The following is a 433,273-nucleotide window of genomic DNA, read 5'->3' as shown; positions in this document are numbered from 1 at the left end:
ACTAAAAAAATGTTTTTAGGTAAATGTTCCCATTGTTTGTGGGATACATCAATTAAAAATAAAAAATATGTTCTTAAAGTAATGCTTTACATACAAAATTACTGTTTGTATATCAATTATTCAGCATGTGTTAATTCATGAAGAAGACTTTCTCTCACACGCCTCCACGGTGAATAAAGGGACACAGGAACTTCTGGTTTACCACTGCCTCAATCAGTTGTTTGCTTGATTTATTGTGTGATTTTGTTTTTTAACGAGGTTTCAGCAAACTCAAGTGTAAACCCATCCACAGCAACACTTGATGCTGACAGAGAAATTGAAGTAGTATAGAGGGTGAAAAAGTCCGTGCAGGGCTCGAGAGTGGGGGGGGGGGGGGGGGGGGTTTTTTATGTGTCAAACAAAACAAGACTCTGGTTCAGGAAATCGCTGTTTGTGTCCTGGGTGAAACAAATAGTCAGGATTGTTTTAACGTGATTTGTAATTCAGTCGTTACTCACTGACTTGAAGTTACTGTTAACAGACAGATATTTATTTCAACCCCAAACATGATTGTTTTTCTACAAAACAAGTAGTTTGCCATCTTAATCTAAGTGACCATTTCACAACATTAACCACACGTCACAATGTGTTTTAGCTGTGTGTCACAAAGAGATGTTAAGGTTACCTTGTGTGTCGTTATGAGATGCTGAGGGGTGTGACAAAATGTCTGAACAAAGCACAAGTAAGTTTCACTTTTTTGTTCAGGTTTGAATAACAAGGTTTTAGTGAAAATGCCAACCCGGTCTCACTCCAAAGTCGTCGAAATCCAGCACTCGGTCAGTGACTTACGGTGTCAGATACAGATAAAAAAAAGCCTTCCTTTTACTTCAGCATACTACATAACCAGTCACCGGCATCTGGGAGAAACACGGTGGGACAACAACAAAAGTTAAGGCTGCGGGAGTCCGAGTAGGTCGAGTGGGAGGGGTGGTGGATGGCCGGTGTTTGCTTCCCGTAAGACTGTGAGGCCAAACCCTGTTCTTTTTTTCCTAAACCCAACCACCTGTTTTTGTTGTCTAAACTCAACCACGTAGGCGTGTTTGCAAAATATAAGCACATGCATTTGTTTTTGAAGGAAAAAAAACTTTTCACTGAGCTGTACCAACGTAGTGTGTTTATTTTGAAAGAGACTTCACGTAAATTTCCTGTGGAAACAGAAGTGTATTTTGAAAGAAGACAATGCATGTAACAAGCAGAACTTGACACGGTGTCCCAGAACGTCAACAACCAACGCACCCAGGGTACCTTGCAGGTTCTATCTCAACGTGGAAAGTCCATGACCAAACTGCGACATGCAATGAGATCAGAGTGAGAACATGTTGAAAATGCATGTGTTTGGGAAGTACTGTGTGTACAACTGGATAAATGAGACTTGGATTATACTGCACAAGTTGTGTGAAAGTTTGTAAAGGAATATTTTGATATAGCTTTGCTGTTGTTAAACGTGGACCCCTTTTACTTCTTTGTTCACTGTGGAGGCATGCAAAAAAAACAACGTTTTCTTCGATTCTATGCATCACAGGGTGAGTAAATGATATACAAATGGTCATTTGGGCGGTGAAGTATTCCTTTAATACTTTCCATCATTAAAGAAGCCAAAGTGTTGCCAATACATACACATTTTAAAGTTCCACTATATGGAAAGTAAAAAAAAACGAGCAGTAGAGACATGTGATACTAATGTATACCAGTATGAGGATACTTCAGAAACGCTGCACTGGCACCTCACCCGACTCTAACCACTTCTGAGAGATAATGCTGTGCAAATAGGTTGCAGGCTGCAATCTAGAGGGCACTGTATTCTGAATAAATTACACAAATGTCCAGCAATTTGTTGTCTCCCTCCCTACCACCCTGTCTTTGTAAATGTCCAGATGCTGAAGTGTTGGTTGATGCTGTCAGCTTTTTTGGTTCCACTGGCTCTCCTTTCATTATGCAGGGTGTTGTTTCACATACTGTACATCTTTTTCATTCTTTCACATGTGCACATATAAAAATAGTTTAGGTAAGAAAGCTTAAAGTCTACAAATAACGCTAAACCCAGAGTCTCTAGCCGTATACCATGTTAAGGTCTGGAAAACCGCTGAAGGGAGTTAAATGACTATTAATTCTTTAAAGATGAGATTGACTTTCATTGACAGTCAATGAGGCCAACTGTCTTCAATTTACTCACAGTACGCTGCTGGATATTTCCAAGGTCTCTGCCTCATACTAACCTCAACCTTGTTACTGAAATTTCAGTCCCCCACCATGAAACTCAAAAATGAAAGTTGATATAAAACCATAATGTATCTGGCCTGCATTTATGAGGTTTCCAACTGATTTGTTTCAATAGCAAATAGCTTATAAATCAGAAACCCTTATTGGTTTATAATAGTCTAGTCGTATGAAACACAGCGTATCTGAAGAGTAAGATTAACCACTGATTTCCATATTTTCTGTTATCCGTAATCTTAAATATCTCCCATATCTCCCATTAAAAGTCGTACTTAGAGATTTTTTTTTTGGCACTCAAGAGCACAAAGTAGACAAACTCATAGGTGTGTCCTGTGATACACCATATCTGCCTATATTTAAGTTTTAGCAAACAATTACTTGCCCTCAATTGTATAATAAGGCCCGTTTCCATTGAAGAAGTTCCTGGTTCCTATTTGGGGGGGCAGGAACTATTACAGGAACGTCCTCTCGTTCGGCCCTCTCAACCGCCATGTCTCCACTGAGTGGAGTACGAGGAAGGTTCATGTAAATTTATGGGCTGCCTCTGGATGTGACGTAATCGTTGCGCGACCATTTTGACTGGGGCGACGTATGGACACCGTTAGCTGGTAGCGGTGTCTGTAATAACTCACTAAATGGCCCGTGAAAAAAATACTTTTTCCAGCGGATGTCTTAGTTACAACATGATTGAGCTAACTGGAGTAGTTTCATGTCGTATCCGACAACGGGAGGCTTTTAACAGATGACATCCTGATGTTAGCTTTGCTGCTGCTGTTAGCTGATGCTTTCTATACATTGCGATTTCCCATAACTGAATAAATACCACACATATCAACACAACACTGCTTTGCTAGCTCAGTCTTTCGGGGCCGTTCTGAGTACCTACCCCGAGGCAGGGACTTGTTTAGCCCCCGTAAAAGTTCCGGAACTCTGTCCTTCGGGGGTGGTTCCTGCGGTGGAGACACGCACCAACGGCCCCGGCCCATAAAATTACCCCGAAGTTCCTGCGGTGGAAACGGGCCTATAGTCTTGTACTGCAGAGGTCTTCAAAGTTTTCCAGGCCAAGAACACTGAGGTGAAAGAGAGGCCGAGCAGGGACGCCCTACTACATATATTGTATAAAACTGAATTGCATTTAAGATAATTCACTGAATAATTTTTTGTGTCTACTCTTGTTTGTGCTTGCCTGTAGTTGCTAAGTCTACGCAGCTGTAACATGGCTAGCTGTGTTAGCCCCATGCACGGTATATCCGAGTCTCTTGCTCGAAAAGTTACAAAACAAGCCACTGTGGCTCAGATTCATCAGATAGGACTTGGTGTTACAATCCCTGGAGTTTCAGCACCCTTCATGCCAGAGCATAGGTGTTTTGGCCGTGACCATCCAGTAGAGCTTCCCCCCAACACATCATCAGTTGTGCACCTCAACATCATCGGGTGTTTCAGCCTTTATCGCGAGACACCCTCCATTGAGGGAGGCCCACCACTGGCTGATCAGACCTGGGTGTGTGTCAGAAGGTTGGCTCTGACTGCAACTCTCAGCTGTATTGGACAGGTCCTTCACCACTTACCTCTGGGCCTGCCCCTGATTCCCAGCGCTGCTGCTCTGTCACTTGCTGTGCTGATCTTCTGGTTCGTCGTTGTTTCCATTCCTGGATCAATTACCGTGTGGTCCATCAGTGAGTCTTGTTACGCCCCCACTCTCGCAGACTCGAGGGGTATTCTTCTTCTTGAAGTCTTTGTAGCAAAGGCTGGGTGGATCATGTGCACTAGCTGGCCTATGCTAGACCCCATGGCGTCTATTCCCTCCTGTTAGTCTCTCCATGCCATCACAAGCTCTTGCCCCCATTGTCAGCTGCCCTTTCACAGTAGTCACTGGTTTCCCCCATGTACAGGTTCATCAGTTAGAAATTGGTGTTAGAATCCCTGGAGTTTCAGCGTGCTTCATGCCAGAGAAAAGGTGTTTCGGCGTTGACCACCTGGCAGAGCCACCCCTCGACACATCATCAGTTGATGGTGTGTCCGTACACTTGAAAATAATACAGCTAATCGGCCATTATGTTTTAATAGTACATAATTGTAAGATAATTAGTTCACCTTGTCGTCAGGTGCTGCACAGTGATTTAGCATTAGCTCACACGATTGCACAAGGATTCATGGGTAGCAGTAACCTATCACTAATGTTGCTCACTGTAAATTAGTGAACCAAGACAGCCATCACTTTACTTTTTATACTATTAAGTCAGCACGTCACTCCTACTGTTGTTTACTTTCCACAAAAACAGACTTAAACTACTCAGAGCGTTTTGCTAAGTTACATTAAAAGTCACAAGTCACATTACATATTTTCAGAAGTTACCATGTGGTCCCATGGATTTGCGCACTTTTCTACAAGCCCCCTCCTTGTGTGTTGTTTCTCTGAATAGTACTGACGTTGAGTCATAGAGCTACAGATGCCCACAGAAGACAACAATACTTTGTCCTTCATTTCTGATTCTCAGTAATGTTAGTAAAATCTTAACTTCCTGTGTCTAGGGTTGCTATTATTATTATTTATTGATTTAATTTACCTCTATCCAGTTACCGTATCTTTTGCAAGATCAATCAAATAGTGTGGATTTAATGTGAGTTAATAAAAGGTATGTGTTTGTTTTACGCATGGCACAGCTGTGTTTCTACCTCTCTGGCGTAGATGATTCTCTGATGGACTGAATCATGAAATACAATGAAATGACATTTTGTTGAATAAAAACATTTCAAAAGGGAGCATCTGACATCTAAATTTGATGTGTTTTCTACATCAGTGACAGATGTGAATTGTTGTGTTCCTCACTTGCACTGATGTGCATATTTAGCTCTTTAACTGGCTGTTTATGTGTGAGCAGAGAAAAGAGACAGACAAACAGATGGTGGAGAAAAGCTCCTCAAACAGGAGTTCAGCAAAGGAAAACAGCCAAGACTCTCCCTCCTCAGAGTAAAACCACATTCTCTGGAACAATGTCGCTAGGATAAAAGTTGACTGTGATCTCCGAGCTCGACCTTTGACCCTGACAGTATTTTGATTAGAGAAGGCAGGATCCAGTGCATCCTTAGAGTTAAATCTCTGAGACTCAGTTGGAGCTGGACAGGGGGTGCTGTGGGAGGGCTGGAGCAGAAACCTCCTGTGTTTATTTTAGTGGGCAGATAGGAGTCTCGCAGCAAGGTGCTCGCTGTCATCGCTGTGACCTACGAACTCGGGCCGCCGGACATCACCAAGACTCCAGAGAAGAGGGCCACGGCAGCATGTGGGATGCTCAGTGAAGAGGTCAAAGGGCACGGCTGCTGCTGAACATGTGCACAGATGTCAAGAAATAGCCTCACTGAATTTTCTTTGACTTAGTGTAGTTTGTTCAGAGAGATTTAAGGAGCCAGCTAATTGAAAAAAGTAGCCTGCAGGGGGATGCTAACGGTAAAGGGGAATCCAGGTAATAGTCATATACTTGTGATGTGATGATTTTATGATCATAGTCTATCGTAGTGTACCACTGGGAAGTTGTTGGGTCATCACATGATTAACATACACATATCCTGATATGAGAACGTATGAACTGACAGCTTCTTGCATTATAACACAAGAGAACATTAAAACTCACAGAACCAGCGTTGCATTTAAGTGGAAATAAAACCCTCCTCATCTGTGGGATAGTCTCTAGAATGGATGAATGAGTTCTGAAAACTCCATGTAACACAACAGCTATACCCCTTTTCCACCCAAATTAGCATGTGAGTGCACATTCTTTAAACATGGGTAAACCTGCTGAAACTAGGCTACAGACTCCTTTCCCATTGCCAGTAAACTAAAGCAGTGTGCACAGCTCTGAAGCAGGCAAGTATGCCTTTCTGTGTGCCTGTGTGTTTTTTTGGTGTGTAACGTTCAACATCACGGGAAGGCTGGAAAACAGGTTGATAAACTGTAGAAATCGGCATGGAGGCATGTGAAACCTTTACGGTGGTTACTTCTTTTTATCTATCTCTTAATTATTCAGTCTCTGTTTCAAACTTGGCACAGACTTATTTGGATCAATGTTTGAGCCCTGCTTGGGTGGAGACGGACAGTATTTTGTGCTGGCACCTCACCGGATAAGGGGCTAAAATGAATGCTTTTACCTGGATGTTGTGTTTCCATCAATGCTGATGAGAGCCAATAAATACCTGTGACAACTGCAGACATTTCACCCGAGTGTGAATGCTGATTGTAACCTTTCCCATTACACTGAAAAGATGTCAGCAAGTTTTTTGTGCAGTGGAAAAGGGGCTTTGGTCTATTTCGTGACATGTCATTCTTAGGGTACATTTGGTGTTGTGCCTTCATAGTACCAAGTAATAAACAAGACTCTCACACAGGGCAATCTGCATGTACTTGAATGGAAGTTTGTTTTCCTCTCTTGCACCATGGGTTTGGCTGTAATGGCTGACTGTTGATTGGCTGCGCTTCAGGCACATCACAAAATGTTAAGGTTCAAAGTCAGTAAATGCCATCGTTCACAATCAGAAATCCTGTTTAGAGCACCATGGAGAAGAATTAGTCTTGCAAGAACATAGATCCAAAGGTTTATACTGTAGTGATAAGGAGTTTATATTTCAATATTGTTAAAGTCATGAAACTTATGCTGTCTCATAAAAATGTCGGATCAGATACTCTGCTTACAGCTACCTCAGGAAATCCTCAAGTGAGCTGCAGTATGTACGTTTTATCTTCATCTTCTATCATGTTCTTGCAAGCATTTGATAAGAGGCACTGGACTGCAGCACTAAGTTAGATTCATGTTTTTTGTGTGTCCTACCTCTGCATCTGTCCTGATACCCAACTCAGAAAGATTAAAGAGACACAAAAGGGATGTTGGCCAAGACAGAGGGATCCCCAGGGTATAAGGAAGTTTTTTTTTCAAGTTATCAACAATTACAGAAACTTTCTTATTGTTAAAGAGTAATAACTAACAATGAGTTCAAAAAGTCTGTGTGCATGTTGTTTATCCTCACAGATATTTCTTCGTTGTCCAACACAAATAAGAAGAGGGCATCATGTTGGCTCTGTCACATGAATAAACAAACAAATAATACATAAATACATCAAAATTTTACTGTTTATGTTTTCAGTGGCCCAAGTACTTCACAAAACAGGGCAAATATCAAACTGCACTGCCCACTCCATGAGCAGCAAACAGCATTGATGACCAGTGCTGAAACTCAAGTGACCCTTTTAGCAAAGGTCAGTACCAAGAGAAAACAGAGAGCTCACTCACTGGTCTAATACCCTGGAATGTCCTGGAAGCTGCGAGGAGAAAAAAAAGGTCCTTTCAAACTGGATCTTAATCAGAGTCATGTTCTTTATTTAATTTGAGAGGACACTCGCACAGACGCAGATGCCACTTTTGTCAGACGGACATTTATTCACTTAAGGAAATTTAAGGAATCACACAAGAATGAATGGTTGCTATTTCTGTGCTCATAAGTCAGTCCTAAGGCCTTTCCTCCAGTTAATTTACTCACATAAGAAAGATGCAGAAGAGCTAGGGACTGAAGAAAAAAAAAGCCTTTGCATCTTAATTGGTCTGCCCTTTCCTTTGCACCATGTTGCTGTATTTGTGGTCAACCCAGTTGCCAGAAAACATGTTGGTATTGAACACTTCTGCAAACCACAGATACATCACATTTGCATGTTATTATATAGCGGAAACACTGAAACTTTAAGTTTCAATAGCGCTGTGGTTAAAGTGTTGTTAGGTTTAGGCACAAAAACACTTGGATATGGTTAGGAAAAGATGTTTTGGCATAAAATACCCCATTTGGGGGGGCACAGTCCTGGCAGGACAAACAATCACTCTTCTGGCCTGAATTACCACAGGAAAAATACAAATGGGTCGCTGTGAAACACCCACGATTCGTGCCCAAAAAGCCAAAGACACACAGCAATCACTTCCTAAAACGCAAGTGGTTTTGTTGTTTGTTGGTCTTGAACAGTCAACCCAATTTCACTCCGAAGTCATCGAAATCAGGCGCTTGAGTGGTGACTTGCAGTGCCAGACACTGACGGAAAAAGTCGCCATTTTAGTTTAATGGTGCTCGGTGGTGTCAGGGGGAAACTTGGCAGGACAAGAGCGAAAGATAAGGCAGTGAAAGTCTGAGTGTGGCAGGTGGGAGGGGTGGTGGTTGGGCCTAAGAAACACCGACTTTTACCCGGGAGAGTGGTGTTTGTGTCCCCTAAGATTATAAAGTCAAACCCTGTTCTTTTTTCCTAAATCTAACCTTGTGTTTTTGTTGTTGTTGGAGGAAAGAAAATGTCAATTTGCGGTATTGTACTGAAGTAGTGTGTTTATTTTGAAAGAGACTGCATGTAAACGGTAAATTTCCTGTGAAAGTGGAAGTGTGTCTTGAAAGAAGACAATGCATGTAACAGGCCTAACTTGACACGGCATCCCAAAACTTCCCCAACCAACGCACCCAGGCTACCTTGCAGGTCGTATCTGGACGTGGAAAGTCCATGACCAAACATCAATATGTGACAAGGTGGGAGAGAGAAAGTGTTAGAACAGTGGACTGCAGTGGACTCCAGCTTGGCATTCATCTCACTTAGGTGCCACACCATTCACCATCCCCTCTAGCTCCAGATGACAAAGTCAGCTTATACATTATGTCATTTTACAAACATTGATAAATGTGAAACGTACAAATGTAACTCAATCATAGTTTGCAGAAACATACGATGCCAATGTTTTCCTCTGGTGACTGGCCTGTTGTGGTTGTGTTTTTGTTATTATGTAATATGAGCTGCTGACCGACAACATTTAATTTATTAATACAATTGATTATATTTTGACAATAGCACATTATTGTCTTCCACAGCATCTTAGTCTAAAGGAGATTTTAACATGTTATTTTCCATTTAATTCTAGTCACCTCCTCATGTCTATTTAATTTAACACACGCCTAACACTTTGAAACCTTTGCTGAATCTTTTAATCAATTTAATATTGATTAAAAAAATACCCTATCAATAAAAATGTTGTTTGAAAGTACTGTTGCGTGTGCTGCTTCTGTTACTATGTGTCAGTTCAGCATGGAAACGTTTCAAAGTAAAAGTCTGCTTTGTAATTAGCAACAAGTGTTGGTAAATTAAAAACATGCCGCTGTGGAGCTATGTCATGGAAATTTGTGTCATTGTGTTTTGTTTTGTTTCTTAGAAGTCTTGCATTTCTTTTCCTGGCCTTTCTCAAACTACAGCTTGTTCAAAAACATTGCTTAATTGAATTCTTATCTATTAATTTAATTTAATTTAATCTCTTGACACAGAGAACTCTTCAGTGATCACTCAACAACAACATTTGTCACTGAATGTAAACCAAAGTCCTATGAGAACTTCATGGGGCACCCTCTTAAATGCAGATTTCAAATTTCACTTTCCAGCTGATATTGTTTATCCCTTTGCTTTAGCCAGATTGCTTGCATTCACATTTAAGCAGCTGCATTAGAGAGCTGCACACAAAGAAATAACAACATAGCCTCACCATGTATTAGACAAAGACAGAGTGTTGAGGTCTTAATGTCATGCATAAAACCACTGTTTTCCTTGTAGGCTCTCTCCTAGAAAGCCCTTTCTCACATCAATCTATTAATTTAACCCCAAATGAGTTTTTTTCTAACCTTCCTCATCAAGACATCTCTTTCTTGCAGAAAGTCCTCAAAGCAAACTTTTCCCAACAACGACATGGTAGTTTAGATTCATTTAGGGGATCAATGTGCCAGTTTCTGGACAGGTGATACGTTATTGGGTTTAGTAGGGGCTATCAATTAAGAAGATATAAATCAAGTCTGATAATGTGGAATGATTTAAACCATAAATCTGAATACAGCAAATTCATCAGGTGGGACAAAGAACATTGCATTTGTGAGACCAACTTGTATATACCAATTTGTCCCGGCTACCTATCCAAGCTTCAACCCCAAGGTGCCAACTACCCATTCAAACTTCAGCCCCAGGGTCCCACCGACAATCCAAGCTTCAGCCCCAGGGTCCCAGGTACCTATCCAAGCCTCAATCCCAAGGTCCCAGCTACCCATTCAAACTTCAGCCCCAGGGTCCCAGCTACCCATCCAAGCCTCAGCCCCAGGGCTGAGCTACCCATCTAAGCTTCAGGCCCAGGTCCTTCCTACCCATCCAAGCCTCAGCCCCAGGATCCCGGCTACCCATCCAAGCCTTAGCCCAGGGTCCCAGCTACCAATTCAAGCTTCAGCCCCATGGTCCCAGCTACCTATTCAAGCTTCAGCCCCAGGGTCCTAGTGACAATCCAAGCTGCAGCCCCAGGGTCCCAGCTACCCATTCAAACTTCAGCCCCAGGGTCCCAGCTACCTATGCAAGCTTTAGCTCCAGGGTCCCAGCTACCCATCCAAGCCTCAGCCCAGGGTCGAGCCACCCATCCAAGCTTTAGCCCCAAGGTCCCAGCTACCAATTCAAGCCTCAGCCTCAGGATCCAAGCTACCCATTTGAGCTTCAGCCTCAGGGTCCCAGCTATTCATCCATGCCTCAGCCCCAGGGTCCCAGCTCCTCATTCAAGCCTCAGAGAACAAACAGAGAAGAAGAGAGAAAAGGAAAGGATTCAAGAATAAATTGAGAGGAGAGGAGAGGAGAGGAGAGGAGATGAGAGGAGAGGAGAGGAGATGGTGTACTTTGTAGTCAGAAGGGTAGATTGACTGGTTTGTTATTTTATTTACTCAGAGAACAGTGTTTTTCAATTTTGTGTGAGGATGTGTTGATTGTGATAATTATTTACTGTATAGATTACTAAAGTGCGCACAGTGTGGCATTGTTGTCTTTGTTGTTGCCTGTTATAAATAAATGATAAATGTAGAGAGTGAATGTGTAGCAGCTGCAAGGTGTATATAGTATAGATCAGACATTTCTCTGCTCATTACCGTGTACAAATGTACTGTATGCTTTACGGCTGGCAGATAGAAACCTCCCTGCAGAGTGCACGTTGGGGTTTTTTCCACCACCACTTCACGCATGCAAAAACAAATAGTGGAAGAGATGTCCTTTTATCCACTTGAGGACCTGCCCTGCAAAAAATCTGTGTATGGCACTGATTAATACTGTCGGTTTTGCTTTAATTTTTTATCACTACCATATTAGTAGTAGTAGTAGTAGTAGTAGTAAACGTAGACTAGCAGTCCTATAATGCTGCTCCAGGTTAGGATATTTTTAAGCGTGGGACATTCATTTGGTTTCTGGTGTCCATCCACCTCTGTGGAGATGTGTATGTCAGGTCCTGGGAGCTGCCATGCTGGCAACAAAGCCCTCTTCATCCTGCTTCAGGGGGACCAAGTGATTCCAATTAAAGCTGCATGTGTTGTTTACTGAGGCTGGGGTCGTGTAAGTCAAACATGAAGGAGTCTGATCTTGCAAGAAGAGAACAGAACTTTGGATCACTCTGACCTGAGTCTGTTCAGACAAACACTGAGATCCACTGTTGTATTTTTCAACCAGGTGATTTAAGTCTGTCTGCCACCTGAGACCTTTTAACATTTACATTATGTTTGCATGTATGTTTTCTACTCCTCAAAATAAACCTTCATATGCAGACAAACAGTCTAGTACTCAGAAGTATAGAAAATAACAGCTGAACTGAAATTAACTGATCAGATTAAAGCAAGACAAATCAATTTGTTTTAGTGTAAGGACATCCGTTAGCTGAAAGAGAGTGGTGACCGGTCTGAAAGGGCAGAGGAAGGAGATGATGAATGAGGGAGCCCGAAGTGCCTGAGGAAAAAATAACATACACAACACTGGGCAATTGAGCTCCTTATGGTCCAAGAGAATCTTGTATTCTAACAGTTTTATCATCGTGCTCTAAGCCTAGCTAGCACTATATCACACTTATGAAGTTGTGTCTTTTGTAGCCAAGACAATGGGCCTCATTCACTAATATGTGCGTGGAAATGTACTTACTTTGCGCACAAAATAAGTGCATACGCAAAATCACCGTGGGATTCATGACACCTGCGCACCGGCCAATTTTGTTCTCACCACCTTGCGTATGTGTGTGAATCAGAATCATTCTAAATTGACAGGCGCGTGCTTGCAATTTGTGATTTGCATACTGTCACGCCCCCATTTCTCCATATAAGGAATTACAGGAATGCCATGCCATTACAAGATTCTGGAGGACACAGCATGCTAGGATGATCTTGCACACCTTCTCAGGCGTATAGCTAAAGTAGTTTCCCACCGGCTGTATCCAAACACATCCAACGGCCCTTAAGCACGCCAAAAGTGCACTCTATTACGGCGCGTGTGTGGGCATGTATGTTATTATAGCGCATCTCTTGAGGGGTTTCAGGGTTTGCGTATGGTGTCATCAGCCATGTTTTAAGGCCATATCCCCGGTCACCTAAACAATATAACATTTTAGCATTAACGGAATAGAGACTTACTAAAAATACTAACTAAAAACAACTGAAATAAAAAACCAGAATAAAAAATGCTCACCAACAAGCCATCCACTTCTCACAGCCCCTGCCTCCAAATGCATTCCCACTGTACTGTTTTGCAAAATAAATGAGTCGTGGGTGCCTCCTGGCCAGCGGGCTACAGCGTTAAGGATATGGCAGTCGGCATTACAGATCATCTGCACGTTGATGGAGTGATAGTTTTTTCTGTTCATGTATTGCATTGAGTCAATCGATGGAGCTTTGATGCGCACATGGGTACTGTCTATTGCGCCAACTGTATTTGGCATTCCAGCTATGCCATGGAACCTTCTCTTCACATTGGTCTGATTATGTTCATCAATATGGGAATTTGATATATTCAGGCATATGCTACCAATTAACCAATTGCCTTTGGCCACAGATGCGTAATTTCATGACACAAGAAATTGTTGGGAGTGGGTGATCATTATAGGCCAAAACAATTAAATCAAAGCCAAAACTGTTACGCCTACATTTCGAAATGTACATTCTCATATATTCCTTTGTAAACTAGGACTGTTGTTATCGTTGAATATTTTAATTGTCACAATGATGAGGGTGAAAGTATATCAATTTCATGGTTATTTAATACATTTGCCAATATATTAGTAAACTAATGATTTTAAAAAATGTTAATTAAATCTCTTTTTAATGAATGTGGTTTTATAGGCTCTGCATGTACTTAAAAGGTATGTGTTTGCATTTTCTAAGTCAGTTTGGCCTTCCTCATTTGTGTGTACGCATGGTCTGAGGCAGTTCTAAATTTGTTCGCAGAGTAAGAACAAATTCGGGTAAGAAAATATTGATGAATCCCGGATTTGTGCGTCAAACGATCGTACGCACAGTTTAAGCACAGATTTGTGCTTACGCACTGTTTGTGAATGAGGCCCATTGTCGTTAAAAAAAACTTAATGACTTACAAACAGGTGGCATGTTATCATTGTACTAATGTAAAAATGACAAAGCAAGGGGCTCAGATGTTTGTGCTTTTACAACAGTGACATAAAGAACAATGGGTACAGACAGCATATGGTGATCAAAGCCCTGCATATGCCTAGTGTTGGAGTATAGAAAACAGTGCTGAATGCCTGGTGGCAGTGATGTAAACTAAAACTACACAGCAACTCAATGTTTATTCATCCCATACACAAGTAAATGCCATGTGGTGTGCTCCTAAAGACTCTACTAAGAGAGTGTGAAAAGGAAACAGTTTGGGATCAAAACAGTTAAAAAATAGTAAATATATTTTTAAAAAGGTAAAATAAATATGTGTCACCAGTGCAACTGTGTGCAGGGCAATGCAAAGTGTTCACTTAGGACAATGTGCCATTGCAATTCAGAGAGAGCAAATGTCACTAGATGAGAATGTTTGTCCTCTACTCTAAGATTTTCCCCAAAATAGTTTCTGGTTATGTTGAGACGTACATTTTAAGGATTTTCTAGACATCTAACAGCACTGACGCTCATTATGAGAAACTTTCTCAAGGGTATTTTTCTTTGGTTGGCAGTAGCTTAGTGGTTTGCACAGTTGCCTCCCAATGAAAAAGTCCAAGGGTTCAACTCCAGTGTAGCTTGGGCCTTTCTGTAGAGTTTACATTGTTCAACTGATGGTTCCTTACTAAGTTTACACATGGCTTTTATGTTTGCCCACTCTGTAGGACTGCATTTACGCCTCATTTCCACACAGCTTTTTGTATGTATGTGAGTAAATGGAAGTCCATTCATTCCATAAGAGAACCTCCATAAACTCTGTCTTTGTAAAACTCCACTTCCATTTTTTTTGGGAAAGGAATTTGCCTTGAGTACATTGACAAAATTGGACTTTTGTGGCAGATTTTGGACAGACTGTATGCTCCATGCTGTGCCGCAAGAAGTAAAAACAAATTAGCTGACATACTGATAACTGTAATACATCTCTATGTATAGATTTTTTCAGAGTAAAACATTCGATGTCTTTTTTGACCAGCTAACATTGGTAGCATGCTAGCTGTGTAACATATGGAGTGCATGCATACTGGATCATATGTGTTTTAACAAAATATCTCACAAAACTGGCTAACCTGACAGGCTGACCTCCTCACTAATAGTCTTCACTGGTTAGTTAACGTTATCCTTGGATGTTCTGCACTGTGCAACAGCCGGACTAGGTGAAAGCTAACTAGCGGCAGTGCTTAATACCGCTGTCAACACCGTCCCCGGTAGCAGGATGACATAGCTGCGGAAACATAATGGCCACCCCTAGTCTCCCCCCAGGTCTACCCAGTGAGTAAGCAGCTAATCTTGAGCCGCAAAACCCCTTTAGCTTTTTTGTTAATGTTGACACCGCTAGCTGTGCTGCACTGCTAACGGTGCTAAAAGGGATGGGTCCATGTCATTGGTTCGATAACCCATTGGTTCGACATCCCATTAGTCCGACTGTCCGCGGTGCTGAACGGCTTGCGGCAGGCGTATGGTGCACTGCGACCGGACTGAGGCGGAGCAGGCTCACGGCTTATGTGTTTGTCACTTTCTTTTTCATTTTAACCCACACCATGATCTTTTCCTGACCCTAACCAAGTGGTTTTTGTGCCTAAACCTAACCAGACCTTAACCACAGGGCATCATGATGATTTCGGAACGGACTTCGGAACAATAAGTTTAATATGGTTGGAATAATGGGATGTCGAACCAATGGGCTGTCGAACCAATGGGCAGTTCCCAAAGGGATAACAGTAATGCTATAATGCTAAAGGGGGTTTGCTGCTTAAAATGAAGCCACTTACTAAGTGGGGCTAACTGGGGGAGACCGGGGATGGCCATGATGTTTCCGCAGCAACGTTGGACAGTTTCAACATTGTCAGGACATTGCTGAATGAGTAGCTCTGTTATCTCGCTCCTTCAAGACATGGCTGGTCCGCATTGCAGAGCACATGGCTAGCTCACCATCGGAGACAGGAGGATAGGGCTTTGATTTATGTCAGCACTGGCACATAACAAAGAAGTGGAACTTGATTGGTTGTCTTGTGTGTTTTCTCAAAATGGCCCACAGATACGACCTTTTAGAACCAAGTTAGAGTTTGAATTTGGAGATAGAGCCTTTTTGTTTTCTAAATAAACCCTTTTAGGGCGAACATCATAATGATGTCAGTTTGTTAGCCGGACAAAACACAAAACGCGACTCGCCACCACAGGGCTGTAGGCTACAGTCTTAAAAGACCATCTTGTTGTGTTATTGGGAGCCAGAATGGCTCAAAACTTAAATTTGAACACATACCAGCCACCACTTCCTGTCAACAAAAACAAAGACAACTATGGTTAAGTGCGCTCAGCGCTCTGCTGCTCCGTCTCCCCAGACAGAGTGCCGAAAGAGCGCCCTGCCATTCCGAGATTGCGGTGCTCTGGATAACTGAACGGTACATTCTGACAGCGTTACAAATTTACAAACTGTCAGGTTTGTGCCACAGCTGACATAATGTTAATGTTGATAATAAGTTGTTACAGAATAAGAATATATGATTAACTCAATTTTGACAAAAATGTCAGATAGAACCTCATAATTCCAGTGTGACAATAAAGCTCAAGATAATAATGCATGCAAACGCTGGCAGAGAATGGGACAAATCTGGACTGGTTGTTTGCATGCCACAGTATCCTGGTTTTTATTGGAGTAGCTACTTCATATTCACATTTCTCAAAACTGGGACTAGACCTTATCCAGGTGTCTAAAACCATGATATGATGCCTACAATCAGAAAAAATACCAGGATACTCCAAAACATGAACATAATGGGTTGCAAGTGTCCATAGAACACACTGGTGTTCCTTTTCAACAATGTGGCTTTTATCTCCTTAGCATTTCAAATTAACATTACATTTAGATACAGCAACATGGCACCATCGCATGATACAAAACAGAGCTTTGATAAAAAATTCAGCCTAATGTCCAAAATATTTTTATGTCTAAGATGTTTGGATATTAAACAAAATGACAGATGTACTGAATGAAACAAGCTTTGCATGTGAGAATACAGAACATGAAAGGCAGACGAGGATAAGTTGATTATGTAGAATGAACAAAGGATTTCGTTTGGCTGGACTTCACTTTGGGCAGAGCAGCAAAGGGCAGACTGTTGGCCGAGTGTCGGCATCAGCTTGTGACTTACTGACTGTCAGAGTTAGGGACGGTGACTGTGTAGATGGAGGGCTCCCTGAACAAACGTCCTTTTCATTTCATGCTTTACGTCCATACACTCTGCTCCTCTGCTGCTGATTCAATTTCAGCTAATCACCTCAATTGAAATCACATGTTTTAGCAACTAAATAACCTATTCAAAGGATTGTGCACAAAAATAAGCTTTTCTTTCTTTGTATGTCTGAGAAAGTATTTCTGACTCTGATGGGTCTTACTTGTATTAAAGAGTTAGTTTGAAGTTTGTAATGTCTAATACTAGAGGTGTGGAATCCAGTCATATGACTTGGACTCAAGTCACAAATCCAATTACTTTAGACTCGACAAAATCAAAAAACACTTGCAACTTGACTTGGTCTTTGACACCAGTGACTCCTGGCTTCAAATGGACTTGAGCCTTTTGACTTATAAATACTTTAAACCCAAAGTGTGCCATGAATCAGTTCATTTCCTGAATCAGCAACGCTGTTCATTCCCAACAAGTCGACACTTAATTCCCAAGACCCACATGTTTGAACCAACCCAACAGCATTTAAGCTGCACAAGAGAAGCAAGAAGAACTAACATTACATTACTGAGTGCCAGTTGGAAAATTATTATACCAAAGAAAAGTTTTTGCACATTCGCTATGTGGTCGTCAACAAAAATCCAAATTGCAGTATAAAAAAGGTGCAGGTCGAAAATTATAAACGGAGATGCAACAACTTCGATCAACTTTGTACGACATTTAAAGTTGCACAAAGAGATTATTTTTTGGGCTTTATTTGGTAGGACAGTGAAAGGGGTAGACAGACAGAATGACATGAACCAAAGGGCCATGGGTTGGAACCGAATCCACGGCCACTGCAGCAAGGACAGTAAAGTAAATGGGGCACTTACTGTACCAGGTGAGCTACTGGGCGCCCTGAGGCTAATTTTAACATGGTTAATTAATGCTTTGCTAATGTTAGCTAATGTCAGCTAAACACACCTAAACACCAGTTTTTTTGAACAAGCTTGCTTTAACAATTACTTTTTGACAACTTTTTGAAAGTATCCATGATTTTCGTGAATTTGATATTAATACTCTGTTGTTAAAATGGTGGTACAATTGACCAAAAAATAATCACATTATGACTTGTTAAGGAATTGAAACTCAAAGTTTAAGACTTGGAAGTTGTCGATCTTTTTTCAGGACTTGACTTGTGATTTAAATCAAAGACTTGAGACTTACTTGGGTAACCCCATCTCACTCTGAAGTCATGGAAATCTGGCATTTGGGCAGTGACTTGCGGTGTCAGACACTGTCAAAAAAAGCCATCCTTTAACGTAGGCATGATACATGGCCAGGCATAACGGCATCCCAGTACGTCAACAACCACGTGTCGAATGTAGCTTTCACATCGTATCTGGACGTGGGAAGTCCATGACCAAACATCGGTATGTGACGGGGGAGAATGTGTTGACTTCGGACTTATAAAACAATGACTTGGTTCCACCTTTTTTTATTTTATCATTGTAATTTCATATACTTGTTTTTTTCTTAGACTACTACAGGACACTACATTACCTACATTGTAGTTATAAACTACATCAGTGAGAAAGACCTATGAGTCAGCTTTGCTAGGTGGGAGCTTTTGCTCACAGAGTAGAAAGTAAAGGAAGGAAATAAGGTTTGGCATGTTGACTCAAGACAGAATTTCCCAGGATCCCTAAATGGACAGCTATTAAAGTTTAATTGCTCTCTTTGCCTATTGGATGAGCTGTGAGATCACTGGTGTTTGACTCACACCTGTCGCTAAAAGGTAGGCAAAGAGAAGCACTGACATACATCCACACTGTGTCTCATTATCTCAGAGGCTGTTACATCTAAAGTACAAGGAAAAACGAACAAAATGTGATCCAGAGGAAAAGGGCGGATGACAACAATGCTTAAAATTTCCAAATGCCAGCGCAATTTCCCCTTCATCCTAGAAAAAAAGACAGAAAAAACAGAGTATCTGAGCTTTGTTACTCGATTATTTGCATAATACACTTTGATGGGTGGATACTCATCTCAATCCCTGGCTCTTTTGTATCTGCAGATTACAAAAGGCCTGTTTCCAGCAGGCTACCAAGAAGAGACTATCAAAGGGAAGGAATGGGCTTTCAAGTCAGGACCCTTCGATTGTGTTACAGATTGGTTCCAGGTGAGGCAGCTTTGGGAAGTTCAGCCGGAGGAAAATTGCCCCTCCGTGCAGTGCTTGTGAGAGGCAGGGAGGCTTCACGGTTGGCATGGTGCTCCGGAATTCCAATACTACTCACGTTTGGTGGGATTTCTGAGGGATGAACGCTGGGCCTCAAAAATCTTGTTGTGGTTGATTGCAGTTACATTAAAAGCTAAGCCCAGACAAAAAAAGTGGAATACAGAGTGTCTGGCTGTTCAAAAAAAAAGCATGTTGAATAGCTGGATAGCACCACAGTCTGCAGACAATAATTGCCAACATAATGTTCAAAACATCCCTTTGATTTGCTCATAAGATAAGTCTTGGATTTATTTTTCAAAACAGACATTTTCCAGTTCCACTCTGGTGTTAACGTGATTTTCAAAATGAGCGGCTCATGTTCTTCTTTTTCACACATGCTATTATGGCAGGAAACTATCTCAAGGACTCTTGGCAGAGATGTAACACACATTTCAGCAAACAGGGATCCTCAAGAACTGTGCATTACTTGCCATACTTAACCATTGTTCCTTTCCCCCTCCAACACTGCATTGGTTTATTGTCTTTCTCAGACCACAGGGAGGAAGGGAACTAGCTTTTGATCATGAGGAGATATATCTAGACAGATTTAACTGGCTGTCCCCTTCACTCACCTCATTTCATTGGGGATGCAACAAGCTTCAGTGGATCTCCATTTCTGGAGCGTTTTGGAGGTCGGACAGTACCAATAAAAGAATTTGACAACTTATTTGGTTCAATGCGATTCAGAAACAGCATTAAAGCCTGTCATTACATGTGACAATTGATGTTACCTTGACAACTTCACAGACTCCTCCAGTGGCGCCAATTGTCTTGTAACCGATATCCCGCCATCATCATCTTTATCTTCTTTTGATATGCCAGTACCCACCCCACCCAGCCTCAAAGCCAGGGCCATCTGTACAGTTAAACACATCTTAAACAAGTCCTCAGGGAGACTCTAAACAGACCCTAAAGTGTTTCACACGTACGCAGAAAGCAGTTCTGTGTGTCTGCTGCACACACTCTGTCAGATCTGATCTGAACCAGGCTACGTGTGGGAAGGACAATTAGGCGGAGACAGAGCTGAGCCATGCACGGGCATGCCAAGCCGTGGCATTATGCATCACTCACCTGTCTGGCCAAATAAACCGAGACAGGGAAACATCTGCTCATGTTTTCAAACCGGGCAAAAAAATGTCTGACCCATTTTGTTCTTTGGGAGTTTTGAAGCTGTGCGGCAAAAACATAATCCATTTTAGCTTTGTGTTGCAGCATCGCAACAGTAATGTCTGCAGGCATTAGTCACATGAATAAGGTCATAGTATAATTGTTGCTGTTTGTTTAGGTATTTTTTTGGAATAGATTTTACCGGTTTGTTTATTCGCAGCATCATGTGCATAACTGTGAGTGGTGCACCTGTAAAATTGCAGAAAAGGGCTGTTGGGGAAAATTACAATGACTGAAAAGATTGTTTCCACCTTCACCGAGAACTGCGCTCTCCATCCCAACTCCACTCACTCCACCTTCCACCAAGGCCACACAGAGCAAATAAGCTGTTATTCCACTGTTGTTTGGAAGGATTGTGAAGAGATTGGTCCTGTAATGAAAAGAAAATAGAAGTGATGTTCCCATGACGGATATGGTAAACTAAATTGAGAGAGGCCTCGGAGTTCACACCTCTGCCTCCCCCCTCCCCCGCTTTCCCTCTCATCCACCCTTCGTCCTTTAACCTCATTGACTCACCCTTTCCGAAGAACCTGATCTGGCCCGGAGGCCCATGCGCTCATGTCCTGCCGAGGATTTGTTGATTTCTCTAATCACTGTTCCAGCTCTGCTTGTCTTTGTTTGTTTAGTAGGACAAGCAGCAAACACAAGCGCTTAAGATGGTCCTGTGGAACAAAGAGAAGAGAGGAGAACTGCTTGAGGACACTGAACTCTTGATTGCATCTGTAAGGTCACTGCAATTACTTTGTCCTGCATGCTTTTGTCCTGAAGTACACTGTAGCAGAATTATGTCAAGTGTGATTATGGATGAGATTTCTTCCTTCTTTTGTCAAGAATGCATGCACAAACTAAAATCACTTATGTATGGTAAATTCTTGCTTGTTTAATTCTGTCAACGTGTGCTTGTCACTTTAAAGAGGCTGTCCATAAGTGGACGTGCTGTCCTGCCTAATTGGGAATGTGGGTAGCCTATATTTCTGTGTTTTTCTCACATTTGGGAGGAGATGCACTGAGTGGAAGGAGAACACTGCTGTGAATGAAAACCATGAGGAGAAGGAAGTGCTGTATTTACGCTGTTCATGGTCTCCTCTCTTCGCTGACAGGGGGAAACAAGCCCTGCTGGCGATCTGCATGGCTTGGCGTTATTTCACTGACAGGAGAGTCTGCATTCTCTGAAGCCCTCTCTGTTCTTCCCGTGGCAGCTACAGTGTGTTTAAAAGCAAAACTACAGCTCTGTTCTTATCCCAAGAGGACGTGTACCTCCTGACTTCTGAAAATGTTTATTGATATGAACTGCATGGGCATGATGCAGGTTTTGTTGTAGTTTGCAAAGAAATGAGTTATTTTTGACAAAGTCAAGCCAGGACAATCAGCAGTGAGACAGTTCATTTTTCAGATAAGACGACAAAGATAAAGCAAAAAAAAAAAAAAAATCATACTGAATAAACAACAAATAATTGTATTAAGGATGCAGGACATGAGACATCAAAGGCCTCAGCTTGAGCACAAAGCATCACTGCAGTCTCCTCTTCACCATGCAGATACAGAGCAACAGGAGGGATCAGACACAGCTTGACATAAGTCAAAGCAAGACTAGCCAAACAGATGTCACATTTGACCAGGACACATACGGTTAGCACATACGAAGGCTACTGAAGCACTTTGTGCTGATTAGTCTTGACTCATTGACACAGCCAACAGATTAGCAAAAACAGAAAGTAGCAGCATTCTCAGCAGCACATCAAAGTATTATGGGACAAGTGGACTACACAAATAAAACATGACTTTATTTAATTTAATCATTTATTTTTTAAAACCCCATCTGCTTTCATCTGACATCTGTTTATAGAGATTATCACTCATTAGACTGAGTGGAATTTTAAAGAATTTGTCATTTGTTCAATGAAATCAAGTTTTGCTTGTTACAATTTTTGGAAGTCCATTTCTAATCCAACATCCAAATTTGAGACAGTCACTGCTCACACATGTTGATACATACATTAAGGAGTATTTGCATTACATCAGAGGTAGGGTTGGAGATGGGGCTGCCCTGTTATCTTTTTTTTTTGGCCTCAGATTTAATAAACTTAATTTAATGGCTGACAATGGGAAAGCAGCCAAGCTCAATTTTCTATGGCTTGTTTTTCTGTACCTGATGTACCATAAGGCTGCCTCACAATGAATGCACAGTCACACCACCACCAATACCACTTGATCTACAGCTTTAACTACATAATGAACTGTTGCGCTTCAGATGTCAGTCACACACTGTCTCCCTCGCGCTCTCTCTGCCTGTCTGTTTCTCTGCCTGTATCTCTCTCCACAATCTCTCCTTGAACCACCATCAGCACACTTTTAAATATACCTACCAAAGTGGTATTTGTGTGTGGGTTTTTTTTTCTTTAGAGACCATTTTAACTATCCTCCTGAGACTTGAACTTTTGTTTAGTACACATTTTTTATTTTTTTCAAGCTTTTTGGAAGCAGTAGGACCCACAGTATAAAAAACTAAACATTGTCATCAATAATTAAATTCCTATGTCCTCAAACGAGACATCAATAAAGTCCCAGTGTCGTAAAATTAGATGACAATAAAGTCCCAATCTCCTGAAATGAGTACTTCCTAATAAACAGCGTCTTAGCTTGTTACTGTTGCAAAAATTGGTCAATATTTGTCGTCACATCAAACTACAAACATTGTTATTTAAAGATGAACAACTTTCAACTGTAAAATGTGATCAGGTTTTGGACCTTGTCCACGTTTGCGTCGGGATCGGCTGCAGTCTGACTTGGCAGAGATGGCTGCCATCTTGTTTTTACATGGATTAGTGTATTGTGCTCTTACTACCACTAGGTGGCACAAAAAAGTGTCCACAAATGAGGACAACAGGTCTAAGTTCAGTAGAATTAAGTACAAGGTTGAGTAAACCCGAATTGTGATGTCCTCATACAAGGACACAGGGTCTCAGGAGGTTAAGAAAAAACAATTTTCCTTTGCCCATTCATGTTTTATACATATCATTCACAATATTTCCTCACAAAGACGAGGTACAATATTTGAAGCAAAATGTTAACCACCATCTACAGGCCGGGGCCTATTAGCGAACATGCCTACTGGGCCCAGGACCAGGGGGCCACAGCCTCTGCGTGAAGTCGCTGTCATTAACTTTGCATTTCCCATCAAAGGTCTGAGTCATCATGTCAGTAACAGAGCGCCAGAAGTCTTGAAAAAAGAAAAACTCAAGAAGTAGCCTAAACATTTACTTATAGATGTTACAAGAAAGCAACCGTCACGATACATTTTAAGTGTGTGTTTATTCCCTCAGTTTATGTATAGGTCTTAAAGTGCTCTATGCAATATGGGCCCTTCAAGTCTGTGGGGAGAAACGACAGCATGTTGCATCCCTAGGGAAGATAGAGGGGGTCTTTTACATGTGCCAGCTCAGGGGCCCATTTAGTCATAATCCACCTATAACTAGAACACATAATACCATGATCCATGTTAATTTTTTTAAAACCAGGTTTTAGAATCAGTAAAATGCTTTTTTTCATTTACAGTTTTAATAGTCTTTGGAAAATTGGTTACATGGGTGAGTAGAATGCCACAGTAATCTAAAATATGCCATTAAACCCAATCAGAGCTATAAAATTTTCACATGAAGTACCCTACAGTACTAAAAATAACCCATAATTACAAAAAATACTGTTGTATCACATCACACAATAATATATTTGCACATTAAAGCTGTTTTCCACCCTGACCTTGACCGAAACCCTGCTGTAAACACTTGAACATTAAAATGACGTTCAGCGATTAAAAAAATGGAGTTGTGTGGCTTGAAATGTTTCCATGAGGTCACTGAAAGTGTGCCTTTTTTCTTGACATGCAATCTCACCAAGACACATAGCAAAACACAGACAGGAAAACATAGCATTATGTATGGTGCGTGTATATACTGTTATTCCAACATGGCAAAAACACATGACCTCCTATTCACACGCACATATAACAAAAGGAGACCTGTTGTGGGACTCTGGATGACCAAACCCGGTCCTGGTCACTGTGGTGTACTTGTTTCTGGTACTCTTCTTAAATGGACTTCACTCATGGCGTGCCAGCGTGTGTGTGTGTGTTTGTGTGGTGGAGTATAAAGGTGCTGGTTGCTCTGAAAAAATCTACACACTGTGACAGATGCCTGTTGCACAATGTCAAAAGCCTGCCTTTCCTTTAAAAGCTCTTCAGGCTCAATCCAGAGTCTGACCCCAGATCATCCGCAGAGCACCTGCCACGTCAGCCCCTCATCACCATCACAACGCCCACTCACTCACCAGCCCCAGACATGACAGACATGGCGCTGGACAGAATTGCACACAGCACTCCAGCAGCAGTGTGACAGCGAGAGATGGGTGGGAATGACAAACACACAGACTCATGTTATTCCCGTCATTTAAAATAGCAATCAAAGCTGATCTAATTAAGCCAGCCTGTATAATTGAGGTCTTTTGAGAGACGCTGACAGGGTCCAGATACTCCTTCTTTTTGTGCAAACATCTCACCAGAAGCAGAGGGAATTCTGGGATACAGGGGAGTCATGACAGAGACTTTTGTCCAGGATGTAAACCAGACGTCAGCCGCTTGTGTGTCCTGATGTTGCATGAATGCTTATAGGAAACAATCATGCATATATCAGAGCTCTGTGCACACTCATTTAAAACAGTCGTGCATTTGTCATTGTCCAGGTCTGCACTTGTTTGTTTAAGCTCATACTTGGCATAGGATGAATGTGTATTACATTTCTCATTTGGGCTCTGTGTTTCCAGGCCATGGCTTTCTCTGTAAAGGCCCTTCCAGCCTGCCTGCCCTTTCATTGATATAGACATTAGATTTAAGCTGCTGCCATTCAAGCTGTGTTCATTAAAGCTTTCACTTTTCCTGCCTTTACAGTTAAGGCTCTACTCCTAAATGTGAAAACTTCTACTTTTAAAATGCCAGCTGTTTAATTTTAGCCAATATCCAAAGAGGTCAGGCATTTTCGTGGCCCTTCACAGTTGGTCGTTGATACCATCTTCACGGTCGGGCTACACGCGAGTATGTTTCTAGTTTGACTTGCTTGGATGACACATGCTGTATCATTATCTCCACATCGCTTTTGTTTTGGTTTTTCGGCGGGGATGGATTTCACCCGAGGTAACAGTGGAAGTCCAAAAACTCTTCCATAACTTTGAAATACGCAGGCCGACAGCGGAGGTTATTTGGCACCGAGTTTAAGTTTAGGTTTTCATCCAAATTGATTCGAATCTAAACGCAGAGTAAACATGACACATTCCGTCCGCTTTATGGCAAAGTGGATTGAGTTTTAACAAAAACCACAGAGTGTTTCAAAGCAGCGCACGAGTATGTATTTCAGCTCAACTCATCTCCTGTCATCTCTGCTCAGGATCTACTAAAATCTAGCTGCCGGCTATTCTGTCTTTGACTATTTTGATGGTGTGTAGCTCCTCTGTTATTCTTACTATACATATGTGGAAGTGCTAATATACCCCTTAAATCTGATCTGCTATAATTTTACCTACTTGCATTTTTTATTTATTCCTACATCTATCAGCTTCGGTATGTTGCAGAAAGACTTTGGCTAATATGTTCTCTGTATATTTTTTAGCTGTTCCCTCCTCTTCTGTTGACATTAACATCCTTGCTCTTGTACATTCCTTGTAAATGTAATAGACAAAACTAAAGTATGGCCTACATATATACATTTTTTTTACATTTTTATTTCATGTACGGCAGTATTTACAGTTCCTACATACTATTTGATATTATGTAGCTGGAATTGGAGAGCTTCCCTAACCATGTCCATGACTGACAAGTGTCAATCCAAATCTAGTTTCAGAGGTGGTCGCAAGTCGATGAACCCCTGAGCAGGCTTTCCAAGAGTTCCCATGATGCCCTGTGGGTCGGGCTCTGCAGGACAGAAGTGCCAGGTCTGCTCTGGTTTCATGCTGTCAGATAAGATCAGTGTGTGTGTTGGATTCCTGTCACAGAGCAGACCAGGTTAGTGCTGACCCAGTACTGAGGTTTGGGCTTCAGGAGCCAACGCTAGTCACGCAATGCAGAACAGGAAGTCAAAGGTCAGAGTTTACCTTTCCTCCACCTTCTCATTTACGTCAGTCCTCACAGCGATGGCTGACCATCTAACAACAACGAAACAAGTATGCCTGAGCTTGACATGGGTAGTATTTCAATATAATATGGGAGAGCAAGAGCAGTTTGTGAGTTATTTCCGTGTTATGAAGTATGTGTTTGAGGCCTCCAAGGTCCTTTGAGTGACGATTTAGATTGAATGAGTTGAATTACCAGCTGTCACATAAATCTCAGACATATTTGACTTGTTTTTAGCTGCGATATTGTGTGGAAACTCAAATGAAGGAGAAAAAACAGTAACACAAAAAAGACTGATGAGTCAGTCTGTAATTGATGTTGTGCACACCCTCCTTTTAACCACATGTGAACAATCTTTTCAGTATGTAAATAGAGTGTGTGACACTTGACGAAGACTGATTTGTGTTAGAAATATGTTGAAAAGCTGTTTGCTCGTTCTCTCACAGAGTGTTGAATGTGGTCGAGGAGATATTTAAACATGCATCCTCAGTTACATTTATACACGTGTGGCTTTTTTTGGTATGACTAAGCTGTGGATAACATTTGTCCCACCTGCTGTAATTACTGTAAGTCTAATTCAGTGAATCACTGCTACTGATAACTTGTGTTTTTCATTAAACTCAAAATCTTTCACTCATGATTTATTTCATTTGACTCCTAATTTTATCCACACGTTAACATGTCTTTGGCCAAAATACATGTTTCATTACAGTCTGGCCTTTATACTAATACATAGCAAACACTTTGGTTACGTTCACAGCAACACAATTTAAAATATGCAAACTGTTCTTGAACTATGTAATATGTAAAGCAGATGTTCCGCACCGAAGCCCGATATCATCATTTTTTAACCAGCTGTCACATATATCAAACCACAATGTCTTTAACGGGTTGACTGAATTCAGTGACTTCTGTGTGGCGTTCTGATGCAGATTAGGAACTCCTGATGAAAGAAAAACCTAAACATGCAAACAAGTGGAAACTGGGAACACTTGCAGCTTGGAGGAGAAACCGCTGCTCTGTCTTCCAGAGAAAAGTTGGTAACTTGTAAATTATACAAGTCGCCGATTTTGTTTTGTTGCTGTGTACACAAGTTACCAACTTTTACTTTCAAATAAACATGTAATCTTTTTCACATTAAATCCCACATTGAAAATAAACTAAATAAATAAAGGGAAGAAAGTATATTTAATATTTGTTATATGTATATTTTTCTTCTTTAGCATATAAACAAATATGTTTCTCTTTTGCCCGTTAACATTCGTCTTGACATGTGACACACCAGTTGTGGACAATAAACAATGACCATCTACTGTTTGTGTACATAAATGTATAGTGTGTGTGGGGGTGTTCAGTGAGATAAATCTGTTTTACATCTAATTAGATTTGGATGACTGACAGCCGTGTGTTCCTTGGAGCTCATAAAGTTATGGAAGATACTTTAATAAAATCATATAATAGGCCCGGTTATGAGAGGCAAGCCGTTTTGTACTCATACAGGTCTACATGTTTTTATAGAGGGATAACTGTCTGCTCATTTTCTGGTCAATGTGACTCATTATGAAATGCTCTCACAGATGTGATACTGTATTTTGTTTTTTGTTCGAGATACAGACAGTGAGGCAAATATGTAAGGGCGAAGGTTTTGTTTCAACATTGAGGGGGAAATGTTTGAGGGGTTGGGGGTCCTCCAACACTTAATTTCCTGTTTTCTGGTGAATTTTCATGCACCAATTTGTGCCTTTTCTGCATCAGTTTTTAGTGTAAATGTCTTTCATTCTGCCTAAATGAAATCCTCTGCTACTTATTCGGGAGAGATAAAAGCACATGAAATCTTCACCCGTGCAAATATGTAAGGGTTGGACTGAGACAAGCTGTGAGGGACTCCAAAAATGAGAAAGAATAAATGACATAGAGTACATCTACAAAAGTTATGAGCCATCCAGACTCAGGCCCAGACCTTGACATGAAAGGATGTATATCTTGATGGATGTCTGAGGTCATTACCAGCAGGACCACAGTGTTCCTCTGCAGCTGCTATGACACCTTTTGAGTCACAACTTTTAAAGCTACCCACAAAACAAACAAAATATGGGGTTTTTATAAGTCTTTCTGCATCTGGCATCACTGGTACAGTCTTGTGAATGCACTGCAGTGAGGAAGCGCTGCATTTCATTTTACAATGCAAAGGACTGGAGATGCTAATAATCATAGTTTGTCCCAAAGCACTGCTCTGTAAACAAATCCACCCTGGAACCACAATGCAAAATCAAACCTCAATCGCATGAATCGCAAATTGCAAGTTGGTGAATAAAATTCCCCGGCTGTAATAATGATAATGATGGTACTTAAGTGGAGATGCTTGTAATCTGTCTGCAACACATGTGGGCCATGAATTATTAATGTTGCCCAACTATCTAAAGAGAGGCTGTGAGTGGAAAAAGCCCCTCATCCCCCCCCCACTCCAAAAGTCTGGAAACACCCAAGATCCTGATTCAGACTTTGCATTCCTTATCATAAAATAAAAACATGTTTGGGATAACGGCATGCTTGAGATAAATGTGAAAGAAGGCCATGGAGGAAAACATGTAAAGATACATAGTTGGAAATGGAGAGCGGTAATATTGAAAGGGGAAGCCAGAGGGGTTGCAGATGAATTCCTGTGCTTGCCTGGACTGCGCTACAAGTGGTCTGGGGCCGGAGTGTTTGTGGGGCTCTTGTGGTTTTTCAGCCAATAAATCCTCTGCACATATTTAATCCAGTCAGATGTGCTGCGGGAGAGGAGCACCGAAGGATGTACGGCCATTACTCAACTGCCCACATCAGAGAGAGGAGCTAGAGATCCATACACCCCCACCTCACTTGTTATAGACACACCCGTCATCACACAGAGAGCCAGACGCCAGGAATCATAAAGGAGGTGTGAAAATTGAGTGTGAAAGTTCATTGAAAAGGTCTGAAACTCTGAAGTTTTGATATGATGATGCTCTCATGTGCTGTTATTTTACCATGTGATGCAAAGTGTGAGAGATCTGAATTTTCAAAACACAAATACGTGTCTGAATCCTTTATTATACAGCCATAATAGAATAAACTGGAGTTGTAAATATAACAGAATGCTTATAATATGTCAAACTAGTGTCTGCAGAGAAATGTTTAAATTCAAGTTTGCACAACTTTTTTAATCTGTAAAAGTTCCCAGTGTTAAATTTTGATTTGATAAAACACTGGCGTGTGTTTTGGCTTGGTAATATTTGTTTGGTACAGCCTGGTAATTATACTATATGCTAAAAATCTGATGAAACTCCTGCTCTGTTCTTTGCTGTTCCACTCTAAAGTTATGTCATTTCAACACATGGTTGCTAATTTGTTGTACCCTCTGTACCCTCTGAATACTACAGAAAAGACCAAGTGAAACCAATTTAAAATTTCAACAACATCACAGCAAACACACATCCAAGGACAATCTGAGACAGTGGCTACAGAACTTGGCTTGAAGCTGGTTTTTCAGTACATTTTATGCACGATACCATTGCAGCATACAGAACACTTGCGCCATCTTGTGTTCATGCTTTGCTATCACTAGGCAAAATGGCTTATTTCAGTCTGACCATTCATTTCTGCTGCTAGTAGTTTTGCCTATGGAGCTTTATGCTAGAAAGGGACTTCTTTCCTTGGTTATGGTTAGGGAAAAAAGCTATATGGGTTGAAATGAAAAGATTTCTGCCAGATATCCCTCTAAGCAGACTTCTCCCACTAATCCTTCTTGAGTTCTGCTCAAGAAGGATTAGTGGGACTGGATAACTCAAGTTTACACAGCAGCTTAGTTCAGATCTTCTCAAACCCTTTGCATGATGCTACTAATACTAAAATAATTAAATAAACCTTTTGGGATGTTTTGGAAATAAATGGCCCAAGAATGACAGTCTTCCAACACAATGCAAAATGAGATGACGTGTGTGAACCTACTATCTCAGGGCTGAAAGCTGACATGCACTGAGGTCATGCCCTCTGTGTTTTTTCTGAGAATTTAGGTATTTGGGAACATGGTGGAGGGTTTACATTCTACTGTTTAAGAACAAACAATTTGCGGGCATTTTATAGGGTGATTGCAGCATTTTTAGACTCCTGTAGAACTGGACCACCAAAGGGTCTAATTCAGTCCACAAGATGACTTTGCACACTTAACACTGATGCCCTTGAGAAGGCTGAGAGGTGCCAGGTTTTTAGGAGCAAGCTAAACAGTAAGTAAATGCTGCTTCAGAAGTTTTTCCACCCTGACCAGAATACAGTTCTCTGAAAAATTGTGCAAAGTGATGTCAATCAGCAGCTTTGGCACAAAAGAATCTGTGTTAAACTTATATTTCACAATAGTATATGTGGAACCCTGTTGCTGAGGCACTGCCAAAACATTTGATTTGTAAGGCAGGAGCTTGGAGCTTAACTTGCTTCATCAGTCGCTTCCACTTTAGTTTGGTGAGGTGACGCCAGCATCACTACAAAAGAGGGGACATGGAAAAATGCGAACGTGATGACAGTGATTAGTGTGCTGAATGTGGAAAAACTGAGACATACTGTTGAAATTGCTCTTATTTTTCCGAAGACATCTCAGACTGTTTATCATCTGCTTTGTAAATAGATGGACATTTTCAGAAAATACTTGCTTACTCAAAAAGAAAGGGAAAAATTTGGAGGTGTGACTTGGAGGTTATTATGCAATGTTAGATCACTTTAGGTCACTTGAGTTCAAATTGGGCTGTAGGTGACCCGTGAACTAAAATGAGTTTGATACCTCTGATTTAAGGCCTTCATATAGGGATTTATTCATTTCACAGAAAATATAACTGAAAAGTTGACTGACTGAATTAAATTTGTAATAAATAAATATGAGAAATTAACCCCTTTATTTATTTTTCCATTTTTGTTAAGGAAGGGGTACTACCATGACCTTGATCTTTTTTAAATCCTGCTATATTACACAAAGTTGGTCTCACATCATATTTGTGTCTGTTATTTGTAAAAACAAGTATTTAAAAAAAAACTGCATAACATAATTGACATGAATTGACAATGATCAGTTGAAAGAGTTCATCTCCTCACAGCTCACACTCTGCCTTTTTATTTAGTCCTACATTTCATGAGGTTTTTTTTCTTTACAATTTATGTGTATGATTTTGTATTAATATTTTGTTAATTGTTTCTTTATTGATCTTAAGCGAAGTTACTTATAAATACAGTACACCTATGATACACATAAACACACACCCGCCACCACCAACAATACATAAAAGCAGGGGTTTGTCTCCTTACCTTACAGCCCAAAGTCTGCTTTTTATTTGTGTCTCTATATGTATATGTCTATATATATATATATATATGGATAGATAGATAGATAGATAGATAGTACCTCAGGCATTCTGTATATATATATATATATATATATATATATATTCCTATTTTGCTTACAAATTGAATTAGCCTGCTTATCTTACTGTATTGACTAATAATGTCTTCCATGTGATCAGTTGTTTCATTCACTTGTATTTGTGTTTTGGCATCACATGTGAAATGTCATGCCAATGAAGCCTGTTGAATTGAATTGAAAGGCTAACATAAAAAGGATGATACAGAGGAAAAACATTCAAGTGCTCACCATCAGGTCTAACATTAGGATGATGACTCCTCTGTCCATCTTTTAATGTTTCTTTTACTGTCAGGCATTCTGCAGGCCAGCAGAGGGGGCCTTGTAGCCTCCACCGTTAGCACAGCAGCAGCTAAGCAGCCATTGGCTAGTGAGAGCGTGAGCATCCTTCTAGAAAAATACCACTGAAAGTAAAAAAAAAAAATACGGACTACTCCTACAGCTTACGTTAAATCCGACAAAAGAAATCTCTTTGAAGACAAAGAGTATAAAGGTATGGGATTCATGTCATCACCAAAAAAAAGGCATTTCAACCTGTTTTTTGTTTCATAAGTCGTCTTTAGTTGAGACGAGTTGTCGCGGCGTATCGAGATGGTCTTTGTTCTTCACAGTTACAAACGTTATTTCGACGACATTTCTTCTGTACGAACTCGGACTAACGGTTTTTACTGGTTTGGTTTTAACTGACGTCTGGTTAGCTCGGGGCATTAGCCGCTAGCTATACCACATTAACGGTTAACGTTAGCTTCTCAGCTAACAATGGAACAGGGAGATTAAGACCTGTGTTACCTGCTTATTAAATTATTTTGACGTAATGTTAGCTAACGACACACCAATGACAAGCTAGCTTGTTAACGAAGCCAAAAAGACGTGTTTTCGACGTTAACTGACATTAGCTGAATGAGCGTTATTTATGTATTGCTAGCATCCGTAGATTCGGTTAGCCGGTGTCTCAAAGGGAGCTATGGTTTTTAACTTTGAAAAGAAGGCCGACATTTTAACTTGTGCTAACTTCCTATGTCAAATTCATAATTTAGTCAAATGACCTTATAGATACATAATCCCAACTAAGCAACTACTTCGCATCTGGCATTATGGTATGCCTCAGGCTAACCATCATTGGTTTTTATCTTCTTTTAACCCAAATCAAAGACGGGTTGAGTTGCTCGATCCCGTCGGTATCACGTCCCCTGGCCCAGTGTTGTGGGTTTGAGCATGGCTTGAGTATCCCTCAGTAAACCCTACATGAAATTTAATCACCTAGCGTTAACTTTAATCAAAGTGTATAACATCATCCTGTTTTAACTCAGTACCACATCCATTTAAATGACACCTTAGTTCGTCGTCAGGTGGCAGACGACCCAGACAGTAGAGTAAATACTGTTCAATGACAGTGTTAATGAACACTTAAAATGGAAATAGAAAAGGTAAAAGTCTGAAGTAAATAAGTCTTTATTAGTCACTGAATCCTCAGCTTCTCCCACATTAAGGCACACAAAGGAGCACACACATTCAGACATATCCAAATGGCTCCAACAGCAATTGTTCATCTGAAAATTAGATGATCCAATTGTTACCTAGTGTTGGCTCAACAAAGAGCTTATACAGTAATAACTAGTAATGTTAAAATTCTAATATAAATAACTCGGACATGTCTGTATGCATACGTCGTAAATATCCAAATGATAGACCTGTTTTAGCAAACCTATTCAAAGCTTCACACCTGCCCCATCAACAGAAGTAATTGCAGGATTAGAGATATTTTAAACTTTGATTTTCTCCATTTTTACCCAGGTTGTGAAAAAGTAACAGCTGTCTATACACACATAAGAGCATAACCCTAACTTGTGTGCCTTGTCATTGCCGGTTTAGAATAAAGCAGTCCATGCCATCTGTACTGACAAAAGATGGACTTCTAAATTGTTGTAGTCTCTGCTTATGCTCAGGACTGATGTGATAAATCTTTGAATGCCCATAATATATTTTCTCTCCATAGATGCCTTCAGCGATGGTTGGCAACAGTGCTGTCCAGTCTGCCATCACAGACCAGGGAAATGGAAGTAATTCAGAGGCCATGAAGCAGATTCTTTGTGTGATTGACAAGAAGGTTCGCAATATGGAAAAGAAAAAGGTATTTGTATTACATACGAAATTGAAATGGTTTGTCATATTATTTTCTCTAGTTTAATTCAAAGCAGTGTGTGGGATTTTTTAAGCTTTTGTGTTATAGTTAATGTCATCAGGCTTTTTTTCCCCATTATATTGGCTATTACATTGTTATTCCTTTTACTTAAGTGGGAGAACATAGATGTAGACATCTACTGCAAGTTGAAAAAGGTTAGAGTAGGTACTGTATGTCAGTAGGATTACCAAGTGGACTCTCCTAGTAAAATTTGAATGATAACCAGTGTATAGCACTGCATCACTGAACACCAACTGAGCCTGTCTCTGGTTTTATGTTGGTCAGAAAATATCTTTAAATTCACAACCAACTGTGACGCAGATCAGTTTCACAACTGTAAGAATTTGAGGCTTTTGTTTTTCATCCTTTTGTTGTGTTATATTTTATCTAAAACTAAATTTCACATTTCATGTTTCTCAATATCTTTACAGTCCAAACTGGATGACTGTCAGGCAAGGAAGAGTAAGGGGGAACAACTGAATCAGGATCAGCTGGTAAGATAAGACAATGGCAATTAGTGTGCAGCATTGTTTTATTGCAGACTGCTGTAATGTAAATGCAACACAATCTTATACACCTACACACTAATAAAGGACAAATAATGACAAGTATATTTTTTATACCTCCGTGCTGGCAGCAGCAGTGGCTGGAGGCATCATGTTTTTGGGTTGTCCATCCGTCTGTCAGTCCGTTCCATTCTTGTGAATGAAAAATCTCAGTGAACTAGCTGGAGGGAATTTTTTTAAATTTGGCACAAATATCCACTTAGATTCAAGGATGAATTTTTAGATTTTGGCGGTCAAAGGTCAAGGTCACTGTGACCTCACATCTGAAATAGGGAAATGGAGGTTGTGTGATAATTCAGATTTGGTTGGATACTGAATTGGTGACACTGATCTTTGGTGCCCACCTTTAAACAGTGCTTATTACAGAGATCTTCTGTGCCACTGGGTCGAAGACATGTGAAGCATCCACGTTTTAGAACTTTTTTTTTTAGCAACATCCATATTAGAAGAATCTTCACTGTCATTGGTGCACCTTTGTTTACTCACCTGTTCCTCTGGTAGTTCAACACAAGCTCACTGGTTTTGCTAATATAAAGCTTCACGTGACTAACTTTACACCATGTGAAAAAGCTCTCCATCAGTCATCTGTGCTCCTCTGTAAAAATAGTGTGCAATTGAAGACAGCCTGTATCTGACTGGAAATTATTCAGTTGAATCATTCATGTCAATATAGTGATAATTTCCATACATATACATACAAATGCACTTAATACCTTCTGTTAAATTCCTTCAAAGTCCTCTGCCCATATTATTAGTGTAGATAAACATGAATATAAACTCTAACTTGTCTGGTTGGCAGAGGCAGACAACAGCAAGGCAATAATTCTAGTTTTTATTAAAATCCCACCGGTCCTATCAACATTCTGGAAAACATTGTATCTTCATCTGTTACTTTATCCCGTTCTATGAGAGGAAAATGTTTTTTACATTATACACAAATCTCAATTTTTTTTCTTGATGTACTTGAAGGATGCCTTGACGAAGTACCAAGAGATCACCAACAACCTTGAGTTTGCTCGAGAATTGCAGAAGAGCTTCATGGCCTTGGGCCAAGAGGTGAGTCCTGAGTTACAGTTGTTCAAACTTACTGATTGGTTATTTAAAGCTTTTATCAATGTGATATGGCTATTTAGGACTTTGAGTGCTTTAAAAATCAGGAAACCCTGTATTCCTTCCCAGTCTTTTTTAAAGGCAAATTCTATATCAAGATCATGCTTACAAATACTGGAGTTACCAAAACCTGTTGTGGCTGATACCAAACTCCAGGGATCAGACTTTAGGCTACGAATCATAACAACCTAACATGACAAGAATTCACTGAATATGGGGGCGACCTCTGGCTCACCTGGTATAGTGTTTGCCCCATATAGGCTTAGTCCTTTGCAAACTTGACTTGTTTTGTAAACTTTGAGAACCCAAATGCACCAAGACATGTCTGACTGTGTGTGTTCAGATCCAAAAGTCAGTGAAGAAGACTGCAAGACGGGAGCAGCTGCAGCGGGAGGAGATGGAACAACGGCGGCTGAAGACAGTATTGGAGTTTCAGTTTTTGCTGGACCAATTGGGAGATGAGAGTGTCAGGCAGGACCTTAAAAGGCCTGATGCCACCGGTTCCCCCTTGCTCACTGACGCTGACCTCACATCCCTTGATGATTTTTACAAACTGGTGGGACCTGATAGGAACTATGATGTCAGGTATGAGGTACCACTAATATTTAAATGTGCATAAGGGGTTACAGTATAATTATCACTGTTTAAATATGTTGTCTAAATTATGGCTATGATGTGTGAATTGCTGCATTTGTTTTATCTACTTAGTGGGTAAGGATATTGTAACAGGAACAATAGCATATAACCAAACTGTATATTTACCATGCTGTGTAACTTGCAGGTTTACTGACCAATATGATGAGGCCTCAGTACACTTGTGGGAACTGCTTGAGGGCCGAGACAAGGCTGTGGGAGGGACCACATGTAAATATTTTCACGGCTACACATAAACACAATTATTAGGTAATTTATGTATTTGTATATCATCAAGCCTCGCCTTTTCTTATGTTTTGACTTGTCACACTTTGTTCCAGACAAGATAGTGAAGGCTACTCTTGAGAAAGTGCTGCTGAGTGGTTACTTTGACAGAGCACAAACTCATCAGAACGGGACATGTGAGGAGGAGGAGGAACAAGAGGAGCAGACTGTTGTGGCTGAGTCTAATGCTGGGTCGCAGCCATCAGAACTTGGTAACAACACATAGCAGGAATGTGTTATATATTTCTTTTACCCAGTAAGAAAACTGTGTTCACATTTGCTTTTTTTTTCCTTTATTTTTTTTCTCAGAAGGAACAGCTACTGAAAAATTTGCAGAGCAAATTCAAGTGGAAACCACAGAGGTGAGATTTACATAATACAGAACAAATCACAGCCTTGTAGTTGAGAGGGTTTTTTGTGTGTTGTATCACATATTCTTACCTTTTTCACATTTTCTTGTGTTACAGTTTGTAAACAGACAGTTCATTCCAGAAACTACGTACAGCAGTCCAGACAAAGACCAAGTGGATGAGTGGACAGTGGAGGCTCAGGTACTACTGCACAACTGCAACACCACAGTTCTTAATGTAACTGTATGTATTTCTCAGCACCTTGTATTGGCCTGAACTCTAATGTGCTTATCACGTGTGTCTGTGTATTGACTAGATGGTGAATTCCCTCCAGCACCAGCCTCCTGTCCAGCTGGCTATAGAATCAACTGTTACTGTGAACCATTGCAGCCCCCCTCCGGCCGCCGACCCAGTGGTCAGGAAGCAGGCAGTGCAAGACCTCATGGCTCAGATGCAAGGAACATATAACTTTATGCAGGTAAAAATGTCCAGCATATGCTACAGTGACCAGCTCAGCACTGTTACTGCTCAGATATGGAGACTTCATGTGTTATTTATACACTGAGACACTGAATTTATTTAGTGAAATCTTGGTCTCTTTTCACATGGAGATTACTGTCAAGCAGTTATGAACAGAAAGGACCCTGTAGAACAAGTGGTGACACAACAATAATTAATGAAAATGGAAGAAATTTAGGTCAAAGACATTAAACTAGATCAGATTAAAATATGTCAAAACAAATTCCAAATAAATAAAAGTAATAGTAGTATAAGTATATTTGAGAAAGAGATTTTAAAAGATGACACAGCCACCCCTCTTTTCTCAGCAGTTTATTTTTAAGCCTGAGTAGGGCAAATGCTAGCTGACAGAAGAGATAGAACCCAGATCTGAAAGTTATAGGGTAGTGTCCTGATTTCCATTGTCACTGCACTAGCCTTACATCTGATCCATGACTCAGCAATACATTTGCTCTTGTTTGATTTTCCTAGGATTCCATGTTGGAGTTTGACGGCCAGGCTCTGGACCCGGCCATCGTGTCTGCCCAGCCAATGAAGCCTGTGCAGAATGTTGACCTGCAGCAGATGGGCTGCCCTGCAGGTCAGTGCCAGTAAATTTACTTTGACTCTGAACAGATTTTCTCATATATTCTATGGAGTAGGGACTTGTCACTGTTATGTGATGTGGATATATTATCCTAAAATTGTAATACACCAGTTAGGGACTGTTCTTCACTTATCAGAGGAGGTAGATGGCATGGGTGTGACTTTGAGTTTTTTTTTTACCCTCCCTGAAGCTAAAAGAGTTAAAGATGAAATCCTGGAGTTGTAAAAAGCCATGTTTTTTCACTATTGACGTGTATGCTGGTTAGTTCTTGCTAATGGTTTATTTTTTGACAAATTTTAAATGTAGAATTAAAGTGATTTTGATGAAAGATCACTATTTTAAGCTTGGATTTGGTCTTTTTTTCTGACAGAAGTGTTCATCACGCATGAAAATTCAAAGATAATTTCTGTTTTTCACAGTTTCTGGCTGCGATAAATGGTGTGATTTTAGAGGTTTTTAAAGAACACATGCCTTCCACATGTTTCCTTTAAAGGTCAGCTGTAAAATAAATACAAAATACATACTTTTTTTATTTTCTTCCAAACAGCCCACTCAGAGTCCAGACTTCCCCAAACAAGTGTTGTGTCCGGACCACAGGAATCCTCACAAGTAAGTAAAGTGGAAGCAACAGGATGCATTTGTTTTGATATGCCTGAAAGAGTGGTAGTACAGGTTACATCTTGTTTTGTGTGGGCCATATTTTTCAAAGTGCTGCTTCATGGGTTAGATATGATGTCCTCTGACACGTCTTCATTTTATTTACTCTGGATTACACTGAGATATTAGAATCATAAATATTATGATTAGGTAGAAGGGTGCTTTAAGGTGATAAACATGAGATCCCATCTCTCCCACTGACTTTTCCACAATCCTTGTTTCCTTGCTTTCCATATTCCCCCCCTTCCTCCCTCCCCAGGCCTCGATGTCTCTGCCATCTGAGCAGTCCCCTGCCCCATGTTCCTTGTCCTCTGCTTTCCCACCCGTCTCCAAATCCACCCACACTGGAGGCATCAATGTCAACGCCGCACCCTTCCAGTCAGTGCAAGCGGTACGCTTTCGGTCTGGTTCTAAGTAAACAATGTAACAGTGAGCATGTTTAGAATTATTTAACACTTTCTGTTGGAAACAATCAGATTCTATACTTATCCGCGCAAGCCAAGAGTTTGCAAATTAAATCAAAATTTTAAGGCTAGTTAACACGACTCATTGGTAGCAGCAAAAACCTGGTTAATCATCAGTGCACCGGCTCAATAGGCAACAATTTGACGTGTCCCTTAATTTCCCAAACCTACAGTACATGCTGCTCTCGAGATGTTCAATGGCAATTGTAATCGTGATACAGAAACCTTCTTTTCCTCTGCAGGTATTTAATCTGAATGCACCCGTACCGCCAACCACTGACGGCCAAGCAGATCCTTTGAAGCAGCCTGGCCAATTCCCTGGTGGCTATGGACAGGGATTTAGCAGCCAGTCAGAGAGTCCTGTGAACCAGCCTGACATCCCACAGGAGACATTACAGTCAGGTGAGGGCTTTGGCTGGTTTTATATCTTTAGATCAAGAAGTTGATATACACTGGAAAAGCTGTTAACATTGTTTGGCATTAGGGCTGGGCCGGGGTGAAAACCACTCGAACAGTGTACTTTTCCCAGGTATCCCACTTGACTCAGCAGCTGCTCCTGAGTGGAACATAATGACACCATGTCCGAACAGAAAACTGGCGTCTGGCTGTTCCGTAGCATCATGTAACATCAGAGCTCTCTGTCCACATTGAATCCGTAAAATATGCACTTGTGTTACGTCATATAAACAAACCACGTAGCTGTCAGCTGTGCCAACATCAAGTAGGCTAGCTTGTTATTAGCAATGGCAGAAACTGTAAGCTCCCCTGTGATTTCCATCCAGTAAGCTGCAACTGTATTTTGGTTTTTGTGGTGAATTAAGTAGGGATGCACCGAATAATCGGTAACCGAATATATTCGGCTGAATATTGCAAAAAACACACATTTGGTATTCGGTGGAATAAGTTAAAAGCAAGGCTGAATAATAGCAGCGTGTTTTGATAACGCAATCAAACAGCGTGTCGTGATGCGCGGAGTAAAATGTCGGCAGTGTGGCGATCCGCCCGTCACGGCACTCGCATTTGCAACTAAAAATTGTTTTGAGTGAGCAAAATAGGCTTAAATCATTCAGCACGCTGTGCGAGCAGCCTACAGATTTCAACCAGCAGCAGAAGCGAAAGGCGAATCCCACCAATTGTGGGTTGAACGGGGGTCACATACACAGACAGTAATGTATTCCTGTCAAATACGGCGGCCATCGGCTTACCGGCGATTGATAAGTCGGCCCCAGTAATATCCTCTTCTTGGAGTCATGACTGCCCAAAAGTATCTGAACAGCCGAGCCAGCCGAACACAGGTATGTGACGTGTCAGAGGAGAAACGAGCCAGCCCACAAACCTCACCGCACTTTAGGGACTGTTCTTTAATTGTCAGGGGAGGAGGGTGGCTGGTTGATTCTTATTTTATTTATTTATTTTATTTTGATCCCCCCCTATGTTCATCACTGATTGATGCTGTTTGAAGTATGAATAAGTCAATAAGTAATTTATTCCATTGAAATATCATTGATGTAGCCTATAATAGAAAAGTGATTTATCTTTTCATAAATGACAAAGGCACATCTGCCTCATTTTCGCTGTGGTATCGTGATACTACTCAGAACCGTGATATTTTCATTGGTATTGTACAGTGGGATCCAATTTTGGTACCGTGACAACACTAATCTGGAGGGGGTTCATCTGCAAAAACGAATGAAAAACTAAACAACGATATTCAGTATTCGGTACTTGGTATTCAGCCAAGCGTTTAATTTTATTCGGCTTCGGCCACAGATTTTCATTTTGGTGCATCCCTAGAATTAAGCAGGTTTCATATAGTGAAATCCTCATTTTAACTTCATGAATCAGCCTTTGCTCATCCATTGCAGCACTTTCAAAGTGAGTGACAGATATGAATATGTTTTCTAACATTAAATACAAAATGTTGTATTAGCAAACAAACCTAACGTGTGCTGCTTGTCCCCATGCCCAAGTTCTACTGAAATTTGAACTCCTTCATGTTGCCGACACCGGCCAGGGCTCAGCAGTAAATTGCACACAACCTGTCAGACAATAGTGGCTCCATTAGTCTGTTTATAAACATATTATATTAATCACATTGTCATATTGCTTATTATTCTTGCAGTGCAAGTCAGCTCAGGTTGCTGATGCACGCTACTTTTTAATTTGCCAGAAGGCGTTATAATGACTTATGTCAGTTCAGCTGGTTTGCATGAAATCAAACTGGTTTAAGCTCATACACTAGACTGGACAGGCAAGACTGGAAAAGGACGCACCCCTATTTGACATAACTTTTCCATTTACAGAATAGTAGTGTTAGTATGTTTTCGTATAGAGCTTTCAAAATCCCTTAAAGATATATTTTATCTTCTATGAACAATATGTTAATAGATAATAACTTGTGTGTATGATAAAACATTTTGTGTGCATAAGGTGAGAAATTGTGTTTGGATTTCAGGGGGCTCAGTGCCTCAAGACAGAATATCCCCTTGGTGACAATAAAGTTGAAATAGAAGTCCATCAGCATGTCTTGAGGCAAAAAAGCTGCAGCTTTTTCAGCTTTTAGAAAATCATTTTAAACTGCTTAACTAACCACCCACCAGTGCATTAGAGACTTAAATCCTGTTTGTTTTGCTTTCTGTCCAGTTGTTGGTGGATTCCAGCCCCAAGACCAGGTCATGCCCTCAGCAGCAGGCCATGAAGATTCCTCTCCAGGCACAGCGTTCGGACAGTCGGGACAGTCCTTTTACAACAGCAGGGCTGTGCCCAGGGGTGGACCCAGGAACAGCCGTGGCATGATAAATGGATACCGGGGCTCCTCCAATGGATTCAGAGGTACGAGCATCAGTCTATGTTCCACAGAGATACAACTGTCAGGCAGCCTCATGATTCATTGTAATGACAGAATACATGTTGAAGCTATACTTCTTTCATCAGGTGGATATGACGGCTATCGCCCTCCTTTCTCAAATGCTCCCACCAGTGGTTATGGTCAAACCCAATTTAACACGTCTCGGGACTATTCCAGTAACACCTACCAGAGGGTAAGGGTCCCTGTTGTTACCTAAAATATACTTAATACACAAAAAGGCTCATAGTTTTTTATTACATGTTATACAGTGCATAGTCTGTGGAATTTCAAATTTGTAAGATGGTTAGTAATTGTAAATCTGTTGTTTCTTCAGGAGGGATATCAACAAAACTACAAGCGGGGAGCTGCCCAAGGACCTCGAGGTTTGTCTAGAGGAAATACTCAAGCAATGCGATCCTAAGGACCGTCAAGTCGCGCCACGTTTAACATTCAGGATTTTTGAATGTGTTCGCCCCAGCTCACTTTTATAACAATGTTTTGTTTCTCATTGGTAATCTTATTTTTTTAACTCTTGGCCTACTTATCAGAGTTAGCCTGCTTTCGGTCTGTCCAGATCCTCTTAAATGTTCTAACACAAAATGCTGAACTTCACCACATGTAGAATTATCAGCAAGTCTGTGTGATGTAAAACAACAAATAGATATTCCTGTAAACTTGAAAGATTTCATTAATTTATTTTTTGTACAAATAAATGCAAAAAATACCCTGCCACTGTCGATCTGATTCCATGAGAATGATTTTCTTCTGCCCTGTGCTGTCAGCCACTTTTTTCCTCTTGATCTTATAATTTTTTGTAAAAGCATTTTTGTTTGTCTTTTCTTTTCTTTTTTTAGCCCTTTGTCACCTCTCGCACCATCACCTCTTTGTACGCTGTCATGGTTGAGACTGTTTCAATAAAGTTGTGTTCTATTACCTTGTGTTTAATGACACTACTTTCCTGCTTTGGTGTGCATTGTGGTTTTAAGTTCTGCTATTCCAAGTCTGTATGCTTAAATATGTCAGGTGTGTGCCAGTTGAAGACTGATGGTGGTGGTTTGGCGAGCCGTGTCCTGCCTGTCACTGAGCCCTTCAGTCTTTTGTCAGTGTAATCAGGTAAATACAGACACTGTAGATGTATAGCATCTTTCAGTTTACTCTAACGGCATCATTTTTTACTTGTAGAAAAGAAAACTAAAAATGGGTGCAGTCTGTGTTGTGTTCAGCCTGTCATTCGCTTGCACTACATGTATACAGCCCGCACTTTAGCAGCATATTCTTTTAGAAGAAACACCAGGAGTACACTTGTCAAGAACAAACATCACTTAGAATTAAATCATCCTATCAAGTACATTTTGTTGCTGTCATACTGAAGCTTTTTACTCCAACAAATAAAGTGTCATTGCTGTACATATTTATGCCTCGGCTCCGAGGACAGCTGTGCCTGGAGGCAGTTTCTTCAGTTTGGCACCAATGTCCACTTGGACTCAGTGATGAACTGATTTGAATTTGGTAGCCAAAGGTCAAGGTCACTGTAACTTTATCTGTCTCATGCTTGTGAACAACATCTCAAGAACACCGTAAGGGATTTATTTCAAATTTGGCACAAGCGTCCACTTAGATTGAAGGTTGAACTAAGGTAAGATAAGAATTTGGTGGTCAAAGATCCAAGTTTACTGTGACCTCACAAAACAATGTTATCCATATCTCAAGAATTCTTGTGTCAGTTACGACAAGATTTCACACAAACGTCATATGGAATGTATATATAAAATATATAAAATGATTAAGTGATCACAATATATATCCATAGGTGAACTTCACTGACATCACCGTAGATAGATACATCTAGTGATGCACTCGGACACATCATCAGCGATAGTACCAGGGGTCAATGGGGGTTTTGGGTCTTTCATTGTCAGACCCCCTCACCCTGGCAACCAGACCAGTCTTGTTCCTCCTGGTCCACAGCCATCGTGAAGCTGTTTCTTCAGTCTCTGAAGCTCTACTAATGGCTTGTCTTCTACGTGCCCCCGTAATGCCCAGGAGGCTATAGGCCCTGCATAAGGACGTCCCTGCAAAGCCTCTCGCCTCCACTTCATTGGGCATACACCGCACATGCCAACCCCTTCTGCAGCACTACTCAACCAGTTCAGCGAATCTCCCCTTCTTATGCTCACTCAGTCCAGTCTGAGGGTGGTGTCCATGATGTCTTCTGGGAATCCGAGATGTTTCCGCAGGTCCACCCTTATCTGCCAGTCATTTGCTGTTCCCAAGAGGCCTGGTTGGGACTTTTGTTTTGGTGTTTGGCATCATAATGTTCTGCAAAACCACTGTTCTGGCTATTATGAAACAGAAGGGGAGACTTCAGATACTGAATTGAAACTGTGCTGATTGTATAGATCTTCCGTGCTGCCAGGGGCAAGATATGTATAAAGCATCCACATTTTTACAGACATGCATGTAAATTGTAAGTGTTGTATGGAGTAACTATACTAACACGGTACTCTAAAGAGTTTGATAGGTCATTCATTCAGTGATAAAAATCGTTTGCACAGACTGAAAGGTCATAACTGTTTTATTATCTTGAACTGAGGTGTACAGTTTTGTCAAATGACTATTTTATCCAGCAGCAAGCGATTGGGAAAACAATCTGTACATTTTGTGCAAATTATGATGCAGTTTTACCTCAAAGAAACATTTGGCACACAGAAAACAAATGACACTGCAATGAAAAGAAAAATATGTATGCCATATCTAGATTCTGTGTTAAGTAAAAAAACACAATATGGCAGATCTGTTACCTCACTGGATGGGAATGAAGTCTTCTTCAGTAAAAAGTGGCAATAAGTCAACACCTGTCTGCCAGCTAGAAGAAACCACAACATTACATGGAAAAAAAGCAACCTGGATAGCACAGCAGTTACACCAAACTGGTAATTTATGGGGAAATATGCCATGCCATGTTAGTCAAATTAGGAGCAAGTAATACACATCGGATGCCAAATACAATTATGTGAAATTAATGCAAATTTTTCATGATATCACATTTTGACTTTAACAGACAATATTAACCAAGACAGTAAAAAGACAGTGGTAATATTAACTCTTACCCACTCAGCACTTTGCCCTTTAACCTGATCAATTCTTAAGATAAACGAACCAAATCCAGCAGTTGCTTCAACAAAATACTTTGAAGGAAATTGCGCGAAAACATGCTTGTTGACACAGGACTAAAAGTCTACATCTTGATTTATAAAAAGGGGTTCTCTACAGCAAATGTTACACAAATTAAAACTCATGATAAATTAAGATCAACTCAAACTTTGTGTGTGTGAGCAATCGACCAAAATCAAAATGCCCATCCTACTGTTAAGTGTACCAACACAAATGTATTATTTCACAAGTCCGACATACTTACAGAGACCTAAATCTCTCATGTAAACATCTGCAGGACTTTGGGCTGTGATGACGTAGGGGAAATATTTGTTGAAGCAAGAGGTGTTTACGCCTAGCACCTTAATTTATTTTGACATCAAGGTCAGTGGAGAGCAGCTGCAGCGTGACCTAAAAATGACCAGTGTTTGTGTTCCTGTACCTGATGTCTGTTTGGGCAGAGCACACATTTTCTAAGAAAACTCTTAGACCATGCACATGAAACGATGATGTTACATGGTAGGTAAACAGCTGACCGGTTATGAAAGCAACCAGAGGAAGAAAGTAGCACAAGTATTGTTAAGTCTCGACAGAAGTATAAAGACAGAGCAGTCTGGCTTCAGGAGGGCGTTTCTGGTTAAAACATTGTAATATTTGGTGACAGTGGTGGCTGAATATGATACATGATACTTGACATGTACGTGTCTGCATCAAGAAGACTTCTACCCCTTGAAGTGAAATGGTTCTGGTTGGGGAATCAAGTGCTGTATCCTGGTTATCATTTTTACAGTGCCTCTTAATCCTTTTAGTGCCATTAATGTTGTAATTGTAATAATAGAAAATCTTAAAAATGTCTCTTGCACTCATTTTCTAAAATGTTTGATACAGTCCAGTGAAATTTCACCACAGGTCATACATGTAAATTAAAATCTTTTTTAGCTGCAGCCAGCAGCTCTACATCCCACTCATCCCTCCAAAATGTTCCCACCCTTTTCTCGGCGCAAGTTTTTGCCTGAAGAGATTAAAATTTTGCATTTTGGAGTGTGTGTTTGCATTCATGCCAATTGGCTCACAGGGAGGGTGGCAATGGGAAATGCCTATCGCAAAAAAGGTGTGACTTCCAAATAGACTGCCCAAAATTTTGTGGAAAGATCTGTCATGACTCAAAGGACAGCGGATCAGTTGTTCATGGCGATTGGCAACAAGGGACATGTGGATGCATGCGCGTACTTGGTCGCAGCTACTACGAATTTGCGGGGGTTTCTTGATAGTCAAGTCAAACTCAAAATAATAAAATTTAAATTACTTTTTACACCTTACCCCCATCAACAGCTGCACTGTACATATCCAGCAGGCTCAGGTTGTAGAGCTAGTGGCATGTCATTGATCAGAGGTCCTGTACTTTGTACAGCAGGTCAAGAAAGCTCACCAAAATTTTGTTTTTGTATAATTGTATTACCAAATATTCTTGATCATTTGTAATGTAATCCAACACTCCTTGAAAATGTAAAAGTATGCATATTGTAGGATGCACGTCCTTGGTTGGTCATGTTGCTATTGTAAATCCATTATGTAATCAGAGGATTACAGTTATTATCAAACGCCGGTTTCATTCAGCAGGGATTCCTTTTGTGCTGCTCTCCTTCATCTCGTGTCCTCCAAACCTCTAAGTCATGCTGGTTAAAGAGGCCTAATACTCAGAAGGAACCGCTCCTCTGCACGCTGGAGTGGAGGTGCTGCAAAAGTCTGGTTGTGGAGGTTTGAGTTCTGACAGCATTGTTATGGCACGTTATGCAGCTCTTGTACAGCTTCTTGGTGACCTGGTGGTAGATCCTGGTGTGCCTGGGGGAGACCATGCTGTGCCAGATCTTGCTGCTGCTGCTGTTGTTGTTGTTCATGGTGTTCCTGAGGTGAATACTGAGGAACTTGGTGTTCAGGTTGATGATGTCCTTGTGCTTGGGCCTCTTGTTCATGATGTAACTGGTCGTCGATTGCGTGCATCTCTGGAATAGCATTTCCTTCAACTGTAACAAAGAAGCAGTTTTACATTTTCAGAGGTCAGCCAGTAAACTCAGACAACTATCAACAGACAGACAAATTGTTGCAATCGACACTCACCATGAACCTCTGGAGGAGGCTCTACTTTCTGTGATTTCAGCCGTTCCATATGCTCGACTGCCTGCAATGAGTTTCATACAAGGTTTTCTTATATTTAAAGTGCACACACTGCCGTAGTTAGTCACAGTAATTTGATAGTGTCAATAAAACATTATCACATCTCAAGAAAATACATTTTCAGTTAAGTCAGAAAATATTGTAACACTATGGGCCCTGATACACCAAGCTGTCGGTCGGCCATTGGTCCATGTTGGAACATCAGTGAGCGTCCCTCAATTAATTAATTTTTGTGTTGTGTGCCACACTGTTGGCACTACCCCACCTTTGTCGGTTTTTTTGCAGCTGATTCAGCATGTTAAATCAGCTGTTAAGCCGGCTGAGCCAGTCAGTGAGTAAACTCACTCTGATCGGCGGTACAGCTCAGGGCACAGAAAAGAAATGGAAGTGAGGAAAATAAATGAAAGGGCTAAAGTCAAGAAGGTGTGAGATCGAAACAAACAAAGATTTTTTTTTTAGCCATTGAGCTCTTTCCCAGAAACTGTTCATAATTGTTTGTGTTATTGGTTGCTAGTGCACAGTAAATATAATTTGTACTTTTAACATCGGGCTGTGCTGTGAATGTGCTGACTGGCTAACTGGTGTCCTGAATCTGTCGGCAGTCTTCCAGCTTCCCTTTTTTAATACTGAATATAGACAACTGCCGCTTGTTGGCATGGAGAGTTTCCTCTCACGCAGGGTGCCAAACATTCATACTAGTTTGCTGTAATATACTTTTTAATACTGAATATAGACAACTGCCGCTTGTTGGCATGGAGAGTTTCCTCTCACGCAGGGTGCCAAACATTCATACTAGTTTGCTGTAATATAGGTGGTGTGTTCAAGTGCAACTTTTTGGCTGAGACGCAGGTGGCGTGAGGTGATGCAACAGTCAGCCTTTGTCATCACTAGTTCTTGGATGCCGGTTTGGTGAAACCGGCATCCAGCGATCAGAACCACTATTTTGTAATAAACTTAAAACATCAGGTTGAATAGTTGAATAGTAAACATATTCTGCCAGGGTAAACCTACTGTATCAAACCGTGTCTGCAGCTAAAATATTCCAAACAACAGTTTACCCCTCCGTACCTGCTGCAGCTCTATTTTCTGTGCATTAAGCTGCTCCTGCTGCCTCTCCAGCTCGTCTCTCTGTTTCTGGAGGTCAAAGGCCTTCTCGTTGAGGTCCTGCTCCTGCTGAGTTTTGTGAAACTTACTGTACCTCATTCATAACATGCTCTCTCATACGTAGCCTCTCTTCCTCCATCTCCACCATATCATCCTCTTCATTGGTGGGGTCGTAGATTTTTTCCAGCTAAAATCCCAGAGTCCAACAGTCAGTACAAAGACCATTCTCTGACACATTACAAATTTCTGTTTACCAAAAGTGGCTTTGGTGAACAATGACTCCAGCTCCTGTTCATCAAGCCATCTCCATTGGTGTCTGCATTATAAAGAAAGAAAAGGACAATACAGATGATGAAGCACTGAATAAACGGACATTACCTCCCAGTAGCCAGTTGGTAACGGTCTCCATGCAGGTTGAAAAAGGTCTTAGGTCAAAATCCTCAGGGTCCAAGCCATCACACTCTCTAGTTGATTCTGGCTACCCTGCAACACGGAAGAAAAATCACATTTGAATTACAGATGGCGATAGATAACAGATGAATGGCTCTATTTATGTGCATATGCAAAACGCATAGTTTTGTGAAACTTACTGTACCTCATTCATAACATGCTCTCTCATACGTAGCCTCTCTTCCTCCATCTCCACCATATCATCCTCTTCATTGGTGGGGTCGTAGATTTTTTCCAGCTAAAATCCCAGAGTCCAACAGTCAGTACAAAGACCATTCTCTGACACATTACAAATTTTCAGACGCCATGGCTTTACCTCTTTGGTGAACAATGACTCCAGCTCCTGTTCATCAAAAAAGCCATCTCCATTGGTGTCTGCATTATAAAGAAAGAAAAGGACAATACAGATGATGAAGCACTGAATAAACGGACATTATCTCTCCCGTCAGTAGCCAGTTGGTAACGGTCTTACCATGCAGGTTGAAAAAGGTCTTAGGGTCAAAATCCTCAGGGTCCAAGCCATCAGCTTCCTCCCACACCTCTTTTAGTTGATTCTGGCTACCCTGCAACACGGAAGAAAAATCACATTTGAATTACAGATGGATAAATAACCCACAATGTACTGTTGCATGATCTGAAACTCAACGCAACATGAAAAGGGACACAAAGAGTTTCTCTTCATTTGCTGAAACAAACCACGTCATGCCATAAGTGTTGTGCTGTCACCTGTGTGTGTGTGTGTGTGTGCACCTAAAACAGACTTACCGGGTGGTTGACTTTCGGGTGGTCAGCGTGCTTCTTCCTCATCTCCTCATAGTGCTCTTCCTCTTTCTTTCTTTCGTCCTCGTCTAGTGTTTTCAGGTGTTCCCTCCTGTCATGCTCTTTCATCATTTCATACTTCTTGAACTCCTCGTGTCGCTCTTTGTCGTAGTTCTCCAGATCTTTAGTGGCCTTTATACATGGAGGGGAAAAATGACAACGGTTGGTTATGGAGCAATTCAACGTTTTCATGTTGTTAGCCCATCTGAAGACTAAACTAAGATAATATATTAAACTGCATACAGTATATAGTATTGTTTACTGAGATTTGTGAATGCTTTTACCCCTCCCAGACTCCATTAATTTTGTCTTGTTTCATTTTGGTTAAAAAAAAAAAAAAAAAAAAAAGGCAAGACTTTTACTGCATTTTAAAATCATTTATGAGAAATGGTATCATCTCTGAACTTAAATTAAGATTCAGGAGCATGTCTAAACTTTTCCCCTGCTGTAAAAAAAAAAATCTCTTAACAATTTGTGCTATTAATGAAAAGCTGGTCACATGACACTAGCTGCAGAGAGGTCATTAGACTCCGGTAATGACACTGCTGCTCTCTGCACCTGCAACTGCCTTCCTTTCCTTTATGGGTGTTGAAAATGTGTAGCTGTCTACAACCCATGATACACATGGTCAGTCTTTAACCATAACTGGTGTCTTATAATTAAAGCAGTTGTGTGTGATCCTCATGTTTTAACCTCTCTACCTCTCAATTACTTACTCAGGGTAGAAATCCCTAAAAGAAATCAATGGCAGTTTAAATAAGTGAAATAGTGTGAATGTATCCTTGAGTTAACATTTTTAACGGTATGAAGCAGCGATGAGATTTACCGATTTGATGAGCCGATCCAGGTCATCCACTTCAAACGTGTGCGGGTTCATGTGGTTCAAGTACTCAAACTGTTTCAGCAGAGCCTGGTGATCCACTGCGATGTCTGTTCAGGGAGTAATCAATGACATAAATAAAAACATATATAGAAACATGACAGAATTTTCCTTATAACTAATGTACTATTTAAGCTAAAGCATCTTTCGCTGATTATAAATCAAAATGAATATACATTTTGTTGCACAACGTACCATTCCCTCCTTCAAGGTCTTGCTTGGCCTTAATCAGAGTTCGGAGTCGGCTCACCTCCTGTCTCTTCAGCTCATCCAGTTTTGTTCTGACATGATGGCTGACAAAGTCCAGCTCCTTGGCCAGCTTACCTTGCTGTGTTATACATGAATCAGTTTGTGTTAGTTGGGATCATTTAATATCTGGGCTTATAGCAGCACATGCAATAAACAGACAAACTAAACAATTACACTGACATTATTTTGTAAAGTTGAAATGAAAGGTGCAGTGAATCAAACTTCCAAAAAAGACGAAGAAAATCTGTTGGTATATTGGTGGTATTTTTCAACAACTCATGACTTCATGCAGGATACCTTGATGTCTTCCATGTCTGTGTTGTGGAGCTTTTCTCTGAAGTGCTGATCTTTCTCTAGAAAATCAATGACTTCCCTGAGGTAGCGGTCGTAGTGGAGTCCAGTGTCCTGTAAAATGAAGCACATCAAATGTCACTTAAAAATGTTATACATATAACAGACAACACATCCAAGTAATTCTACAAATACAATTACTCTTTCTTGTTTATTGTGATTTATTATCAGCACTTATTTAGGAAAGCTGATGATGTAGAGACGACAGGTTTTGCCATGAATGTCTATAAACTGCCTTCTGTAAATTGCCACATGCTGCAGCTGTTCTGTGGTTAAAGACCACTTACTTGGTCCCGTAAAAAGGTTACATGTGTATGCATTCTCACCTCCAGACTGAATCTATGTATTTATTTAAGCTCTGCTAAACCAGTATGTCAATGTTTAACATGGACAAACCCTTCCTGAGGGCGGAAATCAGTGATTCCAATCTGTGCACGCACACAAAGCTACATCTGGAGCTGTTGTACTGATGATGAAATGGATTTGTGGGATCATGAGTACTGAGTGGAGTGTCTGATTGAGGTAATTTAATTGTAGCACAATGAGACACCAGGCAATCTCTCATTTAAATTAGTCCGGCTGTTGTTACCAAGCGCTCTCTTGTTTACAGCTTATGAAGCAGCCAATAACAACGATGTAACTGCCGAACATCAGCTCGAGCATTAGCTGCAACTAACAAGTAATTTATGCTGATTATTTTCTGAATGTTGATTAGTCATTTACTGATTTTAAAATTAAAATGGCTGGTCCTGAGTTACCACAGCCGACATACATTCTTGAATCTGTTTACATAATAATTTAAAACAGGAAAAGAATTGTATTTGAGAAGTTGTAGATTTGGGATTTGTAGTAGGTTAATAAAGGTAAGAACTAATTGCTTATTGAAGTCAGGTTTGTATCAATATTATTCATGTGAGGGGATCAACAATCCGTGTGTAAAAGTGCAATCTGTAAATATAAAACAACTTATAAACCCCCAAAAAAGGATTCAAAAACTCACAAAAATATTTTGAAAATAACAAATCTGCAAATACACAAAAAATATATACGAATTAAACACAAAACTGTGTGTGCATAAAATAAAGTGTAGAATTGAGATTCATAAATAAAAACTGGATTCACAGGTATCTCTTCAAAAGTTACAAATGTTAGAAAGATATTCACAAACATTATTCATTTATTTACAAATTATTTTAATGTATTACCAGATTTGTTTTAATTTTTGGAATTTGTATATTTACAGATTTTTTTTTTTAATTTTTGGAATTTGCGTATCTGTAGATTTATTTTCTATTTGCCAAATATTTCTGTGTGTTTATAACTCTGTTTTTATGTTTGTGGAAAATGTTTTATATTTACAGATTAACACACTGATTGTTGATCTGCTCACAAATAATACTGACACAAATCTACCTCCATATTAGAACAAAATCTTGATGTGTAGACATGGAAATAACTTCTCTCTAATCTACTGATGAATCTGCCCAATTGCAGAATAATTATAGGACTATCTAATTACTATAATAGCAGAACAGGAAATATGCTGTGCATGATGATGTGTGTACATCATGTATCTTCTCACCACACTAGCTGGAACCTCTTCAGTTTTAATCTCTGGCTGTTGGACTTTTGTCTTATCCATACTGATGGGCACTGCCTCTGAACACAGCAGCTGGACCAGCAGCAGAGCCCAGCCGGTGACAAGGACCCGGCTCCAGCACATCTGGAAATGGGAACAATTCATGTCAGAGCAGTTTCATTTTACATTATTATTTACATTAAATGGTATGTAAAGATAAAAAGTCAACGTGTCAATGGGTGCACAAGGGTCGTTCAGTGGTCAGCTTCCTCATTTAGCGTCACCTTATTAAAACAGCTCCTCTAACCAGGATAGTTTGCCTATTATTGGCTGCCTACTACCATCGAGAGGAAGGCTGTTGGTGTTAGCATTAGCATCACCACTGACAGATATAGCTAATGAGAATCAAGCGCCTGAGCTAACTCATCTAACGTTATGCTATCAGTTTGAGCGGCGCGGCTAACGTTACATGTCCATGACGCTAAAGGTGATGTTATAAGCTTCATTTCAGAGCACAGTATATAAGCGTTATTTGTAAACTCACTTTACTGTCAATCCTGGACCTCATCTGCTCTGTTTTCCTCGCGTCGCTTCCTCTCAGCTGGAGTAGTGTCGGCAGCTAGGTCGCTAGTCAGCACGTTATGTTGTGTGCGTGGCAGCGTTGATACTATTGGTCAACTCAGCTGTCCGTCAGATGGACTAGCAAGTTGCGTTGCATTGAATCGTACGTGGCGACATGACGACAGAGCAGGTGGGCGGGTACTTTCAAAGGTGCTGTTACTGCTTGTTTCTGGTTGGTCCATGACAGTAAATTTAGAAGCAGGGGCGGAAATATAGACAGTGCGGGCAGTGCGGTTACGCAGGGGCCCATGGGATGTGGGGCCCTTAGAGAGAGCAGGCCCTGTGACAGTGTGTTGACCAGAGAAAAGGCTCTTGTAACTCTTTCACATTGCCACCACAGAAAACACCCATGTTCAAAGAATAACTCATGTTACAATAAAAAAGGGGCCAACTGCCTTATCTGCCCACATAAAGGCAAACCCATTTCCATCATGATTTCTTTTTTTTCTTTTTTTTTGGTGAACCAGACAGTAGCGATCCATTCTTCAATAAAATTATATGTTTACATTAAGTATAAAACAACAAACTATAAAAAATATTTAATTTGAATGTATATTTTCCCATTTTATTTGGTATTTTTGTCATATACATATTTGCACTGATAATTGCAGGGTATTATGTATGTTGAACCCTGGCTCGAACCCGGTGTCAGCGTAGGATTTTTCCAGGTACTACGGCTTCCTGCCACCATCCAAAGACTCTAAATTGTCCGTAGGTGTGAATGCAAGTGTGAATGGTTGTCTGTCTCTATGTGTCAGCCCTGTGATAGTCTGGCGAACTATCCAGGGTGCACCCTCTCGTCCAGTGTCAGCTGGGATAGGCTCCAGCCCCTGCGACCTCCAGCAGGATAAGCGGTTACGGAAAATTAATGAAACCAGGGACAATCATAAGAACATGCACTGGGGCCTGTCCTAATTACCATATGCCACTGTTTGGAAGAGTGAAGGTCAGGAAACATTCATAACACAGATAGCCTAAGACAAAGCCAGTGAAGCTGTATGATGAATTGAGTCTCTTTTCATTAGCACAATTTTATAGTTTTCCTCATTAAACTGATCAATTCGCAATTTATTTATCGATTCTCAACCTATGTCTAATGCAGATCTGTTTTGTTTATTGTTTCAGAAGACAATTGCTATTGAATTGACTTAACTAAGGTGGATGCAATATGTCTACTATTCTTTCACTGCACAAGTGGTGGGAAGAGGAGGCTATTCAAATAATTTGCTTAAGTGAAAATACTAATACCACAGTGTTGAAATACTCCATTATGCTGAAAATAGGCTATAGGCCTTAAATTCAAAATGTTGCTTAACTGGAACATAGAACATACAAGAGTAAAATCAGCAACATGTTCTTGAGGCCCCTGTCAGTAGGCCTATTATTGTACATTATAATAGTGGATTGTTATTACTGATGCATGAATATGTTTGCAGCACTTAGATGTTGCAGCTGGTAAAGACGGAGCCAGTTGTTACTCATTTAAATAATGTTGTTTTATCAGTAACAATGCATTAAATTTCATGATCACATATATGCCTATTTAAGATATTAATCTGCAGAGCCGCTTGCAATTATAACTGTCAGATAAATGTCATGGAGTAGAAGTAAAAACAGAGTATCAGAATCAGAAATACTTAATTGATCCCTGGAGGGAAATTGTAATACATCACAGTTGCTCTGATGTAAAACATAAAGGATTATGGAAAGTAGAATATGAAGAATGAAAGCAGGAGGTTGTAAAAATATAAAAAATAACACACTAGTATGTAAAATTTTTTAAAGAATATAACATATATAATATTGTATGTAAAGTGTGTAAAAATATGTGCCTCAAACATCACAATGTGTAGAACTAGTATGTAAAGTTTTAGATACATAAGAACATGTGTATTATGCCACAATGTACAACACTATATATACATAAATAGAAATAATAAGAAATACATACAATAGGTGCATATGTTAAATATACATTCAAGAGTTGTGTTGGTAACGCAGTATAAAAAAGAATGGAAATATACTTGAGAAAAGTAGAAGTAGGCTACCTCAAACTTGCACTTACGTAAGTACAGTACTTTAAAGTTGAATAAAACTATTTTTTTGCTCAACTCAGAAAGCAGCAGTGTATGATTAATGGGTCCAGGTGCACCTCTCACCCCAGCCTTGCTTACTGTGCTCAAGGGGAAATCTTACATGGGACCTGGTGGCTGTACTTAAAGATGGTGACACTCCTCTCGGTGCACTCTGCAGCCTGCACGCTGATAAAAACCAGCCCGTCCTTTTGTTTTCTGTAAACACTCAAAAAGAAAAAAGATTAGCACTGTAAGTCATCAGAAAGAAGCCACAAATTTTCTCTCTATAAATGCTTTGATTTGATCACATCACACTTCAACATTGGTGTCATATGCAGACATATACACATGTGAGTGATCCCCCATCTCTCCAACAGAGGGTGCTATTGTTGTTTGTTGGCTTATCTCCATTACTCCAGTCTGTTCACAGGCATGTGGAACTGGAAGTTCACCATAGCTTAACTTGTCAAATATGCTCGGAGCTACAGGAGATAATGAGAGCATGATTAAACAAACTAAAAGCTACGGTCCTCGTCAGCCCCTGCACCCACAGTGGTTGCTTTTTTTAGTTTTACTATAAACACTAATCGCTACAGATTTAAACAAAGATTTGTGTTAAAATTAGACCCCAGATTGCCTCCTTCTTTCAACAGCTACTTGGACCAGCTTGGATAGAGGGTGTAAATTAGTTGCCCAGGAGTTGTAAAAACATTGGCTTTCTCCTGGAACTATGAGTGCTAGAATGAAAACTCCAAAAAACTATTTATGAGTCTTGGCAGGTACAGCGAGACAATGAATCCATTTTTATTTTTTTTATCTGGATCGGTTGGTTTAAGACTAAATATAACATCCCTGCCCTGTAGATGTCAGTGTAATAGTTCAATGAGCTGGAAGGCAATTAATCATTGTCTTGGATCATAACTAATGTAGAAAGTGAAATAAAGCAGATGGGGAAGCTCAGCACTTCTTTTTAATCAACACCTATATAATGATTAAATGCACTGCAAAATGAACACGAGACCACTGTCTAAATATTATTCTACACAGTGTGCAGTTAATGTTTCAGGCACTCTGAGACACCTGTACACACTCATTTATATACCGTACCCTGCTGCGATTAAGGGATAATTCGAAAAGATGCTTTTCTCAAAAGGTATTATTGATTTCCTTTGTGGGCACCTGCCAGATACATTAGGACCCAAAGTATTCTGAGCTGAAAGTCAAAAAAGAACAAGAGAATCTTTATTGCATTTTCTGCTCAGCACCTTTCCTGAGCTGTGATTCAGCGGGAGGAGGCTCTCCGAGGAGAAGACAATAACATTGAGTCACCTTGCTGCATTGTGAGCCTCTGGCAGCCGAGAGGCAGGAATCAGCAGCAGCAGCAGCAGCAGCAGAGACCATGCTGCAGAGCTGCACTGGACTGCGCATCAACCATGTGTGTATTTGTGTGTGAATCAGTATGTATAAGTGAGTGTGTGTGTGTGTGTGTGTGTGTGTGTAGTGAGGATGATAATAAATCATAACAAGGTCAAATAACAGCAATTGAGCGAGGGTGATTACACTGCAGTATGTATGATGTTCCACGGCCCTGTGCTTTAATTTTAAGACTGGTGGAGGAATACACAACAAGTCAATTCTGCAGCAAACTACATCCAATTTAAGTACACCAATATCAATAACACAGCAGTATTATTTATTAATCCAGACTATTTATGCCTGTTGCAGATCTCTGCCTGTCTGTGCTTGACAATGCAGAGCACTTATTCCTCAAAATGCAGCACAGTTCCTTTCTTAGCTTTGTTGCAATTGGGTGGTGCTCTTATCATGCTGTGACACATGTGACGTAGCATTTTATGATTCACACATTTGGTTTGTTTCTTTAAGGTAAAATATAGCGAGTGCAGTACACATGAAATTAAAGGGAAAACCAACAGTCGTAACAGGTGTCTTGGAATAGTGTTGGGCCACTATGAGCTGCCAAAACAGATTTAATGCTCCTTGGCATAGACTGATGATGATGGAGGGCACCATCTAACACGTCTCCCTTAGGTTTCCAACTGGGACTAGATCTGGCGCTGCAAAGGCTAAACTCATCAAGCCACTCAGTGCCCTCCATGTGCCTCATTTGTTATTTCTACACGTATATATCCAGTTTTATTCCATTTAATTTGTCATCTGCTGTAGGTCTCATTTACTTGGTAAGTTCTTATGCGTTCTATATGAACAAAGGCCCCATATGTGAGGTTAGAAACACATTACAGCGGGGAAAATTCTTTTGTTCTTTGACTGCTCTGTCAAGAAGATAAGACTAGAAGGTTTACAGTTAATCGGTTTCTGCACAGCAGCTGCACTATAATGTTTTCTGAGAGGAAACGTTTTATCTCTCACCATCTTTGAAGAACAGTGCCTTAAACCACTGGAGAGTGTTTCAACAAAGCATCCCCAAAAGGGAATCATAGATCAGATATTTATAATGTTGACAGATGCTCTCAGCTCACTGATGTGCACCCCATACGGTCGTATTTTCCTTCCACAAAGGGTATATAAAGACCACTGTAATCTACACCTCACAGGAAACACAAAGGGAAGGTATTTGTCTTTCTATGATTGACACGTTTATCGGGATACCTTTTGCTCTTCCCCAGGTACAGCATGTGATGTTACATCATATTAACGATAATGCAGTTATATAAGAGAGCACAGCATGATGAAGTGAACTTGCCTCTTGGTCTTGCTGCTCCGTGCTCAGCAAAATAACTCCTGTGCCAACACTGCTGTGACTTTGAACATTGCTTGGCCTCACAAGTGAAATTTATGGGCAGCATTGGTAAATTGGGCAGGCCTGTTTGATGCGGTGTAAGCATTATTTTAATGTGTCATGGTCAGGAAGGCTCTCTGTCCTCAAATCATGACTGCAGTGAAGGTGATGTGAGGCTGACAAACATCAGCTAAGACTTCCATGCATAGACACTCGTTCATTCATTCTCACATGCAGGCCTGCTCCGCTCTGAGCACAGGCACACACACACACAGATAGTTTTACAGAGACCTTGCAGCTTTTAAATGCTTTTATTTCTTTCTCTCAAGGTAATAAATTGAAAAATCTATGCCAAGCCAACCAACACACATAGATTTATCTTAAAGTCTGTTTTCATACTCTGGCCCTGAACTTCGGTTGTGCATTTTTCCATTCATGCAGTACTGCAGTAACCATGTACATAACGACAAATACAGGATACATAACATGCATTGAGGCATTTCTAATGGGCTATTGCAAAGGCAGGATATCTGAATCAATAGATAGCTTTAAATACTTGGGATATTTTGTTCAATATACATTGTCTGTGCACAGCATCTTTAATATAAGCTGTGAGTAGGTTCAGTAAAATATTGCAATATCTGCTTTAAAGGTCCAGTGTGTAAGATTTAGGGGGATTAAGCGGCATCTAGTGGTGAGGATTGCTCATTGCAACCTCCTTAAGATTTCTCCAGGTTAGATTTCCTTCAGAGTTCATTGTTCAGGAGGTGTTTACCAGGAGCTGAATCATCCTCAGAGGTCTCTGACTCTCTCAAGCAAATAGATCAGAAGTCTTATTTATGAAACAGTGTGCAGGAGCCATACTAAAAATGTACATATGGATAAAAGATATTTGACAATTTCTACAATCAGGCTTCCACCTCACCATTTGCGCCTCTAATGTCCCCTCTCCAAAATGTCTGTAAGCATGGGTCAAGGTTTCTCCTATCAAGTTTGTTCTTATAGATCACAACTTTTCCGCAGGAAGTGACGTACACCTCTTCCAGGCCTCATTTTGTGCATATGCAATGTTTATAAATGAGACCTCAGGTGATTAAAACCAGTAAAAACACTGAACAAAGCAGTTTCATGTGCAAAGAAATAAGTGTTTTTCAAACGCTTTCGTCCCAGAGATGTTGCGAACTACAATGGCCGATGGAAAGACATGAATGGTCCTATCGGGAACCAGTGCTTGGTTTGTCCATTCTGGGCTACCGTAGAAACATGGCAATGCTACATGGCGATTTCTGTTGACAAGGACCCTCTCTCCACGTAGATATGAACAGCTCATTCTAAGGTAACGAAAATTAGTGATTATATGTAACCGGTGGACTGTGTTGATATAAAGAGGCCCAGACCGAATAATCTCCGTTTATTCTTGACAGCAAGTGGCAAAAACAAAATCCTCCGTCAAACACAACCATACAAACTCAAGCCCTTACACAAATTCGAAAGCGACACAAGATTAAGTTAGCATAAAATGAATTTATAAATGGCTTAACTGAGCTTAAACACAGAAATTACCACTACAGCTATGTTGCTTACCTCTCCCACAGAGCAGCAAAAGGGGAGAGGTAAGGCAAGAGACATCCCTTTAAAGGTGGGGTACCCCCAAAGGTCAACATAGAGGTACAGAAACTGAGTATCAAACGTTTCACATATTGAGTACGGAGGCCTAAGCGTGTCAGGTAAAAACAACTGAAACAAATTTTGTGGAATTATAATACTTAATGTTACAATAATATTGTAATTGACCCTGTTATATACACTAAGGGCCGTTCACACTGGTGCTATTTGGTCTGCTTTAAACGAACCCTTGTCTGCTTCCATGGATAGGTCGGTTTGTTTGGAGCAGTGTGAACACTCATTCGAACTCCAAACGGGGACCAAACAAGCGAACCCTGGTCCGCTTGAAAACTGAGGGTCTCGGCTCACTTGTAAGTGAACCCTGGTGCTTACAGTGGGAAATGCAAACTGACTATCCAGCGAACCAAAGAGAGGAAGTGATGTAGAGCGCAGTGCATTTTGGGTAGGAAAAAAAAAAACAAAGCCAACAGCACGAACCGGGAGAAGCAGAGGTAAAAAAAAAAAAATAAATAAAAAAAAAATTAAAAGGAAAATGTTTCGTGGGCAGACGTGGAGTAGTTAGGAGGTGCAGGAAGTCCAAGACTGCATAAATTTGGTGTTGCTTGTGACCAATTCGGCTGAAGGGGGATGGATTTCCGTTTTCAGTCCTGGCCAATCAATGAGCAGGGTTTTCTTCTTCCTAATGCCTTTTTTCTTCCTGGTCAGTGATCGTTTCGGGTCAGATGAGCAGCTGTTGTAACTGCGTGACGTTGTCCAGGTGGTTTGGTCCGCTTTAAAAAGTGCAGTGTGAAAGTGAACCGAAGCAAATGAGGGTTTGAAATTTTTCAGCATTCCGCGCCCAATCAAACTGAGTCCCATGGACTATCCTGGTGTGAATGCGGCCTAAAGAAAACATATTTAATGTATTCTAACTAACGTTTCTGGAATTAGTATATCCCCTTAAATCCTACAACCTGGACCTTTAATTTCCTTGTGTCCTTAGACATGTCTGCTGCCACCTGTCTCTTATGATAATGCTGGATTCTTCTCTCATCTCTCACACACACTTACATCTCCACATATTGTAGTATCTGAGAGAAAAGTGAACATAAATCTTTAGATTCCTGTAATCCTGTAATATCTCTTACAGGACATATTATTGCAGCTAGAAATAGGATTGCTGCATTTTGGTTTTATGTGTGTGCCAGACATCATTGTCCTGAGATGTCCCAGTCGTGAATTCCAGCTATAGTCCAGTGTATTTCCACACCCTGGGGGCTACACCCTACTTTTCTCCGCAGTGGGCTTTATTCATTATTCTGTTGTTGTGCATCTGAGCTTGTTTTAACCCTACTCTACCAGACTGCAACTTGTGGGAACCAGTCCTATCCGTCAGCTCCAATTACATTAGAAAAGAAAGAGTCGAGGAAGTGGTGTGTTGACGAGTTTGGTATTCTTCCCCTTTAAAAAACTATGCAGCCCTAGCGGTGGTTTTTATGTGGGCTCCCTGGAAAAGTCTGCGGAGAGGGAGAGGGGGGACAAGCCGAGCCGGAGACGAGAGATCATGGCGGCACCTCTCGGACGGGACACCCTACCTGACCACTGGTCGTATGGAGTTTGTAGAGACGGCCGGGTCTTCTTTATCAAGTGAGAAGGGTTTTTAATTTACAACCCTTGGTACTTTTACGAGGCATTATTAAGGATTTTTGTGGTTTTAATATCGCTCAGTAACAGGTGTCTTTCTTGCAGTGATAAAACTCATACCACTACTTGGCTACATCCACGCACTGGTGAACCTGTTAACTCGGGACACATGATACGTTCAGGTACGCGACAAACTATCTGATTTGTAGGATACCGAGGGGACGTTTTTCTCCGCTGCAATGGGTTTGCTGTCTCTAGCGGGTCGTTCAATGTGTTTTTGTTCGTGTTATAGATTTGCCGAGAGGATGGGAAGAGGGTTTCACGGACGAAGGAGCCAGCTACTTCATCAAGTGAGTGCTTCATGTGCATTGTTTCGCTGTTTGACCGTGGAAAATGTGATCCCATAAGCTGGTTCTTTTAAAGTGCTGTGTGTGTATGAGTGTGTGCTCTCCTTTTCATTGCCTTTCTGTCAGTGTGCAGCTCTGGCACCAACATGTTTGAGTTGAACTACATAAAAAAGGCTGTGCTGCTAAACACAATGTTGCAAAAACACAGCATGCACATGACAAATGACACAGAAACACACATCAGCATATGGATTAACACGCAGGGGTCCCATCGGATAGGTGAGAGCAATTATCTCTGCCTGCATTGTTAATGGAAAGTGGCAGTGCCTAGCAGGACAGGAAGAAGGTTATTAAAATTCTCCTCACATCCTCCATGCAGGACCTCTACTCCCTCCATTAGATACTGTAGGTGTACAGCCCTGGTGTGTGTGTGTGTGTGTGTGTGTGTGTGTGTGTGTGTGATGGAGAGACTGTAAAGGTTGCAAGAGAGGGGTGTGACCATGTGGTGACAGAGATGTATGGCATGATTTCATTATTGAAGCAGAGAGGACAGGATTTACAAAGTCACAGACCGCAGCGTGAAGTTTTTTTGTCAGACGTCCTTCACACATTTAAAATGATTCAGGTTGGAAATCAGCAAAAGGCACCGCGCTATCAGCACCACGCCGAGACATCTGTCATGTTTAACTAGATAACTAAAGGATTATTTGCATTACATTTGCACGTCTATCTACACCGTGGATATTTGTTTGGATTCTGGTCTGTGGCGGTCACAGAAACCAGGAGTGTAACCAGCAAATCATGCTGAACCCAATCAGATAAGTCAGGCTGACAAATGACAAACATAAAGCGTACTTAAAACAAAGTGGAGACATAAATTCGTCATTGGATCAGGATCATTGTGAATTACGACGACTCCTCCCATTGTTGCTTGTTTAAGGTTTTGTAGTTCCACTAGCCGTCCTGTCATGGCCCTTTTAGTTTGCCCCATTTGTTCCAGACAGAGGAGCTGTATGGAGAGGTTTATATCCCCATAGCTGCAGTCTTTCCGAGGCTGATAGTTACTAAAAAGAGGGTTTTGCTCTGGCTCTGCAGACAACAGTTTGCAGCAGTGAATTAACGATACAAACACTTTTTTTTATGTTAGCAATACCTTCTGTCATAGTTGAGCCAAACAAATGGATGTCCATGCATTCAGTAGACACTTCACAAAACATTCTGGCATCCAACGAGGTCAGCTTTGAGAAAACTCATAAAATGGTTTCAACTCACAAATTTGTTGTTGCTGACACTTACATTGTGTGTAGAAGAAAGGTGGTCTTTGTGTTTCCCTCGTTCACTCGCTTTTCCTCTGTAAGACGCGAGAACAATGCAGCAGTGAAGTTGTGTGATATATGGTGGCCTAGACGCTGAAGGTTGTTAAATCAGTCGACTACTTGTTGCCGAGTTGGCTCGGTGGAAGGATCCTGTTTTGCTCCTGTTCGCTGCTTGTTTCCGTGTTTATGAGGGCTGATTTTGTGGAGCTGAACGTTGGACAGAAACGTCTTGTCTTTCTACGTTCTTTTGGTGTGTGAAAGAAAGTCAAATTATTGTTCGTTTGCCAAAATCCATGCATTTCTACATCAAATGCAAAGTCACTTACTCATCACTGTATTCTTTCTGGTTTGGTGGGTTGGACATCCTTGACCACTCACAGACAAGGGCACTGGTTTATTTTTTCTATAAAGCAATATTGGGCAAACTTCGGGCCTACCTCTGCACCCTCCTGTGTGTCAACTCTATTAGTTATCAGCTACGCTCCTTTAAGTGCTTTTTAATGTACCCTGGGTTTTAACAGGTCTGGGGAAAGCTGCATTCTCCTACTGTGCACCTTGGACATGGAACAATCTTCAAAAAGATCTAAAATTAGAAACACTTATATCCATTGATGGATTTAAGGACATCAAGGTGATAGAAACACATGTATGTTTTTCTTCTCACTATGTTTGTATAGTTGTTGTTTTACTGTGGATGTTGTATTTGTTGCATTTTAAATGCGTTTTGATTGGCTGCTACCTTGGCCAGGTCAGTCTTGCAACAATGCACAGTTACCAGTTCTGAATAATGACAAGAGAAATCTTTCCAAAAGCGAGTTTGTATCAAGTAGTGTTGTCTTGATACTAGAATTTCTAGCTTTGAAACAATACCTTAACAGATATCAATATTCAATACCAGGCCTTTGGCTCAGGAGGTAGAGTGGGTTGTCCACTAATTGGAAGATTGGCGATTCGATCCCGACTCCTCCAGTCCGCATGTTGAAGTATCCTAAGACAAAATACTGAACCCCAAACTGCTCCAGATGGCTGTGCCGTCAGTTAGTATGGATCGTATGGATGTTTACTGTAACTAAGTAGCAGCTGGCACCTTGTAGTGTATGAAAGGGTGTGTAAATGTGATGTATAGTATTAAAGCGCTTTGAGTCGTCGGAAGACTAAAAAGGTGCTATCCAAGTGCAAGTTTATTTACCGTTTTCAATACCAAAAACATTTATGGCATAATATTTGAAATTTATAACAAAGCTTATAACCTTGTAGCTTTACAATGCTTTTATTTCTTTCTCTCAAGGTAATACACATAATTGAAAAATGTTTGCCAAGCCTGTTTTCGTACTCTGGGTCTGAACTGTGGTTGTGCATTTTTTTCATTCATGCAGCACTACAGTAACCATGTACATAACACAAATAATACAGAGTACATAACATGCTTAGAGGGATTTTTGAGGGGCTATTGCAAAGGCAAGGTATCTGAATTAATAGATAAGTTCAGTAAAATATCGCAATATTTGCTTTAAAGGTCCAGTGTGTACGATTTAGGGGGATTAAGTGACATCTAGTGGTGAGGATTGCTGATTGCAACCACCTGAAACTTCTCCGGGTTTGAATTCTGTCAGTGTTGATTGTTCAGGAGGTTTTTACTGGGAGCCAAATTATGCTGAATTAACATGACAACGACGACTTTAATTTTCTTGGTTAGTAGCAAAGAACAGCGCAATGACTGTAGTAAACATCAACAATAAAAGAGAACAAGAAAGCACAGCTGGTCAGGTGTATTACCACTGCATAAAATGGGTATGGAAACCCTTTCAGATATTCGGAATTGATATGTATTGATTTATGGATATTTTTGACAGCACTAGTGTCAGGTGACTTTGACTATGTAAATATTTGACAGTAAATTAGGACATAATGATATTGAGATGATGCTGTTTTCTTAACAGCTATATGACAAATTGATTGGTCTTTGTTCTTGAAACAGTGGGACTATGAAGTCCCATATCGCTGCTTAGCGTTCATATGGATAATTACTTTGACTAACAGCTGAGCTGGTGATAAGTGCAACCTTTTCATTACGCCTCAGTGGGGGCACTTTCTGTTGTTGTGAGCATTTACTATTCTCAGGTGATGGAGTACTGTCATTTCCTCATTGTGGAGAAGTTTATCTCAGGTGGTTTATTTGATTTATTGCAGACCTGGGTGACGCCAGGTTTCTGTATTTGTCCCATGTGTCTACAGGGTAATTATAGGAAGAGTCGCTTGTGTTAAGCTCACCTGGCCTGTAATTCCGGCTCTCAGCTAATTAGACTATAAGAGTGGATACACAGGCCTGGTTAATTTGTTGCTACTTTGTTCTTAAAACATGAGCCGGTTTGGCAGATTAAAAGTTAAAAACAGCCTACCCTCCTCCAGGAACATGTTAACAGCTTTGGTGTAAGATATGCTTTGAATATTGATGTAAGTTGGCAAAGCTGGAACACTGAAGACAGTGAAGATGGCTCCCTAGCTCAATGGGATTATTCCTTACATCACATTAAAAATTGGAAAGGGACCGGACAACTTGGACTGTGGCCCTCTTTCAGACCATTAAAATCATCACAAGTGTTTTTAACTGGCTACAACTCAGCACTTTAAAATACCCATTAATACTATGGAGACATCCCCCATTAGCACTGAGTTTAGGTGAGTTTAATTTTCTGCTCCAGGCTGCATGCTGTGGTTCTTTGTGTCCGATTAAATTTCATCATTAATTTTAAGTTAAACATCAGATTTTGTAAGCTTTCTTGACGTGGAATAAGATTTTTAGCCAGCAAGCTCTTTGGTATAATTCACTGCTTCCTCTTCTCGTCTCTTAGCTGTCCAGGAGGCATACCACAACAAACTCAAACAGGACTGAAGTCCACATGGTGCTGCCGTGACAACGGTCGGTAGATTTGGTTGTGTGTCTTTGGTGGAATTTAGCTGAGGTGGAGTACAAAGGAGGGATTGTTCAGACACTATCACCGTGACAAAACTCACACTTGTTTACACCTCACTGTAGGCCAGCCTGCAGACCTGAGCTATCTGATTAATGGTGGCTGATGTTCTGCTTGTTGTGATGTTCCAAAGGGTCCAACATATTTTCAGTGTCTCGACCCAAACTAAGAAGGATTCATTTGTGACAAAATATAGTTTAGATTATGTAGTTTACAGAGCTTTTTAAACACCAACATTGACAAATAAATAGATTGAAATTGGAGCGGAAGATTATCAAAACTAATGGCGGAGGTCTGTCACCGTCTGAAACAGATTGAAATAGAGAGGCTGTCACACTTCTGGCAACTCTCCAAGGGAGTGACCCATTTTGAAAATCATCTTCCAAAATCATCCTGTTTCAATCTCTGAAGATAATACGCCACAGATGAAACAGGTCTCTGTGTTGAGGTAAACATGTATAATGGATGCATATTAGGCAAGAAATTGGAGCGCAAAAGAAGGCTGGAATACATCATGAGGCAATGAGATGTGTATAATATACTGTATAATAGGTACAGTGCAACTTTGTGAAGCTTCCTGTTCAAGTCATAATAGAAGGCCTCAACTGTTATGAACTGTAATGCATCTCTGACGTGGTTGAAGCCGGGGAAACTGAGTTCAGTTAGATCTGTGCTCCACCACATCACTGGCACTCACTGAGCATAGGAAATGTGCAATTCTATAGCTCCCTGAGGAAAAAAATGACCCCACTGAGGTACAATGGTGTCCTGTTGAGGACACAGTTCACATTGTTGCTTACAATGCTGTGGAAGGGAAGTCCAGGAAGAAGCGGTTGATGCAAAACTAACATAGATTTCACACGAAAAAAGGGCTTCTTCTGTCTCAGCTTCATTTGCCCGTCAGGTATGATAACCCCATTAATATTTTATAGTGTTTATCTTCCCATTCTCCTGCTGCTTGTTATGTTTTTTTAGGTTGTGCTTGCATTTTGTAACTAGCTGACTATTTTTTGATCAGGACAGTATGAGTTAATTAGCCGTGGGATGTTTTGGAAGTTTTGAAGCAGGGCTTTTTAATAGGGGATAAAAAAGAAGTTTCATATCCCTACTGGGCCTTATCTCAAGGCTGTTTAATGAAGCTTTCTTTTTCTGCGAACACAGCAGATCCATACCTCACTGCTGGGTTCAAAACATCATTGCCAAAAAAGATAGAAGCAGAAACAGCCTCAAGGTCCTTGAAGTAACCTTTGCCCTTGCAGATTTCAGATTCTTTCAAAGGTCTAATGTGTATGATTTGGTGGCATCTAGCAGTAAAGTTGCAGAACTGAAACTTCTCCTGTGTGCCAAGCGTGTAGGAGAACTGCAGTGGCTGACACGAAAACTCGAATGGCCTTCTCTAGAGCCCATGTTTGGTTTGTTTGTTCTGGGCTACTGTAGAACAGCAATGTGGACTCCGAGATAGATAGAGAGGTATATAATATCCTTAACATAGTTAAGGATATTATATACCATTTCTGCCAATAGATGCCCATGAATACGACTAAAATTTTCGCTAGCAACCATCAAATTGTATCTTTAAGACTGTACATGACTTTTAAACTTTTACAGTGAGGAAAACTTATGGTATTTTCCATTGTGCAGGAGCATACTGTGTGAGACAGCTTTACTACAGTGGATTTAGGATATGAGTTTTAAAGAGTTTTCCCAATTGGTCCTCTGCTGGGCTCAGGCAGGAAGACAATCCAGTTAGGCTCCTTTTTTTTTTCTTTCAAAGAAGCAGCAGTAACTCTCCAGTAATCCCCTCAGAAATGGTCAATACTCAGATTAAAACTCAGAATGGGACCTCAAATTCCATCCTTAGGTAATGTTTTGAAGCTTAACAACATATTTCACTGACATTAGTCTAAGATTTTATTAAGTATGACAGATGAGACCAACTACTGTTGAGATTTGCTAAGTAACCTCGTGTTTGCACAAAGGACTGCGCATGTAAAGGGATGCTGTTTGGAAATCTTTGTCGGGTGCCTTGGGAAGTAATGAAGAAAGATTGAAAACACATCACTGAATACCAATCAGATAGACTACTCCCACCCCCAGGCAACAAGCAGAGGGGGGGATCAGTGCAAATGCTTTTGTTTCAGCAAAGCTGAGGTGAGGGTGACAGGAACAGTGAGGCGGCTGTTCATCTTCACAGATAGTTCACTTACAGGAATACTTTGCTGATTTTCAACCAGCTTTGTGCCATAAGAATGTGGGGAGAATGTATAAATGAACTGTGGTAAAATTCCCACCATCTTACCAACTCTGAGATCTCCTTGCTCATCTCTGAGCTCAAAAATGCTTGGATGACGTAATTCTCCATGGCTCTAGGGCTGTTGCTCGAACTACAGATTGTACTTACTTATTTTTGTATGCCCCCCCACTGCGGACACAAACAGTATAGAAGCAGATAGAGAGAGACACCTGCCTACTATGCAGTGTTGTTGCGTGATCCAGTGCATGATTGTGTGGCTGTATTGCCTATTTCTTGCTTAAAATGTTTTCAGAACCATATTTTAGTGCACTGTCTGGCTGTAATAAGAGATCAGTCCTCTCCTCTACCAACATAGAAACTGATATCTATAAATCTATTGTGCTATCTGAGAGTGCCCATGTTTAAACTGTGCTTGGATGTTACAGACAAGAAGGTATGGATGGAACTGCATATGTCATTGGGTTCATTCAGTTTGATCTGTTTGTCACAGATGTTTCACATAATAAGATCCCGTAACACCAACAGCTTTCCTACTGTATATGCGCTCCAGCGAGTAAATATTAATTACATATTTATATAGTGCAGGTGTGCAGGTCTGCCCTTACTTGCTCATGCTTTGGCACACCTTGCACACCGGGTTGTGTTTGCCCTACAATTTCATGTCCAACAAGACCATCTGTGCTTGTTGAACTGCCGCCGTAGAGATCCATGGAGTACTGAAGGAACCATATTTCTTGAAGCAGTGTCTTCAGACTTGTATGAAATCATTTTCAGCACCACAAAGCAAAGATATTGAAACCGGGCCATCAAAGGAACTAAAGCTATTTATAATATTTATCTTTCTTGATACATTCTGTCGTGGCTTTACTGAATCTGTCGTTTAGCTGTGTAATTTTCATTATGCCTCTTTGTAGACTCTGAGGAGCTTTTTTTGTCTCACCAGTTTCTGATGACAGCAGAGATTCCTGGTGAGCACAGGATCAGCATCAGCAAGTTAAAGTATAAATGAGCAACCAAGCTGCATTATGATTTTTTTTTTTTTTCATTTATTTGTTAATATGAGCACAGTAGGGTTGGGTGATATGGAGAAAATCAAATATCACTATATGTCATATACATTCACCGACCACTTTCTTAGGTGCACTTTGCTCGTACTAGGTTGGACCCCTTTTGCCTTCAGAACTGCCTTAATTCTTCGTGGCTTAATTTAACAAGGTGCTGGAGACCTTTCTCAGAGATTTTGGTCCATATTGACATGATAGCATGATGCAGTTGCTGCAGATTTGTCGGCTGTACATCCATGATGCAAATCTCCTGTTCAACTACATCCCAAAGGTGCTCTATTGGATTGAGATCTGGTGACTGTGGAGGCCACTTGAGTACAGTGAACTCGTTGTCATGTTCAAGAAACCAGTTTGAGATGATTTGAGTTTTGAGACATGGCGCAACGTGTTGTTTGTCAAGAATGGTCTTCTGCGTACCTTGGTTGTAACGAGTGGTTATTTGAGTTACTGTCACCTTAAACCATACCATTCTTCACTGACCTTCTGGATGTTTCCTCTTTTTGGACCATCCTCTGTAAACCCTAGAGATGGTTATTCATGAAAATCCAAGTAGATCACAGTTTCTGAAATACTCAGACCAGCCTGTCTGGCACCGACAACCATGCCACATTCACACCACTTAAATCACCTTTCTTTCTCCATTCTGATGCTTGGTTTGAATTTCAGCAGGTCGTCTTGACCACATCTACATGCCTAAATGCACTGAGTTGCTGCCACATGATTGAGTGATAAACTATTTGCGTTAAGGAGCTGTCAACAATATTGATATAATATCAATATCTTGCCCTGCCCTAAGTTGAAAGGACAACTTATGCACTTTAATCCAATTAACTACATATCAGGAATCTTACACATTTATTTGTACATGCTTGATTTTTTTTATCAAAGGCTTAACTGCAAGCAGACAACCAATTACCCCCCAAAAAAAGGAAATACAGTATATATATACTTGCAGATACAAAGAGTATCGTGGGTTTACAGCAGTTCAACAGCATGATTTAAGACCTTCTTTTCTCATTATAATTTTTTTAAACAGTGTGTACCCTATTAAGTTTTCATTAACTATTTTACATTGTGATTAGGGCTGTGTAACAAAGGTATACCATGATCAAATTGGGAGACATTCCAGTACGTTATTTTTAAGTTGGTCAGGAGACCAGGCATTCTTTAAGGTCACGTTTGATACGTAAAACATCTTTTATTTTTGCCCTCAAAGAAGTCACAAGGTCATGAGGCAGATATGTTACTGTATAGCAAAGACCGTCTCAGATATACATCACCTCTGCAGACTCCTGGGTGTGAGCTTGCGTTTAAACACAGTTCAGTCTCTCTCTTTCTTTTCCTTGCCTCAAGCTGTTTGTTGAGACAGTGACCTTCAGCTGAAAATAGATACTCCGAAATGGTGGTGTCATTCTTGACAGGCAAAATCCTGACGGATCAGATTACTCCTGCCTTATCTGGGCAAAATAAAGAAATTTGATTTTTGGGGACAGTATTGCTATGACAGGGACTGAAAATTACTGCACTACTGTATGTTGCAGGACTCCTCCCTTTGTGCGGAAAATGCCTGCTGATTGGAGAATGTATTCAAATGGTTGATTCTTATTTTCATTATTCTATGAATGAGGCTTTATCATTAATTTTAGTTGTACTTGCTGATGAAATTAGAAAATTATCAAATGATTGATCAGCTGGAAACATATAGGGTCGTAGGTCGTTCTTATCGCAGCATCAGTATCCTATGTTATGACAAAGTAGCAGCACCTTAGCTTGTGCTGGCTCATTTTGATTTAACTGTCTGCTTGTTGCGCTTCTCTACCCACCATTGCACCATGTGTGTTGTGCAGGGAATGAAAATACCGAATGAGCGGGCTAAATTTATTTCAAGGTCAAGAGAATAGCAAAACATGATGTAGTGCTCATTTGCTTGTCTTTGCACCGTAATATAAATAGTGCCCAAAATATTTTTCTTTTACAGAGGAAAGTGATAGAGTGGAGCAGGGAGAGAACTTGATATCTTTCTCTCTGTCTTTCACACACCCACTCACACCAACTACATGGAACATCACAAAGACTTAATTTCCTGATAACAAACGTGCATGGAGTATACAGTGAACCCTGCCTTGAAGCACGAATCATTAATCCTGCGAAGATGGCAACAGAGCACATTTGAAACCCATCTTAAGCAGCAGACAGAGGAATACTGAAATTGGAAATTAGCATTCATGGCCAAGGAATTGCAAATGGGCTGAGTCCTCTCAGTCTTGTTGTGGGATGATTAATTTTGACCATTTTGTCATTATCAGTACATCCTCGTATCATGTTTGAGTCGTGTCCAACTATTGTGTGCATCTATCTTCTCTCTGTGCTTGTGAGGTGGTCTGAACCTTCATTTGAGGCCAGAGCGTTTTATAAACAGCTGTGTGTGTGGTCAATATCATGTCATTTGGTGACTTATTACAGGGGCTTGTGACAGCTAAACAATACATACTGTACAGTACTGTCAAGGCCTACAAATAGAGTCGGAGGTTAAAGCAGTGGAGTGAATAAAGACGATGAAAACAAAGTGTAGATTGAGAGTCTGGTACAGTGGACGTTTGTGCTGCAGAATACAAAGGAAGCTTTCCATCAGGCCTTGTTTGGACTTGCAATATTTAACCCAGGAGTCTGCAATGAATGAATACATTAAGAGCTGTGGGCCTGAGGTGTGCTCTGTGGGATGATATACATTATCTAGAATGAGTCATTCACCGTCCAGACGGCTTGAGCAGTTTGACCAGTCAGAGCTGGAGCAGGACTCAGAGCAGAAACAGGGCAGGGGAGATGCCCGAGACGGGATGGGGACCTGCTGTTGCAGTTGCCTTCCCCTCGGCCAGGGGACTGACTCAGCTGATCATGAAACAGGGGTGGTTGCTGAGCTGGAGGAGGAGGAGAGGCCGATTAAGACAAGGTAACACTGGTTTAATGATATTATTACAGTTACATTTTGTCTTTTACTTTGTGTAAAAGAAATGATTTTAGACATAAATGCTAATGCATATGGATATCTGTGATGCTATGATAATGTATAGCACATGTAAATGTCCCTGGCTTGCAACAGAAATCTAATAATGTAGAAAAACAGAACTTTTCCCCCTTTTTTTGTATCACTCTTTTCATGTTGTCAAAGAAGGAAGCTCTGCACCTGAGTAAATTCAGCTGCCTCTCTGGAGGAAAGAAAGAGTTTGTATACCCTCCCTCTGATTGAATTCAGATGACAGTTCTTTCTGCCGCATTCTGTCAGAGCCTGAGTGTGACTGGAGCCACTGCAGAGAGAAACCGGTCCCACACTGTTCTCATCTCACCAGACGGGTTAGAAGAGAAGTGATTAGTTAGCAGCCAGAAAGCTGGAAGATGGATGTCGTGGAAAAAGAGAAAGTCTTTCTAGAGAGCATATCTGAGATATGGGCTAACCCTTTTTTCATGAAGTACTCCTTTTTTCATTTCTACCAAAAGATTCCAGTGTTTGATGTGAAAGTGATGAACAATAAAATAGGTAATTTAAATGTGAGAAGCTCACTTCACCAGTAGAAAATCTAATACGCCATAAAATAATGGCATTGATTTTCTGAAAGCATAGAAAATTTGCATTTAGATAAAAAGAGCTTAGATGCAGTGACAGTATCCATCTGGCAAAAGTTGAGATACTGCATTTCACTTAGCTCTACAATGAAACTACTAAGGAGCGCTTGTTAAAACTATTACGTACATGCTACGTGTAGCGCAGAATCTACAAAACGTCCTCCATATGAATAACTGTTTTATAGTATAAACAGCAGTGTTGCAGCTGCACTAATCAATATTTTTACATTAATAATGGATCAAATGAATAGGTGTAAGTAAAAACTGTTCAACAGTCTGCTGGTGCGTGTTTTAACTGCCTGATAACGTCTGCCTGAGGGCAGAAGGTCAAACTAATGGTGGGCAAGGTGAGATGAGTCCTTAATGTTTGTTGTCATCATCAACTCCATGATGTTCTCAGCTCTAAAGGCAGACAGACAAAGTAGTGACTAGGTGGAAAACATAGTGGTGCATGGAGCTACTAAAGAGAAGATTATCTCCCTGGTGAGGACCAAAAAGGGCAACAAGGGAGAGTGAATATTGGACTTAAATTTGACTCTAAAGGACTGCTAATGTTTTTTCTGTATCTGCTGGAATTTCTTGATTGGCAAGTTTTCGCTGACAAGTTCAGCATAACAACTTTAGAAGGTGATGTTACGTGAATGTTGATTTTTCAGCTTGTTACGCTGATCTGCATATTATTAATATGGCTTAAAGCAAATGCTCAATTAGACTACGACATACACTACCAGCCACTTTATTAGGTACACCTGTTCAACTGGTTGTTAATGCAAATAACTAATCAGCCATCACATGGCAGCAACTTAATGCATTTAGGCATGTAGACATGGTCAAGATGACCTGCTGAAGTTCAAACTGGGCATCAGAATGAGAAAGAAAGGTGATTTAAATGACTGTAATGTGGCATGGTTATTGGTGACAGACGGGCTGGTCTGAGTATTTCAGAAACTTTCACTCACAACCATCTCTAGGGTTTACAGAGGATGGTTTGAAAAATATCCAGTGAGCGGCAGTTCTCTCGGCTAAAATGCCTCGTTGATAACAGAGGTGAGAGGAGAATGGCCAGACTGGTTCAGTATGATAGAAAGGCAACAGTAACTCAGATAACCACTGGTTACAACCAAGGTCTGCAGAAGACCATCTCTGAATGAATAACATGTCGAACCTTGAAGCAGATGGGCTACAGCAGCAGAAGACCACACTAGGTCCCACTCCTGTCAGCCAAGAACAGGAAACTGAGGCTACAGTTCTCACAGGCTCCCCAACACTGGACAATAGAAGATTGGAAAAACATTGCCTGATCTGAGGAGTCTCAATTTCTGCTGCGACATTCAGATGGCAGGGTCAGAATTTGACGTAAACAACATGAAAGCATGGATCCATCCTGCCTTGTATCAAATCTGCAGCAACTGCGTGATGCTATCATGTCAATATGGACCAGAATCTCTGAGGAATGTTCCCAGCACCTTGTTGAATCTATGCCACCAAGAATTAAGGCAGTTCTGAAAGGCCAAGTCCAACCTAGTACCCAGGAAATCAGAGACCAATCAAAGACGAGATGACCTTGAACCTGACTGATTCTCCTGTGTGCCATCTGGTCTGATTAGAACAGGAAGTGGTGCCATGTCCTTATTGAAAGTTAATCATATCTCTTGGAACAAAAAGACACTGTGCAAGTTCTCTCACTTTTTACTTCTCTCACTTCCTTTTTTTAAACACAGCATCTTGAAGAGTTGTACTGATTTGTCTGCTTAATCTGACATTTATTGAGCGACGATAGGATATGAAGCAATAAAGGTGCTTTGCATTGTTTCACTCCATACATATTCCTTAAGGTATATTATCTGAAGTCTGAATAACTTAACACTTCAATAAGCTTATATTCGGCAGCAGATTGTGTGCATGAGCTCTGAAAAATGTTTCTCATTGTGGATTACTTGATTGAATATTGCTGTTCCCATTAATGGAATATTGAGTGTGAAAAGGATAAATGAAAAGGCCCGTCTGGCCAATGCTAGCAAGAGCAGATCTGGTGGTTAGGGCAATTTCACTCACTGCGGCATTTATTGAACACATTGACCGCACAGCTGTGTGAGTTCTCACAAAGCAGTCCAGTTTGATTTGCTTTAGCGCACAGATGCGGGGCTAATTCCCCATTCATGATGTGATTGATTATGCTTTTTACTATTCTTAATTTTTGTGATCTGATAATTTAAGATGGCTTTGATCATTGTTCTTATCCGCTGTCTGTAATCTGCTCTGTGAGATTAAGATTGGGTTGTGCCGCAAAGATGTGGTGCTAATTTTGACAGCACATTTGAAAGTTTTTGAATCACTGCAAGAACAATTTGAGGATGTGTCCTTATCTCAGTGAGCCACTGAGACCTGGGGAAATGTGCTTGTTTGTCGTGAGGTGCTGTTCTGTAGGACGCCACTAGATATCGCTGTTGAGTCTCAGTCAGATTGACAGTTTAATGCAGTTTCACATTTGTTTCTGTTTTATTTGATCTGTTATTGAGACAGGCAATGCTTAAAGTGTTTTGCTACTCAGTCTTTCTTATTGTGCAGGCGTGTGTCTACTGCTTGCCATATTAAAAAGAAAATATGTTTATTAAATTTTAAATTCTTGAGTTATGTGATGACAGTGTAATTTATTTTATTGACATCTCAGTCTTAAAGCCCTTATCCTGGATTTGACTTACATGTTATTGATTCTGTTCTGTATTGCATATTTACTTGACAATATCGTCCTGCATTCCTAATTTTTGTCTAACACATGTATATTTGCAAAGCCATTTTCCTAGTTTGATAAGTTTTTTATTAACAGACTGGGATTAATATCATATCTTAATAATTTTGTTATACAGCAGCCAGGAGGACAGCAGTGGAGGCAGGTGATAGAGTGATGTATGAAAGTTGACCTGGCAGTCCATTGTACGTATCGACCTAAACCACCCTCATCCCGCCCTCTGCTCTTATCTATATGTCTGTCTGTGGATTATTGAACCGACACTGCAGCGGCCTGAGCCAGCCACTCAGCTATAGTCTGCCCTCCATCCTCCATCCCTCTCTCTCCCTGACTGACAGGGGTGTGATCTGATAAAGAGGACTCAGGGTTAGACTGAAGGCTCTGGTTGCAGTCACAGACCAAGGTCAGCACTTTATGTTGACCGGACAACACATTGAGGTGAATACTTCTCATCTGTGGTCACCAGAGTGGTGGTGGCGTCTGAGTTTCTCAACAAGCCGGGCCCTTCCCCTTTCTGCCTTCTTTTTCTTCCATATAGGGTCAGAACAATGGAGCGTTATCATTTTATACTTCCCCGGAGAGGCTAAGTAGAGAGTAAGTGCAGGTGGTGTTACTGAGTGATCCAGAGTAGAGAGAGAGGGCTGAAACAGCAGTCTTGCTTCTATCTGACACCGCTCTGTGCGCCGCTCCAGCACACCCACCTAGCATTGTGCACACAGTTAAAACAGGCTCACTTACCATACGTTAAGAGAACAGTAAGGCACACACCTTATCGTTCGTCTTCGGGATCAGGACATAGTTGGACATTTGAGATTTTTGAATTGGACTTGCTACTTCCAAGATCTGAGCACTAACTGGTGAGTAGCAATGTAGCAACATGTACGATTAAGAGGATTCTGAGGCTATCAGAGACTTACTGGGAGTATGCTGGATAGAGTGAGATGAGGAGGATGAATCTGTTGTATCTTTATATTGAGATGTCAGACATTGTTTTACTTGAAAAATATTTAGAACAGTTTATAAATGAAGGCTAGCCAGTTCATTTTCATCTTTTTAAAACTTTAAAATATACAGTATATGTATATTTTAAGGTTTTATTCATTATGTGTATATGGCTTTTCATCATATGCAATCACATGTTTTTATTGCTTTGTGATCATAGACAGATAACAAGAACATTTCCATAATTCAGTCACTTTTCATTCAAAATATTTGCTCAGTTCAATTGTGGTTTTACAGTTTATTAAGAGTCACGCTATTGCTTGGGGACAGTAGTGAAAAAGATATTCAGATCTTTCACTAAAGTAAAATAAATATAGAAAATATAGAAATATAGAATAGAAATACCACAATTTCCTGGATTTAAAATTTTATGTAAGTAAAATTAGCTTTTACCAGCTAAATGTACCAGAAGGAGCTGTATGCAGCATTCAGAGCATATCCATGAGTCAGAGTCTGAGTCAGGATTGCCTGCACATGGCTCTCAACATGGAGGTGGCTGAGCCGGTGCTAGCATCTATTGACGTAAACAGTGCTATCAACAGCAGCGGTGCTGACAGAGCTAACAGTGTTAACGTGGACGGTAACAGGAGGGTGGGCACTATGGGTGCTACGCTTCTCTGTTATCAGCAGTAACTGCTTTATAAAGGCAGTGCACAGGGGTGGCGATCAACTTGCCAGTGGGATACACGTTTCATTCTCGTGAACCTGATATCTTTGAGAGTTTTTTCAAATTTAGCACAAATGTCCACTTGGACAACGATAAACGAGTAGATTTTAGTGGTCAAAGGTCAAGGTCACTGTGACCTTGAGTCCATTTCATTCTTGTAAATGTGATATCTCAAGAACACCTTGAGGGAGTTTGCTCAAATTTGGCACAAACATCCACTTGGACTCAACAATAGACTGATTTAAATGATGGTCAAATGTCAAGGTCACTGTGACCTTGCATCTGTTTCATTCACCTCAACGAGATAGTTGAATAGGGCCTTGAGAGAATTTCCTCAAATTGGGCACAAACGTCCACTTGGACCACTCAACAATGATCTGAATAGATTTTAGTGGTCAAAATTCAAGGTCACAGTGACCTTACAAAACATGTTTTTAGTCATAGCTCAAAAATTCATATGCTAATTATGGCAGAATTTCACATAAATGTCTAATAGGTTAAAATGATAAAGCGATGACATTTTATATACAAAAGTTCAAAGGTCAACTTCACTGTGACATCATAATGTTCCACAAACATTGAATAACAGCCATTATTCAATATCATAAGTCAGGAACAGAAGGGCAGACATTTGGTCAGATACTGAATTGATGACATCAATCTTGGGTGTCCACCTTAAAACTATGCTGACTGTATAGATCTTCTGTGCTGACTAGATAAAGATGTGTGTGAAGCTTTGATATTTTAGAACATGTAGCTTCTTTTCTTTGAAGCACTGTCAACTTTCATGGCTATATATGAGTCCGGACAGACATGTTTGTAAACTGTAACTGCAAATTGACTGATTTGCAGAGGCACACAACTGCAAAGTGGTAAATCTAGTTTTATTGTAATTACAAGCATTTGTTTTTTTTAATCCCTTATTATAATAGAACATTAGTTATTTTGTGCATCCTGTTTTTTGCTGCAGACACTGTGGAACCATTCTGCTTTCTGCCAGTTCACGTGTTTGCCATGTGTTTGGCTGTTTTACATTTGAATAGTGCACGTTGCAGTTTTTCCATGCAGTGAGACAGATTACTGTAAAAGAGGCCTGTGCACAATTCAAACAGCCATTGGTGGTCGTTGGACCCGGTGATCTGTCATACTACAGTAGTACCATCTCCACGGTGTTGCAGAGGTCTTTACTTGCAGTGTGAGTGCCTTCGACTCCTGGGGTATGCTAACGAGATGTGAAGGAGAGTGTAGATGGATGAGAAAGAGCAGCAGAGGATGAAACACAGGGGATGAGGGCAACAGCAGCTGGATGCATTACCTGCGTGTTTGTGTGTGTATGTGGGCAGGTACTGTCAGTATAATCTGTGAGTTGACTTCCTGAGTCCTTAGCTGGTGCAGAAAACATTTTTCAGCTGCCCCCCCCACTGTCTCTATTAGCTGATAGAAGGCATTTGTAGCATGGCATAGTCATCAGTCTTTCAGCTGTTGGGTCAAAGCCCTGTCTTCACTTTCATTTCTCAAGTCATGAACTATATCTCCCCAACTCATACTCTCTCTCCTTCATCAGATGTTGACACAGTATTTCCTGTTTACCGTCAAGCTGCTGACGGTCATCCTGCATAGTCAAAATACAACATTTTTGAGAGTTATGATGTTGCAATAATGGACATTGTTGTCCCACATTGCATTATGTAGTGGAAATGTCCAAACGGACATTTGGTACAAAATGCTAACATACAAACAAACATTACTTGCATACTAACTGCCAAAATAGTAGCGTACAGAGATCAGCACATAGTATATACTTTATACCAGGGGTGTCAAACATAAGGCCCGGGGGCCAGAACCAGCCCACCAAAGGGTCCAATCAGGCCCACTGGATGACTTTGCACTCTAATAGCGATGCATTCGTGATAGGGCTGGGTTGAAATAATCGATTCATCTGATTCATATCATCGTCATTTGAATGACCCGATATCGATTCATAAAATCCAAGATCGATCTTTTAATATGCACTTTTTCCCACAGATGTGTCAAACTTTAACCCGTTTAATTTCACCGGTACTAAACGGGCCACGGTGCTAAATTATTAATGACTGTAGTATTGAGAAGCTCCGATGTTACCAGCTCTTTTATCTGTAACTGTTGGCTTACTTTTTTATGTTTTGGTGTGATTTAGTATCATGCTGCAGCAGTCTCTCCTCCTGCTGTCTGTGCCACATTTACGCACACAGACACACAAACACGGAGCAGAGATAATGCGGTGGAGACAGTGAAGTGAAGATAACTCGAGCTGATGACAGCTACGCTCATTACCGTGAGTGCAATAAAACCTCCATGAGGAATAAGTCAATACTTTATCAATACACATGTTTAGCAACATGTAAATATGTAGGAAAGTGATATTTCACTCCATTCTGTTTGCAGTCTCTCATCCACCGCCACTAATATTATGTTATAAACAAGCAGAGAGCACCTTCCAGCTAATAGCAAATTGTTACTAACAAGCTAGACAACAACAGCAAATGTTAGAGGTTTAGCTTAGTTCGTCTTGTATCTTCAAAGGTGCTAACGGTAATGTGACCTGCAGGCAGTGAGTCTCCTCAGCAGCAGAGGGAGGAGCAGAGATGACAGCAGGACTGATACCGACTGATGGCTGTGTTCTTTATTCTTTACAAACTTCACTCAGTATTGTGATGTCAGGAATATGACTTATTTAATGACATTTTGGATTTGTTTCCAGCGAGATATTGAGTTTATATTGTGACCTTGCTGTTTTGATATTACTGCTGCTGCTCTAGAAACAACATTTAGTCATAAAATATTCAGTTTTATTCCCTTTTGTGAATATATTATTTTTAAAGAATAGTTCCCTGTAAAATTTACAGTAGTAGTTTTCTGAGAATCTCTTTCACATACCAGCAAAAATTGGTATTGCAACTGAAATATCCCCAATTGAATCAATATCGGATCGAATAGAATCAAATCGGAAATTGAATTGAATTGGGACCTGGTGAATCAAAATCAAATTGATTCAGGAAATCAGCGGCAATACCGAGCCCTAATTTGTAAAGGCTATGAGCAAGTTAAACAGTGAGTAGCTTTCTTCATGTAAAATGCTCCCTCAGATGTTTTTCCACCATGACCAGAATACAATACTCTGAAAATACTATTTATTCATACTTATTGTGATCAACAGATTTTGAACATTGTGCAAAACATTGTCAAACAGCACAGACTCACTGAATGTGGAAAATCTGTTGAGACATATTGTTGAAATTACGTTTTTTCTTTTGAAGATATCACAGGCTGTTTGTCATCTCTTTTGTAAACGGATAAATGTTTTTAAAATGTACTTTATTAAACTAAAAAAGGGGAACATCTTGGAGGTGTTTGTTACAAATAGGATATTATGCAATGGTTTTACTGGTCCGACCCACCTGCGAACAAATCAGACTGTATGTGGCCCATTAACGAAAATGAGTTTGACCCCCCTGCTTTATACAATTATCTATCATTGTCTATAATTTGTGGTGTTAAAGTTGCGGCGCACTTTCTCCCACTTTCACTCCATCAATTCCTCATCTCCTTTTCTTTTTTCCCCCCCTACGTGCTACTGTAATTCCTTCTTCTAACTCCATTTCTCCCCTCTGTCTCACTGTGCACGCTGTGTATTGCCTGCATGACTGCAGAGGGAATGGAGCAGAGAGGGCGTCCAGTTTAGGCAAGTGCTCTGACGGCAGAGCTCCGCTGAGGAACGCATATATTAGAAGAGAGCAAATGAGAGGTGAGGAGAGAGAGAGAGAGGGAGTACCACTACAGGGAGGGAATGTGAGAGACGAGAATATGATTACATGGGTTATGGCTAATGCTTTGTACCTGTGGTTTTACTTGGTGCTCTGGGGCCTCATACATGATGTATTGGTGAGGTTGGCTGGCTTTAATAATACCCATCACAAGCCTAATGCTCTCGGAGACAGGGGACAGTTCAGTGATTACGTGTATTTTTAGCTCCACCTCAGCAGCCCCACACAGGAGAGAAGCGGGAAAGCGGATGTTTTGAATGAGTCGACGCCACGGTGCACAGCAGACGACGTCAGCAACAGCAGCACTACCAGCTGAGAGGAGTACACACACACACACAGGCACCACTGAGAAGAGCAGAGCAAGCAGCACAGCAAATCACAGACCTGCAGCTAACATGTTGGGCCAACCAGGACAGTCAACCTTACACGTCCCTTACAAGAGGCAGCCAGTGTATCGTGCGACTCACAGGTGTGTATCCCGGCCCCTCTCCCAACACATATGTGGGATTGTATCGCTACATAGCTACTCAGGAGGTGTGTCTGCTAAAGCCTTCCAGCAGCTGCAGGAGATAAAGTGCTTCGGATTGCATGCCGTTAAGTGTGTCTACAAAGTGTATGTGCGGGGAGAGGAGAATTTACACACATGCTGAACAGAGTCTATCGCCCGTTTTTGTGGCAGTGAAAGCAGCCGGCTGTTTTGCCTTTACAAACCTTTGGATTGCCTTCGGGGAGTGTGTATATCAATGTGTACTAATGGTGCAGTGTCTCCAGGAATGAAAGGACAGAGAGGGAGAAAGAGAGAGGGAGAGATGCTCACTGCAGTAATCACAGGTCACTGACCGCTGTGTTGATGTCAGCAGAACTGTGATCTCTCAGGCTGATTATGATGCTCTTCTGCATACACGGTTAATATGGGATGTCTCAAAGGGTTAGTCTGTAGTGGAGGTTTGATGCAGTCCTCCCTAACATTCAGCGAGCCAGAGATACACTTCTCAAAGGAATGTGCTTGTTTACATGGCTTCTCAGTCCTTAGCACAGCTGTTATATTAGGGCCCAGCCCACAGATAAATACTGTATATATACAGACTCACTCATGCATTGTCACATCTGCTGCATATTACACTTCTTCATGCACCGGTGGACTGTTTAGCTGTCTTTTTGCTGAAGTTGTATGTTGTTTGCGTCATTGGCTTGAGCTCTAGCCAAAGTGTCAGCATCAAAGTGAACTGAACATGTTTGCTGCTGTGTTTTGCCTGCTATACATTAACGTGGTTTGAAATTTAGGGGTTTCCCAGTTCAACTATGATCAGGTTTCAATGTATATGAAGTGGCAACCTATAGTTTTTTGCTGTCGTTCGGTTAATTCTGTCATTTGTAATCAGGTTGTGATATGGAAATGATGCCATAGATCCATGCACAAGATTATGAGCTTATTATCATTCTGTCAGGGTCTCGATGTCAGTCGCAGCGATAAGGTTACTTTGCCTATTTATCATTCCTGCATGTGCTCCCTCATCGGTCAGCCCCCCTGTTGTGCTCTCAGGCACAGAGGCAGCGAGCTGTAAACACCAGACCGCAAAATTTCACCTACAGTATGAACCGCAAATAAAGTAGCTTGACAGTTTGGCTCAGCTGTAAATCAGTATTATTTTCCTTGCAGGATACACAGCTACATTTATAATGTAGGTCAGTTTAAACTAATAAGAATGAGCCTCTCATAGGTTTGTCCAGTCTTGTTTGGTGGTCTGTTTTTAATGAATTATGTAATGGGTCTGGTTCTACTCAGGCCGCTGGATAACATCTGATTTGATGTTTAGTTCACCCAGTCAGTTCCAGTAATGTTCTGTACAGGCTAGTCACACCCAGTGCAGCTCATCCTTCCCCTTTCATCCCTCGGCCTCAGGGTGAAATGTGGCCAAAAGACACAGCGCTTCATTTGTATGCTTAGCCGAAACAGAGGTCATATTTTTGCAAAGTGCGGCTTTGAATGACTGGACCACTTCAAACTGAGAAATGACACACCTAAAATTGGTGCAGGGGACAGAGTGGATAGAGGAGGAGGGACTGTATCAGAGGAAGGAGGTGACCTCTCCTTAACCACAGACATTGTGCACATTTCCAGGGAGACTTAATGCTTCTAAGAATAGACATAATGATGATACTGAGCAGGAGGTTGAGGTATTTGAAAAGGGAGTACATTCTCTATGTATTAAGACTGTGACCTTTTAAATTCCCCAGATTGTGATTTAGATCAGCCTCTGTGAGTGGGATAGAAATTCTCAGGGAAGGGGACTGCTCTGGTAAAGATCCTGCCGGCCAGTCACAGTGCTGGAGCTGCACACCAGATGTGGCCTACCTTCCTCCACTGATGCCTGACTTAATAAGCCTCGTAAGTCTCTTCAAACTCTCTCCCCACACTCTCAGGATACAGAGATCTAAAAATAGCCACTAAATTCAGTTACCCTCTGCCAGCCAAGTGGAACCTCACCTAATTCATTTAATCCATCTGTTTAATTTCCTCGATAAAATGATAATGTGATAGCCTGCGAGCAACCAAGAGGGACAGATGGGAGTGGGCCAAAACTAAATTATTAAATCATTTTTTTTTAATAATTTTTGTAACACTGTGTACTATGTTGAGATAACCATTATTTGATGTCTTATCATGCAATGCAGTGATCGGGTGCTTTACGCTGCTTCTGTCCTGAAAAATGACGCTCTTGTGCTCTGAGAAGGGGAATACCAGAGAATAAAAAGCCAGTTCAGAGGGAACAGATTGTGAGAGAAACCTGCAGTGCTTTGATAGCTTTGTGTACAGCATGTTTATGCAGAACAGCTGTGAACACACTGTTATTGTACAGCATGATGTAAAAAGACAATGACGCCAAAAAAAATCTGTTTGCATCCTAGTAGATGTTGTGTGTTGTTTTTGGAAACTGGGGCCTCTGTGTGTGTGTGTGTGTGGTACCTGCGTGATGTTCATTGCCTCTGAGCATTGCAGTCATGGAGTAGCTGTGTTGTCTTAACCCTGTGTATCAGTGTAATGCAATTCCCCAGTGGGAGCGTGTTCAGTGGCTCTGCGGTGTGTGTCTGCTCAGATTCTGTAATGAGAACTGCAGGAGAGAGGTCCCTATAAGCCTGGAGCCAGTCTGGACACAGTTAGCTCCCAGCAGAGAACAGATATCACACACACACGCGCACACACACGCACACACACACACACACACACATAGAGAGCTGACTCAGTCTGCATGTCCTGCAGAGAGGGGATTGTGAGCAGAGGACAAGGTGTTTGCCGATCTTGATGAGAAGTCAGAACTGTCTTTGTTTTCCTCCACTGATAACATGTTATGGATATACAGTACACACTGAAGCAAGCACTGTTGTAAAGGCAGGTCTGCTGCAGTAAAGTGCTGCACTATACGAGCTCGGACACCCCCAGGGCCAAGATTCTCTGCAGCAAAATTCACCAGACTAATCAAATTTCTCACGTACAGTACCCTCTGTATTTTTGCTTAAATGTGATGACTTTATCATTTACCACTGTACCAAATCCCAAAGAGTATTGTAATGTAATCAAGGGGTCTGAACAATAGATTTGTCTAGCATTGTCTCCTAGTATGCTTCACAGAGCATTTTTCAACAGTTGGATAATTTGATACATTCCTCTGCTTTCATCTTGCTGACAAAAGCTCCCCATTTGTTAAAACAAATCTTTATTTTTTTCTCTTGTGCGTGTGTGTGTGTGCCTGCTTGTGTGTGTGTGGCAGACAAGAGGTGGGGGGTACAAGGAAGGTATTTAGTGTTGGGATGACATAATAATGCCTCTGACATGATTGTGTAAGGGATTTAGACGTGTCTCACAGCATGAGGGTTAGCTGAATCCGATTGTTGGAGGATCCAGTGGCTGTTTATCTGCCCCTCTGCTTTTGGACAAAGGCACTGGCGAGTGACATGGCTTTCATGAAATGGTATTAGAAAACAGGGATTACCCTGGTTCAGATAATGTAATCCGTAAGGACACAATGAAATTCAACTACACCTGTCCTGTTTTGTTTCTCTACATTAGAAAGAGCATATGGTTAAAGGGGAGACTGTATGAGGACGCTGTATCTGAACATACTTACAGGCCTTGTGGATGGACATCTCCTACTGTATTTAATATTACATTAATTATATTTAAGAAGAAATAGATGAGAACAGTTGTGCTTGAGTTTATTGATCTTAATTACAGAGCTGTTTTCCCATAAGCATGTTAATGGTGTGCAAAAATACCAAATATTGATCCACGCAGAGCAACAGAATAAACTGCTCTGCCATGGTCACATATGTGCTGGCCCTTATTAGACGACTTACCTGCAGCTTTTACACCCCCATGTGCCATTACACCGTAATGGGATGTCATCGAAGCTATTTGTGGAGCAAAAGGTGAACGGGTCTCTTGCTCACACATTTTCAGAGTGGCCATCTCTGCCTATTTTTTGCCATGCTCGTCTGTTACAGTTTGAGCTTTGATTTATTTTCGATGTTGCAGGATTATGGGGTTTAGAGATCACACAGATAATCTGACCATGAACATATGCAATTTGTGTCCGTGTGTGTGTATGTCTCTGTGTGTGCTCAGGGGAGTGTCTGTGCGGTGTGACAGATTGCCTAAGTTTGGCTGAATCAGACAGAGTCATGCTGCGGATCATTCATTTGGTACTGTAAAACCTCAGGGAGCAGACAGCTCTTTTGAGCTTGAAGGCGAAGAAAAATGCTTGGCGTTAGTCTAGCAAATGATGACTGCTGCTGCATGGGGCTTGTATTGAGAACCTGCAGGTAGGCTATCTTCATGGGGATACATTTTCTCTATGGGTTATGTCTGTTTGTGATTGAAACGACTGCATCTGGAAAGTGCACGTGGCTACTTAGGTATAGATGCTGACAGTTTGGTTTGGTAAACAATACTGCAGCTGTTCTGCTGCACAATGCTTAGACCATAGATGGGGTGAGGGCCCCTGTCTTAGTGTGCTCTTTTCCAAAAGGTCTTCTGACTTGTGACGAGGGAGATTATTGTTTTATCAGAATGAAAAGCTGACTTTACATTTCTTCACTTTTGTTTTGCAACTCTGCATACTTTGTACTTTTTAATGACTGCCGACTGGGAGTGATTCATCATGTTGTTGTAAAGACAAAGCTGTCATCTCTGACTGACATCTGTGCTGCAGAATTGCTGCAGAATTCCAGGCAAGCTGCCTCCCTATACATTATCTTGAGAGCTCCAAACAGCAGCACAGTAAGTAGGTGATTCACATGGATGTACACATGTACCTTATAGGAGGATGGCTGAGAGGCTGTGCGGTGATGCACCACCTCCACGCAGAATCCATTTTTATCACGGGAAGGATGCTGTGACAGTTCTGACAGTGTTCTTTTTATGAATATCAAATGATAAATGCAGTTATGTGGAGGTATGATACAGACCCTGTTTTCCTCTCCTCTCCTCTCCTCTCCTCTCCTGTCCTCTCCTGATTTTGCTTTGGCACTCGTCAGAGAAATAGTTGAGAAACATATTTAATCGGATAGAATAAGTAGAAAAGTGTGCGCTATAAACACGTGTGCACGTGTTATATGTGTTTGAATACTGAATAATCTTCCTCCATTGCAGTGTAAACATACATAGTAATGGCTGCACATGATTGGTCAGAGTAGGCAGGGACATGCTGTACTTCACCACTACCTTTATAAGAACAGAGCAAATCAATAAATACATCAGGTTTAATCGTAAATGCTACCTTTTCAGCTAGTTGATGCAACTTTAAATCCATCCATCCATTTTCATCTGATTATCCGGGGCTGAGTTGCGGGGGCAAAGCAACCCTCTCCCTAGCAACGCTTTCCAACTCCCCCTTAGGGACTCCAAGGCGTTCCCAGGTCAGGTGAGATATGTAATCCCTCCAGCGTGTTATGGATCTACCCCGTGGTCTCATACCAGTGGGACGTGCCTGTGATTAGATGCCTGAACCACCTCAACTGACACCTTTTGATACGAAGGAGCAGCTGCTCTACTCCGAGCTCCCTCTGGATGTCCAAGCTCCTCACCCTATCTCTAAGGCTGAGCCCAGCCACACCACAGAGGAGACTCATTTTTGCCGCTTGTATCCGCAGTCTCATTCTTTCGGTCACTACCTAGAGCTCATGACCATAGGTGAGGGTTGGGACATAGATGGACCAGTAAATCAAAAGCTTGCTCAGCTCCATCTTCACTATGACATTCTGGCACAGCGCCCACCAAAGCCGCACCAAACCACCAATCCATCTTATGCTCCATTCTACCCTCACTTATGAACAAGACCCTGAGGTACTTGAACTCTCTTGCTTGAGGCAGTAACTCTCCCCCAACCTGGAGAGGGCAATCCACCAGTTTCCAGCAGAGAACTATGGCCTAAGATTTGGAGGTGCTGACTCTCATCCTGACCACTTCACACTCAGCTGCAGACCGCCACCAGTGTGTGTTGGAGGTCACGGTATGATGAACAGAACCACATCATCTGCATAAAGCAGAGATGCAATTATGAGGTCGCCAAACCGAAACCCTTCCTACCCCCGGCTGCGCCTCGAGATCCACAACTTTTAATGACTAAATTAAGTAATAATGAGGTGCAGATGTTTGCATTCTCATAACAAACAATATTTTGTCAGACTGTTTTGAATTATTTCAATTTACATGTTTGCTTCTACATTTTAGATACATTGACTGCAATCTGGGCTGCTCATTTTTGACGTTTCGCTGCTTTTAATGTAATTTTGGCTAGATTTTTCAACTTTTACTCTGCCCTCCAGGAGGATACTTCACACTACGTACACACTTAACACTATGTTTTAATGTCTCTATGTCTCCTCTTATTGAAGACATTCAGACACAATGACAAAACTGAAAAGTATTCCTGAAAAATATCTGTATTTGCTCTCTACAACAGTTAGAGCAAATGTAAAGAGTTCATCCAAAAGCCCTTTTCCAATTTAAAACATTACTTAATAACATGGAAGTTATTATGTTTATGTTAAATTGCTTTTTGGGGGCTTTTTTGCCTCTTGATCTTAATGCCAGTCTCGATGTGTTACAGTGCTCTGCTGCTCTTAAATGCTTTGGTGTGTGAGATGTTTTGTGGTTGGGATTGATGGAAATATGGGGTGTGTACAGGATGTTTCTGATCTGGGAGGAATCATATCTTTCCACACTGCCTTGTTTTGGTTCATAAGTAACCCAGATGGAGCTTTTGGATAAGTACAATGAGGTCGAGTAGAAGGAGGGGGAGACCCAACATCTCTTTATCTTGCCTGATTCTTTCTTTGTTGAACCTCAAGCTCTCTAATACTCTCCGTTTTTATTCTGCTGACAGTGCAATGATCGTTTTGCTAGTTAAGCTTCCTACACGTGGGTGGAGCTCCCTGAAGGGATTCAAGGGTGAGTCGGTCAAATTCAAATGAATTACTACTTAAGTCTCTTTCTTAGGGATGTTAATAAAAGTTTAATCAGTTAGCACCATTTCACACTACGAGAATGGTCTTCATTGGCACATTTTATTTGAAATGAAACTGACTCTTTTTAGATATTTGGTGATATTGCTGTGTCACTATTTGACATCCTACATATGGTTTTGTTGTGCTAATGTACAGTAAGGTCATGTGGCGGTTTTGTTTTGTTTAGCTACATATGACAGCACTATCACCAGGGCTTTCCGTACACCATTCCCTCTGGTCCTTCCTGCCTGAAGCTTGCAGTTTTCAAGCCGTCCGTCTGCCTCCTGCCTGAGATTTTCAGCTTTAACATTCCCCCGTACTTCACATCCCCTTCTGTCCTACATTGCACAGCTAAGTGATTAGCTGTGTTTGGCTTTGCAGTGTGGGTTGGACTTTGCATTTAGCCGCTGATATACTGAATGTTCAACACTTAAGCAGATGTTCTTGCTCTTTAGCCGAAGGCAGTGTGCAGTCTCAGGTTGTAAAAGAAACAAATTTGATCTACTTTGCCAGTTTAGATGGGATACTTGATGTTTGATTTAATTATTCGGGGTAGATTTGAAAGGGCCATTTTGTTTGATGGTTGTGATTCCTATGTGTATGGCAATCTCAGACGTCATTAGACTCGCAAATGAAGACTGTGCTTCAGTGCATCTGAATGGCTGATCATATCAGACATATCCCAATTACATTTTTGGAAATCTTCCACAATGGAGATGCAGTGGAATGAGCCAGGATGTCTTCTTGTCTGCCTGCCCATCATTTCATCATGTCAGTGAGAGAAGGAAGAGCTGCGTCAGTGTAGGAAAGGCAAAGCAGAAAATAATTTTGTGGTTGAAATGAAGCATAATTACATGGATTTGATTACAGTCATTCTAATTAGGGACCATTGCGGATCATCCGGCCTGCTGCTGCTATCTGTGCTTCATTCTTGTCAGATTCCCTCAGTTTGTTTTTCCATCTGCAAGACTGTGTCAGTCAAGAGCTCCTTTATCAGGACTCGCTGCCTTCTACCTGACCTGGAATTATATGTTTGGACTCACACCTCAATCTGCTCTCTCTGGACTGACTCCCAAGCCGACTAGTTTGCTTATTGTATAGCAACAGCTTTCTTGCCCGTGCTTGTCTGCTGCAAAGGTCAGATAGTAAAAACAGGTTAGAGCACACAATGATAGCCATTAAATCTACTTGCGAAATTTGACATTCCATGCACTACACAGTCAGGATAATCTATAACAGGGGTCAGCAACCGAGGGCAAGCATGCTTAAAGGGATACTCTGCCAATTTTTAACCAGCTTTGTTTCAAAACAGACTGGGTAGTGTGTGTAAATGAACTATGGTAAACTTCGCTCAATCTAACCAGCGCCCAGCCATCCCTTCTCGTCCCCTGGCGAAACTCATTAACTCTCGGCCTGTTGCTCAAACTACAGGCTGTACTTCCGCATTTTCGTATTGCCCGCCACCCATGCTGCTACTGTAACAGATAGACCTACCCCTCTCTCTTAAACTCGTACTGAAATCCAATCAAATGCTAAAACTAGGCTAGGCATATATCAAGATTATGTGACTATATTGCCTATTTCTCGCCTACAATGTTTTAAGAAACATATTTTAGTGCTCTGTTTAGCTGTAGTAGCTAGAATTTGTGAACACAAAGTGGGTGCCATACTGTTTCCTGCACGGTGAAAACAGAGATTCTGCCACTGAGTTGCCTATTTGTTGCCTCGGAAACATGTTTAAGCTTATTAATTAACTCGAATTACGAGACTGTCGGCCACCATTGTTTCAAACGGACATGTTCGTCCTGTCACCCACAGGCGATTGCGTTTACAGGTTTTGTGTGCTGCAATGCATTCTGGTAGCTGTAAGTTTTCTCCCTCTCGAGCATAAGTGTCCTTTATTTGGATTTCTCTCATTCTGTAGCACCAATTTGAAAATTCAATTTGAAAAAGTCTTTCTACTGCATAGACATCCTAGTTTTATCAAAAAGCCATTCATCCAGTGGTAAAGTACTTCTTTAACTAAAGGCACACTTGCAGTAAGTGTGCAAGAGAGTTTTCTGAAATGTTTAAGTGCAGGGTTTCCCACACATTCATCCATGGCGGCCTGTCACGATAACAACATCTGCCACCATGTATTGATTTTCAATTTTTGGAGCTGGACCGATCATTAAAAGTGGAATACATAAACCTACTGTTCGGTTATTCATTGTACTTGTACTCAGGGCACAGACAAGGCAGCAGAACGGCAGGCCAGTGAAAATGAAACTTAACTGTTCACTGCGCAAAGTACATGCTACAACAGCTGCTCCTCTCATCCATCGATCTGATCAGCTCTGATTGGATCAACTGATCAGTTACCCAACCTGCAAATTAAACTCCATAAACTGCTGGCAAGGAAAAAAAAAAAAAAAAGAAGAACTCATCGAGACATACCACGTTTGGTGGTGATCTAAATGTAAGAGATGAGCTCTGCTGCTTAAAACCAATGCCTCAAACAACTAAAGGTGAGGACGTAGCCAAAGTTTTTGTGGAGCATTTTGAGCAGCAAGGGATTGACATTATATTGTATATCATATCAAAAAAGTTGCTGACCCTTTGATCTATAAAATGAACAGCACCAACAATTTTTAAAAAAGAATGATCAGCAAAGGCATTGGTCAAATGAAAACTACGGTACCAGTCAGTAGGACATTATTAATTTTTAACAGGAGGACAAAACTATGACCCCCAACCTCCTTGCTCAGAGAAGATTATAGATCAAAGATGAAACTGACTCATATTACAAATCCATCCACTACTTCAGCACCACAGGAAAGCTTTAAGCTCTGTTTTCACTATCAACTTTTCTCTCTAGAGAACATGGCAAGTAAAATTATTTTTTTCTGACTCACTTATTCTCACACTCTTTTCTCTCATTTCATCTCTCTTCTGTGAGTGTATCTCACTCACTGACTCATGTCTCAGTGCTGATTGTCATGCACATATCTGATTGGCTGAGTAGCACCATGTGAGATGATTTACAATGCATGTATTGGTCTGTGAGTTTCCTGGACTGCTAAACCAGCGCTACAAATGCTGCACCAAATAAAATAGAAATGCTCCATCACAATTAGATACTGGTCTAGATAGGATGGCATCTGGGTCTGGACATGGAATGTACTCCATCTGTGGAGATGGAGAGTGATGGCAGGTTAGGTATTTTGGTCATTTTTCGACAAAGGGGGATGGGCGGGTATAATCAGAAAAGTTACAATTCCAGTACCAATACCAGTATCCTTAAAATGATAAACATACCAGTAGAGTACTTAATTTGATCCCATAATGTGTATGGAGAGGCGTGTAGTACAGCCATACTTTCAAACACTTTGGTGGCATATTAGCACGCTGAACTGCCAACTCTGTGAACTCTGTTGTAGCTGGGTTATTATCAGGTTTAACAAAAGAGTCAAGCCATTTTGGTGTTGTTGTGAGTTTGTTGGGACTGTTTAACAGCTGGGTGTTTGTTGGATATTAGCAGCTGCTGCTCTGCTAGCTTGTGCTAACTAGGCAGACGTTGAACTGACCTTTCACAGGAAGTAGCGGCTCCCTGCGGCTCTGGAGATGGTAGCAACAGAAAGTTTGCTGGGGAGTTTGGACGGTCTGCAATCAGACCCCTGACACAAAAAAGACTGAATGCAGGTATCATTTGACAGGAGAAGTTTCAATACTACTTGGTACTGGGTTATTTCGGTAGTGATACCCTGCCCTAGAATCACCCCTCATTCCCCCTCAAGTCACCTACTGGTACCAGTAGAATTCAACAATTTGGGACAAGCTCCTTCTTTAAATGCAGAATGGCAGGATTTGATCAAATTTTTTATGCCATAATTGCCTCAGGTGTATATGCCACTTATCCTCGTTCCTCCTCTCTTATTTTTCTGTATCATCTCCTGTCTACCACAGCATAGTCTTAGCTGTCAAATCCAATTTGCAACCTCATATTTTCAGTAAGTCGAGCCCGTTAGGTATCACTGCTCGTGAAAGTGAGTTGGTGTAATGACATTAATAACACAAATATGCTTAGTTCAGCTAAGCATATTTGTTGGGGGAAGTGCTACCACAGTAAATAAGCTTTTAAACAGATGAAAAATACATGCTTTAGGCAGGATTTTGGTGACTTGATGGTTTCGCCTTCAGTGTGACTTGACATGTAGGTGTCAGACAAACAAGAAAAACCCTGAAACATCCTAATAGGTGAGACATTTATGCAAGTGTTTTCATTTTTGTTTGGATTGCAGAATAAAATGTTACCATTTTATTTTATGGCTGCATGGCAACATTGTAACAACTGCAGAAGAAAAAGGATTTCAAACTAAAAAAAAAACTCTTCTTCAAAGTGTAAAGCAGCATTGCAGTCTAACAGATCCAGTGTGGACAATAACAGAGGACAGGCAGCTGTTGCTGTTGTCCTGCTGAGTGCTGACGTGTTGTTTTCACTTTGTGCCCATGTACGCTGTGATGACCCGCCCATACTTGATCTTTCATGGTCAGATTCCTTGGTGTCAGTCACTAAAGTACTCCTCCTCCTCCTTCTGAACTACAAGAGTTGAAAGCTACGCCTAGCACCCATAGAGCCTCTGGAGAATGTGAACAAAGGTCATCATGTTACTTCTCATTAACCTGTGATTTCCCAAAGCAAGTGGCTCATGTTGTCATGTCATCTGAGATTGGCTCAGACCTCTGATGATAAAGATCGAGTCAGTGCCGTGGAGGTGTGTCTGTATGATTGTGTATGTGTGTCAGAAGTGTGTGTGTGTTTGTCAGTGAAAGGAAGCAAAGTGCGTTTGAGCCTCCGCTATTGATGTGCTGATCACAGAGGGGGGAAACTGTGGCGTGAGAGAAAAGACTATTCTCATTTCATTTGTTTCAGAGTTGGCTAGAGAAAGATTTGAACAGTTTTCGGTCATCTTGTCTGATTCATTAGACATTTAAAGACCTGTGTATTAGAAAATTATTGCTACTAGTTGATGAGCTCCACTGATAACATCCATGTGCAGGAAAGGGCTACATTTGAGATTAACAGCATCCCCTGATGTGCTTTGCAGACAGTCTCTCGTCTCTTTTGCACTGTCAGGTATGTGATGCTTATGCTGATTGTGGGGTTTTGTCTTGGTAAGAGATAATTTGCTGCGCAAAACTTTCTCTCCTGTGGCTTTTAGGTGCCCTGAGAACAGATTTGCAAAGCTGGATGTCAGACCTTTCAGACTAACTATGCTGCCGCAATTTTTAGAATTACACACGGCAGGATTTTTATACATAAAGTTTTATCAGACTTAGCTCAGATGCAGCAGTGCAATAGATTAGGGTACCTCACTCCTGCTTACTCAGAACTTTTAGATTTGTCGCTTTACTTAATGTGTCAGCTGTCAGATCCACTATGGATTAAAACAGAGTCACAATCAATGCTTTCTGTTTTATGATTTTTATTTCTCTTGGTCTCTTCTCTTCTCTTTGCTCTCTAGCTTTAACATGCGCTTCCTGTTTTCTAAATTTAGATTCATCACAATGTTTAAAGGCATTATTGACTGCCACAATTGACTGCGTTTAAGCCCATTGAGAAGCTGCTGCAGATGGTCGGTTTCTTAGAATCAAACCTATTGATAGGTTGGGTATGTAAACTTATAAATAAAGGGGAAATTCAGTAATGCCTGTGGGAAAAGCCAGTGAAGCTATCATTGAGGAATACATCATTTCAATTTCGATTAAGTGTGCAACTGTAACATCTTTTTTCCCCCTTGCAATCCCCATAACACACACACACACACCCACACACACACACACATTCATGCACTTCAGATTATGACAATTCTTGTTAGCACAAATGAAGAGATGAAATAAAGATGACTCCTGGTTGCTCTGGGTCATCATTATTCAGTAAGGTGCAGGATAAATCTGTGGTATTAAATATTGACCCGAAGCTGCAGGGGCCCTTCATTGATTCATTCCCCAGAGTAATGCTCGCCCCAGAAAACTTCCCAACTTTTTTTTCTCCTTTGTCGCAGCATATCCCTGTCGCTATTGATCCCTAAGATAAGTGCTTTTGAAAGTAATTTTATTGTCATGGTTGGAGGCATTATAAAACCACAATTTCTTTGATGAATTACTTCAAATCAGCCTTTATAAATATTTATCAGTCAGCTAAACTTGTGCCAATGAAGCAAAAGAAGTGCTGATGCGCCCACAGTCCTGTTGGGATCCATCTCTCGCTCACGGCATTTTCTCTACTGCTGCAGGCAGTTGCTGGAACAATATCAGGTTGTAACAAGTTTATAACAGTGCAAGAAAGAGCAAACACTTCCTGTGAGGAAGTTATTAATATGGGTTTTAGACTCTCTGTTTGTACAGTGGAGCTAAGCCTCCAATGGTCCTTGTTACTGTCCACTTAGAGTTTGAAAAATAGAATTTCCAATTGAGCAGGCGTGAAATGAGTTGTAACTGATGAGCAACACCTATTTTTGGCAAAACATTTTAGTTCCTGGACCAGGATCGTAGATAACAACATTTTCACTTAGAGCAGTGGTTCTTTTCAGAGATAGTCTCTGTGCATGGAGACTAGTATTTCCTTGCATCCTAATTTTGTATTATTGGCCCAACACAGGGCCTGTTTTGGATTCACTGCAATGCAATTAGCTGTTGCCTTGCTTATGTTTTGGACCGGCATGGCCTAAAGGACCATTGTGACTGCAATGAAATGTGCTGTGTCAGAACTATGTGTGTGTTGAATGTTAATAGGGTGAGAGCTCTTTCAATTTCTGCCAAACCCTCTGTCTGACAGGGTACAGACACTGGCAAGTCCTCGCACCTGTCTCTGCTCTCCATTTGGGCCTGTTTGAACCTGACTTTGCCACTGTGTGCCCAGCGCTGCTTGAGTGGTTTGCTGGATGGCCACATACTCGATAAAAGCACAGCTTTTGCCATGGTTCTCCTATTTCATTGATGCTATTTTTAAAATACTGTGCATAGAACTGTTCTCCAGTAGGACTGTGATCACTGTGTTGTGCTGTCAACCCAGCTTGGGGTGTCTGCAGTTGTAAACAATGAAGATGATGATGATGATAGTAGTCAATGAGTGCAATGACAGGGAAAAGCCAGTCATTGTGAAATGTGTTTGGTCGGTTTCCCTCAGTCGGTTCCACTCTGAGTGACAGCGGAATCTCCCAATAAGTCTTTGTTGAGTGACTGCATAGATAATTCCTCCACAAATCTGAGGGAAATGAAGCTGAGCGAGGCTGCTGCAGTGCTCTGCTATGAAACTGATAAAGGTCAGTCAACATGTGCAAATCCTGCTGCAGAATGCTTATCTCCTTAATGGCTCCCTGCGTCTGGATACTGAGCGCAAACCGCTGTTATTAAGGCTTAATTAATTTTGCCTGCCAAGCCTGGTTTGCTACAGGGTGTTTCTGGAGGTCCATGATATCGCTCTCTTTCACGATGTAATGTCCTGTCGCACATTCATGCTGCCTGGGTGGGGTGTCGTACACACAGAATTGACTGTCATTACAGACTTCAGAACTGGATCAAGGCATCTCATTTAACCTCTCATGTGTTGCAGACCTCTTTTGACTTGCTTTTGTCTTATTCTCTGGATTCTGCAGAAACATATCGGGGTATTAAGAGCATGCTGATATTAATGAAACATTTGTTACAGCTAATTGAATTGGTCTGGAAATGAATGCAGCAGCCCAACTAAAGTAAATGATTTCCGTTGTGTGTTTAGATTAGATTAGAAGAATTGCACCTCATTGATTTGTGTTTTACTTCACTCATGAGTACAATGGAAGGCCAAATGTGGGCTTCTATATGATATTTATTACACCACACTGATTCAGGAGATGAGTTTGTGTTCAGCTGCACAGGCTCATCTTAATCAGTCAGTTTACACTGGAATTATCAGCTCAACATGGACCTTAGTGTTTCTCTTAAAGCTACAGTAGGTAACCTTTTAGTAAATAGGACAAAGTTTTGTTTTTTTTCCAAATAAATGTCTATATCTTGACAGCAGTACACAAAGCAGATAATCTGTGACGACGTCACGCTCCTTTGCATCCTCACAGTGCTTCTAATGGCATTTTCAAGAATCATGAAAACAGCCATCAGTCAATCAGCTATAAATCACTGCTTGTGAACTATGGTCAAACTGTCAAACTAGGCAGCACCGATTAGATATGAATCAAGATTGCTGCATTGCCTATTCCTCACCTCAAATGTTTTCATAAATATATTTTAGTGCACTGCTTAGCTGTAAAATGAAAAAGTTTGCTCCAGCCAGTGTGTGGTGCTTGCTTGCCGTGCTAGCTTGACTATTTCCAACATGGCAGCCGGGTCACGACCTTTCTCATTTTACAGCTAAACAGTACACTGAAAATATTTATTAAAACATTTGAGGTGAGGAATAGGCAGTGCAGTAACAGAACCTTGAGTCACATTTGATCAACGCTGTCTATTTTGATAGTTTGACCGCAGCTGACAAGCAGTGACTGACATGACTGGGAGCTGCTCTAACGGCCCAGGAGCAGTGTTGGGCAGTAATGCATCACGGTAATAATATTACTTTTTCCAGTAAGGGGTAGTGTAACTAATTAGTTATAAAATTTCAATAATAATATTGTAGTTACCACAAAACCAAACAACTCATTACAATGTTACTTTTGTTATCACGTCACTACTGACTTGAAATATGACAATCACATCAGCTGACTCATTTTCCTAATCGTTAAGCTGCATCACATCACAAAGTGTCAAGCTAGAAGAGAGAAACGCTTACCTTAGCAACTGGAAATATCCCCATGATTTTGTCGGGAGGAAAGATGACATGAACACTGTTGCTGCAGATAGTTGAACTAAAACTCTTTCCACTGCAAAAAACACGTTCTCAAACTTCCGGCCTGAAACACCTCGGATACTACGACCGACAACACAACAACTCCAGGAAATACATCCCACCAAAGCTGAGCCACTCTTGGCCGCAAAGGTCGGCTTTGGCTAAACAGCCACTTCTGGATTTGAAATGTGGACAGCTGCAGCTACAAACAAGTAATGAAGCTTGTGGCTGGATACGTGGTGGATGAAATGTTGCTCCATGAGTGACTCTCCGTCTTTCAGGCAGAGCCTCAGGAAAATACCGGTCACAGGCAAAAGAAAATTCCCAGGTAAAAAAGAGCTGTCCAGCCTTAGCTACACTTACCAGCAATTACCCAGACATTCACACAGAGGCACACATCTGAATTTTGGGAGATATGCAATAATCAAATGGAAAAGTAATATACCGAGTAGTGTTAAGAAAAGAAAGAAGGGAGTAATAAGTAAAGTAATGTAATTACTTTTGAAAAGAGTAACGAGTAATCAGTAATATATTGCACTTTTAGAGTAATGAGCCCAACACTGCTTATGATTGTCTAAAGTCTCCTGTCACAGGCTGGAAAGCCTGAAAACAGAGCCAAGCAAAGGTGCCGAGGTCTAGTTTTCACTCAGACCACTTGAATAACAATATGCTCTCATGCATTTCAAGTGTATTATGGGAGTTTTGCCCAGTGACGCTAAAATAAAACCATCTACCTGTGTTTTAAATGAGGTTTTGTAGGATAAGAGTTGTCTTGATGTCACATTAACTTGTACATAAAAAATCTGACATATTAAATGTTCTCCATGTGGAGGTATGAAATGTTCTGCTTTTCCTAATATCTATTTTTCCACCTAAGTTTGTTGCATGTGTGTATCTTTGAGTGTGGAGAAGTTTTCAGTGGTTCATTAAAATCAATTTCTCAATTTCTACTTTAAAAAAAAACCATCTTCACTAATTATCTGATTTGCCACTTTTTATTCCATCACTCTTGTGAATGGAATATTAATTTCATGTTGTGCCCACAGAAGAGGAACAGGTGCTCTCACTGGCTGGTTCTTGGCCCTGCATTAATTCTCCTGCTGCTCGAGTGTTCAGACACCACATTGATGCAGTGAGGCTTATTACAAAGGCTTCACGGAGGGAGACAAGAGGCTCCTCTTGCCCACGTTCAAAGCACTTTGAGTGTATCACATTGTCTGAATGTAGTTAGAGAGGTGTCATTGAATTAAACTGCTCCTAAATTAAAAATGTGTGGGAAAGAAATGACTCACGAGCTGCAGGCAAAACTGCAAACTGCTGCTTTTTTAGGTCCCTGAGCCCTGGTTGTCTATCAAGATTCAATATTTACCGCAAGCTCATAGTATGTTGGTACCACCTGCTCCTATGGGCCGCATTCCTCAGGATTAGTTTCAATTCCCTCTAAGCAGAGTTTACAGGTCAATGTCACTGTGCAACTAGTGCTTCAAAAAGTAGACGCCAACGACCTTGAGGTGCCCTTGAAGGAGCCTAACAAGTTAAACAAGTTGCCATGTATTTCTGGATCCTGGTTTAAATACTCAACACTTGAGTACACTGTCTTGTGTTTGATGTGAATGTTCTGATCTTTATATGAATAGTTCCAGCAGAATTAATTACCAAGAGCTGCTGTAAATGCTGCAGCTGTGTTTTTAAGGCTCACTGTTTTGACTGTGAATGTTAAAAGTGGACATGGAGCAACTCATTAGTGTGCAGATGACTTGGCCAACCAAAGGAGGTTATCATACTGATTGAGACAAATCTAAAATACCAACTGCCTGCTTGTCTTCATTACTTTAGTTGCAATGCTGCCCCTCAGAGGATACCAGAGGTACTCTTGTGTGACCAGCAATAACCAAAATATATCCAAACATATGACACCTTCATTAGTCAAGGAAGTCTGACAGTAGTAGCAAGTCTTGACTTGAACCGACTAAAAGAAAAATTAGCTCAAGACTACATTATTGACCAAGGTACAGTATGTTCTCTACGGCAGCAGCTACATAACTTACTGATTCCTTGAAAGAGATGTTTTGCACATCCAGTACTAGGAAAGAGGGAGTGACAGGTGGAGAGAGGGAAGGAGAAAATGGAAAGGGTGGCGGATCTGATAAGCAGCTGAGGTATTCCCCTGATGGGAGGGAGTTAGATCGCTACCATCCACCCAGCAAGCGTGGGGTGAAACTCTCAGACAGCACGCTTGAACAGGAGGAAGCAGAGATAAAGTGCTCCCCCTCCTGCTCCCATCCCGCCGGCTCCACTTTACTCTTACTCTCTTTGCGGATGCCAGCCTGCTACGAGAGACCATCTCTGCGTCTTCCTCCTGCCCTGATAATGCCGAGAGGATTTCCAGAACCTGCGGCACCACAGCGGGTCTAGCAGCTGATTTGCGCTGATTCACAGTCACAGCAGGTGAGACTGTCTTCACTGTGTGCATGATACAGCAGGGAACAGGAAGTAGCAAGCAGAAGCAGAGTGATCTGCGCTAGTGGGTACAGTGTGGGGAGTTTTCCTTTCCCTGCTGGGATTTTTTTCTACAGGAAAGTGGTGTGAACACAAACAGGAGTTGAGGCTGTTAGTGGGTGGTGTGTTGTGGAGCAGTTTGGCGCCTTAGTTTGTTTCTGTTGGTGTGAGAAAGAGAGAGAGCTGCTCAAACCACAGAGCCTTGCCCCTGGTGCCCCGCTGCCAAGACTTTGCCCCTGTGTTGGACAGGGATTACTCTGAGCCTTTTGTTTTGCTGGAGAAAAAAATGGTATGGCATGCCAGCGCTGGAGCGTGGACTCCATTTGTTACAGCACTGAGAGAGAGCATATTTTTATGATGTTAGCTGCAGTGTTGTTTATACACATTTCTTACAGTAGGAGAAGCTTCAGCTAAAAACAGGCTGCTGTGTATTCCCAGGTTACTCACTATTCACAGCTACTTTACATCAAACTCCACTCAGTTCATAGAGAAACCTTAATTTGCTGCATGCACGAGGATAAAAGTTAGGTCAGAAAACTGGTATTTTCACTTTAAACATTGCACTTTTCACCTGACAGCCACTTTCTTTTATCAGCTAGGGTTGAGCTCAGTCTTGTTTACATTGTGGTTACACTTGTACTGTACATGTAAACTCTGCCACATTGTGAAAAGCCCTCTCAAGGCTCTCCGTGAGATGAGATGCCAGTCATTCTTTCTCTTCTTTATCTGGCCCGATGGTGAATGTTGTGGGGCCCTGGAACATGCAAGTGATGTCAGGCAGCACCTGTTTTTGGAACGAACATTCTCCTGAACCTTGAGCTGATTTTAACACAGGACCTCTCCCAGGATGAGTGCTGCACTGTTACACATAATATTTTGTTGACTTTTCCTTTGTTCTGCTGAATTATTAATAATTGTCAGTGTACTACAAATGAACAAATATTTACAATTACACTTGTGCCTCACTGCTGTGTTGCTATATTAGGCTTATAGGTGCCATATTATTTTACAGTATGTGTGGCTGTAGAATTAAAAATGGACCAAAGTTAGGTTTTTGTAATAAACTATGTGGCTTTTTGTGTGGCGACTAGCTTCAATATGTTCATGCTTCTTTTAAATTTGAAGTTAAATCACTCGTATAACTCAAAAAACTACATGTATGTTGATTTCATTATATTTTTTTCATGCATTGACACATAAATGTCTGTTTTACAGGTTGAGATGTAAGTAGTAGCTCGGTAGTACTGTGTATATGTCAACACTATATCCTTGTTTTGATGTTTTTGACTCAAGAAACCCAAGTTATTGATTAGTACGGCTGTGATTGTGAATGATTCAGTTGAAGACTGCACACAAATACATGTGCAAACTGAAGCTGAAGATAAATATCTAGATAGAGAGAGGACTGCAAAGTGGTTTTGTTTCTTACCTTGAATAATTTAATGATTTATGTCGAGTCCCTACACAGAATCACATTTGTGACATTAGATGTCAGCAACCACGTGTGACTGGCACCGACAACAGAGCCGTTTCTTCAATACATAATCCAAGAGGCGGTGTGCTACAGCTCCTCTGCAGCAGGAGTTCATTTCCCCCTTTGGGACAATATTGTCACAAGCGTTGATGGAAGCTGGTTTCCTGCAAACAAATAGACCCACTGTGCTGCAGTGTTTCTACACGAACTGGGGATGCTGCAAATTCCGTGACAAATAGTTCAGAAGTAATGCGGCTAAAACAAAAGCCTCAAAGAATGCAGATTCCTAATTAACAGGGGATGCTGGTGCAGTGCTGTATGTGCCCAGTGCAGCTCAGCAAATTATGAGTTGTTACCAGGAACGAGCTTGGCCAAGCCTCTGTGTGTGTGTTTGTGGGTGTGTGTGTGTTTGTGCATGTTTATGTGATCAAGAGGTGCTTTACATGAATGTATGGTTGTTAAAACGTGTTGTCTTGTTGTCTATGTGTGCAGTATCACTCAGCGTCATTCCTGTTCGATACACCCTCTGAACTTTTCTGAAATGTCAACTCATAAATCTTTCCACCCTGCTCAGTTTGCCTCCCCTCCCTTTGCTGCATGGTGATGCAGTGAGGCACTACTTTCTGTATTATTCTGCATCTTTACAGTACTGAACTTTTGCAGCCGTCCTTCAGAGGATTCACCACTTACTGCTGGATATATAGTCATTTATTTACCCTGGGAACACTTTAAATCAGGATAGTGTAAACATGTTTATCTTAGCTATTTTCTTATCTGGACCCGTGTGTATGTTTACTGTGTAAAAAAAAAAAAAAAAAAGGCAGCAAATGGATTTAGCCTCTGCACCGCAGCAGTGTTTACTCTATGGTTTTATTGCACGCTTGCGCACAGTATTTTACAGCATCTTCTGAAGAATAGTGTTGTGATTATTTCAGCTGTAATAGATTGTGTATGATGGTGATGGGGGAAGATAAAAAAAAGGGTCAGGGGACATACAATACAACACTAACAAAGAGCCAGGCTTGAAAGCATAATATTGCAGCTCAGTATATTATCACACACGGTTGCTCTCCCAAGTCTTTCAGCCATGAGGCGTGGAACAAAGACGGCATTATATACATTTTTATCTGTTGTCATCATACTAGGACAAATAGCTGTCTCCATAGTAGCTACACTACACCTGAGTAGCAAAGAACATGCAGGCCTTTGCTGCAAGGTATAAGTAATAGTTAGGGCTGTTCTTGACTCAGAATTTGTCATTTGAATTGAATCAGTCAGTTTTTTCCTATCAAGCAACACTTTATTGAACTGCCAGATTTTTGAACAGGGTTTTGCGGGATGTTTAAGGTGCCGGCGAACGGCCAGAGACTGTATCGTATTCATTCATTCATTCATCTTCTAACCGCTTCATCCTCTTGAGGGTCGCGGGGGGGCTGGAGCCTATCCCAGCTGACATTGGGCGAGAGGCAGGGTACACCCTGGACAGGTCGCCAGACTATCGCAGGGCTGACACATAGAGACAAACAACCATTCACGCTCACATTCACACCTACGGACAATTTAGAGTCACCAATTAACCTAGTCCCCAATCTGCATGTCTTTGGACTGTGGGAGGAAGCCGGAGTGCCCGGAGAGAACCCACGCTGACACGGGGAGAACATGCAAACTCCGCACAGAAGGGCTCCCACGCCCGGGATCGAACCGGCAACCCTCTTGCTGTGAGGCGAGAGTGCTAACCACCACTCCACCGTGCCACCCCTGTATCGTATTGTGAGCTGTAAATTTACAACTTAAGCATAAGGCAAAAGATAACGTTATCTCAGAGCCTAACCTGGTAACTGAGACTCATCCTGCCTGTACCCACAGACATCGCAGACACAGAGTGAACAGAATGACTTGATGTGGTACAATAATTTTACCTTGGAGAGCCACGTGAAAGCAAAAAGAGAATTCTTGGGGACCAAAAAAAAGTCTTAGTCTTAGCCGACTGAGGGGTCTTCGATTTAACTTTAACGATGCAGCCGCAGTAGTAGTGCTGCTAAATTCTTCCATAATATTACTTTGTATAATGTCACCACTGAACACAGGTTTCTAAAGCTCCACATTTTTATATGTGCATTCAAAATGAAACTGAAAAAGTCTAAGAGGCACTAAGGATAAAAAAGCCAGCAGCATTTCAAGCGATGTGTCACAATTTGACAGGATAATGGCAAGGCTAAGTACCAGTGGCAGCTAACTAATCCTGGAGAGCCATACACCTAAAGGCTCTCTGCAGTAGTGTGGGTTTGTGTAATTGAGAGAAACAGACATCAAACACAATGAATGATTGAAGCTTAACCTGCCATGATGGTTGAATAATACAGTTGGGCATCAAATAAATGCATCAGTGATTAGACATGTATTAAATCCTTGTGTTTATAAAGCATAAGAAACATCATCCAAGTACAGCATGAAAAAGAAGTGTGTGCATACTAGATATTTTCTGGGATTTTCTTTTATTTTGCTGTAAATGAAATAACCCAAATCATTTCCTTGCCTAGTCATGAACAAATATACAATATAGACAATAGAAAGAGTCTCGCCGTAATATTTCAATCCTCTCAACACCAGCCCCTCTTGTCCGTTTCTTATTCTATCCTGTGACAGTAACATGCGTTTATGCTCTAGTTAAAACAATGAATGGCCCCATCTAACTGAAATCAATAAAGCCTGGTGAGCTGGCTAAAGGGAGAGTGCTGAGCCCTACACTTTGTGTAAGAGAATATGTGGTTCCTGACCTGGCTGCAGAGCTACCATAGATTTTTTTTTTTACAGTTGACTGAGGTTGACTTTATGTGGTTTTGTTTAGAAGTATAGAAACACGGCTGTTCAGGGACGGGATCGGGTAGGTGTATAAATACTGACTTGATACTAATTTTGTTTACTCCCTCTTTTCATTCTCCCTCTGTCCTGCAGCCACACCTTGAGGGCCACATCCTTTCGGCACCCTGTGACCGGACAGATATCCCCTGAAAACACAGAATACACACTACAAGACAGGTGAGTCCGCTTTTGTTTCCTGGGAAAAATGCATATACTGCATGCTTAAATGTACAGAGAGGTTAGTTCAAGGTCACACGGTGGGAGTCCAGAAATAGCCTGGCAAATAGCCTGTCACCCTCCCTGATGGAGCCTGTCATGAGAGGGGGGAAAGCTGTCTATTCTGCAGTAACAAGCAAAGCAAGAACTGTTTCAGTTAATCGGGAAAATGAGATGTCACAGTCCGAACACTAAAGGATGGGCATCTTTTTTTTTTTTCTTCCTCAAATTGAATGCATTCATTAGTATCGTAACTGACTGCAGTCGCTTGTCAGTGGCTTTGGATCCCAGAGACTCTTAAGTATGATTCTTCACATGATTACATTAATAGGATTTATGGTAATGGCGTGGCTGACACTCACATATGCTTTTGTGTTAAAATCACATCTGGTGTCATGAATCTGTCTCATCCATCAGCCAGGTTAGTTATTTATTTTTTCTGGTCCGTTCAGGGCGTTTTACTCAGTGTAGTTGGAGTCATAAAAATGGAAACCTGACTGTCTTCTTCTGACTGTTACACTGGCATTGACAGAATCTCACTAAGATTTTACTGTGCCAAGTAGATTTACATGTTACTGAAATTTTGAGAGTCTGAATTGTATATTGTTTTCATCCACAGCAGTATATATCGCCTTGGCAGGTGGATTTATTGTTATTATTTAATGTCTTTGTGCCCTGCAAAGCCATTAAAGGGCACGGCAGGTTTAGAGCACAATATAAGGCAGCAGGTGTCGGATCGTATTTAAGCTAGCCGCTGTAAGATGATCACGCATGGTGCAGATTCCACTTCACACAAAGCAGGTTGAGAGACAAGCGTGTGACCTCCACATTCCCGCTGATAAAAAGACGATCTGTTAAAGTAATGCAAATTTAATTATGAGTCATCTGCATCCTCCGCTGTTAATTTCCTGAAAATCTCCAATATCCCCAGTTCAGTTCTGTTAAGCCATGGATTTGTATACCATCAGGGGGCTTTAAAGTTACTGTCTTAGTTGCTGCAACAGAGATAGAATGATTCTTTTACTTTGAAATGCGAGTCATAATCTCTTTAAGATGTGGTAAGAATAGCATCATGTTTATGCCCCTCTCACAACAACATGACAAGCATGTCAAGAAGCAGGCAGGACAACTTTAAGAAACTTAGGGTCCTGTTTAAATGATCTATAGCACATGGTATTTAGCCCCTAACTAATCATAGGTGTGTTTTGGGCATAACATGAGTTCAACCAATCAGAGCATCATCGCTTAATCCCTTTAAAAGCCATGTTTGCCCCTATTGCTATTGCTATTGCTACTGCTATTTACATGGCGGATTCGGCAAAGGGAGAAGTGAGCAGTTTTCTAATGAGAGTAATGCAGTAAGAGCAGTCATGCCATTGCAGCAAATATTGTTGGACATTTATCTGTGTTTTTTTTTGTTTTGTTTTATTGCTGTACAGTGTCCTTGAGTGTTCTGAAAGGCGCTTATAAATAAAATGTATTATTATTATTATTATTATTATTATTAAAGCAGTGAAACTAAAAACTTGACAGGGGAAATAGAACTAAACTTTTAGCTTTTGAAATAATCAATGAAGTTACCCTGCTCCTCCTTATGCTTGAATGCGCACAGCGTCTCTTTTGATAAGGAGGCGGACAGCAGCTTTGCAGGCAGCTCTGCTCTGCTCTCTGCCATGTTCGCATTCTAGAGAAGGTATTATTTTCTGCATTATTGATGTAATATTTCACCCACCTCCAGCCCTTCCGCATGTCCCTGTGTGTGTGACAAGCAGAGTGTAAGGATGTTGTGAGCCTGCCTATACAGGCACATGTTACCATCTGAATAATGTGCCCTTTAAATAGCAGGAAAATACTCTGCCATTCAATGGCACAATCGATCTTTGCTGTCTCAGAATGGCAAAGCGCCAACAACGGGCCTGATCAGACCTCATTTCAAGACCTATACACACCCATGGGCGCACAGATGGGCGCAAATACATTTGCTACATACACAATGTGGGTGCCAGCTATGAAAATGACACTGCGTTGGTCTGAAACTAGCAATGACAGTTGCACTGCATTCAGTATATGTAATTTTTTTTATTATTAAAGAAACACTCCAGCATATTTGTTACATGCTGTTAAACTCCTTCAGTCTGTTCTCTGAAAGCACAAATATTTTCTTATCAAAGTTGCCAACACAGAGGTGATTGATGTGGTTTCAACAGTTTGTACAGGCAGTAGGTTAGATATGAAATATGTTTGAGTATTCCTGCTGTTTATCACTGTAAAAAACTGTGTGTGGTTATTTGATGTGGTGGATGAGACAGCGTTAAGTTTTGGGCTGTGCTTACGTCTACCTTACTCGTTTACTCTTCCTTCCACTCTGTGTGCTAAGATAGGCCACAGTAAACACATCCCGTAAATATAAAATAATTAAGGTGTGACATGTGAACCATAACAGAATTGACGACTGTTAAGCTGCTATGCTAAACCTAGCTCGTGAAACCTCATCAACTAAGGCTAGCAAGCCCGTGACTTAGTGCCTCTCCCTGCGTGTTGCATTAGCGTGAAAAACACGATCAGCTCGCTCGGACTGGACAACTCCGCTGGGTGCCGTTCCGTCAGACCAGTCATGCAGCTCACTCTTCTTCGTGGTCGTTCTCCTTTGTCTTCAGAATGTCTTGCCTCCAGCGTCTCCCTCACGGCGTGCCCAATCAGCTCAAAGGTCTTCCCAGCTCTCCCTCCAGGTGGGGCTTACATGTATAGCGGCTAATGAGTGATTACCACCAACCTTCAAGTTCTACGTCAGTGTTGACCCTGCCTCCTAACCACCTGCCGAAACCACACCCGCAAGACATTCATTACACTGCCAATAAAGCTATCATAGCAATGACAGAGAAAGTTCAACTTCAGTGCTTGTGAAAATTTGAAGCAGTCTGTCACACTCCAGCTTTAAACACTGTATAGTTACAGTAAGCATTTTACCATGCAACTTCAAGCAGCTTTAAGTAATAGTATTATTGTTCTAGTTTTAGCTCAGTCTTAAACTAAGACTATGTTAAGTTATCTAGAAGAGCAGAGATGTGAAAAGGCAGCTTTAGTGCAATTGTAGGTCAGTTCAGTATCACTGTAAGTTACACCAAATGCGACTTTGAATTTTAATTCCAGCATCTACTCCGTACACACACACTACTTACTGCTGTGTGATACTTTTCCCACTAAACCAACTTCTATTAACTTTATTGTCGTATTTTTGTGCCTCTCCCTTGCACCCTTCTTTTCATAATGCTATTAGAGTTTAGTGGAGAGCGTGACAGCAGGGGAGCAGTCGCGGTATCGAATGTGTGCGACACGGGCGTGACCTCACTGTGGCTTCAAATTGTTGCTTCTGTTCACTGTCACGGTGATGTTATAGGCTTCACTCTGCGTATAATGATATCTGAAAAGGAAGTTGGTTTCTTCCATGAATCATTGACTCCCGTCCAAGTACAGAGAACCTCAGTGAGACCCGTATCGGATCGAGGACAGAGCAGGAAAAAGAGCTTCAGGAGGCCCTTCCCCGTGGAGGGGTCGATCATCCTATGCTTCGCCGGCCTGGAGGCTTTGACTTTGTTATAGATTATCACACTATGATCAATTCGTCAGCTCTCCCCATGTGCACCCACTGCCTTAAAGGATTAAGAAAAAAACGTCAAATATGCCCTCATTTCCATCATACAGTAGCAAGAGCAGCAGGGAGAGACGGAGCTTACTGTCTTTCCCCCCCTTCTCCACTACATGATGTGAAATATCGCTCCTCTCCAACACATGCCACAACAAATCTCCCGGGGAACTATTCCAATGACAGTGGTGGTAAACAGAATGAAAGCTTCACATAAAACAGCAGAGTCCTCTTGATAGGACAGAAACATCCTGTAAAAATACTGGCTGCTGTCCAGCCTGTGAGTGCAGATACTGTAAGTTTTGTTCTGCCGTGCTGTGTCTCTTTTTCCACTTGTTCTCCCAGAGTTTTTTTTTTTCTGCTTTAGTTGCCGACACATCTCGAGCTTATCTTGTTTTCTTTAGCTACGGTGTAGTGAGCAACACAAAGCAGGAAAAAACAAAAGGGTCGGTGCTACTTTTAACAGCTTTGTGGAACAATGCAGAGGGCTTGTGGCAGAGACAGGTCAGACATTGTTTCTCTTTCAGTTCACTCCTGCAGTCAGGGAGAGGCTCTGCCAAGTTCTGGACAGCTGCGTGTCAATTATACTGGTGTGGTGGCTGCAGATGAATTTAAAACTTCGCTTAAGTTTATATACACCATCTCATGAAGTGATGTATATTACTTTCTAGGCCTGTGAGAGGGAATATGAACTGTTGGTGCCTAGCCTGGTGGTTCCAGCATCACAGAAATAGCCTCCCTCATTGTATTTTCACTAAGAATGATGCACTTGAACAGTTATCATATCAGGATTATTCCAGGGGCACGACAGTGACATCATTTAAATCCAGTGGTCTGCACAGTCGACCAATGTAAACCCAACAGAGCACCTTTAAAATGCAGTGTAACAGGAGGTGTGCAGGATTTATGGATGAAAAAATCTGCTGGAGCTGCATGTTCTTACTTAATCAGCACGGACCAAAATTCCTAAGAAACATTTCTGGGACCTTGTTAAATCAAATTGATCCTTGCTGTCTCTGGTGTTTCCATTATCTGTGATGAATTTCATTTTGAGCATACGGGATGAGGCAGAGGCTGCCGCAGCCTGGGAAAAAAAAAAAATCCTTGAAAAATGTGGGAGTGAATGGATTTGCTGTTGCAGTGAAAGACTTTGTGTTGTTGCACAGGAAAAGAAATGTACTGTACGTACTACGGTTGGTTGAGGCTGAAAAGACCCTGTTTAAATGTTCCTAATAACATGATCTGCAATACAAAACTGTGTTATCTGATACTGACCTGTCAGTACCACTTCTTCAGTGTTGATTTTTCTGCAACAATAGTAATATAATGATGTCATGAAGAAAAGCGAGGTGGGATGTGGATAGAGCTGCTCAAGCATAGTGTGTGTGTGTGTGTGTGTGTGTGTGCTGTTCTTTTAAGTGTTTGTTTTGTTTTGTTATCTGGGCGTATGTACGCTCTGTGCCCCAGGGTGTGTGTCAGACCAAGTGTCACTGGAGTGTTTGGCACACACAGCTTCCACTGTTAACACATCCACCGCAAAGCCATTGGCTGCGACAGGTCGTGTGGCGGTGTCAGGAAACAGTCATATCCTTTATATGTGAAAGATCAGCACGGGGCTGCGCTCGGTTTTCCTGTGCGTCTGTAGTTTGTCAAAGGAATTTAAGAGTGAATATGACCATCCAGTGCTTCTCATCCCGTCTGTGTTACTGATCTTCCTCTGCGCTGCCTTTTTTAATTGTAGGTTAGAAGCCCGTATGTCCAAGTCAGCGGCCAATCAGAGATCCCCGAGCATGGTCACAGATTCCTCTAAGACTGTGACCCCAGCAGCAGTGGATGCCACCTCAGGGTCAAAGGTGAGTGGCAGTGTTTGTCAAATCGAGTTCACTTGTGTTACTTAGTTTTATTGTAATCAAAATGTTTTTCAGCTTTTCCCATTTGACATTTATCATAACTGACCAAATATTCCTTTTTTGGGGTGGAGAATCGTTTGGGAGCTCTGTTGCTGACTGTTAATGCTCATGTTGATAAACTGGTTTAATCAACTCTAGAACACGTTATCTCGTTCTGATTTACGGCCACAGAGAGCAATAATTTAGTTATATTTAAGCCTAATATAACTTGAATACACATCCCCTAGGACTGGACAGGGGTGTGGTGTACAGCGTGCAGATTTGCCATTGTTTCCACAGTGATAATGGAAATTTTCACTGCAAAAATGTTTTTTCTCTGAATGTGGGAAACACCACAGAAGAACAGGATTTAAATCAAATCAGAGAGAAATCTGGTATTATTATTGCCACTCCTTAAAGACAGTTGAACTTTTCACAAAGTTTTGATGCAACTGAACCTTAGAGACAATTATTGCTCGGAGGGATGTAAATGCGTGAATACTTGCTGATATTTTGGAAAAGAAGTGTGATTTTTTTGTAATAATTTCTTTGTTGTAGAGCTGAAATGATGAATTAGTATATCTACATGAAGTTAATGAGCATTATTTTTTTGTTGATACTGTTTCTTAAGCAAACATTTGTCAGTCCCTCAAATATGAACCAGGCTGCTTTTATTTGTCAAATATGAAAGTACACTAAATATCTTTTGTGAACTGTTGATCTGACAAATCCAGGGTATTGTTATCGTGGGCTCTTGTAGCTTGTGCAGGATATTCTGAACTAATTTCTGACATTTTATAGACCACATGATTGAGATAATAACTAGCAGATTATCCCTCTGGTCTTTCTCATTTTGTCACATGTCACATTTATAATTCTGTATGACGAATTGGATATGCATATTTGTCATTTGTCACCTCAACATTCATTGTTTTATCCAGTTGGTAAACAGGACAACCAGACCAACAGATATTTCTGTAGAAACACAACTAAGAAAAAGTACAACTTAATTTATAACAGAGAAAACGTAGTCTGAAATGGCCGTGTCTGAAAATAATCCTGATTATAATAATCCTGGAAAGGCTGTTTATGTTTCTTTGAAAGTAACAAAAGTTTGTAGTTGAATTGTCTGCACTTTGGAGGGCAACACCACGGTAAGCACCAGTATATTTGAATTTGAATTTAGTGAAAGGATAGCCCCTTGAGACGTAGCATCTCATTTTCAAGGGGGTCCTCAAACACAAATACAGAACAAAAACACAAACAAAACTTCATTACATAACAAACATACACTACAGATACACAGATAAAGAAGTCTTGCTCACCATCGTCCATCCACACCCCCTGCCCCCAGCTGTTGTACAAATTAAAATTGCATACCATCACCTCAAATAGTTACATAGCAGTTTACAGTTTAACATTTTAAAAACATGAACAAGTTGTTTTGAGATGTGAATATCTTACTATATAATGAGGAAAACTCTGTCTGTGGGTGTGTCTGTTCCACGTTTTTCTCCTCACTGACTTGGTCAATCCATGTGTAATTTGGCACAGTGGTAGAGGATCATGGGAGGATGCGAATGAAGCAATATTACATCAACTGGCCAAAGGAGGGTGCTATAGCAACTGATTGAAATTGCAAACTTTCGTAGAGACATGAAACTTTGCACAGAGATGCCTCTCCTCATGAGGAACAAATTTGCCTCAAGAACCCATAACTTCCGCTTATATAGATTTTCCGCCATTTTGAATTTTTTGAAAAACACTTCAAATCGATCTCTTCCTAGGAAGTTTGACCGACCTGCATGAAACTCAGTGAACATAATCTAGGGACCAATATATAAATTTCCCTCTTGGCAAAAGTTGGAAAACTTACTAAAACTGAGCTTCTATAAGGCAATGAATATTCCAGAGGGTGTGGCTCATCACATAAAGGTGTATAACATCTCAAGGGTTTCACCCATCACCACGCAGCTTTGTAGGCATATGACCACACATAATCTGAGGGGACCCCTCCATTATTGACCCCATCAAACAAAATGGGGGTGCCACAGAGCTAATTTCTTATCTAGGCCTAACCGCCATATCGATTTTTACTAAACTTGGTAGATATGTAGAACAGGACGCCTCAAGGTGACTGGAGAACTTTAACTCTAATTGGCAACTGAGTGGCGCTATAACAACAGAAAAATGCTTAAAATTGGCTAAAATGCGACCGATCGCTGTGGCTCCCCCTGTGGCCCAATGTTGTTGTTTTTGGTATGACTAAGTCATGGTATGGTATGCTATACATAATCACGGAAACTGTCAGTGTGTCATTCTGTCAGTCAGTCATTCTGTCTGTCCCACGTTTTTCTACTCACTGACGTGGTCAGTCTATGTGAAACCGCACATAGGCATTGAGGACTGGCGTAGGTAGAAGGTGACAAAGCTACCAGCGGGTATGGACTAGTATAGAAGTATTGTAGCAGCAGAAACAGGTAACAGATCTCAAGAAAAGAGGAAGATTATTCCAGTCAGATGGAGCTTTGTACTGAAATGACCTTTGTCCAACGTCTTTGAAAATTCTGGGGACAAAGAAAAAGGGATATGGCATATTTCTAAGTGGATATGAGGAATTACATGGAGTCAAAAACTGTTTCAAATATGAGGAACAACTGAAATGAACACATTTGAAAATGAATTGAATCCAGTAGTTCTCAGACTTTTTCTGTCATGGCCCCCTTTACGAGCCAAAACAAATCAACAACCCCCCTTTCTTGTGTAGACTTTAACAATACTGGGGAAACTAAAGGTAAAACAAACCAAGCTGGATTAAAATCACATTCATTCAACTCTGATTTTGCTCATTTTTGGTCATACACCCCTCCCCATGTTGGACCCACACCCTTCCAGGGCAGCCTGATGCTCAGTTTGAGAACCACTGTTACACACACTACTCCTCTCTGTTAATTACTGTACATTACCTCAGGTAAGCAGCAGAGTAATTTGGCAAACAGTTCTCAGCAAAGCCACCACATAATCAAGCCTTTTGGGTTTTCTTTGCTTTCCGCAGGGCTCCAGAGGTACAGGAAAAGTACACAGTTTTGGCAAAAGGGATCATGCTATTAAAAGAAACCTCAACATCCCAGTGGTGGTGAGAGGCTGGCTGTATAAACAGGTGAGCTGTGTTGAAGAGTTTTGTGTAGAATCTGATGTTGTATGATGATGAATGTTCAGACTGCCCTTACGAAACCCTCTAATCTGGACTCCAGAGTTTTGTGAGAGCCCATAATCCCTAAAAAGTATGAGACAAAAAGACCTAGAGCTTTGTGCTGAATGCTGCAAGAAAAAATAAACTAAAATTATTGTAATAATGATATGCATAAAGCCGTCTTCCTCCCCCTGCTCACTGCTAACGAGCACTATATTCCCAAACTACTCTTTTTAATTAAAAAGTGAATTGAAATGCGTTTCTGCAAGGAGGATTTCTAAATACACTGTGTGTCTGCATTTCCCCCTTCACCTCCAGGACAGCTCTGGAATGCGGCTGTGGAAAAGGAAGTGGTTTGTTTTGTCAGACTACTGCTTGTTTTACTACAAAGGTGAGTCTATGAAAAGTGCACTTGGTCAGAGTTTAACACACCAACATGAAAACCTTTGATGAGGTCTTCTGAGGGAAGAAATGTATTTCTTGATTAATGACAGCCAATAATTGGATGTATGACATGTCTCGCTATCTCTCGCTCTCCCCAGCTTTCTCTTCCTCCCACTTCTCCCTCCTTATTAACTTGAGTGTTTTATTATGGGATGTAATCTTTGCTTGTGTTGCCAGAGCATCCACCTCCTCTCCTCCATTAATCATACTGAATAATAGATAAGCCACATGCCACCTCGTGCCACATGCAGCCACATGGCCCCGGCCAGACAGGGAGTCACCCATGAATTATGCCTCGCTAATTTTCCTGCTGTTCATAAATCTGCAGTCACTCGTAAACATCGTAAAAGAGCTTGGCAGAATTAGAGATCGTTGTTTTGGATGTTACAATACTCTGGGTGTGTGTTGTGTGTTCTCGCTTCACAGACAGCCGAGAGGAGACAGTGCTCGGTAGCATCCCTCTGCCCAGTTATGTCATCGCACCAGTTGAGCCTGATGACCACATTAACCGCAAATATGCCTTCAAGGTAACACTGAAGTGGCATTTCGTCAGATTTACGAGTGATGGTGTCATGTCCATGTCTAGCTAGCAAAACTTGTTTACACTTTTTCTTTCCCAAGAATATTTATTGCTATGTCACTATTAGATAACAGTCCTCACATACTGGTTGCCCCTGCTGTGGTCTCTGTAACACAGGAAGTATGGTTGGGTACTCCCTGCTGCCTAGATAGTCTTTTTTTAAACCTCAGTATTTGAGTACCAACCAAAATGTGTCTGTAGCACAGAGCTATCACATCAAAAACAGTCAAGTATCAAAAGTTGGAATATGGTCCTAGGTTTGTTATCTTAATTGTTTGATCAGATCTTTCCTGATTTAAAGGTCCAGCGTGTAGGATTTAGGGGCATTTATTGGCAGAAATGGTGTATAATATTCATAACTATGTTTTCATTAGTTTAGAATCACCCGAAAATAAGAATGGTTGTGTTTTCATTACCTTAAAACAAGCTGTTTTTATTTATGCAGAGAGAGGGTTCTCTTTCACTGTCATCATCGAGAGAAGTTTCAGTTCTGCAACCTCACTGCTAGATGCCTCTTAATGCTACACACTAGACCAGGGGTAGGCAACCTGCAGCTACAGAGCCACATGCAGTTCTTTAGCCCCTCTCCAGTTGACAGAAAATTATATGGAAATAAATAACTTTTTATTTTTCTTAACTAAAATTCAGCAACTTGTACGATCATTTGCAGAATTTCCATGCTGGTTTTTTTCTATTTTTTACGGCTGTGTCTTTGTATCTTACAGGCAAACAACGAGTTAAAATAAACCAAGCACATCCCAGCTCAAAGTATTAATTTTGAAAACGAACAAAAGGTATAAGTTGGGAAAAGGAAATGTTGGACAAAAAAAGACTAAAGAAAGAAGAAAATTTTAAAAAAGTGATAAGGTTAGATAGTGGAGTTGTGCGTGTGTTTATACAGTGGCATGAGTGTACGTAAATACATCAGGAGGTGAGTCAGGTGGGGGAGGCAGAGATACATATATGCTGTAAAATATGTAGGTGGATTTCAGTCACTTCTCTATGTTAGTATGGCGATAGCAGGGGCCCATCTTTGGATAAATGTTTCTTTTTGGAGTCTCAAGGAGTATGCTATCTGTTCCATGCGGTAAATTTCCCATACCTTCTCAATCCACCATTTTAACTTCTAATGTGTTGTTGTAAACCTAAAGTGATTCTTACATTCTTCAACTGTAAAAATGCGCAGCCTCTACACTGACTTAAAAAAATGTTTTAACATTTCGTCAACTAAAATGTGCGTCATACAGTACGTCTGTGGCCTGGCGCCTTTTCCGCTAAAAACATCACTAGCGAGAGCTGCAGTAGTCTGGAGTCTTCCTAGCTGGGATAGGTGTGGATTCCAAATCCAAAAATGGAAAAGTCTCAGGGGAAAATAGAGAATTTAATAGGTAGACAATTAGCCCACTGCAGAATCGCCACCTTGTGTTGAAACATACGTTATTAATGAATCCTCATGTTGATCTATTTTTAATGTAGATACCTTTATTATGAGGCTCAAATATGTTTTGCGGCTCCAGACAGATTTTTTTTTTCTTTTTGGGCAAAAATGGCTCTTGATAGTAACTGGTATTTCCAGGCCTTTTTTTTTCACCACAGTTGCTGACCCCTGCACTAGATGTTTAAATTATAACATTTCTATTCATTGATCATTTTAGTAATGCAAATTTATACTGCTGCTTGTATGATGAAACACGAAACACTGATTTGTTTGAGAAGTTTGGCGTATTTTGTTAAATTAACAGAAAAAAAAAGGTTTTGTAAAAAAAATCCATGAAGACTTCTTTAAGAAGTTCGGTTTTGAGAAGTCCGATGAAACTTCTGACCTTCTGGTAGCTGATCTTTTTTTAACACAAACCCAATGATGGGTGTTGGATAGCTGCAGCACAACCCTTTATGTATTCTGTGCAAGGATTTTGTTAACCTACTGTGAGAAGGGGCAGAAATACATTTTCCACTGTCTTGCGGTAGCCCCTGCCAGAGTGCCAGAGAGGCTGCAGCAGTGCAGTGTTCAATATGGTTTACACAGTGCAAGAGCTTTGTTCTTTCATTGAAATCTGAATGACACATAGCTCCCTGGTTGTACAGTCCCCAGCAGAGCCGGCCCACATTTGATAATAGCGTCATTTTTATTTAAAAATGTGCGACTGAACTTTTCTTTGCATGCGGCAAAGTCTTTTTCTCTTTTTCCCGTCTGTGAATTGTGCCAGAGGACAGCAAAGGGATTTATGTCTTTTGGTTACAGCAAGAGTGTTAACATTATCCAGCTCCTCCTTTGTGGAAACACAGAGCGTGTTGCAAAGAACAATAGTGCCTGAATGTTTGATGCACCGCTGCAGCTTCAGGGCATTCTGTTGCAATCCTTTCAGCTCCTTTGTACTTGGGGCTTTTGTTCTTGGATTCTGTGTGTGCACGTGTGCGTGTGTCTGAGTGTGAGTGCATGTGTGGTACACACCTCGTGCATTTGACAGATCATATTACATACAATGGAATTTGTACTGTAATTGTGCTGCTGGAAATATTAATTATACATTCAGCCTTTTCTCCGTCTCCTCCCACCACTTGCTGTGTGCTGTGTAAGGTTAGGTGAAATGAGCCTGAGCTCTGCTGTACCACCCTGTATTTAAGAGATCCCTATTCCCCTCAGCTCTCTCAGAGCCATCATGCATTTAAGAGGAGGAGATTTCATTAAGTGTATCTGAGGTGCTTTGGAAATTTTCAGTTACTGCTAAGTAAGCATGACAGCAGCTCAGTAGATGGTGGTGTTGTTCAACAACGGGATGTTTCAAACTATTAAAGCTACTGAAAGACCAAAGTTTTTGTTGTCCAGAAATAATAGGAGAAGGTGACACTAATTTTTTTCTCAAAATCAATCGTATTTGAGGTTGAACGGACAGGATATAAGAAAACAGGTTGTGTAAGTCAGCACAGTACTTCTGAAGTATTTTTGCTTGTATTTTTTTACCCTCCCCATAGCGCTGGAGCTGTTACGCCACAGTGATGTATCTGATTGTAAAGTGTCAAAACACTTTTGATGGTGCCACTGTTACTCGCTCCTGCTTCTGTGATGACTGTCATCAGACCACAACTGGAGCCATTTCTGTTCTCTCTTATTGAGTCAGCAACTTCCTGTTGTTCTCTTATTTTTGCTCATCTCACTGTGTTTCTCTCATTCCCTGTTGGTCAATTGCCTCCCATTGTGACCTGGTGTGTGTGCGCGGGCGGAGTGAGTACTGTTCTCTGCGGGCGGTCGTCCTCAATCACACTGGCTTCCTGTCTTGCATGACTAGGTATTTGATTTCACTTGAGCCTCGTCAGTGGACCGTCACCCTCAGCCCATTTTTGTTTCATGTCATGCTAGCAGCTGCTGAATGCACATTTTGAAATGTGCATCAAAGTCTCATCATGTACAGACATGATCACAGTCATCTATGGACAATGCCAGAGCACACAGAGTTGCACTTAGTTTCACTCCTCCACTTTTGGGTGGGAGACTGATCATTTCAAATCCAATGGACCACAGAGCGACAAAAAGGCAACATGTGTGTAATGTCCACATCTTTAATAAGTCAGCCAGCTGATAATTATTATAAATGTGGTCAACAAGTAGACACTCGCACTGCCAAGGCTACTCACTGGTTCAATCAAATACATATGTACTCTCAGTGGCTCTGGTATTTGTCTTGTCGAGCTGCATATCATTTATCACATCCTCATCGTCATTGGAGTGGTGGACGACCGGGGTCGCAGCCATTTTTCCCACACTCCTCTCTGATTTCATTTCTTTGGATGTTTGTTGCCATCAGCAATTTACCTCTGCTGTACTGACATTAGTTTTATATTGTTTAACTAAAGAAATACAATATAAACAATTAACTTGTTTCTCTACATGTGTTTTGAAGCAGGTCCTTTTGTTTGGTTTGCAGTTTTTGGCTTCTCACATGTTTCATAAAGGTTAAAGATTTGTGTAGTAGAATAAATGCATTCACTTTACAGTCTTTAGAGCTGAAGAATTATGGTAATGACCAGCTGGTAAAGGTCTGTTGTTTTGACTCTTAAAGGGGACTTATTATGCTTTTCCTTATTGTCTGTCAAATCTACTATATTACAGTGGTGGACCTTTAGATTAAACATGGCCAGAGTTTAAAATAATGAGGTAAACTTATGTAAAAGTAATCCATGTGAGCAGCAACCTCAGGCTTCAGACTGCTTCCAAGATATATGGTTATCTGATCTAGGCAAGAGTTCACCTTACGTAGCCTACAGTACACTGCTACATGTAGCTACATGCTAACATCAGGGAAACATATAAACTTAGCAGCCAGTGTTCATTTCTCCCCAGTTTGGGATCATATTTCTGCTGGAACATGTCTGGTTGTGAGGATTTTGGTTTAGAAGCTCTTTCTCTCCACGGCAGTAAATGATGGCTATACTCCGATAGTTATTCCCCGGCTGCAATGACAGTGCAGAGACACTGAGTTATGGAAGACCTGGACACACTGACCAATTAAATCAGATTGGGTTTCTTTGGGTGCTAAAACAGAGCATCTCAAACAGAGGGTGAATACAAGTGTTCCAGCACAGACAGTATGAGAAAAATAAATTGTTTTTTAAATATTAAAGCATGTAAAAGTATTCTAGTGGAGACCCAGAATACAAGTATGAACCTGAAAATGAGAATCATAGGTCCCCTTTAAGAACCTAAAGAGTCAGCTTAGAGGTTGAAACAACACACTGACAGTGATGTGTTGTTTATGAACAGAATAACATACAGAAAGAGCTCCTTCTATACAGCGAAGACAATGATGCACTAATTACACATGTCTCTACAGTACTTTAGTATAGTTTTTTCCATTTGTGAGGATACATATGATAAATCAGGATTGTATTTCCATAATTACTAATGGACCTTTTTTGGTCACTGGATATATTTTCACTGATTTTACCTCTGTTTATTGAGCACGCTGTGGCACTGGACTCAGTAAAGATAACGCTCTTCCCACAGTGTATATACTACAGTTAAAGCTTGTTGTCAGATGCTCTTGTGGTATTGTAGGCAGCTGTTAATAGTGAAGTTACAATTAATGTAAAATAACTAGCATCTTGCACAAAAACTTTGATTATGGAAATATACAGTATGTTTAAAGGAGCAATAAGCGAAATTCATCATTTCTAGATTGAAGGAATTAAAAAATTGCTATGTGAAGAACTAGAGGTGTAATTTCATCTGGAGTATAGCATGACCTCACACACCCTCTCTCTGTGTTGATCTCCAGCCCCTTGTTTACAAGCCGGTCCGGCTGTACGTTCATGTGAATCCCCAGGAAGCACAGCCAGTTAGCCTCCGCTAGCTTCCCAGCTAGCCCCAGCTCTCTGTTTGGTTCCAACCAGAGCACCGAGCCCTGGTTTGTTATTCGGGTTAATGTGGGCAGAAGCAGCGGGTTTATCGGGCACCTGAGTGAAGCTGGGTGAAGTGGAGGCTGCGGAGGAAACACCGGGATGGGTTAATGTCTGGAGCTTGAGTTATTAGCAGCTCGGTCCCAGCAATGGGTCAGGCGTTACGGTTGTGTTAAGTGAGTAAGTTAGCCCGGCAGCCCAGCTAACATTTTCAATTAGCATTGTAAATTATAGCCTCCCTGCAAGGCTACATTTTTGTAATATATTTGCTGAGATGGAGGCGAGGCTCAGTGACTAGAAGAGCTGATAGAACTCGGCTAGTGCTAACACCAGGAGCTAACGCTAACGTTCCTCCTCTTCTCCGTGAGTGAGAGCGATGTTTTAGTGTAGCAGGCAGCCTGCGAGCCTGGCAGACAGCCTGGCGGGCTGCTCAAGCTCCGGACATTAACCCATGCTGGTGTTTCCTCCGCAGCCTCCACTTCACCCAGCTTCACTCAGCTGCTCGATAAACCCGCTGCTTCTTCCCACTTTAACCTGAAGCGATGTTTTAGCCTAGCGGACTGCCCGCGAGCCAGCTGCAAGCAAGGCTAAAACATCGCTCTCACTCACGGAGAAGAGTACGAACGTTAGCGTTAGCTCCCGGTGTTAGTACTAGCCGAGTCGGCTGGCACCGGCTACTGGAGTAACTTAACAGCTATGGAGCGCTTCTACCACCTCGCCTCCATCTCAGGAAATATATTACATTTATTACAGGTACCATCATCATTGAAATAGGCAGGGGAATAGCTAAACACAGCAGAGACCGAGACATCGCTAACTGCTAGACGAGGCGAGTGGGGTGGGGGGGTGGAGAGCAGAGGTAGAGGGAGGAGTGGCTAATGACACACTTTGTTTTGGTCTACAGGCAGTGCACAAAAGCAAACCTAGTGGTCAAACGATTTCGCTTTTTGCCCCTTTAAACATCACTACTATCATTTTGCACTCTTTATCTGTATATTGAGTAGATCGGTACAACATGTTTTGCAGATTTAAAAAAAGAATGTAATCTGTACAATGAGAAGTGAGAGGAAATTAGCATTTGGGGCGGAAACTAAAGGAGATAAAACACTCAGTAGCTATGAAACTGTGCAAAAAGGTGCTGCATGCCTTTCTGTGGTCTAGCTGGTTGTCTGCACCAGAATCAGGTTCGGTTAAGTGTGAGGAATTAGGTGCCACACTGTACCACCAAGCTATTAGGACAGATTTATACCACCACATATAAACATATAAATAACCTAAGTGAATGTTTATGTAGTGTGGTTATGTGTATTCTGAAGTGAAGTGATGACAGATGACCACAGTTGCCGTTTTGTTGCCACTGAACAGTCGTTTGCCGCAGTTGCTGTCTAACTTCTGTGTGCCAAAGATATTGTATATTTTTTGCTGAAGCTTTTTTAAAAAGCAGCTGGAAACTATAACCTGTGTTATGCTTTTTTTATTCCTTGACAGAAACAGCACAATGTTCACATTGTTTCTGCTGCAGCACTTTGCTCCCTCCCTTTTTTTCCTCAGTAAAATGTTGCTGTAAACTTTGTCCTCACTGAGTTGACAGCTGTCAGTCTCAGTAAACAAGAAAGCAAAGTTTTCCACTCATCAGAACAAACTGGCAGCTTTTTCCTGTCCTTAGTGAGAAGTTCTTACATCTATCCTCTCTGTCTCTCTCCCCATCTTTCTCTCTTTCTTTGATAGGCGAGCCATACAGGAATGCGCTCCTACATTTACAATAAGAACTCTGTGATTGGCTCACAGGCAGAACACTGCGGGATGCGGACATATTTCTTCAGTGCGGACACACAGGAGGACATGAATGGCTGGATCCGGGCCATGAACCAGGCTGCGCTGATGCAGCAGAGTCACACTATAAAGAGGTTGGTCTCACTCTACAGAGTAGGATTCATTTCTCTTATTGGCCGGGCTTCTACTCGTACCAACATCTCGCCATCCCTAAAGCACAGCCTCTCTGAGATGATATGATAAAGGGAACCTGGGTGTCACAGTCATTTCAGCCAGACAGTAATCATCTGCTTTCCTAGAGAGTTATGTGTTCAGGTTTTTATGCATCAACTACAGCATCTGCTGCTTTAATAGGGCTTTCATAACTGAATTATGCTCCTTTTTCCTGCCTCCATGTGTTTTATTTAACAGCATGAGCCATCTAACACAGCAGGTCCAGCCCTGTCCTCCTGTTCTGGGGCACTTAGATGTCTGCAGTGTGTATGTGTGTGTGTGTGTGTGTGTGTGTGTGTGTACTGCATCTGGTCTGGTATAGATGAAGCTTATTGTAGCCCAATGCCAGCAAAGCACTTCCACTATAGAATCCATTTCCACAGCAGTAATCACAACATACAGGGCTGATTCGTGTGCATTTATTGTTGTTGAAAATATTTACAATCAAATTAGACATACTCTGGAATACAGTCTGATACTCTGTGACTACTGCATGTGTGGTTAACTGCATTTAGACATCTTAGATTAGCTGGCTGCATGGTTCGAATGGTCTGTGCAATAATGCCACCTAGAGGCCGATGCGAGTCCGTACTCCTAAAATTTTTATTTGGGAAGCACTCAGCGTTCCACATGACAGTCTTAGTTTGGTCCCTTGAAATCAAACATTAATTCAGTGAAATGCTTTGAACTAATGAAGTAATAATAAACGCTAACACTACATTTTCCACTGACTTCTGTGAGAGGTGATCACTTAACTGCAACATGTACCAAAGTCACTTTTAATTTACCTTTTATTGGTGTTCCTGCATTCAAATTTAACCTTTTAGGAATAATTTCCGCAGAAATGAGCCACCCTGAAGTGTAAGCAGTTTGTAAATCATCATCAAACAGTTTGAAAATGAGACATTTTAAGTCATGTCTTATTCCCTTAGGTGGGCAAGGGATTAATGAATTTAAATGCAAAACCTAATGAATTGCATCGCTTATCATTCGAGCACATTAAAAAGAGTGGCAGAGTGGGGATTCACTCTGCATGCATTGTCGACAAAGGGCTCTACTCTCCTTTCCTCTATTGAGAAATATTTAAAAGGCACATATGGAAAGTTATTGAATCACTCCCCATCGTCTCTAATCCTTTTTAAGAGAAACTCAGTAATAAATCGGACCGTGTGTTCAAGTGTCCCTACAAATGGATTAGGAAATTACCCTCAGAGTCACACAAGGTTAATTTGAGTGTCCATTGTGTTTTTTATCCACTGCTTAATGTCCTGTAATCCCTTGTTTCAAGAGTAGCTCTGCACTTCATCACAATATACAGTGAAGAAGGGAAATTAGATTATGGTTAAATAACTGAATGAGTGTAGCCACGTGTAGGAGTTGAAAAATTAGGTGCTTTAACACTTCACTGCATACTGTCTGCAATTTAATAGGATTTAGGGGATACAGTATATATTGGCAGAAATGGAATATTATATAATAAGTATGTTTACTTTAGAGTGTATTCACCTAGAAATAAGAATTGACGTGATTTAGTTACCTTAGAATGAGCCGTTTATGTCTACAAAGGGAGCAGGTCCTCGTCCATGGAGTCTGCCATGTTGCAACACCATGTTTCTACAGTAGCCAGAATGGACAAACCAAACAAGTTTGCATATTTGCGTTGGCCACCATCGTTAGCAGCCCTTCTGCAACAAGCCAAACAGGATCAGAAAAACACAGGAACTGCTTTATTCAATGTTTTACCGGTTTAAATCACCGGGTCTGATTGTTTTTGAGAGGAAGAGACCTCTGTGGATAATTGGGCTGCCGGTAAAAACCTTCTGAACATTTTGATCTTAAATTATCAGATAAAAAAAGGTGATCATCCGTTAGCAGGTTCTGGGCTAGGGGCCCTTCTAGGAAACACTGATTTGTAACTGAAAACTGCTTTATTCAGTGTTTTTACTGGTTTTAACCACCTGGTCCGTTGTTTTGGAGAGGAGGAGACCTCTGTTGATAATTTTGGCTCCTGGTAAAAACCCTCTGAACAATGAACATTGTAGGAACCCTAACTGGAAGTTCCAGCTTAGCACATTGGAGATGTTTCAGCTGGTTGCAAAAACCTACACGCTGCCCCTTTAAGATTTAAGATAAAAATACATTTATTTCAGTTGTTTACAGGCAGGACTAACTTGTGTTGACACATTTAATCACCTTGTCTCACTCTTTTCTAGAGAGGTGGAGAATCCAAAGAAGGCTGTGCAGCAGGCTGTTCCACAGACTAACCACGTCCACTTCAACCAGAACTCATCTCAGTCAGAAAGCCTTCGCAGGACAGACAGAGAGGAACCTCCGGATAATGGTATCCAACTGGCTCACGGAGACGAGGTGAGGTATGGATTAGAGATCCAAGGGAGGCCAAGTCAGTCAGCCACAGAGGAGAGAGCAGAGAGACTCTCTCCAGACTCTGTCGATGGTGCCGCCCACAAGAACGGACAGCAGACTGTAATCCAAGTGGCTCTGCCACCGGAACAGAACGGAAACCTGGTCTATCAGAGGGGCTTTGTTACGCGGCCAGACCCTGAGAAACATGTGCAGAGGAAGAATACGCTGGCTCAGGTGGAGCAGTGGGTCAAAGTTCAAAAAGGAGACCCACCAAAGAGGTCAGTCTGACTTAACACAGTTTGAATGTATAACAGCAACTGATTGAAAAACTTGAATAAATGCCTCCCTCTAGTGGCTAATATGAGCACTGTTTGAATTGCTTACAATACTCTATGTACAGAGAATATTTTGGTCATGGTCACAGATAAAATGAAATTGTTTATATATAAGTTAAAAACTCGCATGTGTTTTTTGTCTCAGTGCTCCCTCTGCTGAGTACAACCTCCCTCGGCGGACTCCTCCATTAAAGCCCAAAGCCAGCACAGTTGACGCCACCTATCAGTCATTGCCAAAGTCTCCTCGTCTCCCGTCTGGCAGCAACTCTCCTCCAGCAACATGTAACCTGCCCAGTGACTACAAGTACGCCCACGACCGGCTTAGCCACTTCCGCATGTCCACTGATGAGCGCATGGCCACCAAGGAGGGGATGGTGTGGCAGCTGTACGAGTGGCAGCAGCGGCAGCAGTTCCGTCATGGCAGCCCCACGGCTCCTATCTACACCGGGCCTAACTTCACAGACTCTTCGTCTTTTAGAGTTACTGTGGAGATGCCACGTTCCATCTCTGTCCCTCCGTCCCCGTGTGAAGTCCCACCGTCAGTCCCCTCCTCCTTCAAACCCCTGTCCCCTCGCAGGCCACACACTCCCTCAGACAGACGCACAGTCAGGCCCCTGGATGATGTGGCACAGGGAGACAGCACAAGATCCAGCTCCCCCGGCCATATTTGTGCCCATCTTTCTCAGGTAGGATGCCTGTTGTACTGTAGGAGAGGCAGTTTCTGAGATATGCCTCTCAAGAATCTTCCCCACACATTGCAACAAATGCAGTCCCAAATATTCTGATTCAAAGTGCTCAAATAAATACACAGAACAATGTATTCAAATAATAATATTAATGAATCATTTTATATCAGTCCCCTTGATATTCCATTTCAGTTTCAGATGTTAATTAAATTTAAGCAGTATGTACTTAAGCCTAGGTTTGTGAACATACAGCTAGTGAGTCATCCATCGAGTGCAGTCAGCATCATTACTCAAACTAAAAAATGCAAATATTAGCGTACTGATTAATTTAGTCTTAAGCCATTTTTAAGAACAAGTTAGAGGGTAATTCTGGTCTTTTTTCCTGCAGTTATTAATTTTAAAAAATACCATGAAGAGAGCAAAACCATCCTACTAACTAGTATTGTCCATGTGTAGCCACAGGATAATATAGCTCATGCCTCCGAGCCAAAGGACACAGGCCAGAAATCATTGCCAGAGATAATTAAAACACATAAAAGAGCGATACCATTTGCACTGCCTGACATATTCTTTAATTATGATGAACATAGTTAGTGTCGTTAATTACTTTTAGCAGTGCAAACACATAATCGTGTCCTGGTTGCTCAGTAACATCTGGCTGACACAAAACTGCTCTGATCAACTGAGTTTTTATTTCAACAACATGTACTGGACATTGGCCGATTAAATCACAGTCTGAAGGCTTTGGTTTTCGGTGGGATGTCCTGGTTAAATGATTTGTCAGTTAATCAGTTAGTCAATCAACAACTGATAAGCAACTATTTTGAAAATTGATTAATCGTCAGTTTTCAAGCAAAAACATCAACAATTCTCTGATTTCAGATTTTCCAATGTGAGAATATACTGCTTTTTTATATCTATAAATTAAATATTTTTGAGTTTTGCTCTGTTGGTCCAACAAAACAATGTGAATTTGTCACCAGGTATAAACTGTATATAAAGACTGATGGTATGACAGCTTCCCAAATGAATCCAAGACATGTGGATCGCCCCCCCAGTGGCTGGCAGCAGTGCAGGTCAAAAACCCCGCCCCCTCCATGACGCCTCAAAAAAAAAAAAAAAAAAAAAAAAAAGAGATGGTTTCTGTCATTTTAGCTGGCTCCTATTACATTATTTGTGTAAGTAAGTTTTCTTATTACATTTGGCTTTAATTACTAATATCATGCTATATAGAGAGCGTATGACGTCATGTGTTGCAGCTGTGTGTGCCACTTGGTGTGCTTGTGATCAATGGCGCTACTCATGATTGGGTAGCCATAGATTGGGTAAGTGTATGGGTGGGAGCATGATATTGCAGCTCCACTCTCTGATCACTAACGCTGGCTCCAAATGAAGTAACCAGCACAAGATGGCAGCAGGGGTATCAGGGATATTTTGGCTCCTCCACTACACATTGCACCACACACACTTCTCCCCCAGTAGCACCTTCTTTGCAACCGGAAACACAGGACATTCACACCATATAAACTATCATTACACTTAGAAAGCTGAAACCCAGTTTTTAGACCTAACCGTGTTTTTAACATCCATTTGAAAAGTCACGAAGAGCGCACGTTCAGCACAAACATTAAAATGGCAGTGCTGAATGTGCGCTCCCCTTTAAACAAATCTTTTATCATAAATGATTTAATTTTAGACAATAACCTAGACAGTATTCTCCATACAGAGACATGGCTTGGCACCGATGCACCTGTTGTTCTCACCGAGGCTTCCCCATCAAATTTTAACTTTTTATATTCTATTAGGGGAGGTAAAAGAGGAGGCGGAACTGCATCAGTAACAAAAACCACAATGTCCTCAAATGAAGTTTCTTTTAGCAGTTACACGTCATTTGAGCATCATGCCTTTGTTTTTAGCAGCCCTCCCATCCTTTGCATAACGGTTTACAGACCACCCCAGTACTCCACTTCTTTTATCAGTGATTTCTCTGAATTATTAACAATCATTCACTCCACCTACAACAGGATTTTAATAACTGGTGATTTTAATCTACACATTGACAACACCTCGGACCCAGTATCCAGAGAATTTTTAAACCTCTTAAACTGTTTAGATTTTAAACAACATATCACGCAGCCGACCCACAGCAGAGGGCACACCCTGGACCTGGTCATAACCTATGGCCTGTCCGTGGGTGTGTCCTATGTTGTGTTTTTTAACATCACCAGTTTTAACCAACAGGAGGCCCCGGTGAGAACATTGAGGAAACGCTACCTAACTTCTGAAGTGGCTGCAAATTTTATCCAGATTTTACAAGAGCACTCCTGCAGAGATTTTACCAGCACCCTATGATTTTATTGTGGACAACTTTAACAGCAAACTCAAGTCAACGCTGGACTCAGTGGCTCCACTTTTAATCAAAACAGTTAGAACAAAACCTACTCCCCCATGGAGAAATCAGGAAATCAAACAACTGAAAAGATACTGCAGGAGTGCTGAGAGAAGGTGGAGAAAATCAAACCTAACAGTCCACTACGAAATATTACGTCAACATCTCAAAACCTACAATAACGCAGTCAAACAGGCAAGAATTTCCCACTTCAAAAAACTAATCTCTGACAATAAAAACAATCCCAAATTCCTCTTCTCCACAATTGATATTTTAACAAACAGTAATTTTAACAGATCACCTAAGACAACAACCAATGCCCTTTGTGAGGACTTTGCAGACCACTTCAGAAGTAAAATCAATGACAGCAGATCCAGTCTCTTATCGCAACAGATTTTAACTGTCGACACACCTGGATCATTGCTTTTACCTGAGGAAACAGTGGAGAGTTTTGCCCTGGTTGATGCGAGGACACTTGGTCGAGTTTTCTCCCAAGTAAAGTCCACAACCTGCCTTTTAGACCCAATTCCCACACCATTTTTTAAAACATTTTATAGATTCTTTGAGAAACAGCTACTGTACATGGTGAATTGCTCTCTTCAGACAGGTGTCTTCCCGGCCTCCTTGAAAATGGCGGTGGTGAGGCCCCTTCTGAAGAAGAGCAATTTAGACCCCAACATTCTTAATAATTATCGACCTGTATCCAACTCACCATTTTTAAGCAAAATTTCAGAAAAACTGTTTTTTAACCAAGTAAATGATTTTTTAAATACAAATAACACTTTAGAGAAGTATCAGTCTGGTTTTAGGATGAACCACAGTACCGAGACAGCCCTTTAAAAGATTTTAAACGACATCAGGTGCAACTTAGATAACCATAAACTCACAGTCTTGGTACTACTGGATCTAACCGCTTGATACAGTAGACCATCACATTTTATTAAATAGACTGAGGCACCTGGTCGGCCTCTCTGGTACTGTTTTTAACTGGTTCGTCTCTTACCTTACTGATCGACACTTCTTTGTAAGTATGGATACATGTTCCTCAGGAACCCATGAGATAAAATTTGGGGTCCCCCAGGGGTCAATTTTAGGTCCAACTCTTTTTAATCTCTACATGCTTCCTCTGGGGGACGTCATCAGGAGGCACGGCATCAGCTTTCATAGTTATGCTGATGATACGCAACTGTACATCGCCGTGTCTCCTGATGACACAGGGCCAATTGATGCCCTTTTTAACTGCATTTTAGATATAAAGTCATGGATGGCAGCGAATTTCCTGCAGCTCAACCAGGACAAAACAGAGGTTTTAGTCATTGGTCCTGAAGGCCAGAGAGAGAAACTTTTACCAAAACTACAGGATTTTAAACCAACACAATCTGTAAAAAATCTGGGTGTGATTTTTGACTCTGAGCTCTGTTTTATTCCACATATTAAAAACATAACAAAGGCAGGTTTCTGCCACCTTAAGAATATAGCCAGAGTCCGCCCGTTTCTCTCTCAGGCCAGCACGGAGGTGCTGATGCATGCTTTTATTTCCTGTAGGTTAGATTATTGTAATGCCCTGCTCTCTGGTCTTCCCAAAAAGAGTATCCCAAATCTACAATTATTACAGAATTCAGCTGCATGAGTGCTGACGAGGACCAGAGGGCGGGAGCACATTACACCAGTTTTAAAATTGCTGCATTGGCTCCCCGTGCGCTTCAGGATCGATTTTAAGGTTCTTTTATTAGTTTTTAAATGTCTTAACGGTCTTGGGCCTTCTTATTTATCTGATCTGCTTTTACCATATCAATAACATATCCGGCACCGGCCTTTTAACCATACCACAAGTTAGGACTAAAACACACGGGGAGGCGGCATTTAATTATTATGGCCCCCGATTGTGGAACAGCCTGCCGGAGAACCTCAGAGCTGCAGAGACTGTTGATGTTTTTAAAAAGAGGCTCAAGACTCATCTTTTTAATCAGGCTTTTAACTGATCTCTTTATTTATCTTATAACCGATTTATCCATCTATTTTCTATTTTTTATTTATTTTTTATATTCTTACCCTTCCTCTATTTACGTTCTTATCTCATTTAACCTTTATCTTTTGTTATTTTAGTTAGCCTATAGGTTTTAGTTTTGATGCACTTTATGTCTCTGTTTTAGATCATTCTTACCTAGCTATTAACTCAATTTTATGAGCTAAATAGCTTTTTGTTGGGTGGGAGGGTTGGGTTTTCTTTTTTCTTTTTGTTTTCTGTTTGGATCTTTGTTGTTTTTAACCTCTGTGAGGCACTTTGTGTTACTGTTGTATGAAAAGTGCCATATAAATAAAGTTGATTTGATTTGATTTGATTCAAACTGGCATAGAGTGGTGATACACAGAGGGCACCAGCAGGTTTGTTCCCAATCTGGTACCACACTGGCACAGACCAGCTGGAGTGAATTACCTCATATGTTTCAAACACTTGCAAAAAATATTTTACTAAAATCTCACCCCCTTACAGTGGCAAATAGTCCAGACTGTATTAGAGCTTTGATCAGGGCAAAACATTCTGTCCCAACCCCCCATGAGCCCGCAGAGTTTCTGACCCAAGCCTGAACTGTGGAGGCAGTTTTGGACCAGAGCCTGAATAAAAACCCAGATTTCCACTATGAAAAATTACTTATCTAATATCAAAACATTTATTACAAGCTGAAGTCAACTAAAGTCTTTTCAGTGCAGTAACAGACATCTGTGACACGATCTCTGACCTGTGCCTTCTCCTCATGAATGTTTGGCACAATGACAACACCATACATTATTCATGACATTACACTGATGATAAGATTTGCTTAAAAGAAATTGTTACCATCGCAACTGGTTTCAGACAAAGAATCAAAGCTCCAGAGCCTGTGTCTTCCACAGGGGGTTCCAGGATCCCCAGAGGGTCCTCAGAGTCACTGCAGGGGGGGCAATTAATTATTGTTTGATCATTTTTTGGAAGTTAAAATGTCTAAAAATACACATTAACATAAATCCAACATATTTTCTTTTTGCAACAGCCTGTCTTTGTGAAGGTGAAGTTTGCTTACTCACCTACCTGAAAAGCAAATACAGGTCCAGATTGTAGCCTGAGGCTGATGTGGCTCTCTGCCTGACAACCTCCATCTGCCCAGTGTAATATGTAATTCAATTTGTAACTGTATATGTAGAAGGGGGTCCCTGCTCTGTCTCTGTTTCAGCTAAGGGGTCCTTATGTTGAAGACCCCTGCTCTAGGGTGTACCCTGCATTTTGCCCAACGTGTCCTGTGATAGGTTTAATTCCCCACAACCCTGTGCAGGATTAAATTGTATAGATAATGGACAGATAGAAGTCCCACCCTTGTTGAATTTATGTGCTGAATCTCAGTCATCGGTGCGTAAACACTGTCATACTGGCACCCAGTAAATGGCTGTACCCTGTCATTGGCATGGGACTGAAGAAAAATGTGATGATTCACATGTAGTGCGCCAAATGACAAAGGTCTCATTCTCACGGTAGCTTTGGGTAGTGGATGTGAGGTATCTATTGATGTCAACTTTAAGGATGTTGTGAGCTCACAAGGACACCATGGGAAGATTAGCAGGAGGAGCCTGAGAAGGCTCCGATTTCTCAGCGCGCACACTTTGATGCTCATGTGAATCATTTGCAGATTCACACAGTCCACACCCAGGCCTCACTCCACAGGTGGTGTGAGCGTGTGTGAGTAAAAGCTCGCTACTCCGTCGTTCCCCAAACCCGCCGTTGTGCTCAGACAGCACCGCCACCGCCGCAAGAGACGGAGCGAGGGGCCGTCCTGTCATCCACACCCTGCGCTGTCTTCCCACCACACCCTCCACATGTGAAAAGATCTCCCTCCAAACCATCGCCACATTTGCCAACACACACAAGCCTCACAACCAACCCGTTGGCCTTACACAAGTAAACAAAGTGTCACAGATGCGCTGTTTCCTCCATCATTCACCCAAGTGTCAAGACACTAATTACAATCATAAAACACGGTGACGCACAATTATGGAAACCCCTTTAGAAGAAGATGCATTTTCAACAAAGGCAGCCACACTGACTGTGCAACACGATCCAAGGGAGCGATGTTTATGGGAACTAAATTTAGTCTGCAGTGAACTTAGTTTTGGTGCACCCAGCATCTTTGAGGCTGATGGTGCTCTCTGGCTGGAGCACGCTTAAGTAATAGCAATCTGTATACCTCTGTGGAATATCATTAAGAAGTATGTTTTATTAGCAGCTAATCCAATTTGCCCAGGGCTCCTCAGCACCCTATAAACATCTCCACTGTATCTCAAACATCAGCAGCGGTCTCTTTCTTCTGATCTCGCATTTAAATAAAAAACCTATTATACAGCAAAAAAATAGTGGCATGGGAATCTCAAAGGGAATGGCTTACAGTGCTTCTCTTGCTGGTAGCAAACAAATGTTATTTTAAGAAAGCAGGTTTAGTATAATTTATGTGTAGTTAATTAAATCTCTTGTTGTTTGTGTCCTTTTAAGGTTCTGTAGTGGGCCTGGTTTTCGCTAATTCTGTGTGTTAAGCAAAAACGTCAAATTTCCCAAGCCCTGTAGCGCCTAAAACTTGGGGCACACCTTGTTTCGAATAAGAGTAGGAGTGATGAAAGGGAGAAAGGGATGGATGAAAAAATAAATCTGCTGTGTAGTCAAATTTGTTTGCAGACTTGGAGGCAATGGTTTAACTTTGATTCAGTGTGATCTTGGCAATCTATTGAAGATTTCACTTTTTATATATATGTAAGTAAATATATATTTAAATGTCCAGTGTGGAGGATGTGGGGGGATATATTGGCAGAAATAGAATGTAATGTAATAAGTATGTTTTCTTTAGTGTATAATCACCTGCACACAAGAGTCGTCGTGTTTTTGGTACCTTAAGCCCCGTTTCCACTGAGCAGTACGGTACGGTTGAGTTCGGTTAGCTTTTTTTACATTTCCAGTGTGAACAGTTGTGGATGGTACCAATGCAATCGTTACATACCGTTCCCATATTTGGTCACCCCTCTGTTGGGTTACCTAGCACACAGATCTGGTACTAAAAGGTGGAGCTGTGAACACTGCAGTCCAATGACTAGTCAATAGCGGACTGGCTGAGTTGCTCAGGGCTGACTTGTGGCTCATTTTGTAACCACTGTTCATACCGTGTTTTATTAGTAGACTGTAGCTATACATTGAGAGGATGTTTTGCTGCCTCTTGCAGCAGCTGTAGACTGAGAAAAAAAAGAATTAAATTCACCAGGCGGAGTGCTTGCGACTTTTAAGGTGGTGGTGGTTGACGACATGAATCATTCAACACACCTTAAATTTCACTGTGACAGCTTTGACCATTGCTTTAGTTTTTGTACGACGCACACTTTTAGTAATGAGTGGATCTTCAAGCATTTATATTAATTTCGACTGGATTATGTGAACTGCATAAAAAAAAGCATCACAGAGTGTTGTTCCTGTCTGTGGGCTGCGGCAATGCTAAACCCCTGAGCTTGCCTTAGAAGGACTAAATTCACAAACCCGTCATTTTTAGATATCCCATCAAGAGACTCTCCCTCTGCAGCCTGTTTTATTTTGTGCATAAAATTTTGGCGTACAACCCCGTTCTGCTGACAATAAACGAGGTGCAGACTTCCACCTGTGTCACCGGTAATGAAGAAATACAGCAGTGAGTGAGTGACAACAACCCCGCCCACATTTAAGAGTACGGTTTGCAGTGGAAACACTAGGGTCTAGGTACCATGTCTGAAGGGTTACTTTTGGTTCCAAAGGTACCATACTGAAAGCGTTTGGTGGAAACGGGGCTCTAGAATGAGCCATTGATATCTACAATGGGAGCAGGTTTTGTCCACACACTCTGTCATGTTGCACTGCCATGTTTCTACAGTAGCCCAGAACGGACAAACCAAACACGGGCTCTAGGTAGGGCCATTCATGTTTATGCGTCAACCAACGTAGTTAACAGGGCCTCTATGAGGATCTGAACAGAGTCAGAGGAACACTTATTTTTAATGTAAAACTGCTTTATTCAGTGTTTTTATGGGTTTAAACCACAGGCTCTATTTGTTTTGGAGAGGAAGAGACCTCTGTGGATAGTTTGGCTCCTGGTAAAAAAAAAAAAAAAACTTAATATGAATCATAACCCTGAGTTCAGCTTGGTACATAGGCAAAGTTTCAGCCGGTTGCAGTCTGCAATTCTCACCACTAGATGCCACTAAATCCTACACACTGCTCCTTTAAATACTTTCTGCTCAGTGTCTCCAGCTTCAGACAGCTTATCAGAGTATCTCATTTCACATATCTCCGTTATGTTTTATGATTGTCATTGTAACTACTTGTAACTACCTGTTTTTTAATTAATTGAAACTGAACTGAAGCTGTTTGATATGACTCTACAAGATCTGTAATAAGGTGATTAATTTTGTTTCCCCACAGACTTCCCAAATAGAGAGAAGGTCGATGCCAGCCATGGGATACATCACACACACTGTCAGTGCACCCAGCCTGCATGGCAAAACGGTACGATCCTCCTTATTACATTCACAACATAACTTGGTTTCATAAATAAAGATATGTATCATGTAGTGTATAGTGTTAATATAGTTTTCCAGTCTTGCACAGCCAGACAGATATGAATAGGACTCCAAATTGCAGGGCTCATCTCAGTGACAGTATCAAGATGTAGAATCTGGAGCTGACTGATTTTATGAACCCCTGTAAAGCTGGTGTAAATGTTATACCATATGATATTTGTTTTAGCGTTATCAGTTCTGATAACCCTTATCGTCACAGAGTCCCTGATAGAACAATAAATCATCCTCCCAGTCTCAGACGCTGTACTGCCCAGATGGTTCTTAAGTATTTTCTCTCATCCCTCTGCCCTCTCACTGGCCTCTGGCCCCTAACCCTGGGGTCGGCTACAGCCAGAGGAGCTGACTCTGCTTCTCATTCAGCTTCGGAGGCACCAGGCCAAGCTGGCTGGTGTGCATAGCCCCAGCGATGCGTTCGCTCACCTGCAGCAGCACCAGCACAACGGCCTTCTAGGCCCCAGCATGCAGGTCAGGGGTCCTCGTACTTCCCTAACCTCCTGTGCAGCACACCGCAACCCCTGCCAGTGCATTGTGGTCCCACTCTCCCCAGCCAGTCCCATACATTACTTCCCTTTCATGCATAAGACTGTGCGGTCTGTCGCTGTTGGTTGTCTTGTTTCTTCAACCATTTTGGCATGGGCTGTATTGCACTTCAGACTGTCCAGAAAACTGTCTTTATAGTTGTTGTCACTCATCCACCTTGTTCAAAACATGAATAAGCTTTCAGAAGCTTGTGTTATTCTATTAGTAAAAAGTAATATGCCATATTTGAAGCATGTTGCTTGTCGAACATACCTGCATTTTATACTTTCCTTTGTTTTATAGACGTGTCACCTTGCACAGCCGCAAAAAGCACATGTGATGAATGCATTTGTATCCACATTTCTGTGTGCTCTGATAAATCTTTTGCTCTTGGTGTTCTCATTCTGAAGCAGCCATCAGGCCACAGTCTCTCCTGTGAGCCTGTTCACAAACAGGGTATTGCTGTGAGACCAGCAGACGGTGCTCAGTAATGACAACTCCACCCTGTTTCTAACATCCAACCATTCTCTGGCCATCCTCCATGCTAATGAAGAAGTGCAGTTTGACCACATGTCATGCACAAGACCTGAGCTGCTCAGTTGTGTATGAGGTCAAACACGAGGCATTAAACCAGTTAGAAACCTACACGATTACCTAATTACAGTTTGGCTTTACTAACTGTATTTAAAAATACAGAGGTAGAAACGTAAGCTGTAATTGAGACCGAGCTAATTAAAGTTCAGTTAGCAAAGCCTGAACAGCAAATAAAGGCTTTAGGAGTCATCTGGTCACCCATTCTCCTCTACAGCTTCATTTCAAATGATTTATCTCTCCACTGCTCATTTAAAGGCTGATGATACTTACATACAACTGAAGAAGGACCTGGAGTATCTAGATCTGAAGGTGGGCCCCAACAAAGTAAATGCCACTTTATCCTTTTCATCCTCTTCTCCACCTCTGGACTGCAATCTTGTTCTCCTGCTGCTGCCTCAAACATCTGCCTCCCTGTTTCCCCCCCTCTTTCCTGTCTGTCCTCTGTTCTGCGCTGTGCTTTCTACTGTCTCCTTATGATTGAAGTAACATGTCTTTTAACTTCTTATTATGTTAATTCTAATCATTTATAATCTGGTGAATCCAACAAAGACAAAGTGATGCAATGTTTGGCTTCTTCAGTAAAAGTTCTGATGTTCAGTTTGTCAAAATGTTTTCCATTAGATGATTATAGTGCTTTCAAATGCAGTTGGGTGATGCACTTATGTCATCCTAACACATGTCGATGTTGAGCTTGTCATGATGGGAATTGAAGTTTTTACAAGCATATGGCTGAATTTCTAAGTCATGTGAACTCCAATTCCTGTTTGAGTCTACTTGCAAAAGCCTATTACTGCTGTGTTTAAGCAATTCGCTCATTTAGCTAGCTGTTGGCATATATTCCATTCACACCCGTGCAAAGCATTTGATCCGTAATGATTTGTATGTTTAAACACCACAATGCATTAATTAGAAACCTGGGTTGTGTTTTGGAATAGAGGGAGGTCAGCGAACGATGTGCAGTACATCCTGTAACGCCTCTCCGTTTCCTGTTTCAAAACAGATCCAAAGTATTGACCCGATGATCGTTTCAGTACACAATGTGTTTGAAAACTCCACTCCACAGAGTTTTGGGTACTGTTGGAATGTAAGGACGGTGTGCATACAAAGTGAAACAGACCATTTCACTGCTTTACAAAAAGGAATGTGATGCATCCCTTGGAAATTATGCAGGATTTTGCACATGGATACCCTAATCCAATCACTCACTGCGTGATACCCCCACACTGCCATGAGATTTGAGATGATAGGAAGGAAGCTGCGATGTCAAAGGGCTTCCTTGCATGCTGTTAAGCATTTCTGAATGTATTGAATGTCTGTTTGATATCTTCAGTTTGCTTTTGTTTTGCCTGTTAGAGCATAAGAGACGACCCAATGGTGCTCTTTAAGAAACACAACTGGCAGTGTGACAGCTTACATTTTAGGGCCTCTAGTTTCATCATAGTAAGTGGTGGAAACAGATGATAATGTAAAGTGGTGTGTGATCACTGCGGTACACAGTGTAACGTTGGTAAAAGTGGTCAAAATTTGTTAGTGTTTTTCAGCGACCCTCTCTGAGTGGTAAACACCCTCGCCTTTCAAACTGAATGAGAATATAACGCGGGCTTTCTTTTAAAAACATGTAGTCTAGTCGAGCCCAAGCTAAGATATCCTGGCGATCACTTTCGTGGTTTTCCCAGACTTGACAAAGCTCCCTCCAGAACCACAGAGTACATTATAAAACTGTTCTCACAGCCTGTGTAGTACCCAACATGACTAGTAATTGACATGTAAAATAGGTGGAATGCCTCTTTAACTGAGTCTCTCTCATTCGCACTGGTCCGTACCGCCGAGCTGGGTGTGGGTGTGGTGATCCTGATGTGGGTGTTATGAATATTCTACCCACACTTTTCAGCTTCATGCATTACTAACTGTGACAAACAAATCTCTGCCCCGTTATCTGGAGGATCTCTGGACAGGGCGCACAGTTCCTCCCTGTGTTATTGTACTGATAGCAAAAGAGAAATATCATAGAGTCACTTCTGACTACAATACAAGTGATTTTTAACCTTTATTAGCCCAGGGAGTTTACAAGAGAGACCTGGCCAATGTAGCAGCCAATCAAAACACATTTAAAATGCATAAATCCACAATAAACTATTTAAATGTAGTGGCCTCTCAAGGAAGACAAGCACACGTCTCTGTCACCACATTCTTTACGATGCCTTTAATTCATGGGCTGGGCAGAATTGTCATTGTGAGCATGATAGCATGAAGATGTTAGCATTTAACTCAAAGCACTGCTGTGCCTCAGTAAAGCCTCACACAGCCTCTAGCGCGGCTGTAGACTCTTGTTAAGATGATGGTGTTTCTCCTTAGATCTCTCTCAGAGCTGCAGGCAGTTGTGATTTGTTTGTCTGGAGGCAGATGGATCTCATTGGCGAAATGAAATTTTACAGATCTTAAACAAAGTTGTGTTGAGCTGTGATGACGTCTGTGATATCCATAATGCCGAGGCTGGTTCAGGAACACACACAGAGCTCGTTATTTTTAATTATTCCCACCTTTTTAGTCTCTTAGCGCTGACTTGTATGCCCACCCTGTCATTGCTGTCTGCGCCAGCATTTACATACTGTCTTACCACAGCGTCATGAAACTAGAGGCCCTTTAGTTTAACATATACCCAGGTGACTCATTGTGGCTTTTTGAAGTAAAAATAATAAGTTTACTTAAACCTTAAAGGAACAGTGGGTAGAATTTAGGGGGGATGTAGTGGCATCTAGCTGTGAGGATTGCACATTGCAACCAGTTGAAACTTCTCCTCATTAGGATTTCTTAAGTGTTTATTGTTCAGGGGGTTTTTACTGGATGCTGAATTATCCACAGAGCCCCCCAATAGTGTGTGCATTAAAAGCCCTTTGAAGCCTGTAATCGCAGTCTTCAACAACCACGTCAGATTTTAAATGCCTTGCGCCGTGTGGTATCAGTGCGTACATGACGGCAACTCCGGCACGGTGTATTTAGGCTCAACATATTCCATTAACTTCCTGTAGCCTTTACCGTCAACAAAGTTAAGTGGAAACATATCTTGCAATCAATGTCGTGATGACCTGCGTTATCTTCTCAGACCGGGCGGGACCACAGCATCTCCGGGTGAATGATGTCAAATTGGTCTGAGTGTGGCTAGCAGTGACAGCAGCAGCAGTCGTAGTACTGTGCAGGTTAACATCCAAATGCTTGAGCTGAATGTGATTGTGCATTCCTCGAGTTAAGTGATTATATGCCGTTTTTTTCTGACGTAGCCTTCATGCTACCTTGTTTTGATTTTCTAGATCAAAGTACTGCCAAACCGCGCTGGTTTTGCGAGAGGGCACCTCTACTCGAGCATTACCGCGCGCAGGGGGACTGCTGTCAGTTGGCCCTGTAGCCCCCACTAGTGGTGGGCGGCTATATGACAGTTAAGTGGCCTTATACATGAATAAAACACTAACTGGTTTAACCGACTAATATTTCTGGTGCCGACTAGCGAGGGGGCGGACGTTTAATCGTTTAGACCACTAATCGCACGCATCCCTAATAAAACACAGGATAAAGCAGTTTCATGTAAAAAAAAAATGTGTTTTTCTGATCTTGGAGGGGCTGCTAACTACAGTGGCCTATGCAACACGCACATGGCCCTATCTAGAGCCAGTGTTTAGTTTGTCCATTCTGGGCTACTGTAGAAAGATGGTGGTGTAATATGGTGGAGTCCGTGGACAAGGGCTAGCTCTATATGTAAATATAAAAGGCTATTTCTATAACCATAACGAAAATTATTCTTATTTTAGGTGACTGATCATACGTTAGAGAAGCATGATTATTATATCATACTCCATTTCTGCCAATATGTCCCCCTAAATCCTGCACACTGGACCTTTAAATCTAACCTAAACCAAAATGTTTGTCAATCATAAAAATCAGCTTTCAAGAATATTTTCTTCTCGCTCGTGGTTCATATGAAGGACCGAGTTTGTAATTAAAATAATAAGCAGCCAGAAAAGAGCAGCTTTGGGGTTTTTAGAGTTTATCCAGACATAATGATGCAGACTTTCTCTGCATCAATATTTTTGCACTTCTTTTGGTTGTGTTTTTTTTTTTAATCATTTTTATTCTAGATCCATACAGCTTGATTTTGTCTACCAGTCTCACTGTATGTTTAAAATCCACACTGCTGTTGTTATCTGTTTACTGGAAGTATGAAAGTGCAGTCAAGGTATTTAAAATATGTCATTCGATCATACTGATATTAAACAGTTTATTTTATTTGTGGCCATTGGGAATTTCAGGTAACGGGACGTGAGAGTTTAAAATCAGAAAGATCGTCAAGGCCTGTGAAAATAGCAGAAAGTGATGCCGATGTAAGTGAATCATTATGTTCTCAGGATTTAAAGAAACAGTCTGATAAGCACCCTGTTTATCCATCTCTGCCTTTTCTTTAAGATCTCCGTTTCCGACTTCTTACAATCCACTACAGAGAAGCAGCTGACTTTAGTCTGACTTTACTGTGTGTTTTAGTGTGGTTTGTGTATGTGTGTGTGTCTGTGTGTGTGTGCGTGCGTGCGTTCTTAAGTTGTGGTAAACAGAGGCTGCAGAGGGAACGTATGCATTGCAACACTGTGGGGACACCCATCCACACTGCACAGTGAGGGCCTGAGAGTATCGACCACAGCTTTTATTTTCCTCCCTGCAATTTAAAGGGAAAAATACATGTAATGGGAGTTTTAGATGTTGAGCTGTTAAATTTTTCAGTTTGATTTGCCTGACCCTGCTTTTCTCGTTCTTTGTTTTCTGCTGAATAGAGGTAAATAAGATGGATGTCCTGGCTTTTCATCATTAGCATTGTTCCACTTTAACAATTTATAAGAAATTGCCAGCAAATTGTCTGAACAATGAATATTTCATGCAATTAAAAACAACAATATACGGCAGCAAAAATAAAAACAGCTTAATTATTAATTGAACAGAATGATAAATAGATCTGAGGAAAAAATACACTGTGTGAGAAAGACTGTGAACTAGGCAGTCTTATGTTGTTTTCATAAACACATAACCCATTTCTGGGAAAACAAATCTGTCACTCTCAATAAACACGGTTCTCTCCAAAAGTGAATTTGAAAATATGGATTTTTGATTATGATTACTCATAATGGGTATTACCAGATCTCACCCCCAAACTAGACAGTATAGAGCCTTTTGATATTTCTCACTGCGCTGATGAGAGGAATTCCTCGGGGCTTTTCACAAAGATGAGCCTTATTGACATATTTACAGACAGCGAAGACGGCAGCAGACGATCAATTCGTCTTATCTGGCTGCGTTGTTAGAATATAGTCCGACCAAGACTAGAATGGAACAGCCGACCTCTGTTGTAAACAGATACTGTATCTCATCAGTTATTTTTTAATCTCTGCTGTTTTTCTGTTGTGTTATGTCTACAGTCTGTGGTGCTGTTGGAGGTAAACACTGAATATTAAGAAGGAGAAGTAGATTACATCCTTTGTTTTTCTGCATTTTTATTACTTCGCTGTTTTTCCTTTAGGTGAAATTAAGTCGACTGTGTGAACAAGACAAGATTCTACAGGAGCTCGAGGCCAGGATACGCAATTTAAAGGAGGACAAGGTATATAGGATTCGCTTTTCTTCTTCTGTATGTACAGTGTGTGTGTGTCACAGCCTGTATTTGTTTATTGGTGTGATCTATAAATGCTTCTTGTGTATGAATGATGTCTCTCACGTCCCCTATCTAGGACAAGCTGGAGTCTGTGCTGGATGTTTCCCACCAGCAGATGGAGCAGTACAGAGATCAGCCAGCACATGCTGAGAAGATTGCCTATCAGCAGAAATTACTACAAGAGGATGTGGTGCACATCAGAGCTGAGATATCTCAAGTCTCCACAGTAAGACACACGCTGCACTCAAACACTGATAATGCTTATAGTGAGAAATGCAGCTTCTTTGACTCTGTTGAAATTGTTAAATATGTTCTTTTAGGTTTGGCAGGTAAGGTGCTTCGAATTAAACTACTCAGACTGTCTCCTCTAGCAGAGATGGATGATTTTAAAATGTGTATTTAAGTACTTTGGGGTATTTTGTAATTTGTATTTGCAGGACAGAAAAAATAAGGTTGTTTTCACCCTTACTATGTATCTTTTTTTAAAAACAATGAACTCAGTCCTCTTAAAGAAGTGGACCAACAGAAAAGGGACTCAGTTCTTCTTGTCTTCACATTGTCAGTTCATTTGAAACAGGACTCAGTTCTCTTTCTGGTCAACCTCAGCTTTGATGGGGCCGCAGTCCTCTTTCTGTTCACAGTATAGCCTATGTATAATATATATTGTTTTGCTTTTACTTTGACATGGCACTGCAGTGTGGTTATGAAGCCCCTCACTTTCAGATGAACTTAAAATTGGAAGGAAACATTAGTGCTTTAGTGTTTCTGTGCTGTAGACTGTTGCAATATGATATAGTCTACATTCCAGATCTGGAGACGTGGACCAAACTACTTCCTGTCCTGCGTTCTTGCAAGCGTTAAAGGCCGATTTGGCTTCATCTGTATTTTCAAACGTCCCAGTGCAATAGCAGGTGATCTGAAGGGCTAAATACAATGGCGAAGAGCAAAGCAAACCTGGAGCGCTTTGTGTTAACAAGGCAAAGTTTAAGTGAACTGCACTGCGGACCTGAAGCGAACCGTACTCACACTCATGAATATCTCAGGAGGTGGTCTGAGTACAGTTCACTTCAGAGGGGTCTGAGTTGTTTCAGAGTGTTCACATGTGCGCAGAAATTGCTGTTATGTTTTGTTTTATTGCACAAAAAATTGCCACTCTGTGTCTGTTTAGAGTGCTGAAAAGTGTGAAAACACTATAAGATGCAATTTGGAACAAAATACTTTAAGAGCTTGTATTTTATGTATTTTGAATACTTAAAATACGTATTTAATGTGTCATTTTGTTCTCAAAAAAGACACATTTTTATCCCCAGCTTTCAACTGTAGGAAAAAACCTGTGAAACAATAGCCCAATCACAGTGAAAGTGAAACACATGACATGTCCTGACAGGTCCAACAACATGCTCACTGTGAACTACCGGATGTCACACTCCCCTGTAATGGAGCTGTTTGTCTTTTGCACTCATTCAGTTGGCTGCTCGTAAAATTGGAGATCTTACAAATGTATTTACTCTGGTGCACTTATATTTATCTTGACAAAGCTAAAATCTAAAAGAATGAGGGCACCCACTGTAACTGTTCACCGATCCCTGCTGCATTTCAGCTGGCTGTTTACCCAGTCAATCAATGGCTGCTTTGACTAGCAGAAACCTCCCAGCATGCTGCATGCAATAAATTTGACCTTGACCTTGACCCCTGAATACGTAGCCTCCCACCTCCAAGATAAATATGTGATGACATCAGTCGCTAGAGAATTATATACAAATGACTTGTTTTTAATTAAATACATTTCTCATGTATTCAGTATTTTTTATTTCATTTTGATTCATTTAATGAGCAAGTATTTGTAATTTTGCCACTTTTTGGTGTTTTCTTACCCATCTCTGTCCTCTAGTACATACAAGCACATAATACCATGTGCAGTATGTTTTTATTGGTTCGAAACAAGATGTTCACTTCTATTTTTAGTTGTTCCCTTTTGATGGTTTCTGCAACTGGCACATTGTTTCAGGTTGACTGTGACTATCAGAATGAGTGGTCGGGGACAAACCTGAGGCTACAAATAAACTCATGAGTTCATTTCTTTGTCACTCTGAAAAATTCTTTAGTCAGAATGTTCAGCGATATTCAAAATGTCCAGCGTTAAAACTACAAAAAGACAAGTTTCATGAGAACATTTACGAAAAATAAAGTGCGAGATCGCACAAGAGTAAAGGAGTATTTTTGGCTCTCAGACATTTTTCCCGCCATATTGGTCGTGTTCAAACATTTGTGACGCTCTCATTGGATACAGTAAATACAGATTAAATCCAAGTGAGTCAATTTAAAAAAATCAAGTGAGTGTATCATTAAAGTCACCCGTTTTCTCCTACTCCCAAACAGCATCTCGCCACACATGGGCTCACTGCATGTACGAAGTGTCATCGTAAATCTTTTGAAGTTTTTTGAAGTGGGGTTGTATGAGATACTTATCTATAGTGAGCATATTACCCACAGTAGATGTGAGTCGGCACACCTCCAGTTTGGAGAAGCGGCAGCAGTCCAAGACAGAAGCTAAGTGATGTACTGCTGTGGATGGGGGCAGCAGCAAAATGTATTTTAGCCTCCTAAAAAATCAAAATCAGTTTAGAGTATTTTCACCACTTAACCTCGTTGTCAGACAGTTGTCAAGCTGTTTCATCTGTCTCTTCAAAGCCAGACTCCATGTAAAAAAACAGTGATTTAAAACCGCTGAACAGAGGAGCTGCTGGTCTTCTGCTGCCTCAGTTAGTTTGGCATTTAAAAGGGTTAGTGCGGATTCACTAAAGAGACATAGTGACACAAACTAATTATCTGATTGAGGCAGCTGTAAACCAGCAGCTCCCACATTCAGCAAGCCAAAATCTGTGTTTTTGTTAATGGAGTCTGGTGGCTGTGATGAGAGCGTAGAGAACAGGCTGTCTGATGGAAAGGAAAAGCAGTGAAAATACCTGTTGTAGACCTTTTTTAAGGTGGTAAGAATACGTTTGCTGCTGTCCCCGTCCACAGCAGTACATTGTTTAGCTTCCATGTCGACTGCTGCTTCTCTAAATGGGTCATGACATTTGCCATCTGCTATGTAATACACTGACTATAGATAAGTACCCCATACAACCCCACTTCCCTTTAAAACTATTATTAAAACATTGGCTCATGGGATGAGTGCAGTATCTGAGAGCTGTGTCTTGTCTCATTAGAACATGGAGTGTGTTGTGTTTTGCAGGAGATGGAGAATGCGTGGAATGAGTACAGCCGGCTGGAGAGAGATGTGGACTGGCTGAAGTCAGCCCTGCAGGGACAGATGAACCGCAGCGATCTCACTCAGGTCTGTGGCTCAGTGATCTCTGTTAACACACACAAGTTTGGTGTGTGTGGGAATGAGTTATAGACTACTGATTTCATATTCACAGACAAAGCAAAGAATTCTCAGTGGTCTTCTGTGTTTCTCTGTGAGCAGCAAGAGAAAGTTCAGATCAGAAAAGAGCTGTGGAGGATTGAGGATGTCATCGCAGGCCTCAGCACCAGTAAAGCCAACTACAAAGTCACTATCTCCTCTGTTACCAACCCAGGTGAGACACCTGCAGGTTTCATGTCTGCAAAGTAAATGGTGTTTACTGTCTGTACAGCGCAGCATAAGCCACGTGGTCACAGTACAGCAACTGTATCTCGCCATTAAAGCTCTTAATCATACACTTGATACTAATGCCTTGCACATCTCCCATGGGGAAAGAAAGCACTGTCTTTACAGCATGCGTGTACATGTTACATGTTCATATACGTTGAACTCCCCAGAGAGGAAATTTGTGCCTTCAGTGTCGGCGTCATCAGTGCCTTCTGGGAGCCCGTCTACTATGGAGATGAGATTGTCCCAGCAGCAGCAGCAGCAGCAGCAACAGCAGCAGCAGCACAGCCCCCACCTCAGCCCCAGTAGCCACACCCCCACCCTTTCCTCCAGCCCCAGCCAGCAGCCCTTACACCACTCTGTAACCATCTCCAGTGGGCTTAGATGGGTGAGTCTCCTGCAACAGCACTCAGCTGGTTCTTATAAGATAAAGGACATACTTGTATGAAAAATGGAAATGGAATAGATACATAAAATCTTTGTACTATGCAGTTTGTGTAGCTTTGCTGACGCCATACGCCATCTCCAATTGTGTGACCAACTGAGCAACTGCAGAAAAGCTTTGCCTTTTCTCTTTTGGGTCGGTGTTTCCATCTACACTTTTCTCAACACTAGTTAAAGGGTTGCAGCTGTCAATTATAATCTCCCCAGGAGCGAGCCTGGAGGGGATCATGCATTTGGTTGTGTGTGTGCATGAGTGCTTGCGTGTGTGTATCTGTTTCTCTGCAGCTAATCTCACACACTACTGGACCAAGCAGCCTATTATTTTTTGTGCACATTTATGACTATATACTAAAGGTCCTTTTATAGTTGCACTGTTTCCTGATTTTTTAAAAAATCTATTTCACTGACTGTTTTATACCATCATTGACGGCTGACTCCTCACATCCTGTCTCCTCTACTGGCCCGATAGGGGCCCCAACTGATCAACAAGTGCTAATCATATTGCAAAAGGCATTTCTGGCAATAAAAACAAGCCTTACCTAGTCTGTTGCCGGCCACATTTTGGCATCCGTCATGCTCAAAAACTGACATTCATTTTAAAGCGAAGCATCTGCAGATTAATTCCATACCTGATATGTTATGATCGACTAAAGTTAGGCACAAAATAAGAAGAATAAATTCTCGGTTTTATTATTTTTACTGCCATCTTGACTGTAAGGGAACTGAACTCTTTTTGTTCCACTGCTGTCATGCATACGTGCTGGACTCACAGCCTGCCGTTGACTCCCTGTTCCTCACCTACATGTCCCCAGACACATCTGGCAAAGGTCTGCTCTCTTTTTCATTATGAATTAGTCCAACAATTATTTTTTCCCCATTAATAAATTAATTATTCAGTTGATAAATTGACACAAAATATAGAGAGAAATCGCAGTTTCTCTGGGAAATGTCTTCAGATTGCTTAATTAGAAGTCCAACAGTCCAAGGCCCCAAAGAGGATTCAGTTTAAGAGAAAAATAGCAAACCACCACACGGCATGGTGGTGAAGTATTTAGCATTGTGGCCTCACAGCAAGGTCCTGGTGTGAACCCAGGGTGGGAGGAGTTTGCATGTTCTCCCCATGTCAGTGTGGGTTTTCTCTGGGTACTCCAGCTTCCTCCCACAGTCCAAAGACATGCAGGTTAATTGGTGACTCTAAATTGCCCATACGTGTGAATTTGAGTGTGAATGGTTGCCTGTCTCTATGTGTCAGCCTTACGATAGTCTGGTGACCTGTCCAGGGTGTTGTCACTGATGTCACGTATCTACACGTGTTGTTCTGTGTGCAGGCTGAGGAAGATGTGCCTCCCAGACCTCCTCTACCTCAGCTCTACAGTCCTGATGAGCATCCCCCTGCTGTGCCCCCGTTGCCCCGGGAGACAACGGTCATCAGACACACTTCTGTACGTGGCCTCAAACGACAGTCGGATGAACGTAAAAGGGACAGAGAGATTGGCCAGTACACTAATGGAGACAGTAAGGTACATATAGTATGTGTGTATCTTTGTATTTGTGCTGCTTAAATATATAAACTTAAGGTCCTCGTCTATTTCTGATCTCTGTCTGTGGATCTCAGGTGGAACTGAGGCCTTTCCTGAGTGATCCAGAGCTCATGGGAGCCGGAGATGGCTCCACCCACATCAGTGTCGTAGCATCTAGACATGATGGTTACCAGACGTTACCCAGCAGAGGTACGTGGATGATAGAGCCAGTAGAGCAGATTTATTTTGCTGGAGCATATCTGTTATGGTAAAACTTTTACACCAGCGTTGGCTATATTTATTGCCAACTCAAGAACAGAGTTTTAATGTTTGTTGGCTCTCTCTCAGGAGTGACTGGCTCCTCACTTAGGCTAAATCAGTCTTCAAGCATCTCCTCGTATGTGACCATCCGAAGAGCAGCCTCAGCTGCTGGCGGGAAGGTGAGGCTCCAAATTACGGATTTGTGGGACTGGACACTTTTTACACTGTTTGCTTTGTACACTGCATCTTATTCTCTCTTTATGCTCCAATTATAACCTCAGAAATGTCTAAGTTATGACACTGAATTGTCTACCATGTTCCATTTTCATTCCTTATCAACATTAGCTTTTTGCTGTAATGTTTCAGTTTTCACGTTAGGTGTGTTTTTATTTTCTTCCACCTCTTTGCCTCCTGCTGTACCTTTTGCTCATGGTATCAACCCTCTTTCCTCCCACTCCTCTCAGGAGAGACCAAAAAGTGCCTTGGAGCGTCTGTACTCCGGGGACCCGGCGCAGCAGCAGCAGCAGAGGGGGAAGATGAGCGCCGATGAGCAGCTGGAGAGGATGAAGAGGCACCAGAAGGCCCTCGTGCGGCAGCGCAAACGCACCCTGAGCCACGGAGACCGCCACGCCTCTTCGTCGTCGCGCTCCTCATCCTCATCTTCCCGCCCACTCTCAGCAGACTTGGGATCAGTATGTTACTAGAACAGTACCACACGTCACACTCTCACGCATGACGACAGCTAAACCGAGAGTGGCGATCTACAGTAGTAACGCGTGCCTTTATTCAGAACAGTCTCAGCTCCTGACATGAAGAAATGATAGAACATAATTAGTGTGGTGATTTACTGTGTGGCTCTAACTGTACTGATTTCATGCATGTTGTTTTCAGACGTTAAAAGGCCTTTTTCACAGTAGACATTTTGTCAAAGAAGGAAAAGCACAATTATTAGTAACATCAGTGCTGCTACTGTTAATCAAGTATCCCAGTAAGCCATGACAGTACAACATGCAGAATACCAGGACCCTGAAACTGAAACAGCTAAGTGGAATTCAGCCGCCATTATTATGCCTTCGCGCCAGTGACAGAGGCATTATGTTTTTGGGTTGTCTATACCTACGTACATCAGTCTGTCTCATTCTCATGGATGCGATATCTCAAGAAGGCCTTGAGTGAATGTCTTAGAATTTTGCACAAACGTCCACCTGGACTCAACGATGAACTGATTAGACTTTGGTCGTCACTGTGACCTCACAAAAGATGTTGCTGGCTGTAATACAAGAATTCATATGCTAATTATGACAAATTCATTCATTCATTTTCCATAACGGCTTATCCTGTTAGGGGGGCTGAAGCCTATGCCAGCTGACATTGGGCGAGAGGCGGGGTACACCCTGGACAGGTCACCAGACTAGACAAATAGAGAAAGACAACCATTCATGTTCACATTCACACCTACGGGCAATTTAGAGTCACCAGTTAACCTAACCTGTGTGTCTTTGGACTGTGGGAGGAAGCCGGAGTACCTGGGGAGAACCCATGCTGACACTGTGAGAACAAGCTCCACAAGGAGGGGCTCCCCCACACCAGGAACCCCCTTGCTGTGAGGCAACAATGCGAACCACTGCACCACCGTGCTGCCCCTAATTATGAAAAAATTTCATATAAATGTCTCTTAGGATAAAAAGATCATTTGATGACATTTTATATCCAAAAGGTCAAAAGTCAACTTCATAATGTTCTGCAAAAATACTTTTCTGACCATTATTCAACCCCGGACTCAGAAAGAAAAGAGGAGACATTTGTCAGGCACTGAATGATGACACTCATCTTGGCTGTGCTGATTGTATAGATCTTCTCTGCTGGCAGGGTAAAGATATGTGTGAAGCATTCATGTTTTAAAGCACTGTCAAGTGTCATGATTACGCAAACGACATGGATGTAAACTATACCTGCAACCTGACTTGTTCGCGGAGGCATACAACCGTGAGGCGGTAATTCTAGTGCTTTTCCTACTGTGACATGTCTTTATGCCTGCTGTGAAAATACACAGATAAGTAGATAACAGTTTCTGCTTTGCACTTAGTACTTTACTGTGTACAATACAAATATATCTGTCAAACAGTGTTTATTATGAAGTGGAAATAATGAAATAGGGATGTTACTCTTGTTCAAAATCTTGCCTATCACACACATAACACACTAATTACCTCAGACAAAGGCCTTCAATGACATCTGCCCCTCACATTCATCAGTCTCTAGGTATCTTTCTCATTATGCTCTGTTGTAGACTCTAACATTGCTTTAGCATCCATGTTCATCTCTCCTTACTGATTTCCTGGCTGTGGTCGCTTCCATCATGACTGTATTTTTTTTTTAACCATACTGTTCCCCCGGTGTGTGCTTTCAGAACAGCACCAACATCTTGTCTTTCCTCATTTAGATATCAATGCCTGCTGTTCTTCAATTAAATGCTGTTGCTGTCTCTGATCAGTCCATTTATGTGAGAGTGTGTGAGAGAGAGTGAAAGTGCCTACTTACTTTCTACTGACCAAAACACTGACATACACTGAGCAATTCCTATTTAAGCCAACTCATCTCAACCTAATCATGGCATTTTTCTTGCTCTTATTTTTTTTTTTTTTACTTAAATGTTCTGAGTGTTTATGGATTGGGCCCTACTGTCGTCCCATTTACCACTTCCCAGACTTTGTGAGAGGAAGCTCTTTATTTAGATAACACTAATATGTATGACGTCCATTTCATATCAAAACATAGCTGAAGTGATTTCAGTGTTTGCTCAGTGTTTTTATCTGCTAACTATTCATTAGTTAACTGGTAATTGTTAGTTATAATAAGAACACTTCCTTTTTCAAATGTGAATGTTTGCAAATAAATAAACCTTATTTTCTAATGGACTCATATTGCCATGTTTTATTATTTATCATATATTTTTTGATTGAATACACACAATATGGTTGTGTTTGGTGAAACTGTCATCAGTGTGAGTGAGGTGATCTGTCCTGTTTGTTTCAGTGGTGTTGTGCTGTCGTCTTTATCACTGTTGTAGAGAATTTACAGCATGCTGTGATTTGAGAGCATAAGCATGCATACTCAACCAATGCATGCCTCCCTCCTTTTTTTCCACACCTGTTCTCACACACACACACACACACATACACACACCCTCTCTCTCTACAGCCTTTGAAGTCATGTTAGTATCCAAGTGTTAACTAGTGTGTTGTACAGTACTTGTTACATGAAATTATGTGTGAAGGCAAGTGAAACCAGTCATTTTCAGATTTACTTGATGGTAGCGTCCTGTTATTTGTTTCACAGATTATGTTTTATTTCCTTTGTGCACTGTCCAGTGGAAGAGGGAGCAGGAGTTTGACCTGCAGTTGCTCGAGAGGGCTGTCCAGGGGGAGGAGGCGCAGGGAGTTAGGAGCGTTCAGGGGGAGGAAAGACCTCCCGAGCACAAAGAGAGACCCCGCTCCCACTCTGACGAATGGCTGACCCTGCGTTCCACAGCCACAACCCCTCCCACCCACGAGGTCGACCTGGAACCGCTAGACTATGACCTGGACCTTAACAAAGAGGTGAGTTATCTTTGTCTCAGTGAAGAAATACAGCCGAGAGAGTTTAATATCAATACAGAAATGTGATGAAGGTCACAAAGAAAACATCATGCTGAGTAGAAAAAAGAGCTGGAGTGTAACCACAGTCCAGAAAGTACAAGAAAACGATTTTCTGCACCCAAATTACAAAGATTGCTCCTTTTATTCAGCTTCCTGAACTTTGACACTGAGAGCTGAATAAAAAGAACAATCTGACTGATTTTGGTGTTTGAGGCCGTTTTTGTATTTTCTGAAACGCAGAAATACAAGAAGAGACCTTGAATTCATCAAAAGCTCGGAGCTGATCGCCTTGGCCTCCACCAAGCTGGAGAGTAAACTTAAATGAAAAAAAAAAATCTTATAAAAACTATTAAACTACAGTTCAGTCCACAAACTCTCATATAAGAGTTTTGTCATGAATACAGAGTAAGTGCAGAGTTTGGCTTAACAGGCGACGAACGACAAAAGCGGCATAAAGTCGATTATTTCCTCCACAATGTCATCCTGCAAGATACACGCCACAATGGGTAGTCAAGTGCTGCTGAACTAAACTAGCAGCTGTCAGCCTCAACTTTATTACACATTTTATTCCAAGGCATGTTGTGGAGGGCAAAAGATGTTCGCTGACCACGCAGTGAAACATTTCTGACACATTTTCGGTTGGAAATTATAGGATTGCTTGTTTGTTTCCGCAAAAATTGCAATGTCATAAAATGAGCAGTCCCCTTTTATTAGACAGTGTAAAAAAAACAACCCTAAGAGCATTGACTGGTAGAAGAAAACAGATACACTCACAAATAATGATCTTATATATCTTATATCTCATCTCTTATAATGATCAGATAGTCTCTCTTACAGTGTAATTATCAGCCTATCTTCCAGCTGTGTAAGTGGATAGATTTTTTGGGGGGTGACCTGATATCGAAGATGATGATAAAGCAACTCAGACCTTAACACACACTATATCTGGTTTTTTTGTAGCTCTCCAAGCCTCAGAAAGTTTTGATCCCGGAGCGCTATGTGGATTCAGAGCCCGAGGAGCCGCTCAGTCCGCAGGAGGTGGAGGATCGCCATCGTAAGGTGGAGCGCATCAAGAGCATCTTGGCAAAGTCCAGGTAAATAAAATGAAACGGCTTATTCTGGGTTTTTAGGAAAGCTTTTAGGGATGTAAGAAAATGTCAATACTTTTAAGTATTACAATATTATGTTTTGTGATACAGTTTTGATTCCCAAAAACTGTTTCTGTTTTTTTTTTAATGTGTTTTGATTAAAAATCCTGCAAGCATTTATATTTTTTACCTATGTAGGCAAGTGTCAATTCCTTTGCTCAGGTTGCACAAAAAGTGGTATTATGATGTTGGTTGTTACAGGGTCTGTGACAAACCCAAATGCAGATCCCACTGCTCTGATTGCATTAAACAAGAGCGTACTTTTTAATACAATTTATGTAAGGACAGTTTTCCTAGAATTAGATTTTGCAGAACAACCACCGCTCTACCCACCTTGGTCTTGGCAAGGTGCTGGAAACATCATCTAATCTAATCTAGGTCCAAACTGGTAGAAAAAGATTTCTGCACACTTACATCTAGTAAGAGTGCGGAAATCTTTTTCCACCAGTTTGGACCTAAAATTAGATTTTAAAATAATTGGAATATGTATCACCTTGAATCTTAGTTAATCTCGTGTGTAATTCACAAGCTTTAACATGATATTGATTCCATGGACAATCATGAGATATTCGCTGATATCAAAATGCCAAGATACGATTTTGATTTGATTTAATTCAGGGGGCTGCGATCAATATGAGACAATATCAGTAAATATCCTCATTGTATTTTTCTTGGGTGCTCACCATTAGGAGGTGTGCTTGGACAGAGATGGTAAAACAGATGCGCCACGGGAATTTCACAATAAAGGCATATCTTACAGATGATATGTTGATGTTTTCACTCTGCGTCGATGATATTGGATCGTTGATCATTGAATCGATTTATAATCTAGATTGATGTATCATTACACACCTATTGCTAACAGTATCGTAATATATTGCAATTTATTCAAACCAGTTTGAGCGCTTTGAATTAAGCCAACATGGAAGTGCCAAAACTGCAGTTCCTTGAATATCCACTGGGGCAAGCTGCAGAAGCGAGTCAATGTCCACTGACCCCCATATTTTAAAATGCCCAACTTTACAGCTGAAATACACATGTTTACAGCCTGGTACAAATAACAGTTTTGGTCGCTATAGCTAATTTCAACATTCATCCCAACTGTACCGGGGATGAATTTTTACATAAATGTGTATATTTAATTAAGGCTTAAAGTTCGCATATCTAAGGACGGGGTCCCTTTGAGAGACAGGCTTTCCCTGAGGTGTCGCTACAGTCTATGAGTCAGATCCACCCCTAGCTCCTCCCCAGCTCCACCCACTCTTCCAAATATGGCTCCCAAAAACAAATGGCTTCAAAACTGGAGTCCACAAACTGATGGGTGATGTCACGGTAGCTACGGACATTATTTTACACAGTCTATGATTGTAACCCCTATATTGTGATATGTATTGTATTGCCAGATTCTTGCCAATGCATAGCCCTACTTGTAGTGTGCCATTTAAACCAAAATACTCAGGTTTCAGCCCTTTGTCGGCAAACATTCACCCACCAGATGTGTCTTTGAGCAAGGTGCTAAATTTCCAGCGCCTGCAAAGGCACTGCGCTGTAGCTCAGGCTTCTCTTTGACATCACTGCAGGTGGTCATGCCCTCACAGCGATCAGTGCATTTCCACATTTGTATCAATGCATCATGTTTGTTAATTTGGTGTTCTATTTCTTTGTGCATGGGACAGTGTGCAAAACCTAACACCCACAGTGACTGTGGACAAGCCAGAGGTGGGGCTGGTGGCACTGGACTCTGCTCTACAGGAGCAGGAGAGGATCATCACCATGTCCTACGCTCTCGCCTCGGAGGCTTCACTCAAGAGCAAACTAGTCACAGGTTGGTCATTTCTACAGTTTAAAATGATTCTCTGTTTCTTTGAGCCTGTAGGTTGTTGAAGGTTATACATCTTTGCTTTATAGAGAATGTAAAAATCGTTATTCCACAGAAACACTTACAGAAATAATTACTGTAAGAAAAGAAAAAAAAAAGCTGACAGTTTTAATAAAGTTTCTCCTGGCATCAAATTGACATCTTTTGGTTTGAGAAGGGATAAAGAGAGGGAAGCAGCCTTCAAGAATGCTGGATTGATGGAGTGGAGATGAGAAGGGCGTGAGGTGCAGAGTCAAGCAATGGGGCTGTTCATTTCCTAATAACTGAACATTATTCCTTTTTAGGAGCTCAGATAGTCTCTAATTGCAATCCGTGTACAATCTTTCAGACAGGGGAGGAATAGCTTGATGAGGCCATTTTGTGTGCTGATCAATGACCCAGTCAAACTCTACTCTCCTTCTGCATACCGTTGCGGCTGCTTTGAACGTAGCTCTGAACCTGCATAAAAGACACTGCGCTCACTTTTCATCTCTTTCATACTCTACAGCAGACAGGCAAGTTCATTTTCACTGTAGCTGCAGCAGATTGTCAGCCTGTCTGCCTCACTCTCACACACACACACACACACACACACACACACACACACACACACACACACACGTATGCACACACATATCTGTCACACACAGTAACATTCAAGCTGTCAGCGTGTGTGGAAGCTTAATATGCACAGTGAGGCAAAGTCAACAATTATAACATTATTTCCAGCATAGAGAAATGTCAGAGAATATAACTGGTGGCATCTTGTCAGCGGAGACTGAATCAATGACTTTCTCTCCCTTTGGTGTTAAAGTAAGGTATGCTGGTGCACTTTCAAATCCCTGAATTAAAAGAAGAGTCTTTTCACGATATTATGCATGAGAGACTTCAATAATGCCGGCATAAAAGCAGGAATATGCAGCGCCGCACTTACGCACAGTATATATTAAAAGGGTGTTTTTTTGATTGTTGAATTTGTTATTCTGTTAAATAATTTGGTATTTTATAATTACTTGTCAGGGATATTGAAAAGAATCTTCAATTTTGTGCTGGAAAAAATTAACTACAAAATATTGATGATCAACTAAATAAACGTCCTCATGTAGTGGCTCTTCAGCTATTCATTACCTTTTTTTCTTTAAGCTGATTAAGTGTTCAAATGATTGAAAACTGAAGTAAACATCACACCGCTGCGTACAGATCACAATAAGCCTCAGTGCTGAAGATATTAACTACAGACATTTGCCCTCCTAATGGCTTTCTGCTCATCACATACTTTCAAATCATTCACTGTTTGAGATTATTAAGGAATAACATGTTCCCTAAAATAACGTCGATGTCACTTTTTTATTTGCACATGTGAAATCTGGTAAAAGCAAAAGCCTATAAGATTGACAACACATGTAAATGTGCTGTTGATGAGGCCATCTGAGATGTTCTTGTACGTACACTGGATCTTTTTACATTCACCTTTATTAACCAAAAATTAATCTGCAACTGCTTTGGTAATTGATGAATCAATTAAGTAATTTGATCAAGCTGAAGTGGCAAATTTAAGGATTAAGGATTTAATGCTTTTCTTTGTTATATATGATCACAAACTTAATATTTTGGGGTTTTGGACTAATGGTTGGACAAAACAAGACATTTAAAGACACTGCCATTTTATAGCCAAAATAATTAGTGGATAAGAGACAATTATTGCCATATTAATCTAAGAAAATAATTGTTATTTGCGGCCCTGACCTCCACACATCCTGGTGTTTATGGTGCATTACATTTATGCAATTTAGTGACATTTTTTGAAATCTGAATTTTCTTTTTTTGGTATCCGTCAGCATTAAATATTTTTCGGTTAATATGACAACAAACACAGAAATGTGTTAGCCGTCAGAGATTTGTCTTTATACTGGGACTGTCAAGGACTAGGATCCTTATTTTGGGTATGAAGTAGTTTGTTAATTAGTTTTTGGATTCACTGATTAAAGCTTTTACATGCTAAGTGTCAGAAAATAGTGGAAAAAAAAAGCTATTTTAATTCCCCAGTGTCCAAGGTGACATCTTTAAATTGCTTATTATTAATTATCTGTAAATCGACTAATAAATTAATCCAAGCTCTGGAGTTAATGCCGTGATTGTTAATCTTTTAATACATCCAATTGTATCTTGCCACTGTGGGCAATGCTGTGTAAGGGCACAGGTTTTGTTTCAACACTGGTGGGGAAGGACACATGAAACGGCAAGTTCTCCGACAGAATAGTTTTGAACATTAAACACTACATTTCCTGAATTCCGGTGAATTTTTATGCACCGATTTGTGTCTTTTCTGCATCAATGTATTGTGTAAATGACTTTAATTTTGTGAAAGTGAAAATCCTCTAGTATTTTAATGTTTTTTTCTGGAGTGAGGGCAAGTCCACATGTAAATATTGAGAGGGACCCCCTCCCCCCCAAAAGCTACCCCTAGGATTGAGCAGGACTGTTTCATGGCAATATTGGATTTGCAGCATCAATGTAATGGAGTACCGTGATTTGTCAGGTGCTTATTTAAATTGACTTTCCAGAAAAATGGCACACATAGTGACACTAGATTTTATCCACGTCGCCCACCCCCAGTGTCATGAGTACGTAGAACACAGGAAGTAAAAGTGTAGTTGTGTCCTCTCAGAAAAAACATTACGTGGTTCTCAGCCTTCCAATGTCCCAGAACTGCCCATTTGACTAACAAACCAATGTCCTTTTCTCCCTCTCTGTTTTCCTCCTGTCCTCTCCTCCATAGTTTCACCACAGGCTAACACCCCCACCTCTCCTTCCCCACCTCCACCTCCACCTCCCCTTCCTCCTCCTCCTCCTCCTCCTCCTCTTCCTCCTGTTTCTCCCGTTCCTCCTGTATCTCTGGCACCACCCTCTCCTCTAAGCAACGGGATTCACTACACGTTTGTCTAATCCTGAGAAATAAAGTAAGGCCTAACTGCATGTTTTACGCTGCTAATGTTTTCGAGGCCTCGCTAATTCTCTGTAACACGGGGCTCCTGTGTGCTTTGCACCTCACTGCATGCTCGCTGCTCTGTTGTGATTGTAGGAAACACATCTTGTCTGGGTTTGGGAAGCCCTGCCTCTGCTCCCATTATAATCAAAACAAACATCTGCAGGCAGCCGGCTCATCCCACTGTGATAATTGTGTGTAAATTGTTTTTCTTTCTTTTTTTTTTTTTTCTTTTTGTACCACTGCCAAAATATTTATGGATGGTTGAGGAAAGAAAGGAGTCAGACTCAAACGAACATGACTGTTTGTAGCATTGTGTATAATTAACAAAAGAGACACCTTTTGATTTAGCACCTTGACAGTTCAGCAGTCAGCACAGCTGCATTCACAGCACCAATTAGCTCCCCATCTGTAGCCGCGCCGCGATATGTCAGGAAGGAACAGCACATATCACTGTTGATACTGTAAACACAGAAAGAGGGTTTATGTCATTTTACTATCTTATTAAATAAATTGTATCCATCAGCAAATAATGACAAATATTCAGTTACTAAATTTTAGTTTCCGAATTTGTAGTGATTTATTCACATGGCTATTAGCCCTCCATGGACAGATATGTATGAAATAAACTGCTGGATGGAGATTAGATAAGGTACTGCACAACACACACACACACACACACACACACACACACAGAGTAACAAAGTGTCCATCCAGCTGCAGCTGACCTTTGACCTTTTAGTATCATGTCATGTCAGAAGAGCATGAAATGACTCCCTGTCAGCCTGGCATGGCTTGATATGTTATTACCTGCTGTATGGGGAATCTATATTCCTTGAGAACTTGTGTGTGACTGCATGCTTTGCTGTGTGTCGTTAAACTGTGTTGCATATTTCCCACACTTCTTTCCCAGAGCTGTCTCATCACACGTTCAGGTCTGCTGTTAGAGACGGACTGTGATGTGTAGTTGGTTTGTAGAAGTTGCTCTGCCACTTTACAGTTGTGTGTCTGTTCTAATGATCAGAACGACAGACAGTTGGATTCAGAACCTACACCTAGCTGGCCACCAACGTCACTAGACACTGATAGTTGGCTGAATTTAGGTTTTAACGTCGGGTGACCAAAATTCAGTGTCAAGATAATGCCAATGTTAATTTGATGTAGAATACTGACAACAGATGACGTTGATATTTTGCTGGTTTTAAGTTGTGTTGTAAAGTATCCAAAATCCAATGTCTTCCTAATGTCTCATGCCAATCTTACATAGAATCGGCAAAACGTCATAACATTAACATCAGCACAACATCAAATTCTAACTTCGTAAGACATTTAAAATATCCTCAACTTGATTTTCATTCCAACATCAGATTGCAACATTTTTCTGACATCACAGTGACATACAGTGCCAGCTGGGACAACACAAAGATATGTTTATCAGTGCTGTATAGTGGTCAGCACTGTTGCCTCGTAGCAAGAGGGTTCCTGGTTTGGTGGGGCGGTGGAGTTTGCATGTTCTCCCTGTGTCACTGTGGGTTTTCTCAGGGTACTCCAGCTTCCTCCCACAGTCCAAAGACATGCAGGTTAATTGGTGACTCTAAATTGTCCGTACATGTGAATGGTTGTCTGTCTCTATGTGTCAGCCCTGTGATAGTCTGGCGACCTGTCCAGAGTGTACCCTGCCTCTCGCCCAATGTCAGCTGGGATAGGCTCCAGCACCCCTGCGACCCTCAAGAGGATAAGCGGTTACGGAAAATGAATGAATGAATGTTTTGTTAACAGTTGTAGTGTGTCTGCAGAACTGTTCACCAGCCAGTAGTGTGGCTAGTGTAGCCAGTGCTTTAACACTATACTATATAGATAGACTGTAAAACTGTATTTTAACTGAGAATTTTAATTGAGAAAGAGTATGAGAGGATTTGTGTTTGTACATAATGAATGTATCAGTGCAAAATACAGAAACTTTTTTTTGCATTTTGTACTGATAATATCTACAATTAACTGTTCTTCACTGTCTTAGTACTGTCTCAGTAATGTAGCTTTAGTTTGATGTGGTTGGCAGGAGGATATAGGGTTTAGGGTAGGTGTTGACCTGACTATTACATTCTCTATGTCAAGGAGCAAATATTTGCTTAATGTTGCATGTGTTTTCAGTCATTGTGCATGGAAAGGATCGACCTCTTAAGGCAGTAAGAGCCCGCTTTTTTGGATTCATTCATTTGTGGCTCCAAAACATGAAAGAAAGACAAAGTATTAAGTCATTTTGATGGATTCTGCTGTCATGGTTTTCTTGTTTTCTGATATTTTCTGTTCCTGTACTCACTTTGCCTTTCTCTCTCGTCACTTCTCAGCTCAAGCAATTTCTGGACACTGAGGTGCTACTTCACAACGACAACAAACATTCTGTAAGAAAAGGATTTTATGGACATTTACACCTTTCCATACAGCAGTACAAGAACTGTACTAAACATTTAACCTGCTCTCTGAGGCCCACGCAGCACTGACTCATTGCTCGAAGTGACAGAAGAATGGATGACGTCGCAGTGGGAGCTGCCGTGCTTATTAACTATGGAAGAGTCTAATAAGATGTTAATCTCATAATAATATTTTCTACATGTTACTGCACTTTGAATCGTACACTGTATCATGTTTTCAAGGTATGACTGAGTTGCTTTTACTTGCAGTGTGATCTCAACTGGGAACTTGTCTGTGTCTTTTGTGTTTCACGTCAGGTACAGAATGTTAAGAACAAGAGGTACTAAAAGCATCATGATGGTAGTATTTTTGTCGAAACTCAGATAATATTCTTACACCAAACCACTTGAAATATCATATGTACGTACCTGTAGCACTGCCAGTCTCCTTTTAGCTTGCCAAAATGAATTTTATTTTTGCTTACATCAGGACGGAAAATAACCTTTAACATATTTTCTGTGTGACTGGGGAAGGTTGCACAATGGAAATTTATAAAAATGTGAATATTAAAGATATTAACACAATATCTAAATCATTGCACGAGTATTTATTTCATTTTTATCTCACGTTTATTTGAATGAGTTGAAACCCATACAGGCTCAGCTGTCTGATGACAATATCATATCAGCCAGAAGTATTAAATTTGTGTTATTTAAAGGACATTCAATGATCTATGACCTGTTTATAAAACACTTTACACTGCATTATAACTGACTTCATTTAGAAATCAGACTAAGAAAGGCAACGTTTACATAAATGACTAACATTTAACCTGAAATAGCCTTTGTTCTTTATTAAATTTCACTGATGCGTTCATTGAGCGCATCTTTATTCTAATCATGTACAAAGGAAAAGTACAAAATGTGCACTCATCATAGCTCTGAGATTCTCTTTGAACCTCCACATTGATTGCCTTGACCTATTAAACTTCATTCTATTATTTGAAAAGGGAACCAAACTATGGCATGCTCAAAGGAGGTGAAGTTTCAATACAAAAAAAGAGAGGCTTCTTGAAATGTTTCTTAAGTTCAAAGCTTTTTCCAGCTCAAAAGGGCATTTTTAATTCCGTGTATTTTCCACCAAGAAGGTGGATACTAATAACTCTGAACTACAGAATTCATATCTTTAAATCATGAACTATGTCTCCGTTGCAATTGTAAAAGAAACCTCTGAGAAGTACATGTATTGACCTTCTGATTCAAAAAGAATATAGAGAAAATGTTTTCTCAATAGAAAGTGCAACTGTGCTGTTATTCCGCAGTTTTCAACACAAATATTACATTTATTATGAATCACCCTACATGCGCTGATCGGCTGTGATGCACACGCTTTTAGTGGATACAGCGCCTGCGTCTTCCTTCCTTCGCTTGTCTGATAGTGAGCCGTTGTGTTGCGGCTCCCTCCCCAAGTGACATCTTCATCTTTAATTGGGGAGTAATTACTTTCACTCGTCTGCATCGTGGTGCGCTTTGAGAAAAAAAAAAAAAAAAAAAAACACCTGAGAGAGGAGGCTGCACCTCCCTCAGCAGACACATCCTCTCTGCCTCCATCTCCATCTCTCCTCCAGGATTGGGGGCCCCACAGCGCCTGTTGGCCCTGGTGGCTAGAAGACCCATCACATCCTCTGTTCTGCTTATTTTGCAATAAAATGGGATGTTTTTCCCTCCTCCTGCAAAAATTCACCCAAGACCCTCCACTGAGGATTGTGGCATTTCCATGTATTGACGTTTGGCTGGTGGTTCATATACATTTGTTATTCTATGCTCTGGACTTCAAAGAGAATGAAAGAGGGCCTATTATGCTAATTGGGTCCTGTTCTGTTAAACGCAATCAAGGCCTCCCGCATTAATCCTTAACTAAATACTTACTGGATTCAGAAATGCTTTTTTCAGAAGCAGAGACGGAGACACATACTGCTCAGTTTCCTGACAGGGATGTTTGTTAGAGTAGTTTCTACAGAGGAGAGTAAAATATAATAAGTAGCAGTAAATGAAATGTCTCATTTTAAACTGCAAAAGTAAAAGTGCTTTGTATCAATGTTTGAAGTCTACTTCAGATGAGTCTGGATGAGTTAAAGCTTTGAGCTGTGCTGCTTTTCTTGTCAGGGTTCCTTTTTGCCAGGTCTGTGTTGAAAGGAAGAGCCCATTGAGACCATGCTGAGGAGTCCGACCTTGTTCTCAGGTCTATATTGTTCCCTGCACTGCACACTGCATTTGTAACGTATTCACAGTTTTCCTCTGACAGGGGAAGAGAAAAGAGAAACCCTACCCTAATTCCCAGTGATACCTATTTCCATCACATAAATATTATTGTTACTCGCTGTGAACGTCTGAGGATTAGATTACAGTGGAAACACAGCCGGCGCCTCCTTTGCACGCTGTGGGGATCCAGATTGTAGTCCAATTGTACAAATACAAAACCAAGGAAGCCGATGCAATAGGTGCTTTGATTTCAAAATAGTATTTTATGCTGTTTTATCATTTCCAAGCTCCACATACGGTACATTTTTTAATATGTAAGAAATGGAATGGTGATTTGTTGAATAATTGAAGAGTTAGGAATCACTGAATATTCTTCCCAATGTGCATGCTATAAAAAGAATAGAGAGAAGGCTGGATAACAGTCACACTGCAGCACATTGACCTGACTGTTTGCACTCACTAAAACAATGCATTTATTTCAAAGGTTTTACTGTTGTGATGTCACTTGGGAGACAACGCCAATGTAAAAAATATTAAATATTGTATAAAACGTTTACAGGCTTAATATATTAAACAGCAGGAGAACACAATTCCTTCAACATAAATGATTAAGTGTGTGTTGAGAAAGTGCTGTGTTACATTAAACAATGAATTAATCTCGTGTCCCTTAAACGGAAGGCTTTTACAATACCTACAGTGAATTGGGCTTTTTGTACATAAAAGCAATTGCTTTGTAAATGAACCAAATGCCCCTGGGCCTCCTCTTTAATCTAGCTGCTCTGTGTGCACATACTCACTGATCTAAGTGAAATTTACTACGTACAGCGACTACGGATCTACACTGCACTATCATGGTCTCTTTCTTCCATCAGTCTTTGTTTAAGAGACAGAAAAATCATGTTCTGAGATGCATTTGATGAAACTTAAAAACACAAAGGTTGTAGAAGAATAAGATTTCCCCTAACCTGACTCTTAACCAAGCCTCAGATAACAACACTGCAAGTAATGAAATCAGAAATACATACAGCATCATAAACAATTGCCTTAAAGTGTATCCATGAGTACTACACGGTTGATATTTGTAGTAATGTTGGCATGGGCTGTATGATGGTGTCCCTGATAAGTATATAATTAGAATTGGCATGTTGCACTCCTTATTTCAACATGATTAATCAGTGGTTCTCTGTTAACTTGAAAGGAAATATTAGATCCTGACTAAACTTTGATGAAATCCAGAGTTACAAGTAAGAGATTTGGGTCAACTAATGAGAACAGAGCGTCCCACTTTGCAAGTCCAATTGGGAGAGAGGCGATTTGCATGTATGCAAATAGTGTTTGAGTTAATTGCATAACTTGGCATTCAGTAATGACTAAAAAGTGTTGGTGTTGTGGATGTTGGTCCGTTACAACTGGACCATGTCGGCGGTTGTGACCGTTGGCAGGAGTCGCCTCGCTGATGGCAGGTCAGGGTGTTCACGGAAGTTTGTGTGGGGTTGTACGTTTCTTACGGTGTGTTATCAAGTTACACTTTTTACAGATCATGCAACAAAAACTCAGGACAATGCTTTAACATGAGCTGGGTGACGGTTTACAAGGCAAGATCAACATAGTCATAGGCGTAGATTTTAGGGGGTATACACTGGGGACTTTAATATTTAGAACATGTGTATTTGTCCCATGAAGAACATGAAAGTAGCAGAAGACATTAACACCATAACGTGATGCAGAAAAGTCACAAATCAGTGCATAAACATTCACCAGAATGCAAGAAATGAAGTGTTTGATGCTCAAAATTTTCTGGCAGAGGACCCTCAAACACCACATTGTCATATGGTACTCAAGTCACTTGTTTTGCTCACTGTCATGAGGGTAAATGTTGAGCAGAGCGGCCAGAAAGATATCCTCTATACAGAGACCTCTACGACCTCATGAGCTTAGTTTTGCTTCTAGATGAAAATTCCATCACTTGTCCATAGTGGAAAAGGTGAGTCTGCTCATCAGCATGTTTTCTGAAGTCAGGATAAGAATATATGAAGTAAAAATGTCCCTCAGTTTGAATACTAAAATTTTTTTTTATGGTTATGCACATGTACCAATCTTTTGAATGTTAGAGTTTAAATTATATAATGAATAACAAGTATTTATACACTGGTAATAGTTTTACAGTGTGTTTTACAGTAACATACTTTTAACCTGTTCACATGCAGGCAGCTTTAGAAGTATTTATTAATGTGTTTAAAACCAGCGTGATTCAATATGACTACTACTAACTGTGTTACAGGGCCGTAATCACCTATTTAACATTGGGGGGGACCATTTTCAATCAACACCCTGTAATCCAGCCCACCAGGGGAATTCCCCTCAGAAGTTTTTAGAAACTTAAACATTTTGAAACAAAAATATCAGAGGTCCCAATGACTGAGGCAGCCAGCATATACACATAAGTGCACACGCTGACTTATTAACTGACATTTTATACCATGACATGTTTAATTACTTTTTATGGTTAACTATGGTATGATTTTTTTAATGATCTTTTTCATACTGACACATTACAAAACTATGAATTGAAAGTGAAATAGCCGACATAATGCTCATATGACATTCTTGTCTCCCACTTTTAACACATTGAATAGTGATGATACAGAGAGACAATACAGTGTTTGACATTGATTGAAGCTACCTACAGCTGTCACCTAAAAGCTTCCGCTGGGGTACGACAACTTGGACAAACCACACGTAGAGCTGCAGCACACCGTACTACTAGAGCCAGTAGTGATAATAATATAAAGGCAACTTATTGAGTTTATTTATGGTTATAATTACGGCTGCTAACTGATTATTCTGGACAGCAGTGCATGGTTGCCTTTCCTGGCATGGCTAAGTTTTCAAATATCTTGTGCAATATTTTTCACTACATTATGTGCAATATTATTCTTCAATATCATGTTCACTTGTCAATGTAGTGCAGTGTTGTTTCCTCAGTCATGTGCAGTACTACTTCTCAGTGTTATATCATATTCAATATAACACTGATTATCAGGAGCAGTCTGTTTTTCTCCACCATTTTAGTTCATTTTTAGTAACTGTTGTACTTATCATACTCCTATTGTGACTCGATTAGGCACCGGTTTTTGCTTTCGCCCCTTGAAAACACTTCTTATCTTGTATATTTTGCCAGATATTTCGTACACTATTGTTCTAAAACGTGGCCCAGTGAGTGACCCTGACCCGGGGAATCTACTGGTTGGTACTGGCTGAATTGTGGTTACTGTCATTTGAAGCATTCTCTGACACAAAAATTTCCTTCAGGGTAAATGAAGTTCAGTTGAATTGAATGATCTGATTTTACAGCAGTTCTGAATGCCTCATAAGAGGAGATACAGTTGTTAAGACATTCATAAACACTTGAAGAATGCCCTTATATCTGCACCACAGTGTGTTATGGGGCGTAATAAACATTTAGTAATTGTTTCTATGCTTTTTATACATGTTAAATGGCGGGGTTAAAATAAAGTGTTACTGTTAAAGAGGCTGGCCCGTGTCCTGACACACGTTAGCCTCATGTTGGTTTAATGTCACGCTCAAAGCTTTAAAGCAGAACTTTTTTTTCTGTCATAATGGAGATAATTGTGACTCCTCATCGAGAATACAAATCACTGTATTCCTGAGCATGAATCACTCGCACACCTTTGAAACCTGCTCTGGTTGCACTGTAATCAAAGCCGCCCCCCCTCCCTCCCCAACCTCCACCCCCACCCCCCCACCCCTCTCATCCTCACTCACTGACTGAATGGTGTTCTCTAATTAACCATGCAGAACAGGAGAAGAACACATGTTAATTTAATGTAACAAAAATGTTGATTTTCATGCACTCTCCTTTTCAAATATTTATGGGCTAGACTTGAATTTCAAGATGCATCAAAGACTCACAGGGTATGCAAATGTGTCTGCCTTACCCCCCAACAAGTTGGACTGTCTTTTGCTCCTCATGCGGGCTTTACGCACTCCACCATCTGAGCTGTAAAGAGGAAGCCATCGCAGTTGCCTCTATAGAAATAGTACTGTAGTCTATATTTGTGCACGCTGGCACCTGCTCAGCTGCAACCATAAGTCACCATGCTTTACTGTACGTGTTACAACCTGCTGGTAAATACCATGATAAGCAAATACAATGACTCATTTTTTGATCTGATGCAGATAAGATTGCCATTTTAAGCAGCAACAATCCAAAAGAAGAAAGCTCAAGTGTTTCACTGCTTTCATCTTTACAACCACATTTAAACATAAGAAAATTACCTTTAAAAAGGCTCCATGTTGTGGCCTAAATCCTCTTATTTTATCTCTAATAGTCATCTGATGTTTAAGGGTTGAGTGTTTCCCTCAGTGGCCAAAAGGTGGCGCATGAGACACGTCAAACACACATCTGCGTCCCGGTAAGTCCGCTCCTGAAGAGACTCCACACAGAGCAGATAGCACATATGAATCATCATGCATGGATCTGAAAAATACGGTGTTAGATAGTTGCAGGATTATTTTTAAATTCACCACAGTGAGGTGAGTCACAGTGTTTGAGTTTTTAGTTGATAAAACAGGTGACAGGTGTTACAGTGCTGTAGTTTTACAGTGTTTCAATCTCAGGAGGCGCTCACAGAGTCCGCACAACTGCAGGGAAAGTTTCGCAAAGGTAAGTCCTCCTCTCTTATTTTTCCCTTTACCCAAATTTACGCAGTAAAATTCCCTCTTACATATATGCAGGGAAAACTGAAGAGGTAAAACTTGCACCAAAAAAACCCCAAAATTATTGAGGAATATGTGGTGCGCACTCCTGGATGGAGATGTGCGTTTTTATTTCACCTTGAACCAAAAAAAGGAGGCAAAGTGAGGCGCACAGGAAATACGATGTTGTGGATGAGTTGTGTGGCCACTTTCCCCCCTTCTCTCCCTCCTTCCTCTCTGTCACCCTCTCTCCTCCTCTGCCTCTCCTCCCCTCCTGTATCTCTATGTGACTCTGCAGTTAACAATCACAATTTCCTCCTGCTGTCTCCTCTCTTTGTAAGTAACTTTCTGATTTCTATTATGTGATCCGTGATAGTCTCTTGTTGTGACACTTAAGGCGTGCTGAACACTGGAGTCTCAGTGGCTGAGAGCTGTAATGTGTATTTTTGTTTCCAAAAAAAGCTTCTGCTGATTTTTAGATTACAACTTTTTTTTCCATGTCGCTCTTGTCTGTCTATTCTCTGATTTGTGCAGCTTCCTGTTGTCATTTATTTGGTGTGTTTGACATCTGTGGGCCTCCACCGAGCTCAGCTGATAATTTCTAACATATGTTCATTCAATGCAGAGAAGTGTCTCATTGTGAACAGCTCCTGTTTTGGCGAGTGGTCCCAACCTGTGGGGTTGCCTGGGTCAGCCGACTGAGCTTTGCTTTAATTTCACATGTCTCACGGCTGATCCCCGATCTGTTTTAAAAAACAATACCGGATTTATTTAAATAAATGTAATGGCTCTAACATAATATTACCTGACTGTGCATGAACTCGTTATTTTTTTTTTAGTTAGCCTATATCTAGTATGTTAAAACCTCTTGTGGAATTTTACGCAAAAATTAAGATATAAAATATATCAATTTGTGAAAGTTAAAAGTTAAATATGATGCTGCAAAATAACATTTTTCTGTCATACCTTTGCACACATTACATATTTGTTTTAAACAATTGCACTCTAATTATTTTTATTTCTAAAATCGGTCTATTAATCTAAATTCTGTGTCTCTCCAAACTGACTATGTCGTGAGGTTAAGTCTTTTTTATTTCTGGCATTTTCCTTGAATGCAGTAATTTATTTATCTAATGATAAATAGGCGGCCTGGAAATAAATCTGAAACGCTCTGCATGACGAGAGGAATGTGTATGTTGGACGTCCTTTTTATAGGATAATCTGTCAAAATAATTATTTTTAAAATATAGAAAAGGCAGGGGTGCATGATGTGACTTCCAGTCCATGAAATTTGCAAATATCCAAAGAGAGGCTGGAGATGTTTGAGAAGTGTGTAAATCAAAAAATGTTTTTGTTTCTTACTTGGGAATTTAAAAAAAATAAAGTCATAAGAAAAGGACAAGCATATGTAGCCTATATATTGGGTGCTGATTTAATTTATGTTAATAAGTGCTGCTGTATCACACAGATCTAAGTCTTACAGGGTTCCTCTCACTTGCTCTTATCTCATATGAGCTGCAACTATTTTACTGTAAAGATTTTGATGCGCTTTGATTGGAGATGGAGAGGTCAGTGTGTTTTTTTGTGCTCCGAGAACATACAAATACAAAAAAGGTGTCACAAAAAGGGGAGAGTGTGGCATGTGCAGAAGGGGAAAAGTCATCCTTAACTTTTCAGTCGCTGCGCCTGTAAGTGATGTTCATTTAAGTAAGCTTATTAAACTGACTAAACTGCGGGCAGTTACAACCATCCTCCCTGTCTCCACTTTTATTTCGCCACAAATCTCTCTCTCTCCCTCCCTCCCTCCTTCTCTCTATCCCTCCCTCTCCCTCCCTCTCTCTCTCTCTCTCTCTCTCTCTCTCTCTCTCTCTCTCTCTCCCTCCCTCTCTCGCATCTCTTGTCTGGGAGGAGGAGGGGGGAGTCCTGCCTCTTTGCCTTCCTCAGATCAATGCCCTGGCCACTCACTTTCTGATGTTGCACGACGGGAAATGCTTTGAATACTTGCGACATGGCTGCGCGCATTGATTGCCAAGATTGACAGCAGCTCTACCCATCGTCTTCTCTTGTCTGAGTGTGAGCGAGAGGGAGATAAAGAACAGAACAGGCGAACAACAAAAGGTACTTGTAGTTTCGGACAGCTGAACTTCACAGAGAGTAGACGGGATCCCCTCATATGGCCCCGTGTGAGCAGACTTAAGTTTTCGCTCAACAGATAGCTCAGTGATCATTTTTTTCCTACAAAGTGTGTAGTCTGCTAGTGTTTACGCACGGGAAAGGACGCATTAATACCATCTCCACGGCTCAGATCATCAAGGTAAACCACACGTTTTGCTTTACTTTTCTCCTCCAACATGTTGTCCTGATATTTTCACCTTGTGTTTTAATGCTTGATTCCTAAAAGTCGAGCGCGCTGTCAGTGAGCTGCTCCGGCACAGTGCGCGCATTTCGCCTCAAAACAATTTCAAGAAAGTTATCTGTGTGTTATGCTTAAACTGGTTTGCACATTTTGTGACGGGGAGGATGACTGTCAAACTTTCAGTATAGCGATTATTTGATGCGTCGCTTTCACCAAAACAAGCGGAGCACACGCGAGACGAGAGTGGCGCTGGGCTGTCTCGGAGGCGCTCGGGTTCACCTCACAATCGGTAAATCAGCGTTAAATTCAGCATCTAACTCCATCTGAACTAAACTCCGAGACATCCTGAAGCAGCTTTGAAGGTTTGAAATCACATTATTTGTCTTTGTTTATTTCAGCAGCAGCGTGAAGCCGAGCGAGCGGACACAGGCTGTTCGGTGTAAACTGCAGCGTAAAGACCGAGCCGGACCGCTGTCACCGATTATATGTTGACTAAACGTCCTAAACAAGTACTTAACTGTGGATTTTTAAAGCCTGACAGCAGTTTGGTGTTTGTGTTTACATGTCCCGTAACTTTCCTCTGCTGGTGGCAGTTTCACTTCTGTCCACAAAGCGGTACTATTCATTGACAATACCGTGCGCCCTGGTAGGTTTCCTCTCGCTGCATGTGAGGTGGACAAGTTTATCTGAAGCCTTCGCTCATGTCTCATTATACCTTTACACACGCCGAGACTCTTTGCCCCCTTAAACTGCCTCTCACACGTATATTTTTGTCTGATTTTTTTGAAGTGTCAGAAACCCAGATTCTGGGCCCCGTGCAGTCTGGGAATTTGCTCTTCCTTAACTTTCTCGGGAGGTCAGGGGAATTGACCTCTCAAGAATGCATAAGCCATAAATTAAATTCAACAATCGCAGGGCTTGTCCATTTAGAGAAGATGCACTTGAACAGACAGTTTTCCATTTAAGCCGAAGGCTGTGAAGCTCGGCGCTCCCGGAGTAAAGACACAAAAGTTCACACGTGGAAAGTGCGTAAATGTGCGTAATAAGGATGCATTGTTTTCTTATAATTGGGCGTGTTTTAGACTTTAAGACAATACAGAAAATTAATCATCTGGGTTTGAAATAGAATAATTATTGCACAGATATTTTCAGACCATAATAAAACTTTTTGAGTGTTGGGAAATCATTTTTAAATATTGTGTATTAGGAAATAATTATGCTGCACACACCTAATAAATAAATTTCCAGGTTGGTCATAATTGTGACAAGTGGAATATAAGTGGTTTATAATAGCAGCACGGAGATGGCCCCCAATTGTAAGACAAATTCCAAATTTAGTCAACCTCGCTGTGCACAAAACGAGCTCTCCAAAGCGGCTGCGTGAGTTTTAATAATAATTTAAAAAGGAGAAAATCAACTGTGACAACTGCACAAACTTTCTCACTGTAACCTGAATGGCACAGCTGCGTCTTTCTTTTTATTAACCGCCGAGCACGTGCGTTTTTGTGACACACCTGTGTCTAATTAATGAAACTGATCTTTTCTTTTAAAAACTCCTCAAACAAAAACACATTGTTGGTGAATTCCTCGCGGTGTCGGGGAGGAAAACTTTTTCTCTCCCTCCTCCTCCTCCTCCTCCTCCTTCGTGCTGTTGTGTTCCGAACAGTTGCTCTTTCTGTAGCTGTGAGCGCAGGTTTCCTCATAAGGTAAGGCGGTTCTGGAGACCAAATGCAAGTCTAAATGGCACATTTATAATTAGACTGCCCATTCAGCACATTGTCCTGATTGCTATACAGGGACACTCGGCTCTGTCTCTATAAGAGTTTCTGTGACGGCTTGTGCAGCTCAGCGTGTCGCTCAGTGAAAGAGCGAGAAGGGGGAAAGAGTGAAAAGCGGCATTAGAGCCCTTTGATGCCACACACCCGCACTTGGCTCTTATTTAACATATCTCACTTATTTTTGCGCACAGAAATACACCGGCATCTTAATTAACCACCTTCTCCCTTTCCACACTTGTTTGCAAGTCCTTACACACAACTTAAACGTGCTTTTTAATAAGTGGAAATTTAAGTTTTGCTTTATTTTTTTTAAAGCAGTGTGATCCCTTCAAATAATTTCTGTTTTATCAGTGCTGCCTGAGACAGAATTGTAATTTAAGCATTAATCAAAAACTTGTATTTTCTTGGGACGTGATACTAAACAGAAGTGCAGAGGCAATAATATCACATTCATCATATTTCATACTGACTGGCCTTGCACGTTTTTCTATATTTTCAAGGACTAATCTGCGGGTGGATCTTGAGCTTTTTTTTTTTTTGCTTTTGCAAGACTGAGAAAAAAGGCAGCATTTCCAACCCGGACTCTGCACAAGATATAGACTCGCTGACGCTGATGTGCCAGTAAGTTCAAAGATTTTTTAGGACTTTCATTTTGGCATGAAGGGAGAAGCCACCTGGCTCACTTGTCTAAACACATCCTGCACTCTGTCCAAGTCCAATGTCTCCCGTGTTGCAAGAGCAACTTTGCTGCTGAGAATCCTTTTTTTTTTATCCTCCTCCTCCTCATCATCATCATACACTGCGATTAGAGGCTTTTTTTATGATTTGTTTTATTGGGTGGAAGAGAGATGTTGTGGATGAGCCCTCCTTAAAAACTGTTTAGACTGAGTGCCACAAATTGAACTGACTTTAGCTGTAGTTTTAACTCTTCATCATGTAAAGGTAGGGTTTGTTTAAAGCAAGCTCTTGTGCCAGCAATTAGTGGGATCAAAGAGAAGACAGGAGGGTAATAGGAGAGAAGGAAAGGAAAGGAGGGGCAGGAAGAAGTGTGCTTAATGTGATATAGTTTAAATATTTTTTCCTTTATCCTATAACTGCACATTGGTTATTGATTTTGCTTTTGGTTGAGGGTTTTTACACAGATGGTGAATCTGAAAATTTGGAGTTAACAGCAGATGTTGTCTTCAGGGAATTTTATTACACCTGTGACTCTTCTCAAAAAGATAAAAGCCCCTTCACCAGTGCTGAGACCGTACACCCGTGTTAGTAATTGTAAAGTGTAACTTAATTTCACTGCTTTTAAAAAAAAAAGAAGAAAGATCAAATATTATTTCTCTTAACGCCACGCGGTGATGTGAAGTGAAAGTGCTGGTTACTGTAGGTTTCATTTTATGGCCTTGCTCTTCTGCTAACAGTTTTCACGCTGCCAAACAGAATTCTTTGATGAAATTACGAGCAGCTTCGAGTCATGATAAGCTGATTTCACAGTTGGAGAAGGAAAAAAACATTCCTGTATCGACATAACTGTGCAGTGGGGTTATGAATAATGGGGATGTGTTGTCAGTTGCAGATGTTAGAAACAATATTTTTAATATGTGTGATAGTGTGTGTAGATTATTCTGTAGAAAGTTCTGAAGAGGCTGAATCAGTCTGTGCAGAACGAGATATTTTAAATCTTTGTAAATCTGTCATTGTTTTATTATTTGAGTGTGTGTGTGTGTGTGTGTGTGTGTGTGTGTGTGAGCCCCTGTGCATCTTGGCATGTGTGCATCTATGAGTGATACTTTCCCCCTCTCAGATATTTTGCAAGAGAATGTCATTGCTCCTTTCACGGATAAACACTACTGTTGATTTTGATTTGAAACGTCAAAATCCAAAAAGCCACTCTGTCTCTGCAGACCAGATGTCATTTACACCGCATAACTGAGGCCTTACACATCCCGTTATCTCTCTATATATACTGTGTTCTGCAGAAAGACAGCTATTTTGTTCCAAGTGACAGGATGCTGCTGGGATGCGGGCAGGGAGAGTGAAGCTATAGAAGAGGGGGTGAGGGGGTCGGCTGAGGGATGCACAGGTACTAGTCTTCCTCTCTTCGTGCTAGTGGAGGGAGCGGCTGATGATAAACAAGATGAGAGGAGGTAAACAACAGCAGGCCTGGTAAAGGTAGAGGGAGGGGGGGCAGCAGAAGGGTGGAGGACCGCAGGAGATAATAAATGTGGCAGCACATGTTGTGACATCTGTCTTTCTAAGTGTTATCTAATGTGCTGTAGAATATTTCAACAATGATCAAAACTGATGGGAATATGCCACAGCATTTTTTTTTGTAATTTGTCCCTTTCAACATGAAGTTTCTGACAAGTTAGTAACATGTCACTTCTGTCATGATGCTTAATTTCCTGTCACACGACACTGTGATTAGGCGTTGCACAGTATTATGTATAATGAATGCATGCATGCCTCCTCTGTGCTCCAAAGTGCAGTTGGTAGATCGCGTTTTCGATGCTCTGTGGCTCAAAGAAAACCAGTACAGATGTGTTCAGTTTATAATAAGTGGATTTGTGCTTGTACCGGCTGAAATTGTGGCTTTTTCTCTCTGTTTGCACCGTTGTCACCTCACATAGAGGAGAAATGGTGATGAAATCAGTGGTCACCTGAGTCTTCAAGAGCAGACAGTGGGGCATCACCTCCACGAAGTCGCCGTCTTACATGAAAAGCTGCGAGGAAGTGGAGCCAGACAGATTAATAAGACACACTGTAACACACCAATGTAACACACGAGCCGCTTGAAAAAGAATCTCAAGCATCTATATTTTGAATTTCATCCATCTTCGGCTTTTAACTTGCAACAATCTGATTAAGAGACCTGTTTTTTTTAAGATCATGCTTTTCCTTGAACACAGGTTCCTCTAGTGTCAAAAATTAAACTTGAGTACACGCTATTTTTTAGTCAGAAACAAATAGCACCTACAGTATGTGCGCCAGCACTTACTGAACATCGACAAGGGCAGGGGCAGTTTTTTTTCTTCTTCTGCTCTATTAGATCTCTGTGTCCCTCTGGCTGCTGTAAGTGAACAGTATTGCTGACATTAAAGGATTACAGATGAAAAAAAAAATCTAAATATGTGAATCTTCACAGGAACTGCATAATTGCACAAGTAACCTAAGTGGCCCATTTTGATCTGTATCATTCACTCTCCCACCGAAAATGTTTTTCTCAAAATAATTGGACATTTTCTTTTAGTCCATAGCATAGTTGTGCATAATTAACTTTGACTTCAAAATGCAACAGTCGCGGCTATGCTAAGTAGCGTCTGTTGATTTTTTTAAATCACACATTAATATGTAGAATTAATTGGCGGGGCCTCGGTGGCCGCGTGTTTCTGACACAGGTCTGGGACTGCAATCAGGTGGAGGAATTAGTCGGGCTCATTGTTTTTTATGAATCAGATGAAGATTTGTACAGTGGCTGTGTGAAGATGGTTGCCTTTATTTCCATATCAAAGAGGCACACAGTGCGGCCGGGCAGTAATTAAAATGTGGTGGATTTTAGAGTCCCTACACATGTACACACACACACACACACACACACACAGACATAGACACACACACACATTTTCTCTCCCTCTCACACAGGCATTGGGACGCAAGCATGAGTACACATGCACACACACTCTCATACACACACCACACACACACACACACACACACACACGCAGCAGCATATGGACCAAGGCTGAGAACTGTCAGGTTGTGTGAAAAGAGTGCAGGTGGTTGAAACTGAATTTTAAACAAACACTCATGTCGGTCCATGTTCCCTTTGCAGACATTTGGGTACAGAATCCAAAGCCAGTTTTTTTTTCTTTTCTGTTTTTTTTTTGTGGCAACCATTTTGTTAGCTACAGTTTGAGAGAGCCGTGCATTAATTATTGTTTTTTTTTTTTTTTTTTTTTCACTTTGACTCAGTAGCAGCCTTTACTGACTGCACTCGCACTCAGCTTTAATTTAGGTCGCAGAGGAGTTATGATTATTTATCAATCTATTAACTTTTCATAGATAGATGGATACACAGTCTACATGTGCATGTTTGTGTGACCTTGCTGCTGAATGCTGGGATTATTTAAAAAAAAAAAAAAAAAAAGAAAGAAAGAAAAGAGGAAGAGGCTGTGATCTTTTGCCCCGAGTGATTTCTGCCCCTGCTAGAATCGAAGAAGCTCTGAAGACCAGAGATTGTGTCTTGTGAGTGAACAAGGGAAAAGAGATTAGTGTAATGTGGGCTTTTGCGCTGCTCTGACACAAAAGCGTCACAACAAGCCTTTTCCTTGTGATCCCCCCCATTGTGCTTGGATCAGGTCCTCCCATGGGCGAGCCACTGCCTTGGAGGAAGCGTTAAAGGACTCTATGAAAATATCACTTGAGCCAACACAGGCGGCTGTGACACTGAGGATTTTCATGTAAAATAATGTGAGCGAGGGCCTTAAAAACCTCGTCGTCTCATAAGGAAGAGGCAGCGCAATTATGGCCTGGAGCACATACCATATTTGAATTCATTATTTGTTATGAATAATCCCGTTGAAGGCAGTAGTTGTTTTTGTATTCCAGTTACACAGGTCTCCTCTGTCTGTAAAAAGCTGAACGATTAGATATTATCCAGTTGGTGGAGATTGACAGCCGGCTTGGTATCTGCCAGCTTGATCTGACATGAGATGTAAAATATGCTCCATAGTTGTGATGAAGCCAACGGGGCTTCTGGCTTCTTTACTCTGCGGTCCAGCCTTTAGGAGGCTGGGAGCCGTTTTGTTGGCACACAACTGATCTCAGATCAGATTGGCAACTTCTGTGTACATATTTGTATGTGTGCTCGTACATGGTGTGTATCTGAAGACATGATACCGAGCAGTGTTTTCTTCAGCATGCACTGAAGTGACGTGGCCATGATAGCACCTCGATCCATGATGCAGAAGGCTGGTCCACATGTTTGGCTTCTCCAGTCTGATTGACAAGTGTGAGTTTAAATATAATACCAAAGGTTTGACGTGATCAAGAAAACCTTCACCATGTAATTGGATGAATGCAAGAACGGCCCGAGACACCATATTTTGCATATTAACACTAATTTTAAATCTTAGTTCAGCTTGAACTTGTTGATTTCATTACATTGTTGAAGACAAGCCTCAAAACAAAAACACACTTTGTCTTCGCTACTGCCGAATTCCAAGCTCCCCAGATAGTGTGTGTCAGCCCTCTTGGATGGAAACAAATACTGATCAACCACTTGCATCATGGAGCAGCTACTGTGACATCTAAAACAGGCGAGGAAGTTATGGAAAAGAAAAGACGTATTGGGCCAGAAATCAGATTCCCAACAGTTTTTCCTGTGGAAAATGCTAATACACGATGCCAAAAATAAATCAAAGTGACAAAGACGGAGGGTGGGGGAATAGATGGAAAGGGTCTTGTGGCTAAAGTTTTGATGAAGTTAACCATAGCATCTCTTCTTGCCTAGGTCTTTTGTTTCCTCTCTGAATAATTTCTTTTTACACTGACTTGGACGTGTTACAGGGTTTTGCCCTTAATGTGCATTATGAGAAAATGGCTTCAGCAGACCCAACCACAGGCTTTCTCTCGCTCTCTGTCTGTCTTTGTTATCCCCTCTCCCTCTCTCTGAGTAAAGCGAGGGCAGTGTTCAGGCCCTGTTGGTGAAAAGATGGGTTAAGAGCAGATTTTCGGAGACTTTCTGAGACTAAAGACTCTGCACAAATAATGATGTTAGTGTTCATGTTGCCTCGGACCCCTCTGATGATGTGTAAGTAGATCAAACTCCGTCTCCTTTAGTCTCAGAAATTGATTTTCCTCCTGACCCACACAGAGTGAATTTTTCACGGGGGAAATCTTGTATTTTCAAGGTGGTCGAGAAGACTTGTTGCACTGTATTGGTTGGAAATATACGCAGTGGTAGCTTCGAAACTTTCCTCTTTCATTTGTTTCCAAATGGCACATTTTCCTACTTTTGCCAGCGCTGGTGCAGGGTGAGCTCTGGAGCAACTTTATCCATCACTCGGCCTACTTGCACCATAATATAACCATAACCTCAAAAGAGAGACTACTGTTGGAAAATCTGAACTTTCAGCTCAAACCAAATTTGAATTAACAGTCATCCGCTCGTTCTTTGAGAGTCCGTGAATTAGCGCACATGCTTTAGAAACAACTGTTGAAGGCAGTGGAAACATTTTTTGCTCCAGTTTGAAACTGCACTTAAGAAACCCCTGGTTGGCTCAGCTGCACATTTATAAGCAAAGTGCAACTACAGTGAGGAAAGCCCAGAAAGCCCGAGTCGGAGCTCAAAGAATAAAGCCAAAGAAAGTACCGTCTGTGATAATCACTTTCTTGAATGGGACTAAAAAGGAGAAATCTGCTGAAATGATAGAGAAAGCCTGTGGTTTGGCCCATGCAGTAAATTTCCCATGAGCCTCTTTGACAATCTGAGGGGATAGCCACTCTGGCACACGCCACCCGCCCACATACAATACACACACACACACACACACACACACACACGCACACGCACACACACAGAGCTGTTTCTGCCAGGCAGTATGGGTGTAGAAACCTCTGGGAGGAGACTTGTCTGAGGGAGGATGATTGACAGGAGGTGGGTGAGGACGAGATTGAGGGGGGACCAGAGGAAGATAGGAGGGGTCATCCCATCTGAGCAACAGCAACACTCATTCCTTTTTTTTTCCACTAGACAACACAGTCTGTAAGATCTACAAAAACTTTGCCGAGGAGAGTGGGATGACATTGTGGAACAAGTATTAAGGAGCGAAAATGTTTAGATTTCGAAAAAGATGGATCTTTTGCTTTTGCTGGAATATTATACGACCACAATTAATGACCCTGCAGACTGCATACAAATATATACAAATGACCTCAAAACCCTCCCTCCTACAATTATGTTCATATGCAGCTAATTTGCAATGGCGATTTACGTTCACTGTCAAAGCTTGTTCGCAGAGTTACGTTCTTCTACCGCAGTGTAAAGTCACAGGGAGGAGGAGGCGGCCAGGCGCATGACTTCTACGCCGGAGACTGGGGTTTCTGCATCACATCACAGTTGACTTCTTGAATATTTACCGTGCTCATGGTGTTTCTGCCAACCTTAACGAAGTGCTTTAGTTTCCCGACCTTAACCATAATGTGCTTACCATGACCACAGTGTTTCCTTAACTCTAACCAAGTGCTTTGAGTTGCCTAAACATAACCATGCAAAATGTAATTACGCTGTTAGTTGCGTGGACTGGATATTGTAGCGAAAACAAATTAAAAGTAAATGCTTTGCAGTAACGTTAAAGGTTTTATGTTAATAGGAAACAGAAAAATCTCCCAAAAGAGGTGGAATACAGAAATTGATGACTGAAAATGGGATCTGACGACCTACAGTTTCTGAAGCGTATCGTGGATTGCAAATTAGTTGCACTTGAACATAAGCCATAGAAGACACTTTTGGACTAAACCATCACAGTCAGATGCTTGCTCGCACATACGCACATGCATGGATATGGGTTTTTTGTGTTAGCGAGGAGAAAGGCTTTATGTCGTTGGTTAGGGGTGGGGTTGAGGGTAAACCGGGGAGGTACAATGTTCCTCCTCATCCTCAGCAAAGCTAAATTTATTGGTTTCCATCTGCAGGGTGGAGGAGTTTGGGTTGTGGCCAGGCCAAAGAAAGGCTTCTAATTAAACAGTCATCATTATCAACTTGTGGTCAGTGATCATCATCCCCAACACTGGTTCTCCAAGATGAACATGGAATCATTGAGGCTTTCCCTCAACCCCACGGACTGAATTAGAATAGAAGAAACAGAGGAGAAAAGTGCTAGCAAGAATTTTTTTTTCTTTTCTTGGCAGAACAGGCAGCATGAGGCCCCATGCCATATCCACTCAGGTTTAAACAATTACCCGACATCAGAGAACGCAGTAGAGCCTCAGCGCTGGCACAACCGTCATGCTTTTGACTGCCGTACTTCAGGCCATGGTTTCAGACATGGCCAAGTGTCACATGTAAGCGGAGCTTTCGATAATTTCAATTAGTGTAAGAGGGTGTGCCTGCAGTATCTGTATCACTGCTGCTGGAGGAGCTTTCCTTTGAGGTTGACAGCCCCTTAATATAGTATTTCTTGGTTTGATGTGTGAGTGACACAGAGGCACACCAAGAGGATGGCAAAATGGTTTATTAGGACCTAATTAGAGCCCTGTGATTAAAGGGGAAGTGACTGTGATTAGGAGACCTGCAGATGATGTGGAAACATGGATGAATATTCAGAGGAGAAAGAGCACAGTACGTATTAGCCTGCGTGTGTGTTTTGTGTGTTTGTAGAATACATGAGCACTACAGAGTCCAGGCTGCCTCGGAGCAGTCGTGTTATGATATCATCTTTACAGCAGATCCACAGCAGAGGAGCTTTACAACTGCAGCTATTAGGCAGAAAATGCACAAACGGATACGCTGCTATAACCCTACAGCTGATGTGTTTTGTGAGGATATGTGCACTTGCTTCCTGTCGGAATTTGGAAATTTGATGAGCAGCTTAGGATGAAAAAAAAAGGAGATGACCTCAGTTTTTTTTAATGGTTTCTGTCCGGCATGTAAGAGCAACGCTGCGGACTTTCACAGCCAATTGAACATGAAACCATGAGGAATGTTCTGCAAAGCCAGGTCTACTTTGGGAAGCTTAGTGCACGAGCGAAGAATCATACATTCTTGTGAACTTCAGAGTATGTGCTGTTTAATCAACGAGATAAATGGTCTTATTATTATTAGTCGTCGTCAATGGAGAGATTAGCATCGGACTTTCTTTCTTTTCGCCTCACAAACTTCTAACTTTTTCAGATATGTGATAGCCACTGCCATTAGAAATCATTTATGGGAGTGTTCTGAGGGCAGGAGATTGTCAGCAGGGTCTTGCGATTTTACAATTTCACAACTGACTTCCTCCTTAAAATGACACAGGCTTACCTGCCTATTACTCCCTTTGATTTCTACAGTACATGCTTCTGCGCTCTGAGAGGTATTCATAATAAGCTTAAACTCCACTGGCTTCATTGCTAAAGGGTGCTTATCTCTCAGCTATTCAAGAGAAAGAAGGGTAATATTTTTTCCAATTTCAACATTTTACTGTTAGGGCCACAGTCGGCCCCAAAACCACGTTTAGGGGGCTGTTGTGGAGAGCAGGCATGCACATAGATGGATATATGGACACATACATGCACTGACACAAGCACATGTACATGCACACACACTCAACACACACTCACTGTCCAAGGCAGTTCTTTGAAAATATTATTTTTGCCATTTAAAAATTGAAATGGTACAGCTGTGGAGTTTTTTTTTTCATGGATGGAAGTCACATATTTCAGCACATTTATTTATGTTTTATTCAGTATTCATTTTAACTCACATTTCTAAAGGTTGTGGGAACCAGTGTGCTAGTTTTATTTAAAAGTCTGCTGGGCTCATTCAATTGGAATTTATGTCTGTTATACTCCGAGAAAAAAAAAATCCTGAAAAGTGTTTTTCTTTTATTACATATAGATCATACTTACCTTGCAGCACTTATTGCATGTTTGGACACGCAATTTAATCTATTTACATTTTCATTTTGTCCCAGTGGAATGTTCAAAGCGTACCCGGCTTTAAAATGTATACTCATATGTAATGTAAGATATACTTGAAAACTAGTTTGCGGTGAGCAGTAGTGGCCATGGAGGGCCTTTCTTTCTTTTGCTTGGAGCAGTGTCAGTTTTTCTTGTAGAATAATGAGAAGCATGTGTTGGGCAAGTGGAGAAAACACAGTGATCTTTCATGTGACCCACCTGTTGTGTTTTCAGCACAGTTAACACCAACTTCATGCTATTGACTGGAGGGTCACACTAAAGAGCCTCTTCACGTTCACGTCTTTATTTTTCTCTGCAAAGGTGTTTGGCCTAATGCTAATAGCAGCACACAGACGCCAACTAAACACTTGAAGGAAAAAACTAAACCTTAATGACTACCAGAATTTAAATACACATAATCTGTAGGTGCAAAGTGTTTGTTTGAACTACATCTTTCTCCAGCAGTTAACAGTGCGCAGTAGGTTTGTGCTGTGAGTCTAAGTGCTCCCCTCTGCCTGCAGCCTCAGCCTGCTGAGTTTCTCAGTTTTACCGTTGCTTGTGCCATGCTGTAATAGGCTCCCAGGACATGATGGGAATATAATAACTGTTTGACGATGTTTTTCTTACCCCCCTCATTCTCCACTAAATGTAAAATGTGCCCAGAAACATGGCATATATGGCACAGGTTGTGATGTCAGTTGTTATTGCTGGATATGCGAACCAGTAAATTTTGGATTATTTTCCACAATCTGCTGTGCTGAGTGCATTATGTCACAAAGGCCACATTGTAGCGAGCTGGGTGTAGAGCAGTGTTGTCTCCCTCTCTTTCTCTTGTTCTGTGCATTGCTCAGCCACCTTCTGTGCCTCCAGTCCAGACTGCAGCCTTACTTTATGCCCGTTTTCTTTTCTTGCGCTGCAGTCAATGGACAATGGGCCTATAGCACACCTTACATAATGGGGGAAAAACCGTGCAGTAAAAAGTGTGCAGACTAATATCCAGACCTCTAGTTTGATTAATAATTATTAATTATAGGCTGTTCATACATTTGCACTGATAGAGTAAGGTGGGTGCATGCTCTGTGAAACATGAGCTTAAATGATGAGATTAATTAAGTGATGACTGATATATTTTCATTCCTTTGCTGTACAATTGGGACTCCGACACTGCTTTTGTTCAACACAGTACAGAGTGGAAGAGCCTCCTGTTTTTCCACTAATTAAATTTGCCACTAACATATGCTGGCAGGAACCTCTTACCTTGTTTGACTTATTTATTGCCTGACTGTAGAGGTAATTTGACCTTTCATTTGAAAGGCTCTTTTTTTTTAATCCAGAAAAGGAGTGTTAAACTCAATTATACCAGTGATCAGTTGCTCAAACACTACATTTGTTTCCTCTGGGGGGACAAGCCAAGTAGAGCCCTGCTCTCAGCTCCCTGTCCCTTACTCCTGGCCCTTCCACCCCTACAGGGCAACAAGGGGGGAGAGGTAAATTAGGAGGAGAGAGAAATGAGGATGGGGAGAAGGGAGGGAGACATGAGTGAGATGAGAAAGGGAGAATGGAGGGAGAGAGAGGGAGAAGGAGAGAGGAAAGTGCCCTACAGTTCCTGCCATGTCACTGGAGATTTGTGTCCTCCTTTTAAATCATTTCCCTCTTAAGAAGATTAAGAAGGCAGAAATATTCTCAAACTGATCATTTTCCCTCCCCCTAAATGGACTCATTTGCATTTGCAAACGCTGCTATTAATTGTAGGTTTCAAAAAAAGACAAATGACCTCTGCAACTGTAAATAAAAAGGAAAAACAGAGGTTATAATGTTAATTGTTAAAATGGCTGTACAGGGGCCAGTGGAGCCAAAGCAAAGCATATGCCCCCATCAGGAGCAGATTTACACCACGGCCACATACACTAAAGTACAGGTTGAGTTTTCTTTATTTATATGGGCGTTAAATCTTAGTCAAGATTTCAGTCATGCTCCCTTTTTGTCAGTCATTCATTTGGTTTAGTATTCCACCAGAGAAGAAATACAACAAACTGGATCACTTTTATCAGGAGAAACATGCAGTAAAGCGCTGTGATACTGTAGAGTACAGTGTATATATTTCAACATGGAACATGAATGTTCAGCTGTTCCTTTGCTGAGAGCACTGCAGCCCATTCTTTCTTCACTGTGTCTCATGCTGCAAAGGTTTCACAAATGGCCTAATTTAAAGTTGTCTGCCGCTAAAACAATTATTTGTCAACTTAAGCCTGCCTCTGCAAATCGAAAAATATGCGACAGTAATAAAAGTCACTGGCGGAAAAGGCCACTATCAAACAGCGCGTCCCAGCTTCTCCTCCAACAAGGAAAACACTGAATAATTTGCGGACACCAGTGCCTTGTTGTAACCTGATCATTTATGGATCAGTTGTTTCCTTTCTGGTTTAATTCACCATGTGATTGATTTTCAGTGCAGTACTGTTGGAAAATATCCACACTAAACCGTGCCTGAAATAGGGAATCATTTGAATACAGATGCTTACGGCTTAGGCCTTGTCACTGGAAACCACTCGGAGCCAGGAGACAATTGCAGGTTGATTATGTTGCTTCTGACAGAAGTTGCAACTCCTTTGTACAAGGCAGAGATATTTGCATCTAAATGCTTATTGTAGACATCTAAGCAGCATAAAGACTGATTGTAAATGCCAGCTGTTGGGCTGTACTCGGGAATAAAAAAAAAGCATTTCAATAAGGAAAATTGGGATGGAAATGAGGAAATTATTTTCAAACAGTGGAGCTGAAATCAATAAATAGGAAATGGCAGCGTTTGTTGTGCCGGTTGTATTTGTCATCTTTATTGAGCGTGTTTGTACAATCACATATGAATCTATTTACAGTTAGCTACTGTATGTTGTATTTTAACCGGTGGAAACACAGTGGTTTATTCAGACAAATTACATCTTATTATTTGGTTACTGCTGCCGCCTGATTTCCTACAGCGCAGGTGTTAGAGATGGGTAAAAGATGTAAGAATCTGCTGCTGGTTAATTTCCCAGATTGGAAATATAATACCACTGTTATGATATATATATCTTTTTGATATTGGATGCTGTGTTAACAGGTATTTGAGACTCGGATTTGAGATTTGAGATTTGGAACAAGCCATTCCAGCCTTTGTAATATGTGTTTGTATGTGCGCTCTGTATGTAAGTGCAGTCATACAGTATATGTGGGTGTACATGTGTGTGTCTGCCTGGTGCCCAAAGCAGAGTGATGCCCCTGCTGATTCTGCTCCTCAAGCTCTTTGTCCTGCAGCACTCAGTGTGTCTGCCTCCTCGGGAGACTGGCAGGCTTCTCTAGTGTGGCTCCACAAAGGCCCAGCCTCCTTTGAGGTGTTAAAAACTTCCATTTATGCATCTCCCTGGACAAAAAAGCAGCGAGCCCATTTGAGTCCAGTAGCAACACAGGCAGACATTGTGGCCACGCTTCTCTAGCACTCATTTCACAGATTCTAAAACCAGTATGTGGTGAACAGGATTTGAGGGGCTAAAGTGCCCCGTGAGGGCCAGGCGATAAGAGGGGAGAAACGCCACCACGCAGTAAACTAGAAGATGGGTCCAGGAAAATAAACACATTACCTGGGAGAGAGGGAGAGTCTTGTTTTCATACCCCTGCCCCCAACATGCACAAATACACAAACCCCACGCTGAATAAGAAAGAAACTGAGAGAGGGAAAGAAAAAAGAAAAAAGAAAAAAGGCAAAGAAAATATGTGTATATCTTGGAAGTTAAGAAAAGAGGTCTCATCAGTGTGCAAAAAGACAAACCTATTCTGTGTTCTCTGTCTTTACAGTCTTTGGAGTGAAGAATATGTGAGAGGGAATCAAAGAGAATTGATAGGTTGCACGCCCGCCTGTTAGGAGCACTGGGGACTGAATGCCGTCCACCGTGGAGGAAAACATTCTATTTGCTGGTCGTTTCTCTCCCCTTCACCCTGCCTCAACCCAGTTGCTCAGTAAATAGACTTTTATTCTTGTTATCTGACGCAGAGGAAATGACAGATAATGTATTTTTGCCGAGCAGCACATGAAAGCCTCGTTCAGCCACAGCACTGTATCCGTATCACTGCTTGTAACAAACTGTGGGTAAAATAGCTGCTGATTTCTCCTCTGCTTTACCCGACACTATTGCACTTCAGCTCTGCCAAAATACCGGTCACTGTTCTACCCTCAACAAAGATATTTTAACTGGAGTGACGCCCTGGTAGTCATTCCTGACACGTTGGTGCTAGACATTTTGTGAGTGTCTAGTCTGCTGTAGTTCAGCGTCAGGACAGGATCAGCTAGAGGAAGAGAAAAAAAAGGCCGTTTGAGAGAGACAGAGGGTAAAGATAAAAAGAGGAGAGACGAGAGATTTGCAAGGCTGTGACAGTTAACGGTGTGCTGGAGCATGAAACAGCTGTTTGCACGTGATTGACCTGTTTCCAACACCAAATAACTCAATGATATGGTGGATCTCTTTTAGAAATACAGCTTGTCTTTCTAACAACTTAGTCTGAGCTTCCTTTTTATTTTGTCAGTGGCTGTCCGTAGTTTATCTCATCAGCAGGAAGTGACTAAATCTATGAGCTAACAATGACTCCACGAATAATCCGTGCCAAAGTGTCCACAGTCTACCTGAGCACTAGCTGTTTCCTGACCAGCAATGCCCTCTCATTCCCGGCTATGGTGATTACTCACTGCATGGAAGCTGTCGTTTCATATTTCACAGATGCTGCTGCTGCAGAGAGGATTGACTTTATGGAAGTGGATATTTAACAGACAATCACATGTGTTCAATTACTATATCAGACACTTCTGTGCCAGAATGTTCTGCGCTTCACCCCTTCACTCTCCACACTGCACGCCTCCACATCCCCACACCTCTTCCTCCCATTTCCCTATTTCCCCCAGGACCACTGTTATAGCCTCACCTCATTGCATCCCAAACTCCCCCATGCAGTCCCCGGCCTGACTGGCTGTGTGGCTGCTGCTGCTGCTGCTGCAGAGATAACCACACAGAATCCAGGTAGGGAGCAGCCTGCTGATGGCATAGATTACCTCTATTGTCAAAATAACTAACTCGGCAGAATTCCTACTTTAGCGTGTTTGGACGCAGGAGAGAGTGAGGATTTGGAACGGAGGATTGGGAGGATTTTTTTTTAACATGTTGCAGATCTGGATGAATTCCAAACAGAAGTTGAAGTACAAGTTTTGGCTTGCCTCATGCATATCCACACAGAACTACACCATGCATACGTGTACGCAGCAGGCACGTGAACATACATGCCTTAACGTTCAGTAGTTTTAATGCAACACAGAGTGCGTGGAACATAAAACCTGAATTTGGTCGGGACAGCTATGTCGTGGTCGGTCTCCCCCTGTGCTGTGTACAGTTGCGGTGATGCTGTCTATTGATACTGAGCCGCTGTCACATGACGGTTGAAAAACACAACTCTCTGTTATGGTCAGGGAAAAATTAAATCAAGCATAGCCCACACCGTACACGAACACGTCAGGAATTTGAAGGTTCAGGTGATTTGAAAGTGAATCTGTTTCCGAGCTGTGATTGTAGAAAGTGCTTTCCTTTACATTACATATAAGAGGCTTGAGCTCAGATGGCAGTTTGTTTAATGTGCAATGTAAAGATAGAGGCAGTTTCCACGTGGGAGGCTCAAGTAGGCTACAAGTGAATGGGCTAATCGTATATTTTACCCACTGTATCACTGCAGAGATTTGAATCTGAATACGTGTGTGTGTATGTAGGCGTCTGTGTAGCTGAACTGTGCCAAATTTCAGGTCAAATTCTGGGTTCTCAGAACAACGTGGATCAGGGAGAGTTTGTCCAGTTGGTGTCCCCAGTTTGTGTCACTGCGATTTTATCATGTATGAGCCAAATGTTGTCTGTCTTCAATGAGTTTGGGTACCTAATGCCAGGGCCATAATCAATTATTTAACACTGGGGGACCATTTTCAATCTACACCTTCTGCGACCCAAACCTCCAGGGGTGTCTGAGGGGAATTCCCCCAGGAGAAATTTTTTAGAAACTAAACACCTAAAGTGACTATTTCGAGCATTTTGAAACAAAAATCAGTGCACTATGACTTTTTTTTACGACATACTATACTGACTTTTTTTTATGACACACTAACACTTCACAAAACCTGTAACAGTGATACAGCCTACGAAACTCACGCTACATTCAAGTTTGTTCACTTTTACATACACTTAAGAGTTATGAATCAGAGAGATAGTACAGTGTTTGACATTGACTGTAACTGACCACCGCAGTCGAGCAACAGCTTCTGCGATGCCACTTGCACAAACCACATGCAGAACTGCAGTACAGCGTGTTATTACACCCGGAAGTAATAATAATAGCAATTTGGTAAGTTTATTTATGATTATGATTACATCTGCTTATGGTTATTTCGGACCAGGATGTGTGGTTGCCTGTCGTAGCATAGCAAATTTTTTATTTTTAGTGTTTTTATCAATATACTGGGGGTTAGTGTATTTTGAGTATGTTTGAATATTGTGTGTGTGTGTGTGTGTGTGTGTGTGTGTGTGTGTCTAGTATACATTACAAATACTGCCTAGCAAAAGACTATGTATGTGTTTATGTGTGTGTTTATATGAGTGTGAGTGTGCGTGTGCGTGTGTGTATACTCCCTGACAAAATTCAGCCCTGAAATTGATGCTATAATTTTCGACTCTGCTTCGCTGAATATGAAAGCTTTTGTGGTGACTTGAGTGCGTGCGCATTTTTGCATTTACATGTCTTTCTGTCGTGTTTGTGTGTGTCGTCTGTGTGAGTGTGTGTGTGTGTGTGTGTGTGTGTGAGTGAGGTAGCCATGACCAGCCAAAGCTAGAGAAAAGGCCACTCTTTGACAGAAATGCCACAGGTGGCTGTGAGCTCTCTGTCCCTGCTCCTTTGATGTCAGCTCCATCAGTCTGTTTGGATTTTTCTATCTGAGAGCTAAACCTCCAGTATTTTTCGGCGAGGTGAAATTATTTCAACAGAAAAAATAGTCTTTGTGGCTCATTCTGAGTGTTCGCTTGTGGCCAAATGGGGCCAAATTTACTTCCCCTCTCCCCCCCTTCGCAGTTTCTGTCTCTTAACTAAACAAATAATAATGGAAAATATATCATTTCAGTGTGTTGACAGTTGCTTTATAAAATGTGGTGAAACTAATAATTTGAATTAGGGGTTGACTGAAATTGTGTTTAATAAGTCCCAGATCCTCTAATTAGGAATGGGGAGTGCCTGTTTTATGTTTCCTGCCTGTAGGTCTAATTCACAGCAGGAGGAAAATCTGCTACATGCAGCTACAATAGGCCAGTTGACACTGACTCTTATTACACCACAGGGATTACTACATTTGCTTCATTATAATATCATTTGGGCTCGCTCATTACTTGCAATTATAAATTCCTTTGTTTTTTTCCCTCAGACAAATAATCAACTTAAATAACCAATGAATAAGGAATACATTCCCCCATTTATTATTTACCTCATTGTTCCCAATTAACATCAGATTATGAATTCAAAGGTTTGTTAATGTCTACTCTCTGTAATTATAAGAGCTCTCATTTATTTACGCACAACAGGAATTAAGCCTATAGTCAGATGTTTGACAAAGGCTGGCTTATTGAATTAACATGTAATATGTGGCTTATCCAGCAGGCAGGGATTGTCGTGTCGAGTGAATAGCTACTAATACAAGTTAATGGTGTGTGTGTATGTGTGCGCACAGGAGTGGGTGGTTGCAGCTGGAGCATAGTTCAGAACAGTGAAATAGTATGTGTTTAGCGTCATTTGAGAGGCAGGAGTAGACTTTAAACTCAGAGGTGCTATTCATGTAACAGCTTTCCATTCAGCCGGGGTCACCTGGGTCCCCTCTCCCCCATTGTCACCTCCAGCCTCAAGGCTACCACATTCAGACCTGTCTGCAACTCTTGCCTTTATCTGGCTCATTCTGTTAGCCCTCCAGCCTCCCACGTAGCAGACTCCATACTGCGCTCTGACAACAATGCAGTGGTAGTCAGTACATTTATCTGGTCTTGTTGATGGTGGCTTATTGGCCCCAGCGATGGGAGACTGAGGTGCTGTAGCGCAAATTAGTGACAGATCAGTTAAGCGTGACCTTAAAAACCCTTGGCCTTGTTTAATTGGCAGTGCTGAGGCGGACTAATTGTATAAATCAGCTGGTAATGAGATCTTGGCTTATTGTGAAAAACAAGATAATGTGAGAAAATGAACATGAATGAGCTCACGGCATTTTCATCCCTTGATCTAGATGGACGATCAGTGAGCGCGGCTTCTCTCTATTGTCATTACTTCTATGGAATTTGGTGCCTAAAACTGTGTGCATTTTTACTGCACTGGTTTCCCGGTTATTTGTGCGCTCTCTAACAAAGCTCTTAAGTTGCAGCACTTCAACAGACATGCTGAAACTAGCGGAGCATGGCCCCTAAATAAATCATTAGCAGGCAGCGCTTGAAGAAAGCAAGCAAAATTAAATAAAACAACCGCTTTATATGAAAGCTGTTTATTAGTGGAATCCGCCAACTGGAAGACAGATTAATGAGGTAGCGGAGAAGTAGATTTTAAACATTGTCTAGGATGGATTCCCATTGGTGACAGCTGTGAGGACTGGAGGTCAGACACTAACAAAGCTGTTTTACATTAGCTCAGCTGTGGAGACTCTGACCCTCAGCCAACAGTGACTATGGCCTCAATTCTCTTCCTCTTGTTCTCTCTCTATTTGTTCCGATGTGGGTAAATACAGTTATCTAAGACCCTTGTTGATTTTAACCATGTTCCAAATTCACTAGTTTTTTTTTTTTTAATCAAATGAAAGCCATTGAAACTCATTAATAACCACATTTACATGCTCCTTTTTGTGGAATTTTAATCAAACGCAAGATATTTCTACAGTATTAATAAAAAAATGTGATGTGTGAAAATGATGTTTCATACAAGGGCACATTTAAAATGGCTTTTTTTTTCTTCTCTCCTCTTTTTTGTCTACATGTCAGGTTTTTACATGAATTCAAAATCAACCGACCAGTGATCGCTGGAAGCTGGGGATTGAGTCTTTCAGTTTTTGTAAGTATCAATTTGCCTCTTCAGCTGTTTCTGTCTTGCCACATGTCTCAGACACCCCCGCTGTCTTTCACCCACACTGAACACCTGCATCAAATGAGGTGGACAATTGGATAGGCACACAATGTATGCACAATTAGACAGTTACACAGGCACAAAGTTACTGACAGACCTTTCAGACATTAGATCCAACTTACTTTTTTCTTGCATTTTGATTTGCTTCAGTATTTTGTCGTGGTTACTCAGATTTCTTTCCCCTTCCTCTTTCTCGCGTTATTGCTCATTGTGTGATGAAATCCACTTTCTCGTGTGGGAGTTGCAATTTTAAGGTCAAATCAGGCTTTCTAGTATTTATTAATGGTAAGTATTTTAATGGCTTTAAAAATTTTAAATTCATAAAAATCAAACACTTCTTCCTGCACTAGATAAAAAACACACATCACCCTTTGGAGAAAAGTGTTTTTGACTTTATTCACAGGTGACACTGGTCAAAAAAGTAAAACCTTGAATGTGGTTATCTGAGAATAAGCCTTGGAAATGATAATACGCTTCTTGTTCTGACACTGTGGAGAGATCTCCATGAAAATATCCAAACTTTTTTTAAAAACATTTTGACACCCACCGTATTTTTAAATGTTTTAAACCAATGTTAATCTTGAAAACATCAGTGTTTCCACAGTCAGGGATTTTAACGTTAACGTTTTCATGGCTTAATCTATGATTGTCAACATTTGTTTCGCACCACTGCTGAACCATATTTACACTGACGTATTATGAATATATTGTTAAACAAAGTTGTCGTCTTTCAATCAAATTAAAATTCATTGAAATTAATTGGCACTTTATTTGGTCTCAATTTGGAAAGTTAATGCACCAACTTTTAGATAGCAATAGATAATCCCATGCATACTAATTATGTAGACACTATAGGAAAGCTATCCTTTTCCACTAAAGCACTATGAGACCTGCTTTTATTCCTGATCAGAGTCACAGAGTAAGCTTTGTATAACTCTGGTCCAATATATATGTTGCTGTCAAAGGGGGTTAAGTGAACATTTTCAAAGCAATACACTAAGACAGTTGCTATGAAATGTGGCATTTTGCTTTGAAAAAACAAGAGTAGAGAATACTACAGTGCTCTCTGCATCTATAAAAATATTACTTAAACAATCTTTGCTCAGCTGCTGCTTGTGCAGGTTTTCTAATAAAAACGTATCTTAGATATTGAGCAAATAAAGGTGAGGAACTTCATTGATATTATTCTTTTTTCCAAATGTCAGTTGAAGATATCACGGGAGTGATATTAATGTGATTGAGGAGCTCTTCAATAACAGCTGGGAAATGTCTCTGAATTCAAAGTTCATGGCCATTTACCATTGTTTAATCATTCCATTTCACCCTGCACACTGTCTTCCGCTCAGATGAACACGCACCTGTCTGCCAGCGAGCTGTCTCTGCTGCTGCATGTTAGTTTTGTTGAGTCTGTTGTGAATGGCTTGAAGTCAAAAGCTGTCATACTATGACAGTCAAATGAACATAAATAGGGCATTTAATTAATCAGACAAAGCTTGTAAAAACTATGTACACACATCAATAAAAGACTTTGCTGCACACGCTGTTGTCAGAGAATAAAAACAGACAGCAGCGACAATAAAGCACCTCTTAGTTGAAATACAGTAGATGTACCACATTCAGCATATTATGACAGATTTTAATACAATGTCAAGACTGTCAAGAACAATATATTAATGTCTGGGGCTGCTTACATTAGCTCAGTGTATCAACTACTGGTATGAGCTGGACTTGTATTCATAATCATATACTTGAAGGGAAACTTTGCTGATTTTCAACCATCTCTGTGTCATTGCTGTGTGGGCATTGTCTGCAGATGGAAGCTGTTTGGCTTTTGCCGGTGCTGCGAGTGCCTGGAGCTCCCCGCCCATATGGCAGAACTCTGTTAAGTGACAGGAAACACATTGTCAAAGTCCGCTAGGTGACGGACCTACACTGGAAAATGACTGAGGGCTCCGGGCAGTGTTGGCAAGGGGATTGCCAAACACTGTTCATCTGCGCACACTGCCCACACTGTGATGACACAACGCTGGTTGAAAATCTTAAAAGTTGCCCCTTAATCAACCTGCTGCAGCTTCTCTTTTGAAAGTTTCTGGGTAATTTGGGATACCTGATAACGGATGTTATGTTTTATAATAGTATACCATACGCTAGTTGGCTACATTAACTTCGCTAAGACAATTTAACAAAAGATGCAAATTAAAGATCCTGGTTGAGTGCAACTGCAGGATCTGTAGGAGCCTAATACTGTGTTCACACTATGAGCAACATGGCAACAGGCTATAAGTAATTTTCGATGGAAGCAGGTGACATGAAGCTACAAACTGACAGCTGACTCTTGTCACTGCCAATGGACATGACATGCTATAAATCAAAAATGAGCTTGCCTCAACTTTTCTGGGTGGTCCATCCTCCAATATCTTTGTGACTAACTTTGGTACTGTGTTATTTAGTTTAGTTAACTGACACTTCGCAAGCTTTCTGTGTAATGCCGTGCCCACAGGGAGGCAACAGGGGTGACAAAATGAGATGTTAAAATGAGGCTCAGACATTGATCAAAAGCATAGATCTATTTTGACCAAATACAAACTTTAGATAACGTTCAGTTGAGGTGCTTTGTGGCTGGTAGCAGACACACACAAGTCTGTGACAACATCACTATATTAACGGGTGCTTGAGCAACACTTAAATAGTGACTCGGCGATGGTGTAGCTGGTCACACTGTTTTGTTGTGTGAACACAGCATAAAAAGGTTAACATGCTTTACTGCAGATCAGTAAGAACCTGCCTATAGTTTTCAGTGCTTAAGTTTTGGCTGCACACTTCGTCACTGAAATTTACTGTAAATGAAAAATGACTTCTGCTATCTGGTATTACTGCTGCAAAAAAAATAATAGCCTGTCGCTGGAAAACACCACATGTACTCTCGGTGAGGGAATGGCTCTCGGTCTACAATGAGATTGTTCAGACAGAGTTATCTATAGCACGATGTCGCCACGCCAAGGCACAGAATATCTCTTGCTGGTCAAGCCTGTTACAAAAGATATATGCCCTACAGTAGCATCTTGCAATGGGGAGAGATTCGTTCTGCAGGTATTTGTTTTCATGTTTCTTTTTTTTTTTTAATTTATTTATATATTTTTTGCTTGTTTGTTTGTTTTTGTTTTTTGCCTCCCTTCTTTTTCTCTGTTTGTACTATTATTATTACTATTGATGTTGCATTTTTTTGTAATCATCTGTGGGATAGTTATGGAGGCTTGAAAGTTCTACCCTGTCTGGGGCACACTATTTGGGTTGGGGGGAGGTTTGGAGGCAGATATTGATGCCATTGTAATGCATCTTTTTGAACATTCAACGATTGTATGACTGCCTCTGTTAATAGAAAAGCACAATAAACAATTGATCACAAAAAAAAGTTTTGGCTGCATCAGTGTTGCTGTAAAAGCTAGCCTAACTACGGTACAGAAAAACATCCTCACGTAGCAAGAAACAAAGCAACATCCCAAGCGACTACTAGATGAGCTATATGTTTGAAAAAAGTATTTGCAGCTTTGATTATGTAACAGGATATGAATAATCTATATGTGCTGGATGAGCTATATTGACTGTCCTCTGCTGGTCCAGCTAAAAATGCTTCTCGTCAGTTGGCCAATAAATTGCCGCTTAAGTTTTGATAATACTGACTCGATACAAAAGTGGTAATGGTTACGTTATTAAGTCACTGTAATGTTATTAGACGCCTGCCAGTATTTGTTTAAAAGAAAACACTGCATAAAGCCGCAGTGGACCAGCATTCATTGCCATCCCACTCTTCTGAGACATTAAGTCAGATCATCATACAATGCGAAATCTAGTTCTTTTGACCTACAGGTTTAATTAAACTCAAAACATGACAGCAAGTAATTTAGTTTATGTCTGAAGCGCTTATAGAACAAGTTTAATTACATGCCTGCAATCTCATTTGGAAACACCTGAGGATATGTTAGACCATCTGAAGAGGCCATATACGCTCTTTGTTAGTGTGTGCCATTTATCTAATAAGCAACAGCCTCATGGTCTCACAGCTCTCTGCCCACTATCGATGGCAACACTCAAGGGGAGGATGTGGGGGAGCCATTTTATCAGAAATTAAATAAACAGCACTTCACCATAAAATGAAAATGAATAACCTTTGAATGGTTGTTCGTCATCTATTATTTATCAAATGGGCCTCTTCAGTCCACTGACCCTGCAGTGATTATGGTCAATATGTTGCTGAACAGAGACCGCTTGACAAAGACTGCCTAACAAAGATTTTAATTTCATCAGCCTCGATTACTTCGGAGGATCCCAGTGCGAATTTGTAAAACTAATTGTTGCACGTCATTACCTGGCAAGAATGTGGAAAGCCCGACTGAACTTTATCCATCTTCCGACAGCAAACTCTGCATTCAATTAATAGCTTGTATTACTCATGAATGACCACATTTTGAAGTGCTTAAACTAAAATATGCTGTTGGCAATTTGATTAGGTGGGTTGTTGTCTGGGCTCTCTTTACAGTTGGTGATTAAGTATGGTCTATATTTAATTACATGAAAAGGACCTCACCCCTGAGTTTATTATTATTATTATTATTATTTGAAGGTTTGATGGACTTTATTTCATTCTCAGAAGAATAAAAACCTAATATGGACTTGGCTGCTGTCCTGCTTCTCAAGGTATGTTCCCTTGTACTGTAGGACAGAGTTTCACCTAGTAGCTATATACGGCAGAAAACAGGACCAAAGAACATGCCATTAATCTTCTTGCTACCCCAGCTGTGGAAAGTAATGCATAACTAAAAGTCCGGTAAAATGAATTAATGATTTCAACCATGAACTTTTCTCCCAAAACGCCATGAATCGTCTCCAACTGATAATGCACCACGACCCTGGAGTGTGAAATCCCTGTTGCGTTGAGAGTAGCCAGTTAATTGATTCGCAAATTATTTAAAGTTTGTGGTGCCCAGGGGAGTGCTAGACTCTAATGACGGCCCATTCTGAAAGAGTTGAAAAACTCTTTCCAGGCAAGTCGGTATTAAATTGTAACAGTAAGCTTACAAGTCGGATCTGAGCCCCAAGAAGAGAGATGGTGTCCTGTATTGTGTTGTTGGAGTGGGTCAGCTGAATATGCTCTTTAAACTGGGATGTATCTCCTAAAGAGAAGATCTATACTGATTGTCCTTCATTCCTCTTTTGAGAGGCGCTGTTCTTCTCCTTTATGGTGCTTTCTACCTCTCTAGGAAAGCATATAATATAAAGGATTATCTAGCTTTGATACAGACACTAAGGTAAATATTAGAGTAAGTCAATTCAAATGCCATTTTTTCTATACTCGGCATATGTCTTATTTGTCCGTCATCCTAGTACTCGAAGCAAATTCAGCCATTTACTTTTCTGTTTAGTGTTCACTGCAAAATAAAACAGGTTCTGACTGACTTGGAAAGGGTGAAATGTTGTTACTCTTACTCCTAAAATTCTCCAGCGGGCTGACACTCTGTCTGTGGCATGTGTGTTTAAAAGAAAAGCTGCATATATAAGTCAGAGATCAGCTGACAAGGAAAAATAAATGAGTTCAGAGTGTTTTGTTGTGGTAAGAAGACATCGAGGCGGTCACTGTACAGAATAGGTTCGTCTGGTAGCGTACACACTGTACGTTCCATTTCTTCTTAGTCAAATTTGTTTGATCTCTGTGTTAATATCAAGAAGCCTCTAATCTCAACCCATTAGCAACTGCTGTCATTCAGACACACGGTGTCGGCCTGATTTAAATAAAATGAAATGAAGATAGTTGTTTCTGGTCCCTTGGCTTCACTCATTGCCATAAACATATGCTCTGTGCCCCGCTTCTTTCCATCTTATTTATGACTTTAATTTGTTGTGTGGGCTGCGCAAGAAATCAAATTTAATCCAATCCTCCCAGGGACCCTGTCATATAATAACATGGTAATTTCTGTGTATCCTTTTGAAAAATGAGGAAATTAATTCTTCCTGACATGTTCTAATTATTCCAGTGTGAACGGCGGATGGGCTCCCCTCCTTCCTCCCATCCCCCCCAGCCCCCTAAGTGTCAGTTGCCGACGGGTGGCGAGGTGCTAATGCTGACCAGCAGCGCGTTTAATTTGAAACATGAGCAGACACCTTTCAACACACCTTCCTAATGTTGGAGTGGCTCACACAAATTAATTCACTACTCATCTGGCAGCTCTGACTGAGGTGTGTGTGTGCATGCGGGCGTATGTGTATGTGCAGTGTGTGTGTGTGTGTGTGTGTGTAGGGTAGGGGAGGCGGAGAGGGGGTCAATGGGACACTACTGCCATTAGTAAAGACAACATAAGGTGTGTCTGTGTGTGCGTGCATATGTGTACTGCCCTATATGTGTAAATGCAAATATGTCAGGGTGTGTGGACACGTGCTGGTCCAGGTATCACCATATTTCATGTGACTGGGTGTTGAGTTGGCGTAAAGCTGTCTGCTGGGATGTTGGGATTGCTTGGACAGCTTTTTATCCCCCCCCCCTCTCTGGATCTCCCTCCTCTCGAACCAACGGTACCTTTTCACACATCCCATGGCTCCACTGAGAGCACTGAAAGGCTTATTTAATTAGACTGTCATCAGACAGTCTTTAGCTTATCACTTCAATTTGCATAGGGACACTACTGGCAGAGACGTCATGGAACAATGATCTTATGTTTCATGTTCAAGGGTTAAAAGCATAAACGATATAAATGTGTTTTATTAGCAAGGGAAATGTTTTTATTTTTTTTAAGAGTCCTTAATAAAAATAATATCGTTTCAAAACAGGCTTGCTTTTGACTTTAAATCTGCAAATAAATTCACAATTATCTGTTCAAAAAACTGTCCTTCCGTGATGGTCTGTACAGGCAGACACTGTTATTAGGGGGGGGAGCAAAATTGGTTAATAATTAACACAGTTAAAATCGAAATATAAAATAAAAACAAGCTGACTTTTGCCAAGACTTAGTCCCTGTAAATCCACAGCTCTGTATACATTCAGGTTTCTGAGAGGAGAAATGTGTTTCCACTCTAATTATGTACAGTATCTGAGCAGCTGAGACAGGAGGAGAAAAGATAAACAAACAAAATTTACTGAACTTTGGAGCCGGGTTAAAACCATAGAACTGTAATTGATTTGGTGTGTGTGTGGATGTGTGTTGTCTATGGGTCGTAGAGCAGAGGGCTCATAGCCGTGGCGTCATGGTGGAGGAGAAGAGAGCATGGCTTTGTGAACAGTGGGTGGGTCTCCCCATGACTCAGAGAGAGGGGAGAGGCGTCAACATGGCCGCCCGGCCCACAGGGATTAAAGTGCCCCCCCCCCCTCCCCAGGGTTAATCACTGCCATTTTGGATCCATGCAGAGGAGCAAATGCACTCTCCATCACTGTGGAAGAACTGAGACATAAGCCACCAGTTAGGCTGCCACTCTGTGGGTAGATCTGCTTCATAAGCTTGTTTCCACTCCGCACAAAAGAGTGTTTTGAGCCCTGGTTTACTTGTCTGAAGAAGGTTGGAGTTGCTGGATCAGCGCAGACGCTTGCTCTCCATATCCTCCTCTTAGGATATTGCTACGTTTTCTCATATGGGTTCTGTTAAGGGATATAACAAGTAACCTGGGATGTAGTTACTGGTAGGATCTGTGTAGCTAACTTCTGTGTCTCGCTGTGCGCCCCGCACTACGTGAGCCTGTTAATGACTGAAGGCTGAGAGTGCCGTCTTGTGCCAAGACCCACATGGCTGCTGGCGGTGCATTAAATCAGCAGTCAATTTGACTGGAAGTTTGAAATCTGGGCTAGGTTAAGGGGATGTGCTGAAGCCGTGTTAATAGCTAGCTTGTTGTCCATATGGTACTGCTTTAATAGAGCACATTTGTTGCAGATGGTGGGAGACTTGGTTAGGCAGAGGCAGCTTTTGGCAGAGGCTCATTCTTCGAAAGGGCTGCTGTGCTGCTCAGACTGGTCCAGGCCAACTTAGTGATGTCTATCCTCCCTGCCTCTCCTTCACCAAAAAGCCTGCCCTTGAATTGCGGCCGAGCCTTAATTTAAAGTCATTCTTGTTTTTTTGTGTTCGGAGAGGAGCAAATACAATGTGGCTCAGTCACTTTTTCCTGAGTTTGGTCATTTGCTCTCCAAACCGCACCTTTGCTTCCATAGGCTAAGTTCAGTTGTTTCTGACCACAATGGGACTGCAGACAGCAGGCACAGCTGAGGAAACACATGCACACAGAGAGTGAAAGAACAAGGGTTATGGAGTAAGACCAAAGATAAAGATAGAAACTGAGCAGAGCCTAATCTATTTCATTTTCTCTGCTGCTACTTAACTGTTGTAGCAAGTCTGCAGAGGGATTCAGGTGCCAGTAAAGTAAACAAACACACATTTTGACAATAAAAAAAAGGTGCTATGTTCATGCTGTCACTTTGTTGAGCTTCTGCAACAAATAACGTTTCTCTTCCTGATTTCTGTTTTGCAGCATGTAAATTTGCACTAGAATTTTTTTTTCATGTACTGTAATACCAACGCAAATTCACATTTGTGTTGGTAATTGTTTTAGTCTGTGTGCGCCTGCCTCAGAGTCTGTGTGCTTTTTGCACTCAGAGAAGTGAGGAGACACGCTTGATCTGCTCTGCACTGTTTGACGGTTGTTTTCTCACGTTGTCACTGGCTCGGTGTGCTGTGGCGTGGTGATGGTATTATGTGCGCTGGGCCAGCTGAGTGGAGAAAAGAGCAGAGCTGCAGCGCCCCTAGCTATGCCACTCCCGCCTCCCCAGACACCTTATTGTGAGAAAAGTCTCGGCTGAGCCCTCTGGGCCTTGTGGATCCATTGCCTCGCTAAGTGCTGGCCAGACTGAAAGGCACAGTGTCCTTGGGCCCGGCTCATTCTTTCCATTCTCTCAGAGGCTTTGTCTCATAAGCCTCGAGAGCAAGAGGAGAAAATGCCAAATTACACTAAAACTTAAGGTGTTTAAGGGCTGAGATGTCATTTGCTGTTGCGTTTCATGATAAAGTACATGACCGTGAGCTATAAGTTCAGAAAATGTTATTTTTCTTTCCATGGTGTTAGAAAGTATTGATTTTAACAGTAGGAATTTCGATCTGCAGGCTTTAGAGCTTTTAAATTCTTCAGTTATGAAACTGAATAAAAGGAAGGTGGAGTGATGAAATGCTGAAATGAAATGACATGTTATAATGTAGAAAATATTTCTGCAAGCTATCCTTGCCATGTTTCAGTGGCTGAGCATCTTTATAAGGCTGGTTGTGAGATCTGAGAGACATTTAAGTTTCAACCACTGACAAAAGTTCCACTCACAAATCTGCTCCCTGGAATCGCTGCTCATTTCTACCACGCGAAAAAAGCACATGGAAGTCCTAATCAATTTCCAACCGATCTTTAACACAATAAAAGTGTATATTATACAGACCAATAACATAGGCTAATGGAAACCTGTTGTAAGTCATTTTTAGCCATGTGTCTCCAGTATTTTGTGGGTAAGGCTTCTGAACGACCCCTACAAGTGGTGACATCATGACCACATCCTTTTGCCTCATTGACGCTGTAAGTCCCAGCTTGGGTCCCTTGCGGCCGGGCTCCCAGAAGCCACAGCACCCTACGCCACACATGGGCTGCAGCTGGACCACCGTTAGCTGCTCTGAACAGACTGGGGCTGCTCTGGGATCTGCGGTTACAGTGCTGGATGTACATGTATATATCTGCACACAGCCGTGGAAAAAGCCTGTATAGAGATCAGTAGGCAGAGTTTATTTGATGCAAACATATCATCAGGCTCTCAGTGCAAACCGATGTTGTATGCAAATCCACTCCCTCGATGGAAAGAGGTATAATTAATGATGTCAGTTCATAAAAAGAGAGGATGGGTTCGTAGCCATATTTCTGCTTTAATTAAAGACATGCCTTATTATAGGAGGAAGATGTATGCTCTATGTGTTTTTCTTTCTTTCTTTTCCTCTTTCTTTCTTCCCCCCCTTCCTCCCCTCTCTTGTTCTTCTTCTTGATTATCACTCGTTTCATAGTGAAAATGGTTCTCTGTGATTTCTCCTGCCAGAACCCCACACGCTGACATGGAGGGCTTTCTTCGTAGCAGCTTTTTACTGAGGTTAGTTTCATTTCCGTTGTTGCCATTCAGGATCATAGGTCGGGCAGGGGTGGTAGCGGGCTAACAGGGGGTTATGCTTTCTGACACATTGTTAGCTTTAGACTTTGTACTGTGTGTGCGTGCACATGTTTGTGTGTGCGCATGTGTCTGTATATTTGAACAATGTCAAACATGGATTCTAACTTATTTACCCAAGCTCTGTGTTATGATTGTGTTCATGTAGTGTGTGGCTGACTGGCATGCTCACCCTGATAGCCTCCAGTCAGACTGAAAGCACACATCAACAACTTAAGGGACACATGTAGATGAGCTGTCCCCATACCCAGCCCCTCCTTTTTTTCTCCCTCTTCTCCCTTTCACAGCTTAAAAGACCTGCAGATCAGGCTTTCTGTGTCTTTACACTGCATGCTTTTGTCTGACCCCTCTCCCCATCTGCCCTCCCTTACCAAACCACCCTAATCAGGGATGTTGGGGCGAGGCAGTCGCTGGCATATCTGTTTTGTGATGTGCTGTTGTTTCCTGTTGTGTTCCGTGTTTGTATTCAACCTACCATAAAGATTTACATTTTTTGTCTTTACCCTTCCTGTGATTCTAATTAAAAATTTGTGCTGTCATTACACACAGAGGAAGTAAATAAGAGAGTGTATTTACCATTGGCTCCTTTCCTAGTCAACCACCTTCTCTAGGCTCCAGTGTTGCTCCCTAATTAGGGTTGGCTCATTAGAAGCCACAGCAGCAGCATCTGCCTTTCAAAGCTGCTGTCAGCCAAACTTTACTAAAGCTAATGAATCCTCTTTGATTTCTTTTTCAAAAGGTCACTTATTTGATTAAATTAACAGCATTTTTTTTCTCCCTCAGAACTGTTGGGGGCATTTTAAAAAGAAAGGACAATTTGATACCATTACCCTCGCTAGTCAAAATGTCCTTTAGGGATTCAATAGAAAAATCTCTCATGCATTTAAATTTATGTTATTTATCTGTAGAATTCAATCATTTAAAATCATATACAAAATAAGATTGAGGCCCACGTTTATAAGCTTAAGAAAAAAGCAAGTTGGGCTAAATTGTGCAGTAAATCCTGCAGAATCATACTTACAAAATATGCATCTATGGCTGTTAACTAAGACAGTTTATTTTATTTCATTCAACAAAGTGAAAGAGACATTTATCACTTACATGTAAATTACATATATTTAGTATAAATCCATAAATACTTGATATATGTGCTGCAGTAAACAAATAAAATATGTAATGCAGAAATGTATCTGTTTTATCTTTCATGGCTTGGCACCCATTTATTTGGTATGGTATATCTGTTATGGTTTGACAGAAGTTATTCAGGCATACAGCATGTTAAATTTTTGAGAGCGCACTGCCTATGCTCATTTCCGCTTTTTTTGTAATGGTACAAAGTGGATGGCAGCGTTTATCTCTCAGCACCTGTTGAAACCAGTTTGGTGGATAACTAGCTGCACTAAAGACGCACTGTACACTGTATGTTGCACTGGAGCAGCTTTGACAGAAGCATATCTCAAATTTGGCGAGAATATTTCCGCATCCAGACTCACGACTACAAAAGAAAAAAACACGGAAAATGACCTTAGACCTCGGCTATTTGGAACAATTTCCTTTTGTTCTCGTAGCTGCGAGGAAACATTGTGATTATTCTAAGTAAACACATTATTGCACCGCTAATCCACATCCTTCTGTCAATGTCTGTTTTAATTAAAGGAGAAGCGCCAGTAGAAAGATATCACGCACACTGGCTGGAGATTGGAGGCCTCAACAATCAGGCCAAGATTAAAGGCAGGCTTTGCTTCAGGGTTAGCCCTTTTGCTTAGATAAGACTTGTGTCCTGGAGTGGGCGGCGGGGTGGGGGTAGGGGTGAAAGGGGAGAAAAGGATAGAAACATGGGTGGATGGATGTGGCAGTTAAGACATTCCTCCAGTGAAGAATCCCAGTATCTTTTTCCCAAGCAACTGAATTAGGTCAAAGGGAGCTTTATGAACATGCTCATACATTTCTGCCCCAATGTGCAGATGTTATTGACTCTTTATACTGCATGTCATATCTCAGTAGCACACCGGAAGAGCCTTTCATTATTGTAATGAGTCACAAGTTTGGTTTTGAGTCATGCATACAGCGAGTTATAATGGTTGTAAAAACACTACATGATACACGGCCATCGTGAAAAACACATCAAGCTCCTCAGATCTGAGCTCCATATTTTATGTGCAAGTTGAAGCCTTTGTACTGTCTCGTAATAAGGGCAGTCTGTTTAAAATTCCCAACATTTCTAAAAGTAATGCAAAAAGTTCTCCTAACTACAGTATACAATGCGCACAGTGGCTTTAATAAACAACTATTTGTGCATTCGTGTCATTGTGAGCCTCGCAGCTCTTTGTTGAGAAGATGTGTTTTCATTTTAGATCAATTTTTCATATGTTTATGGAAGACGTTTAACAGGTTTTTGTTTGTGTAGTCAAAGAGACTGAGTGAGAGTGAGAGAGAAAGGGGAAGGAAGAGAGACAGAACAGAGTTGTGAACAGAGAGAGAGAGAGAGAGAGAGAGAGAGAGAGAGAGAGAGAGAGAGAGAGAGAGAGAGATATGTCTTCAGTCTCTCTGCTCCCAGTGGGCAGGACCTCCCCCTACATTTCTGCCATTATTTGATGTAATGAAAGGAGAAAGTGTGTAACATTGAGATTGTTAATTAATTTAGTCTAACAAGATGAAGATAAATGAAACCCACTGAAGGTTGACTAGGCTAAGGGGCCCACTTAGCATTCCTCCTGCCCTCGAGCTCTGTCTCTCTCACTCCTTTACAATAGAGCACAGCTAATAGGTGCAGCGCCGTGTTTGTACAAACCCGCTGAGCTCTCACCCAGTAAGTTTAGACGTGGACCTTTTTGACAAAATATTTCATTTTCAGCCCCTATTTATCATAATCTGCTCTCTGGGATATTTTAATGGCCAGGCTGCATTTGTAATGCAGTTAGTTTTGGAGCAGAGATATGCAATTATCTAATTGAGTCATCTTGACATGTTAGATAAAGCTCAGTTGATGTACATGACTGGTGAACTAAATTGACTTTTTAAATGTAGGCAGAGAAGCAAATGTTAATACGTTATTATTCAGTGGACACCTTGTCGTCTTCTTGTAGATAACAAACACACTTTTTATTATCTTCTGCTACAGATCAGTTATATTTTTTCTGTAATGGCGGGAGGTTATATAAATGGCCATTCTCTCCAGCAACTATGTGGCCCCTTCACATGAGTCTGTGTGACTCCCAGCCTTTCACCATATGAATGGTTCTTGTCTAATGCGGCTTGGGGGCTATTTGAGCGGCAAAACAGACAAAAAGCAGAAAGGACTTTTTTTTCTTTTTTTTTTTTTTTTTTACAAAGCCAGACAGTTGTCTTCATCCAAAGCCCTTACAAGCAAATCAGTAGTCTATCGAGGTCCTTCCTCAGTGGACACTTTGTACAGGATCTTCATGGCAGCACAGACCAATCATTATGGCACCCATTCTTTGCTCCCTTAGTTCTCAAGTCATCAACAATGGGTTGTTGATTGTATGGAAAACACCAGAACAATTACGTCCTCTGTTTTGGTGGCAGGGCAGCGTTTTAAAGTGCAGTCCTCGATAATGGCCTCATTATTGTTATTCTTGGAGCAGGCCTCAGGAGAAAAAAGTAGCCGCCTGCAGTACGTCATTATTTCGTAAATTTCGATTAGCTCATCATGCTGTCTCCTGGCAAACAGAATCATAGCTAATTAAAAGTGAGCGAGTGCTCTTGCCTGTGACTTTAAAGGTAGCACTCGATAGGCTGTTAATATGAAAAAAGTGGTAAAAAAGGAGGATTAGAGCTGTTACCCTGGTAACTCCAACTTCCATCTGCGAGGGAACAATGAACTTGTGTTCCTCCACCACCTATGCTTGAAAAAACAGAAAGCGAGGAAGTGAGTGTTCTGAAAGGACAAGACCCTTTTTAACAACAAAGTGGGATCCAGGCCTAATAGGCTCTTTGGTGCGAGTTGTTAGGCGAGATCACTGGGGGATAGAGGAGCAGAAAGGTCAACGTGTAATCCTAGGACAGTGAAGGTCGTCTCAGGTTCCTACAATGGTGTGTTGTTTCCCGAATCCGTTTGTCTGCCCGACAGACAAAACCTCAAGTTTGTCCATTTCAGATATTTCAAAAGAAAACAAGATTGACAGAAAAGGCTGCAAGTTATATGTCTCCTCGTGATAAAGAGGGTAATATGCCCCACAGCCAAAATGTACACATTCCCGCAGCTGATTAAATAAACACAAACAAGATGCCAAAGAGTTGGGCCAATTAGACGGAGCTGTCAGAAGCTGTTGGAATTGTCTCTTGCATCTCTTTTCACTGATACAACCAAATCTGCACTGGTTCCTGGCACCTCAGCTCAGCTGGAAACAACACAAACTGTTCCATGAATCTTAAAAACACCTCAGTATTTAACCAATGCAGCATTTTTTAGCTTCTTTTCAACTATCATTGAACACTCAAAGATATTATATGTATTTTAGTTAAAGCATTGAAAATCTTGAGATGAGAAGTGGTGGTGAAAAGACTGGTCATCGTGACTAAATTTCTATAATATTCTTTTTATTTCAACCGGCATTCAAACAATTTTCTTAAGCATTACTAAAAAATAAAAGTGTTTGATGGGCTTACAGTTAAGAGCTGCTAAAGAGCTGCGACTCCGAAAAGGATTGCTCCCGCTCTAAAACACTGCTGACTTATAATGATCCATGACTATGGAGGAACAGTATGTGTTTCTCTTTGAGTTTTATGTCCCTTATTACAGCTGCAATACGTCTGCTCACATTAAGCTAATTTATGGCTGAGGCCAGCATAACAGCAGTACAGGTTAATGAATTTGGCATTACTAATTAAACGTTATTGAGGGATGAATATGAATCCTGTAGTCGGGCGGGACAGCGGAGGAAAGGGGGAGGACAGGAGAATGGGACAGAGGACTTTTCTGCACCGTCCCTCTCCTGCAGTTCTTCCTTTGGGTCGCGTTCACAATGAGTAAAACAGGAGAAGTGAAGCCTTTGAGGTGAAATGGAGGACAGCTTTACTTCAGTGCAATGCCCCGTTAAAATACTTCCTTTGATTAGATGCACCTGGGAAGAAAATGATTTGTCTGATTATGTGTAACTGCACTGAAGGTGCTTGGGAATATAAAACCTCCAATTTTTTTTTTGCATGTGTATTTCTGTATTTGGTGACGTAGCAACAGTGTAAAAGGATAAATGACTCTCATGTATGCTGAGGACCATTCTGTTCAACGCAGTGCACAACATGTCCCTATTCACACAATTGCTGTTAAGTAATTATTTCAGTCACCTCTTGAAAAAGGACTTTAAAGGCAGCGTAGCCCATCCTACTTAGGCAAAGAGGGATGATGGTGACAGTGTGGAATATTGTGTCATTACTGAACTGCCCTCTGACGCACTCTCTCCAGGACCAGGCTGTGAGTGTGTTGAGGAAAACAATATGTATACATTTCCCTAATTTTTCCATACTTGGCCCTAGTTGTTAATGAAGTGTTACAAAAATATGACTTTTAAAAACCAATGTGCTTATTTTGTTTCAGAAATACATTGTACAGCCAATTTTCTTGCTGTGTTTATGTAATATGGGTTTGTACTGTGGTTAGCAATGCATTGTGGGCTGGTACATTTAAAGCAACAGCCAAGCGGCAACCTTCAAGGCTGAAAAATGAAGCCAATGCAAAGTGCCAGAAGCTGCAGTTCCTTGAATGGCCACTTGAGGCTGGCTCCAGAAACCAGTCAATCCCCATAGACACCAGTGTTAAAATGCTCAACTTAACAGTTGACATAAACATGTTTACAGCTTGGTACAAAAAACATTTTGGTGTCTATAACCAGTGTCAACATGCATGACAACTCCACGGGAGATGAATTTTTATATAACTCACCCGTTTACAGTTTTTTAAGGCTTAAAGTTACGCATATTATTATCATTATTCAATTATATTTATTGTGTTTTTAGAAGATGCAGCAAACAAGAAACATGGAGCATATACACTCTGAACCCACAACATCCAAACGCACCCCGCCCCTCCCCAAGACTGGCCTGCACAGACAAACAAATAAACACCACTACATACACTTAATACACATCGCTAGACAAAATATAGAGTCAAGATAGACTGATGATAATACTCAGGTATTGCAAGTGAATTAACAGCAACAGAATAGACCCAGCAAGACATTATTACAATAGTCCAGGAATGGTTGCCATACTTTATATAAATCCATGACATCATTGACCAGTTGGCCAAACAGAGGGGGCAGGTTAGACTTCCAGTTGTACAGAATGAGATGTCTTACTGAAAAGGCTAAAGCATGGGTCTGGGCTCGGTAGAGACCCAGATCTCTTTGGGCCACACCAAATATTTCCAACCGCAGCTCTGGGTCTATGGTTTTATTACACATGTATGAAAATGTCTCAAAAATCTTGTAAAGTTATGCATATTTATGGGAAATGAGGCTTAGTGACAGGCTGTCTGCGAGGCGTTGCTCTGGTCTATGAGTCAGATCCACCCCTTGCTTCATAGCTACACCCTCTCGTCCAAATATGGTCACTTCTGGCTCCAAAATAAACCAAGATGGCGATGTCAGAAATGCTCAACTTGAGGCTTCAAAACGTGATTACATGTCACGGTAGCCAACAGCACAGAGACCCTAAACAGTATGCTAGTGGTTTAAATTACAGTATACTGTAGCATTTTTTTGGGAAATGGGTGTTGACAGTGATTTAATTCAATTTTATTTTTAAAGCCCAGCATCAAAAATCACAATTTGCCTCAGAGGGCTTTACAACTCAGTTCTTGGACCCTCGCAGCAAACTCCTGTGTAATGGCAACACAACTAAAATAACGAGCTATCAATGACTGTAAACTATGTGGTTAGTTTCATGAGGATTTGGACATGTGCATAAAAGTGACTGAAATATTTAAAAATATGTTCAGATCTCGTGTTTGTTTTGTAAGTGTTCCACACAGCCTCCCAGCATGCTGCTCAAAGCTCCCTCTCTTCCAACAAGTTTTACCTCCTTACCAGAATACAGAGACATTTCTTGGAGCGTGTTATACTTCTGGTGTAAAGCACTCCTATTTTCTTTGTCTTTTTAATGTGTGTATTGTTAGCGGCTTGTGTATTACACGCACAGTTTAAATCTTATTTTTCCTGCCACTCTTTCTCTCCCTCTATTTCACTCTCACTAGCGCCTCTACACTCCACGTCTGACATACTCTCCCAGAGAGCTAAGCCTTTCAATTTAGATTTCAATTATCATGTTAGTTTTGTGATTAGACTTTAGTCCTCCAGGAATCAGACCTCTCTGCTCCTCTCTATTCCACTCTATCCCACTTCCCCTGCAATCACATCCCATCTGATGAATTGCGCATATAATTACGGAAGTTATTGAATATGCAGATCGCTGCTGACTCTTGGTGTGCGGTTCATAATGCATCAACTCTAACTGTATCAAACAAGGGTCTCTGATAAAGACCCACTCTGATAATGAGAGAGGGCCAATGTATGCTATTAGTCAGAGATAACAGACACCACAAAGGCTGAGACTCAATTAAAACAGAGCCACGCTATAATCTGTGTGACTCTGTGTGTGTGTGTGTTAGTGTGCGTGTGCGTGTGCGTGCTCCTCAACAGCACTCAGGCCAGTGTAGGGACTTGGCACTGGGCACAGTCAGATCTACCATTACAACCAGCACACCACAGACCAGTCTGAGAGGCCAGCCAGCCAGTGCACAAGGTGTTTATGAATCAACCAACATGAGGTATTTCCCCCATGTTACAGTATGTTGCTACCATCGTTTTACACCCCGTCCCATGATGCAATCCCTTAGAGCTTTTCGAGAGAGGGGAGTGAAGCACTTTACAGGCACACCCACAGGAGGGGGTTGTGGGAAATTTTGAAACTTTTGATAGCTTTTAGAGAGCTTTCTTAAAACCTGGCACACAAGCAAAGAGGAAAAGGTCTCTCATGCTATAATTTTTTGTATTTTGCTGTCAAAATACTGGGGATTTGTTACTCGCTCTTCAACAGGTCCAAAAGCAATACTCTTTTTTTTTCCACATAAAGCCGGTCTTACAGGGTTGCTCAGCTAAAGTTTCACACACACAATTGAGAATACAGGGAAACGGAAGAAACCGGGTCCTGTATTTTTAGCCCCGAGCTTGTAGTGATGTAGCTGCCATTTATAGCTGATATGCCAGGCTGATGCTGGACGGCTGCCCTGCTGACACCAGAGAGGAGGAGGGTTTATAGACTGCACAAACTCTGCACAACACAATCTCAGACAGGCATGTAATAAGCAAATCAAATGTAGATTAATTACATTGTGACCTATTTAACTGATGGAGAGAGGTTTATATTTTAAGATTTGTTTAATATGTTGACACATACTTCACACGGTGGAAATGCTCTCAAGGCGCAGACTGGTGGCCGTCTAATGTGTGGCCCCAGAGGACAAAGACACACAATACTTTGCTTTAAACTGAGAGATAATGCAAATATCAAAATGTGAAGCAAGAGAGGAGACATGGGGGACGTGAGTGATAGACCACCCTTTTACCTAGCAGCAGAAAAGATACTGAAGCTCTCCTTTGTGCTTTCAATCTTGTGCATGCGTATTTCTGTCCTTTCCACTCTGTCTGCATTTTTTGTCTCACTTGCCACTTTGAGTCAAGTTTTATAATATTGCTGGTATATCATGCCATATATTTTGCACCCACGCATATATGCACAGCGTCTACAGATATGATGATGTGCATGACAGCATTTATATAGAAAAGGGGCCTTTTTGACCACACCCAACTAGTTGATTAATTCATGCAAAACACATTCTGTCTGCAACCATCTCTCCTATGATTGGCCATTACTGGTTCCCTGCTAGTCTATTTAAGACTCTACATTACATGTGCTGTAACTTGCTGATGATGAACAGTCACCTTTATTTTTCACCCTGTGTCACTTTTGGATATGATGTAATTTGATGCCCTTTTTACATCCCTATCACGATGGGACCAGTTCACCTTGGCTACACACACCTGACACCACTTCTTGGTAAGAAAATCTTTCCCACATTGTGACTTCAGCCGTACGTGTCCCTCATGTACAGTTTTTTAATTTCACCTTTAAATATCTTTGTAGCCACTGAACTGAAAATCATTAAATTAGCTTGAAACAGTATTAAAACAAAGGCCGCACTAATCTGGCATGTTCTGAAAATCTTTTGTTGCCCCACATCCTGCAGTCACAGTGGCAGGTATTAGAGAGCATGGCTGATGCTGGATCTTTCTCACTGTCATGGCTGTCTGTTGTAATTAAGACTCAGAGCAGGATTTGAGCACACGGCACTGTGGCACTTTACCCGTCCCATGTATATTAATACGTTAATAGGATTGAACGTGTTTACACCAACTGTTAGCTTAACATGAGGTCAAAAAGGTGACTTAAACTTTGTTAAAGGGCTTACGCCGGAGCTCAAATAGCATTATAGTGGAGACACAATTTACGGCTTGTGTTGAATGATAAACTCCTGTTCCCTGGTCTGTAAAGTAAAAAAAAACCTAAAGGGTATGGTTTACCTAAGTGGCCAGTGGGATCTGACTGCCCTTTACTGTAAAGAGTGTGCTGCAAGTGCAACGACCTTTGTCAAGTTCCAGCTATTGTTTGCAGATTGGTTACACACTCTACAGGCTGTGAAAGACACATCTGCTACCTTCAGCTCAGCGCAGAGCAGATAGACAGTCAGGGTTGAGGGTTAGGTGTGTGTGTGTGGGTGTGTGTAAGTAGGTGGGGTCTTCAGCTACCCTGTCATACAGCTCAGTTACAGTCCCTATCTTCTTATCAAATATTTGTGTGGCCTTCACTCCCTATTTGCCTTCCATTCTGCTTGCTTTGTTTATTGAAATCTATCACAGGCAGATTGATCGCTACCAAAAAGTTTTATTTTTGTTACATAAGACTTATGTGTGCATTTTCTTGATGTGTAAATTTCACAGTTGTTTTTCATTAATTTTCTGACGAGCTCATATGGATATTTTCCATCGTTATTTAAGTTTGTGAGCATTCTGAGAAGGCACAGCAGGGATTGTTGTTTGATACCACTGGCGTATAAAATCTTAGGTCAGCTCTACAGAAAGTTTCCTTTAAGCTTTCAACATCAAATATAAAACCATATTTGTTTAATGTGTTTTTGATTGATTCCCTGATTGAGATTCAAAGGGTGGTCATAAATGTCTCAGGACAAAGGCTCTCTTTGTGTGAATGGGGCCCCAGTTGAAATGGAGGAGTAGTTTGAGATTACCAGATTATTTCCTACTAGCCCAGTGAGTGAGGCAAGGCGAGCCGCAGCCCTGCACCGTGCTGTGCTGAGGCTGAGCATAATGAGTGTGGTGGCAGGGAACCACAACAGAGCCGGGGCAGAGGCTGCCTGGGAACCAGAGGCCCGTGGCCCGCAGCCAAACACACACACAAATCCTGCCGCACACTTGTGGCTTTTTAAGAAAGCAATTTAGTTAATGATTTCATTTTGAAGCACTGTCATGATGCATGTGTCCTCTGTGCGAGCCAGCGAAAGAATAAAGGAGAAACTAACACAGAGGAAAAGGTATTAGTAAACAAAACAAGCTTCCCCGGCGACCACAGAGAAACATAACATGCAACCCAATGTAATGTGGTGTTTGTTGTGTGAACACAGCACAAAAATCACTTGGGTAATAGACTGTGGTGGGTATATTACTTGCAGCTCCGGCTTCTTTTTGTGCATCGTTTTGAACAAATGCAGAGAAAAGCAGAAGCACAGTATAAGGGTCAGATGCATGGTTACTGCTAAAGCATTTTGAGTTTTAGTCAGCATCTAATCCACTACAGTGCCCGCTTCCCCGGACTGGAAATACAGCACATTTTTCTGTTCAACCATGTCTGTCAGCTCTCTGATTTTATTAGGGCTATGTTTCACATTCATTTACTCAGGTTTTCTCAGTGCCAGCCCATGAATGAAACCATCTTAGCATTGCTAAAACAGCAGCTTGTACATGTCTTCTGTGAACCAAATTTTTGGGCAATTACTCAGATCAGTGGCTGGGGTTTCTGCTTTTGCTCCTCAGATCTCATTTTTTCTCTCGTTTTTTGTATCAGCTGTCAATCACTCATGGTAACTTTTAACCACATCCAAACAGGGCCCAGTGCCAGCCATTCATTTAGACCTTCACTTTTGCTCGGCTTCTTCCTGTTGAACCTGTCAGAATGACACACACTGTTGACCATGCTTTCTATTCAGCACTGGCAAATTAATTGGTTTCAGTGGTTTAAATCAGCAATCAATGTCAGTTTCCCAACATAATAAGCCTTAATCATAAATCTTTGAGGTGTGGCTTGCCTGACCCCTATTCATCATGGCTCTACTAGATGGCCTCATCTGGGTGGAGCAAATGAACTACCCCTGTTTTGATTTTCCAATTGACGTGTCACATGAAACGTGGCTACTCTCTCCCCCCCTTCCCCGGTTCTATCCCAGCCCTTCTTCTCACAGTCCTTAAAAAAAAACACACAAGGGCCCAAAGACAAAGAGGGAAAAGAAGTCCAGTTGTCACAAGGGGAGACACATTTGTGTGCCTTCCCTTGTGTGAGAGCGCTCAATGAATACCATTAATTTATTCAGAAAGAAAAAAAGAATAGCAGAAAAGGAAAAAAAAACCTTAAGAATTAGAGGTGGGTCTCACTGTAGCTAATGAGCTGTTGTCCTCACAGCCCCTAGAATAAGAATACAGCAGCTTAATTACAACCGTGTTGAAGGTAACTTCCTCATTTTTTCCCCTAGCTACAGAAATCTTTTTTATGAGTTGAAAATGAAAGAGAACAAAATTGCTTTTCTTTTCTGTAGACATTTCAAATTTGCCAATTTGGTGACCAGGACTTGTGAAGCATTCTACATCAGGAGAAAAAAAGAAACGTTGATAGTGACGGAGAAAGTGGGCCACTGTGTGTCGACATTCCAGATGTCCAAAACCAACGGCAGTTGTACCAACCCCAGCTCTGCTGGGCACTTAAGTTGCCAATGATGACCTCATGATGGCAAGACCAAAGACTGAGGCCCATAGTTCCCCCGCCATACAGTACAATAAACCCCCCTCCTACTTTCATAAACCATTCACGGCCCATGCTTTTACTGCTCCCTGCAAAATTTCTCCTTCATAATTAGCTATTGTCCTTGAGTATTTGGCCAAAAGTCTGTTTTTTTTCTCAAAGGCCTTGCTTTCTCCTTTCTAACTTCCCGTCCTTTTTGAGATTTCTATGCTCCCTATAGATGTATTGTGCATCTCTTTGGTAACTTGGGATGCGTCCCTTCACTTGTGTTTGGCACCCCCCAGCCAGCTCCTCAACTCACTTCTCTGGCGACTGTGAGAGATGTTACACTCGATTTGTTGAAGTGCAGCCATTTGCTGCAAACTCTCCAGCGCACAGAAGAAGTTATCTTTATAAATGACAGAATGGACCTGGCCTGAATAGCGCTTTGTTTACTGTTTAACAAAAAGGGGGCCCCACTCTATATTTCATCTGTCACCGTTGCTTTTCTTTCCTTCAACAATGCTCGATTGTTTCCATGAAAATTTCAGGTTCCATGAACAGGAGATTTCTGTATTATTATGTTCCTGCCAAATTCCGATCTCTGTTTTCCTTCTCCTGCTCACAAAGGGCTCATAACTTACTGTCAACTATGAGGCAAGCCACAAAGCTCCACTGTTGCTCAGCAAATAGGGTTGTGTTGGTTGATGGCTTGACTCGCTGTGAGGTTTGCTTAAGTGCAGCAGCAGCAGCAACAGAGGGCTCTTTGGGAACTCCATCCCCCAGCAGGCCCACTGAAAAAGAGAAAGTAAAAGAAAGAAAGAGAGGTAAAACAACAAGACGCTTTTCTTGTCTCAGTGCTCTTTTTTAAAGCCTCTCAGGCAGGGAGACAGTTTGTCTGGTGAAGGAGTTGCTGAAGTTGTCGTCAGGCTACTGTTAGTCGTCTTCTGGCGTGTGTGTGTGTGTGTGTGTGTTTCTCTAAGTGTCTGAACCACAACATCCAGTGTGCTCTTCGTCTAGTGGATAATTTCTGTTAAAGAATGATGCGAGTCCAGGAAAAAAGGGCCAGCAGTGAATGTTTTTGGATGACCATCCTTCATTTGTGAAAGCATACGCATGAGTGAACTTGTGTGTGTCCTGGGGAACTGAGAGGCTGTTATGCCATCCAGCTCTGAGCTTGTGTCCTGGGATCAGGAAAAGGGCCAATGGCACAGGGGACCGAAGGAGAAGGAGGAGGAGGAGGAGGTGGAGGAGGGGGCAACGAGGGATTCAGTGTGTGAGTGCTCATCGACCCTTTCCGAGTAGACAGACAGGGACACTTAAGCACTCTCACACCTGCATCTGCCTTTGCCTTGCGTGGGGGGCAAGGACACCAACCATGCTGTCATGGCAGCTGCACAAGTGTTTAAAGTGAGATACAAGGCAGTTCCTCTAGCAGCATATTATTGCAAATAATTTACCCTGCAAAGTAATTATCAATGCTCTGCTCAATATGTAAAGTGTGCACTTCAGGTGGCTTGCTTAATTTGCTCTGGGTGGCTATCATTTGAGTGTGGATTTTAGCTGTGGTAACCGTGGCAGTTTCTAATAGAGAAGGCATCAGGAGAGAGTGTGAAGTGAGGATGAAGTGCCGCCGTAATTGAGTTGACTTTTTGCAAGGGAAGGTCAACAATAATGGAGGAACAATTTAAACAAATTCATTTAGACAACTCTCCAGTCACTGTACTGTAGGTTACCTTGTTGGAAAATCTGTATTTTCCCAACCATTTACTATATTTTAACATCATTATCTGTAATTACTTTGTCGACTGAGGTTTAGGAGACTTAAATCAATTACTGAATCGCAGACTGAAAAATAGTTGTGGCTATCTCTTTTTCTGATTATGTGTTTTTAAAGCTGCAGAAATAATAGGATAGGCAACATGTATGTGCGCGCACACTCTGCGTCGAAGTGTGAGTGTGTGTGGAAAAAAGAGGCTAACTGTGTGCAGTATACAGCCCGTGTTACGAGTTGATTATGTATCCAGAAACCTGGCTGCTGCACAGCATGGCACAATCACAATGGAGGGTGATAATTTAATTGTGCTAAACGGTGGATTCCGTGTCAATGCTCCTCCAGCTGGGAGCTGTCAGGTAGTAATATCTCATTATGGCAGGTGAAGAACCCAGAGGAACCCTACCACGACACCTGTTAGAACAGGAGGAACCCCTGAAGGGAAACACACAGATGATTTTCTCTCTCTCTGACTTTCTTTTTCTCACACACACACCAGTGCGCACACACACACACACACACACACACACACACACACACACACACACACACACACACACACACACACACACACAGGGTTTAATGCCCCCAAACTATTTTCTTCAGCTACTTCACTTTAGAAGATAACTATGGTGATTATACAACTTATTTTCAAGGTTGCTGCTTTTATTTGGAGGCTGATTTAATCAAATAATCTCACATATGTTTTATTTTTTAATTTATCTTTAATTATTTATTTATTTATTTATTTTAACAATGACTGCTTAGTTTGGTGCACATATTTGCCATAGCACCTTTTGTTAATTGGCTCTATTAAAAGATTTCATGCAGTCAACGGTGTCAGGGAGTAACTAGTTACAAGTAGTGAAATTACAAAATAAATGCAATCAGTCTGGGTTACGGAGATCGCTGATCACAAATTACATATAAATATATTCTCTTCTATGAAAGGTTTATTTGTAGAATTTAACATTCATTCTGTTGTTTGCATCTTTTTGTCTTGCAGGAGTGCCTTCTTTCTAGAGATTAAAAACGTAATCAAAAAGAAATCAAGTTACATTACTAGTAATTAGAATAGTTACATTAGGGTATAAGTAATCTGTAACCTGTTACATTTCAAAGGTAACCTACCCAACACTGTCAGACACCTCAAGTGTTCTATGCTTTAACATGATTGGCAAATTGAAACAGTTAAATTTACCTTTACTTACATAAATAAATATATTTTGTACGTCTTAGTATTTCTTATTTTTTAATTATTTGTGTTTATATGCACATGCATGCTGTGCACTGATTAAAGACAGTCACATAGAAAGTTAAAGCCTTTTTATCTGATATCACCTGCTCTCCCATCCCAGTTTTTAAAAACAGCCTTTTTGTGTTTAATAATTGATTTGATCTTCTCTCCTTTTGTCTGCTGATAACATGTAAAAGGAAGAAGGTGTGGGATCAAAACCCAAAGGTGCAAGACACCAGTAGCGAGACACACAAGTGGGCATGTGGGCGGGTTGGGGAGACGGGGGAGATGGTGTGGAGTTACTTATCACCATTGTCTATAAAAGGTAAACAGTGTGACAGAGCAGATACAGCGGGTGAAAGTCAGTCAGACCCTTTTACGATGAAAGGGGAAATGGGATAGCCGAGGACACATGGCCCCTCAGTCACAAGACCCCCTTAGATGAGCAGTGCACAACACTCCTCTAATACTCACCAATTAAGCAGGGGTTGTTTTGCACGATGATGAAACATTATCGCGGGGAACAATTCATGACTCAAAGCATTCCAGGCCATATGAGCCCGCGGCTGGAGAACTTAAGTCCTAATCCTTCAAATGTGTGCAATATTGTCAGCTATATTTAGGCCAGTTCTCTTTTCTAGCTGACCCTCCCTCATCTCTGCCTCGACTCCTCAAAGTCACTGGGGCTTTGTCTTTGGGAAAGACGGCAGGAAGGCAGCATTTCATGCACTTATTGATCACTTTGGTTTGTTAGTTGTCCATTGTTGTTGTGTAATCAGGCATGAGGGAGGGCAGCTTGTCAAGGATTCATGAGCTACCTCTTCAGTTCACCACATTTGCACTGTTTAGTATGTTAAAGCACATTTTGGGCTTATTTTGCAGAGAAACTGATTCAATTATTAATGTTGGTAAAGTTATTTCAACAGCAAGAATACACTGTAGTTGTACAAACAGGGCTGTTTTGCTGATTTTGTGAGCAGAGAGGCTAAGACTGTTCACAGTGTGGTTCTATGAGAAAATATGATCACATTCTACATGCATCAGTGGTACCCACGTTCAGCTGAATTCTCCTTATTTTGCTCCTCATCAAATGTCTTTGTTGCATCTCTGCTGATCTATTGCGCACAAACCTCTTTAGATCTCAGCGCTGTGTGATCCCTGCTCCAAATATGAGGAATAAAATACCGTATGGTTGCCCTCAGATATTTTCAGAGAATTACTGCCGCACTTCCCCTTTTCCCTTTCAATAATATGAGGTAGTATTGTATGGAGCTTGTCGGAGGTGGGGGTGGGGCAGAGGGGGTTCTCTGCACTCTTAAGCTGCCTGAGCGCAGCCCTCCCAGCACTGCTAATAAATTATTAACTCCTGCTGACAAATACTGTTATGGAGCCTGCCGCAGATCTGTTGCATTCTTTAACAAGATTGCTGTAGACACATGTTACAGGAGGATGGAGTCTCCATCGCTCCCTCTCTCCTTTTCTCTCTCTCTCTCCCTCTATCCCCTTCTCTCGCTCACGCCTCAGCAGTTTGACTGATGGCTGGAGACCAAAGTAAAAGTGCCTGAGAGACTGAATATTTTAGTGGTAAAATAATACCACTTGATTTACTGTGTAATACAAAAGCAGTGCTTTGTTTCACTCTCACACTCCATTGAGGACGAGGTGCTTGTTGCTCTCGAGGCTCGGGCTTTTTGGGTGCATGAATAAAAAATACACAAGAATCTGCGTGCCTGATCAGCTCCCACCACGCACGCACGCACACACACACACACACACACTCACACACACATGCACACCTCCCCTTCCAACCCCCCCAACCCCGCTGCTGCCCCCTCTACATGCATGCTCTGAACTTTGCTCTGACTTTTGATTTTCAATTAACAGTACCCAATTTTGAGATCACTTTCTATTTGATATAATTACAGGAAACAATTTAATGGCTGATTAAAATTGAGGGCTGAGTCCCACTAAAGACACAGCTGACAACACATCCAGGCGCTAAAAGACTGAAGGAGAGACAGGCAGGCAGGCAGGCAGACAGGCAGTCAGTCAGGCACGGGTCTTGCACTCCTGCCCTGCCATCTACCTGACTTACTGGGTTTGTTTGTACAGCTGCTGAGACACATGAGATTAACTTTGGCTGCCATTGTTTAGGTCCCCCTTCGCTGCCCAGGTTGATCTGTGACTATGTGCCAGGGTGTGTGAACAAGAGTTAGACAGAGTGTGGTAATGCACAGTGACTGTTTTATTTGGATACAACACTGAATGCATGTTTCAGAATTATGTCCAATCTGTTTCAGCATCAGTGCAGGTGGCTGGTCTGCTTACTGTTTGGAGGATTAAAACAAAACATGGTGACGCAGCCTTTAATTTCTCTGCACTACTAATTTAGAATTAATGTCCAGAAGTTTGGAGGTCTTTTCCGATTTCAAACTTTCTCTCAAGACTAAAAACTTTTCTGATTTATTAAGCAATGGCATCTGCACTGTTACTTTTGCACTGCCTTTTATTACTATGCGATGCTATACAAATAATCTCGCCAAGATTATCCACAGACAATATAAGTTCAGCAGCGTGCACATGGACAATACATTCGAACGACTTCTCTGAGGAAGATCAAGAACTGTCAGACTCAAAGACCTTGTTCATAAATGGAACATATATTTCCCTATCTCTCAGTGCCTGACTCTCGGCAGAAAGCGCAAGGACACAATGGCCCCACAGCCTGTCTCAACCTTGAGAGTCCCCCCCCCCGCAGGCAAACTGAGGGTGGAACTAAAGTGCTGTCACACTGACCCCTGTGGATAGAGCTGGAGAACGGGGCAGATGGTGATCAGTGATCAAATGTAGTACAAGAACTACCTTGAGCATTTTGTCACATACAAACACAGACCTCACACCCCCAATTTGTCTTTCTCCTTCCTCTCACACGCACATACGCACACTCGTCCTCTAGCGAAGCTTGAGCCCCATGTAGTCACATCCTCGTTGTAATGGTCAACGTCCTGTAGAATAAAAAATAAATAAGCAGAACAACAGCTCAGGGAAAAGCGGATTACGAGTTAAATATGCTCCAGCTCCTTCTCTCCACTTCACATCAGTAGGAAGGCCATATTATCCCCTTTTTAATTTAATACCAAATGCATAATTAGATTTGCTGGCACAGTGTTTAATTTCATTCATTGTAGCACACAGCATGCGTGCGGCCTCATTAATTGTGAGAAAAAGGCGGAATTGGTTGTATAAATTCCGCACCAAAAAGAGTTGGGTTGTAAAAGAGGGGGGGAAAAAAATTAAATTAGAATTAACATGAGTTTCCTTTGCACCTGATATGTCAAGTACACTCTTCACTGTAATATTCATGAAAGCATGTGACAGATTTGTGAATTTAGTCCTCCACTGTTCGCTTTTGATTTTTAAGCTGCTTAAATGGGATTTGTTGGCCCGAGGGAACACTGTCACACCAAAATGTTAATAATTTCCTAATTTGACGAGTGAAAACAAAAGAAGACAAGGCTGGGTTTTTGTTTGTGTTTGATTGCTTCTGAGTTAAATAAAAGATGGTGATGAAATGCCTGAAGGACAAAACCACATCAAATCAATTAAGCAATAATAAAAAAATAATAATATTATAGAAAAAAAGGAACCTTGTTTAACATCGCTGCATACCAGGAGTAAACTTATTTGTGAGGTTTTTACTTTTTATCTGGATGGTAGTCCCACTGCCTGGCTGACCTACTGCCTGAGTAACTGTCTTGGGGTTTGGGCCAAGACCCAAGCAGGCACAGTTCCAGCCCTAGATCAAGCCATCCATCTGCATTAGGATTAGGGACCCCACTGCTTGCTCCAAACACAGGCCAGAGCAGGCACAGGCAACAGTCAGGTGGAGCATTCAATCCATGCAGCATTATCTGCTCAGGTGCACCACTTATAATCCCAGTAACAGCCACGCACAGTCACTTGAACACAACTACAAGTCGTCCATGACATACTTGAGGGAACAGCATTCCTTTCCAAGTACTTTTGATGAGCCGCGAAAGATATCGTTTCCTTTTCTTGACTCTGTTCTGCTTTTCCTGCTCCACAGCAGAGTCATGTCTTCCAAGCAAGCCACGTCTCCCTTCGCATCCGTGGTTGATGGGGATGACGCCATGAGTCAGGAGCACTTGTCTTGGGAGAAAGAGGAGAGTGCCGAGGCCCATGGCACCCCACAGCTGCCCCTCCACAGCCTGCTCCATGGAAAAGCCCATCCCGATGAAATGCAGCCACTCAGCAGCGTGCCGCCAGAAAGCGACTGGGACAGCCTGGTGTCAGCCCAACAGCGCATGGTGAGACATGTCAGCATACACACATAAAACCTCTTTTAACTCTTATTTGATGGGGATGTGGTGAGGATGGAATAAAAGGGAAACAGAAGCATAAATGATGAAGTAAAAGTTTCTTTTTAAAGAAACCTTGTAAAGCAGAACTATGTCAAATCTGTGAGATTACCAGACTAGGTGTGTTTACGTGGACCCTAATTAACAGCCCAATCAAAATAAAAATGCCTCATACAATGATGAATCCAGCCTTATCGGAGGGAATTGTTAATCAGGTTGAGAGGGGTGGTGATCATCCATTAAATAGGAAAATATCAGCACCCAATAACCATGTAAACACTTAATCCGATCTTCTCTGTCTAGTTGGAATAAATATTTCTGTGCATGTTTGCTCCACATGGAGGTTATATTAGATGACATTGCTGGTGCGAGCACCAACACGCCACAACAGCCGTTTCTACACGCCTCCTGCTGCTGATTATGACAGGGAATCGTTCATAAATTCAAAAAATATTAAGCGCTCTACTAGTGCTACATTCTCATGTGAGAGCTCTGATACATAATGGATTTTTTAGCTTTATGGAACATTTTTACAGGCTGTGTTGTGAAGTCGCTGGATGTATCAGTCATCTATGGCTACCAGTGGCAGTGGCCTGAATATCAGATGTTTAAAGCATCTACTGATAGTCTGCATTTGAGGTGTTTAGGGCAGTGGTTCCCAACTGGTCCCGCCACAAGGTCCAAATTTCTCCTTAGTCATTAGTTCAAGGTCCACACAGTTTAATACATTCAGCTCATACGTGTGGTTGGCCATGTCGTCGAGCTAGCTTGCTGTCTCTTTCACGTAGCTTTCTATTAGTCACTCATTCTACAGCAGGAAATGGAACTTCAAAACAAAAGCTCTGTGACAGAAATTCACTGCACTTCAAAATAAAGTGTTTTTTACTTACTTGACATGTTTGCGACCCACTTTTGGACCACAACCCAACAGTTGGGAACCACTGGTTTAGGGGAGACCTGTAATTTGTAGCTACAGAAAATAACCTTGGTTACTCTTACGTTATTTAGGTACTACTGAACTGTGCTAAGGCAGAACTACTTCTCCTTCTACACTTTATGTATTGAGTGAATTGAATTTTCTCAGTAAAGTTGGGAAAACCTTCTTCTGTTATATTTACAGCATATGAGATGCTTCACACTGGGTGGAACCACTTCGCACAAGTCAAAGAGGCTAGATTCTAATTAAATGCTACGGCGCATGTAAACGCACATCTTGTCGTATCACTTTATTTAGCGTCCTTGTAAACCTTTAAGTGGGAATATCTAATCAGAATGATTTCAATCTGATTGAACAAACTTTGTCCATGTAAGCGCAGCTATGTCTTACTGTCTTCCCTTGGGTATTCAAGATCAAGGCTCAGTGAGCACCTATTGTTTCTAGGTTATTCATAGAAGCTCTGCAGATATTCTAACCCTAGCTCCATCCCCATGACTCCCTAATGCCATGAAACCTCTGGGAATCCTGGGTCTTTAGATCGGCAGCTCTGCCAAACACTAAACCATCAGCTATTATTAGGTTAAACAGAGGACCTCCTAACTCTCCCTCTAATAATGCGAATGGCTCATAAAATCGCATCACGACTGATGGAAGGTCACGATGCATTCTTGCTGCTATTAAAGAAACATGTCTTGTCCTCGGCGCATGTGTGTTGTTTTTCTTGTGCATAAGCTACATCTGCAGCCAGACGCCAGACGCTGTACATTCTAAGTGCGGAGCTGCTTTGATGTGAGCGGAGCGAAGAAGAGCACAGGCACTTGTGGGCTATAGACATGTGAGGCAGGTGGTTGTCTGTGACAGACGGGTCTATGGTAAAGAGACCCTGAGGGCCTTTGAAGGAGCTCTGCAGTTGGCCAGTGAGACCCTCAACACCTCAGCATTGCAGCACAATGCACACGAAAAACACACACACACATACACGCACAAATCCAGCCTCTGTAGCAGACTCATGATGCTGGGGTGTGCATGCTGACAGTGTAGGTAATTGACAGGCAAAGGATTGCTCTGGTGTTGACAGTAACAGGAGATTTTAGCAAGTTTTAAAATGGGAAGCTGAAGAGAAAGAATAAAAGTATTAATAAAACCAACATCCAATCGATCAATTATGAATACTAGTAATTATGATTTGTATAGCACCTTTGTAAAATCGTGTTTACAAAGTGATTTACAAAAATGGCAATTACAAGTCGAGCCATATTAGTTCTAAATGATGGAGAGACAAAACAAACACCTTCAGTCATTCTCACTTCAAAGAGTGAGTGACACGAAGGACGCAAAGAGAGAAAGGTAAAATGGAGGACGACAGGGTGAGACCGAGAGAAGAAAAGGGAAAGGCATAAGGCGAAAGGAATGAGAGTGTTGCCTTTGCTGATTACCTGACTCCACTGCTGTGCCATGCGTCTGTGTGGGCTGTGCCGTGAACCTGCGCCAGCTGATTAACCCAGCACTGCTCCACTCCCCTCAAGCACTCTCCACTGTCTCTGCCACACTGCATAATCATCCAACACAGGGCAGGGAGGTGCAGAGTAGGCCTGTAGGTCGTGCCACCCTGGCGCTTGGTACCAGACCACCCTACACACCACTGCAACTCTGCCTGGAGCTCGACATGCAACGCAGGGATGAGAAATTGGCACTGGCGAGGTTCCTTCACCACATTCCTGACTTTTTTTTTTTTAAATATATTTACGATTGTCAGCAGCTCCAGACATGGTTCTATCATGCTGCCGTCTTACATTCTGTTATCACACTGCTGCTGATTAAAGCTCATTTTTCAATGATAGCCTTGCACTATGTGTTGGATAAAAACGTGTGTCATGTTTATTTCCCTCGCTACGAGGCCCAAAGTTTAAATCAGAGCTAACTGTTCCCCCGTTAAAGGCTGCAAACTCCTGGCTGCTTAGCCACCTTCTGCTTTCTCAGACTCCACAAACCATAATTAACACCACCTTCTGTCAGACGCAACCCTCAGCCATGGTCTGTGTGCTGACTACACACTCCCATGTGCAGAGTGTTCTCTCCCTCTCTCCCCCTACCCTGGAGCTCGCTCCCATTCTTCTCCCCATTTCCTTCATGTCTCTGTTTGTGCACAGGGAGCACTCAGCCAGTCAGCCAGAGACAGGACCCTTAGTTAAATACTAAACCATACACAGGTGGGACTGAAAAACAACAACAGCTCGAGACAGGACACAGATTTACGATGGCTCAAGGCACTCAGCTGAGAATAGGTCTCCACTAGAAAATGAACAAATTACACAGCAGTCACCCTAACACAAATGCACACTCAAAAGCAATTTGAGAAATTACAGTTGGGAGGTTTCTCTGTGTAGTCTCTGCAGATGAAAAGTAAAGAGCACATTATGGATATGCCCTATGAAAGTGTACCTCATCATTTCATCTCAGTTTTTTCACTTGTCATATCTCATTTACCTGCAAAGCCAGCTCTGTTGAAGACACAGAAGCGGCTGTATGAAAGCCAGAGAGGAGCTATTTGATACGGCCAAATCGCCCCTGAGCTGCAAAAATGTAGCAATCACTGCATTTGAATGAAAAACTGTCAAAGAGGCTCAATGGAGCCCTGACAGAACACAGAAACACACTCATCATTTAATACAAATCCCATCCCTTGTTGCCACCCCTCCCAACTTTTGTTTGTCTTACAGGAATCTGACAGCAATAAAGTATGTTCCCTGTACTCCTTCCGGAACAATTCCACTTCCCCACACAAGCCGGAGGAGGGGGCCCGGGAGCGAAGTGACCTGCTGAGCGGATCAGCGTTTGGAACTCCGGAGCGCCGCAAAGGAAGCCTGGCAGACGTAGTGGACACGCTGAAGCAGAAGAAACTGGAGGAGATGACAAAGACAGAGCAAGACGGTAGGACTCCCTGTATGTGTGTGTGTGTGTGTGTGTGTGTGTGTGTGTGTATGGGTGCAGCAATACCTCTTCTTCCTAAGTGCGCCTCATCTTCCTGAATTTTCCCTCTTTCTTTTCTCATAATTTTCTAGCTTCCTGACTGTCCGCCTCTTTTCTCGTGTATCTCTCCGTCTAAAACACTCATGCGGGCACACACAAGCTGGGAATACTGACGTTACGCTGTTTCCAGTTTGTTCTGAACCTCTTCCAATGTGACAAAGACTGTGTGGCAGTGCACCTCAGCATAAGTGTGGTCTTCTTCCGTGCCAAGGCAAACTCTTTGACTATAAAACTCATAGTGCTGACCTGATGCCAGGAACATTACCTCTTTTTTATTTCGCTACACAGAACACTTTTCACTCAGCGCAGTTATTCATCAAAGTTTGCTACACACAAACAACCCAGGCCCTTCTCACATCCTATTCAACAGAGTTTTTATTTTCCTACAGTTGCATGAAGAGAAGAGAAAAAAAATGTTTTCTGTGATAAGACTGTTAGGTCTACAGTATGTCATATCTGCACCCCGTTTCACCCTGCTCGGTTCTCCCTCCCACAGCCTGCAGTCTATCAAGAGTATGGCGGAAAAACAAATATTTGAAAGAGCTGCTGAAACACATCCCCCTTCTTAATTAGGGCTGTAGTAATATAACTACATCCAATCAAATGTTAAACCCCCTTGGGAATGCATGTGTCTCATTTAGTGTCTGGGGAGCTCTTAGCTTAAGCACTTCATCAGACGAATAAATTAGACCTCTGTTAGCCTAAAAATAATTTGCCACTTCTTTTTTAAGTGTTCGTTTGGTGATCTCTCACCGGATAATCATTTGGCCACGTCCTGATGTGCGGACTGATTATCTGTGGTGTTGTTTAGGTGATAAAAGGCAGAACAATCAGTCCTCATTTGCCTGAACACCTGGAAATTGGAGATCATCTAGAAAACCGAGAAGTTTGGATTAGTGAAAAGGATCGAATCACAAAAAAAGGACCAGAGGTATTTGAAACCTTAAACACACAAATCATGCTTGTGCACATAAGCATACCAGGAGACTGTAATGAATGCCTTTTATATTTTCTAATGGCCGCTGATATTGGCAATTTGGCAAAAAATCCAAAGGTAAAAGCCCTCTATGGATATCACAATTAATACTCATAAAACTGTAAAACAGTAGATACATTTGCCTGTGAAGAGTTTTTATGTTTTCCCCGTGTTCGCGAGGTTTCCTCTGAGTGCTTTAGTTTCCTGTCACACTAACAGAATATTAGGAATATGCAGTACTCTTGCTGGTCTTAGATCTGGAGCTGATCCAGGACACAAAAGAGTGCCCACAGCGCCTCACAAGAGAAATATTGGTTAGGAAAAAAAAAAAAAAAAGCAATGTTGTTACTGCTTCTTTGTTTTACCCTGAGGTAAGAATATATTTCATATGTGTCCTGTTTCTAGCGGAGTTGATTTTCATGGCAAGATTGTCGGCGCTCTGTGTAGAGACGGCGAGCGTTATGGTAATGAGCCCCAGCTGGTGAAGGCTGGTTGTTGCAGTAATTTAAATGGTCAAGTGCAGCTTGTAATCCAGGGCCGTATGTTAGCGCAGGGAGGAGAGGGTGCTTTAGAGTGCCATACAGCTGTTTTAATCTCCTGTTAATAATAGAGACTTGGTCTGCCTCATGCGCTGTGTATCATTGCCACCTAAATAAACTCCCTTGTTGAAGGAAATTAGTTTCTGAGCAGGGAGCACAGCAGAAGACAAGAGCCTCACAAAGTTCAGTATGCAGTCCCCAAGCTGCAGGAACTGAGAGATACTCTGTTCTTGAGGGCACTTGAGGAAGCTTCAGTGGTGATGATCAGTGATCACTGTAAAATGGAGGGAGAGGGACTCGTAAACTGACAAAGGAAAAACTCACAGGAACCTTGAGAAGTCCTGATCAAATGTCTTTGTTTCCAGAGAGACGCTGTTGGAAATTGAAAAGGGGCAGGATTAACCTATTAAAGAACACACTAGAAGGTTTGAGAAGGTTTGTTGTCTAATGATGCTGCTAATGTGGCGCAAGCAACAGATGAGCTAAATATATCGCTTATCTAAGCATGACAACTGTTGTGTCTAATTCTGCTGCTTCGGTGCCTGCCTGGTCGGGATCACCGAGGTCCTCAGAGACTCTTAACCATCTGCTACCATTCTTCTCTGGGCTTCCTTGTCTGGTCAAGATAGTTCATTGTACTAATGGACTGAAGATAAACACAGTGACCTCAAGTGTAGAGGGAAAACAAATGGTCTGTGCTGCAGTTTTTACATAGTGCACTGCTCATATGTGGAATGTGAAAACATGATGGTGACACATCACGTTGGAGGCTTTGGGTTGAACAGCATCCTGGACATGGTCTCCAAGTATTGTTGACTGTCTTAGCTATTCCAGTGCTTCTTAAAGCCCAGACTCATATTGCCACGGTAAAAAAGTTGCACTTGAACACACCGCACAGCCTACAGCCAGCGGCCAACTAGGACGAACGCTCTGCACCTGCGTGAGAGGAATAACTCTCCATACCAGCAGGAGGCGATAGTCTGTGTTCATCATTCAAAAAGGGGAACTGGAAGACGGACAGGATGGATTCAAGATGCTAGTTAGCCAGTTAGCACATTAATAACACAACACAAATTTGCTGTGGGCTGGCGAACAGTAACACAAACAGTTCTGAATTGTTTTTGCCGAAGAGCTCAATGGATTAAAAACATAATATAAGTTAATATAACAAGTTTGTTTAGATGTCACACCCTCTTGACTTTAGCTGTTTGTTTACTTTCCTCACTTCTGTTTCACTTTTTGCACACTGAGCTGAACTGCCAATCAGAATGACTTCACTCACCAAGTGGCCCCTCTGACATTGCCGCTGATTCAACTTGCTGAATCTGTTAAACAAAAAACAAAACAAAAAAAAAAAAACAGGCAAGTGGTGTTAGACACTCTGCAAAAACTAGGGGGGCAGATGCTCACCAACGGCCAAACATTAACCAATGGCTGACTGTCTGCTTCATGCATCAGGGCCCTTACTACAGAAGTTTTTGAATCCGATTTTTTTGCTGTGAGAACCACAAATGAAATCCCAGTGGCCTCCATTTTTACAGAAATAAATAGCTCACCTTTTCAGTAAAAGTCTAACTAAAAATACGGTATGCAAATGGTGAGGGTTAAGTGGGCGATTTTGGTGAAACTGACCTTTAAGTAGTAATTAACAGGAAAATATAATACCTTGGCAAATAAATGAATAAAGCAGTCACATTTTGACTTCTTCCACTAATACTGTATGTCTCCATTAAAAAAAAAAAAAATATTGGCCAGTTTCCTTTATTGACCCTGATACCTTATAAACATTATAACAATAGAGGCAGTGCTCAGTGTCTCCTCCATCCTTCCATCTCTATATATTTGTACCCTTTCACCCTCTCTATCCTTCCATCCTTCCTCTCCATTTCTGGTCCTTAAAGTGCTTTAAGTGCTTGTGACTGTGCTAATGAATGAAAATGTCCTCCCAGCAGCGAGCACCGCATTTAGCTGAATAGTCACCTTTGCTGTAAAAGCTCTATTAGGCCCAGTTGCCAGCAGGGCTAACGATTGTGCCCCATGTTTATTTACTAGGTATTGTAAATGCATTATTTATGGATAAGTCTCCAGACAGCACTTGTCAAGAGTTAAAAATGTCAGTGTAAAGTATTAGGGGAAAAAGAAAAATAGCCACCATTATAAAAACCCAAGGTGACCTTGATTTGATTCACATGCAATTAGAACAGTTTTATATAATGCACTAAAGTATGAATCAATACTGTGCAAGTCAACACAGAAAATACTTTGTGTGTTGAGTCTTTATGATCGTCCCCCAAGACAAGGACGGGTAATTGGGTTTAAGCTTCCTGTCTTTGCTTTTAGGGATGTCCCTGGGCTCAGTATCTACTTGTTGAGTCCTTGCCAGTAAAACCAGCACAGGATTGGATGCAGTTATGTGTCTCTTGTCATCTTTGTGGTATTGAGTGGCATGCTGAAATGAGGGTCTTATTTTTCTGAGCTGTGTTCTATGAGAACATTTACCATTACGTGTTCAATATTTCCTTATTCAACGGTTCATATGATACCTTAACAAATTAGCACCCATTCGGCTAAGGTTAGGTTGAGGGAAATAATCATAGTTGGGCGCTGTCATGTTACGTATTTAACCAAACGTTAGGTTCTTAAGGAAATGTGATATACCTTTTTCTTTTTGATTAGTTTTTGGCCGTATTTTGCATCTTTTTGATAGGACAGCCGTAGAGAGACAGGAAAGGTGGGAGATAGGGGGGGATGACATGCAGCAAAGGGCAGGGAATCAAACCCAGGCTGCTGCAAAGGACTCAGCTTACATAGGGCGAACTAAATGTCAGCCACGAAATGTTACATACTTGACATAAAGTGACGACATGATGTGACATACGTAAGTAATTTAAAATAACTTCACGTGTCTTTTGGTTTCACACGGGACAGGAGCACCAGTCTCCTGGGTCAAAGTCCTGTGTCCCATCAACTCCCTATGTGGAGTTTGATATCTTTATACTCTGTCACCTGACTTCCTCCTTCGCTCCTAACAGCCTGCAGTGCATAGGTCACAATTTTAAGTGTTATATACCAATTATAGTGCAGTGTTTTTTTATAGATACAAGTGAGAACAGTGAAAGAGAACAGCCTGCAGATTATCAGTCTCTTATTTGTGAAGTCAGCCTTTCAAAAGCATTTCATCATTGAAACTACAATAAGCATGATATCCAGAAACACAGTGCACCATTACGGCTCAGTTTCCTGGATGCTGTTGAGAAAACAGCGCCGCATGTAATGCAGGGCCTTACAGCCAGTGAACAGGTGTGGTCTGAGGACATTTGACACAGCTGTTAAACTGACAGTGGACACTTCTCTCACATATTGTCTCTCGCTATAATCTATAAATATGAATAACCTTTTTCCAGCTCTCATCGAGAAAAACAGACAAGACAAGCAGACACACAAATATAAATAATACTAAAGTACAAAAAATCCCACACACATAGATGATGCCTTTCCTTAATACCTGGCTTTTAAGACCAGTCAGAGTGGATACAGTAGGTGCTCAAGCAGAATACTCAACACCTAGAGCCTTTTGAAAGAGTCATGGCTAATTAGCTTAGCAAAGGGGAGCCATGCCACCATTCAGCCTAACTGCAACCCCCTATTAATCTCAGGTAGAAGGATATTTAATGGCTACTGAGAAAAGCGTTAGCGATTACAGCGGCAGGTAACCTAACTATTGCTTGTGACATAAAACAGCGCAACACACTGCGCCTCTGTGCACTAATTATGTTCGGGCCCAACGGTCATATGTGAGTACTGTATGTGTTCCTGCGATGTCACTTATATCTCTCTTTCTCTCACTTTGACTTTATCACCTCTTCTCTATTTATAAGTGTAATCCCCCCAGTGAGGTTGTGCATTATCACTGTGTAATGACTGTGCGGTAGGTTGAGTGTGGGGGAGTGATCAGCATTGTGTGCGTAGCCCCAGGTCATTATCCTCTATTACAACAGGCCATGTAATGAGATTCAGGGATGGGTGAAAGCTTTGGAAGAGAATAGGATCAGCTCTAAGCCTGTGGTCTGATTAGCACTGATGAACTCTTGACTCTGTTGTAACACTGTCCCCCGTCAGTGTCACAGCCCCTGCTGACTCCACATGGCGGCTCGCTGGAAATTGGTTGCAGGTGCTTAATAGCACCAACAGATTTATTTTGGGAAATTTAGCTTGAATGAAAGCTGAAAAAAAAGGTTTTCTAAAGGTATATCTTGTATGATGCAGTGTGTGTTATACATTATATTATATAAAAAGAGCTGCCCCCCCCCCCCCCCCCAAACAGACTGATGCACCTTCTCCCCTCCTCTTTCACCTCCTTCCCTTCTCCCCTTTCCTCTCATCCCAGCTGCCATGTCATCTGGTTCTGCTTTATCCCACCTAATTAATAGGAATCTTTGTTATAATGATCTGAGCATGAGCCTCTGACTCTATGCATATGCAATGAGGGCTGGAAATCCAGTTGCCTTGGTTGCAGATTTTGAGGCATTTTTCACACATAGCTCTACGCTGCCTCTCACTGAGTGCAGCATCCTACTGGACAGCGTTAGCCCGGGACCCTCCTGCCAGGACACACATCAGTCACAGCACCTCTTCTGTGCACCGTGTTCCCACCTCCTTTAATAATCTGTTGTTTATTCCGCCAACATGATTTCAGCAAGTTACTTATCTTGATGCAAGCAGTCTATTTGATCACATAGCCGATACAATTTTGTGTGTGCGCTTGCATATACCGTATATACGAGTGGGAGCCCTCTTGTGCATGTGCGCGTGCATTCATGTGTGTGTGTGTTCTCTCTTGGCCTGTGGCGTGGTGCACCAGCCCAGCGGAGCAGCGCTCTGGTCTGTCACTTTTGTTTGAATAGGTAATGTAGATCTGTTCAGGCTGAAGAGACATGAGCTGGAATCGCTTGTTAGGACACATGATCAAAAGCGGCTCTCTGCTCTCTGCCAATCAACCCTCTTGTCACCCTGTGAAGCAGACGTTAAATAGATTTTTCGGCTGTATGCCGCAGGCAGCCTGCCAGCCTGACATGTGAACTTTCACAAAAAAAAGGATACCCTGCCCCTTGCTCCTCCCTAATTTCACTTTCCCATCCTCTTCCTTCTTGTCCAGTTTTTTTTGCTTTTCCTCTTCTCCTTTCTTTATCCTCCCCCCTCCCTTTTCCATGTTTTCCCTATCATCTTGACACCCCAACCTGATCCAGATCAACATTTCCCCTCCTCCTATGATTTTTGTCTCCCACCCCATCTTACTCTCCAGTGACAAAGTTGCTCCTTTGCCAGGCTGAGATCAGAGCCCAGGGCTAAATGGAGTGGCTGTATGAGGGGAATAGGGAGCACAGAGTGTCTGGTCCACTGCTGAATTATGTATTTACTATCTGTTCCAAAACAGAGCCCTCACATAACACAGGCACGTCCCCATAGGACTTCGGGAGCCAACACAGGTCTCACTTTACACAAGCTAAGATATAGATTTTGTTGCCCCTTTCAAAACGGGAACCCTTTCTGCTGTCTTGGTCATTCAGATGACAAAACAAGCAGCTGCTTCTTCAATGCGCCATTCTTTGCATTCAAGATCACCTTCCCCAGTTCTCATATTCCGATTAGTCAACAGTAGCAACTGCTGTGGAGCATTCCAGGGGCCATCTTCCCGGGTTTCAGCTGTTGAGCGTGTCCCCCTGCACCCATGCAGCACAAAACTCCCATTGTGATCCTGGCTTACTGGCTGCACAGGAACCCCTTGATAGGAGGAAACGGGTGTCTCTGGGAGACAAATCACAGCCAGGGTTGCACAGAGGCTTGTTTGTCTTTACACACTCACACACCCGCACACTTTTTGTAGGTATGTCTTGTCAGTGACGTCACTTCTTTAGCAGTAGCATTTTAGGGAAAGGGTAAAATATTTATATTTGCTGTTAGGACAAACAATAGATTAGCCTCAGTGCTGTTAAATCAGCAGCAGTTTGCAATGGCCTGAGTATTTTATGTGACACCGCAGTATTTGGAGGGGCACAGAGATGATGAAACGCTGACACACAAGAAGGCAGAAGCCATTAATGCTACTATATTTGTCATTGGGCTATGAAGCCTACAATTGGGAAATAACAGCCTTGTTTTTCAGCTAAAAGTAATATGAAGAGGAGCATACACAGACAAACTGCATATAGTCAGGATGGTGGAGGAGGAGGGGCTGAGGCGGTCAGAAATGGGGAGAACAGGGGCTATTCCACAATGGGATGGGGTGCAGAGGGAGGGCACATGTGTCCTGCTGTGTGTGTGTGTGTGCGTGTGTGAATGCCTGCAGTAGGGTTACACAGGGAGACTTGTGTGCCAGCTCAGTATCACTGTCCTAGCTGTGGCATTCAGCTCCCAAGCATTCTCCACACATAACTTGACAAAAGAGCCGGTGTCATCTGACCAAGGATCAAAATAGTGTGAGTGTAACTCACACCCTGGGCACAGACAGCCTCTGTGGCCTGCTAATGATTTCAGAGCACATTGCAGGCTTGTTCTGTAAGTCAGACGTACGTCAGCCATCCAGCTAAAAGATCCGCCTCGACACACGCAAACATGACAACTAGTGTAGATGCAGCCTATCAACATATTTGCATTGTTTTTTTGCCCCAAACAGCAAGCATGGATGTCTTGCAAAAAAAACTTTGATCGTTTCCTTTTGAACAAAGAGACTATTTAATCAGCAGTGATGACACAGATGTTTCCTCCCACTCAATGCTTTTTCTTTCTCCTTGTTCAATAACATTACATGCGCCAGGAGATGAAATGAGGATGTCACAAGAAACGAATAGAAATGTGTTTTATTGCACCGCAAAGCCTGAGTGCCAATGATTATAATTATTTGACGAACGTCATGTCTCTTTGGAAGTACCTCCAGAATAATTTTTAAGTCTGCACCGGTCGGGTAGTTAATATGCTTTAAGACCAAGTCGTCAATTGCACACCATGAAGCTCAATCTGTTAGCTGACTAATTATTATTATTATTTCAAATTAGGATTAAAGAATTGTTGAGGCGACCTTTTTGCTATTCTTGTCCTAATTACTATAATACAGGAAAAAGGAAAGTGGGTCGTTAGACTCTATACAATCACATTACTTTTACTATACCCCCTGGACACCTCATCTTTCTCTTTCCTTCTTCTTAGTCATTTTCCTCTGGGTGGGTGGCACTCTGCTCGACAAAGCCGATACTGTAAGCCTGTTGTTAGCTTCCCTGTTGTGAGCTGGACCAATGAGCTCAGTCGCTCATGAGAAGCAAATTTCTCCATCTTTGCCCAGCAGGTCTCAGTCCGTATGGCTCTGTATCCCACAGAAAGGGAATGGGCCGACTGAAAAGAAAAGTACAGCGTCCATTGTTGCCGAACCAACTTGAACAACAGCACATTGAGACACTTGGGAACTGTGGGCAAATGAATGGGGACTTTCTCGTAGTTGGAATGCCTAACCTTTAGAAGTGCTATGGTTACTTCATCATTTCTTTATCCAGTGGCAAGGCAAGCATCAGAACAGTGAAGTGTACAAATATTCATGTTTTTAGCTTTCTTGTTAATTTTATTTGTGCAGTAATTGTGTTTATGAGGCTGTAAAAATGTGATGATGACACATGGTTACAAAAGACCACAAAAAGATATTGTTTAATTCTTGAAACTTTTGAATAGTGAGTGTTTTGTTGGGTGCTTGCATCTCTTTTTTCCCCCCTCTCAGAGAACAAAAAACATCTAAAAATAGTGGCCTTTGGTCTTACAGTCTAGTAAGCAGTGTGTGTGTGTGTGTGCGTGTTTGTGTGTGTGCATCCTGAACTCTGACATCTTAGTAAACAATGCTGGCTGTGAGATTTAATAAATGACTTTAATTAGTATTAAAAAATGAGAAAGGCAAACTGTTAAAATAGAAAGTAATAATACCATCACTTCAAGTTGTTATCTTAATTTTTCTGCCTTTAAATTTCTAATTTAAACTGAAATCAGAATGTCATACACAGGTGGAGGATGTTCACACACACTCTTTAGCAAAATTCAACACATTTACAGTATGCTGTATGACCAAACGTACAGTATATCATTCAGCTTATTCTTGTAATTTGTGCCTTTTTTTTAATATCTCATCTTAGGGCTCAATCTCTGAAGCGCATCGCCGTCGTCCAGCGTTTATGATGAAATAAAGTTTCGATGTCTATACCAGACACTTGGCTTCACTGCAAATTGTAATGCACTCATGTGGATCCTATTAGTCTCTTTTTGTCCTTGTAGAGTCAGACACCCATTAATTTACTAAATCACACTGAACAGCCATGATCACAGTACTCCACATTTTCTTCACACATCTATTAATTTAACATAGTTGAATAAATGTGAATGTTTTCGAGCATTGATTAGCAGGCAAGTTTATATCTGACAGTTAAATTGCAGGGTAACCAAAAAAAAAATCTCTCCAATGCAAGGTACCCAGTAATTTAAATTTTGTGTGAAATTATTATAATTTATTACAGTGTGTGGACTCTAATGATTACCGACATCAAATGGAAATTATAAATTGAAATCAAGTCCACATATTTTTTCCTGCTAATGTTCAGTCTTGATCCCGTGATCGGCGTCGGTTGAGATTCCACAAGTAAATCTACTTTTTCCACACACACACACACACACATGCTCACACACACTCAAAGACTATCACTATACCTTTGTCTTTTTTCTCTCTTGTGCCTTTATGTTTTGCTTTCCTGCTCTCTTTTACTGTAGTAGAAAAATAATAAATTAACCAACAATGCATCAAGGTTTTATTAAGCTTTTTATTATTAAATTACAAGTAATTGTGTGGAAAAAAAAACACACAGGAAATAAATGTTTTATCTTGCTGCATTTTAATAAAACATGTACTATTTGGTCTTCCTGAATTTAATCAAAGTAGCCACTGTTTGTTTCCCTGATGCACTGTATTGATAACTGTGTTCAATAGACTCCCTCTGCTGCCTGAATAGAGACTTTAAAGCGAAGGAGGGGAGAGGAGAGGGAATGAAAAGTTCATTTTGCTATCCAAGCATTTAATGGTCCTAGTTCTTAAAAGTGACCTTGTGGGGTAGAGAGCGGAGCAGCACAGCAGCTCCTTCCAGATGCACACATGGCATCCATCGGGGGCACAATCACGCACAGTCCCAACACCTCAGGCTCGGACATATGTTGAGTTTTATTTCATTCTTCTGACATTAATCCTATTCACCAGCTGTTCTGCCAGCTGCCACTCTCCGGCTTAAGGGGAGATTGCAGTTTTGGGGGCTCTGAGTACTGGTTTATCTTGGCTCCTCATCTGCTCCTCACGAAGTTTTGATTGGATTTTTTTTCCTTGCCCTCCTCCTACTTCCAGGTTCCTTGAGTTGCATACTTCCCTGCAATCTTTTCTCTCTTTTTCAACTTCTTTGCTTTTGTTTTTCCACTCTCTAATTTGTGTAGATAAGGGGGGGAGGCAAAGGCTGCAATTTGTCTTTGATTCTTCTTGCAGCCCAGGCCTACAAATCTTCAGTAGTGTTACCTTAAGATATGTTAAAAAATATGCACAGAATATTTATTACAAACATTAAAGGCCTGTTTCAAGGTACAGTGGCGGATGAATGCACCTCTCAGCGTGCAGCACACTAGCCTCTTGTCTGCCCCTCAACTTCTCCCACTCTTTCCCTCAAGAAAGCGTCTGTTAGGAATCGCTGCGCCGAAACCTGCTGAACCCCACAGTCACCTAACAGCATTTCTGTAGGATTACCCTGGACATGGCCTCAGCCTGTACAGTTATGATTATTGACATATTGGGTCTGACATATTTCACATTTATGTGCATTGTCTGGAAGCATACTCAAGTGTTCTCAATGTCATTTCTGCTGAAGTACGGCCGGGCAGTCTGCGAGCAAGGGCCGCAATGAATTGATCATTGCTCACTGCTCACTTTAATAATTCAAGCCTGATTGCCACAGAGTGCCGCAGTAAAATGGATTGGGAGAGGTCACATGCTGCTCAGCTCAGGAGGTGAAGCCTCTTGGGGATGGTTAATTCATATATGCTTGATAGACACGTGTCCTATTTAGAGAGGTCAGTGTGCTGTGTGTGTATACGGCTTCTCAGAATGGCCAGGTCAACACTGGGGGATTAACACGGTGGTCGGTGCAGATAAAGGTGAGGGATACATAGGCCAGCATTTTCTCTTTTTTCTGCTACCTGAGGAAAAAGCTAAAATAATCAAAAAGTTACCCACAGATTGCATCTAACTTTCATCCGTAGAATTAGATGGTGTGTAACGTTTTTAACCTGTGCTTGCATGTGTCGAGGTCTTACAGTCCACTTAACTTCGCAACCTTCAGTTGTTAATGGGATAAATACAATGAATAGAATTCAAATTTTTTAATTAACCTCTACATGTTCGCCAAACATCAAAGAGGTTAGGTTAGGTTAGAAACGGGGCACCGGAAAATAAACCATTCAATTAAACCTACTCCTTGACTACAGACTATGTTAACCTAACCTGAGAACCAAACAAATCTCCAAGTCTGTTTTATGTGCTTTGGCTGATGCATCTGGTCCTTCTTCCATTCAGAAAGATTTCCAGCTGACCTGGTCCAAGGCAGGCCAATCACAACCGTTACTCCAATGTGGGGTGTGTTTCAGGCAATGACTGACAACTTGCAGAGCTTTGCAAAAAGGACGTCACTACAGCAAGCAAAACCTAGCTTAGTAATGAGGGGCGCTGTTGAGGCATTTTCGAAAAACCAAGATGGCTGCAGCAGATGTGGAACTTAGTGTTGAAACAATATTTTCAAATCTTGATGACAAAAACGGCAACACTCGCTGACAAACGTATTGATGCTATACCATCACAGCTTATCTCTGCATGCTGTATTGCCCTACAAAGGCGAACCATTCTGACTGCAATTTTGAGAGTAATTGAGTTTAATTGAAATGAAACCCCTGGCTATCGGTTTCATCTTGTGACAAATTTTTCTGGTTCAATCTTGTTCTCTTTGAGAGAAAACAGGGTGTGAAAAGATTTCAGATTCCACTAGGCCAAGGAAAAAAATCACACTAATCATATTACACAGATGGTGAATATGAGAATGAGGATGATGCCAGCGGCAAAAGAACTGATAACACGACAAAGACCATAGCAAGATTAGTGACGAAGATGATGATGTCAAGTAATCCTAATTTAGGCCAAACCAGATGAAGTAAATATTACAACAAAATAATAATTAAAAGTTACTTAAAATTTTCAGTTTCTGCTTTTAAAACACATCTATGAACCCAACAAATTAAGACTGAATCTAGTCAGAAATAAAAAAAAAAATAGTTTTCCTCATATTTAAAAAGATAAAGTAAAGTTGTAGTTGTGGCACTTTGCCTTTGTACTATCTATACAGTTGCTTAAGGTGACGCAAAGGCACCAGTAACTACAGTTTTAGTGCATTTTGGGGGGTCATGGGTCAAATCATTAATCATGGATTTTAGGCATAAAAATTACTCTATGAGCAAATATTTAATAAATACATTACCACTTTCTCTCCCTATAACATATGTGGCTGGACAGTCAAAAAACTTGGAAGACATTTTATCAGTTTCAGTGTTAGCATGGTGTCTGCAGTAGCCTCATAGGGCCGTGTCGTCTGTTTACATTTGTACGCTGCTCAGCGCGTCAACGCGTTTCGTTGCTCTGATTTTCTCAGTTCCATCCAGATGCCTTATTATATATGGCTGCTTGGTAATTAAAAAAACAAAAAACAAAAAACAAAATAGAGTTTTCAGACTAACTTGCATTTATGATTTGGTCTGGCGATGTCAGGCTAATGCACCTATGTAAAAAACTGCTGATCCATTATCAGCCCTGAGTTCAGCTTCTTCAATGCAGCTAATCAAATTCCTAAGACCTTTAGCTTATCAGGAAAAACTACAACTGACCTACAGCTCCTTGTGTGCATGAGCAATGTTGCCAATTTATACAGGTGATATATGATGTCATCACATTGAGATAAAGAAGATATAGTAGAAGTAAGGAATTTAGGACAGAAGGAAATGAGGCAGCAAGTGTATAAAGAAGGAAGTATGGGAGTAGAGATTTGTCAGAACCTCAGATGAGTCCCATCTCACCCAGGTTACCTATAATATATATTTATAGCAACTGTTTACATGACCAAACAGGATAGTCTAAAGGTGACTAACAGAGATGTTCACCAAGTGGAATAATGAATAGGTGTCAGTTAAAGCAAGCCCACCACGAGGTGCAGGTGCTCCACAATACACTGACATGTCTGGACCTTTTTATTTATGCATGCCAGCCTTAGTGATTACATATTAAAAAGCTGGAATCATCTAACTGCACCAAAAAGTCTCCCAGAAATGGTAGAGGTTATTAAAACTGTTGACAACGAGGAAAGGTAATTGCCTGAAAATGAGCGACAACGCACTGTTGTGCTCAGAATGTTTTTTCCCCCCCAGCTCCCTCTTTAGCGTTTGCATTGTGCGGCATCACCCGGGTGTGTAACCTATTGCGTTCCGATTGCTCCCTTGCAATTAGTGCCCTTTTTGTCCTCACTTCAATAACGCCATGATTATGGAGACTTCAGGAGTATTTGCAGCATCCAACAGCTGTTGTCTCAGGGACTACCGGCTGAATGACAAAAACATGTTTTCTCTCTGCATTTCACTTCCCTGCCTGCCTCTTGTAATTATTATGTTTTATTTGGTGTGATGATGGGGTCTTGTTTTTAGTGTGTCTGTGATTAAGATATTCAAAGGACTCCTTGGAGTGTGTCACAGTCATTTTCTTTTTTATCAACCTCGACTTTTGATTTGTTTCCCGTGCAGTGCAGGGTGGATGGGAAATTAGACGTCAGCCTATCATTGTCTGACTGACATTCTGAGAGTTTTATCTCTGCGATAGAAATTTATGCCTCAATTAAAGAAATATAGTGTATCTAACGCTGAATGAAGGAGTGACATTTGAGAGCGTTTTAAAAAAGCTATTTAAGACTCTCTTTTTTTGAGATTCAGAAACATAGTTTTTACACGAGTAATCACATGACACAATCAATATAATGAAGTAAATTAAAGGCACTGCTATCATATAGAGGATGAATTAATGCATAATTTATGACCTTATGAATCACTGCAAAATAACAGTGGTTTGTGTAATCGTCAAACTAATTAACAGTGGATATTCTTTATCTTGTGTCTTACTTCACTGGACCTTTGAGCTTGTAGGATGTGGTTCCCACCATCTGTAAAGCTCTCTGCAGCCTTTTTATGCCCGGATATATTTTAAACTAATTACATATGTTATATATATTTTATACAGTTGGTAAAAAAGTGTTTTTCTGTTATACAGTATCATGAAGTCACATTATTTTTTTTACAGTAAACAGGTTTTCCCTCTAATGTAGTCTTAAGGCTGGGATATTTTTGTGCTATTATTGCAGCAACAAATTATTTGTGTTTTATTTCATGTCATTGGCTGGAGTCACTCTCTATTTTTAAAATGGTGCATGCCTCGGTTTTGTTGTTGCAGTTCATACATCTTCCTGACACCTGCATTCTGAGGAGGCTGTTTTGATAACTTAATTATGACAAATTGTAAAAAATGTGCTCCGTTCAAGCTGAAGCTTGTTTAGACACTCCAAACCCTGTTTCCTCTGTTCCTCCGCTCCTCCTCCTCACTGCAAATAGCATTGTTTCCCCATTTGCCTCACTGTATGGGCCGCTCTCTGCATTCTGTGGGGGAAATTATTTATATGGTCAGTGTCAGTTGATCATTGATTTGGTAATTACACGCTTCCCCTTGAGGCTGGGACAACTGATATACAAGGCCAGTGCTAAAGGGGAGGTCTCTTACTCTGTTATCCATGACTTATGGCTAATTTGACTCTCCTAGATAGCCCTCTTTTCTCTGCCAACGGCTTTTCAACACAACAAACACTCAAACACAAGTATCATCTTTCGTCCCGGGAGAATAGTGCACACAGAGAGGCTCAGAATGCGGTGGCAGACAGTTGAAACGATTTCATTGCTGACAACACAGAGTAATAAAACACCCAACTGCTGCATGTTGTAACAAACCATTTTTGTGCTTTGAGGCAGTCGCGGCCTTTTGAAACATGATGGAGTGTTTTCAGTGAATTTAGTCGATTAGACCTTTTGAAAACACTGCTATGTAAAAGTGAAGACGGCCTTTTTTGCCCATGCAGCGCTGGTATTTGCTAACTTAAATATACACACTGGACGTCTTCCTATCTCCATGGCAATCTGGCGAGCCATTTGAAAATTAGTAATGAATTTTTAAGATGTGCTTTATTGCTGTCCGATGCATTTAGAAAGTGACAGGATTTGATTTGTTTGTGTTTTGTGTCTGTTTGGTGTTGCACTCAGTGGTTTGAGCTTTTCTGCAGTTTGCACTGATCGTTTGAATGAGCTGCTCTGTTTAGAGCGGCCATAAAAACATAAATTAGCAAACAACTTTCCCCTACCTTCGCTCCTCAGCCCACAGGCATTTATAGCTAACTAGCACTCAATTTAATAAAATGTGTGTGAACAATAAAAAAGCAAATTCAGATTATTAAATGTTGCATTAAAACACAGGGAGTAACAACAGCGAGGGCGTGCTGTATGAAATATGAGAGGGAGAGATTTTTTTTTTTCTCCTGCAAGACTGTCAGGGAGTCAGTCGGTGTCAGGACAGACAGTTAATGTTAACCTGCCTCTTAGCTTCACTTCTGTGGTTTATACTGAACATGATATTCTGGCAGCACTGACTGCCAGGTGCTGAAAGCTTTGTTTATGTCACACATCAACCTAGAAACATTCCTTTGTTGAGATTTATGAGGATCATTAGCTTTGTTTTTAATACAGTACAAAGAAAAAAAAAGAAGCTGTAGCCTAATCTAGCCAACTCATCTGGGCTTTAGGTGTCTCAATCCCTGCGCCTGTTCACCCACATCAATAAGATCACAGAATACCTGCACAGGGAAGCTGTATACCAGAGATGACAGCGCTGATAGGAGATAAACATATTGAATTTGGCAGTTTTAAATCAGCGATGACTATTCACTCTCTTCTGAGTGCCACTTGGAACCGCTTAAAAAATCTCGGGAAAGGGTTCAGGGCATTTTTCCAGCTATACAGCCCCAGCCCCAGAGAAGAGACAATGAGACCCAGACGGGCTTAGTAGTCCAGAAACCATTCCCCTCTCAATGGGAACACGTCTTGGACACACACTCCAATAGTTTTGTCTTGTATGTTGCTATCTGTGCTCGCTGCAGAGTGGAGGGGGTCTGTGCCAGGCGAGGGTCCATAGGGACCATTGGAATCGCTGGGGCTGGAGGAAGTTGGTCTGGGTCCAGTGGGGCGATCTGGGCTTGGTGACAAGCCAAGCTGTCTTCTGCAGGGACGCTGGGAAAATGTAAATAAGAGCCTGATAAGGGCTATTGTTTTCATTCCATTCTCATCCCAGCTGAATGGCCTGCTCCCCAGCCACAGAGCATTTTATCTCGAGAGAGGGAGGGAAAGAAATGGAAGGGGTGGGGGTGCGAGAGATTTAAGAGCCCCCATAGGAAAATAAAAATAAACTCACTGGACTCTTCTCTTGTTTAAGCTAATTCCCCAGTATGTGATGTCCTACTTTGAAAGGACAAGAGCAGCAAAGTCTTCTTTACACAGAAGTTTTCAGAAGTTCGGCTCTAACCGTCTTGAATAATCATGTTTGCTTTTCAATTTCACCACCATTTGATATTTAGTGATATCAGTGAAGTGTGAATCTTTTATTAGAAATAATTTGTTATTTTATGGTGAAAAGAGTATCCAATTTTTTTTATTACATTCTCTGTCATAACCTGACAGTAATTATTATGTTGATACTAACCAGTGTTTCCATTGGCATGTATATTTTTCTGCAGAAAAAAACAGACAGGCATTTTAGAAACTGAAATAGCATTCCTCTTATTAATCGAAATTCTTCTGAAAAATAGGCTGTGGAAGGGTGCGTTGAAAAAAGCCAGACATCTGACTCATTTACTGTTTTCCTCGAGCACGCCTGCGCAAAAAAAGTTGCTCCGCTTTCACCAAAACCATTTTTGGTTGCCTGTTTTGTCCACGCTGTTCGAACACTGAAAGATGTTTGAGAGTTATTTTATAGACTAATCCAGGTCATTATTCACCTCTCCCAGGTGGAAGGCAGGGAGGACAGCGGTGCATTCCAGCTGTAGTCTCTCCTGTTGGAGGACTTGGCAGGTCGTGTCTGGCCCGGCAGAGGGGATGGAGAAGTGAGGGAGCGGCAGTTCTCCTGGGAGGGAGGTGGAAAGGAGGGGGAGGACTGGAGTAGAATGGAAGCTGGCACCACATTATCTCCAACAGTTGGTGCATTCCTTAATGATCAAGTGCTGGAGCAGCATCTGTGATGAAAGTGTGTGTGTGTGTGTGTGTGTGTGTGTGTGTGTGTGTGTTTACGTATGTGTGTGAGAGAGAGCATATGTGTTCATATTAACATATGCTCACTGTGTTTGTTTAATTCCCCTTTACACCACTTATAAAATAAGCCTTTTCTATGCTTTAGGGGAGAAAATGTCATGCGCTGATGTTGGATGGATTATGATTTGAGGGGAGTTTGTTGTTCCAGGAGAGGAAGCGGTCTCACCCAGGGGTGAGGTGCAGGGAAGAAAGAGTTGAGCTCTTCTACTCCCCCCCCTGCCCTTAACCCCTGTTTTAAGATCTGTGATCTTTGTGCCATGGAGGGAGTTAACAAACACAAACACGCACACACACACACAACACATGCAGCCTTTTCTCTCTCCCTCTCCTAGGGTCAAGGGAACAAACTGTGAGTTGGGAATTGGAAAGTCAATAAAGCAGAAGTAATGTTATAATGACCCTGAGCTGAAGATGTCCTGTCGACCCCCATCACATTGGAGGAAGTGGACAATCAAACAAAATGGTCACTCTGCTTGATCTCTCTGAAAGCCATCCTTAAACAAGGCCACAAGAACTACTGACCCCCCGTTACTCCCAGTTCCTGTGAAGTCGGTGTGTTTGTCAGGGGGAACAACAGTGTTTGGTTTTTGGGAGAGATGTTACAGACGGATAAAAGGAAACAACACTTGTATACATTCTAAACTGCATAAATCTCCTCTGTGTTTGATTCCAGGGAAGATAACGGGGTAAGAGTCCGGAATATTGTCTCCCTGTTTCACATTATGTGTAACTTGGAGTCAAAGACACATTACATTAGACTGAGACAAACCTCCCATGTGGCATAATTTGAAACATTAACATGCTTCTGAACTGTGTCCTTTTGTTGCTAAAGGTGCGTTCATAAACGATCCACTGTTGGATATGTGGTTAGACTGTTCATTACGGTGCCCTGGGGCTTTGTGGTAAAAATTAGTGTGTCTGCTTCGGTTTTACATTTTGCTCCAAATCTAAAGAAACACCGTTTTACAAATTACATCATCCTCAGGCGCTGTATGAAACCTGAGGACAGTTTCTATAGAAGCACAGCTGTTTTCAGTACATTAATTGTTCTCCTAGAATTTGGCTGTACAGGACCGCTGCTTGTTTAATAAGACTCGACAGGACTGGACGCTGCATGTCTCGAGCTGGTTCAGATTGGAGGCAGTGTGTGGAGACAGTGTCTCAAGGTGGAGGGGTGGAGGCATGCTTGTGCTGCTGGTGTTTGATGGGAACAGGCTGACCCCTAAGCAGTGCAGGGATGGTGGAGGCCTGGGTCAGCCGGCCCAGTGTGTTCTTTATCAGCTACCCCAGCGACAGCATGGCAGATTGCAGCCATTCCTCCTCTGATTCATTGTCTGCTGGACAAATGTTAATTGTTTTCATCATTGGCAGCTATGTGAACGCTCGGACGTAGCCAGTCGAGCTCCTTGCCTCCCACTTAATGTGTGTCTCTGCCCTTACGCTATCCCCACAATGCCTGCTCCCCTCCTCACTCCGCCCTTAGCTCATCTCTCAGCTGTCAGGCTGAGTCTCTTTTAATGTTTCGACGTGCAATACCATCAAATAAAATACCTCTCTTTCATCTGATACTCTGACTTTCTTTAATATTCATTTAAGTGAATAGATTCGGAGATTTAAATCATCCGAAAAACTATAAAAATAGAAACCACTATCATAAAAAACACTTTCTAATGAGCAGTGCTAAATTTATTTTTTCATTCCGATTACTCTAAATTTCTTTCTTCTTTTTCAGATTCCTCATGCATGGAGAAACTTCTTTCTAAAGACTGGAAAGAGAAGATGGAGAGGCTCAACACCAGTGAACTGTTGGCAGAAGTAAAAGGTAGGACTACAAGCACCGCAACACACAAACACCGCTTTAAGCCGTGTTAACAAGTCCCTCATTCCTATCAGACATACATAATCTATGTACTGTATAATCTCAGAAACAGCCTTGTACTCTGAAATAAAACAAAGGCCTTTGGCTGCCCTCCTCGTTCATTTCTCTCCTCCCTTATCTTTTGTTGGAATGCCCGGCTCTGTCCAAAGTGCTGTCTTCAAAATTCCAGCCCATTTAGACTCATTCTGAGGCCCTCTGTGCTTGTCAGCGGTTTATTGTTGTTGTCCCTTCAGACGGCCCTGAGCCCAGCTACCCTGCTCTGGCACATGCAGCGCGTTCATGCCGCTCTGGTAATTGCTGAACCCAAAGTGTGCTTGATGTAAACAGAGCACGGCTGAGCTGAGAGGAGAGAAGCCGTTTAAGAGATGAGGGGAGATGGTGCGGTGACGCACAGAGTCGTCTCCTCGCTGAGCCTGCGTTTGAGTGGAATGTCTTGGAGTTGGACAGTGAACGCCCTGCGCGGCGTATCAAGTGCGGCACGGCAATGCGCAACTCAGCACTCCCCCAAAATCTCTGTTTATGACAGGGTGAAAGTGGGCCGAGGATGTGCAGGGCCGCCGCTCAGTCCTTAGCACTGACTGTTACTGAGAGCTGGTGTGTTTATACAGCGCAGGGAAGCACAATACCAGCTGGCTGATAACACTAGGCTGCCACTGGCTCCTGAACTCCACTCATTATATTATATCTTAACTCTTAATATAGCACTTAAATGTTTTTTTATTAACATTTCATGAACAAACCATTGACAAGAGGGCTAATTTTACTGCTGTGTAGGTGATTTTGATCATTTGCTTAATTGTTTCTTTTTATAAAACACGGGTGACATACATAAATACAACTCATGCTTGGTTTTAATTATTGAATTACACTTAGAGAGAATTGCAGAATTACATAGGAGAGGAAAAAAGGCTGCTGAATGTTCTAATAAGTATATTCATTGGCAATAACCTTAATGAACTGAGGGATAAATCACTGCTTTGTGAACTCATTGTACCTGCCCTAGTAAACTGTACGCCACTGTAGATCAAAGTGCACTGGGTAAAATGTTTAAAATGATTTAGCCTTTTGAAAGCTGGTCTGTTAAATTACAGGCAGGGCATTTCTTCTGTTTGATGAATGGGAACGGGAAGGTTACTTGGTGGTCTGTAAACAGGTAGGGAGTCTGATAATAAACACTATGGCCTCTGTCTGTTGATGAGTTATGGAGACAGTCTATACACCACAGTTACCAATATAAATGCTTCTCCTATCACAGTGGCAGCCTTAGATTTTTAATTAGCATGCCATTTCATATGACTGTAGACATTTCAAAGGGCTGCTTTGTGCTCCCCCTTACAAATGTCTCTCTCTCTGCGTTTGATGTCTGCCTGATGTAAATACGGGCAATTAAAAAGAAGCCCAGGGTTGGAGACGCACAAGGTCCGCCTAATTAAAACACAAAGGTACCTTGCAGAAAACACCTTATGATTAAGATCTAAAGTGTTATGATGAATCAGAGGCTCCATTAATTGTTAGGTTAAAATCAGTACAAAAGGCAAACATGCCTGTAGGTTTTAAATGAATGAAAGGAAGAATTGAGAATAAAGGCTGACGTGCAAATAAAGACTACAGCACCTACTGGCAGAGTGGCCTTGCGCGTTCTATGCCGATCGCTCACCAATTCCTCGGCCAATTATACCGAGCACCTATAGGCTACTTTTTTACATTGTTCCATCAAAACCTTGAAAGACAAGTAATTGTGTTTTTTTCACAGAGGCAAGTGGTGGAATCTGACTGGTAAGGAAATAATTTAATCTCGCGCTTAGAAAACAAATAACGATGAAAAAACAATAGGGTGTGACAGAATTTGACCTGAGGCTTTTACCCATGAGAAGAAAGACATTCTTTTACTGCAGTTGTGTTCAAACATGCCCTGAATACTTTATCCTGTTGAGGTGAACATGCACGTACAGTAAACAAACAAAACAATAGTATCAACAACATCAGAGATTTGCTTTCAAGGTCTGCAAACCCAACCAACCATTTACCTCTTACAGATGACACATCTATAATTATAGCTCATTGTCAGGTGGGTGTTTGCCGAGATAATGCGCTGCTTCCGAGGTAAAGACATTTTTTGGGTTCTGGAGTCAGTAGAAACAAGTGCAATAATCCAGCAGAGGCAGTGTGCTTAAGCCAGACATGTAGAATGGTGTTATTAAGGGTTAATGATCTCAAATCTCCATCTGCCTTTTCTTGTATGCTGTTAGGGCTTAGCATCAACAGGGGCAGGCAAAAAGGAGAGTTTGCGAAGGAGCATTAGTGGCGGATTTCTTTTCACCAGTCAATTCCAGAGCTAACTGTTTGTTTTCATACCTGAGCTTAGCTGTCAATCTGCAGGAACGATGAAGGAGGGAGATGAAATCTCCCGAACAAAACCACAGAGCAAGAAAAGGAGGCCGGCTGGAAGGGCTCCAAACCACAGAAAGTAGCAGATAATAGGAGGCAAGGTGGAAGGAGGAGTGCAAGAGGTAGAGAGAGAAAAAGATTTTAGACGTGGATACTTAGACTTGACATTTACAATTATATACCTCAAAGAGTTTTCTCTTGGGGAAAAAAAAAGCAAAGCCCCCATTCTTTACATGATTTAGGACATTTAAAATCCCATACATTATTGCACTGTGTGTGTGTGTGTGTATATATATATATAAATATATATATATACATTCACGGATTGTGTCAAATGCACACACATATAGTACACAGTGTCCTGAGGCAGATAAGGTTGCTCTCTGTTGCATGCTCGCTATGTGCAGGGTCTTTGAGCCTCATACTCAACAGAGCTGTTTAAGTTTCCCTGCTGAGTGCCAGTTTCCCGGACCCCCGTTGGGAAAAGAAAAAAAAAAAAAAAAAGCAAAATGCTCGAGCATTTACTCAAACTGAAGGAAAATATGTGGTTACTAAATTGGAACACAAGCTGTATTCATTCTCTTGGAATCTGAAAAAAAAAAAAAAAATTAAAATAAGAAGAAAAAAGCTTAACATTGTACACTGGCGTTGAAATGGCAGCTTGAATTCTGAAGCAGAAAAATCGGGGCTCTTGCACTGTCACAATCGATTTGAGAATGGTGTCAACATGACAGTGGTCGAGTGCACACAGACAGTCCTGTGGCAGGCAGATAAGTGGAAGCTCTTTAGGAGGAGAACACAGGGCAGGGCAGGGCGGCAGCTGAGACTGATTTGATGCTGGCCCTACCTGTGCTGGCTTTACTCCTGCACAGACAGAAAGGAGTCCACTGTGTGAACACAGAGCCCATATTGTTCAGCCGAGTGGGTTCGCTTCAAAACATGATTATTCACTTTAAAATGTAACTTTATTCCTAATGGCTTCCATAAAGGGAGGTTTTGATGGCGCTGGAGATGCACGGCACAATATCTGTGCACACATTTCCCAGTGACCCCAGCTCATATAGCTTTAGGAACAAGCAGTAAAAGAATTGTGTTTTTACAACACGCTATATATAAATATTATGTATATTATATTTACCCAAACATACAAAACCATTCACACAAACAGCACAAAACAGTATCTGTCCAGTTGCTCCAGTCAAAAATGCCTCAGTTAGCATTTTCTCCACAACACTTCAGTCAACTGTTTGCCCTGTGCACTCAGGTGAAATATGAGCCACAGTAAATCATTATTCCTCAGGCCACATTTGCCAGATGAATGTATGAGAGTGTTGGACTGCGTGTTTTTCTCCTCTAATGAATTGAGGAATTTAGCTTGTGGCAATGGAGGTAAAAAGGGAAGTGCTGCGCTCATGTGTGTGTGTGTGCGATAGGGATAAAGTTCCCTGTTTGTGTTTTGAATCATATTCCAGTCTTCTGTCATGGTGTGTTTCACTAACTCACTGTTAAAGATGTAGAATACATTTCATGGAAACAAGCATATTACTCTTGTTTGTTATTTGAAGAGAATTGAAAACCTATACGGAGCTGACAAAAACACAACTGTCATTTATAAAAGGACACTCCCCTGAAATATTAATGAGCTTTCCCTCAGCAAAGCAAATAGCAGTCTTCCTCAGAGCCATGAAAAGCTGCTGAAGGGCTGACCTGTGTTTATACTGAGGATGTATTATACATACATGATACATTGTTAAGATTAGTGCTGTAACAGTGTGAGATTTTCAGGGTACGATACCTGTCTCATAAAGTATCATGGTTTCACAGCATATGGTATTACACAATTATTATCCCTTACAATGACCTTTAAATGAAAGAAAACAGAGGTTTTTTTCAGCTGAACCCGCGCTTTATTATACTTAAAAAAGTTTCCATTCTGAAAATAAATAAAGGTGAGATTTTCCATCCAGTTGCATTTTCTTTTCAATACAACAGATAACAAATGTACATTGTATGATAACTGTCAGATTTCATACCACGGTGTGCTGTGAAACCAGTATACCGCTGCACACATCATCTGACTTTTAGGGACCGTCTCAAAAGTGCATGCAAAATAGCCAAGGGAGGTTTAGTTTTGTTTTTTTCTTGACATCACATTATATTTTTACTTTTGTCATGTCACAGAAATATGTTAACCACCAAATTAAAAACTAAATAAGTCCGCACACCAAGTAGCTCCCGTTTAGAGGGATTTTAATGCAGAGCAATAGTTTGAGTCACATTGCTCAGCTCCTCCTCAGACTTCTGATACATGACAGAAAATTGCCATCTTAAATACCCATAGTGCTGCCTGAGCCAGTCATGTGACATTCCACACATGTAGTCCATATTCATAATAAAAATAAATCAAGAAAAAAAAAATGTACCCGTGTACTCCAATATTGTTCTAAAGCTACTTTTGATAATATATAAGGGAAAATATCAGCCTGGACACATTTTAAATCCTACGTATATACATATATACAATATTACAAAATGATTTAGTTAAGCAGCCACCATACATACGTCAAAAAACACAAATTGATATGTCACAGTTGCTGCTAATCAGCAGCAGAATGCATTACAATGTAAACATATATACAAATAGTCAGGCCAACCATTGAAATTATCATTTGTTTGTTTTTTACTTTGCCAGACATTTCTCTGGTCCAGCACCCACTCTACTGGACATTAGGATGCGCATGTCTTTTGTACTGTTTTTACTGACCACCAGGACAAATTTGAATCATTAAATAAATCGGCAAGTATGTAAAATTAGATTTCAACCAGCAGCTAACGTTAGCACAAAGCACGCTAGCACATCACTGAGCGGTAACTGCTAGCCGGCAGGTAGCCAATTCGGGCTGAAAGACTGAGGCTATGTCAGTGACAGTAACTTTGCTTGTGTTTTATACGACTGGCATTTAATAGAATTGTTTTTTCATTTATTTATTAGACTGAAGGAGCTAAAAGAGCTTCTGGAGCAGAACAAACTCGCCGCTTACACATTGGGTGAACCGAACAAAATGACACTGATGCTTTGTGCTCTAACGCTGGTTTTTCATAGTAGGGAATTGGTTATGCTAATAATGGCTCCACTGTGTTGTCAAGCCATGATTTCAGATCAGCCCAAAAAAAATCCTGGACACGAAAACGGTCCAACACCATAATCCAGTGCTTTGTATGTTCCAGTCTTTTCACATTTTTTTTAACGAGTAATTTCTAACATGCATGTGTTAAGAAAGAAATTAGATTTTACTTTACCTGGACTTTAAAGAAAAGTCATGCATTATAGCACTATTAAATTCTGACTTATTTTTCCCTTTAAAACCACTCTAGTTCCACTATTTATTTCCACACAGACCATTATCAGTCACACAGCTCTTACTTCAGTTTAGAGTTTTTAAAGGTGGGAATCAAATACTGATCAGCTATGGGCAGCTTCACTTACACAGATACGTACAAGGAGTACAAATATCGCCAGAAAACGATTTTAAACAGAAAATGAAGTCTTCTAAAGGACGTCTATATAACTTTCAGTATAGAGATAAGTAGTTCAAAGATGACAATGATCTCAACAGCTTGAGAACTGAGCAGGTATATATACTTTGTAAATGTAGTGGTCTCAGATGTCTTTGCTTCCTGTTCAGCTATTTCACTCTGTCACTTGCGATTCGGATTAAACCCAGGCGAACCTCAAAATATTTCATTTGTGCTGTGTCTTCATTTACTCTTCATATACTGATATTTACACATCTGAACAAATCTCTCTTAGGGTTTAAAAGGTTAATTATCAGCTGCATAGGTAAGACCAATGAATAGACCTGTGAAAAGAATGAGATAACATCTAACTCCTAATTCACTTCCAAGGTTTTGCAGACAGTAAGCTGTTGCCTTGATCACTGTCTTGCTTTAAGCGCTTTGTATGAGAGAGACCTTGAACACTTTTCTATTTTAAGGGTACAGGGGTCAGACTCATCTCCATGAAGTCCACAGGAGATGAATAGAAGCATCGGAGACAATCTTTGTTTTCTTGTTATCTTTGCTATACCCTTCCTTGCATACATACCACACCCCGCGTGGCACCAGGATCTCTGGTTTGTCTCTCTCTGTATTATAGTGCCAAAGAATGATGTATTCAATGACTGACAGACCAGAAGTAAAGTTTCTGTGCCGAGCTATTTATTTTTTTTGTCTTCAGAGTGAATTTCAGGGTCACTGGCATTCCCCTTGGAGTAATGTGCTCAGGTCGAGCTGCTATCTTGGCTTTGATTAAGTACCTTGTCCAGTGTCATGGATAGACAGTGAAGTGCTGGAGCTTTTACATTAGCATAATTATACTGAAGAGTGAGGCTTCCTCTATCATCAAAATATTAGTCTCCATCAGTGTTCGGCATGAACAGCAAAACCACAGTAGATGAAGTGTGCTTTTATTAATAACCTCTCCATATCCCAATCACGGCATTTATTTAAAAAAAAAAAAAAAAATCTTCTGCTGAGCCATTTAAATGATTTTGATTCCATAAAAGTGTCCTAAAAACACATCTGTCGATACTCATGTATATGCACGCACACATACAGATAGACATATAGATATACTGTAAGAACTTGTAATACCAGACGGCCATTAACAAGTAAAAAGCTGTACGAGTCTCTCAAGCACTCAAGTTTAAGTGGTTTCACAAAATTTGAGATCTGACTTCTTTTAACAAGATGATGGGCAGGTCCTCGTACCATATAGGAAAGCGGAGGGACCAAGGATCCTCGCTGCCAGCAGATGACATGTGCTTGTGAGTCATTGCTCATGCTTGTTAATGGGGTTTTATTGGCAAGATTAACAGCTTTTATATCATGGCAGAGGCAGCAAGCCAGGTAAAACAGCTGTTGCTCATATTGTCTTGGTTGTAGGGCACGGAGACGCGTTAACACCATATTACTTGAAACACATATGGCCTTGTAGCGTTGCTGAACAAGTGTATGTAGTAGTTAAAAGCAAAGGGGTGCCATAAAACTAGCTCTTGTTATCCTAGCTTGGTTTTCCACCAGTCTAGATTCCTACTATGACTTTTATTTTTGGCGAAAAGATAAAATGTTTAGGTCACATTCAATATTGTAAAAGTGAATTTGGCACAAAGGCTGGCTTCGTGCTTTTGTTGAAGCAGTTTTATGGTTTTTAAGAGAGGTCTGCGGGCAGGAAAATCTCTCTATTTTCAACACTAAAGAAGGTACCAATAGATGCCATTTGCTGCGACTCAATTGACTCTTTGTGTTTTCCACAGAAAGAATGGACAAAGGGTCAGATGACCGCAGAGTTCACACACGTGCGCATTTACTCTGAGGCATGTACCTTTTATCGATTGGAGCAGCACGCAGCACACATCTGTGCACACTCATGTCTACATTCACACGCACTTCAGGAGAGAGCAGAAAGAGAGAGCCTCAGCACGCAAGGCATTCAAGCTATGTGCGGTCTGTGGGTACAGCTTGGTACAATCGGAGCATTTAGACAAGTCTTAATTTACTTAGGATGGGCTCGCAGCATATGGAAGCATCCACAATAGCTGACTGATAGAGGGACAAAGAAATTCCAGTCTTCTGGCGCTAAAAAACTCAATTCAGATCTGGTCATAATGGCTCAGCTGTCTCAACCAAAGGAAGGGAAGAGAATAGGGTGCCTTGTGATTTTCCCCCTTTTCACCCTCACCCTCCCTCGCTTTTCTTCTTTTTTTGTGCCTGAATCTTTTATCTGTGTTATTCACTCGGGACTCTTCAAAGTAACAAGCCTCCTTCTTTTTCCCCGGTACTGGACTTGGAACCCAAATTAGAGACTGCTTGATTAGAGCAGAGAGGAGGGAGCCAAGAGAGAGGGAGATGTGGGTATTGGACAGAACAAATCACACCCCTACAAAGTGCCTTTTATCCAAAGACCCCAAGGCTCAAATACCCCCATCCCTCCCCAAGCAACCATGGCTCTGCTTGTTTTCCTCTTATCATTTATTTAGTCACCCGTCGTTGATGTTTTCTGCCCTACTTTGTGACGTTTAAAAGAGGCAGGAATCTCAAAAGGTAAACGGTGAATGGGTTGAAACTGAACAACACTGCTTTACCGTCTCCTCCTCCTATGTGTCAATCTAGCATCTCTGAAGTTAACACTGTGGCCTGAGGAGACAAAAAAACAAACAAAAAAAAAAAACAAGAAAAGTGCCAGCACAGCTTGACCGTTCACTCCTGGGATCCTCTTCCTGTGTCGGGCTGGTATTGTGCTACTGAGCTTCAGTCGTCTAACAGGAGGATGTCACAACATGTTAGGTCTGGGCCGACTGCTGGGGTTTATGTAGCGCCAAGGCATCTCTGGGCTGTCTGTCTGCCATCGGAAGCGCAATGTGAGGAGACATGTTAACGGGCAGACCCCAGCCCCACCGCTGTTAAAAGCCATGCAATATGCAGGAAACGGCCTCTTTTGTCAGCGGGCTGGTCAGACACAGACCACGACTCTCCTCTTCTGCACCACCCAATAAAAGTTTTATCTGCATTTTAAAGCTGATCCATAATTTAAAGCAGGAAGAAAGAGATTTTTACACTAACCAACCAACAAAAAACACATGCGCCGGATTTTCTGAGCTTTGTAGAGTCTTGAAGGTGAAATTTTTTCATATGTAGGTATTTATATAGAAGATGTCTTCAGCATTCACCATGAATCCAAACAACTTTTGTTGATATTTCAGCATTAGACAAGACAAATAAGACCAGAAGTGTTGAATAATTGAGATTAAAATTAGCAATGCCCAAACTGCAGTACAGAGGGCAGTTTAGACTTCCTACAATTCAGCTCAACATCAAAACAATGGGCCCTCTGTTAGTATTCTTTTGGTGTCCGGGCAGGACTGAGCTCTCCACTCTGACTGTTCCATCAGATCCCTCTGTGGACCCTTAGCACCACTCCCCCTGCACATTCACACACACAAACATTAAAATATATGCACTGTACATTCCAGTTATTCCATTTTAGCAATTTTATGTTTTTTTCCCCCCACAGTGTTGACAGTCTGAAACTAGTGAGTGATCATCAGAAATGTGTAATTAGGCAGGCTGAGAGGGCATCATTGAGTCCAGATGTTTGGTTCCCAACTCAAGGTCATCTATGTCAGCCCCGAGGCTTGATGGCCATCATCTTGATCATCTGGATGAAGATTTTCTCTTTCTTTTCTTTCTTTATTTCCTTCTTCCGCCCCTCTCCCCACCTATAGTCCAACTACGGTATTGATAGCTGTGATTTATTGTGACAACGACTGATGCATCTTGCTAGTGACCTGTAAAAGGCAGCTCCTTCATGGACACAGCCAAAGGTTAATAAAATTGGTGCTGATTGTATCAATTTTACAGATAAGCCATTCACAACAAGTGTAGTCGGGTGAATAAGAAGTCAATTCAGGCCTTGGAAACTGCACGCAGGCCCAATGAATAGCTGCTTTTAGGTGGGTTTTTTTTCGTTAGGAGGATAAATGGAGAATTGCAGCTCTCTTCCATTGCAGCAGGCAGCGGAGGCAGAGCGAGGCGAACCGAGGTTCAGACAAGCCTGCCAGTAAATTGCCCTGAATGGGTTCTGGAGGTTGACAAGCCCTATTAAGACAAACGGCTTTCCTCATCGGAGAGATAAAATAAATCAGGTGTTTAGTCAAATTAAAATAGTTTGAGTGGAGAGGGCCCCTGGGAGCTCTCGGAGAAACTCAAGACAGATGTGGCCAGAGACGAGAGGAAGACACCCAGGAAAGAATTCAGCTCCTGCTGGCCCCAGGCCAGACTTCACTGTACTGTTATCTGGATCTCTATGCTTTTATCCCCTCTCTCTGTGTCTCACTGTCTCTCCCTCTCTCTGTCTCTTCTGTCGGTTTTTCCCATCTCTTTTTTTGTATGTTCTCCCCCGATCAGCTTGTCACACAGGAGTGCAGTGGGAGGAGAGTGAGTTACTGTCTAGCCTCTCACTGGCAATTATGTTGGCGGTGTAAGTCAATGGTAGGATCACTTAGCATTGATTAGGCGGAGGGAGAGAGCAGTGCAGCGGAGCCGCTCTCTCTATCACACACACAGTGCGGACATATGACTGTGGAGAGAGGAGTGAGCCTATTGGTCTGTCATTGCTTTTCATTTTCAAGTACGCATACGGTAGCTACACAGATAATACTATAAAGAGCATATTGTTCGGTTTTCCCTTTACTGATGATTGTCACGGTGCATTCAGAGCATAGTTGTGGTGTGTAAACATTTTTCTTCATGACTTTAAACAATCCTTTCAGCAGTCTGTAAGGACTGGAATGGCCACATGATACAAAAACTTGTGTAGTTTTGAGGCGAACACTCACTCTCAACTCTTTCTTTATATTCCCCCCTGGTAGTATATGCTGCCATCTCAGTTTGACAGCTTCCTGCAGCTCTTTGTCTATAGGCTGGGAACAATTCCTTCCCTTTCTTCCTGTGAAAGCTGCGAACACTAGCTACAAATAGATAACTGCAGGCTGTGTGTGACCTTAACACTTTCTGGTGAATTCACTGCAGTTGGTTGCTGCCTGTGTGGTTTTCTTTGTATGATATATTGTGTGCAGCACTATGGCACAATATGATGATCGGCGTGCAGCATGGTCACTTCTCTATATTTAATAGTGTGTAACAACCAAGGCCTTCTGCAGGTTTTTTTTTATTCAACCAAAGCCTCCACCCTGGTTATTTCGCCACTATGAAACCTTCTGTGCTGTGCTGTTTTTTTAAGGTATGCATAACACATACCTGTATGTGTGTTTATGACACAGGCTCTCCACCTTGTGTTTATCCCTTTCACTCCTGACATTGCTCCCTCCTTCTCTCTTCCCCTCACTAGGTACTCCAGAGAGCCTGGCAGAAAAGGAACACCAGCTCTCCACAATGATCACCCAGCTGATCAGCCTGCGAGAGCAGCTTCTGGCTGCCCACGATGAACAGAAGAAGCTCGCCGCCTCACAGATGGAGAAACAGAGGCAGCAAATGGAGTTAGCTCGTCAGCAGCAGGAGCAGGTAACTGCTCACTGTTTCCTTTTCTCACCTCATTCTCTATTTGTCTCTCTTTGCACCCCAGGTAACAGCCTTTGTACCCTCTCACTGTATTCCATTTTTCTTTTCTGTCTTTCTTTCTCTCTTAATTTCCCTTCCTCCTTTAATCTTGTTTACTCTATTTCCCATTTCGTCTCCATAATAAACCCCATTAAATACATTTTTAACAAACTGTCACTTGACTCTCTATTTCATATTAAATTTCAAGCCTGAAATGTGCCAATAAAATCCCGCTCCTTGGTAGGAATTTGGAATAATATTAGATTTAAGAGATGTTATATTCTATATTACCTCAGACATTTCGGTCATGCTCTCTCGCCCGCATTTATGCTGCGTGGAAGGAAAAATGTTATTATGACTTGTACTAACAAATGAGAGGGAATGTGTGAATTAAACGTTATATTAAACATGGAAGTCCTCTATATCTTATAAATCGACTCCTATTAGAACAAGCCTGGCATTAGATTTGCAGCACAAATCAGGCCAATGAGCCATATTGTACAAATCAGCAAATTAGCAGAGGCCATGAAGTGTGTTAATGTCTGGGAAGAAATAAGGACACAAACTATCCACACGGGCGACACTTTTATTATCACCAGCCACCCTAATGGCTATGAGTCAATTATCAGCACGGAGTTCACTCAGAGTTTTCTCAGCACACTCTCAGACCTTCCTGTGGTAAATGAAGAGATAGACCATATACCTTGGAGTGATGCATTTGGTCATAGTACACTAATAATACATTAACAGTATTGATTTCTTTTTCAATCAATGATGTTCATTTGCAAACTACATTCAGGCTTTGTGGACATTGCAGCACAAATGAACAGCCATTCTGAGATATATATATATTTTTTTATTTGATCTTATTTCAAAATGGAAGAATATTAATAAAATGGAAGAGAGAGAGAGAGAGAGAGAGAGAGGGAGAGAGGGAGCCCGCTGAGAGCCAGAATGTCATCAAGCCATCAAGATGCAACACAGTAATTAACTGTTGACACTCGTGAGGAAGCCAGCACAAATTAATCTTGACACATTTGCAGACGACCGATATCTTACAGTGAACACTTTGTAATTATATTTAAAAATGAAAATTAAATGACACTTAAAACTAGGTTGTCATGCTCAATGAAGTGGGCATGTAGAAAAGGGGGACTGCTGGGATTAGAAGGATTGCGGTGTGGCTGCTCGTCACTCAGAGACGGCAGGGACCTCTGTCACCCGTACACTGCTGCACCAGTAATCTCCGTCATAGCCACGTTCGTCTGTCCTTTGAATCATTTATTCTCTTTCGCCAATAATTTTGACTGTGCAATTGAAAATAGTTTGTTTTATCTTAGTTTTAGATCAGATTTTGCATCCATTTGGTTTATAAAACTACATTCTGTAAAAAGAAAAAATAAATGTATTATTATTCTACCTTATTAATCCACTGCTTTCTCCCTTTTATTGTTACCTCAGTTTTAACAAATCTGAATACACTGTGGCATTTAGGATCTCTGTTGTTGTACCGTCAGTTGCAGCTCAGTTCCTACATAATGTAACTGAGAGGAAATAAGAGAATGAAAGTATCACATGATTCAACTTCCTACTCCTCTTTATGTCAGTTTAACCAGGAATCATCTAATTTCCCCTCTTCACTTCTGTTTCTAACCAGATTGCAAGACAACAGCAGCAGCTTCTGCAGCAGCAGCACAAAATCAACCTCCTCCAGCAACAGATCCAGGTCAGTGAAAGTGTTTCTGTCGGCCCTCTAACACTCAGCAGCTTACTACTCTCACTTCTTCCATGCTGACTACCAAAAACAGTTTGTTCTTCTCAGTGCAGTGACCACCGCTGTCATTACGAACCACACGTCTGGATTTAATAGCAGCAATCAATACAATCAGACATTAAAGTAAATAACTTCTGTTAGCCTCTCCTTCTCATCCCTGTCTTTCTGTGTTAAAAAATGTCTTGTCTTTTTATCTTTAATTTTTGTGTCACACTAACATTCATCACTCTCATCAAATGTTAATTGCCTGTTGGTAATCGGGAGGGCTTTAAAATATGGAGAAGAATAATTAGCACATCTTAATGAACAAAAAAAAGAAGGGAGGGGGTGCGGGGTAACAACGGCTAATGAGTCCTGTTGATGGAGAAGAGCCTGGAGGTGGGGGACATGAAAGAGGCTGGTAAATGCCTCTGAAGCAAGCCGGTCTCAGAAGGGCAATGTGGCATGTTTTCACCAAACACAAGAGTTACTGAAACTCACATTGTCATTATGCTGTGCAGCTAGCGTTATGCTTTATGTCCTTGTAGTTCCTATATTAATGTGGTGCTCTAGTTTTTGACCTATGCACCTCATGTGAGACATTCTCATTAGTGTTTGTCTGTTTGTGAGTGCAGCAGTGAAAGACCACCCAGGCAGCATGTAGCTGGACATGGTCAGACAGCACAGGGTTATCCAGGGATGGTCGCTGGCAGTGGTCAAGGCTGTGAGCCTGGCTGCCTGTGTGAAGCTAGCGTTATCCTGCTGGGTGTGCTCAGTGTCAGGCACATCCTTCTCCGTTCACCTCCTCCTCCTCCTCTCCTTGTTCTTCTTACTGACGACTCACTGTCTTATCCTTTCATTCTCCCTTTCTTCTAACTCTTCAAACATTTATTTCTAACAAATTGTTCCCGCAGCACCCTTTAGCGCTCCCTGAAAGCGATACTATTTGTTTGTTTGTTATTTTTTGCTCAAGAGCAGTTTCTCCTAATGGGGCATCGTACACAGGCTGTCCTTAGTATACACTTAGTCAAAGCAAACTTCTGGTTTCAAACATAAGTTAGCGCAAATACCAGATTTACTGCCAGGACATCGAAATGCCTCTTCCAAGAGCTCTTTGCGAGAGAAAGGCCGTACTGTCAACATGTTCTCGCGAAGCCACACGCCTGGACCTTTCACTTCAACAGTGGACAGTCTATTAGAAAAATAATTCCGCTGAAGAGAAGCACAGAGCGTGACACTCTGTCTAGAAAACACTCTCAAATGAAGTACTTTATACACGACTGAGGGGCTAGTATTACTCATATCATGGAGGACCCTTTACTTATGCTCATTGAGCATAAGGGCACAGCCCTAATGCATCTCACTTTTAAAGGCCCTTGCTTTCATCACAAAGTTAAAGGCAAATGATACCTGAAAATTCCTCTTGGTGCATAGTTTTGAGAGAGGGTGGGGGGGGGTTGAGTGTGTATGGGAACGCACTTCTAAATATCCATTTCAAACACTTGAACAGAGATACAAGTAAAGTCCTTTCTTGCAGAGCCCAGTCAGCCAGCTTCTCCCTTGACCAAATGTGCTACAGATCTTCCCCGATAAAAAAAAAAAAAAAAAGCCACATCCACAATTAAACAAAAGAGTCCCATGGTCAGACCATCTGTTCCACTGCCCATCAGCCTGTGCTGGCTGCATGATGCAGAGAGAAAACGCCACCCGAGAACAAACAGGGATCGCTCTCAATATTTCAAATAAGTTTGATCTTGTGCAACACTGTTTATCCAATAATGAGTCCTTTAAAGCAGAATATGTTCTCTATCCCTAACCTAGTTTCTTCTAGTGTCCAGTGTGGTGATGGATACTCCTCTCAAGTAGGAAAGAGAGCAGATAAAAGAGTCAGGGGCAAGTTAGTGAAGCATTTTTGCCACTCTGTTTTTGTTACTGCTACCTCTTAAAAATGCCCTGGACATTTTAATATATAGCAGCTTTGACTTAATTAGTTCTGTAAACAAGCCTCCAGCCTGTATGTCACAGACTTTAAGCAAAGTGGTGAGCAGTGTTGGGGGATTGAGTTACTCTGCTGTTAGAATGGAGAGCACTAAACTTTATTGGAGACCCCAGCGGCCATCAAAGTCCTTCTGTTTTGGCTTCAGGGAGAAAACCAAGAGAGGGCCTGAGCTAAGGTCTCGTATTGATGATGTAACCGATCACATCAGTGGACACTGTAAACTGTCCAGACAATAAAACCATGGGAACTGCAAGGGGAGACTGTTGTTAGCACACTATATGTGTTCTTTCAAGGGGTTTTTGCACGTGGACCTAAGGGAATCCGTCAGAAGTGTGTCGTTTTAGAGGTTTAGTTAGTGAGGTCTGCACCATGCAGTTTAATCAAGCCTCCCTTTTGAATAGCCATCTCTCTTTTTATCCTTTCCCATCATTCCTACAAGAGAGGGATAGAGATTTAGTCTTTGTCCTTCGGGATTACAATGTCACTTGTTTTAAGATAGCAGATGTTTTGATTGCAGTGTTAGGAGCTTATCAAAAGTTAAAGCTCAAGGCTTTGTGTGTTTTCCCCCTCAGCTTGTTTGTATTCCTTCAGTCCATCCTCGCTGTTGAAATCGTTTTGGCACTAATTCAATCCCAGGATGAGATTAACTCTTGAGTTGATTTAGCTGAAAATTTGAAACGCCACCAAGACACATGTGACAATTAAACATATATATTAGCAGAGAACTGCTTTATCTGCTAAGTTCCTTATTTCTCTGAGTCCATGTGTGGGCACCGGGAGGGAAGAAAATAATAATGAGCACACTGTTCTGTTTTTCACTCAGGCGTACTAGGCATTATTTGAGTTTCCTCTTCATGGCTTTCTGTTTCATAATCACGCCCACTTTCTCCTGCTCCTAATGGATGAGAAGCCGCAGCAGATGAGCAGCTAAACAGCATCACGTTGATCATGTTGACTGGAATGTTCTTTCATACGCGTGTTCTTGTTACAAGATGGTTGAAGACAAGACACGTCACTAAGATGTAAGCAACATCAGAGTGGCAGTGGCGGATAAAGAAAATTAAAGTCTCTCTGGACATAAAATAAAATGCCCCTAATGAGATTTGGAGGCCAAAGGTCAGACTTTCTCGTTGTCGTCATTTTGATTGACAGGGTTGTAAAACTTCCACCATGATCTATCATTACCGGCCATTTAAATTAAATTTTGTTAAGATAAGACTTTTTATTTTTTTAACAATTACTTTACACAACAAGCTTGTAGATTACAAACTTATAAGGGTACTGGAAGACACCTATGATGCGCGCATATTTATGTGCATATATGCATGTGCACATTTATGTTGTGGCTCGTGTCTAGGGTTACGTAACCACTGTTTCTACGGTGGCAAGTTTACAAACATTACTCAGCTACAACTATGACATGAAAGCATGCTTTGCTTTCACCCTCAATGTCCTAATCTGTCAAAATTATGAACAGTTTGTTACACAAATTCGGCCGATGATGGAAAATATTCAGGTAACGCAACCTCTGGTGGGGCTCTGCGGAATTTAAGTGATAGTACTGCCCAAAGCCGTGCAGCAGACATCCATGCCCTCACCTCGCACATGGTAATGACCCCAGTTCATGCATTCTTCAAGGATGCGTCTGTTAAGATACAAACCATGTTTTTTTTCTCTCTAACACACAGATACTCATACACATGCAGAGAGGTGATCGTGTACAGTACACAGGCACACAGGGACCCACGCGTTCGTACACACATCAAGAGAATAAATATTGGCGGAAAGGTCAGGGTGAACTTTATCTTCACAAACAGGCTGGAGAAAACAGAGCTCCCCAGATGAAACAGAGGAACACTTTTAAGCCAAAACGTTTAATTTAAATGTTTTCATCCTGTAAAAATATCATAATATCATGACATCGCCGCTTGTCATTGGCTGCGGCATTGACGTGCCAACCCTGAGTACCCTGCGAGATCCAAGTTCTGAGAGATAATGCAGTTTTATGGAGGCCATTGTCTGCCATGTTGTTTACACACCTGTTTCTGAAACCTTAAATGATCTGTTCATCAAGCAGGTCTGGTTCTATTTATCTCCCTCTGACCTTTCGTTCTCTCCCTGTACACGGCCTGGCGTCATATTCCAACCTCACTGTATGTACACACGCATTATCTGTGCCTCTACATCCTACCTTTAACCTTGTGTCCACAAAGATACACAAACACAGCAAACCGAATGTGTGCATCCTTTTCCATTTAAAGAGAGAAAGTCAGAGATTAAAAGAGGCCAGCATATTGTTGTCCACTGCGCACTTCAAAGTCTTAGAGGCTTTCTCACATGTCTTTAATGGTGTAAAGAAACAGTGGGGGACATGCAGCCGTCCAGTGGTTAGATGCTAAAGGTCCTGAGATTAAAGATGAAATTCAATTACACCAGCATCTAGCTGCCCATAGTTTAAAGGTGGACATTGTTGAGACTGAGGACAACAGACAACACAACACTACTTCTGTTTCAATCCAGAAAAAAAGTACCTTACATGCTGCTGTTTATTTTGAGTTAATATATTTTCAGAGGAGGAAAAAAGAATGTGCACAGAAGTGTGTTTCAGATAGTTGCACATGGATTTCCCATTTCCCTCTGTTACAAAGAAACCAGAGAATTCACAAGGGAAGTTCTGTTAAAGTGTATTCAGTGACTGTACAATCTGCCCAGTTAAACACAGCATTTTTTTTACTTGCACCAAAAGAAGTCAATCTACAAATCGTGATAGCAAATGATCCATTGCTCCCTCAGCAATGCCATCTATCTACTTGTATACATTTTGGCAGCGCTCAGAGTTTAAGTTTAAGTTCTCTGGAAACATCTGTATTAGCTTGGCGAATCAGGATTTTATGTGCAGATGTGGTCAAGATTTGTCAAGCTGGATGTGAGACATCTGTCACGCCTCACATCCAGCTTGACCAGAAGCTTTCATCGAGTCATTCCACAGATTCTCAAAAAAATCCAGCCCTTGCTTTTCGCTGTGCCACTAGAGGACTTTTGCATTCTTGTTGCGATGCCATTGCAGTTTGATTCAGCTGCATGCTAAGGAAGCTCGGGGGTTACGGTCCCGCTGCAGCACAGATGAAGTCACTGTGAGGTCTTTGTCACTGAGAGGCAGTTGGCCCCTAATAATTGGCATGTATTAACTGTTTCCTCCATCCTCATAAACCCCACACAGCCTGAAGCTTCTACCATTATGCTCTGCAGCCATTTATATGCAGAGCTTTTTAGCTGGGCATTAAACATTTCTATTTTTATCTAGTGCCGAACAAATAGTTATCTAGCTAGATCTCCAAGTATGAACAAAATTGGTGTTCAACTTGTATTTAAATTGGCTTGACTGGTTTGTATTCACGTCTTTGTTATTATAAAAAGGAATATGCATGCTGTCCAACGCAGTAATTTAATGCACTGATTCTGTTTGGTTGCCAATTTAGGGAAGCAAAGACTGCAAAACTACAACATTATGGTAAATATTTTAAATCAATCAGATGAGTTTAAATAAACACAGGGCTGTATGGTAATTGCACAAAGATAATAGCGCTAATTTGTGTATTCTCAAATGCTTTTGTTGTCTCCCCGGCACAAATGATTTTCTCAGTGTGAGACTCTTATTAATGCACTGGCAAAAAAAAAAAAAAAGCACAAAAATAGACATTGTTAAAGAGAATGTGTAAGTCCCCCAATTAGCACAGCTAGATTGGAACTGTTAGCATGATAATAAGAGAATAATAGAGCAGGGAAATGATCGTGTGTGTGTGTGTGTCTGTGTTGAGTGTGTTGCAGTGTGCACACGCGTGTCTGTGCGGATGCTGCGCTGCCAGTGCCTTTCCCTTGTGTTGAAGAGCTCTGTGTTAGCCTAGTAGGATTAGGTGGGGGCATTAACAGCCTAGTCAGACGGGCTTGGCTCTCGCCCAGGGAGGCTCAGTCCAGCATGTTCATCCTCCATTTAAGGAGACTGTTAGCTGATGAAGATGTGCACATGCAAGACTGAAGATAAAAGAAAGCGGTGACCCGACTCATTAGCCTCTGTGATTTAATATATTGACACTTGGATACAAATAATTCCATTTAGTGGACTCTATCAGCGGGGAGGGAGGGATCAATTTAATTAGTTATGAAATGTGACTTCTTATCAGGAAGCGGGAGAAATGCTGACGTTAAACAAAGTCGTGTGCAATTTAAACAATAAAGCCATCGCGGCCCTGTTAAAACTTAATGAGGCACAAGGAGGTGTAATAGACACAACCTCAGCAGTGGCAGTGATGGTTTGCAAATGAAGCTGAGTGGATGAACAGTTGGTACGTAATGTCATTTGTCTGTTAAAACAAAGTGTTGCTTTAGGAATATAAACAGTAGACGCTGTTTGAACGGACTGGGGTCTGTGGGTTTTGCCCCATTAGGTCATGATAGTGTGTCCTTTCTTTGTGGATGGGCAATATATCGATATTATATCCATGGTGATATGAGACCAGATATCATCGTAGATTTTGGTTATCCTAATATCATAGCCTCAAGTGTCTTTCCCTGAATTTACTGGCTGCATTTCAGTGAAGTGATGTAATTTTTTCAACTTACGAGACTGATGTAGCTGTTCTATTATTTGCCTTTGGTCATTATATTCACATTACTGATGATCATTTATCAAAAATCCCTGTGTAAATATTTTGTTAAAGCACCTATGCTCAACCCTACAACATCAGCATCAAATATTCTGATCAAAAATATCCTGATATTTGATTTTCTCCATATCGCCCAGCCCTACTTAAAACAAGTGTGTTTTGATTCAAACTAAAAGGTGACGATTTGTGTTATTATTGCATAAAAACTGGATTTAAAGATATTTTTTAAATGTAAGAACTAATCACTGGCTTTATTGAGTCCATTCAGAAGCAGTCAATTGAAACATTTGCTCGCTTGTACTGCGTCTCTGCCAATGAAATGAGGATGTAGACAAACATAGGTCCATTATTGCTGTAAATTACACAATAAAACCATGCTTTTGTGTAATTGGCCTTTGTATTCAGACACCTCAGCAGTTTAAGCAGCGATAATTAAGAGGCTCCATCTGAGAGGTGCCACATGAACGGCAGTAATGTGTGAAATCACACCTGAGGGTCTACTTAAAATTAGTCACCTGAGGGGTTTGTAAAGCAGCCGTGGGACAGGCTAATTTATGACACAAAACTTCCAGCCTTCCATCAGTTTTCACAGGCGAGGAGAACAACCGACACAAGACAGGAGATTAGCTTGCATTTGGGAATGCGAATTTGCCTTGTAAATTAAGCACGGCGCAAAATAAAGCTGATAACTGAACATCTTTTCTTCACAAACATATACGTTGAATGAGGCACCTTCATGTTCTGTGTGGATATCACTACAAAGCACCTGTTTAGAGCCCCACACACCCTCCCTGGATGAAGGCAGGGCGCCTACACTTAACAACCATTGTGCCCCCCAACCCTCGCAAGGAAAATATCAGTTGAGAGAGAACACATCCTCCAGTGTGATGTTGATTTAGTTTCCTCTCCCTCCCTGCATGGACTGTGTTTTCTCTGCTAATGTTGTGCAAACTGTTTTGTCTTTGCGTTGGCTTTGCGTGGCCATCGTCCTCAGCAGTGGGCACACTCACAGGGAGAAGGAGCTGCATTAATAGGCTCCACTGTGTACGGGCAGCCGGCAGGGAGAAAGGGGCGCGTGTTTTCTTAGGGCTGGGGTGGCAAAGCAAAGCATTCAGCCCATGGCTGATGCAAAAAAAGGACCTTTTTGTTTTTGGGGCGGAGGAGAGTCCAAGCATTCCCCAACAGAACACAATGAATGAGCTATTTTGTCCTGCAGTTTTTCACAGAAACAGAACTGTAGAATTTTTTGTTTGTTTTTCCATATCTCAGTTCTCCAACACCTACTTTTTTCTTTTGAGCTTAATTTAATTGCTTATGGTTGATTTAACCTGAGCAGTATTTTTCAAACAAGATGTCATGTTACCTCTCTTGTTTGATCTTTTACACAATCATCAGCAGGCGATATTTGAGCACGTTTGAAAGCCTCAACGCACGTATGTCTCTAATAAAGTTGCCCCTCCTGACGGGCCCACTCTGCTGAACAACAGAATGGGCTCTGTTGTTATGTGTGGCCCCAGCAGCTGGGAGGTAACAGTGAAGACAGAGCTTCAGTCTTTGAGGACGGGACAGAGGGGGGAAACCCAGCCATAGTGTGGACAATACCATTACACAAAATAGGGGTGGTTTTCTGTTCCAAAATCAGACAAAATGATATCTATTGTGAGTGCAAAAAAAATTAAATAAAAATTGAATAAGAGAATTAAACATGCTTCATATTGAAATATAACAATGCCAAGAGGAAATATTTATATTTTTTTTTTTACAATTCTTTTATACAACCGAAAACAGTTAAAATGGACAGACAGAGCATGTATGTCTCTCTGCTTGCCTCAAGTGTTGGAAGATGTGATATTTCAAACCCTAACAACCACATTATTTCATAAGCCTCACATACTTAAATCCCTCTATGTTCCAACCCCGCCCTGTTCACATCACATGCTTGTAGCCGGCTGTCTGACTCGCCCGTGTCCAATGTTCTTTGGTACCTCACTTCTCCCCCCTGCAATGAGGGTCCGAGGTGTTTCACTTATTCCCATTTCCATACAGCGAGGATGTATATGCAGGATAATGATGTCGGCCCCAAACCCACTTGTGCTTTTGTTTATGTCTGTTCTCTTCTTTCCCGTCATTACACATGCTGTTTGAGGGAGTCCCAGTGGATTTGGCCAGTTGACTGCGAACCTTAATTTTAGGGCCAGACCTTGGAAAAGAAAAAAAAAAAATCATCCCCCCCCAAAAAAGAGCTGATATTCTTTGCTGGAATTTGCTGTTGAAATAATCTGTATTTTAAGGGTGATTGCGTTGCTGTGTTGCACACTATTCATGGCATACATTGTGTCAGTATGTAGAAATGTTTTCAGAACCAAAGATAAAGTAATATAAAAGCAAGCTGTAGCATGAAAACTCTTCAGACACTCACACATACGTCACTGTAGAAGCTTTAAAAGGGAAGAAAACACCTCGACCAGCTCGTCTTTCATGACTATTTTCTATATAAATCAATTTTGTAGATGGAGAAATTTCAGTTAAAGAATGTCTAGAAATGCATTCTTGCATCTTGTTTTTTTGCTTTTATTATTCTTCCTACAACATTTAATGACTAAACTACATTAAATTAAAGCAGTGTGCAGAAATCCTGTAAATGCCCAGCAGTGTATTTGAGCAAACAGTAGCCTGCAGTTTTATCCAGAATTCCAAGGAAGTCAGGAGCAACGATGAGATGGGAGGAGGGTTGGAGTGGAGGGATTTGGGGTGGGGTGTGTTAGGCAGGTCAGAGGGTTGGACTACCCTGCTTTCAAGCTCCCATCGACTTAATATAGACATATTGGAATGGCTGTTTTCCAAGAAGGCTTGTTTTACTGTGTAAGGAATTAGTGGAACAAGAAGTCATCTATTGGTTATTCCCTCTGGATGGTCTGACCTCACTCAAGTGTCTGGATTTGCTGCACTTTATCCTGAACAGCATTCAGTGTTAAAACACACACACACACACACACACACACACACACACACACACACACACACACACACACACACAGAGGCATGACTGATGTGCAGTGTCACACTCAAACCTGAGCAAACAGTGCCTGCTGTCACAGTGAGAGCCGTACCCCAACAATTCAGAGAAAAAAACATTATGGGGCTTTTTTCCAGGCTGCTGCTTGTACACACTGTTGATTTTTGGCTTCAGTTGTCTATCTTTGACTGTTGTAGGGAAGGGGGCTGCGCAACAGTTTCAGGAAGGAAGTGAGGAGAAAGGTCAGAGACTTGACCAGGACAAGGGCCCTTTGTTAGTGACCTGAACCTCTCCAGTGTGTGTTTGCCCTCCCCATTCCAGTGTGCCCATTTTCGGAGCAGACAAGCAGAAATAATGTGCTTCAGTCTAGTGGGTGGTAATATGAAGACCTGGAGTCTGGAGCATCAAAGTCTGGTTCAAATTTATTGATCTATTTGTCTGATTACCATTAGCTACAGACGAATCCAAACACCATCGCATCTGTGTTCGATCAATGTGTGTGTCTGCCATGCGGTGTAACTGTTCAGCGTACAGCGGTAGAACAACCGGCTGATAAGTGAGTGGTAAAGGAGTAATATGTGCTTAAAAACCGTTGATTGTTTCATGGGGGGAAGAAAAATCCTGAAGCAACACAGAGGATTCAACAGCCCAGAAGTGCTTTTTCCACTGAGTGATTTTCCTCCTGGTTAGGCTCCAGTACAGTGTACACCCAGCGGGCTGTGTACACAGTGGCGGGTGTTAAACATATCCTGCTGTCTAGTGTCAGTTTTACTGTGTGTGCTGCTGTTGGGATGTAGCCAGACTTGCCAGCTTCCTCAAGATCACTTTCCCTTTAAATGGATCACAAAAGGTGATTTCCACTCACAGGCGTTCGGTGTGCAGCTCAGCGGAGAGCAGGGGGGGGAACAAAGTGTGAACTATCAGTTCTTACAGCAACAGCTGGAGTCTATCCTCCCTGGGTGAAATTACAGAACCCCTCCTATAGAAAATGTGAAAGAGAAGGTTAGTGAGAACTGCGGATCTGACAGCTACTAAAGTGTGGAAGTAATTTTATTAAAATGAGATGTCAGTGAAACGTGAGTCCTCTTCTAAATGATTACTGGTGATTGTGATCCTTTCCTAATGGGAAAGGCGCCTATTATGATCTAAATGATTGTACAGAATTAAGAGTATCATCACCACAAGCTCCTCAGATATTTTTTTGGCTGCGTGTGGTCGCATTGTCAGTATTTTCATAAAATACTTGAAGGGGTTTTACTTTTCACAAGTCTCCTCGAGACAAATGAATGCAGATTATATCCAAGATAAGCACATGTGTGAGAGGTGTGTTAAAAGGTGTCAAGTAGCAATTAATCAGGATGTTAGACCCAGGATCTCACAGGTCCTTTCAAGCTAATAACCATGAAACACAGTGAGAACGAGGTATGTGTTTGTCTTTTTTGCCCCTTTAGTCTTTCAATCGTGTTAATACCGGCTGATTCTGGCAGTAAAAACAAAAACCCGCCCAGTTTCCTTCACATGGCGCATTGTGGTGCATAGCGAGTAGCAAACTTGAGTGTGGATCAGTGCAAGGAAGTGTAAGAGGGTTCAGAGGAAAAGCCAGCAGGGGGTTTTCAGGCCTCCTGGGTGCTTTGTAGAGGCTATAACAGACAGTGAGGAACATGGGTGTTGACAGGGGCCAAAGTCAGTGCTGTAATGCGCTGTACATCTCCATTAGCTCTCAGTGTTTCGGAGCTGCTTGCTCGTGTGTTGTAGGTGGATGCCTGCACGTCTAGAAAAACAGCAACACTCACTCTTTTTCGTTGCCACAAACACTTCATAGCATCACCTGAGCTCAATACAGGTCTGTAGAAATCTGTTTAAAATGTGAAATGTTTTTTTAATCACACAGGTTGTCAGAAAATAATCATAAAAGTGCATCTTTCATCTAAAATATGCTAAGTGCTGTGTGTATTTCACCACGAGTAAAGCTTACAAAAGTAATGAAAAATAAATCTCGTAGTAGCAAAAGTGCGTCATTGATGGGTTAATGCAGTATTAAAGCTGAATTTGTGTGTGTGTGTGTGTGTGTGTGTGTGTGTGTGTGTGTGCGCGTGTGTGTGTGTGTGTGTGTGTGCAAGTGCGCATATTGCATGTGTTGTAACTGCTAGGAGAAATAAAGGGAGCTCTTTCAAGTCTACCCCGTCTTTTACACCTTGTGTATTTACACATCAGAGATGAGTCTGTCTGAGCCGCCTGACTCGTCCTCTGCAGTCTGACCCCAGGATGGGCTGCTGTTATAAACCATTGTACACTGAGCTGAGTGTTTTCTTAGTATAACTTGGTTAATTTGGGCTCTTAAAGTTTTATTTACTATAAATGAATGATGAATAAGCTTTTCTGGATAACGCAGAGTGATGCACTAGAGGAAAGTTGGGTGATTGAGCTAAATATTGCAAAAATAATAAATAAGATGTGCTGTTATTTTTCTCACAGAATAAAATAAACCTAATTAGCTCTTCCACAATATGGTATCTATATGGTATCCTACTCACAGAACTGCATTTATCAAATACCAGCATCTCCTTGAGAGGGAAACAGATTGCGTGCTGGCCTGATACAGACTTCATCAGGTCATCTGAATTGATGATACATGTTGCAAGGCGGCTGAGTTCCCCCAGAAACCTCTGTTGGAGTGCTTGCTGGCAGAGACGGGGGCCTCAGCCAAGTCTGTCTGACTGATCACTACAGATGCTCCTCTTCAAGTATTCCGAGTCAGATCCTTAGTGCTGGGTCTTGAGGGACAAACAATAGCACCTGTTCCTCATAAGATAGCCCATTCATGTATCTTTAATGAAGCCTGGGGGCAGATGGTGTGAAATGACATTATCCAGTACTTAGCAGTGCTAAGACAAAGGAAGAGCAGTGCCAGCACAACAATGCCGCTGTATTTACGAGGAGAAGGGAGGACGCTGCCCAAGTGCCCCGCTCACATCTGCTCCACTTCATTCTCAGACTCCTCAAGATCATCTTGGCAATAGAAATATCCCGGGCACTCAGCCCATACATAGATGAAGTTGAGGGTAACTCTTAAAGGGGGAGGAGGTTGGGTTTGTAGTAATAGAGGGAGAGTGGAAGCCACACATATGAGAGCATTTCTTTCTCTGTTTTTTTTGGTTTTTTTTTTGTTAAATATACATCTTCTTTTTTTCCTCCACTTTAACAGTCAAATTAAAAAAAAAAAGAAAAAAAAAAAGAGGCGCTTGTGAAAATGTTATAATCTGCTCAGCCACTGTGCCAGCTGTTAATTGACAGCTCAACTAACCTCCACTATTTGTTGCCACCTTGAAGCTCCTCAGAATTTGATTTGCCATTCTCTGACATTAGTTGCCGTAAATTAAACTTTAATGCGCGGAGCTCATTACTGCAAATCACAGCTATTCAAACTCAATGCATTTATTTCCCCTTCAACGCACATTCACACTCTGTCTTGCCTCGGTGAATCTTGTATATTCTGCCCCATATTTTAAAATAATAATAGTAATAAAAGCTGATATCCCAGATGAAATGACATCATTTACATTTAGTGCCGGAGGAAAATACGTCCAAGTATCTGATGCCTTTTGCGGGCTGTCTCTCGGTATATATGCTGTGTTTAATGTGTAGACATGTCTTGTAAGATTCAGTTGTGTTAATTAATGCAGTAACATGCGCCTTTTAAAATGATTAAAATCAAATAAATAATGGGATTGTGTGAACGATAAAAAATATTTAACAGTTCTTTCGTTGTTTGGCATCATAACTATTGTTTGCTCATGTGAAGTAGCTGTTCTCCTGTTTATGTTTTGCTTGTATGATTTGGAAAAAAGGATGATAAAAATTATGTTTAAGCATCTTTTACATGCAACAAATACCCCGTACGGTTGTACAGCAGTCTCATAAAGATGTTTTCACTCAGGAGAATGTTTGGAAAAAGGCTGACAGCCAATAATTTTGTTAAGAAAAAAAAAAGAGGAAGTAACTTTTAATTTACTGCTGAGGCATGTTAGTTAATTCATGAAAATGTATGAACTACCACGCAACGCACTTGTAACATACTTGGAGGGATGTGGACTTGAGGGAGCCCTTTTCTGCCCCGTGACTACCGCACATTCAGCAGCAGACTCCATCTGGTTTTACAGTCCAAATACACAGACAGAGAAAAGCTGTGTTCCCCAGTGTCCCCCCCGCCTGTCACTGGCCCTACCTCATGTTGTGACATTAATTATTGTGTTTTTCCATATGTTCCATACATGCAAGGCCAAGATTCATCTTTCATCCATTCAGCCTGGAAACTTGGAACACAGATCCCTATAAAGCAATGTTTTATTTAAGGTCATTTGTCGCAGTCTCCTTGGCCATTTATTTTTTCTACAGTAACAGCACATTTCGCAGAATTACTTTTGGAAGAATTACATACTTTTCTATTCTTCTATAATGCACTTTCTGCACTTGCACTTCTGTAAAAGCTCAGTAGGCATAAAATGGTTCTATTTATTTAGTTTTCAGTCTAGCTCTGCACCTCTGGACAGATCAATAAAGTAGTTTTAAGTAGGTTTAGCGTGCTAGCTGTGAAAGAAACTGGGTGCGACTACTCCGGTAAAGGGTCTACAGGGGGAGCAGCACAGGCTGAAAAAGTGGAGATCATAGCAGACCTCAGCCAGAACATGGGGGAAAAGTCATTGCTCAGAGCAGGTTGATTTCATGCCCCAATGCAGCGGCAGTAATTGCGCCCAGACCCGTTTTATTGCGAGTTGATTTTAAGGAGGGATGAATGGAGAAACATTCTGTAAAGTGTTTATTTTGGGGGATGACCTTTATTAACCCATTTTCCAGGCAGGTTCCCCTGAGGTGGCCTGGCTCAGTGCGAGATTAACCCTCGCAGGCCCGTGGTAGCTGGGCTGCTCCCCGTCATAGAGTTTCAGGAAGCAGGGAATGACAGTAAGATTGGAGCTTGCAACATGTGTGCAAAACCCCCACACACCACTTTTGAGACATAAGCGACTCACCCACCCTTGACACACACATGCAAGGAGTTTGGGTTGATATTCCCAGTAGGCAAGTCAGCAGCAGACTGGAGGATGGTGAAGGTTAATATGTGAGTGGAACAGACAGTCAGAGAATGACATTAAAATGAAATACAGCAAGCGGCACGCACTTTTCAACCGCTTGCTATTTTTCCTCTGCTGAAAACAGTCGTAGTAAATTACTGGATTGTCTTCAGGCTTTTATCATTTAAATAAATGATCATCCAAGATTATATGAGTGGATGAGGCGAGGGTCTCCTGTGTAAAACATTCAGCAATCCTCTTGCTAACATGCTGTGTCTACTGCAACAGCAAGAGTGTTGGTGAATGCTTCTTTCAACATGTCCAGTACGTCTCTACAGAAGCCGTACGGACCTGCTGAGCCTCTCTGCTCTCTGTCCTGCATGTCACTTCCTCTAACTGACGCTGGAACAATGTGCGTATGCGAGGGCCTTTGATGTTCCGAGGTGAAATTGTGGTTTGGATTAAGAGCAGGCGTAGCTTGGCCAGGTATTGTGCGAGCACACGAGGGCCGTCAGTGCCGCAGAGCTCCCTGTCAGCACGCGTTAGACGGAGCTGTGATCTGGCCTCCCCCTGAGTGGGCTCTGTGTTTCTGTGTACCATGCCTATGCTTAGGCCTCTCTCTGATCTCTGCTCCCTATCTGTTCAGCAGGTCCAGGGTCACATGCCTCCGCTCATGATCCCCATTTTTCCACACGACCAACGCACTCTGGCAGCAGCAGCCGCCGCCCAGCAAGGATTTCTCTTCCCTCCGGGAATGTCTTATAAGCCAGGTATGCTTGCAGCTTAAGTCTTCATTTTGTCCTTCCCACTTTCTTTCTCTCTGCTTGCCACGTCTTTTCCCTTTACACTTTGATTCATAATTATGAGTTTTAGTTTTAAAGTTGCTACGCTTACATAGCAACCAAGTGACAACCGGGGCTAAAAAAAATGAAGCCAATACGGAAGTGCCAGAATCTGCAGTTCCTCAAATGGCCACTTGAGGCTGGCTATTTGAGAGCCAGTCAGTCCCCACAGACCCCTTTTGTTAAAATGCCCAACTTTAAAGCAGAAATAATCATGTTAACAGCCTGGTACAAAAACAGTTTGGGTTTCTAAAGCTATTTCCCATTTCATGACAACTGTACAGGTGGTGAATTTTCATGTAACACACCCATTTACATTTTATGAAGGCTTAAAGTTACGCAAAATTAAAGGCCTGACGTCACCACCCCTTGCTCTGCTACAGCTCCACCCTTTTGTCCAAATATGGTCACTTCTGGCACCAAAAATCCAAGATGGCGACACCCAAAGCACCAAACTCAAAGCTTCGAAATGGGAGTCCACAAACTAAGTGTTTATGTCACCGTAGCTGCCTGCATTATTTTAATACAGTTTCTGATAGCAACAAACTTCACACTTGAGGCCACTGGCATGCCCTACTCTGTCTGAACTTGGACTCGACACCAAGGCCTGGGAATGCTCTAGTCCATGTGAAACAATAGATATGGGTAGAGAAGCCGAGGAATGTCAACATGTCTTCAACATGAAAGTGTATTTCGGGAGTGTGCCGGCTGTAATCGTTTTCCAAGTATCTACTGTTTGAGATCCAATAACTCAGGCGATGAACCCTGCATGAAAAGTCTTATATTGTTATATGCTTAAAAAGCAACTCCCCTCTTCTCCCCTTTTACAGTTTTGCACAATTATGTCTTTTGACAGTGAAATTAAGTAATTAAAAGACAATTATAAGGTGAGATGCTTGTGGGTGATACAAGGAACAGGTTTTCCTGCATGTATAACTGTTTTCATTGCCTGTAGCAGCATGTCTCTTTCTCTCCCTTTGTCTTTTGAATTGAGTGAGGGAGAAGCCCTCAGAATAAAAACGTTTTCGGAAAAAGGTGTTGCAACATGTTGTCCGATAACGTGCCAAAACAATAACCCCGTACACCCTCATATTCTTGTGAAAATGTAAGATGTGTCATCAATATACTACTGTTTGTTAAATGTTAAAAAAATACCCATGGCCCTAGTTGCTCCCTTCTTCACCTCACATGGCTCACGTGGTCCCAGAGCCTGCAGTTTTTGATGTTTCTTAGTTATTTAATCGATTTAAACTGATTTTGTACTTTTTTTTTTTAAGTTTTCCTATTTTCACTCCCACGCATGCAAATTGAAGGAGACGGTGTGTTGCTGAAAACTTCACTGTCAAAGAGAAAAGGATTTATGAGTCAGCTTGAAAGAGGAAAGTCCTCCTGTTTGTCATAAAACAGTACCAGAACAAGGAAGAGGACTGGAAACGGAAAAAGAAACACAGGGAAGTCAGCAGGTTCGCAGCAGAACATTAAAAGGTGTGGTAGTGCAGTTAATGAATTAACTATAAAACCACAGGATGAAAAAGAAAGTCAGCTATTTTGGAACTATGGAGCCATGACAGCTTAAACAAAGTGCCTGAGGGGGAGTCTTTTACCAGTGTGCTTTCTGCAATAGATTTGACACGGAAAATGTTTTAGTTCAAATAACAGGAGCTATTATGGAATCATGGTCAGGGGTCGCCATGTGTATAGTTCCTGCATAATTCATGAGTTCATGAAGAAAAAGCAAAGGGGGTCTGAAAATGACTCGTGCAGTCAGGAGAGGTATTTCAAAAACCTCTATTATTTCTCCCCGTCCCACACAATATACACAATATATCCAGAGAGTACAATGTTATCGCCACCACCTGCAGGGTATACAGGATGCTGCCGTGTCTTTTCTCCATGAAGTGAGTGGCCAAGCATTCACTTCCAAGACTAAGGCACACTAATCTGATGTTATCATTATGAGAAAGCTCCCAGGGACCACTGCTTATGACCCCCAGCCCCGTGGTGCTCACATAGCAAGAGAGTCATTCTGGCACCGTAGTGGTAAGTCATCACCTCATCCACTGGCTGTGCTCAATGGCCTGGTGCTGCATGGTAGGCAAGCACAGTCATAGAAACACCAACTCATCTTTTAAACAAATAGACTAGAGAATCCTGTCCGTTTGCACTGTTTACACAGACGTGGCAGCATTCAGGCTGATGTGCCTCTAATGGACCCGCAGAATGGCCCCATAGTCTTTGGGTTCCTCTGCCAGTCTTTCTCATAGACATCCTGCTGAACGTTGCTGGTTTTGTCATTCCCCTTTCTTTTCTTTTTTTTTTCTTTTTCTTAGATTTAGGCATGTTTTTTTCTTGATGTACTGTAACTTAAATTTCAGCCCAGTACCCTGAAGAAAATGTTGGCAGTATACGTTTCTTCACACCACAAATACATTACATTTTCACATTTGGTACATATCACATCAACGTCTTTAAATTGACGTAGCATATGAGCTGACTTTGTTATCGGCTGTCACGCCTGCCAAGCTGCAGATGACAGTTTGAGACCAACAAACAACAAAAGCAGTTGTCTTTCAGCAAGTCGCTGCTGTATTTCCATTGGCTTTTTTAAGCTCCAAATGTGGGTGTTTTGTAACCACCAGTTGGCGGCGATAGCGCTACGACAAACTGAGACAGTGCTGCCTTTTTTTTTTTTTTTTTTTTTTTTTGCTGGAATCGTGCCTAAGAAACTGGGTATTTTAAGCCAAAATATATTTTCCGTTTCCAAAACGTACAATGCCGACATTTTTTTTTGTTTGGGGGGGGGGGGGGGGTATGTGGTGAATGTCAATAAATTACCCTTGGTAAGTTTTTTTTAAACTCCATATCCTCACTTGAGAGTGAAATTTAATTTGTATAAAACTAAACACCTGTTTATTTATTTTCATGTAAGCCTGTTTTTCTGCGAACAGCCTTGATAATTCCATACGGTTTAAACGCCAGTGAAAATATAAAATAGGTTTGAGGGTTGCAGCCTTCGTTCATCATCATTTTATCTGTTCTAAGAAAGCTCTCAACGTCATCCGTCAACCCTGAGCAGACCTATGACTTACATTTCATGGCACTGCATAAGCAGGGAAACACAGCCTGTTGTGACCATGGCGTCACCTGCATTACCCCCACCCTTAGCATTCAGAGAGGCCAGGCTCTGGGCATGGGACCAGCAATGGCCAGTTAAATAAAAAACACAGTTTCGCATGTAATTCCCTTTCAACGGTGACGTTACCCTGGCACTGCGCCCATTCCGCTGGAGTCTGGTTGCCTCGACTATGTGCACCCAAGACCCAGACCTTGGAGCCCGAGACCCCCCAGCAGTGGCAGTGCGCTCACTTAGCACATGACCCTCCCCAGGTTTCACATGACATCGAAAGACATCGAGCCATTTATTATTCCCAACCCTACGTCACAGACAGCACAGAGAGAAGGAGACAGAGAGAAAGTGATACCAAAAAAAGGAGGTGTAGAAATAACCACGGTGCACCCCCGCACATCCAACCCAGCACTATTTGAAACCACTTCTGCTGTGTGATTTTATTTGCTACTAAATGGGGATTGAATTTCCATGGCCTGTATCACATTGTGCTGTGCTGTACAAGATTGCAAAGTGAGGCGAGCGGGTGAGGGCAAAGTGAAAGAGAAGGTATATACATTTACCTTGTCTGTGGCTTAATGGCTCCATATGTTTGTGAGAAGAAGTGACAGGCAGAAGTGGGGTCTGAGCGAAGGCCAGCTACCCCTCCCCACCTCCCCTCCTCCAGACACATGCTTCAAACCAGCCTCCCCCCATGAATGCTGCGCTGCCCCGTCTCACTGGGGCTGTTCTGTCCGTTCTAACACACTAGGTTGAGTGTGTGAAAGCGTCTGGTGCTCAGTTATACACCCCCATGGATATCACTCATACAGCAGCCGTTTTTATATCCCTGTCTGACAAACGTGCTGATGGCAGGCCAACAGTAGTGAATAGTAATGAATAGTGCCGCTATTATATATCTCTTCTTTGGTTGATCACGGCAATGTGCGAGATAAGAACGTGTGGGTTTTTTAACCTTGTTATTCTGACTACACACTTGTTCCAACCAGTTCGCATACAAGTGCTTTCACAGTGCTGCCAAAGCTATCACTCAGAAACAAACAATGTAGTGTTGAACAATAGCCAGGCAAGTCTACAGCTGTATGAACTGCCTGAGAGAACATGCTGGTGCTTTTACATAATCGCTAATTGAATACCAGGGGAGATATTTAACATTTACTCTGAGCACAGACGCACGCACAAACCTTAACAGAACTCCTAACTTGTAAAGCTATGTAGTAGTTGTTTCCAGGAGGAGCAGTGTGCAGGTGGAGGAAGGAGGGAATGGCGTGGAACGTTCCTAAGTAATCCTGCTCCAGTCAAACCAGCTTAGCCTTTTGTTAATGCAGATGTTTGGGCTTGAAGCCGAGGGCTCGTTGCAATGTGCCACATTGCTGTGGCAAAGTAGCGGAGGGCCCGGGATCCGTGTTGGCACTTGCCTGGTCGCTGTGGGCCGGCTCATTGTCTGAACCTGTATGCATTGTTGTCTCTCTCTCCCTCTCTCTGACAGGTGATAACTACCCGGTGCAGTTCATTCCATCCACAATGGCAGCTGCAGCAGCGTCAGGACTCAGCCCCCTCCAGCTTCAGGTATGTACAGTACTATGACAAAGAATGCTAGGGACGCCCGCCAAGCCCGGGGTAGAAAGGATGGCTAAGCAGCTGTACGCTAAGTAATGAGCTGCACACTAAATAATCCTGGAGGCCCCTAGCTCACACACGCTTATCACCTTACATATGTAATTTATCCTGTTTTATAGAGGATTTATCCACACTAGCTCTGCCAGACAGAGGAGTTAGGAAGATAATAGTTATTAGAGGGAATGAGAATCACTTTGGTTGCCTTAATCGCCCGCCAGTGAATTTATCAGAAGACAATTGACTGTGTAAGCAAAGAATTTCCTTCTTATTGCTTTTATCTGGTAGAACCACTGTAATATTTCTTTTATCTCTGTGTGGAAGACAAATGAGAGGAAAGAATGGACCAAAAAAAAAAGAAACAAAGTCATTTTAATCTGTTCTCGAGGTATGTTGTACAAAGTGAGGCTGAGTAAGGGTTTTGAGCAACATAAAATGTTGGAACAGGCTCCAAGCCCTGCAGGCTCATCCAGGACTTTTCTCACACAGCATTTAAAAAAAAAAAGCTGAACCCAGGTCAGGGCTTAACCTGAGGCCATAATGTTTAATATAGATAACTGCCTTCTTTCTATCCTTCAAGTTGTTACTATCACAAATACTGTTACCAGGGCTTCCTTTAGTCTGTGCATGATCTTTGTTGTCAAAGCAGTGATTATGATTCCCTTGCTAATTTTGACTTTTATCTACATAAAAGACAAGTAGCAACGGGAAGCTGAATAACCATCATATTCACTCAGCTGCACCGCTGCTTGTTGCAGTTTCCTTTGCAGTTCTGAGTAATTGTAGATCTTTGGTCTTGAAACTATAAATCAGCCTTTGGAAACAAAAGAAGGAAAGAAAGGATTAAAAAGCATCTCTGTTCTGACATGTGGTTAAGTGGCCACTGCTGCTTTGTGGACAACAGGGAGAAGTTACTGAACGCTGCAACATGTGATGCTCAACAACAGAAAAGAAGAATGTCAAGATTAAACAAGACAGCTCAAGACTGAGGGGGGAAAAACTCTTTGCATGTTGATATATGTGGCATTTGTCCTTCTGAGGCTACCACTGTCAGTGTTAACGAGCCTTGGCAAGTTCTAACAATGCATGCAGCTGGCTCTGGAGGGCTGTGCGTCATTATGCAGCCATGAGAGGAGCTATTAGAAGCATGTAAGGTGTTAAATGAGTCTGCTCATGTTTGAAGATGTGCGGCCATGAGAGCAAAAGGTGGAGGCTGCGTGTGTGAATATGGTTTTCTGGAGCGTATATGTGTGACTTAGTTTGTGTATCATGGAGAAGTTGGTTGGAAAGGAGTGGTAGTTCAGACAGGCATGTGGAGTCTATTTATAATGGTGTATGAGGTCAGATGAGACAGTCATATATCTGAAGGAGCGGAGACGGGTCGAGAGTGATTAATTCTGATTATGTACCTAACCCTGGGAATGGGCAAAAACAGTGCCTCCAAGACCATGACTTGGCTGACCTTTACAGAACACAGTAAACAAAAAGAGGTGCATTTTCCATTAATTGAAGTCTGTCAGCCTGTCACATATTCCGCCTGCTGGCTGCTATTTACCCTGCACAGAGACTCCCCTTAAAACAGCAAGGCAAGTCAAACATGCCCTTTTCTACATAGCTGGGATCAACAAACCATGTGACTGCCACCACTTCCTCTACAAAGCACTGGGAGCCCGCTATGATTAAAAACATCATATCAAGCCAGACATGGAATTAAGTTAGGGTTGTCTCCTCCCTTTTGGAGCAATAATAGCTGCTTCTTCCTCGAAATTAAACTATTGAAAAGTCTACTCCGATGTGTGTGTGTGTGTGTGTGTGTGTGTGTGTGTGTTTGAGAAAGAGAACTCATGTGTACAAGGAAGCAGAAAAAAATATTCTCGCAAAATCCAAAGAGGAAAAACAACACAAATTTGAGTTGAATGAAATGTAGGGAAGCACCTGTGGCTGCACTCTAGACACGGTCCCCACGTCTTAAGGCAAAGTAGACTCTTAAAGACTTTTTTAATACCACTCGAAATTAAATTCAGGACAATTTTACAACAACCAAAATTTAGAAAAATGAGCCAACATCAATTATGTTATGTTATAAGCATTGTATGTATTGCCTTGTACCAGTTTCAGCCATGCGACAAAATCTTGAATTAGACAATCTTCCTTGAATTCGCACTTCCCCACTAGCTAGCTAGCAGACAGTGGATCCTCTGCCTCTCAGCAAGAAACACTATGTGAATGCTGCATTTTAAATACTTGGAAAGATTGATTTGGCATTTTAATACCAATTAAGGCTTTATTTTTAGATGAATGAATCCAGTGCCTTACAGGACTTTTTAAGGATCTATCGGAACCCTGCTACAGTAGATTTGTCTTAGGTATGGATGGATTACTGAACAGGCCAACCGGGCACAAGCCCAAGGGCTCAAAGTATCAAGGCCCCCCCTGGCCTTCACCTGCAAAATGTCCCTCAAATACACACATACCTTCCAGGAAAAGACTCAAAATGACCACAAAAAGGTGTTAAGAAACTGCAAAGAGACACATTTGTCTACAAAAAAAAAAGGCAAAACAACCTCGAAGTGACACAAAACGACCAAAAAAAGACACAAAATTAACTCAAAGAGACACAAAACGACTACAAAGAGACACAAAGCCATAAAAAGCTGCATACTGCCTACAAAGAGATGCCAAAAAAAAAACCAACAACCAAAAAAAGGCAAAACCTGTGAACTCCTGTGGTTAAAAGAACTCCTGTGGTTAAAAAAAGGTGACAGCTACTTTGAAACTGACACATTATATCCAGTGTTATACTGATACAACTTGTAATTTGCGTGCCACAGGTAAGATTATTTGCTATAAAAACCCGTTTAAAATGGAACAAAGTAAGATGATGTAAGTCACCCCCGCTTATTACTCATTGTACTGCTGAGTTTATTTTGCATGCATCATCAAGCACAATACTCCACCTCAACTTTTCTAGTTTCACCTCCGAGCCCATTCTTCATCCTCCTCGCAGATTCGCACACACAGAATCCCACACACATATGGCTGAATAGGCTGCCCCCCCCAATTAAAATATCTCTTCCTGTCAGCTGCATGGCAAGCTATAATTTTCACCAATTTACTCAGTTTAGATTGTGCAATATATGAACCTTAAAAATTAGCTTATTGGAAGAATTAATTCCCACAATGCTGCAGAGGTAATGTGATCAGCCATCCAGTCAGAGAGGCTAGCCGCTCCGTCAGTCTTAATGTTGGCCACGTAGCCTCTTCACAATCTCCTCTGTCATAACAGTCTGGGATTCCATTCCCCGCCCTTTCTCGCCAAGAGAAGAAAACCCAACAAGGTAACAAAGGCTTAGAGCTGATGGATGTAAATGAATCTTCCAGGATGCGTTTGAGTGTTGGAGACTGTAATTTGCTTGTCAATACGGGGTGGTAGCATCACTCCGCTGGCTGGCAGTCTGCAAGTGGCTGTCACCAGGCATTGCTGTACCACAGGGCAATTTCACTCAATGTTTTCCTGACAGATTGGCTCTCGTCCTCAACTCACAGGAGAGGAGGCGGGTAAACTATCCCAGCGCGACATGCCCCTCTTCATTAAAGCCCACACAGAGCCGGGATGAGCCCAGGACCAGCAGGAAACAATGGCTCCATCCCTGCCTGTCCTTCCCTGATTACAACTGACACCTCTCACCTAACAGAGGAAATTGTGCTCAGATTGTACCCCAATCTGTCCGGACACCTACTATATTCAATTGAGTGAAGAGACAAGAAGGGAATTTCCCTAATTCCACAAAAGAATTTTCTATTGGGACAGCACTTAATTTGCTGTTTGTAAACTATACCTTGCATCAGTTGCCAAGTGAAAAACAATTTACTTAAGGCCAATATGAAGTTAATATATATCACCCGCCCCTTTACAGAAACAGTAAACAGCAGGAGGACCTTTGAGAAAGTCCTGTTTTTTATCATTGGAAGCAGACTTTGGGGTTTAAGGCATTTTAAAGAAAGCATTATTGGATAAAACAGAACATCTGGGTTCTCTGTATGCAGTATCACTGTTAAGACTAAATAAATAGAAACCCTCTGCTTTCACTCAGTCAAAGCTCCATTTTCTATCTGTTGCTGTCTCTGTCTCACTGTCTTGCTTTTCCAATTTCCAATCCACATCTTGAACCATCTCTAAGTGTCTTAGTTTGTGTATTTCTCACTGAATTACCCCCATCCTCTTTTTCTTTTTTCTTTTAACTCATTCTGTCTGTGTGTTGCTCTTTTCTTTCCCTGAATTGTCCAAGCCCGTCACATCCTCGTGCTTTACAGCACTGGAAGTCGAGTCGCTTGAATAAAGACTCAACGCCGCAATTACCATCCGCCGTATTTCCTATGGCATCTCTCTAGGCCCATGATAAACCTGGGCCCAGCCGCGGCTCATGCTCCCACTGTAAAGATGAAAAGCAGCCCACATGCTCAGCGACAACCCGGACCAGATCTCAAGCAGACAGTCACATCTGAAGGAGTACTCAGAGGCTGAGACGACTGGAGTGATAAGAAAGAGTGTTACACAGTCAGGGACAAACAGGAAGAAAGTGGGAGAGCAGCAAACCGCACATTATCTTTTGTTTGGATGTAAATGCCTGTGTAGTACAGATGTGAAGAAACGGCTTCCATCATTAACAAGTGAAGCACTTTTGACTTTGAAAGAGAGAGAGGCAGAGAGGAGGAGGGGAGAAAGAGAGAACAGACATACTGTAGAGAGCAGCTGTTTCTGTGTTTATGAGCAGACGAGCTCGGTCTTTGAAGGTAACCCAGAGCAGTGCAGCAATGCTAGCTGTGTGTGGAAGGCTGGCTAATAGGACGGCTATGTGAGCAGCTGGATAGAGGCAGTGGTGAACAGAGGGACAGATGGACAGATAGAGTGGATAATGCAGTGAGCTGCACTGAATGGGAGGGCTGGCTCTGGGGCCCCTGGGCCTGGAGAACCCATACACACACACACTTATACAAGATGGACTGCGTTGTGTGTGTGTGTATGTGGGAGAGAGAGAAACTGATAGAGAAGGACTTCAACATATACTGTTGATGCAAGATGGAGAAATAGAGAAAGGCCAGAGGAGGGGTTAGAGCAGAGCAGGTTGGGTGCCAGCAGATCAGACAGATGTTGGGCCATACTGGAAAGCATCGGCACAGTGCACCAGGACGCCTTCCTCCACTCCTGACATCTGGGCCTAGCCTGGGTCAGCCTGCCCGGTCGCCCTGGGCAATGAGCCTGTACAAGCCTTGTGGCAAACGGGGCTGGCGCTGCGCTGCCTTTTAAATGGTGCGGTGCAGTGAAGCACAGTTAATGCCCTCATATCCAGCCCAGTGCTCAGCGCCCAGGCCAGGCAGAGGTGAATGAGACATTGACAGACAGACAAACAGACACACTCGCACACAAAGAGAGAGGAGCGCGGCTACTAGTGTTGGCAGTCATCAGACAAAGCTCACCTCATGGAAAACGCAGAGCATGTTTGTCACTATTATTAGTTGTTGAGGAAATTTGTTTGTCTTTATTCTTGTATTTTTGCAGGCTGCAGTTGTAAATGTGCAATGCACCGTCATCGCTGGCAGCAACGAATCTGACAAATATCTGCCACTGTATTTTCCAGCACATATTGCCATGCTGTGACTGACTTTATTAAAGAAAAACAAGATGCACATTTGTTTTTTCATGTTAAGTTTTTTCTCTTTGTACTACGAGGCAAATGCTCCCATGCTCGCAGAGGGGAAAAGAGCGTTGATGGAAGTTATGAGCAAATCAATGTTGTATATTGAGCTATAATATCAGCTTTGTTGTTTCACGAAACAAACAGAGGCCGCCCGTCTTAATTGCACATCATACTTCTGAGATGTCTAACATTATCAGCAGAGTGTGTAATCTCAGTTTAATGTCGCAGGCAGAAAAGTGAACCTCCCCGTTTAACCTCTGCTGCCTCCAGAGGGCTTGTTTTTAATTACCAGAGGCTAACAGGCTGACCTTGGGCGTGCTGCACTCACTTTGAATCCATGCTTGCTGAGATCTGCTCCGCTCTACTGGGAAACAGGGAATGATGGGGTCAAAAGGAGGACCTTAGATTTCTATTCTGTGTCTCCTCATTTATGTATGTTGTGTCTGTATTAGGAAAAAAGGAGTAAAACAATAAATAAAAAAACAGACTGTATTGTAATACTAGTTATAAATGAACACTTTTAATAATGGAAAATGGTGGGAAGTTGCTCCTTCCTTTAGGCAAAGAGGAAACACATAATATACGAGCTCGTATTTCCTAAATGCCAGATTCCTTTTATTACCCACATTGCAATCCCATTTGCTGTTATATTAATTTTGCTATTTCCTATTTTCATACAAGCTGTGACTTAATGTGCAGCTCTATGGCTTTTCATGAACAGAAGCATTGCATGTTTCCCGTTAGATGTATATTTCCCTGTTAGGAGTGTAAAGGGAAAAAGGAAACAGAAGGTGTCGAGCTCCACTCAGTCTTTCACCCTACTCCTCCGGTACCTCAGAGTTGGAGCACTGACTTTGAGCTTGACCCTAAATACCATGAACCTTTTGCTGCCCCCACCTGGCAAGTAGATACGAGGAAGCGGTTATTAGATGTGAGAGAGTCAATTGGGGGAAGCAGGCAGATGTCTTCTGCTTGGGGAGAGCAGCTTTGGCAGGATGCATAATCCATCAGCGTTTGACACCACAATGCATTTAGAACGGACAACTTCCTGTACAGTTTTGTGAGGCTGTTGTTTCTAGCTTAATTATGTGATTGGTGTCAAACACATACATTTACTTTTTACCTAGATATATAGTTTTGTAGGGCCTGAATGCTTCGAAGCTTTGATTGTTGCCATGGTAGTCAGTGTAAAAATCAGGATCCAAATGCTCCAACAAAATCCCAACAGCTCATCAATTAAGAAATACTTATCCAACATTATTTGTTACGCATCAATGTTAATTATTTTAAGTTGTTCTCAGACAAGGACATTTAAACTGGGAACCAACCACTGACAACCTGGGACAGTCTGACCACATGTGACAGGCATAGGGACACCCTAGCAACATGTTGAAAACGTGAAGCGACTGGAATAGTTTCAAAATTTGTGAGGATGGCCCCCAAAAAATGGAGTGCCAGATACGCCAAAGGAAACTGGTGTGTCAAAAATCTACAATGAGCTTTGCAAATCACCTGAAAACTGTACATGACAGCTTAGCCTTCTTGCAAAGTATTCTTTTTCCTAATGCTAACAAAGCGGCTAATTGACTGATGTCGTCATCTCTCATTTATCTACTGTCGAAGCACCAATAATTACGGATAGTTCTCACTGAAGATTCAACGCCCAAACACGGTATTCGGAGCTGCCCTACCATAATGCTATGGCAAAACACACTAAATGCTGAGGTGTTTCATACCTGTCCTTGAGCAGTGTATGGTAGATTAACACACCCTTCATCTGTCTTTGCCCCTGATTATATTTATTGTTTTTTGGCCCTTGGAGGCAGAGTGTTCCTTGTTACAAGGATAACCACTGCTTCTCACCCCATGGCACTGACCTGCTAATCAGTGCTGAAAAGGGGCACTCTGACTGCGTCTAATTTGAGGCAAAGTCTAATTATGCTCTTTTTCCGGGACAATAAAGTTCTTCCCACTCAAGGTCAGGGGTATGCTCGTCGACAGGCCTGTTAGCAAACATCTGTCCAACAGACTCAGCTTCCACTCCTCTACTAAGACGAGTGTGTAGCCTGGAGTTACAGCCAGTCGTTTTCTCTGTCACTTTTTCTCCCTGTTTTCTCCGCCCCCCGCACACACACAGACACACACAGAGTGCCTTTACCACTGACATTAACTAAGTCTAGCTCAGATGAGAAGAAAATAGAGTTGGGTCCGCTCCTGTGTCCATTCCTGTCGGAGACAAAAGGCTGTTTGTAAGGGAGGTGGGGGCAGTGCTATCATTGTAGGAACATAATCAGTCTGTCATTTCCGCTGCTCATGTGCTGTTGTTATCCCCAGGTCCCCTGGAAGAATGGACCTTTTGTGCCGCCGCTTATGTGGCAGCGATAAAGTTTCTTACAGGACCACATATGTGTTTATAACTGGAGATATGTGCGTGGACATAAAGCGCTTTGTTTGGTTTTAGTCTGCATCTACACTGTCAAAGGTGAGGCTGCCGGGGCCAGGTCGCTTTCACCCCCATCTGCACAAACGCGGTCTGTATGTCACCAGTCGTACCAGGAAATGAGACAGGGTTTGCTGATTGGCCAGAGGAAGAGAAATAAGATTCCTCCTGACAGCACCATCTGACTGAATAACCTAACAAACCATAAGGTTTACCTAGCGTGAGGACAGCGGGCCAGTGGGGGAGTTAAGGGGCGCTATCTGTCTGATGAAGTGAGGTCTAAGGCCACATAGAGTAATGCCTCATTTCCACTGCATGGCTCGGCTAAACTCAACTCACTTTTGGTACTAGGTCTTTTTTCCTTTTCATTTTCCATTGAGGATAGTGCCTTTTCTGTGTAGGCAAGAATCTTAGCTGATTGCCATAGCGACACTACATTAAACTACTGTGGCATCATCTTCAACACGGCACTCAACGAGTCCTTCCATTGGCAACCAAACATAAGAAGGTTGCACTGTGTAATTTGTAAAGCGTACTGTATGGCATACTTTTGCGGGTTGCCATTTTTTGTGAATAAAAAAATTGCAGTCCTTATTGACGGTAGCTTGGCTATTTAAAAATGGCAGGTTTGTGCAGCATGTCCCATGCCGCACAAGTGGTGATTCTAGTGACAATTCTCTCTGACCAATCAGTGGTCTGCAGAGTTTTAACTCCACCCTTCAGCATCAACCTCAACCAAGGTGTTACCAAAAAAAGTACCAGGCACCAACTTTTGCTGATGGAAAACCAAAAACAGCGAGCTGACTAGCGCTGTGCCGTACCACGCAGTGGAAATGTGGCATAACACTCTTTCTCAGACAGTGGATCTATTTGACAGACCCCTGCCATTTGCAGCAGGAGACAAAAGCCAATTTCATCACTTACCTGGTGGCCAATCAATACAGACCTGGGGCAGAAAGAAGTCACAGCAGTGTGGGAGTGCTCTGGGCTCTTTGGGCACAGAAAAACAAGCACAAAAATAATCATCAAATCAGTCTGGTTTTATTTGTTTCAGGCTCTAATGATATAAAAATGGGCGCACAACTTAATGTCAAGACATTAAACTGTAACTTTATCCAGGATAAAGGATAAATTACTGCGTCAAAAATCTGATCCAACGGACAATTAGCAGTCTGTGGCTCACCAGATTTTTTTTTAATACTTCCAAACCCTCATATCAACGTCTTTAACCACCCTTTCTAGTATATGCCACATAATCAGCCCAGTGGTGGAAATGTAAATTGAGCTTTCAGAGTTCAACCCTGTTACAGGCCCAACTGTTATTGAGTGCTTCGCCAGTCATTTGAACCGCCCTCTTGTGTGGTAATGTCACCAACAGTTGGACATCTTACTGATTTAACGCCAAGGAAAATAACGGTGATTACATCAGTGTTCTTTGTGCAGGTTTCTAAGCCTTAATAATGCTTGTGTTTAACATAGCCTGTGATGGCAGTCCAACTGAGGTTGGGTTTCTAACATTGTGGAATGGGACTGTCTCACATGGCTGTGTGGAGACGAATCCCAGGCCAGAAACTTCAATAGGAAGCTGTGTAGATCTAGAGAAATGAGAGATCTTTGCTAACACACTTGCATCCAGTCTGCAAACTTTTCTCTGTGATGAGTGGAAAATAGGGGCTCCAAGTATTTTGAATGAAAGCCATCTCTGTGTGGTTTTTAAGACTGCTGTCTCTCTCTGGGTTCAGCCTTTGAAATACAGTTAAGACCTTTGATGGAGGTTCTCTGCCAGCCTCATGGAAAGAGAGGAAAGACGTAAAAGAGAGAGAGAGAGGGGGAGATGAAGGCAGACACAGAGGCAGAGAGAGTTCTAGGGAGAGGAAAAGACAGAATATAAAACTTTGAATGTTTGCTGGATTTGGATGTTAACGGGTTTCTCCACCTCCCTACAGCAACTGTATGCCGCCCAGCTTGCCAGCATGCAGGTCTCTCCTGGAGCCAAGATGCCTCCGCTCCCCCAGCCCATCAATGCTAGCGGGCCCATTTCTCCCTCTTCTCTGAAGAATGACAAGAGTTCCTCCAGCCCCATCACTCAAGTCAAGGTACAACGCTCAACTCCTTTAACTAGCCCACCCACCGGCACGGGCCTTGAGTGGTACTTGACCTAGCCTAGCCGAGTTGGTGTAGTTTTGCGTTACAGCCTGCCGGTGTTGAGCCCAGCCCGTAACTGGCCATCAATCTGTGGGGCTTTAACAAGGCCCTCTCTCTTAACCAGAAGTCTGTGGACATGGTTGCTATGGCTATGGCTGCTCCAAGCCAGTAATTTGTGGAACACATGGTTTCTAATTTTTTTCTTTTTTTTTTTTTTCACAATGAAAAGTTGTTTTTTTTTCTTCTTTCTTTTGTAACTGAAATGGAACAAAACCATTACAACAGCACTGTACAAACGCTGACAAAAGTGAAGCGAAAAGCAGAATTGACAGTTTTGTTTGTCTTGTAAACAAACCAAATGCAGGATGTGTGTGTGTGTGCGTGTGTGTTCTGCTGCCGTATGGCATGGCTCCACTAGACCTCCATGCAGAGGAAAGGCCATGTACATCATCCCCACTCACTAAGGCCATAATCAGAAACATACGCCCATTTGGAGTAGTTTAGCTTAATAATATCACAATGGAGAAAGACCATAAATCATGTCTTGAAGTGGTAGGAAGGCACTCTGGCTTTCTCTTCTCACACACATGCACACGCACACACACACTCACACACACACCCACACACAATCCTTCAGGTCTTCTACCTCCTGGGATTTCCACTGAAAGACTGCCATTAAACTGACTCAACACTGTCATTTCATCACATGAATGCGATTCTCTATTTATCAGATTAGATGGATGCCAGTTCAGCCGATATTATTACAACACTAATTCTAAACAAAACATAAATATTGCCAAAAAAACTGAATAAAATGAGTCATGCCTAAATGGAAAGCAAACATATACGTACACAGAGTCCAATGGAATCAGATTGCCTTTAGTTTTTGTTTGTCTGCTTTCAGCCTCACTGCATGACAAACTGTTATTGGCACAGCAATAACAAGGCCTTGGGGCAGTCTACGCTTGAGCCATATGTTTGGACAAGGAGACACTTGGGCTTTGAAAGAGACTGTTAACGACAGCGTGAGCCCTAATCTGATTTAAAAGACTGCTGTATACACAGGGCGATTTATACTGTGCGAAGTGACATTTCTTTTCTGGGATGCGAATGTCTGAGTTGTTTCTATTCAGCATTATACAACATTTATTGTATTTAAAAAACTCCACTGTGCATATTGATTTTGGTGTGACAGGGCAGTTTTTACATCATCTCAGAGTTTTCTTATGTTTAACGTGATTATGTATCTAATTATGGAGTGATGACATTTTAAATTTATGTAATGCTGATTATATCTAAATTTATTTAACTATAGTATCTAACATGCATGCTAATATTTCAATATCAGGAAAAGATGTACAGAGTCTATTTCTTTTGATCAACTTTGCACAGATTGCTAAATATAACTAAGGTTACTTAAGGTTACTTTTGTTTAGTGTGCATTTCTTCTGCTCGTACGATTTCAGTTTTCAAACTATTTTAAACAAATGAGCAAGCACTGAAAGGTCTTGCCTGTGCTCCCATTGTTTATCCACAAGCGCTCATAGCTATAGCATGTTTGGTCTCAGTAGACAAGCTGCTGAAGTGACACCTTGGAAAATAACACTCTTCATCTTACATCAGTAACTGGTCTAAAAGGCTGCAACAAGCCCAGCAAATAAAGCACCAAACACATGCATCCTCTTCTGACCTCATCTCAGAAGTACACTATTGAGTTTTTCTTCCCAATCACATCGTATTTTTTTTTAAGGAATAGGCATATCAAAGCTTATGATAAAACCAAGTATGCACAAATGAGGAGTGAAATTAGAAAACAAGTTAATGAAGTAGATAATGCAAGTCGACATCTGATGAATGGAACAGCTGTCTTTGATCATTGGCACCGCCGTTATCTGGTCATTATTTATTCTTCGAACCAGAGTGCAGACACAGAGAGCAGGGAGGAGGAGAGGGAGAACAGATGAAGATGTACAGAGAGACAGAATCTGCTTTAATTAGAGTGAACAAAGGCGCTGGGCAACTGTGAAGAAGATCGCAGATCGCGCAGCTCTGAAGGAAGGATGGATGAGAGAGGAGAGGAGAGGAGAGGAGCAAAGACAGGGAAGAACCAGGGAGGAGGTGTGGGTCAAGATAGGGATCCTATAATTAACCGGGAACAGAGGAGAGCTGTGCTGTCTGGGAATCCCGAGCCCCTCCAAAAAAATGGAGGGGAGGTGGCACCTACTCACATCTGTCTTCTCTCACGCTTGTATCTCTGCTGCCGTAGGAGGAGGGAACACAGCCGCTCAACCTGTCTGCTCGGCCAAAGACGACAGACCTGGTTAAATCCCCCACGTCCCCGACACAAAACCTGTTCCTCGGCAGTAAAAGCAGCCCTAACAGTCTCCTCGGCAAGGGTGGGATCCCCAGCCCACTTGGAGGAGGCCTGGGTCGAGGCTCGTCTCTAGGTACGACCTTCACTTCGCAAACAAGATGCCCCACATGCACACAGATTTAAACACACATTTACAGAATGCACTCACATCCAGGGAGACCACATTGCAAGGTTTTGGTCATTCATATATCACAAATAAATGCCACTGTGTCAGGATGTTGTTTTTTTGGCAGTGTGTGTTCTAGCAGGCTAACTCTGCTCTGTGTGTGTGTGTGTAGATATTCTGTCCAGCCTAAACTCTACCGCGCTGTTCGGGGACCAGGACACAGTGATGAAGGCCATCCAGGAGGCTCGGAAAATGAGGGAGCAGATCCAGAGGGAACAGCTGCAACATCACCAGCAGGGCATGGAGGCAAAGCTGTCCGCCCTCAGTTCAGTGGGCCTCAACAACTGCAGAGCTGACAAGGTTAGAACTACTATCATACAGTCCGTCTCTCCCTGATTCAGGTCTTCTCCATTGCACGCTTTTTCCATAAAGCAAAAGAAAGAAAAAAAAAAAAGAACAAGCAGTTGACCACAAAGAGTCCTCAGCTCTCCCTGCAAGGAGTGGAGGAAAGAAACTATTAAAGAAAGTGGAACATGTTGATTTTAATATCGCAGTAATTCTTAAGGTTATCATGTTTATTTCATCTGTGTCCAGGGTGGTCGTAGTGATAAGAGCTGGCATAGTTCAGTGCGTACATGTGTGTTTACTCAAATTAGTATGAATATGTTTGTGTGTGCGTGTTTAGAGGGCTCGGCGTTGTTGATGTTGGTGTGAGGGCCGTGACAGGCCATGGCGGTGCCCGGTGTGGGTTAAGAAGACTCTGAAGTCTATGCCCAATTAAAGCAGACTTGCAGCCCTCTCCGTCCCCTGACACGGGATGGGGCTGCTTTGTACCAGGAGCACACACTCCCAGGGATTCCCTTTAAAAATATCTTCAATCGATGAGTCAATCAAGGAGAGAAAAAAGCTGTCCTCCTCTCTTCAGCTTGATGCCATGTTGCCAGTTGGCTGTGAGGAGCAGGCAGGAACTGGGAGCGATGCTCATTAATATTTCAGCACCTGACACTTTCAACCAACAGCCTCAACTAGGTCAATGTATATGTAAAAAAGTCAATGAATATCTATTTTGATTTCCCTCTAATTTGGTGTTTGGAAGAGATCACTGTCTATGCAGGTGGCAATCAACTATGCTCTTAAAGAAGTGAAGCAAATAAATTGATGCAGCCCGCAGAGAGGACAGAGACACAGCCTCTCGTGCACTTACTGACACAAACAAAAAAGAGCTTTACAATAGGCAATCAATAACTCAATCAATCCATAATGTTTTTGCACTGATAAACAGCTTTCATACATGCACCCTGTCACAATTTCTCCCCAATTTTAAAAAAGCAAACAGGCTGTTTTCTTTTAGTTACAACATGGCATGTGAGGCTTTTAGCATGAGTGCACAGGAGCTGGTACAGCTGCCTCCCAACTAAGGTGAGCCTGTGGTCAACCAAGCAGCCGAATCTGCCATGACATGAAAGCAGTAACTGAACAATACTTGCAAAGAGCCATTTTCAACAGGCTGCACACACCTACAGCTACATTGTCCTCGGCAGGTAGAGCTTAACGCTTTTTTTTTTTAACCCCCACTTCGTCTTTTGTGGGATTTAGTTTTGTTTCCTCTGTATTTTAGACGTGTCTGTTCAACGCATGTTAAAGCAATCAGCTCAGAGGAGGAGAATGCGTGGGGTTTTTTTTCCTAAAGGGATCTTGTGCTTGAAATAGTCAGTCACTCCTCACCTGTAATCTACCTTTTGTCTGTGTTTGTCACCTGAGAAGAGAGAGTGTGTTTTTAAGGAAGGGAGACAGAAGCAGAAAGAGAAAGAGAGGGTGTGTGTGTGTGCGCGCGTGTGCTGAGGGTGCAGGGTAAGTAAATGCAAAGTCGTGTTAAAACAGACATAAATTGAAATACTATTAAATAAATTAGTGTACCATTGTAGTATTGAAAACAACAAAAACTAAACACTAAATAATAGAGCAAGCACAGGGGGACGATGTAATTGTTGCTCTACATTTGAAGCCATTTAATCTTACACGCGTGTCTCAGTTTTCATTACAACATCATTTATTGTCCCGCTGAATGACACCTTAACCGGGCCCACGCTCGACTCTCCGGCCCGTGCAAATCACGGTGAGCTATCGTCACCTCTTAGTTCCAGTGACACTGGCCCTATTAGGACGGTGTGAAATGAGAGGCACGCTTTATCAAGTCAGCTAAAAGAATTGCCCCATCATCTTCATCCTTCGGCCGCAATAAAGAACAGTAAGTTGTAATTCAGCGGTGAAATGAGAGGAGGAGGAGGAGAGAGAGCCTTTTGCTGATACAAGCCTACGAACTAGAAAGGTTTGAATGCCCCTGATAAAAGCTTTCACTTTGGTCAGTTTCAGAATATTAATATTTCAAGAAAGCGCCTCACCTGACATAAATATGGTGTGGTCTTTAATAGCTGCCCCCCTCCCCCCCTTCCTCCCAGTGTCTTGTTTGGAAGTTTATCATACAGAGAGCTTACATGAAGAAGAATCTGGAAAGGTAACATAAATGGGATTAAGGAGAGGTTAAGATCATCCAGCGTGGCTGTTAGAGGGGGATATTAAATATTGATTTATCCCACTGTAATGACCGGGCAGAGGAGTGGGTCTAAGTGCTGCTTACAGATGGATCAATTCATCTTTTCATAAAAAGTGTGTCTCAACAGTACAATGCATTCCTCCCTAACCTTTATAACTAGGACTCTCCCTCTCTCCTTCCCTCCCTGGCTGTTGACCTAGGAGAACATGGTGCAGATCAGACTCTCTGTTCTACAGTATACAAGCCTTTAACCTGAGGACATGTAAAATATTCATGCTTTACAGGAGCGTGTTTTTCTTTCTAGTCTTTTTATTTGTCTGTTTTTACTATATCCCATCAGTACAATAAAACCTTTTTACAACCCTTCTGCAATTTACCTTTTTGAAATATTTATCTAAAGGTATTATTGTCTGTGGAGGGCAATTACTTTGTTCCATTATTTACCATCTCCTCCTCACCCCGGTGGAAGCTTTTATCTGGAATGTGCCAGCATGCCTACAAGTCAAATACAGTACATCTGAATCCATTTGTAACCATTTGAATTGTTTCCCTCTATTATGCACTGTAGCTATAAGTGGACATGCTGTTTTTCAGGGTCACGGGTGAATAAATATCGAGCATTCGAATCTCTGTATGTTTTCGCTCACGTGGTACATGCAGACATTCAACCATGTTACCAGCTTGTCATCAACATTTATGGCCGACTGGAATATATGGCCAAGAGATCAGGGGTGTAGTACTTTCTGCTGGGGTTGCATAGTGTATGCACTTTCTTTAACCGATCATTGGTAATATTAACAATCAATTAATCGTGATTTTAAAATATATATATATATATATATATAAACTTTCCTTTTACATAACAATACCAAATGCTTTTTTTGCCTCAATAGAAGCTCACAGCAACATATTGCATATGCTCTGACATCATTGCACAGCCTATGAAACATTAAGGAGAAGATGCCTAGACATATAAAACATATATAACATAACCAAATAATGCTTCGCTTTGCCTGCTTCATTTTACAGTAACGGCACTGCACTCCTCCTCCACACTCCAAGATGGCCGCCTTGTCATTGGTTATATGGTGCTCTTTGTTTCTATCTTTATTCGATCGATTAATTTTCACACGTTTGATCAACTTCTTATCAATCATCAATGAATTCATATCATCCCTACTTTCTGCTGATAAATATTCACTGTCTCAGCAGATAATGATAAAAAATTCATAGAAATTCAAACAATGCATTTATATTAATCTTTCGGAATTAAAAATATACCACGGCCCTTGTTAACCTTAATGTGTTCAGACGGCAGATCACCTCTCATATCTAACTAATACTGTTAATGTAATCAGACATATAACACTTAAAGCTATGGCTTTATTTTTCTTGTCAATACAGAACTGGTCAGGGTTAGCCAATTAGCAGCTCTGCTAGAACACATAATAGATGCTGCTAGACCTTGCTGCAGACATGAATAGTATCCTTGTCTATTAACTGTAAATTACCTGTAAATGAACACTTTAGATGTAATTCCTCCTCCTCAGACATGATAGTCACACACTGGAGAGCTAATTTAATTTTCAATCTCTGCAAACCATTGCTTCTGCGGCAGCAAAAAAACAAAAAGTCTTTACATAATATTTCAGATTTCCAACCTTCGTCTGTCTAGTAGGCGCAGATCAGTATGTGCGTCCCTGACTGAGGTGATGTCCAATGTGTAGAAAAAGCACACCATAGGCCACACAGAGAACAAGAGATAAGTCTTATCGCATTTTGGGCCACTGACTGACAAGTCTTCTGGCCCAAATCTGCAGCTTACTGGCCAAGCGTTGTTGTTGAGCTCTGTGTAGTCAGGTATGACAGACTCCTACAGTGATGCATCAATTTCTCTTATTTAAGGTTTGAAAGACGCTGCAGATGTGATGCCCTGGAGGTTGTGTGAGATAAAATATATTCCTCTGCTGACATGTCCCTAACTGGAATCAAAAGGTGAAAGGCCAGTGTATTAACCTATTGAACTGCCCCTTTCTGCCCTGCAGCACCTCCTTTCCTCAGTATTGATGACTACAATTGTCCATTTCCCGTGTCCCAAAGCTCAGCCTGTAAATATTCAAATGGAGCTTATGCTGGTGCTCTACAAAATCCAGACTCCTAACCTATTGGTTAAAGTGGTTATACTGGTCCCTCCTCTGTGTGTGTGTGTAGGTGTGTGTGTTTGAATACATGTGCATGCACGTGTGTGATGCCAGGGCTCCATTCAGGCAAAGCCCTCACAAAGACTTTGAATATAATCTTGTCTGGTCTGCAGCCCTGGAAGCAATTTTCTGCTCCTTTTCGACTGCTGTCTTGGAAATTGCAAACCAAGGCGTTTTGGCTGCAATGTAAATCCTTGGCATACAAGGGTTTGCCCATCCAAATTAGATTATGCTCAGCTCCCAGACACTGGCTGTAGCCAGCAAGTGCTATTGTGAAGATTGCTTACATTAATGCTTTGTCCAATTGTTCGTGTTTGCCAAAAGAATAAAAATAATGTATGACTCTGGATAATATGTGCCTGTGTGTGTATGTGTGTGTGGGTGTGTATGTGTCTGCGGGCTCCTATCCCAGGTCAGGTCTTTAGCTCTGTCTCGCCTCTTCCCCAGAAAGACATCAAGACTGCATCTTGGTAGGGTCATTTGGCGGTGGCGGCTCCATTATTTTCTACAGTTGTCATTTTACACGGTGAATTTCTGGCCTGCTGCAGTCGCTCAGAAATGCTGCTGGCCCCGGCTAAGACCTGTGATACCGCACTCACCACAAGGCACACACAACAAAGGATGAGGAAAAGAATAGGCCACAAAGGACCATTTATAGTCTATGGTATTGTTGCAGTAGGAACATAATGGCTCCGGTGTCCAACAAGTCTTGAGGTTTTGTCCATATGTGAAAGAGGTTTTGGTAATGCTGCAGTTTCTAATGTCCTGCTGTTTGCAACCTGGAGGGTTTGATAAGGCGGGAGATTTCAGCCCAACTTAACAGTCCCTGGAGGACCCAGTGAACAGTTCTGGATCATTGAGGGTTGGAAACCCGTAAAAGTACATGATGTCAACACAAATGATCTCAGCAGTGTGGAGAAGAACATAAGAACTGCGCGCTGTGTCAGAAATGTGTCACAGCACTGAGATGGTTATCCATTACATACTCTAAAAATTATGACATTTTCGGCACATCTGGGTCTAACTGAAGACAAAATTGTGATGTTTTGCACAATGTATTTAAACCAACATGAGGAAGAAATCCAACTGTTTAGACTCAATGCACAAACAGGCACTGAAAGGTCACATTTTGTTGGTTTGACTTGTTTCCCCTCCAACAAAAAACAACTCATCTTGAATAATGACAGCATATCCTTTTATTAAAAACAAACAATAAACATCAAATTGGCACGAAGCCCAGAGCAGAGTTACCTCACTATTTTTTTCAACATAGCTTAAGCCCCTTAATTTAATTAAAGGCCTCTCCTCCCTCTGTTTTAAACAAATGAGGTGATGCCCTGGCAGTACAAATGGGACTGGAATAGCTGGCCATCTCTGCTCTGTGTGATGTTGAGGACGACTACTATAGAACAGATGCCAGCCTTTTGTGGCTGCTACTGTTGATTCTGCTGCTGCCTGCATTAGCCTGAGCAAAGGGAGAGCTCCGGGTAAAAAGAGAGCAACAGCCTGCATGAAAGGAACTGTGGGTTTACCGCATGGCTGGATGTACTTAACATTTAAATGGTTCAAAACTAGCAAAAACTACTGGAAAGCTGCAGACTTATAAATAACATTGCAACTGGTTACAATAAAAATACAAAACAGATGAGGCGCTGAGCTGTGAGGAGCTGCAGCCATGTTAAAGTGCAGTCTTTGTCTACGTCGGGGCTGGGACAGATTGTTGAGGGGTTTAGTCTGAGAGAGGGAGAGAAGACTCTGAGGGCCACAGACCACAGTGATGACTGACACTTGATACACAAAGCCCTGTATTGTGGTCAGAGAGCCATTGCCTTCAACTTGCCACATACCAGGTGTGTGATATAACCAGAGCCAGTTCAGCACATTATCACACATAAGTGGCTGTTTAGGGTCCTGCAGCTGTTAAAGCTTCCAATGAAAACTTCAAACATATGCAATCATATACTTTCCACCACCAAGGAAACGTGGATGAGATTTTACCAATAGTTTAGCGATCTTGGAAAGTAAGAGTTGCTGCTGTCAGATGTCACAGAGAGGGCTAAACATGTCATTTGCTGTATATACACTACATACGTTATACGGCCAAAAAAATAACCAGACTATTATATGACTTTAAGTTGGCAACTGGTAATTTTGGGAAGAAGTAAAATGTGTCGTGGCTGCCAGCTGCCTGAAAGAAATGAAGCAGTTTTCTCTTTAAAATAATCATTCTGATGTCAAAATGTTTTGGCGAGCAAACATGCCAACTTAATCTGTGCTTGTATCAACGAGTTTACCCTATTCTTTTTTTCAACGTGTGGTCAGGGCTGACGCAGTGAAGGGATTTCCCCTGCTGGCTCAAAAATGTAATATATGGTATGACCGCATTGTTTTTGTTGTTTTTGCAAATTAAGTTGTTTATCCTGATTTTAGTGCTTTATAAATAAGCTTTAATTAGGATATTTTTAGGTTTATTGTTCCTTTTTTTAATGTAGAAAAAAGTTTTAAACAAATTATATACTACGGCAATAATGTGCAATAAGGGGCACAGTGTTTTTGTCCGCTGAGAGGCGTTGGTTGCGTCTGGTTGCTATGATACAGAACACCCACAGAAGTTAAAATGTCAGAACAAGGTAGAGTACCTGTTCTGGATAAAGGAAAGACTGAATGACGTAGGAAGAGAGGACTGGCCTGCCAATCTGTGTGGATTAATTAGCAATTTCTCCTCCATAGTTGTTGTTCAGTGCTGTGATGGTTGGTTTTTGTGGTATTTGTCCTGCCCCTCTTTCACTGTGATTGGACAGCTGGATAAGAAGTGATGAGCCTAGCTTTTTAACCAAAGTTGAAAATTTTTCAGGTCTCAGCGACCAGAAAAAAAGGCAAATGTGCAGCGCTCAGCACAAAGTAGATGCTCAGCCGCTTGTCAAGCTGATGGCAATTGGAACATCGTGTAAATACGCAGCGTTTCAATGGAAAAAAACAAAACAAAAACAATTGCTTGCCGTCCCCTGCAGTTGGCTTTTCAATAGCGCAGTATTGCAATATACATGACAGCCCACATGCGGCAGATCATATTGTTCTCAAAAGCACACCAATTGTAAAAAAATATGCCTACTAATGATAAATAATTATGTATTTAATGATGAACTGAAATATAACAAAACTGATTATAAGCATGTTTTGGACGTAGGCCCAAGTCATGTCATTAAACCTCCAACAAGGCATCAGACTAAAAAACACTAACACCAAAGTCAAATTTTTCACTACTGTTTAATGAAATCTTAAAAATCATCCAGATTAGGGCAGTGGTCATTTCATGTCTAAACCTGACCCCGCAAACCGAGCAAACTCCAAAACAACTGCCTGCTGATCTGCTCCACAGTCTACCTCACTCTTGTGTATACTTTTCTTTCATCTCTTATTTGAACAATCCCAGGCCATATGGCTTTGCCTATAGCCCGGAGCTATTTACAAAGGAGAGAGTGAAGGAGTGTCAGGATTGGCAATGTGTTGCCTAAATATAGGGCAGGAGTAGGCACAATGCACAGGGCCGTCCGCCACCCGCCTCTGCCCAGAATACACCCTGTGGGCAGAGCAGCAGGCCTCCGGCACATGTTCTGCGGCCGGCCAGATTAAAGCTCTCTTTACAGCACTGACAAGGCCTCTTTTGGGTTCCCTCGCCCAAGAAGTTGCAAAGACTCTGCTATCTTTCTACCTCTGCTCTCTTCCTCAGTGACTCACGACTCCACCGTACTGGCTCATAACTTTGCTGCTCAGCCATGTGCAATCCAACAAAATACATGTGTTAGCAAACTTTAAAGACAAAAGACTGCACAGGCAGGGCAGATTATTGTGGGTGGCAGTTTTCCACTACAGCTCAGAGTGCATTGCTATAATTTTAGTTGTGGGGTGGAGAGCTGCATGCTGAAGTCATTTGAGGGAGGGACCGGTTGCTTGCCAGCGGTCGTGGTCAGAATGGGAGGGAAATAATGTGTACTGTTACATCTTTTGTTTTCTGTCTCTTTATCTTTACCTCGTCACAGCAGCGTGAATGTTCTGGGGGTTTTTTGCGTTCTGAGTCTTTTATGGTTCCCTTGTGCTGCACACCTTTTTACATCAGCCACATGCACTCCCTCTCTCTTCTCCTGGCAGGACAGCCAGCCTCCCCAGATACTGCATGTCCTTTGCTACTTCTCTGTGTCAGAGTGATCAGTAAAAATTTAATGACACTATAAAATAATAAAAGTGCCATTAATTTATCACAGCACTTGATGCGTGGGCAGTAAAGAAGCATTAGTTCACTGAATATTTTCAAGCCTTAAAACAAAACCCTGATGCGGTGCGGATAATTTACGGCCCTATTTCCAACTATGATTCTAATTCGCAGATATAAATTACCAAACTTATAACCAATAAGTATATTAAGCCCAGTATATAAAATTTTATGAAAATTTGCAGTAGCATATTGCACAGATAGTCTGATATTAATTAGCATAGTTAACACAAGGATGGGTGGAATACTTACCGTAACTACCCCTTTATATCAGGTATGTAAAATGATAGCTCGGATTTAATACACTACAAAAAACCACATGCTCCTTTTCATGTCAAAACTACCTGAAAGAATTCTCCAACAAGAGCTTCATTCAGTCTTTTCCCACTTGTTTAATGCGCTGATGTTCACTAATCACATGACTACATGTGGCGGAGAAAGAAGTTCAACACTGAGATAGTTATTAATGAAATTCATTGATGGATGGGCCCTGTTCTCTCTCCTTCTCAGCCCAACATGATGCTTAATGATCATGAGTTTATAAAAGGACTTGATTGATCAGGAGGGACCGCCGAGGCGCAGAAGAGGGACGAGATGACTACTTTATTACAGACATACAGTACTCACGAACGCTGTGTCTTCCTAGTGGACTGTCCATGGAGCATCTGAAGCAGCACCATTGCCCATCCAGCTAATCGCACATCAGTCACTTTGTCATCGGGCTGCTAGCTTCTTTCATTAAGAGCAATAATGTGGCCGGGTGATGAATACGGCTCTGTGTGCGCGTGCATGCGTTGCTTTACGCCGAATGTGACACCCGAGAGAGGCACCACACTCCGTCTTGTCTTTACAAAGCGTCCTCTTGCCCAGCAGGGACCACCACATATGTCATAATTAGAAAACACTTAAGTAAGCAAAGGGCCGTCAGACGGACAGGCTCTAATCACAGGCCATAAGCAGGTAGTGGTTAATTGTATATCAGAATCACTCAGCTGGCCATAAATAATGACTGCTCCTTCAAGTATGATGGCAAATTGCAGTGCTCTTTCTGTCTCTCTCGCAGTCCTTTCTTTTGAGGAATAGTTCTTGAATAAATAAAAGCATGAGGAAAATCAAAATACTGTGAAAGGCCGAAAATGGACTTGAACTATCTTCATCCTTCAACTTGTCATCTTTTTTCAGCTCTAAAAAAAAAGGTTATACAAATGAAATTTAAAAAAAAGACAGATTTTTAAAATATTTTTTTTTAATGTGCTGTAATTTACTGACAGCTGTTGTCGCCAGCATGATTTCAATTGTCAGGGAAAAAGACAACAAAATAAATCAAATGCAGCCGTGAAAATAAATATTTTTACTTGCACTGCTTAATTTTTTAGCACCTTCTCCCTTCAGCTGGGGGGGAGCAAACTTCCCTGCGGGCAAAAATTGAAAAAACAACAAAATGGTGCAATGCATTACAAAGAAGGGGCTAAAAAATTAATGCGTGTGTTGGTGTCGGTGTGTGTGGCAGGGGAGCTGTTAGTATTGTGTGTGGACTCTACCTGAGTATGTGCTCAGTCTGCATGTGATAGGCATGTTTAGAAAAGAAAGAGGCAGAGGTCAGAGCAGACAGTACATCTTTGGCAGAGACTGAACGCTCACCCTGGGAGTAAAACAAATGCTTTTTTTTCTGAATGGTGGCAACATGCCTGCTTTTAGTGTCATCCAGGCGAAACCTAGGGGGGGAGAGATTATTTGTATCATGCAGAGTCAAAGTGTCCATCTCCTAGTTGAGTCTTTAGAGAGGAAGACAGCCCTTTGCTAATGCCCTGTGTATTCACTGAGGAAGTAGGTCATTCAACAATGGAGCCAGCAGCAGTCGGCACTCTCCCCTTGCATAATACATTAAGTGTAATGTGCAGCAACTATTCAGAGGCCCCCCGAAAGCTGTTATTTTATTCTGTAAATGCACACGGACATGACATTTAATATTGTCACGGAGTGCTGAATGACAGGGTTTCATTGTGCGTCAAGTACAACATGATGCCAAGTTTAATCTGAGCACAAAGCGACATGACAAACGGGAAAACACGGTGTGTTCTCCAAAGCATGAACTCTGAATAAATGATGGGCGCTGAGCTCTGGGCACTGTAGACTGGAAGGGAGGATGTAAGGAGAAGATTACAGAGGAAAATCTGAGCACTGCAAAGAGGGCCACGGCCCCATTGTGTGCTTCGGATCACAAAGTATCCTTCTGTAAATCTATTTACAGCACCCCTGGCCCTCACTGTCTCTCTGCCTCCTGTCATCCATTATAGCAGCTGCTGAATAGAGAGATGAGAGAGGAAAAAGCTACATCTAGCTCATGTCAAAAGAGCAGCTCTTCAAAAGAACCTCCATTTACCAGAGACACTTTTTTTTCTTTTCAAATTTTCAGATTCTGATGGGGTTATTTTTACAATTCTATCACTGTAAAAACGTGTATATGTGCTTGTTTGTGTACCTGACTGTTTGTGTTTCCTTGTAGGAGAGGGCACATTTTGAGAGCATCGGGCACCACCTCGGCAAGCTGGGTGAGGAAGGGAAGATCGGCCACAGAGTTATTGACCTCACCAGGCCAGAGGACCTTGATGGTAAGGACAAATATTTGTTTTTCTCTTTTGTTTTTATCGAACACAATTTGAATTGCACATCAAATGATTTTATGTTTAACATTGTTGTGAATTCTACGCTAAAGACATGATGTTGAGTGGATTCTCTATAAAATCTAGACCAGGGGTTCTCAAAGTCTTAATGACTGAGTGCCCATTTAGGGCGTCAGACAAGTATGACAGAGAAGTGCACAGGAAGTTGTTGGATTTGGGATTGGTCTCATAATGGCGTTTAACGTTACAGTCCTCAAACACCGAATTCACCTTTTTTGCAGATAAGCCAGATCATTTCATCTGTTCCCTGAAGTACAAGGCGTTGATCCATTTTTCCTGAAACCTCCTTATCCCCTCAACCATACAGCGATTATTCTGTGGTGGCTCTTCTATTTCACTTCCACGTTAAACTGCCAGGTTGACCACCAGGGTCTCTAACTTTAGCTAATAGCATTAGCATTGATGACAGAACGTCCTAGCTGCAAGACTCGCAATGTGCCACTTATCATGAGTGCTATATCGTAGGCAACTGGACTTGTTTGAGTGTCTTGAAGATGCCAAGAAACTCAAGCAAGTCCAGTTGCTTACGATATAGCACTTACGATTACCATGACCATGACCTGGACAACTGAGAACCTTCACAGACGATGTGCCAGTAGTTGCCATGCAACCAGTGGCTTTCTACAAGTAGTCATTCCTAGCCTGACAGACGCAAAAGGTCCAGTGTGTAAGATTTAGGGGGATACATATATATGTATATATATATATATATATATATATATATATATATATATATATATATATATATAAATACACAAACAAACAAAAATATATATATATATATATATATGGGAAGTACAGCGTAGGTCCTCTTCCACAGAGTCCGCCATGTTGTTCCTACAGCAGCCCAGAACGTTGGTCCCGTAGTTCTCCTACACGTTTAGCAAACGGGAGAAGTTTCAGTTGGTTGCAATCTCCAGCCCTTACCAACCTAATCCTACACACTAGACCTATGTAAGCTACTGAAATTTTAAGTATTGGAACGGACTGCAGATGATGAAAATATAATGCATGCATTTCACGTCACGTCTCTGAGGGCTGCCACTGGGCGCACTTTAAGCATCTATGCTCCAGGATAATGCTACACTCCGAAAGCAAAAGGAGTTTTGATAGCTGACAAAGCCTGCTACTCCATGAAGCTATGCGTCTCAGTTTTAGATCGCAGAGCGTATGGGTGTGTGCAGAAACATGTGCGTATGTGTGAGGGAGATGTGGGGGTTGGGATGAATGCCGTTTGAAATGAGCCGTAGCTCTGAGGTTTTCACAGGTAGGTGAGCAGAGGACAAGGGTGCCTGAGGACAAAGCTGGCTTTTTTCCAAGCTCGGCTCCTGTTGCTGTTGTGCTTGTTTGAGGTCCTGGGCACAGGGGTGTAAATTCGGGTTGCACCAGTGTGACAAAGCGTCATCTCCCTTTGTGGTGCTGGCTCCTACACAGGAGCAAGGAGTACCTCAGCGCACCAATGTTTGTCCGACATAAATATTTGTGGCAGTTTCCATGGTACTTCGGAGCCACAGCAAAGAGGAAAATGGTTCTGACTCATCTTTGATGCCTCAAAGACTCTCAAGGCAGAAGGATAGATATTTCTCAGGACAATGTAACCCATCAACATCTTTAAATAGCATCTCACACACATTTCCCATCAGTTTTAGAACCAAACACTCCTGTTTAATTGGTTCACATAGACTTTTATAAAAAAAAATATTTTTACTCCCCATAAAAATGTTTACCAACACCAAGGCAAATGTCTTTTTATTTAATTATGTCTAGTTTCACATCACACCCAATCGTGACGCTGACAAATAGAGGTGCATTTAGTGGATTCATTGACATGTTTCCCATGTGAGCCACAGCAGCAGATCCCATCCCACCCGTCTGAGTCCTCGGACAGATGTGTTTCCAGTGCTCAATCTCCCAGTGGGAACCTTCTCTCTGTGGCTACTGTGGAGTCGGGACTGAAACAGAGCGCACACCAGGGCAGTTGTGTCCTTTTAAGTCCTGCACAGGGCCGAGGGAAAGGCTTGCGCCAGACGCCTCACATCAGTGTTCCCAGTGGGCTATGGATTAGGAGCAAGCAGAGGTTAGAGGAGAGGAGAGGTCCTCTTCCCAGGGGGAAATGGCTGGGAGCCAGGGCACTACGCATAACTCAAAACGCACAACTAGCATTTCTTCTCTTTCGCCACAAATATATCTGTCTGTCTCTTTCGGCTTCACCAACAGGAAAACACATACGGCTGAATGATGTGAAGCGGGGTTTTATGATGTGAACCACAAAGTGTTTACTCTTCTGAGAACATGTTTACTTTTGAAATCCTTGTTGTGAGGATTTTCTGCTCCCTGAACCAATCGAGGCTTGGCTCCCTGACATACCTCGATATATAGAAACATACAGTATCCATCTAATTGCAGCTTTTTTGTGCTCCATTTACTAGCTTGGAATCTTTAATTTGCTGATCTGCATGTCATACAAAGGTCGTGCAGAAGTCAGGGTTAAAACCGGGCTAAATTTGGTTGGCAAGTTAAGGTTTTTTTTTTTCATCAAGCTTACATATACAATTGTTTAAATGGCTTTTAAAATACTATATTTAAAAAAATATAAATTGTGGTAATCTTATACGTATACAAATGTTTACTTTTCAACCAAACTTGGTTATTTTTTTAACCCAGACATCTGCCTAATCAATGCCTAAGCCTCTTTCCCACTGCACAAACAAACCCCACGAACATCTGGCTTTTGTATTTAATGAGAAAGGTTACAATTGCTATTCACTTGGCACTGACACGGCAGTAGCCACAGGTATTTATTGGCTCCAGCTCTGATCGTCTCTGATCAGTAGTGATGGATATACGACATCCGGGTGGATACGTTAATTTTAGCCCCTTTTCTGGGACGATACAATGTTGCGCCGCCACAAAATAACATCTGTCTCTGTCTGAACAGCTCTAGAACATCATTCAAAATATAGCTGGCACCAAGTTTGAAAGAGAGACTGAATAAGTAGGCTAACAGATATAAAAAATAAGCACTATAACATTTTTTCCCACTGGGCTCCACGCACTTTCTGCTGTTTATTAACCCTGTTTTCTGGCGCATCTGTGACGTTGAATGGGACACAAAAAAAAAACAAAAAAAAAAAAACAAAGGCATACATGTCTACCTCAGAGTCCTGTACACTGCTACAGTATACTGCCAATAGGAAAAGAGTCTATTGCCCATTTTTTGCGGGTTTCCCGTGTTTAAAAAATCCCACATACATGGGCTACTTATGAAGGAAAAAGGGTTTTACTTTAAAATTCCTAACTCAGGTCGCGAATGTAGGTCTTTTTTTTTGGGACCATTCAGTAGGAGGGAAATCAATTTGGAGTCTCCTCTGTATTCCTTAACACTTTTCGTCAGTAGTTCAGAGCACACTGCATATAGTTTGCCATTTCCTGAAAAGGAAAATTACTGGGTGTAGCTCCCAGCCCTTACATAGGGTGTGAAAGCCCCTTGGTGTGTAGCAGCTTTCCCTCCAGAACAGAGCAGCCACATTGAGCAGACCCAGCGTACAGCCGACTTCTGTCATCAAAGCAGTTCACAGAAAGCTTTAGGTTGCTTAAGCTAATATTTGCAAAGCATGCAGCAACCAAAGTCCTAACGACTTGGGGGAAAAAAAAAAAAAAATTGGCACAGGAATGGAAATAGATAGGATTTCCTTCATTTTACAAAGCCACGAGCCACACGCATGAGCCCACCACAAATTCATTAGGTCTTTTTAAGCTGTGAAGAAAACATTAACAAATACCACAAAGGCCTTGGCCCAGCCAGGCCCTTTGTTCATTCACATATGGCAGTATGGAGTTGCTGTGTAGCTGAGGTTTTGTGTTTGTCTAAACCGCCCCCATCACTGAGGGTCCGCAGAGAACAAAGAGGTTGTTGAGAGATGTGTGGAGGCAGGAAATAGAATTAATCTAAACGCCTAGTGTGATAATATCAACCGTAGAGTAAGAAAAGATGAGGCTATAGCTGAGCAGTGTCTGTAACAATGTCCTGATGGAATAGGATGAGAAGAACAGTCGTGTTGCATTGTTGTTACACTGATGCGTTTCTTTACATCGGTAGCTCCGAGCTGTTTTATATGACTTGATTGTTTGAAGAGGTTTTTTTTTGTTGTTGTTTTTCTTCCACTGTGAGGCCGTGGGAATCAAGACTCTGGCTTTTATTGCTGAGGAGTTTTTTTCCTAGAAGAAAGCTCAGATGAGGAGGCTCAGACATAATGATTTATCAAGTGACAACAACAATAGCTGGAAAGGTCAACACAGTCAATAAGAAAGTTGTGTTTTTGTGAAGTTGGCAAATTTAAATTTACCCCCAATAGGACTAAATTCTGTGTGTGTGTGTGTGTGTGTGTGTATCTCCTTTTGTATGAGCAAAGCTGGGATGTTGTGAAAGATTAGACTCCACTTTTAGGCTAAATGCATATGAGAGGGGATAGAGTAGACAAAAGTTAAAGCCGTAGCCTGCATGTTGAAACAAGTCGGCCGTTTGTTCCCAAGTTCCCATGTGCGCACACACACTCACACACTAACTCAACACACACATAAGTGCTCCAGAAAACTCAAATCCTGACTCGAAAAGGAGAAAAAAAAAAAAAAGGATTGACATGTTATAATAGGGCTTATATCACTTGTAATTTGTAATGGTTTAATTAGCATGCTATGAGCTCAGGCTAGAACAGGGGCACTGAGCGCTGTCTCCTGTCTGTCCATACACATTAATCTCGCCTGATCCCGCTCCGAGGGAGAGGCTCTATTGTCAGTAGTAAATGCCTTCAGTCAGAGGTGTTAGATTTGATCCCAACAGGGAGGGCTTGGCAGGTTTGCGTGATTGTCTCCTGCTCACTGAGGCTCATCCTCTTGAGCGGATTCCTGGGTGACATTATGTGTCTGCCCGCAGAACAAAGATGAGTAAGGAGGAGAAAGGAGAGGGGGGGAGGAGAGGGGACGGCTGGGGCAGCGCTACCCTCTGGCTTGGTACATGGTCGAGTCTGAGCCTGCAGCTCACAGGTGCGATAGGCTTTAGGGCCTCACTACATTCTCGCTCTATTTCGCTCCCTTTTTTCCTCCTTTGTCCTTTTCTGCTCTCCCTTCACCATTTTTTATACCCCCGACCCCCCCACCCAATATACACACGGACACAGACACACACACAATCACTCTTTCTCACTGTAATTCAAGCTGCTCATCTGCAGTGTTTCCAGGAGAGACAAATTAAAAGGGGATTCTCATATCGCTCTGTCACACTTGAGCTGCGGGCCTCATGAATCACAATAAATTCTATTAAGCAGCACTCCCTCTGTTTCGCTCCCTCCCCAGCTACCACCCAGGGGGGCTGCCCCTGTCACTGCTAAACATCTGTGTTTATTTACACAATCACACACCTAACTAACTGATTCCTAAATGTCCTGCACCTCCTGGAAAAAAATGTTAATGCTCATTTGCAAAATGTCAGAGCAGTGTTGTGATTTTCAGTGAAAAGGCAGAGACAATGTTGCAGTAAATTGCATGTTGCCGTTTCTGGGGATTTGCTGAGACTGGCTGCTAATGTGCAGGATGCCTCTGATTAAGTCATATATATTATGAGGGCTGAATAAGGGGCAGGATTTATCTACCCATGAAGCCTTGCATGGGCTTATATTAGAGACAGTCATTCTCCCAGCTCTGTACTGTCTTTGTGCTGTAATCAGAGAGATTACAGTGAAGACTTAAGTATTATTTCAGGTCAAAGGTCAAACTGGCTGCTCTGAGTCAACTTGATACCTTCATCACTATGTTCTTTACAAATCCACGACCACACCACCTGCCTCAGTGCGGGTAAAGATGATGTAACGCCACTGTTGTTCATTTCAACGGCCCTCTGTAGCATCAGACAGGCACTTTTCTATGTGCCATCATGGGAGAGAAAAAACCATGCCTCATCTGGTTTCCCTCCAATGAACCAAGTCACGTGGCTGGTTTCCTGGCTAACTACGGATGTGGCACTAGCTGATGGCAGGCGGTTGTTTTGTCCCCCCTCCCCATAAGAAGCTCACCTCTGCCCGTATGCATGCACACCAGTATATAAATTGCTGAATCAGTGTCAGTGATAGAGTAATGGCACGGGAGGCATCGTAAATTACAGCAAGCGATCCCGGGGCGCAGACACTGGCTGTCGTGTCTGAGTGAGCGCTGCGCTCCTGAGCTAATGAATACCTTCATCTGGCCCCGGCAGTCAGCAGATTGCCCCGCGTTGATGGATACTGTCAGCCCTCCGCCACACCACATTTCATTGCACAATAAACATGGTTGTCAAAACCAAACAAAGTGAAATCAATTCATCCTGTACAGTGAGTGCATGCTAAATGAAATTAACGTACTGTGTGGGGTTGGGTGGCAGCAAAGGTAGTGTATTATTTCTGAATTCATGATGGCTTTAGGGCCCAGAGCCTTCTGGGAGGGGAAAGCTAACAGGACAAGAGATGGTACCTGCAGAGTTGGAAAAAGTATTTAAAGTGACACAAAACACCTGAAACATTCAGATTAAGTAATTTTGTACATGCTGTATGTGTGCATGTATCTATGAGTATTTCTACAAATAAATTAGTAGGTTGTGTAGGCCACGAATTATTATAGTGAGAAAGGGTTTTGCAGATTAGGCTTTTCTCTGTAAGCATCCTGACACAGATGATCATATGGAACAAAAAGGAAGAAAAAAGTATAGTCAAACTATATAATGAACTATGTGGTGAAAAAAAAGTCAAACTTAATATTTGAAAATAAATAAAACAATATTATGACAATCAAGGACTTTCAAATAATTTTATAAATAAAAGTAATTAACTGCTATTTTAGAGATATTAACACTGATGTATTACTGGACAGGGAATTTCAATTAGCCCAATATTTAAACTTAAATAAAACAACTGATAAAAAGACAAACCCTGACTAGATATAGACCTAGTGACTAGAAACTCCTTCTACAAACTCTGTATCCAGTGTGGAACAAGGGAAGTAAAGACAGAAGTTCACTTTCTTAAAAATTGTTCAGCATGTTTCACCACAAAATCCCAGACTTTCTCACGCTCCTAAAAGACAGACTCCCCTAGCAGAAGACTGGCAGGAGAATATGTACATCACAAAGCAAGAACTACTGCAATGCAAGACTATTTTTTCTATTCTTTTGTTTTATTTAGCTATTAATTACTTATATTCCATTGTGTATTGTGTATCTAACATATAACCTTTTGCTTTGGCAATATGTTTGATCCATAACATCATGGAAATAAAGCAAATTAAATTGAAATGTAATTATTTTTGCCCCTAAATTTAAATATATCTTTTTTTTTTTTTTGGAAAGATATTTTTTGAGGCATTTTTAACTTTATTTGATAGGACAGACAAGTGTGAAAGGGGGGAAAGAGAGAGGGAGTGACATGCAGCAAAGGGCCACAGGCTGGAGTTGAACCCGGGCCCCTGCGGCAACAGCCTTGTACATGGGGCGCCTGCTCTACCACCGCTCTGCCACCGACGCCCCAAGTTTAAATATATCTATACATTTATTTCATTTATATACTTTTTTCTTCTTTTTTATAACTTGTATTTCCTGAAATCAGAAACACAGAAACATTAATGATGTGACTGTCACAATTCACTTCCATTTGTTCAGAACTATAAGACAATAGGAGCTTTGGGCAGCAACAAGTGCAGCGTCACAGTGTGAAAACACATTTCTCTCTGGCCTCCCCGATGAAGGGAAGCCTCTGCGGATCATAAATGTGGCTGTTTGACTGTTGAACCTGAGCTGGTGAAAATTGATTTGGGGCCATTGTACTGAGAGAAACAGGTTTCCTAGTGGGCAGCGCGACCTCAAACATTCTCTGTAAGCAGAAACCAAAAACCACCTTCCACCACCCCTTCATCTCTATTACACTGGAGGTGGCTGTGGGCTCCCTCAGTACAGCATCTGTGTGTTTGTGAGTCTACATACAGTATGTTGCCTGTTCACTACTTGTCTGCTATAATACTTTTGAGAAGAAGACACCCTTTTGCAAAGTGAAGACACTCAAACTCTTGAGGCTGAAAATGGCACAGCAGCATCTTCAGTGATTAGAGCAGAGTGAGGTTTCTGTGGATTCGGAATTAATGCCTCTGCACAAACCCTCCATTACTCATTAGGAGTTTGATTTTGTTTATCAACTGAAATAATAATAGAAATCAAACCCCAGGTAACGTGTGCCAAGGCTGCTTGTGGAATGGTCTAATGAGAAGGCTTCACATGTGGATGATGAAATATGCATGAGTCATCCCAAGCTTTCTTTTCCAGATTTGAGATCATTAAAGATGTATCGTAGCATATGGAAGGCTTTTTTTGTCTTATTTTTCAAGCCTTGTTTATCAACATGTTTTTGTTTGTTTAAATATTCATACTGCTTTTATTTAATTCTTTCACATCTTACATATAAAAGGAAGCAAATGCGCATGCAAACAGAAATCATTATCAGTCTGATGTACAGTTTAATACTGAGAGAAACTCTCTTATGCTGATTGTGAATGCCCTGATTGAGAAACAGCACTTTGCAGAAGCCGCACGGTCTCTCGTTGCAAATGTGGAGAGAAAGCGAGTGAGAGAGAAGGAAGGACGGAAAAGAGAGAGGAAGGAGAGGAGGGGGAATGAGGAATGGCGTGCTTGAATTTATTTGTGCATATGTGTTAAAATGTACTGGTTTTTTTTAGAAACTGCCTCAAGTCCCATATTTGTTATTTATGTTGGCATTCTTGCACTTTTTATGAACACTATGAATGTCAAATTGAAATGTATGAGGAAGAGAAGTGTGAACACTTGCAGACAAAATATTTAACTGCCACTGAAGTCCAAGTCTTCCTCCTTTGGTGTTGGAAAGACCTGAGTATAAGTAAAAGAGCACAGCACCTCCTCAAACTGACATTGTATTCGCTTTTATAGCACATAAACTATAATCCTGTCAAGTCAGGTATTTCACTCAATAGAAAGTCAGCCCCCTCTATGAGGGTCCATAGCCCAGCACTCATCTGAAACAATGTTCATGATGATGATAGCAGGGATGACAGCAGATGAAGGAGAGTTTGAACATGGCTGGTCATTTAATCAATGTCGTGCCTTGCTCTCTCTGTTTCGTCTCTGGCTATTCCAGGGTCCAAGGAGCTAAATGGCTCTGAATCTGCAGATAAACCTCAACCCTATTATTGTTGGCCAACAGGAGGCGCTGGATCTACTGAGGCAAGAGTCTTTAGGGAAGCCAGAGGACGGAACAACAACGAGCCCCACATTAAACGGCCAATGAATGCATTCATGGTGTGGGCTAAGGACGAGCGGCGCAAGATCCTCCAAGCTTTCCCCGACATGCACAATTCTAACATAAGCAAGATTTTGGGTAAGACCTTTTAAATCAAATACACTCCAGTCTGCTAACACTGCGTAACTGCTTTTGTAAAGCTACCTCTACACTCCAGTGTCTTATTATCCCTGTTATTAAATTACTATCTCTTGTATCTGCTCTTATATCACAGGTAAATGAAATGAACAACAACATGTTGTCAAGTACCCAACAGCGTTCTTTGTTATCTGTTTAGCATCTTGAGTTCCTGCCTCTGTACTCGTATCTTTCTCTCTCCTGCTCAACAGAGGCATTGAACTCTTTGGCAGTTAACAACAGTGATAAACTTGTAGGTTACAGCTAAAAATTAAAAACTAAAGTTCTTTAATGACACACTGTAGAGCTGGAAAACATTGTTAATCAATCAGACCTCTGTTACACCTTTCAGACTCAAGTGTTTGTACATTTAAATATGTGTTAATTGTTCTAAGTATAGCAGATTTTAAAGTAGCTAGCATCTGAAAGAGGAGGATGTGTTATCTCATTGGCCACTGTGCATCAGGTCACCACAGCATACAGATGGATTTATAGCCCATCACTACCATAAGTGTTTGTCATGAAAAATGACAGAGGCTAAATGGGTCTAGTCCCCTCAGCATTGGAGTCCATACATCAGAGCTGTTAAAAGTGCTGTCATCCAGCTCCTAGTAGGGCACAGAGCTGCAGTATTTACTACACTAGCTTGTTCCTTACTGTTTAACATCAAAGCGTGTCTCTTGTCGAAAATAATGTGCATATGCAGGGCTATCAAGAGGCTGGTGTGGTACAGAGGATAAATTATGATTTTGCTGGAAAACCTCTACCCTTATTATATACAGTTTAATATAGGGCTGGGCGATATGGCTTTTAAATGATATCAAATGTTTTTAGACTATATCACAAAACATGATAAATATCTCAATATTCTGAAATCTCTACACTTATGTCGACTTCTAAATACAAAACTACTGAATAAAGCACTGTTAAAATAAAATTAGAGTACCGTTACAGTAAAGTTAAATGAAGTACTGTTAAATGAAGTTTAATAAGTACTGTTATTACTTAGTTAAAAAAAAGTATTGTTATATCAAAGTTAAATAACTTACTGTTAGAAATTAAGTATTATTATAGTGAAATAATAAATAAGAGCATATCCACTGGTGATCTTCTTCTGAAACACCCGTCTCATCTCGGGCTGGAAGTGTTATGTTTTTGTGGTGAACTTGAGGCTTCCAGTCAACAGTTAGCAGTTAGAGTCTAGCAGAAAGTTGAACCCTTACAGCAGCACGTTTAAACATGGAATTTTATTCACTGTGAGCAGAAATAACTAACAGCTCTCCAGTTCATATTTCAGTAATATTTGCAAGTCGCACCGGTGCTCCATGGTAGCAAATTGTCACTAAATAGTCGCAGTCCACAGCCCTGCAGATACAAAAACACACACCTCGCCCGCTCACACTATCTCCCAGGAGAGAAATGACTAGATGGGCAAGGGACTGTGTGTGATGTATCACTTTTGTGAGTCTTTTTGTGTCTGTGAAAGGGAAAAAGCAGAGCCAGAAAAACAAGTCTCTTGCTAGTTGCTTTAAAAAATGACATAATAATACTTACTCGTTGTTTGCAATAACGTAATTTTATAAATCCCACACGGAACAAGCTGCAATTTCATCACATATAATCAATATATTGCCCACCCCTTGTTCAATAGTTAAGTAAGGTTTGGCTAAAATATAAGTCTCTGACTCTAAAATCACTATCAGTTATTAAAACTGCTTTTTCCCCACCTGTGTTGAAACACTGAAATCTCTATGTACTGTGTTGTGTAGGTTCTCGGTGGAAGTCCATGTCTAACCAGGACAAGCAGCCATACTATGAAGAGCAGGCCCGTCTGAGTAAGCTCCACCTAGAGAAGTACCCAAACTACAAGTACAAGCCACGGCCTAAGAGGACCTGCATCATCGACGGCAAAAAACTCCGCATTGGAGAGTACAAGCAGATGATGCGCTCACGGCGACAAGAAATGAGGCAGTTCTTCACTGTGGGGTAGGTGCGCAGTCATTGATTCCACAAAATAATCACACTTACACACTGACAAACTCACAACATACCAACTGGACTGTAGCTTTTTACATCCTTAGGTGTTCTTATCACACAGCGTAAGCACCATTTCCAAAGGCAAGGATCGAGTTAACCTTTACTGTATTGGTTTTAGGACAAGGGCCTGACATGCACATTAAAATAAAGTGTTTTTTCAATAGCTGTGATTTAATAATTTTAGACAATAGCAGTCTGCCAATGGAGCATGAAGTGCAGACATTATTACAGGATATATGCTTTAAGTATAGACTTACAGAAGCCTGGAGGGCAGCAGTCTGAAGCTTAACACTTTAATTTACTGTGTGTGGTTAGCAGGAGAGCCCTTCTCCAGGTGTTCCCATGTCAGTCATAAGCTTCAGCGGCTGGAGTATCAATCATCCAGCGCAGCAGCAGACAAGAGCAGCGCTAACCACGTATTGGTTTTATGTCACCAATAAACTGGGTAGTGTTTCTGAACAGCTCAAGACGGGAGCTGTCAGGAGAACCTCTCTTTTCCCAAATCATTTTCACAGAGCTGCTGGCTTAAGGCAGACTGCTGCGGGAAAGCCTTAATCCAACCATCTCAGTTTTAGTGCTGCAACAACAAAAAATATATAGTTTTTTTGAGACTATTCTGAGCAGCACTTCCAGCAACACATGAGCATTCTTTCCATTTATTCTTTTATTGTACTTAAAGGGCGAAATTTGTATCAAAAGTCATTGGAAATAGTGTAATATCTTAATTTTTCCTCTTTCTCCTACATCCAGACAGCCACCACAGATCCCCATCACCACCAGCGCCAGTATGGTCTATCCCGGGGCCATTACCATGGCGACCACCACACCCTCACCTCAGATGACATCAGAGTGCTCGAGTGCCTCAGCGAGTCCCGAGCCATCCATTCCCGTCATTCAGAGCACCTACAACATGAAGCTAGAGCCCAACACCATGGCGAACAACAGCGAGCCGGTCAACGGCGAGGACGAGATGGACATGTACGAGGATTTCGAGGACGAGCCCAAATCAGACTATAGTAGTGAAAATGACACACAAGAGCCAGTCAGCGCCAACTGAGACCTCTGGAACGGGAGAGGCCAATAGAGACACAACACTCATACGGGAGGACGCCCAGAGGGCTGGTCTGATCTGAGGGAGCGAAAGAGCAAAAGAAAAACAAAACTACACCACAAAGGTTTAAAACTGTACAAAAAAAATAAAAATAAAAAAAAAAATTAAATAATAATAATAACGATGTATCATTTAGGAGCCAGCATGCAGATGTGGCTTCATCAGAATCAAAAGCTATTTGGTCTTAAGTGTTTCTTCAAGTGTGTGAAGCAGTTTGGTTGTGGTAATTTAGATTTTTTTTTTTTTTTTTCTATTTCATTGTTCATTTTTTTTCATTGTGATCATGGACATTTACACAATTAGGTCAATGCCTAGAACAAAAGACGGAACTTGAAATTGAACGTTTGATATGAACCTATAATTCTTACGGTCATTTACCTTGTTTTTCCTCTTCAATTAGATGATTTTGATATATTGCATAACTGTTCAAGATGGGGATAATATTCTCACTCAGGTATAGTGTGCCAGCCAACAGCTTGTGAATGTTTTTAATCAATAATTAATTATTACCAGTACAAAATATCTCAAAATTCATATGGAGTGATTCCGACTTATTACAGAGGGAAATTACACATTATTATTATATTATTATTATTATTATTTGTGTTTTGTTGTTATTGTTATTTCACAAACTGCATAATTGAGTGCAGAAGTGCCAAACATTTCAAGTTGTTTCTAAAGTCTTTTGGGAGAGGCTTCGTGAGTCTTGGACAATCTCTTGATCTCTTAATACATTTTCATTATCCAGTCTTTCTTTAATTTACCCTAACAGAATAAACAAATGAAACTCAGGAACTTGGAGGCAGCAGGCTCTGCGGGAGGTTACAGTAGGCGATGTCTTTGGGTGGTAGCTTGAGATGCTATAGCTGTTCTCCGGGGAGCCCAATGCAGTGATCATCAATGAAAGCGGCCAGCCCTTTCATTTCCTCATCCCAGTCCACACAGAGCACTGTGGCGTCCTTAACTCATTTCCAGCTCTGCAACCCAGTCTGAATCACCAAGTTCTTAATCAGAGTGATTGTAATCAGGCCAGAATGCTAAAGGGCCAAAGGCCTCCAATCTGTGGGATTGGAACAGCAGCGAAAGGCAGCTTTGGGGGCATTACAATCTCAAATTGATGTTGTACAATGTGTAGCTACATTGCGTTCTGCTAAACGCTTTAGCCCCATTTGGACGGCAAGTTTAAAGTCTTACGTCTTAGAACTTCATTTTTTTTTTTCGAATCTTAATTCTTTTGAGACATTGTAAATCTTAAATTGACACTAAGAAGTCTTAAAGCGGAGCACGGCCATTGGGTTGATGCAATGAGTTGATTACTGCCGTAGTCTTAAGAGGAGTGACTGTTTGTATTTATAAACTGAGGGAAAGGCTAAAATCTTATGGTTGTTTCTTAAATTACCTCATCAGGGGTAACTTAAAACACTGATTTTTGCATTAGTGCACTTAAATCTTATTCTGTCACCCTTGAGCCTTATGTTGTTATTTTTTAATAATCTTATCAGCGACTGGAACGCACTTAACTCTTGCATTTAAAACAGGACAGCATGCAATGACTCTAAAACAAGGGGCACAAAGTCTCTGTCCTAATTTCAGCTAAAAAGCTCACAAGTGGTGACCTTCTGGAGACTGCAGCAAGATAAAGCACGGCCTTGATGTTGAGACTCAGATCCTCTTTACAGGGCAGAAGGTCTAAGTGGCTCCCCTCCCTGCCATGCCCTGCTCTGACCCCTGCCCGTGGCAACCTCAGCACCCAGGGGGCGCCATCTGGCTCGGAGAAGGAGAAAACACCAGGGAGGGACGGGAAACAATAAAAATGGGGTGTGTGTCCCTCATTGTGCTCTCCATCAAAGTGCTGGTGGTAAGGCCTCAACAGGGCTCCCACCCTGGCCCAATCACCAGGCACTGGCGAGCAGATGGAACAAGTACATCAAGCTGTGGGGGATTATTAAAATGACTGACGACTGGGTATCATCTGAAATACAGCATTATTAATGCATGAGTCCAGCTATTCCCCTCCCTTGCCCTTGAACCTGTCCATTTCAGAAAGAGCACAGAGCTTTTTGAAGGATCTGAATGGCTGGTCACTGGCTTTAACTGGTCACCATCCCCACTGCTGGTCACTGCATTTTTCTCCTAGCTCTAACTGCTACAGATGGCTCTATATATCTCTTATACATTATCTTCTGTGCTCTAATCGTATCTGTGCTGGCTTCTGCTTTTCGGAGGCATTTATATTAAGTCTTGTAGGTTTTTTTTTTTAACCACCCCATTCATAATTCCTTTTTTTCCCCCACGTCACATCTTTTTCTACATTGTTCTCACGCTGAGGTACAAAACATTTCAAGGATGCTCTCTGACAAACAAACAACCCCCCCCCCCCCCCCAAGTGGATTTCCCTCCAAGTCAACCTGTTTGGTATTTTTAAGCTGTTTGCTCCTGTTTGCTGGTGGTTAGATTGATTTGTATGTGATTGTAAATATTTTCATGACCACGCCACACTGCTTTAGTTGGCTGGTAGTTAAAAAGGACTCTTCACGGAACTGAAACTTGACTGTGCTTATATAGCAAAGAGAGAAAAAAAGACAAAAAAACACACAAAAAAAATGAGAGAAAAAAATGACAAGAACTCACGAGGAGATGATGTTTCATAAGTGTTATAAGCACTGGATATAAATTGTATTTTTATCAATTCTGATTAATGTGAAGCTGTTTGAGGAAAAAAAAAAAACACCATGAATGAACAAAATTCCCCAGTTGGACTCAAGTGGGTTTGCTCTCACAGTTGCCAGATTTGAGTCAATTTTCTTTTTTTTTTTTTTTTTTTTGTCTACTTATTTTGTTTATTTATGCAAAGACTCATGTGATGAATGAACACTTTGTTTAAGCTTCAGGGCTGCCTAGGGGAGAGAGACTCAGCACAAGAAAGTGAGCAGAAAATTCAACAGCAGGCTCGGTTAGCCGTCAAACACCAGACTTCAGACTTCAGTGCATTGTACATTGTATTTGAAACTGTAGAGTATCAACATATTGTATTTATTATCAGCCATTGCTGGCTCTAAAACTGTCAGTAAAAACAACAACATGGACAATCAGAGATAGAGACAAAAAAAAAAAAAAAAAAATCGGATGAATTGGAGCTAAAAAAAAAAAAAAAAAAAAGGTTTTCAGTGAATTCACCATCTCATTTAGATTTTATTGTAAATATAACATAGGAAATATATTTTTGTTCATTAGTGAAGTATAAGTTATGTATTTGGCTGTTCTATTTTATTTTTTATGTTTTATTTTTGTACGTGGTTTCATGTTTTTAAAACCTGACAAGTCACTGTACCTCATGTAGATGCTGAATTTTTTTTTTCCTGCTTATTGGAAGAGAGCAGTATTGGACCTGAGACAGAGAGAAGCACCTCACTGCGCTTACGGATTATTCAAAGAACCAATCAGAATAAAAGCTGGTTACATTTGTTAACACAGAGGAGCCATTACAAGTAAGGTACTCGTTTAAACAACAAGCACTTGACGTAAAAGACTTATTAAATAATTAGTCTCCAATCATGATACAATCTAAATGACATGCTGTATATGCTCACTTGTGTTTTGTGTTTATTGCAGCACTCATGGTAAATTTAACATGAGGAGCTGATATCCTTAAAAAAAAATCTGCATGCATTTGGCTTGCATTCACATTACCACAATAAAAAAGGCGTTTTTTTCATGATTGTTTCAAACACAAGTGACACAAGTTTTTTTGTTGTTTTTAAAAGGTGGGAGCGTGCAAATATTTATTTGTTTCAATGCGCAGACACTGTGCATTCTTCTTAGTTAATTCTCTCCTCGTCATCTTTTTGTATGTTGCTGATTTTTTTTTTTTTAAATGAACATGTTCACGACTATCCAGCCATCTGCAAATGTAGCCCTCACAATTGTTTTCTCTTAATCCACTTGCAAATGGTTTGAACGAACAACTGAAGACAAAAGCTCGAATGCTGTTTCAACATTACTTACTGTAATTTGATTTTTTTATTTTTTTTTTCCTGTCTGAACTTCGTGATGTATATGGTGGGAATGTTCTCTGTGTTAATTTAATCAGCACAATTCACTGACATGCTGGACTGACATGCTAGCTGCTGTTCAGAAGTGTAAAATTTGTTGTTCAGGGCAACATTTATAGTTGTCTTTGGTACTTGCTTTTTAGAGTTGTCTCTCAAGCAACACTGTGTGTGGCTCTTCTATCACTGGAGCCGTCGTTTTGAAATTGCTGGCAGCCTGATACAATTTTCTGCGTAGAAATCTTTTTTGTTTTTTCCTTCCTGGCAGGTACCTAGGCCCACGGCAAGTATTGTTTGGGTGTTATTAGAGAAAATGAAATACATAGTGTCTGTTGCTGCTTTTAAAAAAAAGTTTATGTCTGAATATGTAAATAGTTTATCATAATATCTTGTACAGTCCAATGTAAAGTTTTTAATTCAACTTAAAAAAAAATGTTGCCATCACATTTGTGTTCACATTCTTCTTTATACAGTACAAAAGATCCATTATTTGCTAGGGGTATTATTGCTAAAAAGAAAAAAAATGAAAATGTTATTAATTTTTTTTTTTTTTTTTTAATGTTTGTTTTGTTTTGCTTGGCTTCAAAGTGTACACCAGCAAGTCTTTGGTTTCCATGTGCAGTATTGACGTGAGGTAAACTTAAGGTGAATAATTTTACAGTGGTGTGTGTGGAGAGCAGTCTCCTCGGCTTTGGTAGTATTAATACACTATATCAAGTAAAAACAAAACCAATGAGTGACACATTCGGGTGCGTCTAGGCACCGCAGAGATGTGTTTACTGTATATGATTAAATTATCCCCACAGGATCAATTCAGGCATATTATAATGTAACACCATTTTCTGTATGTCTCAGTCCATTGTAACAATGCAACAGTGGGATGAATAACTGCCTGTTTAAGCTCATTTACCTCAAGAATTTCCTCCTTTTCTGTAAAAGAGACAGAAATTGTGTTACAGAAAACTTCTCCCATCACTCCATCTTTTGTACTGCTGTTGACACTTACAAATTAAAGAGACATTTTGTTTTAATATCTGAGTAATTATTTTTATTGTGGACGGATTCATCGTGTTATTTCCTCTGGTTAAGATGTGAGACAACAACAGGGTTGAAAAAGTATTACTATTATAGTTATAGCTTATTTTAGTCCGTTTCGAGATGTTTACCCGTCACATATTCAATTTTGTACATCTTCACACTCTCTTACTCTGTCAGCTTAGTGTAAATAAATTACTATTAGTACTACACATTATGAAAAACTTTTGATTTATAAAAATCTTTCACAGTAGGGTCATATACACACTTACAGGTCAGTTTTGTCTGGAAGTATAAACATCTATACTTGTCTATAAGCAAACAAAAAGTTAAATCAATTACATTATTTGTTGTATATTAGTCTAATATTAGAAGAAAAACTTCTAAATCTTAACAAAATAATTATACCTATTTATACCTGAATATCAATTATAAGCGTAAGGTTTTCTATATTGTACCATAATATAATACCATCATATAATATTTTATATTACAATATCATCTTGCAAATGTTGCTGAAGGGCTACAAACACTGAATTTAGATCGTTTTGAATAGTTTTCATTAATTCCCCCTGACCTGTTTATGATGTCATCACGGCATGACAGAGACCACCTGCGAGAAACTTTTTGTGCCATGTTTCTAAGAGCTGATGATTCACATTTTACAGCACATGAGTTTATTTTACTTGACATTCATGAAAGAAAACCTGTTCACTAGTTTGATTTCTGTACTATTTGTTGCTTGTTCTGATCACACACTAAACTTACAATGTGGTCAAACACAAAGCTTGAAGCCTGAATGTAGACTATTCTCTCTTTTGTGGAGAGACAGTGTTCTGGTAATTTATTGTAGCCTGACCCATCAGCAAAAGTACATATTTCATGGTTACCACACATTTTTACCAATGAATTGTCATAACTATTAGCTATCATTCAAAAGCCATACAGTATTAGATATGCATTTACCAGGCATTTGTAGATAAGTAAACTGCTAGTGGTTGCTAACTTTACTCGCCCATTACACATTCCTGCCACCAACCGGCTGGATACGTCTACGTGCATCAAGTGGTACAAGTGATGTTTCAGTGATCACAAAGTGCAGCACTAGATTTTAGCCCAGTAAAACAAGGAACAGGAAAAATGACAAGTAATGAATTCCATGTAATCTTAGGCATGTTTGGCATTTTTATGAACACATTTTAAATCACAGCCAAAACTAACTGTTGATTCCAAACAATTTCCAAGCTTGGAAACCAGGACTTTCATGAACGTGGGAACCCTGATATTTGTGCCTGATAATACAGCACTTAAAGGAAGGTTTCACATATTTTCAACTTTATTTCCATCTGTTAGTCATCGTGCTGCATCTGCGTGCCTATGAGGGTCCACAAGGCTCAGTGTGACTTAAATTTTGTCATCTGCCCAGTGTTCTCTGTGTCACTGATGCTAGCTGTATGATGCTAGTTTACGTCTGCCATTCACTGGCCATTTCTGATATCAATAGATGTCACAGGAACTAGAGGTAAAATCTGACTGACATTTGCTCTTACTAGTTCAACCTATGAGGCCTGTGCTTCAGTATGTACTGGGTGTTCAGACCAAAACTGGTACTGGCTTATATGAAATTCGAGGGGCATGTTGCTTCAGGTACTGGCATGAAATCTGAGTTTCAGTAATAGGTCAATGAGGCTTATCTGATACAAAAATGGTACACAGGGGTTTATAACACAATGAGAAAGCAAAAATCATTTTGTCACCCTTTACACAGTCAGGTATAGGCATCAACATATATTTGGCAAACACACAGCATTGCTCTGCTGCTGTTGCATTCCAGTGCAGTAGAAGTCGAACCTATGGTTTTTTGCTTTCCGCGTTGGGAACTTTGCTGAGCCGATGCAGATGCAGTGTCTCAACTCTAACTGCTAGTATTGGTCTGAGCACAGCCTCAATGTTGTCTCCCAGCTAACGGCTAATCCCATCAATTTATGACCTGCCCACCAATTAGCTTGTCTGACTGGTGGCAGCTACACATGGAAAGAGTTTGACTACATGGCTTTCTGGCAGAAAGCCCTCTCTCTCTCAGAAATCCATTTATTTAAACCCAAATGATAATTTTATCCCTAAACTTAACCAAGAAATTCCATTTTAGCAGAGAGCCCCGAGGGCAAACGTCTCTCAACACCACACTGCAAACTGGGACAAAGGGAACAAGCTGATCTGACAGAGTGAAACTTTCCTCAAAGATAATTAAAAGATACTCTGCGACTAGGTAGATGTTGAATTCAGACTAGGTGTCAAGTAAACTGACACTGTGTTGTGCATAGCAAGTAATATGCAATGCATACTTCACTGATTGTTGTGACTATGTTAGCAGTGGCATCATCTATACTGAAATGATCGATGTCGTGTGCAGTTGTCGAGCAATCAGAAACACTTTAAAACACTAAAAAGACTTTAAAGGTCCAGTGTGTAGAATTTAGGGGGATATATTGGTAGAAATGGAATATTATATACATAATTAAGTTTTCATTCATTTAAAATCACCTGAAAACTAAAAATTGTTGTGTTTTCATTACTTAGAATATGTTGTTATAGCTGCAAATGGCATGGGTCCTCCTCCACAGAGTCCGCCATGTTTTTCTACAGTAGCCAAAAACAGGCAAACCAGACTCTAAAACTAAAATTTGTTTTATGTGTCCAGTGTGAGCATGGTACAATGCACACATAAAAAGCTAAACAAAGCACTGTAAGGCTTTAAAATTTGACTTGGGAACCACCTTGATATCCCCTCAAGATGAGACAGAACGTGTAGTTTGGCAGATCCAACTCAAAGGGGGTATTTACTCACCAGCCGCTCTCTGTGGTTTGGTTCCTAAGGATAGGATGAGCACATGTCCTAAGGATACTTGACCTCCTGAAAAAAGACATTCAGAGGTAAAAGCTTAGTGTGTGTGTGTGTGTGTGTGTGTGTGTGTGTGTGTGTGTGTGTGTGTTTGTGTGAGACAGTTATGTCAGTGTGCCAGAGGTCATCTTGAGAGTTGTAGCCCAGACTATGTCCATCATTCTTCTCTGGATCTCTGCCATCTATTGCTCATTATCATCATAATCATTATGAGTTCTACGCCCTGCTTCCCTTTTAAATAATGTATTTCTTGATGACAGGCGTAAAATGTTTCATACAAGATTTGAGTTGGTGTTGTTACAAGTCAGCATACAATTTACTGATTTAGAGTTTTCTAGCCCTGTGTGAGCTGTACTTATCTACAGAGAGGAAATCAATCTAAAAAAAGTCTCTGGAACTAAAGTCCTTTTAACCATTTGGGGAAACTGTTTAAATTGTTGTCCTCATCCATCACTTTGTCTTTTACCATTGTACTGCACGCTGTCTTCCCAAGAGCATATGAAAGCTACAGTTTAACTGCAGTATCTGTAATAGATGTCTGTGTAAGCACTCTGCAGCAGTAGATGGAAAACTAGACATATACCTCTGCACAATAAATCTCATAGTAATTTTCCAAGCCTGCATGACAACTAATGGCATGGAGAAAAGCTCTGTGCTTTGTGTATTTGTCTTTGCATTATTGTGCAAGTGAGCGCACAAAATTATAACACTGCTGAGCTGGTGATATGCGAGACATTTTTTTTTTATCTTCTTTGAGGGCTTTTCACTTCGTATTGTGCCCATAGATTTCTGTGTGAACCAAATAAGAGGTTGGGGTGAATAATTGGGGGCCTGGTGAGCTATGGGGAGCAATGCTGCTGTTTGTAAGTGGCCTGTTTGGATGAACTGTCACTGTTGTACAAAGATGTGTATGTTTGAACAGCGGATAATAATTAATACAGCAATGCTGTCGTGTAGCGGCAGGGCTGCTATTTCACAACTCTGATGACTAAACACCGGTGGGAAGGGGAGCAGTGAGGGGCGCCTGGAACAATATTTTACTCATTTGGATCTGCTCAATGCTACAGCCGCTGCACCCAGTGAATCTGTCAGACAGCACCATTTCCCCAAGAACAGCTGCTATTTATCTGATTTTCTCATTAGAGTTGACTCATGACTTCATTGTACTGGCTTTGGCAGAGGTACTGCAGCGCCTAGGTATGGCTCTTTAAAACAGCTGAGACTGGGTCTCCCTGGTGTTACTGCATGAAGGAACGTGTAACACCTGCCCATGTTCTCTTTTTCATGATTTTCAGCCATCACTTAAAATAATGATGAATATAATTTTTATCTGCTTAGACGCTTAGAGAAAAAACCTTTTAACCAGATGTTTAATATTCTTTACATGCATGTAACTTTCAGCTTATTTCTATTTCTAGCACAGCTGGGAGAAAAGGATTTGATCTCAGGAGTCGACAAACACATATACAAGAACAGTATGTAAGAACAGCCCAGACCCTTAGCAATGTTTTAATCCTTGGAGGTGAAGGACTTAGGAAATCTTGCTAATTTCACAGATGGTTTAAAATAGATTAGTGTGGAGTAGCAGCTCCCGGAGAAGGGCTGACCCACCAGGCTCCCTGTGCAGCTGCCAAAACCCTGCGCCTCATGCTCAGAAGTGCCTTCCAAAAGTCCTGCAAGGTTAAACTCAAACTTAAGCATCCCGAAATGCCATCCTTGTTGTTAGCTGTACTGCATCTTTAATGAACTTCACCTTTCTTTTGTTCTGTGCCTATAAGAGTCAATTTATCATTAATATTCTGTGAATAATTAATTTAAGTCCCTTTTCAGTTTTGGTTTTCTGGTTACAAAATCTAAAATCATTGCCCTTTGCCTTTTCATTTTTTCTTTCAGTCTTTGTTTAGTTAATTAGTCCTTTGCTACCTTGGTATTTGCGGCCTTGGGAAATACAACTTCCCCTTCTTGGCTTAAACAACACCCTGCAGCACAAAGGATTTTACTCTGAAATTGATGGGTCCACTTGGCCACAGAAACTATTGTTGCTTGTTACTTTGTCTTCTTTCCCATTAGACGTTTGCACAATGCACCCAAGAGCCATTTTTTTGTAATGGAATAAAGGAGTGAATCAGACTCTGCATGGTATTTTGAATAGGCCAAGCCTGCTGCTAGAGCTGGGCTGTGTCCGAGTAGGCCTGACACAACTCTGGCCTGGCTGAAAAGGCCCAGCTTGGAGTTAATGTGGAAAGACAATGGCACAGGGTGAAAAACTCGACATGGTTTTGTTGGACTTGTCATTCTTTGGTGCATAGCTGTGAGGAAAGCCTAGGAACCATCTGAATGTTATTTGTGCTTTTTTGACCCATATCTGGGACAGCTTTCACAAAGCCCTTGTGAGAGGGTTGAAACAATGGAGAGGCGCTTTCAGAAGAGGGACAGGCCTCGACTCTGGCCAAGCCGTCTTGGACCTGCTTCACTGGGATGGTTTGTCACCAAAAGGCTGACATCATGGCAAAGCTTTTGGCTGATTTTTACAGTGCTGAGAAAAGTAAATAATGATGACTAATCCCAATAATGGTTATTATTAAATTATCATTTCAAGCATCAGAAATATTTCAGATTACAGTTTAAAACTAAAGAAAGGCAAGAAGAGAGGATATGACTTTGTGTTAACAAAGAGAACAGCTTAATGTAACATCTAGGCAGGGCTGGGAGATAAAATGATAATGATAAATATATGGATATAATTTTCTTCGATAGAAATATAATAAATGTTCCTTAAAGCTTTAATATAATTAAACCACCACCACTCTGGTACAGGGGGGGCAGTGATGATGTTTAACACAAGTTGCCACCCGCCATCAACCATGGGAAGATGTAGTAGTAGTAGTAGTAGTAGTAGTAGTAGAATATGAAGATGAGACCAGCCACCAGGTTAATGTGTACGGTAACATTATAATGTTACAACAATGTTCAACACACTATTTTTAGTGTGATTATTCTGACTGCTTATAACAGCCCCGGGCTACCCCGGAATTGAACTAGCCACATATCGTTAGCTACAATAGCTGGATGGGTAGTCAACTCATCTAATGCCGATGGTAAGTTAGCAACTTAACTGGCTTGTGGCTATTTCATTAGAATGAAATGACATTGAGTCATCTGTGAAAATGACTTCTGCTTCAGTAATGTCGGACTTTCACTGGCAATAAATAATCCATGTTACTTAATGGTGTTGTTTGTTATTCTTTGTTTGCGAAAACAGCAGAAATGACATACTCTGAGAAGAGAATTACCTTTTTTGGTCTATTTTTTGTTTTATGAATTGATATTATTTAGATTATAACTGTTCTGAATCTATCTCAGATTTGTTGACTATTCTGCTGTTTAACCCACAATTAACAGTGTGGTTTCTTCAGCTTTCACTCAGTGATTTAGTTGACATCGACTAAATCACACTTAAATGTAATATCTGACCTCTGAAAATTCTTAGTATCAGATTCTTTTTTTCCTCTATACTGTGGACCATTCACTTCTCATTAACAGCTTGCTGAGTGCTGACATGGGATGCAGAGTGGTTCCACCATTATCTGACTGATAGTGGATTGTTAAACATGGCAATGTCATGTTCGACAAAGTCATTGTCAAGAAGGGTGTCCCACAAGGCTTGGTTTTAGGACCCTTGCTTTTTTTTAAGTTTATATTAACAATATCTGGGATCAATTCAAATCCTGCAAGTACCAACTGTATGCCAAGGACACAGTCATGTATTCACACTCTTATGGATCTGAAACTGCTTTTATGCTCAACTAAAACTAACATTATGCCTTTCTTCCCTGGGCAAAGAGAGGTTCCAACCCTCTCTGTCAATACTCTTGATGGTGTCTCCATTCAATCTGTTGATAATTATAAATATTTAGAAATTCGGATGGACAAAAGTCTTAACTTAAAAAATCATACCGACCATCTTGCAAAGACATTGAAATTCAAACTGGGCTTTCTGTACAGGCTAAAGTCCCGTTTTTCCATAGCGTCGCAAAAACGCATAGTTGCTGGCCTATCTCTGTCTCAGATGATTTCGGCAATACTATTTACAGGTTTGTCTCACTGTCCACCTTGTCCAAGCCTGACCTCCTGTATCACTCAGCCCTGAGGTATACAGACCTGCCAACCTTGAAGAAAGGTTATGAGTACCACCTTAAAAGACACTCGTGCGTGGTCATGCACATGTGGACATGGCGGCACTTTTTTTTTTTTTTTTTTTTTTTTACCATAAAAGTCAATATGCACATGTGGCAAACAGAAGAAACGAGCGTACGTTTACATATTCATATCTATAGGCCTAAGCCCCACATACGTCCATAGACGCCCAAAATTTGTTTTATGGCGCAGATCAAGGTCAATTTCATCAATCTGATGGTAGTATTGATCATCTGCTTAAAAAATACGGTAATATGTCCTGTTGTGACAAAAAGAAAAATTTCAAGTGGGATTCGGGGGTTCTCCCCCAAGAAAATTTTGAAACATCACATGGCAAAATCCTATTTTCATGCAATTTCATACAGAAATAGATAATAGATCATAGACAAGTGCATTACATTAGCATTCCTCATCATGTTCTTGTGTAGTACGACACCTATTAGAACTACTCTCTTCTTATTGCCTTGTTTTTTTCTTATAGAAATTCAGCAGACTCATCAAACAAAAAGTCTTTTTATCCTAAGTGTGTTCTAGTTATTCAGGCAGGGCACATGGTTTCATAACACAGTTGAATGTAAATTTGTCTGCAATTTGCTTACCTTGGTACAATTCTCACGAGCAATGTATCCACGACAGGTGACTTTGACACCGCCCCGCCCCCCCTTGAAGGTCAAGTTAATTTTATTTAATTTTATTTTCTATATAGTGCCAGATCACAAAGAAGTCACTTAAGGTAACCTTTCCTATAGAACAGGTCTATACCTTGTCCTTTTATTAAACAAACTAAATAGCCTTATGTTATTTATCTTATTTACAGACCGCGTGTCATTTCTGTCTCTACATGGTCGCGCGTTTACAGTCCTCCCCTGCTCTCTGTATCGCGCACGGCGGCGTTTGGCCCCGTTGGGTGCGCACACACACGTGCCCGCACACACACACACACACTAGAGGGCATAAAAAATAAAAAATAAAAAAGGACTCGGCGGTGGAGTGAGATTTCTTAAACGGGTGTGAGGAGGTGATACCGTCTACCGGACTGAACACACGGTAACTCCAGTCTGAGCTGACGGTGAGGAGCTAATAAGAGCTAACTGCTAATAGACAGAAGCTAACTGCTATGAGACTGTAGTTAACTGTTTACAGACAGAAGCTAACTGCTAAGATAGAAGCTAGCTCTAACAGACACAAGCTAAAGTTAACTGTTTACAGACAGAAGCTAACTGCTTACACACAGAAGCTCTCAAAGCTCTCAATTTTTGCATTTCTTACATCATTTTACCTGTCAGCGTTGTTTGAATTGATAGAGTCATCACTGAGGACTACCCAGAGGTGTGGGCGAAGAGGGTTTGTCTATCTTGACGGTGAGGGCGACAGTGCACTGTACACTTACTTTGTTTAGGTTACAACACTGGTAAATTCTAGTCTATCAGATCATTTCAGGTAAATTTACAACTTACCTAAGCAAGAAGTTTTATCTTTGCACAGCAGTCATAATCTCAGGTCACAGAAATGGCTTTAGTTTTAAGTGCCTTTTAGCAGCACAGAGGCTGACAGAACAAGTCTGTTCTACTGTGATCTTTGGTCCTGATATGACCTGCAGGCCAAGTTCAAACTCGAAAACCCTCTCTCTTAAATTCATTTTTAAACTTAGAATACAGGAAGTGTCACGCTAGCTGCAGCAGCTTCAATTAACTAACAAACTCTAGACTACATAATGCTGCCTTTTACTGCACAGACGTATTGTCGCTGTTGTGATTTGCTGTTGTTGCCCTGTTTGTTTTTATGCTGCTATATGACCTCGTTGTGGTTAGGATTAAAGAAAAAATGTACATGTTATGGATAATTTTGTCCAGAGTGCACTGCATATTTCCTTGCTGAACTGAGATGATACTGAAGATATATTTCTGTCTATGTAAATCAATTGGATTTTCTGAGCACAGTTGTTAGGAACACTGGGTTGCTAAATGAACTTTTGAAAATCCACGTGGGACAATATTTCAGAAAATGTAATTTTGCATACTGTTTCACATCACTGCATCTCCTCAGTGCATTTGTCTCCCAGAGCATTTGACTGCATTTCTGTGGGGAAGAATAAATGCGTAATGTTTTTTTTAAAAGCATCTCTGCTCCCTGAGCTTTTTGAAGAATTTAACAAATAAAGGTTTCTTTCTTGGAATATGTGTTATTCTCTCAAAGCTATCACTCAGCTCTCTCATGCATATGTGAATTACACACCTTTATGAATATGTAAATGTTGCGAGAATGCCTCATTAATTAGTAATTCATGCATTTTTCACAAGCCCAATACTTTGCCAGTGTAGTCTGATGAATTATCAGGCAGAAGTTAAAAAAGGGATTCATCATCACGTTTTCAGAGGTTTTGAGCTACATCTGTAATTTGTGTAATTCAATGAATATGATTTGTGTAGCTTTTTTATGGTGCTATCATTGCAGCTGTCTCATAATATGATCTATGGATTTCTACTTGGAATCGGCAAGTGCACTTATAATGTTATCAGGCATATTCCGTCGTGAAGATGTTTGCTTACATTATTATAGTCTGGTTGAAAAATTTAAATGCAAGCGTCTCAAATTATTTTCCTCAGTATGTTCCATTTGATATAACGACTCTTTTTTTTTTTTTTTTTACTAGTTTTGGTAATTTTAAGACAGATGCTAAGAAAAGTTATGAGATGTCAAAAAAAAACTGTAGCAAAGTTAAGTCAATCAAAAAGCCTTGTTGATGCATTTTGTCCATGTGCATGGAGGTTTTGCATATCTTACACCAGTTAAAATGGAGAGTGTGTAAGAGTATTATAGATAAGGGACAAGGCAAAATAATTTCTTAATACATTTTGTAAGCGTTCTTAGGATGTACATTTTATGCGGCAATATAATAGGGATTGGACAAAATTGAAACTTCAAACAAATTATCCAGAATGATGTGTATGTTTTATTTATTTACAACTAATCAGATCATCGGTTAATCAGTTTGAGTGGTCTCTTACGGAAAAATAAGTCAAACATCTTCGATTCCAGTTTCTTAAATATGAATATTTTCTGGTTTCTTGACTCTTCTATGACGGTAAACTGAATGTCTTTTGTATGGACAGAAGAAGACATTTGAGGACATCATTTTGGGAAAAACTGATGGATATTTTTTACAATTTTCTCACATTTTATAGACAAAACAATTAATCAATTGATCAGGAACACAATCAACAATGATAATAATTATTAGTTGCAGCCCTAGACCACATTAAAACTAACTAAAATACACTTCAACTTCCCCTAACTTTCCAAAGTTACTCAGTACTCAGTGTAGAGCTTGTGTAAACCCTTCACAAAATAATGCAGTAAGTACACTTGGTTGGTTATATTTGCTCAGAGCGAACACATGATTCATGGCTATCCGAACGCCAGCCAAACACAATACATCCACAGATTTTCTCTGTGGGCTTCTTGTGTCTGTGTGTGTCTATCGAGGTGTGTGCATCTTGTTTAATCTTGATATTTGCTTGAATTAAATACACTACCTACATACAGCCCGACTGTCTTGGGGTTTCCTGGACATGTGGCTTTTAAATGAACCCTCCTGTTTAACCATTACCGCGTTCAGGAGAGCTGCACACCCACCGAGAGCGAGAGCAAATACAGTATATCAGTGTGTACTGTCCAGTGCACATTGCTGGCCCATGAATTTAACATGAAGGCACAGGGGCAGAAGCACTTGGGGATGCTGCCTTTTCTGTTGGGGGTTCAAGTCTGCTACCTTACGGATGCAGCCACTTTGTTCCTGCCTTCCTATTGGTACACAGATATATTTATGTAAATGGACAGGGGGCCCTTTGTTGTAAACATGAGTGTACTCTGAGGAAAGGGTGCCAGGGGACTTCCAAGTAGTAAATATGTGATGGAAAGGGGGGGTTAAAGGAAACAAACAAATGTGTCATCATAATAATGTATACCATTTTACAATTCAAAAGTGCAGCATTAAATCATTCAACTGGATTATTTTAATAAAACTGTATTAGTTTTGAATAATGGGTCGAGGGGTGGGGGGTGATTTAGTGTCTTTGCTCTCACTCAAGCCGTTCTCTGAGGTATGACATTGAATCAACTTACTTAGAGATATGGATCATTTGCTTAGAGACCCGATTGCTCATTCCCTCTCACTTATAAATGTTACTAGACATTATAAATCAAAACATAACTTTTTACTTTTGTTACAAATAGCTGAAAATAAATCATAAACCTTTCCTGCAATTGAGCACCGTCATTTATCAGCTAACTAGATATCAATGATACATGGTTATCTTTGCAAATTCAAAACAACATATCATTATATTAGAAGGTAAGATATAACGCAATTACGGAGGTGTAACAAAAAGATAATATGACAAATTGCGTAACAGATTTGCTCTCAGCCAGTAATAAGTAAAGCAATTACTTTTGAAATAAGTAATGAATAATTATCAATATATGACTACTTGACTGAGTAATGAGTCCAACAGTGGCAGGTAGCAGCAGGACCCAGTCTCTGCACATGCCCATTCCACACTGTTGCTGTTGTTGACGGTCAGTCAAGCTCTAAATGCAGCTTCTTGCACCTCAATGTGATTTCAATTATGATTTCATGGATGAATTACCTACAGTACTCAAGTATGTTATGAAACATGTGGGTGACTGTACAAATGACCTAATGTCCAGACTATATGATGATGCAAAGATCCCTTACACCACCATGGCTGCCACTATGCCTCAAGATAAAAAGGGCCACTGAGGGTGCTTTCAGACCTAGATTTAACTTGCTTTGGTCCAAATGTAATTTTGTTAGAAATTTGCATAATTGCCTAGAATTGGTTCGTGTTCTCACGGCAGCATTTATAAGCGGATCATATGCTTTGCGCAAGAAAGCTGCTCTTGATTGGTCAGAATTTCCATGCGGGAAAAATACAGGAAGTAAACAAAACACTGAAGAGTACACTTGCGAGATAAATGCAGCACTTTCTAATGTCACAATGGAGGGACAACTACGCAGGCTGATTTTAGCGCTGGTCATCGTGGACTATATTGCTGTCATTGTTCTTTTTAGTCAAACCATACAGTTTGAAAACAAGGCACAGCTCCAACTAGAAAACAATGTTTTGATGCATTGGATGTGCTGAATGTGCATATTAAGGCAGTACAGGAGGAGGCGCACATTAATAATCCTCTAGGACTGTAACATGCTCATACTTGTTCAACACAAACAATGCGTAAGAGTTGGTTCAGATCGAGGTCAGAACATGTTCTCACCACAAAGGAACTGCACCAGAGTTTGTTTGTTTGGACCGAGACCACCTCTTCAAGAAGGTCTCGGTCCGGTTGCTTTGGTGCGCATTGGAGTGCGATTGCTGTGTTCACACCTGCCCAAATGAACCGCACTTAGGGGGCAAACGAACTTGAGTTTGATTGAACGGAATCAAACAGGGCAGATGTGAAAGCAGCCTTAGTTGCAATCAAAAAGACTACTGAAAAAATAAGACTGGAGGAACTCCACTGTTAACATTTCAAGCTCTTTTGAAAGCACAGTTACAATTTTGGCATGTACTGACCAAAGACGAGAGGAAAGACACAGGATCTCTAAGGAAAGGTCTGCTGATAAGTTTTGTTTTGCATCCAAAAACTAAGAGGACAGACAGAGATAAATAACATAAGAAACCATTCTGTTCCTATATAGCGAGGTTAGAGGAGACCTGTTAATTGCTCCTGTTGCTCAATGCTTTTTCTTGTAATTCTTTAGGATTCGCTCTCCTCTGTTGGGGACATTTCCTGTCTCTGTAGACACGGTGGTGGTGATGAAAAACCAACATCAGATTAAAACATGGTGTCTGAGGAATTCAACATTGTCTCGCCTGCAAATTTAACATATTACAAATTATATTACACCAAGCTTGTCAAGCATTTGGGTTCTGATAATTACTATGCAATCATATAGATGCGAGTGATATTAAATATTCATTTACTAATTCCTTGAGGAATAATGGTGATGGAAAAATCTTGGAAGTTGTTTTCTATTTTTAATGATTTTTTAACAAAGCTAAAAAAGCTCAGCTGTGATGAGATTCAGATTTTGTCTGACTGTGACGAGATGGAAGCATGCAAAAGGATTTTTCTCTGGGTGTAGGTTGGGTTAAGGCTTTCGTATTAACCTAAGGAATTAAGTGGTATTCCATATATTTAAGCAAAGCAGTGCTACATCTCTAAACCCTCCCCTCATTCACGCTCTGGCTGGGGAGATTGACATAGTAATAAACTGATGTTAATTAGACACACTTTGAAATTCTCCATTCTGCTCGTCTCCATGCCCTAGTGGAGCTGGTGGCTTATTAAATCATTTGCTGCTCTTGGGTGATCTTCTTTTGAATCTTGGCCTGACCCTCCGGGCACAATTTATTTTTATTTCAAAAAAATTTTACCAGCAAATTTTGCATTAGTTCAAGAGAATTATAAATCATTATTACACAGGCAGACACTTCAAACATTTTGTTTAAGAGCTTTCTGCTCGATGAGGCATCAAAGGAGATGTTCGCACTGATGACTGTTACACTGGCACACATCCATTCATTAGCACACTTAAGATGGCATGATCATGTTTTGTACATGACCCACAAAACCCAATCTACGGCTGTCATGTTTGTAGGGTTTGTTATAGACGAGAGGAGGTTCAGAATTACGCCTATACCATAGATGTTGCCAACAATTCCTTGTCCTATCGGCAAATTCTCACTCCCAACTCATCAAATATCAATGTGGCCCTACACGTCAAACTATGACACTCTAGGTAACGCTCCTGCGTCAGTTTTGGATGCTGCAGGGACAGCATGCCAATTAGCGTTCATTACATATAATGTGTCTTTTCAAAATCAACAAATTGTGCCGCCTCTGCTCATTAAAGGCAAACAGTCTCCTCTAAAAATAAACTTGAACGTAGGTAAAAATCTTTTTTATATTTATTTCCTTAGGTTTAGGCAACAAAACCACGCAGTCAGGTCCAGAGAAACAATATGGTTTGGCTTAAAATAAATAAGTTTGTTACTAATGTAAGCTAACATGACATCATGTCACATACATCACATCAGTTACATACGTCAGAAAAGATGCCTCAGTAGCACAGCATGTTACACACACTGGCACACTACGGTGTTACTAAAATTACGTGACTACTGATTTCACACGAATCATGAACTGCAGGCTCCCCAGTGATTTGGTGGACCCATCCACCTCCCACCCACCATATGTGGATTTGTTTGCTCTTCATACTACAGCAGTTGCTGCAAGTAAAAAAAAAAGCACACCCTGAGGTGTCTCATACTGCTGCTAAAGGGTACCTCTGTATCTGACACCAAGGGCCACTGGCCATGCATTGGTATTTGATGAGTTGGAAGTGAGAACTGGATGGTCTTGTCAAAAACAGTGGCTGTGTATGACAGTAAATAACAATGTGTTATCTAACAAAAGTTGTACATAGCTACTCTAGTGAGCATTAACATAAGATCTGACCAAGCAGCCTGGATCTTTGGTGATGTTAAGTAATGTTTAGTAGTGATAAGGTTGAGAACTATCAGTCAAGCCCACAGAAACAGTGCTGGGGTCTGACAGTATTTTAGCATAGTAGCCACAGAGAGTATTTCAGGATCATATGACACATGCTGGCGCAAAAATGCTGCTGCTTTGCTTTTTTTGCTTTTACTCCGATGGTATGAAAATTCCTTCCTGCAGAAATTACAGAGGATGGTGCTCCTATCAACCGTTCCATCTAGGTGTTTTTTAAAATGCAAATGTTCAATTTACGGGGCCGAGCAGCACTGTCTCGTCTGCCTCCATCATGTGACAAAGCTGCTGTGGCCTTCAGTGACACACCGGGTCAGAGGGCATCACAGAACGCGATAAATCAGCTTTCATTTTTTTAACACGTTATGTTTTCTGTGATTAATTAATCGAAATTAAAATGTTATTTTGACAGCCCCGATGTGTGTGTGTGTGTGTGTGTGTGTGTGTGTGTGTGTAAAACACAAAAGGATTGACTGTAAAAAGATAAACACATTTTTTTTACAATCTCTCCCCCCATCTGTCATCTGAGAGTTGGCCCAATAACCCAACACTTTTAAAACTTGATATGACATTATATGAAAATATATTTTGTAAAATGGGTTTACAAATTTGACTCAGCAAAGAAAAGAAGAAGCTGAATTACTGCACAATAAAGCCGACTGCAAACCCCCACTGGCTCTCCAAACAGCTGATTAAAGTCACAGAACTGAATCCACTATCTTTATTATTCTCATCTAATTAGATGGCATATTCAACATGCATTAAAGCAATGTAACTGTAAGACACAAGAGGAGTTGTGAATAATGCTATTGTTAGGGTTTTAGCAATGCCTGTGGCATGACCAACAGAAAAGAGAGTGGTCTTAGTATCAATTATAGTGGCATTATTAGTGTGCCTTTGTCTCTCTGTCCAACAGAGCTACAGAATACAGCCAGCTAGCTCAATTAGCCTCCACCCAGAGGTGGCGAAGCCTTTGATTTGCCCTGCCTTTTAAATATCTGCTGTAATTCTAATATGTCTCATTATGTAGCACTGCCTCGGTGCTGGCTAGCAAAGCTGAAACACTAAGAAAGATCACAGGATTGTCCAGAATACTTAGCCTTAACGGCCTCTGTGCAATCACAATTATTTCACCGTCACACGTTTCATTCCAACAGCATTATTACTCTTAGAAAAAAGACATTAGACCATAAGATTAATGTGATCATCAGCACAAAGAAACAATTGTTTAAAAACTAATTGAACTGTGAAATAAACTGTATGCACAGATATACTATCCATAATAATTTGTGGGTATTAATCAAAGAAGAGACACATAAAAGGAGAGGTTATGAAGAATTAATCATAAGTTCTGAATTCTATATTATTAGATGTTTACAGTGACAGATGGTGCAAAGTAATGCACCACAAAGTAAGAGGATGAATGAGGGGGGAAAAGGGAAAAGAGGAGAAAAAAGGAGGAGGGAGACATGCTGTGCCAGTCGAAAGGGGCCTGGACAATATCTTCATAATGAACATCAGAGTAAAGTTTCACATTTATTTAGGCTGTTGGCATTCTCAAATCTAATGTGCATTACGCATGAACAGAGAAAGAGGGAATTGAGATCATATTGAAAAGTATTAATTTATCAGTTTATTGGTTTTGCAGTTAAGTACAGAGTATTTCATTTGAGGATTTGGCAGTTATCTCCACTGTGGTTTTGTGCTTAAAAGACGTAAAAGCCCTTGTCTGAAAAAATCATCTGACTCGCTTTTTGAAAAAGTTACTCTGGAAAAAAGACTTGAATGAATTATTGCAGTCCATTTATGTTGTTAATTCAGGGGATAAATGGTGTTGGAGCCCTGAATATGTAAGTTGTCAGAAATTTGGCACCTTGTTGAGACACATGTTCGCTTCTGGAATCGCTGCAGCGAAATCAAACTTTGCCGTCTGTTTCATATTAAGACTCTGGTTTTAAAAGCTTTCAACTAGTCCACTAAATTGTAATGCAATTTTTCCAGAGCCCGTGTTCTCAATGTGACTCCTACAGTTAAGGATGTAATGGTGTGTGGTTTGAAATATAACGTTGGCTCCCTGGAACGGTTGTCATCTGGTTTCTTGTGACTCGCTCTTCCATCCAAGGCCTCACATAGAGGTATGATTATGAGTGAACATTCAGAAAGTGAGATGTGGAAGAGAAACAGGAGTTGTTAACTGCAGATTTCTCCTCAGCAAAAAAAAAAAAAAAAAAGACTGAGCTTGGTTTTGTTGTCATTGGATAACCATGGTGGTTATATTTACACACCTATTGTGCTCCTACATTTCGAGGATTATTTCTTGTATGACTCATAAAAAAATATTTAAAATGAGATTGGGATTAAGACACACACAGAGCATAAGGACGGGTCTCTTGCTTGCTGCCCGCAGTGAAACCATTCCCCCATCCAGTGACACTTTGATTAAAGAAACTCTTACACAAATAATTAAATTAAATTTATGCTGCAGTGGAAAGTGTGCGCTGTAATGCATGTCTCAGAACCACACAGAAGCATATGTTGCCTCCCTGACTCCGTGGGTATCAGGGCGGAGGGTTAGCACTGTATAAACCCCGTAGTTACAAAAAAAGGAGCATGAACCATGAGCTTGTTCTGCACTCAACCGCGGGATTTACCCTAACAAAGTATAAACTGAAGACTCAAAACACAGCACGCACATCCAAAAACGATAAATACTGGGTGCTGGACAGAAGAACAAACACAAAAATATATTAAAAATAAAAAACATGTCTGCACACCAGAAACTGCTCCTTTTGGAAATCTGAATAACATCACCACATGTGACGTTTCAGGCACCAGCCCTTCATCAGACATGAACAAGATACGGTGACACACCTCTATATATACAACCAATGGTGGTCGCCCAACAGATCATGTGATAACACATGTACTCTGTTTCTGTATAGCTACAACACACTGCAAAACCTGTGCAAAGTGACACCACAGGAATACTACAAATTTACAAAAAAATAAATTTACAAAAATGAAAGTAGTTCCTAGAGTATCGCCTCGGATATCACATGACTGAAACATCACATAAAAAAGAAAGAAATGGAATAATGACATGGAAATACGGGGTGAAAATGCAGAAGTAGATTTTTTTTTTATAATTCATATTTTTGGGGGTGGCGGTATGGTGTTGTAGTGGTTAGCTTTGTCACCTCACAGCAAGAGGGTTCCTGGTCGAATCGCCCTTCTGTGTGGATTTTGTATGTTCTCCCAGTGTCAGCATGTGTTTTCTCCAGGTACTCCGGCTTCCTCTAACAGTCAAAGACATGCAGGTTAACTGGTGACTCTAAATTGTCCGTAGGTGTGAATGTGAGTGTGAATGGTTGTCTGTCTCTATGTGTCAGCCCTGTGATAGTCTGGTGACCTGTCCAGAGTGTACCCTGCCTCTCATCCAATGTCAGCTGGGATAGGCTCCAGGCCCCCTGGGACCCTCAAGAGGATAAGCAGTTACAGAGTTTCTTTTTTGTTTTTTTTAAATAGAGGCACCTCTACTACTACTTTTTGTAGCATTACAAAATGAAAAAATCTATTTTCTTTTAAAAATATGAATTATAAAAATATCCTCTTCTTCAATTCAACACCTTGAATTTGCATGCCATTGTGACATTCTTCTTTTTTTTATGTGATGTTTCAGTCATGTAATAATCCAAGGTGATACTCTAGGCATTGTTGGTCTTTTTGGAAATGTATTTTTTGGTAAATATACTGTATTCTTGTGGTGTAATTTTGTACAGGTTTTGCAGTGTGTTGTACTCTGTGTCTGTATAGCTACGTGTGTTATCACATGATCTGTTGGGCGACCACCATTGGTTGTATAAATAGACGTGTGTCCCCTTATCTTGTTCATGTCTAACAAAGTATACCAAGGACAGACAGAGTGACGTTAGTGTTGGGAAGGCAAGGGATAGCGGTGGATTGTAGCAAACAGCAGGAATTAGATTTTGACGATGAGCGTCTCCTGAAATATCTCAAATTTAATGTTAAATTCACCAAGCAACACTAGTTATTAAGATTTGGTTCTGAACAGTGTTTTGAATGGTACACAGTATGTAGCCTACCTATTGCAAGGCAAATTTCAACTGTAAGATTTGTTATTTTTCCTTCTGTACAACAAAGGACAGTTGGATTTATGAAGGAGATACATATTTTACATGCTGTCAATATAAATCAAACATTAATAAATTAAAGCATGTGTTCCTTCTCAAAAACTCATGAACCATAAGTAATATCAGTTTACAAATTGTCTACAATTTCCTGTCATCTGTCTCAGGAGACAGTGTGCCCTCGTGCTAATCAATCCAGCTGTCTACACAGGCCATGTAGCGGCTGAAGTTCTATCCAAAGCCTATTTTAACACTTCAAGTCTATTGTCTTCTGTTTTACCCAGGAAACTACGATGACAGCGTATTGGGCTATGAATGCTGCCAAAACACAGCTGACCTGCACTCAATACAGTGCCTGAATGAGTCCTGTGTACACACAGACGGAGCACTGAAGCTGCTGCTCTGCTAACGTGCTGCTCCCACTACGCCTCCTGTGTACACAAGGTGTAAGTGTTGCCACAGTGTGTTTCTGGGTGTGAAAAAAGAAAAACGGCATGTCATATGGTACTCTTCACAGACACAGACGTAGAAGGATAATGTGGTTCTGTCTTGTGTGGCGTTGAGCTTTTTCTTTTGGTCTGGTATTTGTGCTGACCCAGTTTGGGTTTTAACAAAAGTCCTGTCAGTGTAACCGCAGGATTTAAAAGTCTGTTGCATGGGCTTCTGTTTCCCTGGTTTTAGCCTCAATGTTTGCTATTATGTCTACTCAGTGGTGCAAAGTTCAAATTACGCCCAATTTATGCTCAAGTGGATGGTGATTATCAAAGAGGAAATACTGGCCTCTGTGTGTGTGTGTGTATGTGTGTGTGTGTGTGTGTGTGTGTGTGTGTGTGCATGCGTGCATGCGTGCGTGGTGATGTTGGTTGTGGTGGTGGGGAGAGGGGTAACACCTCAATTTCAAGGCTCCCACTCTTCTTCCAGAGTGACCGCACAGTCCAGGAATGTCAAATTTGCTGCTATGCATCTCCCCACATTAAAATGATGTTATCTTCTTATGAGCTAATGTGTAATAGAAGTATTTCACTGCAGTATAGATGGTCTTTTCATAAAACTGGGCTGTCTATACAGTAGAAAGCTGCAAATAATTATAAAACTGGTGCTACATAGGGTTGGGTCGGTTCTCCGTAATACCAATTCGGTTCGGTACTCCATCTTGGACCAGGTTTTTTTTTGGAGACCGACCGACCGCATACTCAGGCGGAACGTATGTGGAGCGGACGCCACGGAGGTCCGCCCGGTAAAAGTGGACGTCCGCAAGCCCTGTGCGCGCAAAGCATGACTGCGTGGACTCCGCTCCGCGTGGACTCCGCTCCGTGCACCAGTGTCACACAAAAGACTGTTCGACATGTATTTTTCACATCGCAGGGATTTTTCACGGACATTTTTACACGGAGTCCGCTCCGCTTATAGTACGCCCGAGTCTGTGAGCACCTGTGTCTGCCTCTTCGCCAAGCGCACAGCGAGCAGGAGAGAGAGGGGTGTGGGGCGGGGACTGAGCTAGGGGGTGCGAGTGCACATGCGCCGAGGCCTCTACTGTAGCCTGGAGTTTGTTTAATAGTGACGGGGAGTCGATAATGGCGGACAATTTAGTCTCGACGAAATCAAAGAATGCGCCACTATGGCAACACTTTGGCTTTGAGCCAGACGAAGGAGGCAACCCTTGTTTGCACTGATTAAGCTGCAAAATTTATTTGTAAGGAATAAAAGAAACAACTTGTTATTGTCACTCTGTTGTCCTAAGGTTGTTTTTTATTTTAAATGAGTCAACTGTGGCCCCAAGTGGCGAAAATCCGGTATTACCGACTTGATGCGTTTTTTGTAATTTAAAAAAAAAAAAAAAAAAAAAAAAAAAAAAAGACCTTTTTTTTTTTTGTTTGTTTGTTTTCCTCATACCGACCCAACCCTAGTGCTACATGACTAGAGAAAACAGAGACAAAGGGGCTGTGGCACTAGCTTTTGTTCAAGAGATTAAAAACGTACCAGAATGCATTGCCCCACACTGGACCAATTAACACTTCTGCTGGTGGGTGACGAAATGAGAACATGGCCGCTTTGAAACAGCAAACAATATGGTGGCCAGCTGGTAACAATCAAACTACAGTTAAACGGTACGCTGAAATATGTTTCCGAAAGATTTTAGTCAAGACATAAGCAACCCAGTAACAAAATCTTGGTTCACATTTCATCAGCACTGCTCAGTTTCACTGTTTGATCTCATTGTTTTCAGCCTTCGTCTTCAAAATACAGGATACAAAAATGCTTAAGTACAATGTGTAGTTTGAACAGGAGCCTTAGAGCCAGTAATTACTGCCATGACATGAACAGGGAGGTCTGGATGCTAGTAAGATGAAGGGAAGTTTACCACATTTGATTTGCACACACTACCCACACTGTTATGACACAAAGCCGGTTGAAAATCAGCAAAGAAATCCTTAAACAGAAAGCAACCCCCTCACAGGTTCTGATTTGCATTCATATGTTATTCACATATTTAAACCAGTGGCTTGGAGCCCTTCTCTCCACTTCCTCCATTATTTATAAATTAGTTAAGAGACATAGGTGAAACCACAGCACACACATGTTCAAGTGCACATACATAATGCTCCAGCACGTCAGTCAGTACGCATATTTAGTTTGGTCCAGTGGTAGCAGTGGTCTGCAATGTTGCCAGCTGCAAGTGTTAAACATGTGATACATAAACATGTACAGACTTCCTCTCAGGGATAGGACGGTGTTACACGTTAAGATCAATTACTGTTTCTCTGGTGACTGTTAACAATCAATAACCTTCTTTTGGTGCACCAGGGAGGGATCCCATGGGTTTTACATCATATGTGTCAGTAAAGAGTCCACGTGGTATTTTTCTGTATTAGACACGAGCTTACATCTCTCTTTGTCCACTAGTAGGATAATAATGTTTGGGTCATTAGTGAGTAAAACTCAAGGGGCCGTTTTCTCTTACGTTAGATAAGCAAACCACGTTCTTTGATGTGGTTTTTACTTTGACTTTCTAACTTAGTTGTTTGACCTCAGCACCGGAGGTGTTTCTTTTCCTAAAGGCCAAATCTGTGGAGGTGGTTAGGGTTAGAGTTGGGTTTCAATTAGGGTGCACTGGCCTGCTGATCTGGTATGTGACATGGACGGAGAGGGATGGCAATGTGGAAAAGTTTTGCTCCCCCGCTCGGAGGACCAGGGTTCGATCCCAAAGCAAAGGGTAGACCACTGGACCTGAGGACAGAGGAAGAGGCATGCCCAATTTTATTTCTGAGTGGGTGGTGGCTGTTTGATGGGGTGACTGAGGGGGCGTGGTCCCAGTTGAATCTGCGGTTATGGTGGGGGTGATATTTGATGGTGATGTTGGGTTATAGTAGAGTTGTGGTGGAGTTAGTTGTTTGACCTCAGCATTGGGGGTGTTGCTTTTCCAAAAGGCCAAATTCATGGAGGTTGTTACGATAAGGGTTAGGCAGGTTCAGTCCCGCTGACATGTTGCATCAGAATGCAAACAAACAGTTTTATGCACCACCATCCAGTATGGCACACATCCCATCTAATGCCAGGATCAGACTACACAATATTTTTGTTTGTTACAATGGTCACTGTGTCAGATTAAGCAGTTACAGAGTCATAAAATCACACAATGACTCGGTCAAGAGATATGACAGATAGACAATGGTCCAAGACAAGCTAAAGCTCACCGTCTTTCATGATACCAGTGATGTCATGGGGAAGACGGTGCAAGGAATCTATTTCAAGGAACACGAATGTACACAAACAGCAGAAGTGTGTACGATCCTGGCTGTCTTGTGTTCAGAAAAGCCTAAAAAAAAGAAACAAACAAAACAACTAACCTTTCGTCTGTCTCACAGTTCCACCAATCTCTGTCTTTATCTGTCACATCATTTCTTTTTCATCTCGCAACGTTAAAAGGTGAGCGCCCTGTGCCCCTTTGGGTCAGCCACAGTCATGAGAGAACACGTCGCAACAGGTAAAAAGATTTCCAACATGCTAGTCTTTGTGTCAGGACGTCATGAGGCGTCCCATACACAGCGCTGATTGTCATCTACTATGACACCCTACATGGGATAAAACAATCGATTGACACTGCCGATCCCGTTATCATTCCCAATCTGAGCCAGCAGTCTACAACAATCATGTTTGGCCACAATCAGGCTGATATTGTGAAGTTTGAACATGTTCTTCACTCTCTTGCCCTGATCCCAACCCTTCTCTCTTATTTACCTTTCATTACGGCCCTGACTAAGAAAAGCAGTGAGTCATATTTGTTCAAATCTACTAGGGCTGCACAGTATATGCGGTAGACGGTAGAAAAGATATAAATTTGGCCCACGGTAGAGATTTGCGCTCTACCGTCCTATCGTCGATGACATCATCGCACCTGCCTCAGTGTGAAAATGGCTGCGAGCACAGAGACAGCGGAGCAAGAGGAGCTGGTTCTCATCCGTGATTTAGCGTAGCACGTGCAACACGTGTTGCTGGAGAACTTGTGAGTGAGTGAGTTAATGTTTTATGAACAGCCCCGGACTTCTCAGACTCTTTTAGCGACTTACCGCTCAGAGGGAACTCATTCAGTGTCTCCTCTGGCAGCAGCACAGCGTCTCTCCCTCTCTCGCCGTGCGCACACGGGAGTTGGTTTTCGGCAAGAGAGTTTGTCATAAACCTTTGGTAATGTAAACCTATGTGATGCCAGGGACTCCACAAAAAAACTCCATATGTGAATGTGTGATAGTTGTGGTATCATAACAGCCTGTCACAGATTACAGCGTGATGATTAGAGGAGAAATGGCAGAGCATAAAGGTCCAGGTGGAAAAAACACAACTCAGTCATTTAGGATTTTGCTAAAAGAAGGAAATTACCTTTTGATATAGATCCCAGGGGACATTTTGCACCATAGAGTACTGGGTTTTAATTTTGAGTTTTGAGATCTGCATTCTGCACAATAAATGCTCTAAAAATACATTATATCTTTGCTTTTGTTGTTGTTGTTTTGTTTTTTTTATCAATTTAGCTTTGCTAAGGGACTACAAAACCCATTCAGAAACACTTCTATTAAAACTTTTACACTTAAATTTATACCGCGATATATACCGTTACCGTGAAGGGATTCAATTTATACCGTGATATGAATTTTAGGTCATACCGCCCAGCACTAACATCTGCATGCGTAAAGTTACTTCAAACACTGACAAAGGCAGTTTTGCTTTTTAAGAATGTCACTTTCAAACCATCACCTGGAAGAGGCAGATGTGTTGAGAACAGCTACTTACCACGAATTGTGCAATCTAGTTGCAAGGTAGTGGCCATCACACGCGTTTATCAGCACTTAAAACAATAGTAGCTGAACCGTGTATCAACACATGGAACAGAGTCAGAAATGCCATTATTTCATACAGTGTCGCTTTGCTTTCCGCTTCGATTACAGCAAGAGCAAAGGCATCTGCTGGCCTGTAAGACCGCCAGCGCTGATTTGGTTTATAGAGATCGTATGGCAGACCACTGAGCCTTGAAGAACCAGATCGTCTGTGTTTCCTATGATTTCAGCCTGAGCTTATTCTTTCCTGTTGAGAAACACACACCCTGGCAGCATGTGCACGAGGCCCCGGGATGAGCAGCAGCGCTGGCCAATTAAAAACACACACTGTTTTCACACATCTTGGGTTGCATTTCCAAACAGGAGGAATGGAGGCTCTGAAAACAATCCAAATCTGGGCAGGAAACCACACTAGGTTTCATTTACAATTAATGCAACAACTGTGATGGTTGAAGTCAGCTACAGCAGCAGAGATTTATCAGTGTAATGACAGAAAACAAAGAACAACACTGATATAGAGCTGGAAACAGATGCAAATGGAATTCAATGTGCAAAAGCTACAAACAGGTTCCCACGTTGAAGACTTTAAATGAATGGTGGGACTTTCATCAAAAGTTCACAAAAGCATTTTGAGAGAATGACATCATGTATAGCAGAAGCTGCCTGTTCCCCCATTCTCCCTCCTCCCTGTCTGAAGTGCCAGTCTTCATTAATGTGACCAGAATGTCATCAACTTGTTTAATGCCCCTTAATATCACTGTATCGTTTACATTCCCCTCACACACTGGAAATGAGTCCCAGCTGGGCAGCTTAGAAACCAAAGGAGGTGACGAGAGAGACTTGGAGGTAGGGTGGGCATAGGTGGGTGAGCGGGTTGGGGGGGGGGTACGGGGTGGAGTGACAGGCTATTTAGACGTTGTACTTCACTTTGCATTAGAGTGTACAATATCAGGCATGGGGAGCCAAAGTGAGACCAGGTTTCAGGCAATGCTGGTCAGGCCTGGAGCGATGGATCACTTACCTTAAGAAATCAAAGTCAATGGCAAAAAGATCTGATCTGGAGTGGGGCCCAGCAGTACAGAGAGAAAAGTGTGAAACCTGGAGAAAGAGAGACGCTCATTGAGGAAATCCATTACCACTGGAGAAGCCAACAAGCATGAAAGGAGCTGTCTTGTTAAATTGGCTGCTTGATAAAGCAGGTCTTTGGCTGGGGAGCCACTCAGAGTCACCACTAGTGACACCAGACAGAGGAAAGAGAGAGGCCCTTATTGATACGGCGAAATGTTGAGTCACTGCAGTTCGCCCTCTGTTCTTCACTAGAAGAAAAAGTCCAAGGGGAAAATGTGTTCCCAGAGGGGTTCCTCAGTAATCTTCAACTTTACAGTAGAACATGAATGTAGTACCTTTATTTTGCTGCCAATGCAGGCATTCAAAGAAATCTGCTTGTCTCCATTTGTTTTATTCATTTTGTGGGTGACAGCATTTAAAAATCATGGCACACTAATTAATTTTCTCTAAAGCTGTCGCCAGATAAAAGCTGATACCTTATCAATACACTTGTTCAGGATGTAGAAGTGATATTCCAGTCTGCTCTGTCCACAGTCTCTCATCCACCACCGTTATGTTTACACATGGACAGCGCCCTAGCACGGCTAAAAGAAAATTGTTAAAACCAGCTAAAAGTAAAGCTGCCTGATGTAGTCTGTTTTGCTCTGTTTGCCACTTATCCTAAAATTTATCAGCTGTACCTAAAGACAGTAGCTGGGTTTCCATCCAAATGTATCGCAAATTTTAAGCGAATTTTGTGAAAATGCGCAAAAGAAAATGCGAATTTATGCACGTTTCCATTCATTATTGTTTTGCGAGTATTGGGAGTCAACAGGTTGAGCAGAAGGTGGCGCTTCTCATGAAAAATAAAATGCAAAAGAACACCCGTAGAAGAAGAGGGCGCCATGAGATGACGTCATTAAGAGTGTCTCATGTCCGCAACTGATTTAAACAATTACCGGCACATCCATGACTACAACGAGATGGAGAGATTCCTTGGGAACTTCTTGGCTATTGCAAGAGCTCTCATCACACTCATATCAGCGTTGACAGCATAGCCTACATAATGCCATGATGTCTGTGTTAGAACACCAGGCAGCGCACATGATGCAGCGGTATTCAACACATCCAGTCTATTCAGATAAGCTGTGAAATAGCCTACAATCACCTGACACTGGAGTAATTACCTCTCTCTAAGTTCACACAGGTGTGTGTGTGAAGTAGAAGTAGGATCCGGTAGCCTACGTCATTGTTTATTCACTAAATCTGTTTCTATTGCCAAAAGTCGCATTTTCCTAATATCAATACGCTGACTTTTCCACCCCCTCCAAGCGTAAAAACTTTTTTTGCGATATTTCGGCCCCTTTTCAAATTTCTGGCGTTTCCATTCAAGTTTTTTTTTCGCCATTGTTGAAAATGCAAATAAAAATAGGTGGATCAGTAGCAGAGGCAGGAACACAGAACAGGAGCAATGGCTGATACTGATGTCTGATGTCTTATTTACTTCACTCAGTATTGTGATGTCAGGAGTATTATTAGGCTGTTTAAAAATACACCCCATGTATTTTTGTATATTTCCTATATACCTGACCTCAAAGAATAACGTGAAGAGATGAGTGTGTGTGTGTCTTACTGTTATTGTCTGTTCGCAGCTAACTCAGTCGCACAAAGCACCAACAACCGCCAAGCTGTAAGAAAGAGCCACCACGCAGCAAAAGACTCTTGTTAACGACTAACCCAGTGGCTCAAAGCACACACTAGGGCTGCACCTACTGATTACTTTTTTATTGATTAATCTAACAATTATGTTTTTGATGAGTTGACTAATCTAACTGATTTATCAATTATTCTGGAGATTGTGTAATACTCCATCAATATGACACTTAAATCATCAAAAAATAAATAACAAAAATTGTCTTATATAAATATCTAAATATCTTATTCAGTCTTCTTCTTTTGAAAACATTGGGTCTCATTCATGAAAAGTGAGTAAATCTGTGTGTAGATTTGCACATAAAAGCCTACGCTACTAAAAACCTACTCCGGATTCAGGAACGCCACGCGAAACTCAGATTTGATCGTAAACACGTGTGTATGATCGTGAATGCCAATCCATCGTAAAGTGACAGCGCGCTCCCGGTAATCAGCAATTAGCATAAATCCCCGCCCATGAATAGCCAATGACCACCATATAAGGAGGTGTAGGTGCATCCTGTCGACCTGTCAGTCATGGCGCAAAGAAAGAAAGAGAGAGAAAGAAAAAAGAATTTTTCTGAAGCGGCGATCAAAATAATTTTGGGTGAAGTGGACTTAAGAAAAAACATTTTATTTTCTTCAGTTAGTAGTGGTGTGACAGGGACAGGCAAAGCAAAGGCCTGGAGGGAGGTAACAGATGCTGTTAATGTTGTCTCTGTAGTACAAAGAACCATGCCAGAGGTGCAGCGTAAATGGTTTGATATGAAACTGGAGGCAAAGAAACGCATAAGCACACACACAAAAATACAGCGGTCACCAAACAAACAGAAGATTCATTTGTGGAGTTTTGAATGAAGTGGGAACAGGAAACCAGAGATGTTTTGTGCGTAATGGATAAACTCTAAATCAGTGATGGCTGTCGGAATGTAGAGCTATTTAACATTTATTTTAACAAATGATACGGATAACATATAGCCTACAGCAGTTTTGTATGCATCGTCTTCAAATTATTTGAATCTTAATAGCCTAAAGCTCTGTTTTGTTTTAGGAGTAGATTTTGTTAGTAGCTACGAAAACATCAGAGCTACTAAAATATTGATGAATGCGGACACGCACGTAAATTTTCGTCTGCGAACAGTTTACACACAAATTCCTTCTGCTCACGTTTCATGAATGAAACCCAATGACAATAGCAGCATATTTTAAAATTAGTCTAATTTCCACATCACGTGTTATGATAATATTAATAGTAATAATGGGCTCTTTATGTCAGATACCTGATCAGAAAGTACTGGACCTCTTAACTTAAAATGGTTATGACTTCAATCTAATTCATCACTGAATAAATATGCAGTAAAGATAATTACTGGCAAATATATTTTTGCATCAGTGTGGGGCAAGAAAATTCACTGAAACTATTTACAGACTTAACAGCAGTTACAGACTGTAACAAGAGACTGTCATGTTAGTTCCAGCCGTTTTCTTGCTCATGCATGCCCGTTATTGTAAACAGAAAATAATAACAGCCGAATAACAGTAGACGGCGTATGCTGTAACGTTAGCAGCAGTGCAGAAAGTTCAAGTGACAAGTCTAACACAAACTCATTCAACGTGTTAATACCCCTAATACATTACGCTTGGGTGCGGACAAAAAGTGAACAGGACAAACAAAGCGCTGCGAGATGCTTTCACTTTAAGTGTCCGTGCGCTGCAGTTGCACACTTTCCACTTTTTAGGCAAGGTTTTTAACTACAGCTCTTTCTATGGAGGAATAGAAAACGATGACATCGGTAACATTGATGAATCCCCGCACCTCTAACATACACCCGAGATGAAAAACTAGCCCTCATGCCGCTACAGTCTCATGTGAGCAGATAACCCAGTAGCACACACAAAGTCTACAGTAGCACAACAGACACTCTCTGAACCGAAGAATGAGAACTGCTGCACAGGGATAGCCTCTCTTTCAGCAACTAACAACAGCTAACATGAGCACAAAGCACACAAACACCCAGGAGTGAGAAGTAACTGACAGCAGGCCAGGCAGATAGCCGTTTCAGGCTAAAAGATTGAAAGGTATGTTAGTGACAACTGTTTTGCTTATAGTAAGATAATTATGGCATTTAACAAAGATGTTTATTAGTGTGGATGAGCTAAGAGAGCTTGTGGAACGTAGCAAACTCACCGGGGGGCGAATGAAACAACACTAACGTTAGTAGTAACACTGTTCTCATACAGTAGGGAAGGGGCTACAGTATGTTAAGGATGGCTGCAGTGCATCATGTAGCCATGATTTCAGGCCTGCCCAAAAAATACTGGACTTTTTTTTTCTTTTTAAAGTTAAATTATAATTGTGTGTTACAGCAGTGCAGATATTTCAAATAAATAAGCACATTACCTGCATTGCTATAAAACCATACACCTCGAAGTTACAGGAAAAACAATTCATAAATCTAAAACACAGTAAGAATGACTGAACAAGCCAAGAGATGTGCTGAGTTAGCTGTCATTATCTACTGTAACTTTGCATTGACCTTCACTGTGTCTCCTGTGTATGTTTTTGATTTTGAGAGATTGGTTTTGGCAGCGCCTCTTGTGGACCAAGGTGAGTGGCATCAGGTACGTTCAACCTGCAGTCTATGACCACTGACCCTTTAATCGTCTTGGCTCACTTAAGCTGCTGGTGGATCCCCCAGTAGATTTGTTTTTAATGCGCTGTGATTTTTTTTCCCTTCCTCCAAAGCCCCCCTTTCTATCTTCCTGCTGTGTGGCTGGAACCCCAATGAAGCCATGGCAAGCCTCAAATCCGCCACATCAGGACGAGCAGGAAAACACGGCTTGATCAAATCCTGAACACATATCAGCTGCACTAAATTAATAAAGGAAACTACAGTATTGTCCGTATGTGTATCGGGTGTCAAACATATATGTAAGATTTTAAATGTCCTCACTTATAATTGCTGTAGAGTGAAGTGGTGACAGATACATATGCAAGATCTGTATTTGACTAAGTAAGACCAGACTTAAGATGCATACTTTGCAGATATATTGCAAAATGAAGAGCTTCACTCATGCTGGGCATTAAGTGACAGAAAGTATCTATAAATGAAGCACACACACTTCAGCAAATAGGTTACTTTAACGCAATGCTACTACTTCTGCATGTCTAAGGTCTGAGCCCAAAAACTTCTTAGCTTTATCATTTCAAAAGAAAGTGCATCATCATAATTTACAATCTGCCGTGAAACACACACAACCGTTTTGACGTCAGCGCTCTTTAAAAACAAGTTGTTGGAACTGACTGATGCAATTCAAGAACCCAAAGAACGGAGATTGGTCTTCAAACCCCATGCCAAGTAAATGTCACACTCACTGACCTCCAATCTAAACCTCTTTACTGAACATCCAGGGAAGTAGAGTAAAATAACTTCAGAGCTGGAAAAAGATAACACATTGAAAATGACCATTAGAGTCGACTACAAACCAGTACTTTATCTGCTGTTCACGGAGAGCACATTTGAAAATAATTACAGTTGAAATTAAACATATTACAATTGAATACAATTAGGTTAAACATATTTAATCCCTCAAAAATAATTCACCTACCATTAGTGTTGACAATATAATTAGGGAATAAAATATTATTAGTTGGTGCTGTTTTTAAGGTTTGCCTTTTTCCAGTGCAGATGATTTTTTAAAGCGTGCTCAGCGGCCAATTTAAACATCCTGCTATGGCGCCTAACAATGAACATTTTACAATTTCCATAGAGCTGCCAAAATTATTATTCCACACAAAAGCAAATGTTACTGAGACATACTGCAGGATCTCACTGGAACCAAAATTCTGTCATACTTGTCCGTACTCTGACTAGATGTCTAAACCCTTTAGTTTGCCAGCGTATTTTTTTTTTTTTTATTGGTTCAACAATCAAATTCTATTCTCGATCAACTTACTTGAGAGCTGGCACGCACTGTAGCATGCTGTTCTTGTAAACCTCTGTACAGAAAGAACTGTGTCATTCCCCCGAGTGCTCTGATTTGTGCAAAGGAACACTGACTTCATTTCTTTTAATTATGCCTGTTGAAAATAAAATACCTTGTATACTGCAGAGCACCACACCTGCGTTTGAGTGGGGAGCTGAGATTTTGAGGGAAAGGCAGGACAAAAAGAGGTATTGTTGCTGGGTGTAGGTCAGCGCTGCTAGGGCTGCTGCTCCCTAGAACATTCCATGGTGTCACATAATACTGTCAGTTTCCTGTTGGAAGTGCCAGCCCAGAAAGATTGAGTGTGCTTGCAAAGTCAGAGAAGTTTGTGTGTGTCCGTCTGTACAGTATATGTCAGTACGTACGTGTGTGTGTGCCTTCGCTTTTTCTCCTCTGGCGTCTCTGCTTTACATCTATAGATTTTCATCTGTTCGTGCTGTAAGTGTGCTGCTACAGAAACAAAAAGAAAAAAGGAGTATTTCCCTGAGCTGCGAATTACCAAAAATGTGCGTTTATGTGTCAGAACACTTGGAACAAAGTATGATACATCTCCTGTGCAGGGAAGTGGGTCTGCACTTAAAAACTTTTATAGGGTGCTCTATAATATGTATGAACACAGTCATGTGTAAAACACAGCCAAAGAAATAACTCACCTGCCCTCTACTTGGAATTGTAAAAAGAACTGCTCCCTCTGGATGCCACCAATAGAAAGGCCTTGGATACAGCCTACTATTTGTTTTGCATTATGCTCAGGTCAATACAGAACTGTAAATCTGAATCAAGAGACGTGTTGATATAAAAGGCGCATTTTTTTGTGATCACTGTTAAGGTCATTTTTTGCTAAAGAACAACGCAAAACACGTAGAGCTTATAATGTAATCTGTGGAGGCAAGAACACACAGAAACATGTCATTCATTCATTCATTATTCTAGTAAACAGAAAAGCCTTTGATGCAACAGTTGAAAAGAAACATAAGGAGTGACAAAATCCAAATATGTAATCCAAATCAAGGACTACTTGCATATTTTTCTCATCAAAAGGAAGTCAGCAACTTAAACAATAAACCGATTAGAGAACTCCACAAAGATCTACAACTTCTTTTAACCCTGAGCTGTCATTTACAATCTACCGTACAACACACATTCACACACAAAATCTGTAATGTAGTCAGTAGGGGGAAAACACCCTTAAACATTATGCCAGTGAAAATGTGTAAATTAGACTTGGCCCTGTGCAGCGTTGGAGCTCGGTACGCAGGCTGAGGAGACATTAACGAGGGAGGGGAGACTCAGTGATTTAGAAGAGAAGCAGCCCCACACCACAGAAGGAAAATAAACCAAAATAATAGATCTCAAGGACGTAATTAAGAGAATTGTGATTCAACAATGAGGTAACTATCAAGTCGCTCAGCCGCGACAGCCAGCTAAAAGTCGCATTCAAGACGTGTGATGACATCATTTACGTTAAAGCGAGTTTTCCCTCCTTGACTCGAGTCTTACGGCTCTACAGGAACCTTCTATCAACTGAGACGGCCCAGTGTGAGTCTGCGCCTGTCTACCTGGCAGCGCTGGTTCAAAGTTATTATACGGTTTATGTTTGAGTGGGTGGAGGGAAGAGAGGGAGCAATATTTGAAGGAGACATAAAACAGGCCCATAAATAAAGTTAAGAATGGTCAAAGCTCCAATTAAGGATTTTGGACTGTGTAATTTATGGGTATTTATAGATATATTTCTGCTAAGTAAGATTTGTCGAGGATACAATTTGGGGATAAGAATAAAATTGTACAATGCATAAAAAAACATTTACTTAAAGGAACAGTGTGAAACATTTAGCAGTGAGGGTTTCAGGTCGCAACAAGCTGAAACTTCTCCTGGTTAGAATTCCTTTAGTGTTCATTATTCCTCACGATACAATACAATATTATCATGATACTTAAGTCACAATACAATATTATTGCGATTTTAAATGTGTTGCGATATGCTGAATATTGCAATAAAGCATATTGCGATATATTACCTTTCTTGAAATACAAATTTAGTCCTCAAAAGGAAAACTTTGTCTGTTTTATCTAACAAGATAGTTTTCTGTCTGTTCATCTCACGTAGGTGATTTTTATTGCAGCGAAATGTATACAGTGGACTGAAAAGGCAGCTGATTATATCATTCTCGTATGCTACCAAAAGCTTAATTTATTTTTGTAAGCTAAGTCATTTGTTGACCAAAAAAAATCAATACTTGGCATCCATGTGACAATACAATTTTGCCATACAAAAATATCACAATACTATGCTGTATTGATTTTTTCCCCAAACCCTATTATTGAGGAGATTTTTTTACCATGAACCGAATTATTCACAGAGGTCTCCTCCTTTTCAATACAAGCAATACCAGTGATTAAAACTGGTAAAAACACTGAATAAAGCAGTTTTACGCTACAAATCAGTGTTTCTCTGGCGCTGCCTGGCATGTCGGAGACAGGCCGCTAGCCCAGCATCTGCTAATGTGTGCTCACCTTTTTTGTCTGATAACTTAAGATCCAGACATTAACAGGGTTTTTACTGGGACCCAGTAATCTAAACTGGTGAAAACACAGAATAAAGCAGTTTCATGTAAAAAGAAATACCCATCAGTGTTTTTCCTGTGCTCCCATCAAGATGTGGCTACCAATTATGGTGGCTGATGTGAAAACGCAGAATCATAAATGGCCCTATCTAGAGGCAGTGTTTGGTTTGTCCATGCTGGGCTACTGTAGAAACATGGAGGAGCAACATGGTGATCTCCATAGATGAGGACCTGTTCCCTATGTAGATATAAACGGTTCATTCTAAGGTAACAAAAACACGATTCAGATTTTCAGATTTTTTTCATGCTAAAAAAAAAATATATATATCCTTAATATATTATATTCTATTCCTGCTGATATACCCCCCCTAAATCCTGAACACTAGACTTTTAATTACCAGTCTTTTAGTCCAGAAACGGAGTGTGAATTATCTCCGACAAATTGTGTTTAAAAAAAAAAAAACAACAACCTAAAAATAAAAAAAAAAATTAAATCAGTTGTGGGGAGAACTAGTGCCGCAAGTTCAATATTTTCTGATACTAACCCGCTGTGAGTGACAGTTCAGCTAATATGTGAAGCACTTCACCCGGGACATTAGAGGTCTGATATGCATCTGTTCATAAATCACAAAAGAGCAGACCACTCACTTACACTCCCCTGTATTGCTTGATTAACTGCAAATCATAACATTGTCCCTAAGCGCACCACGGGTAAATAAGGGGAGCGACAAGCAACAAACATTTATTTTCTTGTGCGTCTGCTTCAGAATTTAATTAGCCTTTTTTTTTTAACCTGTGAACCCAAAGCCTCACCCCTGCTGTAAGACGCAGAATTCATTAAGCTGTTTTCTGCCCTCAGATTTTCACACCACGGCTTTGAACATCTGCACCCTGTCATGTATCATCCCATTCATTTCTACTTAATTTGATCCTAATAAGCGCCTACATGAGGAGCCAGATGTTGCTGCTTCGACTGTGGCACTGAAAGTTTTGTTTGACGGGAGTTGTGCTCTGTGCCTGGTGGGCATCCAGTGCAGGCATAGACTGTTTGAAATCACTCATTAATATGTAGAATAGTTTTGTGATTTCTTATTTTCTAGATATTAGTTTTTACTTGTCAGTGCACACAGAAATCCATCAACATTTGACAAGGTCCCTCAGGGTAAGCCTGAGAACTTGCTTTTCATTTTCATTAATTCCAAAAGACCTGTTTACGAGAAAATCATCAAACACATATTTGTATCAGCCACGTAAGACCCACTTTCAAACACACAACTTCAATGTTGCAAAAAGTTTAAAATAATGGAATGTAATTTCTTTTGCAGAGGGATCTGCGGCGTCTTTCGGGGGGGATCGATGTGTGCGAGATGATGTTCAGTGGGCAGGATGCTGGGAGTAGGTCTGATTATGTTCTGTGGATAGAGAACCCCTGTAAACTTGACTGCTAATCAGCACCATATGCCAGCCCTTGGCCCTCATTCTCATCTTGTCAATTCAAGTGGCTCCTAGACATGGCTCCTGACATGCCCTGGATTCAGCCGCAGCAACTAGCAGCCTGGCATGTGCTAATGAGAGAAGTGGTGGATGCCGAAGAGTCTCATGTACCCCAGAGATGCACAGGAGGACGGGCAGAAAAGCCAAAGGCTGAGTCATATGACCCTTTTGAGTGGGCCTCTTTACCTGTAGTGGGAGCGGTTGTGGAGCTGCCTGCACACCCATGGGACAGTGTGTGTGTATGTGTGTGTGGTTATGTGTGAGAAGTGGTTCTTGGAGAATAAACTTGGGTTTACTTGTGAACTGTGGAGTCCTTGAACCATGCCAGAGCTGGTTGTGAAAGCTCTTTTCTCTCCATACCTTTGTGTCTTTCTCTTGGGCAACCGATGGAGCAGTCTGTAGCCTTGAACATGTTTCTTTTTGTTGTAACAAATTATTCACAATTCTTAGCACAAGGTGGCCTTTCGAATCTCAATCATACTCAATCACTTCTTTGGCAGTAACTTAATTCCAAAGCTGGCGGTAAACAGGAAAGGGTCATCTTTCGGCTGACACAGAGCGGTGAAGCCTTTCCATCAGCTGAGCATCAAATCAGGTCAATCTAAATAACTCCCTGATTATAATTTCTATAGCCTTTGGGGTCACGGGGGGTCAAATGTGTCGTCTTGCCGCGGATCATTATTACACGGGAGGAAAACTGAACTGGGATGCTTGAGAAGGGTCAAGAGCTGAGGAGAGTCACTCATCCGTCTGTCTAAGTAGGCATCTGCTCCTATTTAACCCCTGGCCACAACTGCACTCTGGGTAATCAGAGTGACCACTGTGCTTTACAAGCTGCCTTTTTATGAAGGAGAACACATCACAGTCACACATGCAGGCAGCTATTCCCCTTGGTCAGGGAAACATATTGTTACAGCACAATGACATCAGTCTACAGTACTCAAACAGTAAACTACAACAGTGTGATCTAAGCAGCTCTGACTGATAGCTCTGATAGAGCCTTCTGTCTGCTCGCAGAGCTGTTTGTACTGAGTCCCAGACCGGGGCTGCCACTGCTCCTCTCATGCGCTGTTGTCATTCAAAGTGACTGCAGCTTAGTGTATCTGTCAGCTGACTGGTTTCTCATTGTTTTACACGCTCGCAGACTATGCCTGTGAGAGAGTGAGTGCAGGCCCCTCAGGCAAACATCATGTCAGCCAGCTTTGTTCTACAGGATGCTGGGGCTCCCTCGGCTGCTGCTTGGCTCCTCTGCTAACTGGGGAAGTCAAGGAGATTAAATGGAACATCCTGAATCTCATACTTCCTAATGTTTTGTGACATCCACACTCTGTGGAGACCGTAGGCGCGCCGACACAAAGGAACAGCGACAAAACAAATAGTGCCTCTTTGAAGAGGGTTCATCGCCACAAGACATGTGTACATCATTTACGCTGATGTAGTCTGACAGAGGAGGGAGTTTTCACAATGCTACCTTCGATAAATTATGGAGAATGTTTTGAGTGGCGCTTTGACATTTACCCAAACAACAGCACTGCGTTATGACGATCACCCTGTAAATCCTCAATAGCGTGTTCTCAGGACAGGATTATGAGTAACATTTTAAAATATACGAACCAATTCAATTGAAAATACTGCATTTATATGATACAGGGTCTTGTTTTTTTACATGGCATGTCATAGTATATTCATGAAGCACTTGATACCGTTGTATGAATTATTGAAGACAAGACTGTAGTCCCAAGTCAGTCAGTCCAGTCAACTCAGGATCTCTGACATCAGGGAGCCCGTCCCACGAGAGGAGGTCCGTAGACCAGCTTTGTTGGAGGCTGCGGTTTTGGATTTTAGTTGCACGTCATTATGAATCAGAGGACTGTTGAGAATTGAGGTGTTCAGGATAAAGCTGTACTAGTTTTACCCCAGCGCTGCACACCGCTGTGTCAGAACCAGAACCAGATTTAATGGCCAAGTAAGTGACAGCATATAAAAGAATTTATCCACATCTTATTTCTACACCCCCACAATGAAACTGTAACACTGACAATGACACAGACAATGAAACTGTGACATTATAAACAAACTGTGCGCCAAAATACTCAAAAAATAAAACGTTACCCCAAAAACAACTTCAGCAAATAGAGCATAACTACATAAACCAAATCATGTGATGGAAATGTGTGTAGGAGGTTTGGAATATTGTGGTGGACACGGAGCGAGTAAGAAAAGGAGAGATGACAGTCAGATGCGGAAAATATAAATGTCTGAAACGGTCATTATTATTTCATACAAATGCCTTTTCTTTGCTTGAAAAATTTAAGCTGCGATGGCAGCACCGACGCTGCACATGTCAAAAGAAAGCCCAGGGACCGCAGATGATTTAAGTGGGAGAGGAGAGCATATGCAAAAACCACATGTGTAACAGCCATCAGTAAACAGTGAATATGTGGTAAACTTGGCAGAACACTGACATTTTTTAGAGTAGAGCCAGTGTGTTAAATAAAGAGAGGGCCCAGCTAGCTCCTCTCTTATGTCAGGTTGAGGACGGGGCAAAGTGTGCGCGCTGCTCGGAATATTACGAACCGTAACAAGATGTTACAGCAACTTCCTGATGCTGGTTTGGGTCAGTTATGACTTACTTTATTTACTTTAAATGTTCAAGTGATAAACACGTAATAAAACAAAGTATAACTACGAGGACAGACATCACAACATGCATGAAAACTAGAAAATAAAGCACTGACTGTGACGGAGAGACAAAATCACTGTGTGCAGGCACCAAGACTTTTAAGAAAACAGATTTCATTATGGCCACCCTCAATAAATGTACTCCGTCTCTGTGGTAAAGCTTATCACAGGAGTGAGAATTTTTAATTTCATTCACAGAGCAGGCAACCGTTAACTGTCCTCTTTACTGATCTTTTTATTTCATATTTCCTCACCAAAAACCAGCCTCACCCCTGAGCCACACACCAGCCCAAACAATCAATTTATTACCAGCTCTGAGTGTGAATCATTAAAAAAAGTTTTTACATTTCTAACACATTGATCAGATCCCCCGTTTACATATTGATCAGAAGCAGCCGAACGACAAATGGTAGTTTAATTCAAAGCACACACTTTAAATCATACATTATGCTAATGACTGAATGATGTTTTTCCAAACAAGGAATTTCAACAAGCATTAAAATTTCAGTCTTGAGTTCTGAAACCCCCACTGCCTAATTAGACATGCTTATTGGTGGACCAACGATGCAACATCATTCGGTCAACAGCCAATAAACAAATTTGCGTATATTGCTGTATTCTTTAGTCATTAGTTCACAGGCCATCTGTACATAGAAATAAACAAGAAACCTTATTCTTGCCTGTGTAGGATTCTAACAGTGGTGGTGCCTTTGATCTGTGGTCCTTGATCTATTGGGCTCATGGTGTCATATCCCCCTGTGATGTGGCGGATTAATTAGGTGGAACGGGTATTTATCCCTTAAAATCATAATACTAATTTACCCGATGCAATGTGGAGGCTCTGTGGGTGGCAGCAGTGGGTCCAGCTTCTATTAAAAACGCTTAGCCTTCACATCATCTGATGAGCTCCGGCACTGAATGTATCACAAATCGGGGAAGACATTCAGCACGCAGATATGCCAATTATTAACGAGAAACAATTATATCAATATCACCAACTTTTGCTGCTTGTTTCGGAGCATGTGCTGCACTAATGTTCATGTGTACTGTTCACTTTTAATGCCCTCTCTTTATTTTAACATAGACATTAAAAAGATTTTACTTTGTGGATCGATTTTTTAGGCCAAATGATGAGTGAAGTGTGTGAGCACAAAGTGAGAATATCAAGGAAAAGGTGTGGATATATAGGTGAGACAGAGAGAAGAGACAGTGGAAGGGTAATGAGAGAAGAGGTAAGAGTGTAGTAGCTACCGGTCTATCATCAGCAAACGAGTCATGTACTGTAAAATAATACACACGTAATGAAATTGCCGCATCGAGAAGGCAGTAGGTAAATAGAGAGGCCGAGCGAGCTAGAAAGATAGAGAGTCTGGAAACAAGACCTGCCAAACCTTACAATAAAATCTTTCCTTGGTTCTTTGTGTCCACACCAAAGATAGTGTACATTGTCCATCCCTGTGTACAATTCTGCAGCGTAGGGCCCCTGGTTCCCCAGGCTGAATGCAGCCCGTTCTTGTGCTCTGGGCTGTGAATGCTATCTCAGAGCAGCAGTGCCCAGAATGCTGCCTATTCCCACACCCAGCAAACGCCACCAGGGGATAAGGAAAACACAATTGATAGAAAGTGTATTCTTTTCCATAGGTTCCCACCAGCATGTCGCTAACTGTTTCCGGTACCTTATCAAAGAACAAATGCCTTTGAAAACAGGGGGAAACAAAGCGCCGGGCTGCATTGTTGCCTGCTTTTTTGACAGGAGTAATCTGGCTTTTCCATCACCCACCAAAGTAACCTCCACCTAACAATCTTGCTGACAGGGCCATGCGGGGAGGCAGCCACGTGCCATCTGCTGTTGTCCGTTACGCACAACACCGGACAGGCATGGAGCTATACAGCCACATTTACCTCCACATAAACTGGCTCTCAACTTAAATATGTGCTACCTTCTACAAAACTTTAAACACTTAAAATAGATGCATTTTCTGCCACAATCAGATTTAAGCATTGTGTTGAGCTGCAGCAGTTCTTTAAGAATCCCCTTAAACCTGCTTTATCTAATGACCTTGTGATAGTAAATACTGTTCAGTATCTCCTATCCTTTTTCACCCCAGCAGTGCACACTATCATTTTGCTGCTAAGCCCCACAGTAGAGTACCATCTACTGGCTGTTTGGGGTACTGGATACACAACCATCATCTCAGCCACTTGCGTACAATCAGATCTCATCTGCTCCTCAAGGTCTTCAGATCGTTGCCTCTTAAGGCAAACAGAAGGAGACCAACCACAGCATCTGTGCACTTATCACATCATCTCCTGTGTAAATGCTCCATAAATTTCAAACTCTGACTTTTATAAAGCGCAAATGATTTGCATCTTGATAGATCAAAAGGTAGCAGAATTTAGAATAAGACATTAATTTAAGAGAAAAACAATATTTGCTTTGTCTCTAGCATCAAACAAGACTATTTAGGTATGGCAGTTTAATTCATACATATAGCTTCAGTGGAGTTGTGATGCAAAATAAGTGATTTTATGTGAGAAACAAAAGCTGCTTCAGTTAGTTATGTATAACTGTGCTATTATTAGATAAAAAAAGAAAGGCTCAAGGGCCAAAATATGTCAAAAATTGTGAAATTATGCTGCAAATTTCCTTAAATTATTAATTTCTACCAAAGTATATAATAAAAAAACCTTGCAATCAAAATCAAATTTGCCAGCAGTGATAGAAACTGCAATACAGTGCAAAAAACACACAAAAACATAATTACAATTAATATTATATTGTTATATGCCCTGACTTGAGGAAGCTCACTTAAATTGGAATATTCTTTATATGCAATCACTAATATAAGTAATTTAAATGTTATCCCCGAAATAGCATTAAAATGTTTATTATCATCAGCAAGACTGTCCTTATCATAATTACTGCCATTAAGAGTCGACTTTGCCACGTAAAGCAGTAAAGCCTATTTTCACTTTCACCTATTCTGCTGAATATGAAACACATACTAATAACACTTGTGTTGTCTGTCTGCTGGATTGAGGAGGTGACAACCTGATTCCGAAGCCGGGAGGGAGATGTCATCGGCACTAAAAGATAAATAGATCAGTAGAAGTGTCACTATCCTTCCTGGCTTATGACACACAGACCAATGATAATTACTCACTTGATGACAGGCACTGTGAAAAAAAAAGAAAAAAAAAAAGAAGAAGAAGAAGCAAAAAACCTTGTCGGGTGGTTTCGAAAACTAAATGGATTGCAAATCAGATGAGAAATGAAGCATTACTACCACTAATCAATTATATTATCACTCATATTTCACTTTATTTCACCCCCCTAGCCTTTGAAAAAAAAAAACACGCTACACAAATTTGCTAATTTCTAAAAATTAATGAAGCAAACGAAAAACAACATCCACACTTCAAAACTGGTAGAAATGTCCCTCATTTCCACCTCTCACACCCTGAAACTGATATGACACAGGCTTCACGACGTGTAAGATTTTAGTGAATCCTGTGAAAGAGATGGGCTCAGTGAGTGAGCGGGTGATATGTGGAGACACAGAGAGAGACGAGGAGAGGACTATTTTGCAAAGACAAAGGACAAGACTAATTAAACAATGCTGCTTATATAATAAAGTGTGCGCAAAATCAATAACCTCTCTGAAATATGAGTTTTGCCAGATTTCTGAATATCCAAATCTTAACTCGTTGCAGTTATTAAATTTCACCACAAACCAGCACACATCAACCAATTACACCTTTAGAGGAATAAAATCTCACTGTGGGTCACGGTCACACAAATGTCTTTTTGTGCACTTTTTATACATTCTGCTCAGATTAGTTGATTTGGAAAAGAAGGGCCATGAAAAACACACTGACACTCGACCATTGTGCCGCTGTACTGTTGTTGGTATCCACTGAGTCTCGGTGTGGGCTGCTCTGCATCCTCACTGCCCGAAGGCTGTTTTCCTAATCATATTAATGAGGCAGCGAAGCTCCAACCTGTGCTGCAGAGCCGCCGCCTATGCTCAAGGAGCAGTCCTATTTACACTGTACCTATACTAATCTGACAGCCTTGATCAAGGAACAGAAAATAAAACCCCTAAGGCCTCTATTGATCAACCTTGAGTCTTACTCTAACACCGTTGTGAGGGGCTGGTTAGCTATTACAAATGTTAGTGTGTTCAATGAATTATTTCATCAGAAAAAGCACGCCGCATTAAGTATTTATTTTGAAGTAAACTATTTCAAAGGGGTGTCCATACTATATGATCCCTGTTGAGATCAGGGTCCAAACAGTGCAGCCTATTCTTTGTGTATGTCTGCAGTGTGGGGGCTGCTGAGAGAGAGTGGGATCACAGTTAAGGAGGACGTCAATAGCAGGAAGCATCCACCGGTCTTTTAGGTTCTCAGGTGGGCACCTCAATAGAGCAGTCTCAATCCTCCGACTGCATGATCATATAATTGCAATCTCTGGAAAATCAACAGACTTTCATTATTTATGTCATTCAAAAAAGGCAGAGGTGAAAAAAATCCTGTGTTTCAGCTCAAATTGTCTGCAGGCTCAGGGGTTCGTGCACCATCAGTCTCAATCTAAGAGGCAACAAACTTTTATTTATGACCTCCCGGCTCATTAATGTGAACCTGCAAATGGTTGAAGAACAAAGTTGAAAACAACATCATGAAAAAGATAAAGGAAGGAAATACAATAAAGTGCAGAGTGTATTTGTTGTAAATAATCCCTAATATAATTACCCGTGGAGACCTGCCTTCTCACTGATTTCCTAAATGTTTACTAATGGACTCTCTCTCTTAGCCATTCTATTACAGAGAATTGTTGAGTGTTGCCCTGGAGGCTTATATCTCTCCCAGGGCCATAGGCCTGGTTAATGGATGACCCACTTGTTAGCTAATTGCCGTGGTGTCCCTGAACACAAAGGAAATGTTAAATTATGTTATGTGGCTGTTAGATAATGAGCTGGAGCAGGCATAGCACTTTCCTCTATGCTCCAAGTACAGTCCATACATACAGTATTACTGTTGTTAACACCTCAGAAGAGGAGATGTTTTTCCTCTGATTTTTATACCCACGAGCGTGTTTAACAGGATCGCTGTTCAATGTCTAACATCTTTTATTCCTTCAGCTCGTGTACCTATTTCTTTAGATAGTTATTTGTTTCATTTATTGACAGTATTTGCAACCATGTAAGAATGGTCATGAGGAAAAAAGTATGAACTATCTCAGTCATTATAGTAATACACAAATGAACTGAAACGATTTCTGTCCTCCACTTTTCCTCTTACACACAGAATCCAGGCCACATGTTGTGCTGTGAGTCATCAAAACATGGAAGCTGACTTCACGAACAGCCAGTTATTAGATCCGCGCTCCGACAGCGCGCACATGTAAATGGTGACCTCGTAAAGAAGCGGGGTCACACAAATCTTAAACAAGGACCTATCGCCCTGTCTCTAATGTCTCTGCTCTCTCGTAAAAAAGCCCAACAGACGAGCGACTTGCAAAGTCGGACCGCAGAGGAGGAGGAGCTTGGGGGTTTTTTAGACTTACAGTCACCGAACCTCAACAAAAGCAGACTGATTCAAACCAAATGGACAGCCAGCTTGTTATAAGCTCTCCTGCGAGAAAAAAAGTCCTTAAAAAGTCTAGCAGAGCATTATGCAGCAAGGAAACATTTAATGACTTTACAACTTTTTTTGGTTGATATTTCAGTTGTATACCAAAATATTTCTCCACCTTGATGTGCCAATTTTGTCCGTGAATCAAAGTTTCATTTAAATTTCTAAATAGAAAGCAGACAAAATGCATATTTCAGTGAATGGGATTCAGTCAGGGAGCCCTGTGTGGCTATATTTTAGGATCCCTGAAGTACAGACAGCCTCCTCACCTCTTGGACCTGAAGCCAGCAGCAGAGAGGCCAAGCCTGCCCAAAAGAGTCTCTTTCACCCTCCTCTGAGGATTTGTTTTCACTGGAGGACATGCTGGAACACAGTGCCATGTTTGAATTCTACTGGCACTTTTTTCAAATAGTAGCCACAGCCAATTGGAAAGGCCTGGCTGATGATTTTACTCAATATTTAACGTCCTAGGGCAGAATCTCTGGCAGCGCAGGATAAACAGCTAGGACTGCACCGGGTATGGAATGAAATAAATAACTAAACCTAGCATTCCTTAGATATCTTACAATTGAGACTCACTAAAATCCCAGAAATTACATTTTTCAAGCCCTTTTCATGCCCATGGTTTTGTTACGGCTTTATCATCAGTATCAGCAGCCTGTGTTTATTCAACCCTCAATTACCAAAGGCTCAGCCGGCAGGCCTTTAATTGATTACTTTAATTGATTGGTTGGGGGGGTAACCATGGCTGAAAAGCAGTTTATCTTAATCAGTTGAGAGGAAATTTAGAGAGGGGCTTGATTTCCTCCAGCTGATCACCCCTGTGTGGCATGAAAGTGCAGAGTGGGAGGAGGTGTGTGAAAATTCCTAGCTACACATCTAACACTAAGGAGGGGATGAACATTTACCGAACGCATCAAGATGACAGATTCACAAAATTTAGTCCCTCTTTCGAGTAGATAATCTCCCTCTGTCCAAACTCACAGCGGCGGACGCTCACACTTGAATGCTTAATCCTTTGATATCAGACCAGGTAGATGAGATGATGCGTAAGCACAGAATTACGCCATTTTCTAAAATAAACTTAATTCAGAACATGAATTACCAAGGCTTTGTTCAATGCCTGATATGGTAAAGAGGAAATGAGCAATGGCGTATAAGGCTACATCATATATGCATCATATATCCTTTTAAGTTATTTGGTGTATACATTTATAATATGCTTGTCAAATGTGCATTTACCAACCCCCTTTTAAATAATTATATATTTTTTTTTTTATTGTTTTTCCTGTTTTGTAGATTTTAAGTGTGAGCACACACAAATGTATTTAAATTACATTTTTCTTTTAATTCACTTAATAGCAGTGCAATTGAAACAGTCACAATAGAACTGTAAAGAAAATGAGAAATGCATTAAGATTTGTGCTCGCTCTACTTTTGTGGATTCAACTGATCCATCGCTTTCTTCCATTATTCTCCATTTTATTCTTTAATGGGAATGTTTGTTAATATATTTTGAATCTAAAGAGTGCTATAATCACAAAAAAACAGTATTGGTGACTTTACTGATGACTGATGAGTGTGATGATGGAGATTTTACTGCTGATGGTGGTTTACATGTGCATGTATAACAACTTAATGATGCTGTGAGGGCTAAAAATAACCAGTGGTGTCTGTAATGGTCTGATGGTGGTGTTCGAGGATTCTGCCAGTGTAAAACGAACTTTGCTTCATCCTTTCCATTGACAGGTCTACAAAAACGGATGAACTGTACATAGAAACAGTTGATTAGGAGCGTGTCTATGGTCATTTACGGACAAATGTGAGAGTGGAAATCAAACTTGTGAGCAATTTCACAACGATTAAGAATTATTCAATAGAGTTTCGCACAGCTTTCGAAATCTGAGATACGTGTATCTGGCACCTGGTGTTTTATCTTCTAGGAAATATGAGCATAGTGTAGGGGTGTGGGAAAAAAATCGATACAGCATAGTATCGCGATATTTTTGAATGGCAATATCGAATCGTCACACGGAAACCAAGTATCGAGGGATTAAATAAATGATCGATACAACAAAAACAAATTAAACTTTTGGTAACCTAATAGAATAAAATAATCAATAGTCTTTTCAGCCTGCTTGATACATTTTGCAGCAATAAAAATCACTGAAGTGAAAAGAACAGACTGAAAACTTGATCTTATGAGACAAAAAAAAGATGTTGACAGAGTTTTCCTTTGCAGACAAAACATGCAGCTCAAAAAAGGTAATAAATCACAATAACTCTTATCACAATACTCACCATATTGCAACATCTTTAAAATCACCATAATATTGTATCGTGTGTTCGCGATGATAGCGTATCATGGGGCCTCTGGTGATTCCCACCCCTAGCATAGTGCAGGCACAACATGCACATGGAGGCATTTGGACAAGATGTCTGATACATTAACAGACTGTTCAGGATATTACAACCCTTTTGTCTCCTCTGTGACCAAACAGTATCAAAGACCCAACAACCCGTCAGTGACAACATGTCCCTGTTGACAGGATTTAAGTTGTAAGAGTCTTTCCTGTGGATGTGAATGGGTTTGAAATGTTTCCCACTTCAGGACAGTTAAGGAAATAAGGAGTATGAATAAGCGCTATCGTCTCACTGTGGCTCTCAACAGCCAAGAGCAAGGATCTTTGTGTATTAAACCCAAAACTCATATACACTTCCTCAGTGACCCTGAGCGCTGCATGTCTAACAGTACGCGCTTTATTTTTTGAAGGTGCAAGAAAACTACAAGAACACTTGTACATGACATAGGAAACCTTTTGAGTGCTGCGACTGCTACATACAGAAGGCGCAGACAGTACAGAGGCTCTGCAGAACTTCCTGTATCTGAATACACTCCGGTGAAGGCCTGATATAAATGTGTTGGCAGCGGTGGCTGGTGGTATCACTTATGCCGAGTAAAGGATATTTCTGAGTGATTCAAAATGTTTGCGTGAGATAACCCGTGACTCTGCTGTGAATTCAAGGAGAATATCAACCTTATCTCGATAATAAAATCCTCTATTGATCTATGACTCATTAGTGTATGACAAATCGCTGATGCAAATGATTTTGGTAAAGAGATTAGAGACAGACAATTCAGATAATGGCAATAATGCTCCTCTACTGCAGCACAGACCCCTAATGGACAGCATCTATTGCACTCAGGAAATGTGTACTTAATTTAACCCTTCTTACTCATGTATTTATCTGGGGAGCTATTTGCAACTTTAACTTGTCTGAAATTATGACATCACTGACCTTTGCTATGTATGACCACTTTGACCTGTCTGGCTTCATTCATGTCCGTTTACTGTTTGCCCTTTGCCTGGTGGTAATTGGTCTCTGCCTGGCACTAATGGCCGCTGGATAGGAATGCTTTCCCCCTGTCTGTTCAGAGGATAATGACAAGAGGCCAGCATGACCTTGTCTGGGTGGGAGCAGCTTTCCTCCTTCTGAGAGAGGCCACTCCACCAGGCTCCCACTAGACTCTGGTGTCTGTCAGGATCTGAAGATCCAGCACTGAAGCGCCACAGCAGGCCAGCCAAGCACAACCACGAGTCGTTGGGAGCGTGAGCAATCTTTCCCATGGTCCTTTGCCCACAGTCATTTATCTCAAATCTCAAGGCCATGGTCTGTACTGGACAAGTACTAACAATAGTCAGGTTGAAATTGAGATTTAAAATGCAGATTTTTGGAAGAGATTAAGATTTTTTTTTCACCCTGTTTTACTTTCATTATTGAATAATCTTGAGATGTGTCAGTAAAATAGTGAAAAATGGCCATCTTCAAATTGTTTATTTTGTCTGATCAACGGTCTTAAAACCAAAGACATTCAATTTACAATTACATAAACCACAGAAAAGCAGCAACTTCTCATATTTGCTAAGTAGGAACCAGCAAATATTTGGTATTTTTTTTGCCTGATTAAAGTTAATCAATCATCAGAATTGTTGCCAAGGGAGATTCACACCACATCCCTGCCAGCTGAAATGTCTTTCACTCTGAAATATGTCTGTCACTTGTTGATGTGACTGCTATTTTTCAGTCTCAGAGAGACGCCAGCAGGAGTTATAAATGTCTAAATCAAGATAAATGTTAAAAGGTACAAAACGCAAATTTACAGGTTTTAGTTCTTAATAGGCCGACAGTGTAGGACTTGGGGGTATGGAAAAAATCAAACATTATATTTTTGACCAAATACCTGGATATCGATTTTGCAGTGATATTGCTGGGTTTACTTGGTGCTTTCACAAAATATGTACACAATGAGACTCCTGAAAAATAATCATCGGGAATATCAATATGATGACGAAGTAGATTAAGGCAAACAGAACAGCTAGAACAGTCTGGACAGTTCAGAAAATTAAATAACTTTACTGTAATACAGCCTTTTAAACCAGGACTAGACAACAATTATGATATGCAAAATCTAAGACAGTATCTAGTGTCATATCACAGTATCTATATATTCTGGATACATCGCCCAGCCCTGCTACAGTCAGTGACGGCATTTGAGGACCTCTTGTTATACCGCACTGGAACACATTTAAAGATCTCCTCTTACAGACTAAGAATTAAATAAGTGACTGTTGAACAGAACATGTCCAGAGCTCCATTTGCTGCTCAGTGATGTAGCTAAGTTCGACCACTGGAACACTTGGCCAGATTATAAGCTTTGTGTCAGAGCTCAGCCTCAGGGTTTTTGTTAGGAGTTATCACGCTCAAAGCCCCTCTAAGCTCTCAGAGCATGTTTATAACTGTGTGTGCGTGCTTGACGTGTATATGCTGGTATCATCTGTTGATGTATACACTTGTCCACTGGTTATGAAATCGTTCATTTTCCATGTAAATTAGGTTTGCGGTGGCAAAAACATGTATGGTTTTTATAGTACCTTTACCCGGTAAATGGGCTGACAGAGACAGAAACACAGACAGACGCACATACAAACACTTTCCTTGTTATTCTCCCGTTTCTACCTCATTCCATTCTGTCACTCCATCTCTCTGCCATCGCTGCGCTACTCTTCCCAGATAAATGTTTCATGAGGCAGCCCCCATATCCTCTCCTGGAATAACGTCCTCTAGATATGTCCAAGAGATTATATGACACATCACTCAGTCACATTTAGACTGCACATCTCATGGCCTAACACAAGCAACAGCGCTAGCATAGGAGGGGTAAAAACAGGGGAGAAGCATATTTCATTACCCAAAACTGACTGTCAAATAGTGTCTACAGTCAAAGAATTATCAAAGGGTTTATCCTTTTCAGATGTGAAAGTCTAAAGTGGGTCACACGCTACATTCACTGTAATATCACAGTAAATATTCACAAGCTTATCATTATTTAATCACCCCCTAATGGAAAAGATCCCCACCCCAAATATAGACCCACCTCCAAACTTAATAATTTTCAAATATGTTAACAGCTGTAACTGTAAACTTCATACAGTGAGTCTGCCTGTCCTGTATTTCACCTCAGCAGCTGTACGTAGGGCAGCGGAAGACTCATTTATCGAACGCTGCACCTTTACAAGAGCAATTAATTAACATATTAGAAAAAAACGTTTGTAGAAGAAGAAGACACACTTACAAATCAGAATTACAGAGGAATAAAATTAACACCTTAAATCTGTAAGCAATCAAAATGTGAGGTTATATTGATTCAAATTAAGGCAACACCAAAGAAAAGCAGATAACTTATATGTCTCTGTTACACATTATCAATTTAACCATCAACTGTGCGTGTTATCTAACTAGGTTAGGTGATTTTATTATTGAAGAGGTATCTATTTTTTGTTATAGCATTTTCCCATATTCATGTTTTCTACTGAGAGCACTGCATTTCTACTGAGAGAGGCCGCCGCAAGCATCAGCCGCGCCGCCATGTTGTCCTCTGTAGGTATGCACTGTGTAGCTGATGAGAAACAGTATTTCGTTTCTTTTTGTATGTAAATACTCAGGGAAATGACAAATAAAGTGAATCTGAATGTTTTGATTGACTTACAGTACACTAGCCACTATCTGCAACTAACGATTATTATTATTAATTAACGACTACTGCAGATTATTTTCTCGAATACTTGATTAATTGTTTAGTCTATGAAATGACAAAAAAAACCTACTGAGAATGTTCATCACAATTTCCCAGAGCCCAAAGTGACAACTTCAGTTTTCCTTTTCTGTCCAACCAACAGTCCAAAACTCAAAGACTCTTCATGTACTATCAGTTGTGACTAGTGGTGGGAATCACCAAAGGATCCATGATATGATTTTATCACGATACTTAAGTCACGATTCAATATTATTGCAATTCTAAATATGTTGCGATATTTCCAAAATGAAATAGATTCCTTTTAAGTATCAGGAGGATTGGCTGGATTAATGAGTAAGGTGTCCCTGGGGCAATTTTTTTGTTGCTGGACCCCTGATCTTTCGGTAAAAATGGAAGACCTGTTTTAATAGATATTGTTGCAAATATAAATGTGCGTTTAAAGTTCCAGTGTGTAGGATTTTGTGGGGATAAATTGGCAGAAATTGAATATAATAACTATGTTTTCTTTAATGTATGATAACTTGAAAAGAAGAATTGTAGTGTTGTCATTACCTTAGAATGAGCCGTTTACATCTACATAGGGAGCGGGTCCTCGTCTACGGAGATTGCCCTTTGTGCCGCATGTTTCTATGGTAGCCCTGAATGAGCAAACCAAACAGTAGCCCTTTTTAGATAGGAATTGTGCAAATTTGCAGGAAAGCCCAATCAGTTTTTTTTAAGCATTGGCAGTATAAAAACAGAATTGGGGAGTGCGGCAAAATGCCGCCTACCTACTTCTGTTTATACAGAATGCACATTTTTCGCGGCAATGGGGGGCGTGAGCATGTAACAAAATGTGTGGCTCAGCGTGTGACGTAAACAGTGGCATGGGAGGGAAGCTGCGACTAGTCAGGCGGCGATTCTCTCGCAAGTCGGCCCGTTTCTCACCGTTCCTGTCATCTGACGGTTAATGGCCTCGTCGTTTGCGAGGACAAGGAGGCTGCGCAATTCCTTGTCTCCCCAGTTGCTCATCTTTACAGTGTCTGTCAGGTTTGCATTTCCCTCTTGCTACTAGCTGCTTGCTAATTCCTGCTATCAGCTGTTTCCGCACGTGCGGCGTCATCAACAGCTCCTCCCACAAGTCATCAACAGCCCCTCCCGTTGTGGAAGGCTGCCTCGGTCAGTTTAAACTAAAAGAGTTCCACCAATATGACTACCCTACAAGGCGTAAAATTGGGCACCTCGGATCAACTCACCATTCCATCTCTGTGTGTATAAACGCTCGCAGCTGGCCAGCAAAACGGCCCAACATTCAAGGAAAATCTGGCAGTGTAAAAGGGGCTACTGGCTCTAGAAGGTAGGGGTGGGAATCACCAGAGGATCCACGATATGATATTATCACAATACTTCAGTCAGGATACAGTATTACTGCAATTTTAATATGTTGTGATATGCTGAGTATTGCCATAAAATATATTGCGATATATTACCTTTTTTCAGCAGTAAATTGTGTCCCCAAAGGAAAGCTTTGTCCACATCTGCTTTATCTGATAAGATTAATTTTTCAGACTATTCATCTCGCCTCAGCCATATCTAGTGAAACTGAAAAAGCAACTGATTATTCTAGTAGGCCACCTAAAGTTGAATTTGTATTTGTAATATTAATAATTTACATCATAAAAGAATTGATGCTTGGCACTGTGTGACGATACAATATTGCCACACAAAAATATTGCGATACTATGCTAGTACTGACCAAAAAAAGCAGCAAATTGTCTCATTTAAGAAGCAGGAGTCAGCAAATGTTGTCATTTTTTCTTGGAAAATGACTGAAAAGATTGATCAATTATCAAACAGGATAGTGATTTATTGTCATTCGATCGACTAATCAACTAATTGTGCAGCTCCAGCCACAATCTAGTCTTATTCTCTTCCCTGTGGAGTCTCTTGTTGTGTGTTGTTTTGATCATTGCCATATATGCTACATCACTTTGACAGAACAAGGAGCTGTATTTACTTGTGTTTGCAGCTGGGGCATGCCACCCGTGTAAGGTAATAAAATATGCTTGCATAAAGATGAGTTGTGTTAACTGTATGAACCCTGGCTCTCTGTTAAGAGCCCTGCTGTTTAATCAGTGGTAAATTATACTGTCTTGCCTGCCATGGTCGTTTGTCAGCACATATTGATGCCTGCTGCAAACAGCGGAGGTAAGATCATTGTTGCCTCTATTGCTTCTGTGGATGCCTTCAAGTAAAAGGTTCAATCCTTCTTTTTGTTGTCCTATACACACTTTGAAAACAATTAGTTGGCCATGCCATCCAATTATTGTGATACACATTTATGAAGGTTTGTCAGTTTGTCATCTAAAGATGCATGGGTTTCATTGAAGCTTGCCTTCTCAAAAGAACTGTACAATATTCTTTCCAATACACAGGTCTCTTTACTATACAGGTTTCTCTACAGTATTCTATTTTCAAGTCCAGTTCTTAAATTTTAATGCAACGTAACTTCATTGCATTCAGAGTGAGATCAAAGTCTTCTGGTTCTCTGTTTGATGTATCCTCTATTTGAAGTTTTTTCCAAAGACAGAGAGTGTAAAACAAAAGTTTACATATTCTTGCCTTTGTGGGAGCAACTTCTGCTGCACAATATATTGATCCCACTTTCTGAAAAAAGAGAAAGTAGAAAGACTTGGGGTTTTTTGTTTGAATCATGTTGTTGCATTGTCAATACAAGGCCAGCAGCCTGTTCCTGGCTGGGCTGATGGAGCTGAAGTGAAGTGAGGAGAAGAAGAAAAAAAAGGAGACTGAAGGGCGAGTCAGGTTTGTATGGTATCAATCTGAAAAAGGTTGATGGGCCACGGTGACCAGCGCTGTGCTGATGGACAACCACACCCCGGGGAAAGTATCACCCACTGACAGTGACTGACAGATAGAAGAAGCAGTGTTGTTGCGATGTTGAATGGCTACTTCCCACAACACAAGAGGTGTGATTAGGAGCTGTCAAAGCAACATGAGGTAGCTGACAATGACATCACTCACAGCCAAAGAGTGGGCAACACTGCTGATGTGTATTCATTGAGAAACTGGAGAGAGGCAGCCTTTACAAAGCACTGTATGTTTATATGCAAGTATGTGTGTGGGTGGTGTTGTGTGTAAAGAGGTCACTGTGATTTCTCTGAGTGGAGGCAGTTTCTCAGTTTGTGTGATTTAGGTACCGAATGTTTCTGCTTCTACAAAAGTAAAATTAAACTTCTCTCAAATTGTCAAAGTGCTACAGTAAACGTGTGCTCTATTATCAGGACATATTCTGTGGAGACCCTGTTTTTTTGCAGCAAGCACAGTGTATTCGACGGTAACACCGTGGCTAAATTACTACTGCAGTGTCACAGTGTCACATTTTGTTGATCTCACTCAAACATTCATATGTAGCATTGACTACTTTACAGCCGTGTAAATAACTTTGCAGTAATTTATAGTAATATGTCGCAGAGTCATTAATCTTGAACTATATTTTTTAGCCATGTGTAGACGGTACCATAACTCAGCCATGTTGCAGCAATGAACCACCCGTGTTTCATGTCCGTGGTATGTAAGACATACAGAGAGTGAATGGATCAGTACATCGGAGTAAGTAGTGTAAGGTCAAAATGATAATATATTATAAAAGATAAACAAAAGTCTGAAGTATATGATGAGTTTCTTTATGGGTGTTTGACAGGGGTGGGAAAAATCATTTAGAGAGGCTTTTGTTTTTGATTTGTTCTTTTTTTTTTTTTTTTTTTACAGTTTTTTATTTGACATATTAATGTCTGACTCAATATAATTCAAATGCTGAGCTGGGAATAACTTTTATTGTGGTTGTCTATATGTAGCGTGACATCATCTGTTTCAAGAAAATCAAAGCCAAAGCAAGAAAGCAGGAAATGACAGATGGTTTGAGGACATGGAACTTCAGCTGCTTGAATAGTAACTCAAATTGAGCCAGGCCGGTGTAAACCCAACCCCCCCGCCGTGGCAAAATCAGCAAACTTTCTGTTGCTGCCATCACATAGATTGGTCTCAGCCCAGTACTTTGTTTTTGCTTTGTTGTCAATAGTGATGTCAGTTACATTTGGTTAGGTCAGGGCTATGGAAGATTAATCATTCATATTTTTGTCACTACATCTTAGCCTTTCTTACCGTCAGGTGTGCATTAACTACAAGTTACACACTTCCTTTTAAATACAAAAACATGAAACAATCTGTTCTTGTGTTTGATGTTTTCAGTAGCTGCCATGAGAAACCGGTAATTACCAATTCTCAGTATTACGTATGAAAAAAAATACATATCGTGCATCCCTAGAAACACTGCAGGGACAGCTAAATTAAAGCATTTTTTTTATTTATGATATTGTACATATACATTTTAGTAAGTAAGTATGTACGTAAGTAGTTAAGTAAAGTATATTAAACAAAGGACCCTTCACAGAGCAAGTGCTTCTCTGGAATAAAAAATATATCTACCACTTTTCCATGCAGTATATGATGCTGCTGAAATAAAAGTCAGAAAGACTGACTGACATGAGATGTGCATTGTTTTTGGAAACATGTCTCATGATAAACAGTCTCAAGAAGTATATGATTCAACTTCTTCCCATGATCTTGTGTTATAAAGTTAACAAAAGTTGCAATAAATTGTAAAATCAAATTGCAAAACTTATAAAATCACAATATTTAAAAACGGCAATACTTAACAGGAGATAACCATATCGTCCCAACCGTAGTGTATGACAACAGATTTATCGAGGAGGTATGCTACAGAGACAACTGAGTCTGAGAAGGACGTCTGTGATCACTGCAAACACAACCAGCAACCCAGTGTGTAAGTAAGCACAAGTGCGCTTTAACACGTGATACAGGTAGAAATCCCATAACTGTGAGGATAATGTGTAAATTACAACTTAACTATATTCTGTTGAATGACCCATCCATCAGATTAAATCTTCCAGTTTCTTTTTAGACTTTATTTTGACTATTTTCCCTTCACATAACTACAGTCAGAGAGCAGCATAACTATGATGGATATACTGCATGAGGTGTGCCAAATAAAACAAGTGAGAAGGCCAGGCAGGGGCAGGTACAGTGGGAAGGGGCTGACTCGCTCTCTGTGCTTAGATCTCACAAGGCAGACACAGATGGAAAGATCTCTGGGCTCTGAAATGCTCGGCTGCACGGGAACATGCACAAATACAAAGCCCGTTTCACTGCAAGATTACTGCAGTGTTTACTGGTGTGAACAAAACTGTCACCTATTCAAAGCAGTTATTGACAGCAGCAAAGACAGGGATTAGAGGTGTTTTAAATGTCAGGAAGAAAAAAGGGAATACGTGTTCAGTGATAGTATTTGTGAACCTTGAATTTTGTGTCACAAGAAGGCTAACCAGACATAAAAATACTTCTACTTCAACAGGGACAAGGTTCATGGTATATAAAACATAAAACAACCATTGCTAACGTATTAATTTCATTTTGTGCTGACATATTGCAGTCCGAAAATGTTCTGCAGAATGCTTAAACCTGTTTTTTATTGTAGTCAAACTGAACGCGATGCTCACATTTAGCAGAAGAAACAGTGCACTGTGCAGCGCACAGACTGTGTGTTGTTTTGAAATCAGCTCCATGACCTGCATCCAATACAAACAGTCCCATACATGCTTGGCAGACTCCAGTGTAAGGACGTTATTCACTGTTTCAGTTTGGCCAGGGTGTAACTCCTGACTCACACCATACAATAACATTAGATCTGACTGGTAAAGTGTCGAAAAGGTAAGTTACTATACCATACACATTTCTGAGCTTCACTTCTTGCAAGGTTTGTTAAAAAAGCAACATGGATCTATAGAAGGTAGCATGTATCAACTAATATCACAAATCAGTAACTAGCAGAAAATATTAATAACACTGACAATGATTTTCTAATAATCTGACATCAGAGTTTTATTTCTAACACATATATTCATTTTTATATTACTAGAAATATTCAATTATATAGAAAATAAATACAAAATTACATGAAATTGCCAAACTAATATTGCTTTACATCAAACATAACTCTTTGTATACTTAAAACAAAAACTCAAATAACTTGTTTTATTTTTGTTTTGTTTTAATTACAATTGGCAAATTATATCACCAATAATTTGGACAACTCAATTTGTAAATCATTTAATGCACTGACTCCACTGATTAAACGATAATAATGATCAATGTCCTGCCTTGTGTCAGCTAGCACATTTTCTAAATAGGACAAGCTAAACTGATAAGACACCCTATGCACGCAGTAATGTCTTGACTTTATTTAATGTAGTAGCATGTAAATGCTGGTTCAGTGTCTGTTTTCTGTGGATCTGTGAGGTTTCCCTTGGTTTAATATCCTCTCTTTGTTATTCTCTCCCTTTACACTATACAACCTTTTTATTTTCAGGATCAATCTAACACAGTTCTATAGTTAATTTCTTCAGCCACCAACACATGCACTGAGTATGTCAGAAGTTCTGATGTGTGTGAAACTTCCCTGTAAATTAAGAATTATTTGTTGACTTTAGGATAACTTTGAACTGTATTATAGATTTGTGTATATTTTTAATTAAGATTATAATAGTAAATACAGCAGCAAGTGGTGATTCCACTATTAATGGTTCAAAATAACTACATAAAGATAACTAAAAGGTTTTAGGACCATCAGACAGACACTCATCATTTAACTCTAAATTTGTGCTGGGCCACGCTCTGCTTTAGTAACACTGTTCACCCCTATTGATTAATTGCAGAAACATATTGGGGACATACCTCAATAGCTTTATAAAAAAAATGTACCTGTTTGGTGACATTTGGACAAACACTAATTGAGTCGTGGACAAAGTTTGCACCAGGCCTTGTTGTTTGGAACTGGTGACACCGCCTTTGGAGCAGTTTCAAAATAATTTTACACACGTGGTTTAACATTGCTATGAAACATATCCTGCAAGTTCTGTAATGATTGGACATGCAATTTCTGATATTTAGACAGATTTGTGAAACTTTCAGGGTATGTTTCAGGTACTTATGTGGACATATCCTGCAAGTTTCTTGATGATTGGCTAAAGTGTTATGGAGGTAGGTCTATTTATGTGCTAAGCCACGCCCCCTCTAAAATCCATTGGTCGGTATCTTCAAAACGCAATGAGATACCAAAAAGCTTTTCATAACTTTTCATTAGCTTTGTCCAGTGATGATCCACAGATAATTTGGTACAAATCATAACTACGATTTAGGAGGAGATGTCAAAAATGTTTTTCAAAAAATTAAAAATGGTGGAAAATCTAGTCAACAAACTTTAATGGTTCTTACATTTTTTGTAGAGCACACTGAGCTGTACTTGTGTGTCAGATTTCAAGCTAATCTGCCTTACAGTGTGAAGGGCATGGCCTTTCCAAAATTGGATTTTTGGGCGATAATTATAGCACCTCCATCCGGCTGATTGGCATCATATTTCATGAACACTATTTGCACACAACTTCCAGTCATTGAGGAAAATTCCATGTGTCTAAGATGTAACATCTCATAGGAAATTGCTAAATAATTTCTGAAGAAGAAAAAAAAGGAATAACAATAATAAATTCACACAAAAACAACAGGGTTTCAGCCTTCAGTTTGAACCCCTAATTATTATTATAGCAGCAAAACTCGGTCCAGCATATTGCAATGTACAGTGTATGCCTAGTGAGGAACGTCAATGTGGAGCATTGTAAGTCCCAGTGTGTTTGTTTCCAGATGTCATTTTGTGTAAAAGCTGTAGAACTGTAAACTGTTGTGTTCCTTCCAGTCTCTTTCCTCACTTGCACACACAAATATAATGCGTATTATATAAAAAAGAAAAAACAAGAACTTTGGTGTGTTCTCAATGAGCAGCAGAAAATCTGCATTGTTGTTGAGCCACATGCAAATGCCGGTATTATGAACCATTCTTTCTCGGTTCAGGATGATAACTCCTCAGTAATAATTAAGCTGATGGCCTATTATGTTGTATCGCAAATCAAATATGTGTAGTATTTGGCGGTGGCTGAAGTGGGAAGTGTTGGCATGAGGCCAGCCTGTATTGCTGTACAGATGAACAGATGCAGGTGCATCACAACTTGCCCGTGCCTGTCAGCAGAACAGAATGGATCAGCGACAATAGCAGGCGTCTACTTCAGAGTAATTGTGCAAGATGGCTCACTCTGAACCTCTTTGTGAAGCAGGTGTTGTGAGTCTAGATTTGGATGTGTTGAAGTTTGTGTACGTTTAAGTTTTTGGTTGAATTTTGATAAATATCGGACTTTTCCTTGTTAGGCATTTTTGCAAAACTAAAACAAGGCACTTTCTAGCACTTGGGAAGTTATTTGTTGTGCATTCTCTGACACATTGTGACTCATCTCATTGGATTAGCTGCATCCAGACTTGTTTATAACGAAGATAAAATTGTGCTGCTACTTTTATGTTGCCGCGATATTGTCAACTTTTGCAGTGTTTACCATTACTGTAGTTGTTTGTTTGCCACAGTTTTGTTTATCCCTTGAATTCCAGTATATTTCCAGGCTATTGGATGTTGTTTAGTTGTCATCAAAAGGAGCTTATCTATGAAAGTTCTTCTGTTTTGAAGGAGAACTGAATTTCAGCATTAAAAATTAAATGGTATATTGCAAAACATCACTTCTTAGATTTGGGGCAAGTGTTGGAGCAGATGTTCCTCCAGTGATCTGTAAATAAGTGGAATTGTAGATAAAGACACTGAGGAGGCTGTAAGATATTCAGGAAGCAGCCCAGCCCTGCTTCAAATCCACTCTAAGAAAATAGTGCAAAAGCAGTCAAAAACTGTTAAAGCGTATTTGATTCTAGCATCTTGTTTTAGTTCTTCTTCCTCTCCCTTTCTCCTCAGACCCTCTCTCATTTCTGCTTGAACTGGGAGTGGGGGGATAGAAAAAAAGACCTTGAAGAAGGCTGCGAGATTAAATTAATCGTTGGTGGGAGGAAAAATATCACTAAAGTATGCATAAGTGTAAAAGAAATGAAAACAAACAAACATATTTTAAAGAATATCTTGAATTGCCGATAGAACGCGTTTGAGCAAAAACTGGATGCTTTGTGGGTTTTTATCTCCTTGAGCTGTAAAGCATGTTTGGAGGGAGTGTGCTGCCCTCTGCATGGCTCACAATTTAATGAAATATATAGCGATTGTTCCTCAATCAGAACAAGTGCTTGTTTAAAATGCAAATCCGCTCTTGTCTGTGACATGCTGTAATTAGACAGAACAATGATGTATTATTTCTGTGATCTTTCTCAGTGCTCATCAAGAGCTTTGAGAATGGGACAATGATTGACCACCTGGTCCTGCTACTGTAGCTAAATTTATTAAACACGCTCTCTTTAGAAAATCAATGTGTGATTGTATGAGTTGTTCGGGGGTCAGGCTTATTTTTCATGAGAAGACATAATTAGCCTGACCTGTGACTTGCAAATGCTTCGGATTGTTCTGCACTGTTCTTAAAATGTGCGAAAATGATTTGGAGGAACTTAAGACAGACTATAGTCCCTCGGTGTGATTACTGTATATTAAAAATATATTTGCTTTATTCAGTAGGACGCACTGCTGCAACATCTGAATCCTTTATATCTGCAGTAGCTGTTGTAAATTTCTTGCCAAAATTGAATTTAAATCCTTCCTGCTATCATGAAATGCGTCAAGGCTTTTGAGGATTACAGTAGCACATGAGAAACAGAGAGCAGGCTTTATAATATTAAACTGATATATTAGATAACACTCCTCTCTGTGTTATCTCACATTACTGCGCAGAAGTGAATGTTTTGTGGCATTGATGAAACATTTTAAAAAGGCACTGGTGCATTTACCGCACATAAGCCAGTGGGCAAAGCTGGAGGCAAATCTCTGCGCCTACTTATCGAATAACTTGTGATTAACAAAACAGGCTGTTTTTCAGAAGAATGGCGCTTGGAGAAATGAACCTTGCCTTGTCTCTGGAGTCAGTTTATAATTATTATATTGTGTCTTAATTGAACTTCACCGCGGCGCTCTCAACAGCACAGCTCCATGACCAGAGCTGCGTGATATATTCAGCTCATTCTGCTGCTTGGATAAATTAATTGGATTAAACATTTGATTATCAGTTCCTTTGTGCATCCATGCTTGAATCTTTGCCGTAAACACATTGGTATAAATACAAACATATGTTTCCGACTCCCAGCCCCCCACAGACACACAGCAGGCGAAAATAAAAGACAAAGAAAGCCCACCAGCTTTAATATGTGCTTATGCTTACACCCCAGACCACACAGCCTATCAGCTGTATAAAAACTTTGTTGTTTTTTTTTGCATGTAACTGACAAATCTACTAAAAGTATTCACCTAGGTTGTGTACATTATATATCTAAGTGCGACAGAAGCCTCTCTGCCACCAGTTTACACATGTTGTACCATGAATTTCTTCCACATCACACTCCAAAGAACGGGACAAGTTGTGAATGATGATAGTAGTTTTAATGTGTGTGTGAGGGAGAGAAAGAGGGTATGTGTGTTGGAGGGGCTGCTTGTGACTGGTGCAAGGGTGTCAGGAGCAGATGCAAATGAGTAGAGTGCAGCAGTGTAAAACCAAATCAGAGAAAAGGAAAAATAAATGAGCGGGAGAGGAAGTGAGAGAGGATGAGGGAGTGTGTGGAGTTCACAGCCTGGGCTACTTTCACACCTGCAGCCACTGAGCTTGTTTTACATTCAAATACACACACACACACACACGCGTACAGTGCACATTCTCTCTCACACACACGCACCGGATGACAACCGCATGACACGGCAACAACACACCACAGCATGCCACTTCTGTATCCACTCAATCACAGTCTTGCTAATCACATGCAAATTAATATCCCGTTGTCCTCAGGTCACATCCATCACGTTAACAACGAAATCCACCACTTTGCTTGACTTCCTTGCAGTTCCTGTGATAATGCGGAACAAGTATGACAGCTTTTATGGTTGCGTACATATAACGCAGTGCCTACTTCTGTCCAGCCTTGAAAGGTTTTCTCTTGGCATCATCCCACTTTTGATCAAATGCTTGAGCAAATGACCAAAATGGGTGCATATTTTCAATTTCAAATTAGTAATCAGAGCCTATATTCGCTACTTCGCATATAACATACTCGTTTTTAATCATGATGTTTTGGTTTTTATGTCCTGTGGGGTGGAAACTTTGTGCATCTTTACTAATGTAATGAGTGCAGGAAAAACGAACTGCCATCTGCTTTTCTATTTACTAAACATTCTGGGAAAATCTGTCCTCAAACTCAGGGATTGGATTGCTCCGGAGCATAATGCAAACATATCCTTTTGATCCTAGATTGAAATTTGATTGAAATTGTAAGTATAAAGTGTACCTTTGAATTAAAGCAATTATTATTCCTTTGTGTCTGACATCAAAAGTACCTCCGAGTGAATTGACAGTGTTCCTGCAAGCTTCAGGAAAATGATTGATGCGCTTGAGTTAGTCACAGTGACTTGCATCACAGTCTTTGAGATTTAATTTCATTTGAATACATCCATAATCATTATCACCATTTTGAAAGGAAGCTATTACAACCATTTGCTGAGACTTCAAAATGTTTTACAACAGGCCCGAAACATCAAATATGAGCATAGCTGAAAAGTCTTTAAATGCACTCATTAAGGCAATTGAATAATGTTGTGGTGTGGTGATCAGAAAGCAGCTTGTGTTCAACGACGGGTTAAATTATGGAGGTGTACTACCTTGAATACAGATTCCCTTTTAGTTTCTTGTATGTTTTGTCAGTAGTTTTGCCACATGTGACACGTATCCCTTCACACACTATTAAAAACCCTCAAAAAAAGGTTTTAACAGGAACTTTATCAGGGACGGTTGTCTCAGGGTTTTAGACAGTAAAGAGTAATGAAGAGTGTTAGACCCAACTCGACATGTGAGCAAATTACTAGCTTTGCCACAGGATGTTACAATGATGAGATTATTATCTGAATGATTTGAAATTAAATACATATTCAGACAGAATTTAAATATTTCCCTAATTTCGATCTGCTATTAGTAGGATTTAAAAGCTTAAAACTTTGGTCACCTCCTTAAATCTGCTGAAACTGGACTATTTTCACTATTTTTAGTTTTTAAAGACCAAATTGTTCTTTTAAACCTGATGATTTTATGACTTGCCTTTTACTTTGCTGCCTTTGTGAAGCACTTTGTAATGTGGATTTTGAAAAGTGATTATTATTTTTACTACTACTTGTAGTAGTAGTAGTAGCTGTAGTTATTGTTTGTATTATTAGTATTATGTCATGCCAGTGTTTCACCACCTTGGATGGGGACTGATAATGTACATTATTTAGTCATAATGCAGACCCTGAATTTGGGATGTTGCTTGACATACTGCATGCTACAGTACAAAAATACCATGTGATGATCACTCACATAATGTTCCTATCAAAATGTTGTTTACTAACTGCTGTGGTTAATTCATGAGTCAAAAATATTTTCTTCCCTTTTTGTAAATAATTTATCATTTTGGCACTTTTTGGAATACTGTGTTAATTAGAGGTTTTTGTAAACACAGTACAAGTTGAAACCTAGCATAAAGCGATGGTCTAATAATCAAGATTACACAGGGACATGGAAATGTGACAATAGGAGGATTAAATATACCTTTGTGTTTGCTTTCATCTGACTGCAAATACATGACATATGTATATTCTTCATCCTTTAACTTAGTCACATGCAAGCCATGACAAATGTTGATTCTTAAAAATTAGTTTGGAAAGGTATATTTGGCTTTTGTGAAAGTATTTTTGTGCGACTATTTCTTTCATAAGAACAATGTCATATAATTAGTCTGTCGATTCATCAACATAATCAGCAACCATTTAATGGCAATAAATGGCTTTTAAACACAGAAACACCAAACATCCATGGTGCCATCTTCTTATATGTGAGTATTTCTGCTCTGAATTGTCACATAAATTGAAAACCTTTGAGTTTTGGAGTGTTCCAATAAATTCAAATACAACAATTCAATTTTGAATTTGAACATTTCACCTAGGGCTCTGAGAAATTACAATTTTTACCTGCTTTCTGACATGAAAGACAAAATCATTAATCCATGATCAACAGATCCATGCATACTGAAAACATTAGTCATTAGTTGCAGTCCATGGCTATTCTTTAAAAAAAATAATAGGCCTTAGTCATGTATACTGTAAAATCCAAAACTGATCTGCTTCAATTGATACTGGAAGCGAACCTGTTCAACCTCTTGACCCAGAGGAAAATATCAGTGTGGGGGAGTTAACTCTGAGTCTATGCTCACCTCAGTCCGAACTTGGACGTTTTTGAACAAGGTCCCTAACCCCCACCTGCTGTAGAGCTGCTCAGTGGACAGCAGTATAAGACTGCGGTTGTACCTCCCTGTGCACAATACGGTATTGCCAAAAAGGGCATACTTAGTGAACCAATTCCTCGTATATAAATTGATATGTAACATATAAAAAAAAATCTATTTACACCTCAAAAGCTAAAGCATGTGTCCAAGGCTCCAGCACAAGGCCCTATCGGACTGCTATTAACTCTTCCAATGGCGATGTCTAAATGTATTATAAAAAAGAAAATGCTTCCCTTATATATTCACAAACCCTATCACCCTCAAGGATTATTTCCCTTTGAAATCATTTTTCAGGTACAACTGTCTGGTTGACCCATCCCACCTATGAACCTTTTCTGAACTCCGGCAGCAGCTGCAGATATACCTCATCAGGTAAAAGAGAGGCAAAGTTTCTCATAACTTTAGCAGTAAACTGAAGAGGCTGTTCATTAGAACATAAGAAATATCTAACCATTAACCTTTTTTCATATATACTGTATAGTATAGTAATTTTAGCCTTTCAGCCCAGTGAAAAATCATATAGTTTTGAAGTTGTTCTACAACGCATACACTATATTGATATTCAGGCAGGAACAGAATTCAATATGTCATTCCCAAACATTTCCTCCAGAGAATCACTCCTTTCTCTATAATTTCCATAGAAATTTTGTGTGCAAATGCGGTAATAGACACATTTATAACATCAAAAGGATTCAATTTTCTTTTCAATCACGTAACAGTATGAATAGCTTTTTCCATTGAATCTAACAACGAGAGGCCATTACCACATGCTAAAGGATGGGTTGCCGCCACTTGCTTTTATGAAAGTGTGTCAAACAATTTTTCATGTCTCACATTTGTTCTAACCAAACGGGGCCTGTCAAACAGGTTTATTTCTAATTTGTCAGGCGGAGGTCATTTTTATTTTCAATTGGTGTGTGCAATCATCAGTGATACATACAGTATATTGACTGTATGTACATACAGACTTTTTAATGCAGACTTTTATTTTATTCTTAATACATTAACTTCTCCTCTAAAGAGTTCACAAAGCACTGTGATGACAACTAGAGTCTAGAGTTAATTGCAGCTGGTAAATTGTTTGGAAATGATGACATGCAAAGCAAGACTGTGATTGCTACACACTGAGCATTTTGCTGGCTGGGGATGTGGCCAGTGTTCAAATAGATGGGTGATAAAAGCAAATATTTTCACCTCAGTCGTGTAATGGCTCCGTTTGGAGCACTTTGTAGAAAAGGTTTGCAATAAATGGCTGGAAAGGGGTGAGTTCCTCATCTTTCAAGCATATTGTGGCTGTACCATTCCGCTCAGGCTTTTTGTGCTGCTGCACTGGAATCAATTCACATGGAGCAATTTAGGTGTATGATCAATATGTAAAAAAGAAAGGACAGAAAAATATTAACTGTAGACTCAACTGTTCAGACACAAATTTAAAAGTTTGCTATTATTTTGCCTAATTTAATGATTACAGACAAATATTAGGCAACCTCTGCAAATATATGAAACATTTTTGCTTTTTTTGTTAGACAACAAAAAAGCAATTTGATGCATTGCTGTAAAATTACTACAAGCATCAAAAGAGAAAGCACAAACACCTCTCATCTCCAGTAATTCAGCGTTTAAGCTTTGCCAGTTATTAATTCAGCACCACAACATTAAATCAAATTTTTCTATTGCCTTTTTTTATTTGATTAAAAATAGTTAACCACACAATTCAGAGACAGTCATACAGTAAAAGTCATACACAGGCTCATATTCATATTCCCACAGTTTTGTTTGCCCTTTACTGTTGAAAGTGAAAATTTGCTTATAATGCATATTGATCACTGCAAATAAACCACTGCAAGCCAAATGACTACACTTCAAATACACTGATCTTGTTGCTGTACTAAAAACTACTACTGTAGTTGCCCATGCCAATCACTCCCTCTTATGACCAACCATACCACTGCTGAATGCAGTGGGTGGGATTAGCCACAATTTCTCTCTCTAGAAATAGCATGAGTTCTCAGTGGTGTGTTTATGCTACATAGTATATCGCCAAAAATATCTACAAGGGCGACTGTACCATGCTGTTGATATGAATAAATAGAGTGGCAGCGTAAAGATTGCTTCTTCAAGTTGAGCTCTTATTGACAGGACTTCACTTAGATTTGACATTGGTAGGCCATATCTCTACATACCGTTGCAAAAATGTTAGCTGAGTGTTCTCTGCATAGTTGGTGCCTCTGCTCATCTTTTCTCTTCATACCAAGAGGGGTGTAGTGCTGCAGAGCAAATCAAGACAACCATCCGCCACTTTTTTTCTCCAAGTGATGAAATGGAATATTCACAAGTTTGCATAATCCAGCTGAAATTCCTATAGATTTTTAAATGCTTCAAGATCCAATCATGACTTAAGCATATAGAATACAAGAGAGACAATAAACAAATATCAACATTTAATGCTATTAAATAGTCCTAATATTGTTAAAGAAATGAAAATTAAAATGACGGGTAATAATAGATTGCACTGGAATTTTTGCAACCTGAGAGAAAGTCTAACGCAACACCTGTCTGAGAGCATTAGCCTGGGGACACTGTTAGCGTATTAGAGATGGGGGAATCGATAAAGCATAGTATTGTGATATTTTTGTGTGGCAATATCGTATCGTCCCATAGTGCCAATATCAATTTTTAATTTTTATTTTCTTATTAATATGACAAACACAAATTAAACGTTAGGTAGCCTACTGGAATAACACAATCAATTGCTTTTGTCCACTAGATACATTTTGCTGCTGCCAAAAAATGTCTGACATGAGATGGACAGACTGACAAACCTTTATCTTATTAGATAAAACAGATGTTGACAAAGTTTTCCTCACACCCTAGCTGATGTGACAGTTGTAGATTCATAAATCTGACTTTGATTTTAAGATAAGCACTTACATATATAGATTTTGTTTTCCACATATTTATTCAACGTGGCTATTAATTCCATCGCTCAAAACAAGTCTGTATCCACGAATATGGATTCTATGAATTCCACAGAGAGTTGGTTGTATCAGGGAATATCATTGTATCCCAATTATACAGTTGGAGCCAATTTACTCATTTATTTATGCGTCCCAGTGTGGCTCAGATACAAAGTCTCCCCCATCCCCTGTGGATGTCTCTGCTTAGATATTATTCGTGGCTATTCTTCTTTCGATCAAACAACTCATTGAATAGGAAGGGAAAAAAAAGTCTGTGCATTGATGTAGTGCAACAAAACCTAAAGACAGACCGTGATTGAATTTATGGGTGTTTTATGTGAGCAATGAGGTTTTCATAATTGCATGAAACATCTCAATATCCAAACGCAATGCTGAGGGACTTGAGCCTTCCAACTGAAGCATGGAACCACGATCTGCTGAGAGTCAATCTGAGGAACAGCTGCACTTGTCAGATATACTTAAAAGTGACTATATCCTTTGTGAAAGATAAGGCTCGCAGATTGGTAATGAATTATGAGTGTGAGCGAGGGAATGGCAGAACACACTCAGTGTTCCAAGTTGTTGTATGATCTAATTAAATGTCACTGTAATGACAGTGAAATCTAACACTGCAATAAGAAATGCAGGCTAATGAGTGATAAAATGGGCGACACTGTTCTACATATTATATTGTTTGTCAGTGTGTTGACTTTGTGTTGACATTTGCTCTCATTATGTCATAGCAGATGTTTTTACAACACACTTAGAACACGTGTATTGCCTTTTTTTTCATTTAACAAGAAGAAGTTTATGATTTTGCAGGAGGAAATGTCTTATTTCCAGGCTGCTGTGGTTTGTCCTGCCCCATGAGACAGGCTCACTGGAGCTGCAGGGAAACATGAATGCCATTGCACCTGACAGCATGTTGACTTTAATTCTCATTGTAGTGACAAGGGAGGTACTTTGGAGTGGGAAATTGTATCTAAGGTCTTCTGCACGCTGCTTATTATTGATTCATAGAGAACAGAATGAACTCCTTGTAAACGTATAAAAATGCATTCAAGTGTCCATTCTCCTTTCCTAAAATCGCAGCTGCAGCTATCTGCTTTTGTCACTTCCAGTCCTGCGCTCTGCCAGCTCAGCTTTTAAGGCTCTGGCAAGCAGGATGGAGCTTATATTTAACAAAGCTGACAGGTTGGACAGTAATGCAGTTGTCTGGGCTTTTATTTCTTACTTGGGATTGGATTTTGAAAACCACAGCACATTAGAATGAAGTGCTTTCCGACAGGGCCCTGCATGAAAGTTGAACTGCAGAAGTGCATAGCCGCTGCAACAAGACATACAGTAAAAAGCCTGTCTTCTCATTCTGAGAGAGGTCTCCAGGTTAAAAGTAAACGTGGACAAACTTTTAGAAAGTTTGGATAATTGCTTCATTGATGTTGTGTATTTAAACTTTTTATATCTTTTAAACATTTATTTAATGTTTTATAAATGCTGTTAAATGTAGAAAAGAAACTCCATGGTGTGTCCAATATGGAAAAAAGTGGTTTTTTTGGGCAAATGTCATATTAGACTTTAATGTTCTGAGTCTGCAAGCAGAAGCTTTGGCCTGATGATAGTGAGAAAGAAAAGGTCACTGAAATATCTGCAGTCGCACTTTGGAGACTATGAATTCAACTGTAATATTTTGCTTTTAATAAATCATTTTATTTTAATATTTTGCCTTGCCAAAGTGTTCTGATGGTGGTGCTGCACAAAAAGGTCAGGCCACCACCAAACCAAAGACTCATGTGCTGGGTACCACAAATTTCTACACATACAACATTACGCCGCATCTAAGCAGCAGTTGTAGAGATATTCTGCGCTCGACCAAGTGTTTGACGGACTGACCAACGTGGTTATCCTTAGGCCTTCCTTTCATCAACAACTAAAACGTGCCCAAAGTAAGTATGCTGCAGCTCAATTACATGGTTGACAACATATTGCTTTTTCAATTTTGACAGTCTAATCTCAGTGCTTTTAAGAAACAACAAAGTACACAGCTTTTATTTTGAATGCTCTGACTTAATCACCTCTTGGTTTTTGTCTGTGCACGCAGCGTCAGAATATCTGTAATCACCCTGCTTTCATTGGGGAAATGCTCAAACTTCCCTTCCACTGTCCCTCAAGTGAGGCATCAACTAAACTACTCAATGCTTAAGCAGACAATATTAACAAAGGCAGGTTTGTGTTTCTAAAAGCAGAATCACAACTGCAGTATGTTCGAGCAAACTATGAGCCTATATTTGTGTTTTACGCATTACATCTGTTGCCGCTGTTGTAATTTTAAACGTGGTTATTTGAATTTGAAACTTTTAAAAGATTAGAATTACAAGAGATTTTTTGTACGTCAGGTTTTGTGACCGTCCCCTGTAATTTCTGGTCAGCATTGTATATTGTTGTATACGAGCTAATGGAGCCAAACAGCAGGCTTTGAGGTTACCTCAAAAGGACCTTCCAGTGTAATAAGAGCACAGAGGTTTACTGCTTACCGAAAAGCTGGGGGCAAAGAGAACCCGGCTGCCAGGCAGCTGGTCCTCTTCACATTCACTTATGGGGACACCCGCAAAAGCAAGCCCACACTACAGCTGGAAACCATCAGGATGAAAAGTTGAGACTATGGGCCTTCCCTCCCTGTGCCCAAAGACTGCCTTGGCACAGTCTTTTATTTGCTCATGTAAATGTGTCATTCTCAATTTATTCTTCTCATTTTCTGAGGATAAAGGAATTATCCAGACATTTTCTCTAACTGAAGGTCCTGTTTATTTGATTTAGCCTTTTGATTGATCAGTCATGGAAATACATGTGTCGCTACATTGATCTTATCCTCTAGACAATTTCACTTGCTTTGATTATTTGATTTGACTTGAGGCGTCAGTGCATCACAGCCCCCTTTATATGACAAATGTTAAGACTTCATTACAAAACATACATTCATAATAACTCCTTGAGCTTGCTTGTCTTTAAGTCACTGACCAAAAGAAAACACCTTTAAAAGATGCAAATGCTAGATTTCTAGGTTGGAGGACTGAGTATGAGAAAGAAAGAAACAACCAATACAGAAACAAGAAACAGATAATGATCCAGTTTGGGGTGGGGGGGCAATGATGAATGAGAATAGCCAACAACAATTGCTTCAATAGGGAAATAGGAAATTACTAAGTATCCTCTGCCTAGTCCATTAATGTGGCTGGGACATGAACCAAGACTTCCTGAATTGACAGGAAGCCATACACATGTTGCCACTGAGTGATGGAGTGTGTACAGGAAAAGGGCGGGGTTGGTGGAGGCTTGTGGACCTGGCATGCCCAGACAAAAACATTGTGTGATGAGCGCTACTCAGTGTGTTTAGAGCCTGGGATGGCCATTCATCCACACCAGTCAGGCCTCCATGGCAGTGATTAGCATTGTCATCCTCATTTCCAGGCCCTCTATGCAGATGGCCCGCATGCTGGAGGTGCCAGCATAAGAGTGGCTGTTCTCTCACACATAATCACTCTCTGGCCTCTGCTCTCATCTGTCCTCTTTATTTCCATAAAAAAGTATTCTAGGAAAATTTGTATGGCCGTTTTATGTTCCTTCATTATAGCTCTGGATTATCAAGAATAGACTTGCCAGCGCCTATGCACTGATGAATGTTTCTGTGGTACTGGTGACGCAATTGTGGTGTTTCTTTCGAGTTACTCATATTGGCATGGCCAACATTTGATCTTTTTAATCAAGTAAAATCAGTTTTATGCTGCAATATAAAAACACATAGCTGTAGAAGATGACAGTTTAGCGCAGCAGAGGGAGAGGTCTGATCAGCACACTGCCTGGGGCACTACAGGGCTGCCGTGGGCTCTTCGCGGCCTCTGTAGATATACGCAGCAATTAGGCCCCACTACGAGGCCTGTGGAGAAGAAAGTACTGCAGACAAACAGGATATGGCATGTCAGTTTGATACCACATCGCCATGCACAAATGTCTGATAAACCAATTTAGAACCCCTGACAACAACCTTTGACTCTTCTCGCATGGCCTTGTTTCACTCGTCTATATGTCTGCTCTCTCCTCCCTTCCTCTCCTCTCCTCTGCTCTCCTCACCCCTCCTCTCATCCTAAAGCCAAGATGATAGGCCTAATAATTAAAGCAATTCTGTATGGGTTGGAGAGCTCCAGAGCATATGTGTGTGTCAGACTCCTGACATGATACAGAGGGACAGCACAACTATTAAATATCCATCATGCCACGCCACATCAGTTCTAATGCAATCAGAAACACATGAGTACGTCGGCTAAGTCCCCTTCCATCCACAATGATTAAAGAAGTCTTTAATTTCAAAGACAAATAAAAAATGCAGGATCATTTTATCAAAAATGTAAATGACCTGTCTCTTTGCATGACACTTACCGGCGACAGAGCTGGAGCTAATACGAAAGTCTGTACACCACTGTGAACAGCAACACAGGGACTGCGTTCTCTTGATGGCCATTATTCTAATAAGATGTTAGTGTCTTTACTCATCCTTCTCTTTAATCCAATATGTTTAAAATATAAAGGTTACAGGCTTAGGGAAGCACACTAGGACAAGACAAAGATTGAAAGACAATAAGGTGATGCAATTTAGAGGATATTGTCTCCCTGCAAGATGCTTTTAACTCCCCTTTGAAACCAGACTGAACTGTATTTGGTTTACAAATAAAATTGTAGATAATAGGTGGAAATTAATTTCTATTAAAATTAAATTATTTACTATTTTTTAACCGACAATTGTGTTGTCACATAAATCAATTTATTGATAGTTACAATGATCCTGAATATCTGAAATGGTTTCAGTACTCATTTTCCACAGTATTGATACACTGGTACCAGCTGCACTTTTAAATGTTTACTACAATAATTTTGCTGTTCTCTGCTACTAAGAAAAGTCGTCACTGTCATGTTAGAGCCTTCTTAAATGTATCTTTTGATCAAAAAGAACAAAGTTAGAAAATCCAGTATTGCCTTAGCATGGTGAAGGTTGCTGTCTTAAAGTGAAATTGACCCTATGCTAGGCCCCACCCCTTTGTGATGGTCCGTCAAGCTGTCAGTGCTAACATGGAGCCCACTGAGTCCACATTGTCAAACTGCAATCCCTGAAGAAATGTAATGAAATTCTTAGAAAATGAGAAGGCCATTACAACATGTATTTGTTGGAGGATCCAGGATGTGAAATTCACTCGGCAGCAAAAACAGGTTAAAAAGATAGCTATGGCTAAAGCCCACACACACAGTGTAAAAGTGAACCACCAAATCACCCAACAACTGAGACAGAAGACGATCAAAGGAAACTTTGCCGATATTCAACCAGCTGTGTGGCGTTGCGGTGTGTGAAGATGAACAGTGGGTGGCTTCCCTGTGTGCCATCAGCACCTGCAACTGCTGTGGAAACCAAACACCAAAAGCAGCATACATTCAGTACACCGTCAGTAGCTAGCTAGCTAACCCTGCATCACTCAGGGTTTTTTCTGCCTGTGTGTCACTGTGTCTACTCTCTGAATTCTGAGGTTTTCGTGGGTCTGTGAACGCAGAGCAGGCAGAGCTCTTCATGCGTTCTTTTCTCCTCAGCAGCAGTTTATGGAGTTTTGATTCGCAGGGTGGATAATTGATGAGTTGATCCAATCAGATTGATGCACGAGAAGAGCAACTGCTGCAATGAGCAAAAGCAAACTTTTGGACCCAGCACAATAAATGGTTTAGTGTCACTTTCCCTGCGCCTAGCGTTCTGCTGCTCTACCTGTGCACAGTGCATATATTCCAACAATGCTCCTAATGAGCTGTCTAGCTCCAACAACGGAAAAGCAAAACATGGTGGCACATGTTTTACTCAAGGTGGGCCGCCACAAATAACTGAAACCCTACTGTCTCCTTTCAACCTCTCCAGGTAAGAAGTATCACTATCACACACACTACAGGCACGGTTAACCATGACTAGCTCAATATCCACACTGCCAGCCTGAAAATAAAGACAATCGTCGGACCCTGGTCCGAGTTGGCTGATGCTATGCTATGATTGGCCAGTCTGTGTTCAAGGGGACTTAGCGAGCAACCTTTTATAAGCATGCTTTGGATGTACTGTAGGAACTACAAGATATAGATGGTACTTTCTTATTACAATTGGAGAAACCTTCTACAGGCTTCAATCTTTATTATCCTTAATAGCTTGGAATAGGTTAATAATTTTACTTGTCTTGTCACTGCTTAGATAAAAATGTTTTTACTATATGCAAATGCCCCAAGTGAATGTATAATTTGTGAATACTCATTAGTTCAATTCAGATATTCCCAATGACATGTCATGTTCACACTCTCTTCTTCTTTAGCACCCTGCCACATATTTCTTTCTTTGGCCAATCTAAAAATAATATTCTAGAAAGCAAGCCGGTTAAGGGAGGGTATTTAACATTGTGAATCAAAGTAAAATTAAAGTTTTGAGCAAATAATATTGTAACAATATGTCCTATTTAAATTCATGTGAGGGGTAAAGTGCATAACAGTAATTTTACTTGGCTTAAAATGACATTTGGATTTGACAGCAAAGGCAAAAGGATATACGACAACACAGATAGTGTGCAGGAACCACTGGGGGATGTCAGAACTGGCTCACATTCAACACAACCCACCACCTCCATTTCTCTCATGTTTATGCAGAGAAAGACTGAACTCTTTTGATTCTACAGTGAAGCTTTTGATTTGGCTTTTGAGTGTCTGCTGGCAGCCTTTCAACACCCTACTTCAGGTTCAGGCATTCACTTATCAAGCTCAGGTGGGGCAGGGCATGGGCGTGAGTATAGATGACAAATGTATGGAGCTGGTAAAATGATTATTTAGGAAGCTGCATCACCTTTTATAGTTAAGACAGTTTTCCAAGGTCCCTTCACTTGTCCTGGTGTTACCCGGCAACCCACAACCCTTTGCTTGATGTACATGTAAGTGCTGTTTCTGCCAAACAGAGGCACTGGGAGCATTTTGGAAGGCTGATAAATATATTACTTATTCACATGAACTCGATTCAGACATAAACAACTTTAAAATGCATCTTTTTGTACAAGAAGATCAGGATGTGCCTTGTCAACAACTCCAAGCTGTCCTTGATGAAAGTTACGCCAAAGTTTCTGTGAGTTTTAATAATCCCAGCTTCGACAAAAGCTTTACTCGGGATAACGTCAGGAGCAGGGCTCTATGTATGTATATATCAACTTTTTATTGTTGTCAATTCTACCAATTATTCTTAGAGTTCATCAAGTAATCAGTGAAGACTACTAAAGTTGTGTTCAGACCAAATATGAGGGGGATTTTTCGTGTGGTGCAGTTACATACAATGCCAATGCAAAGGTGCAAATAAACCCTAATACATGTCCATGCAAGATGTAGGCCTAGTGTTTTGTCTTTTGGAAAATGCTGTGTCACAAAAGGCTATCACTGTGAGAACCTCCTCACAATGTCACAGAGAATCAGAAATGGAGGACGAACTCTAACATCAGTACTGTACAGATAGAGAGAACAAAAAAGGAGAGGGCTTGGAGAAAAGTAAGTGAAGCCACGGCCATCGGGTCACATTTAGTCTGAACACACCTTAATACTTTATCAAAGATCAAGGATCTTGACGAGATTTAATTAAAGCTAGGGATGCAAGGATATGTCTAACATATTCGGCGGTCGAAGATCAGACCCTTGGCGTAATCCTGTTGTCTTCCTCTGGAACTTCGAAGGATGTCCACACCGCGACATGTCTTACTCTCATGACAGCATGCTGCAGTTGTTGTTCTTCATTGTGTTTATTGGCAACTCAAAAAAAAAAACAAGTTTGAAGGTACATGTTCGGCCACCCATTGTGTCTGGTGTGTAGATACTGCCCTTGTAAAGTCAATGGAAGCAGTCTGGCTTCATATTATCGGCGCTATTTATTGGCTATAATTCTAATTATCGGAATAATAATTCAAATGTCCTATTATCGGCCGATAATCTATCGGCCCAATATACATTGTGCATCCCTAATTAAAGCTTATTAACAAATTAGTGTTTTCTTGCAGTAAGTACTGTATGGGCATATCCCTGCTGTCATACTGGTACTGACACTTGCCAATTGCTTCATGCATTTGCATCCTGCTTTTCAAGACTAGTATGCTACTGATAGATAGTCATCCTTGTATTTTGCTATCACTTAGGTATGTGGCTTTGCTAGTTGCTCCGGCAGCCGAGTGGCTAGTGTAGCTTCCCAACCTCTTTCAGACTAAAACATTCCCAAAATTGAGCTATTTCTCTGTTTCATTATTGACCCAATGAGTATAAGTGCACGAAAGAGAGTCAGCTCTTTGAGTGCAAAAGAAAGCTGTGTATGTGTTTGTTGTGTAATAGTTTTGTGGATGTAACAAACGCTTTGACAGAGAGATCTGAATTAGCCGTGTTTATTAATTACAAAATTCCTCATTCCCAGTCTTTATTTAAGCTACGATACCCTCATGACAATCTACCATGCAGACATGTAGTGTTGTTTGGAAGCTCCCCCCACTCACAGAAGCATACTGAAGGGAACATTTGCCCTGTATCTAAAAGTGGGAGTGCCATATGCTATTGATTAGGGATGTGAAAGCAATGAATGAAAACAGTCCCATGTAGTCAGGGGCAACTGGGGTCAAATGCAGGGGTGCTGTTATTCAGGAGGGTCCCTGACTACATTAGCCAGCACCTCACCTAGAGATCCCCCAAATGATCTACTGAGCCTGTCAACCACGGGGTGGGGGTGAGGGGTGCCGGGTAGCAAGTCAGTTAACATGACGAGGAAGCCATACAGATAAATCACAATTCACTCAGGGAGCAGTCACACTCAATGACATATTCACTGGCTGGCTCTACAGCTCATTTGATAACCTTCTTGCCACGTCATTCATTTCTCTGAAGGATGAAAGGGAGGCTGAAAATGTCATCAGCTCACTGAGGCAGGGACGCCAGTGACTCAGAATAAAGAGGGAGGGAGGTGCCTCATAATTAATTAAGTTTTTTAACCCCGCTACAGCCAGAGAGACATCCCACTATTTTCCGGGGGTCTTTCAATTAGACATGCGTTGTAATTAAATGCTGTGTCACACCGCTGTTGGGGCTTGCCAGATTTATGTCCCAGGATAAGTTACTGCCATTTATTATCATGATGGATAGCGCAGCGTAAAAGGAATATTGTTAGGGTCCCTTTAGGAAAGCTGTAGCAATTGCATAATAATAGAAATAGCTCTTCTTCCTGTCACCTCTCCTGTTCGCCAGACGGAAACAGTTATATTTCAAACCAAGGGTGGTATGTTTCTTGCAAAGAGGATCAGTGAGCTTTATCTTAAACAGTTTGACACAAATTTCTGGAACTTCATGTAAAGATATATCATCAAGTGACTTAGGTTTACAAACTACAGCTTTGCAAAAATGTCTTCACTAACAGATCTATAAATATCGCCAGTATTTATTCCGCTAAAGAATGAATACCACACAACTGAAATTCACAATGGTTGCTCCTTAGATGTAACACTGCATCAAAGACAGCACACTCTTCTTGCTTACTCTCTTTTCTTAAGCGTAAAGAAAGTGAGACACAGAATGAGGGTGGCTGCTAGGTACACTGGCCGTACTACAGTATGTGTTTTCACTGTGAAGTCAAAGTGCCAGCGCAACAGAGGCAAGGCAGAGACACTCATCTTTGGACGTGTCTTCAGGACATGGTGTTGTCATCTTGACAGCACAACTTTTGTGTTTCAAGTCTACTTTCAAGTCTAGAATGCCCACCTCACTTCAGAAAAGCCCATGCTCTCCATCAGCGTCTCTCTGTGTAGCCTGAGATCACACACACTGTGTTGTTTTACTTTGTCTAGATCTCACAGATCACAACAACACAACACAGCACAGATTGTACAAGGTGCTCCATCACAGATATTTAAAAGCCTGATAGAACAGAAGTTGTTTGAAGATGTTTTATGCATTTCTTTTTGATTTTATTGGGATTTTTAAATTTAATTTGCTTTATTGGTTTTAGGGAAGCACGATATGGATTTTTTTCAGCCGATAATGACAACCAATAATTACCTCCTTCTCATGGCTGATACTAATAATTCAACCAATTATTTCATATTTTTGTATTTTAAAAAGACATTTATAACCTGAAGGTTATGTATATGAGGGTAAGAAAAGCTAAGATGTACTGAGGAAATCCAGGTGATGTTATTCCATAGCCCTGACCTAACAAAGCAGAAACAAGGAACAGTGTTGACTCTTCCAATGCTCATTCATTTTTTTCTAATAAAGTATATAAAAAAAAAACTTCACAAACATACACTGATTTCGATCAAGCATGTTTGCTTGCTATGTTTGCCAAAGAACTGAAATTAAATGCTTCAACATAATCTGTGCGGCACGGTGGTGTGGTGGTTAGCACTGTCGCCTCACAGCAAGAGGGTTCCTGGTTCTATCCTGGGTGTGGGAGCCCCTCTGTGCGGAGTCTGTATGTTCTCCCTGTGTCCGGCTTCCTCCCACAGTCCAAAGACATGCAGATTGGGGACTAGGTTAATTGATGACTCTAAATTGTCCGTAGGTGTGAATGTGAGCATGAATGGTGGTCTCCATGTGTCAGCCCTGCGATAGTCTGGCGACCTGTTCAGGGTGTACCCCATCTCTTGCCCAATGTCTGGGGATAGGCTGGGATAGGCTCCAGCCCCCCCCCTCCGCAACCCCCAAGAGGATAAGCAGTTAGAAAATGGATGGATGGATAATCTATCAAAACAGACATGTCAATGTGTTATACACAAGTAAATGAAACAAACAAATTGAAACGGTGGTGTGTGAGCTCTGCGCCAGGAAAAGTTGTTGAGAGTCCATCTGCACACACTGTGACAGGGCTATTGGCTGCATCACACATCTAGAATAGTGTTGCACGGTATACCGGTATTAAAATAGTACCGCGGTACTAGAGTATTCCAAACGGTACTATACTGCATTTGGAAAATACCGGTACTCTGAAATTGATTCAATTCATTAATTTAGTTAATTTATTTTACTCATTTATGCACACAAACGCCTTTCTTGTTCCTATTGGAACACATATTGCGCAAGTGGTGTGTATGACAACACCTGTATCAACATTCGCACCTGGCGCACGTGGAAAAAGACAAGAGAAAGTCTGCCTGCAAAGGGAGACAACACCAACTTGGTGAAACATATGAGCAACCAAACCGTGACGTCCGTATCGAGGTACTTACCGAACCATGATTATTTTTAGTACCGTTACACCCCTACTATTTATTGTTCTAAAGGTTTGTATCCAAAAGGACTTTTCCTTAGGAAAAGTACCGAAAAGTATCGAAAAGTATCGAAATTCATATTGGTATTGGTACCGAAACAAAGATTTTGGTGTCGTGACAACACTAATCTAGAATTACCTAATTGTTCTTTTTATTGAAAGAGTCGAGCTTTTGTGGTGCAAGTGTGTACGGACCTTTTGAAAGGCTTAGTGTTGAATGTGAGCCACTGCTGCTGTGTTAGCTTGTACTAACTGGGCAGAGGTTGAACTGACTATTCACCGGGGGTACAGCGACTCCAGGGACGTCCTTCAGCGCTGCGTCTAACCTGTTTAACGGCAGCAGGAAGTTTGCTAATTTGGTGGGAGCGCAATTGTGTTGTCTTCCTCTGAAACTGTGAAAAACTGCCACACTGGTGACGACATGTTTGGCTCTCTAGTCAGCATGCTGCACTTGTTCTTCTTCTCTGGGTTTATTGGCGGCTCGCAAACCTTTACAATGTACGGTGTATACCACCACTTACTGTATCAGGGTATGTAGATGCAGCCCGTGTAAGGTTCACAATCTGGCTTCATACTATCAGTGCCATTTATTGGCTATAGTTTCATTATCGGAATAATACATGATAATATAATTTTCCCATTATGGGCCATTAATTCATTGGCCAGATATGTATCATACATCCCTAATTGTTCTCCCAATATTAAAATAGTGGCAAGTGGACAGAACTAGAATATTTTGCATCACACAGATGGTGGCAGAACATCAACTACTAGTCTGATGACTGCTAGCTATGAGCGTAAAGGCACAAAAGTCAAGGCTCAGTTCACACAGCCGAAATATTCTTATGAATTACGGTTCATTCCTTTCTGAAAGGATGTACTTGCATTATCATACTATTAGATTATCATGTCAGTGGAATATAACGGTCTTAAAATGACAATAATATTGTTTTTCACAATTATTATTGGCAATATATCGTCCACCAGAAGTAGTTATCGTGACTCACTCATCAAAACATTGCTCTACAACGCAACTGGTAGTCAAAAAAATCCACAGGGTGCCTTTAAAGCCATGTCCTATGCTTCAGAGAAGCATATACAAATTGATGTAACAGGAGCCCTGACCCCTATTCCTTTTATGTTTCTACTGTGAAGTTAAAAAGCATGATGCGCATGTTGTCTGTCATTGCCTTTTTTTGCTGTCCATCTTCCTGGTTGGATTCTCGGTGAAACTGCTGTACACTATAATAGACTTGGCCATTTGGGGCTCCACACAATGAATGTTGTTGTAATTCCTCCTGTCATGGGGCAATGAATGTTCCATGTTTTCTTTTTTTTCTCCCTTTTGCTTGTTTCCTACATGTAGACAGCAATTTACACGGAGACATTAATGTAACTGTCATGTTCTATCCAAGAGCGCTGAAGCAGAACTGCTAAAAGACAGCCAAGCCACAGCACTGATGCTCAGGGCACCAAAGATTGAGCAGCAATACAAAGTTAATGGAATTAAGTAAAGAATTCCCCCCATCCGCCGAAGCAGAGACAAGAAGGGGAGAAAAAAACAGTTTAGTTTAAATAAGCCCTGGCTTGGAAATAAATGATAAAAATAAAGAACTCAAAAGGCATTTGTGAATTTAATGTGGTGGAGGGGCGAAAAAGAGAAAGTGAAAAAATGAAGTGTATCACATTAACTGTGATAGCGCTGCAGCATCAGCTTTTTGTGTGATTTCTCTCCTTGGCTTATTGTTGTCTAAATAACAGAACGGGCAACTATTATATCAAACAAATTGCTCGATTAAGTGCAAGCTTTCCAACAACATCGCCTCTGCAGTAAGTTGCCATCAGGCTACTCGTACTGTAATGCTGTTATGTTGTATTTCCTGTTGAACTCTGCACTTCATGTGTGGATTATGTTATGTTTGAGAACGAGAGGTGGCAGGGGAGCTCGGCACACAGCGAAAGGGCTTTGGGAGACACAGTAGAGAAACAAGGTCTTGTACCTCTATATTGCATGTTCAAAATCTGCCTTATTTTCACCAGGGATCCTGCAAGCACAAGCCAAAACCAAATGGAAGGTCAGTGTAGTCTTTTATTCCACAACAGTTTACTTATAGAGCCAACAACCCGACATCAGAAAAAAAACTATGCCATGCAGTTAGGGTTTGGAGCTTTGGGGATATGCTGCACACACTACTAAAAATCGCAAAAACTTTACATGTTAAAAATTTGTTCGCATCTTGGACCTCTGCACAAAACCCTATATATTAATTTAGGGTATCCATTTAGTCCAAATTTTAAAGTACTGTAATTTAGAAAGGGGAATTCTAATCAACCAGATTTATCCCTCAAACAAAATGACAATACAATATAGTCAAATAAAAATAAAACTGAAGTCGTAAGTTCAAAAGACATGCACAAACCATGTTTAATATAAATATTCTGTGATAATCCTACTACAAAACCGGTTATTGTGTATTTCCACAGAAGTAAATGTTTCATGGATCTTTTTTGAGTGCATTGTTTAAACATTTAAACAAAAGCTTTCCCTCATGTTAATGGCATCCTTCACCTAATTGTCCGTTTACTCATTTCCACTGTGTTCTGAAGCCAGTTATTACGGAAGGAGATTATAAGAAGGAAATTATCGCTTATGGTGAACTCAGTTCATTCTTGTGCACATCCATCCATCAACAACACACACCGTGTTAAGCCTGCAATTCTTTTGTCATTAATAATTCATTAATGCCTTCCTCATTAATTCATAATAGTTTTTGAGGTTTGATCCTAATTGCTTTGATTTGGATCACAGCCTGTGATCAATTAAGTCATTTCTGCGAGCGAACGGTAGCTATTACCTTATGAAGCAGTGCAAAGTGCTTCAGCTAATTTCAAAGACAAACAATGAAGGGCTACAATACATTGAATATTAGAGTTGATGTGTGTTTATCATTAGAGAGGTGGAAGAACACACAGTAAAGAATAATGAAACAAAAAATGAAACAATGAAAAAACAGATGACTGTCTTAATCATGAGACTTGCATCAATTAACAAACACATTATTTACTGGACATTTGTGTTTATGTTAGTAGGAAGTGGGCAACTGGTAGCTGGAAAAAAAATTAATAAAAAAATAATCTAAATAATTATATGCTCTGTGATTAATTCATCTAAATTAATCGCATACATCAACATTAGCTGTGAAAGTATCTAAAAAATATCAATTCAAATAAATTTTGGCAGATGTGGCATAGTAAAACTGCTGGATTTTGGACACAATTGTCCCCCCTGTCCTCTACCACCAATGGTCCATTGGCAGTCCATTGCGATCCATTTTGCAAGGGAGTTAGTTAGTCGGTCACAGGTAGACTTACTCAGTTTGTGTCTGAATGCCTGGTCGAGTGTGGCTGGACGAGACTGGCTGCTAGCGCTAGCATCAGAGGCTGTGCTAGCACCGACCTCTGGGTTCGCTGCTAAATGCTTTGTGTTGAGGTGATATTTCAGGCTTGATGTACTCCGATGGTACAAAACTTCCATACTGTAGCAACTGCAGAGAACGGGGCTCCTATCAACAGTTCCATCAGGGCGTTTTTTTTTAAAAAATGTTTTATTCACGGTGCCAAGCAGCATCTTCTCGTCTGCCTCCATCATGTGACAAAGCCACTCTGACCTGCAATGACACACCGGGTCAAAGGGCACCGCAGAACATGATTGATCAGCACTATTTTTTTTAACACATTATTTTTTCTGTGATTAATTAATAGAAATGAATGCGTTATTTTGACTGCCCTAGTTTAAAGATATGCACACAGAACTGGATGCAAATATTTGACTTTTTGCACATGCATTTGTTGAGTAGGTATTCGATTTTAAATTTTGGAATTCAGATACTCTTTTTTTTTTGACAGGTGTATCCAATTCAGGGCCTATTATGAACATTCATGTAGGTCTATAATCTATCTATGGTAGGAAAATCCATAACAAGCTGTTATGACATCTCATAAAGTGCATCATAGATAGGACCCTGCTGACCAAACCCCTGGGGATTCTAAAAATGCGTAAAACACAACAAACCTTTCGTTCCTTTTGTTTATTATTAACAAATAACAACACAAGAACCGAGGAGCATCCCGATAGCTCAGCAGGTAGAGCAGTGGCCCAGGTGCGAGTGTTGCCCCGGCTATCTGCTGCATGTCGTCCTGTCTCTCTTGCCTGCCTTCATTGTCTGTCTCTCTTGGTATCAAAAAAAACACAGAAATGACAAAAAATCGCTAAACGACAACTCTGCTGAATAACAGAATCCTTGAAATTGAATGAATTAAACCAAAAGACCAAGCCATCAGCCGAGAAAAGAGAAATGTCAGGCAGAGCTCTTCCCAAGTCACGTTAGTCTAACCTCATCTCCTTAACTCAGTGGGAGATAAAAAAGTGACAATAATAATTATCCACTCTTCTTTGTACAGCTTCCTTGTGCATGCAGTGAAAATTGTTATAATGACATGTTGTACTTTTCACTGTAAAACACAAAACTCCCTTGTCTAAATGAACAATGACTGTGTGCATCATCTCCTGTCCAACAGGCCAGGTGAGAGTTACATCTGAGGCATCACATTTACCTGCAGCAGTGATAAACAACATGCTGTGGTAGAGCCGAACCAGGGCTGTTTTCTTTAAACAACTCTAATAGAATAAAAAACAATTATTTGTGGATAATAAAGCAAAAACTGAATTATTTGGGGGAAATTATCAACTTCTGCAAAGGCATAAACAAACTGCTACTTTTTCTCTAGTTTTGCAGCACTAACATTATTGCTGTGTGTAAACAAAACAAAATCCTACTGAATGTAATTTTAATAATGACTTTAGCAAGCGAAACTCAAGGCACCTGCAAAACACAACTCTACATTTTCCCTTTTTTGGGTTCAACTAGTTATATCTGGTTACTGCAGCTGGCTGTATCTGATAATATACTGTAGGTTGATGATCTGGATTAAACCCACAAGTGAGAATATATTTAGTCTAAACGTTCTTATCCATTAAATAAACATTAAGCAATAGGCTATGGTTTACCTGAGGGGACTCGTACATTGTTTCAGCTTTATAAAAATTCATTATATTATAAACTGATCAATCTGTTAACATGTCCTACAGGACTTCTCTTTTCATATTCAGAAATATACACAACTCTCAAACCTTATAACATCAACACTATAGGCATACACACTTAAACGATTACATAAATGAGAAATGTCACAAGCATTTTATTTCCTTTAGAGTGTATTGCCTTTTTTTGTGTAGATTGCTGCACAGTCATGCGTTATTTTATGCACCATTTTAATTGTTGTCTCTGATTGTGTGGTATAATACAACACTGTGCTGCTTTGTCACATGCTGTCACTAGAGTTGTAAAAAAAAGTCTGTTGGAGATCGAATGTTAGTAATTTTACGATTTTTGTCGTGACTTCTGAGAAACAACACATCTATATTTTGTTATCACCTCCTAATTACTAAATTAACTTTCAGTATACAACACCAAGTCATCCATTTTATTTTTTATTCATTCATTTTTTGTATTAGTGTCACTGTCTCTCATTCTCCTGTGCTCAAATTAACATGCAGTCAAACCTGCTCCACCGCTGTACAGGGCGTGCTTTAATTTACCAGGAAAAAAAAGCAAAGAAGCTTCTATCTTCATCCTATTTAGACTGAGCTTCTTTGAACACATCACTTAAATGTAATTTAGTGTTTTATTTGAGATTTATTCAAAATCAACCACGATAAACAAAGAATACTTTCTCCATGAAATCCAATAAAACTGAGTGCATGTCACAGAGCTCCTGACAGCCTTGACTTCAAAAGCATATGGTTGGAGATGAATGCAGGAGTAAGGGGGTGGAGGGCATGATTAGCAGCCCACTTGGCTTCTCTCTCGGTCGTATGTGCTGTATATACATAGCATCAGTCACCTTCTCATCACCTAATTAACTCCTTCACCTTTACACAACAAAGTACCATCTACTTCAAACTGCTCTGTCTGACTGACACAAATGCTTTATGAGTATTTTGGAATGAAAGGTGATTTTGGAGACGCAACACACATTGCTAATAGCCATCAAATGCCTCAACGGCTATTTCTTTTTTAAGATGATTAAAGCTGTTGGTGGGTTTAGGAGGCTTACCTGACCCAAATGCTGGCAATTTTCTAAAAAAGTGCCGAGAGTAGTGTTGTGAATTGTGTACACGTGTATACACACACACGCACAGACAGACACACAGACACAGACACAGACACACACACACACACACACAGGCTAAGCTTTGTCTTCGCACTTGCATTCAGTCTCCGCCAGCAGCAGGTAAAACTTCTGCAAATTATAGCCTGAGGGCAGCCTTTGCTGCTCAGTGTTCGATGCTGTTTGATACTGTCTGCCTGGAGTTTGTGAAATTCCAAGTTTCTCTCATTGAGGTTTTTTTTTTTCTTTTTTCATTATTCCATTCGCACTACCTGCTTTCCTTAAGCATTTACATAAGACAATGATTCTTCCTGACAATTTACATGGGGTAGAAATTAACATTTTCTCAGCATTTTCCTTATTTTCCAAGCTGTATTTTCAATGGCACGTGTTTCAATTTCAGTTTAGAAACATTTAAACTTGGAACAATAATATATGTGGATTTAACTCAATACTACAATTACTGATTTGGGATCTGTTATGAAGGTACAGGTTGGGGATTCTGTTAATCAGAATATCTGACTGGATACTCATGTAAGTTTATCAGTTGATTTTGCTAATCTCAGTTTATTGCACTGCGCACCGCACGGATATAATGGGAGACGGACAAGCCGGGGGTTGTGTTAACATGCTGAAACATAATCTCTTCTGCCCACCCTCCAGTCTCCACTGGTTAGCTAGCCTTGGCTGCTCTGCACTATGCACCAGCTGAGTCAGGTGGGAGCTAGCTCGCGGCGCCAGTCATTTGACAATTACTGCTAGTTATTCTGACCGAACCCAACAAAGTTGCTGTGGAAACATTGTACCCACCCTCCGGTCTACCCAAAGGTTGCCCTGTTGAATAGGCCGATTAATTTTGGGCCGCAAACTTCCTTTAGCATTGTTAGCACTGTTAGCAGTCTCAACACAGCAAGTGATGCTAACATAGTAAACAATGCTATAAGAGGTTTTGCAGATCAAAATGAAGCTGCTTAAGCAGAATTTAAATTTGTCATCAGCTCTGCGCAGAGCCTACACCATAGCCTACGCATGTGGCCTATGCTGCTGTAAGCATTTATATAAGTGGTGTGTCTGTGTCACTTTGCACACTGCAGTGTCACTGCAGTTACACCTCCAGAACACTAGTGGGCAGCAGGGTTTCTGTGAAGTGCTGTAAATTTTAGTTGATTCAAAACACACCAAAACACACATTAAACATGGCTTTGTGACACTGCGACGTGTAGTTACATTTCTGGGGAGCTGCACATCAGGCTACGGTGTAGGGTATGGCGTAGGCTCTATGATGGGCCTACAGCGTGGATTTGACACCTATAAATCCCTCTTGACTCACTGGGATCACCATGGAGAAAACCAGAGCATGGTGACCACCACAGCAATGTTGTTCCGCCAATGGTATCACAGCAGTAATCATGAATGAGTGATGCTGTTAGCTAGCTTCCACGCAACCTGGCTAGTGCACTACGCAGAGCAGCTAAGGCTGACATCAGCTAATCAGTGGAGACCAGATGTTGGCCAGCGAGCACTATGTTTCATCATGTTGACGTGGGTAGCCGGCTGTCTGTCAACAAAGCCAACAGAAAATAAGATAAAAAGCAAGACATTAAAATTTCACCACCTCTAAATGGATAGCACTTAGAAATGTGCACTAAAGCACATACTGAGTCAATGGAGCACTTGTCCAAATGAAAAGGCCTCTTGTATTTCACGTCATTTCTTTTTCTTCTTCTTAAAAACTACCTGATTATTTACCGGTTAATGGGTGGCGCGCTATCAACTGCCATATTAACCAACAGTGACATCCCTATGGGCAAATATGAAACAATACAGCGTGGTATCTTCTGTCCAGCCGTGTCAACATAAATGCTTATATGGCCTCCCTGTGGAAGCAGTCTAGGCACATCCAACTGGGCAGAGACCTCAGGGTAGACCCAGAACACACTGGAGGGATTATACATCCCATCTGGCCTCAGGATCACCCAGGAGGATTGGGAGGATATGGCTGGGCGTCTGGGCTATCTTGCTTAGCCTGCCACCATGCTGCAGACAAGTGAGCGACATGGACAGACGGATAGAATGCAGTGCAGCACTACTGCCACAGTGTCAAGTCAATTTCATATCTACATCCTAAAATCACATATTTTTACAGTGTGACGTGATGAGCATTGAATTAGGCAGGGTCATACGTGTTTATTCATGCAGCCCATATGATTAAGAGGGAGAAACTGATCAGTGTTGTTGGTAATAAGTAACTGACTTTCCTATGAGTTAGGAATTACTAATAAAACTACTTGGGCTTGGGCCCTTAAGGTCAGTGGTGGCCCTGGGCTACATATATGATATCATGCTAACTCAGCGCTACAAAGATGCAAATGAGACTTGAAGCTAAAGCCTACAGGTCCCAGGAAAAAGTCAGCATCCTCACTGATCTATGATTGATATAAAAGACAGGGAAATTAAGCAGCAGCATTAATCTTACAGTGCAGCATTTATGGTTCAAAGGAGGTGAATCTGTACAATAGGATACAGAGTGAACATCTTTCATCTAATGCAAACAGCTAACTGGTTAAAAAAAGGCTTGCTATATGTACAATAAAAATGCAGCGCAGTTTCTATAAAGATTTGTATACACTGTGCATACATTACTTCTATGTGAACATGTCTGTGTGTTTTCTGTGTGCTGTTTGGGTAGAGGGTGGGGGGTCTGTGGGTTATGCTGGTGATCTTGAGCTGATTTCTTTCTCTAAGTGTGCAGGATCTGCTTGGCATGCTCTGCGTCTCCTTTCTCCCTGCTATAGGCTCTGCTGGCTATAGCTTGTGGCGCTCCCGGTGGAGTTAGCTCTTTCCACTAACAAAATGCAAAATACAAAATTAATAAAAACACCCTTTGAAACTGACAAATATGCCTCGGGCAAACTATCGGCCCGCCAGCTGCTTAAAATTTAATCAGTATTTTTTATTTATTTATTTATTTTCCACGGCCATGCTCATCTTTTTAATAACATGTTGCTGAGACTGTCTGTATACAAAGTTTTCCTCTGTCAAGAATTACATAGGGCCTGTCAGTTCATGGTCTCTTTCCCTCAGGGGGTTGCCAGAAAATAAACCAAGCAGATTTATTTTATCTTTTAACCTTAGTCCTTGTCCTGCTCTAAACGGGTTTTCTCCTCGGTCCTTGTGGCTCTCGCAGTGACCCCCCTTCTCCTGGATGGGGCCATATGAGGACGTAGAGATCGACCTATGTTCACGTTACTCAGATATTCTGGAATTCCCTTGCATTGTATTTTAGTGGTGAATGCAGATGAACAGGGGTGACTAAAATGGTAGAACTGTTGATGTTGCAAAGCAACACTGAATTCCCTGATAGCTCCCCCATACTGATATAATATTCATGCACTCATTTATAATTTAATTATATTAACACTGGGTTTCAGTGTGAGTGATGACAGACCGTCAAACCCTCATCTAAGTGTCAATCACGCTCTCCAGAATCCTAATCTTGGCAGTAATAGAACAAAGAGATAACAGACAGAGAGCAGAACATTTTTACATGCTAGTAGCCAGTTGAATTTTATTGTCTCCTGTGGTATTTCTAAAGAGGCAAGTCCTGAACTTGCTGCTTTTGTTGGAGGCATTTTGGTACCAGAGCTAACCAGAGATGAGGGTGACTTTTTTATATTTTATTTAAAGATTTTATGTGTGATTGCAACACTGTTTGTAGAAAAAATAAGTAGGGCTGCCCCCTAATAGTCAACCAAACGTTAGCCGATCAGAAAGGTCACTAGTTGGCGAGATTTCATTGGTTGTTTAGTCACAGAAAAAAACAAAAAAAAAACAAATGTGAAACTCTGTAGGAGTCACGTTAATTTCAAGGGCTGGTGCCTGTAGTTATAGTCTCCATATACAGACTCAACATTCAGTGAATGTAGAGTCTGTAGGCAAACCCCGGAGATCTTGCCTCCGGAAGAAGAGTGGAAGAGCCCTGGTTTCCGGTTGTAGGCTGTTTGTAGTCCGTGTGATATTGATCAATCACGTTTGAGCCGGCTGCAGTTGGTGCCAGGTTAAGCGGTCCATGCGGTGAACTAACGAGGCAGAACATAATTGGCGTCACTGCAAAATCTGAATCCATTTGCAATGGTTCAGCGTATTTACTTAAACGGAAGTCGGAAACGGAAATTCGCCTCTTCAAACCGGAATTCCCAAAAATCGGGGGTCTGCCCCCATCGGCTGTATCGCCGTCTGGCGGAAGTCAGACGCCGAATACAGCCGATGGGTTCCGAGAATGCTGTAGTTATTACACTGGCTGGTTAATAACATGTCGGGCAGGAAATCCGAAGTGTGGGATCATTTTGAGAAGGTGAAAGACGAAGCCAAGGTAGTCTGGGACCATTTAGTGGCCGTTTTAGTAAGGAACCGAAAACAGGGCGAGAGAGACAGGATCCGGAATTCGATGGATGCGCCTTTCCGTCAAAATAAAAGCACCAAGCTAATAAAAATGCGGTGAAACTTTTTAATTTAAAGAATATAATTTATAAGTTTTACTTTGGTGAACACTTTTACTTCGGTGAATTTGGTGAATTCCGGATCAGCTCTCTAGACCTGAACCAGAATCCACACAAAATTCAGAGTGAATGGAAACCAGGCTCTTCACTGTACGTGAAGAGCCTGGTGACGCGAGGCTAAACCCAAGGTGATATGTAAACTCATCTTCACTGGTTGACTACAAACATGACGTATCATCTGAAACATGGAAGTAGCTACATGCCCATTAGCCACTTAGCACAATCGTTACTGCTTTGCCGACAGCGTCATTAACAGGCGGCTCGCTCAGTGTGTGACGTGCACTTGTAGATAAAATATAGGCCTATATTAATGAAGGTTCATTAGTACGGTTTTGTATTTCTCTGTAATGTAGCACAGTGTTAACAATGTTACTGATACTATTCTTTCTCACACCTTGAACTCAAACCATTGTGTTGCCCCACCCACAATATGTAATTTAATAATTTAATTAACATCGTAAACACGCGGGCGACTTGTCAACTAATGGCCCTAAATGATGACTATTGGTCGACTAGGAAACTTTTCAATCGGGTCAGCCCTAAAATTAATACATATGTAGCCTACCCGTAAAATGTGGTGCAATCTATGTGTCGATTTTGTCCTATTTATGCTCACTTTGTCAGATCTGTAGTGGTGGTGGTGGTGCTGATGGGGGTCTGCATTTCTGTTTGCCATGCTGCCTTTTTGCTGCTACCACTGGACATCTCTAAAATCTGACATTTTTAAAGTCTACACAAAGGGGCAGTATTTGTGGAGGAACAGAGGATGCCAATCTTCATTTCTATTACTTTCATTACTATCAAACTGTACATTCATTACTTATTTTGACACGCTGTACTTGAAGAGTGCCTTTTCTCATATTAGTGAGAACTCATTTCTTTCAGCTCATTGAATGCCTGTCAGGTTTAAACAGTTTTTGAAGGTCTTTATAGGGAAACTCACTTATCACTCTCTTTTAATTTTGTGCATCTGCTTATTTTTGATAAACAAACCTAGTGAGTAACACAAACTGTAATGCATTGCTGTTACCGTCATATTACAGTTACTAATCAAACAATTATGTCATTATTTTCATTACGTAAGTTCTTAAATTTTCTGCATAATAGGCAGATATTAAAAACTCATCAAATGAGCCATTTGGAAGCTCTGCAGTCAGGGCAGTTTTGTGCTGACCTCGAGGAGGAAAGGGCTGGGTGACAAACAATGTGAGACTCCTCATGAGGTAAAACCACTGTTTTAGTCATAAACACGTCAAATAAGCTGAACTAGTCTATCATAAAGCCATGGTTTGGTGAGCGAGCAACATGAGTGAGTTATTTTGGCCTGTTGAGATTTGTGCTGACATGTGGGCATATGAAAGGCCTAGCGTTTTATTGTTATAAGGCAATTATGTGTCAATGCATCTCAGCTGTAACACAAAAATACCATGATGTGTAGTGTAACAAATTACTTTCTACATGAAGTACATAAGTCAAGAAATGCATTACTTCTTTAAAAGTAACTAGTAATGTGTAATATATTACTACATTTTATGTAACAACCCCACACACTTCACAGTATGTGTCGTAGTCATTGCACTGCCAGGCTTCATGATTTTACTTTGCATTTTAAACTAGAAAAAAAAAAAAATTTAAAAAGATTACATTCTTAACACATGAACACAGTCTGACAAACTCTCGGGTACTGTACGTTTTATCGACTATCCTATGACTTATACAGCTTAAGCTGCTGTTTTGCTTTTAAATTAAAAAATCAGTTTTCATACAAATGATTTATTTTCCACCCAAAGGTTTTTATTGCTGTTAGCTTCACAAATAATATCTCTTTTCAAATCTATCATGAAAAAGTTTTTTTCTCAGTGTGCTTCCTTGAATTATACCCTGAAGGAGGCCAGTCTCTTGTTCTTACACATAAGTGAGTCTGAATGTGAGATAAATTCCCCTTGGCAGGTTTTTCTCCTCTGTGTAAAAAGCTTCCAGTTTTGTGCTGCTTCCTCCTTTTCTTACTTTCTTAGTTATTAATTGAGATCATGAGAGTCAACGCTTTCAGCAGAGGACTAGCTCAAGACAAGAAATGCTTGAACTTCTTTGGCATAAATATTAACAAGCAATATATTATGCATATTATTCTTTAAATACCATATAAAATGTGTTTTTGTGACTAAATCTTAATTTTGCATATGCTTTTAAGTAATATGCATTAAATAATAATTACCATTAAATTGATGGCAGAGGCAGCTTTGGTACTGTCAATCAAATTTGTGCAAACCCCCTCTGACACTTTCTGTCTCTCATCGCTTCCAGCTGCCAAGCCATTATTGTTCACGCCAGCGTCTCAGAGTGCAGCAGCATCAGCACATACTGTACCCCACCACTTTCCCATCTGTACACTTACTACAGGTCATAAAGGTCATTAAATGTACTGTAGATATCTTTACCCAAGAGGAAGGAATTAATCTGAAGGCACTGCAATATTCACCACCTTGTTGCCGTGTGGAAAGGGTAGAAGGTGACAGAAAAAAAAGTTCCTTCCTATGGCGGTCTGTGGTGACTTGCCTAGTTTCAACAGAGCTGCAAACAGCAACTCTGAAACACAGCAGTCAAATATGATCAGCTTATTAAGTGATCACCTGTACACATTATAATTAGTGACAGATTGAAGACATCGTGCCTTAACTGAGGTGCTTGTTGGATTATTGAACAGTGTCTGGGAACACTTCCCTCCGCACCTTTCCAATATTGGATTTGAGGACTCTGAGTCTGCCATTTTTTGTAATTTTCCCAATAACACCCACTTCACGCAAAGACTGGCCAGCGGTACAAAGGTGAGAAAATATGCAGGATTTTAACTTCTCTCTCATGCTCTATCTTTCATCACACAGTTACCGCTAGGGCTGCACCCTGAAAGTGAAAGATTCCAATCATCTTTTGGAGACCCCTCAGTTGACCGAGATTCTTTGAGTCGAGAAGTCGTTTTTTGTTTGTTTGTTTGTTTGCTCATACAGTAAGCAGTGCACTTCTAAGGTAAACTTCTTTCACCTGGCATGCTGGAGAGAAACACAAGCAGCAAAAACAACAGTTGACTTTGACCATGGATCAGCCCGCTGCTTTTAAACGCCATCACCCAAGACAAGCCATCATCAGTGACAGACACACTTTCAAATGGGTAGCCCTGATGTAATAGAAATTCACATCCCTGCTGCGCTCAGCTGATGGCCCAAACCAAGCCAAGCCAGCCCATGATAGTCGAAAAGGGGTAAGAGTGAGTGCTTGTTGTTTTCACACTGCTCTCCAGTACAGGCAGCTGCAGACACAGATCCAGGGTGAGTCTGAGTGAGAGTCAGAGACCACATTTTGTTTGATATCTAGTGTCAGCACAAAAAATGTTGCACATTAGCGTAGTTAGCATGCATTAGCTCAGAGGGCTAACTTGGCATGCTTACTATATTACGTGAACGCTGCAGTCGCAATGCACATCCTGCTGAACCCCATTCAAACTGTCTTTCTCCATATGGAATATAGGGACCGATAGTCAAATATTCGTACTGAAAAGCAAAATCTGTTTTGACTGACATAATTCTGAGTCAGGTATGGCCCTAACTACCTCTTACTTTTTGTGTGTGTAATCAAGTGCAATGCCATGGATGCCTTCAAGGAGAAAACTGTCCAACAGTGTCAGGTGTGGCTGCTCAGAACAAGAACTTTTGCTGCACAATGTGGACAGAAAACATGTGTGAACTAGCTCATCTTTAGCACACAGCTGCCTTTATATATTCTGGCAGTTTCAGAAAATATCTTCAGAAAATAGCATCACAAAGACAGGCCTAGAGAAAAATACAGATTGCCATCAGGCATCGCTTCATTTTGGTTACGTTCCCCTGGTTAAACCTCCGATACCCAGCAGAAGCTCCACATGTCTCAATGGAAGGGGGACGAGCGACGCCCCTCCCCAATCCATTCTCCTTTACTGTAACAGAGGCAGCAGGGAAGTATTTCAAGGGACAGCGCCTTTGATGTGAGCAATTTATAAGGCTAATTATACAAACAGGATAATAACAATGGAGACTACAAGCTGCCTGTGTGTTTACCCTCCCTGTGTTTACATCACAGACAGGTCCTTGAGCCATACGAGAACACACACACACACACACAAGTGCACATGCACACACACTCAGACATTAGTACAAGCAGCTGGGGTAATTCTCAGTTGTTCATAGTGCGGATCATAATAACAACAAACAATGAAAAATGCCTGACATCAAAGAAGAAAATGATTATGTATTTAAAAATTCTTTAAAGTTTTAAGAAAGAGGCAAAAGATTGTTGATGCGCTGACTTCCTCCTGGAGTTAATTGATAGCACTACTGGTTGAGTGTGCTGCATAGCTGCAGGACAATACTTGTATTATCATGTGAGCCCTAGCCCTTGGGTATCAGATCTTGTTGTCTGCATATTTATTGTATATTTGTGTATTCATGCCCCTGCCTGTATCTTATCACCTAAATTGGCTCATGTGTCATTATTTCCTGTGTGGGTGGTTGATTGTGCTGTGGCAGTTCCTGGAACAGATCTCCTGAAAAGTCTCTTGCTCTCACAGAGGATTCAATTTAAAGGGCCCGAGATAACAAGCTTCTTTTCTCTGACATTTGTTCAAAATCGTGTAAAGTCACAGAATACAAAACCTCAGATGTTCTTCAAAAAAGTCTGGACAACGGTTGTAAATTTTTCATTTGAAACATGGATTCTTTTTACCTGTTCGACTGAGAAAGAATGGGCACGGCTGCAACGCATACCTTTCATCATGCAGCCTAGCTATTAGGCGTGCCTTATCGCCCCATGCATTAGAAGCACATTAAATTTGGAATCACAGCACTCTTCAGGTTAAAATAATGAGCATTTAATTATTGACAGGGGATGAATATTTAACAAAGACACTAGTGGTTCACTTGGTTGGCCTCATATGGAGTAGTATTAAGGAGGACATGTGGTCCCCATGACCCAGAAACCCACCCCCATTCTCAATGAATTCCTACCACTACTATTAGAGTTCCTGGCATGGCAGGGTACAAGTGCAGGTCCATCCAAGCAGAAGTACCGCTGGAAGAATGCTCTTGGTGTGCAATGTAATCTGAAAGAGCATTATTCAAAACGTGATGACAAAAATTTGCATTAGCAAAGAATACCTCTTGACCAGCTCATTTATATTTTTAATTATACACAACATCACGCAAATCAGGAACATGTCAGAATACAATTGAGGCAGCCCACCAGAAACGCTCCACATGGAAAGTACTACATCAGTTTAAATAAGACCGTATATGATTAAACTTTTACAATATTTTGGGGAAATTTAAGGTAAATTTAAGGTCTCCATCCTGCTATACCATCACACTGGTGGTGCTGCAGCTGGTGCTGCTCTTCACTACCAGTGCAGCCTCCATTTGCATCAGTTTAAAGAAATCCAACTTTTGTCAAAAGTAAATCAGTTTTAGTGGCAATCTTGAGGATTTCAGTCCTGGTTGATTTGGCAATACCCCTAATTATTGGTGGTAACAACAAATGTGGTTTATACTACATGTCACAGGATTCTGGGGGCAAACCCCCCCCACAAATTATTGTCATTTTAATAAGATGTCAGGCAATAACTGGCCTTTTTCCATCATTCTGTGAGCAACTCTGATCTGATTTTATGCTGCACATGGCACAAGAGTCTACAGACAGAAGGGCACAGTGAAAGTGAAAGATGGTTACCTCACTAAATTGAAGGATGTGCAGCTTGTTGCTCTTCATCTTAAGCCATTTCCCACTGGACCACAAAACCCACCAACATCGACTAGCATCTGGCTTTTGTATTTTATACAGAAGGTCACAATCTGTATTCCCTCCCAGGACAAAAGACTCTGCAGTAGTCACAGGTATTTATCGGCTCCAGCTCTGATCGGCACAGATGGAAAAATGACACCTGGGTGGGAATGCTAACTAGCCTTTTTGCCGGCTCAATGTGATGACAGGCAGCCACAAAACATCGTCCCACATATCGTCTCAACTTTAGTACCATATATTAAAAAGAAGTAACCACCGTAACATTTGTTTTTTTACTGGTCTCCATGCTGCTTTCTACTGTTTACTAACCTGTTTTCTGGCATTTCTAATGTAACACACCAGGAAAAAAAACACAGAAAGGCTCAGACTCATCTCCTGCACCCTATACACAGTTCGTGGCTACTGGCAATCACAAAGGAGTCTACTGCCTATTTTTGAAAGTTTTTCCTGCATTTGAAAAACGCATATGCAGCAAGAGGCCACAGGCCGGAGTCGAACCCGGGCCGATGCGGCAACAGCCTTGTACATGTGGCGCCTGCTCTATCCACTAATCCACCGATGCCCCAAGTTTACTTTTAATGTTTAGCTTTTAATGTGATGCTGGAAAATATTCGGTTTGCATTAGCGGTAACTTAATACAGCATTTTTTCTGTGAATGTCACCCTCAGCAGCCAGATAATAATACTGCAGATATATAAATATTGCATTACTTTCATCAGTAGGCCACAGACTCAATCACCATCGTGTTACCTCGTTGGCGATAGTGACTTCACAGACATTTAAATTAAAATCCTTCTGATTATTACTTTAAACAAAATAATTTGCCCTTGTTTTAGTGATTTAAGAGTACATCCATCTGCTTGTTTCATATTCAAAAAGCTACCCAATGATAACAGATCCAGACATATGCATAGAAATTAGAAAACTGAATATTCCACTACATGGATGTATGAAGGAATATAGGAGCTACTGCCAAATCTATTATGGTCCTAAGTATTCACCACACATTTGAGTTTATGTATAACTTTCACTGACATAACGCTCAATATCAGAGGATGTTACTTCCTTTTTAAACTGCAGGAAACATGCTGCTGACCTGCAAGAGTATCCCTTACATCACAACTATTTCCATCTAAATCAATGTGGTTTGAAGTTTGATGTTGGTCTGTTTTCTTTGGCTACCCCAACATCTAATGGATGAGTCGAGTGAACTTGGCCTTTTAACTGAAATCCTGTCTGTCAGAGGGAACTGTGGCAGGCCGCCTCTCGCTGGACATTGTGGGATCAGATCCTCTGTACAATCAAAAAGAAGACAGACCAACAGACAGACAGATAGAGAGGAGTGGCGGGAAATGGAAATAACAAGATCTACATCCACCCTCCGGGGAATGAACCATTTAACTGTGTCAGTCACCCTTCCTTTTCTCAGCCCACATCCCATCTACTTATCCTCCACTCTCTCTGCAGATGAGTGGCCCTTCAGATCTTATCTGTTGTGAAATACAAAGTGAAATATAAGTCTCTCAGAAAACAGGATGATGACATAAGAAAAGCCTGACAATTTCTATTCTCATTTTACAGTTTGCATCTTTGTCTTCCCTTCACACTTCATTTCATTTAGAGACAATGTAGAGTTACAACTATTTTAGTGTCAGCATACTTTGATTTATTTACTTTACTTGTATATCTTTTATTTACTCATCGATTCAGGTGTTTTAACAGCAGATAATATAAATACTTAAATACATACCTACCTATTAAACTGTAGACTTTTCAGACTGTTGATTCTATTATTGTAAACGACATCTGTTGTCTCTGCCCTATTGTATCGTGCTGTATGTCATCCTACATTGCCAGACATTCTTACACATGTGCAGCACATACTGCACACATCAAGTGCCCTGGTGACACTTAAACAGCACTTAAGTTATTAGACTCTATGGCTGTTCAGCTGCTAATAACCAGGTGATGAGTGGTGACTTTGGGCTTTTCTCCGTTCCTCCAGTCCAACATAGCTTTGCTTACTGTGTGAAAATCAAATGGTATTTAAAATGCCATTGCTTTTACAACAAGGCTGTGTGTGTAAATCAGAGCCAGGGACATCCCTCTTCTCTGTGCATGTCCTCACAGATCCAGCTGGGCTCTTTGTAGTGGTACTGTATATCTTCCACTCCAGATTCTGCACTGCAGCTGACCTACCCATACTGACATCTTAATTAAATCTTTAGGATCCCGTTAAAGGCTTTTATTGGAGCAGAGACATATGGGCTTGCTCTGCAGTCAGGAAGGTCATATATGTCCTGTTGTTATAAGCAGCTGAAAGCCAAACTGGATCCATTTTTAGCTAGCTTTGCTTAATGTGTTTTTGCAGTAAACATTCAGCTTCAGTCGCTGAATTCTCAACTCTGAGCTTTTCTCCACCCCTCCTTTATGGTTATGCTGTCTCTATGATGGTATAATGGTTAATTCATCCCAAAGCTCACAAGCAAGCCCCCTGCAATGCTTCTGACAGCTGAGAAATGTCATTACAGGCCATAATGAAGAATGAAATCAGTTATACCATCGCCACACGCCCAAAATTTAATTAGCACCTCTGAAGGTCAGCTCAAATGGTTTCCTCGTGATGTTTTCATGTGTGCACAATGTTTGGTTGTAAATTTATTTCCACTTTGATTTTGCATGGGGAATATAGCACAACAAAAGACAAGTTGCCCCTGTGAAGAAACATATGGAAAAAGGAATGTAATTAGGAGCTGTGTAACATATGAATGCCCATCAACAAGCAGTGACTTGACAAAGGCGACTGATAAGACATTGAGATTGAAATGAGGTGTGAAGAAAAGCCTTTCTATCAATAAATGCCATACCTTCACACAATGTACAATTAGAGCTCATACTCTGGAGTGAGACACAGCCTAAGTGTTGCATCAATTTGCAGATCATTTAGTCTTTTCACATGCATTCGGCCTCTGATAAAACAGCAGGAATCAAAGCTGGATAAAGATGAAAATAGAGCATGACAGGAAAAAAAGTCATGCAAATGACTTTTGTTATTGCACTGTGATTTTTATTTGAATTGTAAGTGATCATTCTGCCTTTTAGTTACAGCTGTCAGCCCTCATTAATGTGCATTATAAATTGCATCAAAGTGCATAAGGCTGTGTGTGATTAATTTATACAGCTCTTTACGTAGGAGGAAACTGTGCAGGTGGTGAGGAGCCTAATGACTTGGTTTGGGTGGCACAGCTACACCGAGTCCTCGCTCTCAATGCAGTATGTTGTGTGTCAGCTCTGGCATGTGTCTGTCACTGCTTCATAGGACCTAAGGGTGAAGATTACACGCTCATACCCATCAACTAACACAGTGTCCAAAACAACTCACAAAATCCCCTCTTTTCCATAATGACAATCAGTTATGCCCTGATTAGATTCAATAAGTGATTTTAACCTCATGTCATTTCCAATCAACATACTGTACGTATCACAATAATGAAGATGTATTATGCTGGAAAATGGTCTTTTATTATGTCATAATTACACATTTACATTGGCGCTTTTCACAGCTTTTCAATTAAAAATACAACGTCAAAACTGTGATTATCAGTATTTAAATAATGACTTCTGAACAAAGCAAAAAAAATTCAGTAAATGCTATTTATTCTGACACAGCAGGTTTGTTATGGGTACGGGTTGAGAGAACTGAAGTACATTTCAATTTATCTTACAGTATAATAGTGAGCCAATTCCTGTATGTATCAGGATTTAGGGTTGAGCAATGTCTACATCCCTACATCAAATTTGACTTGACACAGATATTGTGATGTACAATAACTCCAAGAAAGAAAATCATTTAAAAAATAGGCCATTTTACAAACCTTGACAGTTTTTTAAAATTTTCTGATTTGAATTTCAATGGATTTGTATCATTTGAGAAAAGCACAGGTGTTACTATCAACATCAACAATGGCTTTGTTCTATTCAACTTAGCCAGCATACAAAATACCAGGACAATGAAGTCAAAGCAGCTAAATGGAATTCAGCCATCTTTTTTTTTTTTTTTTTTTTTATTATTTACAATTCTTAACGCAATACTTCTGTGAACTGCTGATCAGCGGAATAGCATAAAAACCAACAGCAGGAATGTGTGTTGTGTCAAAATTAAGACCTACTCAGGCTGCCCCGACTCTGAATTTACCTAGTCGACCAATAGTCATCATTTAGGGCCATTAGTCGACTGGTTGCCCACATTTTTACGATATTTATTTATTATATGATAAATTTTGGGCGGGGCAACGCAATGGTTTGAGTTGAAGGCGTGAGAAAGAATAGTATCAGTAACATTGTTAACACTGTGCTACATTACAGAGAAATACAAAACCGTACTAATGAACCTTCATTAATATAGGCCTATATTTTATCTACAAGTGCACGTCACACACTGAGCGAGCCGCCTGTTAATGACGCTGTCAGCAAAGCAGTAATGATTGTGCTAAGTGGCTAATGGGCATGTAGCTACTTCCATGTTTCAGATGATACGTCATGTTTGTAGTCGACCAATGAAGATGAGTTTACATATCACCTCGGGTTCTTTCTTCACCTTCTCAAAATGATCCCACACTTTGGATTTCCTGCCCGACATGTTATTAACTAGCCTGTGGAATAACCGCAGGACCGTGGAAATTAACCTGACTCCCGTCTAACTGAGCGTGACCTCTTCCTGTGTCTGTCCTTTCAAATTAAATTCCCACATGGTCCAGTCATATAGGTTTTGATTTATTTTGACAAGGCACAGCTCCTAATTGAGTTTGACAGGGGTTTTTTTGGTTAGTTTGTTTTTGTCTGCAACAAAGCGATCAATGAAATTTTGCTGACTAATTACCTTTCTGGTCGACTAACGTTTGGATGACCATAAGAGGGCAGCCCTACTGAACTACTAGTGGTCAATAACTCCACAAGTTACTTTTCATGTACATCCTAGGAGCAAAGCGAACACATGCCAAGTTAAAAAAACACTATATCAACATCAGCTTCGAAACTCAAACTATCTATTGGGGTATGATAGACACTGTCGCAGGCATCTCGTTAACTGAATATTTGTTAACGATTGTCCATCATTTTGACATTTTAATGTGTAGTGTATTCAAAATTGTATTTAAAATCCATAAGGACGGGAATTGATAAGATTTTACTGATACCAGTACTGACTTGCATTTGGCTTAATGGTCTCATTCCTGATCAATTCCCTTACTGACTCATGATTGATTTTCTTCGTGGGGGAAAAAAGTAGGCCTACACAGGTTTTCAGCATCAACTCATCTGTTTTATTATCTCTGAGTCTGAACACAGAAACAGTAGATAAAATACATGCATGTGACTCAGGTGTGCAATACCTCCACTGGAGTTATTTTACCAACCTGTGCGGCAGGCGTAAAAGGGAGAACTGATGGGTGAGTCAAGGCGGCTGTAGCCTGAGAGCTAGCTGTAGTAACAGTCTGTCTGTTGCACACACCAAGGCCATTAATCCACCATTAAACTTGTGAATGTACCCTCAGAAGTTTTAAGTGTTAAATGTTTTCTTAGAGAACATCAAGATGCTAATGACACACATGGTACATCAGACATGAAACAAAATCAATGGGGAAGATTAATTAAAGGGCTTTTAAACACCCTCAGCCATACTCTACCCTGTTATTCTCTCCTGCCAGCCTTGCCAGATGAGTGCCACTGTATTTAATCCAGAGTTTTTGACATTTAGATGTGAATGACAGGGAGGAAAGCGGATCCAAACAAAGGGACAATTTGAAACAGGTCTTTGTCTTTGTCAGAGGAGAAGAAACGGATTAGCTCTGAGATGCTACTTTGAAGCCTTGGAAATCTGTAATGAAAAATTTAAGCTACAAGCGAGCAGGATGGGAAGGGTTTGAGGGGGGTTAAGCACGACGATTCATTTGACTCTGCATATATTAGGGTGTGTATTTCAAAGGTTGTGCTGTGTGTTTTTGTAATTTTGGCTTTAATAAATATTTTTGCTTTGATATACTGATTGTCCTGTGGCAGGCCTGCGTGATGGTGGAAGGGAGGGCTAAAGAGAACGAGCAGACTCGTGGCTCTAATGAGAAGGTCATAGCTCTCTAATTATCATAGGCAGCTCAGCAGCATCCTTCAAAAGACCCCATGAAAGCTCCAGTTTCAGACAATACTCTAAAACGGCTATCTTCAGTCACACATGTAAGCAAACATGTACGCTGACAAACGAATTGACTTATTAAAGCATGTATAAGCCATTAATTATATATGCTGTAAACAGCTCTGTCCTCACACACAGATACACAAATATCTCCATACACACACACACAGAAGGGTCACCACGAAACAGCTACTAACAACAACTAATCAATGTCAAGATATTGGTTTAAAAAAAAAAAAAAAACCTTATATTTTCAATAATGATTAGGTGTATGATCAGACATACACAAAAATCAAAAGGCTGATTTTTAATCTATAAGACAAATTATAGATATAAATGTTTAAAACAAATAAGATTTTTACAGTTAACAAGGTTAAGTCCTTTGGTGACGTTCTCACTGGCTTATCACTGCAGTAGCAGCTGGTTGACAAGGGTTATCTGAACAAATGGGCAAATGTGATCTGAACTGTAGGTAGCATTACATGAAGCTAACACTTTTTTTTTTTGGTCTTCAGGTGCTAATACATCTGCACACACTCTGTCAAAGATTAAAATCAGTGAAAAGATTATTTTCAGTGGTTTACTCTCTGTGTCACAACAAATCCAAACAATGGAAGGAAACAATCATCTCACTTTGAAGGCATAACTTCCACAATTACAACTCTTAGAAAAAAAAGGACAAAAGACATAACCAACTCACTATCACTGAATATTACTGTAGAAAAACTATACTGCAAAGGACTGAAAAAGTATGTATAAACTAAATATGAAGCATTTTCACATGTATACCTTTATTTGGGGTTTCTACTAGAACATGTTCACATGCTTTAATGTTCAAAAGACTTAATTTTCCTCATACTGTCTGTGCTGGAACACATATAATCACCCTTTGTCTGAAACACTCCATTTTTAGCGCCTGTCTCTTTAAACGCCCCCTCCCGAAAAGCCCAGTCTTCTCTGCTTGCTCTTCCAGGTCTTCCTAATCTACGCTTTTGCCGTCTCTCCACCGTAATTGCAGCAGGGGAATGACTGTAACAGAATATACTGGCACTTTCTACCGTGAACATTCACCAATAAAAGCCTCTACACCGAAATCTTCACATCCGGACATGTACCAACAGGAATATGCTCCAAAATCGGGGAGAAACTAACAACACAGGCACCCAAGATTACATATGCCCCTGACGTTAGCATGTAGCTACATGTAGCAGTGTAGGCCACATAATGTTAACACTTGCAGAAGCGTACCTGTGACACATGACTATATAAAGAAATCCGTCATGAACTGATGTCAGTTTGTCGACAGTAGAAAAAAAAAAACGTTGGAAACAGAGTATTCAGAACAGTCTGCAGCCTAAGGATTTTGCTCACAGGGATTATTTTTACGAACAAAACCTGAGTATTTGAAACTTTGGCCACGTTTAATACGAACATCAATCACTGTAACATTATGCACGTATGACAGAAAATAGCTAAAAGCTTAATAGGTCCCCTTTAAAGAAATATTTCACTGAAATAAAGAGGGTCCCCACTTAAACAAGGCTACCTATGCAGTAAAAAGAAGCAAATACTTTTGAATTTGGTGCTACATGACCAGAGAAAACAGAGAAAATGGACCGTGGCATTTACTTTTGCTCATTAGGTAGTAAACCTACAGCTACCAGAATGTCCCACGCTCCAAATGGTGGGTGACATTATGTGGACTGGTCTGTGTGAAACAGTCGATCTCGGATTACAGTCAAACAGTAAGGTAAATCGTGATTCTGAAAACATTCGAGGTAGAAGGTAGAATAGAATCTTGGTTTATATCTGAACAACGCTGCTGAGTTTTACAGTTTGATCTCGGTTTGGCCTCTGTTTTCACTGTGCAGGAAACAGTATGACGCCCACTTCCTGTTCACAAACTCTCCCTATTACAGCTAAATACAGCACTAAAATGCGTTTCTAAGAACATTTTAGGAGAGAAATAGGCAGTGCAGTGACAATATTTTGATTTATATTCAATCAGCATCACCTAGTTTTACTGTTCGATCGGATTTTGTTCTCTGCTTCTATACTCCGTGTCTGCATAAGCCCAGCATTGGAAGAAGGATAAACTTTACCAATACCTGTTATATCTTTTTTAAAATATGAGGCATTGTACCACCTTGTGCATTTATGTGTGACAGCGAAAGATACTAATTATCATTGATATATGAAGGGAAACAGGAGTGAAAAATAGAATGCAAGATTGATTAATAATGACGTGTTTGACACTTTAAACAAAAAGACCTACTTAATGTGCTAAGAGCTGAAAGAAAGGAGAAAATGATGCTGCTGTTGTGACTGATTTGACAGAAATATGTTTTTTTCAAAGGCTCTCTCATGCAAAAGTATAATAAATGAAAGAATGAGCAGAAAATAAATAGCATATGGATTGGATCTCAACTATCCAGTGGCTCCCCACTAAATTGCCTGTGAATTAATCTAATTAAGAAACCCACAGTATGACTCAGTGTGCTGTCACTGAAGCTAACGCATCTTCCACAGTCTGCAACAGTGTCAAGTCTTGAGAAATAAGTTTTGTAAGAAGTTTTGAAATTTTGGAAGACATAGGCAATGAATTAAAAAAGAGTAAACAAGTTAAATGATGAACAGATTATCAGTAAATTAAGGTGAAACTGTGTTTGAGGATAGTGGTATTTAGGTAGTCATTGGCGATTACAGTAATGCTGTGACTTTCGTTGGTGGGTTCAGGAAGTATTATAAATCTATGACAATTTTTGAGGACATTTACCAAACATACTACTTTGTGGACAGCAGGAGAGCTTCAATTTGACATGTTTTGGATCACATAAGAGACTATTTTCAATTTTCTTACCATTTCAGAATAAAAACTTCCAACCCATGGCTCAGAGGTACAACAATAATGTAAGACATCTCCATCAATTTTCCACTGTACTTTAGTTTGCTTTAACAAGTCCTTAAGGAGAGTACAGTGCAGTCGGGAGATAAAAAGCTTCTTTTCTTCCCCTGCTTCTGCCTCACTTCTCTTTCTGCCTTATCAATCGACCGCCCATCTTGTGTGCTTGCGACCTCTAATGGATTTCACATGACAACAGGGCCTGGCCCAGACAAGAGCGCAGGGCCTCGCTAACTTGACAACCATTAGCCTGCGAGGAGGGGGTGGGGGGAGGGTCTCCCGGTGTCCTGTAACTGATGTGTCGTGCACCGAGCCATCTCCCTCGAGTCAGGCATGGATGTATCCACTCTGACAAGCGTCTCGCTCCTTTCTCTGTGTCCCGACGAGCCTATTATCATGAGGTCCTGTGAATGTTGTGCATTCTGGGAAGTGGCACATAAAAGAATGATCAGGCAAAGCTTTCAGACAGAAGTCATTCGCACAGGCAGGCTCTTTGTTGAACAAAATGGAAACGCGGCGACGAGAGGTGCACCTGTTGAGCGTCCTTGTGGAGACACAAGCACTCACACTTGGCATTATGTGCCTTATTATTTATATGGGGTTGTCAGCTAATAATGCATGGGTCTCTCACCGGAGCACTTTCTGCCATCTTTGAAAGTCATGGCAAGAGGCACCCATGGTTTCTGAGACATCAGGGGTCCTCTCACCAGGGTGTTGTCTGAAGAAGTCATTCCCACTTACACTGATATAATGCATCCGTGCTGCCGTGTCTTCTTTACCTCCGTTCACTGATTTACTTCGTCTCTGTCTTCTCCTCTATTCTGTTAAGTGCATCAGCCTATATGTCACTGTTGAGCTGATGATTGTAGGATCTGGGAAATGTTATTAAGTATAGTATTTCCCTCACAGCTCACTTCAAGATTTTAGATAAGGCATTCGCCTATAAGCACTGACGAACAACAACAACAACATATCTTGTCCTTACTTTACAAAAATACAGAAGAACAAAGTCTATCTATACCAGCGTTTCAGTATTCCCTTAGCTAACAGCTGTAAGCACTGAGATTGGCCTGAAAGGGTTAAGGGCATTGTTCACTTATCATGTGATAGGGACATTTTTTATGCAAGAGCGAGCCCTGATTAGAGGGTGAGTTTTAATGACAACTAATTAGCCAACCTCTTTAGCCTTGGCGTAATGATCAAACGAGCTGTCTTTGGGTACCTGATACAATGATCCTCTCACTCTTGATATGATATTTTATTCCTCTGCAATTATGCAGCCCCCACTGCACCACATGTGTTTATTGCCTCAAGCACACATGTCAAATTAAAGAGCAGCTTATGCACCTGATATTCAATTATTGCCTGCTGCACCACCATGCACAATGGGAAAATGTCAAAGCCAGCAATCTACAGTACTTCAAGCCGCAATCGGTACACTGCGATCACCGAGCACTCATGCATATACACAGACACGCGGATAAGAATTTGAATATTGAATATGAATGGGAACATTTTCCAGCTTGTCTATGCTCAGTTGGCTTTTTATACTTCCCTTTGTCACTGTAAAGGGAATTTGGCATATGACAGTATCGCTTGCCAGGAGGAAGAGCTCAAAGCTAATGTTTGCTTACAATGTGGAAAAAAAAAATCACAACAAAAAAAAATCTTAAAATAGATAATTAATAATCGTATGAGGTTTTGTAAATGCATTTTTTTTTTTACACAGCTGCTACATTTTCACTGACTTTCAGTCTGCTTTCAGCATATTTTTTCAACAAGCATCAGTAGCAGGTTCATAAAGCAACAAGAATCTAATTTTCCATATCAGGGAAATTAGACGCTGTAGACATTCTTGAAGGACTCTGTTGAAAATGATCTAACAGCCAGGGGTTCTTGATATATCTACACTAAAGTATCTGAAATGTGCAGGAGCACTGAATTTATCTATATAAGTTGAGCTGAGAGCAGAGACACATTTTGAAAAGAATGAGAATTCCTGAGCATCACTCCATGTGTTTATAATAAATGCTGTTGTGGTAAACATCCAGTTATAAAGACCGCATTTCTATGGATAATTCAATTATTTCACAAACCATAAAAGTTTAATTATTCTTGAACTCGTCTTTGAGATAATTTCTGGGTCTTTGTCTTCTCTGCAGTCCCTTGACAAATTTATAGCCGTAGAAAATGTGATTCTGATTATTCTTCTGCAGCTAACCCAGTGTTTACCCCATCTTTTACGAACTGAAATAGCTCCTTTTTAATTGACTTATTCTTCCCATTTATTCAAACACGATGCTGTGGTCACGCTCTAAGTGTTTAATTCTTTCCGTTTCCTTCCTCTAAAGAGCCAAGTGATGTTCTATTGATGTTAAAATGTGTTGGTCTCCTAATTACACACTTCTTGAAAACAGATTGTCATCTTGGCAGTGTTTCACTTCATACTTTTTGGCTGATTTCATTTTTTGTCTGTGCTTTGTGCAATTCCAGCATCATCTTGTGTGACTGAGAATCCGCAGTGAATGATCCAGTCGCACTGTTAGAAAACAAGAGGGAAATGTTAAGGAACCTTTGAAATGGATAGGCAGTATGCACAATATTGCTGGAAAACTTTGACTCTATTTTAAATGTGCGTACTTAGCAATTAAAATGCTTCATAACGCGAGCACTGTAATTTTATTTAGCTTCCCAGTGACTGTCATTGACATATGTAGAAGGCAAAGTGGGATTTGACTGTTTTATGGAGGCTGTTGTATGAATTCAGTTGATTAAAATATTAATTGCTCAAGCTCCGATGAATTAGTGGGGTGACATTGCTGGAATGATTGACTTAAACGCCCCCTCATGTGTTCGTGTCATATGTAATAAATCAGAGACTAACACTGAAAAATGAAATAGGACCGTGTTCAGGTACTTCCTTGCTTAAGTTTTTCATTCTCTGAGTCAGCCACCGAAACTTCCTTTGTATTCTCTGTCGTATGTGGGGTGTGGAATAAAAGAACAGCAGACAGAAGCCTTTGATTTGGTGAGAAAATCAAAGTGTGCTTTTCTAAACACCTACAGCATCGAGCCGGTCTGGAATAGATAGCCAGGTTCTGTGACAGTTGCCATTCTGCTGCACTATAATGACATGTACATTGAGGGTCTGAGTGGTTGTATGACAGACCAGCACAGCCCTGTAGTGGGAGACATCACTTAGCACAGGAGCACACACCACCCTGACTGTGAGCCCGCTGGCTGCTCTCGCTGGTCCCCTGTGGACAGTGTGTTAACTTACCACCTGCTCTGCTGTATGGTTTGTGACAAATGTTGATAGATGTTACAAGTTTAAAGAGATAATTGATTGTTTAGGCCAGGGAATCCCCATATGTGGGTTCATTTACAGACGGCCTGTTTTTCATTTAGCAATTTGCCATCATTTATTGTGGCCTTTACTTGGGTGCTTGTGTGTGTGTGCATGCGCATATGTGCGTTCTTGAAAGTGTGTATTTGTGTAAGGCTGGGTGATATGGAGAAAATCAACTATTAAAGTATTTTTTTGCCAAATACGTCCATATCAATATTCCAAAGATACTGTAGCTGCCAATAATCTTCAGTAATGTGGATATAATGAGGCTAATATAATGTAATATAATGTGGGTAAAGGCAAAAAGACCAGCTAGAACAGTCTGGTAAATTCAAAGTATTAATCACTTTACCATAACACAGCCTTTAAAACCAGGAAAAGACAACACTTACAATATAACTATATCCAAAATCTAAGACATTTTCTAGTCTCACATCACAATAGATAAATCACTAAATTGCCCAGCTCTACATTCATGACAGATTTGTTTAACTAAGTGTCTTCAGCCTCAAGGCCAACATGAATTATTGTCATAGTCACCTGTCTCACCGTTAATGGGTTAACCCCTGAGATTAGGCCTATTTTTGACCGGTTACACGTCCTTCTATAGACTAATTTTACAACTCTTTGGTTTACTGCACTGTGCACCACCCAGGTCTGGTGGGAGCTAGCTGGAAGCCCCGTTCATTTGGCCATTACCTCTAGTAACACCATCCCGACCCATCAGCGTTGCTGAAGAAACAATGGCCCCACCCTCTGGGCTCTCGCAAACCCCCTTTAGTATTGTTAATCGTGTTATCACTGTTAGCACCCTTCGCAGTTTTAGCACAGCTAGTGGTGCTAACATAGTTAACGATGCTAAAGGGGGGATTACAGCTTGGGATGCACAATGATATCGGCACATAATCAGTATCGGCCGATATTGGCTTAAAAATTAATTATTAGTATCAGCCAACATGCTTTTTCTTATTTTGCAGAATGCATGAATATTACATAGATTAAAAAGCACTGTATTTCATGTCACCATCTGCTGGTGGGCCATAAAGATAAGAGTATGTATGCATAATATGATGTTAATTCAATGACAGAAGAGACTTGATGATCACTAAAATCAGCTGGGGAAAAAAGTGGATATATCAATATCATGGTGGTTATCTGCCAAGTAAGTTGTTATATATCGGCATATCGGATATTGGCAAAAAATCCAATATCATGCATCCATAGTTACAGCTCAGAATGAAGCTGCTTACTCACCGGGGCCACCTTGGGGGAGACCCAAGGGTAGCCTGCATGTTTCAGCACTACCGCCACCAGGGGTAATCGTGAATGAGCGACACTAGCTAGCTCCCTCCTGACCCAACTGGTGCGAAGTACAGAGTGGCCAAGGTTCACACTAGCTAAGCAGTGGAGACAAGGGCGTGGGCAGTAGGCACTATTATTACACATGTTTGCATAGCTAGCCGGCTGTCTGTCAGCAAAGCCAACAAAAAAATGAAACAAAAGGCAAAATATTTGCATTACAAGATGTTAAAATTTCACCACCTCCAAATGGACTGCACTTTGAAATGCAGAGGTAAAGCCCTCTGAGTCAATGGAGCACCTGAATAAAAGAAAAAGCCTCATTTTGCTTCTTTTTTTCTTTTCTTAAAAGTTGATTGGTTAGTTATCGGTTAACGAGTGCCGGGCTGTCAAAAGCAAAATTAACCGGAACCGACATCCCTAGTCTCAACCTACCAAAAACTGCGTACGCAAATGACAGGACCTATTGTCATAAGCATTAAAAAAGTGTTGTGTTGTACAAATATTTCATATCACATACTCTAGATTAACTATTCTAGAATGGCATTTTAAGAAATAGCCCAAGGTTTTGTTCAGTCAGTGTGAACTGTTATCATTTCATTGAAAACCTTACACCCCAAAGCAATGACTGTGCTGTTTGTGGCATTCTCTTCCACTCTGCAACTCAGTAATTACTCTTTTACAAACAAGCCTTGTGTATATAAAAGCTTTAACAGGGAGGAACCATGTGGCCAGCCCAAAGCCCCTCTATAGGGGAGCAGTGTTGCAGTGAGCACCTGTTCAGTAGATGCAGGGAAGGAATGTAGACTGGGGAAGTTTCTTTCAGGGTGCCCCAGTTGCCAGTATAACACAGATGTTGTAGTGTTGCTCCAAAACCACAATCACAACATATGGTAATTGCTACAGAATTATTTTCTGGCCAGCTCTCTAACCAGGGGCTGATAAAATGGAGAAGTCGGCTACCGATGCTCTGTGGAATGAACACCTGCCAAATCTAACTACGTGAGATGTCAGTCCTGCGAATGAAAGGCCACCAGGTAAAGCCATTAGGGCTCGTGATGGCCACAGCAATCTGAGAGGCCACGGGTGAATGAATCCACAGATGTTTCTCTCAACATTCTTCACAAAGTTGATTGTTTGTGATCCTTCGTGCGCTTGACCTGAATATCCTCGTGGGGCTGTCGGTGCGGTGGGAATTTTTAATACAGTGATTCGCGAGATAACAAATTTACCTGTGGGATGGGGTTATTTTATCAAGAAGAATTTAACAGAATGCAGCTTGACAGATTTTCTGCATGTCTTACAGTGGGAGGGAAAGACTGTGATGGCCTGACAAATGTTACAGCCAGTTACGTTTGAGTTTTAATTTTACATCGTCTTGCAAATTCAATAATTTGTACAGTTTGAAATTCTTAATTATGCAAAATGTGGTATAATTTCCACTTAAATTAAACTTAAATCACTCAATCTCCTCACAAATGTTACTTTGATTCACTGTAAGAGCATAGGCCCTGCAGATATGATGATATGATGCTCTGGGTCCAGCCATTTGAACTGCATCCTCTGCATCTCCCAGAGTTTTCATTTATTAGGTGTGCTTATTTGTAGTTTTGTCAACACGGCTGATTAATGATATGTTAACATAAAAGCCCACATGGTGCTGTACTTCCAGTCTATTACAGGATAGAGGAAGCTTATTTAAAGTTAAGATTTACTCAGGGATTTTTTTTCCCCCCACTTGACCTCTAAGTGAAAATTTTCAGGTGGGAGACTTAATGTAAAATATATGTCTATTTTATGCCCAGTGGAACCAGGGGGAGTTTAAGAGGTTTTGCTCCCTCAGCACCTCAATATCTCAACATTTTTTTGTGTCTGCCTTGTAGACCAAACTGCTTCAGACTTAATATGAGCCGAATGTGGAAAATTGTGTAAAACCTCATTGAGATCCAATGAAATGCAGGAGAATGAGCAACAAAATGATAAAAAAAAAAGTATGCGCATAACTGTTGGATTTCAGATGCTGCAGAAAGCTCACACATAATTAAGCATAATCATTTTTGTCTGATTTTAAGAATATATATTTCAGACAGAATATACAGCATGTCATACATTTCTTCATCTGTATAATGGTGCCAATAAATCTGAGATCGTACCCACCAGTCAGTTACCTACCAGGAATTCTTTTTACACCAAGTGTTGCCATCATAGAAATGTTCTTTCTAGTAATGCCAATGCCTATATTCCCTATGCTCTCTCATCGCAAACAAAATGTTGCTACCCTGTCAAATTGAGTCATTTCCCAGTGTTGTTGAGGCACATCTAAAACATAGTTAGGGTTTTGTGAAGCATTCAGCAATATCCAGGAGCAGCGTTTTATCTCACTCCAAGGCGTGACTTACCAGTCACCCGGATATTCAATCACTGAGCTTTCTTAATTGTAAATGTTCAAATGTGGTTGTTTTGCTCTGGCTATTAGCTTTGCAGAGTGTGTGGAATGTGTTTCTGTTTCAGCACAGTTGAATTCAGCCATTATTCATCCATAGCCCAGAACCAGCCGATGGGGGTGGTTAGAAAATGAGCCCTGGTCTCTGTTTCTCAAGTGAGTGTTTTTAGTCTAGGGTAAACACACGTGCACACATGCTTTTATACACACATGCACTCGCACATACCTACACACACTTGCACACACACACACACACACACACATACAAAGAGACACTACAAACTACAGAGCCATCCAAGAAACTTGAGGATCGGAACAAATTAGAAATCAGACTTATTCTCTTCTGAGTTTTTGGCTCCACCATCTGGTCTTCACTGACACAGTCTCAGTCCGGCACTTGAACTTGTCATAAAAACATTACAGCTTATACATTAAATACAACTCAAGCAAATGACATTCTGAATATACCACTCGACATCTTTTGTTCTGATTATGGAAACTTAAAATGCTACTAATTCGGCTTTCATTTCACTGATTAATAAACGGTTAAATCAAAATCTGGCCTTGTAAAATGCAAAATAAGATCCTTCTTTTGAGACCTGAGATGTAACAACCTGAATGACTATTGATCACACAAGGAAGAAAATGCCATGAAAATGTTAATTGCGAAATTCAACTCTGCAGCCCAAATCAGGAATTATTTTGGAATATTGTTTAGACCAGCGTCTGATGAGTCTGGCATAAATAAGAGCATGATGTTTGTTTTTAATTTGCAATGAGGAGAAGAAAGGGAACAGAGCCGTGGCTTTGCATGGTTGTCTTCAGAAGACTACGTTTATTGATTGGCGGAAATGAGATTGGTGAAGAGAGGTTTTTTGCTCCACAGGGGGTAGACTGGTAAAGGAAGGAGGGTGTCTCACTTAAAAAGATCTCATGTTATGGCAGCCTTTATTAAGACTCTTCATTTGCTTTTGAAGACAGGCTGGGGGGATCAGTCCTGGCAGGTTACAAACGTCTGGTGTCTCCATTGCTTATTCTCCTACTGACAACATCCTTTGAAAAAAAAATCTGTGTTTCTGGCTCTGTGTGTATGTGTGATACACAGGTAGGTGTCTATGTGCGTTTTTGTTTGTGAAACTGCCTCCTGTAGAGTCAATTTTATTAATTAACGCTGCAACGGTTTAATCTGTTTCAAGCCAACACTCCATATAAAGACATCAAATCATTTTTAGGGATGAAAAATTAGGAAGGAAAATACTCCACCAATTAAGCTTTTTCTTTGTGTTGCTGTAGCTTATTAATATAGTGGCTGAAAAACTGACCCTATGCTACTGACACAGCCACACATAACAGTTTCAATCACTCTGATACCACTGCTTCGTTTAAACAGGTAGGTATAACATTAAGTCCTGAGAGAAAGTTCCTTTTTCAAACAAAGCAAGGTGAAAATTTGATTTAACAGGAGGCCACATGTGAAATTTGAAACTACACATTATATGAATTGTATGTCATTCTAAAGTGACATTCAGCACATTTCAATGGTTTATTACTCCACTGGGATTTTTCAGACAAAAACAAAAAAAAAAAAAAAAAAAAAAATCAAAAAGTTGATTTGTTGGCTCAGTTAAAAATCAGGAGTCCAATTCTGGAAACTCTGCACTGACAGCATTCTGTAGTGTTTCCCTGCCTCTCCCCTGGTACAGGAGTGGGTGGGATGCAACCTGACTGGCAGTAGGTGGGTCCAGAAAATATATCTTCATTCATCACTTCGCTAAAGTAACCATCACTTCTCCGGCGTAAGGCCATGTCCACACTTACACAGATACAGTGTTTCCATTATAACTGATTGTGTGATGTGCAAGCTAATTCTCATCTCATTTGCGGTCTGATTAACAGTTAATTCATCAAATTCAGTGCCCCATACACTATTTTTCAAGCTAGTGTTGCTGTCATATTACGGGGACCCGCATGAACACGGTTTTCATGGGGTTTCATCTAATGTAGGTTGGAAAAACGAAAAAATGCCAATGTTGTTAATGTCTCTTTGAGAGACAGAGAGCAGGACGTGCAGCTCCAGAAACAGGAAATCAACATGTGGCAGGTAGTTTTGATATTGTGGAGGGTAGCTACAAATAAATTTGTGTATGGAAAACCATTGGGATACCATCTGAAAACACCTACATTTTGGCCTTCCATCAACCCCCAGACAACATCTCAACATTATCACATCACAGTGCCAATGTGGACACATAAAAATGTCACTACTGCATTGTAGTGTGAGCAAAGTCCCATGAAAAGCAGCAGACTGTGAGGGGAATTTTAGTGTAGTGGCCGTAATCGGAACTGCAGGTCAAATTTACCCATATATAATAACTACAAAAAAATGTCTCTAAAAACATGAATACAGTTTTGTAAGCATCATAAACATGCTGTTGTCACTCTGTCGAAGTGTAGAGCCATAAAGTCCAAAATAAGTCAATTATAATTGGAAAAATTAACATAAATTATGATTAAAGGCAGTTTCTCAGGAAGAAATTCCACCTGAATGAATAAATGGATGTTAAATTCACAAAAAAAAATACGGATATGAGACTAAAAGTGAATCCAAAAAAGTCAATTCTCCATTGATCTCAATTTTTCCTGTTTAATCCATTATGATCATATGGGTATAGTCATCATATACAGCATATTAACTGGGGATAGGAATTACCAGAGGCTCCATGATACAATCTTATCACGATACTTAAGTCATGATACAGTATTACTGCAATTTTAATTTTATGAAAGTGTAAGAGTATAAGAGTATAATTTTTTTTTATTGCCATATGCTGAGGATTGAGATGAGGTATATATCGATATATTGCCATTTATTACCTCTTTTCAACTGTAAATTATGTCCCTAGAGGAAAACTTAATAAAGATAATACTTTCAGTCTGTCCATCTTACTTCAGTCTTTTTTTTTTTGGCAGCAAAATGTATCTAGTGGACTGAAAAGAAACTGATTATATCATTCTAGTAGGCTACTTAAAGTTTAATTTGTATTTGTAATATTAATCATTTATACAAAATTTAATAAAAAAAAAAGTTACTTTATAATACAATATTACCATACAAAATATCATGATACAATGATGTATCGATTTTTTCCCCCCACCAAATATTAACCAAGTTTAATATCACACCATACTGTTATTCGTCTAAGTCCGTACATAGATTTCACATGCTTGTGCTGCACAGGAGTTAAATTAAAATAGTCACCAGATATTATTACACTAACTTTGATTTCAGTGTAAATGAGTCAAAACCGGTCTCTACTGAGTCATTCATTCATTCACAATATCCTGTGACAAATTTAGTACACTGCTGAACAGAGCTGAGCACCGCACAGATCTGTGCATTACACACATCTTACAAAGCCTGAAAATAGACACAGACTTAACAGTGGGTTTACCTCGTAGCCCTCCCACCCCCTCCGTGTCCTCTCCACTAATGATGGTATGTATGGTGACCAAGTATTTGCTCCGCTTAAAGTCAGGCTTGTTTGTTTTGAGGAGCATTCAAGCACTTCCTCCGCAACATATTCTTCCTCTCCCCACACCATGCTGCTGTTACTGCTGCTGAGAACTGGCAGAGTGGGTTGCCTTCCATTAGAGCAGCATTGGGGAACTAACCATGCAGAAAGCAGCAGGCTTAAGGAAAACTTGTTTCTCTTTTAAATGGATAGGCAGTAAACACTCTCCCTAGTGATTGCTTCCTCCTGACGAAAAATGATATTTGATGCTTATACCAACTGACTAGGCCCAGATGAAGCCCTCAATGGCTGGGTCTCTGCCAGATACAGAGTTGAGTTTGTTCTTTTGGCACAGATAGATAAATGTGCGGAATTTTTTTACATAGAGACACATCAACTGCCCTCGACTCCTTCAAAACAAATAGAAACAAGCCTTTCATATGCAGTGACTTATTTGATTCAGCTAATTCTAAATGAGGTGGAAATAATTTAGACTGCATGTGCACCTCACCATCACAAAACAGCGCCATTTTTTGGGCCTCATCCTTTAACTTCCTGTCTCTGACTGCCACAAAATTTTTCACAGAGTTCACCAGATAACCAGGGAACAATTTTATTAGGATGTTGAGGGGAGCAGGACACTTGTTTTTATCTTCAGCATTCCCCTTACAGGTGGCTGAGTTTATGTATTTTTGCTTCTCATCATCACTGTGCATGATGTACAATGCATGATGGAAGAAGACTGCAAATACAACCCATTCATCAACGAACTTTGACACTGAAGGACAATTAATCCAACATCATGTTTTCAAATGCATCAGGTATACATCTTATGTACTAGGGTAGGTATTTGGAGATGGACAAATTGATCAATTATTAAGATAATCATAACATAGGATTGGATTTTTAGACACAACGTGGGATGCTAGGATGGCAGAGGCCTTTCACATTATATGCAAACTATATCAAAGAGGTGACTTTATGCTCACAACTTCAATACACAACACATAACACGATGTAGACCTTCATAGCTGAGCCCTTGTTAAGGTGTGCTCAAACTAAACAAAACTAATTTTAGAGGCGATGCAAAAATCTGCAAAAATTAAAATATTTTAACTAAAGAAGTGGATGCTAGAGTCAACAGCCTTCACATTCTTTATTATGGGCTTTAAAATGTTCATATACCATTATCTGTTCTGTTAAGAGGTATGGTGTGCCATTGATGGAGCAAAGAAAATTTTAATTAATATCATTTTAGAATCTTAAATTTACTAGAGATGTGTCTGGCCGTGCTTTTGCGTTAATTTCAGGACACATTTCTTCAGTGGCATCCATTGTACCAACTGTAGTGGCTTAAACATAAAAGTAATTGGCAATTCGTAAAGCACTTAATCTATCATTTCCCCTATTAACTGCACAGTTAAAAGGCTCTTTTGTCTAATTACAGTGAAACAAGAGGATTATAATCAGTGCTAAGCTTTGTTGTTGA

The 433,273-nt window shown here is 41.0% G+C and overlaps 4 protein-coding genes across 25 annotated transcripts; 3 read left to right on the top strand and 1 right to left on the bottom strand.

Annotated features, from left to right (window-relative positions):
• Positions 1 to 32,260: 32,260 nt before the first annotated feature.
• On the top strand, positions 32,261 to 43,067 carry caprin1a (cell cycle associated protein 1a). 2 transcript variants are annotated; one of them, XM_049596923.1, is made up of 17 exons: positions 32,261 to 32,427; positions 33,931 to 34,065; positions 34,548 to 34,610; positions 35,652 to 35,738; positions 36,136 to 36,377; positions 36,574 to 36,656; positions 36,767 to 36,922; positions 37,020 to 37,072; positions 37,178 to 37,261; positions 37,377 to 37,538; positions 38,051 to 38,159; positions 38,713 to 38,774; positions 39,082 to 39,213; positions 39,529 to 39,688; positions 41,930 to 42,118; positions 42,221 to 42,327; positions 42,469 to 43,067. In XM_049596923.1, the coding sequence occupies exons 2-17, from the start codon at positions 33,931 to 33,933 to the stop codon at positions 42,553 to 42,555; spliced, it is 1,911 nt and encodes a 636-aa protein (XP_049452880.1). In that variant the 5' UTR covers positions 32,261 to 32,427; the 3' UTR covers positions 42,556 to 43,067. The 2 variants fall into 2 exon arrangements, with proteins under 2 accessions (XP_049452880.1, XP_049452887.1); XM_049596930.1 differs by lacking the exon at positions 39,082 to 39,213.
• A 1,624-nt stretch (positions 43,068 to 44,691) lies between these two features.
• On the bottom strand, positions 44,692 to 53,477 carry nucb2a (nucleobindin 2a). The gene is given in 12 exon segments (XM_049596943.1): positions 44,692 to 47,311; positions 47,406 to 47,466; positions 48,531 to 48,699; positions 49,073 to 49,254; positions 49,333 to 49,391; positions 49,489 to 49,579; positions 49,782 to 49,967; positions 50,662 to 50,765; positions 50,911 to 51,043; positions 51,262 to 51,369; positions 52,898 to 53,038; positions 53,439 to 53,477. Coding segments are annotated over 12 exon segments (1,503 nt in total). The 5' UTR covers positions 53,463 to 53,477; the 3' UTR covers positions 44,692 to 47,066.
• A 7,966-nt stretch (positions 53,478 to 61,443) lies between these two features.
• On the top strand, positions 61,444 to 159,609 carry plekha7b (pleckstrin homology domain containing, family A member 7b). Of its 14 annotated transcripts, none has more exons than XM_049561262.1 (28): positions 61,444 to 61,600; positions 61,703 to 61,779; positions 61,890 to 61,947; positions 104,690 to 104,773; positions 110,197 to 110,308; positions 113,400 to 113,504; positions 113,856 to 113,928; positions 114,408 to 114,508; positions 121,684 to 121,862; positions 124,155 to 124,583; positions 124,786 to 125,326; positions 134,176 to 134,259; positions 134,664 to 134,798; positions 135,702 to 135,755; positions 139,748 to 139,819; positions 141,001 to 141,081; positions 141,209 to 141,358; positions 144,371 to 144,472; positions 144,602 to 144,716; positions 144,940 to 145,157; positions 146,542 to 146,733; positions 146,829 to 146,943; positions 147,082 to 147,173; positions 147,459 to 147,686; positions 150,366 to 150,593; positions 151,593 to 151,726; positions 153,457 to 153,605; positions 158,973 to 159,609. In XM_049561262.1, exons 1-28 carry the CDS (start codon positions 61,518 to 61,520, stop codon positions 158,993 to 158,995), a joined length of 4,014 nt encoding a protein of 1,337 aa, XP_049417219.1. In that variant the 5' UTR covers positions 61,444 to 61,517; the 3' UTR covers positions 158,996 to 159,609. The 14 variants fall into 14 exon arrangements, with proteins under 14 accessions (XP_049417219.1, XP_049417203.1, XP_049417194.1 ...); XM_049561246.1 differs by having other exon boundaries at positions 135,702 to 135,770; positions 144,605 to 144,716; XM_049561237.1 differs by having other exon boundaries at positions 135,702 to 135,770.
• Positions 159,610 to 167,930: 8,321 nt separating this feature from the next.
• On the top strand, positions 167,931 to 318,355 carry sox6 (SRY-box transcription factor 6). 8 transcript variants are annotated; one of them, XM_049561336.1, is made up of 17 exons: positions 167,931 to 168,134; positions 188,861 to 188,930; positions 199,096 to 199,146; positions 218,401 to 218,641; positions 222,350 to 222,560; positions 242,452 to 242,541; positions 253,895 to 254,067; positions 255,761 to 255,829; positions 271,251 to 271,374; positions 276,063 to 276,142; positions 286,276 to 286,425; positions 288,741 to 288,921; positions 289,127 to 289,314; positions 300,486 to 300,591; positions 309,849 to 310,088; positions 311,897 to 312,113; positions 312,915 to 318,355. In XM_049561336.1, exons 3-17 carry the CDS (start codon positions 199,112 to 199,114, stop codon positions 313,219 to 313,221), a joined length of 2,412 nt encoding a protein of 803 aa, XP_049417293.1. In that variant the 5' UTR covers positions 167,931 to 168,134; positions 188,861 to 188,930; positions 199,096 to 199,111; the 3' UTR covers positions 313,222 to 318,355. The 8 variants fall into 8 exon arrangements, with proteins under 8 accessions (XP_049417293.1, XP_049417340.1, XP_049417311.1 ...); XM_049561383.1 differs by having other exon boundaries at positions 167,931 to 168,330; positions 271,254 to 271,374; positions 309,915 to 310,088; XM_049561354.1 differs by having other exon boundaries at positions 167,931 to 168,330; positions 271,254 to 271,374.
• Positions 318,356 to 433,273: the final 114,918 nt, after the last annotated feature.

The sequence above is a fragment of the Epinephelus fuscoguttatus genome, linkage group LG2, assembly GCF_011397635.1.
Source record: "Epinephelus fuscoguttatus linkage group LG2, E.fuscoguttatus.final_Chr_v1".
NCBI lineage: Eukaryota > Metazoa > Chordata > Actinopteri > Perciformes > Serranidae > Epinephelus > Epinephelus fuscoguttatus.
Note: the sequence above shows the minus strand (reverse complement) of the source record. Positions and strands in the feature narration are given on the sequence as shown.

Excerpts from the sequence above, each read along its gene's own strand:
- sox6 (XM_049561336.1), top strand. The coding sequence starts at position 199,112 with ATGGAGGGCTTTCTTCGTAGCAGCTTTTTACTGAG. Across the intron at positions 286,426-288,740 it reads GCCCCATCACTCAAGTCAAG|GAGGAGGGAACACAGCCGCT; the intron begins GTACAACGCTCA and ends CTGCTGCCGTAG. Across the intron at positions 289,315-300,485 it reads ACAACTGCAGAGCTGACAAG|GAGAGGGCACATTTTGAGAG; the intron begins GTTAGAACTACT and ends GTTTCCTTGTAG.
- caprin1a (XM_049596923.1), top strand. The coding sequence starts at position 33,931 with ATGCCTTCAGCGATGGTTGGCAACAGTGCTGTCCAGTCTGCCATCACA. Across the intron at positions 36,378-36,573 it reads GATAGGAACTATGATGTCAG|GTTTACTGACCAATATGATG; the intron begins GTATGAGGTACC and ends TGTAACTTGCAG. Across the intron at positions 38,775-39,081 it reads GACCACAGGAATCCTCACAA|GCCTCGATGTCTCTGCCATC; the intron begins GTAAGTAAAGTG and ends CTCCCTCCCCAG.
- plekha7b (XM_049561237.1), top strand. The coding sequence starts at position 61,518 with ATGGCGGCACCTCTCGGACGGGACACCCTACCTGACCACTGGTCGTAT. Across the intron at positions 113,929-114,407 it reads CTGCTTGTTTTACTACAAAG|ACAGCCGAGAGGAGACAGTG; the intron begins GTGAGTCTATGA and ends CTCGCTTCACAG. Across the intron at positions 146,944-147,081 it reads CCAGACGTTACCCAGCAGAG|GAGTGACTGGCTCCTCACTT; the intron begins GTACGTGGATGA and ends GCTCTCTCTCAG.